Source organism: Mercenaria mercenaria, chromosome 2 (assembly GCF_021730395.1).
Source record: "Mercenaria mercenaria strain notata chromosome 2, MADL_Memer_1, whole genome shotgun sequence".
Lineage (NCBI taxonomy): Eukaryota > Metazoa > Mollusca > Bivalvia > Venerida > Veneridae > Mercenaria > Mercenaria mercenaria.
The window spans coordinates 54,866,073-55,442,788 of record NC_069362.1 but is presented as its reverse complement, the minus strand read 5'-3'; the positions used below and the strand labels follow the sequence as shown (position 1 = coordinate 55,442,788).

General features: G+C 37.1%; 3 protein-coding genes and 1 long non-coding RNA gene across 5 annotated transcripts; all 4 read right to left on the bottom strand.

Moving 5' to 3' along the window:
- Positions 1-96,144: 96,144 nt before the first annotated feature.
- Positions 96,145-110,898, bottom strand: LOC128555139 (uncharacterized). The gene is made up of 3 exons (XR_008369821.1): positions 110,768-110,898; positions 99,271-99,403; positions 96,145-97,112 (listed from the first exon to the last, which is right to left on the bottom strand). It is a non-coding gene; the product is annotated as an uncharacterized LOC128555139 (long non-coding RNA).
- A 28,940-nt stretch (positions 110,899-139,838) lies between these two features.
- Positions 139,839-295,680, bottom strand: LOC123563992 (uncharacterized). The gene is made up of 10 exons (XM_053525994.1): positions 294,638-295,680; positions 280,177-280,621; positions 274,868-275,035; positions 247,671-247,778; positions 216,802-216,913; positions 200,135-200,209; positions 190,007-190,137; positions 176,932-177,120; positions 159,380-159,428; positions 139,839-139,915 (listed from the first exon to the last, which is right to left on the bottom strand). The coding sequence occupies exons 1-10, from the start codon at positions 295,468-295,470 to the stop codon at positions 139,839-139,841; spliced, it is 2,187 nt and encodes a 728-aa protein (XP_053381969.1). The 5' UTR covers positions 295,471-295,680.
- LOC128555138 (uncharacterized) lies at positions 295,576-389,819 on the bottom strand. Of its 2 annotated transcripts, XM_053536646.1 has the most exons (5): positions 389,695-389,819; positions 371,091-371,285; positions 357,328-357,656; positions 326,923-327,009; positions 295,576-295,713 (listed from the first exon to the last, which is right to left on the bottom strand). In XM_053536646.1, exons 1-5 carry the CDS (start codon positions 389,721-389,723, stop codon positions 295,646-295,648), a joined length of 708 nt encoding a protein of 235 aa, XP_053392621.1. In that variant the 5' UTR covers positions 389,724-389,819; the 3' UTR covers positions 295,576-295,645. The 2 variants fall into 2 exon arrangements, with proteins under 2 accessions (XP_053392621.1, XP_053392622.1); XM_053536647.1 differs by lacking the exon at positions 326,923-327,009 and having other exon boundaries at positions 295,621-295,713.
- A 65,920-nt stretch (positions 389,820-455,739) lies between these two features.
- Positions 455,740-555,707, bottom strand: LOC123563981 (uncharacterized). The gene is made up of 6 exons (XM_045357217.2): positions 554,421-555,707; positions 526,846-527,033; positions 516,177-516,283; positions 496,159-496,963; positions 478,898-479,726; positions 455,740-461,900 (listed from the first exon to the last, which is right to left on the bottom strand). Exons 1-6 carry the CDS (start codon positions 555,219-555,221, stop codon positions 461,718-461,720), a joined length of 2,913 nt encoding a protein of 970 aa, XP_045213152.2. The 5' UTR covers positions 555,222-555,707; the 3' UTR covers positions 455,740-461,717.
- Positions 555,708-576,716: the final 21,009 nt, after the last annotated feature.

Sequence of the window (576,716 nt, the reverse complement as noted above, 5' to 3'; positions counted from 1 at the left end):
ACAACACGTTTTTGGCATATAAATACATACTGTTTCACTACTGATAAGCACGTAATGACGCTCTGACGTCACATTACAGGGAGGATTAGGTGGTCGGATTAGGTAGTCGGAGTAAGATACAAATTTCGAATGAGTGAACAAATGCAAAAACCCTTGATTAAAGGCTTTTTGACTATCTTAAACAGTGTTCGCCCAACACGACATAAACGTCTTGTTCATGGACGGTAGTGAAAATGCAAGCTATCGTCCACGCCCTCTAGCCCCGGGTTTTGCAGAACTCAACATTTACACATGATACAAGTACCAGAATATAATTTAGAGACATCCACAGATGTATTCATTCGGCGGTGCACATGGATCTGTCAATGATGCCATGAAAAGCGGCGTATGGTTCCCAGTTAAAATAATCGCTTTGTCCTAAACGAGAAAACAATGAGCAGAACTAAACAAACTGGAATTTAGAGAGGGGATCTAAGGTTATGGAGCCAGCATGTTATGGAGCCTATATCACAGAAACTGCCAAAAGACAAATTAAAAATGCAGGCAACATAGCCTTGGGGTTATTAGACAATGCCCAAAGCTATAAAAGCCGAGTATTGGAACCACCTAAGCCGAAATTTTCAAGCTGAAAAATTAAACAGTACACTAACACAACATAATACGAACATTTGCTAGAGTCTTTAAAGGTGCATGGCTAAGAGCAGCAGCAGTAAAAGATTTTTTTATAAGCCAGCCTGTTCCGCCTTAATCATGATAGTTACGGAAATAATTCAAATTGAACCAAATCAATTATTATATTCCGATACAACTCAGATGAGTATGCCTGTAGTCCTAGTTCAACAACTGTACCCAGAGCAGCGTTATGGCGTGCTTCTGTTATAATGGCAATAATCAGTCACCCACTACCTCCACTACTGCATTCCGGTATCCTGTTGCCATATGCGTCCTTTGCTCTTGTACACAATTGACCTTACGCCAGATAGCCTGTAGCCACGCCTACCAGTTTTCAGGGGGAACAATTCATGCTAGGCCCGACAAACGAAGGAATCAAATGGCGACGGCAGAAATATTTTGCCGGACATTCTAGTTGATTTCGGCGTACGCTACCTCAATTCACACGTATTCTAAAGTAAAAAGACAAAACACAATCGTTAATAAGTGGATGTTCTGTAGCGAAACATAAATTCTACAAAAAAAACAACGATACGTTGTTGTTAAAAGCCGGGAACTGCACCCGAGTATGAGGAAAACTAAACAAGGCAGGGGGCCGAGCGGAAAACACGTAAAAAAGACGGAAATCTCTGAAACCATTATAGCTGATTTTGTGTTGTTTTTTTTTAATTGTCCGTTTCTTTTTCATTATAGAAACGTCAAATTTCGACCTCCCGGAAATCATGTAGGGTATGACTATATTAAGCAGACTAGAACATTGATTTTTATTAATTAAGGTTGAAATCAGCCTGTGGATTCTGAATCCTATTTCAAAATAATTAGATAAATTAAATAAGGTAATTTACATGTAAAAATTGTCACTTGTGTCATTTAAGAAACGTCGGATACAATTTCGAAATGCCGGAACTCATTTAAGCTCATATCATTGTTCAACATTATTCAGATACATAGCATTTAATGTCTAATACTTAGACATGATGTGTTTTAAGTATAAGTAAAGAAACTTCTCTTATTAGAATTAAAACGTGTAAATGATAAATAAATAAGATATAGTCCAAGGCGATGATATAGTCCATACTCATATTTCAAGACATATACCGGCGCATCGCAGCTTAAAACAATGTTTGAGCCTACCAAATTTCTTTATAAAGTATACAGAATGAATGTATAATTTTTTGTTTAAGAACATATCTTCTTTATACGAAATATGCTATTTTTTTCTGGAATTTTAGACGAAGTTTACGCTGTCTATTAAAATGAAATTTAGAACGAAAGCACACACCGAGTGCTAAGTCAAAACTTTGAGCGCCTGGAAAATTGTTGATTAGACTCGTTAAAAATAATCTTATATCAATCATAGTTTTTTATCATGTTTATTATTTGTTGTATTATCACCCAGGTATGACTTAACATACACCAGTGGGAAATTGATGTAAACCTTAAAAAATGCATAAATCATGTTTCCGGTACATTAAGGCATAATATTTACACGTTACCATTCAAACAATATAGAACATCAAATACTTGTGTTTTATCAGTACATACCAGTTACTCTGGTAACTGATGGAATATTTTTACTATTGAATAAAGAATACTAGGCACTTTGTTAAATAAGAAAGTTAATTTTCATAGAATTTTACACAGATTTAAATGAAATAATTTAAACGTTATAACACAATGAGTGCTAAGTCGAATTGCTTTGCCTTTAAACACTCTTATAAGATTTTTAAGATCAATTATTCTTGAGGACGTCCACAGAGCCTGATACATCGTTGACAATATTCGAGGTCTGAGAGTGGATTTGGAAAAGGGAAGCGCTCTAGTATTACACTCTCTTCCCTGTGTCTGATGTAAAGGTGTCGTAACGTCACCTTTTTACCATTTTGGACGATTTTTTCGGTGGTATTTATATTCTTTGACTGGCGAGTCCGGCACTAAGTTTGACGGACAAAATGGCGGTTAACAACAAGGCTTATCAGTTCTGTTATCTGATTGGTCAGTTGGAACCTGTCAATCAACACTGGCGTAAGGTCAATTATGCGCTGCAGCATTACATTTAATCGTTTGTGCCACGGTACTATCTGACCCTGTTAAAGCAGAAAATTTTGTCAGCTCTACGGCGTTAACAACTTTTAGGAGGAGTTCTTTGTTAACTGTTGCCGCGACAACCGCATTACCTGCTGCATCATATGTCAATACCGATTGCTTTTGTTTCTGTAGTGCCTATTGCATTAACTACTTCCATAGTTGCTACACTACAACTTGCTTCAAACGTTAATGCATTCAAGAACTGGAGTCCGACGTATGTCTCTGCCCCTGCGTCCACATCGGACAATACGACAAAACGCTTCTGTTATAAAATCTGGTGGAGAATCACCGTTTTAAAAATTTCTGTGAAAAAAGGTACATAAGATAATGTTGCCAAAAGCTATCACAGGCGCGAAGTACAGGCATTTATGAAAGAGGATGTGCTTATAAAGGATAATTATATGTCTCTGTTATTCATTTTTAAAAACATCTATAATGTTCGGAATTAGAGTCAAATTTGCCTGGAATCTAAACTACTGTTCGGAATAACAAACATCAAGTCCTGTGATATATATAAACGGTTATTCTTGCATAAAAACTACTTTTTTCACTGGATCCGCCCATGTATTAACGGGAGAAAAATCGTGTGCAAACAAGGCAATTCACGTGCTGTTAATACCCGATTTTTATTTTTGAAATGCTTTCCCAGGGACGTATATGTATTTCTGCACAGATTGACATCTGGTATCTGCGTCTTGTTTCTTTCATAAAAACCTCTTCTTGGAGCATTAAAGATGCAATCTAAACCATAGAATGTTTTACTGTATCAGTAACTAACGCCAAATGCGCTGCCCCAAACAATGTTCGTACTCGTTTCTTCCCTTGTTTACTCCCCTTTTAGAACTCGGCGTCCATTCAGATTTCGTAGACAACCGTGAATGTTAAAGAATCGCGTGTTTACCTGTGCGATTCTTTGTTTTTAGGAATCATATTTATGATTTTGATACGTATCAGTCGGTATGTTTTTATCTAATTTCTCGAAGAATTTATATAAACAACTTGGAAGCTTGACATTACGTTCGTACTCATCCTTACTCAAACTGTATCCGTACTCAATATAACTCGAACGTAAATTATTCTTGAAATTGTGATCGAGTCCACCCAATTGTGAAATGATATGAACAATTATTGGTAATTTCATGTTTGTAATAACGAGAGATAAAAAAAATCGCTTAAAAACCTTCAGGATGTGCTTTTGATAGTGTTGTTTAATTCTGGGTCCTGGATACGGATATTTGAAACATGTTTACCATTTCCAAGAACAACAGGAATGGTAAATAAAAAATGTACCGGAATCGTCAAGTCATCACATATGAAAACAATACATAAAGTCGTCGTGTAATGTTTTTTATGCAAGAATAGCGACAATACACATTTGTTTTGTGTATTAACGTCTGCAGAAGCCCTTGGGATATGTTTGTGACCTCGACAAACAATCCCGCGGGCTTCTGCAGACGTTAATACACAAAAAACGTGTATTATCCCTACACTAAAAGGTCCTTTTAGTTCGTAAAAATATTAAAGCGCTGCTGAAAAACAGTTTCACTAAAAGCAACCAAAATATCAATGAAAACAGAATGTTTTCCCTAACAGTGTTACATCATGCTTAAGTGGTCGGTAGCATAAGCACCAACTCTACCATCAGTTCGGATTCAGTTCAGACCATTTTTATTAAGTTATTGTAATGTAATTTTATCGACATTTCTTTTATTCTAACATACTTTCATGAAACATATTTAAGATGTTTTTTTTTTCTTTTGTAGTATTTAACTTTGATTAGATTTTTATCGTGTAATAACGACAATTGCTTGAATTGATCGTCGTTTTGTCCAGACCTAAGGATTTTTAGTGTATTTTTGTGTATTAACGTCTGCAGAGGCCCGCGGGAATGTTTGTGACCGACATAAAAAACATGACACCAAGTTTTCATATGTGATAACTTTACAATTCTGGTACACTTTTTAATTCCCACTCTGTTGTACCTGGAATCGGAAAAAAACATGTTTTAGATATCCATAACCAGGGCACACTACCAAAAACATGTATTGATGGTTTTTAAACGATTTTCTTTTATTTATAGTTACAAACTTGACATTACCCATAATTTTGCATATTAATTAAATATTCGGTAACCAGGAGCACAATTCAAGAACAATAATATTACCGTGATTCGAGTCATTTTGAGTACGAACACTTATTTAGTGTACGGATTGGTACGACAAGCCAAAGAGCTATAAATTTTATTTTTCTTTGGACAAACTTTCAAGATTCGCATGAATTCTGTGAACAACTGATACTTTCCAAAATCATTGCTATGATTCCTAAAAACAAACAATCGCACAAGTTACGCGCGATTGAATATATTCACGGTTATCGACAAGAATTGAACCGAGCAGTAAACAGAGGGAGAAGCTAGTAAGCACATTGTTGACTCTGTAGGGGAGAGGGCAGTGTCTTTGGGGTTGGTAACTGATACAGCAAAACATACCATGGATTGGATTGCATCTTTTATGCTACAAAGAGAGGTTATTATGGAAGAAACAAGACGAAAGTACCATATGTCCATCTGTCATGATCTGAACAGTAATACATATACGTTCCTGGCAAAGCATTTCAAAAATAAAAATTAAGTATTATTGATAATAACAGCTCGTGAATACGAGTTTTCTCCCTTTTACATTATCGTATAGGAGATGTAAACCCAGGTTCTACCTTTAATGGTCATAATGTATCTTAGAATAATATAACAACAAAGGATATGACGTAGACGTCACCAGCACGACGTCGTATGTTAAAGCGCGGCAAATAACGTCATAACATTATTATCAGTAAAACAAAGTACTAAAAAAGAAGAAATATGAATACTTAAATATCTGAATCACACTTGTCCGAAATAAACTCAAAATAACATTGTGTCCGTGCATGTAAAGATTATTCATTTAAAATAAGAAAAACTCTTCCTCAAAACGTAGTAGGTGTAATCTAAGTATTCACTTAATAGTCTCTGATTTCCTGATCAATCATTACTGTTTCTGTTTGAACAACTTATCGTTTATAGTTATACAATGCACGAAAATATAATCTGAACAGTATCTGTATCAAACTCTACTGTTATGAATAAAGGAACACAATTTTCACAGTCTCTATTGTAATTACTTAAAGTCTGTTATTCAAATATACTTATTTTTAAAGGTACACGTACTAAATTCACTGTTAACTGGTAACAGTCTATAACGGATGTGTAGTTTCACTACTGGTCTCGTCGGGAGCCAATTTATAGTCTTTATTTTCGCGGCACGAACTAAACCATCGTTTCCAGTAATCTGTTTCTGGGCTACTGCAAGTTTCCAGTGTATCCTTGGTCCTTCATCGTGAAATTGTACCACATCTACGGCCCGTATAGATCGTTCGTTTGATCCCGTAGTTGTGTGGTATTCTCGTAAAGAGGTTAAATGCTCATTCCTTCAGCGTTTCCAGAAATGGCTAATGATTTTCGCTTGGGTCTTCGCTCTCCGGTTAAGTATAGACTGGTCACTACGAATAGACGCCATGCCGGTTTCCGTTTCAATGCCGTAATACGGAAGTGACGTCCTCCTACGTCCGTAAAGAAGATGTGCCTGAGTTTATGGTTCCGTGTCTTAGAACTATGTTTGAGGAAGTGTACGTGATAGGTCTATCATTCAAAATTGCCTCGATTTCAGTCACAATGGTACGTAAAGCTTCCATACTTTTCAAAGTCGTTTTGGTAAGACCTAATATGAATTAAGGCACTGCCTAGCATAGGGATTTATCTTTTATATATCTACTAACGAAGAAATATTCAACACTCAAAAGAAATAAAACTTCGCTCTAAACAGTTTACATTTAGTGTCATCATACCTCTTACAGCGAATATCATACTTTGTAAAATTTACGGAAGGCCGCGACGGTGACGTCATACACCGCGTTCTCGCACTGGCTTTAGGATTTTATTGTTTGTTTGCACGCCACGCAGAAACTTGACGGCCTTTACACTTTCTTACTGTTTTAAAACTGTTTTTCAATTGCATGTGCAGTTTTCATTACGAAAAAGAAGTAAAAAGAATCATGTTGGCGCGGTTTACGAATTTCTGTGACTGATTCGGGGTGCTCGGATGTTCTTGCAGACAACCAGTCTGCGTTGTGTACATTAACCGGAACCGGAAAACATCGAAAAAAAGGCCTCAGTATATGCAGACAACAAAGACGAATAACTATATACGGACGTTACCGTCTCGGGGATTTTCATCCCCTATTAACCGTTCCCAAAATCCGCCGTACCACAGCGCCCGCTTGGTTATATAAATTTCCACTCTGTTCCCTTCATGCTGAGCGCTTCTTGTAGAAAAGTTGACAGGAAAAGTTTCTTAAATTGATTGGCTGCTGACAGGTAAGTTGTGACGTTGTCCGAAATCATAAGGATTTTCGACTGCTAAACCTCCTAAATGCTTGTAAGAATGAATTCGTCGATAAATCTGGAACTACTTCCAAGTGAACGGCCCTTGTAGTTGCGCATGTGAAAAGGCAGATGTATCATTTAGACTCACTTCCGGTTTCGTTCCTGACGTAGAGCACACCAGTAAAATCAACACCTGTAATACTGAATGGCGCGCTTCTTCTACTCGGATCTTCGGGAGTGGCGATGGGTCTGTGCTCGATACGGCTTGCCAACAACTCTTGTACAAATCACACACGTCCTTAGTACTGATCGGACGCATTGGCGAATGACGGGAATCCAGAACTTTTGTCTCGGAAAGCTTAAAATGTATATGTCGCGGGGCTCTTGTTTCCATGGTAACGCATTTTCTCTCATTTTTATGTATAAAAACGGGGTTTTCGACTGCTTCTGTGCCATTCTGTTAATTACCAACATGGAATATTTGGGTAATTTTATTAGCAAAATACCAAGCACTTTACATGGTACCCTATTTTTTAAACTTAAAGTAACCATGGCAACAGAGATGTTTAAAATAGCTTATATCTTGCTTTTTGTCTTATTTTCTTATAAAAAAATATTGAATAAAATTATCTTTCTTGTTACTGTAGCTTAAAAACACATTATATCTAACGTAAGTTATATTTTCGTGTTATTTGCATTTATTTAAACAAATTTCACAGCTTAAAATACTTACAGCAGTACCCTTCGTCTGGCATTTGCCATGGAAAAATCGTTCGGCATGCTGCTATTACTCTCATGGATATTGTTGAAATGAAAATAAAAAGCCGCAGCTGTGTTCCTTAAATAGACCAGTGTCAGCGCTTTTGAATTTTAAATTTAGATATATAGGTCACGGGCTTCGTTTCCATGGTAACCATCAATTTCAATCAATTCAATTCAAGAAACCACAATTTTCTACTGAAATTTGAACAATTTTAGAGCTTAGTTTTAGTATATATAAGTAACAAATTAACAACGGAAACTGAAAAATAGGTAATACAAATCAAACTGCCAGTTTTTTTATTTGAAAATGGCCGTAACAAGTAACCTTTCACCCAACTATATTCCAAATAACATTGGTTACCATCATCCATTTTCTTACATTCCGCATAACATTTCAATATACGTGTAACTACATAAAAGAAGCAAAATATTGATTATTATTCAGAGCAAAAGACTCATAAAAAATATTTCAGCAAATAATGGCTGTTTAAAAATAGTTCAAATAAAGAAAATGCAAAGAATTACGTACTTTCAAAATAAAAAAATCATTTACGAGTCACGTTACAAAGGAGACATTCAATTTACGTCACAACATGAACTTTCAAACTAAAAACGTAGTGTACTTAATAACATGCAAAAAGTGCAACATGCAGTATGTTGGACAAACTATGCAACCTGTGTCCAAACGTATGAACAGCCACAAATTTGATATATGTAATTTCATTGACTCTGCATTCTCTTCCAATGTTGCTACACACTTTAATGCAAATAATCATTGTATGAATGACTTCTCATTTATGCCGATTGATATTGTGAAAAATAATATTGACCGTCTCTGTAAAGAAACTTTCTGGATCCATAAACTAAAAACAAAAAGTCCGGAAGGATTAAATACAAAACTGCTATTTACAATAGATTAAATTCATGAATATTATGCATGTGCAGTTGTGCATTTACACATATACTCTGGGTACTATTCCGTTTTTTCCTATCGCCGCTTTTTTATGTAATCTTACTATAGGAAATTTTTGGTATTTTCATATCCGGGATAGTACCTTGTACTAATTATATGTATATAATTATATGTATTTGCATTTTGATATTTTGATTAACGTTTTCCCGCCATTTGACGTTACGTTATCAGTTTTACGTCACGTCCGTTGTTTATATTTGTATGTGTATTATCCTGATGAAGGCGTTAGCCGAAACGTTGATGAGATAAAAAAAACTATACATAATACGTGTTGTTGTTGAAATACCTATCGTACTTTCAAAATAAAAGCTATTAATTTTGCGCGGTAACTGACACGTAACGTCATGACGTCAATGACGTCATTTTAAGGCATCATTGTTTTGAAGCGTTTCTGCGGCAATTCATTCATTATTTCTGCATTATTAAACCATAAAGCATCAGATCGGTGACAGGTTCATGATTTATTTTCAGAAGAATGGATATACAAACACATTTAGTTTGTCGTAAACGTCGTCGTAAATCGTCACGTTAGCTTCCGGTTGGACATGCGCACATAGATCTACAAATAATACGGGAAAACCGAAGGTTCTTCCGTCTATAGATAATGTGTACGTGTATATATGTCAAAGTAAACCTATGTACCGTTCAACTTGGGAATATGTTCTATACCTTCACCGGTTTTGTTGTTGTTGCTCTCCCATAATTCTACCGGACCTGCTGCCGTGCTTGCGCAATAAATAATTTTCAGGACGACATTTGATAAAATAAAATTTCTTATGAACGATCCGGCGCCGCATTATTAAAACAAATTATTCTATCGAGTTGAAAATTCGCGGTATCAATAGAAATCGGTGTTATTCGGGTTTCTTCATGAAACGAGTTTATGGATGATTCAAGCGGCCCGCTTTTTGTTTCCAATAAAGAATTATGATGTAAGCTACATTACTGCACTGTTTGAATAACAAAACCATTGTTTACTTATTTCTTTGAATGTAGAAAAGCCAATAATTTCAAAAATGTCAATGTAAAACGAATATAGACACGCTGTCCTAACAAAATTTATTTATATACATAATTTTATCACACATTTATGTCACAAGTCACTGTGGTCAGTGGTTAGCGCACATATTTTCCATGCGCGAGGTCCGAGTTCGAATCTCGTAAGGTGCTTGATTTTTTTTTTTTTTTTTTTTAGCTTAGGCCCAATTAAACTTTTTTTCTTGATATTTATCGCACCTTTTTCAATTACTGGAACACACATCAAAAATAAGTATAGTTAACCAATGTTCTGTCTGTAAATTTTGAACAAAATATTCGAAGGCATGGAAAAGCATATATCGATATTGCTTATCTCTCCTCCCTTCCACAATCTTTCACATACATTGCAACTACTTTCTAAAAGTCAATTCATTGATTAGAGTTTTACACTTGGAAAAAAATATTGGCTATTAACTTGAGAGGCTCACTACGACCCCTATCAAGCTAAGAAATTAACCTTAATCATATTCAAAAAAAGGTCCCAGACTGTTAGCAGTTAGGTAAACTAAATTGAATTTCGACCAAGAGTGTTTGTGTTATATATAAAATTCTGGTCAAGAACTTTTTACAATGAATTTGAAATAAGAATTTCACAAGTAAATGGTTGTTTGTCATTCTCACATACACGAGTTTTACCATAGCTGTATTAGTGGAACGCAATTTGTCCTAAAAGAGTGTCATTTGACAATAATGGCATGTAAAAGAATTAAAATAGTCAGTGTTTAGGATAGCAGGATTATGTAAGTTCCGGTATCTATACTACAAAAGAATATCAGAACAAGATGATATTGAATGTGATGTTACGCAGGCCTAATGTGTAAATTGCTGTGTTTTATTTTTTGGATTGTTTTGTCGTTTTTAGAAACTATTTGTAACAAATGAACTGAAAAGAATATGTGCATTCCCGGATTCAGAAATTTGTATTAGAGAAACAAATTGATAGCAAAGGCATGATCGTTGTAAACAGAAACAAAATTGGTAATATTATGTATAAATAAATGACTTGCATTTATCTTTATATAATAAAATATTTATCCAAAACTACTGAGGAAGAGTGTGTTTTACGCATGCTCACTGACAACACATAAAGGCCTGATATTGGTTCACTTTTGAATGACTGTTGCACCATATATAATACTATGAGGAAAATTTTGTAAATGACAAAGTGTTAGAATTTATCAATGTTCGTACAGACCCCATTTTACATACCCCTTTCCGGCGCTCACTTTGTGTGAGTTAAAATTTGCTTACTAAATATAAATTTGAATTATGTAAAGTTTTCAGCAAAAGCATTATTTTGATACCAATAAATGATAACAATTTGCAGAAATAAAAAAGTGACAGGTCAAAAAATCCCTCGTTATCTGTCCGGGTTTATGCAACAGTTTCGTTTTTGTCGTGTTGAGCGACATGTGAAGTTTCCACTTTTCTCTATTTTATCATCAGTACAACTAATGGTGCATTTTGGGACTAGATTCTGTGCACCCAAATATCACTATTATCTTTAACTCATGAACATGATGAACACTATTTTCCATTGTCTGTTGAGTCTTGATACATTTGAAGAAATGATTAGATCTATGTTCATTTAAACAAAACTTTTTAAAACATTTCCCCTTCTTATTTTTATAACATAGCAAAACCATCAGGCTTACTGTCAAAACTGAAAGCCAAACAGAAAATATCAGAAAAAAAAACAATTTAATGCAGAAAAAAAGAAAGAATCCGTATCACTATCACTAGGTTTTCCCGTCAAATAGGCAGCGCCTAATTTCATATTATGAAAAAGGCAAAGCCTCTGAGCGAGCGTAGCTTAAACGGCAAAGAAACTATTCACTGCTTAAAACAATTCCGAGAACCTTTTCACTTGAAAAGAAACAAAAATTTAGTGTCATTATACCTGTAACAGCGGATATCATACGTTGCAAAAATTATGGAAAGCCGGTGTCACGGTGACGTCATTACCTGTTGGCTGTGACAAATACAGAGTTGGTGCGCCCGTGATTTATTACAGACTCCGGTATATACCATATAAATTTGAACAAAAATACCTAAAATGTATATATTTTGTAACCATGGTGATTCTAACCCTAACCTTTAGTCAGTATATTATGCACATTATACACTAAATGCGTGCGGACATGCAAAAAATTGAGTATTTTTGCCGTGCGTTCCATTTGATAATAATTCCGCGCATGCGCAGAACGGCTGCACCAACTCTGCAATGAGAAACATTCTTACCTGTTTGTGGCGTTCTTATGGCTTTATGTATGCTTATTTATGACATTTTATCCCATTTTCTGGCCAATGCTTGATCTTTTAAAAGAAAATTATATTTTTTTTCTACAACTGGAAATCTTTCTTGCATTATTTTTGAGTGATGGATAATATTCAGCAATCAAATGAAGTTCTGTATTCACTGCCAACAAAGCATTTTCTGTGAGCACCTGTCCTCTAGGGTCACGCACTTTGTAAATAAAAGCAAAATTGAAATTATTTCCATAACATAACTTTTTTAAAAATAAAGACACCTAATGAACATAGAGATTGTAACTCAAATATAAAATTAAAAAAAAACAAAACAATTTTCCCGACTTTGACGGAAGTAGAACAAAATGGCGGCACCCAAAATGGCGGCGCCCAGACGAGAGGAAAATTTTCAGTTACAGGACGGATTACACCAAACCGGAAGTGACTACTCAGTGTTATATGTGAAGTAGTCCAAAATGTAGTTCCGTGCTATGGATGAAATCTGGTATAAGGCTGACCACTACCAAATAGAATGTAAGCCTCCGCAGGTCTAGTCACAAGTAGTCCAAATATAAATAGTACTAATCTTTTTTCCTTTCCTTGTGCATTTTCTCGGCAGCAACGTGCTTACTTTTACCCTACCGCGTTTCAGTATGTATCACTTTGCATTGTAATGAAATCGGCATGTTCCTATCGCATGCTAGATAAAAATGGCGGCGTAAGAATTTAATGTCACGAAAGAGAAATTGAAAGAAGCAAAAAGTAGTAAATTCAGCGGGTTGTATTTAACGAACTGTAGTTTTCTTATATAAAAGTAAACACCCCTTTTCTTTTGTTTTTCTAAAGTAGCGATCTAGCTCTTTATGGGAATGTAAGTCTCTGAAAATCTGATATGCTAGAAAATGTCGAAACACCGTTATGAAGTGAGTGGATTTTATATGAAATAAAGAACAGCTGGATTTAGTGGTGTTCAGCCTATAAGGGGCAATACATGTTATTTTCTGAAAGCCCTCGAAAATGAATGGAAATGCCATTAATCTATTCTTTATGATGTAAAACGGTAACAAATGGCTGAAAACGCTTAAATTTCTTGTGTTTTTGGAATTTAGATCGAATTTTCGACCAGGTGGTACTATTTTGGTTCGTTTTAGGACCTAGTAAATGTCTTTTCTCGCATTTTAGCACTTCATTTGTCTAAATAATATTGAAATTAGCATGTTTCTGAATGAAAATGACAAACATCGTAACGATTAAATGGATGGTAAATGTAAATTCCACGAATAAGGTAAAATTAATTGAAATATTGCTTGCACAGGGCTAAATTTTGCATATTTTTGGGGATGGGGGTGACCTGTAATGAATGGTTATTTCTCTACATTTACTCAATATTTTGCACCAAAACAAAGCAGAATCATTGTGAAATAGGTGTACCTTGAGAATGAATGCAAATTCATGGAAAAATCAGACAAAAATTTTCTCTTATAGGCTGACCACTACAAAATAGAATGTAAGCCTCCGCAGGTCTAGTCACAAGTAGTCCAAATATAAATAGTACTAATATTTTTTCCTTTCCTTGTGCATTTTCTCGGCAGCAACGTGCTTACTTTTACCCTACCGCGTTTCAGTATGTATCACTTTGCATTGTAATGAAATCGGCATGTTCCTATCGCATGCTAGATAAAAATGGCGGCGTAAGAATTTAATGTCACGAAAAGAGAAATTGAAAGAAGCAAAAAGTAGTAAATTCAGCGGGTTGTATTTAACGAACTGTAGTTTTCTTATATAAAAGTTAACACCCCATTTTCTTTTTGTTTTTCTAAAGTAGCGATCTAGCTCTTTATGGGAATGTAAGTCTCTGAAAATCTGATATGCTAGAAAATGTCGAAACACCGTTATGAAGTGAGTGGATTTTATATGAAATAAAGAACAGCTGGATTTAGTGGTGTTCAGCCTATAATGAGTGACATGAGGAGGTGACAGTTAAATTTTTGGCTTATGTTTATTGCTTATAGTATTGAGAATAGATCTAGACCATTTTCATTGTAAATTTCTTGGAATAAGTTTTATTCTTTGCGAAAAATGTCTACCTACGCGTAACTGCTAAACGGCTGTTTTCATGGGGGCATTTTTAGAGGGTGATGTTTCTGAGAACAGATTATTTTTCTTATATTCAACATAACATGTCAATATTTTTCTATTTTTGATAAGAAGACATGTTATACTAAATGACCATATATGGTTTTCATATCATTGAAATGCTCTAAAGTGCTGAAAATGAGGTCTGAATGTTTTGTTATTAATATGAAATAAATAAGGAATTGAAATGGTAGAATGTAACCTATAAGTTGTGAAGGGGTAAAAAATTAAACTTGTTTAGATGTGGCTGTAACAGGCTAGTTTGGCCAGATTATGATGATGAAGATGACAATTTCAGTGCAATATAGCAGAGAAAAAGAAGAAATAAAAATAATATTCAAAATCACTGTTTTGGGTGTATTTTTTTCAAAAAATGCATATTTATTGACTAAATATTGGTATGTTTTAGGTGTCAGGGGTGAGTTTGGGTATATTTTACAGTAACAGTGTGTGATTTGAGTGCACTTTATGGTAAAACTTGATAAAATATGGCAAAAATAAGCTCAAGCAAGGAGAAGTGGTCAAAAATGATGTCGCGACAGCTTTTTTCCAGGAAATTTGGTGCGCTAGCATACGTTACTGAAAAAGCCATAAAACCTTGAAAATTGATTGTATCAAACTGAAACTGGTATTTTTTTCATGCTTTTAGGTTACTGGTACAATTTAAGTGAAAATAACACATTTTGAGTATGAAAAAATGTTTCTTTAAGGACGGATTACACCAAACCGGAAGTGACTACTCAGTGTTACATGTGAAGTAGTCCAAAATGTAGTTCCATGCTATGGATGAAATCTGGTATAATGAGTGACATGAGGAGGTGACAGTTAAATTTTTGGCTTATGTTTATTGCTTATAGTATTGAGAATAGATCTAGACCATTTTCATTGTAAATTTCTTGGAATAAGTTTTATTCTTTGCGAAAAATGTCTACCTACGCGTAACTGCTAAACGGCTGTTTTCATGGGGGCATTTTTAGAGGGTGATGTTTCTGAGAACAGATTATTTTTCTTATATTTAACATAACATGTCAATATTTTTCTATTTTTGATAAGAAGACATGTTATACTAAATGACCATTTATGGTTTTCGTATCATTGAAATGCTCTAAAGTGCTGAAAATGAGGTCTGAATGTTTTGTTATTAATATGAAATAAATAAGGAATTGAATTGGTAGAATGTAACCTACATCACTTTGCCCCATTCGGCACACCTTTGTTACATTCGCCTACACATTGCCGTAAGGCGAGCTACGCTTCGCGCAATTGCTCGCGAGCTATGCTCGCTATTAAGGTAACCTACCTCCTTTAAGAAAAATAGGGTATCATGTAAAGTGCTTGGTATTTTGCTAATATTAATATGAAAAAGACTAAGCCTCTGAGCGAGCGTAGCTTACACGACAAAGAAACTATTCACTGCTTAAAACAATTCCGATAACCTATTCACTTGAATTGAAGCAAAAATTTAGTGTCATTATACCTGTAACAGCGAATATCATACGTTGCAAAATTTATGGAAAGCCGGTGTCACGGTGACGTCATTACCTGTTTGCGGCGTTCTTATGGCTTTATGCTTATTTATGACATTTTATCCCATTTTCTGGCCAATGCTTGATCTTTTAAAAGAAAATCATATTTTTTCTACCAACTGGAAATCGTTCTTGCATTATTTTTGAGTGATGGATAATATTCAGCAATCAAATGAAGTTTTTTATTCACTGCCAACAAAGCATTTCCTGTGAGCACCTGTACTCTAAGGTCACGCACTTCGTAAAATAAAAGCAAAATTGAAATTATTTCCATAACATAACTTTTTAAAAATAAAGACACCTAATGAACATAGAGATTGTAACTCAAATATAAAATTTAAAAAAAAAACAACAATTTTCCCGACTTTGACGGAAGTAGAACAAAATGGCGGCGCCCAGACGAGAGGAAAACTTTTCAGCTACAGGTTACATTCTACCAATTCAATTCCTTATTTATTTCATATTAATAACAAAACATTCAGACCTCATTTTCAGCACTTTAGAGCATTTCAATGATATGAAAACCATATATGGTCATTTAGTATAACATGTCTTCTTATCAAAAATAGAAAAATATTGACATGTTATGTTGAATATAAGAAAAATAATCTGTTCTCAGAAACATCACCCTCTAAAAATGCCCCCATGAAAACAGCCGTTTAGCAGTTACGCGTAGGTAGACATTTTTCGCAAAGAATAAAACTTATTCCAAGAAATTTACAATGAAAACGGTCTAGATCTATTCTCAATACTATAAGCAATAAACATAAGCCAAAAATTTAACTGTCACCTCCTCATGTCACTCATTATACCAGATTTCATCCATAGCATGGAACTACATTTTGGACTACTTCACATGTAACACTGAGTAGTCACTTCCGGTTTGGTGTAATCCGTCCTACATCACTTTGCCCCATTCGGCACACCTTTGTTATATTCGCCTACACATTGCCGTAAGGCGAGCTACGCTCGCTAAAATGAACTAAGGCAAAGCCTCAAAGCGAGCTCAAAGAAATCGGATTTAGCTAAAAATATTATGCATCATTTATTTGTCACAAAGAAACTATTCCCTACTCACAAGAATTCAGGAGAACCCATTCACTTGAAAAAGTCTACATTTAGTGTCACCATACCTGTAACAGTGAATATCATATGTTGCAAAAATTATGGGAAGCCGGTGTCACGGTGACGTCATTACCGCGTTCCCGTTTCTCTCTGCTTATTAATGACATTTTTTCCATTTTCTGGCCGATGCTTGATCTTTTAAATGAAAATAATATTTTTTTTTTCAAACAACTGGAAAAAATTCTTCCATTATTGTTGAGTGATGAGTAGTTTTTAGCAATTGAATGAAGTTCTGTATTCACTCCGGAAAGAAGTACTTCCTGTGAGCACCTATCCGTTAGGGTGCGCTTTTTTAAAACTTCCGACTAAACTTTTCAAATCCATCACCAAGTGTGGAAGTATACTTGCGTTACCGTAAAGCTCGATTCTCGAGCAGGCCCTTTGGTCCTGCTCTTCGAGCTCGCTAATATGAAATAAGGCAAAGCCTCAAAGCGAGCTCAAAGAAATCGGATTTAGCTAAAAATATTATGCATCATTTATTTGTCACACAGAAACTATTCCCTACTCGCAAGAATTCAGGAGAACCCATTCACTTGAAAAAGTCTACATTTAGTGTCACCATACCTGTAACAGTGAATGTCATACGTTGCAAAAATTATGGGAAGCCGGTGTCACGGTGACGTCATTACCGCGTTCCCGTTTCTTTCTGCTTATTAATGACATTTTTACCATTTTCTGAGCGATGCTTGATCTTTTAAATGAAAATAATATTTTTTTCAAACAACTGGAAAGCATTCTTTCATTATTGTTAAGTGATGAATATTTTTTAGCAATTGAATGAAGTTCTGTATTCACTCCGGAAAGAAGTACTTCCTGTGAGCACCTATCCGTTAGGGTGCGCTTTTTAAGAACTTCCGACTAAACTTTTCAAATCCATCACCAAGTGTGGAAGTATACTTGCGTTACCGTAAAGCTCGATTCTCGAGCTCGCTATTACCCAAATATTCCACGTTGGTCATTAACAGAATGGCCCTGAAGCCGTCGAAAACCCCGTTTTTATTCATAGTTGTTTAAAAATGAGAGAAAATGCGTTACCATGGAAACACGAGCCCCGCGACATATACATTTTAAGCTTATATTAGAAAGCTAACGCCCATACTAGTAAAATTATCAATTATGCAGACTTCTACGGATATCAGTGAAACTTAAATACACTGAAAAGTGTTTAATATCCGTATTTTCCTTTTTCTTTCAATATAAAATACCTTTGGATGGTCATGTTCTTTAAACCTGGATAAAAATTGAACTTGAAGGGACAGAGATAAACGAAATTGAGATTGTAGCAGTTAAAACATCATATTACACGAAATACAAAAAATTGCTGCGGTTTAACTAATTTGAATTTACCCTGGTAACAAGGTAACCTACCTCCTTAAGTAAATAATCTTTGCCAATATTTTCGGGCATTTACGTTAGCTTACGCAATATTTGTATCCTGAAAATATCTCTGTTACTAAAATAACCTTTATACTAGTAGTTCACCGATGACACGGTGGCGTAGTGGTAAGGTATCTGACTTCCACCCACGTTATCATTGCTTCGAAATCAACTCGGATTGTTTTAATTCAATGTTTTATAATGTTATCGAATTTGCTTTTATTTTTACATTATTTTATGTAACATGTTTCACGAAATTTAATTGTTTCTTTTTCCTTGAAGTATTTATTTTCTGGAAAAAGTTGGTGACAAGTAATTTGTCTTTTTATCTAAGATGATCCTAAAGATTTTTATTCGATATTTTCTACGACAGTTAACTTTTTTTTCAATAAATGATTTGTAAAATTCATGACAAGAAATAGCAGATAAAAGTGGCATTTTCATGCCTGTTATCACCCATGGCACTTCACCTGGTACACTACGAAATCTCAAGTACGCATAATTTCATATTATTATAGAACTCCTTGTATAACAGAATGCATCTGAAAAAAAAAATAGAAGAAATAAAATGCAATGACAAAAAGACATCAAAAAGTTTAAAGATCCATTGAAAACTGTGACCTCTAACACATTTGCAGACTTTTGTGCCTATATTAACTCACTTGGCATCTATCAATTACATGTAGTCAGGGAAATTAAAGTAAAACAGAGTTGCTAATAAATCATATTCTTGGTAGAGGGTCGCACAAGGGCCATTTGTGTGAAATTATTTTAAAATCAGGCCAGCAGTTTCATACAAGAAGATTTTTAAAGTTTCCATTATATACATATAGGGAAAAATGACCACTGACCTTAGCGGCCATGTTTTTTTGACGAATCAGAAAAAAATTGAACAGTTTTGGTAGACGGTCACCCAAGGACCATTTGTGTGAAATAATTTTAAAATCGGGTCAGTAGTTTCATACAAGAAGATTTTTAAAGTTTCCACTATATACATATAGGGAAAAAGTGACCATGTCCTCTAGTGGCCATGTTTTTTGACGAATCAAAATAATTTGAACAGTAAAGGTAGAGAGTCACACAAGGACCATTTATGTGAAATTATTTCAAAATCAAGCCAGCTATTTTATACAATAAGATTTTTAAAATTTCCATTATATACATAAAAGTAAAAATGACCACTGACAGCCATGTTTTTTGACAAATCGGAAAAAACTGAACAATCTTGGTAGACGGTCACACAAGGACCATTTGGGTGAAATTATTTTAAAATCCGGTCAACAGTTTCATACAAGAAGATTTTTAAAGTTTCCACTATAGACATATAGGGAAAATAGACCACGCTCTCTGTCCGCCATGTTTTTTGAGGAATCAAAATAATTTGAACAATCTTGGCTGAGGGTCACACAAGGACCATTTGTGTGAAATTATTTCAAAATATTTTTTTGGAAGATTTTCCGATGTACAATCAAGTAACCCCTGGGGCGGGGTCAATTTGACCCCAGGGGTCATGATTTGAACAAATTTTGTAGAAGTCTACTAGGCAATGCTACATGTGAAATATCTAAGATATAGGCTTTCTGGTTTATTTTCTGAAAATTTTTGAAGATTTTCCTATGTAAAATCAAGTGACCCCTGGGGCGGGGTCAATTTTGACCCCAGGGGTCATGATTTGAACAAATTTTGTAGAGGTCCACTAGGCAATGCTACATGTGAAATATCGAAGCTCTAGGCCTTCTGGTTTATTTTTAGAAATTTTTTGAAGATTTTCCTATGTAAAATCAAGTGACCCCTGGGGCGGGGTCAATTTTGACCCCGGGGGTCATGATTTGAACAAAGTTTGTAGAGGTCCACTAGGCAATGCTATATGTGAAATATCTAAGCTCTAGGCCTTCTGGTTTATTTTTAGAAAATTTTTGAAGATTTTCCTATGTAAAATCAAGTGACCCCTGGGGCGGGGTCAATTTTGACCCCAGGGTCATGACTTGAACAACTTTAGTAGAGGTCCACTAAGCAATGCTATATGTGAAATATCTAAGCTCTAGGGCTTCTGGTTTTTGAGAAGAAGATTTTTTAAGATTTTCCTATGTAAAATCAAGTGACCCTGGGGCGGGGTGAATTTTGACCCGGGGTCATGATTTGAACAAACTTGGTAGAGGTCCACTAGGCAATGCTTCACACCAAATATCTAAGCTCTAGGGCTTCTGGTTTTTGAGAAGAAGATTTTTGAAGTTTTTCCTTTCGGTTGCCATGGCAACCAGAGTTCTGCATGGAATTCAATTCTTTGAACAATTTTTGTAGAGCTTCACCCAAGGAACATTCCTGTGAAGTTTGGATGAAATTGGCTTAGTGGTTTATGAGGAGATGTTGTTTAAAGGAAAGTGTGGACGGACGGACGGACGGACGACGGACGGACGACGGACGGACGGACGGACGGACGCCGGGACGGTGAGCGATCACAATAGCTCACCCCGAGCACTTTGTGCTCAGGTGAGCTAAAAATGGAAAACTTTGTTAAAATGTTTATAATAAGACCAAAGACACATACTTATATTGCAAATAGAATGTAACAAGTGGCCACCCTGAAACAAAGTTAAACCACTATGAATGCCAACCTCTATATGGAGAGGTTGGCATTCCTCATACCAGGAGGATGAAATTGTTAAGAAGTGATTTTAATTCAGTTTTGTGACTAGTTCCAATGATAATGCAAAACCTTTTATGTATAAAAGTAAACAAGTTTGTGATCTGACCAGTATGTTTCTACAGTTCCAACACTGCCACTGCAATTTGCAAATACCAGATCTATTGTTGACCCGTGATCGGTTGTTGGTTCATGCATCATTTGTTGGCAACATAATCTTTCGTTCATAAATTGTTTTAGACTGTCATTTTGTGAAACATCTATATTGAAATCTCCCATGATAACTAATGGTTTATCTGAGTCGAGGTGCTCAAAAAGCTGTTTTTCAATAGTTGAAACAAGACTAAGAAAAGAAGGACCAGGTGATTTGTACAGAATCACAATTTGCATTTGCATTAGCATATGTTTTACATCTACGACTATCCACTCAAAATTCGTTGTACTATAGCAATGGCATTTAGAAACTGTGATATCATTTTTAACATACAAAGCTAAACCATGAGATGGTCTGATGTTATGTTTTGTTTGGTTTTGGTCATTTCTAATTAGCTGAAACCCATTAATTGAATAGTCTGAATTTTCATCTCTTTGGACTAATCTTGTTTCAGCAACTCCAATCACATGAGCTGACAAGATATTCTGCTCTACAGCTACATCTTCAAAATGTCTGTGCAATGATCTACAATTGTTATAGACTATTTTAAAATGTTCATCAGAATTGACTGTGTCAAGTGGGACATAACAGAGTTGAATATTTGCTTCAGAACAAAGTCTTTCCATTTCTACTTCTACACGCTCATCCAAAGATAATGCCTGTTCATTGAAGTTCAAAATATGGAGATTTTAATAGACCTCACTCTGCTTAAGGCTACATAATGGATATGTGGATTTTTTTCTTAGTTTACGTTGTGACAAATCTATAACAACTTGGTCAAGAGTGTTCCTGAGCTCTGTGAACAGTTCTACCTGCAGACGGTTGTAATGGAAACTGTATTCTCTGAATTGTATTTTGTCTCAGTGGAAATGTTCGCTCTATGTCAAATATGGGAGTCCAACTGTCATCAATTAAGTGATGATAAAAGCCTCTACTGTGATATTTTTTTCGTCTTTCATTGCCTATTCGTGGGTCATCAAACTTTACCCATATAATACTGGGTCTATTTGTTTCAGCTTGCTTGTACTCTATATCTTTAACTACACAAGAGGCACCATTAGTTAGCCCATCTTCTGTGTCAATATTAACAGTCAAGTCGTATAACATGCCAACCACTACTGTCAAAGAGTAGTGCAAACCCATTGTACTACAGGCATCTCTTGGTAATCTTTTCAAAATATCATTTGTCTATCTGTGATATGTTTGCTCCTACTACTGAGTCATGACAAGAAATTTCAACTTTTTGAGAATTAATGTTATTGATGATTTTGTCATTAAATGCTTGCATAAAGCAATTTTCTGCAAATATATGGGGAGCATTCTGTGGGTATGTTACTGAGTTTGGATCAACCTGACATTGTTGGATCTGTTCTTTGTCATGGTCTGTCATTTTATTGTGTCGTAACCTGTTTAAACAGCTCTGCAAATTTATTGTCATTCTTTTGTCGCATGATCTCAGTCAACTCAAACATAGAAAAGTGATCTTGCCACAAGTTAGATGCTAAAGCAGATGCATCATGTGTAAGTCTTGAATATCCAAGATCCTGCCACTGGCTTTAACTGGTACAAGTCACCTACAGCTATGATGCTTTTTCCACCAAAAGGTATTCTTGTGCCTGTCAGTTCTTGAAGTCTTTGGTCAATAAACTTTAGCATTGAATTGCTAACCATTGATATCTCATCTATAATGACAACTGAAAGGTTTCTATACTTTGACCTAAAGGTGTTGAGCTTGTCACAATTTAAAGTTTGCTCCTTTTGCTTGAATTTTTGAAGAAAAGCTGTTGATATTGTTGAACCATTGATGTTATAAGCTGCTTTACCAGTATATGCACACAACAGTACTCTTTTCTCATCTGCATTTTCACCTTCTCTGAGATTAAAATACCTGTACAAGGTCTGATACAAAGCCTTGATTACAACACTTTTACCAACACTGCTCCTCCAGTCAAAAAAGCATACAATGGCGCATCTTTTGTTTTTACCCAATGTATAACATGGTTGAAGAAGTGTCTTTGTTTTGTATTCAAACATCTCAGAAGTTCTCTGTAGTGTTCATTCTGGCAACACATTTTCATTTACATCAATAGTAGCAGATGAAGTACAGCTTCCTAGTTCAATACCAATATCAATTTCTCTCTGCTCAATAGCTCTATCAGGATTAAAATAAACAAATGTCTCAGATTCAACTGACTCTTCCTCAGCTGTTTCTGCTTCAACTTGTTGTGTTTCTGGCGCTATTTCATCATACGCATCAAAGTCATTTTCTGCAGCTTCCCGTGCCATTTCTAGCTCCTCAACATGGTGTTCATACAGTTTGCACTTGCTGTCAATTTGATGCTTTTTTGCTTCATAATGCTCCTTGTACGTTTCATATTGGCTATCAAATCTGTCGTTTCATTTCTCCATGACAGAAACAAAAGAAGTTTTTCTCGAAAATGATTATCTTCATCTGATTTGAGATTAAATCGAACATAACGTATAACTTTGTGGTTTTGTCTCTTTCTAATTTTGATACCATTTTTCAGTACCAAGAGAGTTGGTCATCACTGAATACTTCATGTTCAACCATGTTATCATCGTCATTCACATCTTGGTCAGCAGGGAGTATCATCATCATTTGGATAGACAATTTCTAACTGTGATACATAATCAGCAAGACACCAGTTTTCGAGGCATTTTGGTCTTCTTGAATACCTTTTGATGATATGTCAGCTACAATATCTGTTGAAGAATCTGGCAACTCGTCCAGTACACTTTTGTCTTGAGAACTGTATTCGCTTGATTTGGTTGTGAAGTGTTAATAAACACTACATCTCTTGTACTCTAGTCAAAGACATTTGAAGTACTAAGTAAGCTGCTTCTTGGGCACTAACCTCAACACTATTTGAAAATACATTTCCAATGTGTCTAACCTGTCTCTTTATATCAAAATTTCCATTTCTGGCTCCTTTGCAGCAGCATGTAATATGTACTCATCTCCCGCTGTGATTTACTAATATAGATACAATGTACATTGCACAAGCATATGGGTCTAATACAAATTGAATATCAATGTTTGCTTTCCAGGCTCTTAAGACTGCCTCGTTGTACAAGTTTACACGAATATCTTTAGGTGTCCTTTCTAGAAATACTTTAGATGCTTTCAAAGAACTTCGTATGCACTTAATATAGTCTTCCTCTGTCATTTCCAAAAAATCAGTTTAAAACTGTTCATATGACATATCTAATCCATCTTTTTCAGAATTCATTTTCTCTTGTATCTTTTTGTACATTTTCTTGTACTTGTCAACATCTGACTCAAGTGGCTCTAGAACCATTGTCCGATTTAATGGTGGAAGTGGGTAACCAAATCGACAAATTTTATCTTCCTTTTTGTGACAGGTCCTTGAATGTTTATGAATGTTGTAATTGAATTAAATCTTGTAAATGTACTTCATCTGAACAGCATTTCAAATACTGGTCAACATATGCAGTTATTTCTTCATTGGAACAACTGTTATATTTAGGAGCATCTTCCACCCAAACTATCATATGAATATGTGGAGAACCTCTCTGTTGAATTCAACTCGATAGAAATAGTCTGTCATACAACAAGGCAGTTGTGAGAACTTTTCAAAACAATTTTTATAAATTGCTGAACCCTATGTCAAAATATCGAGAACATGTTACAGGGTCTTTTTGAATCAGCTTTATTTTCTGTTCCCATGTCAAATTGTTTATCTGCTCTTCAGAATATTCAGTGCCATCATTAAGATTTGATAACATATTCAATAAATCTGTCATCTTGTATCTGCAGATGAAGTGACATGAACCAAGTTGGCAAACCAAGCTGTCGTATCATTGCAAAATATCTTTTTTCTTTGTTTCTAAATATGACGGAGAATTTCTAAGCTGTTTGAAAATGTAATATCCTTCATTTTTTGTACCATGTCTTTCATGTAGTCTGAATTTCTAGCTGAATGCTGTCAATTTTTTCTTCTCAAAATTACCTCTTCTAACAGCAAGATTAACTTTGTCATTTAGTTGCTTCATTTGAATTTTTTTCAATTTAAAAAATATATTTGGTACACTATTGGCTGCTCGTCTATCACTGCTTCTCAGTTCCCATTTAGCAATATCACTATAGCTGACAGGGATTATCTTTCTGCATTGTCAGTTCTCCTTTGTCCACAAATATATGGTAGGGAAACATAAAAATTCTGAATCTGTATCTTGATATATACTAAGAGGTCGCTGACCTTCTCCTGGAGCAAGGTAAATGTGTTGTTTCTATTCTCAAGATCTGCATCATCAAGAAGAGTGTCTATGTTTCCTACATTTTCTTGTGGGTTTTCTTCTGCATCTGAATCATAAATGGAATTTTCTAGACTTTCACCTTGAAAAGTAGAAATAAAATTTTGTCTTTTTTGTAAAACTGTCAGGTGTTGTCGTATCAGATGAAAAAATTCTTGCACTGTATCTTCACAGTCTTTTGTTACATGTGCAGCCCATTCTTATCTATTAGCACTGTTGAGTTTTTGTAGAAGTCACTATTTCTCTTAGCAGTGCAATGCTACTAAAACCCGTAATGGTCGCACATTCTCTGAAAACGCACAGGATTTGTATGACAATTTCTTTTTCAATTTAACAGCTACTGTTATATTTTCATCAAATGGTCTTGGAAGTGCATTCACAACAGGTTGAATATCAACAGGAACATTGACAACATTCCCTTTCACAGAATACTGACGACCTCTTGGCAACTCTCTGACCTGCATGAATGGTATACGTAAAGAAATTAATCTTTCTTCCAATGGATACAAATGAAGTCATTTGGTTTTTCAGGCCAGCTCATACCATTCTTTACAGATAACTTTGGAACTTTTTTGTTCAAAAGACTGGTTTTACAAGTTGTACATATCCATTCTAAACCATCAATAGACAATGATCCCAGTCAAAAACTGTGAATCAATAACACCTTTAACGTTGCTAATATTGCAAACACTTTGCTTAAACCAGGTCTGCTTACAGCAAGTGCAGACAAACTGAGGTCCAACCTTTATGCTTTCATGAAATAGTGAGATGCAACTGTCAATGTCTCTTCCTTGCTTCGTTCGTTTAGCAGCAATGTTCTCAGTTTGCCTAAAATCAGGCTTCTTTCGCTTTTCAGCTTTTCTGGTCTTATCATTAAGTAAGTATCTTTCTTTTGTCCTAGCATGTGAACGAGATATTAGTTTTGTTATCCTTTCTCTTTCTAACACATAAGGTTTCATTCGAGCACTTCTTTTTGAGGTTCTTTGAACAAGGATTTCCTTACTTCTAAAATCTTCATCAGCTCTTGCTTTTCGTTTTGAAGTTTTCTGCATTTCTTTTTCTTTACCTTTGAACTCTATGTTGGCTCTAGCTTTCTGTTTTGAACTTTTCTGCATTTCTTTTTCTTTACCTTTGAAATCTATGTTGGCTCTAGCTTTTGTTTTGAACTTTTCTGCATTTCTTTTTCTGTTACCTTTGAAGTCTATGTTGGCTCTAGCTTTTTGTTTTGAACTTTTCTGCATTTCTTTTTCTTTACCTTTGAAGTCTATGTTGGCTCTAGCTTTTTGTTTTGAACTTTTCTGCATTTCTTTTTCTTTACCTTTGAAGTCGATGTTGGCTCTAGCTTTTGTTTTGAACTTTTCTGCATTTCTTTTTCTTTACCTTTGAAGTCTATGTTGGCTCTAGCTTTTTGTTTTGAACTTTTCTGCATTTCTTTTTCTTTACCTTTGAAGTCTATGTTGGCTCTAGCTTTTTGTTTTGAACTTTTCTGCATTTCTTTTTCTTTACCTTGAAGTCTATGTTGGCTCTAGCTTTTTGTTTTGAACTTTTCTGCATGTCTTTCTCTTTACTTTTGAAATCTATGTTGGCTCTAGCCTTTGTTTTGAAACTTTCTGCATTGCTTTTTCCTTATTTTTGATTTCTACATCAACTCTAGCTTTTTGTTTTGATTCTCTTTCTTTGTTTGCATAATCTACATCAGCTCTTGCTTTTCGTTTTGAACTTTTCTGCATTTCTTTTTCCTTTTCCTTAAACTCAGGATTAGTTCGTTTACCTTGTTTAAATTTCTTAAAGTACTCTTTTCTATCTTTCTTTTTATGTCTTACAACAATCCAATCTTCTTGTTCCCCCAAGTTCTGCATAAGACTGCTTTTTTGCTTACTCATTTTATGATCTCTTCTTATCTCTTGATCTTCAAAGTATTTTGCTAATAGGTCTGAGGCATTACTACTTTCACCACCTGAGACAGCTAACTGCAACGGCAATATTTCATACTGACAAGACAGATCAATCCTCATGCTGCTATACATAGCATACATAAAGGTAACAAGATCATCTAGGCAGATAAATGACATCAACACACATTTACCATCAGGACTAGACAACCCATCTTTACCATGTGAATGAGAATCAAAAAGCCAGAACAAGTCATCTTTGACAAAAACTGCTGAACAAATTGCTCCAATCATCACCAAAGCATGTGTAAATTTTGAAATGCTGTATGTAATGACTGGTGTAAAGAAGGTAAAGCAGAACTGCCAAACTGTTCAACAGCAACTCCTGATATAATGTCTGCCTTTTCAACACAAAACAAGCCTTGATAGAACGTTTACTTTATCTGGATTTCGTCAAGACTCAACAATCTGTGTCTAAATTTTCCAAGACCTTTCAAGGTGTTTAAAACATGTTTATATATCTGATCACCTGTATTAAGCACATCATCTAATAATTCTCTTGATGAAAAATTAGAATACTTTGCATAAATTAAAGCACACAATGAGTTAATAGTACACTGACTTCCTCTTGAATCAATAGAAAATCTGACATCACCTTGATGGTAGGAACCAATATTACTGACCTACTACTTTCATTCATAGATTTAACAGGATAAGCATAATTACATAGCTTTATTTTTATTCACTGATGCAACATTTTCTACGGTCATAATGACACGATCTTGTAAAATTTTATGCACATTTTCAACTCTATTCAGTGAACAAATTTCAGGCTCAGTACAAGTCTCATTATCAATCTGAATTTCAGGCTCAGTACCAGTCTCATTATCAATCTGAATTTCAGGCTCAGTACCAGTCTCATTATCAATCTGAATTTCAGGCTCAGTACAAGTCTCATTATCAATCTGAATTTCAGGCTCATTATCAATCTCAATATCAATCAGAAATTCCAGCTCATTATCAATGCACTCAGATGGTCCTTTATCAAATAAAAGGACTAATGGGGCGGGCTCCACCCCCATCTGAGTTAACCAGGCGCCATTTTCTGCATCATTCCTCTGAATCACTGCCTTCCTTGCTGTGCTCTTCTCCAGTTCTCCCTCTAGGCATCTCCTACTAGTTATCACTACAAAATCCACACTTCACTATAAAATCCACACTATATCTACACTATTATTATGTCACACACTATTGATCCACAAGTTTTTCACTCGTCACTATCAATAATACAAATATTTATAGTTTATAGTTTGTTGGAATATAATTCTTGATATAATTCATGTAAACTAGAAAAAAGAAAATATGGTATTTAATGTAATCATAACAAAATAAAACTAAATATAATTGCAAAAACAAATGATTTTTTTTTTAATTCCTATATAAGTCTATGTAAAACTTGAGACCCCTAGGGCAGGGCCTCTTTTCACCCCAGGGGCATAATTTGAACAATCTTGGTAGAGGACCACAAGGCAATGCTACGTACCAAATATCAAAGGCCTAGGTCTTGTGATTTCAGACAAGAAGATTTTAAAGTTTTTTCCTATATAAGTCTATGTAAAACTTGGGACACCCTGGGTGGGGCCTCTTTTCAACTCAGGGGCATAATTTGAATAATCTGGTAGAGGACCACTAGGCAACGCAACATACCAAATATCAAAAGCCTAGGCCGTGCAGTTTCAACACAAGAAGATTTTTAAAATTTCTTCCTATATAAGACTATGTAAAACTTGGGACCCCCGGGGCAGGCCTCTTTTCACCCCAGGGACATAATTTGAACACTCTTGGTAGAGGACCACAAGGCAATGCTACATACCAAATATCAAAGGCCTAGGTCTTGTGGTTTCAGACAGAAGATTTTTAAAAAATCTTTCCTATATGTCTATGTAAATTGGGACCCCGGGGCAGGGCCTCTTTTCACCTCAGGGCATAATTTGAATAAATTTCATAGAGAACCATTAGATGATGTTACATGCCAAATATAGAGGCTCTACGCCTTGCGGTTTTGGACAAGAAATTTTCAAAGTTTTTCCTTTTGGTTGCCATGGCAACCAGAATTCTGTATGAAATTCAATTCTTTGAAACAATTTTTAAAGAAGGACCATCCAAGGAACACCCTGTGAAGTTTCATCAAAATTGGCCTGTTGGTTTAGGAGGAGATGTTGTTTAAAGGAAAGTGTGGACGGACGACGGACGGACGGACGGACGCCGGACGGTGAGCGATCACAATACCTCACCCTGAGCACTTTGTGCTCAGGTAATTTCAGGCTCAGTACCAGTCTCATTATCAATCTGAATTTCAGGCTCAGTACCAGTCTCATTATCAATCTGAATTTCAGGCTCAGTACAAGTCTCATTATCAATCTGAATTTCAGGCTCATTATCAATCTCAATATCAGAAATTCCAGCTCATTATCAATGCACTCAGATGGTCCTTTATCAAATAAAGGACTAATGGGGCGGGCTCCACCCCATCTGAGTTAACCAGGCGCCCATTTTCTGCATCATTCCTCTGAATCACTGCCTTCCTTGCCTGTGCTCTTCTCCAGTTTTCCCTCTAGGCATCTCCTACTAGTATATCACTACAAAATCCACACTTCACTATAAAATCCACACTATATCTACACTATTATTATGTCACACACTATTGATCCACAGTTTTTCACTCGTCACTATCAATAATACAAATATTTATAGTTTATAGTTTGTTGGAATATAATTTCTTGATATAATTCATGTAAACCTAGAAAAAAGAAAATATGGTATTTAATGGAATCATAACAAAATAAAACTAAATATAATTGCAAAAACAAATGATTTTTTTTTTAATTCCTATATAAGTCTATGTAAAACTTGAGACCCCTAGGGCAGGGCCTCTTTTCACCCCAGGGGCATAATTTGAACAATCTTGGTGAGGACCACAAGGCAATGCTACGTACCAAATATCAAAGGCTAGGTCTTGTGATTTCAGACAAGAAGATTTTTAAAGTTTTTTCCTATATAAGTCTATGTAAAAACTTGGGACACCCTGGGTGGGGCCTCTTTTCAACTCAGGGGCATAATTTGAATAATCTTGGTAGAGGACCACTAGGCAACGCAACATACCAAATATCAAAAGCCTAGGCCGTGCAGTTTCACACAAGAAGATTTTTAAAATTTCTTCCTATATAAGACTATGTAAAACTTGGGACCCCCGGGGCAGGGCCTCTTTTCACCCAGGGACATAATTTGAACACTCTTGGTAGAGGACCACAAGGCAATGTACATACCAAATATCAAAGGCTAGGTCTTGTGGTTTCAGACAAGAAGATTTTTAATTTTTTTTTCCTATTGTCTATGTAAAATTTGGGACCCCCGGGGCGGGCCTCTTTTCACCTCAGGGGCATAATTTGAACAAACTTCATAGAGAACCATTAGATGATGTTACATGCCAAATATAGAGGCTCTACGCCTTGCGGTTTTGGACAAGAAAATTTCAAAGTTTTTCCTTTTGGTTGCCATGGCAACCAGAATTCTGTATTGGAATTCAATTCTTTGAACAATTTTTAAAGAAGACATCCAAGGAACATCCCTGTGAAGTTTCATCAAAATTGACCTGTTGGTTTAGGAGGAGATGTTGTTTAAAGGAAAGTGTGGACGGACGACGGACGGACGGACAGACGGACGGACGCCGGACGGTGAGCGATCACAATACCTCACCCTGAGCACTTTGTGCTCAGGTGAGCTAAAAAGTTTACATAAATGTTCACCACATTTAGAAGACATGCAAAGGTCAGGAAAGAAACCCAATTATAAGTAGTCTATGTTGATTATATATGCTAATGATACAGTATTCAAAAAGTTTCAAGGCAAAAAATGTGTCAACTTGTAGTGCTTGATTTCACATTATACTCCAGAAGAACTGGCATGTACTATTTGTTTGGTTTTAATATGTAAAATTTGTATTAGATTATATTTACCTTACTGTTGATTATTTTTGAATGATCTTCATATAGTTGGTCTGTGGCATCCTATAATGAGGTCCTCTCCCAAGTTTGTTGAAATTGGGACGCTTGGCCCCTTTAAGGAGCCGCTAGAGCTAAAAATAGAAATACTTTTAACAATTTTTTTCTCGTGAACCTTTTGATAGATTTTCATCGAACTTGATCTGTAGCATTCTAGAAATAGATTAATATATTTAAATGTCTTCTTACCATGCACCGCTTGATGGATCTTCATTAAACTTTGTCTGTTGCATCATTAAATGGTGCTGTCCCAAATTTGTTCAAATGGGGGTAATAAACAGAAATACTTTTTAAACAACTTCTTATGAATGCTTGATGGATCTTTATCAAAATTTGTCTGTTGCATTATAAAATGGTCCTCATGAACTGCTTGTTGGATCGTTATCAAATTTTGTCTGTTGCATCATTAAATAGTCCTCATGAACTGCTTGATAGATCTTCATCAAACTGGGTATGCAGCATTATTATATGGTCCTCTCCCAATTTGTTTAAATGGGGCACTTGGCTCCTTTTAGGGGCTGCTAGAGCTTTTTTTTCTTTTTTAAATTTAATACTTTGTCACAAGCAAGATCTGTTTAGGTCAAAGTCGGCCTAAGGTGAGCAATTTAGTCCAGCTTGGGTCCCTTGTTTAAATCTTCTTGTCTAAAACTGCAAGAAGTAGGCTTTTGATATTTGGTATTTTGCATTGCCTAGTGGTCCTCTACCAAAATTCAGAAACACTAAGTTAAGTGTTCATTATTAATCCATTTTATTTTGATATAATGATTTTATGATATTATTTATAACAAGTTGTGTTTTAGGAAAGTTTATGCTGTTAGAAAAACATCACTTTTTACAAACAAGAGGACCATGATGGTCCTGAATCGCTCACCTATCCCCACATAACCCAGTGTTGAACTGAGTATGACGTCATTATTTCTATTATTTGACATAGTGACCTAGTTTTTGAGCACATGTGACCTAGATATCATCAAGATAAAAAATTCTGACCAATTTTCATGAAGATCCATTGAAAAATATGGCCTCTAGAGAGGTCACAAGCTTTTTCTATTATTTGACCTAATGACCTAGTTTTTGAAGGCACGTGACCCACTTTTAAACTTGACCTAGATATCATCAAGGTGAACATTCTCACCAATTTTCATGAAGATCTCGTGAAAAATATGGCCTCTAGAGAGGTCACAAGGTTTTTCTATTTTTCGACCTACTGACCTAGTTTTTGAACGCACATGACCCAGTTTCGAACTTGATCTAGATATCATCAAGGTAAACATTCTGACCAATTTTCCTGAAGATCCATTGAAAAATATGGCCTCTAGAGAGGTCACAAGGTTTTTCTATTTTTAGACCTACTGACCTAGTTTTTGACCGCACGTAACCCAGTTTCAAACTTGAACTAGATATCATCAAGGTAAACATTCTGACCAATTTTCATGAAGATCCATTGAGAAATATGGCCTCTAGAGAGGTCACAAGGCTTTTCTATTTTTAGACCTACTGACCTAGTTTTTGATCCAACATAACCCAGTATCGAACTTGACCTAGATATCATCAAGGTGAACATTCTGACCAATATTCATGAAGATCTCATGAAAAATATGGCCTCTAGAGAGGTCACAAGGTTTTTCTATTTTTAGATCTACTGACCTAGTTTTTACCCCCACGTGACCCAGTTTCGAACCTGACTTAGATATCATCAAGGTAAACATTCTGACCGATTTTCATGAAGATCCATTGAGAAATATGGCCTCTAGAGAGGTCAAAAGGTTTTTCTATTTTTAGACCTAATGACCTAGTTTTTGACCCCACGTGACCCAGTTTCGAACTTGACCTAGATATCATCAAGGTGAACATTCTGACCAATATTCATGAAGATCTCATGAAAAATATTGCCTCTAGAGAGGTCACAAGGTTTTTCTATTTTTAGACCTACTGACCTAGTTTTTGACCCCACGTGACCCAGTTTCGAACTTGACTTAAATATCATCAAGGTAAACATTCTGACCAATTTTCATGAAGATCTTGTGAAATATATGGCCTCTAGAGAGGTCACAAGTTTTTTCTATTTTTAGACCTACTGACCTAGATTTTGATGGCACGTGACCCAGTTTCGAATTTGACCTAGATATTATCAAGGTGAACATTCTGACCAACTTTCATAAAGATCCCATGAAAAATGTGACCTCTAGAGTGGTCACAAGCAAAAGTTTACGGACGCACGCACGCACGGACGGACGGACGGACGACGGACGCCGCGCGATCACAAAAGCTCACCTTGTCACTTTGTGACAGGTGAGCTAAAAATATGGACGTTCAGCTTCTGCCCACCAGATCAACGTCTTATCAGTTCTTGAAATAGAAAATGCTACAGTTTTGTATACAAACACAATTTCTCCTATAGAAGACATTGTAAAAAGAATTTGCTGGGAAATTATACAAGTTCACCCTAATAAAGTCACAGACACTGTTAATGTTGGATTTATTTACATACATGTCCATGGGGACATTAGGCCCGTTTCAATATATTGTAAAATACTGTTCAGTCAACTGTATTATAATGTTTAGTATTTTTAGATTTTTTCATGCCCTCACCTTACAAGAGGGCCATGATGGCCCTATATCGCTCACTGTTATCATTGCACTTCAGGACAAGAAGGTCCTCAGTAAAAATATCTAAGTCCAAAGGACAGGAACAACAAAGGAAAAAAGTTTAACCAAAAAGAAAAAAAAGTCTTACAAAGTACAGATATGTCAAAATACACCTAAAAATTGGAGGTACCATCCATGTTGTACCACAGAAAAGTGGTCTCGGTTTTTCCCTACGGCCAATAATAAAAAAGTTACTAAAAATAAGCTATTTATAGTAACGTAAAAGGGAAGTAATTAAAAAGAAAATTACTGTAAGTGAACAAATGAAGGATCTGCCAAATAAATCTGTTGACATAAATGAAATTTCAGATCAGTATCTTCATTAGTTATGGAGATATACCCATTTTAATTTGAAATAAAGGGAGGTAATTTGATATAAAATCAGTCCATAGTTATCTACCCTGATTGGCTCAGTCCAACTAATGACAATAATGAAATTTCAAATAAGTCCTATAAGTACTTACTGATATAAATCCATTTTGATTACAATCGGGGGGGGGGGGGGGGGGGGGGGGGTTAATCAGATATAAAATAACTCTGGAACCTACGATTGGATCTGATTTGTCATGGAATCCAAGATTTATTGTTGTTGAAGATATTTTGGAAGTTTGTATCAAATAAAACCATAAATGAAGTCTCTATATGGCTGCGAAAGCCAAAACAGCCGATTTTGGACCTTTAAGGGGCCGTAACTCTGGAACCCATGATGGAATCTGGCCAGTTCAAATAATGAACCAATATCTTGTGGTGATACAAGTTGTATGCAAGTTTGGTTAAATCAAATCATAAATGAAGCTGCTATTGCGCAGACAAGGTCAAAATAGCTGATTTTGGCCCTTTCAGGGGCCATAACTCTGGAACCCATTAAGGGATCTGGCCGGTTCAACCAAAGAACTGAGATCTTATGGCAACACAAGTTTTGTGCAAGTTTTATTAAATTCAAATCATAAATGAAGCTGCTATTGTGCAGACAAGGTCAAAATAGCTAATTCTGGCCCTTTCAGGGGCCGTAACTCCGGACCCATAATGGAATCTAGCCAGTTTAAGAAAGGAACCAAGATCTTATAGTGATACAAGTTGTGTGCAAGTTTGGTCAAAATAAAATCATAAATGAAGCTGCTTTTGTGCAGACAAGGTCAAAATAGCTAATTCTGGCCCTTTCAGGGGCCATAACTCTGGAACCCATAATGGAATCTGGCCAGTTCAAGAAAGGAACCAAAATCTTATGGTGATACAAGTTGTGTGCCAGTTTGGTAAAAATCAAGTTATAAATATAGCTGCTATTGTGCAGACAAGGTCAAAATAGCTGATTTTGGCCCTTCAGGGGCCATAACTCTGGAACCCATAATGGGATCTGGCCAGTTCAAGAAAGGAACCGAGATCTTATGGTGATACAAGTTGTGTGCAAGTTTGGTTAAAATAAAATCATAAATGAAACCACTATCGTGCAGACAAGAAATTGTTGACGGACGGACGGACTGACGAAGGGTGATCACAAAAGCTCACCTTGTCACTATGTGACAGCTGAGCTAAAAATGGGGGGCCTATACAGTGTTACCCCTGTGGTGTGTGTGTTGTGTGGGTGTTCTGGAAAGAGTTGTGTTCTTGTCTGGGCCATAACTTTGACATGCATGGTCTGATTTCAAAATAATTTTACACAGATAATAAGCATGGATATATAATGTCATGCGCAACAACTAGGTCTAATGTCAATGTCACAGTTCTTGGTTGAACTCAGCCAATTTTCACTACATATATACTGGTAATGTGGTCTTCGTGTCCGGTCCAAAACTTTGACATGAATTGTCCAATTTCAAAATAATTTGACACAAATAATTAGCATGGATGATGTGTCATGTGCAGAACCAGGTCCCTAGGTCTATGGTCAAGGTCACACTTAGAGGCCAAAGGTCACATACAAGAATGACTTTGTCCTAAGCATTTCTTCTTCATGCATGTAGGGATTTTAATGTATGTTGGCTCAATTGTACACTATCATGAGACAGAATGTCTTGCGCAAGAACCAGGGCCCTAGTTTAGATAGCTTATGCCTGTGACCTTTCTTATGTTGCGGGGCATCCGTGTCTGTGACACATTACTAGTTTAGATGTACAATTACATTTTAACTGTTAAATTAGTCTCATTTTCTAGTGTTTTGTTTCATAATTATGTATGAGTGATGAGTTAGCTATTATACTCAGCCAGGTGCCAACTTGTTCTCGATACTCTGTGATGCATGTAATAAAGTATTTGTATAGTGTTTTGTAAGAAAATAATTGTTTGTTATATATTCTACCTTAGTCTATGCAAACATTCAGTTCACCTGTCTGAACAGACAGACATTATATGGGTGGTTTTCAAAATAATGAAGCTTTTTCTTTTCTCTCATCTTACTTTAATTCAGTTTAGTTTTAGAATGCATTTTGGGGCAAATTATATCCAAATCAATGTAGTCAATAAATGTGTGCAATTTCAGCTTAATGAATCAAACAGTTTTAAAGTTATATTAAATTATATAGCTAATTTTGTCCCCTGTGCACCCAAAAAAGTGTGACATTTTACACGAAGTATAGTTTTCAACTGTGGCTTACTTTTTAAAACCATGCTTTATTGTTACAGCTTTGGTTTTTTGTGTAACTTAAACTCTGCACATTTGAATAAAATACTTCTTTTCATTACCTACATCTTATTGTTACCGATATTTCACATCTTGTGATGGAACCCTCTTCACAAAAAATAGTGAAAAAAATACTAAATTTAAATGTTGAACACTACAATTTCATAACCCTACTACTTTTCTAAAGTTTTAATGTTTTTCTAAGATCCTTATCCCTTCAGCTGTGAAGACACAGTATGATTTTTTTCTTTAATAAATCAACTTTCTCAGAAACTTGATGGATGTCTATACACCTAAAAATGTCCCCTGTGCACCTTTTCAGTTGTAAAGTGTCAGATTTCTTATATTCTTTAAATAAAATGGGATTTTACTTTATTTTCCTTGAAAGGGAGTTACAACAGATACAAAAGCAGCATTCAACTTCACATATTACTGACCGTTAAACATTCACAGAGCCAAAAGTGATGTCCCCTGTGCACCCTTTTTTGACATATATCAATTTCATAGCCTTACTGTAATTTGTGGTGGCAGTTCTATATTCTTAACAGTCTGAAAGCAAATTTAGGCATTACTTGATAATTTAGCATTATATAAGAAACCCTGAACAATTTAAAATTCATTGTTTGCATTTATTTCTGAAGTTGCCAATTTTCAAGTTTAAAAGTGGAAACATCAATTTTATTGCTTCTTAAGCTCTTTAAGTTTACCTTAATATGTAATGTTCCTAGTAAATAGTGTGTAGTTAAAAGAATTTTACTTACCATGAACATATACTATGAATAAATATTTTGATACAATTTGTCCCCTGTGCACCCTTTTTAGTAACATTATAAAGTATGTATGAATTTTACTATTCCATTTTATCATGCATGGCATTTTGTCATTTTTCTACTATGAATAAGCATTGCATGTAAACTAAATGATTTCAGTGTATTAGTTATGTATAAAGTCACTTATTTTTTCATTTAAAGCATTACATTCATTGAATTTTCATGTTTTTATAGTGAAAATTTTCAATTTTGTACTTATCTTGTGGAATAAATTAATTTTTTAATAGTATTTGTCTAAAGTTGATCACCATTAGTCTTTTTACGAATAGAAAACTAATAATGGATGAATATTACACTGATCTTCAGTATGTGTCCCCAGTGCATCTGTACAATAACTCAATTTTGAGTTGACAATTCTAGAAATTAGAATTACTGGACATTCTTGAAATTTGGCATGTGGTTTATAAACATGCAAAGTGAGAGAGAAAAATAGGTTTTATAATTATATGTTAGTTATTTTGCATTTAGCAACAACTTTTCTAGGTAAAGTATTATTTTCATGTCAGATTTGTGCAAAAATTGTGATTTTAAAAACCAATGTCCACAAACATATGAGTAAATAAGTTTCAAACCATACACATACACCCATTACTTATCATTTATGTTGAAAAAATTACTGTTATACATATTTCCTTGTCATAAAACACTGCAACATTTATCACCCATCTTATGGAAAAATTCACTGAACTTTCAAATTAGAGGCTGAAATATTTTTTTATTGGCATTTCTCAACACTTTCCGAGAGTTAATTCCTTCAAATTTGAAGTATTTGCTATCATAAAAAATAGGTGACCACCCTAAAAAATAAGTTTGAATTTTCAACCCCTATGTCACACTTTTGCTTCATTATTTTGAAAACCACCCATATAAAGAGCAATAAACAAAAGGAAACAACACAAAGATGGTAACTAACACTAGTATTACTGTCTGCCCTACTTGTTAGTGATGAATGTTTCTGCCTTAAAGACCAGAGTAGATCAAAATCAGCTTGCATATCCTTGCAGTCCGATTTTGATTATACTGTTCACTATTCAGTCCCAGTGAATAACCATCAGACAAATGTCTCAGCTGACATTTTAAGCAGTCCATTTTAGCAGGGTAAAAGCATAACACAGAACATTGTTCTGCTAAGTCCCCCAGTAGCAAAACAGATCCCCCGTTTCTTTAGCCCCCCCTGACCCAATGGTACAATATGAATTATTGTGATCACGTGGTGTTTGCCTGTCCGTCCATGTGTAAAATCTTAAAGACCAACAGTTAACAACATGATGGGGCAATTGAGTATATGACAGTGCTAAGCTCACCTAAGTTTGTACATCAAAACCTTACTATTATACGTTTGTCATTGAGTGTATGCTTTTTTTCTGGAGCCTGTAATGTCACTGTCAACTTCAAAATACAATCGCCCCATCAGTACTTTCAGTGCTTTGATTGTAAGCGGAGAGTCCTGGACGATGGTATTCACACCGTACCTTTAGACATTGTTCTGTGCCCTAGAAAAGAGAAAAAGTCTAATGGTCCAGAACCCATGGAGGTAGAGGATTTGATAGACGAACTTTCGGAACAGGATTTAGGGAACACTTTATCATAAAATGTATAGTGAAATTTTTATTTCAATTTTGAAATGTGTATCTCGATATCGACATTATGGATAAAATCCTGTTTTCCGGTATTAACCACATATAAACGCCCGTTCCCGTTTTACGGTGAGGGGGGTATCAGCCATTAGAATACCAGTCGTTTCACCCCCTGGATATTTCAATATCCCTTAAATGGTCCTTAATTTTTACCAAAGGTACAATTAATTTACATTTTTTTGAGGGTAGGATTTTGTAAACCATATGGTCTTGTTTATTTCAGTCTACTTCCCTTATAGAAATGATATTAATTAGTAGTATCATTTTTTTTTAACTGAAATGTACAGTTGTTCCAGTGAAGATGTCACAGTTTACCTCATCAGGAATGTGTCTAGTTCATATTTTATGTCAAAAATAGTGTTACACTTGCAACATCACTTATGATGGCATCATTAATCTGCAGGCTTTGTTACATGATAATAAGTGCCGCACATGATCTATAATGTTGATGTTCCTGTGATAGATAAAGAAAGATACATGTTATTTCACATTTGAAAAAAAAATTGCTGTTATTATTGTATAAAATCACTGATCTTAAAACTTCAGAATACTTTGTGTAGATAAAACATTAGTCTGTGAAAAATCATACACATTTTCAGTACCTCTGCCTTACAACAACTAATAAAATACAGTTTATTTTGAAAATGGACGTTTTTAGCTGTAAAAAAATCCAATGGGTCATGTTACTTTGATGTACAAAATGAATGCATCAGATGTTGGTGTATTAGAATACTATCCATGTTCATATGCATTTTCTTTACACAGTCACTTTGAAAAACTCATTTTCGTTTAAATGTCCCGAAAAAGTGTTACACTTGCAACAAATTTAGCCATATTTCCCTTCATTAATTAACAGCTTATATTATCATGAAACTTGCTACGCACATTTTGGTCATAGAGATGCATATTAAAATATAAAATCTATGTTAAGAATCCTTTTATTTGTCTTTTTAAGTAAGTTTATTTGATTTGCCTCATTTTTTTTTTAAATTCACCCTTAATATTTCAATTAATATTAAATAATGCCGCGGGCTCGTTCTCCGCTGTGTACTTTCTGTCACAGTCCTGTGCATGCCCGGCATCTTGCTGTATCATGTGACATCTGTGAACATTGGCATCACATCCAGTGTGGAACCACTGGTAATTTTACTGGTTTTTAAATAACTTCTGTTATCAATTTTTTCCCGTTATTAAGAAAGTTACGTTAAATTCAACAAACATACTTAACAAACCATGTTGTTTATTTTCACCAAGGTATTTTACAATACATCATGAATTTAAGAAAAATATTAACCTAGGAATTTCATAGGAATTCACACCTACCCGAGTAGCTACTCCTCAACCCAACTAGCAAAACCTTGCCATTTTATCTTTAACATCCATTGAAATAAGGTATTTTTGGCTTTTTCTTTTAAATTCTATATTCTGAAATAAATATGTAGTTTTTACATTCAATGAAATAAATCTTGCCATATAATGATGCTTTTTTAGAAATTGGTATGTAGTCATTTGTATTGATATAACTAATTAATTTTTCACTGATTTTTTTAAATTTGACACAAAATGATCTAAATAAACATTCAAGCAATTAATAATATTATTTATTGAAGAATTTACAAACTTAACTATATTAAATCTGCAACAACCTTTCTAAATGCTACAGAATTATTATTAAAAACTTTACAAGAATGAATATTATAAAATTTATAATTCTGCTTTTTTTCATATTTTGGTGAGTAAAAGTTTTCTAAAAAAAATACTTAAATTATTTTGATTTATTCAAGAATAAAAAATATATGTACAAAATTTAACATATTTAATTCAACAGATCTATAAACTGCAAAAAACTTTTTTTTTTATAGTCTACAGAATTATTCCAAATAATAATCAAAGTTGCAGAATATGTTGATTAAGTATGTGCTTAAGTTCTGCTGTTATGCTTCTTTGATCTGAGACTTTGATCTCAACACCTACCATTAATCAAAAGATCAATCAAGTATAACAATAGATCATTTAACACCTATTTAATCACTATAAATAACATCTAGGGGTGAAACAACCAGGAGGTGAAAAGTCTAGGAGAGAAACGTCTAGCAGGTGAAACGCCTTGATACTGGCCATTACGCTACATGGCGGTAGTGTTTAGATGATCCTTTTTTTAAGTTTTAAACAAAGAAAATGATTAAAAAAGTATTGCAGATTATCATTAAACATTGTTGTAATGTAGATGTGGCAAAAATATCCTCAAAGTTTACTTTATTTTTGAAATTTTATCTTTTATTCTACACTGCCACTTCCGGGGCTCGATACCGAAGGTGTGAAAGTATTCGCATTTTTCGAGGTAAACAGATTATTTTTGCAAAAAAAAAAAATGTTGCCGAGGTCATAGAATAGTATTTCCATTGTGAGAAAGTAAGAACTTTCCTAAATCCTTATCTTCTGGCAAAAATAATCGCTAATATTGATGCTCATGAGTTTTGACGCCCTTATTTATTTTGCTGTCAAATAGGTATAAGTGACCTTTTATGATGCCAAATTACACACGTTTGCAAAGCAGGCAATATCAATATTTTACCTTGCTCAAATAAAACATTAATGCATTCAACAGATTTACAGTAAGATTATATTATTTTTTCATACTATGGTGTATTTTTATGTCTTTTTATTAATGCAAAAATCTCCAGTCCTTAAAAAACCTAATTCTTACAGAAGCAACTGGTCAGGAATTCAGATCTCGGTTTTTTCTTTCCCTCAGCTATTTTTCAAAGTCACAAGACAGTTCTTTGACTGAAATTTTGTATAAATTTTAGAGTTTTCACTCTCCTGTAGGCTTTATACCTTGTATCATTTGAAAACATTAAATTAATTTAATTGAATATGGTTTTTCGATAGGTTTTCACTGAAAGTACCGAAGTTAGAGCTGTTAGAAAGGGTTATATATTTTTGTGTGCGTGTGTGTTCGGGTTTAACCGTGTGTGTTCGGGTTTAACGTCTTTTTAAACAATTTTTCAGTCGTATAAACGACGGTGTCTACTTATAGCAGTGAGCACCATGCCCAACTTTATAGTGCTGCCTCACTGGAATATCACGCTGTAGACACGTGGCATGATACCCCACCCAGTCACATTATACTGACACCGGGCTGACCAGTCCTAGCACTATCCTCTTAATGCTGAGCGCCAAGCGAGGACGCTACTAGTACCATTTTTTACGTCTTTGGTACGACGCGGCTGGGGATCGAACCCACGACCTCCCATACTCGAAGCGAACGCTCTACCACTAGGCTACCGAGGCGGTATATATATTTTTGTGTCCTCACTGTTTTGATAATGAATGACTGCTATTAAGAATATGTAAAGTGACTAAAAAAGATCACATTTTACAAAGAAATAGTAAAAAAGTAACTTAAAAAGATTAATATTAATTTGTTTAGGCCATTATTTTTTTATTTTTTGGTTTACGAACCGCCAGGATGACACATGGTCGTAGGAGGAGGGAAAAAAAATAAAATTAAAAAACAGAATCAGAATTTTTTTTTCGGTAGGAAACGGACCTTTGAAAAGAATATGGGTAAATTCTACATAATATCACACAGGCTGCATGTTATAATCTTCTTTCCCACTTTTGATGCTTTTTCCTGCAAATATTCCTGTGACCTTGGTTATATTTGATTAAAAATGAGCCTTGGGGCTTGTCATAGCAGCTTGAGAAAAAATTTTGTCTTGGTATTTCTGTGAAATTACATTAATATACAGCTGGGCAGGTAGCTGTAACATTTTTCTTGAAAGGACTGTACTATACATAAAAACTGCATATATTCTCACAAACTAAATGATGGGAGACATAGAAGTCATATGTTAAACACTGACTGAAATTAATACATTCTGTTAAAACAACAGATGGAAGAATCTACTATTCCCCACATTTGAACAACACTGTCACCATGGATATATGATTTTACACTCAGCAGCTTTCAAGCATCTTGGCTGTTAATGGACCCAGTCTGAAACTTAGAGGTACAGCATACACTGCACTGTGCCTAATAAGCAATTATCTTTTTAAGTGTTAGGAATAGGAAGTGTCTAGCCATCTGGTAGACACCTAGCCTATGTCTGTTAACTGGAAGCCTTGCCTTTCCTCATATGGTTTTCTTGGTATTTGTTAATTTATTTTATGAATAGGCCTATTAAATGTAACACAACAGTTCATCTTTGCAATGATCTTTGAAAATTCTGTTAGTCAATATTTGTCTTGCCACATCTACTGCACAGCTACATTGGAAAAGACAGTAATTACATCTATAATCAACATTAATCTGATGTTAATACATAACGTACAATAATTTCATTAAAAATACGTAATTCATAACTTATAAACAAAATAGGTTACTGGACGCCAAAAAGCTGTACAGGCTAAACGTTTGCTTACCGGGACTTACACAGTTTTAATGTCCCCTGTACCAGTTTATATCACCAAACAAAAGTACTGTCATCACTGTGTATTTAAATGATATTTTTCGGGAAAAAATATTTTCAAGTTCGCGTAATAAGCGGTGCATAGAATCACCGTAATAAGCATTGCGCATTGGAACGACAGTTACCATAAACGTAGTTGTATACTAAATACAGACTGCATATCACCGACAATTGGCCATTTTTTCAGGAAAGCACTACGTCGCAACTTTGAATGTTCTTGCATTTTCATTAAAATTACTTCAAAACTTTGGAAATAATACAGCCTGGGCGCAGCCATTTTTAAACGTTTCGTAAATTGCGTAACAAGCATGTTGATTGGGCGCAGTATATATCGGAAATTTTAATTGGACGTTTACGTCATGCATAAGATATGAAGTTTAAAAATAGAATTATAGGAATTCCTAATGTTGATTTGACTCGTTCGCCGTGACGGATATTCGAAGAACGAGACTATTTTTTTCTTTTTTGAATACGCGATGCATTTTTTCTTCTGCAAGCTTTCATGTCATAGCGGAGGAAATAAAAAAATAACGTTTTTTCAATTTTATTTTTTTTCTGAAAACACGTTTTTCTGAGCGGCGGTTCCGTAAACCGAAAGATCAAAAATAAAAGGCCTTATTGTCCTTTTAAGTTTCAGGTCTCGACTGCATTCATCATCATCATCATCTTTGATAATGGCAAGCAGTCCTGTTGGACTATAATGGCCATGCGTGGGGGTTAGTAAAGTGAAAGATTATCAAGCCTCCCAAGCTACTCAATCCACCCAGGAGGACATTGACAATGTGATAAAAAATAGTGCAAAAACCTACTCAAGCCCTTAAAGCCTATACATTGCATAATCTACTATGTACATGGTGAAGAAACAAGAGAGTTAGTACTGTTAAAAGATAAAAGCATATATGTACTGTCTAGGGGATGTGTGGTAACACAGTCAGTCCCGACTTAAACACAGCGTTTGAGTCAGCACTGACTAAGTGCACCGGCAGTGAGTTCCATTCAACTATTGTCCTAGGGAAAAATGAGTACTTTATGTAGTCAACTGATGAGTGTGGTATATGATATGCTAGTTGATGGTGATGTCTGGATGTTCTTAATAGTGGATCCATATATTGTAAAGGTATTATGTCAACAAGCCCATAATGTATTTTATGGAAGAGGCTAAGACGGATGTTCTGTCTTCTGCGCTCTAAGGACTCCCATTGTAATTGCTGTAGTAATTGTGTTACAGTACCCGGCGACTTTGAATAGTTGTTGGTAACAAACCTAGCGGCCCTCTTTTGTACATTTTCTAATTTCTGCTTGTCATTTAATTGATAAGGGTCCCAAACAGAAGCACAGTATTCCAAGGAAGGTCTGACTATTGATTTGTAGGCTGCTGCTTTAGTTTCAGGTTTGGCAGAATGTAGATTTCGTTTTAAGAACCCAAGATTTTGACTGGCCTTATTTGTTATTTTGCTAATGTGTGGAGACCAAGAGAGATTAGATGAAAGTTCCACACCGAGATAGGTAGCTTGTTTGACCTCAGACAAGGGTTGGCTGTGTAGAAAGTAGTCAGTCATGACTGGTTTAGATCTAGGTGGGGTAATGTGCATGATGTGGCATTTGTCTACGTTGAAGGCCATCCTCCACTTCCTCTCCCACCCTGCCAGTCTGTCCAGATCTGCTTGAAGGGTATGTGAGTCCCAGCTGAGCGTATACTCTATAGATGATACAGTCATCAGCAAACAGTCTCACATCCGAACGAACACTGGCAGGGAGGTCGTTTATGTAGAGAAGAAATAGAAGAGGCCCTAAAACAGAACCCTGGGGGACACCAGAATCAACTGTGGCTACAGACGACATAGCACCATCAACAACTACTTTCTGCGTTCTATTACTGAGAAAGGCTTTTATCCAGTGATGAGCATTGCCTCTGATACCATAAAATTTAAGCTTGTGGAGGAGTCTTCTATGGTCTACTACATCAAAAGCTTTACTAAAATCCATTATAGCGACATCAACCTGGCCTTCCTTTACAGACTTGACAAGATCATGAACAAAGCCCACAAGTTGGGTCTCACATGATCTACGTGCTCGAAAGCCATGCTGATTGTCAACTATAATATCATTTGCATCCAGATGATCAAGGGTGTTACTAACTACAATATGTTCAAGTATTTTGCATGCAATGCATGTCAGTGACACTGGCCTATAGTTGCTAGGTTTAAACTTCTCCCCCTTTTTAAAGACAGGGGTGACATTTGCCTGATTCCAATCAGATGGTACGAGTCCGGACTGTAATGACTTATTGAAAATGAGAGTGAAAATTGGTGCTATTTCATCAGCACACTCTTTAAGAATTCTAGGTTTTATGGCATCTGGGCCAGCTGCTTTATGGGGATTTAGTCCTTTAAGTAGTTTAGAGACGCCATTTTCAGAAACTGAAATATTTTTCATGTCAGGGTAAGGACTGTTTCCAAGGTCTGGGAGTACAAAATCATCTGGTTTGGTAAAAACAGAGGAAAACTGATGGTTTAATATATTTGCCTTATCACGAGAACTGGACTTCAGTATGCCATCTTCTCTAAGGGGTGCAACACCACAGGAGTCTTTCTTAAGGCTTTTAATGAAACTCCAAAATTTTTTGGTAGTTCCATGTTTTTGTTCAGTAGGATCACATACAATGTTGTTAATGTAATTCCAGTAGGCTTTTCTTGTTTTCTTTTGTATAAGTGCTTTCACTTTCTTAAGTTTATCAAGGTACTTTCCTTTTGACTTTTTGAACTTGGCATACAGTCTATCCCTTTTTTTAAGCAACTTTTTTATTTCAGTGTTTATCCAAGCCAAGTGGTGTTTCCCATTTACATTTTTAGATGGTACATAATTATCTGTCAAACTCTCTAGTTTAGACGTGAAGTTATCCCAAAACTCCTGAACATTTAGTTTATCGGACATTTTATTTAATTCTATTCCAAAATTTACTAACTCTGATTTAAAACCAGCCCAATCAGCTTTATCAAATAAAAGTATCTTTCTTTTTTCTTTGTAATTTATTCGGGGGGTAGCTGTTATATCAATGAAAGGGATACAGTGGTCACTAAAGCCAGGAATGACTTTGATATTATCAACTAAGGTTGGATTATTTATAAATAAAAGGTCTAAGGTATTTTGAGTAGTGTCTGTAGTTCTAGTTGGCTCATGAATCAATTGCTGAAAACCAAAGGAGTCTGCTAAGTCAAGGAGTTTGTTACTTTCATCTGCATGGGTAGCACCAGTATCAACTGTAAGAGATTGCCAATTAACATTTCCAAGATTAAAATCTCCCCCAACTATGATGGTGTTGTCACTAGAAATATACCAGCCAAATATGATTTTGGCCATATAGGCTCCAGAAAAGTGAAGTTTTGGTTAAGAGAGCCAGCCAATCAAAAGGCGTCATTTCTCATGAGCCTTAAAAATTTGGATGCCTCGATGGTCAGTCAGCAATATAATACAAATATTGACACCTTTTTGCCCACAAAATTCACAAAACAGGAATAAAATAAAGGGAGACATGCCATAGTTTATAACAACACTATTTATTTGTTTAATTTATCTATATTACTAATGAAATACATGTTAGACTTCTTAAGGGCGTCAAAACTAATTATTAATGGCTCTGGGATATCGGTTAATCTTGCCATCCCCCCTGACCCTATTTACGGAAATACCGGAAAACAGGATTTATCCTTAATGTCGATATGGTCAATTCAAAATGTTAATAAAATCACATATTTGTTGGAAAAACCAAAGAGCTATAAAATTAAATGTATTTTATAGTTTTTTGGAGAACCAATGCATTACTATTTTTAGAACAGGAGTGTTATTTCCCCTTATTCAGTTACGCCATTTTCTTCCAATGTTTACCAAATTAATTTGCTACTAAAATCGACACTCATTTATTTGATAACATCAATCTACATTATTTTGGTACATGTTGATGCATTTCTGTTTTCTATTTTTCATGTCAAAATCATCAGTATTTTTATACAAAAGTGGGTGGGGTAATGAATTTACATAGTTTATGAGTTGTGTTCAGACCAATTTAGAGCTTCGTTTTTTTTCAGTCCTCAAGTAGAATAATGTTAATGCATGTTCACCACCATTTCAGACCTGAATTGAGACTTTGTTTCTACAAATTTAATCTGTTAAGAAAATTTAGTTAGAACAAGAGGGAGCTTATGTAAGACAGCACACAGGTCCAGTCTTGGTGCCCATACAGGTGCCGCCCCAGCAAAAAAAAAAAAAAATTTGTCAAAAACCACTATTTATATCCTAAAATGAAAAACAATTTTTTTTTTTCATAATTATATACTCTTACATTCAATGTAAGAGTATAATTATATGAAATTTTTTTTTTTCAATTTTTTTTTTTTTTCGTTTTAGGATATAAATAGTGGTTTTTGACAATATTTTTCTTTTTTTTTTGCTGGGGCGGCACCTGTATGGGCACCAAGACTGGACGGCCACCTGTGAGACAGCATGCTCGACTTTTCTCAGTGACTGACTCTGAATTAAAGCTTTGCCAGTAAAAGGGGCAATTAAAGCTTTGCAAGTAAAAGGGGCATAATAGTCAATAGCTTTGAATGTAACAAGAGATATTAGACATTATATAAAACTTTTAACAAAAAGATTAAGTTAAAAAGTGGCATAACTCTGTCAAAATTCAAATCAAGAGTTAAATTCAAATCAAGAGTTATGAGGATTGTTTCTTCTGGTATAGACTTATATATGTTATTGTGTGGCCAAAAATGTTGGATTTTTTCTCTAAGTTATGTGTCCGCGCACTTAATTTATGTAGATAAAAAGCCTCCAGTTTTGAGACCCCAACTCCAGCTGAAAAATGGCAAACCTCTAGTTTTGGGATTCTGAACTTATCACATGTATGATTGCACAACAGATTTTAGTGAATAAACAAAAATGGCAAAAAGAAAACATAAAAAAATGTATATATGTAATGCAACTTATTATGTGATATAAAACAATGTTATCTGTCTTTCCTCTCCTTATTTGTAGAGCAGAAAATATTTTTTTATTTACAATTTCGTCAAAATGTTGATCCAATTTATTGATAAGGGAGGTTACTCTGAAAGTCAAGTTTTCCATTTCTGATCTTAGCATGACCTACTTACCTATCTCATTTTCTATTATAGGCTGAACACCACTAAATCCAGTTGTTCTTTATTTCATATAAAGTCCACTCACTTCAAAACAGTTTTTCGACATTTTCTAGCATATCAGATTTTCAGAGACTTATATTCCCAAAAAAGAACTAGATCGCTGCTTTAGAAAAACAACAAGAGGGCCATGATGGCCCTATATCGCTCACCTGTTATCATTGCACTTGAGGACAAGAAGGTCCTCAGAAAAAATATCTAAGTCCAAAGGACAGTAACAACAAAGGGACGAAATTTAACCAAAAAGAAAAAAAAAAATTCTTACAAGGTACAGATATGTCAAAATACACCTGAAAATTGGAGGTACCATCCATGTTGTACCATAGAAAAGTGGACTCAGTTTTTCCCTACGGCCAATAGTAAAAAAGTTACTTAAAAAAAAGCTATTTATAGTAATGTAAAAGGGAAGTAATTTAAAAAAAAAATTATTGTAAGTGAACAAAAGAAGGATCTGCCAAATAAATCTGTTGACATAAATGAAATTTCAGATCAGTATCTTCATTAGTTACGGAGATATACCCATTTTAATTTGAAATAAAGGGAGGTAATTTGACATAAAATCAATCCATAGTTATCTACCCTGATTGTCTCAGTCCAACTAATGACAATAATGAAATTTCAAATAAGTCCTATAAGTACTTACTGATATAAATCCATTTTGATTACAATCAGGGGAGGTAATCAGATATAAAATAACTCTGAACCTACGCTTGGATCTGATTTGTCATGGAATCCAAGTATTATTGTTGTTGAAGATATCTTGGAAGTTTGTATCAAATAAAACCATAAATGAAGTCTCTTTATGGCTGCAAAAGCCAAAATAGCCGATTTTGGACCTTTAAGGGGCCATAAGTCTGGAACCCATGATGAAATCTGGCCAGTTCAAGAAAGAAACCAAGATCTTGTGGTGATACAATGTTTAAGTTATGTGCAAGTTCGGTTAAAATCGAATCATAAATGAAGCTGCTATTGTGCAGACAAGGTCAAAAAAGCTAATTTTGGCCCTTTCAGGGGCCATAACTCTGGAACCCATTATGGGATCTGGCCGGTTCAACTAAGGAATCAAGATCTTATGGTGACACAAGTTTTGTGCAAGTTTGGTTAAAGTCAAATCATAAATGAAGCTGCTATTGTGCAGACAAGGTCAAAATAGCTAATTCTGGCCCTTTCAGGGGCCATAACTCTGGAACCCATAATGGAATCTGGCCAGTTCAAGAAAGGAACCAAGATCTTATGGTGATTCAAGTTGTGTGCAAGTTTGGTTAAAATAAAATCATAAATGAAGCTGTTATTGTGCAGACAAGGTCAAAATAGCTAATTTTGGCCCTTTCAGGGGCCATAACTCTGGAACCCATAACAGGATCTGGCCAGTTCAAGAAAGGAACCGAGATCTTATGGTGATACAAGTTGTGTGCAAGTTTGGTTAAAATAAAATCATAAATGAAACCACTATCGTGCAGACAAGAAATTGTTGACAGACGCACGCACGCATGGACGGACTGACGACGGGTGATTACAAAAGCTCACCTTGTCACTATGTGACAGGTGAGCTAAAAAGAAAAGGCGGTGTTAACTTTTATATAAGAAAACTACAGTTCGGTAAATACAACCTGCTGAATTTACTACTCGCTTCTTTCAATTTTTCTTGTCGTGACATTAAATTCTTACGCCGCCATTTTTATCTAGCATGCGATAGGAACATGCCGATTTCATTAGAATGCAAAGCAATACATACTGAAACGCGGTATGGAAAAAGTAAGCACGTTGCTGCCGAGAAAATGCACTAGGAAAGGAAAAAACATTAATACTATTTATATTTGGACTACTTGTGACTAGACCTGCGGAGGCTTACATTCAATTTGGTAGTGATTAGCCTATAAGAGAAAGATTTTTCCATGAATTTGCATTCATTCTCGAGGTACACCTATTTCACAATGATAAATTCTGCTTTGTTTTGGTGCAAAATATTGAGAAAATGTAGAGAAATGACAATTCATTACAGGTCACCCCCATCCCCAAAAATATGCAAAATTTAGCCCTGTGCAAGCAATATTTCAATAAATTTTACCTTATTTGTGGAATTTACATTTAACATCCATTTAATCGTTACGATGTTTGTCATTTTCATTCAGAAACATGCTAATTTCAATATTATTTAGACAACTGAAGTGCTAAAATGCAAGAAAAGACATTTACTAGGTCCTAAAACGAACCAAAATAGTGCCACCTGGTCGAAAATTCGATCTAAATTCCAAAAACACAAGAAATTTAAGCGTTTTCAGCCATTTGTTACCGTTTTACATCATAAAGAATAGATTAATGGCATTTCCATTCATTTTCGAGGGGTTTCAGAAAATAACATGTATTGCCCCTTATAGGCTGTACACCACTAAATCCAGCTGTTCTTTATTTCATATAAAATTCACTAACTTCATAACGGTTTTACGACATTTTCTAGCATATCAGATTTTCAGAGACTTATATTCCCATAAAGAACTAGATTGCTACTTTAGAAAAACAAAAAGACAAGAGGGCCAAGATGGCCCTAGGTCGCTCACCTAAGAAACACACCATAACAGTGTAAAACATGTTTGACCTAGTGATTTCATGGAAAAAAATATTCTGACCAATTTTCATGAAGATTGGACCAAAAAATTGGTCTCTTGCGATAAAACAAGCATTTTTTTAGATATGACCTAGTTTTTGACCCTAGATGACCCATGTTCAAACTCGACCTAGATTTTATCAAGGCAATCATTCTGACCAAAATTCATGAAGATCAACTGAAAAATACAGCCTCTATCACATACAGAAGTTTTTTCTTTGATTTGACCAAGTGACCTAGTTTTTGACCTCAGATGACCCATATTCAAATTCGACCTAGATTTCATTAAGGCAATCAACCTGATCAAATTTCATAAAAATCAATTGAAACAAGAGCTGTCTCCGTAGGATGACACATGCCCCCGATGGCACTTTGAATGAATAGTTATGGCCGATATTAAGAGTTTAGGACCTTTGACCTACGGAGCTGGGTCTTGCGCGCGACACATCGTCTTACTGTGTCACACATTCATGCATAGTTATTTTAAAATCCATGCATGAATGACAAAGATATGGACCAGACATGCCCATCAATGCACTATCATGAAAAATGATCTTTAACGTCTAAGTGTGACCTTGACCTTTGAGCTACGGACCTGGGTCTTGCGCATTGCACGTTGTCTTACTGTGGTACACATTCATGCCAAGTTATTTGAAAATCCATCCATCGATGACAAAGATATGGACCGGACACGCCCATCAATGCACTATCATTTAACGTCTAAGTGTGACCTTGACTTTTGAGCTACGGACCTGGGTCTTGCGCACTGCACGTCGTCTTACTGTGGTACACATTCATGCCAAGTTATTTGAAAATCCATCCATCTATGACAAAGATATGGACCGGACACGCCCATCAATGCACTATCCTTTAACGTCTAAGTGTGACCTTGACCTTTGAGCTACGGACCTGGGTCTTGCGCACTGCACGTCGTCTTACTGTGGTACACATTCATGCCAAGTTATTTGAAAATCCATCCATCGATGACAAAGATATGGACCGGACACGCCCATCAATGCACTATCCTTTAACGTCTAAGTGTGACCTTGACCTTTGAGCTACGGACCTGGGTCTTGCGCACTGCACGTCGTCTTACTGTGGTACACATTCATGCCAAGTTATTTGAAAATCCATCCATCGATGACAAAGATATGGACCGGACACGAAAATTGCGGACGGACCGACAGACTGACAGACCGACGGACAGACAGACGGTTCAAAAACTATATGCCTCCCTTCGAGGGCATAAAAAACAGTCTCTATCGCATACACAAGATTTTTCTTTAATTTGACCTAGTGACCTAGTTTTTGACCTCAGATAACCCATATTCAAAATCGACCTAGATTTCATCAAGGCAATCACTCTGACCAAATTTCATGAAGATCAATTGAACAAGAGCTGTCCGTAAGACAGCCAAGCTCGACTATTCGAAATATTGTCACAGAAGCAGGAAATTATTACCCAAAATGTTAAATATCAAAAGAGTGTTAAGTTCGAAACGGGACATAATTTGACCAAAATGCATATCAGAGTTATGGGACTGGATGCTATCAACTAGTTTAATAACCCCGAAGAAACATGTTAAGTTTCAATTCCATATCTGCATTAGTTTTGGGGATAGTAACTTGCATGTAAAACTTTAACCAGAATTTTTTAAGTCCAAAACGGGACATAATTTGCTCAAAATACATGTTAAGAGTTATGGAACTTGACCCAGTGAGGTTGGTAACTGACCTAGAAAAAGAATAAATAAGTTTCAAAGCTATATGCCTTTTGGTAATAGCTGTATGTACTTGCACGCAAAACTTTAACCAGGATTTTCTAAGTCCAAAAGGGGGCATAATTTGCCCAAAATACATGTCAGAGTTATGGGACTTGATTCTATCAACTAGTTTTATAACCCCGAAGACACATGTGAAGTTTCAATTTAATATCTGCATTAGTTTTGGAGATAGTTACTTGCATGTAAAACTTTAACCAGGATTTTCTAAGTCCAAAAGGGGGCATAATTTCCTCAAAATACATGACAGAGTTATGGGACTTGACCCAGTGAGGTAGGTAATTGATCTAGAAAAAGAAAAAATAAGTTTCAAATCAATATGCCTTTTAGTAATAGCTGTATGTACTTGCACGCAAAACTTTAACCAGAATTTTCTAAGTCAAAAAGGGGGCATAATTTGGCCAAAATACATGTCAGAGTTATGAGACTTGACCCAGTGAGGTAGGTAATTGATCTAGAAAAAGAAAAAATAAGTTTCAAATCTATATGCCTTTTAGTAATAGCTGTATGTACTTGCACGCAAAACTTTAACCAAAATTTTCTAAGTACAAAAGGGGGCATAATTTGGCCAAAATGAAGGTCAGAGTTATGGGACTTGGTGCTATCAACTAGTTTTATAACTGCAAAGACACATGTGAAGTTTCAATTCAATATCTGCATTAGTTTTGGAGATAGTAACTTGCATGTAAAACTTTAACCAGAATTTTCTAAGTCCAAAAGGGGGCATAATTTGCTCAAAATACATGTTAGAGTTATGGAACTTGACCCAGTGAGGTTGGTAATTGACCTAGAAAAAGAATAAATAATTTTCAAAGCTATATGCCTTTAAATGATAGCTGTATGTACTTGCATGCAAAAACTTAACCAAGGTGTGATGCCGACGCCAGGTTGAGTAGAATAGCTAGACTATTCTTCGAATAGTCGAGCTAAAAATACATCCTCTATTGCATACACAATGTTTTTCTTCGATTTGACCTAGTGACCTAGTTTTTGACCCCAGATGACCCATTTTCGAACTTGGTCTAAATTTCATCAAGGTAATCATTCTGACCAAAATTCATGAAGATCAATTGAAAAATACAGCCTCTATCGCATACACAAGGTTTTTACGTGATATGACCTAGTGACCTAGTTTTTGACCCCAGATGACCCATTTTCGAACTTGGTCTAAATTTCATCAAGGTAATCATTCTGACCAAAATTCATGAAGATCAATTGAAAAATACAGCCTCTATCGCATACACAAGGTTTTTACGTGATATGACCTAGTGACCTAGTTTTTGACCCCAGATGACCCATTTTCGAACTCCGCTTAGATTTCATCAAGGTAATCATTCTGACCAAAATTCATGAAGATCAATTGAAAAATACCGCCTCTATCGCATACACAAGGTTTTTCTTTGATTTGACCTAGTGACCTAGTTTTTGACCCGAGATGACCCTTTTTCGAACTCGGCCTTTATTTCATCAAGGCAATCATTCTGACCAAAATTCATGAAGATCAATTGAAAAATACAGCCTCTATCGCATACACAAGGTTTTTCTTTGATTTGACCTAGTGACCTAGTTTCTGACCCGAGATGACCCATTTTCGAACTCGGCCTAGATTTCATCAAGGTTATCATTCTGACCAATATTCATGAAGAAGAATTGAAAAATACAGCCTCTATCGCATACACAAGGTTTTTCTTTGATTTGACCTAGTGACCTAGTTTTTGCCTCGAGATGACCCATTTTCGAACTCGGCTTAGATTTCATCAAGGTTATCATTCTGACAAATATTCATGAAGATTAATTGAAAAATACCGCCTCTATTGCATACACAAGGTTTTTCTTTGATTTGACCTAGTGACCTAGTTTTTGACCCGAGATGACCCATTTTCGAACTTGGCCTAGATTTCATCAAAGTTATCATTCTGACCAATATTCATGAAGATTAAATGAACAAGAGGGCCAAGATGGCCCTAGGTCGCTCACCTAAGAAACACACCATAACAGTGTAAAACATGTTTGACCTAGTGATTTCATGGAAACAAATATTCTGACCAATTTTCATGAAGATTGGACCAAAAAATTGGTCTCTTTCGATAAAACAAGCATTTTCTTAGATATGACCTAGTTTTTGACCCTAGATGACCCATGTTCAAACTCAACCTAGATTTTATCAAGGCAATCATTCTGACCAAAATTCATGAAGATCAACTGAAAAATACAGCCTCTATCACATACAGAAGTTTTTTCTTTGATTTGACCAAGTGACCTAGTTTTTGACCTCAGATGACCCATATTCAAATTCGACCTAGATTTCATTAAGGCAATCAACCTGACCAAATTTCATAAATATCAACTAAAAAAAACAGTCTGTATCGCATACACAAGATTTTTTTTTAATTTGACCTAGTGACCTAGTTTTTGACCTCAGATAACCCATATTCAAAAAGGACCTAGTTTTCATCAAGGCAATCACTCTGACCAAATTTCATGAAGATCAATTGAAAAATACATCATCTATTGCATACACAATGTTTTTCTTCGATTTGACCTAGTGACCTAGTTTTGACCCCAGATGACCCATTTTCGAAATCAGCCTAGATTTTATCAAGGTAATCATTCTGGCTAAATTTCATGAAGATCAGTTGAAAAATACAGCCTCTATTGCATACACAAGGTTTTTCTTTGATTTGACCTAGTGACCTAGTTTTTGACCCGAGATGACCCATTTTCGATCTCGGCCTAGATTTCATCAAGGCAATCATTCTGACCAAAATTCATGAAGATCAATTGAAAAATACAGCCTCTATCGCATACGCAAGGTTTTTCTTTGATTTGACCTAGTGACCTAGTTTTTGACCCGAGATGACCCATTTTCAAACTCGGCCTAGATTTTATCAAGGTTATCATTTTGACCAATATTCATGAAAAAGAATTGAAAAATACAGCCTCTATCGCATACACAAGGTTTTTCTTTGATTTGACCTAGTGACCTAGTTTTTGACCCGAGATGATCCATTTTCGAACTCGGCTTAGATTTCATCAAGGTTATCATTCTGACCAATATTCATGAAGATTAATTGAAAAATACCACCTCTATCGCATACACAAGGTTTTTCTTTGATTTGACCTAGTGACCTAGTTTTTGACCCGAGATGACCCATTTTCGAACTCGGTCTAGATTTCATCAAGGTTATCATTCTGACCAATATTCATGAAGATTAACTGAAAAATACAGCCTCTATCGCATACACAAGGTTTTTCTTTGATTTGACCTAGTGACCTAGTTTTTGACCCGAGATGACCCATTTTCGAACTCGGCCTAGATTTCATCAAGGTTATCATTCTGACCAATATTCATGAAGATTAATTGAAAAATACAGCCTCTATCGCATACACAAGCTAAATGTTGACAGACGACGGACGACAGACGACAGACGCCGGACGCCGGACATCGAGCGATCAGAAAAACTCACCTGAGCATTGCTCAGGTGAGCTAAAAATACAGCCTCTATTGCATACACAAGGTTTTTCTTTGATTTGACCTAGTGACCTAGTTTTTGACCCGAGATGACCCATTTTCGAACTCGGCCTAGATTTCATCAAGGTTATCATTCTGACCAATATTCATGAAGATTAATTGAAAAATACAGCCTCTATCGCATACACAAGCTAAATGTTGACAGACGACGGACGACAGACGACGGACGCCGGACATCGAGCGATCAGAAAAACTCACCTGAGCATTGCTCAGGTGAGCTAAAAAGGGGGTGTTAACTTTTATATAAGAGAAATACGGTTCGTTAAATACAACCCGCTGAATTTACTACTTTTCGCTTCTTTCAATTTCTCTTTTCGAGACATTAAATTCTTAGGCTGCCATTTTTACCTGGCATGCAATAGGAACATGCCAATTTCAAAAGAATGCAAAGTGATACATACTGAAATGCGGTAGGGTAAAAGTAAGCACGTTGCTGTCAAGAAAATGCACTAGGAAAGGAAAAAAAGATTAGTACTATTTATATTTAGACTACTTGTGACTAGACCAGCGGAGGCTTACAATCTATTTGGTAGTGATCAGCCTGTATGTGTGTGTTTGTGGTTATACAGTGTAACTTTCGAAAACCGGACCTTCTGAAAACCTGAAACCTTTGAAAACCGCACGAAACTCAAGGTCCCGTTTTTAGCTCAGGTGAGTTTTTCTGATCGCTCGATGTCCGGCGTCCGTCGTCTGTCGTCTGTCTGTCCGTCAACATTTAGCTTGTGTATGCGATAGAGGCTGTATTTTTCAACTGATCTTCATGAAACTTGGTCAGAATGATAACCTTTATGAAATCTAGGCCGAGTTCGAAAATGGGTCATCTCGGGTCAAAAACTAGGTCACTAGGTCAAATCAAAGAAAAACCTTGTGTATGCGATAGAGGCTGTATTTTTCAATTAATCTTCATGAATATTGGTCAGAATGATAACCTTGATGAAATCTAGGCCGAGTTCGAAAAAGGGTCATCTCGGGTCAAAAACTAGGTCACTAGGTCAAATCAAAGAAAAACCTTGTGTATGCGATAGAGGCTGTATTTTTCAATTGATCTTCATGAATATTGGTCAGAATGATTGCCTTGATGAAATCTAGGCCGAGTTCGAAAATGGGTCATCTCAGATGAAAAACTAGGTCACTAGGTCAAATCAAAGAAAAACCTTGTGTATGCGATAGAGGCTGTATTTTTCAATTATTCTTCATGAATATTGGTCAGAATGATAACCTTGATGAAATCTAGGCCGAATTCGAAAATGGGTCATCTCGGGTCAAAAACTAGGTCACTAGGTCAAATCAAAGAAAAACCTTGTGTATGCGATAGAGGCTGTATTTTTCAATTGATCTTCATGAGTATTAATCAGAATGATTGCATTGATGAAATCTAGGCCGAGTTCGAAAATGGGTCATCTCGGGTCAAAAACTAGGTCACTAGGTCAAATCAAAGAAAAACCTTGTGTATGCGATAGAGGCGGTATTTTTCAATTGATCTTCATGAATTTTGGTCAGAATGATAATCTTGATGAAATCTAGGCCGAGTTCGAAAATGGGTCATCTCGGGTCAAAAACTAGGTCACTAGGTCAAATCAAGGAAAAACCTTGTGTATGCGATAGAGGCTGTATTTTTCAACTGATCTTCATGAAATTTAGCCAGAATGATTACCTTGATAAAATCTAGGCCGAGTTGGAAAATGGGTCATCTGGGGTCAAAAACTAGGTCACCAGGTCAAATCGAAGAAAAACATTGTGTATGCAATAGAGGATATAGTTTTCAATTGATCTTCATGAAATTTGGTCAGAGTGATTGCCTTGATGAAATCTAAGTGGAGTTTGAATATGGGTTAGTTGGGGTCAAAAACTAGGTCACTAGGTCAAATCAAAGAAAAATCTTGTGTATGCAATAGAGACTGTTTTTTTCAATTGATTTTATGAAATTTGGTCAGGATGATTGCCTTAATGAAATCTAGGTCGAATTTGAATATGGGTCATCTGAGGTCAAAAACTAGGTCACTTGGTCAAATCAAAGAAAAAACTTGTGTATGTGATAAAGGCTGTATTTTTCAATTGATCTTCATGAATTTTGGTCAGAATGATTGCCTTGATAAAATCTAGGTTGAGTTTGAACATGGGTCATCTAGGGTCAAAAACTAGGTCATATCTAAGAAAATGCTTGTTTTATTGCAAGAGACCAATTTTTTGGTCCAATCTTAATGAAAATTGGTCAGAATATTTGTTTCCATGAAATCACTAGGTCAAACATGTTTTACACTGTTATGGTGTGTTTCTTAGGTGAGCGACCTAGGGCCATCTTGGCCCTCTTGTTTCTGTTTTTATTTCTATATATTATTAACTTCTGAAAACCAGAACTTCTGAATTCTGAAAACCGGATGATTTTAGAAGCACAGTTTATATTTTAACACTAAAATTGACTTCCGAAAACTGAACAGCAAAATATTAGCTGGATTAAAGTGTCACCTGATAATCAGAAAACGCTGTCAACATGTCCTTTTGTTTATCTATTAGCGGCGCGCGTTTATTTTTGACACACTATATAGTCACAATGATCATTTTATGCAAAAGTAAGGAAGTAATCAGCGATAACTTGTCGATATTGTATTCAATTTATGAAAACGTGATGAATTAAACATCTTACGTGTTAAAAACTTTCTGATTGTTTGAACGAAAGAAAGATAGGTGTTTTAATTGATTTAGTTACATTGATTAAACTATGCATTATCAACATTAATTAAAATTTAATGTTGATGAACTCGGGACTCCTAAGATGGTAAAATGTAAATGGAAAATGTTTGCGTATTATTAAAGTTGTGTTGTTTCCTTTTATATTTGTTATTTATGCATTTATTATCTTTAATGTTTGTAATTAATTACTTAATCAATGAATAAATTTCTTTATAAAATTAAAAAGGATAATAATCTCCTTCATCCTACGTGTAAGAAAACATAACTGTCGTGCACCACGTCCACTTTGCCTACAAACTTTCAAACTTATAAATTCCGGAAACTTCCAAAAACCGAACTTTTAGGCCAGTCCAGAGGTCCTTCAATTTTTGGAAGTTACACTGTACCATCTACACAACATATTTAAATGGGCAAGTATACAAAGCTAATACCTAGATGTTTTATATAGCAATCAACAAGGTTACTAAATATTTATTTACACCCTTTATTTACTTTCATTATTCAACAAAATGGGAAAAATGACATTGTGCTCCAGTTAGCTGAAAATGTGGTCTCTTGGGTGCTCATAAGTTTTTTCTATGATTTTACCTAATGACCATGTGCTGTCTATGACAACCAAATTTTCAAACCTGATCTAGATTTAAGGCACACATGTAAATCAAAAAAGAAATGAGGTTCTGACCTAGAGACCTAGCTAGTTTTTACCCCAGATAACCCAGTTTCCAAAATAGCCTAGATTTTATAAAGACAAATATCACTAGAATTTATGTACAGCATGCAAAAATGACTTACCTCTAAAAGACTTCTTATGTTTTGACCTTCTAAATAGATTTTAATCCCCAATAACCCAGCTTTAAACGGACATAGATGGCGGTTGGAAAAACATTTTTAATATGCTTCATGTAGACCAGGTTGAAAATGTGGCCTGGAGAATGTTAACAATATTTTTCTAAGATTTGAGCTTCTGACCTAATACTTGACTTGTGACCCAATTTCAACTTGGCCTACATCTGACCAGATTTCATGTAAATTATTAAGAAAAAAAAGACTTCTAAGATTGAAAAGTGACCTTGGAGATGTTTTTGTAAAAGTTTATGCTTCAGGATTCTAGAATCTTTTCCACAGTAATAAAATTACTATAATAAACTTGTAGTATGTGTGACAGACAGACAACCATCTAGCCAGTGTTTCTATACCCCACTCCAAGAAGATGGGTAATAAAATGTTTGTGTGTATGTGGTTACATACCACATACATAACATCTATATAAATGGGCAAATTCTGTAACCTAGAAATGTTCACTGATACTATATTTTGCGTATTTCAAAACGTAGACATTTTCACGGATAAAAATATTTGCGGAATCATATCCTTCGCGAATCTCATTAAATTGAAGTCGCAATGTCAAATATGTCACAAGTTATGAAGCAGAACTTGCCGTATTTATAGTACCCTATATAGTTAACACTAGAAACTTCTAAGGGCCATCACTCTGGTGTTACTTGGGAAATCTGACTGAAATCTGACGGGCCACATTTCCCTATAGTGTTTATGTTAATTAAGTTTTATTTAAATATTCCCAACCACTTCCTAGATATGGCTCTGGACGGACGGACGGAAAGACGGACAAGGCCAAGACTATATCCCTCTGCCTTCGGCGTGGGATAAAAAGCGTGAAAATATTTCTATGTTTACAGTATACAATGTTCATATCTAATCCAGTTATTTGACCTTGTGACCTAGTACTTCACCCAAGAGGACCCAATTTCAAACTGGCATATATTTAATAAAGATAAATATTCCGACAAGGTTTTACATAGATCAGAACCAAGTGTGGTTTCTGCATACCTTACAAAGTTTTTGAAGGAACTGTTTTCACAACCCTAGTTATAGTGTGGATTACTATATTTTTGGGTGTATTGGTCGCACTTTTTTTACTCTTTTTCTGCCTGGAAATGTTCCTACAACTTATACTACAGAACATTGCCAGAAGAATTTTTTTTCAGGCCAATCTTCACGCCATGGCACTCCCAAAATTAGGTACATTTATGAACAAAGTGGTAAAAAAAATCAATTTCAGCGGCATTTCATGGAATACTGGTTATTTTCAATAAGGTATATCGTAAATATCCCTAACAGGCCATTGAAATTGCTTATGACTACAATTCAATGCTGTACTTGCAGTTTGAGTTATGTTTGTAATCTACTTTCGTTTTACTGAACGTCACCGACAGGTACTTTACGTGAACACCGGGTTGGATAAAATCCAGACAGATTCGTCCTCCATTCCAAACCAGGTTAGCGTTTCGTTGGTGCATAATAAAAACTTGAAAGATAAAATTTGTATTTTTATTTTTACATAAAAATAACCCCACAAAAAGATTTTTTTTTTGCACTCATAATCAAATGAACGCGGTTAATTATTTAATGCTTTAAGGTGTTATAATTGCTGTGCAAACAATTCAAACTTTAACTCGCATGATTACAGAATATAAACACAAGCCGACTGCTGCTCAATTAATGTCAAAAAGCCACTTTTCTTTGATTCGAGGGGTCAAAAATAACGCTGTACGCTTCCACTGTTTAATCAGGTTCTATAAATAATTCAGTCCAAAACATCTACATGGCTACCGCCATTAAAGTATTGGCTGGGAAAAATTTGAAAATTAACAGCAACTTATATACTGGAACTTAATTTCTGACCATTTCCAGAGCAGAAATTGGGTGACGAACTACACATTACCATGACCAATACACCCCAAAATACAGTAGAATAATTTCTCATTTCTCATTATCTATCATACACAGGTAGACATTCAAGTAATCTTCCCACACTGATATAAATATGAGTATTCACTTAAAGCTGTATACTGTTTATCATTTTGTACCTATCTGAGAGTTACAGAACATTATTCAAACTATTCACATAAATATCTAGTCATTATAGTCTTTTTCTTTAAACTGCATAAATTTTCATTATAGTCTGTTTCATCGTTTCATTTTCTTTGCTGGAGGCTGGTCTGGAACACCAATTACTTTTGCCTCTGTATAACCTAAAATACAAGAAGAAAAGCAAATCTGACGGTATCACCAACTGAATAATGTGTTTCTTAAATAAGGTTTGCTTGGCTTAAGAAAGGATATCAAACTTTTACTAACAAGCAAATTCGATAAATTGGTATCCTCCGCCGAAAGGGCTTGTGGTGAGGAATGGCAAAAAAATATATCCTGCAAAAAGTTAAAGATTTTACTAAGGAGCAAATAATTTCATTAGTCAAAATCTTTCTAACAGAAAATGAATGCTTTTTTTTTTTGGGGGGGGGGGGGGGGGGGGGGGGGGGGGGGGGGGGGGCGGGGGGGGTGACTAGTTGAGTGTACAAAACTTTACATGTTGATTATAAATATTGATGGGAAATTAAAAATGAAAAACAAAAAAACAAAATTGGGTGGGGGGGGGGGGTTGTGGGGCGGATGCATAATCGGGATGATGGGCATTACTGAGTGGAGAGTGAGGTGGGGCAATGGTACAACTTTGCATGTTGATAGATTTGAAAAAAAAAATAATAAAAAGGAATTTTTTTTTGGGGGGGGGGGGGGGGGGGGGGGGGACCAAAGCAAGGTGGTGACCAGGTGTGGTTACACAGCTTCAAATGTTTATAATAAATGTTCATGGAAATGGTTGGTTTTTTATGTACAAATCTGAGGATTTTTTAACATTTGAAGGGCAATAACTCTAAGGGAAACTGAATCAAAAAAAAAAATAAAAAAATTGACGGGCATCAGCGCAATATGCTGGTTCAAGTTTATTTCAAGTGTTATGAAATTCTATCTGATAGTTACTGAGAAATGGCTGCAGATAGACATTTTTGGGCATTTTTCATTAAATCAAGGTAATAACTCTAAGGGAAATGGACCAATCCAAAAAACACTTGACGGGCATCATCCCAGTATGTTGGTTCATCTTTATTTCAAATTTCATGAAATTCTACTTGCTAGTTACTGAGAAATGGCTGCGGACGGACATTTTTCAGTAAATAAAGGGCAATAACTCTAAGAAAAATTGATCAATCAAAAAAACAAACTTGACAGGCATCATCGCAGTATGTTGGTTCATGTTTATTTCAAGTTTCATGAAATTCTACCTGCTAGTTACTGAGAAATGGCTGCAGACTGACGCACAACGCTATTTCAATACCCCACTCCCGATTTCATCGGTGGGGGATAATAACATAAATGTTTATATAACCCAGATGTGTGTCCATAGGACACTGGTGCCATCCAACCCATCACTGTACATGGTTTCACAAATTCAGGTGAAATATTTTTTAAGAGAACTGCAAAATAAATTTTGAATTACTTCATGTGTACATTTAACATGGATCGTAACTCTGGTCTCATTGAGTTAAATCTCAAACAGAACACCAGGTGCACAACACATGCGATATAACATCTTCTGATGTTTTATGACTCTGGGTCAAATTCTTTTTTAAATACATGTGAAACAAACTTTTATGCACTTAATGCATATTTTTGACTAAATAAATGGCCATCGGTCTTCTGCAGTGAAATCCAAAACAAATCTCAGTCGCACAAATCAACAAGCTAAACAAGCAAATTCAGTGAATTGGTATCCCCAGGCAAATGAGATAAAAGTTTGACACAAGAAGAAGCATTCTCTGCTTAAAAAAGCTCCTCATTCTAAATATTTGATGGAAATCAGTAAATAGATCCTTTGGAAGCAAAGAATGCAACCAAGAAGAATAACAGCAGACTTGGTTTGATTGAGCCTGTTCATGAAAACCATTTTCTATATTTAGTAACAATGTTTGTTTGTTTGTTTTGGGTTTAACGCCGTTTTTCAACAGTATTTCAGTCATGTAACGGCGGGCAGTTAACCTAACCAGTGTTCCTGGGTTCTGTACCAGTACAAACCTGTTCTCCGCAAGTAACTGCCAACTTCCCCACATGAATTATCAGAGGTAGAGGACTAATGATTTCAGACACAATGTCGTTTATCAAATAGTCACGGAGAACATACACCCCGCCCGAGGATCGAACTCGCGACCCCACAATCCGTAGACCAACGCTCTTACCTACTGAGCTAAGCGGGCGGGCTTTAGTAACAATGACCTTGACCCAAGCTACCTAAATTAAAACAAGGCAGTCTGAAAGAGAGGTATATCCTCCACCACTGTTATGGATAGTGGAAGGGTTGATGCTATTGGGTGGAAGCACTGACTTTGTAAAGTATACCTTACAGTCCATATATGAGGAAATCAGGTGATCATTTGACCCAAGTTTCATGAAAATCCTTCGAGGGGTTTAGGAGATACAAAGATCAAGCATTTAACCTTGAGTCAACATGGCTGACACATGAGTTCTGCACATCGTCTTGATAAGGTGATCATTTGACACAAGTTTCATGAAAATCCTTCTAGGGGTTTACGAGATAGAAAGCGGACACAAAATGGAAGGTTCAAACCTTTGACCTTGACCTTGAGCCAACATGGCTGACTCATGAGTTCTGCACATTGTCTTGATGAAGTGATCATTTGTTCAAGAGGTTTAGGAGATACAGAGTGGACATGAAATGAAAGGCTCAAACCTTTGACCTTGAGTTGTGACCTTGACCCAACATGGCTGACTCATGAGTTCTGGACATCGTCTTGATAAGGTGATCATTTGATCCAAGTTTCATGAAAATCCTTGAAGGGATTTAGGAGATACAGAGCGGACACAAAATGTAAGGCTCAAACTTTTGACCTCGAGTTGTGGCCTTGACCTAACATGGCTGACTCATGAATTCTGCACATTATCTTGATGAGGTGATCATTTGACTCAAGTATCATGAAAATCCTTCCAGGGGTTTAGGAGATACAGAGCAGACACGAAATGGAAGGCTCAAACATTTTACTTTGAGCTGTGACCTTGACCTCAAGCCGACATGGCTGACCCATGAGTGTACATCATCTTGAGAAGGTGATCCTTTGACTCAAGTTTCATAAAAATCCTTAAAGGGGTTTAGGAGATACAGAGCGGACACAAAATGGAAGACTCAAATCTTTGACCTTGCATTGTGACTTTGACCTTGAACCAACATTGCTGACTTATGTGTTCTGCACATGGTCTTGATGAGGTGATCATTTGACCCAAGTTTCATGAAAATCCTTCAAGGGGTTTAGGAAATACAGAGCAGACACAAAATGTTACAGACAGACAGAAGGATGGACCATTCCTATAACCCCCCGTCACTCTTAGAGGGAGATTAATAAAAAAACAAGAGCTGTCACAGGAGACAGTGCGCTCAACTATTTCGATGCTGGATAGTGAAACTGGGCACATCTGAGGAAACTAGAGCTGTCACTGGAGTGTTTAATGACTCCAATTGTGGATGAAGATATTGCACAATAGCCTGAGTCTATGTCAAAAATATCAACTTAAAGTAATAAGAGAGGTAAATATAAATGTATCAAAACACTATGAAAGTATATCCTAAGCAAAAAGTGGCATAATTCATTAAATATTGGTGCCAGAGTTATGCAACTTGTGTCATATGGTGTGGGTGATGATGTTGAACAACTATTTTAAGTTTGAAGCAAATCCATTCAGTAATAACAGAGACAGAGTGAAAGTGCATCAAAACTTTAACCTAAAATTCTAAGTAACAAGAGGGCCGTGAAGGCCCTGTATCGCTCACCTGACCTACTGACCTAAAGATCATCAAGATTAACATTCTGACCAAGTTTCCTTAAGATATGGTCATAAAAGTGGTCTCTAAAGTGTTAACTAGCTTTTCCTTCGATTTGACCTGTTGACCTAGTTTTTGACCCAACATGACCCAGACTTGACCTTGGCCTAAAGATCATCAAGATTAACAGTCTGACTAAGTTTCATGAAGATACAGTCATAAATGTGGCCTCTAGAGAATTAACAAGCTTTTCCTTTGATTTGACCTAGTGACCTAGTTTTTGACCCCACCTGACCCATATTTGAACTTATAACCTATAAATCAGTAAGATCAACATTCTGACCAAGTTTCATTAAAATATGGTCATAAATCTGGCCTCTACAGTGTTAACAAGCTTTTCCTCCGATTTGACCTGGTGACCTAGTTTCTGAACCTACATGACCCAGATTTAAACTGGACCTTGACACCCTCAAGATTAACATTCTGACCAAGATTCATGAAGATACAGTCATAAATGTGGCCTCTACAGTGTTTACAAGCTTTTCCTTTGATTTGACCTGGTGACCTAGCTTTTGACCCCATATGATCCAATATTGAACTCGTCCAAGCTTTTATTAAGATTGGGTCAAAATTGTGACCTCTAGAGTGTTAACAAACTTTTCCTTTGAATTGACCTGGTGACCTAGTTTTTGATCTCAAATGACCAAATATCGAACTCGTCCAAGATTTTATTAAGAGTAACATTCTGAACACGTTTCATTAAAAATGGGCAAAAATTGTGACCTCTAGAGTGTTAACAAGCTTTTCCTTTGATTTGACCTGGTGACCTAGTTTTTGACCCCAGATGACCCAATATCGAAAACGTCCAAGAATTTATTGAGGGTAACATTCTGACCAAGTTTCATTAAGATTGGGCCAAAATTGTGACCTCTAGAGTGTTAACAATCAAATTGTTGACGACGGACACAGGGTGATCACAAAAGCTCACCTTTGAGCAAGGTGAGCTAAAAAGGGGGAATAATCAATGAAAAATTGGTGCCAGAGTTATGCACCTTGCATCATATTGTGTGGGTGATGATGTTGAACAATTATTTTAGGTTTGAATCAAATCCATTCAGTAATAACAGAGACAGAGTGAAAGTGCATCAAAACTTTAACCTAAAATTCTATGTCAAAACGGGGAGATAATTCATGAAAAATTGGTCCCAGAGTTATGCACCTTGTGTCATATGATAATGGTAATGATGTTGAACAACTGTTTATGTTTGAATCAGATCCATTCAGTAATAACAGAGATAGAGTGAAAGTGCTTAAAACTTTAACCTGAAATTCTAAGTAAAAAGGGGAATAATTCATGAAAAATTGTGCCAGAATTAAGCATCTTGTGTCATATGATGTGGGTGATGATGCTGAACAACTATTTTAAGTTTGAATCAAATCCATTCAGTAATAACAGAGGTAGAGTGAAAGTGCACCAAAACTTTAACCTGAAATTCTAAGTAAAAAGGGGGAATAATTCATGAAAAAATGGTGCCAGAGTTATGCACCTTGTGTCATATGATGTGGGTGATGATGTTGAACAACTATTTTAAGTTTGAATCAATTCCATTCAGTAAGAACAGAGATAGAAAAAAATCTAAGTGAAAAGGGGGAATAATTCATGAAATATTGGTGTCAGATTTACAGCCCTTATGTCAGATGATGTGGATGATGATGAGGAATAAGTATTTCAAGTTTGAATCAAATCCATCAAGTAATAACAGAGATAAGTTGAAAAAAGAGAAAGTGTAAAAAAACTTTAATCAAGGTGGGGACGCGGAAAGACGTCGTCGCCGACACTGGGTCGAGTAGGATAGCTCTCCTTATACTTCGTATAGTCAAGCTAAAAATGTCTCTATGAAAGCTACCTATTTACCAGGTTTGGTCTGTTTACCTCATTCCTAACTGAAGTTATCATGAGAAAACCTCTTCTATTTCTAGTAAAGATGATCTTGACATAACCAAATATATAACAAGAGGGCCAAGATGGCCCTAGGTCGCTCACCTGAGTAACACACCATATCAGTGTCCACAAAAGTTTTACCTAGTGATTTCGTGGAGACAAATATTCTGACCAATTTCATAAAGATTGGACAAAAAACGTGGCCTCTTGAGTGTACACAAACATTTTCTTTGACTTGACCTAGTGAACTAGTTTTTGTACCCCACATGACCCAGATTCAATCTTGGCCACAATTTCATGAAAACAAACATTCTGACAAAGTTTCGTGAAGACTGGAGCAAAAAAGTGGCATTTAGAGTGTATACAAGCTTTTTCTTTGATTTGACCTAGTGACCTAGTTTTTGATACCATTTGACCCAGATTTAAAATCATCCAAGACTTCATGATAACAAACATTCTGACCAAGATTTATGAAGACAGAATCAACAAGATGGCCAAAACGGCCCTAGGTCGCTCACCTGAGAAACATGCCATAACAGTGTAAACATGTTTGACCTAGTGATTTCATGAAAACAAATATTCTGGGCAATTTTCATTAGGATTGGACCAAAAATGTGGTCTCTTGAGTTTAAACAAGTATTTTCTTTGCTATGACCTAGTGACCTAGTTTTGAACCCCAGATGACCCATATTTAAATTTGACCTAGATTTCATCAAGGTAATCATTCTGACTGAATTTCATGCAGATCAATTGAAAAATACAGCCTCTATCGCATACACAAGGTTTTTCTTTGATTTGACCTAGTGACCTACTTTTTAACCCCAGATGACCCATATTCGACCTTGACCTAGATTTCATCAAGGCAATCATTCTGACCAAATTTTATAGAGATCAATTAAAAAATACAGCTTCTATCGCATACACAAGGTTTTTCTTTTATTTGCGCTAGTGACCTACGTTTTGATCCCAGATGACCCATATTTTAACTTAACCTAGATTTCATCAAGGCAATCATTCTGACTAAATTTCACCTGAAAAATAAAGCATGTATCACATACACAAGGTTTTTCTTTGATTTGACCTAGTGACCTGCTTTTTGATCCCAGATGACCAATATTCAAACTGGACCTGGATTTCATCAAGGCAATCATTCTGACGAAATTTCATGAAGATAGTAGAAAAATACAGCCTCTATCGCATACACAAGATTTTTCTTTGACTTGACCTTGTGACCTAGTTTTTGATCCCAGATGACCCATATTCAAAATCAACCTAGATTTCATCAAGGTAATCATTTTGACAAAATTTCATGAAGATCAATTGAAAAATATAGCCTCTATCGCATACACAAGGTTTTTCTTTGAGTTAACCTAGTGACCTGATTTTTGACCTCAGATGACCCATATTTGAACTTGACCTAGATTTCATCTATGCAATCATTCTGACCAAAATTTATGAATATTAATTGAACAAGGAGCTGCGTTCAATAAACGCTTGATGCCCCTGGTGGCATCCTTGTCGATACAAAGCAGCCTATGTCCAAAACGAGGTCAAGTTCAAGGTCAAGGTCAAACTGAGGTCAGGTGATGTCTGAAGATGAGGAATGGTCACAGGATACATCTGCATTAGTATCAAGTCATTCTAATTAGGGGTATTGACGATAGACGAAACATGTCCAATTTGGTTAACCTCGTACGGACGGACGAACAGACGGACAGGACAATCACTATATGCCTCCCGCATCAGTAGATGCCGGGGGCATAAAAATACAGCCTCTACTGCAAACATAAGGTTTTTCTTTGATTTAACCTAGTGACCTAGTTTTTGATCCCAGATGACCCATTTTCGAACTCGGCCTAGATTTCATCAAGGTAATCATTCTGACCAAAATTCATGAAGACTAATTGAACAAGAAGCTTCGATAAACACTTGATGCCCCCAGTGGCATCCTTGTCAATACAAAGCAACCTATGTCCAAAACAAGGTCAAGTTTAAGGTCAAGGTCAAACTGAGGTCAGGTGATGTCTGAAGATGAGGAATGGTCACAGGTTACATCTGCATTAGTATAAAGTCATTCTAGTTAGAGGTATTGATGCTAGACGAAACAGTCCCATTTGGTTAACCTCATATGGACAGACAAACAGACAACAGGACAATCACTATATGCCTCCCGCATCAGTAGATGCCAGGGGCATAAAAACACAGCCTCTATCGCATACACAAGGTTTTTCTTTGATTTGACCTAGTGACCTACTTTTTGATACTAGATGACCCATTTTAGAACTCGGCCTAGATTTCATCAAGGTAATTATTCTGACCAAAATTCATGAAGATAAATTGAACAAGAGCTGTCACTAATAGTGACAAATGCCCCCACAGCACCTTGACCTTTGACCCGGTGACCCCAAAGTCAGTAGGGGTTGTGTACTCACTAAGTACTATCAGCATGTGAAGTTTGAAGGTCCTGGGTGCAGTGGTTCGCGAGTGAAGTGCCTTCATGCAAAAAGTTAATGTTGTGACGAATAAAATGGATGGACTGTTGAAAACTAATATGCCTCCCTTCGGGGCATAAAAATACAGCCTCTATCGTACACACAAGGTTTTTCTTTGATCTGACCTAGTGACTTAGTTTTTGACCCTAGACGACGATAGACAATGAGCGGTCACAAAAAATCACCTGAGCATTATGGGAATTGTGTCTCCTGGTGTTGACTTTGATAGTAAATAACTATTTTGAGTTTCAAGTCAAAATCTTTTTAACAGTAACAGAGATATTTGACTTTATCAAAAAAATCTAAGTTAAATAGGAACATAATTCTGTCAAAATTCAAATCAGAGTTATGGGGATTGTTTTTCCTGGTGTAGACTTAGGTGGTAAACAAGTATTTTAAGTTTTAAGTCAAAAGCTTTAATAGTAACAGAGATATTTGACTTTATCAAAAATTTTAACAAAAAATTTTAAGTTAAAAAGGGGCATAATTCTGTAAAAATTCAAACCAGAATTATGGGGATTGTTTCTCCTGGTGTAGACTTTGATAGTAAATAACTATTTTAAGTTTCAAGTAAATAGCCTTGATAGTAACAGAGATATTCAAACTGGACCTTGAGACCATCTAACAGAGATATTTTGACTTGATCAAAAACTTTAACCAACGGCGACGCCGACGCCAGTGCGAGTACAATAGCTCTATGTTTTCTTCGAAAAGTCGAGCTAAAAATGCAAAACACAGGAAATTACCAATTATCTGTACATATCAATAAAATTTATGATCCTCTGACATGGACTACATGTCAAGTCTACGGGGGTTTTATGGACCCTTATCAGACTGGACCAGACAGGATCCTGTTTATTGGGGATTAAGATGTCTGGCATTTAGTGTTAGTGGGAGGGAGGGGGGGGGGGTGTCACTTATATATGGGAGATTTTCTTTGCCTTTAAGCATGGCCTTGTAATCATCAAGATAAACACTCTGACCAAGTTTCTTGAAGATGGGGTCATAAATGTGGCCTCTACTGTGTTAACAAGCTTTTCCTTTGATTTGAGTGGTGACCTTGGTTTTGACCCCACATCTTGGCCTACAAATCATCAAGATAAACAATCTTACCAAGTTTCATGAAGATAGGGCCAAAAATATGGTCCTTTGATTTGAGTGGGTGACCAATATTTAACCCCACATGACCCCGTTTCGAACCTTGCCTTGGAATCATCAAGATAAACATTCTGACCATGTTTCATGAAGATAGGGTCATAAATGTGGCCTCAAGTGTTAACAAGCTTTTCCTTTCATTTGACCTGGTGACCTAGTTGCTGATCCCATATGACCCAGTTTCTAACCTGGCCTAGATATACAGTCTGTGCTAGTTTGTATCAAATCAAAGCATAAGTGAAAGCTCTATATGGCTAAAAGGGCCAAAATAGGAAATTTCAGGGGCAGTAACTCTAGAACCCATCATGGAATCTGGCCAGTTTTCGACTAGAACCAAGATCTTATTGTGACTTAAGTTCTGTGTAAGTGTGGTTAAAATTGAATGTAAAATGTCACTTCTATCATGTTCACAAGGTAAAAATTAACAAATTTTGGCTCTTTCAGGATCAGGGGCCTTAACTCTGGAACATATGATTGGATCTGACAGATTCATCACAGAATCTAAGATCTATTGTTAAAGATATTTTGCCAGTTTGTATCATATCAAACCTTAAATGAAGTCTCTATATGGCTGCTAAATCCAAAATAGCAAATTTTGGTCCTTTAATGGGCCATAACTCTTGAACCCATGGTAGGATCAGGCCAGTTTTTGAAAGGAACCGAGATATCATGCCAATACAAGTTGTGTGCAAGTGATAAAAATATTTACAAAATCTGCTCTCTATCGTGTCCACAAGAAATTGTGGATGGACAGACGATCACAAAAGCTCTCATTGTCACTATGTGACAGGTGAGCTAATAATAAACACTATATAATATGTACTACAGTGCACCTCTGTACAGGTACACGCTTTAGGAGATACAAATATTGTCTGTTATGTTTGTTTGTTTTGGGTTTGATGCCGTTTTTCAACAGTATTTCAGTCATGTAACGGCGGGCAGTTAACCTAACCAGTATTCCTGGATTCTGTACCAGTACAAACTTGTTCTCCGCAAGTAACTGCCAACTTCCCCACATGAATCAGAGGTGGAGGACTAATGATTTCAGACACAATATCGTTCATCAACCCGCCCAAGGATCGAACTCGCGACCCCGAGATCTGTAAACCAACGCTCTTACCTACTGAGCTAAGCGGGCGAGCTGTCTGTTATGCAGAGGTTGTTGTTTTGGAGAGGTAAATTTGATATTGTATATTTCAGCTTTGGGAAATTTTGATGATATTGTTATCGAGAGTTTTTTGCTTAAGACAGGGCCGCTCTGGAGATGTTGTACATGTACTGTGTATATATATAACTGCAAAGGGCCATAAATCTTGTCTTCCTCAATCAATCAATGAAACCTATAGAGCCGCATCGTGCTATAGCACTTAACATTTCTACTATGTTTCAATAAAAATCTTCTAACCATGTCCGAGATCTGACTCAAGACCCACAAGATAAGAGCATTAGAATGTTGAAGCCCAAAGGGCAAGAATATTTTTGTCAAATATTTCGTAACATGAAACTTTACTTAAGATAAAACTTAGTAAATAGTGGTTAAATTTCATGTATATATTGCTAGTGAAAAATCTTAAATCCATGATGCACATTAGTGCATATTTACATATCTCAATATCATATTTATTTTTCTTGTCCCTATAAATTTGGACACAAAATTTGTTAGATATTTCTCTGTTTCTATTATTTAGGATAGTATGTTTTAAAGCATTATTTTTATGTGCAAATAAATGTCTCTAAAATACCGTAGAACGGTTGATGGATGGACAATGGGCGATCACAACATGACAGGTGAGCTAAAAAGGGGGCATACATCATGAAATACTGGTGCCAGAGTTATGGCCCTTGTGTCATATGATAGATGTGGGTGATGATGTGCTACAACTGTTTTTAAGTTTGCATCAAATGTTTGGTAATAACAGATATAGAGTGAGTGCATAAAAACTTTAACCTGAAATTATATGTAACAAGAGTGCCAGAATGTCACAATATATGCCCGTCACAGCAAATTTCTTTACTCTAGCACCTCTATTTGTAAATGGAATTTTAATTTTGTGGTTGTTTAGTCTATATGAACCATGTGATCCCCGAGGTGGGGCCATATTTGACCTTAAAGGGATAATTTGAACAAATTTGGTAGAGAACCACTAGATGATGCTACATTACAAATATCAAAGCCCTAGTCTTTGTGGTTTGGACAAGAAGATTTTCCAAGTTTTTCCCAATATAAGTCTATGTGACCTCCAGTCAAGACCTACTGACCTAGTTTTGGATCGCAGTTGACCCAGTTTCAAACTTGACCTATATATCATCAAGATAAACATTCAGACCAAATTTCATACAGATCCCATGAAAAATATGGCCTCTAGAGAGGTCACAAGGTTTTTCTATTATTTGACCTACTGACCTACTTTTTGAAGGCACGTGACCCACTTTCGAACTTGACCTAGATATCATCAAGGTGAACATTCTGACCAATTTTCATGAAGATCTCATGAAATATATGGCCTCTAGAGAGGTCACAAGGTTTTTCTATTTTTAGACCTACTGACCTAGTTTTTGACCGCACGTGACCCAGTATTGAACTTGACCTAGATATCATCAAGATGAACATTCAGACAAACTAATTTTTCTATTTTTAGACCTACTGACCTAGTTTTTGACCGCACGTGACCCAGTTTCGAACTTGACCTAGATATCATCAAGGTGAACGTTCTGACCAACTTTCATGAAGATCTTGTGAAATATATGGCCTCTAGAGAGGTCACAAGGTTTTTCTATTTTTAGACCTACTGACCTAGTTTTTGAAGGCACGTGACCCAGTTTCGAACTTGACCTAGATATCATCAAGGTGAACGTTCTGACCAACTTTCATGAAGATCTTGTGAAATATATGGCCTCTAGAGAGGTCACAAGGATTTTCTACTTTTAGACCTACTGACCTAGTTTTTGAAGGCACGTGACCCAGTTTCGAACTTGACCTTGATATCATCAAGGTGAACATTCTGACCAATTTTCATGAAGATCCATTGAAAATTATGGCCTCTAGAGAGGTCACAAGATTTTTCTATTTTTAGACCTACTGACCTAGTTTTCGATGGCACGTGACCCAGTTTCGAACTTAACCTAGAATTTACCAAGGTGAACATTCTGACCCATTTTCATAAAGATCCCATGAAAACTGTGACCTCTAGAGATGTCACAAGGAAAAGTTTACGGACGCACGGACGGACGACAGACACCGCGCGATCACAAAAGCTCACCTTGTCACAAAGCTTACCTTGTCACATTGTGACAGGTGAGCTAAAAAGTTACAATATAAGTTATTTATAGTAACAACTAAGGGAAGTAAATCCGGACAAGGTTTTCATTCTTGTATCCTTTGACCTCTAGGTCAAAATCAAGGTCAAATTTTATTTCGGAACACAAAACTATGCATGTGGTCCAAATTTGAAGGCTGTAGCTACAGAATGTGAAGTAGGTCACTAGGTCCAGATCAAAGGGCAACTTACATCAAGGTTCATCTTGCTACTTAAAACAATACATGTGATCCAAATTTGAATGAGTAGGTTGTAGACTGAAGTTCTAAATTTTTTTTCCCATATAAGTTATATAACCTGTATCCCCCAGGGGGGCCATATTTTTTTAAAAGGGTTTTAAAAAAACAAACCAAGGGGGGAGCGGGGGGACGCGACGCATATCCGGGGTGGGTGGACAGCCTCCATGATTTGTATAGTCGAAAAAAAAGTAACAATAAAAAAATTTTTCAGACACAATTTACCTTTTTTCTTTCTTTTTTTTCCTCCGCCTTTTTCGCATCTCTAAATATAGCACGATTGTCGCCTCCGTAAAACAACGATCTTTTTCTTACGTGAAATAGGTTGTAAAAAAAAAGTACGTTACCCGCTCAGCAGTCACCTGAATACAGCATGACACTGCTTAAAATAGTCACCATTAGGTCTAACACAAAGAATTTCCTATACAATGACCTTCACTCAAACTTTTTTTAAAAAATGTCAGGAGCCCAAAGGGTTCGAACCACAGACTAAGGGGGTTTAAATTTATAACGCGGGTTGGCTGTATAGCAAATATAAATATAGCAAAAATAATCCCTCACAAAATACCCATAAAATTAACGTTGCTTAACCTCTACCTGCGGGGGAAAGTTTTGTGCCACCGCAGTGCAGACCAAGATCAGTATGCAAATCCAAGCAGGTTGATCTTGGTCCACAACGTTTGCTTTTAGTTAGTAAATTTTCAGTGAACATCCCTTCAAAAAAGGGGTCTGATGCCCGGATCGTTTTCACCTGAGTAAATGAGCAAACTTTTCTTCAAAGGGGCCAAACGTGATTTTTAGAAATTTTTTTGGAAAATTTTTCCAATGTACAATAAGAAACCCCCTGGGGTGGGGCCAGTTTTTAACCCCGGGGTCATATTTGAAAAGTTTGTGATATCAAATAGGCAATGTTTCTTCAAATTCTAAGTCTAACCCTTCGGGTTTTTTTTTTGCAAATTTACCCCTTTCCCACACGATACGTTTATCACCGTATCTTTTGATTCCCAAAACAAAACGTTTTACCCTGTCCCATCGATTCCCCCGAAGAAACGTATAAACCGATTAAGGGCCATTGAACAGAACCTATTACCCCTTCTAAACAACGTTTTATTTTCGTTTTTTTCATATAGAACAAATTCCGGGATGTTTACTAACTCAAAAATGGGATTTCGTAAATCATTATTTACTACAATTTCATGTGGTACTTTTTTAAATTTATCGAGTACTTTGCAAAAAAAGACACCGTTTTTTTTTTCCACAGTGCCGACTACCAGGGAAAAAATTACTGAGAAAACACTTGCAACTGGCCGTTCGGGGGACTTTCCTTTTCTAAAAATAACAACCTTTTAACATTTAAGTTTTTTTAAAATTGTTAGGTCATGAAGGTCACCCGTGAATATGGGATTTCCCCTAAACAACAATTTGTGTATACAGGCTTGTAATTTATGGCCTTACAAACGGGAATTTAATCAAAACAAAAAAGACCGGGCCCAAATATTTTAGGACCCCCCAAAGTTAAAATGCAGGGGAAGTCCCCGTGATTACCGACGTTTGATCATCAAAAATTACGTAATATTATCTAAAAAAAATTTTAATTTTAGCAAAAAATACGTAGTGGGCAGACCTCGATGTCAGCGATCTTTTTGAACTTTCAAAAATTTTACGATCCTTATTTAGAGGTTATTCAGTTTTATGGTTTTTTTTTAATAAATCTTACAGATTCCGATTGGGAAGAAGCTAGTCTTTTAACTATAAATCAAACTTTAAAACATAAAAATGAAATTGTATATGTTTTTCAATGTGAAAGTAATAAAAAACAGAATTTTATGCCTAAAAAATATTTTCCCTTATTTTAACACTTTATAGTCTTCAAAACTCAAAAGAAACTACAATAAATTTTGTATCATCGGAAAGAGAATTAAAAAGCTATAACTTTATATTGACAAAAATAAGCAAACTTTCAGAAAATATTTAAAAAATGACATTTTTAAAATAAGACTTAGTGGTGTAATCACAAAAAAAATTCCCAAAACCTCTTTCAGATAAGCATCACGCTTATCACCTATACCAATTATTTTATTGATTATCACTTTTCATTTTATGTAAAAAAAGGTTACTTGGCTTTTGTTCGTGGGTAAAAGGGTTATGAAAATTTCCCTATGTACAAACAAGAACCCCGGGGCTGGGGCAATTTTACCCTGGGGGGTCAAGATTTTAACAATTTTGAGAGTCCCCAGGCAATGCTTTCAGTCAAAAATCAAGATCTAGGCCTTCTGGATCTTTTCAGAAAATTTTTGAAGTTTTTCTATGAAAAACAAGTGACCCCTGGGGGGGGGTCAAATTTTTACCCGGGGGTCATGATTTTAATAAATTTTGTAGAGGTCCACAGGGAATCACATGTCAAATACAAGCTCTAGGGCCCTCTGGGTTTTTTTTAAGAAATTTTTTGAAGATTTTCCTATGTAAAATCAAGATTTGAAAATTTTGTAGAGGTCCACTAGGCAATGCTACATGTGAAATATCTAAGCTCTAGGCCTTCTGGTTTAGTTTTAGAAATTTTTTGAAGATTTTCCTATGTAAAATCAAGTGACCCCTGGGGCGGGGCAATTTGACCCCGGGGGTCACGATTTTTAATAATATTGTAGGGTCCACTAGACAATGCTACATGTGAAATATCTAAGCCCTATGCCTTCTGGTTTATTTTTAGAAAATATTTGAAGATTTTATGTAAAATCAAGTAACCACATGGGCGGGTCATGATTTACATAAATTTGTAAAAGTCACTAGGAAATGCTAATGTCAAATACTAAACAGCCTCTGGGTTTTTTTTTAGCAAATTTATGAAGATTTTTCCAGTAAAATCAAGTGACCCCTGGGGCAGGTAATTTTGACCCCGGGGGCATGATCTGAAAAAATTTTTTAGAGGTCCCTAGGCAATGTCCCTTCAAATATCTAAGATCAAGCCTTTTGGTTTTTTTTTAGAAATTTTTTGAAGATATTTCCAGTAAAATCAAGTGACCCCTAGGGGGGGCAATTTTTTAGAGGTCCACTAGACAATGCTACATGTAAATTCAAGCCCCATGCCTTCTGTTATTTTTTTGAAAATATTTGAAGTTTTATGTAAAATAAGTAAACCACTGGTGCGGGTCATGATTTACATAAATTTTGTAAAAGTCACTAGGAAAACACATTCAAATATCTAAGATCTAGGCCTTCTGGTTTATTTTAAGAAAATTTTTGAAGATTTTTTTCCCGTAAAAATCAATACCCCTGGGGCGAGGGCAATTTGACCCCGGGGGCATGACTGAAAAATTTTGTAGAGTCCACTAGGGAATCTACGGGGCAAATATCAAGATCAAGCCTCGGGTTTTTTTTTAGAAATTTTTGAAGATATTCCTATGTAAAATCAAGTACCCCTAGGGCGGGGTCAATTTTGACCCCCGGGGGGCATTATTTGAAAATTTGTAAGGCCACTAGGGAATGCTGCATGTCAAAATATTTTTGCTCTAGGGCTTCTGGTTTATGAGAAGAAGATTTTTTAAGATTTTCCTATGTAAAATCAAGTGCCCCCTAGGGCGGGGTCATGATTTGAACAAACATGGCAGAGGTCCACTAGGCAATGCTTCACACCAAATATCTAAGCTCCAGGGCTTCTGGTTTTTGAGAAGAAGATTTTTAAAGTTTTTCATTTCGGTTGCCATGGCAACCACAGTTCTGCATAGAATTCAATTCTTTGAAAAATGTTGAAAGGGGGCCACCCAAGGATCATTCCTGTGAAGTTTTGGTGTAATTGTGCTCCGTGGTTTTCAAGAAGAAGATTTTTTTAGAAATTGTTGACGGACGACTCACTACGCATGACGGACATCAAGCGGTCACAATAGCTCACCTTATCACTTTCACACAGGTGAGCTAAAAATGTTGACTGACACACGACGGGCATTGAGCGGTCACAAAAACTCACCATGAGCCTTTGGCTCAGGTGAGCTAAAAAATGACCATGACCCGTGTTTTTTGACAAATCGGTATAATTTGAACAACTTTGGTAGAGGGTGACATAAGAACTATTTTTGTGAAATTATTTCTAAATCGGACCATCGGTTTAGGAGAAGATGTCGTTTGAATATTTTTCTATTTTTAGCACTAGCGGCCCCTTTGTGCAACCAGGCGGAACCACTTGAACAACTTTGGTAGAGGACCACCCAAGCAACATCCAAGCCAAGTTTCATCAAAATCCATTCAGTGGTTTTAGAGGAGATATTGTTTAAACATAATTGTTGATGACGGACGACTTGACGCACAGAAGACGGACACAGCGTTATCACAATACCTCACCATTAGCACTTTGTGCTCAATTTTAGTGAGCGAAAAGGGTCATATTTTTTATACATAATTTTTTTTTTATAAAACTATAACCATATTTCTACTTTTAGACCCAATAGCATTAAAATGATTTTTTTTTGTTTTTAAAAAAAAAAAAGAGGGTTAGATGACCGGTTCGCTCCCCCTGAGTAATATACTACAATTTAAAAATAAACTGATAAAAAATATAAAGAAAACATAGGTCATATTCTGGTCAAAAAAATTTTTTTTAAATTGGTGTGCAAAACTGTGTATGTCTAAAAATTAAGGGTGTATCTTAAAAAAGGGGCCAAAAGGCCCCGGAACCTCACCTAAACCTATTCCCAAAGCCCCAACAAGTTTAAACATTCGACAAATTTTCATTAAGATAGGTCGTAAATGGGGCCCTCTGAGTGAAACTAGCTTTCCCTTTGATTTGCCCCGGTGCCCCTATTTTTTGCCCCCAAAAGACCCGATCGAATTGCCCTTAAATTATAAAGGTTAAAATTCTGCCAAAGTTCATGAAGATAAGTCATTAGGGGCATCTGTGTTAACAACTTTTTTTTTGATTTGACCTGGTGCTATTTTTTGACCCCACCTGACCCAATTTTAAATTGACCAAAAGATCATAAACATTAACACTCGCCCATTTTTCAATAAACGGGTCAAAAATGTGCAAAAATAGTGTTAAAAATTTTTCCTTAATTGCCCGGGTGCCAGTTTTTGACCCCAGATGACCCAAATCAAACTCGTCAAAGATTTTATTTAGTTCTAAATTTTTCTTTTAATTGGCCCAAAAATTGGGGAAAAAACATCAAATTTTGACGACGGACGGACGACGGACACAAAGGATCAAAAAGCTCCCTTGAGCACTTTGTGTAGGGAGCTAAAAAACAAAAAAGCAGTCAAGGTCGCAGTCAACGACTCATATTCTTGGGGTCATCGGTAATTATAATTAAACAGTTTTGGAAATTGGATAAAATGTTTTTAGCTCCCCGCAGAAGTGAAAAGGGTGAGCTATTTGACCACTTGATGTCAGTTCCTCGTGCTTGTGCTCGCCCCAACATTTGAAAAAAAAATTCTTCTTGAAAAACGGGGCAGAATTACACCAAATTTCACGGGAATGATTTTTGGGTGGCCCCCTTTCAAAATTGTTCAAAAAATTTGAATTATGCAGAACTCTGGTTGCCATGGAACCCAAAATGAAAAAATTTAAAAATTTTTCCCAAAAACCCCAAACCCCTAGAGCTTAGATATTTGGTGGAAGCATTGCTAGTGGACCCTCCAATTTTTGAAACCCTTTACCCCAAGGGTAAAATTGACCCGCCCCGGGATCATTTGTTTTAAAAAAAAAAATCTTCAAAAAATTTCTAAAAAAAAACCAGAAGGCCTGACTTAGTATTTCACTGAGCATTCCCTGTGGACCCTACAAAATTTTGTTAAAACATGCCCTGGGTAAAATGACCCCGCCCCAAAATATGGTCAAAAATGTGGCCTCAAAGTGTTAACGCTTTTCCCTTTTTATTTGACCCCGTGACCTGTTTTTGCCCTGACAGCCTGATTTGAACTTGCCCTAAAGACATAAATTTTTAACATTCTGACTAATTTCTGAAATACGTTATAAATGTTGCCCAAAGGTATAAACAACTTTTCCCTTTGATCTGACCAGTGACCTAGTTTTTGCCCCCACCTCCCCCATTTTTAAATTTTGACCTAAAGATCTAAAGTTTAACTTCTGCCCCCTTTTATTAAGATATGGCCCAAAAGTAGTCGAAAATTTTAAACTGGTTTTCCTTTTGATTGACCCGTGACCTAAATTTTGACCCAACATGGCCCCCAGATTCGAACTTGCCTAAAGACTAAACTTTCTTCGACTAAGTTTCATAAAGATACGTCTAAATGACGCCTCTAACTTTTAAACAGTTTTTCTTGATTTGACCTAGTGACCTATTTTTTTTGACCCCACAGCCCCAATTTTTGAACCTGCCTAAGATCACAAGATTAGTATTCTGCCCAAAGTTCTTTAAATTTGGTCATAAAGGGCCTCTACGCTAAACTGCTTTTTTTTGATTCGACCGGGTGACCTTTTTTTGTCCACCCCCGATTCAAACTGGACCTTAAGTCATAAATTACTTTCCCCCAAATTTCCATAAAGAAAGTCATAATTGTGCCTCTACAGTGTTACAAGTTTTCGATTTGACCTGATGACCTTTTTTTTGCCCCAGTGCCCAACACAAACTCGCCGATTTAAGGGTAAATTCCCAAGTTCATTAAAGAGGGGCCAAAGGGGCCTCTAAGGGTTTTAAAAAGTTTTTCCCTGATCTGACCTGGTGCCCTATTTTCTGACCCCAATGACCCAAAAAAAAACTCGCCCCAAAGAATTTTTTATTGGGTAACATCTGCCATTTCATTAAAATTTGGGGCCAAAAATGTAACCCTAGAGTGTTAACACAATTTTTGACGACGGACGAGGGACACGGGGTTTTACAAAAGCTCTTTTTGAGCACTTCTGCTCGGGGGGGAAAAAAAAGTACGAGCAAGGTTAAACCCATCAAAACTATTCAAAAATGATAAACCTCCTCCACTCAATTACTGCACCAAAAGCCTAGATTTTACTTTTCAATTTTTTCCCTTTAACAAGAGGGCCAAAATGGCCCTTTTTTTGCCACCATTGCCTTGAGGCAAAAAAAGATCAAAGAATCATAACCCAGATAAATCAAAAGAATTATGAGAAAATTGTTGAAATTTTTAAAGTTACTTCAAAAAAAAATTATTTTTAACAGGCAGTATTTTTAAATCCCCAAAGGATTACATCGAGAAAAATTTTTGAGGGAAAGCCCAAAACAGGAACAACAAACCTGATTAAGCCAAAAGGTAAAAATAGCTTTTTTGGGCCCTTCAGGGGCCGAACCGGAACCCTTGGGGGACGGGCCGATTCAAGAAAGGAACCAAGACTTAGGTGACCAAGTTCGGGGAATTGATTAATTCAAATAAAAATGAAGCTGCTATTGTGCAACAAGGCAAAATAGCTTTCTGGGCCCCTTCAGGGGGTAACTCCGGAACCCATAAGGGAAACTAACCATTCAAGAAAGAAACCCAAAATTTTACGATACAAATTGTGTGCATTTGGTTAAAATCAAATCATAAAAATGAACTGCATTGTGCAGACAAGGGCAAAAAAACTAATTTTGGGCCCCTTTTAGGGGCCATAACCTGGGACCCGTAGCGGGATTGGGATTCCCGGGAACCGAGATCTTAAGGGGTTTTGGAAGTTTTGATTAAAATCAAAATAATGAAACTTTATGGTGCAGACAAAGGCAAAAAAGCAATTTTGGCCTTTAGGGGGCCTAATCTGGAACACAAAAGGGGTCTGGTCGGTTCAAAAAAGGAAGGTCTTATGGGACACAATTTCCCGAAGTTTAATTTTTTCAAATCATAAATACGCTGCTTGGCAGACAAGATCAAAAAAGCAATTTTGGCCCTTTCAGGGGCCAAAACTCTGGAACACATCAAGGAAACTGGCCATTAAAAAAGGAAACAAATCCAAAGGTGAAACAAAGGTGGCAAGTTTGGAAAATCAAAAACATAAATGAAGTGCTATTGTGCAGACGGTCAAAATAGTAATTTGACCCTCAGGGGGCCCTAACTCTGGAACCCATAAAAGGGATCTGGACGGTTGAAAAGGAACCCGATCTTTTGGGGATACAAGTTTTGTGCAAGTTTGGTTAAAATAAAATCATAAAAGAAACCACATCGGCAGCAAGAAATTATTGAGCACAAAAAAAGCAAATCTGGCCCTTTAAAAGGGCAATAACTCTAAACCCCTATGGGGTTTTGGCCCTTTTTGAAAGGGAAAGAGATTCATCCAATACAATTTTGTACAAATTTGATCAAAATTGCTTGCAAAATGTTGTTCTATCTTGTTCACAAAAAATTGTGGACGGCACGGATAAGGGCGATCGCAAAAGTCACCCTCATTAGGACAGGGGAGAAAAAAAGATTGCTAAGATGATTGTTTTTTTTACATGTTCTAAAAATAAAATGCCATAATATGTGCGGGTTTTTTGCTGGATATATATTTACCCAAAATTTTTAAAAAAAAAAATTGTGCCAAACGGCGTTTTGGAAAAAAATCTAGGAGAAAGGAGCAGAAATGTAATTTAAAAATTCTGTAAAGCAAGAGCCTCAACTCCAAAGCACTAAAAATTTGAATGGGCATCAAAAAAAGATAAAATTTGTGCATTTTTGTGACCAAATTTGGGGGAATGCGGAAAGGAACATAAAAACAGAAAGGGACACTGTCAATTTTTGCCATCTTTAGTATTTTTAAGGGCTAACCAAAAGCCCTGAAACAATTAATGGGTTTCCCAAAAAATTACTGAAAAAATTATGCCCAATACATTGTATCAAAATTTTGATACATAAAAAAGAATGGGGTTAGAGCGACATCATCAAATTTTCAAAATTTTAAGTAATTTAAGAGGATAATTTTAGAAAAAAATTTAAAAGGGTCAGTTTTTAAACAACATGCCAAAATAATATACCCTAAAAAATGTGCCAACTTTGGGGAGCAAAGATAAGAACGGCAAATTTAAAACAGGCAACTTTTTTTGACAGGCCCATCAACCCGCTGCCCCTTATTAAATATGTCCCAATTTTACTGGCAATAAAAAAACAACACAAGAGAGCCATAATATGCTGTCTGATATTCTTCACCAAACACCTAGCCCCTTTTTTATAGATCTAAGACCAATATTGATTTAAACTAAGAAAAAGCTAACATCAATTTCTGCTTATCCGCATTTTAATTTTTTAAAATTTGATGAATTTGAAAAAAAAAAGTGTTATATTCAAAAAAGATAGTTGCTTTAGGGGGTTATAAAAACCTTACATAAGAAGTTACAGAAACTTATTCGATAAAAATTTCTGAAAATTTTTTCCCGACTGCGACAATAATTATTCTATGAAACAAATGTCCCAATAGTTTTTTTAAAATTTCTAAAAAAATGTCCCATGACCACGATGATTTCTAGAGCAAAAACTAAAAAAAAAATAATTTATTTCTCCCCGCCAAAGGGAAAGGGGATATTAAAATTTTCTCTGTCGGGCGTGCGTCCGTCGGGCCACAGGGTCCGGAGCAAACTCCCCAAAAATGGGGGATTTTTAAAACTTCATACCCTGATAGAAAAACCTTTGAGTTATTTTAAAGTTTTTCCCCCTTTTCATATTTTTAAAAAAAAAATTTTCGGAGCAATCTTCTTCATGCAGGGGGATTTTGATATTCTGGCCAAAGTTCACACCACGAGGCGGGGGTTATGCGCAAGAACCGGTCCCCCAGGTTAAGGTCAAAGGGCACCTTTGAGGTCAAAAGGGTCAAAATAAAACCTTTTTCTGGGGGCATTTTTTCTTCATGCATAGAGGGATTTTGATATAACTTTGGGACAAAGTTCCCCCCCCACGAGGAATTCATACGCAAGATCCCGGCCCGGCTAAGGGCAAAGGGCACACTTGGGCCAAAATCGATGAAGAATGCTTTGTCTGGAGCATTTCTTTTTCATGCAGGGGGATTTTGATGTAACTTGGCACAATTTACACCCCATGAGACGAAGTGTCAGCGCATTCCCCTTTTTAGAATTACTTCCCTTTGTTGTTCTTTAAATAGTTTTTTTGTAACTTTTTTTATTACTATCGTAGGAAAAAAACGGACCACTTTTTGTAGACAAAAGCATGCTACATCCAATTTTGAAGTGTATTTTGACCAAACTCTATGGGAAAGATTTTTGGGGGCTTTCAATTTTTTTATTACATTTTTTTTTTTTTTAAAAATTAACTTTTCCCCTTTTTGTTACAAAATAACTTAATTGTACTTTTATAATTGACCGTAGGAAAAAACAAGCCACTTTTTGTGTACAAAATAAATTTTTTTTTCCAATTTAGGGTATTTTAAAGGGATTTACCTGGAAGGGTTTTTTTGTGACTTAGAAAAACAAAAGCTTACAAGATTACTAACAAACAAAATTAAAATTCCATTTGCAAATACAGCTGCTAGATAAAGAAATTTGCTGTGACGGTTTTATTTTTGAATTCTGGGACTCTTGTTTCCCGTTAGCTTTTCCCTTTTCCCTTTTTTTTACGTAAAACCCTATAGAAAAAATCAAGTATGTTCATGAAAAAAAAATTTAGCAGAAACCCCCTCACCACGACTTATTCTTTTCACATCTTTAAAAAACCCCCGATGCGGACCACAACTAAACGGTTCTTGAAGCTTTCCCCAAAAAATTTAAAACTTTCAGACATTGGGCAGGAACTTTAGCTTCAATTAAAAGCCCGGGGGGGTATTAGCCATGTTAAAATGGCTCTGTTTTAGATTAATAGTCTTTTCCTTAAGAAATCAAAAATTACTGAAAACCATTTTTCAGCTACCATTAAAAGATACTTAATAAGTCTCTAGATTCTAACAAACATCAATCGGAAATCCTGCTTTTTTAGGGAAACTTCATTTGGGGTCTCACAGGCACTTTGGTCAAAAGCATAAAAGAATGTCTCTGGTTTTTTGAAAATTAGATTCAATGCAAAAAGTAACATTCCCCTTTAATTTTTGGGGATTTTGAGTTTGAACCCAAACCCAAAAAACCTTTTTTTAAATTTTTAAATAGCCACATTTTTCCATTTTTAGCAAAAAGGGCCTGACCCCGATCCCGTGACCTCAAAAACATTCCCAAACCCTTTTGTATTATAAAAGCTATTTACACACAGTATACTGACAACAAAGTAAAACCCCAAAATAAAGATACTGCCTGGAAGCCATTTTTTCTTATTTTTAGTAAAAGTCACCCCAAAATTAATGCTGTACACAAACTTTGGTGGCAGTAAATAAGCCCAAACTAAAACTATAAAGCGGAAACCACATTTTCGATTTTTTACAGAAAAAATCTATTTTTAGTAACTGTGACATTGACCTTGACCAAATGGCATTAAAAAGAAACATTTCTTTTAATCTCTGATGCCCTTTCGTCCCACCGACTAAAAAGTAGCTTTGGCCCAATGCTCTAGACCACTGCGCCACCATGGAATTTTCTAAGTGTGAAGATTAAATAAGTGATCCTGTCCTTGAACTTGACCCAAATGACCCCATATATAATCCCAACCTTGGTTTTTCTATAAGCTACATATAGGCCAAATTTAATTTCAATACATCAATGCAAACTAAAGTTATTGAGCAGAAACCCATTTTTCAATTTTTAGCAACAGCGACCTTCACCTTGACCCAAATAAAATCAAAATCTTTGTCTCCTTACCATCTATCTACAGGCCAAGTTTGGTGTCTATAGCTTATCCCAAACTAAAGTTACTGCGCGGAAACCAAGTTTGAAGCCCGCCCATCCCCGAAAACCTTGTAAAAAACACCTGGAACTTGATTTGTTGTGTGTACAATAGCACAATGATCCTACATTTTGTGAAAATGAATATTTATCTTTTATTGAAAGAAAAACAAGAGTGTCAGATTGTCACAAAATATGCCCATCATCGAATTTGGTCTAATTCAAGGACCATAATCCAGAGTTCCAGGGGCGGATTTTCCTGGTTATCAAACTTGTCCGAGATATATTGCCCACATTGTCAGCAAGTTTGGTGAAGATCAGATGAAAACTGTTCGACTTAGAGAGCGGACAAATCTACATTCGCAGATTTCTAGTATTTCAAGGGCCATAATCCCAGAGTGCCTGGGACAATTTGGCTGGTTATCGAACTTGACTGAGATATTATGCCGACACACATTATCTGCAAGTTTGTGGAAGATTGGAAGAAAACTGTTTGATTTAGAGCGCGGACAAGGCTAATTTTCACAGTTTTTCGAGTAATTCAAGGGCCATAATCCAAGAGTGCCCAGGGCGATTTTGCTGATTATCAAACTTGGCCGAGATATTATGCCCACAAACATTGTCACCAAGTTTGGGAAAGATCAGATAACAAGAGGGTCATGATGACCCTGGATTGCTTACCTGAGTAATATGAGCTAGATGTTTCAAATGTCAAACTGATGATAAAATATTAAGAAAGTCAGCAGGTCACAGTCATGGTCAATGAAATTCAGTTTTACGATTTGTGTGCAAAACTGTGTATGTCATCAAAATTTCAAGGCTGTATCTTAAAAAACAAGAAAGTAGGTCAGTAGGTCAAGGTCACAGTCAAGTAACATCATATTACTTGGGGTCATTAGGTAATTATAATTTAACAGCCTTGGAAATAGGATCAGATGATTTTTTAAGTATTTTCCCTATATAACTCACATAATAATTAAGTGACCCTAGGACGGGTCCTCTTTTAACCCTAGGGGCATAATTTGAACAATTTTGGTAGAGGACTACTAGACAATGCATCATACCAAATATCAAACGCCTAGGTCTTATGGTTTCAGACAAGAAGATTTTTAAAGCTTTTTCCTATATAAGTCTACATAAAACTTTGGGCCCCCAAGGCAGGGCCTCTTTTCATCCAATGAGTACAATTTGAACAATTTAGGACCAAATTAAGGACCATAAGACAATGCTACAAACCAAATATCAAAGGTCTAAGTGTTGTGGTTTCAGACAAGAAGATTTTTAAACTTTTCTTTCTATATAAGTCTATGTAAAACTTGGGACACCCGGGGCGGGGCCATATTTAACCTAGGGGGATAATTTGAACAATCTTGGTAGAGGACCACTAAATGATGCTACATACCAAATATCAAAGCCCTAGGACATGTGGTTTTGTACAAGAAGATTTTCAAAGTTTTCCCTATATAAGTCTATAACAAAAAGCTGCGTTCAATAAACGCTTGATGCCCCCGGTGGCATCCTTGTCAATACAAAAGCAGCCCAAGTCCAAAACGAGGTCAAGGTCAAACTGAGGTCAGGTGATGTTTGAAGATGAGGAATGGTCACAGGTTACATCTGCATTAGTATCAAGTCATTCTAGTAAGGGGTATTGATGCTAGACGAAACGGTCCCATTTGGTTAACCAAGAGATGGCCCATATAAAGCAACCTAAGTCCAAAATGAGGTCATGGTCAAGGTCAAACGGAGGTCAGGTGATGTCTGAAGATGAGGAATGGTCACAGGTTACATCTGCATTAGTACCAAGTCATTCTAGTAAGGGGTATTGATGCTAGACGAAACAGATCCATTTGGTTAAGCAAGAGATGGCCCATATAAAGCAACCTAAGTCCAAAATGAGGTCAAGGTCAAACTGAGGTCAGGTGATGTCTGAAGATAAGGAATGGTCACAGTTTACATCTGCATTAGTATTAAGTCATTCTAGTAAGGGGTATTGATGCTAGACGAAACTGTCCCATTTGGTTAACCTCGTACGGACGGACGGACGAATGAACGGACGGACGGACAGGACGATCACTATATGCCTCCCGCATCACTAGATGCTGGGGGCATAAAAACAATGTGACCCCCCGGGCGGGGCCATATTTGACCCTAGGGGGATAATTTGAACAATTTTTGTAGAGAACCACTAGATGGTGCTACACACCAGATATCAAAGCCCTAGGCCCTATGGTTTTGGACAAGAAGATTTTTAAAGTTTTTCCTTTCGGTTGTCATGGCAACCAGAGTTCTGCATGGAATTCAATTCTTTGAACAATTTTTGAAAGGAGGCCACCCAAGGATCATTTCTGTGAAGTTTGGTGTAATTCTGCCCAGTGGTTTTCAAGAAGATTTTTTTAGAAAATGTTGATGGACACGACGGATGCCACACGCCGCAAGACGGACAACGTACATTGAGCGGTCACAACAGCTCACCATAACGCTTTGGCTCAGGTGAGATAAAAACGAGATTTGAACCAACACCCTTCCACAGCACAAAAATCTGTTTTGTTTCAAATATGACCCAATTTTTCTATTTTTAGCTACAATGACCTTGATCCTGATCCAAGTGACCTCAAATACATTCCCAACCATTTGTGTTTGATAAAAGCTATTTACACACAAGTGTACTGACAATAAGGGTACCAAAACTAAAGATACTGAGTGGATATTGGCTGAGATATTATGCCCACAAACATTATAAGCAAGTTTGGTGAAGACTGGATGAAAACTGTTCAACTTAAGAGAGCGGACAAGGCTAAATTCACAGATTTTGAGTAATTTAAGGGCCATAATCCAAGAATGCCTGGAGCAATTTGGCTGGTTATCACACTTGGTTGAGATATTATGCCCAAAAACATTGTCAGCAAGTTTAATGAAGATCGGATGAAAACTTTTGGACGCTGACTGCCCACCGCCTGCCATGTGTGTTCACATAATACTCCCCGCTCTTTCAGAGACGGGTGTATAAAAATTGACGGACAGATGGAGTGACGACAGTGTCATTTCATCAGACAACCTATTTTAACAGGATCATAAACAAGAGCTGTCCGTAAGACAGCCAAGCTCGACTATTCGAAATATTGTCACAGAAGCAGGAAATTATTACCCAAAATGTTAAATATCAAAAGAGTTTTAAGTTCCGAAACGGAAACATAATTTGACCAAAATGCATATTAGAGTTATGGGACTTGATGCTATCAACTAGTTTTATAACCCCGAAGAAACATGTTAAGTTTCAATTCCATATCTGCATTAGTTTTGGAGATAGTAACTTGCATGTAAAACTTTAACCAGAATTTTCTAAGTCCAAAAGGGGGCATAATTTGCTCAAAATACATGTTAAGAGTTATGGAACTTGACCCAGTGAGGTTGGTAACTGACCTAGAAAAAGAATAAATAAGTTTCAAATCTATATGCCTTTTAGTAATAGCTGTTTGTACTTTCACGCAAAACTTTAACCAGAATTTTCTAAGTCCAAAAGGGGGCATAATTTGGCTAAAATACATGTCAGAGTTATGGGACTTGATTCTATCAACTAGTTTTATAACCCCGAAGACACATGTGAAGTTTCAATTTAATATCTGCATTAGTTTTGGAGATAGTAACTTGCATGTAAAACTTTAACCAGGATTTTCTAAGTCCAAAAGGGGGCATAATTTGGCTAAAATACATGTCAGAGCTACAGGACTTGACCCAGTGAGGTAGGTAATTGATCTAGAAAAAGAAAAAATAAGTTTCAAATCTATATGCCTTTTAGTAATAGCTGTATGTACTTGCACGCAAAACTTTAACCAAAATTTTCTAAGTCCAAAAGGGGGCATAATTTGGCTAAAATGAAGGTCAGAGTTATGGGACTTGGTGCTATCAACTAGTTTTATAATCCCGAAGACACATGTGAAGTTTCAATTCAATATCTGCATTAGTTTTGGAGATAGTAACTTGCATGTAAAACTTTAACCAGAATTTTCTAAGTCCAAAAGGGGGCATAATTTGCTCAAAATACATGTTAGAGTTATGGAACTTGACCCAGTGAGGTTGGTAATTGACCTAGAAAAAGAATAAATAAGTTTCAAAGCTATATGCCTTTAAATGATAGCTGTATGTACTTGCATGCAAAAACTTAACCAAGGTGTGACGCCGACGCCGACGCCGACGCCAGGGTGAGTAGAATAGCTAGACTATTCTTCGAATAGTCGAGCTAAAAACTGCATGACATCAGCCCTATATCATTGTTTCCAGTCTCCATTTTACAACTTCTCAATACTTTCAACGAAGTTTCAGCAATACTTAAATATAATGTAAGCTTTGACTGCAATGCAAAATGGTGATGGCCATCTGCTGTCTTACTGATTTATCAATCTGAAAATTTTTCTATAAAGTTTGTTCTTGGAATTAATATAATAGCAGCCCACCTGCTTAGCTCAATAGGGGGAGCGCAGATCCACCGATCTCGGGGACGCGAGTCTGAGCCCTGGGTGAAGCGGTTGTTCTCCGTGACAACTTGATAAAAGACATTGTGTCTGAAATCATTTGTCCTCCACCTCTGATTCATGTGGAGAAGTTGGCAGTTACTTGCAGAGAACAAGTTTGTACTGGAACAGAATCCAGGAATACCGGTTAGGTTAACTGCCCGCTGTTACATAACTGAAACAAGAGCTGTCACTAATGGTGACAAATGCCCCAACAGCGCCTTGACCTTTGACCTGGTGCCCTTGACCTTTGACCCCAAAGTCAATAGGGGTCATGTACTCAATAAGTACTATCAGCACGTGAAGTTAAAATGTCCTGCATGCAGTGTTCGGCGAGAAAAGTGCCTTCATGCAAAAAGTTAACATTGGTCCCTGTGACCTCCGTCAGTAGGGGTCACATACTCAATAAGTACTATCAGCATGTGAAATTTGAAGGTCCTGGGTGCAGTGGTTCGCAGGTAAAGTGCCTTCATGCAAAAAGTTAACATTGGCCACTGTAACCTTAACCTTAGACCTAGTGACCCTAAAGTCAGTAGGGGTGGTGTACTCAATAAGTACTATCAGCATGTGAAGTTTGAAGGTCCTGGGTGAAGTGGTTCGCGAGTAAAGTGCCTTCATGCAAAAAGTTAACGTTGGCCCCTGTGGCCTTGACCTTTGACCTGGTGACCCCAAAGTCAGTGGGTTGGTGTACTCATAAAGTACTATCAGCATGTAAAGTTTGAAGGTCCTTGCTACAGTGGTTCGCAGGTAAAGTGCCTTAAAGCAAAAAGTTAACATTGGCCCCTATGACCTTGACCTTTCACATGGTGACCCCAAAGTCAGCAGGGGTGGTGTACTCAGTAAGTACTATCAGCAAATGAAGTTTGAAGGTCCTGGGTGCAGTCGTTCGTGAGTAAAAGTGCCTTCATGCTGTATCTTAAAAAACAAGAAAGTAGGTCAGAAGGTCAAGGCCACAGTCAACTGACATCATATTACTTGGTGTCATCAGGTAAGGTGCCTTCATGCAAAAAGTTAACACTGGCCCCTGTGACCTTGACCTTTGACCTGGTTATCCCAATGTCAGTAGGGGTGGAGTACTCAATAAGTACTATCAGCATGTAAAGTTTGAAGATCCTGGGTGCAGTGGTTCGTGAGTAAAGTGCCTTCATGCAAAAAGTTAACATTGACCCTGTGATCTTGACCTTTGACCTGGTGACCCTAAAGTCAGTAAGGGTCGTGTACTCAATAAGTACTATCAGCACGTAAATTTTAAAGGTCCTGGGTGCAGTGGTTCGCAGGTAAAGTGCCTTCATGCAAAAAATTAACATGGGGCGTGACCTTGACCTTTGACCCCAAAGTCAGTAGGGGTCGTGTACTCAATAAGTACTATCAGCAAGTGAAGTTTAAAGGTTCTGGGTGTAGTGGTTCGTGAGTAAAGTGCCTTCATGCTGAAGTTAACGTTGGCCTGCATGCAGAAAGTTAAAGTTGTGACGAACGAACGAACAGACGGACAGGTGAAAACTCATATGCCTCCCTTCGGGGGTACAAAAATGGCATTAAACCCAAAACAAACAAATAATAAAATAGCATTTTTCTGCATGTTTAATACTGCATGACAGAAATGCTGTAGGATTTTCCTTTAAAATGGTGTGCAAGCATGATTCACATAGCTGGCAGTTAACAGATACCATGTCCCAGATAACATATGCTTTTTAATTCTAAATTTAGTTTTGATGAAAATTTGGTGTTTTTGTCCAGTCTGTCAAGATCCAATCTAAAATTGTCCAGCAAACTATATTTAAATGCCAAAATAAATGTTGCTGTAAGTCTGCACTCAAAAGTGCCATTTTTTCAACTAAACAAGAGGGCGATAGTGGCCTAGTGGGATAGTCCCTAAAAAGACAAAGTGCCCACAATGAATCTATAGACTAAATTTGTAGAAGTTCTATCAAGCAGTTCAAAAGGGGAAGTCATTAAAAGCTATTTCTATTTTCAGCTCTAGTGCCCCCATTTGAACAAACTGAGGGAGATTCTTACACTGATGTTACAAACCAAGTCTGGTGAAGATCAATCAAATGGTTCATAAGAAGTTGTTTAAAGGTATTTCTACTTTCTGGTCAGTAGTTTCAGAGGAAAAGATATTCAAGTAACAGACAACAGATCATCTACCTATTCTAATAGTTTACCTGAACATAGAAGTTCTTCCTACCACATTCTATAGTGTTTGAAAAATGTGCAGCAGAAGTAATCTGTTACATTCCTTTATTAATTCAACAAAACTCTTTATCTCCAACAGTCATACAAAGTTATAGTGAATATCTGCATTTTATGTGCAAGCCTGTAATGCAACTAGAATGTGTCTGTAGGACACAGGGTGTGCCCCCCACTGGTACATTTGTCACAAATAAGGTGAAATAATTCAAATGTCTGCAGTCTTAATGGGGTATAGCCTAAAAAAAATATGAGAAGGATTATTATTCTATACCATATACTTTTTGAGCTACAAAATGTATGAGCATCAGAAACAAAAAATCCACTATTTTGGCTATTTCATGGGCCATAACTCTGTAATAAATGCTAAAATTCTCAAGAAGAATGCCAAGTGTGCAAGGTCACATTATGATAAAGACTCAAGCAAGGTTTCATGAATTTACATTAAATATTTTCTGAGTGAGGCACATAATTAAGTGAAAATGTGCATTTTTTTTACTATACCAGGGGCCGTAACTCTAAAAATAGGGGGTGGACTCGGATGAAAAAAAGTAGGTGCGCAAGTTCATATCATGATAAAGACTCATGCAAGGTTTCATCAATTTATATCAAATACTTTCTTAGCTAGGGGTGTCACAAGGTGAAAATATGCATTTTTGACTATTTCAGGGGCCATAACTCTAGAAATAGGCGCGGACCCATATTAAAAATAGGAGATGCGCAAGTTCATATCATGATTAAGACTCAGGCAAGGTTTCATGAATCTATATCAAATACTTTTGAGCTAGGCGTGTCACAAGGTGAAAATGTGCATTTTTGACTATTTCAGGGGTCATAACTCTAACTAGAGGGTCATGATGACCCTGGATCGCTCACCTGAGTAATAAGAGCTACATGTTTCAAATGTCAAACTGATGATTTATAGAAATTTTTTGGAAGAATTTCCGATGTACAATCAAGTAACCCCGTGGAGCGGGGGGTCATGATTTGAACAAATTTGGTAGAAGTCTACTAGGCAATGCTATATGTCAAATATCTAAGACCTAGGCCTTCTGGTTTATTTTTTTAAAAAATCTGAAGATTTTCCTATGTAAAATCAAGTGACCCCTGGGGCGGAGTAAATTTAGACCCCAGGATTGATTTGAACAAATGTTTTAGAGGTCCACTAGGCAATGCTACATGTGAAATATCTAAGCTCTAGGCCTTTTGGTTTACTTTTAGAAAACTTTGAAGATTTTCCTATGTCAAATCAAGTGACCCCTAGGGTGGGGTCAATTTTGACCCCGGGGTCATGATTTGAACAACTTTAGTAGAGGTCCACTGGGAAATGCTACATGTCAAATATCTAAGCTCTAGGGCTTCTGGTTTTTGAGAAGATTTTTTAAGATTTTCCTATGTAAAATCAACTGACCCCTGGGGCGGTGTCAATTTTGACCCCAGGGTCATGATTTGAACAAATTTGGTAGAGGTCCACTAGGCAATGCTTCACACCAAATATCTAAGCTCTAGGGCTTCTAGTTTTTGAGAAGAAGATTTTTAAAGTTTTTCAGTTCGGTTGCCATGGCAACCACAGTTCTGCATGGAATTTTATTCTTTGAAAAATTTTGAAAGGGGGCCACCCAAGGAGCATTCCTGTGAAGTTTGGTGTAATTCTGCCAAGTGGTTTTCAAGAAGAAGATTTTTTTAGAAACTGCTGACGGATGACACACGACTGACGACGGACATCAAGCAATCACAAAAGCTCACCTTGTCACTTTGTGACAGGTGAGCTAAAAATAGGGGGCTGAGCCAGATGAAAAATAGTAGGTGCACAAGTTCATATCATGATAAAGACTCATGCAAGGTTTCATCAATTTATATCAAATACTTTTTGAGCTAGGCATGTCACAAGGTGAAAATGTGCATTTTTGACTATTTCAAGGGCCATAACTCTAAAAATAGGGGGCGGAACCAGACGAAAAATAGGAGGTGCGTAAGTTCATATCATGATAAAGACTCATGCAAGGTTTCATGAATCTATACCAAATACACTGGGGCCCCGTTATAACGCTGTCGTCGGGGTCCAAGGTTCGAGACCCGCGGATATAGTGGGGTTAAATTTATAACGCGGGTTGATCGTATCAGCGGTATACGCAATACCCCACCCACCGGTAACGTATTTTGGACGCTGTTTTATGTTAATAAGAAATAAGAATCGTATAAACGGGACATTTATTTACCTTAAGTGCTACTGAAAAATACATTAAAAGAATTATAATGCTGTGTCATCTTCTCATTTTGTCGTGATTATAAAAGAAAATTGGATTTGTGTATCCCGGAAGTAAACATATATAAAGCTGTGTGAGGAGTGCGCGGTCGTGAGAATTACATATGCACTGCAATTGCACTGGGGGTTTATGTAACTAAAAGAGAAAAAATGCAGACAGTCTTAAAATAATTAATTTTGAATAGATTTACATGAAGGAAATCGATAAATAAGACAGAAAATTTTTAAATCACCGTCATTGATATACGATATTAAAAAGGGAGCACATTCTCAGCAAGGCTTTCAGTGCGTCGAATCTTCGTTATTTCCGATGAATTGAGTGTGATGATTACGAAAAACGGCTGCAGTTTATTACAAAATTCGATTTTTTATTCACTCAAGTGATCATGTCATCTGCTTAATTGGTGCAAACTTAAACGGTTTGATAGTTGACTGACCAATGTTACACGCTTGTTATGCAAACAATCTAATTTTGACACGGTACTGATTGCCTAATTGTCACATGTCTACATGTATTGAAACTTTAACAAAGGCGATATGCAAACAAGTAAGCTAGCAGACAATTATTGATTTTTGTGACAGTTGTCATGGAAAGGTGTTAAAGAACACAGGTACTTGTAGTTTTAATTTTTTTTTTACCCTGTAAAATTTGGGCGCCAAGGCCATACAGCGTTATATCGAGGACCGCGGTATATCGAGTAGCGTTATAATGGGTTTAGAGTGTACTTTATAAGCTAGGCCTGTCACAAGGTGAAAATGTGCATTTTTGACTATTTCAGGGGCCATAACTCTAAAATTAGGGGGCGGAGCCAGACGAAAAATAGAAGGTGCGCAAGTTCATATCATGATAAAGACTCAGGCAAGGTTTCATCAATTTATATCAAATACTTTTTGAGCTAGGCGTGTCACGAACCTCGGATGGACGGACAAGAGCAAATCTATATGCCCCCACCACTCATGGGGGGGGGGGCACAAAAATGTATTTTTTAAAACAATTTTTTGGATGCAAAAGTTTATATTACTAAGTAAATCCCCCTTCAGAATCCTCTGTGAGCTCTATGAAAAGTTCATATGTATGTATGTGAAGTGGGGAGAAATACTATGAGGCAGTCAGTACGTAAGATGCTAATAAAGAGAAATCAAACCTCTGGATTGGTCCACAAGTTGCAGGCCTTACAGGTGGTGCATTCTTTGCCTGGATCTCGAGGATGGCGACAGAAATGATTATAATCAATCTGAAATCAAAAGGCTGCAACATAACTGAAGTTGTTTTGTTACATTTGGTAAGCAAATAATCAAGTTTAACAATACCTAATAATAAAATATTTCTATGAAAGATGACCACAGAACAACTTTCAGTATTAACATTTACATGCTTCCCAACCTTTTTTGACTCTCAAGAGGGGTTTTCATGATTTCTAAGTGGGATATTTGGAGTCTCAAGTAGGAGGTTTTTTTGCGGCCTAATTTTTTGCGGCGCATACTATAGAATTGATGGTTTCTACCTTACTTTGATGGTTTTTGACCTTAGTTTACAAGATAAATAGGATTTATAACCAAATACAACAGTTTTATCTTTATTGTATTAAAATAATCAAATCATTACAGGATATATCATCTATACACATACAATCTATGTTGTGAAAGTGCTTTCCTTTCTTTTGTTCAAAGATGACACTAATGATTCATACTTTCAAACATTCTTATTCTGTTACCCTCATGAAGTGTTGGCTTGCATTTTCAGAGACAAATATCAGGTGATAATTAATAAGCAACAAGTTTCATATCACAACTGATTTAGGGTACAGCCAGGAAAAGACGGATGATTTTTACAACCCAGCATTGGACATCACATATATTCCCACCGCACATTAACTCGGGCACAAGAACATTAAATATATATTCGGATATCTTTATATTTGGTATTACCGTTTGGTTATAGTGTTCCATTCACTCAAAATATAGTAAACAGCATGTTTTCAACCACAGTCAAAAACGGTATAACTTGGACGCAGAAGTAAAAATACGTACACAGAATCGGAAAAATTCGGACATCCTGACTGTGATACGGAAAATACGGACGATCAATTCTTTTTTAACAAGAGCTGTCTCCATAGGATGACACATGCCCCCGATGGCACTTTGAATGAATAGTTATGGCCGATGTTAGAGTTTAGGACCTTTGACCTACGGACCCGGGTCTTGTGCGCGACATGTCGTCTTTTAAAATCCATGCATGAATGACAAAGATATGGACAATCAAGTAACCAAGTAACCTCTAGGGGGGGTCAATTTGGGGGGGGGGGGGGATTTGAACAAATTTTGTAGAGATCCACTAGGCAATGCTACATGTCAAATATCTAAGCTCTAGGCCTCCTGGTTTATTTTTAGAAAATTTTAAAGATTTTTCTATGTACAATCAAGTAACTCCATGGGGTGGGGTCATGATTTGAACAAATTTTGTAGAAGTCTACTAGGCAATGCTGTATGTCAAATATCTAAGATCTAGGCCTTCTGGTTTATTTTTGTAAACTTTTTGAAGATTTTCCTATGTAAAATCAAGTGACCCCTGGGGTGGTGTCAATTTTGACCCCGGGGGTCATGATTTAAACAAATTTTGTAGAGGTCCACTAGGCAATGCTACATGTCAAATATCTAAGCTCTATGGCTTCTGGTTTATTTTTAGAAAATTTTTGAAGATTTTCCTATGTAAAATCAAGTGACCCCTGAGGCGGGGCCAATTTTGACCCCGGGGGTCATGATTTGAACAAATTTTGTAGAGGTCCACTAGGCAATGCTACATGTCAAATATCTAAGCTCTAGGCCTTCTGGTTTTTGAGAAGATTTTTTTAAGATTTTCTTATGTAAAATCAAGTGACTCCTGGGGCGGGGTCAATTTTGACCCTGGGGTCATGATCTGAACAAAACTGGTAGAGGTCCACTAGGTAATGCTTCACACCAAATATCTAAGCTCTAGGGCTTCTGGTTTTTGAGAAGATTTTTAAAGTTTTTCCTTTTGGTTGCTATGGCAACCAGAGTTCTGCATGGAACAATTTTTGTACAGCTTCACCCAAGGAACATTCCTGTGAAGTTTGGATGAAATTGGCCTAGCGGTTTATGAGCAGATGTCGTTTAAGTAAAAATTTACGGACAACGGACGCCGGATGGTGAGTGATCCTAATAGCTCACCCTGACCCTTTGGCTCTGGTGAGCTAAAAATCCCTTAACGAATGACAGAGTTAAGGAAAGAACATAAAATTGCAGATGGAGGGATGAAATAATAGATGGAAGGAAAAGCAAACTCCTATAGTTCCAGAAACTGTTTTTTTTAACCAGTAGGGGACTAATGATTTATGATGACAACTAAGATATAAGAGAAAGTAGAATACTCACATTTGGTTGTCTGCAGATGTAACACATTTTGGCCCCACAGCGACATGTCATCTTATTACAACCATCCAGCTTCATAAACTGTGCCTTGCATCTGTGACAAACTCTCACCTTGGCTTTTGTCATTTTCTCTTCACTAAAACATTTACAGGAAGTATATGTTTCACCATTATAAAATGGAATGTAACAGTCTAGAAAATAATTTTGCTAATGTTGTAGGTGTAAGATGCACTTCAAGGGCATAGCTAAGGCATCCCGAAAGTGTACTGAAAAAAGCTGTCTGTTACTAGCTCTCTCCACTATCCAAAGAATTGATGGAAGTATGGGGTAAAAATATTACCAGAGATTTTCAGACAAAAGAAGAAAAATAATTGAAGGCTAAAGTTCCTGGCAAGTTAGTGTCTGAAAGTATTAATTTTGGGGAAAGCTTTGAAGAACCGTTTAGTTGTGGTCTGCATCAGGGGTCTTAAAGATGTTTTAAAGATGTGGAAGAAAGAATAAGTCAGTGGTGAGGTGGTTTACTGCTAAATTTTATTAATTTTCATGAACAGTATAGCTATGATGTTTTTCTATATTGCTACTGTAAAAAGAAGGAATGGAAAGCTAACAGGTAACAAGAGTGCCAGAATGTCACAATATACGCCCATCACAGCAAATTACTTTACTCTAGCAGCTGTATTTGCGAATTTTAATTTTGTGGTTGTTTAGTAATTATTGTAAGTCTTTTGTTTTTCTAAGTTCACAAAAAAAACTCCTTACCAGGTAGAGATACCTTAAAATACACCTAAAATTGGAAAGTAACATCTATGTTGTACCACAAAAAAGTGGTCTTGTTTTTTCCCTACGGTCAATTATAAAAATGTTACAATATAAGTTATTTATAGTAACAACTAAGGGAAGTTAATCTTAAAAAAAAACAAGAGCTGTCTCCATAGGATGACACATGCCCCCGATGGCACTTTGAATGAATAGTTATGGCCAATGTTAGAGTTTAGGACCTTTGACCTACGGACCTGGGTCTTGCGCGCGACACGTCGTCTTACTGTGGTACACATTCATGCCCAATAATTTTAAAATCCATGCATGAATGACAACGATATGGACCGGACACACCCATCAATGCACTAAGTGTGACCTTGACCTTTGAGCTACGGACCTGGGTCTTGCACGCGACACGTCGTCTTACTGTGGTACACATTCATGCCAAGTTATTTGAAAATCCATCCATGGATGACAAAGATATGGACCGGACACGAATGCACTATCATGAAAAATGACCTTTAACGTCTAAGTGTGACCTTTGAGCTACGGACCTGGGTCTTGCGCCCAACACTTCGTCTTACTGTGGTACACATTCATGCCAAGTTATTTGAAAACCATCCATGGATGACAAAGATATGGATCAGACACGAATGCACTATCGTGAAAAATGACCTTTAACGTCTAAGTGTGACCTTGACCTTTGAGCTACGGACCTGGGTCTTGCGCGGACACGTTGTCTTACTGTGGTACACATTCATTCCAAGTTATTTGAAAATCCATCCATCGATGACAAAGATATGGACCGGACACGAAAATTGCGGACAGACCGACAGACGGTTCAAAAACTATATGCCTCCCTTCGGGGGCATAAAAAACAACAAGAGGGCCATGATGGCCCTATATCGCTCACCAGTTATCATTGCACTTGAGGACAAGAAGGTCCTCAGAAAAAATATCTAAGTCCAAAGGACAGGAACAACAAAGGGAAGAAATTTAACCAAAAAGAAAAAAAAATTCTTACCAGGTACAGATATGTCATGGTACCCTCCATGTTGTACCACAGAAAAGTGGTCTCGGTTTTTCCCTACGGCCAATAATAAAAAAGTTACTAAAAATAAGCTATTTATAGTAACGTAAAAGGGAAGTAATTAAAAAGAAAATTATTGTAAGTGAACAAAAGAAGGATCTGCCAAATAAATCTGTTGACATAAATGAAATTTCAGATCAGTATCTTCATTAGTTACGGAGATATACCCATTTTAATTTGAAATAAAGGGAGGTAATTTGACATAAAATCAGTCCATAGTTATCTACCCTGATTGGCTCAGTCCAACTAATGACAATAATGAAATTTCAAATAAGTCCTATAAGTACTTACTGATATAAATCCATTTTGATTACAATCAGGGGAGGTAATCAGATATAAAATAACTCTGGAACCTACGATTGGATCTGATTTGTCATGGAATCCAAGATTTATTGTTGTTGAAGATATTTTGGAAGTTTGTATCAAATAAAACCATAAATGAGGTCTCTATATGGCTGCAAAATCCAAAATAGCGTCTCTATATGGCTGCAAAATCCAAAATAGCCAATTCTGGACCTTTTAGGGGCCATAACTCTGGAACCCATGATGGAATCTGGCCAGTTCAAGAAAGGAACCAAGATCTTGTGGTGATACAAGTTGTGTGCAAGTTTGGTTAAAATCAAATCATAAATGAAGCTGCTATTGTGCAGACAAGGTCAAAATAGCTAATTCTGGCCCTTTCAGGGGCCATAACTCTGGAACCCATAACGGAATCTCACCAGTTCAAGAAAAGAACCAAGATCTTATAGTGATACAAGTTGTGTGCAAGTTTGGTTAAAATAAAATCATAAATGAAGCTGCTATTGTGCAGACAAGGTCAAAATAGCTAATTTTGGCCCTTTCAGGGGCCATAACTCTGGAACCCATAATGGCATCTGGCCGGTTCAAGAAAGGAACCGAGATCTTATGGTGATACAAGTTGTGTGCCAGTTTGGTAAAAATCAAATCATAAATAAAGCTGCTATTGTGCAGACAAGGTCAAAATAGCTAATTTTGGCCCTTTCAGGGGCCATAACTCTGGAACCCATAATGGGATCTGGCCAGTTCAAGAAAGGAACCGAGATCTTATGGTGATACAAGTTGTGTGCAAGTTTGGTTAAAATAAAATCATAAACGAAACCACTATAGTGTAGACACGAAATTGTTGACGCACGCATGGACGGACGGTCTGACGACGGACGAAGGGTGATCACAAAAGCTCACCTTGTCACTATGTGACAGGTGAGATAAAACTGGTAAGTCCACACTTTACCAGCAAGAGATTGGTCAAAATACACTTCAAAATTGGATGTAGCATGCATTTTGTACTACAGAAAAGTGGTCTCGATTTTTCCCTACGACTAGTAATGAAATCGTTACAATAAAAGCTATTTAAAGTAACAACAAAGGGAAGTAATTCTAAAGAAAGGAACTGCGCATGACACTTCGTCTCATGATGATGTATAATTGTGCCAAGATACATCAAAATCTCTCCATGCATGAAGAAGAAATGCTTCGGACAAAGTCATTCTTGTATCTGACCTATGGCCTCTAAGTGTGACCCTGACCTTAAGACCTAGGGACCTGGATCTTGCGCATGACACTCCGTCTCATGGTGGTGAACATTTGTGCCGAGTTATATCAAAATCCTTCTATGCATGAAGAAGAAATGCTCCGGACAAGGTTTTCATTCTTGTATCCTTTGACCTCTAAGTGTGACCTTGATCTTAGACCTAGGGACCTGGTTCTTGCGTATGACACTCCGCCTCGTGGTGGTGAACATTTGTGCCAAGATATATCAAAATCTCCCCATGCATGAAGTAGATATGCTCCGGACAAAAGTTTTAAAGAAAATATGATAAAGGGGAATAACTCAAAAAATAGGCAAGGTAGAGTTATTGTTCTTGCACACTGCACTTCCTCCCAATGTGTTCTATCAGTGTATGAAGTTTGAAGAAAATCCCTCCAGTGCTCCGGACAAAGATCGTTGCGGACGGACGGACGCACGCATGCACTGACGGAGAGCATTTCTAATATCCCCTTCGCCTTTGGCGGGGGGATAAACAAGAGCTGTCCATATGATAGCCAATGCTTGACTATTCGATTTGTTGTCCCAGATGCATGAATATTACCCTAAATGTTAAAATATCAGCCAATGCTTGACTATTTGATTTGTTGTCCCAGATGCAGGATTAAATGTTAAATTATCTTTCGAGTTTCAATCAAGTATCTGCTTTAGTTTTAGAGATAGTAACTTGCACGCAAAACGTAACTTGAACGCAAAACTTTAACAAGAAGTTCAAAAGGGGACATAATTTGGAAAAAATGCATGTCAGAGTTACAGGACTTGATGCTATCACCTAGTTTTATAACCCCAAAGACACATGTTAAGTTACAATTCAATATCTGCATTTGTTTGCATGCAAAACATAAACCAAGAGGGGGCATAATTTGGCCAAAATACATGTAAGAGTTATGGGACTTGACCAAGTGAGGTTGGAAATTGACCTAGAAAAAAAAACAAGAGGGCCATGATGGCCCTATATCACTCACCTGAGTTTAGCTGCTTGGTTAAACCATGTGCCCCCCATCCCAGGGCAGGGCCAGTTTTAACCCCAGGGAGGATAATTTGAACAATCTTACTAAAGGACTGCTATTCAATGCTACATACCAACTAGAAGACACTTTTGTAGAAAAGCGCATGTCTCCCCCAATGCATAGTAGTGAAAGGCAAGAATTCAATTTGGGACAGGAGCAAAAGTCAAAGAGACACTGATGGTTGGCTGCAATAGGGATCATCTACTTGGCATGTCCAATCATCCCAAAAACATTCTGGGCCTATTTTCCATGTTCTGGCTGCCGTGACCTTGACCTTTGATTGAGTAACCCCAAAATAATTAGAGGTCATTTACTCTGCATCTCAACTAATCTTATGACGTTTCAACATTCTGGGTCAAGTGGTTCTCCAGTTATTGATGGGAAAGAGTTTTCCATGTTCAGGCTTCTGTGACCTTGACATTTGCTCAACCCCAAAAATGATAGAGGTCATCTACTCTGTAATCCTATAAAGTTTGAATGTTCTGGGTCAAATGGTTCACAAGTTATTGATCGGAAACCGTTTTCCATGTTCTGGTCCCTGTGACCTTGACCTTTAATCAAGTGACCCAAACAAGATGGTCATTGACCCTAAAGCTTTCACCTGTGTACAAGGCTTCAAGCATGTCTGTATGAATACAGAGTTTGGCATCTTCTATGTCAGCCTATATAATATACATGTCACACACATTTTTGAACAAAGGGCAATAATTTAAACAATTATGGTAGACATTACAAATCTGATATCATATACCAAATATCATCAAGATGAACATTCTGAAAAACTTTAATGAAGATAGGGTCATAAATGTAGCCTAGAGTGTTAAAGGTACTGACATCCAGATTGGGCTAAAAATAATTTTTTTTTTTTCAAACTGAAGTTTGGTCATATTATGAACATCAGAATATAAGTTTTTGTTTTTAAAAAATTAATATTTTAAAAATTCCATATCAAGAAAAAAAGATGACTGCGTCGGGAATCGAACCCTGGACTGCCACTGCAATAAAGACATTTTCCCGTCGTCGTAACCAATAGTGCCATAGCGGAATTTGTGAATTATGACTACAAAATACAGAGACTAAGTTTACCTGAGTAAAGTTAGAAACGCTTTTCAATTTGCATTGTAAAAAGAAGTACAAGAGAGTCATGATGACCCTGAATCGCTCACTGAGTAATATGATCTACATGTTTCAAATGTCAGTGATGATTTTTAGAATTTTTTTTGGAAGATTTTGCGATGTACAATGGAGTAACCTCTGGGGTGGGGCCAATTTTACCCCGGGGGTCATAATTTGAACAAAGTTTGTAGACGTCTACTAGGCAATATTACATATCAAATCTAAGATCTAGGCCTTCTGGTTTATTTTAAGCAAATTTATGAAGATTTCTCTATGAACCATCAAGTTACCCCTGGATTGGGTCAATTTGACTCGGGGGGGGCGGGGGGGGGGGGGGGGGGGGGGGGGTGGTGGGGGGGTGTCAAGATTTGAACAAATTTTGTAAAGGTCCACTAGGCAATGCAACATGTCAAATATCTAAGCTCTAGGCCTTCTGGTTTATTTTTAATAAATTTTGAAGATTTTCTATGTACGATCAAGTAATCCCTGGGCTGGGTCAATTTGACCCTGGGGGAGTCAAGATTTGAACAAATTTTGTAGAGGTCCACTAGGCAATGCTACATGTCAAATATCTAAGATCTAGGCCTTCTGGTTTATTTTTAGAATTTTTTTTAAAGATTTTCCTTAGTAAAATCAAGTGACCCCTGGGGTGGGGTCAATTTTGACCCCTGGGGACATAATTTGAACAAATTTTGTAGAGGTCCACTAGGCAATGCTACAAGTGAAATATCTAAACTCTAGGTCTTCCGGTTTATTTTTAGAAATTTTTAAAGATTTTCCTATGTAAAATCAAGTGACCCTTGGGGCGGGTCAATTTTGACCCGGGATCATGATTTGAACAACTTTAGTAGAGGTCCACTAGGCAATGCTACAAGTCAAATATCTAAGCTCTAGAAGAAGATTTTTTAAGATTTTCCTATGTAAAATCAAGTGACCCCTGGCGCGGGGCCATGATTTGAACAAATTTTGTAGTGGTCCACTAGGCAATGCTACATGTGATATATCTAAGCTCTAGGCCTTCTGGTTTATTTTTAGACTTTTTTTAAAGATTTTCCTATGTAAAATCAAGTGACCCCTGGGGCGGGGTCAATTTTGACCCCGGGGTCATGATTTGAACAAACTTGGTAGAAGTCCACTAGGCAATGCTTCACACCAAATATCTAAGCTCTAGGGCTTCTGGTTTTTGAGGAGAAGATTTTTAAAAAATTTCCTTTCGGTTGCCATGGCAACCAGAGTTCTGCTTGGTATTCAATTCTTTGAACAATTTTGAAAGGGGGCCAACCAAGGATCATTCCTGTGAAGTTTGGTGAAATTCTGCCCAGGGGTTTTCAAGAAGAAGATTTTTTTACAAATTGTTGATGCACGACACACAACGACGACGCAGGACGGACATCAAGCGGTCACAATAGCTCACCTTGTCAGTTCGTGACAGGTGAGCTAAAAAACAGCAAATTCTTATGTGTTTCGGTAAAAGTTTGTCAGTAATTAAGTTTTAAAGCCTTCTTAAATAATATAGCATTATTCACAATTATCTTAAGAAAATTTGTTGTTGTTGTTGTTCGATCAATCTGGAGGCCAGTCCCTTAAAGAAGAGGGTCATGATGACCCTGGATCACTCACCTGAGTAATATGAGCTACATGTTTCAAATGTCAAACTGAAGATAAAATATTAAGAAAGTCAGTAGGTCATATTCATGGTTAATGGGATTCAGTTTTACGATTGGTATACAAAACTGTGTATGTCATCAAAATTTCAAGGCTGTATCTTAAACAAGAGGGCCAAGATGGCCCTAGGTCGCTCACCTGATAAACATACCATAACAGTGTAAACATGTTTGACATAGTTATTTCATGGAAACAAATATTCTGACCAATTTTCATTAAGATTGGATAAAAAATGTGGTCTCTTAAGTGTAAACAAGCATTTTCTTCAATTTGACCTAGTGACCTAGTTTTTGAGCTAAGATGACCTATATTCGAATTCGACCTAGATTTGATGAAGGCAATCATTCTGGCTAAATTTCATCAACCTCGATTAAAAAATACAGCCTCTATCGCATACAAAACTTTTTTCTTTGATTTGACCTAGTTTTTGATCCCCGATGACCCATATTCAAACTTGACCTAGATTTTATCAAGGCAATCATTCTGACCAAAATACATGAAGATCAATTAAAAAATACAGCCTCTATCGCATACACAAGGTTTTTCTTTGATTTGACCTAGTGACCTAGTTTTTGACCCCAGATGACCCATTTTCAAAACTGGCCTAGATTTCATCAAGGTTATCATTCTGACAAAATTTCATGAAGATCAGTTGAAAAATACAGCCTCTATCGCATACACAAGGTTTTTCTTTGATTTGACCTAGTGACCTATTTTTTAACCCCAGATAACCCATTTTCGAACTCAGCCTAGATTTCATCAAGGTAATCATTCTGACCAAAATTCATGAAGATCAATTGAAAAACACAGCCTCTATCGCATACACAAGGTTTTTCTTTGATTTGACCTAGTGACCTAGTTTTTGACCGCAGGTGACCCATTTTCGAACTTGGCCTAGATTTCATCAAGGTAATCATTCTGACAAATTTTCATGAAGATCAACTGAAAAATACAGCCTCTATCGCATACACAAGGTTTTTCCTTGATTTGACCTAGTGACCTAGTTTTTGACCCCAGATGACCCATTTTCGAACTCGACCTAGATTTCATCAAGGTAATCATTCTGACCAAAATTCATGAAGATAAAATGAAAAATACAGCCTCTATCGCATACACAAGGTTTTTCCTTGATTTGACCTAGTGACCTAGTTTTTAACCCCAGGTGACCCATTTTCAAACTTGGCCTAGATTTCATCAAGGTAATCATTCTGACAAAATTTCATGAAGATCAATTGAAAAATACAGCCTCTATCACATACACAAGGTTTTTCCTTGATTTGACCTAGTGACCTAGTTTTTGACCCCAGATGACCCATTTTCGAACTCGGCCTAGATTTCATCAAGGTAATCATTCTGACAAAATTTCATGAAGATCAATTGAAAAATACAGCCTCTATCACATACACAAGGTTTTTCCTTGATTTGACCTAGTGACCTAGTTTTTGATCCCAGATGACCCATTTTCGAACTCGGCCTAGATTTCATCAAGGTTATCATTCTGACCAAAATTCATGAAGATCAGTTGAAAAATACAGCCTCTATCGCATACACAAGCTAAATGCTGACGGACGACAGACAACAGACGCCGGACATCGAGCGATCAGAAAAACTCACCTGAGCATTGCTCAGGTAAGCTAAAAACAGGAAAGTGGTCAGTAGGTCAAGGTCACAGTCAAGTGACATCATATTACTTGGGGTCATCAGGTAATTATAATTAAACAGTCTTGGAAATAGGATCAGATGATTTTTTAAGTATTTCTTCCTATATAACTTGCATAATAACTAAGTAACCCTAGGGCGGGGCCTCTTTTATCCGCAGGGGCATAATTTGAACAATTTTGGTAGAGGAACTCTAGACAATGCATCATACCAAATATCAAAAGCCTAAGTCATATGGTTTCAGAAAAGAAGTTTTTTCCTATAAAAGTCTATATAAAACTTGGGACCCCCAGGGCAGGGCCTCTTTTCATCCCAGGGGTACAATTTGAACAAATTTGGTTTCGGACCATAAGACAATGCTACAAACCAAATATCAAAGGTCTAAGTGTTGTGGTTTCGGAGAAAAAGATTTTTAAACTTTTTTTCCTATACAAGTCTATGTAAAATTTGGGATTCCCGGGGCAGGGCCATATTTGACCCTGGGGGATAATTTAAACAATGTAGAGGACCACTAGATGATACTACATACCAAATACCAAAGCCCTAGGCCATGTAGTTTTGTACAAGAAGATTTTCAAAGTTTTCCCTTTATAAGTCTATATAAACAATGTGACCCCCGGGATGGGGCAATATTTGACCCTAAGGGAATAATCTGAACAATTTTGATAAAGGACCACTAGATGATGCTACACACCAGTGGTTTTGGACAAGAAGACTTTCAAAGTTTTCACTATACAAGTCTATATAAACCATGTGACCCCCCGGGGCGGGGCCATATTTGACCCTAGGGTGATAATTTTGGTAGAGGACGACTAGATGATGCTACACACCAGATATCAAAGCCCTAGGGCCTGTGGTTTTGGACAAGAAGATTTTTAAAGTTTTTCCTTTCGGTTGCCATGGCAACCAGAGTTCTGCATGGAATTCAATTCTTTGAACAATTTTGAAAGGGGGCCACCCAAGAATCGTTCCTGTGAAGTTTGGTGTAATTCTGCCAAGTGGTTTTCAAGAAGATTTTTTTAGAAAATGTTGACGGACACACTACGGACATTGAGCGGTCACAAAAGCTCACCATGAGCCTTTGGCTCAGGTGAGCTAAAAAGCTATTCCTTTCATTTGACCAAGTGACCTAGTTTTTGACCCAATATGACCCCGTTTTGAACTTGGCTTAGGAATAATCAAGGTAAACACTCTGACCAAGTTTCATGAAGATAGGGTCAAAAATATGGCCTCAGAGTGTTAACAAACACTTCCTTTGAGAGAGTGACCTAGTTCTTGACTCCACATGACCCAGTTTCTTACATGGCCTAGGAATCTTCAAGTTTCATGAAGACAGGGTCATAAATGTGGCCTCTAGGGTGTTGACAAGCTTTTCCTTTGACCTGGTGACTTAGTTTTTGACCCACATGACCAAGTTTCATGGCCAAGAGATCAAGATAAATATTCTGTGCAAGTTTTATCAAAGCATAAATATAACCTCTATATGGCTGAAAGGGCCAATATAGAAATCATGATTCATGATTCATGATGGAATATAGTCGTTTTTCGAAAGGAACCGAAATAACATTGTGACTAAAGTTGTTTTTAAGTGTGGTTATCGAATCGAATGTAAAATTCACTTCTACTGTGTTCACAAGGTAAAATTAACAAATTTTGGCTCTTTCAGGGGTCAATCAGGAGTCGTTACTCAAGAACGTATGACAAGTTGTGTGTAAGTTTTATTAAAATCAATTGCAAAATGTGGTCACTACCATGTTCACAAGCCAAACATAGCAAATTTTGACCCTTTAAGGGACCATAAATCTGGAACCTGTGATGGGATCTGGCCAGTTTTCGAAAGGAACTGAGATATTATGTCAATACAAGTTGTGTGCAAGTTTGATTAAAATCGGTTATAAAATGTGGTCTCTATCATGTTCACACGAAATTTTGGATGGACGACGGAAGGTCAACTGACAAAGCTCACCTTGTCACTAGGTGATAGGTGAGCTACAAAAGGAATATGATACCAATATGAAGCTTGTATGTGAAGTTTTATTGCATTTGGTCAGGTAGTTGCTGCAAATCCTGTTCACATCTGACTAAAGGATGATCTGAATAGCTCTATTATTCGAAAACTTTCCAAACAGCTAAATCACAGTATTTTCAACACAAGATTTGAATTAAGGTGAGAAAATAGATAAATTTTAACAACACATCATGTAATTGTGCTCACTGACTATATTAAAAAATGTTTATTTTAAAGGTCCATTACTAAGGGAAAGTGAGTTGGCAATTTTTTTCATAGCCAGTGCATAGACTTCTGCAAGACACTAAATAATGAAGATTGGCAGGTCAAAATTTACAGAAGGTCTTTGGAACTCAAAGAAATGTATGTGTATTATGTTGAAATTTCAATGAATCGACAGAATGACCCCCCCCAGGTCTTTTTAACTTTCTTCATACTTCATAGAAAAATAATTGTACATATACTGCGATTTATTTCGAATTTTTACCTACCAACTTTCATTTTCCAATAAAATGAAATAGTTTCTGTGCTTTTTAAAAGAAATTAAAATGTTCACTTTCCTTAGTATTGGACCTTTAAGGTCTGAGGTAACTGGAGTAATAATTGAGAAAAGTTAAGTAACTTACTATTCCAGTCTTAATTTGGTCTCATCTTTCTTTTCAACCTCTGAACATTTTTTCCCAAAATGTTCTTCCCACTCTACTTGACAATAACGGCATGACTCCTGAAGGTAACATGATACAAAATGAAAACATATCTGATATATCTGATGTTTACTTATGATAAGTTAGAGCGTAATGGCTGTCAGAATTTGCATTTGTCAGGTGTAAGCAGTGTATATTGAGCACTAGGTGCAGGCTGAATTTTACTAGTATCCCAGCCAGTCACTTTGCAAGTTATGGGCCCTAACAATGAAGCAAATTATGACAAACATGAAGGTCAAGCGACAAGCATCCTAATCAGAAACAAAAGCTGTCTCCACAAAAAAAAAATCACACATCATTCCATGACTTTGACCTTGATCTGACACACCTTCTCAATATGGTTAACATTTGTGTCAAATTATTTTCAAATCCCTTGATAAATGGCAGAGTTATGGACCAGACAAGACACACCTTTGACTTCTAAGTGTGACCTTGACCTCGGAGCTATGGGTATGGGTCTTGCGCATGACATGTCATCTCAATATAGGGAACATTTATGCCAAGTAATTTTAAAATCCATTCATCAATGGCAGTTATGGACCGGACAAGAAACAGACCATGTTAACCTTTAACCTCTAAGAGTGACCTTGACCTTGGTGATAGGGCTCTGGATCTCGCGAATGACATGTCGTCTCATTATGGGGAACATTTTTATGCTATGTAATTTCAAAATCCCTTCATGGATGGCAGAGTTATGGACTGGACACGAAACAGACCCTGTTAACATTTGACCACTAAGTGTGACATTGACCTTAGAGCTAGGGGTCTCGTTCTTGCGCATGACACGTCGTCTCATTATGGTGAACATTTATGCTAAGTTATTTTAAAATCCCTTTATGGATGGCAGATTAAAGCCTTGACAAGAATCTACACGGATGCATACATGCACAGCTGCACGGACAGTGCGATTTTAATATGCCCAACTTTGGGGGCATATAAAAACTTGTGAAGAAGACATTACAGGGATGATATGGATCAAGTTAAATGAAGATCCACCAAGCAGTTCAAGAAAAAATGTAAAAAGAATAAGAAATTCTATCTTATCTCATGTGTCCCCTTATAGGGGTCATGTGCCAACCCTTTCCCCATTTGAAGAGATTTAACAGAGGATTTTTAAGAATGCTACAGGCAAAGTTTGATGAAGATTCATTAAGTGCTTCATGGGACAGGTTGTTAAAATGAATTTCTATTTTTTGATCCAGTGGCGCAAAGGAGACAACAAGTGCCCCAATATGAATACACAAGAGGGTCATGATGACCCTATATCGCTCACCTGTTAAACTTAGCTTGGGAATCATCAAGATAAACATTGTGACAAAGTTTCATGAAAATAGGACCCCACATGACCCAGTTTCTAAATTGGCCTAGGAATCATCAAGACAAACATCTTTACCAAGTTTCATGAAGATAGGCCTCTTCAGTGTTAACAAGGCTGTCTGACAGACAGCTATATCCCCCGTTGTTGTTGTGGATAGTGAAAGGGTTGATGGTATTGGGCAGACCTTGAGCCAACATGGCTGACTGTGTTCTGCACATCCTCTTGATGAGGTGATCATTTGACCCAAGTTTCATGAAAATCCTTCAAGGGGTTTAGGAGATACGGAGTGGACACAAAATGTTACTGACAGACAGAAGGACAGAAGACGGACAGAGACCATTCCTATAGCCCCCTATCACTTGTAGCAGAGGATGAACAAGCTTTTCCTTTGATTTGAGCAAGTGACCTAGTTTTTAAACCTACATGACCCAGTTTTGATCTTGGCCTAGGAATCATAAAGATAAACATTCTGACCAAGTTTCATGAAGATAATGGCCTCAAGAGTCTTAACAAGCTTTTCCATTGATTTGACCTGGTGACCTAGTTTTAGATACTGTAAGACCCAGTTTTGAACTTGGGATTGGAATCATCTAGATATTCTGACCAAGTTTCATGAAGACAGGGTCATAAATGTGGCCTCTAGGGTGTTAACAAGCTTTTCCTTTGATTTGACCTAGGGGCCGTGGCCGAGTGGTTAAGGTTGCTGACTTCAAATCACTTGCCCCTCATCGATGTGGGTTCGAGCCTCACTTGGGGCAATGAATTCTTCATGTGAGGAAGTCATCCAGCTGGCTTAAGGATTCTGTGTTTCTACCCAGGTGCCCGGTTGTGATGAAATAATACATGGAGGGGCACCTGGGGTCTTCCTCTACCATCAAAGCTGGAAAGTCGCTATAATCATGACCTATAATTGTGTCGGTGTGACGTTAAACCCAATAAAAAAAAACAAGAGATCACAGAGTGATCTTGGCGCCCACCAATGTGCCATTTTTGAGTGTTCCAAATTTCAAGACTTACTGATGAGCTCAAGGTCAAATTTCATTTCCGTACACAACACTGTGCATGTGGTCCAAATTCAAAAGCTGTAGCTTGAGAAATGTGAAAGTAGGTCACTAGATCAATTTCAAGGACAAAGTTCTTTGTACACAAAACTATGCATGTGCATCAAGTTTGAAGGCTGTAGTTTGAGAAATTTGAAAGTAGGTCACTAGGTCAATCTTAAGGTCACAGTTTATTTTGGTACAAAAAACTATGCAAGTGGTTCAAATTTGAAGGCTGTAGCTTGAGAAATGTGAAAGTAGGTCACTAGGTCAATGTCAAAGTTTGTTTCGGTACACAATCCTATGCATGTGGTCTAAATTTGAAGCCTGTAGCTACAGAAATGTGAAAGTAGGTCACTAGGTCAATCTTAAGATCAAAGTTCATTTCGGTACACAAAACTAAGCAAGTGGTCCAAATTTGAAGGCTGTAGCTCGAGAAATGTGAAAGTAGGTCACTAGGTCAAAATCAAGGTCAAATTTTATTTCGGAACACAGAACTATGCATGTGGTCCAAATTTGAAGCCTGTACAAAAATGTGAAAGTAGGTCACTAGGTCAATGTAAAGGTCAAAGTTTGTTCAGTACACAAAACTATGCAAGTGGTTCAAATTTGAAGGCTGTAGCTCGAGAAATGTGAAAGTAGGTCACTAGGTCAAAATCAATGTCAAATTTTTTTCAGAACACAGAACTATGCATGTGGTCCAAATTTGAAGCCTGTACCTTCAAACATGTGAAAGTAGGTCACTAGGTCAATGTAAAGGTCAAAGTTTGTTTCGGTACACAAAACTAAGCATGTGGTCCTAATTTGAAGGCTGTAGCTTGAGAAATGTGAAAGTAGGTCACTAGGTCAAAATCAAGGTCAAATTTCATTTCGGAACACAAAACTATGCATGTGGTCCAAATCTAAAGCCTGTACCTTCAAAAATGTGAAAGTAGGTCACTAAGTCAATGTCAAGGTCAAAGTTTTTTCAGTGCTCAAAACTATGCATGTGGTCCAAATTTGAAGGCTGTAGCTACAGAAATGTGAAAGTAGGTCACTAGGTCAATACCAAGGTCAACTCATGTCAAGGTTCATCTTGCCACTCAAAACCATACATGTGGTCCAAATTTGAATATTGTAGGTTACTGACAAGAAGATTTTAAAAGCTTTTCCCTATATAAGTCTATATGAACCATGTGACCCCAGGGCGGGGCCATATTTGACCCTAGGGGGATAATTTGACCAAACTTGGTAGAGAACCACTAGATGATGCTACATAACAAATATCAAAGCCCTAGGTTTTGTGGTTTGGGCAAGAAGATATTCAAAGTTTTTCCCTGTATAAGTCTATGTAAACCATGTGACCCCCGGGGCGGGGCCATATTTGACCCTAGGGGGATAATTTGAAAAATCTTAGTAGAAGACCACTAGATGATGTCACATACAAAATATCAAATCCCTAGGCCCTATGGTTTTGAACAAGAGGTTTTTCAAAGTTTTTCCCTATATAAGTCTATATAAACCATGTGACCCCCGGGGCGGGGCCATATTAGACCCCGGGGAAATAATTTGAATCATCTTGGTACAGGACCACTAGATGATGCTTCATTCCAAATATCAAAGCCCTAGGCTCTGTGGTTTTGGACAAGAAGATTTTCAAAGTTTTTCCCTATATAAATCTATGTAAATTATAGAAATAAACAAAGGGCCATAACTCACTAAAAAATTGTTGAACCAGTCTGATTTTCAGGCGGACACAACTAGAGTACCAATACATCATTCTGACAAAGTTTGGTCAAAATGCCCCTTGTAGTTTCTGGGGAGATGCGATAACGAGAAATTGTTAACGGAAGGACGGACGGACGGACGTCGGACCACGGACGCAGAGTGATTTGAATAGCCCACCATCTGATGATGGTGGGCTAAAAAATTGATTTGACCTGGTGACCAAGTTTTGAAAAACATTCTGTGCAAGTTTGTATCAAATCAAAGAATAAATAAAACCTTTATATTGTTTACTGTTGTTTAAAGATATTTTGCAAGTTTTATCAAATCAAACCATAAATGAAGACTCTATATGGCTGCAAAAGCCAAAATGGCAAATTTTGGTCCTTTAAGGGGCTATAACTCTGGAACCCATGACAGGATCTGACCAGTTTTCAAAAGGAACCAAGCTACAGTGCAACCTCTCCAGAGAGGCCACAACAGCATCATCAAAATTTCCCATAGCTGAAAGGACGATATATGATAAGATATGTGAAATGGACCCATAAATAATTAAAATATGAAAACTCCATAACAGAAAGTTTAACTGTCTAAAACAAAAAAGATCATAATCGTTAAAACTATGACTTAAAAAAACTTCAAAACCAAGTTATTTGTATGACTCAGACCTTTAAAATACTCGAGGTCCGTGACTTTTACCATTTTTACATGCGATTTACACACTACATGCTCGATTTTCATTGTGAGCCTGACCTGGTGTCAAGCTGAAGTTTTGCTGAGAAAATAAGGTTACTAAATTATACATTTTAAAAAAAAATCAGCTTGACATCCGGTCCCGGACTACTGAATTTCCAGTTTTTTCGCAATTTTTGGCCTCACTTTTCTTTGAAGGAAACAGGATAATGTGCTCATCTCTAAGCAACCGAGCATCAAACAGATACGCTGGAGTTTTGTTCTAATCATGAAACTGATAACCAAAAGTTGTTTTTATAAGTAAATTAATTGTTAAGAGCCGAGTTAAATGCAAAAGTGAAACTGAAAGTAGATCTAGACATTTTGATGATCAGTTACTGTATTTCGGGATTATATTCAAACTGATTTTGTTTAAGTGGCATTTTTAAAGAAAAAATAAATTGTAACTAAAGTTGTTCAAAAAGTTAATTGTTATTGTATACTTAAATGTTACAGAGACCAGAAAGATAACTCATGCAAACCGCAACTAGTAGACACATGTAGATTATTATTAATAGTTCTTTAATGTAAAAATTATGACGTAGATCTAGTTTATATAAGTCTCTATGACGCAATCAGTACACACGACGGCTGAAATGTTTATGCCTGCAAGAAATATAAGTTTTATAAGTCTGCAAGACACTCTCTACCAAGAAGAGATAGGTCAAAATACACCTAACAATTGGATGTAACATGTATTTTGTATCACAGAAAAGTAGTCTCGATTTTTCCCATGGCCAGTAATAAACAAGAGCTGTCACTAATGGTGACAAATGCCACCCAGCAGCACATTGACCTTTGACCTGGTGATCTTGACCTTTGAGCTGGTGACCCCAAAGTCAGTAGGGGTGGTTTACTCAATAAGTACTATCAGTATGTGAAGTTTGAAGGTCCTGGGTGAAGTGGTTCCCGAGTAAAGTGCCTTCATACAAAAAGTTAACGTTGGCCCCTGTGATCTTGACCTTTGACCTGGTGACCCCAAAGTCAGTAGGGTTGGTGTACTCAATAAGTACTATCAGTATGTGAAGTTTGAAGGTCCTGGGTGAAGTGGTTTGTGAGTAAAGTGCCTTCATGCAAAAAGTTAACGTTGGCCCCTGTGACCTTGACCTTTGACCTGGTGACCACAAAGTCAATAGGAGTGAGGTACTCAATAAGTACTATCAGCACGTGAAGTTTGAAGGTCCTGGGTGCAGTGGTTTGCGAGTAAAGTGCCTTCATGCAAAAAGTTAACGTTGGCCCCTGTGACCTTGACCTTTGACCTGGTGATTCCAAAGTCAGTAGGGGTGGTGTACTCTATAAGTACTATCAGCATGTGAAGTTTGAAGGTATTGGCTGCAGTGGTTCGCGAGTAAAGTGCCTTCATGCAAAAAGTTAACGTTAGTCCCTGTGACCTTGACCTTTGACTTGGTGACCTCAAAGTCAGTAGGGGTGGTGTACTCAAAAAGTATTACCTGCATGTGAAGTTTTAAGGTCCTGGGTGCAGTGGTTCGTGAGTAAAGTGCCTTCTTGCAAAAAGTTAACGTTGGCCCCTGTGACCTTGACCTTTGACCTGGTGACCCCAAAGTCAATAGGAGTGGTGTACTCACAGGGCTTTTTCAGGGGGGTTTGGGAAAAAGGCCCCTGGTCATATTGGGAATTTTTTACGCGGTAAATTGTCAAATTTGGGAAAATATACTGACAAATTAAATGAGTTTTTAATTAATATATATTAGTTTAAATCTTCAGTTTCAAATTTTACTGGTAGTGTACCCCCTTGTAAAATTTTGAGATTTTTTTTTTGGGGTTTGGTTTTTAAAATTTATTGCCTAAAAATAAAAAAAAACTCTTATTGTCATGTTTAAAATTTTTTGTTTACAGTTTTTTTTTCACCAAATTTATAACGAAATTACCAAAAAAATTTAAAATGGCAAAGTGTGTGTTTTTTCGGGGTGAAAAAAACTGGGCCCCGAAAAATTGGAAAATTGATTTTAAGGTTTAAGAGCTACCTGTAAACATGTTTTGGACTTTATTCAATTAATAGGGGGTTTTTATGTTTTGGAGGGGTTTTTGGCATAAAAATCATAAATTTTTCACCCAAAATTTTGTAATTTTTTTTTTGCCGAGGGGGCCAGACGGTAATTTTTACTAAAAATGAAACGATTTGGGTTTTTTCAAAATTTTTTGTTTTTACTTGGCAAAAAAACAAAATTTGGGGGAAGAATTTTTACTAAAAAAAAACAGAAAGAAAACTGATTTCATTTGGGAAAATTTTTTCTTTGGGGGGGGAAAATTTTTTCCCTCCAGTTTGGGGAAAAAATAGAGAAATTTTTGGGCTTTGGGAATGGGGCCGAATATGGCCCCCGTGATTTTAGGGGAAAAACCCCTGACTCAATAAATACAAAAAAAGCAAGTGAAGTTTGAAGGTCCGGGGCAGTGGTTCGCGGGGTTAAAGGGGTTTCATGCAAAAAATTTAACTTTTAGCCCCTGGGGCCCTTTGACCTTGGGGGGTGACCCCACAGTGGGGTTTGGTGTACCAAAAAAGACTTTTCAGCAGTAAATTTTTTTGAAGGTTTTTAAAGGGTTCTGGGTGAAAGGGGTTCGCAAAGTAAAGTGCCTTCATGAAAAAAGTTAACGGGGTGAGAACGAAGGGGCCTGACAGTTGAAAACTAATAGGGGCCCCCCTTTGGGGGGAAAAAAAATTTTACAATATAAATGTAATGGATAACAAAGGAACATAATTTTTAAAAACAAGGGGGTCATTGACCCTAAAGCGCTAAAGGGTTTAAAAAGGCTTCAATTGGTTTTTGTAAATACAGGTTAGGTTTCTTCTATGTTTTTATAATAAACACCCCCTTTTGAACCTGGGCAATAATTTTAGACATTAAAAAATTGAATCACTCCCAAAATACAAGGCAACCTAAGCTATAAGGGCACAACCCTATAATGGATTCGAGAAGAAAAGTGACAACCCCCCCTGGCACCCCTTTTTTGATAAATTTGGAAAATTTGAATAATCTTGGCAGGGGGCCCACCAAAAAACCTTTGTGAAAAATTTTTAAAAAATTTGGGCCGCAGTTTCACATAATTTGTTTGTTTTTTTTGGGTTTTTTGGGCCTTTTTTAACGGGTTTCCCGTCATGAAACGGGGGGCCCTTTTAACCAACCAGTTTTCCTGGCTTCTGTACAGTAAAAACCGTTCTCCCCCAAGTAACTCCCAAAACTTCCCCACAGGAATCAGAGGGGGAGGACTAATGTTTTCAGACACAAGTCTTTTTCCCAAATAGTCCCCCGGAAAAACATACCCCCGGGGGCCCGATGAGGGAATCAAAACCCGGTGATCGAAAGACCAAGGGCTCAAACCACTGACCCTAAGGCGGGCGGGGTTTTTTCACATAAAAAAGTTTTTAAAAGGGCCCCTTTAAAAACTATAGGGAAAAAGTGCCCACGCTGTTCCCAGCCATTTTTTTTTGCATAATGAAATACCCCCCGCCGGGAGACATTTTCCCCCGCATTTTCAGTATATCTCGGGTCCCCCCCGGGACTTAAAAACCCGGGGGTTTAAAAAAAAAAATTTCAGAAAAAAAAGTCCTCTGAAAAAAAATCAATTCAAACCCAAATGTTGCCCTTAAAAAATATTTAAAATTTAAATCGAGTCCCCGGGGGGGAAAAACCTTCAAACAAATTTTTGAAAAGGTTATAACCAGCTTGTTTATCAAAAGATAAAAGCCCCAAGGTTTTAATTACAAAACCCCCTACTGTCACCATCTGAAAAACAATTAACCTTTTTTAAATTTTCCCTTTGGGCCCAATTTGGGTAAACATGCTCAAACGATATTTGTCTATTAAATAAAAAAAAAAGGGACGCAAAACCCGAATTTTAAAAACAAGGGGGCCATAAAGGGCCCCTGTTTTGCTAACCGCCCAAAGCCCAAAAACCATCAAGATTAACAATCTGCCCAAGGATTCTTTTAAGTTTGGGCATAAATTTGGCCTCTAAAGGGGGTTAAATAGCTTTCCTTTGATTTGCCCCTGGCCCTGTTTCTGACCCCACATGCCCCAAAGTTTTAAACGGACCTAAAGATTCCCAAAGATTAACATTCTGATAATTTTCGAAGATCAGTCAAAAATGTGGCCCCCAAGGGGGTTTTTTAAAGGGACTTTTCCTTTAAATTGACCTGTGCCCCTATTTTTTGCCCCTACCGACCCAGTTTTAAAATGACCATAGTTTAAATCAGTTTAAACCCTTTTGAAAAAGTTTCAGGAAGTAGGTTAAAGGGGGCCCTCAAACGGTAAAAAAGGGTTTTCCCTTTTGTTTTGGCCCCAGGCCCTAGTTTTCAACCCCGGGACCCGGATTCGAATTGACCAAAGTTTACCAAGTTTAAACCCTTCTGACTAATTTTCATGAAAATACAGTCAAAAATGTGGCCTTGGGGGTTTTGTTAACAATTTTTCCCTTTGAAATGACCCTGTGCCCTATTTTTGGGACCCCCCCTAAACCCCTAGTTTTAAACCCTGCCCCATAGATAATCAAGATTAAAACTTTCTGCCAAGTTTCATGAATACGGCAAAAAAATTGACCTCTGGTTTTAATAAGCTTTTCCTTTGATTTGACCGTTGACTTACCCTTTGACCCCAATTTAAAAAGTTTTCTTTTGAGGGTAAACTTTAAAGGGTTTTGGCCAAAATGTGCCCTCTAGGTTTTAAAAAGTTTTTCCCTTTTGATTGACGGGGGGACCAAATTTTTGCCCCGAAAACCCAATATCGAAATCATCCAAGATTTTTGGGGGGAACTTTCACCAATTTTCTTTAAAAGTTTGGGCCCCCCAAAATGTGACCTTAGAGTGTTAACAATAAAAATTTTTGACGACGCCGAGAGGGAAAACAGGGCGATCACAAAAAAAAAAACCTTTTAGAAATATGTGCTCAGGGGGCCCCTAAAAAAAAATATTTTAACCCAGTCTAAAAGATACGTAATTTTACCGCCACCTGCCAAATTTGTATTTTTCGTTTCCCTGACCTCAATATTTATCTAGCCATCGGGGAAGAAAAGGGTTTATAGGCTAACACCGGGGTTGATGTTTCCCCCCCCCCCTTTTAAAAAAAATCAACCCCCAATTTAAAAAAAGGGGGCCCATAAAGGGCCCCTGTAGCTCAAAGACCTAAAAACCCCAAAGTTTCTTTAAAGACAAAAATTTGACCAATTTATTAAGATATGGTCAAAAATGTGGCCTCTAGGGGTTTTAAACAGTTTTTCCTGTGTTTTTACCTAGTGACCTATTTTTTGACCCACATACCTAGATTAAAAATTGGCCCAGAGATTTTCAAGTTTAAAATTCTAAAAAAAGGGTTTCAGGGAAAGATACAGGCAAAAATGGGGCCCTTTCTACATTTGGAACCCGGGCTTTTTTTGGATTTGACTGGTGCCCTATTTTTTGGGAACCCCAGAAAACCCAATATAATCTCGCCCAAGACTTTTTAGGGGTAACATTTCCCAAGTTTTATTAAGTTTGGGCCCAAATTGGGACCTCTAGGTTTTAAACCCGTTTTTCCTTTTTTTTAACTGGGACCTATTTTTGGGGGCCCCAAAGATGACCAAATATCAAATCATCCAAGATTTTTTTAAAGGGGTTTAAAATTCGGACCAATTTCTTAAGTTGGGGCCAAATATGGGGCCACTAAAAGGTGTAATAAGTTTTTCCTTTGATTTAAACCTGTTGATTTATTTTTTACCACCTTTCAAAGATTTCATTGGGGGTTTAAATCTTTTAATTTTTGGCCCAAAAACTGTGCCCTTAGGGGTTTTAAAACAAGCTTTTTTTGACTGACCGGGTGCCCTATTTTTTGACCCCAGAAACCCAAATCGAAATTTAACCCAAGATTTTATTGGGGGGAAACTTTCCCGCCCAATTTTCTTTAAGGGGGGCCCAAAAACTGGGACCTCTAGATTTTAAAACAATAAATTTTTGACGACCCCGATGACGGAAAAAGGGTGATAAGATAGCTCACCTTAGCCATTTGGTGCTCAGGTGAGCTAAAAAAATTTTTTTAACCGGGCTGAAAGTATACTTTCATTTTACCGCCCCCCCAAAAGGAATTTCCCGTTTTCGCTGACCTCAATATTTATTAGCCATCAGGAAGAGAGGGTATAGTGCAAAAACCCCGGGTTTGATGTTTAAATTTAAAAAAAATCAACCACAAAAACCAAAAGGGGGGCCATGAAGCCCCCTGTAGGGCTCAAAGCCCTTTAAAAACCCCAAAAGATATCAAGATAAAACTTTTGCCCAAAGTTTCTAAGTAGGGTCAAAAAATTGTGGCCTCTAGAGGGAAAAACAGTTTTTCCTTTTGATTTACCTAGTGCCCCTATTTTTTGCCCCTCCTTTACCTAGTTTAAAATTGGGACCCAAGTTCATCAAAAATAAAATTCGGCCCAAATTTTCATAAAAATAATTTCAGAAAATGTAAAACTTAAAAGGGGAAAAAAGCTTTTCCTTTGACTTGCCCCGGTTTAAACCTATTTTTTAAACCCGATGCCCCCAAAATTGAATTGCCCAAAATTTTTAAAGGGTAACTTCGGCCCAAAGGGTTTCATAAAGGGGGGCCCCAAAAAATTTTTGACCTCTGAGTTGTGAAAAAAGTTTTTCCCTTTGGATTTGCCCTGGGGGCCCTATTTTTTGCCCCAGAGGGACCCAATATTAACTTGCAAGAATTTAAAAGGGGTAAATTCGGCCCCAATTTTCCGAAGTTAGTAAAAAACCTGGCCCTTAGAGTTTAAACAGTGAAAAATTTTGACAAATGGACAAAAAGCAAGGGGACCCCGGGGGCGATACAAAATCTTTTTTGAGAAATTTCATGCCGGTGAGCTAAAAAGGGGGAATGTCTCCCCTAATGCATTTTGTACAGGAAAGAAGAAAAAAGGAGACAAAAGGAAAAAGTCAAAGGGACACTGTGGTTGGCTGCAATAGGGATCATCTCTTGGAGGGTTCCAGTTACCCACAATTTTCAACATTCGGGGCCTAGGGGTTTCTCAAGTATTGTCAGGCCCGGGACCTTGATTTTTGGGTTAAAGTGCCCCCAAAATCAAGGGGGGTAATTACTCGCAGCCCAATATCTTTTAAGTTTAACTTTTGGGTTTCAAGTGGTTTCAAGTTTTTGTTGGAAAAAAGAGTTTCTTTTGTTAAACCCCCCTTGCCCTTTGCCCTTTGATGGAGGCCCTCCAAAAAAAATGGGGGATATGCATTTACTCTGAATCCTATCACCCTATCAATTTTGAAGGTTCTGGGGCCCAAAGGTTCCCCCAAGTTTTTGCCCAAAAAATCAAATTCCTTTTTCGTCTGCGGAACCCTTTTTACCTTTAACTCTTGAGGCTGATATAAAATTTACCCCCTTTGACGTCAAAAAAACTTTTACTGTTTAAATTTTCAAATCCCCACTCGGGGCATTTAATTAAAATCATCATGGAAAATTTTTAAAACTAACTTAAAAGATTTTCCCAAAGTTTAAAAAAAATTCATATTATCCATTTTTGTCCGAAAATTATATAAAAAATGGATAAAATTTAAAACCTTCGAAACATTCATTTTTTTTTACACCCTACTCCCAGTCGAGACTGCCAAAACGCCCCCCCGGAATTTGGGCCGTTTCCCTGTCTAGGTGACCCTTTTTTATGCCCCGGGAAAAAAAATTTTAAATTTAAAAGAGCCTAAATTTAACCCAACCCCCCTCCCTTTAGCGAAAAGGGCGACTGTGAAATCGGCTCCCGAATCGATTTTTAGCCCGTTTTCAGCGACTTTGGACGCCCCTCTAAAGATTTTTTCCCAAGATAGATTTGCCGTTCTTTATCCCGCGGGGAAGTTTTTTGAGCAAAAACTTTTTGGTTTACAAAAAAAGGGGAAATGAAAAACATACAAAGAACTGTTTTAAATTTTGAAAGCATGTTAAGGCATTTGAATTGCTGGGATTGGGAAAAAAGGGGGGGTTTAAAAGTCGTTGAAAAATTTCGGGGGCGGTGATAATTAACTTTATTCCTGGAAAAAAAAATTTATGGGGGTTATTTTTAACAGGAAACGCGATTTTTTAAACACAGTTTAAAGATGCACCCAAAAATCAATTAAATGTCAATAAAACAATTGAAACCCCAAAAATATAAATATCTTTAAACCCTCTTTGGTAAATGTTAAAAGGGAAAACACTTAATTTTAAATGCCCCCCTTTATTTTTTCCCGATCATGAGCTTAAATTTTTTTTATCAACTTCATATGAAAAATGCAAATTATTTTAAATTCATATTTTACCCAATATGAAATTTAAAAAAAATTTAGTATTTAATCTTTCCATTCCTACCAAAAAGGGGCCCAAATATATAAGTATTCGATATTAGGTATTTAAATTTGGGAAAAAAATATATGAAACCAGGTCATCTTTTAAGTGAAAATGTTTTAGAGGGACCCCCGTCATATGTGCCCTTTTTTCGTGCCCCCCAAAAGTCGGTCTCTTAAAAAAAATTTCCAAATGTGTTTAAAAAATTTTGAACATTTCCGTTTTTAAAAATTTTTTAACATAAAAGGGCACATTAAACCAATAAAAAATAAAATTAATACAGCCCGAGTATTAACATCAGCATTACCCCAAAATTCCCACTCATTTTGAGCGAATATAAAAGGTTTTTTTCGGGGCAAAACAAATTTTCAAAACATTTTACACAAATGTAAAATTTAAAACCCCTTTTTGAAAAATTTATTACATTTACAAAAAAGGGAGTTTCCCCATAGGATGACACATCCCCCCCGATGGCACTTTAAATGAATAGTTATGGCCGATTTTTTAGAGTTGGGATTTTTGACGTACGAGCGGGGTCTTGCCCCGCGACCCCGGGGTTTTAAAGGTGTCATACTTTCATGCGTAGTTTTTTTTAAAATTTCCATGCATAAATTTGACAAAGTTTGGGGAAACAGACACGCACTATCATGAAAAAAAGACCTTTAACGTCTAAGTTTTGGGCCTTTACCCTTTTGCACGGCCTGGGGCTTGCGCGCGACACATCGTTTACTGGGTACACATCATGCCAAGTTTTTGAAAACCATCCCTCGGGTTTACAAAAAATATGGACCGGACCGCCCCTCAATGACTACCCTTTAAAGCTAAGGGGGACCCTTTACCTTTTAGCTACGGACCTGGGTCTTGGGGGCGCACATCGTCTTTTTGTGGTACACATTCATGCCAAGTTATTTGAAAAAACCACCATCGTGACAAAAATTTTGGACCCGGGCACGAAAAATGCGGGCCCCCAGACCCACAGTTCAAAAACCATAGCCAACCTTCGGGGCATAAAAAAGGGTTTTTTTTAAACCCCAAAATTTTAAAAAAGAAAAAATGTTTTGTTGTGTTTTTTATCCTTTTTATTAAAAATGATGGAAGGTACGAAAATATTTCGCTTTCTTAAAAAATTTAAAATTTCTGACCATTCAAATTCTTTATAATGAAAAATTTACGTTTGGAATCATCAAAGATACGTCAAATTTTTTCATGATATTTTCTTTAAGGAAGAAAAATCATAATATTTTTTTCAATGTAAAACAAAATTTAACGCAAAAGGGTAGGGGGAAAATTTGCGGCCTTTGTGGGATTTCGGCCCCCCGGATGTTAATAGGGTGGGCCCCCCCAAAAACAAAAAGGGTCTCTTTTTATGCCAATCATCCATGGAAAATTCCAACTTCTGGGTTAAGTAGTTTTCAAGGTTTGTCTAACAGATTTAAAACGACCAGGGGCCCCCGGACCTTTATCTTTTAAAACATCCCAAAAAAAAATAGGGGTTTATCTACTCTGCATTAATTAAACCTATAAAGTTTTTAACATTCGGGTCAAGTGGTTCTAAGTTAATTTATCGGAAATGGTTTTCCATTTTAGGCCCCCCTTTACCTTAAAACCCTTTTAAAAGTTTACCCAAAAAACGATAGGGTTCATTTACTCTGTAGGGCCAATAAACCTATGAAGTTTTTAACTTTTAGGTCCAAATGGTTTTCAAAATTTCTGACCCGGGGGGAAAAGTTTTTTTCCCTGGGTTTGGCCACCTTTTACCTGACCCTTAAAAAGAGTAAAACCCCAAAAACAATAGGGGGCATTACCTGCTGTCCAATCATCCTAAGAAGTTTTTTTCATTTTTGGGTCGTGGTTCTCAAGTTACTGGGCCTGAAATGGGTTTTTCCCGGTTTTGGCCCTTTAACCTTTACCTTTAACTGAGTGACCCCAAAATCAAAATGGTCATTACTTAAAAACAAATACCTATGATGTTTAACATTTGGGTCATGGTTTTCAAATTATGTCCCGGGAAAAGGGGTTTTTCCCTGTTCAGGCCCCCGGGACCTTGACTTTAATACAGTCACCCCAAAAAACAATAGGAGCCCCCTAAAACGGGGGGGAGGGGGGGAAAATTTAAAAAAAGTTGTCAGTCATTTTTCGTTTCCATTTTCCCTAAATTTAATGTAAAGTTCTAAGGCCCTTTTCTTATTTAAAACGGTCAAAGACATCCCGGGGCCCATGGATTTTTTCTAGTTTTTATTTGGCCCGAAAATTTTTTGCCCCAATTTAGACCCCCGTAAACAAATGCAAACCCCATGCCAGGGCCGATCAAGTTTACACCGGCAGGGGGCCCAAAAATCATTAAAAACCTTGGTAGGGGGAAGGGGATGTGGGGTTTTCCCCGGGGGGAAATCTATTTTAGGTTTCCAGAACCCCTATTTTCTGAAAAATTTTAAAAACATCTTCTTTTCTGAAAATTTTGCTTTAGAAAAAAAAAACTGGGCCCCAGGGTGACTCATACCCCCCCCAAACGGTTTTGTCACAGAAGAAAGGCAAAAACCCAAAAAAATCTTTTTAAATTTCTTTGGGAGTTTCTTCATCATGGGGTTCCCCATAAAGTAATACTAGTTTAAAAACTAGAATTGTAATACTAGTAAAATATTAAAACTCTAAATAAAAAGATACACAAAAAAGGAAAACAAAAAAAAATTTTCCTTTCCGACCCAAAGTTAACCCCGGAAAAAAAAAATTTTTTCATTTTTTCATAGGTTTTGATAAAAAGTTAAAAAAAACCTAAAAAAATTGAAAAAACTTAAAAAAAAGGGTTTTTTAAAAATAGATAATTTTCCTTTGGGAATTTTTGGGGAAGAAAAACTCAGGTTTCAAAAAGGGTTAAAAAAAAAAGGGTTTTTCCCTTTTGGGGGCCCAAGCCCAAACAGAATGAGAATAGTGAAAAAAACACAAAAAATTAAACCCTTAAAATTTATGGGTAAAAGGGGAAAAAATTCAAGAAAAATTGGGGCGAAATTATGCACCTTGTGTAAAATGATGTGGGGGGATGGGGTGGAAAAATCATTTAAGTTTAAAACAAACCCCTTTTTAAAAGTTAATTTAGATATAGTGAAAATACATCAAAAAATTAAAACCTTAAAAATTCTAAATTTAAAAAAGGGAAAAATTCTGAAAAATTTTTTTTGTAGAGTTTGAAACCTTTTGTTATGATGTGGGTGAGGAGGGGGGGAACATCTATTTTAAATTTTAATCAAAACCCCTTTTTTAAAAATTGAGGGGTATAGTGAAAAAACATCAAAATCAACCTTTAAAATTTTAAAATAAAAGGGGACATAATCATAAAAAAATTTTGCAGAGTTAAGCACCCTTTTGTCACATCATCGGGTGATGAGGTGGAACAATATTTAAGTTGAATCAAAACCATTTAGTAATAACGGGGTTTTAGTGAAAAACAACAAAAATTTAAACCTTTAAAATTTTAAGTAAAAAAGGGGGCCCTAATTCCCGAAAAAAATTGGTGTAAAAGGGGTTTTTGCACCTTGTGTCACATGATGTGGGCAATGATGTGGGGATGAGGTGGAACATCTTTTTTTTAGTTTGAATCAAATCCATTCCGTTGTAATGAGATTTAAAATGAAAATAATCAAAATAAACCTTAAAAATTTAAGTAAAAAGGGGCATAATCATAAAAAAAATGGTTTTTTTAAAAGTTATACCTTTTGGCACATGTTTTGGGGGGGATGGTGGTGGAAAAATCTATTTTTAAATTTGAATCAAAAACCAAATTTGTAATAAGGGGATATAGTGAAAATACCAAAAAAATTAAACCTTTAAAATTTAAGTAAAAGGGGACCTAATTCATGAAAAATTTGGGTCAAGGTTTTGCCCCCTTGTGTCACATGATGGGGGTGATAAGGTGGAAAAATGTATTTTTAAATTGAATCAAACCATTTTGGGAAAAAATGAGTAATAGATTTCCGGGGGCGGACGGGAGGGACGCGAAGGGGCGGGGGCCCACCCCCCAAAACTGACTCCTATATACCCCCCTCAACCCCGTTTTGGGGGGGTATAATTTCAAAAGAATTTGGGTTTTGGGTCTGATAAAATTTGGTTTCAGTTTGTATTTTAGCTCAATTAAAATAGTGCAAGGGGAAACCCTTTTTTGACCGCCCCCCTTTTTTCCGTCGTCCTTCCTTTCAAGTTTTCCAAAAACCTTCATTTGGGAAAAAAACCCTTGGGGTAACTCAAAAAAAGCCCAATGAAACCCAATTTAAAACTTGATTTCCAAGTTTCAAACTTGATTAGATTCCCAAAAACAAAAAAATTCTGACGAAAATTCTATGAAGTTCAGTTTGATAATATGTTTTTCAGGTGTGGTTTTTTTTATGGGTCGGGCTAGTGACCAGTTTTTTCCAAGTAATCCAATTTTTAATTTACCAAACTTCATAGGAAAAAAACATCTGACAAATATATGAAAAACAAGGGGACCCTGATGGTTTCCGAATCGCTAAACCGTCCCCCCCCTGCCCCCGTTTTTAAGAGTATGAAGTTTTTTTTTTTCTGTTTTTTGAAATTTGGGACCTGTTTTTTAGCTCCTGTGCCCAGTTCCAAAACCCTTTCCAGATATCATCAAGGTGAACTTTAGACCAAATTTTATTTAAGACCATTTAAAAATATGGCCCCTAGGGGAGGTGAAAGGTTTTTTATTTTTAAAACCCACTGGGCCCAGATTTGATTTGCAGTTGCCCGTTTTTGAAACTTGACCAGATTCATCAGGATGAATATTTGACCAACCTTTTAAAAAATCCCCTGAAAAAAAATTTCCCCTAGAGAGGGGCACAAGGGGTTTTTTTTATTTTATTTTCTGACCTAGTTTTTGGGTGGAAAGGAACCCCGTTTCGAACTGAAACCCAGATATCACAAAGGGGAAACATTTGATAAATTTCATGAAAAACCCTTCAAAAGTATGGCCTCTAGAGAGGGGCACAAAGGGTTTTTTTTATTTTAGAAAACGAAATAGTTTTTTACTGCAGTTTAAACCCCCAGGGGAAATTGAACCCAGATACATCAGATGAACATTCAGACCAACTTATACAGATCCATGAAAAAAAATGGCCCAAAGAGGTCCCCCAGGTTTTTTTTTTATTTTACCTACTGATTAGTTTTTTAACCCCATTTAACCCCGGTTTTGAAATTTAACCCAGATTTTCATCAAGGTGAAAATTTTGACCAATTTTTATGAAGATCCATTTAAAAATATGGCCCCTAGAGAGGGCACAAGGTTTTTTATTTTTAGACCCCAATGACCCAGTTTGGAACCCCCAAGTTTACCCAGTTTTGAATTGACCCGATATCATCAAGATGAACATTTGACCAACTTTTTATAAAGATCCCCTGAAAAAAAAAGGGCCTCTGAGTGGTCACAAACAAAGTTTTCGGACGCACGCCACGAACGACAGACGCTGCCCCGATACAAAAACCTTTAAATTTTCCTTGGACTGTGAGAAAATTTTAAAAACGGATTTTAAAGGGAAAAAAAAATTTCTAACCCAAAGGAGGTTTTATTTTTACAACTGGAAAAAAGCAGTTTTAAAATGGGCCAGCAGTTTAACGGAAATTTTTGTTTGAAGGGTTTTTTTTATACCTCATCTCTCTCCCCCTTGTTCTCTCGTGTCTGTTTTTGTCTCTGTTCCCGTCTCTCTCTCCTTGGGCAGACAGAAAGTGGAATTTAAAAAACCAATTTGTAAAGTACAAATTTTCGTTTACACAAAGCCATCTAACCCCAAACTTGGGGGGGCATTTCCCAAGGGTTAATATTTTTAAAAAGCTTCATTTTAAAACTCCACCCCCAAAGCAAAAGATATAGGAATAATTTTCTCCCCAAAAACTTCCGGGAAAACATAAAAAAACAAGGGACCATGAGGGCCGAATCGCTACCTTTCCCACATGACCCGTTTTTAGTATATGTTTTTTTTTTATTATTTGACATAGTGACCCAGTTTTTGGGGCTCATTGACCCAGTTTTAACTTTACCCAGATATTTTAAAAAAAAATTCTGACCCAATTTTTATTTTAAAAATCCATTTAAAATTTGGGATTTTAGAAAAGGTCACAAGGTTTTTTTAATCTGAAAAAATTGGGCCTAGTTTTCGAAGGTAGTGACCCCGGGTTTTAAAATTTACCTTTGAATCATCAAGGTGAACATTCCACTAATTTTCATGAAAATTTATGAAAAAAATGGCCACTGAGAGGTAAAAAAGGGTTTCCCATTTTATCCCACGGCCCGTTTTGACCCCAAGGGACCCAGTTTTAAAAAGACCCAGATATAAAAAAGGTGAAATTCAAGCAATTTTTATGAAGATCCCTTTAAAAATATTGGCCCAGAGAGGTCAAAAGATTTTTTTTAAAATTTTTGACCTGACCGTTTTTTACCGCAGTTTACCCCTTTTCAAACTTGACCCCAGGGGAACATCAAAAGGAACCTTTAAACCCCAAATTTTTTTTAAAATCCACCCAAGGGGTAGGCCCCTAGAGAGGGGCACAAGGTTTTTTTTTCAAAAATACTGACCTAGTTTTTTATCGCAGTTTAACCCCCGTTTTAAAAATTTAACCCAGTTCTCAAGATAAACATTCGACCAACTTTATACAGATCCCAAAGAAAAAATATGGCCCCGGGGGAGGGGCACAAGGTTTTTCATTTTGAACCCACTGACCTACTTTTTGAAAAGGAAAGGGGGCCAACCCTTTTAAACTTGACCTAGATATATCAAGAGTTGAACATTTTGACCAATTTTTTTGGAGATCCCTTTACAAGTATGGGCCTCTAGAGAGGGTCACAAGGGGTTTTCTATTTTAGAACCCAAAAAACCCGATTTTGACCGATTTTGACCCCTTTTTAAACTTGGCCTTTGATATAACAAGATAACAAATTTAGACCAATTTTCTACAGATCCCCTTTAAAAATATGGCCTTTGAGAGGTCAAAAAGGTTTTTTAATTGACCTAAACCTAGTTTTTTTATGGACCGGGGACCCATTTTTGAATTTACCCCAGATATCATAAGATGAACTCAGAAAAACTTTCATCCCGATCCCAAAGAAAAAAATGGGGCCCCTAGAGAGGGCACAAAGGGTTTTTTTATTATTTGACCTACTGGACCCTTTTTTTTGAAGGCAAGTGACCCCCTTTCAACTTGGAAATTTGATTCATCAAAAAGGGGAAAATTTTGACCAAATTTTAGAAGATTCAAAGGAAAAAAATGGCCTCCCGAGAGGTAAAAGGGTTTTTTATTTTAGACCTACTGGGCCTAGTTTTTGGGGCCGCACGTTTACCCCCGTTTTTTGAACTTTACCCCCAGATACATTTAAGAGGAAAAATTCAGGGCCAACTATAATTTCAGATCCCATGAAAAATATGGCCCTTTAAAAGGGGGTCACAAGGGTTTTTTATTTTTGACCAAATGGGCCTAGTTTTTGATGGGACGTGACCCCCGTTTCCAAATTGACCCCAGAATCATCAAGGGCCCTTTTTGACCAATTTTTAAAGAAGATCTTGGGGGGAAAATAGGCCCCTAGAGAGGGGGCACAAAGGGTTTTTTATTTTTGACCCACTGACCTATTTTGATGGGACGGGACCCAGTTTTTAACCTGACCAAAATATCACAAGATGAAAATTTTGACCAATTTTCATAAAAAATCCCCAAAATATGTACCCCAGGTTTGGGCACAACCAAAAAATTTTCGGACGCACGCATGGACGAATGGGCGCCCTGCGATCACAAAAGGGTCAAAAATTTTCCCCTTTGTGAAAGGGTGAGCTAAAAAAACAAAAAACCCCAGTGGCAAAAAAATGTGAATAACAAACCTATGGTTTTTGGATCTAGGGAAATTCCCTTTTGAGATATGCAAAAATAATGGGGAAAGGGCAAAAGGGGACCTATACTAAATTTAAAAGCAACCCCCCCTGGGTTTAAAACTGGGGGCCCAACCCCCCTTTTTCCCCCCAAATTCCCAAATTTTCTCGATGCATGTCAGTTATTTCCTGGGCAAAATCTGAGGGATGCACCACAAAAAAAAACACTAAGTTTCAAAAAACAACCCCTTTTGACAAAAAATGCCCAAACTCACAGAAACAGACTGAAAAAAGCAATGAAGTTTATTGTTTACCCTTTTTTCCCCGGTACTCTGGAAAACTGAAGACTTTTTCAGCTGCTCCAAAAAAGGGAACCGAAATTCACAATGTGGAAAATTGAAAAAAAAAACCTTTTTTAATTATGTGTCCAAGTTTATTTTAAAAACAAAGCTTCCCGGGAACCCGTTCCCAAACTTTCCTGACACGTAACTTTCACACAATTTTGTCATCCTTAAACAAGAGCACTGACTGCAGGTTTCCCAAAACTCATCGGGAAAATACGGGGCCCAAAATGCAAGAAAAGAATTATGGTTCTTGGGCTTTTATCCCTCTAAATGAGGGAAAAAAAAGGGAGTCGGTAACCCCCGAGGGGTGCCCCCCAGAAAAAAAATATCCCAAATGGGGGGGGGAGGGGCCCAAATTTAAAAAAAAGGGTCATAAAAAGTTAGGGTTTTAGTTTTGAACCCCCCCAAAAAGTGTTCTATAAGAATTTAAAGGGGGAAAGGAAAAATCTCCTACAAATTTTGGAGAGATTTCTCGGACAAAATTTTTTAAAAAAAGGGAGGGGACTAATGAGGGGCCCGGGAGAGTTCTGGTTTGGTTACTAATCTTCCCCTCACTGACCCTATAAAAAAATGGAAAAGTAGGGAAACAACCCCTGTTATACCTTTAAGTGATAAACAGGAAAAAATTTTAATTTTTTAAAGGGAGGGAAAATTTAAAAACAGGGGGAAGCTAGAGTTATTTTTCTTTTTCAATGCACTCCCCCCAAAGATTTTAAATATGAAAGATTAAATTTAAACCCCCCATACACTTTTCAACTTTTGCATGGGGGTAAGTTTTTTTTAAAATAAAGGGGGGATAATTCAAAAAATGGGGCAGCTTTAGTTATGGTTTTTTGGTTTTCACATCCCCTAAGGGCCTTAACCATATTAAAGTATAAAATCAATCCTTTCCCTTTGTTTTGGGTTAGGCTCAGGAAAAAGTTTTTTTATCAAGGGGGGAAAATTCCCCAAAAAAGGGGGGCAGTTGAGTTTTAGGTCTGGTTTGCACTCCTTTTTTAATGATTCCCCGATTGTATAAAGTATTCAAGTCATTCCTTCCCAAAAGTTTTTCCCAAATTTTGCTCAGGAAAAACATTTTTCACATAAGGGGAGGGTTTAAATTTAAAAAAAGGACCATGATGGTCCTGAAGCCTTTACCTTTCCCACGATTTCCCGTTTTTAGTTTTGACGTCGTTTTTTCTATTATTTTCCCTAGGGACCTAGGGTTTTTAAACCCCTGTGACCCAGTTTTTAACTTGACCAAGATTTTAAAAAAATAAAAAATTTTGACCAATTTTCATGAAGATCCCTTGAAAAAAATGGGCTCTAGAGAGGTAAAAAGGGGGTTTTTTTATTGCCCCCACTGACCCAGTTTTTTAAGGGAAGGGGCCCCGTTTTAACTTGACCTAGATTTTTCATCAAAGGTTTAACATTTGCCAATTTATGGAAATCCCTTCAAGGGATGGCATCTAGAGAGGTCACAAGGTTTTCTATTTCAAGAAATACTGACCCAGTTTTGGGTGCAGTTGGGCCCCGTTTCAAACTTTACCTAGAATTTATCAAGAAAACTTCCCGACCCAAAATTTATAAAAGATCCCCTTTAAAAAAAATGGCCCTTTTGAGAGGTACAACGTTTTTCATTAGTTGAACCCCCTGACCTACTTTTTTAAGGAAAAAGCCCCAAAATTTTGAAATTTAAATTAGATATCATCAAGGGGAACATTTGACAATTTTTTGTTTCCCTTCACAAAATAGCCTTTTAGAGGGGGTCACAAGGTTTTCTTTTTTAGACCTACTGACCCAGTTTTGACCCCCACAGGGCCCTGTTCTTTTGAATTGAGTAGGGTATCATCAAAATGAACATTCAGGGCCAAATTAATGAAGAAAACCAGTGAAAAATATGGGCCTTTTTTGAGAGGTCCCCAAGGTTTTTCATTTTTTGGGCCTACTGACCTATTTTTTTATGGCACCCTGACCCACTTTTAAATTTGACCCCAGAATTAAACCCAAAATGAACATTAGCCCCAAATTTTATACAGATTCCCCTGGAAAAATGGTCTAGTTAGGTCCAAAGGGTCTCAAAATTTTTTGACCCCATGACCCCGTTTTTTATGGGACGTGACCCAGTTTCAACGACCTGTATCATCAAGATGAAAATTTGACAAATTTCATGAAGATTTTATGAAAATTTAAAAAAGGGCCCCTAGAGAGGTCACAAAGGTTTTTTATTTTTTAACCCACTTGGGCCCAGTTTTTTGAAACCCCACATGCCCAGTTTCAAAACTTTACCTAATTCATCAGGATTTACCCTTCAGACCCAAATTTCACCAGAATCCCATGAAAAAAAATTTGGGCCTTTTGGGGAGGTTAAAAAGGTTTTTTTTTATTTTGACCCAGACCCAGTTTTTATGGGGAAGTGACCAGTTGAACTTTACCTAGGGTTCACAAGGGGGGAAGTTTGACCAAATTTAAAGAAAATTTTTGAAAAAATATGGCCCCCTAGAAAGGGCAAAAAGGGTTTTTTTATTTTTAGACCTATGACCAGTTTTTTACGGCAGGACCCCCGTTTCGAAAACTTGACCCAGATATCTCAAAGGGGAATGTTTGGACCCAATTTTATGAAGAAACTTGTGAAATATAGGGGCCTTAGAAAGGTCAAAAGGGGTTTTTTCTTTTTTTTAGCCCACGACCTAGTTTTTGATGGCACGTGACCTTTTCGAACTTAAAAGGAAATATCAAGAGGAACTTCAGCCCAAACTTTCTCAGCCCCCATAAAAAATTTTTGGCTTTAGAGAGGTCCGGTTTTTTTTTATTTGACCTATAACCTAGTTTTTTCAAGGCACGTGCCCATTTTAAAAAATTGCCCCTAATTCACAAGGTAAAAGTTTGACCAATTTTCATGAAGATCTTGTAAAAATTAGGGCCCTTTAGAGGGTCACAAGGTTTTTTTTTTTTTTAGACCTATGACCTAGTTTTTGACCGCCGGGCCCCAGTTTTAACTTTTAGATATTAAAGAGGAAATTTGACCAATTTTCATGGATCTATTGAAAATTTAGGGCCCTCTAGAGAGGTCACAAGGTTTTTTTTTTTTTAGCCCTACTGATATTTTTTGATGGCACGTGCCCCGTTTCGAACTTGCCTGATTCTAAAGAAAACATTCGAAAAATTTTAAAATCATGAAAAAAGTCCCTTGAGTGGTCACAAGCAAAGTTTAGGCGGAGGACGCACGCACGCACGGACGGCGACGGACCCGCGCGATCACAAAAGCTCACTTGTCCTTTGGACGGTGAGAAAATGGGGTCAGTAGATTTTGGGTTCTTTGACATCCCATTTCCCTAATGCCCTTATTAATAAGTAAAGTTCAAGTCAACCCCTTTTATATTTTTGGACTCGGGGCCCCCGGCAAGTTTTTACATGATTTTTATGACCCCGACAAAAAGTGTGACGGCGGACAGACAGAAGACAGACATATAAGTAGATGGACAGAAGGACAGGGGGGGAGACAAGGGGGGGGATATTTGGTTCCCCCTTTTGAGGGCAAAAATTTTATGAAGTTTCAATTTCAAGAAATGGAAAAAAAAAGGGAGTGCGTTCAAAAAACGCTTAAGCCCCGTGGCACCCTTGTCAATAGTTTGTACCTTCCAAAAAGGGTAAAGGTAAGGTCAAAATGAGGTCGGGTGTGTCTGGATGGGAAGGGTCAAGGTTATTTTGCACAGTATCAAGTCATTTGTAAGGGTTTGATGCAGACGAAGGGGTCCCATTGGTTAACTGAGACGAAAAATACAGCCTCTATTGCAACACAGGTTTTTTTTTTAAATTTTTACTAGGCCTAGTTTCTGCCCACAGTGACCATTTTCAAACTTGGTCTAGATTTCATCAAGGTAACCAATCTGACAAAATTGCATGAAGATCAGTTGAACTAGAAAGGTTCTGTAGGACACAGGGTGTGCCCCCCACGGTAATTTGTCACAAAAAAGGGTGAAAAATTCAAATGTCTGCGTTTTAAAATTGGGTTTGGCCCAAAAAAAATATACGAAGGTTTCATTATTCTTCCCATATATTTTTTGGGTATAGAATCAAAAAACAAAAATCCTTTTTTGGTATTTATGGGCCATAATCTGAATAAATGCTAAATTCTAAAGAAAAATCCCAATGTGAAAGGGTCACATTATGATAAAGCTCAAGCAAGGTTTCATGAATTTCTTTTAAATTTTTCTGAGTGAGGCACAAAATTTAGGTAAAAAGGTGCATTTTTTTTTATCATCGGGGGCCCGTAACTCTTTAAATGGGGGGGACTCAGTGAAAAATAGTAGGTGTGCAAGTTATTCTGATAAAGACTTCAGGTTTTCATAATTTATATAAAAACTTTTTTAGCTAGGGGTGTCAAAAGGTAAAAAATGTGCATTTTTGACTTTTTCGGGGGCCCATAACTCTGAAATAGGGGGGACCCTATTAAAATGGAGATGCGCAGTTATATCTTTTTTAAGATCATGCAAGGTTTCTGAATCTATATAAAAATATTTTTTGAGCGGGCATGTCCAGGTGAAAGTGGCATTTTGATATTTGGGGGCCCAAAAACTCTAACAAGAGGACCTAATGGTCTGAATCGCTCCCCTTTCCCCATGCCCCCTTTTTGAGATGAGTTTTTTTTTCTATTATTTGACTGTGACCTAGTTTTTGAGCTATGTGCCCCAGTTTTGAACTTGACCTAGATTTTATCAGAAAAAAATTCTGACCATTTTTCTAAAAGACCCATTGAAAAATATGGTCTCTGGTTTTTCATTTTTTGCCTTTTGACCTGTTTCGAAGGTACGTGCCCCTGTTTTAAATTTTCCCTAATTTTTTCATAAAGGGAACATTCTCATAATTTCATGAAGTCTCATTAAATATGGCCTCTAGAGGGGTCACAGGTTTTTTCTATTTTTATACCTACTGGCCAGTTTTTGCCGCACATGACTCTTTTCGAAACTGCCCTAAATATATAAGGGTGAAATTCGATAAATTTTTCAGAAGACCCATTGAAAAAATTGGCCTCTAGAGAGGTAAAAAATTTTTAAAATTTTTAGACCTACTGCCCTATTTTTGAAGAGTGACTCAGTTTCAAACTTGACCTAGATTCTCAAGATGAACATTCAGCCAACTTTCATACAACCCCAGAAAGTAGGGCCCTCTGAGAGGTCAAAAGGTTTTTTTATTATTTGACCTACTGCCTATTTTTTTATGGCACGTGCCCAGTTTAAAATTGCCCTAGTACATAAAGGGAACATTCTGCCCCTTTTTATGGGCCCCCTCAAAAGTAGGGCCCTCTAGAGGGGTCCAAGGTTTTTTTTTTAAGACCTAGACCTGTTTTGACTGCACGCCCTGTTTCGAATTGACCTAGTACATCAAGAGAAATTCAGCCCAAATTTTTCATACAGATCCAATGAAAATAGGCCTGTAGGGGTACAGGTTTTTCTTTACGCCTAGACTAGTTTTTGTGGCACGGCCCCATTTCCCAATTGCCCTGATTCTCAGATAAATTTTCAGTTAACTTTATACGTCCCTGAAACATATGGCCTTAGGTGGTAAAAGGTTTTTTTTCATTATTTGCCTATGACCTAGTTTTTATGGCACGGACCCATTTTCAAATTGCCTAGTTATCATCAAGGTGAACGTTTGACCAATTTTCTAAAGATGTATGAAATTTTAGGGCCCCTCAAAGAGGGTCACAAGGTTTCTTATTTTAGCCTACTGACCTATTTTTTTGATGACGTGACCGTTTGAATTTGGGGACCCGATATCATAAAGATGAACATTCAGACATTTCATACGACCATGAAAAAAAGGCCTTTAGAGGGTCACATTTTTTCTATTTTTGATACGACCCTAGTTTTTGAACGCACGTGACCGAGTTTCAAATTGCCTGATTCTAAGGTGAACGTTTGACTTTTTTCTGAAGATCTTTTGAAATATTTGGCCTAGGAGGCAAAGGTTTTTCTTTTTTTTAGACCTACTGACCGTTTTTGATAGCAGGGACCACTTTCGAACCGCCCTAGTTTCACAAGTGAACATTTTGACCAACTTTCAAAAGATCCCATGAAAATGTGCCCTCTGGGTGGTCAAAAAGGTTTTTCTATTTTTGATATGCCCTATTTTTTGCCCCGCACGCCCCCTTTTTCGAATTGACCTAGATATCTCAAGATGAACATTTGACCAATTTTCTGAAGTCCCATAAAAAATGTGCCCTCTAGAGTGGTCCAAGGTTTTTCATTTTTAGAACCTACTGCCCTATTTTTTGCCGCACGGACCCAGTTTCAAACTTGACAGAATATCAAGTGAACTTTGCCCAAATTTTTATAAAGCCCCCATGAAAATTTTGGCCCTCTAGAGTGGTCACAAGCAAAATTTTCAAAATTGACCTAGATATCATCAGGTAAACATTTGACCAATTTTATAAAGCCCCATGAAAAATGTGCCCTTAGAGGGTTTCCAAGAAAAATTTTACGCACGGACGGACAGGGGGACGCTGGCGATCACAAAAGCTCATTGCCCAAAATGTGACAGGGAGCTAAAAATATCAGAAGTATTTGAGAAATTTTGTTAATCATAATTTAAGCAGGACCAAGTGAACAACACATCACACTGAACCAGGTTAATATATACACGAGATTTTATTTTGAAGTTTTTGAATCTGAGGAGCAGCTATCAATGCAAGTGCCCTATCAAGACCCCCCTGGCCACAGCTCCCGGGTTTTGAGGCCCAGGCGGGTTTCGACGGAAGCCCAATAGGGCTTTGGGAAAACTGTCCCCGAGGAAAAAGTGAATGTCTAGGCTCTGCAACCGTTGAAAAAATACAAGCGTTTAAAAAAAAATCCCACTAAACATTTTAAAATTTTAAACATTTCTGTTCCAATAACTAGGCGGGTTTGGGTTTTCTACGGGAATTTTTCAGTGAAAAAGTTTTTTTGGTTCTAAGTTTAAAGGGTCAAGTAGGGGAAAAACAATCAGGCCCTCGGGCAAAAAAAATTTGTCCCGGATCCTAAGGCCCCCCAAATTTAATGGGGCAATAATTAAAGCGGGTGTTCCACTTAAATACCAAGTTCTTCAAAGATTTCTTAATTTAACAAAATGCCGGGCCCAAAAACATATAAAACCAATGTTGCTTTCATTCACATATATGCTCGATCTTAATTGATTTTTTCTTTCTTGTTCATTAAAGTCGCACAACTATATCAGTTTTTACAAAAAAAAGCTATTAGACGCTGCTTAAATTTATTTTGAAACAAAAAAAAAAAATAAATCGATTAAGATTTTGCGTTTTTGGGTTTAAATACAAATTTACCCTTTTAACTGGGGATCCCTTATTGGTGAGGGACACCAAAATTTTTAAGTAGGTGGCCCTTTGGGGCACCACTGAAAAAAGTTAAGTGTCAAGGTGACAAAAAATAACCAAAACAAACCAAAGAACATACATGTTGTGGCAAAAAATGCTTTTTAAGGAGAAAAACAGTGTTGTTAGGACGACCCAAGTGAGACCTTCCATTTGGTAAGCCGAAATCCATGGATTACAATTTGCCAAGATAAATGAAGTTTCCCGTTTAGGTCAGAAAAACTATGATGTCTAATACAGCAAATTGGGCACTTTATGGAACGTCTTGCCATGCATCAAATTTTTAGCCCCTTAAAAACTACCAAATCTGTATTTTGAGAACCTCCTTATTTTAAATTAAAATTTTTTTCTTACTTAAAAAAGTCTCCAAGATCACCCGGTTTTGATTTTCTTCTGTCCCCATCTATATTTTGCCCGTATTTTTAAAGGAAGGGCTTTCATCAGCTGACCTAAAAATGTTGACTGTCACTGTAATTTGCATTTTGTTGTCAGTTTTACCTATCAAATTTTCTTTTTTTGGCAGTTAAATAAAGTTACAACAAAAATCAATTTATCACCCCTTTGACTCAAAATCAGCACCTTTCACAAATCCCCTTATTTTGTGCTGAATAATATTTTTTACTGGGGGGGACCCGCACCCGGGCAGAAATCAGGGTTTTTTCATTGCGTTTTTTAAAAAATGAACCCAAAAAATGAAATTTTTCCCCGATAAAACTTAGTCATTTGTTTTGAAAATGTAAACAAGACGCCCTGATGGTCCTGAAACGCTCACCCCTTCCCACGCCCCAATTTTTGGGGATGACACGATTTTTCTTTATTTTACATAGTGACTAGTTTTTGGAACCCATTGACCAGTTTCAAACCCGACCCGATTCACAAGAGAACTTAGACAAAATTTCATACAGTCCATGAAAAGTATGGGCTTAGAGAGGTACAGGTTTTTTTATTTTTTGACCTAGACCTAGTTTTTTATTGCACGTGCCCCTTTTCAAACTTGACCTGATATAATCAAGGTGAACTTTGACCAATTTTTTTCGAATTCATTTACAAGTATGGCCCTTTGGGGCACAAGGGTTTTTTTATTTTTGACCTACTGACCTAGTTTTTTAGGGCACGTGACCCGTTTTTAACTTTCCTAGATTCATCAAGATGAAATTTGACCCAAATTTCTAAAATCCCATGAAAAAAGGGACCTCTGAGTGGTACAAGCAAAAAATTTACAGCGGACGCCGGGACGGACGAGGACCGCGCGTCACAAAAAATCACCTTTTCCTTTGTGACAGGTGAGCAAAAAAATCAAAACAATGGAATAAAACTGGATATTTGGGCTTAAAAGGGGTAATGAAAAGCTACTCAAAAACAAGGTGGAATAGGCACCGGACAAATATTTCGAAAAACTGCTTTTTTTTTTTGACGATGACATTGTACAGGAAAACAAGAGGGCCATATGGTCCGAATCGCCCCTCTTTCCCCCATGACCAGTTTTTTTGTATGACGTCGTTTTTTTCTATATATGACATGGACCCAGTTTTTGAGCCCATGTGACCGTTTTGGGAAATTGAAATTTGGTATTTTTAAGAAAAAATTTGACCAAATTTTTATAAAGACCATTGAAAATATGGTCTCTGATAGGCACAAGGTTTTTTTATTATTTGACCATTGACCCAGTTTTTGAAGTAGGACCCTGTTTGCTTTACCCGATTCATCAAGGTGAAATTTCACTTTTTTTCTGAAAATTTGACCCAAATGACCCGTTTTTTTTGGCACGTGACCCGTTTTAAAACTTGACCAGTATCATCAAAGTGAAAAATTTGACCCATTTCATAAAGATCCCTTCAAAGGGGATGGCCTTAGAGAGGGCTAAAGTTTTTTATTTTAAGAACCCACTGACCTGTTTTTTTCACAGTTTACCCAGTTTCAAAATTGACTATTATCACAATAAAACATTCGCATTTATTAAAATCCCCTGAAAAATAGGGGTCTTGAGGGTCACAAGGTTTTTAATTTTTTTCCTACTGACCTATTTTGTGGCACGGCCCCCCTTTCGCTGATTGATATCTTTTGATGCTTCGACAATTTTTATGGGTCCTTTTACAAAGTAGGCCTCTCAGAGGTCACAGGTTTTCTATTTTTAGACCTATGTCCCGTTTTTGATTTCCAAAGGCCCGTTTCGAACTTGCCAGATATCATCAAAATAACATTCAGACCAACTTTATACAGATCCCCTGAAAAAAATGGCCTCAGGAGAAAAGGTTTTTATTTTTGACCATGACCCAGTTTTTTGGGGACGTGACCCACTTTCGAAATTGACCTTATACTCAGTGAACTTTAGACCAACTTTCTACAGCTCCCTGAAAAATTGGCCTTAGAAGGGGCACAGGTTTTTCTATTATTTGACCCCGACCCCGTTTTGACGGCACATGACCCATTTCGAACTTGAACTAGTATCTCAAAGGGGAACGTTTTGACCCAATTTTCATGAAAATTCATGAAAATATGGCCTTAGGAGGTCAAAAGGTTTTTTTATTTTTTTTACCTTTGACCTGTTTTTGAAGCATGGACCAGTTTCATTCTTGACTGATATCTAAGATGAAATTGACCAAATTTTTATCAGATCCATGAAAAAAAATGGCCTCTGAGAGGGGCAATGGTTTTTTTTTATTTTTACTGACCAGTTTTTGAAGGCCGTGACCCCGTTTCGAAATTGACCTAGGGGATCATCAAGGTGAAAGTTCTGAACAATTTTTGAAGATCCATTGAAAATTATGGCCCCTAGAGAGGTCCAAGGTTTTTTTTTTTTGACCATGACCCATTTATTGGGCCCCAGTGACCCCTTTCGAATTGACCTAGAAATCATCAAGAGAAATTTTGACCAATTTTTATGAAGATCCATTGAAATTTTGGCCTTAGGGGTCACAAGGTTTTTTTTTTTTTTAGACCCATGACCTACTTTTTGGCCCCCACGGACCCAGTTTTGAATTGACCCAGAAATCATCAAGGTGAAATTTTTGCCCAAATTTTTAGAAGATTCATTTAAAATTATGGCCCCTAGAGTGGTTTAAAGGTTTTTTCTATTTTTAGACCTACGACCCACTTTTTGGCCCCCAGTGACCCCCCTTTCGAAATTTTACCTAGAAATTTTCCAAGTGAACATTCTGCCCTTTTTTTAAAGATCCCCTGAAAACTGGACCTTAGAAGTCCAAGGAAAAGTTTAGCACGCACAGACAACGGAGCTGCCGATCACAAAAGCTCACTTTTCACTTTGGACAGGTGAGCTAAAAAAAATGTTAGTCCACTGAAATTATCTGCAGAAAAAACCCGATGCTTATGCCACCTAGGAGCCAACAATCAAATCATTTCCGTTTTTTTTATTTCGGAAAAACCCCAAAAATCTAAAATATATTTTTTTACAATGTGATGGAATTGATGAAATAATTTTTATCATTTTTTTTTGCAAGGGCTTCACTCATGGGTAAAAAAACATGAAATGCAAATGATGCAGACTTTCATTTTTTGCAGAAAAAAGTATTTGTTCCCAATATGTGATCCAAGTGGGAATGAAAAAAAGAAAAATGTGTTTGCAGTTTAAAGGGGGGCTGTGCCCCACTGGGGCTCCCCAAATTAAATCAAGTTTCACATGGCACTGCCATTCAATGCCCCAAAGGTCAGTGGACAGCAGTTTTGTAAAAACCCGGGGGGGAATTGGTAAAAATTCCGTTTATACTTTTTGTCAGTCAATGTTGATTATGAAAAAAAAACAAAGGTGTTTTTTTCCGATTGCCCCTAATCCAATAAATTGAAACAAAACCGAATGAGTTGTTGGGTTTTCCTGTCCGGTGACCAGCACCAGACAGTTCAGGGTCTAGGTCAAAAACTTTTTGGGATATGTGGACACAAAAAAACAAGAGGGCCTGAAAAGGGCCTGTATCACTCACCTGACCCATGCTAAAATCTCAAGAAGTTTTTTGAGAATTTTGTCAAAAAGGGCCTTAAAGTTTTAACAAAACTTTTCCTTTGTTTGACCCCGGTGGGCCCCGTTTTTGACCCATATGACCCAGATTCAAACCCGACTAAAGATCTGAAGATTTAAATTTGAAAGTTTCATGAGTTTCAGTCATAAATGGGGCCTAAGGATTTTTCCAGCTTTTCCTTTTTATTTGACCCTGTGCCAGTTTTTTAACCCCCCATGACCAGTTCGAGCTTGACCTAAAAGACATCAAGATTAAATTTTGACTAAGTTTTATGAAGATACAGTAAAATGTGGCCCCTTTCAGTGTTAACAAATTTTCCTTTGTTGATGGTGACCTGTTTTTTACCCCACCTGACCAAGATTTGAACATGAACTAAAGATCATCAAGATTAACATTCTGATGAAGTTTCATGAAGATATGGTCATAAATGTGTGGCCTTTAGAGTGTTAACTAGCTTTTCCTTTGATTTGACCTGGTGACCTAGTTTTTGAACATATATGACCCAAATTTGACCTTGACCTAAAGATCACCAAGATTAACATTCTGACTAAGTTTCATGAAGATACAGTAATTATTATTACTATTTTTTTTCTTTTTTTTTTTTGTTGGGTTTAACGTCGCACCGATACAATTTTAAATCATATGGCGACTTTCCAGCTTTAATGGTGAAGGAAGACCCCAGGTGCCCCTCTGTGCACTATTTCATCACAAGCTTTTCCTTTGATTTGACCCGGTGACCTTGTTTTTGACCCCACATGACCCAGATTCAAACCTGACCTAAAGATCATCAAGATTAACACTCTGACTGAGTTTCATGAAGATACAGTCATAAATGTGGCCTCTAGAGTGTGAACAAGCTTTTCCTTTGATTTGACCCGGTGACCTAGATTTTGACCCCACCTGACCCAGATTTGAACATGACCTATAGATTAAAATTCTGACCAAGTTTCATTAAGATATAGTCATAAATGTGGCCTCTAGAGTGTTAACTAGCTTTTTCTTTGATTTGACCTGGTGACCTAGTTTTTGACCCAACAAGACCCGTATTCTGGCTGGACTCTGAGATCATCATGAGTAACATTCTGACCCAGTTTCATGAAGATACAATCTTAAATGTGGCCTCTACAGTCTTAACAAGCTTTTCCTTTGATTTGGCCTGGTGACCTAGCTTTTGACCCCAGATGACCCAATATCAAATTCGTCCAAGATTTTATTAAGGGTAACATTCTGACCAAGTTTCATTAAGATTAGGCCTAAATTGTGACCTCTAGAGTGTTAACAAGCTTTTCCTTTGATTTGACCTGGTGACCTAGTTTTTGACCCTAGATGACCCAATATCGAACTCGTCCAAGATTATATTGAGGGTAACATTCAGACCAAGTTTCATTAAGATTTGGTCAAAATTGTGACCTCTAAGAGTGTTAACAAGCTTTTCCTTGGATTTGACCCAGTGACCTAGTTTTTAAACCCAGATGACCCAATATCGAACTCATCCAAAATTTTATTGAGGGTAACATTCTGACCAAATTTCATTAAAATTGGGCCAAAATTGTGACCTCTAGAGTGTCAACATGCTTTTCCTTTGATTTGACCTTACTCATATTACTCTATGTAATTGCACTATGTGTAATTTTGTCAAATAGGATATATTACATGTCTATGGGCCGGTGACCTTAGTATACAATAAACTATTAAATTGAACTCATCTTAATTGATGACAAAACAAGCGCTGTCTGATGACAGCATGCTAGACTATTGAAACACTTGTCAATAAAATGGATTTTATAATAGTACTGTTAAAACTGTCTCTAAACAAAGGGAAGAAATTTAACACAAAAGAAAAAAAAATTCTTAAAAGGTAAAGATATGTCAAAATACACCTAACAAGAGGGCCATAATGGCCCTATATCGCTCACCTGTTATCATTGCACTGAAGGACAAGAAGGTCAAAAAATCATAATCAAGATCAATCAAAAGAATTATGAGAAAATATAGTTGAAATTTTCTTAAAGTTACATCAAATAAAACTATTTTCAAATCAGGCCAGTAGTTTCATACAAGAAACTTTTTTTAACCAAAAAGAAAAAAAAATTCTTACAAGGTACAGATATGTCAAAATACACCTAAAAATTGGAGGTATCATCCATGTTGTAGTGGTCTCAGTTTTTCCCTACGGCCAATAATAAAAAAGTTACTAAATAAGCTATTTATAGTAACATAAAAGGGAAGAATTAAAAAAAAATTATTGTAAGTGAACAAAAGAAGGATCTGCCAAATAAAAACAAGAGCACTACAATGCAACGCAAATGCAGAGCAATATGTACACAAAACAAAGTCATATGACGTTTGACCCCTAAGTGTGACCTTGACCTTGAAGTGAACCATCTGAAAATGCGCTCTGCAGGTCGTTTCGATGAGGTGAACATTTGTGTCAGGTTTCTTTGAAATCCTTGACGGGGTTCAAGTGTTACAGAGCAGGAGGGAAATTGCTAGCCAACAGACAGAGAGACAGACGGACACCGAGGTGATAACATAATATATCCCTTCCGGCGTATAAAAAGGAATCAAGATCTTATGGTGATACAAGTTGTGTGCAAGTTTGGTTATAATCAAGTCATAAATGAAGCTGCTATTGTGAAGACAAGGTCAAAATAGCTAATTCTGGCCCTTTCAGGGGCCATAACTCTTGAACCCATTATGGGATCTGGCCGGTTCAAGAAAGGAACCAAGATCTTATGGTGACACAAGTTTTGTGCAAGTTTGATTAAATTCAAATCATAAATGAAGCTGCTACTGTGCAGACAAAGTCAAAATAGCTAATTCTGGCCATATCAGGGGCCATAACTCTGCAACCCATAATGGAATCTGGCCAGTTCAAGAAAGGAACCCAGATCTTGTGAGGATACAAGTTGTATGCAAGTTTGGTTAAAATAAAATCATAAATGAAGCTGCTATTGTGCAGAAAAGGTCAAAATAGCTAATTTTGGCCCTTTCAGGGGCCATATCTCTGGAACCCATTATGGGATCTGGCCAGTTCAAGAAACAAACCAAGATCTTATGGTGATACAAGTTGTATGCAGGTTTGGTTAAAATAAAATCATAAATCAAGGTGCTATTGTGAAGACAAGGTCAAAATAGCTAATTCTGGCCCTTTCAGGGGCCATAACTCTGGAACCCATAATGGGATCTGGCCAGTTCAAGAAAAGAACCAAGATCTTATGGTGATACAAGTTGTGTGCAAGTTTGGTTAAAATAAAATCATAAATAAAGCTGCTATTATGCAGACGAGGTCAAAATAGCTAATTTTGGCCCTTTCAGGGGCCACAACTCTGGAACCCATATTGGGATCTGGCCAGTTCAAGAAAGGAACCGAGATCTTATGGTGATACAAGTTGTGTGCAAGTTTGGTTAAAATAAAATCATAAATGAAACCACTATCGTGCAGACAAGAAATTGTTGACGCACGCACACACGCAAATTCTGGCCCTTTAAGGGGCAATAACTCTAGAAACCATGATGGGATCTGGCCAGTTTTCGAAAGGACCCGAGATATCATGCCAATACAAGTTTTATACAAGTTTGATCAAAATTGCTTGCAAGTTGTGGTCTCTAGCGTGTTCATAAGAAATTGTGAACGGACGGACGACGGACGAAGGGTGATCACAAAAGCTCACCCTGTCACTATGTGACAGGTGAGCTAAAAATTGGAGGTACCATCCATGTCGTATCACAGAAAAGTGGTCTAAGTTTTTCCCTACGGCCAATAATAAAAAAATTACAAACAAGAGGGCCATGATGGCCCTAAATCGCTCACCTGTTATCATTGCACTTGAGGACAAGAAGGTCCTCAGAAAAAATATCTAAGTCCAAAGGACAGGAACAACAAAGGGAAGAAATTTAACCATAAAGAAAATTTTTTTTTTAAAAGGTACAGACATGTCAAAATACACCTAAAAATTGGAGGTACCATCCATGTTGTACCACAGAAAAGTGGTCTCCATTTTTCCCTACAGCCAGTAATAAAAAAGTTACTAAAAATAAGCTATTTATAGTAACGTAAAAGGGAAGTAATTCAAAAGAAAATTATTGTAAGTGAACAAAAGAAGGATCTGCCAAATAAATCTGTTGACATTAATGAAATTTCAGATCAGTATCTTCATTAGTTATGGAGATATATCCATTTTAATTTGAAATAAAGGGAGGTAATTTGACATAAAATCAGTCCATAGTTATCTACCCTGATTGGCTCAGTCCAACTAATGACAATAATGAAATTTCAAATAAGTCCTATAAGTACTTACTGATATAAATTCATTTTAATTACAATCAGGGGAGGTAATCAGATATAAAATAACTCTGGAACCTACGATTGGATCTGATTTGTCATGGAATCCAAGATTTATTGTTGTTGAAGATATTTTGGAAGTTTGTATCAAATCAAACCATAAATGAAGTCTCTAAATGGCTGCAAAAGCCAAAATAACCAATTTTGGACCTTTAAGGGGCCATAACTCTGGAACCCATGATGGAATCTGGCCGGTTCAAGAGAGGAACCAAGATCTTGTGGTGATACAAGTTGTGTGCAAGTTTGGTTAAAATCAAATCATAAATGAAGCTGCTATTGTGCAGACAAGGTCAAAATAGCTAATTTTGGCCCTTTCAGGGGCCATAACTCTGAAACCCATTATGGGATCTGGCCAGTTCAATAAAGGAACTGAGATCTTATGGCGACACAGGTTTTGTGCAAGTTTGATTAAATTCAAATCATAAATGAAGCTGCTATTGTGCAGACAAGGTCAAAATAGCTAATTTTGGCCCTTTCAGGGGCCATAACTCTGGAACCCATAAAGAGATCTCGCCAGTTCAAGAAAGGAACCAAGATCTTATAGTGATACAAGTTGTGTGCAAGTTTGGTTAAAATAAAATCATAAATGAAGCTTCTTTGTGCAGACAAGGTCAAAATAGCTCTGGAACCCATATTGGAATCTGGCCAGTTCAAGAAAGGAACCAAGATCTTATGGTGATAAAAGTTGTGTGCCAGTTTGGTAAAAATCAAACATAAATAAAGCTGCTATTGTGCAGACAAGGTCAAAATAGCTAATTTTGGCTCTTTCAGGGGCCATAACTCTGGAACCCATATTGGGATCTGGCCAGTTCAAGAAAGGAACCAAGATCTTATGGTGATACAAGTTGTGTGCAAGTCTGGTTAAAATAAAATGATAAATGAAACCACTATCGTGCAGACAAGAAATTGTTGACGGACGGACACACGCACACACGTACTGACGACGGGTGATCACAAAAGCTCACCTTGTCACTATGTGACAGATGAGCTAAAAATAAGCTATTTATAGTAATATAAAAGGAAGTAATTGAAAAGAAAATTATTGTAAGTGAACAAAAGAAGGATCTGCCAAATAAATCTGTTGATATAAATGAAAATTCAGATCAGTATCATCATTAGTTACGGAGATATACCCATTTTAATTTGAAATAAAGGGAGGTAATTTGACATAAAATCAGTCCATAGTTATCTACACTGATTGGCTCAGTCCAACTAATGCCAATAATGAAAATTCAAATAAGTCCTATAAGGACTTACTGATATAAATCCATTTTGATTAAAATCAGGGGAGGTAATCAGATATAAAATAACTCTGGAACCTACGATTGGATCTGATTTGTCATGGAATCCAAGATTTATTGTTGTTGAAGATATTTTGGAAGTTTGTATCAAATCAAATCATAAATGAAGTCTCTATATGGCTGCAAAAGCCAAAATAGCCAATTTTGGACCTTTAAGGGGCCATAACTCTGGAACCCATAATGGAATCTCGCCAGTTCAAAAAAGAAACCAAGATCTTATAGTGATACAAGTTGTGTGCAAGTTTGGTTAAAATAAAATCATAAATGAAGCTGCTATTGTGCAGACAAGGTCAAAATAGCTAATTTTGGCCCTTTCAGGGGCCATAACTCTGGAACCCATAATGGGATCTGGCCAGTTCAAGAAAGGAACCGAGATCTTATGGTGATACAAGTTGTGTGCAAGTTTAGTTAAAATAAAATCATAAATGAAGCTACTATTGTGGAGACAAGGTCAAAATAGCTAATTCTGGCCCTTTCATGGGCCACAACTCTGGAACCCATAAAGGAATCTCGCCAGTTCAAGAAAGGAACCAAGATCTTATAGTGATACAAGTTGTGTGCAAGATTGGTTAAAATAAAATCATAAATGAAGCTGCTATTGTGCAGACAAGGTCAAAATAGCTAATTTTGGCCCTTTCAGGGGCCATAACTCTGGAACCCATAATGGGATCTACAGGGTTTCAGAAATCTTCAAATTTATTGGTAGCCCATTGGGCTACCAAAATTTTAATCTGGTAGCCCGAACATTTAAGTTTATTTGGCAATGGCCATTTCGGTTTATTTACTATATGCTTCTATACTACAGTAGATGGAATGATTAAATTATTAGAGGTTTCATAATTTTAGCCATACGCACATTGTTATAAATTTTGTTCTCTTAAATAACAATTATCATTACTTCTTTTTCTCATTTTAAAAGATAAAACTACATGTTTTTAACTGCGAAATATCATCAGGAGTACTCCTGATAGTTATAGCAACATGGCAATAAAAAAGGAATGCAAATCAATTTTTATAAACTTGCAAATTCATTAGAACGTACTAACTTAACTGTATGAATTGTAATTTATCTCAAAATTATTTAAAGTTGATCCTGTCTGATTCTAAACATCTGCCTGGTTTAATAAACAGACTAGAACCGCGTATATAGCGCCTCTCAGTTTCTTGACACTGTGTATTCACTTATCCGAATTTATGTTTGTCCAAAATTCTGTATACTTTCTGATATTTTGCAAAATCATGGTCGATTTTTTTGGCATGTTAGGCAAGTATTTAAATTTAAAAGCATAAACAATCAGTGTAGGCACTAAACTGCCTCAAAATCAAATATCTGTTCTTTCTGATCTCTCGATAAATATTGAGGTCAGCAAAACCGAAAGTACACTTTTGGCAGGTGGCGCTAAAATGACGTAATTTTAAGACTGGTTTGCATATTGTTTTAAACAATACCTATCAGCAACTTTGATGTTACTGGATCAGTCTAAAATCAATCTTGCGCATGTTTTTGTACAGTAAGTGTTAAGATAATTAAAGCCTTGGGCATGTATCTCTTGATAGACAAGGGGATTATAGACAACTATCAAAATTATATTTGAAGATTAAATTATTGATTTCCGGGCTACTCGATAAGGAGTTTCAAGGTAGCCCGCCGGGCACGCTCTGAAAAAATTTAGTAGCCCGACAGAATTTTCTGGTAGCCCCCGGGCTCCGGACATGGGATTTCTGAAACCCTGGGATCTAGCCAGTTCAAGAAAGGAACCGAGATCTTATGGTGATACAAGTTGTGTGCAAGTTTAGTTAAAATAAAATCATAAATGAAAACACTATCGTGCAGACAAGAAATTGTTGACGGACGGACGGACACACGGACGACGGGTGATCACAAAAGCTCACCTTGTCACTATGTGACAGGTGAGCTAAAAATAGGAAAAAACTAGAATGTGTCTGTAGGACACAGGGTGTGCCCCCACTGGTACATTTGTCACAAATAAGTGGCAATAATTCAAATGTTTGCAGTCTTAATGGGGTATAGCCTCAACAAACATTTTATAAAAAGGATTCATTATTCTAGGCTCTATACTTTTTGAGCTATGAGCATCACAAACAAAAAATCCACTATTTTGACTATTTCAAGTGCCATAACTCTGAAATAAGTGTGCAAGGTCACATCACGATAAAGACTCCAGCAAGGTTTCCTGAATTTACATCAAATACTTTTTGAGCTAGGTATATAATTAGGTGAAAAAGTGCATTTTTTTACTATTTCAGGGGCCATAATTTTAAAAATAAGGGGTGGAGCCAGCCAAAAAATTAGAGGTGTGCAAGTTTATATCATGATAAAGACTTATGCAGGTTTTTAACCATTTATATTAAATACTTTTTGAGCTAGGTGTGTCACAAGGTGAAAATGTACATTTTTGACTATTTCAGGGGCCATAACTCTAAAAATAGGGGGCGGACCCAAATGAAAAATAGGAGGAGCACAAGTTCATATCATGATTAAGACTCATGCAAGGTTTCATGAATCTATATCAAATACTTTTTGAGCTAGGCATGTCAGAAGGTGAAAATGTGCATTTTTGACTATTTCAGGGGCCATAACTCTGAAAATTGGGGGCAGACCCAAATGAAAAATAGGAGGTGCGCAAGTTCATATCATGATTAAGACTCATGCAAGGTTTCATGAATCTATATCAAATACTTTTTGAGCTAGGCGCGTCACAAGGTGAAAATGTGTATTTTTGACTATTTAAGGGGCCATAACTCTAAAAATAGGGGGTGGAGCCAGATGAAAAATAAGAGGTGCGCAAGTTCATATCATGATTAAGACTCATGCAAGGTTTCATGAATCTAAATCAAATACTTTTTGAGCTAGGCATGTCACAAGGTGAAAATGTGCATTTTTGACTATTTCAGGGGCCATAACTCTAAAAATAGAGGGTGGAGCCAGATGAAAAATAGGAGGTGCGCATTTTTATATCATGATTAAGACTCATGCAAGGTTTCATGAATCTATATCAAATACTTTTTGAGCTAGGCGTGTCACAAGGTCAAAATGTACATTTTTGACTATTTCAGGGGCCATAACTCTGAAAATAGGGGGTGGAGCCAGACGAAAAATAGGAGGTGCGCAAGTTCATATCATGATAAAGACTCATGCAAGGTTTCATCAATTTATATCAAATACTTTTCGAGCTAGGTGCGTCACGAACTTCGGATGGTCGGACAGATGGACGGACGCACGGAGAAGACCAAATCTATATGCCCCCACCACTCATGGGGGGGGGGGCACAAAAACACAACAACAACAAAGTAGAGTTATAGGACCTGCTTTGTGCATGTCAGATCATGACAGTGAACAAGTGTGTGATGTTTGAATCCATTCCCATTAGTGAGTACTGAGATACCAGCTTACATACAAAACCTTAACCAAAAATTTCTAAGTTGAAAAAGGGGCATAAATTTGTAAAATGCAAAATAGAGTGACGGAACCTGTGCAATGTAAGTCAGTTTATCACAGTAAATAAGTGTGTGAAGGAAGTTTCAATCCATTTCCACAAGTGGTTACTGAGATACCAGCTTACATACAAAACCTTAACCAAAAATTTCAAAGTCGAAAAAGGGGCATAATTTTGTAAAAAAAAAAAAAAAAAAAAAAAGCAAAGAGTTATGGAACCTGTGCAATGTAAGTCAGTTTATCACAGTGAATAAGTGTGTGAAGTTTCAATCCATTCCCACAAGTGGTTACTGAGATACCAGCTTACATACAAAACCTTAACCAAATTGGGACGCGGACACACAGGCAAGTCCAACAGCTCTACTATTCTATGAATAGTTGAGCTAAAAAGGGGTATAACTCTAACAAGAGATCTCAGAGTGATCTTGGCGCCCACCATTGAGCCATTTTTGAATGTTCCAAATTTCAAGACTAGCTCAAGGTCGAAATGAAGGTCAAAGTTTATTTCGGTACATAACACTGTGCATGTGGTCCAAGCATGTGGTCCAAATTTGAAAGCTGTACGTAGCTTAAGAAATGTGAAAGTAGGTCACTAAATCATTTTCAAGTTCAAAGTTCATTTTGGTACACAAAACTATCATTGTGCTTCAAATTTGAAGGCTGTAGCTTAAGAAATGTAAAAGTAGGTACTAGGAAAAAATCAAGGTAATATTTCAATTCAGAACACAAAACTATGCAAGTGGTCCAAATTTGAAGCATGTAGCTTGAGAAATGTGAAAGTAGGCCACTAGGTCAATCTCAAGGTCAAAGTTCATTTTGGTACACAAAACTACGCATGTGGTCCAAATTTGAAGGCTGTAGCTTGAGAAATATAAAAGAAGGTCACTAGGTCAAAATCAAGGTCAAATTTCATTTCGGAACACAAAACTATGCATGTGGTCCAAATTTGAAGCCTGTACCTTCAAAAATGTGAAAGTGGGTCAATAGGTCAATGTCAAGGTCAAAGTTTGTTTCGGTACACAAACTTATGCATGTGGTCCAAATTTGAAGGCTGTAGCTACAGAAATGTGGAAGTAGGTCACTAGGTCAAGATCAAGGTCAACTCATGTCAAGCTTCATCTTGCCACTCAAAACTATACATGTGGTCCAAATTTGAATGTTGTAGGTTATTGACAAGAAGATTTTTAAAGTTTTTCCCTATATAAGTCTATATGAACCATGTGACCCCTGGGGCGGGCCATATTTAACCCTAGGGGGATAATTTAAACAAACTTGGTAGAGAACACTAGATGATGTCACATACAAAATATCAAAGCCCTATGCCCTTTGGTTTTGGACAAGAAGGGTTCAAAAGTTTTTCTCTTTATAAATCTATGTAAATTATGAAAATAAACAAAGAGTGATAACTCACTCGAAAATTATTGAACCAGTCTGATTTTCAGAAGGAAACAACTTGTGTACCAATACATCAGTCTGACAAAGTTTGGTCAAAATGCCCCAGTAGTTTCTGAGGAGATGCAATAATGAGAAATTGTTAAAGGACGGACGGAAGGACGGACACAGTGATTTGAACAGCCCACCATCTGATGATGGTGGGCTAAAAATATTGCTGACAGAGTAATGTCTCTTGTCATACATGTGTACACTGTCACTATATACAAGTATTCCAAGTCTCAGTTGAGCTAAAAATGTATGAAGTTTTTAAGCTATAGTAAGTATTTAAGAAAAGTGAACTTAAACAAAAACAAGAGATCACAGAGTGATCTTGGCGCCCACCAATGTGCCATTTTTGAGTGTTCCAAATTTCAAGACTTACTGACTAGCTCAAGGTCAAATTTCATTTCCGTACACAACACTGTGCATGTGGTCAAAATTCGAAAGCTGTAGCTTGAGAAATGTGAAAGTAGGTCACTAGATTAATCTTAAGGTCAAAGTTTAATTTGGTACACAAAACTATACAAGTGGTCCAAATTTGAAGGCTGTAGCTTGAGAAATGTGAAAGTAGGTCACTAAGTCAAAATCAAGGTCAAATTTCACTTCAGAAACAAATCTATGCATGTAGTCCAAAATTGAAGCCTGTACCTTCAAAAATGTGAAAGTAGGTCACTAGGTCAATGTCAAGGTCAAAGTTTGTTTCAGTACACAATCCTATTCATGTGGTCTAAATTTGAAGCCTGTAGCTACAGAAATGTGAAAGTAGGTCACTAGGTCAATCTTAAGGTCAAAGTTCATTTCGGTACACAAAACTACACAAGTGGTCCAAATTTGAAGGCTGTAGCTTGAGAAATGTGAAAGTAGGTCACTAGGTCAATGTAAAGGTCAAAGTTTGTTACGGTACACAAAACCATGCATGTGGTCTAAATTTGAAGCCTGTAGCTACAGAAATGTGAAAGCAGGTCACTAGGTCAATCTTAAGGTCAAAGTTCATTTCGGTACACAAAACTACGCAAGTGGTCCAAATTTGAAGGCTGTAGCTTGAGAAATGTGAAAGTAGGTCACTAGGTCAAAATCAAGGTCAAATTTTATTTTGGAATACAGAACTATGCATGTGGTCCAAATTTGAAGCCTTTACCTTCAAAAATGTGAAAGTAGGTCACTAGGTCAATGTAAAGGTTAAAGTTTGTTTCGGTACATAAAACCATGCATGTGGTCCAAATTTGAAGGCTGTGGCTTGAGAAATGTGAAAGTAGGTCACTGGGTCAAAATCAAGGTCAATTTCATTTCGGAACACGAAATTATGCATTTGGTCCAAATTTGAAGCCTGTACCTTCAAAAATGTGAAAGTAGGTCACTAGGTCAATGTCAAGGTCAAAGTTTATTTCAGTGCACTAAACTATGCATGTGGTCCAAATCTGAAGGTTGTAGCTACAGAAATGTGAAAGTATGTCACTAGGTCAAAATCAAGGTCAACTCATGTCAAGGTTCATCTTGCCACTCAAAACCATACATGTGGTCCAAATTTGAATGTTGTAGGTTATTGACAAGAAGTTTTTAAAAGCTTTTCCCTATATAAGTCTATATGAACCATGTGACCCCAGGGCGGGGCCATATTTGACCCTAGGGGGATAATTTTAACAAACTTGGTAGAGAACCACCAGGCGATGCTACATTACAATATCAAAGCCCTAGGCTTTGTGGTTTGGACAAGAAGATTTTCAAAGTTTTTCCCTATATAAGTCTATGTAAACCATGTGACCCCCGGGGCGGGCCATATTTGACCCTAGGGGGATAATTTGAACAATCTTAGTAGAAGACCACTAGATGATGTCACATACAAAATATCAAAGCCCTAGGCCCTGTGGTTTTGGACAAGAGGTTTTTCAAAGTTTTTCCCTATATAAGTCTATATAAACCATGTGACCCCCGGGGCGGGGGCCATATTAGACCCCAGGGAAATAATTTCAATCATCTTGGTAGAGGACTACTAGATGATGCTTCATACCAAATATCAAAGCCCTAGGCTCTGTGGTTTTGGGCAAGAAGATTTTCAAAGTTTTTCCCTATATAAATCTATGTAAATTATAGAAATAAACAAAGGGCCATAACTAACTAAAAATTTGTTGAACCAGTCTGATTTTCAGGGGGACACAACTAGGGTACCAATACATCATTCTGACAAAGTTTGGTCAAAATCCCCCTGGTAGTTTCTGAGGAGATGCGATAACGAGAAATTGTTAACGGAAGGACGGACGGACGGACGGAAGGACGCCGGACCACGGACGCAGAGTGATTTGAATAGCCCACCATCTGATGATGGTGGGCTAATAAGAAATACTGATCAAAAAGGCCCATCTTGACCTACTTGCCAATCTAATGATAACTAGAGCTGTCACAGGAGTGACAAATTATACCCTCACAATATGGCCTTGTCACAGAAGTAAGCCATTGTCACAATCGAACCTTTAAATCAATAGGGGTCATCTGCTGGTCATGATCGAACTCCCTATTATGTTTCTTGATCCTAGGCCCAAGCGTTCTCAAGTTATAATACGGAAATGGTATAACTGTTCTGGGTCACTGTGACTTTGACCTTTGACCAACTGAATTCAAAATCAACAGGTGTCATCTGCTGGTCATGACCAACCTTCCTATCAACTTTCATGATCCTAGGACCAGGTGTTCTCAAGTTATCGTCCGGAAATGGTTTAACTGTTCGGGGGTCACGGTGGCCTTGACCGTTGACCTACTGACCTCAAAATCTACAGGGTTCTTCTGCTGGTTATGACCAACCTTCCCATTAACTTTCGTGACCCTAGGCCAAAGCTGTCTCAACTTAATCAGGAAACTGTTATGGGTAATTTTTTTTGACCTACTGACCTCAAAGTCGAACATGACTTGTATTTTATGGTGTTACATCTGTGTACTAAAATTTATGATCCTAGACCTAAGCTTTCTCAAGTTATCATTCGGAAACCATTTAAATGTTCTGGGTCATTGTGACCTTGACCTTTGACCTACTGACCTCGTGTTCAAATTGGACCTGTATTTTATAATGTTACACCTGTATTCTCAAGCTATCATCCGGTAACTCTTTAACTGTACCAGGTTATTGTGACCTTAACCTCTGACCTTCTGACCTCAAAGTCTAACTTGACCTGTATTTTATGATGTTACACCTGTGTACCAAAATTCATGATCCTTGGCCCAGCATTCTAAAGTTATCATCTGGAAACTTGCAGGTCATAGTGACCTTGACCTTTGACCTACTGACCTCAAAGTCAAACTTTACCTGTATTCTATGATGCTACACCTGTTATAAAAAATTATTTTAATTTGTCAAGCCTTTCATGAGTTATTGTCCAGAAACCATGAAAATAAACCGACTGACAGACAAGCTCACCCCTATGTTCCCCCACTCCCCAAACTTTCTGTGGGGGGTATAATAAACAAGTGTACAGAGTTTCAAAGCTACAGCTCTTTTAGAACTCAAGAAAAGTGGACCTAAATAAAAAGAAATTCAAAAGTTCACAAAGGGCCGTAATTCAGACAAAATGCAAATCAAACTTATGGCTCTTGACCTACGTATTTATCTAAAGATGACAAACAAGTCTGCAAGTTTCAAAGCTAATGTTCTTATAGTATTAAAGTAAACCAGGAAATTCAAATTTTCAAAGTCAAAAATTCTGACAAACTGGATGTTAGAGTTATGGTTTTTGGTCTACTCACTTATCTAATGATAATAAACAAAGGTGCAAATCTGTAGTTCTTACAGTTTTTGGGAAAAGGTGCACTTCAGAATTTTAACCAAGAAAATCAAATTTTCTAAGTAAAAAAAATGGCCATGATTCTGACAAAATGCTGATCAGGGTTACAGTTCTTGGCCTACGTAGTAACCTAATGATGATAGAAGCTATAGGTGTTTTAGTTCTTGAGAAAAGGTAGACCTAAACAAAGACTTCAACCAACACTGACCATCAAGTCACGAAAATACCTCATAGACTTTTTTTTAGGGCTGGCAATGATTAGCATTTTTGGTATTTGAATATTCGTTCATCTGATTGGAACACGAAGATAATATGCCCATCTTTTTTTTATAGTGAAGCTTCCTGAAGTATGGGTAAATTCCAACCAGTGGTTCCTGAGAAATACTCCGGCCAATAATTGTACTATAGTTGAATAATCAAAGGGCAATAACTTGGTGAAGAATCATCCAACCGGAACACAAAGACAACATGCACATCTCTTGAAAGTTAAGATTTATATTTAGTATGGGTAAATTCTAACCAGTGGTTCCTGAGAAATACTCCAGACAAGAATTGTACTATAGTATACTTAGTACTGTTAAATAATCAAAGGGCAATAACTGAATAACTGATTGAAAAATCACCCAACCGGAACACGAAGATAATAATTATGCGCATCTCCTCTTGATAGTAAGCCTCATATGAAGTATTGCTAAATTTAAACCAGTGGTTCCTGAGAAATACTCTGGACAAAAATTGTACTATAGTATGCTACTGTTGAATAAGCAAAAGGCAATAACTCTTTGAAAATTCATCCGACTGGGACAAAAAGACAATATGGCCATCTCCTCTTGATAGTGAAGCTTCCTATGAAGTTTTGCTAAATTCCAACCAATGGTTGCTGAGAAATATCCTGGACAAAAATTGTACTATAGTATACTATTGTTGAATAATCAAAGTGCCATTACTTCGTGAAAATCATCAAAAAGGAACACAAAGATAATATGTACATCTCCTCTTGATAGTAAAGCTTCCTATGAAGTATGGGTAAATTCCAACCAGCAGTTACTGTAAAATACTCTGAAAAAGAATTGTACTACAGTATACAACTGTTGAATAAGCAAAGAGCAATAACTCTGTGAAAAATCATCCGACCGGTACACAAAGATAATATACATATCTTCTCTTGATAGTGAAGCTTCCTATGAAGTTTCGCTAAATTCCAACCAATGGTTGCTGAGAAATATCCCAGACAAGAAATGCTGGATGGACAGACCAGTCGTACGTACAAACCAACAACTATATGCTTCCCCTTTGGAGAGCATAAAATCTGATAAAATTTGATAAATCAAAAGCCACAATTATGCTGAAAATCAATGAACTGGAAAATGTTGATGATATCAACAACTAAGCTTGGCAATGATTACTTTTGCAAAGTTAGGTGTAAATCTGCCTTGTGGTGTCTGACGAGTTACGCTGACAAAGTTTGTGACAGACAGACAGCACAAAATCAATATGTCTGCCACACAATATGTGGAAGACATATTTCTAGTATGTTTAATAAAGCCATCAATCCAGATAAAGGTTATGCTTTAGAAAGAATATGCATTTTAATTTCAATTCAAATTATTTCTTCAATGATAATGTAAGACTTACTTTTTGGGAATGCCGAGTCGCACAGTTCAGTCATACAGATCAAATCAGCCTGCAAATTTAATAGAGTAAAGTCAAAGACAAGAACACAATGAAAATGGCATAAAGTCCCATTTTTTTTTAAAACTGCAATCTAGTTTTAAAGAAATCAGAAATGTGTCATACAACACAGAAATGAATGTATGTTGACTATGAATGGCACACCTGACTGAGGTAAACTATTGGCACAAAGTGATCCAGGAAGTATTTCTGCCATATACGTATGACTGATCTCTGGAAAGCATTGAGGAGATTTTTTGTTTTCCCTTTTCAAAAGTGGCCATACATTAGGCATGCACGTTTTTTTAGATGGCAAAATAAATTGAACAAGAGGGCCATAATGGCCCAATATCGCACACATGATTTGAGTTGTTTGCTTGAACAAATTTCCTAGCTAAAGCTTTAAAAACAAGAAAATTAGGAGAGTAGGTCAAGGTAAAGATTATGCAAGATTACTTTTGAAATCTGTAAAAAATTTACAGGTGGTCCATTGATCCTTTTGCTGTAGCCCAGAACAACAAGTAGGTCAGTAGGTCACATTGACTGAAAGTCTGTTTAAAGATTGGCATGCAAAACTATACATGTCATCCAAATTTCAAAGCTGTATCTTAAACTAGAGCTATCACTAAAGGTGATGAATGTACCCCCCGCATGCACTGACACAGTACATTGCAATTTGATGCACACAAGACTGCATGATTATGTGGACTGTATGTATATAGACTGTATGTATACAGTATAGTAACAAAAAATAAAGTCCAATAACTATGCAGAATATTTATCTAAAAGAATGTAACATGCACCATGCACAACTAGGGTGGGTACTGATCACTTGTGTGAAGTAGACGCACACAAGGTTGCATATGCAGACTGTATGTACATAGTATGTTAACAAGAAACAAAGTACCATAACTCTGCAATTTTTTTTTCTGAAAGAACCTAACATGCCTATGCACAACTACTGTTGTTACTGATCACTTGTATAATATTTTATTAAATTGTGTCAAGGGGATGAGGAGAGATGGTGCACACAAGATTGTGTCTACTGACAGACAGACGGACTGACAACCTGAAACCAGTATACACTCCCCCCTTACAACCCTGTTGTCGGGGGGTACAACAAGAGGGCCATGATGGCCCTATATCGCTCACATGAGTACCATTGCTCTTAATGATAAGATCAAGTTTTGATATAGATCACATAGGCATAATGTACACATTAAATATCATCAGGATAAATATTTTCTTATAACAGTCCCTTTTGACCTCTGGGTCACATACTAGTCAGGGTCCTAGGCTCAAATGCTGCATTTTTGTACTAGCATGACTATTCCTTACCCTGGAAGACTTAGATAACATTTAAAACCTTTAAAATCTCCTTAGAAGCTGCTAACGTATATTATCTTACATAAACAAGAGGACCATGATGGTCCTGAATCGCTCACCTCTTCCCACATCTCCCAGTTTTGAGTATGCCGTCGTTTTTTCTATTATTTGACATAGGGACCTAGTTTTTGAGCTCATGTGACCCAGTTTTGAACTTGACCTAGATATTATCAAGATAAAAATTCTGACTAATTTTAATGAAGATCCATTGAAAAAAATATGGTCTCTAGAGAGGTCACAAGGTTTTTCTATTATTTGACCTATTGACCTAGTTTTCGAAGGTACGTGACCCTGTTTTGAACTTTACCTCGATATCATCAAGGTGAACATTCTCACTAATTTTCATGAAGATCTCATGAAAAATATGGCCTCTAGAGAAGTCACAAGGTTTTTCTATTTTTATACCTACTGGCCTAGTTTTTGACCGCACGTGACCCAGTTTCGAAACTGACCTAGATATCATCAAGGTGATCATTCAGATCAATTTTCATGAAGATCCATTGAAAAATATGGCCTCTAGAGAGGTCAAAAGATTTTAATAATTTTAGACCTACTGACCTAGTTTTTGACCGCCCGTGACCCAGTTTCGATCTTGACCTAGATATCATCAAGATGAACATTCAGATCAACTTTCATACAGATCCCATGAAAAATGTGACCTCTAGAGTGGTCACAAGCAAAAGTTTACGGACGGACGCACGGACGGACGGATGACGGACGCCGCGTGATCACAAAAGCTAAAAATAAAGGGAGGTAATTTGTCATAAATTCAGTCCATATGTATCTAAACTGATGGCATAAATGAAATTTCAGATCAGTATCTTCATTAGTTACTGACATATACCCATTTAACTTGAAACAAAGGGAGGTAATTTGACATAAAATCAGTTAATAGTTATCTACCCAGATTGTCTCAGTCCAACTAATGACAATAATGAAATTCACTTACTGAGATAAATCTATTTTCATTAAAATCAGGAGAGGTAATAATGCATTGGTATATGCAAATAGAAGATACAAAGTACAAGCCTTTACAACAATATATTACAAAAGTAAGTAAAAGTAGAAATTTCTAACCATGGAAGACATAAATAACGTTTCAAACCAATCTCATGAGAAGCTGCTAGGTATATTCATTTACATAAAAAATAAAGGGAGGTAATTTGTCATAAATTCAGTCAATATGTATCTTCAATGAATGTCCAAGTCCATCTGATAGCATAAATGAAATTTCAGATCAATATCTTCATTAGTTACGGAGATAAACCCAATTTAATTTGAAATAAAGGGAGGTAATTTAAAATAAAATCAGTCCAAAGTTATCTACCCTGAATGTCTCAGTCCAACTAATGACAATAATGAAATTTCAAATGAGTCCTATAAGTACTTACTGATATAAATCCATTTTGATTAAATCAGGGGAGGTAATCAAATATACAAGAGGGTCATGATGACCCTGGATTGCTCATCTGAGTAATATGAACTACATGTCTCAAATATCAAACTGATGCTAAAATTTTAAGAAAGTAGGTTAGTAAGTCACATTCACGGTCAATGAAAGTCAGTTTCCAAAACTGTATTTGTCATCCAAATTTCAAGGCTCTATCTTAAAAAAACAAACTAGTTCATTTCTAGACATTTTTTGGAAGATTTTCCTATGTAAAATCAAGTAACCCCTGGGGTGGGGCCAATTTTACACCAGGGGTCATGATTTGAACAAATTTTGTAGAGGTCCTCTAGGCAATGCTACATGTCAAATATCTAAGCTCTAGGCCTTCTGGTTTATTTTTAGAATTTTTTTGAAGATTTTCCAATGTACAATTAAGTAACCGCTGGGGCTGGGTCAATTTTACCCCGGGGGTCATGATTTGAACAAGGTTTGTAAATGTTACATATCAAATATCTAAGATCTAGGCATTCTGGTTTATTTTTTTAAAAAATTTGAAGACTTTCCTAGGGGATCAAGATTTGAACAAATTTTGTAGAGGTTCACTAGGCAATGCTACATGTCAAATATCTAAGCTCTAGGCCTTCTGGTTTATTTTTAGAAAATTTTGAAAATTTTTCAATGTACAATCAAGTAACCCCATGGGGCGGGGTCAATTTGACCCTGGGGGTCATGATTTTAACAAATTTTGTAGAAGCCTACTAGGCAATGCTACATGTCAAATAACTAAGATCTAGGCCTTCCGATTTATTTTCAGAAAATTTTTGACGATTTTCCTATGTAAAATCAAGTGACCCTTGGGGCCAGGTCAATTTTGACCCGGGGGTCATGATTTGAACAAATTTTGTAGAGGTCCACAAGGGAATGCCACATGTCAAATATCTAAGCTCTAGGTCTTCTGGTTTATCTTTTAAAAATTTTTTGAAGATTTTCCTATAGAAATCTATGTAAAATCAAGTGACCCCTTGGGTGAAGTCAATTTCGACCACAGGCTCATGATTTGAACAACTTTAGTATGGTCCACTAGCCAGTGCTACATGTCAAATATCTAAGCTCTAGGGCTTCTGGTTTTTGAGAAGATTTTTTAAGATTTTCCTATGTAAAATCAAGTGACCCCTGGGGTGGGGTCAGTTTTGACCCTGGGGTCATGATTTGAATAAATTGGTAGAGGTCCACTATAGGCAATGCTTCACAACAAATATCTAAGCTCTAGGGCTTCTGGTTTATTCTTTAAAAAAAATTGAAGATTTTCCTATAGATATCAATGTAAAATCAAGTGACTCCTGGGGCAAGGTCAATTTTGACCCAGGGGTCACGATTTGAACAACTTTAGTAGAGGTTCACTAGGCAATGCTACATGTTAAATATCTAAGCTCTGGGGCTTCTGGTTTTTGAGAAGATTTTAAGATTTTCCTACGTAAAATCATATGACCCCTTGGGCGGCGTCAATTTTGACCCCTGGGTCATGATTTGAACAAATTTGGTAGAGGTCCACTAGGAAATGCTTCACACCAAACATCTAAGCTCTAGGGCGTCTGGTTTTTGAGAAGAAGATTTTTAAAGTTTTTCCTTTCAGTTGCCATGGCAACCAGAGTTCTGCATGGAATTCAATTCTCTGAATAATTTTTGTAGAGCTTCATTCAAGGAACATTCCTGTGAAGTTTGGATGAAATTGGCCAAGCGGTTTATGAGAAGATAAATGTTTACGGATGACAGATGCCAGACGACGGATGCTGGACACCGGACGGTGAGTGATCACAATAGCTAACAAGAGGGTCATGATGACCCTGGATCGCTCACCTGAGTAATATGAGCTACATGTTTCAAATGTCAAACTGACGATTTTTAGAATTTTTTGGAAGATTTTCAGATGTACAATCAAGTAACCCCTGGGGCCGGGCCAATTTTACCCCAGGGGTCATGATTTGAACAAAGTTTGTAGAAGTCCACTAGGCAATGCTACATGTCAAATATCTAAGCTCTAGGCCTTCTGGTTGATTTTTAGAAAATTTTGAAGATTTTTCTATCTACAATCAAGTAACCCCATGGGGCGGGGTCAATTTGACCCTGGGGGTCATGATTTGAACAAATTTTGTAGAGGTCCACTAGGCAATGCTACATGTCAAATATCTAAGCTCTAGGCCTTCTGGTTTATTTTTAGAATTTTTTTGAAGCTTTTCCTATGTAAAATAAAGTGACCCCTGGAGTGGGGTCAATTTTGACCCCGGGGGTCGTGATTTGAACAAATTTTGTAGAGGTCCACTAGGCAATGCTACATGTGAAATATCTTAGCTCTAGGCCTTCTGGTTTATTTTTGGAAATTTTTTGAAGCTTTTCCTATGTAAAATCAAGTGACCCCTGGGGCCGGGTCAATTTTGACCTTGGGGGTCATGATTTGAACAAATTTTGTAAAGGTCCATTAGGCAATGCTAAATGTAAAATATCTAAACTCTAGGCCTTCTGGTTTTTTTTTTTAGAAAATTTTTGAAGATTTTCCTATGTAAAATCAAGTGACCCCTGGGGCGGGGTCATGATTTGAACAACTTTAGTATGGTCCACAAGCCAATGCTACATGTAAAATATCTAAGCTCAAGGCCTTCTGGTTTATTTTTTAAATTTTTTTGAAGATTTTCCTATGTAAAGTCAAGTGACCCCTGGGGTGGGGTCAATTCTGACCCCGGGGTCATGATTTGAACAACTTTAGTAGAGGTCCATTAGGCAATGCTACATGTCAAATATCTAAGCTGGCTTCTGGTTTTTGAGAAGAAGATTTTTTAAGATTTTCCTATGTAAAATCAAGTGACCCCTGGGGCGGGGTCAATTTTGACCCCGGGTTCATGATTTGAACAAACTTGGTAGAGGTCCACTAGGCAATGCTTCACACCAAATATCTAAGCTCTAGGGCTTCTGGTTTTTGAGAAGAAGATTTTTAAAGGTTTTCCTTTCGGTTGCCATGGCAACCAGAGTTCTGTATGGAATTTAATTCTTTGAACAATTTTTAAAGAAGACCATCCAAGGAACATCCCTGTGAAGTTTCATCAAAATTGACCTGTTGGTTTAGGAGGAGATGTTATTTAAAGGAAAGTGTGGACGGACGACGGACGGACGGACGGTGAGCAATCACAATACCTCACCCTGAGCACTTTGTGCTCAGGTGAGCTAAAAATAACTCCAGAACCTATGACTGAATCTGACAGATTCATCATGGAATCCAAGATTTATTCTTGTTCATGATATTTTGCAAGTTTGTACCAAATCAAACCATAAATGAAGTCTCTATATAACTGCAAAAGCCAAAATACCAAATTTTGGACTTTTAAGGGGCCATAATTCTGGAACCCATGATGGGATCTGGCCAGTTTTCGAAAAGAACCGAGATATTATGCCAACACTATAAATATTTACCGAGATAAATCCATATTTATTAAAATCAGGGTAGGTAATCACGCATTGGTATATGCATGTAGAAGATAATGATATGTTTTCATTTGGCATTGTGCCAGAAAGCAAAGTTTTTACTTACATCAACAATCTCTCCAAAAATAAGGCTACAGGATTAGATGGGATTCCTTCTGGTTTTATGCTGGACTCAGCTTTCATAATCTCTGGGCCAGTAAACCATATAATAAACTTGTCAATTATTCAAGGCATGGTGCCAGATGACCTCAAGTCCGCTTGAGAAGTTCCGTTATTTAAGAACAAGAGGGTCACGATGACCCTGGATCACTCACCCGAATAATATGAGCTACATGTTTCAAATGTCAAACTGATGATTTTTAGACATTTTTTGGAAGATGTTCAATCAAGTAACCCCTGGGGCGGGGCCAATTTTACCCCGGGGGTCATGATTTGAACAAATTTTGTAGAAGCGTACTAGGCAATGCTAGATGTCAAAAATCTAAGATCTAGGCCTTCTGGCTTATTTTGAGCAAATTTATGAAGATTTCCCTATGCACAATCAAGTAACCCCTGGGGCAGGGTCAATTTGACCCAGGGGGGGGGGGGGGGGGATGTCAAGATTTGAACAAGTTTTGTAAAGGTCCACTAGGCAATGCTACAAGTCAAATATCTAAGCTCTAGACCTTCTGGTTTATTTTAAGAAAATTTTGTAGATTTTTCTATGTACAATCAAGTACCCCATGGGGCGGGGTCAATTTGACCCCGGGGGTCATGATTTGAACAAATTTTGTAGAAGTCTACTAGGCAATGCTACATGTCAAATATCTAAGATCTAGGCCTTCTGGATTATCTTTAGAAAACTTTTGACGATTTTCCTATGTAAAAAACAAGTGACCCTTGGGGCCGGATCAATTTTGACCCGGGGGTCATGATTTGAACAAATTTTGTAGAGGTCCACAAGGGAATGCTACATGTCAAATTTCTAAGCTCTAGGTCTTCTGGTTTATTTTTGAAAATTTTTAAAAATTTTGAAGATTTTCCTATAGAAATCTATGTAAAATCAAGTGACCCCTGGGGTGAAGTCAATTTTGACCACGGGGTCATGAATTGAACAACTTTAGTAGAGGTCCATTAGCCAATGCTACATGTCAAATATCTAAGCTCTAGGGCTTCTAGTTTTTGAGAAGATTTTTTAAGATTTTCCTATGTAAAATCAAGTGACCCCTGAGGCGGGGTCAATTTTGACCCTGGGGTCATGATTTGAATAAATTGGTAGAGGTCCACTAGGCAATGCTTCACACCAAATATCTAAGCTCTAGGGCTTCTGGTTTTCAAGAAGAAGATTTTTAAAGTTTTTCCTTTCGGTTGCCATAGCAACCAGAGTTCTGCATGGAATTCAATTCTTTGAAAAATTTTGAAAGGGGGCCACCCAAGGATCATTCCTGTGAAGTTTGGTGTAATTCTGCCCAGTGGTTTTCAAGAAGATTTTTTTAGAAACTGTTGACGGACGACACATGACTGACAACGCACGACAGACATCAAGCGGTCACAATAGCTCACCTTGTCACTTTCTGACAGGTGAGCTAAAAATGACAAGACTGATGTTGGAAATTACTGTCCTGTTTCAATACTTTAAAAGTATTGTGTCTAAAGTTCTTGAATGTGTAATTTATGACCAACTGGAGGCTTATCTTGTGCAAAATAGTCTTTTATATCAGTTTCAGTCAGGTTTTAGGCATGGATTCTCCACTGATACCTGCCTTATTCACTTAACAGATTTCATTCGTCTTCAGATGGATAAAGGTCATCTTGTTGGCATGATCCTACTTGATTTACAGAAGGCGTTCGATACTGTCAACCATTTTATTCTTTTGATGAAATTAAAGGCAATAGGTCTTAACACCTTTTCTGTAACCTGGTTTCCTCAGATCTTACAGATAGGCACCAAGTAGTTGATATTTCTGGTACTATTTCCTCAAAGGCAAATATTACCTGTGGTGTGCCACAAGGGTCAATATTAGGCCCCTTGCTCTTTTTAATTTATGTCAATGACATGTCAGCAGTAATAAACAAGAGTGCCGCCAAGCGCGGCAATATACACCCAAAGGGTTACATCAGAGGATGGGAGCAAAATTTAAAGAACTTGACTGTTGAAGCCCAAAGGACAGGAACAACAAAAAAGAAGAAATTCCTAAAAAAAGTTCCCTACGGCCAATAATAAAAAAGTTTCAAAATAAGCTATTTATAGTAACAAACAAGAACTGTCTCCATAGGATGACACATGCCCCCGATGGCACTTTGAATGAATAGTTATGGCCGATGTTAGAGTTTAGGACCTTTGACCTACGGAGCTGGGTCTTGCGCACGACACATCGTCTTACTGTGTCACACATTCATGCGTAGTTATTTTAAAATCCATGCATGAATGACAAAGATATGGACCGGACACGCCCATCAATGCACTATCATGAAAAATGACCTTTAACGTCTAAGTGTGACCTTGACCTTTGAGCTACGGACCTGGGTCTTGCGTGCGGCACGTCGTCGTACTGTGGTACACATTCATGCCAAGTTATTTGAAAATCCATCCATCGATGACAAAGATATGGACCGGACACGCCCATCAATGCACTATCTTTTAACGTCTAAGTGTGACCTTGACCTTTGAGCTACGGACCTGGGTCTTGCACGCGACACGTCGACTTACTGTGGTACACATTCATGCCAAGTTATTTGAAAATCCATCCATCGATGACAAAGATATGGACCGGACATGCCCATCAATGCACTATCCTTTAATGTCTAAGTGTGACCTTGACCTTTGAGCTACGGACCTGGGTCTTGCGCGCGACACGTCGTCTTACTGTGGTTCACATTCATGCCAAGTTATTTGAAAATCCATCCATCGATGACAAAGATATGAACCGGACACGAAAATTGCGGACAGACTGACAGACCGACAGACTGACAGACGGTTCAAAAACTATATGCCTCCCTTCGGGGGCATAAAAAGGGAAGTAATTCAAAAACAAAAATTATTGTAAGAGAACAAAAAAGGATCTGCAAAATAAAAACAAGAGCACTGCAATGCAGAGAAATATACACAAAGCAAAGTCACATATGATCTTTGACCCCTAAGTGTGACCTTGACCTTGAAGCCAGTCATCCAAAACATGCGCTCTGCACGTCACCTCAGTGTGGTAAACATTTGTGCCAAGTTTCTCTGATATCATTCAAGCAGTTCAAGACTTACAGAGCGGACACGAAACACACTCATATGACCTTTCACTCCTAAGTGTGACCTTGACCTTGAAGCTAGTCATCCGTAAGAAGCGCTCTGCACGTCGTCTCAGTGTGGTGAACATTTGTGCCAAGTTTCTTTGAAATCCTTCGAGCAGTTCAAGAGTTACAGAGCGGACACGAAACACACTCATATGACCTTTGACCCCTAAGTGTGACCTTGACCTTGAAATGACACATCCAAAACATGCGCTCTGCACGTCATCTTGGTGTAGTGAACATTTGTGTCAAGTTTCTTTGAAATCCTTCAAGGGGTTCAAGAGTTACAGAGCGGACACGAAATTGCTAACGGACGGACGGACGGACAGACGGACACCGGGACCATAACATAATACGTCCCTTCGGGCGTTTAAAAATAAATTACTACTATATGCAGATGATTCTGCAATTCTTATTTCAGGCAGTCAGATATTGAAAGGCTTCTCAGTCAGGATTTGCAGTGTTAGTCAGTGGCTTGTTGGCAACGAACTTTCCCTGCCCCTTGGAAAAACTGAGTCCATACTTTTTGGGTCTAAGCAAAAGGTTAAAACCTAACTCCCAACTCGATATTTCCTGCAATGGTCAAACGATTCCTAGTAAAACATCTGTAAAATATCTTGGCGCTACCATAGATCAAAGTTTAACTTTTGAATTCATGGCTAGGGCGGTTATACAAAAGGCCAATGCTAGGTTAAAATTTTTATACATAAAGAGTGAATTTCTCACTCAGCACACAAAACGACTTCTGGTTATGTCCCTTATACAGTGTCAGTTTGACTATGCCTCTTCTGCCTGGTTTAATAGCTTAACTGAAGAGCTAAAACACAAGTTACAGGTTACTTAAAACAAACTAGTCAGCTTTATTTTAAATCTTCATCCTAGGTCACACACTGATAAAGTACATTTTAAAAAACTTAACTGGCTTCCAGTGTCTAGCCAAGTCAACCAGAATATCCTATGCCATGTTTTTAAATTAATGTTAACCAAGCTCCATCCTATATGGGTGAACATTTTATTTCAGTTAACCACATGCACAATTATCCTACCAGATTCAGAGTTAATGCCAGCTCTAGAAATACAATTACTAATTGAGATACATCATTTTCTGATAATAAGCGTTTTACAATTCAAAAAGTTAAAGGTTTTTGAAAAAACTCTTTTGCATACGTTGGCTGTACCTTGTGGAACAGTTTGCCTCAGTATTTGAGGGACTGCACATCTTTGTCGAATTTCAAACTAAAACTAATTAAGGGAGCACTAGTCTTAAATTCCATTCTAGACATTTTTGGTTTAGTCACGGCATTTTTACGTATTTTTATGAGATTATGTAATTAATTTGCAACCTAATTTGTAGCTACATTTTTTATTACTAATTTATTGTTACATTAACCTTGAAGATTCTAAATATAAATCCTCTAATTGTCATTTTTTGCAATGATTGCTCGACTTTACCCTGTCTTGCAATATTTTTTGTGATAAGTTTGAGTCTTTCTTGTTTGCCTGTGATATGTCTTCCTATGTCAAACCCTATTACATGCCAAGGACCACAATAGAAATAAGGGATTCTTCTATCTCTTTTTTGTGTCATCCTTTGCTATATAATGTTGATGACATGGTTGTATTTAACATACATAATGTGTTTATTGCTCCTGTATCTTTTATATGATGCCATGAAATTGTACATTTTTGTTTGTTTGTTTGTTTTTGGTTTTACGCCGTTTTTCAACAGTATTTCAGTCATGTAACGGCGGACAGTTAACCTAACCAGTGTTCCTGGGTTCTGTACCAGTACAAACCTGTTCTCCGCAAGTAACTGCCAACTTCCCCACATGAATCAGAGGTGGAGGACTAATGATTTCAGACACAATGTCGTTTACCAAATAGTTACGGAGAACATACGCCCCGCCCGAGGATCGAACTCACGACCCCGAGATCCGTAGACCAACGCTCTTACCTACTAAGCTAAGCGGGCGGGAAAATTGTACATTGTATGCAGAAATAAATCTATCTATACAGAGTACAAGCCTATACAACGATATATTATTAAAGTATTCATATCGATAAATGTTCAATCAAGAGTTTTCTAATATGACTATTTCTTACCATGGAAGACATAAATAAAGTTTCAGACCAATCTCATTAGAAGCTGCTAAGGTGTATTTATTTAGATAAAAAATAAAAGGAAGAAATTTGTCATAAATTCTACTTGGCATGTCCAGTCATCCCGCTAAGTTTCAACACTCTTGGCCTAGTGGTTCTCAAGTCACTGTTCAGGCTCCTGTGACCTTGACCTTTGATCAAGTGACCCCAAAATTAATAGGGGTCATCTACTCTGCATGTCCAATCATCCTATTAAGTTTCAACATTCTAGGTCAAGTGGTTCTAAAGTTATTTTCTGGAAATGATTTTACATGACCAGGCCCCAGTGACCTTGACCTTTAATAGACTGACCCAAAAATCAATAGGGGTCATCTACTCTGCATGTTCAATCATCCTGTGAAGTTTCAACATTCTGGGTCAAGTGGTTCTCAAGTTAATGATCGGAAATTGTTTTCCATGTTCAGGCTCCTGTGACCTTGACCTTTAACAGAGTGACCCCAAAATCGATAGGGGTCATCTACTCTGCATGTTCTATCATCCTATGAAGTTTCAACATTCTGGATCAAGAGGTTCTCAAGTTATTGATTGGAAATGGTTATCAATGTTCCGGCCCCTGTGACCGTGACCTTTAACGGCGTGAACCCAAAAACAATAGGGGTCATATACTCTGCATGAACAATCATCCTATGAAGTTTCAACATTCTGGGTCGAGGGATTCTCAAGTTATTGATCGGAAACGGTTTTCAATGTTCAGGCCCCTGTGACCTTTAACAGAGTGACCTCAAAATCGATAGGGGTCATCTATTCTCATGACCAATCATCCTATTAAGTTTCAACATTCTGGGTCAAGTGGTTCTCAAGTAACTGACAGGAAATGGTTTTCAATGTTCAGGCCCGTGACCTTGACCTTTAACAGAGTGACCCTAAAATCAATAGGGGTCATCTATTCTGCATGTACAATCATCCTATGAATTTTCAACATTCTGGGTCAAGTGGTACTCAAGTTATTGATTGGAAATGATTTTCAATGATCAGGCCCCTGTGACCTTGACCTTTGACGGAGTGACCCCAAAAACAATAGGGGTCATCCACTCTAAATGACCAATCATCCTATGAAGTTTCAACATTCTGGGTCAAGTGGTTCTCTAGTTATTGATCGGAAATGGTTTTCAATGTGTCAGGATTAAGTAGTTCCATTTTGTTAAGTTATGCACATTGTTACATATGGCGCATTTTTCGTTAACGTAGCCTGTCGTCAAATGGGTGAAAAGAAGCAAACACTTTAGATCAATATAGTATATGACAAACAAGCTACCACGCTTAGGCCCCTGTGACCTTGACCTTTGACGGAGTGACCATAACAAGAGGGCCATAATGGCCCTATATCGCTCACCTGTCATCAGTGCACTTAAGGACAAGAAGGTCAAAAAATCATAATCAAGATCAATCAAAAGAATCATGAGAAAATATAGTTGAAATTTTCCTAAAGGTACAGATATGTTAAAATACACCTATAAATTGGAGGTACCATCCATGTTGTACCACAGGAAAGTGGTCTCGGGTTTTCCCTACGGCCAATAATAAAAAAAGTTACTAAATAAGCTATTTACAGTAACATAAAAGGGAAGTATTTAAAAAAAAAATTTATTGTAAGTGAACAAAAGAAGGATCTGCCAAATAAAAACGCAAATGCAGAGCAATATACACACAAAACAAAGTAATATGACCTTTGACCCCTAAGTGTGACCTTGACGTGAGCAATCCGAAACATGCACTCTGCACATCGTTTCGATGAGGTGAACATTTGTGTCAGGTTTCTTTGAAATCCTTCAAGGGGTTCAAGAGTTACAGAGCGGAAGGGAAATTGCTAACCAACAGACAGAAAGACAGATAGACAGAAGGACACCGAGGCGATAACATAATACCTCTCTTAGGGCATATAAAAAGGAATCGAGATCTTATGGTGATACAAGTTGTGTGCAAGTTTGGTTAAAATCAAATCATAAATAAAGCTGCTATTGTGCAGACAAGGTCAAAATAGCTAATTCTGGCCCTATCAGGGGCCATAACTTTGGAACACATAACGGAATCTGGCCAGTTCAAGAAAGGAACCAGGATCTTGTGGTGATACAAGTTGGGGGCCATAACTCTGGAACACATAATGGGATCTGGCCAGTTCAAGAAAGGAACCAAGATCTTATGGTGACACAAGTTTTTGTGCAAGTTTGATTAAATTCAAATCATAAATGAAGCTGCTATTGTGCAGACAAGGTCAAAATAGCTAATTCTGGCCCTATCAGGGGCCATAACTTTGGAACACATAACGGAATCTGGCCAGTTCAAGAAAGGAACCAGGATCTTGTGGTGATACAAGTTGTGTGCAAGTTCGGTTAAAATCAAATCATAAATGAAGCTGCTATTGCGCAGACAAGGTCAAAATAGCTAATCTTGGCCCTTTCAGGGGCCTTAACTCTGAAACCCATTATGGGATCTGGCCAGTTCAAAAAAGGAAATGATATCTTATAGTGACACAAGTTTTGTGCAAGTTTGATTAAATTCAAATCATAAATGAAGCTGCTATTGTGCAGACAAGGTCAAAATAGCTAATAGTAACTCTGGAACCCATAATGGGATCTGGCCAGTTCAAGAAAGGAACCAAGATCTTATGGTGATACAAGTTGTGTGCAAGTTTGGTAAAAATCAGATCATAAATAAAGCTGCTATTGTGCAGAAAAGGTTAAAATAGCTAATTTGGCCCTTTCAGGGGCCATAACTCTGGAACCCATAATGAGATCTGGCCAGTTCAAGAAAGGAACCAAGATCTTATGGTGATACAAGTTGTGTGCAAGTTTGGTTAAAATAAAATCATAAATGAAACCACTATTGTGCAGACAAGAAATTGTGAACGGACGACAGATGGACGCAGACGAAGGCTGATCACAAAAGCTCACCCTGTCACTACGTGACAGGTGAGCTAAAAACAATAGGAGTCGTCTACCCCAGCAGCCCTACAACCCTATGAAGTTTAAAGGTTCTAGATCAAATGGTTCTCCAGTTATTGATCGGAAATGAAGTGTGACGTATGGACGGACGGATGGACTGGGCTAAAACAAGAGGACCATGATGGTCCTGAATCGCTCACCTGTCCCCACATGACCCAGTTTTGAACTGAGTATGATGTAGTTTTTTCTATTATTTGACATAGTGACCTAGTATTTTAGCTCATGTGACCCAGTTTTGAACTTGACCTAGATATCATCGAGATAAAAATTCTGACCAATCTTCATGAAGATCCATTGAAAAATATGGCTTCTAGAGAGGTCACAAGGTTTTTCTATTATTTGACCTAATGACCTAGTTTTTGAAGGCACGTGACCCAGTTCTGTACTTGACTAGATATCATCAAGGTGAACATTTTCACCAATTTTCATGAAGATCCATTGAAAATGTGGCCTCTAAAGTGGTCAAAAGGTTTTTCTTTTTTTAGACCTAATGACCTAGTTTTTGAACGTAGTTGACCAAGTTTCGAACTTGATCTAGATATCATCATGATGAACATTCAGACCAACTTTCATATAGATCCCATGAAAAATATGGCCTCTAGAGAGGTCACAAGGTTTTCTTATTATTTGACCTACTGACCTAGTTTTTGATGGCACATGACCCAGTTTCAAACTTGACCTAGATATCATCAAGATGAACATTCTGACCAATTTTCATGAAGATCCATTCAAAGGTATGGCATCTAGAGAGGTCACAAGGTTTTTCAATTTTTAGACCTTATGACCTAGTTTTGGACCACAGTTGACCCAGTTTAGAACTTGACCTAGATATCATCAAGATGAACATTCAGACTACATACAGATCCCATGAAAAATATGGCCTCTAGAGAGGTCACAAGGTTTTCTTATTATTTGACCTACTGACCTAGTTTTTGATGGCACGTGGCCCAGTTTCGAACTTGACCTAGATATCATCAAGATGTACATTCAGACCAACTTTCATAAAGATCATGAAAAATGTGACCTCTAGAGTGGTCACAAGCAAAAGTTTACGGACGCACACATGCACGGATGGACAGACGACGGACGCTGCATGATCACAAAAGCTCACCTTGTCACTTTGTGACATGTGAGCTAACAATGTCTCCCCCAGAGGTGGGGAGACATAATGAAGCTGCTTATAATTGAGCAGACAAGGTCAAAATAGCTAATTTTGGCCCTTTCAGGGGTCATAACTCTGGAACCCATAATGGGATCTGGCCAGTTCAAGAAAGGAACCAAGATCTTATGGTGACACAAATTTTGTGCAAGTTTGGTTAAAACTAGAGATGCTTTTGAGAAAAGCGCATGTCTCCCACAACTGCCCCTATGAAAAATGTCTAGTGTCTCTAGATGGTGGATCCAATTAGATGATCTGGACGAGTGGATCCAATCAAGGGCCATAAATCAAAAAAGCCTGGGTGGATTTGGCTAGTTATCGAACTTGGCTAAGGTCTTGTGACCAAACACATTTTGTTCAAGTCTGGTGAAGATCGGATGAGAAATGTTCAACTTAGAGAGTGGACAAGAGTAAAAAGGCAGATTTTTCAGTAATTCAAGGGCAGTAACTCCAACATGCCTGGACTGATTTGGCTAGTTATCGAACTTGGCCGAGGTCTCATGGTCAAACACATTTTGTTCAAGTTTGGTGAAGATTGAATGAGAAATGTTCGACTTAGGGTGCGAACAAGAGTAAAAAGGCAGATTTTTCAATAATTCAAGGGCTGTAACTATTGATTAGTCTATGTAAAACACAAGACCATCGGGGCAGGGCCTGTTTTCAACCCAGGGGCATAATTTGAACAATTCTGGTAGAGGACCACAAGGCAATGCTACATACAAAATATCAAAGGCCTAGGTCATGTGGTTTTAGACAAGAAGATTTTTAAAGTTTTTTACTATACAAGTCTATGTAAAAGTTGTGACCCCCAGAGCGGGGCCTCTTTTCACCCCAGGGGCACAATTTGAACAATCTTGATAAAGGACCATAAGATGATGTCACATGCTAAATATCAAGGCTCTATGCCTTGTGGTTTTGGACAAGAATATTTTTAAAGTTTTTCATTTCGGTTTCCATGGCAACCAGAGTTCTGCATAATTGAATTCTTTGAACAATTTTGAAAGGGGACCACCTAAGGATCATTCCAGTGAAGTTTGGTGTAATTCTGCCTGGTGGTTTTCAGGAAGAAGATTTTTTTAGAAAATGTTGACGGACGACTGACGACGGACATTGAGCAGTCACAAAAGCTCACCATGAGCCTTTGGCTCAGGTGAGCTAAAAACTTAACCAGGCAACGCCGACACAGATGCGACACTGATAAAGTGATGACAATAACTCAATTTTTCTTTCAAAAAATCAGATGAGCTAAAAATGACCTCTGTCAGATGGATTCAATTCATTTCTATGAAAAAGGCCGGGGACAGTTAATGAAAAGAAGATATTTGATTCTTTTCCTCTGCACTCCTATCATCAAGACAAGTTCACTTAATTGTTAAACTTCCGTTTCATCTATTCCCAATGGACCTGTTTGAACAGCTTTGGAAGAGACCAATGCATGCCATGTTTCAACTTATATCAGATGCTTTTAGAAGTGACTTCTTTAACAGAGGGACAGCATGGCACCACAATAGCTTACTCTGAGCACCATTAATCTTGATATGCTAAAGGTGTTTAAATATCAAATCAAAATGACATGACAGGTTATAGAACCTAAGTCCTCTTTATTAGGTATGTGGTGAAGCACAGATGTGATTTTGTCTGTAATCTTCTACACAGGTTAGACACTCAATGTAACAATAGCTCCATGGACCTTCACCGTAGTGGGCTAAAATTGTACAAATGTGAGAGAATGTGTAACTCCTACCTTTCCCTGTCCAAATACTGACTCCTTAGCATATTGCCTCAAGCAATTTTCACAGAAGAGATGTCCCTCATAACACTGGACCATCTGTTCAAATGGATACTCGCCAAAGCAACATCCACATTCTATACATTGACCTAGATCCTCATACTCTTGTTCATTGAGAGCAACTGCTACTTGGTGGTCTGCTTCCTGTTATAAACAACAAGAACTTACTAGAGATGCTTTTGAGAAAAGCGCATGTCTCCCACAACTGCCCCTATGAAAAATGTTAGTTTCTCTAGATGTTTTAGACCAGTGGATCCAATTAGATGGTCTGGATGAGTGGATCCAATCAGTAATTCAAGGGCCATAAATCAAAAGTGCCTGGGCGGATTTGGCTATTTATCGAACTTGGGTAAGGTCTTATGGCCAAACACATTTTGTTTAAGTTTGGTGAAGATCGGATGAGAAATGTTCGACTTAGAGAGCGGACAAGAGTAAAAAAGACGGATTTTTTCGGTAATTCAAGGGCCGTAACTCTAAAATGCCTGGACCGATTTGGCTAGTTATCGAACTTGGCTGAGGTCTCATGGTCAAACACATTTTGTTCAAGTTTGGTGAAGATCGGATGAGAAATGTTCGACTTAGAGTGCGGACAAGAGTAAAAAGGCAGATTTTTCAATAATTCAATGGCCGTAACTCCAAAATGCCTGGACCGATTTGGCTATTTATCGAACTAGGCCGAAGTCTCATGGTCAAACACATTTTGTTCAAGTTTGGTGAAGATCGGATGAGAAATGTTTGATTAAGAGTGCGGACATAAGTAAAAAGGCCAATTTTTCGATAATTCAAGGGCTTTAACTCCAAAATGCCTGGACCGATTTGGCTAGTTATCGAACTTGGCCGAGGTCTCATGGTCAAACACATTTTGTTAAAGTTTGGTGAGGATTGGATGAGAAATATTCGAAAACAGAGTGCGGACAAGAGTAAAAAGACCGATTTTTGGTAATTCAAGGGCCATAACTCCAAGACGCCTGGACCGATTTGGCTAGTTATCGAACTTGGCCGAGGTCTTATGGTCAAACACATTTTGTTAAAGTTTGGTGAAAATCAGATGAGAAATGTTCGACTTAGAGTGCGGACAAGCTTTGTGACAGACACACAGACACAAAGACTGGAGTAAATCAATATGTCTCCCACACCACTGTGTGGTGGGAGACATAATTATATAGGAAGAATCCTGAGCTGCAAAAGTTGCTCTGTTCATCAAAATTAATGTAGAGCCCAGAAGTAATATGAGCCACACCATGAGAAAACCAACATAGTGCATTTGCGACCAGCATGAATCCCGACCATCCTGCGCATCTGTAAAGTCTGGTCAGGATCCATGCTGTTCGCTAACAGTTTCTCTAATTGCAACAGGCTTTGAAAGCAATTCATGCTGGTCGCAAATGGACTATGTTGGTTTTCTCATGGTGCGGCTAATATAATGATAACTAGAGTTGTCACAGGAGTGACGAATTATACCCCCACAATACGGCCTTGTCACAGAACTAAGAAAATGTCAAAACCGAACTTGCTTGACCTTTGACCTAATAACCTCAAAATCAATAGAGGTCCGCTGCTGGTCGTGATCAACCTCCCTATGAAGTTTCATGATCCTCGGCCAAAGCGTTCTCAAGTTATTGTACAGAAAAGGTTTAAATGGTCCGGGACGGTCACTCTGACCTTTGACCTTTGGAACTCAAAATCAATATGGGTCATCTGCTGGTTATGACCAACCTCCCAATTAAGTTTCGTGATCCTAGTCCCAAGCGTTCTGAAGTTATTGCCCGAAAACCGTTTAAATGTTACGGGTCACTGTGACCTTGACCTGTGACCTACTGACCCCAAAAACATAAGGGGTCATTTGCTGGTCATAACCATCCTTCCTATCAATTTTCATGATCCTAGGCCAAAGCGTTCTCAAGTTATCATCCGGAAACCGTTTAAATGTTTCGTGTTATTATGACTTTGACCTACTTACCTCAAAGTCGAACTTGACCTGTATTTTATCATGTTACACCTGTGTACAAAAATTTATGATCCTAGACCCAAGCATTCTCAATTTATCATCCGGAAACCATTCAACTGTTCCGAGTCACTGTGACCTTGACCTTTGACCTACTGACCTCAAAGTCAAACTTGACCTGTAATTTATGATGTTTCACCTGTGTACCAAAATTTATAACCCTAGGCCCAAGCATTCTCAGGTTATCATCAGGAAACCGTTCAACTGTCACTGTGACCTTGACCTTTGACCTACTGACCCCAAAGTCAAACCTGAACTGTATTTTCTAATGTTACACCTGTGTATCACAAATTATTTAAATCGGTCAAGCCTTTCATGAGTTATCATCCGGAAACCATGAAAACTAACAGATTGACCACCAAGCTCACTCCTATATTGGGGGGTATAATAATAATATTAACTAGAGCTATCACTACAGGTATTTTTTCCTTCATAAACTGACTCTAGTAAATGAAGTTTATCCTCATCTGAATGCTTCCCCCACCCTCCAAACACAAGTCAAAAATTTACCAAATTCAGATGACAAACAAGAGTGACAGAATGTCACAATGTACGCCCGTTGTGTAAATGTTACACTAAAACAGATTTCGTATCAGTCTGGTAGACAGTAAGCCCAAACAATGATATATCCAATTCTAACAACCAGGTTAAAAAGTTTCAAGAATAAGCTATTTATAGCAGCAACAACAAGAAATCTATATTTTGTCTTTTTCTAAGTCAACAAAAAAAACTCCTTATCAGGTAGAGATACCTTAAAATAGACCTAAAATTTTACAGTAACATCTATGCTGCACAACATAAAAGTGGTCTTGGTTTTTCCCTATGGTCAATTATAACAAGAGCTGTCGGAGGACAGCAACGCTTGACTATTCAACATACTTGTCAATTCAAAGAATACCCATGTCGAAAAGGGGCATAATTTTGTAAAATGGGAAACAGGGTTATGGAACCTGCACAGTGTATCAGCTCATGACAGTGGGCAAGTGTGTAAAGTTTCAATCCATTCCCATTAGTGGGTACTGAGATACAAGTTTACATACAAGAATTTAACCAAAAACTGCTAATATAAAAAAGTGGCATAATTTTGTAACAAGAGCTGTCACAGGAGACAGCGCACTGGACTATTTCGATGCTGGATAGTGAAACTGGGCACATCTGAGGAAACTAGAGCTGTCACTGGAGTGTTTAATGACTCCAATTGTGGATGAAGATATTGCACAATAGCCTGAGTCTATGTCAAAAATATCAACTTAAAGTAATAAGAGAGGTAAAGATAAAATGTATCAAAACATTATATAAGTATATCCTAAGCAAAAAGGGGCATAATTCATTAAATATTGGTGCCAGAGTTATGCACCGTGCATCATATAGTGTGGGTGATGATGTTGAACAACTATTTTAAGTTTGAATAAAATCCATTCAGTAATAACAGAGACAGAGTGAAAGTGCATCAAAACTTTAACCTGAAATTCTAAGTAAAAAGGGGACATAATTCATGAAAAATTGGTCCCAGAGTTATGCACCTTGTGTCATATGATAAGGGTAATGATGTTGAACAATTGTTTAAGTTTGAATCAGATCCATTCAGTAATAACAGAGATAGAGTGAAAGTGCATAAAACTTTAACCTGAAATTCTAAGTAAAAAGGGGAATAATTCATGAAAAATTGTGCCAGAATTATGCATCTTGTGTCATATGATGTGGGTGATGATGCTGAACAACTATTTTATGTTTGAATAAAATCCATTCAGTAATAACAGAGGTAGAGTGAAAGTGCACCAAAACTTTAACCTGAAATTCTAAGTAAAAAGGGGGAATAATTCATGAAAAAATGGTGCCAGAGTTATGCAACTTGTATAATATGATGTGGGTGATGATGTTGAACAACTATTTTAAGTTTGAATCAAATCCATTCAGTAATAACAGAGATAGAGTGAAAGTGCATCAAAGCTTTAACCTGAAAATCTAAGTGAAAAGGGGGGATAATTCATGAAATATTGGTGCCAGAGTTATGGCCCTTATGTCAGATGATGTGGATGATGATGAGGAATAAGTATTTCAAGTTTGAATCAAATCCATCAAGTAATTACAGAGATAAGTTGAAACAAGAGTGCCAGATTGTCACAATATACGCCCGTCACAGCAAATTTCTTTACTCTAGCACCTGTATTTGCAAATGGAATTTTAATTTTGTGGTTGTTTAGTAATCATTGTAAGTCATTTGTTTTTCTAAGTCCACAAAAAAACTCCTTACCAGGTAGAGATACCTTAAAATACACCTAAAATTTGAAAGTAACATCCATGTTATACCACAGAAAAGTGGTCTTGTTTTTTCCCTACGGTCAATTATAAAAAAGTTACAATATAAGTTATTTATAGTAACAACTAAGGGAAGATAATCTTAAAAAAAAAAAAAAAATCCCCCAAAAAATTGTAAGTCCACACAGAAATCTTTACCAGGTAGAGATTAGTCAAAATACACCTCATAACTGGATGTAGCATGCATGTTGTACTACAGAAAAGTGGTCTCGATTTTTCCCTACGACTAGTAATGAAAAAGTTACAATATAAGCTATTTATAGTAACAACGAAGGGAAGTAATTCTAAAGAAGGGAATTGCGCATGACACTTCGTCTCATGATGGTGTATAATTGTGCCAAGTTACATCAAAATTCCTCCATGCATGAAGAAGAAATGCTTCGGACAAAGTCTTTATTGTATCTGACCTTTGGCCTCTAAGTGTGACCTTGACCTTTGACCAAGGGACCTGGTTCTTGCGCATGACACTCCACCTTGTGGTGGTGAACATTTGTGCAAAGTTATATCAAAATCCCTCTATGCATGAAGAAGAAATGCTCCGGACAAGGTTTTCATTCTTGTATCCTTTGACCTCTAAGTGTGACCTTGACCTTAGACCTAGGGACCTGGTTCTTGTGCAAGACACTCCGCCTCGTGGTGATGAACATTTGTGCCAAGTTATATCAAAATCCCTCCATGCATGAAGAAGATATGCTCCGGACAAAGTTTTCTTTCTTGTATCCTTTGACCTCTAAGTGTGACCTTGACCTTAGAGCTAGGGACCTGGTTCTTGCGCATGACACTCCGTCTCATGATGATGAACAATTGTGCCAACTTTCATCAAAATCCCTCCATGCATGAAGAAGATATGCTCCGGACAAAGTCATTCTTGAATTTGACCTTTGACCTCTAAGTGTGACCTTGACCTTAGACCTAGGGATCTGGTTTTTGCGCATGACACTCCGTCTCATGATGGTGAACAACTGTGCCAAGTTTCATCAAAATCCCTTTATGCATGTAGAAGATATGCTCCGGACAAAGTCTGTGGACGCCGCCCGCCAGGGGCGTTCCCATAATACTTCCCGTTTTTCAAACGGGCGTATAAAAAGAGAAAGTGCACCAAAACTTTAACCAAGGTGCGGACGCGGAAAGACGCCGACGCCGGGGCGAGTAGGATAGCTCTCCTTATACTTCGTATAGTCGAGCTAAAAATGCAAGTAGAGTTATGGGACCTGCACAGTGCATGCAGGATTATGACAGTGAACAAGTGTGTGAAGTTTCAATCCATTCCCATAAGTGGATACTGAGATAAGCGTACATACAAAAACTTAACCAACAAGAGCTGTCACTAATGGTGACAAATGCCCCCGCAGCACCTTGACCTTTGACCTGGTGACCCCAAAGTCAATAGGGGTTGTGTACTCAATAAGTACTATTAGCATGAGAAGTTTGAAGGTCCTGGTTGCAGTGGTTCGCGAGTAAAGTGCCTTCATGCAAAAAGTTAACATTAGCCCCTGTGACCTTGACCTTTGACCTGGTGACCCCAAAGTCAGTAGGGGTTGTGTACTCAATAAGTACTATTAGCATATGAAGTTTGAAGATCCTGGGTGCAGTGGTTCGCGAGTAAAGTGCCTTCATACAAAAAGTTAACATTGTGACAAACATATAAACTAATGAATGAACGAACTAACAAATGAATGGACAATTGAAAACTAATATGCCTCCCTTCGAGGGCATAAAAACTACTAAAAAACTGCTAAGTGAAAAAAGGGGCATAATTTGGAAAAAATGCAAAGTAGAGTTATGGGACCTGCTTAGTGCATGTCAGATGATGACAGTTAACAAGTGTGTGAAGTTTCAATCCATTCCTATTAGTGGGTACTGAGATACCAGCTTACATACAAAACCTTAACCAAAAATTTCTAAGTTGAAAAAGGGGCCTAATTTTGTAAACAAGAGGGTCATGATGACCCTGGATCGCTCACCCGTGTAATATGAGCTACATGTTTCAAATGTCAAACTGATAATTTTTAGAATTTTTTTGGAAGATTTTCCGATGTACAATCAAGTAACCCCTGGGGCGGGCCAATTTTACCCCAGGGGTCATGATTTGAACAAAGTTTGTAGAAGTCTACTAGGCAATGTTACATATCAAATATCTAAGATCTAGGCCTTCTGGTTTATTTTTAGCAAATTTATGAAGATTTCCCTATGTACAATTAAGTAACCCCTGGGGCTGGGGCAATTTGACCCTGGGGGGTCAAGATTTGAACAAATTTTGTAGAGGTCCTTTAGGCAATGCTACATGTCAAATATCTAAGCTCTAGGCCTTCTGGTTTATTTTTAGAACATTTTGAAGATTTTTCTATGTACAATCAAGTAACCTAAAGGGGCGGGGTCAATTTGAACCCGGGGGTCATGATTTGAAATTTTTTTGTAGAAGTCTGCTAGGCAATGCTACATGTCAAATAGCTAAGATCTAGGCCTTCTGGTTTATTTTAAGAAAAAGTTTGAAGATTTTCCTATATAAAATCAAGTGAACCCTGGGGTGGGGGTCATGATTTGAAAAATTTTTGTAGAGGTCCACTAGGCAATGCTACACATCAAATATCTAAGCTCTAGGCCTTCTGGTTTATTTTTAGAAAATTTTGAAGATTTTCTATGTACAATCAAGTAACTCAAAGGGGCGGGGTCAATTTGACCCCGGGGGTCATGATTTGAACAAATTTTGTAGAAGTCTGCTAGGCAATGCTACATATCAAATAGCTAAGATCTAGGCCTTCTGATTTATTTTAAGAAAACTTTTGAAGATTTTCCTATATAAAATCAAGTGAACCCTGGGGTGGGGGTCAATTTTGACCCCGGGGGTCATGATTTGAACAGAGTTTGTAGAGGTCCACTAGGCAATGCTACATGTCAAATATCTAAGCTCTAGGCCTTCTGGTTTATTTTTAGAAAATTTTGAAGATTTTTCTATGTACAATCAAGTAACCCCATGGGACGGGGTCAATTTTGACCCCGGGGGTCATGATTTGAATAAATTTTGTAGAGGTCCACTAAGCAATGCTACATGTCAAATATCTAAGCTCAAGGCCTTCTGGTTTATTTTTTAATTTTTTTTGAAGATTTTCCTATAGAAATCTATGTAAAATCAAGTGACCCCTGGGGCAGGGTCAATTTTGACCCCGGCGTTATGATTTGAACAACTTTAGTAGAGGTCCACTAGACAATGCTACATGTCAAATAACTAAGCTCTAGAGCTTCTGGTTTCTGAGAAGAAGATTTTTTTAGATTTTCCTATGTAAAATCAAGTGACCCCTGAGGCGGGGTCAATTTTGACCCCGGGGTCATGATTTGAACAAACTTGGTAGAGGTCCACTAGGCAATGCTTCACACCAAATATCTAAGCTCTAGGCTTCTGGTTTTTGAGAAGAAGATTTTTAAAGTTTTTCCTTTCGGTTGCCATGGCAACCAGAGTTCTGCATGGAATTCAATTCTTTGAACAATTTTTAAAGAAGACCATCCAAGGAACATCCCTGTGAAGTTTCATCAAAATTGGCCTGTTGGTTTAGGAGGAGATGTTGTTTAAAGGAAAGTGTGGACGGACGGACGCCGGACGGTGAGCGATCACAATAGCTCACCCCGAGCACTTTGTGCTCAGTTGAGCTAAAAAGCAAAATAGAGTTATGGAACCTGTGCAATGTAAGTCAGTTTATCACAGTGAATAAATGTGTAAAGTTTCAATCCATTCCCACACGTGGTTACTGAGATACCAGCTTACATACAAAAACTTAACCAAATTGGGACGCAGCTGCGGATGCCTACACATGGGTGAGTCCAATAGCTCTACTATTCTTTGAATAGTCAAGCTAAAAAGGTTACAATATAAGTTATTTATAGTAACAACAAAGGGAAATTAATCTTAAAACAAGAGGGCCATGATGGCCCTATATCGCTCACCTGAGTAGTTGCTTGCTTGAACAAATTTCTTAGCTAAAGCTTTAAGATCTAGGCCTTCTGGTTTATTTTTAGCAAATTTATGAAGATTTCCCTATGCACAATCAAGTAACCTTGGGGCTGGGTCAATTTGACCCTGGGGGGGGTCAAGGTTTGAACAAATTTTGTAGAGGTCCACTAGGCAATGCTACATGTCAAATATCTAAGCTCTAGGCCTTCTGGGGTTTTTTTTAGAAAAATTTGAAGATTTTTCTATGTACAATCAAGTAACCCCATGGGGCGGAGCCAATTTGACCCCGGGGGTCATGATTTGAATTTTTTTTGTAGTAGTCTACTAGGCAATGCTACATGTCAAATATCTAAGATCTAGGCCTTCTGGTTTATTTTTAGAAATTTTTTGAAGATTTTTGTATGTAAAATCAAGCGACCCCTAGGGCGGGGTCAATTTTGACCCCGGGTTCATGATTTGAATAACTTTAGTAGAGGTCCACTAGGCGATGTTACATCTGAAATATCTAAGCTCTAGGCCTTCTGGTTTATTTTTAGAAATTTTTTGAAGATTTTCATATGTAAAATCAAGTGACCCCTCGGGCGGGGTCAATTTTGACTTCGGGGTCATGATTTGAACAACTTTAGTAGAGGTCCATTAGGCAATGCTACATGTCAAATATCTAAGCTCCAGGGCTTATGCTTTTTGAGAAGAAGATTTTTTTAAGATTTTCCTATGTACAATCAAGTAACCCCTGGGGCGGGGTCAATTTTGACCCCGGGGTCATGATTTGAACAAATTTGGTAGAGGTCCACTAGGCAATGCTTCACACCATATTACTAAGCTCTAGATCTTCTGGTTTTTGAGAAGAAGATTTTTTAAGATTTTCGTATGTAAAATCAAGTGACCCCTAGGGCGGGGTCAATTTTGACCCCGGGTTCATGATTTGAACAATTTTAGTAGAGGTCCACTAGGCAATGTTACATGTGAAATATCTAAGCTCTAGGCCTTCTGGTTTATTTTTAGAAATTTTTTGAAGATTTTCATATGTAAAATCAAGTGACCCCTGGGGCGGGGTCAATTTTGACCTCGGGGTCATGATTTGAACAACTTTAGTAGAGGTCCATTAAGCAATGCTACATGTCAAATATCTAAGCTCCAGGGCTTATGCTTTTTGAGAAGAAGATTTTTAAAGATTTTCCTATGTACAATCAAGTAACCCCTGGGGCGGGGTCAATTTTGACCCCAGGGTCATGATTTGAACAAATTTGGTAGAGGTCCACTAGGCAATGCTTCAAACCATATAATGTAAGTTCTAGGCTTCTGGTTTTTGAGAAGAAGATTTTTTAAGATTTTCCTATGTAAGATCAAGTGACCCCGAGGGCGGGTTCAATTTTGAACCCGGGGGTCAAGATTTAAACAAATTTTGTAGAGGTCCACTAGGCAATGCTACATGTCAAATATCTAAGCTCTAGGCCTTCTGGTTTATTTTTAGAAATTATTTGAAGATTTTCTTATGTAAAATCAAGTGGCCCCTGGGGCGGGGTCAATTTTGACCCCGGGGTCATGCTTTGAACAACTTTAGTAGAGGTCCACTAGGCAATGTTACATGTGAAATATCTAAGCTCTAGGCCTTCTGGTTTATTTTTAGAAATTTTCTGAAGATTTTCCTATGTAAAATCAAGTGACCCCTTGGGCGGGGTCAATTTTGACCCCGGGGTCATGATTTGAACAAACTTGGTAGAGGTCCACTAAGCAATGCTTCACACCAAATATCTAAGCTCTAGGGCTTCTGGTTTCAGGCCAGCAATTTCAAACAATATTAAAATATTAATCCTTGGCCAAAATAGTTGGGTGCAACCTTGATGAGTATAGGTCACTTCTCAGCAAACTAGGGAGGGGTTGGGGCATGGGCCTGATTGTTGTACATTTACTCACAATTACACAGCAGCACAATATATAAGGGTTTTCTATTTTCATGATGCTTTTAGGTCCCCATTGTACATAGCTACCTGCAACCTCTTATGCTCCAATATCAAGGTGAGTATTTAACTCACATAATGAAGAGGTCACCAGCAGCATATCAAAGGTCTCTAGAGCCTCACCAGTACACCATCAGTCCTTACATTATGTAACAAAATTCATTATACAAATAGACTAACAACATTTTGTTAACATATTTTTTCTTCTTTAGATAAAAAAAGTAGGAATAGTAGGAGTTTTTTCAAAAAAAGTAGGAAAAAAGTAGGAACAGACCTAAAAAGTAGGAAAAGTAGGAAAAAGTAGGACTACTTGAAAGCCTGCTATTTGTGTGAAATTATTTTCAAATTGGACCGTTTGTTTAGGAGGAGATGTCACTTGAAATTTTTTCTTTTTTAGCTCTGACCCTATGTGCCATCATTTGAACAAATTTGGTAGAGGACCAACTAAGGAACATCTAGGCCAAATTTCATCAAAATCCATTCAGTGGTTTTAAAGGAGATGTCGTTTAAACACAATTGTTGATGACGGACGACTTGACGGATGGACACACAACAAACACGGCGTGATCACAATACTTCACCTTGAGCACTTTGTGTTCAACTGAGCTAAAATTTGATGTAATATGCATGTTGTACTACAGAAAAATGGTCTCAATTTTTCCCTATGGCCAGTAATAAAATAGTTACAATATAAGCAATTTATAGTAACAACAAAGGGAAGTAATTCTAAACTGGTTCTTGAGTATGACACTCTTCTCTCACGGTGGTGAACATTTGTGCCAAGTTACATCAAAATTCCTCCATGCATGAAGAAGAAATGCTCTGGACAAAGTCATTCTTATATCTGACCTTGTGCCTCTAAGTGTGACCTTCACCTTAGACCTAGTTCTTGCACGACACTTCGTCTAATGGTGGAGAACATTTGTGCCAAGTTACATCGAAATCCCTCCAAGCATGAAGAAGAAATGCCCTGGACAAGGTATCGACCTTCGGCCTCTGTGACTTTGACCTTAGACCTAGGGACCTGGTTCTTGTGCACAACACTTTGTCTAATGATGGTGAACAACTGTGCCGAGTTACATAATAATCCCTCCATGCATGAAGAAAGAATGTTCCTTACAAAGTAATTCTTGAATTTGACCTTTGACCTCTAAGTGTTACCTTGAACTTAGACACAGGGACCTGTTTCTTGTGCATGACACTCCTTATCCTGATGGTGAACATTTCTGCCAAGTTACATCAAAATCCCTCCATGGATGAACAAGACATGCTCCGGAAAGTTTGTGGACACCACCCACTAGCCAGAGGCGTTCCCATAATATGTCCCGTTTTTCAAACAGGCGTATAAACAAGAGGGTCATGATGACCCTATATTGCTCACCTGTTAAACTTGACCTTGGAATCACCAACATAAACATTCTTACCAAGTTTCATGAATAAGTGATGATAGTTACCTATCTGAGATTTTTTATTGAGCTTTGCCTAGCTTTTGGCTCCATCTTAGAGCCTTCATCAGGGAGGACTGATGTCACGTGACAATCGATTATCATGTGACAGGACCTTCCTATACACCGGAGGGAGGTCATAGCCTGTATTTTCGTTCAGCGACGGGCCCCCTCCATGATCTCAAGGGCTTCCCTGATCCTGCACCGAGTCGTCTCGTTCCCAGACTTCTTGCTGTTTCTCCTATGTAATCTGAGTCACAACCTTCACAACTGATTTTGTATATAACACCACATTTCTTTTCTGGTAGGGTGGGGTTTTTTTTGGAAGGTCCTGTCACATGATCATCGATAGTCATGTGACATCAGTCCGCCCTGATGAAGGTTCCAAGAAGGAGCCGACAGCTAGGCAAAGCTCAACATAACTATCATTGATCGTGTTCACAAGGTAAAAATTAACAAATTTTGGCTCCTTCTGGGGCTGTAACTCTGGAACCTAGGACTGGATCTGACAGATTCATCATGGAATCCAAGATCTATTGTTGTTAAAAATATTTTGCAAGTTTGTATCAAATCCAACCATAAATGAAGTCTTTATATGGCTGCAAAAGCCAAAATAGCAAATTTTGGCCCTTTAAAGGGCCATAACTCTGGAACCAATGATTGGATCTGGCCAGTTTTCGAAAAGGAAACGAGATATTATAATACAAGTTATGTGCAAGTTTGATTAAAATCAATTGCAAAATGTGGTCTCTATTGTGTTCACAAGAAATTATGGACTCTGTGTGTGTGTGTGTGGTGTGTGTGTGTGTGTGTGTTGTGTGTGTTTCGGCTTAAAATCTTTTTCAACAATTTTTCAGTCTTATAAACGACGGTGTCTACTTGTAGTAGTGAGCAAAATGCCCAACTTTATAGTGCTGCCTCAATGGAATATCACGCTGTAGACACGTAGCATGATATCCCACCAAGTCACATACTGACACCGGACTGACCAGCCCTAGCACTATCCTATTAATGCTGAGCGCTAAGCAACGACGCTACCAGTACTATTTTTTACGTCTTTGGAAGACAATGGAAGACAATGGAAGACGGATGAAAGGTGATCACAAAAGCTCACCTTGTCACTATGTGACAGGTCAAGGTGAGCTAATAAATTTTTTTTTATCCAGTTGGGAACACATATTTATGTCTAAAGTCTTTATAAAATGAACTGGTAGTACCTTCTGTTCTATTTACTTGTGAAACCCCTTTTTTCAGAACTTAGATGCAGACAATGACAAAAGGTGCTAAAGCTCTACCTATTCTTTGAGTCAAACTAGAAATAATAGAATATGACATACAGTCTCTGTATTCTTACCGTTTCTGTATCCTTGATTTTTTGTTTTACAAAATCAATCTCTTTCTGAAGCTCTTCAATTACAGCAAAATGTGTCTTGATGACTGGTCGCCGGTTTTTCAGCAGTCTTACTGAAATTTTGTATTCAGTTCCTGCAACAAAAGGTAAAAAATAAACATGAGTAATCAAATTTTATTAGAACTGACTAACTTTGAAAACTGAACTGCTGATTTAAATGTGATGATTTTTTCATGTAAATTTCTTGTAATTTTTCACATACCCATATGTAAGCTTTATTATCAAATTGAAGAGCATTCATTATTTTTGGATAAGAAAAATGCTTTTGCTTAAGGATTTTATTAGATAAGTATATGGATAAATCATGTGAAAATGACTAAAGTTTCATAACTGTGGCCTCTAGAGTGTTCACAAGGCAATGTGTGTGATCGGGTTTAACGTCTTTTACAATTTTTCAGTCATATAAACGACGGTGTCTACTTGTAGCAGTGAGCACAATGCCCAACTTTATAGTGCTGCCTCACTGGAATATCACGCCGTAGCCACGTGGCATGATACCCACCCAGTCACATTATACTGACACCGGGCTGACCAGTCCTAGCACTATCCCCTTAATGCTGAGCGCCAAATGAAGAAGCTGCTAGTACCATTTTTTACGTCTTTGGTATGACGCGGCCGGGGATCGAACCCACGACCTCCCGCACTCGAAGCGGACGCTCTACCATTAGGCTACCGAGGCGGTGTTCACAAGGCAAATGTTGACCGATGATGTACGACAGTGGACGCTGGACAATGACCGGTCACTATAGCACTTTGCGCTCAGGTGAGCTATAAATCAGAACGGAAGAAATCTGCATAAAGTATTTAACTTTTGATTGGCATTTTACTGAATGAAACCATGTATACTCTGTATTGAGCCTTCTGATGGAAGCAAGTCAAAAAATGATGATTTCCCCTCCCAAACTGGAGAAAAATGTTTTTTGCTTAAGGATTTTATTAGATAAGTATATGGATAAATCATGTGAAAATGACTAAAGTTTCATAACTGTGGCCTCTAGAGTGTTCACAAGGCAATGTGTGTGTCCGATGGAACTCATATTAAACACTTCTTTTGTTTCAAAAGAAACCAAAAACTATGATAATAACACTGACCGAAATGTCCACAATTTTAACTATTATATATATAAACCTCACTTATAAGGAACAGCTTGGGACCTCTAACAATTGTTCCTTATAACCGAGGTTCCTTATATCCATATACAGTCTAAGGAATCTTGGTCAGATACAGAAAATATCTGTGGTTTGCTGCCCAGCATGTTGTCTCATTATCACTGACAAGCTAACTGACTACAGTGAATTATGACCCAACACTGGAGCCTGATATAATGTTGAGTATCTTGGTAAATTGTAATATAAAAATCTGTAACACATTTACTTTATGTTTTTTTTTTTTCTTTTATGGATCAAAACTTGAAACCCTTTGTTTGGAGAAAAATGAAAATGGTGATGTTATGTACGACTTCAGTCCAAATGCACATTTTACAATACCAGTGAGATTCCAAGCATGACAAAAAAGCACAAAAAAGACATCATGAGTGCACCACACGAAAAGGTCTCAGACAGAAGCATGTTACACTGACACTACAATTTATGTGCAAATATAGCAAATGTATCATCTACTGGACATACTAGATGGAAGGAAAGGGAGGGGAGCATCAGACCAGGTCTTGGGTGAGTGTGTAGTTTGCCCTCACCTCCAACAAGTTTAGTGTTGATATGATGTAAGCTCAGCATCTAAATTGCTTATACTAATTTCATCTGTGTATATACTTAATTGTATTATAAGTTTGAACCCATACTTCCAGACTCACATATTTGTGTCCTCCCCGATCCTCATGATAATAGGACCCCCGCCCTCCTTGTTGAAATGACTCCTACGTGAGTATATAACAAGGCAGTCTGAAAGACAGCTAAATCCCCCGCCACTGCTATAGATAGTGAAAGGGTAAACCTTTGATTTTAGCTGTGACCTTGACCTTGAACTGACATGGCTGACTCATGAATTCTGCACAACATCTTGATGAGGTGATCATTTGATCAAAGTTTCATGAAAATCCTTCAAGGGGTTTAGGAGATACAGAGATGAAACCTTTGACCTTCAGTTGTGACCTTGACCTTGAGTTGACATGGCTGACTCATGAGTTCTTGATGAGGTGATCATTTGACCCAAGTTTGATGAAAATCCTTCAAGGGGTTAAGGAGATACAGAGTGGACACCAAATGGAAGGCTCAAACCTTCGACCCTTAGTTGTGACCTTGACCTTGAGCTGGCATGGTTGACTCATAATTTCTGCACATCGTTCTGATGAGGTAATCATTTGACCCAAGTTTTATAAAATTCCTTCAAGGGGTTTAGGAGATATAGAGCGGACACGAAATGGAAGGCTCAAACCTTTGACCTTCAGTTGTGACCTTGACCTTGAGCCGACATGGCTGACTCATAAGTTCTGCACATCGCCTTGATGAGGTGATCGTTTGACCCAAGTTTGATGAAAATCCTTCAAGGGGTTTAGGAGATATAGAGCGGACACAAAATGGAAGGCTCAAACCTTTGACCCTAAGTTGTGACCTTGACCTTGAGCCGGCATGACTGACTCATGGGTTCTGCACATCGTCTTGATGAGGTGATCATTTGACCCAAGTTTTATAAAATTCCTTCAAGGGGTTTAAGAGATATAGAGCGGACACAAAATGGAAGGCTCAAACCTTTGATCTTGAGTTGTGACCTTGACCTTGAGCCGGCATGGCTGACTCATGGGTTCTGCACATCGTCTTGATGAGGTGATCATTTGACCCAAGTTTTATAAAATTCCTTCAAGGGGTTTAGGAGATATAGAGCGGACACAAAATGGCAGGCTCAAACCTTTGACCTTGAGTTGTTACCTTGACCTTGAACCGACAAGGCTGATTCATGGGTTCTGCACATTGTCTTGATGAGGTGATCATTTGACCCAAGTTTCATGAAAATCCTTCAAGGGGTTTAGGAGATATGGACCGGACACGATTTTGTTACGGACGGAAGGACGGAAAGACGGAAGGACAGACGCAGACCATTCCTATAATCCCTCCGCCACGGCGGGGGATTAATTATGTAGTTAACATATTACATAATTATACATGTACAAATTGTATACATGTAATTGTTAGGTTTTATTAATTTATTTTAGCTCGGTTGTGAAGAAAGCATGTAGCTTATAAGTCACTCGCGGGTCTGCTACCTGGAAGAAAAAAACAGTACTTCTGTCTTTTGATGAGATGCGATCAGCACCTGTTGGGGTTCAAACCCGCACCTCACGGGTGAGCGGCCGACACCTTATCCCTACACCATCATCCCCCTTAATATATGTTTAATTTCATGCTTACTGATTTACATATGAGAATATTATAAAACTGTAAAAACATAAATTATTGTTCAAGCAAGGTCAAAAGTTCAAAACTATGTACTTCAAATAATTTTAACTACAAATATTATGCTAGCGGCAATTGTATCTGCCTCTGGGACCATTGCAGATCAAGATCATGGTCTGCACTGTTTGCAATTCAGTCAGTAATTTTTCATTTAATACCCCTACAAACTATAAATGGTACTGTCCGAATAGAAAGATTGACACGTTTATATTGTAGAAACTTAGCAAGGTACATTTGTAAGAGTTAAAGCTTCAAAAGGTTCGAATAAAAATTTTAAGAAATCATGATCATAAATTCTAGAGATGAATTAATATAGAAAAAAAATGTGTTTTGTGTTGGCTAAATTTACAACATAATTTTAATGATCATTGTTACTCTTGTTTTTACTTTTTTTTGTTCTAAAAACATGAAAAGCCATTTCTTTATTGTAAAAGCATAAATATGTTTGAGGTCAGGATGTTTAAATTAATGTTGACCAGGAGACTCAAAAACGCCGAATTCATTTCTTTCCCTTCTGACGTTATACCTGTATAAGACATGTACTACATCCTTCTAAACTTATGCCTATTCAAATGTATTTCATATCAATATATATTTTGTTACAGAGACACTCTACATATTATAATTAAAAACTAAAACTATTTAGGGCCTTTAACTTTAGCAATGTTTTCCTATATTTGACATTGGAAAAAACTGAAATTAAAATATAACAAAATAGACTGATAATTTAAAATTATATTTTTGATTTTGACACCTTATAATTTTTAAACTCAAAATTTTTTATTAGCAATAACTGCATATACAAAGGCAATTTTCAAATAAAGAAACCATGAGATAATTGTTGCTATACTGATGTATAAATTATGCCCATAGGTCTTCTTTAGTATTGTTTAGCTTCTGCTGTGTGCTTGTAATTCTTACCAGCCCCACTCTATCCCTCAGATGGCTGACCACTAGCTTACTGTCATGGTATATTAGATCAAAGGGTCTGTAGAGTAATTATAACTGTATTCCTGCTGCGGTGTTACTGCTCAGAGCCAAGCAGTTTCTTGTCAAGATTCCTCTGAACGAACTACTTCCTTGTAACCGAGGTTTTACTTTGTATAGTGTACACTACTTGACTGACGTTTGAAAAGGGCTATGTGTTGACCATGAATCTTTATGTGAGAAAGCTGCGAGTGTATTGCTGGTCATTTTCTGGAGAGATGGTAAGGTAAACTGCCTACATGTATTAAACTGAAACTAGAAATGTGTCCATGGGACACAGATGCCCCCACTACATGACAAAGGACACAAATTTTTTTCCTAGGTCAGGGGCCATAACTCCTACAATACTGAATGAATCCGGACGCGAAACCCCAGGTGCACAACAGCAAATGCTGACCAACATTCCTTTAAACTTTGGTGACTCTAGGTCAAATACTTTTGGAGCTACGCGCGACACAACATTAAAATGACCAATTTTTAACTAAGTCAGGGGCATAACTCCTACAAGACTGAATGAATAGGGACACGAAACCCCAGGTGCACAACTGCACATGCTGACCAACATTCCTGTAAACTTTGGTGACACTAGGTCAAATAATTTTGGAGCTACGCGCGACACAACATTAAAATGACCAATTTTTTTACTAAGTCAGGGGCCATAACTACTACACAATTGAATGAATCCGGAAACCCCAGGTGCACAACTACACATGCTGACCAACATTCCTGTAAAGTTTTGTGACTTTTGGTCAAATACTTTTGGAGCTAGGCGCGACACAACATTAGAATGACCAATTTTTACAAAGTCAGGGGCCATAACTCCTACAAAACTGAATGAATCCGGACGCGAAACCCCAGGTGCACAACTACACATGCTGACCAACATTCCTGTAAAATTTTGTGATTCTACGTCAAATACTTTTGGAGCTACGTGTGACACAACATTCTCGGAAGGACTGGGGGCATAAATATAGTGTTGAAACAAGGTGTTAAACCTAAACTAAGCCAAAATGTACATCGGTAAGAATGACCGTAATTTGTGTTTATTTTTTGTCGGTTATTTCTTTCTTTTTCGAGAGCACTACATTATGACTATATGATATGTTGCAGTTATTTCCCTTACCTTGCTCAACTGCATGCATATGTTAAACGAATAGGTATCGATCTAGACTAATAATGACCAATATTAAAACCAAAGACACCAAGACCGTGACGGTGACTGTATGATTTTCGTTCACTATTGTTAACATGAAATACCTAATACATGTAGCTCTCAAACATGATCTTGAGTAAAAATAAATCTACTATTGTCTAGTATTTGGTAAATGTTAATGATGAGATTACTTTGGGACTGAAAAAAGTGTTCCTTATAACCGAGTGTTCCTTATAAGCAAGTTCCCTATAACCGAGGATTTTTACATTGAATAAAGAAGAAATCAGATTGGGGAATTGAAAACTGTTCCTTATAAACCAGTGTTCCTTATATCCGAGTTCCTTATAAGTGAGGTTTACTGTAAATAATATATAGATCTATATAATTTATAAGCATATTCATGCTGACAAGTTTGAAGATATTTAGTGTTAGAAGTGGTTCTTGAAACAAGTGGTTTAATTGATTTTATATTTTTACCTCAAAAAAGATCATTTGAACAACAAGAGCGGCAAGATGGCCCTAATACGCTCACCTGATTAACACACAATAACAGTGTAAACATGTTTTACCTTGTGATTTCATGAAGACAAATATTCTGACGAATTTTCATTAAGATTGGACCAAAAAACATGGCCTTTTGATTTGACATGGTGACCTAGTTTTTGACCCTACATGACAAAGATAAAAATTCATATGATATTTCATGCACACAAACATTCTGACCAAGTTTCATGCACATCAAATGAACAAGAGTGTTAACAAACTTTTCCTTTGATTTGACTGGGTAACCTAGTTTTTGACTCCATATGACCCAGTTTCGCACTTAGCCTATGAATCATCAAGATAAACATTCTGACCAAATTTCATGAAGATTGGGTCATAAATGTGGCCTCACGAGTGTTAACAAGCTTTTCCTTTGATTTGAACGGGTGACCTAGTTTTTGACAACATATAACCGACCCAGTTTCGAATTTTGCCTAGAAATCATCAAGATATACATTCTGACAAAGTTTCATAAAGATAGGGTCATAAATGTGGCCTCTAGGTTGTTAACAAGCTTTTCACTTGATCTGACCTAGTTTTTGACCCAACATGACCCAGTTTTGATCCAGGCCTAAAAATCATCAAATTAATCATTATGTGCAAGTTTGTATCAACTCAAAGCATAAATGATACCTCTATAGGCTGAAAGGGCCAAATTAGAAAATTTTGCCCCTTTAAGGGGAAGTAAATCCAGAACCCATGATGGAATCTAGCCAGTTTTCGAAAGGAAAAGAGATCTTACTGTGACTTAAGTTGTGTGAATGTGTTGTTAAATCAAAAAATAGAGCTATCACTAAAGGTGATGAATGTACCCCCCCCCCCCCCCCCCCCCCATGCACTGACACAGTACATTGCAATTTGACGCACACAAGATTGCATAATTATGTGGACTGTATGTATACAGTATATTAACAGAAGACAAAGTCCCATAACTATGCAGAATATCTATCTAAAAGAACATAACATGCACCATGCACAACTAGGGTTGGTACAGTAACTGATCACTTGTGTGAAGTTTCATTAAATTGTGTGCAAGGGTTCGGAAGATTAGGCACGCACAGTATTGCAAATGCAGACTGTATATACATAGTATGTTAACAAGAAACAAAGACCCATAACTCTGCAATTTTTGTCATTGAAAGAACCTAACTGGCCCCATGCACAACTACTGTTGTTACTGATCACTTGTGTGAAGTTTCATTTAATTGTGTCAAGGGGATGAGGAGAGATGGTGCGCACAAGATTGTGTCTATGTATATAGTATAGTAACAAAAAACAAAGTCCCATAACTCTGCAATTTTTTTTTCCTGATTAAAGTTGATCGCAAAATGTGGTCTCTATCGTGTTTACAAGCCAAAAATAGCAAATCTTGGCCCTTTAAGGGCCCATATCTCTGGAATCCATGATGAGATCTGGCCAGTTTTCGAAAGGAACCGAGATATTATGCCAATGTAAGTTGTGTGCAAGTTTGATTAAATTGAAAGCAAAATGTGGTATCTATCGTGTTCACAAGCAATTGTGAAGGTATGACGGATGGACGGATGACAAAAGCTCACCCTGTCACTATGTGACAGGTGAGCTAAAAATAGGAGAGACTACCTTACAAGAATGCTACAGACCAAGTTTGGTGATATGGTCCATCAAATGGTTGAAAGAATTATAATTTAAAGGTTTTTTTCTACTTTTCGCTCTAAGAAGCTGCTTAAACAGAACTGTTTTAACATACCTGAGAGAGGATATTACAAGGATGCTTTAGATCAAGTTTTGTGTGGATCCGTGAAATGCTTCAAGAGCAAAAGTTCTTAAAAGGCTTTTTCTAACTTTAGCTTTTATGACCCCTTAGATTTGTCATGTGGAAAAATCTTTAAAAAATTCAGAGGGGACCTTACTAGGACCAAGTTTGGTGATGATCATTCAAGTGATTCATGAGAAGAAGACTGTCATTTAAATGTTTTCTTTTTTTTCTATTGTAAGCTCTGGCAGCATCTCAAGCAGAAGAGAAAGAGGAACTTACTGTGATGTTAGAGACCAAGGTTAATGAAGATCCTTCAAGTGGTTAATGAGAAAATGTTGTAAGAATTTCCTATCTTTAGCTTTTGCTGCCCATTTGTCAGTCAAGCTGAACCATTTCAAAAAATTTAGAAGAGGACCTTAAAAAGCTGCTAAACACCAAGTTATGAGATGATCCTTCAAGTGGTTTATGAAAAGTGGTATCAAGGTATTCTCTATTTTTGGTTACGGGTTTATCCCGCTACCTAAGTTAAAGTGTATTTGATAATCATAGCATATTTTTTTATTCCCAATCACAACCAAAGGGTGTTCATGTGCTACACAAAATAGTCCCATTCATCAGCAGTGCGGATGAATTATCAATGAACAAGCAGTTCTTATTCAACCTATATCCACTCACACTGGCCATTTGGATTATATAAGATCTATCAATGATAAGGTATTCCAACCCATGGTTACATCACAAGCTGGGTCAGGCAGAGCTCATCTTAGATATGAGGCACATTAAATTTGTATTTGTTTCTCATTCATGTATATATGTATATTCATAGACTGGTATTTAAACAGAAAATAAATCTACCAAAACCCGAAAACATCAGACATTTCAAGGCTTTGTTTCCTCTATCAGCTCTTAAAACCAATCAAAGCGAACTAGTTGAAAACAAGAAGCTGCATTCAATAAACGTTTGATGCCTCCGGTAGCATCCTTGTCGATACAACCTAAGTCCAAAACGAGGTCAAGGTCAAACTGAGGTCAGGTGATGTTTGTAGATGAGGAATGGTCACAGTTAACATCTGTATTAGTATCAATTCATTCTTGTAAGGGATATTGATGCTAGACCAAACGGCCCCGTTTGGTTAACCAAGAGATGGCTCATACAAAGCAACCTATGTCTAACAAGAGGGCCAAGATTGCCCTAGGTTGCTCACCTGAGAAACACACTATAACAGTGTATTTTGGTCAGTTTTCATTAAGATTGGACTAAAAATGTGGTCTCTTGAGTTTAAACAAGTATTTTCTTAGATATGACCTAGTGACCTAGTTTTTGACCCCAGATGACCCATTTTCGAACTCAGCCTAGATTTCATTAAAGAAATCATTCTGACCAATATTCATGAAAATCAATTAAAGAATACAGCCTCTATCGCATACACAAGGTTTTTCTTTGATTTGACCTAGTTTTTGACCCCGGATGACCCATTTTCCAACTCGGCCGAGATTTCATCAAGGTAATCATTCTGACAAAATATTCATGAAGATCAATTGAAAAATACAGCCCCTATCGCATACACAAGTTTTTTCCTTGATTTGACCTATTGACCTAGTTTTTGACCCCAGATGACCCATTTTCAAACTCGGCCTAGATATCATCAAAATAATCATTCTGACCAATATTCATGAAGATCAATTGAAAACTACAGCCTCTATCGCATACACAAGGTTTTTCCTTAATTTGACCTAGTGACCTAGTTTTTGACCCCAGATGACCCAGTTTCGAACTCGACCTAGATTTCATCAAGGTAATCATTTTGACCAATATTCAGAGGTCAAGGTCAAACTGAGGTCAGATGTTGTCTGAAGATGAGGAATGGTCACAGGTTACACCTGCATTAGTATCAAGTCATTCTAGTAAGGGGTATTGATGCTAAATAGAATGGTCCCATTTGGTTAACCTTGTATGTACAGACGGACGGACGGATGAACGGACGGACAGGACACTCATTATATGCCTACCGCATAAGTAGATGCGGGGGCATAAATTTTGAGAGAGGACCTTGGCAGTATGCTACAGATTAAGTTTGCTGTAATTCTTACAAGTAATTTCAGGGAAAAGATGTTTGAATAAATTGTGGACAACTGACGATGGAAGCCAGGCCATCCACCTATACTAATAGCTCAACCTGGACCTTTTGTTAAGGTGAGCTAACAAAAGATTAACTCACAAAGTCTAATGCAGTAAATAACCTACCTCCAGCCTGATCTGCAGGAATATTTGCCTGGAATACAAGTCCCCTGAACACATGTGATGAATGTTCAGATCTTTCTGGAACAATATAGAGTTAATACAATGAATTTAAAGGAGGTGCAGTGAAACTGAGGAATATGCTATCAAAATTTAATCTGTAAAAGGTATATAGAGTATTAAGTGTCACACATAAACATTCACAAGCATTGAATGTAAACTATTTAACTTTTTGCCAGTGTATTATACACTCAATGTGTGTGTACATCCGATAGGAGAAAATTAATGTTTGAACAAAGAAGAAGCAAACATATCACAAAGTGCTCAAGGTAAGCTATTGTGATCACCCTGTGTCCATCGTCTATTGTCGACATCCATTGTCAACAGTTAGTTGTTAACACTATATTTTACTAAATCTTGGTCAGAACCAGGAGTGACCCTACACAAGAGATCAAAGAGTGATCTTGGCACCCACCATGGAGCCATTTTTGAATGTTCAAAACTTCAAGACTAGCTCAAGGTCAAAATCAAGTTCAAATTTCATTTCGGTCCACAACACTGTGCATGTGGTCCATGCATGTGGTCCAAATTTGAAAGCTGTAGCTTGAGAAATATCAAAATAGGTCACTAGATCAATTTTACGGTCAAAGATCATTTGGGTATACAAAACTATGCATGTTCTTCAAATCTGGAGGCTGTAGCTTGAGAAATGTGAAAGTAGGTACTAGGTAACTAGATGCCCGCGGGCAACATGGCGAGCCCGTCAGCTGTCAAAAAGACTGGGAGTTGCACACGACACTCTGTCTCATTGAGGCAAACATTTATGCCAAATAAAAAAACAAAGATTGCAAAAAGTTACAATATAAGTTATTTGTAGTAACAACAAGGGAAAAAAATCTTTAAAAACAAAAAAAAATAAGTCCACACAAAAAAATCTTTACAAGTAGAGATAGGTCAAAATACACCTCAAAATTTGCTGTAACATGCATGTTGCACTACAGAAAAGTGGTCTTAATTTTTCCCTACGACCAGTAATAAAACAAGAGGACCATGATGGTCCTGAATCGCTCACCTGTCCCCACACGACCCAGTTTTGAACTGAATATGACGTCGTTTTTTCTATTATTTGACATAGTGACCTAGTTTTAGAGCTCATGTGACCCAGTTTTGAACTTGACCTAGACATCATCAAGATAAAAATTCTGACCAATTTTCATGAAGATCTTTGAAAAATATGGCCTCTAGAGAGGTCACAAGGTTTTTCTATTATTTGACCTAATGACCTAGTTTATGAAAGCATGTGACCCAGTTTCGAACTTGAGCTAGATATCATCAAGGTAAACATTCCCACCAATTTTCATGAAAATCTCATGAAAAGTATGACCTCTAGAGAGGTCACAAGGTTTTTCTATTATTTGACCTAATGACCTAGTTTTGGACCACACGTGACCCACTTTCAAACCTGACCTAGATATCATCAAGATGAACATTCTGATCCATTGAAAAATATGGCCTCTAGAGAGGTCACAAGGATTTTCTACTTTTAGACCTACTGGCCTAGTTTCTGACCGCACGTGACCAAGTTTCGAACTTGACCTAGATATCATCAAGATGAACATTCTGACTAATTTTCATGAAGATCCATTGAAAAATATGGCCTATTGAGAGGTCAAAATGTTTTTCTATTTTTAGACCTAATGACCTAGTTTTGGACCGCACCTGACCCACTTTCAAACTTGACCTAGATATCATCAAGGTGAACATTCAGACCAACTTTTATGAAGATCCATTGAAAAATATGGCCTCTAGAGAGGTCACAAGGTTTTTCTATTTTTACACCTAATGAACTAGTTTTTGACTGCACGTGACCCAGTTTCGACCTATATATTATCAAGGTAAACATTCTGACCAATTTTCATAGATCCATTGAAAAATATGGCCTCTAGGGAGGTCATAAGGTTTTTCTATTTTTAGACCTACTGACCTAGTTTTGGATCGCACATGACCCAGTTTCAAACCTGACCTAGATATCATCAAGATGAACATTCTGACCAATTTTCATGAAGATCCATTGAAGAATATGGCCGCTAGGGAGGTCACAAGGTTTTTCTATTTTTAGACCTACTGACCTAATTTTGGACCGCACTTGACCCATTTTTCGAACTTGACCTAGATATCAACAAGATGAACATTCTGACTAACTTTCATAAAGATCCCATGAAAAGCGAAAGTTTACAGACGGACGCACACACGGACAACAGACGACGGACGCCACGCGATCACAAAAGCTCACCTTGTCACTTTGTGCCATTTGGACAACTATGTCTTCGCTTCCGTAAGCGGGCTCGACAAAAATCAATGTCAAATTTCAATTCACAACACAAAAATATGCATGTGGTCCAAATTTGAAGCCTTAGCTTCAGAAATGTGAAAGTAGGTCACTAGGTCAATCTCAAAGTCAAAGTTCATTTCAGTACACAAAACTATGCATGTGGTCCAAATTTGAAGGCTGTAGCTTGAGAAATGTGAAAGTAGGTCATCAGGTCAAAATCAATGTCAAAATTCATTTTGGAACACAAAACTATGCATATGGTCCAAATTTGAAGCCTGTACCTTCAAAAATGTCAAAGTAGGTCACTAGGTCAATGTCAAGATCAGTTGGGTTTTTTTTCAGTGCACAAAACTATGCAAGTGATCCAAATTTGAGGGCTGTAGCTACAGAAATGTGAAAGTATGTCACTAGGTCAAAATCAAGGTCAACTCACGTCAAGGTTCATCTTGCAACTCAAAACTATACATGTGGTCCAAATTTTAATGTTGTAGGTTATTGACAAGAAGATTTTAAAAGCTTTTCCCTATATAAGTCTATATGAACCATGTGAACCCGGGGCGGGGCCATATTTGACCCTAGGGGGATAGTTTGAACAACATTGGTAGAGAACTACTAGATGATGCTACATTACAAATATCAAAGCCCTAGGCTTTGTGGTTTGGACAAGAAGATTTTAAAAGTTTTTCCCTATATATGTCTATGCAAACCATGTGACCCCCAGGGCAGGGCCATATTTGATCCTAGGGAAATAATTTAAACAATCTTAGAAGAAGACTACTAGATGATGTCACATACAAAATATAAAGTCCTAGGCCCTGTGGTTTTGGACAAGAGGTTTTTCAAAGTTTTTCCTTATACAAGTCTACATAAACCATGTGACCCTCAGGGCAGGGCCATATTTGACCCCAGGGAAATAATTTGAATCATTATATTATTATTATTATACCAGGTTTATTAAGCGCCCTTTTCATGATCAAAATCACGTTCAAAGGCGCTTTACATAGTTCAAATGCAGCCACACAGGGCGAATAATTCATAATCTACTAGTACAGATACAGAGCGATCTGACCAGAGGGACAGAGTGAGACAAAGCCCCCACAACAGAGAGATCAGAAATCAGATACAGGCTTGTCCGGCTAACTTAGCCTAGCTCGTTGCGAATAGACAGCCTGGTTCTTTAACGTACCCAGTGTATAGCACTGATACACCCAAGGATTGCCTGGGTTCCTGACCAGTACACCTCTAGTTTGGTGGGAAACACTGAAAAGCGTTTCTGAAAATTCCCGAGTAGCTGCCGGGGATCGAACCCCCGACATCAGGATTGGAAGGCCAGTGTGCAAACCACTGAGCTATCCGTCTGTTCATCTTGGTAGAAGACCACTAGATGATGCTACATACCAAATATCAAAGCCCTTGGCTCTGTGGTTTGGACAAGATTTTCAAAGTTTTTCCCTATGTAAATTATAAAAATAAACAAAGGGCCATAACTCACTCAATTTTTTTTGAACCAGTGTGATTTTCAGAGGGACACAACTAGGGTACCAATACATCATTCTGACAAAGTTTGGTCAAAATCCCCTATGTAATTTCTAAGGAGATGCGATAACGAGAAATTGTTAACTGACAGACAGAAGGAAGGATGACAGACCACGGATGCAGAGTGATTTGAATAGCCCGCCATCTGATGATGATGGGCTAATAAAATCTCAAACGTGTTCCTTAATAACCCTAAGGTCAAACAAGAGGGTCATTATGACCCTGGATCGTTCACCTAAGTATTATGAGCTACATGTTTCAAAAGCCAAATTGATGTTAAAATATTACGAAAGTAGGTCAGTGGGTCAAATTTATGGTCACTGGAAGTCAGTTTTAAGATCGGTGTGCAAAACTGTACATGTCATCAAAATTTCAAGGCTGTTTCTTAAAAAGCAAGAAAGCAAAAAGTGACCCCCGGAGGGGGTGGGGGGGCTCTTTTCACCCCAGGGACATAATTTGAAATCCACTCGGCAATGCTACTTACCAAATATCAAAGTCCTAGGCCCTGAACTTTCAGACAAGAAGATTTTTTTCCCTATATAAGTCTATGTAAAACTAGGGACCCCAAGTGAAGGGCCTCTTTTTACTCCAGGGGAATAATTTGAATAATTTTGGTAGAGAACCACTAGGCAATGCAACATACCAAATATCAAAAGTTTAGGCCTTGCAGTTTCAGGAAAGAAGATTTAAAAAAACTAGAAATGTGTCCATGGGACACAGATGCCCCCACTACATGACATTAGTCAGGGGCCAGAACTCCTACAATACTGAATGATTATGGATGCGAAATCCCAGGTGCACAACTACACATGCTGACCAACATTCCTGTAAACTTTTGTGATTCTAGGTCAAATGCTTTTGGGGCTATGCGTGACACAACATTAAAATGACCAATTTTTTACTAAGTCAGGGGCCATAACTCCTACATGACTGGATGAATCCGGACGCGAAACCCCAGGTGCACAACTACACATGCTGACCAACATGCCTGTAAAGTTTTGTGACTCTAGGTCATATACTTTTGGAGCTAGGCACGACACAACATTAAAATGACCAATTTTTACAAAGTCAGGGGCCATAACTTCTACATGACTGCATGAATCTGGACGTGAAACCCCAGGTGCACAACTACACATGCTGACCAACATTCCTGTAAACTTTGGTGATTCTAGGTCAAATACTTTTGGAGCTATGCGCGACACAACATTAAAATAACCAATTTTTTACTAAGTCAGGGGCCATAACTCCTACATGTCTGGATGAATCCGGATGCGAAACCCCAGGTGCACAACTACACATGCTGACCATCATGCCTGTAAAGTTTTGTGACTCTAGGTCATATACTTTTGGAGCTAGGCACGACACAACATTAAAATGACCAATTTTTACAAAGTCAGGGGCCATAACTTCTACATGACTGAATGAATCCAGACGCGAATCCCCCAGGTGCACAACTACACATGCTGACCAACATTCCTGTAAAGTTTTGTGACTCTACGTCAAATACCTTCAGAGCTACGCGCGACACAACATTTTCGGAAGGACGGACGGACAAGAGCAAATCTATATGCCCCCCCCCAAAGTGGGGGCATAAAAATTCCTATATAACTCTATGTAAAACTTGGGAACCCCAGGGAACAGGGCCTCTTTTTAACCCCAGGATTACAATTTTAACAGTCTTGGTAGAGGACCACAAGGAAATGCTACATAACAAATATCAAACGCCAAGGTCTAATGGTTTCAGACAAGAAAATTTTTAAAGTTTTTTCCTATATAAGTCTATGTAAAACTGCAGACTTATGGGGTGGGGCCTCTTCTCACCCCAGGGGCATAATTTGAACAATTTTCATAGAGGACCATTTGATGACGTCACATGCCAAATATCAAGGCTCTATGCCTTGCAGATTTGGATAAGAAGATTTTTAACGTTTTTTCCTATATAAGTCTATGTAAAACTTGGGAACCCCAGGGTGGGCCTTCTTTCCACCCCAGGAGCATAATTTGAACAATTTTCATAGAGGACAATTAGATGAAGTCACACATGGATCATTCGTGTGAAGTTTGGTGTAATTCTGCCCAGTGGTTTTCAATAAGATTTTTTAGAAAATGTTGATGGACTCACGACGGACATTGAGCGTATGGCTCAGGTGAGCTAAACAAGATGGTCATGATGACCCTGAATTGCTCACCCAAGAAATATGAGCCACATGCTTAAAATGACACACTGATGCTAAAATACTAGAAAGTAGGTCAGTAGGTCACATTCATGGTCATTAAAGTCAGTTTTAAGATTGGTGTGCAAAACTATACATGTCATCCAAATTTCAAGGCTGTATCTTAAAAAGCAAGAAAGTAGGTCAGTAGGTAAAGGTCACAGTCAGGTGACCCCTAATCGCTTGTGGTCATCAGGAAATTATAATTAAAAAGTCTAGGACATATGACCTGATAATTTTTGAAGTATTTATTCCTATATAACTCATATAATAAGTGACCCCCAGTTTGGGGCCTCTTTTTGCCCTAGGGGCATAATTTGAACAATCTTGTTAGAAATCAACTGGGCAATGCTACATATCAAATATCAAAGGTCTAAGCCTTGAACTTTCAGACAAGAAGATTTTTTTTTCTCCCTATATAAGTCTGTAATTTCGGACCCCCAAGGCTGCAAGGTCTCTTTTCACCCCAGGAGCGTAATTTCAACAATTTTGGTAGAGGACCACAAGGCAATGCAACATACCAAATATCAAAAGCCTAGGGCTTTCAGTTTAAGGCAAGAAGATTTTTAAAGTTTTTTCCTATATAAGTCCATGTAAAACTTGAGACCTCCCAGGGCTATTCACCCCAGGGTTATAATTTGAACAATTTTGGTAGAGGACCACAAGAACCAAATATCAAAGGCTTAGGTCTTGTGGTTTTAAACAAGAAGATTTTAAAAGTATTTTTCTATACAAGTCTGTGACTCCCGGGGATGGGCCTCTTTTCACCCCAGGGGCATAATTAGAACAACCTTCATAGAAGACCATTAGATGATGTCACACACCAATTATCAAGGCTCTATGCCTTGCAGTTTTGGACAACAAGATTTTTAAAGTTTTTCCTTTAGGTTGCCATGGCAACCAGAGTTCTGCATGGAATTGAATTTTTCGAATAATTTTGAAAGGGTGCCACCCAAGGATCAGTCCTGTGAAGTTTGGTGTAATTCTGTCCAGTGGTTTTCAAGAAGACACATGACCCACAACAGACACTAAGCGGTCAGAAAAGAGCTCAAAAAGCCTTTGGTTCAGGTGAGCTAAAAAGGTTACTAGGTCAAATCATAGACAAACGGGCCATAATGGCCCTGTATGGCTCACCTGAGTTTAATTGCTTCCTTAAACAAATTTCTTTGCTAAAACTTCAGAACCAAAAACTAGGTGAGTAGGTCATGGTAAAGATTATTCAAGACAACTACTGAAATCTGTTAACCCTTTCCAACATGGATACGTTTATCACCGTATCTATCGATTACCAAACAGAAACGTATTGACCCGTGTCTATCGGTTCCCCGATAGAAACGTATTATACCGATTAACGGCCATTTGAACAGAATCGTTTTATCCCGTGTCTCATAATCAATCGCTTTATTTTCATTCTTTTCCTAAAGAAACAAATTCCGGATGTTTACTAACTCAAAATATGGGATTTCGTCATCATTATTTACGTAAAAGATCATGTGGTTACTATTTAAATTTATCGAGTACTTTGCAAAGAAAGACACCGGGGTTTTTTCCTACATGTGCACGACGCTACGTCATGGAAAATTACTGAGAAACTGCTTGCAACTAGCCATTTCGCGGGGCTTTCCTCGTTCTAAAAATAACAACCATTTAACATCAAAGTATTTTTAAATGTGTTAGGTCATGAAGGTCACGCGTGATACATGCAGATTTCCCCTAAACAACAATTTGTGTATACGATGGCTCAGAATTTATGGCCTTACATAACGGGAAGTGTTAATCAAAACAGAAGGACCGCGGCTTTCAAATATTTGATGACACCCCAAGAGTTAATTGCTGCGGAAGTCACCCGTGATGTACCGACGTTTGATCATCAAAATATTACGTAATATTATCTTAAAAATATTTAATTTTTAGCACAAGAATACTGTAGTCGGTTACGAGTCTCGATCTCCACGATCTTTTTGCACTTTCAGAAATTTTACGATCCGTTATTTTTGTAGTGTTATTCAGTTTGATGGTTGTTTTTTATAAAAATACTTACCGATTCCGATTCGGAAGATAAGTCTAGTAACTATAAATCAAACTTTCAAACATCAAAATGAAATTGTATATGAATTTCAATGTGAAAGTAATCCAAAACAGAATTTTATGCCTAAAAATATATATTCCCATACTTTAACACTTTATATCTTCGGAACTCAAAGAGAAACTACAATAAATTTTGTATCATCGGAAAGAGAATTTAAATTGCTATAAACTTTATATTGACAAAAATAATGTCAAACTTACAGAAAATATTAAAATAATGACATTTTTAACATGTGTGTGTGTAATCACAAAATAATGCCAACACCTCTGTTCAGATAAGACAGTCACCTTTATCAGCCATATACCGATTATTGATTATTGATTATCACTTATCAGTGTTATGTAAAACAGGTTACTTTGGCTTCTGTTCTGTGTGGTAAAGGGTTAACAAGAGGGTCATGATGACCATGAATCGCAAACCTGAGTAATATAAGCCACTTGTTTAAAATGGCAAACTGATACTAAGATATTAGAAAGTAAGTCAATAGATCATATTCACGGTCGCTAAAAGTCAGTTTTAAGATTGGTGTGCAAAACTGTACATGTCATCCAAATTTCAAGGCTGTATCTTAAACAAGAGGGCCATGAAGGCCCTGTATCGCTCACCTGACCTAATGGCCTGAAGATCATCAAGATTAACATTCTGACCAAGTTTCATTAAGATATGGTCATAAATGTGGTCTCTAGAGTGTTAACTAGCTTTTCCTTTGATCTGACCTGGTGACCTAGTTTTTGACCCACATGACCCAGATTCAATCTTGACCTAAATATTATCAAGGTTAACATTCGGACCAAGTTTCATGAAAATACAGTCATAAATGTGGTCTCTAAAGTGTTAACTAGCTTTTCCTTTGATTTGATCTGGTGACCTAGTTTTTTACCTCACATGACCCAGATTCAAACTTGACCTAAATATTATCAAGGTTAACATTCTAACTAAGTTTCATGAAGATACAGTCATAAATGTGGCCTATAGAGTGTTAACAAGCTTTTCCTCTGATTTGACCTGGTGACCTAGTTTTTGACCCCACCTGACATAGATTTAAACTTGACCTAAAGATCATCAAGATTAACATTCTAAGTTGCATGAAAATAAAGCCATAAATGTGGCTTCAAGAGTGTTAACAAGCTTTTCCTTTGATTTGACCAAGTGACCTAGTTTTTGACCCAACCTGACCCTGATTTGAACTTGACCTTAAGATTATCAAGATTAACATTTTGACAAAGTTTCATAGAGATATTGTTGTAAATGTGGTCTCTAGAGTGTTAACATACTTTTCCTTTGATTTGACCTGATGACCTAGTTTTTGAACACAGATGACCCAAAATAGAACTCGTCCAAGATTTTATTGAGGGTGAAATTTTGACAATGTTTCATTAAGATTGAGCCAAAATTGTGACCTCTAGAGTGTTAACAGTCAAATTGTTGACAATGACGGACGACGACGACAATTTAAAAGTTAAATAACAATTTGTTATGACATTAAAAATCTGAACGGTAGAAATTTAGATAAAGTATCTAACTTTAAATTGTCATATCTCATTTAATGACACCATGTATGTCGCACTGGGCCAAATGATGAAAGCAAGTCAAACAAGAAGCCCCCCCCCCCCCTCCCAACGGCATCCTTGTCAATAAAATACAAACCCAAGTCCAAATTCAGGTCAAGTTCAACGTCAAACTGAGGTCAGGTGATGTTTGAAGATGAGGAATGGTCACAAGTTACATCTGCTTTAGTATCAAGTCATTCTAGTAAGGGGTACTGATGCTAGACAAAATGGTCCCATTTGGTTAACCAAGAGATGGCACATACAAAGCAGTCCTAAGTCCAAACTAGAAATGTGTCCATGGGACACAGATGCCCCCACTACATGACAAAGGACACAAATTTTTTCCTAAGTCAGGGGCCATAACTCCTACAGTACTGAATGAATCCGGACGCGAAACCCCAGGTGCAAAACCGCAAATGCTGACCAACATTCCTTTAAACTTTGGTGACTCTAGGTCAAATACTTTTGGAGCTACGCGCGACACAACATTAAAATGACCAATTTTTAACTAAGTCAAAGGCCATAACTCCTACAAGACTAAATGAATCCGGACGCCAAACCCTAGGTGCACAACTGCACATGCTGACCAACATTCCTGTAAACTTTGGTGACTCTAGGTCAAATACTTTCAGAGCTACACGCAACACAACATTAAAATGATCAATTTTTAACTAATCAGGGGCCATAACTCCTACAAGACTGAATGAATCTGGACGCGAAACCCCAGGTGCACAACTGCACATGCTGACCAACATTCCTGTAAACTTTGGTGACTCTAGGTCAAATACTTTTGGAGCTACGTGCGACACAACATTAAAATGACCAATTTTTACTAAGTCAGGGGCCAAAACTACTACACAACTGAATGAATCCGGATGCAAAACCCCAGGTGCACAACTACACATGCTTACCAACAATCCTGTAAAGTTTTGTGACTCTAGGTCAAATACTTTTGGAGCTAGGCGCGACACAACATTAAAATGACCAATTTTTACAAAGTCAGGGGCTATAACTCCTACAGAGTGAATGAATCCGGATGCGAAACCCCAGGTGCACAACTACACATGCTGACCAACATTCCTGTAAAGTTTTGTGACTCTACGTCCAATACTTTTGGAGCTACGCGCGACACAACATTCTCGAAAGGACGGACGGACGGAGGACGGACGGACAAGGGCAAATCTATATGCACCCCCAAAAAGTGGGGGCATAAAAATGAGGTCACGGTCAAGGTCAAACTGAGGTCAGGCGATGTTTGAAGATGAGGAATGGTCACAGGTTACATCTGCATTAGTATCAAGTCATTCTAGTAAGGGGTATTGATGCTAGACGAAACAGTCCCATTTGGTTAACCAAAAGATGACCCATACAAAGCAACCCAAGTCCAAAACGAGGTCAAGGTCAAGGTCAAACTGAGGTCAGGTGATGTTTGAAGATGAGGAATGGTCACAGGTTACATCTGCAATAGTATCGTCATTCTAATAAGGGGTATTGATGCTAGACAAAACGGTCCCATTTGGTTAACCTTGTACGGACGGACAAAAGGGATGGATGAACGGACAGGACAATCACTATATGCCTCCCGCATCAGTAGATGCTGGGGGCATAAAAATAATGATTCTACTTCCCAAATGGGAAACAAGTTACTATATCCTGTAACAAGTTTGCAGTTCAAAAAGGAGGGAAAAGTCATAAACTGATGTTTTCCCAAACGTAATGTTTCCCCTACTGGTTATAATTATAGAATGACATGCTTTGTAACTTATTTTTCGAGGAACTGTCTAACCATCACGGCTTTTGTCACTAGTTATTACATACAATACACTATTTATGAAAATATATAAAATTATATGAAATACACATCTCCTGCTGCGTATCAATGACAGAGTGATGGTGATAATGACCACATACAAAATTTAAATAGTGACATGATTACATGTAAGAGGAATGAGACAAAGAGAAATTGAATATATATTTGTATGTGTAAGAACTCGATTATCAATCTGTTGGTAGGGCAAAAGCAACGCAACAGAAAATAGTCAGAAAGGGAAAGCCGATAAAACAAATATAGCAACATTGCATTTTTGATAGAACTCAACATAATCTCAATCAGTTGACACACTGAAACCAGACCTGGATCCAGTCCCCCACCTGCAAAATTGGCTGAGAAGTGACCTATACTCATTATATTTGCACACAACTATTTTGACATAGTAATAATATTTTTTAAAAATTTAGACCCGAAATGCACCAGAGACCACCATTTTATATCTATATTTCAAAATTTTCATGGGGGAGAACTAATCAACCCCCCCCCCCCACCCCACCCCAAATGTTGGAAGTACCCCTCCAGTCAGGGTTCCCACACTTTTTCGTCTATGAAATTTAAGGACTTTTCCAGGACCTTGTTGCGATTTTCAAGAGCTGTCACTAATGGTGACAAATACCTCCCCAGCATCTTGACCTTTGACCTGGTGACCCCAAAGTCAGTAAGGGTCGTGAACTCATTAAGTACTATCAGCATGTGAAGTTTGAAGGTCCTGGGTGCAGTGCTTCGTGAGTAAAGTGCCTTCATGCAAAAAGTTAAAGTTGTGATGAACTAACAGACGGACAGTTGGAAACTAATATGCCTACCTTCGAGGGCATAAAATTGACACCAAAAAATTGCAACAGAGGACACCATTTCATGTCTATTTATTTATTTTATTTTGTTGGGCTTAACGTCGCACCGACACATTTATAAGTCATATGGCGACTTTCCAGCTTAAATGGTGGAGGAAGACCCCAGGTGCCCCTCCATGCATTGTTTCATCACAAGCGGGCACCTGGATAGAACCAATGACCTTCCGTAAGCCAGCTGGATGGCTTCCTCACATGAAGTATTCAACGCCCCAAGTGGGGCTCGAACCTACATCGATGAGGGGCAAGTGATTTGAAGACAGCGACCACAACCACTCGGCCATGGAGCCCCCCCCCCCCCCCCACCACCTCATTTCATACCTGTATTTAAAAAATTTCCAGGGAGAAAGTCCCATGACCCCCATAAAATGACAGGGATACTTGCTCCTATCATCAAAATTTAGACAAAACAAGTAGCTTCGTTCAATAAACACTTGATGCCTCCCGGTGGCATCCTTGTCGATACAAAACAACCTATGTCCAAAACGAGGTCAAGTTCATGGTCAAGGTCAAACTGAGGTCAGGTGATGTCTGAAGATGAGGAATGGTCACAGGTTACATCTGCATTAGTATCAAGTCATTCTAGTTAGGGGTATTGATGCTAGACGAAACGGTCCCATTTTGTTAACCTAGTACGGACAGACGAACGGTCAGACGAATGAATGGAAGGACGAACGGACAGGATAATCACTATATGCCTCCCACATCAGTAGATGCCAGGGGCATAAAAAGTGCACTAGAGCCCCCAACATTTCAAAATTTTCAATGGGGATAGCAGCCTGACCCTCCCCCACCCCCCAAAAAAACAAGGCAGTCTGAAAGACAGATAAATCCCCCGCCAATGCTATGGATAGTGAAAGGGTAAACCTTTGACCTTTAGCTGTGACCTTGACCTTGAACTGACATGGCTGACTCATGAATTCTGCACAACGTCTTGATGAGGTGATCATTTGACCCAAGTTTCATGAAAATTCTTCAAAGGGTTTACGAGATACAGAGCTCAAACCTTTGACCTTGAGTTGTGACCTTGACCTTGAGTTGACATGGCTGACTCACGAGTTCTTGATGCAGTGATCATTTCACCCAAGTTTGATGAAATCCTTCAAGGGGTTTAGAAGATACAGAGTGGACACAAAATGGAAGGCTCAAACCTTTCACCCTAAGTTGTGACCTTGACCTTGAGCTGGCATGGCTGACTCATAAGTTCTGCACATCGTTTTGATGAGGTGATTATTTGACCAAAGTTTTATAAAATTCCTTCAAGGGGTTTAAGAGATAAACAGCAGACATGAAATGAAAGGCTAAAACCTTTGACCTTGACCTTGAGCCAGCATGGCTGATTCATGAGTTCTGCACATCGCCTTGATTAGGTGATCATTTGACCCAAGTTTCATATGAATCCTTCTAGGGAGATACAGAGCAGACACAAAATGGAAGGTTCAAACATTTGACCTTCAGTTGTAACCTTGACCTTGAGCCAGCAGGGCTGACTCATAAGTTCTGCAAATTGCCTTGATAAGGTGATCATCTGAACCAAGTTTGATGAAAATCCTTCAAGGTGTTTAGGAGATATAGAGAGGACACAAAATGGAAAGCTCAAACCTTTCAACCTTAGATGTGACCTTGACCTTGAGCAGGCATGGCTGACTCATGGGTTCTGCATATCATCTTGATGAGGTGATCATTTGACACAAGTTTTATAAAATTCCTTCAAGGGGTTTAGGAGATATAGAGCGGACACAAAATGGAATGATCAAACCTTTCACCCCAAGTTGTGACCTTGACCTTGAGCTGACATGGCTGACTCATGGGTTCTGCACATCGTCTTGATGAGGTGATCATTTGACCCATGTTTTATAAAATTCCTTCATGGGGTTTTGGAGATATAGAGAGGGCACAAAATGGAAGGCTCAAACGTTTGACCCTGAGTTGTGACCTTGACCTTGAGCTGACAAGGCTGACTCATGGGTTCAGCACATCGTCTTGATGAGGTGATCATTTGACCCAAGTTTCATAAAAATCCTTCAATGGGTTTAGGAGATATGGAGCGGACACGAGTGTTACAGACAGACAGACGGAAGGAGACCATTCCTATAACCCAACACCACTTGTGGCGGGGGATTAAAAAACATGAGAGGATAACCCCTCCAATACTCCAAAATTTAGACCTAAAATGCACCATACACCAAAAATTCATACCTATATATAAACTAGAGCTATCACTAAAGGTGATGAATGTACACCCCCCCCCCCCCCCCCCCCCCCCCCCCCCCCCGCATGCACTGACACAGTACATTGCAATTTGACGCACACAAATTGCATAATTATGTGGACTGTATGTATATAGACTGTAGTATACAGTATAGTAACAAAAAAGCAAAGTCCCATAACTATGCAGAATATTTATCTAAAAGAATGTAACATGCACCATGCACAACTAGGGTTGGTACTGATCACTTGTGTGAAGTTTCATTAAATTGTGTGCAAGAGTTTGGTAGATTAGGCACGCACAAGATTGCATATGCAGACTGTATGTACATAGTAAGTTTACAAGAAACAAAGTCCCATAACTCTGCAATTTTTTATGCTGAAAGAACCTAACATGCCCCATGCACAACTACTGTTGTTACTGATCACTTGTGTGAAGTTTCATTAAATTGTGTCAAAGAGATGAGGAGAGATGGTGCGCACAGGATTGTGTCTATGTATATAGTATAGTAACAAAAAAAACAAAGTCCCATAACTCTGCAAATTTTTTTTCTAAAAGAACCTAACATGCCCCATGCACAACTACTGTTGGTACTGATCACTTGTGTGAAGTTTCATTAAATTGTGTCAAGGGGATGAGGAGAGATGGTGCGCACAAGATTGTGTCTATGTATATAGTATAGTAACAAAAGAACAAAGTCCGATAACTCTGCAAACTTTTTTCTAAAAGAACCTAACATGCCCCATGCACAACTACTGTTGGTACTGATCACTTGTGTGAAGTTTCATTAAATTCTGTCAAGGGGACAAGGAGAGATGGTGCGCACAAGATTGCATCTACGGACAGACGGCCAGACGAACAGACAGATAGACGGACAGACAGACAGACAACCTGAAACCAGCATACCCCCCCTTACAACTTTGTTGCCGGGGGGTACAATAAGGAGGCTCCCTCCCATTCCTAGCCCCTCTCTGCAGTATGCACCTCGTTGGTGATGCCTCTTTTCATCCCAGGGGCATAATTTGAACAATTTTGGTAGAGAACCACATGGCAATGCAGCATACTAAATATCAAAAGCCTAGGCCTTGCAGTTTCAGGAAAGAAGATTTTAAAAGTTTTTTGCTATATAAGTCTTGGTAAAACTTGGGACCCCCGGGGTGGGCCACTTTTCAGCCCAGGGGCACAATTTGAACAATTTGGGACACCCGAGGTGGGCTTCTTTTCAGCCAAGGGCCACAATTTGAACAATCTTCATAGAGGACCATTAGATGATGTCACATGCCAAATATCAAGGCTCTATGCCTTGCGGTTTTAAACAAGAAGATTTTTTAAGTTTTTCCTTTTGGTTGGGAGTTCTGCATAAAATTCAATTGTCAGAACAATTCTGAAAGGGGACCACCCAAGGATCATTCCTGTGAAGTTTGATGTAATTTTATCCAGTGGTTTAGAAGTTTTTTTTAGAGAATGTTGACAGACGCATGACACACGACGGACATTGAGCAGGCACAAAAGCTCACCATGAGCCTGTGGCTCAGGTGAGCTAAAAATGCTATCACATGGCAAAATTCACATGAGTAAAATCAGGCATGCAATTTCATACAAAATTTTTAAAGTTTCCAATATACTGGGAAAAGTGACCATGACCCCTGGCTGCCTATTTTTTTTTGACAAAGTGGAATAATTCGAAGAACTTTAGTATAGCGTTTTCTTAAGACCATTTGTGTGAAATGTGTCAACAAGTAAGTAGAGGGCCACCAAACTGACAATTCTTTGAAATTATTTCCAAATCAGACCAGCAGTTTTTTTACTGTTTTTCTTTTGGGTTGCCATGGCAACTAGAAATCTGCATGAATGGCCTAGATATGAAGGAATCTGACAGAGGACATCCAAACATTGCCGTAAAGTTTGGTTAAAATTGGGAGGGTGGTTCAGAAGGAGATGTTCCTTAAAGAAATTGTGAACAGAAGAAAGATGGATGGATGACAAACATCCAGTGTCCAAAAAGCTCACAATGAGCATAAAGTGCTGATGGTGTGCTAAATAATTTAAAGAAAGATGGCCTTACTTTTCTGAGCTATCTCAACTGCCTGATGCCATACTGTTTGCAGGGCCTTGTAAGATGGTGCATAAAAGTGTTTCACTTTCTTCATCACAGCTTTGATATCATTGGCCGACAGCTGAAATGTGCACAGTTTATATAAGCTTTAGTATATTAATTAACTATAAAATATTATATAAGTTGGAAAGGGGCCATAACTACATATAAAATTGGTGGTTTGTAGCCAAAGTCAAACTTTACCTGTATTTTATGATGTTACACCTGTGTACCAAAAACATTTAAATCTGTGAAGAACTGTCACTGGAGTGTTTAATGACTCCAATGGTGGATGAATATTGCACAATAGCTAACAATGAGTCTGTGTTAAAAAATATCAAATAATAAGAGAGGTACAGATAAAGTGTATCAAAACACTATATAAGTATAATTCTAAGCAAAAAGGGGGCATAATTAATACAATATTGGTGCAAGAGTTATGCACCTTGTGTCATATGATGTGGGTGATGATGTGGAACAACTACTTCAAGTTTGAAACAAATGCATTTCGTAATAACTGAGATATAATGAAAATGCATCAAAATTAACCTTAAATTCTAAGTAAAAGGGGGCATAATTCATGAACAAGAGGATCAATAACCCTAAAGCGCTCACCTGTGTACAAGGCTTCAAGTGTGTTTGTAAGTACAGAGTTTCTTCTATGTTAGCCTATATTATATACATGTCAAACGCACTTTTGAACCTAGGGCAATAATTTGAACAATTATGGTAGACATTACAAATCTTATATCACACGCCAAATATCAAGGCTCTGGCTATTATTTATTCAAAGAAGAAAAGTGACCATGCCCCCTAGCAGCCATGTTTTTTGACGAATTGGAATAATTTGAACAATCTTGGTAGAGGGTCACACAAGAACAATTTGTGCAAAATTATTTTAAAATCGGGCCAGCAGTTTCACAAAAATATTTTTTTTGAAGTTTCCACTATATACATATAGGGAAAAGTGACCACGCCCTCTGGCGGCCATGTTTTTTTGACGAATCAAAATAATTTGAACAATTTTGGCAGAGGGTCACATAAGGACCATTTGTGTAAAATTATTTTAAAATCGGGCCAGCAGTTTCACACAAGAAGATTTTTAAAGTTTCCACTATACACATATAGGGAAAAGTGACCACGCCCTCTGGCGGCCATGTTTTTTGACAAATCAAAACAATTTGAACAATCTTTGTAGAGGGCTACACAAGGACTATTTGTGTAAAATTATTCTAAAATCGGGTCAGCAGTTTCACACAAGAAGATTTTTAAAGTTTCCACTATATACATATAGGGAAAAGTGACCACACCCTCTGGCGGCCATGTTTTTTGATGAATCAAAGTAATTTGAACAATCTTGGCAGAGGGTCACAGAAGGACCATTTGTGTAAAATTATTCTAAAATCGAGCCAGCAGTTTCACACAAGAAGATTTTAAAGTTTCCACTATATACATAATTATAGGGAAAAGTGACCACGCCCTCTGGCGGCCATGTTTTTTGACGAATCAAAATAATTTAAACAATCTTGGTAGAGGGTCACACAAGAACAATTTGTGTAAAATTATTCTAAAATTGGGCAGACAGTTTCATACAAGAAGACTTTTAAAGTTTCCACCATATACATACAGAGACAAGAGGGTCATGATGACCCTGGATCGCTCACCAGAGTAATATGTTTCAAATGTCAAACTGATGATTTTTAGAATTTTTTTGGAAAACTTTCCGATGTACAATCAAGTAACCCCTGGGGCGGGGCCAATTTTACCCCGGGGGGCATTATTTGAACAAAGTTTGTAGAAGTCGACTAGGCAATGTTACATATCGAATATCTAAGATCTAGGCCTTCTGATTTATTTTAAGCAAATTTATGAAGATTTCCCTATGTACAATAAAGTAACCCCTGGGGCTGGGTCAATTTGACCCTGGAGGGTCAAGATTTGAACAAATTTTGTAGAGGTCCACTAGGCAATGCTACATGTCGAATATCTAAGCTCTAGGCCTTCTGGTTTATTTTTAGAAAATATTGAAGATTTTTCTATGTACAATCAAGTAACCCCATGTGGCGGGGCCAATTTGACCCCGGGGGTCATGATTTGAAGAAATTTTGTAGAGGTCTACTAGGCAATGCTACATGTCAAATATCTAAGACCTAGGCCTTCTGGTTTATTTTTAGAAATTTTTTGAAGATTTTTCTATGTAAAATCAAGTGGCCCCTGGGGCGGGGTCAATTTTGACCCTGGGGTCATGATTTGAATAAATGTTGTAGAGGTCCACTAGGCAATGCTACATATGAAATATCTAAGCTCTAGGCCTTCTGGTTTATTTTAAGAAAATTTTTGAAGATTTTCATATGTAAAATCAAGCGACCCCTAGGGCGGGGTCAATTTTGACCCCGGGGGTCTGATTTGAACATATTTTGTAGAGGTCCACTAGGCAATGCTACATGTGATATATCTAAGACCTAGGCCTTCTGCTTTATTTTTAGAAATTTTTTGAAGATTTTCCTATGTAAAATCAAGTGACCCCTGGGGCGGGGTAAATTTTGATCTCGGGGTCATGATTTGAACAACTTTAGTAGAGGTCCATTAGGCAATGCTACATGTCAAATATCTAAGGTCTAGGGCTTCTGGTTTTCGAGAAGAAGATTTTTCTATGTAAAATCAAGTGACCCCTGGGGCGGGGTCAATTCTGACCCCGGGGTCATGTTTTGAATAAACTTGGTAGAGGTCCACTAGGCAATGCTTCACACCAAATATCTAAGCTCTAGGGCTTCTGGTTTTTGAGAATAAGATTTTTAAAGTTTTTCCTTTCGGTTGCCATGGCAACCAGAGTTCTGCATGGAATTCAATTCTTTGAAATTTTTTAGAGAAGACCATCCAAGGAACATCCCTGTGAAGTTTCATCAAAATTGGCCTGTTGGTTTAGGAGGAGATGTTGTTTAAAGGAAAGTGTGGACGGACGGACGGACGCCGGACGGTGAGCGATCACAATAGCTCACCCTGAGCACTTTGTGCTCTGGTGAGCTAAAAAGCACGTCTCCCCCAATGCATAGTCGTATATGCAAGAAGTCAATAGATAACAAGAGCGAAAGTCAAAGAGACACTGATGGTTGGCTGCAATAGGGATCACCTACTTGGCATATCCAATCATCGCATTAAGTTTCAACATTCTGGGCCTCGTGGTTCTCAAGTTATGAATTGGATACAGTTGTCCATGTTCAGGACCCTGTGACCTTGACCTATAACAGAGTGACCCCAAAATCATTTGGGGTCATCTACTCTGCATTACAACCATTCTATTAAGTTTCAACATTCTGGGTCAAGCGGTTCTCAAGTTTTTGATTGGAAAGAGTTTTCTATGTTCAGCCCCCTGTGACCTTGACCTTTGACGGAGTGACCCCAAAAAACGGGTCACCTACTATGTAATTTCTATCTCCCTATAAAGTTTGAAGGTTCTAGGTCAAATGGTTCTCCAGTTATAAACCGGATATGGATTTCCATTTTCTATCCGCTGCGACCTTGACCTTTAATAGAGTGACCCCAAAATCAATAGGGGTCATCTACTCTGCATGTCTGATCATCCTATGAAGTTTCAACATTCTGAGTCAAGTGATTCTTAAGTTACTGACCAGAAATTGTTCTCCATGTTTAGGTCCCTGTGACCTTGACCTTTGATCAAGTGGCCCCAAAATGTCTAATCATCCTGTAGAGTTTTAACATTCTGGGTCTAGTGGTTCTCAAGTTACTGAATGGAAATGGTTTTCCATGTTCAGGCCTCTGTGACCTTGACCTTTAATAGAGTGACCCTTAAATCGATTGGGGTCATCTCCTCTGCATGATCAATCATCCTATGAAGTTTCAACATATGGTTCTCAAGTTACTGACCTGAAACGGTTTTCCATGTTCAGGCCCCTGTGACCTTGAGCTTTAACAGAGTGAACCCAAAATTATCCTATGAAGTTTCAACATTCTGGGTCAAGTGGTTTTCAAGTTATTGATCGGAAATGATTTTTCATGTTCAGGCCCCTGTGACCTTGACCTTTAACAGAGTGACCCCAAAATCAATAGGGTTCATCTACTCTGCATGATCAATCATCCTATGAAATTTCAACATTCTGGGTCAAGTGTTTCTCAAGTAACTGATGGGAAATGACTTTCCATGCATGTTTAGGCCCCTGTGACCTTGACCTTTAATAGTCTCAATAGGTCAAATTCTGAGTCAAGTGGTTCTCAAGTTACTGACTGGAAATTGTTTTCCATGTTCAGGCCCCTGTGACCTTGACCTTTGATCAAGTGACCTCAAAATCAATAGGTGTCAACTGCTCTGCATGATCAATCATCCTTTAAGTTTCAACATTCTGGGTAAAGTGATTCTCAAGTTATTGACCGGAAATGGTTTTCCATGTTCTGGCCCTTGTGACCTTGACCTTTAATAGAGTGACCCCAAAATCAATAGGGGTCATCCACTCTGCATGACCAATCATCCTATGAAGTTTCAACATTCTGGGTAAAGTGATTCTCAAGTTATTGACCGGAAATGGTTTTCCATGTTCTGGCCCTTGTGACCTTGACCTTTAATAGAGTGACCCCAAAATCAATAGGGGTCATCCACTCTGCATGACCAATCATCCTATGAAGTTTCAACATTCTGGGTCAAGTGGTTCTCAAGTTACAGACTGGAAATGGTTTTCTTTGTTTAGGCCCCAGTGACCTTGACCTTTTATGCAGTGACCCCAAAATCAATAGGGTCATCTACTCTGCATGACCAATCATCCTATGAAGTTTCAACATTCTGTGTCAAGGGGTTCTCAAGTTATTGATCGGAAATGGTTTTCCATGTTTAGGCCCCTGTGACCTTGACCTTTGACGGAGTGATCCCAAAAGCAATGGGGTCGTCTACTCCATAAGCCCTGCCACCCCATGAAGTTTGAAGATTCTAGATCAACTGGTTCTCCAGTTATTGATCGGAAATAAAGTGTGACGGACGATCAGGGCAAAAACAATGTCTCCGCCAGTTGGGGGAGACATAATAACTGAAATAGACTGAAAGTGTATCAAAACTTTAACGAAATTCTAAGTAAAAAGGGGGGCATAATTTATGAAATACTGGTGCAAGAGTTATGGCCCTTGTGTCATATGATATGGGTGATGATGTTTAACTATTTTAAGTTTGAATCAAATCCATTTAGTAATAAACCCCTTCCAGGCACATAGAAGTTATGAAGCAAAAAGCAAATATCTAACCTTTGACCTTGAATTGTGACCTTGACCTTTGACCATCAGGCATAGGTGATGTGTTCAACACGTCATCTGGTCTTGAGGACTAATAATGTAAAGTTAAATTAAAATCCTTCCAGGCATATAGATTTCGGGACGCGACGCAACAGGATGGGACTCGACACAACGCGACGAAACTGACTCCTACATAGCCCCCCACAAATATGTTTGGTGGGGGTATAATAATACTACACTTATTGAAGAACTTATTTAAGAAGTAATATATCTAGTGATGTTCTGATTGTCGCCGACAATCGATTGTCAATCAATTACTGAGCCAAAGTCGCCGACATTTATTTTGAACTTGCATAAGCGATCGATTATTAGGCGAGTTTTAAGTATATTTGGGAGCTAGGTGCAGCAGTGAAAGAAAATTAAACAAGAGATCACAAAGTGATCTTGGCGTCCACCATTGAGCCATTTTTGAATGTTCCAACTTTCAAGACTAGTACAAAATCCAACAAGAGTGGCAGATATTGTCACAAAATACGCCCGTCATCGAACATGGCCTAATTCAAGGGCCAAAATCCAGGAGTGCCTGGGGCGATTTGGCTGGTTATCGAACTTGGCCGAGATATTTAGCCCACAAACATTGTCAGCAAGTTTGGTGAAGACCGAATGAAAACTGTTAGACTTCCCGGCTGTCAAAATTCCAGAAGTTTCCATGGAATGTTTTTGAATTTCCATGGAAGTCCGGACTCTGCAGTAATCGGACAAACTTAGAGGAGCTTGATATGGAATACTGCGGAAAACTGCGGAAAAATGTCCAGGGATTTCCTGAGAACTTTCCATGGACAATTTTCTGGAGTGATTCCATGGACGTCCATGAACAATTTTCCAGAGTTATTCTGCAGTCGTCCAGGAAGTTCTGCTGACAGTATTATTCAATAGCAATAAATGTGATTTATAGACTTTTTTGCAGTACATGTATACTGAGCAATAACACTTCAGTACAAGCAATATGATTTTAATGCATGTGATCACTTTTGCAGTTTCAAACACTATATGATATATATGAACAAGGAAACTGAATCTTTGCCAGTTAAAAGTGACTGATTAGAATATTTTTTAAGCATATACATAGTTTCGAACAAAGATTAGTTACACTTAAATTATGATGAAATCTTTCAAAGAAAGTACCTAAAGATATCTGTTTTCATATATGCATATTATTTACAAAAAATCTTTGTGAAGCCTTTGGTTATACTTAAGCATTCATTGTTTTATGCTATATAATGACTGATGTACAAATATACATGCATGTGTTATTTAGCATAATTACAAATGTATGTATTGTTTCATTGGTCAATTATGTAAACACTCTTACTTGAGCAATTTCTAGAATCCTCAATATTAACTTTGAACTGAATTACCTCACATAATAAAGTTTCACTAATTTTTACACAACTTGTTAACATCAGATTTCAAGTTACACATTTTGAAAATTCCTCTGTAATATCAGTTCATCTAATTGGCTGATGTTGATCACATGGTATTCCCAGTCTGATGCTAATTGTTTTCTGATGTGTTTAAAATCCCTTAGAAAATTAAAGAGTTATTTTCCAGAGTGAAATGACCAGAATTTTTTCAAAGTGCTACATTTCCGCAGTGTTGGTGAATATTCCATGAACATTTTGATAGATGTCCATAGTAATTTCCAGAGATGTCCATGGAAAACATTTGCAATCACTCTGGACATGTTATACAACAGGTGACTTTTCCTGACTATTCCATGGAAAGTACGTACTTTCCATGGAAGTTTTGCATTTGTCTGCAATTTTTCCACAGTTACTCTGGAATATGTACAGCCGCACAAGGCTAAATTTTCAGTTTTTCGTGTAATTCAACGGCCATAATCCAGGAGTGCCTAGGGCGATTTTGCTGGTTATCGAACTTGGCTGAGATTTTATGCCCACAAATATTTTTTTTGTTTTGTTTTGGGGTATAACGCCATTTTTCAACAGTATTTCAGTCATGTAACGGCGGGCAGTTAACCTAACCAGTTTTCCTGGATTCTGTACCAGTACAAATCTGTTCTCCGCAAGTAACTGCCAACTTCCCCACATGAATCAGAGGTGGAGGACTAATGATTTCAGACACAATGTCATTTATCAAATAGTCACATAGAAACATACGCCCCGCCCGAGGATCGAGCTCACGACCCTGCGATCCGTAGACCAACACTCTTACCTACTGAGCTAAATGGGCGGCCCACAAATATTGTCAGCAAGTTTGATGAAGATCGGATAAAAACTGTTTGACGTAGAGGGCGGACAAGGCTAAATTTGCTGATTTCGAGTAATTCAAGGGTCAAAACTCAAGAGTGCCTGGGGCAATTTGGCTGGTTATCTTACTTGGCTGAGATATTATGCCAACAAACATTGTCAGCAAGTTTAGTGAGGATCGGATGAAAACTGTTTGACTTAGAGAGCGGACAAGGCTAAATTTGCAGATTTTGAGTAATTCAAGGGCCATAACTCAAGAGTGCCTGTTTGTCTTAGACAGCGGACATGCTTTTGGACGCTGCCAGCCCACCACGGGTGTTCACATAATACGCCCTGCTCTTTCAGAGATGGGCGTATAAAAAGTAGGTAACTATGTAAGAATCCAGGTCAAAATCAAGGTCAAAGTTCATTTCAGTACACAAAACTGTGCATGTGTTCCATGCATGTGGTCCAAATTTGAAAGCTGTAGCTTGAGAAATGTGAAAGTAGGTCACTAGGTCAATTTCAAGTAAAAGTTCATTTCGGTACACAAAACTACGATTGTGCTTCAAATTTGAAGCCTGTAGCTTGAGAAATGTGAAAGAAGGTACTAGGTAAAAATCAAGGTCAAATTTCAATTCAGAACACAAAACTATGCATGTGGTCCAAATTCGAAGCCTGTAGCTTGAGAAATGTGAAAGAAGGTCACTAGGTCAATCTCAAGGTTAAAGTTCATTTCAGTACACAAAACTATGGGCATGGTTCAAATTTGAAGGCTGTAGCTTGAGAAATGTGAAAGTAGGTCACTCGGTCAAAATCAAAGCCAGATTTCATTTCAGAACACAAAACTATGCATGTGGTCCAAATTTAAAGCCTGTACATTCATAAATGTGAAAGTAGGTCACTAGGTCAATTTTGTGTCAAAGTTCATTTCTGTACACAAAACTAAGATTGTGCTTCAAATTTGAAGGCTGTAGCTTGAGAAATGTGAAAGAAGGGATGGGAGGAGACCAGGTGAGGGTACAAAACTTCACATTGATAATAACTATTGATGGAAAATAAAAGATGAAGAAAAAAAATGTTGATGGGGGGGGGGGGGGGGGGGGATGCTGAATGAACGGAGTGTTGCAGGTGAATGGGTGGAGGAACCAGGTGGGGGAAGGGTACAAATTTGCAAGTTGATAAATATTCATCGAATGTTTGAAAATTTTTAAAATAAGGAATGAAACAAGAGGGCCATGATGGCCCTATATCGCTCACCTGTTATCACTGCACTTGAGGACAAGAAGGTCCTCAGAAAAAATATCTAAGTCCAAAGGACAGGAACAACAAAGGGAAGAAATTTAACCAAAAAGAAAAGAAAATCTTGCAAGGTATAGATATGTTAAAATACACCTAAAAATTTGAGGTACCATCCATGTTGTACCACAGAAAACTGGTCCCGTGTTTTCCCTACGGCCAATAATAAAAAAAAGTTACTAAAAATAAGCTATTTATAGTAACATAAAAGGGAAGTAATTAAAAAAAAAAATATTGTAAGTGGACAAAAGAAGGATCTGCCAAATAAATCTGTTGACATAAATGAAATTTCAGATCAGTATCTTCGTAAGTTATGGAGATATAACAATTTTAATTTGAAATAAAGGGAGGTAATCTGACATAAAATCAGTCCATAGTTATCTACCCTGATTGTCTCAGTCCAACTAATAACAATAATGAAATTTCAAATAAGTCCTGCAAGTACTTACTGATATAAATCCATTTTGATTACAATCAGGGGAGGTAATCAGATATAAAATAACTCTGGAACTTATGATTGGATCTGATTTGTCATGGAATCCAAGATTTATTGTTGTTGAAGATATTTTGGAAGTTTGTATCAAATAAAACCATAAATGAAGTCTCTATATGGCTGCAAAAGCCAAAATAGCCAATTTTGGACCTTTAAGGGGCCATAACTCTGGAACCCATGATGGAATCTGGCCAATTGAAGAAAGGAAGCAAGATCTTGTGGTGATACAAGTTGTATGCAAGTTTGGTTAAAATCAAATCATAAATGAAACTGCTATTGTGCAGACAAAGTCAAAATAGCTAATTCTGGCCCTTTCAAGGGTCATCACTCTGGAACCCATGATGGAATCTGCCATGTTGAAGAAAGGAAACAAGATCTTGTGGTGATACAAGTTGTGTGAAAGTTTGGTTAAAATAAAATCAGAAATGAAGCTGCTATTGTGCAGACAAAGTCAAAATAGCTAATTTTGGCCCTTTCAGGGGCCATCACTCTGGAACCCATAATGGAATCTCGCCAGTTCAAGAAAGGAACCAAGATCTTATGGTGATACAAGTTCTGTGCAAGTTTGGTTAAAATAAAATCCTAAATGAAGCTGCTATTGTGCAGACAAGGTCAAAATAGCTAATTCTGGCCCTTTCAGGGGCCATCGCTCTGGACCCCATAATGGAATCTCGCTAGTTCAAGAAAAGAACCAAGATCTTATGGTGATACAAGTTGTGTGCCAGTTTGGTAAAAATCAAATCATTACTAGCAGCAAGTTAAGTTTGAAGGTCCTGGGTGCAGTGGTTCGCAAGTAAAGTGCCTTCATGCTAAAAGTTAACGTTCGCCCCTGTGACCTTGACCTTTGACCTGGTGACCCCAAAGTCAGTAGGGGTCGTGTACTCATTAGGTACTATCAGCATGTGAAGTTTGAAGGTCCTGGGTGAAGTGGTTCGCGAGTAAAGTGCCTTCATGCAAAAAGTTAACGTTGACCCCTGTGACCTTGACCTGGTGACCCCAAAATCGTTAGGGGTGGTGTACTCAATAAGTACTATCAGCAAGTAAAGTTTTAAGGTCCTGGGTGCAGCGGTTCGCGAGTAAAGTGCCTTCATGCAAAAAGTTAACGTTGGCCCCTGTGACCTTGACCTTTGACCTGGTGACCCCAAAGTCAGTAGGGGTAGTGTGCTCAATAAGTACTAACAGCATATGAAGTATGAAGGTCCTGGGTACAGTGGTTCGCGAGTAAAGTGCCTTCATGCAAAAAGTTAACATTGGCCCCTGTGACCTTGACCTTTGACCTGATGACCCCAAAGTCAGTAGGAGTGGTGTTCTCAATATATTCTATCAGCACGTGAAGTTTGAAGGTCCTGGGTGCAGTGGTTCGCGAGTGAAGTGCCTTCATGCAAAAAGTTAACGTTGTGACGAACTAACGAACGAACGGACGGACAGTTGAAAACTAATATGCCTCCCTTCGGGGGCATAAAAATAGCCATATTGTGTTTCAAAGCTGAAAAGATTAGGATCTTAGGAAAACATTAGGACTCAAGAAAAGTAATGGGGTTATGAAACTGTAGTGTTCAACATTTAAATTGAGTTTTTTTTGGGGGGTTTAACTACATTTTGTGAAGAGGGTTCCATCACAAGATTTGACATATTGGTAAGAATGAGATGTAGTTTATGAAAAAAGTATTTTGCTTTAAATGTGCAGACTTTAAGTTACATAAAAAAATCAAAGCTGTAACAATAAAGCTTGATTAAAAAAACACACAGCTGAAAACTAGCCTTCATGTAAATGTCACACTTTTTTTTGGTGCACAGGGGACACATTTAGCTATATAATTTAATATAACTTTACCCTTAGGCCCCTGCTAAATTTCTATAATGAACTTGTCCGTTTTTCAATTTGGACAGTATTATTAACTGTTAAAAGGGGTGCCAACCAAAAAGATACTGACTGAATGGCAAACAGTGCAGATCAAGATCAGACTGCACTTGTCGCAAAGGTAGGACAAACCATGTACAGCATGATAAGGGTTAAAACTGCTTGAGCTGTTCAGCTGAAATTGCACAGATTTGTTGACTAAATTGATTGGATATATAATATTATGTAGGGATGGCAACGAATATTCGAAAAAAATATAAGATCATAAGAAATAAATAAAAACTAAATGAAAGATCCAGTATGTTCGTTCATCTAATTTACCAAACTTCGCTTTCATAGTAGATACACGCGAAAATGGCTTCTGTCGCTGTCAGACGTGTCACTTTGTATATTAGCGTGCCGAGATTGTACATCGCTATGGTGATGACATCGTAACCTGCAGTATGTACAGCTAATTGCTTACATTTAGAAATTTTATTGGTCACTAACTGATGTAAATCCGTTACAAATCGCCTTGTTTTCAGTAGGTGCAAACCGCCTGTAATTAAAAATCATTAGAAAGCACTTGAACTAATGACTCGGTTTTCAATCAAAGTCAATTTAAGATGTAACTGAGTAAAGAAAAGAGCCGAAAAGTGTTGAAAACAAGTTAAATGTGATGAATATTATTTTAATAAAAAAGGTTTTAAGTTTTGAAACTTTTTTATTATTTTAATGAAAACGGATCATCCTCTTAATAATAAATGCATTTCTTATAGGATGACACGTGCCCCCGATGGCACTTTGAATGAATAGTTATGGCCGATGTTAGAGTTTAGGACCTTTGACCTACGGACCTGGGTCTTGCGCACGACACGTCATCTTACTGTGCCACACATTCATGCGTAGTTATTTTAAAATCCATGCATGAATGACAAAGATATGGACCGGACACGCCCATCAATGCACTATCATGAAATATGACCTTTAACGTCTAAGTGTGACCTTGACCTTTGAGCTACAGACCTGGGTCTTGCACACGACACGTCGTCTTACTGTGCCACACATTCATGCGTAGTTACTTGAAAATCCATCCATGGATGACAAAGATATGGACCGGACACGCCCAATTATCATGAAAAATGACCTTTAACGTCTAAGTATGACCTTGACCTTTAAGCTACGGACCTGGGTCTTGCGTGCGACACATCGTCTTACTGTGGTACACATTCATGCCAAGTTATTTGAAAATCCATCTATGGATGACAAAGATATGGACCGGACACGCCCAAATATCATGAAAAATGACCGTTAACGTCTAAGTGTGACCTTGACCTTTGAGCTACAGACCTGGGTCTTGCGCCCGACACGTCATCTTACTGTGGTACACATTCATGCCAAGTTATTTGAAAATCCATCCATCGATGACAAAGATTTGGACCGGACACGACAATTGTGGACAGACTGACAGACAGACAGACCGACAGACAGACGGTTCAACAAGAGCTGTCACAGGAGACAGCGTGCTCAACTATTTCTATGCTGGATAGTGAAACTGGGCACATCTGAGGAAACTAGAGCTGTCACTGGAGTGTTTAATGACTCCAATTGTGGATGAAGATATTGCACAATAGATGCTCAGTCTATGTCAAAAATATCAACTTAAAGTAATAAGAGAGGTAAAGATAAAATGTATCAAAACACTATATAAGTATATCCTAAGCAAAAAGGGCATAATTCATTAAATATTGGTGCCAGAGTTGTGCAGCTTGTGTCATATAGTGTGGGTGATGATTTTGAACAACTATTTTAAGTTTGAATCAAATCCATTCAGTAATAACAGAGACAGAGTGAAAGTGCATCAAAACTTTAACCTAAAATTCTAAGTAAAAAGGGGGAATAATTAATAAAAAAAATTGGTCCCAGAGTTATGCACCTTGCGTCATATGGTGTGGGTGATGATGTTGAACAACTATTTTAAGTTTGAATCAAATCCATTCAGTAATAACAGAGACAGAGTGAAAGTGCATCAAAACTTTAACCTAAAAATCTAGTAAAAAGGGGAAATAATTCATGAAAAATTGGTCCCAGAGTTATGCACCTTGCATCATATGATAAGGGTAATGATGTTGAACAATTGTTTAAGTTTGAATCAGATCCATTCAGTAATAACAGAGATAGAGTGAAAGTGCATAAAACTTTAACCTGAAATTCTAAGTAAAAAGGGGAATAATTCATGAAAAATTGTGCCAGAGTTATGCATCTTGTGTCATATGATGTGGGTGATGATGTTGAACAACTATTTTAAGTTTGAATCAAATCCATTCAGTAATAACAGAGGTAGAGTGAAGGTGTACCAAAACTTTAACCTGAAATTCTAAGTAAAAAGGGGGAATAATTAATGAAAAAATGGTGCCAGAGTTATGCACCTTGTGTCATATGATGTGGGTGATGATGTTGAACAACTATTTTAAGTTTGAATCAAATCCATTCAGTAATAACAGAGATAGAGTGAAAGTGCATCAAAACTTTAACCTGAAAATCTAAGTGAAAAGGGGGGATAATTCATGAAATATTGGTGCCAGAGTTATGGCCCTTATGTCAGATGATGTGGATGATGATGAGGAATAAGTATTTCAAGTTTGAATCAAATCCATCAAGTAATTACAGAGATATGTTGAAAAAAGAGAAAGTGAATCAAAACTTTAACCAAGGTTGGGACGTGGAAAGACGCCGACGCAGGGGCGAGTAGGATAGCTCTCCTTATACTTCATATAGTCGAGCTAAAAACTATATGCCTCCCTTCGGGGGTATAAAAAATAGTATAATCTACTCAATATTCAGACAAAGGGTAAAGTAAAGCAAAATATATCTTTTATTAGCCACCCCCAGTCTTAATTTTACACTACGTTTATTGAAAATATTGTTCACGCCTGTCTTTTTAAAGTATTTCACGTGATCATCCGATAGGTAGTCCAGGCCTCGACCTTAACTTTTTTCAGCAGTTGCCAGCAGGTCCACCAACTGCTAAAATCTAGTAGACCTGCTCAGACTTTAGTGGACCTCCAATTCTATCACATAAATTGTGATGTTGTAGACATCATAACTTCATATGACTCAAAGAAACGGGACTTATTTCTAAAATAATTTAAAATGGAAGACAGTAGCAATCTGTTATCCCGAAAAATAATTATTTTGAAAAGTGTCCCAAAATATGGACACAGAAATCATCATCAGTGTTGAAAGTGAAAAAAAAACATCAACAATTATCGGTAATAATTCTGATGATAAACTAAGTAATTGGCCTTGTTTTCATCATCAATTAACACCCCCTCAAACAGCTAAAAGAAGTGTGTCGGTTATTGTGGCATCTAAAGTGGAGATCAAAGCGGTATAGTTTCCCCGAGATTGTCATGGCATTACGTCATGTTTTCGCGCCATGTGACACATCACTGTCTGATCGTACTTTCTCGATTCCTTTAATTGTTGAGAAGAAATCAGTAAAAAAGTTTTTTCTTTAATTTTTTTAAAAGCGAATGTGCAATATCCCGAATAAACTGACATGTAAATGTGTCAAACCGTGAACGATGATAGTGGATGTCCTACCTCTGTGACCTATTTGCCCTCAAGAAATTTACAATATTGTTTGAAAACTGACATGTAAATGTGTCAAACCGTGAACGATGATAGTGGATGTCCTACCTCTGTGACCTATTTGCCCTCAAGAAATTTACAATATTGTTTGAGAAGAATATCTAACAAAGTGTTGTGTCAAAAATACATGTAAAAGAATCATTTAAAACTTACTAAAAACCGCAACGACATCATACTGCTTTATTTCAAAACCACATTTCTATTTACGTTCATGAGGTCACGTAACCTATTCTGCCGCGCTAACAGAAATCTGTTTGCCAAAAATCGTTTTACTCCATGTATTTAAATTGCTGCCGCTTTTTCATTATTTAAGATTTTTTAATTGTGTTTTTTGTACTTTCTGGTCAAAAGTCTGAATTTTATTACTATAGTATGTACCGTTTATTTACTTTAAGAAAGAAATAAATAATCAAGATTGCGCTGTTGGAAATTTTACAAAACATTATATGAAAATTTGATCGTTTTTAAAGAATTTTGCCTACATTCCTGTCGATATCTTATTAAAATTGTTATAGAATTCAAACTGTATTAGTTCTCAAGCGGTGTTGAAAATCTGAAGCGATTATATTAAAAAATGAATGCACTACACGCGTTTTTTGTGTCAAAAGTAACCGCGATGTAAATTAGATATTACGATAGGGCGCACGTGCCAGTGGAATGGAAAATTACCAGCATGACGTTTTGATATTTTTAGAATTCGCGGGTAAATTCCAGTCAATCCAGGTAATTTTGCCTGATGTAATTTCTCAATTTGGTAAAGTTACCACATAAAAACCACTCGCCCGATCGGTGGAGTAGTCCATTCGTGTTATCCTGACGCTTATAACTGTAGAATGCCGTACTTAAGGCAAAATCAACTTTCGTTTTGTGAATTCGCCATTATGGGTACAATTGTTCCCCCTATTTTTCACTTTTAAGGGTTTTATTTTATTTGCAGACCGTGACTGAAAATTGGTTGACCGTCGGTCTACCCAACTTTTGATAGTTAGTGGACCTGCCGATATTTTGGTTGTGTCGGTCCAACGGTCCACCGCTAAGGTCGAGGCCTGAAGTCGGCTACATGTAATATCGGTAGAGAGAAGAGGGCTACATCCATGTAAAAATAAGTAAAACCTATATAAATCATATGTAAATGAAGGAAAATAACAAATATTTTATATTCAAAAAGATGAACAAGACATGAGAACGATTAGTCAGTCTTAATTTGTCAATATGTGAATTACTTCCGGTGTAAACAAAAGTAGAATTACTCTGCAGATCACTGCTAATTACACAGTATATAAACGAAATGAACCCCCAACCGGATCTTGCAAGCAGATTTCAGTGTTAGCCATTTTGCGTCGAGACAGTTGAGTTAAAAATTCGTGTTCATGAGGATACTGTTGAACGGTAAGTAAGTCAATCTGTATGTATATTGTAGCCAACAAACTTTATTGTTGACCTATGATACGCAACATTATCATTTTTAGCATTAAAACAATAAAATTCATGAAACTCGCCGCAGGCTAGAACGAAATCGGCACTACATACGAAAGAAAATTGGGTGTTATCAAGTTTAGATTGGTTGAAAACGGAGTTTTGGTTTGTACCGCTGCAATTAAATTAATTACAAAAGGTATTATGGTTATTTGTTATATGACGGAAAGATTTTGAACATCAGAACAAGATTTATTTTTTTTAAGCCAGGGTGTAAAATAGGCCTACTGTACGTTTCTTGCCGGTGATTCTGAACCTCACTTGCGAGTTTACGCGATCTATCTGTACCATGTCTTGGGAGTATTTTCAAAGATGCTTTACATTTCTTGGGAGAAGGAATTTATTATTTAAAGAATTTTTTGTTTATTTTCAGGCAAAATGGAAGAATTCAGCTGCATAAACTGTAAGTTCCGGACAATAAACTTGGGCGAAATCATTTTTCACAATTTGGAAACCCATGAAGTAAACAATCTAAAGATCAAAGTTTCAAAATTCGACTTAAAAAGAAAGGAAATTATTTCATACTCAAAAGACTTCAAAGATATTTCCAAACAATTTAAAACACTTTAAAAGGACTTTAATTCCAAATGATAACACAAAAACAGTGAGAGTTTCAAGGCTAGAAGACGTTTCGCCCATTAAAAAGCTCCAAAACCAAAAAACACCAGTTAAAGATGTTCACAAATTGCTGGAAGAATCTGTGGATATTGAGAGTTCAGATGAAGAGGAAGATACTATGCAGCTTGCTTTCCAAAATATCACTTTGCTAGAATCCACATCTTCAACGCAAAGAGACCCTTGCTTTGTCCTGATACTCCTGAATACAGACTCATGCGAAACAGACTCATGCGAAGAATCTGATATGTTCACAATTGAAAATATTATTCAACAGATCCCTGATGTTTTAAACTACCTTAAATCAGAAAATCAAATGGAAATGTACATAAAATTTACAAGATTTTTTCATCGATTAGAAGATTCTGTCATTAATTTCACTGTGCCATCACTGACTTGTCTAGAAAAATATCTCATTTGGCTGAAAAACTGAAACAAAGTCGTCCAAACAAAGCCTGCAAGCAACCATCGGATAAATATTTTATAACTGCAAAAAGCGGGGCAATTCAGTTAATATGCCTGACAAAGTTATGTGTCTTAATGGTATGACACTGTCCTTCGCTCGTTTCAATGAATTACCTTCAGCAGTACTGATGACATGAAGTGGCATGCAAAACTTTAATCAGCATTTCTATGTAGAAAGGGGATCAGTCAGTCAAACGCTGGAGTTTTGGGCCTTGATGGCAAAATACTGTAGACCCCGAAGACATGTGCGTAGTTTCTACCAAATACCTTCAGTTTTCTTGGAGAGATAAAGTTTCATGCAAAACATTAAGCAAAGCATTACGCCGGCATCAACACCAATGACGATGCATGAACACGTGAGTAGAATAGCTCAGGCTATTCGTTGAATTGTCGAGCTAAAATACAAAAGAACAATAGTTGCAAACGCAGAGCAGACATGTTACTAGTAATTATATATCGTATCAAGATATAATTTCTCTTTCAATAATTAATTATCAGATTCATGTAAATGTTTCCAGGTAGGGATGCGTTTAGGCAATAACCAGTCATTCTATGTGCAGCTATTATGCTTAACATTACTTATAGTACATATAGTACCCGAAAACAACTTTAGAGACGCCATATTTAATTGTTGTGGACACAGTAACTTCACATTCGTACGATAAAAGACAAAAGGTGGATATAAAGGCAATGGAAATCCCCCTACGTGACTCGCAAGATATGGTTCAGTGAACTCACAAGTGAGGTACAGATCATAAGATTGATATTTGCAAGACGGGTTCAGTATTCAAACAGTTGCCTTGTTTACTTTCCATAATTTTCTACATAACAAACATGTCCTGGTAGGTATATGCCGCCAGTTTAGTGAAGGAAATACATTAAACAACACCTTAAACACGAGTATTGGTATAGGTAAACGATTTTATGCATAAAATTCCTTGTGTAATCGGCGAGTGTTGAAATAAACGAAACATGTTGAGAAGAGTACAACGTTTTATCGGCAATTATAGGACGAAAGCTGGTAATGACTGAACTTATCCGGAAGGATAAAGTATTTCTTGATATGATACAATCGTTTACAAACCGCCTCAGCATCATTGCAACAAGTTGTTTATATTTATTTAGATAGTCCCACCTATTTTCGCCAATCGGATCCTGAAATCTGCTCGCAAGATCTGGTTGGGGTTCAGTTCGTTTATATACTGTGAATTAGGGTACGATAAATTCATAAGATTTTGAATTATTTTGTTGATCATTTGATGACCGAATATTCAATTTTTCGTTCGGAAGGTTGACCGAATATTCGAATACCAAAATTGCTATTCGTTGCCATCCCTATCATCATATATGTAATTTGCCCCAAAACACTTTATAAAACTGAACTGAATTAAAATAAGGTAAGAGAGAAGAAAAAGCTTCATTATTTAAAAAAAAATCCACCGATAGCCGAAAGATATACATTGTTGAAGGCATTATCTTTGTTAACATTAAATTTAAATGTGGCTGCCACACTGTTTGTTAGGAATATAAGACACATTAATTTCTTGTTTTATCGCATTTATGTGTCAAAGATGTAACATGGGTGAAAGTGTTACTGAAAATATTAAATCAGTTTTTATTAATTAACTCCCTTTCTGGCTTGTGCAGTATAAAGTCATGTGCATCATTGAAAGTATAAATTATGTAGTACTTTTCTAACCAACTGATAAACATGCTATTTTTGGAAAGTTTGTTGCATAATGTTATTTTTGATAATTCTTATGTAATTAAGTGAGTATTTTAACATTGTTTCATCACAATGCACTCCTTTATGGGAATAGGGACACAATAGCAGTATTATAGCACATTTAACTATTAAACTAATTATTAAACAGCCTTAGACACACCTGAAAATCAGATAAATTTGAAAAGACATGCAAAGTTTTAAAAATGTTTCTGGATTTAAGTTATAATATTTTCTTACTTTTATCTTCAGTTGGTTATAAATGCAACTGATTGTTTTTATCAACATCTGTTGTCAGGTGTGTTTCGTCCCAATTTAATTTTGTGACCCATACAGTGTTTCCAGGACTTGTCAGTAAGAGAAACACCATCAACTTGAGTCAACAACATAACTTTTAACATGTGAACAGAAGTTAATTATAAACATTTTCAAAGGTACATAGTGAACTGGAACAGTAAATGAAAATTATACTGAAAGAAATGAAAACCACTTTGGCATTTCATAGTTCTTTTAAAAAATCAAATTTATCTGAGAAGACAATGACAGTGAAATATAAAATTTTACTTAAAATTATTGTTGTAAATCATACTGAAATCTAACAACTTACTGGTAAGGCCACACCAAATCGATTACCTGTTCGTCGGATTTCCCGCACCAATTTGACGGGAAATAAAAAAAAAATATTTTAATTTTTTTTTTACCGCCCGCACCTGGCGTATTTTTGGCGCTGGGTCGAAATCAGTAGGAACGAAAAAAAAAGGTGGACATTCCGAAGTTTAAACACACCTAGCTTGTAATTTAGGCTAGCATTTTTTAATTTTCTAGTTTACGGGAGCGCAGAACCTATTTTTTGACAAAACGAAATTGCTACTATCAATACAAGTTTAACTGTATGGTAGTGGTTTTGTTTCATCAAAGTGAGCAGACGCATGAAAAATGGCAGCCTGCATGAATGAAATTGTGTAAAATTAAATTAGATAAATATATACTAGTTAACAGACAATAATCTTTGGAATAAGTTGGTAGTGATAACAAGCATTGTAAATGAACTGGAGCTGACTAGAAATTACAGCAGCTAAAGCTGAATATTGGGAATAATCACGTAAAACTACGTTCACTAACAACGCTGTCCAGATGTCGAAAAATCTGGCGTATCACATGTACGAGATTTGTTGTCTGTATATTATAATTGGACAACGATCAAATTCATGTGGGACTGCCAGAAAAATACCACAATTAATAAAAAGGAAAGACACCAAAGAAATGGCGAAATGGAAGAGCAAAAGTGAGTATCAGCTTGTAAAAACTTTTTTTTTCTTTGAAGTATTGAGAGTCTTTTCCTTTGAAGTATTAGGAGTCAGAGAAGAAAAAAATAAGTAATATCACAATTGTTAGTAATTATGTTTAAAACAAACTGCATTTTCAATGTATAATGACTGATGTCCCCTGCAAATGCAAACATGTGATAAAAAATTCAAACTAGTCCAAATAATTTAACGGTCACATTAATGACTGTTTTATATTTCCGTCGGGCAACCTAACCGAGTGGAGGTATTCCGCATATGAAAAGCTTATCTCAATATTCCGAGGATCAAGTCAAATTAGTTTGAATAAAGTTCTAACCAGGTACCCTAACTCAAAAGATAATTATCAAACATGAAACTCCTGGCAATATTCTCATGTCCACTTAAGTATACTAATAAAGAAGACCCATTGAAAGAAATATTCAGCCACTAATTGCCACATGTGCCTTTTACACTGAGGAACACAATAAAACATCCAGTAATAGATGTATTTTCAGACTCCTAACTTACTACGTCCAAGTCCCATTCCAGTGAAGAGTCTTTTCTCCGAAATTGTTGTTTGAACATCAGCCGATAAGGTTATTTTGTACACATTTTTGCTGAACCAAAATTAAGATTGTTCAGGCCTATCATACAATATAGATGGAAATACACTTTATTTGGTGTTAAACATGACACGAGCGATAATTACTTTTTTTTTTATTTCATCGCTCTTCGCTCGCATCAATAAATGATGATTTGAAAAAAAAAATATTTTAATTTTTTTTTTCGCTCGCTCGCCCCAAATATTTTTGAAAAAAATCCGAAGAACAAGACATCATTTTGGTGTGGCCTAATAACAATTTTATCAATAGCATGGAGTTAAGATTTTCTGATATTTTTGGAAAGATATGAAAAACATTGTACGTTAAATGTTCAACCAAAATTTTAGATCAAATTATGAAATGCCATATTTATTTATAAATGAATAAAACTGTTGTCAACTTATACAAATTTCTGTTAACTTTGATAAATTATTAGAACTTAAATATTTTTCATTGTCTTTGTGTCCATCAGTTTTTCTGCTTATTCAATTACATCATGCTATTTGCCACTTGATAAATGTGATTTATCTAAAGTATAGATGTTGATAGTTAACAGCACTGCAAAATGCAGGAGAATTATTAATGAGTGATTACTTATAAACAAACTGGTGTATAGAGCCATATATAACATCAAGCCATTATTTAATAACTTTTATCACTTAACATCCCACTGAAGTGGTGGGCCCTCTATCACTTGGCTACTGAGGCCGTTGAGGCAACAGGACTTGATTACTACAAAGTGGAGATTTTGTTTAAGCAGTAGGTTAGCTTAGTTGGTAGAGTACTAGTCCTGTAATAGAGGGTCCCCAAGTTCGAGCCCTACAGTAGGCTGACTGCACATTTTACTCAATTAACTAGGTGCACAACATTGGACTGCGACTGTATTATAAACTAGAGGACGACTTTTATATAACAGGGGTGTTTATTATGGTATAGGACTTGATTATCACAAAGGGGAAATTGTGTCAGCAGCTGGTTAGTACACCCTGTAAACAAGGGGTCCTGGCTTTGAGTCAACGACTAACTGCTCATTTTTATCACCCCTTGATAATAACCAACTAGTTGTGAAATAAAATTTCACAATTTTGTTGTGCGCTAAGAATAAGGACTTCTAGGGATGTTACTGCAAAAGTCAATATATCTCGGTACGAGCGTTTTTGGTACGAAACACAGGCACAGTAAAACGTCTACCGTACTTAATAAATATGTTGTCTTCAAAGTTGTGTAGCATTCAAGACGAGAAAGAAACATTTTAGAAAGAGTAAAAAGGTTTGAAAATGTTGTTCTTGTGGTAAATTAATTGCTGCATGTGTTTTAAAAGCGTAAACAGTGTCCCTAGCAACAATCGGCTATTTAGTTTTACTTGGATTACTTCTCAAGAAATCTGAGAAAAATCTCAGCGCGTAAGTTGAGATTTTGCTGAGAGATTTTTAGTGAAAGCCAATCTGAGAAAATTCTCAAGCTGAGAATCAAAGTTGAGATTTTTCTCAGACTTGAGCTGAGATTTTGTCTTGAGAACGTTAGTGAAAGCGGAGCCTGAGCATTGCTCAGGTGAGCTAACAAGTGACCCCAAGGGGCATAATTTGAACAATCCTGTTAGAGGTCCACTAGGCAATGATACATACCAAATATCAAAGGCCAAGGCCTTAAACTTTCAGACAAGAAGATTTCTATTTTTTCCGCTATATAAGTCTATGTTAAACTTGGGACCCCCGGGGCATGGCCTCTTTTCACCCCAGGGTAATAATTTGAACAATTTTGGTACAGGACCACAAGGCAATGTAACACACCAAATATCAAAAGCCTAGGCCTTGCCGTTTCAGACAAGAAGATTTTTAAAGTTTTCTCCTATATAAGTCTATGTAAAACTTGGGACCTCTGATGTGGGGCCTCTTTTCACCCCAGGGGCACAATTTGAACAATCTTCATAAAGGACCAAAAGGCAATGCTACATACAAAATATCAAAGGCCTAGGTCTTGTAGTTTCAGACAAGAAGATTTTTAAAGTTTTTTCCTATATAAGTCTAAGTAAAACTTGCGGCACCCCCGGGGCACCAGGGTAATAATTTGAACAATGTTGGTATAGGACCACAAGGCAATGCTACATACCAAATATCAAAGGTCTACGTCTTTTGGTTTTTGACAAGATTTTAAAGTTTTTTCCTATATAATTCTTTGTAAAATTTGTGACCCCCGGGGCTTTTCACCCTAGGGGCACAATTTGAACAATCCTGACAGAGGACCGTAAGATGATGTCACATGCCAATATCAAGGCTCTATGTCTTGCGGTTTTGGACAAGAAGATTTTTAAAGTTTTTCCTTTCGGTTGCCATGAGTTCTGCATGGAATTAAATTCTTTGAACAATTTTGAAAGGGGTCTACCCAGGGATCATTCCTGTGAAGTTTGGTGTAATTCTGCCCAGTGGTTTTCAAGAAGAAGATTCTTTTAGAAAATGTTGACGGACACACGACAGACATATAATTGAGCGGTCACAAAAGCCTTTGGCTCAGGTGAGCTAAAAATACATCAACATTTTTTAATTGGGTCAATATGACACATGAGCTTATATTAAAATAATTTAAGGTTTAGGAGTATATCACCAAAACACAGAAATATTTTATAAACGAATAACATCGTTACCAATATTTTACTTAACCATTACATGTTCTGCCGTACTGTCCCGTACTGAAAATATTCTGAAAAAGTTGTCCCCCTTTGAAAATGAATGCCATTTGTAAAGAAATAGAAATAAACAATTGCTGAAAACTGTGTTCCACTTAATTATGTGAAATTTCAATACTCGCATGCGATTGCAAATGAATCAAAACTAACATGTCTAACAGTTCTTTGAAAATGGTGAGTTTTTGAAGGCGTTTGACTGCCCGGAAGTGGGTCTCATTTAGGCAGTCCTTTTTTCGGAATTCAATGTTTATATTAGTATACTGACACTTGTTTTGTTGTTTTTGTAATGATAGCGTGTATATTACTTATATTACTCTACAAAACAAGTGTCAGTATACTGATATAAGCATTGAATTACGAAAAAAGAACTGTTTAAACAGGCCCCACTTCCAGACAGTCAAGCGTTTTTAAAAACACACCATTTTCAAGGAACTGTTACACATGTTTGTTTTGATGCATTTGTAATAGCGTGCAAGTGTTGAAATTTCACATAACTAGGTGGAACACAGTTTTCAACGATTGTTTATTTTTTATTTCTTTACAAATGGCATTCATTCTCAAAGGGGGACAACTTTTTCAGAATATTTTCAGTACGGGACAGTACGGCAGAACATGTTATGGTCAGGTAAAATATTGGTAACGATGTTGTTCGTTTATAAAATATTTCTGTGTTTTGGTGATATACTCCTAAACCTTAATACAGGAAAAAAACTTACTGACCTTTGACCTCCAAGTGTGTGTGTGTGTGTGTGTGTGTGTGTGTTCGGGTTCAACGTCCTTTTCAACAATTTTTCAGTCATATTAACGATGGTGTCTACTTGTAGCAGTGAGCACAATGCCCAACTTTATAGTGCTGCCTCATTGGAATATCACGCTGTAGACACATGGCATGATACCCCACCCAGTCACATTATACTGACACCCGGCTGACCAGTCCTAGCACTATCCTCTTAATGCTGAGCGCCAAGCGAGGAAGCTACTAGTACCATTTTTTACGTCTTTGGTATGACGCGACAGGGGATCGAACCCACGACCTCCCGCACTCGAAGCGGATGCTCTACCACTAGGCTACCGAGGCGGTGACCTCCAAGTGTGATCCTGACTTCTGAACTAAGGGTCTTGGTGTTGTGCATGACATGTAGTCTAATTATGAGGTACATCTGTCCAAGTAATATTAAAATCCCTATAAGGATTTGGAAAACAAGAGGGCCAAGATGGCCCTAGGTCGCTCACCTAAGAAACACTCCATAACAGTGTAAAACATGTTTGACCTAGTGATTTCATGGAAACAAATATTCTGACCAATTTTCATTAAGATTGGACCAAAAAATTGGTCTCTTGCGATAAAACAAGCATTTTCTTAGATATGACCTAGTTTTTGACCGTAGATGACCCATGTTCAAACTCGACCTAGATTTTATCAAGGCAATCATTCTGACCAAAATTCATGAAGATCAACTGAAAAATACAGCCTCTATCACATACAGAAGTTTTTTCTTGGATTTGACCAAGTGACCTAGTTTTTGACCTCAGATGACCCATATTAAAATTCGACCTAGATTTCATTAAGGCAATCAACCTGACCAAATTTCATAAATATCAACTGAAAAAAACAGTCTCTATCGCATACACAAGATTTTTCTTTAATTTGACCTAGTGACCTAGTTTTTGACCTCAGATAACCCATATTCAAAACCGACCTAGTTTTCATCAAGGCAATCACTCTGACCAAATTTCATGAAGATCAATTGAAAAATAAATCCTCTACTGCATACACAATGTTTTTCTTCGATTTGACCTAGTGACCTAGTTTTTGATCCCAGATGACCCATTTTCGAAATCAGCCTAGATTTTATCAAGGTAATCATTCTGGCTAAATTTCATGAAGATCAGTTGAAAAATACAGCCTCTATTGCATACACAAGGTTTTTCTTCGATTTGACCTAGTGACCTAGTTTTTGACCCCAGATGACCCATTTTCGAACTTGGTCTAAATTTCATCAAGGCAATCATTCTGACCAAAATTCATGAAGATCAATTGAAAAATACCGCCTCTATCGCATACACAAGGTTTTTCTTTGATTTGACCTAGTGACCTAGTTTTTGACCCGAGATGACCCATTTTCGAACTCAGCCTAGATTTCATCAAGGCAATCATTCTGACCAAAATTCATGAAGATCAATTGAAAAATACAGCCTCTATCGCATACACAAGGTTTTTCTTTGATTTGACCTAGTGACCTAGTTTTTGACCCGAGATGACCCATTTTCGAACTCGGCCTAGATTTCATCAAGGTTATCATTCTGACCAACATTCATGAAGAAGAATTGAAAAATACAGCCTCTATCGCATACACAAGGTTTTTCTTTGATTTGACCTAGTGACCTAGTTTTTGACCCGAGATGACCTATTTTCGAACTCGGCTCAGATTTCATCAAGGTTATCATTCTGACCAATATTCATGAAGATTAATTGAAAAATACCACCTCTATCGCATACACAAGGTTTTTCTTTGATTTGACCTAGTGACCTAGTTTTTGACCCGAGATGACCAATTTTCAAACTCGGCCTAGATTTCATCAAGGTTATCATTCTGACCAATATTCATGAAGATTAAATGAAAAATACAGCCTCTATCGCATACACAAAGTTTTTCTTTGATTTGACCTAGTGACCTAGTTTTTGACCCGAGATGACCCATTTTCGAACTCGGCCTACATTTCATCAAGGTTATCATTCTGACCAATATTCATGAAGATTAATTGAAAAATACAGCCCCTATCGCATACACAAGCTAAATGTTGACAGACGACGGACGACAGACGACAGACGACAGACGCCAGACGACAGACGACGGACGACGGACGCCGGACATCGAGCGATCAGAAAAACTCACCTGAGCATTGCTCAGGTGAGCTAAAAAAGCCCTGTTGGCCTTTGACTTCCAAATGTGACCTTGACCTAAACCTTTAAGCTAAGGGTCTGGGTTTTGCACATAACACATCATCTAATCCAGGGGAATATTTGTGCGAATATTAAAACAACTTGCGAGTGCTGACGCTCATCTAATTTTTTTGTATAATAGAAATATTGTCCTACCCATGATTTTCTAAGTCTAAAAAGGGCCATCATTCTTGCAAAAAGCAGGACAGAGTTATGTTTCTTGATGTACAGTGTCCGCTTATGATGGTGAAAAACTGTTGCAAGTTTTAAAGCAATAGCTTTGATAGTTTATGAGAAAAGTTGACTTAAATATAATACTCAACTAAGAAAATGATTTTCTAAGTTCAAAAGGGGCAATAAGTATTGCAAAAAGCAGGATGGAGTTATGTTGCTTGCTGTACAGGGTCAGCTTATGATGGTGAACAAGTGTTGCAAGTTTCAAAGCAATAGCTTTGATAGTTTAAGAGAAAAAGTTGACTTAAACATAAAACTTAACCAAGAAATCTGATATTTTCTAAGTCCAAAAGGGGCCATAAATCTTGCAAAAAGCTGGATGGAGTTATGTTTCTTGCTGTACAGGGTCAGCTTATGATGGTGAATAAATGTTGCAAGTTTTAAAGCAATAGCTTTGATAGTTTAGGAGAAAAGCTGACCTAAACATAAAACTTAACCAAGAAAACTGATTTTCTAAGTCCAAAAGGGGCAATAATTCTTGCAAAAAGCAGGATAGAGTTATGTTTCTTGATGTACAGGGTCAGCTTATGATGGTGAACAAGTGATGCAAGTTTCAAAGCAATAGCTTTGACAGTTTAGGAGAAAAGCTGACCTAAACATAAAACTTAACCAAGAAATCTGATATTTTCTAAGTACAAAAGGGGTCATAAATCTTGCAAAAAGCAATATGGAGTTATGTTTCTTGCTATACAGGGTCAGCTTATGATAGTGAACAAGTGTTCCAAGTTTCAAAGCAATAGCTTTTACAGTTTAGGAGAAAAGCTGACCTAAACATAAAACTTTACCAGGCAAGGACTTATGGTCAAACACATTTTGTTCAAGATTGGTGAAGATCGGATGAGAAATGTACGACTTAGAGTGCGGAAAAGATTTGTGACAAGACACAAAGACAGACAGGAGTAAATCAATATGTCTTCCACACCACTGTGTGGTGCAAGACATAGTAACTGAGATAGAGTGGAAGTGCAAACTTTTAACCTGAAATTCTAAAACAAAGGGGGATAATTCATGAAGTATTGGTGCAAGAGTTATGGCCCCTGTGTCATATTATGTGAGTGATGATGTTAAACAACTATTTTAAGTTTGAATCAAATCCATTAATAACTGAGATAGAGTGAAAGTGCATCAAAACTTTAACCTGAAATTCTAAGTAAAAAGGGGGCATAATTCATCAAATATTGGTGTGAGAGTTATGGCCCTGTGTGGTGGGAGACATACTAACTGAGACAGAATGAAAGTGCAAACTTTAACCTGAAATTCTAAAAAAAAAAGGCAAGATAATTCATTAAATATTGGTACCAGAGTTATGGACCTTGTGTCATATGATGTGGGAGATGATGTGGAACAACTACTTTCAGTTTGATTCAAATCCATTTAGTAACAAGAGCTCGTCGAACACGAAATGCCCCGCTTGATGCATTCAGTAATTGCACAAGGAACAGAAATTATATGCTCACTGCAAACAAAAGTTCTACCATTCTGGTTTAATCAGACCTTGACCTTTAACCTAACAAGAGATTACAGAGTGATCTTGGTGCCATCCACTGAACCGTTTTTGAATGTTCCAAATTTCAAGACTAGCTCAAGGTCAAAATCAAGGTCAAATTTCATTTCGGTACAAAACAATGTGTATGTGGTCCAAATTTGAAAGCTGTGGCAGAACTATGCATGTACTTCAAATTTGGAGGCTGTAGCTTTAGAAATGTGAAAGTAGGTAATAGGTAAAAATCAATTTCAAATTTCAATTCAGAACACAAAAATATGCATGCAGTCCAAATTTGAAGCCTGTAGCTTGAGAAATGTGAAAGTAGGTCACTAGGTCAATCTCAAGATCAAAGTTTGCTTCGGTACACAAAACTATGCATGTGGTTCAAATCTGAAGGCTGTAGCTTGAGAAATGTGAAAGTAGGTCACTAGATCAAAATCAAGGTCAGATTTTATTTCGGAACACAAAACTAAGTATGTGGTCCAAATCTGAAGCCTGTACCTTCAGAAAGGTGAAAGTAGGTCACTAGGTCAATCTCAAGATCAAAGTTCATTTCAGTCCAAAAACTATGCTTGTGGTTCGAATTTGAAGGCTGTAGCTTGAGAAATGTGAAAGTAGGTCATTAGGTCAAAATCAAGGTCAAATTTTATTTTGGAACAAAAACTTATGCAGGTGGTCCAAATTTAAAGCCTGTACCTTCAAAAATGTGAAAGTAGGTCACTAGGTCAATAACAAGGTCAAAGTTTTTTTCGGTACACAAACCTATGCATGTGGTCCAAATTTGAAGCCTGTAGCTACAGAAATGTGAAAGTAGGTCACTAGGTCAAGATCAAGGTCAACTCATGTCAAGGTTCATCTTTCCACTCAAAACTATACATGTGGTCCAAGTCTGAATGATGTAAGTTATGGACATGAAGATTCTAAGTTTTTCCCAATATAAGTCTATATGAACCATATGACCCCTGGGGCGGGGCCATATTTGACCCTAGAGGGATAATTTGAACAAACTTGGTAGAGAACCAAAATGATGCTACATTACAAAAAATATAAAAGCCATAGTCTTTGTGGTTTGGACAAGAAGATTTTCAAAGTTTTTCCCTATATAAGTCTATGTAAACCATGTGACTCCCAGGGCGGAGCCATATTTGACCCTAGGGGAATAATTTGAACAATCTTAGTAGAGGACCACTAGATGATGTCATATACAAAATATCAAAGCCCTAGGCCCTGTGGTTTTGGACAAGAGGTTTTTCAAAGTTTTTTCCTATATAAGTCTATATAAACCATGTGACCCTCGGGGTGGGGCCATATTTGACCCCAGGGAAATAATCTGAACAATCTTGGTAGAGGACCACTAGATTTTGCTACACACCAAATATCAAAGCCCTAGGCCCTATGGTTTTGGACAAGAAGATCAGAAACCGTTTAACTGTTCCTGGCCAATGTGACCTTGACCTTTGACCTAATGACCTCAACATCAATAGGGGTCATCTGCTGGTCATGGCCAACCTAACTATCAATTTTCCTGATACTAGGTCCAAGCGTTCTTGAGTCATTGCCTGGAAACCATTTTACTGTTCCTGGTCACTGTGACCTTGACCTTTGACATACTGACCTCAAAATCAATAGGGGTCATCTGCTTGTCATTACCAACCTCCCTATCAACTTTCATGATCCTAGGCCCAAGTATTCTTGAGTTATCATCCGGAAACCGTTTTACTATTCAGGGTCACTGTGACCTTGACCTTTGACATACAGACCTCAAAATCAATAGGGGTCATCTGTTGGTGACGACAAACCTCCCTATCAACTTTCATGATCCTAGGCCCAAGCGTTCTTGAGTTATCATCCGGAAATGGATTGGTCTACATTCCGACCGACCGACAGACCGACCAACCTACCGACCGACATATGCATACCGACCTACCGACCGACATAATAACTGAGACAGAATGAAACTGCATCAAAACTTTAACCTGAAATTCTATGTAAAAAAGGGGGATAATTCATGAAATATTGGTGTGAGAGTTATAGCCCTTGTGCCATATGATGTGGGTGACAGTGAGGAATAACTATTTTAAGTTTGAAACAAATCCATCAAGTAATTACAGAGATAAAGATAAAATGCATCAAAACTTTAACCAAGGTGTGGACGCGAAAGGATGCCGACGTCCGGTCGAGTAGGACAGCTCTCCATACTTCGTGTAGTCAAACTAAAAATTGTTCACCTTTGACCTCCAAGTGTGACCTTGATCTTTGAGCTAAGGGTCCGAGTTTTGCGCACAACATGACGTCTCATCATGGGGAACATTTGTGACAGGTAATCTTAAAATCAGTTATGAATGAGTTATGGACCAGACACGAAATTATGGATGGAAGAACAGATGGACTGATGGAAAAACACAATCCTATAGTCCCCAAACTGGTTTTTAACCAGTAGGGAACTAATAAAATGTTTACAAACAGTTGAAGAAAACATTATACAGACAACGATTGGCAAATGATCACAACAGCTCAACCTAATCATTTTATGCTCAGGTAAAGTAAATAGTACCTACCCATAGGAATTCCTGAGCAAGTATTTGAAATGCTTGTGCCTGATATTTTACGATGACAATCTCTGGAATAACAATTGAGTGGTAATCTTTGTAGTAGTTGATACTTTGCTGAATTAAAAAAAAAAAAAATACTGTAAAGAGGCATGCATCCAAAAATATACCACCATATCAAAGTTTTCAAAACTGATACTAACTTCTATAACAAGAGTGCCCTATATATATAGCTCACAATTGCTCTTAAATTGCTCTGAATGCATAATTATTTCTTTAACAACATACAGTCGAGACTGTCATATGTGACCTTCAGCAGGACTTCGATGAAAAGGTCACATATGACAGGGAGTCTCTCAATACAGTCTCAAAATGAAATGGAAATATTTTTGCACATGTTTGCAAGTACATTACTGTAACTGTTTACCAATATAAACCACAGTATTGAAGGAGCAATGATCAATACAATTTTATATATTTAATTAAATTACATTATTTAATGCATTTATTTATTATTCAATCACTGGAAATATAATGACCAGCCTTTTGACGCCCTGAAGTCCGAAATATCCAAACCTGAGGCAAATTCTAGAGTTTTAGTTTCAACAAGTGGCCCTGTAACAATTTAATTCTCTTTAACCCTGATTGAGCTTCATAATAGTTTTAATTTTCTCTTCTAATGTAAGGACAACCCTTTTTTTCTTATGTTCAGCCATTTTGTTGTTTATAATCAGCTGATGAGATCTTGCAAGAAGCATGTGTTGTCGCTATGATGTAGAGCTGTCATTGATTCGGTCTGGGACATATCGACTATATCGATATATTGGGAGACAGATATTCACGATACATCGATTTGTACATATAGATGAGCCAGTGACAGACTCATTATTTACTTGATTCACTTATTTAGCTGTTTTGTGTGTGTATATTTGACTGCTTATTATGTATGTTTTTGTAATACACTGTATTTTGTCCATATGGCAACGGTGACCCAATCTGACAGTTTATCAACTTCAATTACTGAGCAAGGTACTTTTGGGCAGGAAAAATAGGATTTCAGTTAGGAAAGAAGAAGTTTTTTTTAGAGATTTTGTGGACGGTCGCTTGTCGCAAAAGACGGGGGAGTCGTTTAATTCAACCAATTAATATAGCAAATTACTGGGCGGGCCGAAACAGGGTCGTGAAAGGCTGGGAGTCGTTTAATTCAGGGGGTCAGACAGTCCTGACTGTAAATGGGAACTGAAAAAGTGTTTTCTTAATGCAAATGGTCTCTTAATAAACTTGGTCTTTTGAACAAGTTCGACTGTTATTATGCGATTACTTATTGGGCTGAACCTCTTATATAACAACATATACATATTCCAAATATTACCGCTACAATTTCGCAAAAAGATAATGTATGCTATTTGGATTGTTGCTAAAACTACACTTAATGAATTCAATTTATGTATCTTGCAATAATTTTGTCATACCGGCAAAAGAATCTGTCACTATTTTGTTTCACCCGGCAAAAGAATCTGTCACTATTTTGTTTCACTATTCATCAATTTTTCACTTTGAGGTATTTGTTGATTGCATTATTGACAAGAGCTGTCAACAGGATAGCAACGCTCAACCATTAAAAAGTCTTAAACAGAGTTAGGTTTATATAAATATCAATGCTCTAGCTATTATGGATTTAGAGAAGATATTCAAAGTTTCTTTTATATTAGCCAGTATTATATACATGTCAACCCCAGAGGCATAATAAGGCAATAATTTGAACAATTATGGTAGAGAGTCAAACCCTGATATCACTTGCCAAATATCAAAGCTCTAGCTATTATGGATTCAGAGAATTAGATTTTCAAATTTTCTTTTAAAGTTTTTTATATATTAGTCTACAGTAATACAATTTTGAAACAGGTCCATCCAGAGATCATTTGTAAAATGGTTTCATCAAAATGCATTCAGTGGTTTTGGAGGAGATGTCGCTTAAAGAAATTGCTGATGACAGACGGACACACACGACAGATGACGGACACAGCATGATGGTAATAGCTCACCATGAGCTTTCATGCTCGAGTGAGCTAAAAATCAGGGCAGCAGTTCATACATGAAGATGTTTTAAGTTTCTACTATATACATATATTAGAGAATAATAATTGGTACCTAAAATTTTAAATTATGAAAAACAATTAAAACAAGAGTGCCAGAATGTCACAATATACGCCCGTCACAGCAAATTTCTTTACTCTAGCACCTGTATTTGCAAATGGAATTTTAATTTTGTGTTTATTTAGTAATCATTGTAATTAAGTCTTTTGTTTTTCTAAGTCCACAAAAAAACTCCTTACCAGGTAGAGATACCTTAAAATACACCTAAAATTGGAAAGTAACATCTATGTTGTACCACAGAAAAGTGGTCTTGTTTTTTCCCTATGGTCAATTATAAAAAAGTTACAATATCAGTTATTTATAGTAACAACTAAGGGAAGTTAATCTTAAAAAAAAAAAAAAAGAAAAAAAGAAAAAAAGTGGTCTCGATTTTTCCCTACGACTAGTAATGAACAAGAGTGCCAGAATGTCACAATATACGCCTGTCACAGCAAATTTCTTTACTCTAGCACCTATATTTGCAAATGGAATTTTAATTTTGTGGTTGTTTAGTAATCATTGTAAGTCATTTGTTTTTCTAAGTCCACAAAAAAACTCCTTACCAGGTAGAGATACCTTAAAATACACCTAAAATTTGAAAGTAACATCTATGTTGTACCACATAAAAGTGGTCTTGTTTTTTCCCTACGGTCAATTATAAAAAAGTTACAATATAAGTTATTTATAGTAACAACTAAGGGAAGATAATCTTAAAAAAAAAAAAAAAAAAAAAAAAAAATAAAAAAAAAAAATTGTAAGTCCACACAAAAATCTTTACCAGGTAGAGATTGGTCAAAATACACCTCATAATTGGATGTAGCATGCATGTTGTACTACAGAAAAGTGGTCTCGATTTTTCCCTACGACTAGTAATGAAAAAGTTACAATATAAGCTATTTATAGTAACAACAAAGGGAACTGCGCATGACACTTTGTCTCATGATGGTGTATAATTGTGCCAAGTTACATCAAAATCCCTCCATGCATGAAGAAGATATGCTTCGGACAAAGTCATTCTTGTATCTGACCTTTGGCCTCTAAGTGTGACCTTGACCTTTGACCTAGGGACCTGGTTCTTGCGCATGACACTCCATCTCGTAGTGGTGAACATTTGTGCAAAGTTATATCAAAATCCCTCTATGCATGAAGAAGAAATGCTCCGGACAAGGTTTTTATTCTTGTATCCTTTGACCTCTAAGTGTGACCTTGACCTTAGACCTAGGGACCTGGTTCTTGTGCATGACACTCCGTCTCATGATGGTGAACAATTGTGCCAAGTTATATCAAAATCCCTCCATGCATGTAGAAGATATGCTCCGGACAAAGTCTGTGGACGTCGCCCGCTCGCCAGCCAGGGGCGTTCCCATAATACGTCCCGTTTTTCAAACGGGCGTATAAAAAGTAACAATATAAGCTATTTATAGTAACAACAAAGGGAAGTAATTCAAAAGAAGGGAACTGCGTATGACACTTCGTCTCATGATTGTGTATAATTGTGCCAAGTAACATCAAAATCCCTCCATGCATGAAGAAGAAATGCTCCGGACAAAGTCATTCTTGTATCTGACCTTTGGCCTCTAAGTGTGACCTTGACCTTAGACCTAGGGACCTGGTTCTTGCGCATGACACTCCGTCTCATGGTGGTGAACATTTGTGCCAAGTTATATCAAAATCCCTCTATGCATGAAGAAGAAATGCTCCGGACAAGGTTTTTATTCTTGAATCCTTTGACCTCTAAGTGTGACCTTGACCTATACCTAGGGACCTGGTTCTTGCGCATGACACTCCGCCTCGTGGTTGTGAACATTTGTGCCAAGTTATATCAAAATCCCTCTATGCATGAAGAAATGCCAATATGCTCGGAAAGTTTGACTCTGTGTATCCTTTGACCTCTAAGGTGAGACCTTTGATGGACCTGGTTCTTGCGCATGACCACTCCGCCTCGTGGAGGTGAACATTTGTGCCAAGTTATATCAAAATCCCTCCATGCATGAAGAAGATATGCTCCGGACAAAGTTTTCTTTCTTGTATCCTTTGACCTCTAAGTGTGACCTTGACCTTAGACCTAGGGCCCCCTGGTTCTTGCGCATGACACTCCGTCTCATGATGATGAACAATTGTGCCAACTTTCATCAAAATCCCTCCATACATGAAGAAGATATGCTCCGGACAAAGTCACTCTTGAATTTGACCTTTGACCTCCAAGTGTGACCTTGACCTTAGACCTAGGGACCTGGTTCTTGTGCATGACACTCCGTCTCATGATGGTGAACAACTGTGCCAAGTTTCATCAAAATCCCTCCAAGCATGTAGAAGATATGGTCCGGACAAAGTCTGTGGACGCCGCCCGCCCACCCACCCGCCCGCCCACCAGGGGCGTTCCCATAATACGTCCCGTTTTTCAAACGGGCGTATAAAAACTAGAATGTGTCTGTAGGACACAGGGTGTGCCCCCCACTGGTACATTTGTCACAAATAAGGGGAAACAATTCAAATGTTTGCAGTGTTAATGGGGTTTAGCCTAAACAAAGGATTCACTATTCTAGGCCATATATTTTTGAGCTATGAGCATCAAAAACAAAAAATCCACTATTTTGGCTATTTCAAGGGCAATAACTCTGTAATAAGCGCAAAGATTCTCAAGAAGAATGCCAAGTGTGCAAGGTCACATCATGATAAAGACTTAAGCAAGGTTTCATGAATTTACATTAAACAGTTTTTGAGCTAGGCACATAATTAGGTGGAAATGTGCATTTTTTTTTACTGTTTCAGGGGCCATAACTTTAAAAATAGGGGGTGCAGCCAGCCAAAAATAAGAGGTGTGCAAGTTTATATCATGATAAAGACTTATGCAAGTTTTCAACCATCTATATTAAATACTTTTTGAGCTATGTGTGTCAAAAGGTGAAAATGTGCATTTTTTTACTCAGAGGCCTTAACTCTGATTATAGGGGGCGGAGCCAGACAAAAAACAGGAGGTGCACATGATCATATCATGATAAAGACTCACACAATGTTTAATCAATTTATATGAAATAATTTTTGAGCTAGGCACGTGCATTTTTGACTATTTCAGGGGCCATAACTCTCAAAACAGGGGGCGGAGCCAGACAAAAAATAGGAGGTGTGCATGATCATATCATGATAAAGACTTACACAAGGTTTAATCAACTTATATGAAATAATTTTTGAGTTTGGTGCATCACAAGGTGAAAATGTGCATTTTTTACTATCTCAGGGGCCATAACTCTGAAAATAGGGAGTGGAGCCAGGGAAAAAAATAGAAGGTGTGCAGGTTCATATCATGATAAAGACTCAAACAAGGTTTAATCAATTTATATGAAACACTTTTTGAGCTAGGTGTGTCACAAGGTGAAAATGTGCATTTTTGACTATTTCAAGGGCAATAACTCTAAAAAAAGGGGGTAAATCAAAATGAAAAATAGGAGGTGCGCAAGTTCATATCATGACAAAGACTCATGCAAGGTTTCATAAATCTATATCAAACACTTTTTGAGCTAGGCGTGTCACAAGGTGAAAATGTGCATTTTTGTCTATTTCAGGGGGCATCACTCTAAAACAGGGGGCAGAGCCAGACAAAAAATAGGAGGTGTGCAAGTTCATATCATGACAAAGACTCATGCAAGGTTTCATGAATCTACATCAAATACTTTTTGAGCTATGCACGTCTCAAGATGAAAATGAGCATTTTTGACTATTTCAGGGGCCATAACTCTAAAAATAGGGGGCGGAGCCAGACGAAAAATAGGAAGTGCGCAAGTTCATATCATGTTTAAGACTCATGCAAGGTTTCATCAATTCATATCAAATACTTTTAAGCTAGGCGCGTCACAAACTTCGGACGGAAGGACGGACGGATCCGGCCGAAATGAAAGAGAGGGCCGTTTCTTTTGTTATTTTCTTTTGTTTGAATAGGGGGCCCTGGCCCTTTAATTTATTGTTAACGGACTGAAGCTGTTGTTCTCTTTTGTTCTCTTTAGTGTTCGATGGCCCTCTCTTTCTTTTCAGTTGCCCGGACCGACGTACGGACAAGACCAAATCTATATGCCCCCCACCACTCATGGGGGGGCACAATTAACGTTGATTGCTTATTTATCAAATTTAAGACCGAATAAAATACTCAAGTCTTAATCTGATCATTTTCAAGCATGTTTTTGATGATTTTCTGAAACTTCTTATTTTAATTTCCATGTACTCGCTCTTGCAGATAATCCTACCTGCCTAGCCATTGATAAATATTTAATCCCCAATTATAACTAGATTATTGCAGGAAAAAGTATATCAATGCAAAAACATTGTCAAATACATGCATATTGTATGATATCACAAAATGTTTTAAGACTCTTAAAATAAATTCAGATCCACTGTCTAAGCTGAAGTTTAGAAATAATGTTATTTATACCATATCACACATCATGTATAAAAACAAGAAAAAGCTCTTCAGTATTTACCATTAAAATGGACACTCAAAAGAAATGACTTATCTCTAAGTTTTTAACCATACAGTTACTGCATTCTGCCTTTTAATTATTGTCATACAGGTGTAAATGTAAATGCAAGGTAGGATTAAAATTTGGGTGATTGATTGATCTCTAGTAACTTGACCCCGATGGTTGACCTTTGCATTATAATACGTAATGAGGCACAACCTATTATTGAAAAGGAGCGACCAGCTACACAAGAAAAGGGAAATATAAAGTTTTGTAAATATAAATTAGTGTATTGAAAAGGTTAAACTGAACAAATTAAGTATAATATACTTTGATACTGCACTGTATACAAACTAATTCCATATAAATATACACGGCTACCCTAAGCACCCTTGATTTCTATAATGAAATAATCGGTATGAATAATCAGCCAAAAGTCAACCATCGCGGTCAAGTTGCGACTACTATACTATGTCTACATATATGGAAAAGTGACCATGCCCTCTGGCAGGCAAATCAAAACAACTTAATCTTTGTAGAAGGTCAAGCAAGGACAACCTGTGTGAAATTATTTTAAAATCAAGCCAGCAGTTTCACACAAGGTTTTTAAAGTTCCACTATATACATACCGTAATCGGCCGATTATAGCTCGCACTCGTGTATAGGACGCAGTGAAAACTTATCAGCAGAATTCTGGAAAAATGCTTATACCCACTTATCACTTATCCGAACTTATGTTTGTTCGAAATTCGCTATAGTTTCTACGAACTCACCGGTTTTTGCTAAATCATTGTCGATGTTTTTGCATGTTGTGCAAGTATTTAAACTGAAAAGCATTAACTCTGTGTAAACGCTAAACTGCCGCATTGACACCAGTGAAAACGAAAGTACACTTTGGCACATGGCGGTAAAATGACGTAATTTTAAGACTGGTTTGCAAATTGTTTTGAACATTACGGATCAGCGACTATGATCATATTGGATCAGTCTAAAATCTTGCATGCACATGTTTACAATTGCTTCCAGGTTTGATTAAACGGTTAAATGTTTGCTGATTGTGACAGTAGGTGTAAGATAAGTAATGCCTTGGGCATGTATTTCTCGATGAACAAAAGGATTATAGACAACTATCAAAATTATGTTTGAAGACTAGATAATCGATTTCTGGGCTACCTGATATGGAGTTTCAAGTATTTTAATGCAAAATGTGTGAAAACACGCCGGGAAAGTTTCACACAGATCTTATATAGGACGCATCGGTCCTTCGAGACCAGAATCTCGGTAAATAATGTGCGTCTTATATTCGTAGGATGATGGTACTGGTAAAAGACATTTGCGAATTAAGACGAAGTAGAGTGTGAACACCTATGACGACAGATTTTTCACGGGGACCATCTCAACATTACTTTAATATATTATGGGCTGAATGGTGATGACTGGCTTATTATGCCACCACTATTTGGTGTGTATGTAGATTTGGCTTCATCTGTTCTTCAGTCCGTCTATCTGTCAGAGAAAATTTGTAATACATGTATCGCTAAAAGTAGAAATTGTGTGGGGATGTTATTCAACATTAGGAGTTGCACACCCAAAACTTTAGCACATCTGAGCCTAAAGTGAGCTATTGTTTTAGTGCTGTGTTTGTTGCCCATCTTCATCCACTGTCGTTCGACTTCACTATTAGCACTTTAGTGGTTGCAATTCTAGTCCGATCGTAATGAAACTTAACGCTGTGTAGAAAGTTTCAACAGAGTTTGACACTAGGTTATTATGTGACGAGGTCAGATCATAGAAAAACCTTGGTAACATTCTATATTCCATTTTTTTCTACTAGATCTATATACGACCTGGTCAGAATATGTCTTAATAAAATCTGCATTACGTTGAAACTAGATTATCTATAGGTCATTAGGTGAAGTTATAGAAAATATCGTTAACCCATATTTTAGGGAGTCAGTGGCGCAGTGGTTAGCAGGTTGGACTACAATGCCAGCGGTCTGGGTTCGATTCCCGGTCGCGGCTGATATCCAGACTAGTGTTCAGTGCTGGGTAATATGCTTAAATTGGTACTGTTTCCAGCAGTATCGGCCTAGACTGGATGTTGGGGAAGTAAATATGACACCTGCCGTGGGCTTGGCTGGAAATAAGTTGTTCCATCCATTCCAGGTGGGGACTTTCGTTGACTACCCATATTAAACAAGAACTTTATTTTCGATCTTTAGAAAAGCCTAGTTAGAATAATTGACATTATAAAGGCTAGATACAGTTTGGGAGTTTTCTGGGATAATCAGGGGTAATCTACGGGTTCACAAGGCTATATCATAGAAAATAAAACATTGTTAATACTGTAGAGGCAACATGTTCTACTGGACCTTATAAAACCGGGTCAAAATGTATGCTGACTTTGAAACGGGGTAAAAATCTAGTCATTGAGCCAAATAACAAAAAAACCTTGTACCCACCAAAAAATCTTGTAAACACCATACAGACTAAATTGTTGACCTGATTTATATAAAACACAGTCATGATATTTGCCACAATCAATTCAAAGTCAAGTTTGAAACTTGGTCATCTAACATTAAAAGGTAGGACAGTAAAATGAATCAAAGAAACAAGAGGGCCATGATGGCCCTATATCACTCACCTGTTATCATTGCACTTGAGGACAAGAAAGCCCTCACAAAAAAAAAGTCCAAAGGACAGGAACAACAAAGGGAAGAAATTTAACCAAAAAGAAAATAAAATTCTTACAAGGTACAGATATGTCAAAATACACCTAAAAATTGGAGGTACCATCCATGTTGTACCAAAGAAAAGTGGTCTCAGTTTTTCCCTACAGCCAATAATAAAAAAGTTACTAAAAATAAGCTACTTATAGTAATGTAAAAGGGAAGTAATTTAAAAAAAAAATTATTGTAAGTGAACAAAAGAAGCATCTGCCAAATAATAAAATGAATGAAATTTCAGATCCGTATCTTCATTAGTTACAGAGATATACCAATTTTAATTTGAAATAAAGGGAGGTAATTTGACATAAATCAGTCCATAGTTATCTGCCCTGATTGGCTCAGTCCAACTAATGACAATCATGAAATTTCAAATAAGTCCTATAAGTACTTTCTGATATAAATCCATTTTGTCATGGAATCCAAGAATTATTGCTGTTGAAGTTATTTTGGAAGTTTGTATCAAATAAAACCATAAATGAAGTCTCTATATGGCTGCAAAAGCCAAAATAGCCATTTTTGGACCTTTAAGGGGCCATAACTCTGGAACCCATGAGAAAATCTGGCCAGTTCAAAAAAGGAACCAAGATCTTGTGGTGATACAAGTTGTGTGCAAGTCTGGTTAAAATCGAATCATAAATGAAGCTGCTATTGTGCAGACAATGTCAAAATAGCTAATTTTGGCCCTTTCAGGGGCCATAACTCTGGAACCCATTAAAGGATCTGGCCGGTTCAACTAAGGAATCGAGATCTTATGGTGACACAAGTTTTGTGCAAGTTTGATTAAATTCAAATCATAAATGAAGCTGCTATTGTGCAGACAAGCTCAAAATAGCTAATTCTGGCCCTTTCAGGGGCCATAACTCTGTAACCCATAATGGAATCTAGCCAGTTCAAAAAGGGAACCAAGATCTTATGGTGATACAAGTTGTGTGCAAGTCTGGTTAAAATCAAATCATAAATGAAGCTGCTATTGTGCAGACAAGGTCAAAATAGCTAATTCTGGCCCTTTCAGGGGCCATAACTCTGGAACCCATAAGGGAATCTGGCCAGTTCAAGAAAGGAACCAAGATCTTATGGTGATACAAGTTGTGTGCCAGTTTGGTAAAAATCAAATCATAAACTAGAAAATGCTTTTGTAAAAAAGCGCATGTCTCCCCCAATGCAAAGTCCTATAGGCAAGAAGTCAATAGGGGTCAGGAGCGAAAGTCAAAGAGACACTGATGGTTGGCTGCAATAGGGATCATCTACTTGGCATGTCCAGTCATCCCGCTAAATTTCAACACTCTTGGCCTAGTGGTTCTCAAGTCACTGTTCAGGCTCCTGTGACCTTGACCTTTGATCAAGTGACCTCAAAATATATATGGGTCATCTACTCTGCATGTCCAATTATCCTATTAAGTTTCAACATTGTAGGTCAAGTGGTTCTCAAGTTATTTCCAAAAAATGATTTTACATGAACAGGCCCCTGTGACCTTGACCTTTAACAGAGTGACCCCAAAATCATTAGGGGTCATCTACTCTGCATGACCAATCAACCTATTAAGTTTCAACATTCTGGGTCAAGTGGTTCTCAAGTTACTGACCGGAAATGGTTTTCAATGTTCAGACTTTGTGACCTTGACCTTTAACGGAGTGACCCCAAAATCGATAGGGGTCATCTACTTTGCATGTACAATCATCCTATGAAGTTTCAACATTCTGGGTCAAGTGGTTCTCTAGTTATTGATCGGAAATGGTTTTCAATGTTCAGGCCCCTGTGACCTTGACCTTTGACGGAGAGACCCCTAACAGAGTGACCCCAAAATCGTTAGGGGTCATCTACTCTGCATGACCAATCAGCCTATTAAGTTTCAACATTCTGGGTCAAGTGGTTCTCTAGTTATTGATCGGAAATGGTTTTCAATGTTCAGGCCCCTGTGACCTTGACCTTTGACGGAGTGACCCCAAAATCAATAGGGGCCATCTACTCTTCATGACCAATCATCCTATAAAGTTTCAACATTCTGGGTCAAGTGGTTCTCTAGTTATTGATCAAAAATGGTTTTCAATGTTCATGCCCCTGTGAACTTGACCTTTGACGGAGTGACCCCAAAATCAATAGGGGCCATCTACTCTTCATGACCAATCATCCTATGAAGTTTAAACATTCTGGGTCAAGTGGTTCTCTAGTTATTGATCGGAAATGGTTTTCAATGTTCAGGCCCCTGTGACCTTGACCTTTGTTGGAGTGACCCCAAAATCAATAGGGGTCATCTACACTTCATGACCAATCACCCTATGAAGTTCCAACATTCTGGGTCAAGTGGTTCTCTAGTTATTGATCGGAAATGGTTTTCAATGTTCAGGCCCCTGTGACCTTGACCTTTGTTGGAGTGACCCCAAAAACAATAGGGGTCGTCTACTCCAGCAGCCCTACAACCCTATGAAGTTTGAAGGTTCTAGGTCAAATGGTTCTCCAGTTATTGCTCGGAAATGAAGTGTGACGTACGGACGGACGGACGTTCCTACATATGAATACTTATGTGGCTACTCTTTTGTTCTCTCTATTGTTCTTTTAGCCACGTAAGAGAAAAATAGCCACATAAAAGCCTTACGGAATGAATGACATCAAAGAAAAAGTACAGTTACCTATTGTTCCTATAGCCACCTAAGTATGCACATGTGAGCTCGGAAGGACGGACAGACGGACAGGGCAAAATGAATATGTCTCCCCCAGAGGGGGGGAGACATAATAAAACTGCTATTGTGCAGACAAGGTCAAAATAGCTTATTTTGGCCCTTTCAGGGGCCATAACTCTGGAACCCATAATGGGATCTGGCCAGTTCAAGAAAGGAACCGAGATCTTATGGTGATACAAGTTGTGTGCAAGTTTGGTTAAAATAAAATCATAAATGAAACCACTATCGTGCAGACAAGAAATTGTTGACAGACGCACGGATGGACGGACTGACGACGGACGAACGGTGATCACAAAAGCTCACCTTGTCACTATGTGACAGGTGAGCTAAAAACATTTTTAACACTCCAGATGTCATATTTATACATAATACTTGTCAGAACATTTCTCTTTATAAATGTAGAAAAGGTGTTATCAGGAATTTAATACATCATAGAAATCTATTGTTAAGACAATCATTCTCTGACCAATGATCGGGCGATTTTTGTTATCTCTTGAGTGTTCAAAGCAAAAACTGTTTACGTCGGACGACGACCACGGAGATAAACTGGGCGGTCACACTAGCACACACTGATACCTTGTATCAGATGCACAACTTGTAATGCTGAAGAACATTTCTAATAAAGTGTAATGATGTTAGACCACAAAGTATTGGTGATATGTATAAAACAAATGTTCTTTGCTCACACAAAGCCAAATCTATATCCCAGACAAGTTGTTTTGCGAATGAGGGGGTGGTATTTTGAATGATATCTTCTTTGCAGATACACACAAGTTATGCACAAACTATAATTTTTAAGATTCGAGGAAAATCTCTCTGTACTGATCTATAAGTTTCATGAAGATCCAACAATGGATGACATTGTTCAGTAGAAATTAATGGATTTTAAAACAATTAAAGGGCAGTAATTCAGCAGTTACTGAAGAGATTTAGATGGAAGATACGCATGCATCACCGTCGTTTAGTGATCAATATAAATTTTGTGTTAAATTTCATGAAACTGTCACAAACTGACATACGGGCCTTATTGTATCTGTAGTGTAAATGCAGGTATTGCATCATCTTTTTGTAAATTTTTAAGTTATTGAGGTAAATGTCAGATTTCACGCATAAAATACCTCTCATGCTTTTCTGTATTTCATAACTTAAATTTTCATGTAAATTTTATTAAATTCGGTTCAGTAATAAGAAAGTTGATATTTTATAAACTTCAGTAATTTATGTTTTTATCCCCAAAACCACTATAACGGGCCTCAAATTGTCAATTTCAATCCGCGCCAAAGTAGTCAGATTTCCCGGCTATATCATGATTCCCATGGAAAAGCAAATAGTCGGAGTTCACGACTTAGCCGTGAGTCCCATGAAATTTTGTATTTGGCGGGACATTACCCTACAAATAGACTGGACTAGATATGCCTAGCACACACCACATTTCGACATTAGACGAATCTATGTCAAATTGATTTTTCTTGCTAGAAATTTATGCTCGATCGAGGTAAGAAATTTATTTGTTAGATTTTTGTATGATTTTTGAATTACGATTTTTATTTGGTAAATTTTTGTTCATTCTACAGAATTTTGTAACATTCACTTTTCGGCATGTGATTTTGGCTAGTTTCGGTATTTCAGGATAATTTATTAAATTTTTCAGACTTTTGTAAATTATTTAGAAAGAGGAGTCTAAAATGTTTCGTTTCTATAAGCTGTAAGATTTGTACTGAAATTTGTGTTACATGATAATTGTAAAGTACTCTTTTTCAAAAACATATGTCAAACATTTCGTTGTTATGGAACGCCGATACTGCATTGCACTGTAATGTATAAATCTATATGGCAAGTCTAGTACCATGTATGTAATTTATATTATTGTAATATGAAATTGTGTGCCAGTCTATAGCATATACATATAATGTCCGTTTTGTTGTATGGCATTAGACATCATATTGATACAAACTATGGTATAACGTTTGATTTGCATTGAATTTTGTTAATTTGTAGTTGTAAGTAATAGCTGCAGTTTATCATTTCCGTATCTATATTTTTTCATCATAAATTTTCATATCTTTTTCATTTTTTAACTTTAGTTTTTTAAGTAAGTAATTTTTGTAATAATGGAAGTAATAAGTGACATAATTTAATCCCGTGACGTCTGAACTTAGTAGCACATATATTTTGTATAAGTAGCACGTATTATTTAGGGGAGCCTAGGGAGGTTTGGTGTACCCCAAAGGAGGCACACTCCCAAAAAAAATTTTTTAATAAAAGGGGGAGTGAAGGGGATCCCGTATATTACCCGTTTTAGGGGAAAAAAATACGGGAAAAAAAAAAAGGGGCGTTACGGGGTTTAAAAAATTTAAAATCCCATATACAAATAAAAAGGGAAAATTCCGTATACTATAAATACAAATTTTTTAGTATACAAATACCCCGAAAATTTTAAATTGAAAAACAGAAATTCTAAAAAGGGTTATTCTGATCGTATACAACACCGTATTTCCCGTTTTATTCGGGTACAGGAAAACATAAATCCAAATTTTAAAAAAAATACGGGCCCGTAATTTCCCAAAATTTTAAATATACAACCCCGAAAATTTCCCGTTTTTCTTTTATAGGGGATTGTAAAGTTTTGAAATTTTTTCAAAAATACGGGGTTTAAAATTTCCCCTAAATTTTTTTTATAAAAACACCGAAAATTTTTCCCCGGGTATAATTTCCGGGAATTAGGGGATTTAAGTAATTGAATTTTTCGAAAATAGGGGACTTATATGCCCCTTAAATTTTCATATACAACCCCCGTTTTTTTCCCCGGGTATATTGGGGGGATATAGGGGATATGTATAGTTTGAATAATTCAAAAATTACGGGTTTAAAATTTCCCGTACATTTTTCCAATTTTTCCCCGTTTATGCCGAAATACGGGTTTAAATAATTTGTAATTTTCGAAAATAGGGCACGTATATGCCCCCTAATTTTTTGGTGTAAACCCGTAAAAACCCGAAAAACCCAAAAATAGGGGTTTTTAAATAATTTGAAATTTTTTTAAAAAAACCCGGGACTTATATTTCCCGTATATTCTTTGTATACAACTCCTTAATTTCCCGTATATTCTAAAATAAAACGGGGTATAAATAGTTTGTTTTTTTGAAAATACGGGGAATTAAAATTTCCCGTATATTCCCCCGTATACAACTCCGTTTTTTTCCCCGTATATCCCGGGAAATTTAGGGGATTTAAATAATTTGAATATTTCAAAAAATAGGGACTATATGTCCTATATCCCTTGGTATAACCTCCTATTTTTCCCCGAAAATCCGGAAATACGGGGTTTAAATAATTTTATATTTTCAAAAAAAAGGATGCAAAAAATATGTGTATAAAATTTTTAATTCTCCGCTTTTTCAAAGGCAAACGTTTTGAAATTTTCGAATTTTGTATTTGGTATGTAAATGAATGCCAAAAATTAAAAGAACTAATATACATAAAATTTTAAAAAAGAAATTCACGGACCAAAACAGGTAAAAATTTTAAAAATAAAAACAAAAAATAAATCCATCATTTCTTTCTAGCGCTTTCCCGATTTATTTTAACTTTTAATCTAAATAGCCAAATTGAGAAAAGAAAAGGATTAATAAATTTCCCCCCCCAATTTTTTGTAGTGAAAATACATCCGGGATCATCCCCAAATGAAAAAAACCCTAATGCAAGCATAAATTAACTTTTTTTCCCTGCAAAATTTTCCAACGCTTGTGCATACAATAAAAAATATTTATAAAAAAAAAAAGAGGAACAAATCCATTTATATTTTTACTGAAAAAGTAAAATAAGACAGAAATTGATACTTTTACTTATAAACCCAAATTTTTCAAAAATTTTTTTTACAGACGAAAAATAATCGATAAAGTGCCCTGCGTCCAAAAATTCAAACAAACCCCTTTCGATCGTTTAAAATTCAGTACCGTCTGCTACCAAACCGTTTAGGTCTTTTTTTGTGTTTTTGTTGGGATTAACGTTCCCGCTGCCACACAAAAAGGTCCTTTAGCGATTTTCCTGTTTTTTTTGGGTGGGGGAATACCCCAGGGGCCCTAACGTGCATTTTTTTTAAATGGGAAAACGACCGACAGCTGCTTAATGTCTTCCTCAAAAGGAGAATTTTAACACTCTGATGAGGCTTGAACCCGCTCGGTGAGGGCAACTGGTTTGAATTCATCCAAACCCCTCTCGACCACGGAAACCCACCCCCAGGGGGGTCGAATTTTTAAACCAAACCAGGTAGTTTAACATAGCATTTTGGTAATAAAGAAAGCACATAATCTACCGAAGTAAATTCTTTTTAATAAATTCAAAAGGAGCTATAAAATATGTATTTTTTACCTTTTTGTTCAATTTTTTCACTTTAAACTTTTATTTAAAATTAAAAATCTTTAAAACGAAAAATATTTTCATATCCTTAAACTTTTGTTTCGAAGAAAAACCCGCAAAAGTTCTATGTATAGTACGGGGGGCATAGCGAGGACATAGGAAATTTTTTTTATTTTTTCTGTGCGCACGGTTACCTCCCACGTGCAATTGGGGAAAATTCACACGTCGGGGGGAAAATAACAAACCACGTGCGCAATTACAGCACTTTTTACTCCCATGTCCCCATGGGTAACTAACACGGCGCACGGTTAGCGATAAAGGGAAAAAAACGTGAAAGACCCTGCAATTTTTCTAAAGGGTTTTTCCCTTTCATAAGGAAGTGTTAAAATTTTCCCCATAGTTAGCTGAATTTACGAAGTAAGGGGGTCTTTTTTTTTGAAAAAAGGCTGATTTTCTCGTTTTAGTTTCGTTGGTAATATTTCACTTTTCCCCTGGGGTCAGCTAACAACTGCGAACGTGATAGCTATCAAAACGAAGGGTTTACTAAGATAGTTTTTTAAAGTCGCACATGTTAATCAGAAAACATTCGCACTTGTATCTAACATGTCGAATGTGGTGCAACACTTTGTGCACGTGATAAATAAAATTTTTTCCTATGCCCCCTCTATTCCACGGAGTATAACTGGGGCCAGATTTTTTTCCCTATTTCTCGGGGATTTAGGGTCCTTTAGATTGACCTAGCACATGTAAAAATTTCGTATATTTCCAAAAAATTTTTTTTTAAAATGCCAAAACATAAAAAAGTTTAAAAAAATTTTTCCCTATATAATTCTTAGTTGATATTATACTATGGGCATGCCGGGACTGGGCGGTAAAGCTTTTAGCTGCCAAAAACAGGGTAGGGGTTTGGGTTTTTGGGGCCAAAACCCTTTTTCCCCTAAATTTTTTTTCCCAAACTTTCCACTTATTTTTTAAAACGCCCCGGGGAAAACTATGGTCCCTTTTTTAAAAGTTATCATATCCCCCCTTGAAAAAAAAGTCAATTTTTTTAAAAATTTCTAGACAAAAGAAAGACACTTTACCACCCCCAAGCGTACAAAAAAATAAATATTTTAAAGAAAAAAAAAAAATTTATAAAGAAAAAAACGGGTAGCATAACATCACATTTTTTACTTTAAAGCAAAAAATAACCTGGTAACGTGGAGGGCGTGACACTGTTTGACTTTATAAAATACAAAAATTAATTTTGTTTAAAAATTTAAACGAAAACGCCCCGGAAAAATATTGGCAAAGTTTAAAAGATTGTCTTTTTAAATAAAATGTATAAGCATTTACACTGATTTCCCCATCTCCACGAAAATAAAAGTACAAAAAATTTTCTGCCGAACATTTTACTGCAACATTAATTGATAATAATTGTATGCATTTTAACTAAATCAGATAGATAGCCCATGTACCCAAAGCCGGGGTAATCCAGTCTGACAATTTCTAACATTTTTTCCCCTGAAAATTTGACAATATCAGAAACTCGATAAAATGCCAATTAACACAAATTAGCAAAAATTTTTTTTGGGATCTTTAATGCATAAATTTAAAGGTATCCAATCATTTTGGGAAACCCCGCTTCGTCACCCCTTCGCCGTTGATACCCCGAAGCGAAACATCTGGCTCAAGTGACCGCACGCAAAATCTGTAATTGCATTTTCAGAAAAAAAGGGGAAGTCACGATAAGTTTTTTATTTGATTTATATGTTTTAATTTTTAATAAACCCGATTTTTTTTGTGACAAACCAACCCCTGAATTATATTTCAATAAATCGGGAAAAACGGTTTTCTTTTTTTGCTTTTAAAAAATTCAGAAGCCCCAAAAAGGTCATTTAAAAATTTTTTAATCTTAATATAAAAAAAAAAAAATTTTAGAATACCCTTAAACAGTTCATTTATTCGATTATCATTTTTTCACAACTTTTCATTTAACTATTATTTCATTCCTTCTTTCATCCGATATTTTACAAGGATGTCAGTCACCAAATTTTTGAGGGCAAGTTTTTGAAATTTAAAAAAAAAAATCGTGCAAAAATCTTTTATGAATCCTTGGGTTAAACGAGAAATTTAAAATTGAAAGGACAAAAAAAACCCCCAATAGAATTTTTTTTTCGTAAAGCAGGTAGCCGGGCAAACTTTTAAAAATAAAAAGGCGGGACGCACGTTCATTCCCTTCCCATTAAAAATGGGAAACTCGAAAAGCTTTAATTTAAAATTTAAAACAATCTTTTTTTTTTAGAAAATGGACCGGAAAACTGACAAAATAACGCTTTTTTTTAGATGGCCTTCTGCAAAAATTACAACAACTCTTGCCTCTGTCTAAAAAGAAAATTTTTTCTCTGCGAAAATATCAGTGTTTATATGAAGAAATTTAAAACCCATTACAGATTATTTTTATCTCTACAGACTTTGGGAAGTCTTGTAAGGCGGGTTTTGATGCGTATTTTTTTTTTTCCCAAATTTTTATATAAAAAAGGTTGGGAAAAAATAAACATTTATATTATTAGCCTTTGATTATTAATCGAAAGTTAAAAAAAATTTTTTAGTGACCTAAAAAACATACAACTATAATCTTTTGCTTTCCAATTTTTAGTAACTTTTTTAAAACCGATAAAACGGGAAACAAATAATCCAATTTGGGCGATTTTCGTACAAAGTGTTGTTTTAAAAACGGTGGGGGGGGTGGGGTTAATCGATAACAAAAGCTTTGGGCATTAAATTTTTATCTGATGCATTTAAAAGGCAAAGGTTTAAATAACAAAGTACTTGAATAAGTTTAAAAAAAATATTTAAAAAGAAAGCCGGGAAAAAGTCAAATGTAAAATAATACTTTTTTTTATTGTCAAATAAAAGTAATATTTTTGTAATATGAATAGGTTTTTACATATTTAAAAACCCTTTCAATTAAAAAAATCTAAAAAAAAGATTTACTTTTAGGACCATACATGTCAAAAAATAAGTAAATTTCTCACTTTGTCTGTTATTTTAAATCGATTTTCAACGGACCATTTTGACCCTTTTAAAAAAATTAAGTTGACGATATTTCCGATTGACTTTTTTATTTTTTTCCCGTTTCCTGTTTTTCTCCATTTTTTCAGCTGTAAATCTTCAAAAAAACCACAAAAGCTTTTTTTTCAGCAGGGCGCAAAAAGAAGACTAAACAGGGTTTAAACCAAAAAAACCTTTAAAATTTTTAAAATACCTATCAAATTGAAATAAGTGGGTTAACATATTTTTTTTGCCCAGCTTGAAACAAAACTGACCGAATAATTTTTTATCCCCAGGGAATATTGTAAAACACCAAAGAAATTTTAAAAGGGGATTAAACATTTGACACAATCAAATTTTCTTATTTTTTAAATGTAACTTTTATGGGAAACTTTGGGGTTTAAAAATAAATTTAAGAAATAACACAATGTTTTAAACGAATACCAAAAAAAGGCACTGGCCTCCACATTGTCCGACAAGAACAGAAATTTTTTTTAAATAATTGAGCCGGCCCCTGAGAAAAAACCCCAATTTTCTTAAATTTTTGACCCGCAGGATCGAGACCAACCGCGCATCTCGCAGTCCCGCTCAGGAACCTGCTGTTTGCTAAAAGTTTTTTTTTTAATTCCCCAAAAGGCTTTAAAGGAACAGCATGGGTCCTGACCAGACTGCACGGGTGCGCAGGGTGGGCTCCGGGTCCCTGCTGGTCCCCCCCCAAACCCACTAAGTTGGTTTTTCCCCATAAACGACATTTTATTTTTTTAATATATGGAAATAATGGTGTATAAATTTTGCTACGTAAACGACAGACTATAATAGCGAAAACACATGAAATTTGATGTTTTAAAAATAATTTTTTTCCCAAAAAATTGTATATTTTAAAGCGCATTAAAAAAACTAAACCCTCCCTTTCCCTTAAAATTGGGAACGACATGGAAAAATTTATTGCCCCCTGCGGGCAGGGGTTTTTTTCCCGCACAAACCCTCTTTTTTTTTATTAATTTTAATTTTTTAATAGTTTTTTTAGAAACAAAAAAGTTCCTATTTTTTAAAAAAATTTAAAAATGTGACAAATTCACTTAAAAAGGGATCCTAGGTGAAATTAAAATTGTGCTTTTTTTAAACGAACCTCTTTCAATTTTTACTCCGTAGATGTTATTTAAAGAATTTTAACGTCAAGCATATCCGTGCAATTTTGGAATATTGATTTAAAGGAAAAATTAAAGCCTTTTTTTTCCCGGGGTCTATATATTTCGAAAAAAAAAAACCCTTTAGAACAAAAACATATCGCGGAAGGGCTGTCTTTGCTGTCTTCCGTTTTTTCTGTTATCTAGCCAACCTGTTCACGTGCACGGGAAAAGACATGCGCTCGGGCAAAACCATCATTTTGAAAAAAAAGTGGTTTATTTATTAGGAAAAGAAATCGAGTATGTCCCGTAAATTCGATCTTTCAAACAATTTAATCAAACTAGTACCATTTCTTTTATTTTTCAAAAGATTTAAAAATTAAAACACTGTTACATAATTTTTATCGAAAATTTTGGGAACTCTAATAAAAAATAAGTAAATTATATTGATACCCTAAAATTTTTTTAATTTTATTTTAGTTAGGGTTTAAACTATGAAAAATTTGGGGAAAATTTTTAAACCCGATTTACAGATGCATTATTTTTTTGAACAGATAAAGAGATGGACGTTTTAAAGATGAACATTTTTTCTTGTCTAAAAATATTAACTGAACCGCGAGATTGGAAATTTTGGGCTCTTCAGTTTTTTAAAACCAAAAAATTAAACCCTTAGAGGCAAATAAAACGTTCAAACTTGGGTTTAGTCCCCAAAGTTTAAAGAATTTTTTTAAATATTAAATAAAAAAAAATGCTTAAAAACGCACTGTTATCATTCTCATCATCAGAAGTTCGCATAATCCCGGGGAACCACGGTAAAACCCCCTGGAAAAAGCCCAGAATGCTTTTTTGTCACTCTGAATATTTTTTCCCAAAATGTACCCAAAAAATTTATTGTGCATTTTGAAAAAGTTCTAACACGGAGGATTGCGTAAAGGCGGGCAGGGTTAAAGGGAAAACCCAATTAGGGATAGTTTTTTGTTTAAAACCCACGTTGGTTTAAAATTTTACCGTGGGTGTAGTTTTGACAATTTTGGTAGGAATAAAAAATTTTACAGGGAAAATCCCCTTAAAAAAATCCTCCCTATTTTTATTTTACCGAAATTTAGTTTTGAAACCCAAACCATCAAAAAGAGGGGAGGTTGATCGGACCAAAGTGGACCACTATGAAAAACCATTCCCTTTTTTAAAAATATAATTTTGGGGGATAGATTTTAACGTAATATAAAAAAACCCTAAAAAAGCAAATAAAACACTACATAGATAACTTTATTAAAATCAACAGGCACGGGTTTAAATGAAATCAAAATTTTTTTTCCCGACGAGAAAGAGTAGGGGGTTCTGACACTTAATGCCCTTCTGAAAACTTAAGATGTCGTCATCCCTCCCACATGTCATTTCCCTTTTCATAAATTTTTACATCATTTAATAGATATAATTATCAGTACTGGGAAAAAGCAAAGTCCATTTTTTTAAAAAACTTTTAAGGGGTCCTTTTTTTTTTTTCCAGTTGACAAAGAGTTGTTTACTGGAAAACCAAAAAAGGAAAGACTATTTTTTTTCACGATGAGAATATACTTATGTGTGAAAATTTCTACAAGTTTTTGGGTAACAGAAAGCAGACAACCCCCCGGATGACCATTCGTTCTCAGGGGACATTCCCTAACAACAGATAAAAGCTTATACTTTTGAGATCAGGAAAAATGAAAATTTCCCCTGTGGTTCATCATTTGTAAACCCGCTTTCATATCGTTTCCAGTACAGAACCAACCCTGCGTCCTTTTTTAAAATACATCTTTGGACATTAGGGGGTGTACTGCTCTTTTTTGAAGACGCAAATCGAAAAGCCTATAGCGGGAATCAGCATTCATTTGGGAAAAACGAAAACATGTACAGACAAAAGTAAAAAAAGGATACTCACTGATTTGTTGAGTCAAAAAGCGCAGAATTAAAAAGTCCCAATTGCTATTTTTTTAATAAAATGAACATAATAATATTAAGAAATGCTTGATGTTATTGATTACTCACATTTTAATTCTGCTTATTTCATTTGGACAAGAAATGAAAATGATTCATAACCGTTTGAAAAACTGATTTAAAAAGTATTTAAGTTGAATAAAATGTTAGTTTAATCTGACATGTCTCCAATTAATAACAATATGATTTTTTTCTCATACCCTGTCTTTGTCTTGCTTTTTCTAACATACCGTATTCTGCTGTAGGTATCACCGACATTCATTTTGTCATCTTTCAGTGTGTGCCCATATACAAAATCAGTTCACATAAAAGAAAAATACGGGATTTGTATACTACACATGCATATACGGGAAAAGTCTGGTAAATGTATTTTTAGAAATACTGGTCCGTGAATTCCCCGAATGCGAAAACCAAAGTCAGTCTAAATGTGACACAAATATGGAATCTGTACACTCTGCATATCTTGCATAAACGGGGAAAAACCTGGCCCGTATATCAAAAACTACAGGTTCGTATATCCCCGTATATCAGATGCAAATACATTCCGTATATGACACAAGTACGGGATCCGTATATTGCGTATACCATGCATATACGGGACTAGTCCGTAGCCCGTATAGTAAAAAATACAGTTTCGTATTTTCCCCGTATATGACACAAGTACGGGATCCGTTTATTGCGTGTACCATGCATATACGGGACTAGTCCGTAGCCCGTATATCAAAAAGTACAGTTTCTTATATGCCCCGTATATGACAAAAGTACGGGATCCGTATACTTAGTATATCATGCGTATACGGAAAAAATCCGAAGCCCGTATATTAGAAAATACAAGTCCGTATATGCCCCGTATATTAGATGCAATCACAGTCCGTATATGACAAAAATACGGGATCCGTATACTACGTATATCATGCGTATACGGAAAAAATCCGAAGCCCGTATATGCCCCGTATATTAGATGCAATCACAGTCCGTATATGACAAAAATACGGGATCCGTATACTACGTATATTCGGAATATACAGGCTCGTATACGTGTTCCGTATATTCTAAAATACGGAAAGTATACGGGGAAAAAAGTCTCAAGACCCTTCGAATACATGAAAATGAAACTTATGTTAAAGCAGGACACAAATAAACACCATTTCTAGGAATTTTTTTTTAAAGTTCGTATATTGCATATATACGGGAAATACACATTTATGTATATTCGGCGTATACGGGATCCCGTATATGCATGACAAATATACGGACTTCCCGTATACTAGATGTTCCGAATACGGGATCGTATATTAGGTACGTATATTTCTAATATACATCCCGTATACTCCCGTATTTTCAAAATATACGGGACCGTACACTCCCGTATATTGACCTTTTTTTCGCAGTGGCAGTTTTATGCCCTGACTTATTTGTTTTGCTATGGTGCTTACCATATGTATATATTTTAGCTTCTTCCGCCAGACTATTTTACCTGGTGATGTCATAACCCGGAAGTACAATACCGAGGTTCACTTGTCTTCACTCGCCTGGATGTGATTTTCCCAGCGCAGAGCTTTCGTCTCATGGTTGTGCTGTATACCGCAAAGACGATGATTTTTGTTATCCTCTGAAGTCAGCTCAGGGATGCAATCACCTACTATCATAGGGTGCCAAAACGGAGTCAACGTATTCACGGTTTAAAGGGACATTATTTGAAGATATGTTATATTTTTTTTGTGCTACTTAAAGTTTGAAATTAACTGAAACATCTGTGCCATGTCACGTTACAATGAAACTGTCAGTGATAGAACTTTGTGTCTAGAGATACTGAACTCTGATTTTTTTTTCTTTCTTATAATCAGTTTTTTTTTTCTATTAATCATCCATTCATTGTTAATAATCATTTTATGTAAATAAATTTGTAAATATTGTAAAGGGTGTTGATTTGTTCTGATAGTTATTATGAAGCAAATATTTGCCAATTTTCTTATACAAAATGTTTGTTTTTTAAAGTTAAAGTTGATTTAATAATTAGTTTTTGTAAATTCTTATGTTTATTTCAATCATTGGAAATTTTCATTTTCTTTTACTTAAAGAAAATTAAATAAGTGTCAGGTTATGTTAAGCTGACTCTCAAAGTCTCAAAAAGATTGTTAAGCCAGGAAGCCAAGCTGTCAACTTGTAAAACTGCTATTATTTGTTTTTCCTGTTCTTCAGTGTTTAATCATTAAGCCTGCCAAGTATTGTGTTGTAATAACTAAATAATTACTTAAGCCATATGTGTAAAAATGTCACATGTCATTTCACATAACCAATGAGAATTCATATATTTTAACATGATGTTTCTTTTAATTTTAAATAGCATATTCTTGCACCTTACTTTTAGATGACAAAGTAGAAGGTGTTCCTTCATAAAGATTAACTTTACTATTTTCATTTGTGGTGTTCCACATGGACTTTTAGTGTTTGAATTTTTGTTTGGTGTTCCAACACATTTCTGGTGAACCAGATAAACTTCTGTTGTGCTTAAATATTGGAACTTTAGTGAATTAAAACAGATAAAATACACTGGACTTCATTTATTTTTAATGTAGTGCAAATCGCAGCATAATAGTTTGGTGAGAGAAACCGGCCAGATGACTTTTTAGCTCATCTGACTTTCCTAGTACCTCTGAAGACATAAGCCAAGTGAGTAACTCTTCTTATATTCCCCACATCTACAAGAAAATATTTACTGGACTTTAAAGTAATTGTAAAATAATTAAAGGGCAATAACTCTGGTTAATAAATAGATCCTTACAAAATTGGTGAGCCACTACCCTATAGTTACTTAGATACCGTCAAAAATCACTATTTTTCCCAAATCAAGGGGAAATAATTTACAGGGTAAACTTGTTTGTTTGTTTTGCCGTTTTTCAACAGTATTTCAGTCATGTAACGGAGGGTAGTTAACCTAACCAGTGTTCCTGGATTCTGTACCAGTACAAACCTGTTCTCCGCAAGTATTATGCCAACTTCCCCACATGAATCAGAGGTGGAGGACTAATGATTTCAGACACAATGTCGTTTATCAAATAGTCACGGAGAACATACACCCCCACCTAGGATCGAACTCACGACTTCGCGATCCGTAGACCAACGCTACGACCTACTGAGCTAAGCGGGCGGGCTTTTACAGGGTAAAGGGAGTAATACTATATATGAATAAAATATAATGCGCTAATTAACTATCATGTGATGTTTGGTAATTCTAGCACAACTACTTATTGAATTAAAGGCATTTTCATTCTTTTTTTTTAACCAAATCAAGGGAAAAGCTCTGCTTTTAAGAAGTTGTAATACTACGGACAACATCAAAAGATTAAGACGAACCTTATCATTATTTTGGGCATGTATTTTCGTCTGCACATAAGAATATTATTTAAATTATGGGCATGTATTTTTGTATGCACATAATATAATTTAAATTTTGAGATGCCCCCCTTAAAATATCTATCGTCCTAGGTGTCCACAGTCCACTTCAACTTAACTCGCAAATGTCTAATAGTGACCATGCCCCCTGGTGGCCATGTTTTTTGACGAATCAGAATAATTTGAACAATTTTGGTAGCAGGTTATATTATGGACCATTTGTGTGTAATTATTTCAAAATTGGACCAGCAGTTTAGATGTTGATCTTTCTATTTTTAGCTCTGGCAGCACCTACGTTCAACCAAGTGGAACAGTTTGAACAAATCTGGTAGAGGACCACCCAAGGAACATCCAGGCCAAATTCCATCAAAATCCATTCAGTGGTTTTGTTTAAAGGAAGTTGGATACTGTATATATGTGTGAAAATTTATATAAAATGCTTAAATGCAGTAGCCGAAGCTTTCGACCATTCGGCATCCTTCAGCCGCTTTTATTTAATATGTATAGTTGAGAGAATTTATACAAACTAGATCACCACCACATATACCAGACCAATTACGGTAAAGCGCCTAGCAACAAGTCCACTAACCTTAACCCTTACCATGCTGGACACGATTGGTTTTGCCTTTGCGACCGCCGGCCAGTGTAGATCATGATCAGTCTGCATATCTGTGCAGTCTGATCATGATCTGCACTGTTCGCTATTCAGCCCGTGTCATTTTAGTAAGCACCCCTTTTTACAGTTAATGGTACTGTCCAAATTGGAAGATGGACCAGTCCATTACAGAAATTTAGCAGGGTAAGGGTTAAGATTAGTTTCGATGCTGCTTTATATTATGCCTGAATTGTACTATACATTCGTACTGGTTCATAATTTGCATATATACTCAAATCTCTGTTTTCATTTCTCACAAATCAGTAGTGACATTTTAGTCTTTTTAACTGACTGGGACCAGAGAAGCTGTATTTTTTCTCTCTGTAAGTTAACTGGATCTTGAGGATACATTGAATATAATGAGATAGTTTGCATTAAGGGATATAATTAACTTCAGAACAGTTGACTTTCCCACACCCAAGTTCGCATTATAAATTATTATATAGTCGAGAGAATTTATACGAACTTAAGGTCACCACCACAATATACCAGACCAATTACGGCAAAGTGCCTAGCAGTACAAACGAGCACGCACATGTCACAGCAAGTCTTCTAACCATAAAGTCCATTCAGATATATATATATATTTATATAAAAAAATGCTTCAAATCTGAGAGGGAATTCCCTAAAACGGTTATAGTAATTATTTTTCAACAATAATACTTACCATTTCAGGTACATTTTTCTTCTTTTCTGAAGAGACAGACTTGTCCCTGTTTTTTGGATATATGTTTTCTAGCAAAAGGAGGCATATGTTATTAACAGCCATGTGTCCAGTGTGCTGTTGGCATAATGTATCTAGATGTGCAGGATCAACATCAGGGAACAAGTTTAGCTGTAACAGAAAAACAAGAGCTCGTAAAACACGAAATGCCCCCCTTGATGCATTCAGTAACTGCACACGGAACAAAAATAAATTGGTCACTGCACTGGATGTTTAATGTACTGACCTCAAATCAATAATTATGTGTCATTTATCTGCATAAGTGACCTCCATATCAAATGTGATCTTAGATCAAAGCATTCTCTAGTTATTTGGCAAAACAGTTCTACTGTTCTGGGTCAAAGTGACTTTGACATTTGACCTACTGATCTCAAAATCAATAGGGGTCATATGCTGGTCATGATCAACCTCCCTATTAAGTTTAGTGATCCTAGGCCAAGGCATTCTCAAGTTATCGTCCCGAAACAGTTGAACTGTTCCAGATCACTGTGATCTTGACCTTTGACATTATAACTGACCTCAAAATCAATACTATAGGGGTCATCTGCAGATAATGATCAACCTCCTTATTAGGTTTCCTGATACTAGGCCCAAGCGTTCTCAAGTAATCATCCGGAAACAATTTAACTGTTCCAGATCACTGTGATCTTGACCTTTGACTTTATAACTGACCTCAAAATCAATACTATAGGGGTCATCTGCAGATCATGATCAACCTCCTTATTAGGTTTCCTGATCCTAGACCCAAGTGTTCTCCAGTAATCATCCTGAAACAGTTTAACTGTTCCAGGTCACTGCGACCTTGACCTTGAAATCAATTAGGGTATCTGATGGTCACGATCAACCTCCTTGTCAAGTTTCATTATCCTAGGCCCAAGCATTCTCAAGATATCTACTGGAAACCGTTTAACTGTTCCAGGTCACTGTGACCTTGACCTTTGACCTACTGATCTCAAAATCAATAGAGGTCACCTGCTGATTATGATTCATGATCCAAGGCCAAAGCGTTCTTGAGTTATCATCCGGAAACGGATTGGTCTACATACAGACGGACGGACGGACCGACATCTGCAAAACAAAATACCCCTCCTTCTTTGAAGGGGGGGGGGGGGGCATAAAAATTGCAACACAGTGCGAAACATGGTCAACTTTAAGAATATTCCAAACAAATGCCAGGTTTTAAACAGTACTATTAGGAGTCCAATACCTTAAATTGTGTGTAAGTGTGGTTAAAATCAAATGTAAAATGTCACTTCTATCGTGTTCACAAGGTAAAAATTAACAAATTTTGGCTCTTTCAGGGTTCAATCAGGGGCTGTAACTCCGGAACCTATGAATGGATCTGACAAATTCATCATGAATTCCAAGAATTATTGTTGTTAAAGATATGTATCAAATTAAACCATAAACAAAGCATATATATGGCTGCAAAAGCCTAAATAGCAAATTTTGGCCCTTTAAGGGGCCATAACTCTGCAACCCATGATGGGATCTGGCCAGTTTTCGAAAGGAACCAAGATATTATGCCAATACAAGTTGTGTGCAAGTCTGAATAAAATTGATTGCAAAATGTGGTCTCTATCGTGTACACAAGAAATTGTGAAAGGACAACGGACGTATGACAGACGACGGAGAAAATGCGATGACAGATGAGCTAAAAATTGGTGCCAGAGTTATTGACCTTGTGTCATATGATGTGGTTGATAATGTGGAACAACTATTTAAAGTTTGAATCAAATCCATTTAGTAATAACCGAGATAGAAAGTGCATCAAAACTTTAACCTGAAATTCTAAGTACAAGAGGGCCATGATGGCCCTATATCGCTCACCTGTTATCATTGCACTTGAGGATAAGAAGGCCCTCACAAAAAATATCTAAGTCCAAAAGACAGGAACAACAAAGGGAAGAAATTTAACCAAAAACAAAAAAAAATTCTTACAAGGTATAGATATGTTAAAATACACCTAAAAATTGGAAGTACCATCCATGTTGTACCACAGAAAAGTGGTCTCGATTTTTCCCTACGGCCAATAATAAAAAAGTTACTAAAAATAAGCTATTTATAGTAAAGTAAAAGGCAATTAAGTAATTAAAAAAAAATATTGTAAGTGAACAAAAGAAGGATCTGCCAAATACATCTGTAACATAAATGAAATTTCAGATCAGTATCTTCATTAGTTACGGAGATATACCCATTTTAATTTAAAATAAAGGGAGGTAATTTGACATAAAATCAGTCCATAGTTATCTACCCCGATTGTCTCAGTCCAACTAATAACAATAATGAAATTTCAAATAAGTCCTATCAGTACTTACTGATATAAATCCATTTTGATTACAATCACGGGAGGTAATCAGATCTATATAAAATAACTTCGGAACCTCTGATTGGATCTGATTTGTCATGGAATCCAAGATTTATTGTTGTTGAAGATATTTTGGAAGTTTGTATCAAATAAAACCAAAAATGAAGTCTCTATATGGCTGCAAAAGCCAAAATAGCCAATTTTGGACCTTTAAGGGGCAATAACTCTAGAACCCATGAAGGAATCTGGCCAGTTCAAGAAAGGAAGCAAGATCTTGTGGTGATACAAGTTGTGTGCAAGTTTGGTTAAAATCAAATCATAAATGAAGCTTCTATTGTGCAGACAAGGTCAAAATAGCTAATTTTGGCCCTTTCAGGGGCCATAACTCTGGAACCCATTATGGGATCTGGCCGGTTCAAGAAAGGAACCGAGATCTTATGGTGACACAAGTTCTGTGCAAGTTTGATTAAATTCAAATCATAAATGAAGCTGCTATTGTGCAGACAAGGTCAAAATAGCTAATTCTGGCCCTTTCAGGGGCCATAACTCTGGAACCTATAATGGAATCTGGACAGTTCAACAAAGGAACCAAGATCTTATGGTGATACAAGTTGTGTGCAAGTTTGGTAAAATTCAAATCATAAATAAAGCTGCTATTGTGCAGACAAGGTCAAAATAGCTAATTTTGGCCCTTTCAGGGGCCATAACTCTGGAACCCATAATGGAATCTGGCCAGTTCAAGAAAGGAACCAAGATCTTATGGTGATACAAGTTGTGTGTGCCAGTTTGGTAAAAATCAAATCATAAATAAAGCTGCTATTGTGCAGACAAGGTCAAAATAGCTAATTTTGGCCCTTTCAGGGGCCATAACTCTGGAACCCATAACGGGATCTGGCCAGTTCAAGAAAGGAACCGTGATCTTATGGTGATACAAGTTGTGTGCAAGTTTGGTTAAAATAAAATCATAAATGAAACCACTATCGTGCAGACAAGAAATTGTTGACGGACTCACGACCGGACGGACGTTCTAACGAAACGGTCTTTATGTGACTCCCCCATTGTTCTCTCTATTGTTCTAACAGTCACATAAAAAGAAAAATAGTCACATAAACAGAACGGAATGAATGACATCAAAGAGAAAGTACCGTTATGCAGTCACTTAACCATCATTTCGCGGGCACGGACAGACGCACGGACGGACGACGGACGAAGGGTGATCACAAAAGCTCACCTTGTCACTATGTGACAGGTGAGCTAAAAAAGGGGTGATAATTCATGAAATACTGGTGCCAGAGTTATGGACCTTTGTCATATGATGTGGTTAGTAATGTGGAACAACTATTTTAAGTTTGAATCAAAACTGAGATAGAGTGAAAGTGCATCAAAACTTTAACCTGAAATTCTAAGTAAAAGGGGGGATAATTCATGAAATACTGGAGTTATGGACCTTGTGTCATACGATGTGGTTGATAATGTGGAACAATTATTTCATGTTTGAATCAAATCCATTCAGTAACTGGAGGTGCTTTTGAGAAAAGCGCACGTCTCCCACAACTGCCTAATCATCTGAATAGTTATGTATCTGAGTCAACCATGCACCAATACATGTATCACTGGCATCTGTGTACAGAGTGATTTTCAGTAATTCAAGGGCCATAATGCTGAAGTGCCTGGGCCGATTTGGCTAGTTATCAAACTTGGCCGAGGACTTATTGGCAGACACATTTTGTTCAAGTTTGGTAAGATTGGATTAGAAAAATGGACAAGAGTATACAGAGCGATTTTCGGAAATTCAAAGGCCATAATTCTTAAGTGCCTGGGCTGATTTGGCTAGTTATCCAACTTGGCTGAGTACTTTTTGGCAAACACATTTTGTTCAAGTTTCGTGAAGATCGGATGAGAACTGTTCAACTCAGAGCACGGACAAGAGTAAAAAGGCCAATTTTCGGTAATTCAAGAGCCATAATTCTGAAGTGCCTTGGGCGATTTGGCTTGTTATCAAACCTGGCCAAGGACTTATTGGTAAATACATTTTATTAAAGTTTAGTGAAGATGGATGAGAACTGTTTAACTTAGAGTGCGGACAAGATTTGAGACAGACTGACAGACACACACAGCAGTAAATCAATATATCTCCAACACCACTATGTGGTGGGAGACATAATAACTGAGATAGAGTTAAAGTGCATCAAAACTTTAATCTGAAATTCTAAGTAAAAAGGGGGGATAATTCATAAAATACTTGTGTGAGAGTTATGACATATGATGTGGGTGATGATGAGGAATAACTATTACAAATCCATCAATTACAGAGATAAAGAGAAAGTGCATCAAAACTTTAACCAAGGTGCGGACGCCAGTCGAGTAGGACAGCTCTCCAGAATCGAGCTAAAAGTTGGTATAATTCATAAAATATTGGTGCAAGAGTTATGACCCTTGTGTCATGTGATGCAGATGATGATGAGGAAGTTTGAATTAAATCCGTTTGGCAATAACAGAAACACAGTGAAAGTGAATTAAACATTAACCAGAAATTGTAAATAACAAGGAGCTCCATTTTCAAAATGCAGTCATGTTCCCAGGTGTATGAGCAAAGATGTTGTTTTTTTATATGAAGGTCAAGGTCATCTATATATGGGTCAGTCCTTGTAGTCAGACTTGCCACATGGCTTTTTGACTGTATGAACTACATTTGGTCATTTCAGTGTGCTGTAAGAATGTTGTTTATAAAGGTTTTAAGTTTGAAGGTGAAGGTCATATGAAGGTCATTTATATATAGGTCTGTTTGTAGGTCTTGTCACAAGTATTATTGAGTGTGAGTATAAACTCAACTGGGCCATTTATGTGGGCTGTGGGCAATCTGGTTCGTATGGACGAACAAAACGATGGAAGGACAGTTTATTCTCTAATATGCCTGGGGTCATAAAAACATAGTTTTACTTACCACATCATTTTTAACCTGAATTGTAGGGTTGTGAGGAATCTCAACTGCCTGTGGTTCAGGTTGTATCACATGTTGGCTTTGTACATGGTCATCTGGTATCATAATCAGACCAAGATCAGGTTGTTCCAACTCAAGATCCACTGGCTCCTGATGTATTATAATGGGGTCTGGGTTTTGTGTATCTTTGTTGTATTGGATATTTTGTAAAGCTGTTCCTGGAGCATATGCTTGAGTAGAAATGCTTGCTACTGCCGGTTTGACTTCACTAGGGACAGTCACAGATTCTGTAGCAGTTGAATTTGCAGAACTAACACTGCTATTGTTGATCAGGACAGATGGCCTGAGCAGTGAATTTGGTTTTGAAGCAGACAGTGTAGTTTGTTTCTTGTTAAAGTTATCATCAGGGGCTGCTGAGATCGTAGCCGAGCTAGATGAATTTTTAACCCTGAAATTATAGATATTTTATGTCAACAATAACAAGGTGGGGGAAATATACACAAGATCGAGGCAAAAAGTAATAAGCAAATACACTGAATTTGCTACAAAGCAAAATTTTATTTGTTTAGTATCTGTGTGACACCTTACCAGATATATAGCGTTTACAAACATCCAACAGAGAACAAAATTTTTAATACATTCCTCTCTACATCTCCATGCGTTTCTCAATCAGTGAATGTGCTCCTTCTCTGGCGAGGTCCATTTAATAAGGCAGAAAGTTTTGTGCATGCAGATTCAACTGGACAAAGACGTCTGCTGGATGTATGGTAGCATTATGCTGGCATGTGTTTTGTTTGGAACTAGTGGGTGCCTAAATGCCCTGTACTTGTCCAGTTCGCATTTGTTGATGTCTTTATGACATGCCTTATATATGACCACAACAAGAGATTACTTTTGAAAAAGTGCATGTCCCCCAAATTATTTTAAAATCGGGCCAGAAGTTTCACACAAGAAGATTTTTTAAATTTCAACTATACACATAATTATGATACATGGAAAAGTGACCATGCCCCTTGGCGTCCCAAGTTTTTTGACGAATCAGTATAATTTGAATAATCTTGGTAGAGGGTGACTAAGGACCATTTGTGTGAAATTATTTCAAAATTGGACCATCGGTTTTGGAGGAGATGATGTTTGAAGATTTTTCTATTTTTACATCTGGCAGTCCCTATGTGCAACCAAGCATAACCTTTTGAAAAATTTTGTTATTGAGGAACATCCAGGCCAAGTTTCATCAAAATCCATTCAGTGGTTTTGAAGAAGATTGTCTTTTAAACACAATTGTTGATGACAGACAGATGCACGCACGCATGCATGCATGATGGACACAGCGTGATCACATTAGCTCACCATGAGCATTGCTCAGGTGAGCTAAAAACAACTAGAATGTGTCTGTAGGACACACGGTGTGCCCCCCCACCCCCACCCCCCCCCCCACTGGTACATTTGTCACAAATAAGGGGAAATAATTCAAATGTTTGCAGTCTTAATGGGGTATAGCCTCAACAAACATTTTATGAAAAGGATTCATTATTCTAGGCCATATACTTTTTGAGCTATGAGCATCACAAACAAAAAATCCATTATTTTGGCTATTTCAAGGGCCATAACTTTGTAATAAATGCCAAGATTCTCAGGAAGAATGCCGAGTGTGCAAGGACACATCATGATAAAGACCCAAGCAAGGTTTCATAAATTTACATCAAATACTTTTTGAGCTAGGCACATAATTACGTGAAAATATGCATTTTTTTACTATTTCAGGGGCCGTAACTTTAAAAATAGGTGGTGGAGCCAGCCAAAAAATAGAGGTGTGCAAGTTTATATCATGATAAGGACTTATGCAAGTTTTCAATCATTTATATGTTACTTTTAATACTTTTTGAACTACAGTGAAACACCGCTCGCTCGAGCATCGATGACTCAGTACCAGGGCTCGCTCGAGCAATTCATGTGGTCCCGGCCAATTTCCTTCTATTTTGTATGTGAAATTACCATGGCTGGGGCGAGCATCGATAACTCGATCGCTCGAGCATGACACCTGGTCCCTGTGTATTAATTCACTGTTTGCTTCTTCTGGAAAACTCGAGCAGTGGTGTCAAAATTTTTCACACCTTCGGTGGTCAGAATGTATCGGTTAATTAACAAGAGATCACAGAGTGATCTTGGCGCCCACCAATGTGCCATTTTTGAGTGTTCCAAATTTCAAGACTTACTGACTACCTCAAGGTCAAATTTCATTTCCGTACACAACACAGTGCATGTGGTCCAAATTCGAAAGCTGTAGCTTGAGAAATGTGAAAGTAGGTCACTAGGTCAATGTCAAGGTCAATGTTTGTTTCGGTAAACAATCCTATGCATGTGGTCTAAATTTGAAGCCTGTAGCTACAGAAATGTGAAAGTAGGTCACTAGGTCAATCTTAAGGTCAAAGTTCATTTCGGTAAACAAAACTATGCAAATGGTCCAAATTTGAAGGCTGTAGCTTGAGAAATGTAAAAGTAGGTCACTAGGTCAAAATCATGGTCAAATTTTATTTTGGAATACAAAACTATGCATGTGGTCCAAATTTGAAGCCTGTACCTTAAAAATGTGAAAGTAGGTCACTACGTCAATGTGAAGGTCAAAGTTTTTTTCGGTACACAAAACTATGCATGTGTCAAATTTGAAGGCTGTAGCTTGAGAAATGTGAAAGTAGGTCACTAGGTCAAAATCAATGTCAAATTTCATTTTGAAACACAGAACTATGCATATGGTCCAAATTTGACGCCTATACCTTCAAAAATGTGAAAGTAGGTCACTAGGTCAAAATCAAGGTCAAAGTTTTTCCAGTGCACAAAACTATGCATGTGGTCCAAATTGTGAAATGTGTAAAATGTGAACGTAGGTCAAATCAGGTAAAAATTTTCAAGGTTCAATCTTGCCATCAAAATATACATGTGGTCCAAATTTGAAGCTGTAGCTACAGAAATGCTAAAGTAGGTCACTAGGTCAAAATCAAGGTCAACTCATGTCAAGGTTCATCTTGCCATGCCAAAAATATACATTTGATTAAGACCAATATGAATGTTGACGTTATTGACAAGAACATTTTGACAAGCGGTTATTCAAAGTTTTTCCCTATATAAGTCATTATAAACTATGTGACCCCCAGGGCGGGGCCATATTTGACCCAGAGAAATAATTTGAATCATCTTGGTAGAGGACCAATAGATGATGCTTCAAACCAAATATCAAAGCCCTAGGCTCTGTGGTTTTGGATAAGAAGGTTTTCAAAGTTTTTCCCTATATAAATCTATGTAAAATATAGAAATAAACAAAGGGCCATAACTCACTAATAAATTGTTGAACCAGTCTGATTTTCTGGGGGACACAACTAGGGTACCAATACATCATTCTGACAAAGTTTGGTCAAAATCCCCCAAGTAGTTTCTGAGGAGATGCGATAACGAGAAATTGTTAACGGACGGACGGACGGACGGAATGACGGACGGACAGACCACAGACGCAGAGTGATTTTAATAGCCCACCATCTGATGATGGTGGGCTAAAAATTTTCACACACCGTGAGAATTGTTTGGTCTATTCGACGACTATCCTAAATGTTTGTTTGTCGGTATATTTGATCTGATTAATGAGATTAATTATTGATAAAAGGTTGAAGAAAAGTTCTATTGATCAAATATCGATCAATTATTGATCCCGCAGAAAAGAAGTTTTAAGTAATCCATAATTGATCGTTTTGAAATCTTAGTATTTTAGTCAGCAGTTGTTTGCATGCAAATGAAGGAAATGATACAAACTTTTCATAAAATTGAGACGATAATTTTGATATGCACTTGTGATAAATGAAAATAAAAAGTCCTAGTTGCTTCTTCATATGTGCCATTTACAAATTACGTATTGAAACGTCTAACATAGATAACGTTTTTAATATGTTTTTTTTTTAAATGTCACAAGTATGTTATTATTACGCATCACCGTTTACTCTGCAAATGATCCCGATGACAACTGGTAAAACAAAATTCTATTTTCTACTTATGTTGGTCAATGTTCGGGTCGCTCGAAACCATGGATAACTCGAGCATTTTGTTCATCCCCTTGCGACCTCGAGCGAACGCTGTTTTACTGTAGGTGCATCACAAGGTGAAAATGTGCATTTATGACTATTTCAGGGGCCATAACTCTGAGAATAGGGGGCGGACCAAAATGAAAAATAGGAGGTGCCCAGTTTATTTCGGTACACAAAACTATGCTTGTGGTCCAAATTTGAAGGCTGTAGCTTGAGAAATGTGAAAGTAGGTCACTAGGTCAAAATCAAGGTCAAATTTCATTTTTGAACACAAAACTATGCATGTGGTGCAAATTTGAAGCCTGTACCTTCAAAAAAGTGAAAGAAGGTCACTAGGTCAATGTCAAGGTCAAGTTTTTGTTTCGGTACACAAATCTATGCATGTGGTCCAAAGTTGAAGGCTGTAGCTACAGAAATGTGAAAGTAGGTCACTACATCAAGATCAAGGTCAACTGGTGTCAAGGTTCATCTTGCCACTCAAAACTATACATGTGATCTAATCTTGAATGTTGTAGGTTATGGACAAGAAGATTTTAAAAGTTTTTCCCTATATAAGTCTATATGAACCATGTGACCCCTGGGGCGGGGCCATATTTGACCCTAGGGGGATAATTTGAACAAACTTGATAGAGAACCACTAGATGATGCTACAAATATCAAAGCCCTAGGCTTTGTGGTTATGACAAGAAGATATTCCATGTTTTTCCCTATACAAGTCTATATAAACCATGTGACCCCCGGGGCGGGGCCATATTTGACCCTAGGGGTATAATTTGAACAATCTTAGTAGAGGATCACTAGATGATGTCACAAACAAAATATGAAAGCCCTAGGCCCTGTGGTTTTGGACAAGAGGCTTTTCAAAGTTTTTCCCTACATAAGTCTATATAAACCATGTGACCCGCGGGGTGGGGCATGATGTAAATGAGATGTGAAACCAAAATTTGTAGTCCTGTTTGGCGCCATATAACCTACACTGTGTTGGCGCGCCGTAAAACCCAAATAAAAATAAATATATGACCCCAGGGAAATAATTTGAACAATCTTGGTTTTGGACAAGAAGATTTTCAAAGTTTTTCCCTATAAAAATCTATGTAAATTATAAAAATAAACAAAGTGCCATAACTCACTCAAAAATTGTTGAACCGGTCTGATTTTCAGGGGGACACAACTAGGGTACCAATACATCATTCTGACAGTTTGGTCAAAATCCCCCAATTAGTTTCTGAGGAGATGCGATAACTAGAAATTGTTAACAGAATGACGGACGGACGGAAGGACGGACGAAAGGGCGACGGACCACGGATGCAGAGTGATTTGCATAGACCACCATCTGATGATGGTAGGCTAAAAATATACTATTTTCATGCAGTAAATTTTTGTGAAAATCTTTTTAACAGCGTGATGTTTTAGTTAGTATTTTAGTACTTTTATTAATTTAAATTATAACAAATCTGAAACATTTTCAGAAACAAAAACAATGACATAGTGGTGTCGGTTTTTTACTATGTATATAGACAAGTGATCAAAATGAAGTAAGATTAATTGCAGATTTAGGCACTATTAGGGCGATGTCAAGATTCCAAGATTCTTCATTGTCAACCCGCCCGCTTAGCTCAGTAGGTAGAGCGTCGGTCTACGGATCGAGGGGTCGCGAGTTCGATCCTCGGGCGGGGCGTGTGTTCTCCGTGACTATTTGATAAACGACATTGTGTCTGAAATCATTAGTCCTCCACCTCTGATTCATGTGGGGAAGTTGGCAGTTACTTGCGAAGAACAGGTTTGTACTGGTACAGAATCCAGGAATGCTGGTTAGGTTAACTGCCCGCCGTTACATAACTGAAATACTGTTGAAAAACGGCGTTAAACCCAAAACAAACAAACAAACAAATCTTCATTGTCATTTAAAGTGATAAAGTTTTAAAGCTATTACTTGGCCACAGGGTCTAGCGTCCAAAGTGGCACACATAACTGTACGCATCTGCATTTGAGTGCCAATTAGTTTACATTATCTAACCATGCTAATCATGTGACGTATGACTTGACCGTCTATCGGGACCAACTCTATCCCACTAAATTCTATATTGGCAGACAAAACAGGCTTTTGAGTTTGGATTTAATTTTCCATTGTCAATTGTAATTGTCAATGAATTGATATTTTTCATAAACAAAGTAGCTCTCTAGTAAACAAATCTAACTAGAGTGCCAGAATGTCACAATATACGCCAATCAGGTAGATGTTACAATAAAACCTATTCTGTATAAGTTTGGTAGACAGTAAGCCCAAACAATGACATATCCAATTCTAACAACCAGGTTAAAAAGTTTCAAGAATATGCTATTTATAGTATCAACAAAGGGTAGTAAGTCCACAAGAAATCTATATTTTGTTTTTTATAGTCCACAAAAAAAAAATCCTTACCAAGTAGAGATACCTTAAAATACACCTAAAATTTTGAAGTAACATCTATGTTGTACCACAGAAAAGCGGTCTTGGTTTTTCCCTAGGGTCAATTTATATAAGAGTTAAAATAGAAGTTATTTATAGTGACAACAAAGGGAAGTTAATCTTAAACAAGTGGGCATGATGGCCCTATATTGCTCACCTGAGTTTAGTTGCTTGCCTAAACAAATTTCTTTGCTAAAGCTTCAGAAACAAAAAACTAGGTGAGTAGGTCATGGTAAAGATTATTCAAGATAACTACTGAAATCTGTTAAAAAATTATACAGGTGGTCCAAAGCTTTCAAAACAAGAATGAAGGTCAGTAGGTCAGGGTTAACAATATTAACAAGAGGGCCATGATGGCCCTATATCGCTCACCTGTTATCATTGCACTTAAGGACAAGAAGGTCCTCAGAAAAAATATCTAAGTCCAAAGGACAGGAACAACAAAGGGAAGAAATTTAACCAAAAAGAAAAAAAAATACTCACAAGGTACAGATATGTCAAAATACACCTAAAAATTGGAGGTACCATCCATGTTGTACCACAGAAAAGTGGTCTCGGTTTTTCCCTACGGCTAATAATAAAAAAGTTACTAAAAATAAGTTATTTATAGTAACGTAAAAGGGAAGTAATTAAAAAAAAAAATTATTGTAAGTGAACAAAAGAAGGATCTGCCAAATAAATCTGTTGACATAAATGAAATTTCAGATCAGTATCTTCATTAGTAACGGAGATATACCCATTTTAATTTGAAATAAAGGGAGGTAATTTGACATAAAATCAGTCCATAGTTATCTACCCTGATTGGCTCAGTCCAACTAATGATAATAACGAAATTTCAAATAAGTCCTATAAGTACTTACTGATATAAATCTATTTTGATTACAATCAGGGGAGGTAATCAGATATAAAATAACTCTGGAACCTACGATTGGATCTGATTTGTCATAGAATCCAAGATTTATTGTTGTTGAAGATATTTTGGAAGTTTGTATCAAATAAAACCATAAATGAAGTATCAATATGGCTGCAAAAGCCAAATAGCCAATTTTGGACCTTTCAGGGGCCATAACTCTGGAACCCATTAAGGGTCTGGCAGGTTTAAATCAAAGGCCTGAATGGCCTGAGTCGGCTAATGATTGATGTACTGACAGTATAGTCTACCAGTTTCAGTTTGTTTTTAGTTTTTTTCTTAAAATTTCATAACACAGCTCGATATTTACCCAAAATATTATATCCGGATACGATTACACTTTTCTCCAGTTTGAACAATATATTTTACAAATTGTGATGATACGAAGACATTTAGCAGCAATTGGCAGTATCTGACATTGAAGTTTACGGTTAAATTACCTCTTATTTAAATCTTTTCATAAAAAAAGTTGTTTCGTTTCGTGAAAGCAGCCAAACATAGACGATCTACTTTCGATTTCAAAAACTATAAGAAAATACAATTTAATGTTTCGCCGATTTGTTTATTTCTCGAAAAATAAGAATTAAAATCATTTTTAATATCAGTAGTAACTAAGCAAACCAGTAAGAGCTTCTTCTTCCGATAATTTATCCGTTTACTGACTGCAAAATTCAACCCACGCAAAGTTTATAGAAATCATACGATGCGTGTTTACGTTCAATGTGGGAGAATTAAGGCTGATCGGCTATGTTACCTAACGCATCCAGACGATTCAGATTTTGTTTTTAAAAAAGCATTGTGTGCGTTTCTGTAATTTTATATACGTTTTTATACGCTTAGAAATTATTAGACATGCGTATTTGCATTATTTCTATACGTAATTTACGCTAATACGCATCTTATCTGGAGCCCTGTGGAACTATTTTTTGTCTTTCGCTGGATGTTACCCAAGCTTTGTAAGCCTGCGCAATTCTTAAAATGCACATTTATGCTTAATGAGTTACATTCGAGTATTGCACAATTACAAGTCATAAATATGACAGATTACATCGTATATTGGTCATAGCAAAGGGAATTGACACAACTTAACTTCATTCATGCAGTGAACTGTTTGAAGTTTGAGAAATCTAATGGAACTACATCCCTTCACTGTGTTATTTGGTCCATTTAGAGAATCGTTGGATAGCAAGGACTCGTCAAAAGGCTTTCAGCCTTTAGCCGACTCAAAAAGTAACCGAGATCTTATGGTGACACAAGTTTTGTGCAAGTTTGATTAAATTCAAATCATAAATGAAGCTGCTATTGTGCAGACAAGGTCAAAATAGCTAATTCTGGCCCTTTCAGGGGCCATAACTCTGGAACCAATAATGGAATCTCGCCAGTTGAAGAAAGGAACCAAGATCTTATGGTGATACAAGTTGTGTGCAACTTTGGTTAAAATCAAATCATAAATGAAGCTGCTATTGTGCAGACAAGGTCAAAATAGCTAATTTTGGCCCTTTCAGGGGCCATAACTCTGGAACCCATAATGGAATCTGGCCAGTTCAAGAAAGGAACCAAGATCTTAAGGTGATAAAAGTTGTGTGCTAGTTTGGTAAAAATCAAATTATAAATAAAGCTGCTATTGTGCAGACAAGGTCAAAATAGCTAATATTGGCCCTTTCAGGGGCCATAACTCTGGAACCCATAATTGGATCTGGCCAGTTCAAGAAAGGAACCGAGATCTTATGGAAGTTATGGTGATACAAGTTGTGTGCAAGTTTGGTTAAAATAAAATCATAAATGAAACCACTATCGTGCAGACAAGAAATTGTTGACGCACGGACGCACGGACTGACGACGGACGAAGGGTGATCACAAAAGCTCACCTTGTCACTATGTGACAGGTGAGCTAAAAATGAGTATTGAAATCTGTATCAAAAGTTATACATGTGGTCCAAATTTCTATGCTGTACCTTCAAAAACAAGAAAGTAGGTCAGTAGGTCAGGATTAAGACTATTCAAGATGAGTTTTGAAATCTGTATCAAAAATTATACAGGTGGTCCAAATTTCTCTCCTGTAACTTCAACATGAAAATTTTAAAAGATTTTTCCCTATACAAGTCTATTTAAACCATCCCCACCCCTGCATGGAATTCAATTCTTTGAACAATTTTGAAAGGGGGCCACCCAAGGATCATTCCTGTGAAGTTTGGTGTAATTCTGCCCAGAGGTTTTCAAGAAGATTTTTTTAGAAATTGTTGATGGACGACGCACTACGCAGGACGGACGACGAACGACGGACAACACAAGACAGTCATCAAGCGGTCACAATTGCTCACCTTGTCACTTCGTGACAGGTGAGCTAAAAACCCTATGAACTGTGGTTTGGGACAAGAGGATTTTTAAAGTTTTTCCTTTCGGTTGCCATGGCAACCAGAGTTCTGCATGGAATTCAATTCTTTGTCCTGAACAATTTTTAAAGAAGACCATCCAAGAAACATCTCTGTGAAGTTTCATCAAAATTGGCCTAGTGGTTTAGGAGGAGATGTTGTTTAATGGAAAGTGTGGCCGGAAGCCAGACGGTGAGCCATCACAATAGCTCACCCCGAGCACTATGTGCTCAGGTGAGCTAAATATAGACCTAAATTTTTTATGTAACATGCATGTTGTACTACAGAAAAGTGGTCTTGATTTTTTCCTACAGCTAGTAATAAAACAAGGAGCTGCGTTCAATAAACGCTTGATGCCCCCGGTGGCATCCTTGTAGATACAAAGCAACCTAAGTCCAAAATGAGGTCAAGTTTAAGGTCAAACTGAGGTCAGGTGATGTTTGAAGATGAAGAATGGTCACAGCTTACATCTGCATTAGTATCAAGTCATTCTAGCAAGGGGTATTGATGCTAGACGAAACTGTCCTATTTGGTTAATCAAAAGATTACCCATACAAAGCAACCCAAGTCCAAAACAAGGTCAAGGTCAAGGTGAAACTGAGGTCAGATGATGTTTGATGATGAGGAATGGTCACAAGTTACATCTGCATTAGTATCAAGTCATTCTAGTAAGGGATATTGATGCTAGATGAAACGGTCCCATTTGGTTAACCAAGAGATGGCCCATACAAAGCAACCTAAGTCCAAAACGAGGTCAAGATCAAGGTGAAACTGAGGTCAGGTGATGTTTGAAGATGAGGAATTGTCACAGGTTACATCAGCATTAGTATCAAGTCATTCTAGTAATGGGTATTGATGCTAGACAAAACGGTCCCATTTGGTTAACCCTGTATGGATGGACGGACAGGACAATCACTATATGCCTCCCACATCAGTAGATGCCGGGGGCATAAAAAGTAACAATATAAGCTATTTATAGTAAAAACAAAGCCTGACACTCCATCTCATGGTGGTGAACAATTGTGCCAATATACACCAAAATCCATCCATGCATGAAGAAGAAATGCTCTGAACAAAGTCATTCTTGTATCTGACTTTGGCCTCTAAGTGTGACCTTGACCTTAGACCTAGGGACCTGGTTCTTGAACAGGACACACTGCCTCATAGTGGTGATCATTTGTGCAGAGTTATATCAAAATCCCTCCATGCATGACGGACAGTCATTCTTGTATTTGACCTTTGACCTCTAAGTGACCTTAGACAGTGTTTTCCCTGACGCACAAATCCTGCAACATAGCCACACTTTTCTGAGAAATAACCCGTAAAAATAATTTCTGTGAGTCACAATGGACGCAATTTCTTGAAAATCTAAATCAGGCCAATTTTGTTTACAATCAAGCGATTTTCCGAAAAATATACTTTAAGTACCAGTCTTGATCATGTGACCAAAATAAACCAAACTAGATGATGCTTTTGTAAAAAGGCGCATGTCTCCCCCAGAGCGTAGTCGTATAGGCAAGAAGTCAATAGAGGACAGGAGCAGAAGTCAAAGAGACACTGATGGTTGGCTGCAATAGGAATAATCTACTTAGCATGTCCAATCATACCACTAAGTTTCAACATTCTGGGGCTGGTGGTTCTCAAGTTATGAATTGGAAACAGTTTTCCATGTTCAGGCCCCTGTGATCTTGACCTCTGATTGAGTGACCCCAAAATCAGTAGTGGTCATCTACCCTGCATGTCCAATCATCCTAATAAGTTTCAACATTCTGGGTCTCGTCTTATTGACTGGAAAGAGTTTTCTGTGTTCAGCACCCTGTGACCTTGACCTTTGATAGAGTGACCCCAAAAACATTAGGGGTCCTCTTCTCTGTAAGTCCTATCACCCTATGATGTTTGAAGGTTCTAGGACAAATAGTTCTCAAATTATTGACTGAAAATGGATTTCTATGTTCTGTCCGCTGTGACCTTGACCTTTAATATAGGGGTCATCTACTCTACATGTCCAATCATCCTATTAAGTTTCAACATTCTGGGTCTCGTCTTATTGTCTGGAAAGAGTTTTCTGTGTTCAGCCCCTGTGACCTTGACCTTTGATGGAATGCCCCCAAAAATATTAGGGGTCATCTACTCTGTAAGTCCTATCACCCTTTGAAGTTTGAAGGTTCTAGGTCAACTGGTTCTCAAGTTATTGATCGGAAATGGTTTTCCTTGTTCAGGCCCCTGTGACCTTGACCCTTGATGGAGTGACCCAAAATACAATAGCGGCTGTCTACACCATAAGCCCTACCATCCTATGAAGTTTGAAGGTTCTAGGTCAAATGGTTCTCCAGTTATTGACCGGAAATGAAGTGTGACGTACGTATAGATGGACAGGGCAAAAACAATATGTCTCCCCCACCATGGACATAATAACATAACTAGATATCCACGGGCAACATGTCCAGCTCGCCAGCTGTCAAAAGGACTGGGAGTTGCACACAACACTCTTAGCCCACACAAAAAATCCTAACCAGTAGAGATAAGTCAGGGACATCGCGCGACCACAAAAGCTCACTTTGAGCCTTTGGCTCAGGTGAGCTAAAAAGTTACAGACCAGACAAAACAAGAGCTGTCTGTAAGACAGCCAATGCTCGACTATTCGAATTATTGTCCAAGAAGCAGGAAAATGTTACCATAAATGCTAAAATATCTATACAGTTTCAATCAAGTATCTGCATTAGTTTTGGAGATAGTAACATGCATGCAAAACTTTAACCAGAAGTTTTATGTTCAAAAGGGGACATAATTTGACCAAAATGCATGTCAGAGTCATGGCACTTGATGCAATCAACTAGTTTTATAACCCCGAAGGCACATGTGAAGTTTCAATTTAATATCTGCATTTGTTCTGCAGATAGTAACTTGCATGCAAAATTTTAACCAGAATTTTCTAAGTCTAAAAGGGGGCATAATTTGCCCAAAATACATGTCAGAGTTATGGGACTTGACCCAGTGAGGTTGGTAATTGATCTAGAAAAAGAAAATATAAGTTTCAATTCTATATGCCTTTTAGTAATAGCTGCATGTACTTGCACGTAAAACTTTAACCAGGATTTTCTAAGTCCAAAAGGGGGCATAATTTGACCAAAATGCAGGTCAGAGTTATGAGACTTGATGCTATCAACTAGCTCTATAACCCCGAAGACACATGTGAAGTTTCAATTCAATATCTCCATTACTTTTGGAGATAGTAACTTGCATGTAAAACTGTACCCAGGATTTTCTAAGTCCAAAAGGGGGCATAGTTTACTCAAAATACATGTCAGAGTTATGGAACTTCATCCAGCGAGGTTGGTAATTGACCTAGAAATAGAAAAATTAAGTTTCAAAGCTATATGCTTTTAAATGATAGCTGTATGTACTTGCATGCAAAACTTTAACCAAGGTGTGACGCCAGCGCCAACGCCGACACCAGGGTGAGTAGAATAGCTAGATTCTTTGAATAGTCAAGCTAAATAATTAACAAAAATGTTCTCCAAAGGGGACCTTGACCTTGGAGCTAAGGGTCTGGGTCTTGCAAATGATATATCAACTCATTAAGGGGAACATCTGTGCCATGTAATTTTAAAATCCCTTGATAAGTGGCAGAGTTATGGACTGGACAAGAAACAGATCATGTTAACATTTAATCTCTAAGTGTGACCTTGACCTTCGAGCTAGGGGTCTGGGTCTTGCACGAGATACATCAACTAATTATAGGGAACATTTGCGCCAAGTAATTTTAAAATTAACTGATGAATGGCAGTTATGGACCAGACAAGAAACATACCATGTTAACCTTTAACCTCTAAGACTTTTTAGTGTGACCTGACCTTAGAACTAGGGATCTTGGTCTTGCACATGACATCTCGTTTCATTATAGGGAACATTTATCCCACATTATTTCAAAATCCCTTCATAGATGGCAGAGTTATGGACCAGACACAAAGTGTGACGGACGGACTATGTACCCCTTTTTTTCTTCGAGGAACAAGCTTTTTCTATAATTTGACCTAAAGACCTAGTTCTTTACCTTGTGTAACTGATTACTCAATCTGACCAGTTTCGAAAATGATTTAGTTTATGCAAACATTGAAAAGTTTAATCAAGTAGAAAACATTGCCTCTACAGTGTTAACAAGGTTTTTCTATGATTAAACCTAGTGATGTAGTTTTTGGCCTCAAATAACCCAGTTTAAAACTTGAACTAGGTTTTTATTGATACAAACATTCTCACAAAGCTTCATGAAGGTAAGGTTGAAATGTGTAAAAATAGGTGGCTGTGTTCAAGTGGTAACATGCTTGACTGTCAATCTACAGGCTCGGGGTTCGAATCCCTGTCCACGCACAGGAAATTTCTGAGATCTATTCTCTAGAGTGTCTCCCACTAAACAGGCCCAGTACTGTTTTATCCAAGATGATCCTGTGATGAACTTGTCCAAGAACTTACTGAGGGTAACATTCTGGCCAAGTTTTATTAAGATTGAGGCAAGAGTGTTGACAGTTAAACTGATGAAGATGGAAGACAATTGACAAGTGACAAAGGGTATCACAAAAGCTCATCTTGAGCACTTTGTACTCAGGTGATTAAAATTAAAGAATGAAATTTTCCTACCTATCAAGAGAAAAAGAAATTTTCCTACCTATTAAGAGCGGTACATTCTGCTTTGGGTGTGGAAAGTGCACTAGAAGTATCCATAAATTGTAACTGTGGTGGATCTAATGGTAACTTAACTGTGATATTTTGAGTTGGTGCAGAATACTTAGGTCTTGCACCTCTATATTCTTTATTGTTTCCAAAGTGACTTTGTCCAACTATATTCCCTGGAACAGGATTATTGTATATGATTTTGTGCCTAGACTCTATTGTTACAGTTTGTTGATTTCCTGATGCCCTTGGTGGTGTCCAACTGTTTGGCACCGATTTGGATACTATAGGTGACCATCTGGAAGTTGATGATGAAACATGATCGGTTGTTATCGGAATGCTCTCAAAGGGAACATCTATACATTCTGTTTGACTATGAACTTGTTCTTTGTTTACACATGGAAAAACAATGCTATTTTTCACTTGGCGACTTGTCAAATGATTTGAATCTGAAGTGCATGTGCACTTTGATGGTTCAGTTTTGAATTTTCTTGATGAACCTTTATCATGTGACTGTGAGCGAATGTGTGATGAGAAGGCTGTAGATACATCACCATTTGTTACTAGTGTTCCCAATTTCTCATCTTTGGCAGCTCTAAGTGGTGTATTCAAGAATTCACTGGGACGTAAATGGATCTTTTTTGGGTATGTTATTTGTGGAAGATCATCTTCATCTTGTTGGGAGTCAAGACTGCCATTTGATGACTGTGACATATCTGAGTCACTAGATTCTATTGTTCTACAACTAAAAATATCATCCTTTCCAGAACTGAAACTCCCATCAAAGAATGGAACTGATACATATGAATCAATATTTTGTTTGTCCATTTGCTTATCAATATTACTGTGTTTGGCAGATCTAACTACAGTTTCTGATTTATTTATGTCTGCAATAGGTGATTCTGAGAGGCGGATATGTGCTGTAGCAGTAGTTAATCCTGTACTTAGTTTTGGCTTTACTACAGGAGCAGTGTGGTTTCTGTTCCTGTTGGGGCTATTCTCATTAAGGTACTGAGACTGTACTGTTAATGAGGTCTCCATTACTTTGTACTGCAGATGGTAACTCATCCTCTGTAAACAAAAAAAAATACTTTTTATCCCCTTACAAATCTATTGCATCTCAAATTTTATTGCATATTGCAATAAGAATTTTACATCTTATACTTACTTGTTGCTGAATTTGGGAACTTTTTAAAACTGATTTCTTGTTCAAGTTGTTTACTGAACTGAACTGCGTCAGTCAACTTAAGTAAACATAAAATAAAAGGCCTTTTACTTTACATTGATCAACCATTCATTGAGTGAATGTTATTCTAATTAATATGTTTTTCTAATTTTTATTTTCAAAATCATCAATTAGTCAGTCTGTATCCAATGTCCAATATCATAATAATGATAATACTACATAGAGGATATTTATTTGTTTGCAGTGTGATTTCGAAATATATCTTCACCGATAAGGGAGACAATTGAACATTTTCACAATCACAAGGCAGAGCCTGAGTGAAAATATCAGAATTGTCTCCCTTATCGGTAAAGATATATTTTGATATCTCAATGAAAACAAACAAATTTTCTTTTTATTTTTACACAAAAGCTCACCATGAGCCTTTGGCTCAGGTGAGCTAAAAACAAGAAAGTAGGTCAGTAGGTAAAGGTCACAGTCAACTGATCCCTAATTAATTGGGGTCAAACAGGTAATTAAAATTTAACAGTCTAGGAAATATGATCTGATATTTTTGGAGTATTTTTTCCTATATAACTCGTATAACAAATGACCCCCAGTGCGGGGCTTTTTTTTCAACCCAGGGGCATAATTTGAACAATCTTGTTAGAGATCCCCTAGGCAATGCTACATACCAAATATCAAAGGCCTAGGCCATAAACTTTCAAACAAGAAGATCTTTATTTTTTTTCCTATATAAGTCTATGTTAAACTGGGTACCCCCAGGGCAGGGCCTCTTTTCACCCAAGGGATATAATTTGAATACTTTTGGTAGAGAAACACTTAGAAAGGCAACATACCAAATATCAAAAGCCTAGGTCTTGCAGTTTCAGGCAAAAAGATTTTTAAAGTTTTTTTCCTATATAAGTAAAACTTGAGACCACCGGGGCAGTGCCTCTTTTCACCACAGGGGCATGATTTGAAAAAATTTGGTAGAGGACCACAAGTCAATGCTACATACCAAATATCAAAAGCAAAGGCCTTGCAGTTTCAGACAAGAAGATTTAAAAAAAAAATTCTTATATAAGTCTATGTAAAACTTGAGACCCCCCCCTCCCCCCTCACTTTCGTCCCGGGCAGGGCCTCTTTTTACCCAAGGGGCATAATTTGAACAAGTTTAGTAGAGGACCATAAGGCAATGTTACATACAAAATGTCAAAGGCCTAGGTCTTGTGGTTTTAGATAAGAAGATTTTTAAATTTTTTTCCTATATAAGTCTATGTAAAAGTTGTGACCCCCAGGCCGGGGCCTCTTTTCACCCCAGAGACACAATTTGAACAACCTTGATAGAGGACCATAAGATGATGTCATATGCCAAATATGAGGTTTAGGACAAGAAGATTTTAAAAGTTTTTTCCTTTCAATTTCTTCCCCATCCTGATAGGTCAAGTATATGCAAGGGGGGAAAGAACTGACTAGTCAAGTTCTTCCCCAACCTGACTGATCAAGTATATGCTAGGGGGGAAAGAACTGACTGGTCAATTTCTTCTCCCAACCCAACAGGTCAAGTACTGCCTAGGGGGGAAAGAACCGACCGGCCAATTTCTTCCCCCACCTGACAGATCAAGTACTGGCTTGGGGGGAAAGAACTGACAGTCAATTTATTTCCCTCATCTGACAGGTCAAGTATATGCTAGGGGGGAGAGAACTGACTAGTCAATTTCTTCTCCCAACCCAACAGGTCAAGTACTGCCTAGGGGGGAAAGAACCGACCGGCCAATTTCTTCCCCCACCTGACAGATCAAGTACTGGCTTGGGGGGAAAGAACTGACAGTCAATTTATTTCCCTCACCTGATAGGTCAAGTATATGCAAGGGGGAAAGAACTGACCAGTCAATTTCTTCCCCCACCTGACAGGTCAAGTACTGCCTTGGGGGGAAAGAACTGACAGTGAATTTATTTCCCTCACCTGATAGGTCAAGTATATGCTAGGGGGGAAAGAACTGACCGGCCAATTTCTTCCCCCACCTGACAGGTCAAGTACTGGCTTGGGGGGAAAGACCTGACAGTCAATTTATTTCCCTTACCTGATAGGTCAAGTATATGCTAGTGGGGAAAGAACTGACTAGTCAATTTCTTCCCCCACCTGATAGGTCATATATATGCTAGGGGGGAAAGAACTGACCAGTCAATTTCTTCTCCCCATCCGACAGGTCAAGTACTGGCTAGGGGGGAAACAACTAAATGGTCAATTTCTTCCCCCACCTGATAGGTCATATATATGCTAGGGGGGAAAGAACTGACCAGTCAATTTCTTCTCCCCATCCGACAGGTCAAGTACTGGCTTGGGGGGAAAGAACTGACAGTCAATTTATTTCCCTCACCTGATAGGTCAAGTACTGGCTTGGGGGGAAAGAAATGACAGTCAATTTATTTCCCTCATCTGATAGGTCAAGTATATGCTAGGGGGGAAAGAACTGACTAGTCAATTTTTTCTCCCAACCCAACAGGTCAAGTACTGCCTAGGGGGGAAAGAACCGACAGGCCAATTTCTTCTCCCACCCGACAGATCAAGTACTGGCTTGGGGGGAAAGAACTGACAGTCAATTATTTCCCTCACCTGATAGGTCAAGTATATGCTAGAGGGGAAAGAACTGACTAGTCAATTTCTTCTCCCAACCCAATCAAGTACTGCCTAGGGGGGAAAGAACCAACCGGCCAATTTCTTCCCCCACCTGACAGATCAAGTACTGGCTTGGGGGGAAAGAACTGACAGTCAATTTATTTCCCTCACCTGATAGGTCAAGTATATGCAAGGTGGGAAAGAACTGACCAGTCAATTTCTTCTTCTAACCCAACAGGTCAAGTACTGGCTAGGGGGGAAAGAACTGACGGTCCAGTTATTCTCCCTACTCCACAGGTCAAGTACTAGCTATATATAGTGGGGAAAGAACTGACTAGTTAATTTCTTCCCCCACCTGATAGGTCAAGTATATGCAAGGGGGGAAAGAACCGACCGGTCAATTTCTTCTCCCCACCCAACAGGTCAAGTAATGGCTAGGGGGGAAAGAACTGACTGGTCAATTTCTTCCCCCACCTAAAAGTATTGGTCAAGTATATGCAAGGGGGAAAAGAACTGACTAGTCAATTTCTTCCCCACACCTGACAGATATTAAATAGTAATGACAATCAAACAGAAGGTAAAAAATTTGATTTGACAAAAAAAAAAAAAAATTGATTAAAGTTACAAAATAGAAACATATAGGTTTTTTCAAATGAAAAACAATACCTGTTTCATCTGAAATTTAAATGGAAAATGAATACATTTGTATCCCAAATAACAATACCGAAAGAATCCAGTACTTGAAGGGAAAATTTGACTAGGGGGAAAAATCTGACTAACTAGTCAGTTTCTTCCCCTATCAGATAACTAATTCCAAGGGGAAAAAAACTGACTAACTGACTAGGGGGGGGGGGGGGGGAAGAAACTGACTAGTCAGTTTTTTCCCCGGGAAAGAACTGAGTGGGGGAAGAACTGGGCTGTTACACCGGACTTGGGATTTTGACTCTTGAAATTAGCAAAAGTGTACATAAAGACTCATAGGATTTCAGCTGAAGGGTCCTTTTCATCAACATGAGTTTTATCTCAGTATAAACTCACAAAATGAAGCCTTATATATTCAAAATGACAGCTATTTATACATAAATCAAACCCCTAAGTACAAGTCAAGACAAATGGCAAAAACAGAATAAAGTAAAAACAAACTTGTGGACTTTCATTTTTACTCTCATATTACATTTATCAACAATTCAACATTCTATTTAGGAGCTGGATCGACCTGCCTCTTTGATGAACCCACTTAGTTTCCTCGAAAATAAAACTAGTCAAATTATTTTAAAATTTGGACATCCAAAATTGTCTGTCCGGATACTGTTACACCTTTGTAAACATTGCCCATATCTCCAATTTAAAGGATGTGTTTGACAAATTATGATGATGCAAAGACAGTTTAACAGCATTTAAAAATACCTGATATTAATATTTACCTTGACATCTTCTCTTACTAAAATTTTTTAAGAGAAATGTTTATCAAAATCGGCACCGCGGTAATCTACTTTTGATTTCAAAAACTTATAGAAAAAGGTAGGGCCAATATATTTTCTGATGTAAATTTGATTGTAATTGATTTTTATTGATAGAAATTAAATACCTGTTTCAGTTGTGACACATTAATCAACACCTGGCTTTGTTATATCATGCAATAAACAACAATCAACAGGGGTAAATAGGTGTGAAAATATCCGAAAACTGTTGTTTACAGATTTGTTATTAGCGAGGATTAATTCATGTAAAGGACTGAATCTATTTTTTTTTTCATTGTCTGATTTTTTTTAAATGGGAGATTTGGACTTCTTATCGGGGTGATCGGGTTTTACATCCAGAATCGGAAGAAACCCGACAGGATCGGGAGGTGGGACGACTGAAAATATTGTTATATTTGTTTTTCTTTTCTTTTTTCATTAAAATTTATTTATTATTATTTTGAAATATTTTCAATAAATAGAAAGCAACTGTTTCAATATTTCGGAATGGTATCGTTCAAAATGACATGAGCTTCTCAATTCAACCGATAAAAAAAGGTGTGGTAGTATTTTTGTTATGATCATATAACCAGTAATAATCGTCAATTAGCTTGTCACCTCGTGTCAATTTTGTTGTTCACAGTTTGATCTCGTTTAAAGTGATCTCCATTTTTTTGTAAGTACCCTTATATTTGTGATTTTTAATATTTCTTTCATCAAAATAATTTAAGATTTTTATGAAATTAATTTTGTTTGAAAGAAAAATAAAGTTTAAACTACTCGATCTTTTACGGGAACGTAACGGCAATCTTAGATTTTAGCGCAGACAGTAAGCGCGGAGAGTAATTTCCCTTTATCAAAATGGCGAATTTGTTTTGGTTTGAAGTTGGAAAGTCGTCTATACCTGTGTGTCGGGGCTGGTCCCAGGGGTGAAACAACGCATTATCTATGGTATTTTGCGGCAGCATTAAAACAAACATACGGGACCCTATCGCGGTTCATACATTTTGGAGAGAGAAATAAACAAGAGCTGTCTCCATAGGATGACACATGCCCCCGATGGCACTTTGAATGAATAGTTATGGCCGATGTTAGAGTTTAGGACCTTTGACCTACAGACCTGGGTCTTGCACACGACACGTCGTCTTACTTTGGTACACATTCATGCCCAATAATTTTAAAATCCATGCATGAATGACAAAGATATGGACCGGACATGCCCATCAATACACATTCATGCCAAGTTATTTGAAATCCATCCATGGATGACAAAGATATGGACCGGACACGAATGCACTATCATGAAAAATGACCTTTAACGTCTAAGTGTGACCTTGACCTTTGAGCTACGGACCTGGGTCTTGTGCGCAACATGTCATCTTACTGTGGTACACATTCATGCCAAGTTATTTGAAAATCCATCCATCGATGACAAAGATATGGACCGCACATGAATGCACTATCATGAAAAATGACCTTTACGTCCAAGTGTGACCTTGAACTGAGCTATGGACCTGGTCTTGCGCGCGACACGTCGTCTTGCTGTGGTACACATTCATGCCAAGTTATTTGAAAATCCATCCATGGATGACAAAGATATGGACCGCACACGATAATTGCGGACAGACCGACAGACGGTTCAAAAACTATATGCCTTCCTTCGGGGGCATAAAAAGGTCGGGGCGGCATAAAAAAGAAGGGGCGGGCGGGGATGATAATCTAGGAATTAATTTATTGTGGCCTTAAGGAACTAAGTCACCAATTTGACATGCATACACATACTTTAGCTTGTGTTTAAAAGTGAAGCCTTTCAATTTTCAAGCCTTAACTTTCACTAAACAGACACTAAAAATAATCATGAGAAGCTCCACAGCTGGTCAAAAACCACCATTTTCTACAAAGACCTGTATGAGGTCATTTTAAACCTTCTGTCTCTTTACGTCTCCAGATTAATGACATTTGAGTACTAAAAATTTAGACCAAGAAATGTAACAGAGGCCATCCTTTCATTCCTCTCAAAAGATGTAACAGAGGCCACCCTTTCATTCCTATCAAAAGATGTAACATAGGCCACCCTTTCATTCCTATCAAAAGATGTGACAAAGGCCACCCTTTCATTCCTCTCAAAACATGTAACAGAAGCCATCCTTTCATTCCTATCAAAAGATGTACAAAGGCCGCCATCCTTTCATTGCTGTCAGAAGATGTAACAGAGACCACCCTTTCATTTCAAAAGCTGTAACTGAGGCCACCCTTTCATTGCTGTCAAGAGATGTAACAAAGGACACCATTTCATTCATATATTTCTAACATTTCCAGGGGGATGACAGCAAACATTCTTCTTAACCTACCCTTCCCCACACCCACCTCATAACAAACAGGTTGAACAGCTGTGTAGCTGTCTCTTCCTGTGTCCCAACTGATGATGGAGGTCTGCAGTGAGGTAATTATAAACCTTCTGTCTCTTCCTGTGTCCCAACTGATGACATTTGAGTATTCAAAACTTAATACCAACAAGAGTGCCAGAATGTCACAATATACGCCCGTCACAGCAAATTTCTTTACTCTAGCACCTGTATTTGCAAATGGAATTTTAATTTTGTGGTTGTTTAGTAATCATTGTAAGTCATTTGTTTTTCTAAGTCCACAAAAAAACTCCTTACCAGGTAGAGATACCTTAAAATACATCTAAAATTTGAAAGTAACATCTATGTTGTACCACAGAAAAGCGGTCTTGTATTTTCCCTACGGTCAATTATAAAAAAGTTACAATATAAGTTATTTATAGTAACAACTAAGGGAGGATAATCTTAAAAAAAAAAAATCCAAAAAAAAAATCCATCCATGCATGAAGAAGAAACGCTCTGAACAAAGTCATTCTTGTATCTGACTTTGGCCTCTAAGTGTGACCTTGACCTTAGACCTAGGGACCTGGTTCTTGCGCATGACACTCCGCCTTGTGGTGGTGAACATCTGTGCCAAGTTATATCAAAATCCCTCTATGCATGAAGAAGATATGCTCTGGACAATTTATAGAGATAGACCCTAAAATTTTCAATGATAGAAACACATTAAATAAAGTCCTGAAATTGATTTCCAAGTCCTTAAAATAACCAAAAATGATTTCACAAATGTGAAATTTATGATAGTTTTGTTAATATCAATTACAGAAGTTTAGATATTTAATTTAAGTTGTGATCTGCAAAGAATGACAACTCTTGCCTTGGGCTAGTACTTATAAGCAGAGATATCTATTAGTTTACTTCCCTTGCAATTACACAAATGAGTGGAAAAAGAAAACGGTTTAAGACACAATATGATACTTTTCTGCACAACAAAAACATTTAGGATTTATTCATATGTATTTGATATACCCCTCAAAACCTGGTTCCTATGATTTTGTCAACTTACTTATGGTGAAAAAATAACTTTTAACAAGCCGATAATAAAATGAAATAATTGTAAGTATTTTATAGTGCAGATAATACAGTTTTGCTTGTATCAAAATGTCACAATAGAATCACTTTTGTACTACAGAACACCTGGTAGGATTAGTAAGGTGCAATTATATTGATCTCTATTTCCTATGCCTACAATTTACAAGTTTTCATTCTTGTATCCTTTGACCTCTAAGTGTGACCTTGACCTTAGACCTAGGGACCTGGTTCTTGCGCATGACACTCCGTATCATGATGATGAACAATTGTGCCAACTTTCATCAAAATCCCTCCATGCATGAAGAAGATATGCTCCGGACAAAGTCATTCTTGAATTTGACCTTTGACCTCTAAGTGTGACCTTGACCTTAGGCCTAAAAAAAAAATATGTTTGTTTCCTGTAACATGCTGAAAAAAATGGGGGTTGGTAGGTAGGAAATTTTTTTTTTTTTTTTTTTTTTTTTTTAAGTAGGTGTCAGAACATTTCAGTGTTTAGTTTCAGTGTTTAGTAACCTTATTATCGCCAATTAACTGCCTAAACAGGCCTCGACCTTAACTTTTTTCAGCAGTTGACAGCAGGTTCACCAACTGGTAAAATCTAGTAGACCTGCTCAGACTTTAGTGGACCTCCAATTCTATCACATAAATTGTGATGCTGTAGACGTCATAACTTCATATGACTCAAAGAAACAGGACTTATTTCTAAAATAATTAAAAATGGAAGACTGTAGCAATCTGTTATCCCGAAAAATAATTATTTTGAAAAGTGTCCCAAAATATGGACACAATCATCATCCTCCCGACCAGTGTTGAAAGTGAAAAAAAAAACATCAACAATTATCGGTAATCATTCTGATGATAAACTAAGTAATTGGCCTCGTTTTCATCATCAATTAACACCCCCTCAATGAGCTAAAAGAAGTGCGTCGGTTATTGTGGCATCTGCAGTGGAGATCAAAGCGATATAGTTTCCCCGAGATTGTCATTGCATTACGTCATGTTTTCGCGCCATGTGACACATCACTGTCTGATCGTACTTTCTCGATTCCTTTAATTGTTGAGAAGAAATCAGTAAAAAAGTTTTTTCTTTAATTTTTTAAAAGCGAATGTGCAATATCCAAAATAAACTGACATGTAAATGTGTCAGACCGTGAACGATGATGACCTATTTGCCCTCAAGAAATTTACATTATTGTTTGAGAAGAATATCTAACAAAGTGTTGTGTCAAAAAATATATGTACGAAGAATCATTTAAAACTAATTAAAAATCGCAACGACATCATACTGCTTCATTTTAAAACCACATTTCTATTTACGTTCATGAGGTCACGTAACCTATTCTGCCGTGCTAACAGAAATCTGTTTGCCAAAAAAATCGTTTTACTCCATGTATTTAAATTGCTGCCGCTTTTTCATTATTTAAGATTTTTTAATTGTGTTTTTTGTACTTTCTGGTCAAAAGTCTGAATTTTATTACCATAGTATGTACCGCTTATTTACTTTAAAAAGGAAATAAATAATCAAGATCGCGCTGTTTGAAATTTTACAAAACATTATATGAAAATTTGATCGTTTTTAAAGAATTTTGCCTACATTCCTGTCGATATCTTATTAAAATTGTTATAGAATTCAAACTGTATTAGTTCTCAAGCCATGCTGAAAATCTGAAGCGATTATATAAAAAAATGAATGCACTACGCGCGTTTTTTTGTGTCAAAAGTAACGCGATGTAAATTAAGTATTACGATAGGGCGCACGTGCTTGTGGATTGGAAAATTACCAGCATGACGTTTTGATATTTTTACGATTCGCGGGTAAATTCCAGTCAATCCAGGTAATTTTGCCTGATGTAATTACTCAATTTGGTAAAGTTACCACGTAAAAACCACTCGCCCGATCGGTTGAGTAGTCCATTCGTGCTATCCTGACTTTAACTCGCCAATGCTTATAACTGTAGAATGCCGTACTAAGGCAAAATCAATTTTCGTTTTGTGAATTCGCCGATATGGATACGATTCCCCTCCCCCCTATTTTTCACTTTTAAGGGTTTTATTTTATTTGCAGACCGTGACTGAAAATTGGTTGACCGTCGGTCTACCCAACTTTTGATAGTGGACCTGCCGATATTTTGGTTGCGTCGGTCCAACGGTCCACCGCTAAGGTCCAGGCCTGATTTTATTAAATCAAATAAAATTGTTGAAAATTTGCTCCCGCCTTTCAATAACAGATGTTGTTCATACAAGTTTTTTTCTACACTGATTCCTTTTGTTCAGTAAACATTGTGTAACAGGCAAGGTTCATAGTTTTGCAGACAGACATAGCTTCGGGCCGTTTTTGCCAATTAGAGATTTTCGGGGCCACAATTAATCTTTTGTCGCAAATGGCTCAAGTGCAACCGAGAGCGTGACCCCTGAACAAGTGGTACAAACATGATAATAGGGTGCTCTTCTACGAATTGTTTATCAATTAACGTTTACACATTGATCAATAAACACCTTTCATAAATGAAGGACATTATTGTACTAAATACAAACCGCGAGATGACCACGTGTCAGTCGGCGCGTGGCGTGATTGACATCTGTCAGTAGCTAATTAGTATATGACGCTCCGCCTACTGCCATACTTCCGATGGTGGCGGCGAACAGTATTGAAATTCACCGAGATTTTGATTGACAAGGGGCAGAACTTTTGAACTAGATATGCATCAAAGAAAACTTCTCGATTTTCGCGGGTGAAAACCCAGAACCTCGAGTCTTCCGACAAACAGGCTTTTCGCCATGTTGTTTCATGTCTACGGAAACAGGAACGTTCGTTATTATGCGCGACGAGGTCGGGTACAATTAAATTATCCCTATAATCAATAAAGATATGATCAGAATCTCGAATTTCGGCCCATAAAAAAATTGCATTCGGCGGTAAAAACTTACGGTCGGTCGGGTTACAGGAAACAAACATATTTTTTTTTAGGCCTTAGACCTAGGGACCTGGTTTTTGCGCATGACACTCCGTCTCATGATGGTGAACAACTGTGCCAAGTTTCATCAAAATCCCTTCATGCATGTAGAAGATATGCTTCTGACAAAGTCTGTGGACGCCGCCCGCCCGCCCGCCAGGGGCGTTCCCATAATACGTCCCGTTTTTCAAACGGGCGTATAAAAATGGCAACAAAGGCCAACATTTCATACACAAAGGGTCTGACAGCATCTGAAGTGAGAACAACTGTTACTGTCCTGTAAACGGTTATAAGGAATAAGGCATGCATGTGGTCCAAATCTGAAGCTGTAGCTTGAGAAATGTGAAATTAGGTCACTAGATCAATTTCAAGGTCAAAGTTCATTTCTGTACAAGTGCTTCAAATTTGAAGGCTGTAGCTCTAGAGAAATGTGAAAGTAGGTCACTAGATAAAAATCAAGGTTAAATTTCAATTCAGAACACAAAACTATGCATGTGGTTCAAATTTGAAGACTGTAGCTTAAGAATTGTGAAAGTAGGTCACTAGGTCAAAATCAAGGTCAAATTTCATTTCAGAACACAAAACTATGCATGCTGTCCAAATTTGAAGCCTGTACCTTCAAAAATGTGAAAGTAGGTCACTAGATCAACATCAAGGTCAAAGTTTATTTCGGTACACAAACCTATGCATGTGGTCCAAATTTGAAGGCTGTAGCTACAGAAATGTGAAAGTAGGTCACTAGGTCAATCTCAAGGTCAAAGTTCATTTCGGTACACAAAACTATGCATGTGGTCCAAATTTGAAGGCTGTAGCTTGAGAAATGTGAAAGTAGGTCACTAGGTCAAAATCAAGGTCAAATTTCATTTCGGAACACAAAACTATGCATGTGGTCTAAATTAAATGTGAAAGTAGGTCACTAGGTCAATGTCAAGGTCAAAGTTTAATTCGGTATACAAACCTATGATGTTGGTCCAAATTTGAAGGCTGTAGCTACAGAAATGTGAAAGAAGTTCACTAGGTCAAGATCAAGGTCAACTCATGTCAAGGTTCATCTAGCCACTTAAAACTATACATAAGGTCCAAATCTGAATGTTGTAGGTTATAACAAGAAGATTTTTAAAGTTCTTCCCTATAAAAGTCTATATAATTAAACCATGTGACCCCCGTGGCGGGGCCTAGGGAAATAATTTGGACAATCTTGGTAGAGGACTGCTAGATGATGCTACATTCCAAATATCAAAGTCCTGGGCCCTGTGGTTTTGGACAAGAAGTTTTTCCCTATATAAATCTATGTAAATTATAAAAATAATCAAAGGGCCATAACTCATTCAAAAATTGTTGAACCAGTCTGATTTTCTGAAGGACACAACTAGGGTACCAATACATCATTCTGACAAAGTTTGGTCAAAATCCCCTCAGTAGTTTCTGAGGAGATGCGATAACAAGAAATTGTTAACGGAAGGACAGACGGAAGGACCACGGACGCAGAGTGATTTGAATAGCCCACCATCTGATGATGGCGGGCTAATGAAAGATCTGGTTTAACAAATGTCTGCATGCAAGTTTGTGCTCTGTATAATTCCTGGTAAAATTTGTCTGCCATGCATTTTCTTACTAATCTGTTTCAATGTCTGCTGTGAAAATTTGTGTACACTTTTACAAAAAAAAAAAAAAAAATCCCTACTTATATACCCACTACTAAAAATCTGGGTCGGAGCACAGCAAACAAACAATTTTTTAACTGTGGCCCCAGATATTGTAATTGATAATGCTTTAACAAATTGCGTAATGTTACACAAGATGAAGCCCTGATATACAATAACAACTCTGCTCAAGTTGATAGTGTGCCTTTTGTTACTGAATATAATCCTTCCCTCCCTAACATTGGCAGTATCATACATACTGGGATTTATTTAAACTATTGCCAAATGTCTCAGTCCAACAGTTGCATTCCTCTAGACCCATCTTAGCATATAAACGTGGTAAAAATCTTAAAGACTTTATTGTAAAGTCTAGATATTCTGCACTGCCTCCAACCCCCGTCAGCACCTGTTCCAGCAAATGCCGACATACACATTTTAACTGGATAGTAGAAACTGAAAAATTTGCTAGTTCTTCAAATTTGTCTATGAATTTAATACAGACTGCACATCATCAAATGTCATTTATCTCATAACTTGTAACAAGAGGGCCAAGATGGCCCTAGGTTGCTCACCTGTGTAACACACCATAACAGTGTAAACATGTTTTACATAGTGATTACATGGAAACAAATATTCTGACCAATTTTCAGTAAGATTGGACCAAAAAACGTGGCATCTTGAGTGTAAACAAGCATTTTCTTGATTTGACCTAGTGACCTAGTTTTTTACCTCACATGACCCAGATACGAACTTGTCGAAGACTTCATGATAACACTCTGACCAAAATTTATGAAGATAGAACAAGAGATCACAGAGTGATCTTGGCGCCCACCACTGAGCCATTTCTGAATGTTCAAAATTTCAAGACTAGCTCAAGGTCAAAATCAAATTCAAAGTTCATTTCGGTTCACAAAACTGTGCATGTGGTCAGTGCATGTGGTCCAAAGTTGAAAGCTGTAGCTTGAGAAATGTGAAAGTAGGTCACTAGATCAATTTCAAGGTCAAAGTTAATTTTGGTACACAAAACTATGCATGCACTTCAAATTTGAATGCTAAGCTTGAGAAATATGAAAGTAGGTACTAGGTAAAAACAAGAGCACCGCCTTGCGTGTGCTGACGCTCATCCGATTTTTTTTGTGTAATAGAAATATTGTCCTACCCATGATTTTCTAAGTCTAAAAAGGGCCATCATTCTTGCAAAAGCAGGATAGAGTTATGTTTCTTGATGTACAGTGTCCACTTATGATGGTGAAAAACTGTTGCAAGTTTTAAAGCAATAGCTTTGATAGTTTATGAGAAAAGTTGACTTAAACATAATACTCAACCAAGAAAATGATTTTCTAAGTCCAAAAGGGGCAATAATTATTGCAAAAAGCAGGATGGAGTTATGTTGCTTGCTGTACAGGGTCAGCTTATGATGGTGAACAAGTGTTGCAAGTTTCAAAGCAATAGCTTTGATAGTTTAAGAGAAAAACTTGACCTAAACATAAAACTTAACCAAGAAATCTGATATTTTCTAAGTCCAAAAGGGGCCATAAATCTTGCAAAAAGCAGGACAGAGTTATGTTTCTTGCTATACAGGGTCAACTTATGATGGTGAACAAGTGTTGCAAGTTTTAAAGCAATAGCTTTGATAGTTTAGGATAAAAGCTGACCTAAACATAAAACTTAACCAAGAAAACTGATTTTCTAAGTCCAAAAGGGGCAATAAATCTTGCAAAAAGCAAGATGGAGTTATGTTTCTTGATGTACAGGGTCTGCTTATGATGGTGAACAAGTATTCCAAGTTTCAAAGCAATAGCTTTGATAGTTTAGGAGAAAAGTTGACCTAAACATAAAACTTAACCAAGAAATCTGATATCTTCTAAGTACACAAGGGGCCATAAATCTTGCAAAAAGCAAGATGGAGTTATGTTTCTTGCTATACAGGGTCAGCTTATGATGGTGAACAAGTATTCCAAGTTTCAAAGCAATAGCTTTGATAGTTTAGGAGAAAAGCTGACCTAAACATAAAACTTAACCAGGCAACGCCGACGCAGACGCCGACGCCGACAACCGCTCAAGTGATGACAATAACTCATCATTTTTTTTCAAAAAATCAGATGAGCTAATAAAGGTCAAATTTCAATTCAGAACACAAAAGTATGCATGTGGTCCAAATTTGAAGCATGTAGCTTCAGAAATGTGAAAGTAGGTCACTAGGTCAATCTCAAGGTCAAAGTTCATTTCCGTACACAAAACTATGCACATGGTCCAAATTTGAAGGCTGTTGCTTGAGAAATGTAAAAGTAGGTCACTAGGTCAAAATCAAGGTCAAATCTCATTTCGGAACACAAAACTATGCATGTGGTCCAAATTTGAAGCTTGTACCTTCAAAAATATGCAAGTAGGTCACTAGGTCAATTTCAAGGTCAAAGTTTGTTTGGGTACACAAAACTATGCATGCGGTTAAAATTTGAAGGCTGTAGCTACAGAAATGTGAAAGTAGGTCACTAGGTCAAGATCAAGGTCAACACATGTCAAGGTTCATCTTGCCACTCAAAACTATACATGTGGTCCAAATTTGAATGAACCATGTGACTCCCAGGGCATGGCCATATTTGACCCTAGGGGGATAATTTGAACAAAATTGGTAGAGAACCACTAGATGATGCTACATTGCAAATATCAAAGCCCTAGGCTTTGTGGTTTGGACAAGAAGATTTTCAAGTTTTTCCCTATATAAATCTATGTAAACCTTGTGACCCCCAGGACGGGGTCATATTTGACTCTAGGGTAATAATTTGAACAATGTTAACACAGGACCACTAGATGATGTCACATACAAAATATCAAAGCCCTAGGCCCTGTGGTTTTGGACAAGAAGTGTTTCGAAGTTTTTCCCTATATAAATCTATAGATGTAAATTATAAAAATAAACAAAGGGCCATAACTCACTCAAGATTTCAGATTTCAGATTTTATTCAAGAACTAGGCCCATATGGGCATCAGCGTTGTAAAGGCAACATTTACATGCAAATACATGTATATAAAACAAAACGTATACATGTAAAAAATACATAGCAGATACTGTATCTTACTGTAGGTATTTAACGGAAGATATATGCATATCTGACGTAAATCAATAACTTCTGACTAGCACCAGATTAACAGATTCACTGAGTAACATACATAACTTTTTGTGTAAATAATGCCAACTTCAGGAGAAGGGTTTCATCACAACTTTGAAACAAACATTGAAAATTATTATCATTTGAAATCTGGTGATGAAATGGAATGTATTTCTGTCTATCCAGATCAAAAAAAGGACAATCAAAAATATAATGACACTCATCACCCAAATGCTGCATTATTACACAAGTGACATGTCCTCTCATCATGGACATTATTAAGAAATATACCCTTTTCAACTGGCAACTTATTATTACGGCACCTAAAATGGCTTAAGGATAATGCAAGATTTGATGGTAACAATTTCAAATAGTCTTCAAATTTAAAGACTGTCTTGAATATTTTATAACGCTCACATTTTCTTGAGTTTTGAACCATTCTGGTCCAAGTTTGTATATACTGATCCTTTAATCTAAGCTTAATAATATTACGAAAATAAAGTGGCGAAGGAACTGACTGATTAATCCAATATTCTGCAAATCCAAGCTGTTCTAATGTATCCTTAACATATGAAATCCAAGGGCAACAATATACATCATGAATATGAAGCTTATACATTAACTTATACAGAATATGGCTGATTTTATCAGTTTTACTTTCAATAACCTTTCACCAATAATTAAGTAATCTACTTTTGACAATAACATTAATGGCAATGCCCCTAGTTCACCAAATACCATAACATTTGGTGCGGATTTTTTAACTTTTAGTAACATCTTTAAAAATTTTAGTTGAAAAGTTTCAATTAAACTAATATCACTGCTACCCCACACCTCAGATCCATACAAAAATATAGGCATTATCATTGTTTCAAATAGATGTAACTGTAAATCAATACTTAGTTGAAGTTTTCTTGCTTTTCTTAACAGAGAATACATAGCTTTTTAGCCTGATCTACTAAATGTTTTTTCGTCTCGTGGAAATTACCATTATAATTAAACTTTATGCCTAGATAACTAAAATTATCAACAGTATCAAGTACTTCACCATTATAACGGAAAACTGGTTTTATTCTCACTTTACCTCGAGAAAAAACAACAACTTTAGTTTTACTAGAGTTAACAGTCAGTTTCCACATATCACAATATTCTGACATTGCATTTAAAGATGTTTGTAGCTCATTTGGTGTCTCAGCAAAACGTACAGTGTCATCTGCATAGAGTAATAAAAATAATTTGAAAAACACTTCAGTAGTATCATCACTTAAAAACTCTTTAACATCATTTGATAGAGTAGTTAGTCCTTTGTAAAAATGTGTCATAAAGGACACTAAATCATTCAGAAAAATAGAAAAAAAGTATTGGTGATAAATTTTCACCCTGTCGAACTCCAGATGCACTAATGAAAAAATTTAAGAGACCTTGACTGCTTTTAACACAAGATTTTGCTTGATCATAAATTGAGTAAATAACTTTAAAAACTTTTTTATCAACATTATGTTGAAGTAACTTCCTTCATAAACAAACTCGACTAACAGAATCAAAAGCTTTCTTATAGTCTATAAAAGCACAATAAAGATGACATTTCTTACTTAAATAAAAATCAATTAATAATTTTAGTGAAAAAATATGGTCAACAGTGCCATAATGTTTTCGAAGACCTGCTTGTTCTTCACAAAGTAGTCCTGCTGATTCCAAGAAATTGTTTAACCTATTATTTAGTACACTAGTAAATAACTTGCCCAGACAACTTAGGACCATAATTCCACGATAATTATCTGGGTCATTGACATCACCTTTCTTTTTATAAATTGGAAATATTACTCCCTTACACCATGAAAAATTGGTGAACCAGTCAGGGGGACACAACTAGGGTACCAATACATCATTCTGACAAAGTTTGGTCAAAATCCCCCGAGTAGTTTCTGAGAAGATATGATAACAAGAAATTGTTAACGGACAGACGGACAGGACTGACGGACAACGGACGCAGAGTGATTTGAATAGCCCACCATCTGATGATTGGGCTAATAAAAATGTGCCCCCTGGGGTATGAACAAGCTTATTCTTTGATTTGACCTGGTGACCTAGGATAGGGTCATAAATGGGGCCTCTAGGTTGTTTACAAGCTTTTCCTTTTATTTAACCTGATGACCTATTTTTTGACCCGACATGACCTAGTTTCGATCCGGGCCTAGAGATCATCAAGATAATCATTCTGTGCAAGTTTGTATCAAATCAAAGGCTGAGAAGGCCAAAATAGAAAATTCTGCCCCTTTCAGAACTCTATTACCCATGATGGAATCTAGGTGGTTTTCGAAAAGAACCGAGATCTTATCGTGACTTAAGTTGTGTGTAAGTGTGGTTAAAATCAAACATAAAATGTCACTTCTATCATGTTCACAAGGGAAAAATTCCCAAATTTTGGCCCTTTTAGCGGCCAATCAGGGGCCGTAACTCCGGAACCTATGATTGGATCTGACAGTTTCATCATGGAATCCAAGATTTATTGTTGTTGAAGATATTTTGCAAGTTTGTATCAAATCAAACAATAAATGAAGTCTCTATATGGCTGCAAAAGCCAAAATAGCAAATTTTGGACCTTTAAGGGGCCATAACTCTGGAACCCATGGCGGGATCAGGCCAGTTTTCGAAAGGTACCAAGATATTATGCCAATACAAGTTGTGTGCAAGTTTGGTTAAAGTTGATTGCAAAATGTTGTCTCTATCGTGTTCACAAGTCAAAAATAGCAAATTTTGGCCCTTTAAGGAGCCATAACTCTGGAACCCATGACGGGATCTGGCCAGTTTACGAAAGGAATCGAGATATTATACCAGTACAAGTTGTGTGCAAGTTTTATTAAAGCTGATTGCAAAATGTGGTCTCTATCATGTTCACAAGCCAAAAATGGCAATTTTGGCCATTTAAGGGGCCATAACTCTTAATACCCATGATGGGATCTGGCCAGTTTTCGAAAGGAACCAAGTTTTATGCCCATACAAGATGTGTGCAAGTTTGATTAAAATCAGATACAAAATGTGGTCTTTATCGTGTTCACAGAGATTGTGGACCGACAGATGGATGGACGACGGACGAAGGGCGATCACAAATGCTCACCCTGTCACTACTTGACAGGTGAGCTAAAAAGTGTAACATGCAATATGTATGCCAAACACGACAACAGGTTTCTAAATGTATGAACAGTCATAAATTTGACATTAATAATTTCTGCAATCCTGCATATGCTAGTGGCATACATGCCATAATTTTTCAGAACGTTTCCGGGATTCTGAGTTAAAATTTTCCGGGATTTTTACCGTTTGTTGCGGGACATACACCGTGACATTGGTATTTGTCTGTTTCATGCAAAAATATCGTAATATACATGTTGCTTCCTGAGATAAACATTGTTCACTCGCTTGTATTAATTTGCGGCAAATGTCGTCTAGCTTTCTAAGGGAGGTAAATAAGGGCAATACACATCTATTGTTCAGCACGTGAATTTATTGCGGTCCCGAGTTGAACAGAATTAGGAGACTTACTATATACGAAGAATCAACCTGGTCATTGTGATTTAGATTCTAGCTAATTTGGTATCATTCTAAAGCTTAAACATTTATCTAATAATTAAACTGAATCCTTAAAGGAATAAAATAAATCTTGTAGATAAAATCGACAATATAAAATATTTGGAGTCGTGTCAATTTTCATGGGTCAGTCGGCAAAGGCATTCAGCATTTTGATTTAGAATATGTGTGACAATCGATCTAGATCTTAAATAATTACAACCTTTTAAAATAATTATCGTTTAATTGACCGTTTTCAATAATCTCTTCCATAAAGGCTACAATTGTAGCTTTACCGCCAACGTGCTAAAAACAAAGAGATTTACGACTATTGTTCCTAATTTAACTATCATAAAACAGCTATTGATTGCATAATCCTGTCAGTTCTTAATCCGGGTCATCATAATAACTGACTGTAACTTAATCAGTGTCATCAAAAGATCGTTGCGTGATTAAAGCGGGCTTAATTAATCAACATGTGTCCCGCTCGAGGGCATGAAACTGATTAGGAATAAACAATGTGACACCGGGGACTGTTTATTGTGTAAAATTTAACAACTTATAGACAAAAACAAGTTTTTGGGGGGATTTTTTTTATTTGTTCCTGTATTTTTATTTTTCCGGGACATTTTAATACTGTCCGGGACACCGTGACGAGTATGTAATTTCCGGGACAATCCCGGACAATCCTGGACGTATCACATGTATGGCTAGTGGTGTGACTACACTTTGTAACAGTACTGATCACAATTTTGATGATTTCAGTTTTTTACCAGTTGACATTGTTGATAATGATATGGATAGATTATTACTTGAAACTTCCTGGATTCACAAGTTAAACACCATGCATCCATCTGGTATGAACACCAACATATTGTTTAATGTGTGATAAAATTGTAATGGCTTTTATATAATAACACTTTTACAATATTCTTGCACCTTAGATATTATGACTGTATAGTATTATTTTTGATTTATTTTTTGACTTTAAAATAATATTAATATTTTATGTTAAAATAAAGAACATATATGCTCTAATTTCCAGCATTTTAATATTTTATTGCCAATTTATTACCTCCCCTTCAGGTTTTTTTTTTATTCTATAGCAGCAGCCGAATATCGGCCTCGTCCCTCAGCCGAGGATTTCCCCCACAGCCAAGGATTTCCCCTACCGCAGTCCGAAATTCCCCTACGTCCGAAATTTCCCCCTCCGAAACCGTAAACAAAGCAAGGGAGATTACTCCGTTAGTTCATATTGACGCTTTACGATACTGTTTTACAACATCATCGGTTCCGATACCAAGCGTAAACAAGAGCACTGCCTTGCGGGTGCTGACGCTCATCTGATTTTTTTTGTGTAATAGAAATATTGTCCTACCCATGATTTTCTAAGTCTAAAAAGGGCCATCATTCTTGCAAAAAGCAGAATAGAGTTATGTTTCTTGATGTACAGTGTCCACTTATGATGGTGAAAAACTGTTGCAAGTTTTAAAGCAATAGCTTTGATAGTTTATGAGAAAAGTTGACTTAAACATAATACTCAACCAAGAAAATGATTTTCTAAGTCCAAAAGGGGCAATAATTATTGCAAAAAGCAGGATGGAGTTATGTTGCTTGCTGTACAGAGTCAGCTTATGATGGTGAACAAGTGTTGCAAGTTTCAAAGCAATAGCTTAGATAGTTTAAGAGAAAAAGTTGACCTAAACATAAAACTTAACCAAGAAATCTGATATTTTCTAAGTCCAAAAGGGGCCATTAATCTTGCAAAAAGCAGGATGGAGTTCTGTTTCTTGCTGTACAGGGTCAACTTATGATGGTGAACAAGTGTTGCAAGTTTCAAAGCAATAGCTTTGATAGTTTAGGATAAAAGCTGACCTAAACATAAAACTTAACCAAGAAAACTGATTTTCTAAGTCCAAAAAGGGCAATAAAACTTGCAAAAAGCAAGATGGAGTTATGTTTCTTGATGTACAGGGTCTGCTTATGATGGTGAACAAGTATTCCAAGTTTCAAAGCAATAGCTTTGATAGTTTAGGAGAAAAGTTGACCTAAACATAAAACTTAACCAAGAAATCTGATATTTTCTAAGTACAAAAGGGGCCATAAATCTTGCAAAATGCAAGATGGAGTTATGTTTCTTGCTATACAGGGTCAGCTTATGATGGTGAACAAGTATTCCAAGTTTCAAAGCAATAGCTTTGATAGTTTAGGAGAAAAGCTGACCTAAACATAAAACTTAACCAGGCAACGCCGACGCCGACAACCGCTCAAGTGATGACAATAACTCATCATTTTTTTTCAAAAAATCAGATGAGCTAAAAAACTAAAATATCTGAGTCATTTTCGGAGGTAAGCGGGGATTGTTAAAAAAAACTTCTTTTTTCATCGGCAAAAGACGTAAGTATATGTAATAACAAGAGCACCGCCTTGCGGGTGCTGACGCTCATCTGATTTTTTTTGTATAATAGAAATATTGTCCTACCCATGATTTTCTAAGTCTAAAAAGGGCCATCATTCTTGCAAAAAGCAGGATAGAGTTATGTTTCTTGATGTACAGTGTCCACTTATGATGGTGAAGAACTGTTGCAAGTTTTAAAGCAATAGCTTTGATAGTTTATGAGAAAAGTTGACTTAAACATAATATTCAACCAAGAAAATGATTTTTCTAAGTCCAAAAGGGGCAATTATTATTGCAAAAAGCAGGATGGAGTTATGTTGCGTGCTGTACAGGGTCAGCTTATGATGGTGAACAAGTGTTGCAAGTTTCAAAGCAATAGCTTTGATAGTTTAAGAGAAAAAGTTTACCTAAACATAAAACTTAACCAAGAAATCTGATATTTTCTAAGTCCAAAAGGAGCCATAAATCTTGCAAAAAGCAGGATGGAGTTATGTTTCTTGCTGTACAGGGTCAGCCTATGATGGTGAACAAGTGTTGCAAGTTTTAAAGCAATAGCTTTGATAGTTTAGGATAAAAGCTGACCTAAACATAAAACTTAACCAAGAAAACTGATTTTCTAAGTCCAAAAGGGGCAATAATTCTTGCAAAAAGCAAGATGGAGTTATGTTTCTTGATGTACAGGGTCTGCTTATGATGGTGAACAAGTATTCCAAGTTTCAAAGCAATAGCTTTGATAGTTTAGGAGAAAAGTTGACCTAAACATAAAACTTAACCAAGAAATCTGATATTTTCTAAGTACAAAAGGGGCCATAAATCTTGCAAAAAGCAAGATGGAGTTATGTTTCTTGCTATACAGGGTCAGCTTATGATGGTGAACAAGTATTCCAAGTTTCAAAGCAATAGCTTTGATAGTTTAGGAGAAAAGCTGACCTAAACATAAAACTTAACCAGGCAACGCCGACGCAGACGCCGACGCCAACAACCGCTCAAGTGATGACAATAACTCATCATTTTTTTTCAAAAAATCAGATGAGCTAAAAATAAAAACATAGTTTAAAGTGTTTATTATGCATAATTGTAAATTCCCCCACCCCCCTCACCCCACCACCCGAGTGAAAAAAATCCCCCAAAACTGCTCGTCGCGCGCTATTTTCTTCCCCCAATGACAGGCTGGGGCCCCTTATCCCAGTCGTAAAAAAAACCCTGCCCTTATTGTTGTTTCAAGGTCCCCTTTTCCACCACTTGACTGCAGTTTTTCTATAATTTTTATTTCTTATTAAAGTTTTTATCCTTTTGTTTGTTTCTGTAATTATGTATGTGTGGTTAGCTTTTAAATTAATAATAACAATATTATTATTACTATAATAATTATAAGTATTGTTAATTCTGGCATACGTGTATATTTCAAAATGTATGTAGATATGTTGGGTTTGATTTTTTCTCTACTTCATACTGAAGAAATATATTTTTCGATAAATACCCACCGTATCATTATGATCCATATCTATATATACATTAATACAAATATATTCTATATTTGCGCTTTTTGTCAAATTGACGTTCGCGTCCAAACGGACGTGACGTCGTTTGTATTGTACATTGTTATTTCTGACAAAGACATAAAAGTCGAAACTAGTAAAGAATGTGTTGTATTGGTAATTTTAAATCCTTTTGATCTATTAACTACATATGGAATAATTCTTACAAACAGAACACCAGTATGACTAGAAATAAGTATAGCAGACATATTTTAATCGAATTATTTGAAAATGGATCTATTAGCTTTTTGTAGGAATTCAGCTTATCAACTGACATCAATGCACAATTAGTAAAGGCCATTTATGGCCAAGATGCCAAATAAAGGAAAAAACTCGCAAAGAATTGATTTTTTGTGTAAGTATTATACAAGATGTATGCAACAACATATAAAAAGTATAGAAAAGTATCATGATATGCAAAATGTCTATTTTTGGGGTTAAAATGTTCAAAATATTAATGAAACTGCGGATTTCTGGAATCGGCTCATAACAACAGATTTATGCATCTAACGAGGTCCAACTTAGGCACAACGTTAGATTACTATATTGTGCAAAATGTAAACTAATTAGAAATTTAGAAGAAAACAAAATGGCGTCCTAAATCCAATATGGCCGCCATAAAAAACGACATTTAAACCAGAATTGTCATCGATTTTATGTCAAATTGTCTCATATCATTGCTTTTACATATGATTAGCTGGTTATTGTTAGTTACAGTATGCAGTTTACATAAGATGGAAAACATTCTGCCAGCAGATTCAATACGGGGCAATAGTGAAGTACAAAGACAAAATTGCCGAGTCATTCGGCAGTAGAAATTGTCGTAAAGCAGCAATGACTTAATTATTTATTAACAAAATATACGAGTATAGGTACTTTTCTTTCTTAGTAAGATCATTTCCCATATGATAATTATGGTTTTGAGGCAAAATTACATTAAAAAGTGTTTTCAGTTAATTTTTAGCTCGACTATTCGAAGAATAGGGGAGCTATCCTACTCGCCCCGGCGTTGGCGTGAGTGTGAGCATCACACAAATGTTAAAGTTTGCGTACCATCCCAAATATTTTCAAAGTCCACTGAGATATTGCTTTGATATTTTGCATACTTGTTGGCCATCATGACCCCAGTCTGTAAAAAGGAGGAGGCAACTCTATCAAGCATTTTTACTGAATTATGGCCCCTTTTCGATTTAGAATATGCTTATTGTAATGTTAAAGTTTGCGTACCATCCCAAATATTTTCAAAGTCCATTGAGATATTGCTTTCATATTTTGCATACTTGTTTACCATCATGACCCCAGTCTGTAAAAAGGAGGAGGCAATTCTATCAAGCATTTTTACTAAATTATGGTCCCTTTTCGACTTAGAATATGCTTATTGTAATGTTAAAATTTGCGTACCACCCCAAATATTTTCAAAGTCCATTGAGATATTGCTTTCATATTTTGCATACTTGTTTACCATCATGACCCAATTCTGTAAAAAGGAGGAGACAACTCTATCAAGCATTTTGACTCAATTATGGCCCCTTTTCGACTAAGAATATGCTTATTGTAATGTTAAAGTTTTACTCATAGCTTATCTTATACTATCAAGCACTGAGAATAGTCGAGCATGCTGTTGACTGACAGTTCTCGTCTTTTTCATTAAATAGGAAATGGCACATACAAATAGTCCTCGGCCTTTTTCTTCCAATTTTTTTTGCTCTGTAGAGCTATTTTCCTTATATTTTGCAATTATATTTCTGAAATGACATGAAAGATCTATGATTGACATGTACGTAGCATTTTCACAATGAAATAATAACATGACAATATTTGTCATGGAAACTTATATCATACACTACCACTACAATCTGGGGTCTCCTTTTCAGCTATTTTTGCAATTTGTGTGTTTGACTGAAAATATTTTTCTTGCATCAAACATAACCGCCGCTTTTCTTTTGATCTTTATTCCGCACTTATAACACGCACTTCTTTAATAAATTGTAAGTTACAGACATTCTAAATTGGTCCTGATGTGAGCTGCAGCCATTGAAAATATGTCAATTTTATATAGTGTAAAGACAAACAGCTATTTAGTGTGTTATAACCTTATGAACGACTTGGGTTAATAACAGTCATAGCTTGATCTCAGCATCGCACATTATGTTATATACAGTCATATAGTAAAAGAGGACCAACTATTTGTTAGATCATATACTCGTGTATTCAATGTAAAATATGTTTCGAATTTGGGCCAGTCAGAGACAAGTTCCATAAATAGCACCAGTCAAAACACACCTCTGCTAGGGTATAGATGAGTGGATGAATTACAATGAAGTCATTCTGTATCCACACATCAAGGATTCAACTTATAATTTATCCCTGAAAAAAAACTGTTGCAGCTACACTGTCTGGGCAGATAAATTATATAAAAAGACGTTTGAGACTAAAGAAGAGTTGCAGTATTGTAAATAGGTTTCGAGCGTAAACGCCAGCGCATAGAAATTAAACCTTTACGGGATAGACGATAGAAAATATAGGCTGATCATCGGAAATCTGAGACAGAGACGTTTGGTTTGGTAATCGTCTGAGTCAGTAAGAGAACGAGGTTCAACGTTATCGCTGAAGTACAGCCAAAGCTAATGCTATATTTTATAGCATATAAGCACTGAGCATCCGAGAGTTAGGGCAATCATACTGAGTTGCAGCTTCATATAAGAGAACACCGGCTGAACATCTATGCGAAAGGACACTCGTATGTTGTCGATTCATTGGCGGACAGGAACTTCAAAGAAAAAAGTTAAATACAGTATTCCCAGCCTATAGGAGTTTGAGCTGATTATCATTAGTTTAAGGTTGTTAGTTTGAAACATTGAGTGATTCGCCTGATCCCTGAAATCATTACAGTCATGAATCATTTAGGCGAGGTAGCCAGAGAATAAAAATATTTATAAGGTTCTGTGTATGGTCTCACAGCTCTACGTTTTAACATAGCACAGTCACCATAGCGATTGGATACATTACACTGTTCAAGATACTAAAGGCGTAAGCATTTTCCTGTGTCATATAACTCGTATCCTGATATTTACATATGATATGTTGAAGTGTTGTTATGATATAAATTTCTATGCTACTGCGAATCGTACTTTAGTAAAATGTATTCAATTAATGTTTTTTTAAGGTTATGACACACTTAATAGCTGTTCTTTTTTTATTCTTTATAACATTCACATATTTCCAATGACTATTTTAAATGTCTGTAAGTTATATTTTCTTGCAGAATATTGTCGATACTGAAGCAGGGTTCATGCTTGATGCAGAAAAATATTTTCAGGCATACACATAAACTGCAAAATTAGCTAAACAATGAGATCCCAAACTACAGTGGTAGTGTATGATCTAAGTCAACATGACACATTCTGTAGTGTTGCTATTTTATTATGAAAATGCTACCTACATGTCAAGCACAGATCTATCATTTGATTTCAGCAAATATTGCAAAGAAAATAAGGAAAATAGCTCTAAAGAGCCAGATTTCAATTTTTGCCAACATTCCCTTGTATGTTACAGCAGACTAAATAGCTGTTCTTCATTATTCTATATAAAATTGTCATATTTCCAATGGCTGCAGCACACATCAGGGCCTACTTTAAATGTCTGTATCTTACATTCTCTTGACGAACATTGTCAGTGCTGAATAAAAATCAGAAAAAATGGGGGTTATGTTTGATGCAAGAAAAATATTTTTAGTCGAACCATTTTTAGCGTTATTTCTTTATTCGTGGTCTGTATAGTCTTAATGATCCTATGGCGGCCATTTTGGAATTGAGAAGCCATTTGGATATGCCCATAAAGCCCATGTCTACTATTTTGTTGCAATGTTTGCACATCGCTTTGTGCCAGTTTTCGTGGACCACCAACCACAGATACGTTAACAACCATTTTTTATTGACAACACAGCTGTTTTCCGTTGCCATTTCCTGGAAACAACGAAACATGGAGCGCATAATCACACGTCCTGAAAACCGTAACTTCAACATTTCGTACTGAATACAATTTGTACGTCGTAAGAAATGCCCTTTTATACGCAACATGCGCATTGTACTTTCAAGGTCTTTTTTTTTAATTTTTAATTCATCCAACAGATCCAAATTCAAGTACTTTTCAAGGCTGTGTAAACCCTGTTTTCACCTACATATGTCTACATAAACCATCAGACCCCTAGGACGGGGCCATATTTGACCTTTGGGAGATAATTTGAACAATCTTGGTAGAAGAGTTCTAGATGCTGCCACATACCAGATATCAAAGCCCTAGGCCCTTTGGTTTTGGATGAGAATATTTTTGAAGTTTTTCCCTATATAAGTCTAATTTAATCCATGTGACCCCCAGGGCTGGGCCATATTTGAGCCTAGGGGGAAATCTAAAGAATCTTCTTGTGGTTTTGGACAAGAAGATTTTTTAAGTTTTTCTTTTCATCTGCCAAGGCAACCAGAGTTCTGTATGGAATGCAATTCTTCGAACAATTTTTAAAGAAGACCATCCAAGGAACATTCCTGTGAAGTTTCATCAAAATTGGCCAAGTGGTTAAGGAGGAGATGTTGTTTAAAGGAAAGTGTGAACGGACACCAGACGCACGCAGCAACACATGACGGACAACAGACACAGCATGATCCCAATAGCTCACCATGAGCATTGCTCAGGTGAGCTAAAAATTCCTTCTTTCATGGTCATCTTGACATCAAGCATGTTCATCTGTGAAAGTTTTGAAGCAAATGAGGCCAATAGTGTGGGAGAAGTTTAAAACACAAGATGTTTCTCTATATTCTATATGGCAAAACTATCTACGGGCCATAACTGCAGTAAAAATAGTAGCAGAAAAAAATTCCTTCCTTTATGGTCATCTGCACATCAAGCTTGTTCAACTGTGAAAGCTTGAAGAAAATCAGGCTTATAGTGTGGAAGGAGTTGGAAACACAAGATTTCGTGACATAAGGATGGATGTAATTATGAGCAGCAGCAACACTATATGGCCCCCTCATAAATGCCGGGGCATAAAACGAGCTGTCACAGGAGACAGCGTGCTCGACTATTTCGATGCTGGATAGTGAAACTGGGCACATCTGAGGAAACTAGAGCTGTCACTGGAGTGTTTAATGACTCCAATTGTGGATGAAGATATTGCACAATAGCCTGAGTCTATGTCAAAAATATCAACTTAAAGTAATAACAGAGGTAAAGATAAAATGTATCAAAACACTATATAAGTATATCCTAAGCAAAAAAGGGCATAATTCATTAAATATTGGTGCCAGAGTTGTGCAGTTTGTGTCATATAGTGTGGGTGATGATGTTGAACAACTATTTTAAGTTTGAATCAAGTCCATTCAGTAATAACAGAGACAGAGTGAAAGTGCATCAAAACTTTAACCTAAAATTCTAAATAAAAAGGGGAAATAATTCATAAAAAAATGGTGCCAGAGTTATGCACCTTGCATCATATGATAAGGGTAATGATGTTGAACAACTGTTTAAGTTTGAATCAGATCCATTCAGTAATAACAGAGATAGAGTGAAAGTGTATAAAACTTTAACCTGAAATTCTAAGTAAAAAGGGGAATAATTTTGAAAAATTGTGCCAGAGTTATGCATCTTGTGTCATATGATGTGGGTGATGATGCTGAACAACTATTTTAAGTTTGAATCAAATCCATTCAGTAATAACAGAGGTAGAGTGAAAGTGCACCAAATTTTTAACCTGAAATTCTAAGTAAAAAGGGGGAATAATTCATGAAAAAATGGTGCCAGAGTTATGCACCTTGTGTCATATGATGTGGGTGATGATGTTGAACAACTATTTTAAGTTTGAATCAAATCCATTCAGTAATAACAGAGATAGAGTGAAAGTGCATCAAAACTTTAACCTGAAAATCTAAGTGAAAAAGGGGGGATAATTCATGAAATATTGGTGCCAGACTTATGGCCCTTATGTCAGATGATGTGGATGATGATGAGGAATAAGTATGTCAAGTTTGAATTAAATCCATCAAGTAATTACAGAGATATGTTGAAAAAAGAGAAAGTGCACCAAAACTTTAACCAAGGTGGGGACGCGGAAAGACGCCGACGCCGACGCGAGTAGGATAGCTCTCCTTATACTTCGTATAGTCGAGCTAAAAAGGAATTATTTGAGGGAATTTAGTAGAGGGTCATTTAAGGTCATAGCTATTTTGAAATCTAACCATCAATGTCAGAAAAGAACATTTTCAAAGTTTTCCATATCTATAGGGAAAACTTGCCCCACCCCCTGGAAGCTATGTTTTTGATGAAGGACTTTGGTATAGATTCATCAAAGGAACATTTCTATGAAACTATTTCAAAACTGGGCCAGCAGTTTCTGCGAAGATTTTCCTGTTGGTTGCCATAGCAACCAGAATTCAGCAGGATAACAAACTTGAAGGAATCTCAAAGGGGACCACTTAAATAGCATTCATGTGAAGATGGTTGAAATTGGCACAGAGGTTTAGGAGGAAATGTTCTTTAAAGAAATTGTGGACAACAGACGGACAGACAACAGACACACAATGATCCTTAAAGATCATCATGAGCACTTTGTGCTCAGGTGAGCTAAAAATACAATCCAAGTGGATTCGAGACTTTTGTAACTAGAAAATGCTTTTGTAAAAAAGCGCATGTCTCCCCAAATGCAAAGTCCTATAGGCAAGAAGTCAATAGGGGTCAGGAGCGAAAGTCAAAGAGACACTGATGGTTGGCTGCAATAGGGATCATCTACTTGGCATGTCCAGTCATCCCGCTAAATTTCAACACTCTTGGCCTAGTGGTTCTCAAGTCACTGTTCAGGCTCCTGTGAACTTGACCTTTGATCAAGTGACCTCAAAATAAATAGGGGTCATCTACTCTGCATGTTCAATCATCCTATTAAGTTTCAACATTGTAGGTCAAGTGGTTCTCAAGTTATTTCCAAAAAATGATTTTACATGAACAGGCCACTGTGACCTTGACCTTTAATTGACTGACTCCAAAATCAATAGGGGTCATCTACTCTGCATGTTCAATCATCCTATGAAGTTTCAACATTCTGGGTCAAGTGGTTCTCAAGTTATTGATCGGAACTGGTTATCAATGTTCAGGCCCCTGTGACCTTGACCTTTAATGGAGTGACCCCAAAAACAATAGGGGTCATTTACTCTGTATGAACAATCATCCTATGAAGTTTCAACATTCTGGGTCGAGAGGTTCTCAAGTTATTGATTGGAAATGGTTTTCCATGTTCAGGCCCCTGTGGCCTTGACCTTTAACAGAGTGACCCCAGAAGCGTTAGGGGTCATCTACTCTGCATGACCAATCATCCTATGAAGTTTCATCATTCTGGGTCAAGTGGTTTTCAAGTTACTGACCGGAAATGGTTTTCAATGTTCAGGCCCCTGTGGCCTTGACCTTTCACAGAGTGACCCCAAAATCGTTAGGGGTCATCTACTATGCATGACCAATCATCCTATGAAGTTTCAACATTCTGGGTCAAGTGGTTCTCAAGTTACTGACCGAAAATGGTTTTCAATGTTCAGGCCCCTGTGACCTTGACCTTTAATGGAGTGACCCCAAAATCGATAGGGGTCATCTACTTTGCATGTACAATCATCCTATGAAGTTTCAACATTCTGGGTGAAGTGGTTCTCCAGTTATTGATCGGAAATGGTTTTCCATGTTCAGGCCCCTGTGACCTTGACCTTTGATGGAGTGACCCCAAAATCAATAGGGGTCAGCTACTCTTCATGATCAATCATCCTATGAAGTTTCAACATTCTGGGTCAAGTGGTTCTCTTGTTATTGATCGGAAATGGTTTTCAATGTTCAGGCCCCTGTGACCTTGACCTTTGACGGAGTGACCCCAAAATCAATAGGGGTCATCTACTCTTCATGACCAATCATCCTATGAAGTTTCAACATTCTGGGTCAAGTGGTTCTCTAGTTATTGATCGGAAATGGTTTTCAATGTTCAGGCCCCTGTGACCTTGACCTTTGACAGAGTGACCCCAAAATCAATAGGGGTCATCTACTCTTCATGATCAATCATCCTATGAAGTTTCAACATTCTGGGTCAAGTGGTTCTCTAGTTATTGATCGGAAATGGTTTTCAATGTTCAGGCCCCTGTGACCTTGACCTTTGACGGAGTGACCCCAAAAACAATAGGGGTCGTCTACTCCAGCAGTCCTACAACCCTATAAAGTTTGAAGGTTCTAGGTCAAATGGTTCTCCAGTTATTGCTCGGAAATGAAGTGTGACGTACGGACGGACGGACGGACGGAAGGACGGACGGACAGACGGACGGACAGGGCAAAAACAATATGTCTCCTGGGGAGACATAATTAAAAGTCTACCATCAGATACAACGATGTCCTTTGCTTCTTCAGTTCCAGTAATAATTAAATCTTTTGGTTCCTCAACCTTAGTAACAGACACCTCATCTGAAACAAAATGTAATAATGTATTTAAACAGTAGATAATACTGCAATACAGGAAAGAAATTGTACAATTCAAACCAGACATACAGTACATAATGATAACATTGTTTATCATCAAGGCAGTGTCTTCCTACTTTTTACTTGATAACTGTATTTTTAACCAACAAGAATTGATACATGTTCAAAAATGATAGCTGAACATATGGTTCAAGAAAAATGGCAAGCAGGTCGCTGCTACTAAAATTACTTTTAAGTCGTTAAACAAATTACTTTTAAGTCGTTAAACAAGAGGGCCCTGAAGACCTTGTTTCACTCACCAAACCTAGTTCTTATTCCAGACAAGAAATGCGGCAATGCCACGAAACCAGGTTTTCAACACTTTTCATAAGAATAAACAAGAGGACCATGATGGTCCTGAATCGCTCACCTCTTCCCACATGACCCAAATTTGAGTATGACGTCGTTTTTTCTATTATTTGATATATATCGACCTAGTTTTTGAGCTCATGTGACCCAGTTTTGAACTTGACCTAGATATTATCAAGATAAAAATTCTGACCAATTTTCATGAAGATCCATTGAAAAATATGGTCTCTAGGTTTTTCTATTATTTGACCTATTGACCTAGTTTTCGAAGGTACGTGACCCTGTTTCGAACTTTACCTAGATATCATCAAGGTGAACATTCTCACTAATTTTCATGAAGATCTCATGAAAAATATGGCCTCTAGAGAGGTCACAAGGTTTTTCTATTTTTATACCTACTGGCCTAGTTTTTGACCGCACATGACCCAGTTTCGAAACTGACCTAGATATCATCAAGGTGAACATTCAGATCAATTTTCATGAAGATCCATTGAAAAATTTGGCCTCTAGAGAGGTCAAAAGATTTTAATAATTTTAGACCTACTGACCTAGTTTTTGACCACAGTTGACTCAGTTTCAAACCTGACCTAGATATCATCAAGATGAACATTCAAACCAACTTTCATACAGATCCCATGAAAAGTATGGCCTCTAGAGATGTCACAAGGTTTTTTATTATTTGACCTACTGATCTAGTTTTTTATGGCACGTGACCCAGTTTCAAACTTGACCTAGATATCATCAAGGTGAACATTCTGACCAATTTTTATGGAGATCCATTCACAAGTATGGCCTCTAGAGAGGTCACAAGGTTTTTCTATTATTTGACCTACTGACCTAGTTTTTGACGGCACGTGACCCACTTTCGAATTTGATCTAGATATCATCAAGATGAACATTCAGATTAACTTTCATACAGATCCCATGAAAAATATGGCCTCTAGAGAGCTCACAAGGTTTTTCTATTATTTGACCTACTGACTTAGTTTTTGAAGGCACGTGACCCACTTTCGAACTTGACCTAGATATCATCAAGGTGAACGTTCTGACTAATTTTCATGAAGATGTCATGAAATATATGGCCTCTAGAGAGGTCACAAGGTTTTTCTATTTTTAGACCTACTGACCTAGTTTTTGATAGCACGTGACCCAGTTTCGAACTTGACCTAGATATCATCAAGATGAACATTCAGACCAACTTTCATACAGATCCCATGAAAAATATGGCCTTTAGAGAGGTCACAAGGTTTTTCTATTATTTGACCTACTGACCTAGTTTTTGAAGGCATAAGACCGAGTTTCGAACTTGACCTAGATATCATCAAGGTGAACGTTCTGACCAATTTTCATGAAGATCTTGTGAAATATATGGCCTCTAGAGAGGTCACAAGGTTTTTCTATTTTTAGACCTACTGACCTAGTTTTTGATGGCACGTGACCCAGTTTCGAACTTGACCTAGATATCATCAAGATGAACATTCTGACCAACTTTCATAAAGATCCCATGAAAAATGTGACCTCTAGAGTGGTCACAAGGTTTTTCTATTTTTAGACCTACTGACCTAGTTTTTGACCGCAAGTGACCCAGTTTCGAACTTGACCTAGATATCATCAAGATGAACATTCTGATTAACTTTCATGAAGATCCCATGAAAAATGTGACCTCTAGAGTGGTCACAAGGTTTTTCTATTTTTAGACCTACTGACCTAGTTTTTGACCGCACGTGACCCAGTTTCGAACTTGACCTAGATATCATCAAGATGAACATTCTGACTAATTTTCATAAAGATCCCATGAAAAATGTGACCTCTAGAGTGGTCACAAGCAAAAGTTTACGGACGGACGCACGGACGGGACGGACGACGGACACCGCGCGATCACAAAAGCTCACCTTGTCACTTTGTGACAGGTGAGCTAAAAAGTATACTGAATCACAGTGCACCACTTTAAAGCACAACCCTAACCCTAACCCTAACCTAACCCTAACCCTATTTTTAGTAACAATGACCTTGACCTTGATCCCAGAAACCCCAAAATCAATCCCAAGCTACAACTTTATATAAGTTTTCTATACACCAAGTTTCATCATGATAGCTCATTCCTAAGTTAAGTTATTGACCGGAAACCCTTTTCCTATTTTAAGTTACAGTGACCTTGACCTTGACCCCAGAAACCCCAAAATCAATCCCAGACTTTGTCTTGATATAAGCTACATACATACCAAGTTTTATTCAAATATCTTTACCGAAACAAAAGTTATTGACCGGAAACCCTTTTTCTATTTTAAGTAACAGTGACCTTGACCTTGACCCCAGAAACCCCAAAATCAATCCCAGCCTTTGTCTTGATATAAGCTACAAACATACCAAGTTTTATTCAAATATCTTTACCGAAACAAAAGTTATTGACCGGAAACACCAGTTTGACGCCGCCATCCGCCCGCCCAACCAACGACATACCCCAATCTAATAACTCAGGTTTTCGTTGAAAACCTGGTTAATAAACTAGTAACTAACTGGCCTATATTTCATTAAAACTAACATTCTGACCGTGTTTATGCAAATCAGGTACATCAATAACAAGGTGTTTCAATGACCTGACCTAGTGAACTAGCATTTTACCCCATCACAGTTCAGATAGAAAATGTGTCTTCCTGGGTGTTAACAGGGTTTTCCTATGATTTATCCCAGTGACCTAGTTTTTTATCATAGATAATCCAGTATCAAACCTGAATTAGAATTCAGACAAGCACTCTAACAAAGTGTAATGGACATCAGGTACAAGATGTAGCCTCTTGAGTGTTAACCCCTTTAGTGTTAACATTTGACATAGTAACCTAGTTTCTGACCATAACCCAGTTATAGGACATAGATTTCATAGACAAAATTCTAAAAATGGTTTATGACCATCAAGTAGAAAATGTGGTCTCCAGAGTATTAACAAAGATTTCATGATTTAACCTTGTGACCTATATTCTAACTTCAGGTAACTTAGTTTTATACTTAATGTAGGTTTCATAGGAACAAACAATCTGACAAAAATGTATGAGATCAAATGGAAAATTGACTATTCAATTGCCTTCTCACAAAAAAAGTTAAACGAATGAATTTACAAAAGTTGAACAAGACACTACTTCTGAAACAAGAGCTGTCACTAATGGTGACAAATGCCCCCGCAGCACCTTGACCTTTGACCTGGTGACCCCAGTCAGTTGGAGTAGTGTACTCAATAAGTACTATCAGCATGTGAAGTTTGAAGGTCCTGGGTGCCGTGGTTCGCGAGTAAAGTGCCTTCATGCAAAAAGTGAACGTTGGCCCCTGTGACCTTGACCTTTGACCTGGTGATCCCAAAGTCAGTAGGAGTGGTGTACTCAATAAGTACTATCAGCATGTGAAGTTTGAAGGTCCTGGGTGCAGTGGTTCGTGAGTAAAGTGCCTTCATGCAAAAAGTTAACGTTGGCCCCTGTGACCTTGACCTTTGACCTGGTGACCCCAAAGACAGTAGGGGTGGTGTACTCATTATGTACTATCAGCATGTGAAGTTTGAAGGTCCTGGGTGCAGTGGTTTGCGAGTAAAGTGCCTTCATGCAAAAAGTTAACGATGACCCTTGTGACCTTGACCTTTGACCTGGTGACCCCAAAGTCAGTAGGGGTGGTGAACTCAATATGTACTATCAGCATGTGAAGTTTGAAGGTCCTGGGTGCAGTGGTTCGCAAGTAAATGCCTTCATGCAAAAAGTTAACGCTGTGACGAACGAACGGACGGACGGTTGAAAACTGAGGCATAAAAAGTGCATGTCCCCCATACTGCTTTGTTTTAATGGAAGTAGAAACTGATGTAATATCTAGGTAAATTTTTGGTCAAACTTTTTAACCTATGTCACAGACCTAGCAAGAAAAAAAACCTATTGACCTTTGACTTTAGTGTGACCTTGAGCTAGGGTTAGGCATGAAAAGTTGTCTCATTCTGGGAAACATTTGTGCCAAAAAATCTCTTGATGGATGGCAGTTATGGACTGCAAAGGAAACAAAACCCTACTGAACTCTGACCTCCAAGTGAGACCTCCGAGTTAGAGATCTGCGTGTTGCACATGACACATCATCTTATTTTTGGGAACATTTGTGTCAAGTAATATGAAAATCCCTCGATGAATGACAGAGTTACTGGCTGGACAGGAAAAAAAACATACTGTCCTTTGACCTCTGTATGTGACCTTGACCTCTGCACTAGGGGCCTGAGTGTTGCTCATATCATCTCATTATGGGTTACATATTAAAATCCCTAAACCTTTACCATACTAAATTTCTGAAATATTCAAATTGAGCAGTTCCATTTATTATTCGAAGGGGTGTTTACTGAAAATTGTATGACTTAAAAGCAAACAGTGCAGACTAAGATCAGGCTACTTGCTGCCAGTAGACTGAAGGTTAAAGGATGACAGAGTTATATACTGGACAGGAATAGAAACACTACTTACACTGATCTTGTGTTTTGAGCTAGGGGTCACATCGTCTCATTATGGGATACATTAGTGCCAAGTAATATTAAAATTGCTTAAATGATGACAGTATTATGGATCTGACAGAAAACAAGGGCTGTCACAGGAGACAGCACGCTCGAGTATTTCGATGCTGGATAGTGAAATTGTGTACAACTGAGGAAGTCAGAGTTGTCACTGGAGTGTTTAATGACTCAAATGTAGATGAAGATATTGGACAATAGCTTAAGTCTCAATAAATTAAATCAGTATAAAAGGAACATAATTCATGGAAAACTTCTGCAAAAGTAATGCACCATGTGTCATATCATGCGGCTAATAATTCGGAACAACTATTTTAAGTTTTAATCAAATCTTAAATTAAACTAAATGTAATACTGGCGATACAGCAAAAGTGCATCGCAACTTGAACAGGAAATTTTATTAGTAAGAAGAGGGCATAACTCAGAGCGTACTGGTGTTATCAAACTTGGTGTTGTATGATGTGAGTGATGAGGTGGAACAACCATTTTAAGTTTGATTAAATCCAGGAATTTCCCAGACGCGTGTTTTTTGCGTATCTGACGCACATTTTAGCCAATCACATTTTCAGTATTTTTCGCCAATCACATTTTCAGTATTTTCGTCCTTATCAGTATTAAAGCTTCTTTCCGGTAGTTACTGTCACCAGCGCTTGCATATTTCAAACGTCTAGCTGATGGACGATTATGGCTACCGCTTTCTTTGTTTTTTGGTAATAAAACCTCCACAGACGTAAATATAAATGCATTCCAAATAATAATAGCCAAGGCCAGTCTGATATAGTCAATACTAATTACAACGGAAACTCGGAAAAAAGAGTTTTACACGAGTTGACAGATAATTTCTGTGGCTTCGCTACTTAATACTGTGTATCAAAACTTGTAACATTGAAAATTTTCTGCTGCAGACAGACCACAGTCATAGTATTATAAGTATGATAACACCTCACTCTATGACAAAATCTAGTAAATTGTTACAGCAATAAGATTTACCATCGGAATTTTGAGATGACATAAATCATACAAAAAGGTAATTATCAGGGTACCAGTAGGAGGAATAAAAATAATAACAGGTCAGCTTATAAATGTAATATTGTATCTTTTATGTTGTTTAGATATTTCCTTTACAATTCATGAAAATCCCACTAAATATAATTGGGGACCCCCAAAAGTCACCCAGAAGTGTGGGTGTCCCAAGATCCCCATCTGGAAAAGCCAAGGGAAATCCCTGTAAATCCATTTAGTAACTGCAGAGATATTAAAAGCATCAAAATTAAACTAATTCTAAGTAAAAAGGGGATATAACTCATACAACATTTGTGCCAGAGTGACTGACCTTGTGCCATTATAATGAGGATGATGATCTGGAAAAACTAATACATGTATAAGTTTTAATCAAAATCATTAAGTAATGACAAAGATACAGTGGTAGTGCACCACAATTAACTTTAAATTCTATGAAAAAGGGGGCATAATTCATATTGGTGGAAGAGTTACGGCCCTTGTATCATATGATGTGGATGATAATGTAGTACAACTATTCTAAGTTTGAATCAAATCCCTTGTGAAATAACAGGGATATAGTGAAAATGCATCAAAATTAACATAAAATTTTAAGTAAAAAGGGGGCATAATTCATGAAATATTGGTGCCAGAGTTATGAACCTTGTGTCATATGATGTGGATGATGATGTGGAATAACTATTTTAAGTTTGAATCAAATCCATTTAGTAATAACTGAGATAGAGTGAAAGTGCACCAAAACTTTAACCTGAAATTCTAAGTAAAAAGGGGGGATTATTCATGAAATATTGGTGCCAGAGTTATGACCCTTGTGCCATATTATGTGGGTGATGATGAGGAACAACTATTTTAAGTTTGAAGCAAATCCATCAAGTAATAACAAAGATAACAAGAGCTGTCACTAATGGTGAAAAATGCCCCCGCAGCGCCTTGACTTTTGACCTGGTGACCTTGACCTTTGACCTGGTGACCCCAAAGTCAATAGGGGTCATGTACTTAATAAGTACTATCAGCATGTGAAGTTTGAAGGTCCTGGGTGCAGTGGTTCGCGAGTAAAGTGCCTTCATGCAAAAAGCTAACGTTGTGACGAACGAACGAACGGACGGACAGACAGTTGAAAACGAATATGCCTCCCTTGGGGGGCATAAACAGAAAGTGCATCAAAACTTTAACCAAAGTGTGGACGCGTAAGAACGCCTACGCCAGGTCGACTAGGATCTCTCCATACTTCGTATAGTCGAGATAAAAAACTATTTCCTTTGACCTCTGAGTGAGACCTTTACCTTAGACAAGGGGTCTGAGTGTTATGCATGACACTTCACCTCATTATGAGATACATTTTGCGCCAAGTAACATTACAATTCATTCTGGGATGACAGTTTTATGGACAGGACAGGAAAAAACACTACTGACATTTGATATCCAAGTGTGACAGGTCCGATTGTAAAGAACATTTGTGCCAAGTAATATTAAAATCCCTGGATGGATGGTTGAGTTACATAAAGGGTTGTGCCTAATTATTTTATGAAATATTTAATTAATTACAATTATTTTGGCAAACTTCTCAGTTAAATTACAATTAATTACATGGTTTTGGGGACAAAAAATCAATTAATTACAATTATTTGGGACAAGTAATTAATTATAACTAGAGCTGTCACAGGAGTGACGAATTATACCCCCACAACACAGCATTGTCACAGAAGTAAGCCAATGTCAAAGTCAAACCTCAAAATCAATAGGGGTCATCTGCTGGTCATGATTAACCTTCCTATTGAGTTTATCATGCTCCTAGGCCCAAGCGTTCTCAAGTTATCATCCAGAAACAGTTTAATTGTTCCGGGTCACTGTGACCTTGACCTTTGACCTACTGACCCCTAATCAATAAGGGTCATCTGCTGGTCATGACCAACCTTCCTACCAACTTTCATAATCCTAGACATCCAGAAACGGTTTAACTGTTCCAGGCCATTGTGACCTTGACCTTTGAAAGTTGAACTTGACCTGTATTTTATGATGTTACACCTGTGTACCAAAATTTATGATCCTAGGCCCAAGCATTCTGAAGTAATCATCCAGAAACTGTTCAACTGTTTCGGGTTGTTGTGACCTTGACCTTTGACCTACTGACCTCAAAGTCGAACTTGACCTGTATTTTATGATGTTACACCTGTGTTCCAAACATCATTTAAATCTGTCAAAGCCTTTCATGAGTTATTGTCTGGAAACCATGAAAACCAACAGACCGACCGACAAGCTCACTCCTATATACCCCCTAATATACCCCCCTCAAACTTCGTTTGTGGGGGTATAACTAACTAGAACTGTCACAGGAGTAAACATTAATACCCCTACAATACGGCCTTGTCACAGAAGTATGGCAATTTCTAAGTTGAAAAGGGGCCATAACTACGTAAAACAAGAGGGCCACGAAGGCCCTGTATCGCTCACCTGAAGAAAGTAGGTCAGTAGGTTTTGCACACCGATTTTAAAACTGACTTCAGTGACCATGAATGTGACATTCATGGTCACTGAAGTCAGTTTTAAAATCGGTGTGCAAAACTGTACATGTCATTCAAATTTCAAGGCTGTATCTTAAACAAGAGGGCCATAAAGGCCCTGTATCGCTCACCTGGCCTACTGACCTAAAGATCATCAAGATAATTATTCTGACAAAGTTTCATGAAGATACAGTCAAAAATGTGGCCTATAGTGTGTTAAGGATGGACTAGCGTTCATTTCAGGATATCCGCCATTTTGAAAAATGTTTCTTCGAATATTGCTTTCTAACAGATGTTTTGCCAAAAATTAATGCTAAATAATTAAAATATGGCTAATAATGTACCATTTAACCAAATATATTGTGCTTTTTGCGAAAAAAAAATTTTCACCCTTATTTTTGGCTGGCATTTGCCTAAAATTGACGTAATATTTACAATGGGGTAGGGATAGGTAATTTCAAATATCTATTAAAGTAGATCAGATTTGGTTTTGATATTTTTCTGACTGATATATATAATGTTAAGCTGTAAATAAAATAAAAGTTCTTTAAGATAGCACTTTATATTATCTAGAAAATGTAAATTAAAACAAAAAGAACAAAAAATATCAAAATTCACCATTTTTTAACAGTTTTTTCTAAATAAATCTCTTAGATGCACGGTGACCCCAATTTTTTTTCTTTCCATTTTGAAGCATTTTTGTGCGTCATTAATGCTGCAAAAGATTTTGAAAATCTTAACGTCAGAATTTATTTTGTAGATCTAAGTACGTTTTTTCCATTGAAAATAAAGTGGGTGGGGTAATTATGTCAACATGTAAAAATTAAAGAGATTTGTTAGTGACATTTATGCTTATATAATACTGACATCACCATATATTCATATTAACCTGTAAGACCTGAAATCCCTATAAGACTAAGTAGGATATTATATGTTTTATAAAGTACCAACTTTTTTCCAATTTTACAAAATTTCAGAAATGCGTAAACAGTGGGTGAAGAAAATACCCTATAAAATTAAAACGAGTTCGGTGACCTATGTTTTTTCTGCTCCTGTTTGTCTTAGAAACTAATGTTCTTCAAGCTCACAGGGTATGAAAAAATTCTTAACGTTAGAAAATATTCGCTCGTACATCCTCAACAAGCTTTTCCTTTGATTTGACCTAGTGATTTAGTTTTTTACCCCACCTGACCCAGATTTGAACATGACCTATAGATCATCAAGATTAACAATCTGACCAAGTTTCATTAAGATATGGTCATAAATGTGGCCTCTATAGTGTTAACTAGCTTTTCCTTTGATTTGACCTGGTGACCTAGTTTTGATCCTACATGACCCAGATTCAAACTGGACCTTGAGATCATCTAAATTAATACTCGGACCAAGTTTCATGAAGATACAGTCATAAATGTGGCCTCTACAGTGTTAACAAGCTTTTTCTTTGTTTTGACTTGATGACCTAGTTTTTAATCCCAGATGACCCAATAACGAACTCGTACAAGATTCTATTGAGTGTAACATTCTGACCAAGTTTCATTAAGATTGGGCAAAAATTGTGACCTCTATAGAGTTAACAAGCTTTTTTCTTTGATTTGACCTGGTGACCTTGTTTTTGACCCCAGATGACCCAATATTGAACTCGTCCAAGATTTTATAGAGGGCAACATTCTGACCATGTTTCATTAAGATTGGGCCAAAACTGTGACCTCTAGAGTGTAACATGCTTTTTCTTTGATTTGACCCGGTGACCTATTTTCTGATCCCACATGACCCAGATTCGACCCTGACCTAAACATCATCAAGATTAACATTCTGACTACTTGTTGCATAGTAGAATCAAGGAATTGCATATTACAATCTCAATATTTTGGACATAAAATTGCCTAGTATACCCGAGTATACCTCATTCAAATGATTATATTTTTACTTTGAATCCACCGATTTTTATATTTTATATAGCATTCTGTTGCCAATAAATTGCTCTATAATATGCCGAAAACCGCATCTAAAAATGATAAGCGGTTACGGAACTACATACGGAGTAACATTACATATTAAACGCCCCTTTTAAATTGTGGTCTCTGGAGTGTTGAAAAGAATTTCCTTTGATCTGGCCTAGTGACCTAGATTTTGACCCCACATGACCCAGTTTCGACTTGACCTAGAGATCATCAAGATTAACATTCTGACTAAGTTTCATGAAGATACAGTCGTAAATGTGGCCTCTTCAGTGTTAACAAGCTTTTCCTTTGATTTGACCTGGTGACCTAGTTTTTGCTTCCAGATGACCCAATATCAAACTCGTCCAAGATTTTATTGAGGGTAACATTCTGACCAAGTTTCATTAAGATTGGGCCAAAATTGCGACCTCTATAGTGTTAACAAGCTTTTTCTTTGATTTGACCTGGTGACCTAGTTTTTGACCCTAGATGACCCAATATCAAACTCATCCAAGATTTTAAAGAGGGCAACATTCTGACCAAATTTCATTAGGATTAGGCCATAATAGGTCAAATTGTTGACGACGGACAGACGGACCCCACTGACCCAGGTTGGAACTTGACCTAAAGATCATCAAGATTAACAGTCTGACAAAGATTCATTTTGGTATGGTCATAAATGTGGCCTCTAGAGTGTTAACCAGCTTTTCCTTTGTTTTGACCTGGTGACCTAGTTTTTGACCCCACCTGACCCAGATTTGACCTTGGCCTAAAGATTATCAAGGTTAACATTCTGACCAAGATTCATTAAGATATAATCATAAATGTGGCATCTAGAGTGTTAACAAGCCTTACCTTTGATTTGACCTGGTGACCTAGTTTCTGATTCCACTTGACCTAGATTTGAACGACCGAAATATCATCAAGATTAACATTCTGACCATGTTTAATGAAGATACAGTCATAAATGTGGCCTCTAGAGTGTTAACAAGCTTTTCCTTTGATTTGACCTGGTGACCTAGTTTTTGATCCTACCTGACCCAGATTCAAACTTGACCTAAAGATCATCAAGATTAACATTCTGACAAAGTTGTATGAAGATACAGTCATAAATGTGGCCTCTAGAGTGCTAACAAGCTTTTCCTTTGATTTGACCTGGTGACCTAGTTTTTGACCCCAGATGATCCAATATTGAATTTGTCCAAGATTTTATTGAGAGTAACATTCTGACCAAGTTTCATTAAGATAGGGCCAAAATTGTGACCTCTAGAGTGTTAACAGTCACATTGTTGATGATGACGGACGGACGGACGACGGACACAGGGCGATCACAAAAACTCACCTTTGAGCAAGCATTTCGTGCTCAGGTGAGCTAAAAATTGGTGGTTTGTAGCCAGTCGTACTTGACCTGTATTTTATGATGTTACACATGTGTACCAAAAATTATTTAAATCTGTCAAGCCTTTAATGAGTTATTGTCCGGAAACAATGAGTTTGGCAAATTTTAAGTTGGAAATGGGCCATAACTATGTCAAACAAGAGCACCCTCAGCTTTTTCAATGCTGGATAGTGAAACTGGGCACATCTGAGGAAGCTGGAGCTGCCACTGGAATGTTTAATGTGGATGAAGATATTGGACAATAGTTTGAGTCTGTGTCAAAAATATTAAAGGAGTTCATCACAAACTAGTGCATAGTTCTCGGATATGCAGCGCACTTGCGCAAAAAAATACCATATATATTGACAATATAGGTCGTGCAAATTTTGCCTTTAAAAGTGATGGTGTTTTATGAGAGGAGTAGTCATTGGAAGTTTGTGTCCAAGAAATCATCTTGCTCAAATCGAAAACATTGTAGACAGCCAAGCTGAACTATTTCGTCAAGTAATGATTTAGCCGGCTTGCAGTCACATAAAATTCCAGAAAATCTAAACGTAGATCTTTCTACTTCAAGTTAAAATATGACTTGCTAAAAATGTTGTTACACTTTTTGTGCCCCATCCCAGATTTCACGTAGAAAGACCAGAGTTATGGCCCTCAAAATGTACATAATTTATTAAAGGGCCTAAAAATTTGTGTCGCATGTACGTCAAAAAGTATATAGTCATGAAACCATACAAGAATCTAATTCAGCATGCAAGGTTGTGCACCACGGGTTTTATTTGAGATTTCACTCAGTAAAACCAGATTTATGTCCCTTGACTTAGTCAAATATATATGTAAATGGCATGAAAGCTTGTGTAGCATGTATCTCAAAAAGTATTTGACCTAGAGGCATGAAACCTTAAAGGAGTATTATTCAGCATGTGAGTAAGAAAATTAATTATGAAACTGTTTATAACATTGTGCAATTTGTTGTGTAAGAAAAAAAATGTTCATAATTTTTAGGTGGGTGGGGTAATGAAAAAGTACTTTTGTGGGTGGGGTGAACATTTTTTTAATTTTTCTTGAGAACAAGCATGGGTAGATATTATTTTTTTGGTTTAGCATTTTTTGTTCTAGTTCTAGCTTACATAATCCAAAATTTGGTAAAATTCTGTCAGCTAGATTTTTTTATATCTTTAGGAAATACCTTGTGTTTTTCTAAGTTTCAGATACTTATCAACATCTCTCAAGAGTATTTTTTCTGTGTTAATATATCTATATGTTGACATTTTATGCATAGTTATAGTGGTTTCATTAATTGTGATGCAGAAACAGTAACATCAGAGTGAATTTTTAAGTAAATAGCTGTTTGCACTTGTTTTATTAGGCCTAAAAAAAAAAATTCTTTGTTTTCGGTAACATGCTCAAAAAAATTAGGGTAGGTAGGTCGAAATTTTTTTTTTTTTTTGGAATTTTTTTTTATTAAGGGAGACTTTTCAGAAATTTTTTTTTTGTCAAAAAATGATTACAAATAAGGGGGTTATGCCTTTAGAGCATCAGTAAGTTGATTTCTAACATCACTGGCCATGTTTAAAGCATAAAAAGTGCAGTTTTGCATCTTTTTGTTAAAAAGTTGGAAAAAATATTCTCCAAGGCCATAAAAACATTTAGGGTGGGGCCAAAAATTTAGGGTAGGTCGGGATACCGGAAACAAACAATTTTTTTTTTACGCCTTATGACATTTATGTTTTGTTTCTTCAATTTGGTGTTTGTAATAAACTTTGAATATAGAAAAAAGAAGCATGGGTACCTATTATTTTTACTTTTTATCTTAATTTGTGATACATCAATCTATAAATATGCAAAGTTATAGAAAAATCTGTTGGCTAGAAATAATTGTGGAAAACATCTTTATGAAATATTGGTGCAAGTCTGATGGTCCTAGTGTAATGATTAACCTGAAATTCTAAGTAACAAATCTTTAACCTGAAATTCTTAGTGAAAAGGGAGATAAAAACGTGAAATACTGCTGCAAGAGTTAAGGTCCTTGTTCCATATGATGTGAGTGATGATGCTGAACAATCATTTTAAGTTTGAATTAAATCTTCTCTGTAATAACAGAGATATAGTAACAAGAGGGTCATTAACCCTAAAGAGCTCACCTGTACAAGGCTTCAAGTGCATTTGTATAATGTAATGGTACAAGTACAGAGTTAGGTTTCTTCTATGTTAGCCTATATTATATACATGTCACACAATTTTTAAAGTTTCCACTATATACATATAGGGAAAAGTAACCACACTCTCTGACCGCCATGTTTTTGACAAATCAGAGGGTCACAGAAGGACCATTTGTGTAAAATTATTTTAAAATCAAGGGAGCAGTTTCACAAAAGATTTTTTAAATTTCCACCATATACATCTAAGGAAAAGTGACCACGCGTCCTGGCAGCCATGCTTTTTGACGAATCGGAATAATTTGAATAGACTTGGTAGAGGGTCACACAAGGACCATTTCTGTAAAATTATCTTAAAATCGGGACAGCAGTTTCACACAAGAAGATTTTTAAAGTTTACACTTTATACAAATAGGGAAAAGTAACCACGCCCTCTGGCGGCCATGTTTTTTGACGAATCAAAATAATTTGAACAACCTTGGTAGAGGGTATCACAAGGACCATTTGTGATAAATCATTTTAAAATCAGGGCAGCAGTTTCACACAAGAAGATTTTTTAAATTTCCACCATATACATATATAGGGAAAAGTGACCACGTCCCCTGGCGGCCATGTTTTTTTGACGAAAATAATTTGAACAAACTTGGTAGAGGGTCACACAAGGACCATTTTTGTTTTTTGTTTTATTTTAATATTGGGCCAGCAATTTCACACAAGAAGATTTTTAAAGTTTCCACTATATACAAATAGAGAAAAGTGACCAAGCCTCCTGGCGGCCATATTTTTTGAAGAAACGGTAAAATTTGAACAATCCTGGTAGAGGGTGACATGAGGACCATTTGTGTGAAATTACTTCAAAATCGGACCAGTGGTTTAGGAGATGTCGTTTCAAGATTTTTCTATTTATAGCTCTTGTGGCCCCTATGTGCAACCAAAGGGAACCATGTGAACAACTTTGGTAAAGGACCACCCAAGGAACATCCAGGCCAAGTTTCATCAATATCCATTCAGTAGTTTTGGAGAAGATGTCATTTAAACACAATTGTTGACGACAGACGGATGATGGACATCGGACACAGCGTGATCACAATAGTTCACCATGAGCACTTTGTGCTCAGGTGAGCTAAAAATGCATCAAACTTAACCTTACATTCTCGGTAAAAGAGGGCATAATTCAAGAAAAATTGGTGCCAGAGTTATGGATCCTTTTGTCATATGATGCCGTTGATGATATGGAACAAATATTTAAAGTTTGAATCAAATCTATTTAGTAATAAGCGAGATAGAGTGAAAATGCACCAAAACTTTAACCTGAAATTCTAAGAAAAAAGGGGAGATAATTCATGAAATACTTGTGTGAGAGTTATGGCCCTTGTGCCAGATGATGTGGGTGTTGATGAGGAATAACTATTTTAACTTTGAAACAAATCTGTCAAGTAATTACAAAGATAAGAGAAAGTGCATTAAAACTTTAACCTTGGTGCAGACGCGGAAAGACGCTGATGCCAGCCCGAATAGGACAGCTCTCCATACTTCGTACAGTCAAGCTAAAAATTGGTGATTTGAAGCCAAAGTCGAAATTCACTTGTATTTTATGATGTTACAACTGTGTACCAAAATTTATTTAAATTTGTCAAGCCTTTCGCAAGTTACTGTTCGGAAACTATGAGTTTAGCAAAGTTGGAAAGAGGCCATACCTGCGTCAAAAAATTGGTGGTTTGTAGCCAAAGTCAAACTTGACCTGTATTTTATGATGTTACATCTGTGTACCAAAAATTATTTAAATCTGTCAAGCCTTTTACGAGTTATTGTCAAGAAACCTTGAGTTTGGCAAATTTTAAGTTGGAAAGGGATTATAACTACATCAAAACAAGAGCTCCGCCTTGCAGGTGCAGATGCTCATCTGATTTTTTTGTCTCTGTATAACAGAAATAATGTCCTACCCATGATTTTCTAAGTCCAAAAGGGGCCATAATTCTTGCAAAAAGAAATGTAGAGTTATGGTACTTGCTGTGCAGAGTCAGCTTTTAATGGTAAATATCTGCTCCATTTTTAGTTTTAAAGCAATAGCTTTGACCGCTAATGAGAAAAGTTGACCTAAACACAAAATTTAAGCAATAAATCTGAAATTTTCTAAGTCCAAAAGGGGCCATAATTCTCGCAAAAAGCAGGATGGAGTTATGTTTCTTGCTGAACTGAGTCAGCTTTTGATGGTGAACAAGTGTTGCAAGTTTTAAAGCAATAGCTTTGATAGTTTAGAAGACAAGAGGACCATGATGGTCCTGAATCGCTCACCTCTTCCCACATGACCCAGTTTTGAGTATGACATTGTTTTTTTTCTATTATTTGACATAGTGACCTAGTTTTTGAGCTCATGTGACCCAGTTTTGAACTTGACCTAGATATTATCAAGATAAAAATGTTACCAATGTTCATGAAAATCCATTGAAAAATATGGTCTCTAGAGAGGTCACAAGGTTTTTCTATTATTTGACCTATTGACCTAGTTTTCGAAGGTACGTGATCCTGTTTTGAACTTTACCTAGATATCATCAAGGTGAACATTCTCACTAATTTTCATGAAGATCTCATGAAAAATATGGCCTCTAGAGAGGTCACAAGGTTTTTCTATTATTTGACCTACTGACCTAGTTTTTGATGACACGTGACCCACTTTCAAACTTGACCTAGACATCATCAAGATGAACTTTCAGACCAACTTTCATACAGATCCCATGAAAAATATGGCCTCTAGAAAGGTCACAAGGTTTTTCTATTATTTGACCTACTGACCTAGTTTTTGATGGCATGTGACCCACTTTCGAACTTGACCTTGATATCATCAAGGTGAACATTCTGACCAACTTTCATACAGATCCCAGAAAAATATGGCCTCTAGAGAGGTCAAAAGGTTTTTCTATTATTTGACCTACTGACCTAGATTTTGACGGCATTGTGACCCAGTTTCGAATCTGATCTAGATATCATCAAGGTGAACATTCTGACCAATTTTCATGAAGATCTTGTGAAATATATGGCCTCTAGAGAGGTCACAAGGTTTTTCTATTTTTAGACCTACTGACCTAGTTTTTGATGGCACGTGACCCAGTTTCGAACTTGACCTAGATATCATCAAGTTGAACATTCTGACCAATTTTCATGAAGATCTTGTGAAATATATGGCCTCTAGAGAGGTCACAAGGTTTTTCTATTTTTAGACCTACTGACCTAGTTTTTGACCGCATGTGACCCAGTTTCGAATCTGGTCTAGATATCATCAAGATGAACATTCAGACCAACTTTCATACAGATCCCATGAAAAATATGGCCTTTAGAGAGGTCACAAGGTTTTTCTATTATTTGACCTACTGACCTAGATTTTGATGGCACGTGACCCAGTTTCGAACTTGACCTAGATATCATCAAGGTGAACGTTCTGACCAATTTTCATAAGATCTTGTGAAATATATGGCCTCTAGAGAGGTCACAAGGTTTTTCTATTTTTAGACCTACTGACCTTTTTTTTGATGGCACGTGACCCAGTTTCGAACTTGACCTAGATATCATCAAGGTGAGCGTTATGACCAATTTTCATGAAGATCTTGTGAAACATATGGCCTCTAGAGAGGTCACAAGATTTTTCTATTTTTAGACCTACTGACCTAGTTTTTGATGGCACGTGACCCAGTTTCGAACTTGACCTAGATATCATCAAGTTGAACGTTCTGACCAATTTTCATGCAGATCTTGTCAAATATATGGCCTCTAGAGAGGTCACAAGGTTTTTCTATTTTTAGACCTACTGACCTACTTTTTGAAGGCACGTGACCCAGTTTCGAACTTGACCTAGATATCATCAAGATGAACATTCTGACCAACTTTCATAAAGATCCCATGAAAAATGTGACCTCTAGAGTGGACACAAGCAAAAGTTTACGGACGGACGACGGACACCGCGCGATCACAAAAGCTCAGCTTGTCACTTTGTGACAGGTGAGCTAAAAAGCTTACCTAAACATAAAACTTAACCAGGCAACGCCAATGCCAATGCCGACGCCGATCAAGTGATGACAATAACTCATCTTTTTTCTCTCAAAAAATCAGATGAGCTAAAAATGGTGGTTTGTAGCCAAAGTCGAGCTTGACCTGTATATTATGATGTTACACCAGTGTACCAAAATTTATTCAAATCTGTCCAGCCTTTTATGAGTTATTGTCCGGAAACCATGAAAACCAATGGACCGACTGACAGACAGACCAACAAGCACTCCTATATTAACTTCGTTTGTGGGGGTATAATTTATTTCAATTGCTTTAATTGACTTTTGTCCCAATTAATAATTACTTTCAATTATTTCAAATTCGTTAACTATAATTACCGGTAATTGAATTATAATTAGGCACAAACCAGGTAATAGACTGAATCGAAAAAACCCTTGTTGACCTTTAGTCTTCCAAGTATAGCCTTGACCTTTGAGCTAGGGGTCCTATTCTTGCGCATGACACACTGTCACAGTATGGAGAACAATTGTGCTAAGAAATAATAAAATCCCTTGACTGATGACAAAGTTACAGACCAGACACGAATTTGGAACGAACAAATGGACAGATGCTGCAATTACTATATGCCACCCCATAAATGCAAAATAGAGTGATGGATCCTGTACAATGCATGTCAGATTATGACAGTGAACAAATGTGTTTAAATCAATTTCCATCAGTGGGTACTGAGATACCAGCTTACATACAAAAACTTAACCAAAAGTTTCTAGGACAGGAAAGGGACATAATTCTTTGAACAAGTGGCTCAAATGGGACTATGTCGCTCACCTGAAGAGGACCTTGATCATCTGACCTTCTGGTGAGCATCCTTTAAGAAGTTCATCAAAACAATAAGTTATTTAAAGACTTTTTATATTTTGCTGTGACGGCCCAAAAATGAGTTACATTTAGAACAAACTTCAAGACAAGCAAATTTGATGAATTGGTATCCCCTGCCGAATGGGTTTGTGTTGATTTGTTTGTTTGTTTTGGGTTTAACGTCGTTTTTCAACAGTATTTCAGTCATGTAACGGCGGGCAGTTAACCTAACCAGTGTTCCTGGATTCTGTACCAGTACAAACCTGTTCTCCGCAAGTAACTGCCAACTTTCCCACATGAATCAGAAGTGGAGGACTAAGGGTTTGTGTTGAGGAATGGCAAAGAAATATATCTGGCAAAAAGTTAAGGATGTTACTAAGAAGCAAATAATTTCATTACATTTGAACTTAATAGAGCAGAAGTCCTTAAGAGAGCACAATCAAGTAAGAAATCTGGAATGTGAGTGGTGTGGTGGGGGGGGGGGGGGCGGGTAGGTGTTTACAACTTCAAATGTTGATAAATATTCATGGAAGGTTTGAAAAATTAAAACTAGAGTTGTCACAGGATTGATGAATTATACCCCCACAATATGGCCTTGTCACAGAACTAAGCCAATGTCAAAGTTGAACTTGCTTGACCTTTGACCTACTGACCTCAAAATCAATAGAGGTCATATGCTGGTCATGATCAACCTCCCTATAAAGTTTCATGATCCTCAGCCCAAGTGTTCTCAAGTTATTGTCCGGAAAATGTTTAAATGACCTTTGACTTTTGGAACCCAAAATAATTATGGGTCATCTGCTGGTCATGACCAACCTCCCTATTAAATTTCGTGATCGTAGTCACAAGCGTTGTGAAGTTGTCCGAAAACCGTTTAAGTGTTCCAGGTCAGTGTGACCTTGACATGTGACCTGCTGAACTCAAAATCATTAGGGGTCATCTGCTGGTCATAACCAACCTCGCTATCAATTTTCATGATCCTAGGCCCAAACATTCTCGAGTTATCATCTGGAAACCGTTTAACTGTTTCGTGTTATTGTGACCTTGACCTTTGACCTACTAATCTCAAAGTCAAACATGACCTGTATTTAATCATGTTACACCTGTGTACAAAAATTAAAGATCCTAGACCCAAGCGTTCTCAAGTTATCATCTTGAAACCGTTTAACTGTTCCGAGTCACTGTGACCTTGACCTTTGACCTACAAACCTCAAAGTCGAAATTAACCTGTATTTCATGATGTTACATCTGTGTACCAAAAATTATGATCCTAGGCCCAAGTGTTCTCAAGTTATCATCCGGAAACCATTTAACTGTTCCGAGTAACTGTGACCTTGACCTTTGACCTACAGACCCCAAAGTCGAATTTGACCTGTATTTCATGATGTTACACCTGTGTACCAAAATATATGACCATAGGCCCAAGCGTTCTCAAGTTATCATCCGGAAACCGTTTAACTGTTCAGGGTCACTGTGACCTTGACCTTTGACCTACTGACCCCAAATTCGAACCTGACCTGTATTTTCTAATGTTACACCTGTGTACCAAAAATTATGTCTCGATAAGAGACCTCTACTTTAAAAGGAAGATATGCCAAGATATAAAAAGACCCTACTACTCAGCAGGGTTAAAGGTACTGAATGACATTCTTTATTTTGATGGAATTAAATTATATCAGAAAAAAACAGTCCAAGAAACTACATGCACATAAAGTACTCAAATTATATTTCTATTTATTTTTTATCTATTTTCATTTTATTTTATTTATTTATTTTATTTATTATTATAGCAGATGATGATGATAAAGATACAGTCGACATTGTATTAAGAGACCACCCAAGGGAATGCTAAGAAGTGGTCTCTTAAATGGTCTCTTAATGAATTTCAGTCAGATTAAAAGAAAAGTTATTATTAACTGTTAACGTAACTGTATCTATTATGAACATTCATGTATGGTTTAAAAAACTGTTTTAACATCGTGAACAGTCTTTTCCAAGCCCACAAACCGTGAAAATTATGGCTAGATTGTTTGTCAGTTCGGCTGATACAGAGGTTAATTGAAACGCACTTGCTTCTTTCCCGCCAAAATTAAAATAATGTGTCCATAACGTAATTATTTTCAATAGTGTGCACATTCGATCTCATTTCAAATTTACCAAAGGTATCCTCAGATGTTAAACAAGAGGTTCTTACAGTTTTGTATATAGCTTTTTTGTGGTTCAATACATTTTTTTTCTTTAGAATGGACAACAATATTGCAGCAGACGACTTTGTGCACGTGAATAGTTGTTTCTTGTTTACGACGTTTTCTATAAAAGATGGGTTCTTATTTGCAACATAATTATTGAAATTTATGAGCAAAAATAACATTTACATCTAGAAAAATATTATAATGGTTTGACGTACCGCACATAACCGTTTATAAGACGCATTTTTAGGAGTCATATTTCCAGGCCAAAGAGTGGGTCGCGTCATATAAGCGCGTTCTACAAGAAAATTAAAAGAAAATCTTAAAAAGTCTTCAAATTACAGCTCAATACATCTTTATTTCTGTCACTGCAAACCTATACTTTCATTTTTTGGCAGCCATTAGCATAGCGGTGATAAAATCTGTAACGGCACGTACCGATTTCGGCCCGCTATAAAAATCGATACTAATTTATTTTACGATTCAAAAGTGTATTTTTTTTTTTTTACAAATGTATTATTTTTCCTTTTAAAGCACCAGAATTTATTGGCTTTAAATTAACTTGTAAATTGTAATGGACAATAACTGAACATAGAAATATTTTCACAGCCCGCAAACCGAAAACAAAAGTTAATTGGCGCCAATTACAGAAAACTGTTTTAGGGTGTTAAAACACACTCGTTATGAAATATTTGATGCTTGAGATCCGCAAATAAACAGCTTTGTGACTGACACTGATTGATGTCAAACTTCGACATCTTCAAAGAATGGCAAAGGGAAATTATTTTGGACTAATCTTCTTGCCAAATGACGGGCATGTAGAGATGCCTAGCTACTCGAAACTCGAACACAACTGGGTAATATATTGAAGTGGGCATACCTGTATTTGACTGGCAGATGTCAAGCTATGATTGATTGACACGTGTCATATTTGAAAGCCCAGCAATAAAATCGATATTTTTTCGGCCGATTTGTAGATGTAATTTTGCCGTTTCCTAGTATTTTATTACGTATAAAACAAGATTTTAAAACATTCTGTTTAGTTTTACGTTTTATAAAACAAGTCTGCAAACTCTTGAATAATCTTTTCTAGACGTATTTTCGCCAAATCTTGGTTATTTAAATGCATTTTATCATACATAAAAATATATTTTAAAATACTTTATTTTATTTCGTTGAGTTACATCGGCAAATATCGTCAAAATTTCAGCCGATTTGTACATGTAATTTCGCCGTTTCCTAGGAGCTAAAATGTATTTTATTACATACAAAAAAAAGGATTTAAGTTTTATTAAACAAGTCTGCAAAGTTTTGAATAATCTTGGTGAATAACGCCAATCTTTTCTTGACGTATTTTCACCGTATCTTGGTTATTCATATGCATTTTATTATACATAAAAATATATTTTTAAAAATACTTTATTTTATTTCATTGTGCAACATCGGCAAATATCGTCAAAATTTCGGCTGTTTTGTAGACTTAAGTTCTCCGTTTCTAATTCATTTCAATGTGTTTATCACAGAAAAATAATTGTATATAAGCTGATTATATATTTTAAAATTCAATGACTGAAGTTTGCCTTTTTTTTACAAAATAAATCGGCGATTTTACCATTTTATTTTTCCCAAGACACATCATGTTCGAAAAATATTGCATTTCTACAAATATCTGACATTGCTGATATCAAAAAATGACCGCGTCTTATACGAGGGTTAGTGGAAAAGACCCCAGATTGCATGTCCAATGTCGGGATGCATCTTATAAGCGAGTGCGCCTTATATGCGAGAACGTATACGGTAAGTATGGTATTTCGCACTTTGAAAAAAATTCGCTTTTGCAATCGTCGGATTTTTGTAAGTTTGTCAACACAGCAATCATCAGTCTAATAATATATATTTTTCACACCTTGTGACTGATGTAACTGTCGGCCGGTCATAGAAATTCAGGGGTCAACTGAAAGTGATAGACGTTCGGGGTTAATTGAAAGTGCTGCTCTGTCACGCGAATGCAGTTTGCAGCTGATTGAAACTTATAAAAAAATATATATTCTGCTCAGTGGGCCAATAAAAAAATTCAGAGTGCAGTCTTTTTAGCGGGTCGGTAGGGAGACAGCAAACAAACCTAATTGTAATTTTGGCCTGATGATTATAAAGAAATATCTTTAATTTCAAGTCATTTAACCTTTAAAGTACCAAAGAGATGTCTATAAACGAAGCTTTCGAAAAAATTTAACATGAAAATAGTTCCAAGTATAACAACCTGGTGAATTTGACCTTGGGTATAATGGACCCAGCCCCTGCACATACTTTGTTTGTATGCTGGACAATGTTTATGTGAAGTTACAGTAAGATAGAAGCAATAGTAACAAAGATATGACAGTATTAACAAAGGTTGCCGAAAAACTTTAACCTTAAAAATAACCTAAGTATAACATCTTGGTGACCTTGACCCTAGGTATAATGGGCCCAGCCCCTGCACATACTTTTTTGTATGCTGGACAATGTTTATGTGAACTTACAGTAAGATATAAGCAACAGTAACAAAGATATGACAGAAAAACAAAGGTTGCCGAAAAACTTTAATCTTAAAAGTAACCTACCGTATTTTCCCGTATTAACGCCCCCGGGGGCGTTTCATTTTCCAAAGAGGGGGCGTTTATTTGAGGTAAAAAAATAAAAAATGAAAATATTTACAAAACTTAAAAACATCGTTCAAACTAGCTGTAAAGTGTTTCTGTGTTGTTTAATCCCCCCAAAACGTAATTATTTGTCATCCAATTTAATGCAGTGTGCCTTTATGCATTTAAATACGGTACCTCGTGTATTCCATGTCTGGCTTTTTGACACGCTCGCGACACTACACATTACGTCATGACCCAAACAGCTGTGTACTCTGATAACATTTTCCTTAGTACATGCGGGTAGCTAATAGCGCAATACACAATGTCAATGGTTTGACACGCTGCTGTGCCTGCTTTTAAATTAAAAGTTCTTAAAACTGCCGAAGAAAAGGGTATATCGTAAACACATGGCTGCAAGTTTGTTTAAAGTCGGCAGGAAGCGTGTGCGCGAGTGGTGTAAAAACAAATCAAAAATGTATTTACCGTTTAATTTTCTGTTACGTACCGTACTTAGTACAAATGTTTTGGACTTACGGTACATGGACTGTTTAAAAGTGTGTTTAATTTCTAATACATTGGACTTTAGTACTGTAAATTACATATTATGTGGACTTATAAAAACGAGGTAGGTGATTTTTTCCCTTTCTTGTTGACTTTTTTTCCCTCCAAAATGGGTGGGGGGCGTTAATTAGAGGGGGGGCCTTAATTCGGGAAAATACGGTAAGTATAACACCTTGGTAACCTTGACCTTATGTATAATAGGCCAAGCCCATGCACATACCTTGTTTGTATACTTGACAATGTTTATGTGAAGTTACAGTAAGATACAAGCAATATTAACAAAGATATGACAGAAAAACAAAGGTTGCCGAAAAACTTTAACCTTAAAAATAACCTAAGTAGAACACCTTGGTGACCTTGACCTTGGGTATAATGTGCTCAGTCCCTGCACATACCTTGTTTGCATGCTGAGCAATGTTAATGTAAAGTTACAGTAAGATATAAGCAATAGTAACAAAGAAAAACAAAGGTTGCTGAAAAACTTTAACCAAGAAAGCTCACGCCGACGCCGGGGCGAGAAGAATAGCACCCCTATTCTCCAAATAGTGGAGCTAAAAGAGGAAGAAAACAAGAGCTCCGCCAAGCGAGGCAATATACGCACGAAGGATTACATCATCGGATGGGAGTAAAATTTAAAGAACTTGACTGTTGTAGCCCAAAGCAGTGGAACAACAAAAGGAAAACTTCAAAAAACAAATCTAAGTCCACAAAAAAATATTCAAAGTCAACAAAAAAAAAAATCCTTATCAGGTATAGGTATGTAAAAATACACCTAACAAGAGTGCCAGAATGTCACAATATATGCCCGTCACAGCAAATTTCTTTACTCTAGCACCTGTATTTACAAATGGAATTTTAATTTTGTGGTTGTTTAGTAATCATTGTAAGTCTTTTGTTTTTCTAAGTGCACAAAAAAAACTCCTTACCAGGTAGAGATACCTTAAAATACACCTAAAATTGGAAAGTAACATCTATGTTGTACCACAGAAAAGTGGTCTTGTTTTTTCCCTACGGTCAATTATAAAAAAGTTACAATATAAGTTATTTATAGTAACAACTAAGGGAAGTAATTAAAAAAAAAAATTATTGTAAGTGAACAAAAAAGAGATCTGCCAAATAAAAACAAGAGCACTGCAATGCAGAGCATTATACACAAAGCAAAGTCATATATGACCTTTGACCCTTAAGTGTGATCTTGAACTTGAAGTAAGTCATCCGGAACATGCGCTCTGCACGTTGTCTTGGTGTGGTGAACATTTCTGCCAAGTTTCTTTGAAATCCTTCCATCAGTTCAAGAGTTACAGAGCGGACACGAAACAAACTGATGTGACCTTTGACTCCTAAGTGTGACCTTGACCTTGAAGCAAGACATCCAAAACATGTGCTCTGCAAATGGTCTTGGTGTGGTGAACATTTGTGTCAAGTTTCCTTGAAATCCTTTAAGGGGTTCAAGAGTTATAGAGCAGACACGAAATTGCTAACGGACAGACGGACAGACAGACACCAGCGTCATAACATAATACGTCACTTCGGGCGTATAAAAATGTATATATATATATATATATATATATATTTCTTTTTTTTTAGGAGGGGTTGTGGGGACCAGAAGAGGGTACAAAACTTCACAATATGTGGATTTTTAAACAATTAAAGGGCAATAACTCTGAAGTTACTAAGGAGTTCCTGACGAAATTGAGTGTTGACTACCACATTATGGTGATCTAAATTCAATAAAGTTTCATAGTTCTAGGTCAAATATGTCAAAAGTTACGAATAAGAAATTGCCATATTTATAGTACCCTATATGGTTAACATTAAAATTCCTAAGGGCCATAACTTTTGTTACTTGGGCAATCTGACTGAAACTTGACGGGCCGCATTTCCCTATAGTGGTGAACATGTATATGAAGTTTTATTTAAATATTCCAAACCACTTCCTAGATATTGCTCTGGACGGATGGTTGGACTGAAAGACGGACAGACGGCGCCAAAACTATATCCCTCTGCCTTTGGCGGGGGATAATAAGCTATTTATTTTTTTTTATTTTTACCTCTGATGTTCCCTAAAAGGGACCAAGCAGAATCAATTGAACAAATTTGAGAGAGGACCTTACAATGTTGCTACAGACTAAGTTTGATAAACATCCATCAAACAGTTCATGACATGTTTTTTCTATTGTTAGCTCCAGAGGCCCCTAAAAGGACCCAAAAGCCCCCATTTGATTTTGAGATAGAGCCTTCCAATGAAGCTATATACCAAGTTAAATGAAAATCCACCCAAAGTTTCATGAGAAGATGTCATTAAAAAAAATTTTTTTCCGTTTTTAACTTTAGGGAAACTTAAATGGGCCAATCACCCTAACTTGAATAAATATGAGAGAGAACCTAACAGTGATGCTACAAAGTTTGATGAAGATCAATCTCTGGTCGAACATGGTATTGTCTGAATTTGCAATACATAATGAATGCCTGATGCATGATCGTATTATGTTATGTTATTTTGTTTAAATGCAAATATAAAATAGAAGATGTTTTTGTAGAAAAGCACATGTCTCCCCCAATGCATAGTAGTATAGGCAAGAAGTCAATAGAGGACATGAGCGAAAGTCAAAGAGACACAAAGAGACTATGGCTGGCTACAATAGGGATCATCTACTTGGCATGTCCAATCATCCTTCTCAGTTTCAACATTCTGGGCCTCGTGGTTCTCAAGTTATGAACTGGAAACGGTTTTCCATATTCAGACCCCTGTGACCTTGATGTTTGATGGAGTGACCCCAAAATCAGTAGGGGTCATCTACTCTGCATGTCCAATCATCCTATTAAGTTTCAACATTCTGGGTCAAGTGGTTCTCAAGTTTTTGATTGGAAAGAGTTTTCTATGTTCAGCACTATGTGACCCTGACCTTTGATGAAGTGACCCCAAAAATAATAGGGGTGATCTACTCTGTAAGTCCAATCATCCTATAAAGTTTGAAGGGTCTAGGTCAAATGGTTCTCAAGTTATTGACCGGAAATGGATTTCCATGTTCTGTCCGCTGCATCCTTGACCTTTAATAAAGTGAACCCAAAATCAATAGGGGTCATCTATTCTGCATGTCCAATCATCCTATGAAGTTTCAACATTCTGAGTCAAGTGGTTCTCAAGTAACTGACAAGAAATGGTTTTCCATGTTCAGGCCCCTGTGACCTTGACCATTAATATAGTGACCCCAAAATCAATAGGGGTCATCTACCCTGCGTGTCCAATCATCCTATGAAGTATCAACATTCTGGGTCAAGTAGTTCTCAAGTTATTGATCGGAAGTGGTTTTCCATGGTCTGGCCCCTGTGACCTTGACCTTTAACAGAGTAACCCCAAAATCAATAGGGGTCATCTACTCTGCATGACCAATCATCTCAGATGGAGTGACCCCAAAAACGATAGGGGTCGTCTACTCCATAAGCCCTGCCATCCTATGAAGTTTGAAGGTTCTAGGTCAAATGGTTCTCCAGTTATTGATCAGAAATGAAGTGTGAAGGATGGACGGAAGGACAGACGGACAGAGCAAAAACAATATGTCTCCCCCAGTGGGGAGAGTCATAATGAGAACATTAACAAATATTTTGCCTGGTACAAGTCTGAGCTTAATTCTCTTTTTGTCACAATTATCGATTCTTCATGTGATGCATGTACGTGTAGATAAGTTAGACTAATACACCAACAAATACAATTATCACTGTCGTCTAGGCTAAAAACTGACATTCACATTGTATCAAAGCACAATGCTGATTTGACGAGTGTTTGAAAGAAGAATGAAACAATCTTTCAAGTTTATTTATTTTATTCTTAGAAACACAGCAAACAAAAGCCACCTGTCACCTTGATAGATGTAATTAACGAGTTGAGCACACGTCTGACACTTAGCGGCTTCACTCGGCAAGGTGTGAAGTTGCACGGGCTTAGGCTGTTCCGGTTCTAGTTTTCGACAGTAAACTATATTTCTTTTTTTTAGCTCTAGTGGTCCTTACATGGGGCCAAACATCCCCATTTGAACAAAATTGGCAGGAGTCCTTACAATGATGCTACATACCAAGTTTGATTAAGATTCATCCAGTGCTTCATATGAAGAAGTCGGTTTTCTTATTTTTAGCTATCATGTTCCATAAAAGTGGCTAATTGCCCCCATTTGAGTACCTTTGGTACAGGACCTTATAATGATGCTACAACTCAAGTTTGATGATGATCCATCAAGCAGTTCATGAGAAAGTCATTTATAGGCATTTCTATCTTTAGCTCCAGTGGCTCTTCAAAGGGGCAAAGCATCTCTATTTGAATATATTTGGGAGAGAACCTTATAATGATGCTACAGATCAAATCTGATGAAGGTCCATCCATTGGTTCATGAGACAAAGTTGTTTAAAGGCATTTCTATTTTTAGTTCTAGTGGCCCCTAAATCACCCCCATTTGGACAAAACCCTATTTTTATTTTAGCTTTAGTGGCCACTAAAAGAGCCCTGCTGCTCCCATTTCAACAAAATGGGGAGTGGACCTATTAATGATGCTACAGACCAATTTTGATGAAGACCCATCATGCTGTTCATGAGAAGAAGTCGTTCAACAGTATTTCTTTTTTAAGCTCTTGCAGCCCCTACAAAGGCCAAGTGCCCCCACTTGAACAAATTTTAGACAAAACCTTATAATGATGCTACAGACCAAGTTTGATGAAGATCCATCTAGTGGTTCATAAGAAACGTTTTTCTATTTTTAGCTCTGGTAAGCCCTAAAAGGGGCCAATGTGAATCATTTCAATAAACTTGATAGAGGTCCATACATGGATACTACTGACCAAATTTGGTGTAACTGACCAGAAGAAGATATTTAAGTAAAAATATTGACGCAGGAAGATGGACGACAGACGAAAGACCACCCACCTATGCTAATAACTCACCCTGAACAACTTTCACTATTTTTGAATTTGACCTAGATCTCATAAAGACGAACAATTTGACAAAATATGTGACAATCAGACAGAAAATAAACTCATCTCAGATCATTTTACTGAGTGAAACATTCTGACCAAGTTTCCATAAAGGCACTGACCTCCAGATTTGGCTAAAAAAATCTTTCTTTCAAACTGAAGTTTGGTCATATTATGAACATTAGAATATGAATTTTTGTTTCTAAAATATTTTAAAAATTCCAAATCCAGAAAAAAGTTGGCCATGTCGGGAATCGAACCCTGGACCGCCGTGGCAATAAAGACATTCTCCCGTCGTCGTAACCAATATCGCTATAGCGGATGTAGTGATTTACGACTTCAAAATATAGATATTTATAATCGAGACAGTTTACCTGGACTAAAAGCGTTACAAACGCTTTTCGATTTTCATTGTAAAAAGTAGTAAAAACAGCAAATTCTTATGAGTTTCCATAACATATAGTTTGTCAGTAATTAAGTTTTAAAGTCTTCTTAAGAAATATAGCATTTATTTCCAGATATCTAAAAAAAATTATTTTTTTTCTTGTCGAACGATCTGAAGGCCAGTCCCTTTAAGACTGGGCTAAGTGTTAACAGTAAAACTGTTAAAGGCACACAACGAGAAAATGATGTGCATATTCTACATACCTACTTCTATGTTTGTCCCAGTTCCCATGAAGAATCTCTTGTACTTTTAATTTAAAAGTTATCACAGACTTTGTGACCAACAGAAGGACAGACAGATGGATGAAACCGACAGAGAAAATGAGATAGCATGCAAGTTCTTCAGATTGTCTTCTATCAATATACCAAGTTTCATAAAAATATCTCTTGAACTTTTAATGTTATTGCAGAATCTACATTTTTGTCACAGTTTTGGAATATTTGTCTCCAATTAAGTGGTTCATGTGGAATAGTTATTTAAATGGGTTTTTTTTCTACTTTAAGTTCTGGCGACCCATTAAACCATGTGACAAAGATTGTCTGTCTATAAGCTTCCGAGCACAAGCTGTTTCAAGTTAAAATGTTGATGCAGGTCAACAGACTATGGATGAATGACCATCAGTGAATACTTGAGAGTGCTTAGTTCAAGTGAACTAAAGTCATAAAGCTAGGACCCCCCTTTGCACCTTAAATCACTACTTAAATGGCCCCGAAGTCATTTTTAGCAGCACAGAAAGACAACTTACAGTGAGTAATCACAATAAAGTTCTGGTAAGCTAAAAGCAAAGAATATACCATTAAAAGTGTTATGGTTTCCTTCAGTCAGCACAGCAATTCTGGGTGTAGTATTTTCTAAATCAAGACCTGTTCCAACATTGTTGTCATCTTCAAAGATATCTTCATAGTCAAGGTCAGCATCAGTATCTGCTTCTAATGCTGTTCTCCTATCTAACAAGTCATCAATACAACGCTGGAGAAGTGTTGGCTTCGCAAGAGGTTCAAAGAGATTACCGGGATGACACACTGCTTTCTTGATTAATTTCACATTGTAGTTCGGGAATATTTGTTTAAGATCACTGATCACATCACTCTGAATAGGGGAGAGTACTTCACCATCCTTTTGCCTATAAACACAAATAACAGTATTATAATATTACAACTGGGTCATAAGGCCCTAAAGATGCTCACCTGACCTTGACATTTTGACTTTAAATATATGTGCCATGACAAATCATATAATGAAATGCAACAATTTTGTTTAGTCTGAAAAAAACATTCATCCAAAAAAAACAAGGCAGTCTAAAATACAGCTAAATCCCCCGCCACTGCTATGGATAGTGAAAGGGTAAACCTTTGATTTTAGCTGTGACCTTGACCTTGAACTGACATGGCTGACTCATGAATTCTGCACCACGTCTTGATGAGGTGATCATTTGACCAAAGTTTTATGAAAATCCTTCAAGGGGTTTAGGAGATACAGAGCTGAAACCTTTGACCTTCAGTTGTGACCTTGACCTTGAGTTGACATGGCTGAGTCATGAGTTCTTGATGAGGTGATCATTTGACCCAAGTTTGATGAAAATCCTTCAAGGGGTTAAGGAAATACACAGAGTGGACACCAAATGGAAGGCTCAAACCTTCGACCCTTAGTTGTGACCTTGACCTTGAGCTGGCATGGTTGACTCATAATTTCTGTACATCGTTCTGATGAGGTAATCATTTGACCCAAGTTTTATAAAATTCCTTCAAGGGGTCTAGGAGATATAGAGCGGACACGAAATGGAAGGCTCAAACATTTGACCTTCAGTTGTGACCTTGACCCGACATGGCTGACTCATAAGTTCTGCACATTGCCTTGATGAGGTGATCGTTTGACCCAAGTTTGATGAAAATCCTTCAAGGGGTTAAGGAGATACAGAGTGGACACCAAATGGAAAGCTCAAACCTTCGACCCTTAGTTGTGACCTTGACCTTGAGCTGGCATGGTTGACTTATAATTTCTGCACATCGCCTTGATGAGGTGATCGTTTGACCCAAGTTTGATGAAAATCCTTTAAGGAGTTTAGGAGATATAGAGCGGACACAAAATGAAAGGCTCAAACCTTTGACCCTAAGTTGTGACCTTGACCTTGAGCCGGCATGACTGACTCATGGGTTCTGCACATCGTCTTGATGAGGTGATCATTTGACCCAAGTTTTATAGAGTTCCTTCAAGGGGTTTAAGAGATATAGAGTGGACACAAAATGGAAGGCTCAAACCTTTGACCTTGAGTTGTGACCTTGACCTTGAGCCGGCATGGCTGACTCATGGGTTCTGCACATCGTCTTGATGAGGTGATCATTTGACCCAAGTTTTATAAAATTCCTTCAAGGGGTTTAGGAGATATAGAGCGGACACAAAATGGCAGGCTCAAACCTTTGACCTTCAGTTGTGACCTTGACCTTGAACCAACCAGGCTGACTCATGGGTTCTGCACATCGTCTTGATGAGGTGATCATTTGACCCAAGTTTCATGAAAATCCTTCAAGGGGTTTAGGAGATATGGACCGGACACGATTTTGTTACGGACGGAAGAACGGACGGACATAGGACGGACGCAGACCATTCCAATAATCCCTCCGCCACGGCGGGGGATTAATAAATTTGAAAGAGGGTCATACAAGAATGCAACAGACCAAGTTTAGTGAGTACCCATCAACTGCTTTATGAGAGTTTTTCTATTTTTAGTTCTGGTGACCCCTCAAAGGGACCAAGAACCATTTGAAAGTCACTGAGAGGTTTATACAAAGATGCTACAGTCCAGGTTTGGAAAAAAGCCATCAAATTGATAATGAAAAGATGTCTTTTCTATTTTTATTTCTGTATTCAATATTGAGATCCATAAAAGGGTGCCACAGAAGAAGTTGTTTAAACGTCTTTTTATTTTTAGCTCTGGCGATCCCTAAAAGGGGCAAAGCGAAACCATTTGAAGGAACTTGAGAGAGCTCCTCGTGAAAACTACAAACACAGTTTGTTGTTATTCTGACCAGTAGTTTCAAAGGGGAAGATGTTGTAGTAAAAAATGTTGACGCAGGACAAAGGATAATGGATGCAATACCATGAAATACACATAATTATCCTTGACCATCCACCTACAGTCTAACCTGTACTGACGGTCACCTCCGATCAGCGGTCACCTCCGTTCAGCGGCCATTTTATGACGCCCCCGACGGATTTTCCTCTATTTTATCACTTTATTCAGCGGCCACCGAAATTGCCTCCCGACCGCCGTATTTGACCCCTTTCAGCGGCCATTTTTCTTCTAAAACCAATTATTTTTAGGCAATAATCGCCGAAGATACCCGATTTTGAGAAGCACGTGGTTGCTAGGTTTCGCGTGACTTCACCACAAGAACGACAAAATGACATGAGCTTCTCAATTAAAACTGATAACCAAAGGTGTAATCCCCTTTTGTTATGATCAAATGGCCAGTAATTATCGGTAATTAGCGTGTCACCTCGTGTCAATTTTGTTGTTCACAGTTTGACTTCGGTTAAAAATAATACTCGATAACTAATTAGTAGCATAATATTTGTGATTTTTTTATACTTCTGTCATGAAAATACTATTAAATTTATACGAAATTAATTGTGTTTGAAAAAAAAAATATAAACCACTCTATCTTTTACAAACGTAACGGCAATCTTTGATTTAGCGTAGACAATAAGCGCCGAGAGTAGCTTCCCTTACCAAAATGGCGAAAATTGTAAACAAACTTGTTTTGAAGTTTGAAAATTGACTGTAACAATTTTTGTGGTAAAAAAAAACACGCCGGAGTTTTAGATTGCTAAGAAGACCATTCGTACTGCGAAGGCAAATGCACGTCATTGTATTCTGGTAAAATAATAATGGAAAACCCAAAAAGAAATGGGCCTAATGGCTATAAACTGGTCAGAAGTCTGAAAAATACATATACTGGCTGCACCTCCGATCGGCGGTCACCTGGCTTAAGCGGCCAAATTGTCTGCTTCCCTTGGCTGGCTGCTTAAGACAGGTTAGACTGTATATTAATAGCTCAACCAAGTTCAGGTGTCAGACAGAAAGGGCAAGAGTGTAAATTTCATCCACTCTTATCAGGTTTGACATAGGACCTTAAGACATACTTACTGAGAGGTTAAGTGCTTTATCAAAGTAACACTTTGAAATTCAAGAATCTATTTCGAACTATGCTAAGACAAATGGTAACTAGAAAATGCTTTTGTAAAAAAGCGCATATCTCCCCCAATGCAAAGTCCTATAGGCAAGAAGTCAATAGGGGTCAGAAGCGAAAGTCAAAGAGACACTGATGGTTGGCTGCAATAGGGATCATCTACTTGGCATGTCCAGTCATCCCGCTAAATTTCAACACTCGTGGCCTAGTGGTTCTCAAGTCACTGTTCAGGCTCCTGTGACCTTGACCTTTGATCAAGTGACCTCAAAATAAATAGGGGTCATCTACTCTGCATGTCCAATCATCCTATTAAGTTTCAACATTGTAGGTCAAGTGGTTCTCAAGTTATTTCCAAAAAATGATTTTACATGAACAGGCCACTGTGACCTTAAACTTTAATAGACTGATCCCAAAATCAATAGGGGTCATCTACTCGGCATGTTCAATCATCCTATGAAGTTCCAACAGTCTGGGTCAAGTGGTTCTCAAGTTATTGATCGGAACTGGTTATCAATGTTCAGGCCCCCTGTGACCTTGACCTTTAACGGAGTGACCCAAAAAAACAATAAGTGTCATTTACTCTGCATGAACAATCATCCTATGAAGTTTCAACATTCTGGGTCGAGAGGTTCTCAAGTTATTGATTGGAAATGGTTTTCCATGTTCAGGCCTCTGTGGCCTTGACCTTTAACAGAGTGACCCTAAAATCGTTAGTGTTCATCTACTCTGCATGACCAATCATCCTATGAAGTTTCATCATTCTGGGTCAAGTGGTTCTCAAGTTACTGACCGGAAATGGTTTTCAATGTTCGGGACCCTGTGACCTTGACCTTTCACTGAGTGACCCAAAAATCGTTAGGGGTCATCTACTCTTTATGACCAATCATCCTATTAAGTTTCAACATTCTGAGTCAAGTGGTTCTCAAGTTACTGACTGGAAATGGTTTTCAATGTTCAGGCCCCTGTGACCTTGACCTTTAATGGAGTGACCCCAAAATCGATAGGGGTCATCTACTTTGCATGTACAATCATCCTATGAAGTTTCAACACTCTGGGTCAAGTGGTTCTCTAGTTATTGATCAGAAATGGTTTTCAATGTTCAGGCCCCTGTGACCTTGACCTTTGACGGAGTGATCCCATAATCAATAAGGGTCATCTACTCTTTATGACCAATCATCCTATCAAGTTTCAACATTCTGGGTCAGATGGTTCTCTAGTTATTGATTGGAAATGGTTTTCAATGTTCAGGCCCCTGTGACCTTGACCTTTGACGGAGTGACCCCAAAATCAATAGGGGTCATCTACTCTTCATGACCAATCATCCTATGAAGTTTCAACACTCTGGGTCAAGTGGTTCTCTAGTTATTGATCGGAAATGGTTTTCAATGTTCAGGCCCCTGTGACCTTGACCTTTGACGGAGTGACCCCAAAATCAATAGGGGTCATCTGCTCTTCATGACCAATCATCCTATGAAGTTTCAACATTCTGGGTCAAGTGGTTCTCTAGTTATTGATCGGAAATGGTTTTCAATGTTCAGGCCCCTGTAACCTTGACCTTTAATGGAGTGACCCCAAAAACAATAGGGGTCGTCTACTCCAGCAGCCCTACAACCTTATGAAGTTTGAAGGTTCTAGGTCAAATGGTTCTCCAGTTATTGCTCGGAAATGAAGTGTACGGACGGACAGACGGAAGGACGGATGGACAGGGCAAAAACAATATGTCTCCTGGGGGAGACATAATAAACCTTTGAATCAGTACATGCTTAACAAGAGGGCCATGATGGCCCTATATCGCTCACCTGAGTAGAGGTGCTTGCTTGAACAAATTTCTTAGCTAAAGCTTTAAGATCTAGGCCTTCTGGTTTATTTTTAGCAATTTTATGAAGATTTCCCTATGCACAATCAAGTAACCCTGGGGCTGGGTCAAGATTTGAACAAATTTTGTAGAGGTCCACTAGGCAATGCTACAAGTCAAATATCTAAGCTCAGGGTTCATACAGCCAGACTGACAAAAAATTCAAGGGGTTTTCAAGGAGTTTTCAAGGACTTTTATTACGTTTTCAAGGATAAGCAAAAAATTGAACAAGCACTTATTACACACGAAATGACTGGCATACAATTGGTGAACACTTCTTATATCCAAAATGACTATCACATGATTTAAGTTTTTCTATAAAGTTCCAATTTGCAACTGATCAACACTTTATCACACACAAAATGACTGGCAAACAATTGATCAACACTTCTTACATCAACAGCGACTTATCATGTCATATAAGATCAGGTTTTAGGTGCCTCTGGCTGCTGGGGGCAAAGGTGGAATAGTAAAGACAATAAAGAGTGGCCATGGGTGACTCTCGATCAGGTACATTTTTCTTGTGCTTCTTAGACTTGACGTGCGATTTCAGCGCCGATTCACCCATTGAACTAATGTCAATAACTTTGTTACAATATTTGCACATGGCTTTCCGTTTGTTTTCGTGCTCGACCAGCCACTGATAGGATACAAGCCACTTTTTGTTGAAAATACACGACATTTTGGTGGCAGGGGAGTGCAGATTTGCGAATTCCACATTGACGTGTGGGTACCAGTGTTGAAATATCCATAGAAATCTCGTTTTTGCTTATTTTTCTTTGAAACTACTATGGACCATTGCAGATACTATAGACTACATAAAGACGACTCTCCGGTCCTATGCACTTGTCGCTTTCCATGCCAGATGTAGTGAAATTTGGCCAAATCACACAAATTTTATAGACCAAAATTAGCCTAACCTCGCCTCACTTTGAACTCTGCCCTTCATCCATTTTATATTTTTCAATCCAATTTTGTAGCATATATGTATAGTGCGATCATAGATGCATACCCAGGTGGTGTGGAATGTGTCTCCCAACCACCACTTTATTTCCCTAATTTTCACTTGAAAAAAAGTGGATGGATGACAGCCGAGCGTCTGGCCGACTTTTTGTTCTGACGTTTATGTTTTAGCCTCAACCGGAAGTACGGAGCTAGGAATTTTAAAACACCCGCCATGTAGAATCATTAACCGTTCCTCATTCCCCAGATATATTAAAGAATTAATAATGATAAATAACCAGTAAGATAGATATGCCTTTATATCTACCCTGTCCTGTTTATACAGAAAATCGACCGGGGCCAAACTACGAAACCGCTCCCCTGCCACCTTAAGTTTTTAAGATGTTTAAATAAAATAAAATGTAACCTGTCCTGAATCCTAAGACACTTATAGTGATATCAACTGAACAAAAAGTATTGCTGTACCTTCCCTTACAGAAGCAAGCCTCTGTGGCGTACATGCTGCGTATTTGCTGTGTATATGCCGCAAACACAGTAGTATGCCAGAGGAGTACATTTTACATACACCGCATGCCGCGTACATGCCGCGTACTATTCCGACGAGTACACAGCATGTACGCAGGAGGTCACTAGTACACTTCAAGTACGCAGCACAGACTCTGAAAATTTAAGGAGTACACTGCATGTACGCAGGAGGGACTTGTACAAGAAAATAGTACACTGCATGTACACCGCAGATACTTCGAAATTTATAACACTTATATTTAGTTGCATTAAAGTTGTTTCCCCTTGATGCAGTTACGCCATTTTCTTCAGATGTTTACCAAATTACATGCTACAAAAATTGATTTATTTCATTGAAAAGTGGATGAAGAAAAGCATACTAATTTATTTGATAACATCAATCTACATTATTTTGGTAAGGGTAAATACTTATTGATGCATGTCACTTATCTTTTTTCTGTTTTTTTTCTGTCCAAATGATCAGCATTTGCATAAGAAAGTTGGTGGGGTAAGGAATTTACATTATCACAGCAGTTTCGCCACAAGAGTACACAGCATGTATGCAGCAGGAGTACACAGCATGTACGCCGCAGGACTCAGGCCAGGAGTACACAGAATGTACGCCGCAGGAGTACACAGCATGTACGCCGCAGGAGTACACAACATGTACACCGCAGGGGTAGTACACCGCAGGCTCATTTGCATGTGAAAAGTGTATGTGCCGCGTACATGCTGCGTACTATTTCCCGCATACTAAATTCCTCCAGCGTACATCCTGTGTACTATATAGTCCACAGCATGTACGCAGCAAGTAGTATGCGGCAGAGCTCATTTGCATGTCAAAAGTGTACTACAAACGTACTATCGGTGTATGTGCGGTGTATATCCTGCGTACTATTTAAAGCCCTTGATTTCAGTACACATCATGTACGCATCATATACGCTGTATGTACACAGCAAGAGTACGCAGCAGGCCTTTTTCTTCTGTAAGGGTTACGAGATAGCCGGTGAATAAGCCAACAAAAGTGCCCACCCCTCCACGCAAAAATCAGCCAAAATTTGCATTCTGAATCAAAGTAACCCCGAAAAACGATTTACTGCCTTTAAAGTTAATTTAACATGATATTTACACTTTAAAGCCTTTCAAATGTTAAAACCATGCACTTTTAACATAATTTTGGTATACAAATGCAGATTACCGTACTTATCCTATCGGGACACCCCTTAAAGGCCACCCATCCATCCTTTGGGGCCACCCCAGCCACTATATAGCTTAATGGCATTGCTAGATATAGACACATGTGCTGCTTTTAAACAAAATGGCATGAATAGTCATTATATAGGCACTAATTTCTTCTTTTGGCCGTTTTATGATACGAATCCTACTGGCTGGGGGTCCTTAGCTTCATTTTTATAAGGCCACCTACTGCCATTTTGGGACTCGCTAGGCCGAATTTAGTACTCAGAAATGAGTAAAAACTACTATAGGTTACAGTTCATTCCATAATGGGTTTAAATACATGCAAAAAGTCAATATTTGAGTGGTTTAAAAATCTGTCTATTTTCCTTAAGGTGGCAGGGGAGTGCAGATTTGCGAATTCCACATTGACGTGTGGGTACCAGTGTTGAAATATCCATAGAAATCTCGTTTTTGCTTATTTTTCTTTGAAACTACTATGGACCATTGTAGATACTATAGACTACATAAAGACGACTCTCCGGTCCTATGCACCTGTCGCTTTCCATGCCAGATGTAGTGAAATTTGGCCAAATCACCCAAATTTTATAGACCAAAATTAGCCTAACCTCGCCTCACTTTGAACTCTGCCATTCATCCATTTTATATTTTTAAATCCAATTTCATAGCATATATGTATAATGCGAACATAGATGCATACCCAGGTGGTGTGGAATGTGTCTCCCAACCACCACTTTATTTCCCTAATTTTCACTTGAAAAAAAGTGGATGGATGACAGCCGAGCGTCTGGCCGACTTTTTGTTCTGACGTTTATGTTTTAGCCTCAACCGGAAGTACGGAGCTAGGAATTTTAAAACACCCGCCATGTAGAATCATTAACCGTTCCTCATTCCCCAGATATATTAAAGAATTAATAATGATAAATAACCAGTAAGATAGATATGCCTTTATATCTATCCTGTCCTGTTTATACAGAAAATCGACCGGGGTCAAACTACGAAACCGCTCCCCTGCCACCTTTCTTCAATATCGGTAACGGAAATGGTGTCCGTAATTTTTACACGTCGTAATTTTCCTAGTCCCAGTCTGTTTAAAACCTGTATCGTACGATACACATAGGTTATGTAGACATAAAACATGGCAATGCGTACATATAACAAAGCGTCTTTTACGATCTATTTTTATTAAGCTGACCAAAATTTCAGAAGAAGGAAATTCAAAGACTTTTATCATAAAATCAAGCACTTTTCAAGCAGTTTTCAAGGCAAGAAACGAATTAAAGGAGTTTTAAGGAGGTTTTTGCAAATTCAAGCACTTTTCATCTAGCAGCTTGAAATTCAACGAGTTTTCAAGTCTGTGTGAACCCTGAAGCTCTAGGCCTTCTGGTTTATTTTTAGAATTTTTTTTAGATTTTTCTATGTACAATCAAGTAACCCCATGGGGCGGAGCCAATTTGACCCCGGGGGTCACGATTTGAACAAATTTTGTAGAAGTCTACTAGACAATGCTACATGTCAAATATCTTCTGGTTTATTTTTAGAAAATTTTTGAAGATTTTCATATGTAAAATCAAGTGACTCCTGGGGCGGGGTCAATTTTGAACCCGCGGGGGCATGATTTGAACAAATGTTGTAGAGGTCCACTAGGCCATGCTACATGTGAAATATCTAAGCTCTAGGCCTTCTGGTTTATTTTTTGAAAAATTTTGAAGATTTTCATATATAAAATCAAGTGACCCCTAGGGCGGGGTCAAAATTGACCCCGGGGTCATGATTTGAACAACTTTAGTAGAGGTCCACTAGGCAATGCTACATGTCAAATATCTAAGCTCTAGGGCTTCTGGTTTTTGAGAAGAAGATTTTTTAAGATTTTCCTACATGTATGTACAATCAAGTAACCCCTGAGGCGGGGACAATTTTGACCCCGGGGTCATGATTTGAACAAACTTGGTAGAGGTCCACAAGGCAATGCTTCACACCATATATCTAAGCTCTAGGGCTTATGGTTTTTGAGAAGAAGATTTTTAAAGTTTTTCCTATGTAAAATCAAGTGACCCCTGGGGCGGGGTCAATTTTGACCCCAGGGGTCATGATTTGAACAAATTTTGTATAGGTCCACTAGGCAATGCTGCATGTCAAATATCTAAGCTCTAGGCCTTCTGGTTTATTTTTAGAAATTTTTTGAAGATTTTCATCTGTAAAATTAAGTGACCCCTGGGGCGGGGTCAATTTTGACCCGTAGGTCATGATTTGAATAATTTTAGTAGAGGTCCACTAGGCAATGCTACATGTCAAATATCTAAGCTCTAGGGCTTCTGCTTTTTGAGAAGAAGATTTTTTAAGATTTTCCTATGTAAAATCAAGTGACCCCTGGGGCGGTGTCAATTTTGGCCCCGGGGTCATGATTTTAACAAATTTGGTAGAGGTCCACTAGGCAATGCTTCACACCAAATATCTAAGCTCTAAAACTTCTTGTTTTTGAGAAGAAGATTTTTAAAGTTTTTCCTTTCAGTTGCCATGGCAACCAGAGTTCTCCATGGAATTCAATTCTTTGAACAATTTTGAAAGGGGGCCATCCAAGGATCATTCCTATGAAGTTTGGTGTAATTCTGCCGATGGACATCAAGTGGTCACAATAGCTCACCTTGTCACTTTGTGACAGGTGAGCTAAAAATTCAATGATTGCTATGCACATATTACTATGCACAAAATATAAGACAGATCTGGCTTATCCAATTTACTTCATCGGTTAAACAAGAGGGCCAAGATGGCCCTAGGTCGCTCACCTGAGAAACACACCATAACAGTGTAAACATGTTTGACCTAGTGATTTCATGGAAAAAAAAATATTCTGACCAATTATCATTAAAATTGGAGCAAAAATCTTGAGTATAAACAAGTATTTTCTTTGATTTGACCTAGTGACCTAGTTTTTGATCCCAGATGACCCATATTCGACCATGACCTAGATTTCATCAAGGCTATCATTCTGACCAAATTTCATGAAGATCAATTGAAAAATACAGCCTCTATCGCATACTCAAGGTTTTTCTTTGATTTGACCTAGTGACCTAGTTTTTGACCCCAGACTACCCATATTCAAATTTGATCTAGATTTCATCAAGGCAACCATTCTGACCAAATTTTTGAAAATCCAGTGTAAAATGCAGCCCCTATTGCATGCACGAGGTTTTTCCTTGATTTGACCTAGTGACCTACTTTTTGAAACCAGATGACCCATATCTGAACTTGACCTAGATTTCATCAAGGCTATTATTCTGACAAAATTTCATGAAGATCAGTTGAAAATTACAGCCTCTATCGCATGCACAAGGTTTTCCTTTGATTTGACCTAGTGACCTACTTTTTAACCTCAGATGACCCATATTCAAACCTGACCTAGAATTCATCAATGCAATCATTCTGAATAAATTTCATGAAGATCAGTTGAAAAATACAGCCTCTATCGCATACACAAGGTTTTTCTTTGATCTGATCTAGTGACCTACTTTTTGAACCAAGATGACCCATTTTCAAACTCGGCCTAGATTTCATTAAGGTTATCACAGGCTGTCTAGCATACCCTGACAAAAAATTAGGGCTAATTTTAGGGCAATTTGTACAAAAAAATAGGGCTAAAATTAGGAATTTGGTACAATTTTAAGGAAATTTTAGGGCTTATTTAGGAATTTTCAAATTAAAATATGGACTTTAAAGACCATGTAATGTGCTTACCTTTATGTGATTGACATAAAAGTAACTCAAAAATAGTGCTTTATTTACAGAAAAGACGTCTACCACTGGTAAACTGCTTCGAACTGTGCTAAACTGTTTTTTTTCTGAATTAGAAGAACTTTTAAACAACATTTAAAACATTTTCTCTTTTTGATCATTGCAAAAGTTAAAAAATTAGGAATTTTTGTGAAAAAATAGGGCCTTTTTAGAAATTTCCTTTGATTTTTTTAAAAAAATAGGAATTTTAGCCAAATTGAAAAAAAATAGGAAAAAGTAGGAATTTTAGGGACGCTAGACAGCCTGTTATCATTCTGACTTAATTTCAGGAAGATCAATTGAAAAATACAGCCTCTATCACAAGCGTTCAAAAGTTATTGTTTGGAAAGAGTTTAACTGTTCCTGATCACTGTTACCTTGACTTTTGACCTACTGATCAATAGGGGTCATTGGCTGGTGATGATCAATTTCCCTATCAAGTTTCATGATCCATCCCCCAAGCGTTCTTGAGTAATCATCCGAAAGCCGTTTAACTGTTTCCGGTCACTGTGATCTTGACCTTTGACCTATTGACCTCAAAATCAATAGGGGTCATCTGCTGGTCATGGCCAACCTCCCTGTCAACTTTCATGATCCTAGGCCCAAGTGTTCTTGAGTTATCATCCGGAAACCGTTTAACTGTTCTGAATCACTGTGACCTTGACCTCTGACCTACTAACCTCAAAATCTATAGGGGTCATCTGCTGGTCATGACAAACTTCCATATCAACTTTCATGATCCTAGACCCAAAACGTTCTTGAGTTACCATCCAGAAACCGATTGGTCTAAGGACAGACCGACCAACATCTGCAAAACAATATACCCTCCTTCTTCGAAGTGGGGCATAAATATCATCATCACAGTGGTGGCAATAGTAAATGTTAAAGAAAGGAGTTAATGATGAATCATTCTAAATTAGAACTGCACAGCAACTGAAATGATTTAACCAACTTTAATGTTCATGCATTAGAAACCCCTATCCTAATTCTTTAAACAGTTTACAGGTGGCAGAGGACCTTAAAATGATGCTACACACCAAGTTTGATAAAGTTTATCTAATCTAATTTGGCCTAGATTTCATAGGGACAAATATTTTGACTATGTTAACAAAGTTTTTCAATGAATTGACCTTGTGACATAGGTTTTGACTTAAGGTACCCAATATTTGAACTTTACCTAGATTCCATATAGACAAACATTCTGACTATGACTTAAGATAATCAAGTTGAAAAAGTGTCCTGTACAGTGTTAACAATATTTTTGACCTAAGTGACCCAGTTAAAAATTCATCCTTGATTTTAAACATACAAACATTCCAACCAAGTCTCATTTATGATAAGGTAGAAAATGTGGCCTTTTGGGTGTTAACAATGTCTTTCTATGATTTGACCTAATGACCTAGCTTTTGACCCAATTTTGAACTTGACCTAGATTTCATAGGGACAACCTGACAATGAAGATCAAACAGAAAATGAGGCCTTAGACTAGTGTTAACAAAGTTATTTTATTATTTATCCTAGTGACCTAGTTTTTGACCTCTGATAATCCAATTTAATCTATCCTAGATATTAAAGAGACATACATTCTGATAAAATTTTAGAACGATGAGGTAGAAAATGTGGCCTCTAGAGTGTTAACAGGGTTATAGCCGATCAGCTGATGTACTGACCTAGTTTTTTTTATCCAAAATGGCCCATTAACGGCTAAATTTGTGACCTCTAGAGAGTTAACAGTCAATTTGCTGACGACACAGTACTGAGACAGGATGATAACAAAAGCTTACCTTAAGCACCTTCTGCTCAGGTGAGCTAAAAAGGTTTACAAAGTTAAAGACCAAACAAGGTAAGGGAGTCAGTGGCGCAGTGGTTGGACTACAACGTCAGTGGTCCATGTTTGATTCCTGGTCACGGCTGATATCCCGACTAGTGGGGACTTTTGTCGACTACCCACGTTTTACAAGAAACTTTTTACCTTAAGGTATCCGATCAAGGACAGACCAACAGACAAACTGACAACCATAATGCAGATGTGGTTCTTGGAATAAACCAAGGCGCAACATTGAATATGGCACTTACATGCTCATGCTCTTTTTGTGACCAGCAGGAGAAATGTTCACTAGTTCTTCTATACATCTCTCCAATCTGCCCTCTATGGGGTTAGTAAGTTTGCTGACAGTCAACACAGTCTGTCTAATTACCAATTGCTCATGATTGGGGAATATCTGCTCCAGGTGTTGGCAAAGGGTCTCTTCTTCAGCTGAAAGTCTATCACTGGAAATAAAGATATGGTAAAGTAAAGACAATGATACTTTAATTTAAATTAAGATACTTTACTCAGGGTTTCCACTGGGCACAATTTTTTTCCCGGCCACTTAAATTTTTTAAAGATAAAGGTGCGCGCGGCAGAGGATCAGTAATGTCGAAAAAATTAGAATTAATATAATATCACTAGTTTTTTAAATTTATTTTCTACATTCCACAAATAACTCAACAAGTAGATGCATACACATTAACATTGATTTATCATGTAAAGATAAGTAGTCAGTTCAAAATTATATACCATTTTTTTTTTCAATCTCTTTTTCATTTCATTTATAAATCTGGTATAATAATTTCATACTTTAACTATGCAATTTGCTCTTGAACCAGTCTATCCTAATATCACACTGTGGCCAAACCAAATTGATTACCTGTTCGTCGGATTTCCCGCACCAATTTGACGGGAAATGAAAAAAAAAAAATTAAAATCAATTTTTTTTTGACCACCCGCACCTGGCGTATTTTTGGCGCTGGGTTGAAATCAGTAGGAACGAAAAAAAAGGGTGGAAATTCCGAAGTTTAAACGCACCTAGCTTGTAATTTATGGCCGGCATTTTTAATTTTCTAGTTTACGGGAGCGCAGACCCTATTTTGTGACAAAACAAAATAAAAACAAGAGCGCCGCCAAGCGGGGCAATATACGCCCGAAGGCTTACATCATAGGATGGGAGCAAAATTTTAAGAACTTGACTGTTGTAGCCCAAAGGACTGGAACAACAAAAGGAAAACTTCAAAAAACAAATCTAAGTCCACAAAAAAAATATTCAAAGTCTACAAAAAAAAAATCCTTATCAGGTACAGGTATGTAAAAATAGACCTAAAAATTGGAAGTACCATCCATGTTGTACCACAGAAAAGTGGTCTTGGTTTTTCCCTACGGCCAATTATAAAAAAGTTTCAAAATAAGCTATTTATAGTAACATAAAAGGGAAGTAATTAAAAAAAAAATAATATTGTAAGTACAAAAAAGAGATCTGCAATGCAGAGCAATATACACAAAGCAGTCATATATGACCTTTGACCCTTAAGTGTGACCTTGACCTTGAAGCGAGTCATCCGGAACATGCGCTCTGCACATCGTCTCAGTGTGGTGAACATTTCTGCCAAGTTTCTTTGAAATCCTTCCAGCAGTTCAAGAGTTACAGAGCGGACACAAAACAAACTGATATGACTTTTGACCCATAAGTGTGACCTTGACCTTGAAGCGAGTCGTCAGGAACATGCGCTCTGCACGTCTTCTTGTTGTGGTGAACATTTGTGTCAAGTTTCTTTGAAATCCTTCAAGGGGTTCAAGAGTTACAGAGCGGACACGAAACAAACTGATATGACCTTTGACTCCTAAGTGTGACCTTGACCTTGAAGCGAGACATCCAAAACATGCGCTCTGCACATCGTCTCGGTGTGATGAACATTTGTGTAAAGTTTCCTTGAAATCCTTCAAGGGGTTCAAGAGTTACAGAGCGGACACGAAATTGCTAACGGACAGACGGACGGACAGACGGACACCAGCGTCTTAACATAATACGTCCCTTCGGGCGTATAAAAAGGTTTCAAAATAAGCTATTTATAGTAACATAAAAGGGAAGTAATTCAAAAAAAATAAATATTGTAAGTACAAAAAAGAGATCTGCCAAATAAAAACAAGAGCACTGCAATGCAGAGCAATATACACAAAGCAAAGTCATATATGACCTTTGACCCTTAAGTGTGACCTTGACCTTGAAGCGAGTCATCCGGAACATGCGCTCTGAACATCGTCTCAGTGTGGTAAACATTTCTGCCAAGTTTCTTTGAAATCCTTCAAGCAGTTCAAAAGTTACAGAGCGGACACAAAACAAACTGATAGGACTTTTGACCCCTAAGTGTGACCTTGACCTTGAAGCGAGTCATCCGGAACATGCATTCTGCACATCGTCTCGGTGTGGTGAACATTTGTGTCAAGTTTCTTTGAAATCCTTCAAGGGGTTCAAAAGTTACAGAGCGGACACGAAACAAACTGATATGACCTTTGACTCCTAAGTGTGACCTTGACCTTGAAGCGAGACATCCAAAACATGCGCTCCGCACATCGTCTCGGTGTGGTAAACATTTGTGTCAAGTTTCCTTGAAATTCTTCAAGGGGTTCAAGAGTTACAGAGAGGACACGAAATTGCTAACGGACAGACGGACAGAGGGACACCAGCGTCATAACATAATACGTCCCTTCGGGCGTATAATAAAAGTCATTTTCAGTACTTTTATTTTCATTTTACCCGCCAACCGTCCAAGTTTAACTGTATGGTAGTGGTTTTGTTTCATCAAAGTGAGCAGACGCATGAAAAATGGCAGCCTGCATGAATTAAATTAGAAAAAAATATATTAGTTAACAGACAATAATCTTTGGATTAAGTTGGTAGTGATAACAAGTATTGTAAATGAATTGGAGGCGAGTAGAAATTACAGCAGGTAAAGCTCAACATAGGGAATAATCAAGTAAAACTACAAAAAATGACGTTCACTAACAACGCTGTCCAGATGTTGAAAAATCTGGCGTATCACATGTACGAGATTTGTTGTCTGTATATTATAATTGGACAACGATCAAATTCATGTGGGACTGTCAGAAAAATACAACAATTAATAAAAAGGAAAGACACCAAAGAAATGGCGAAATGGAAGAGCAAAAGTGAGTATCAGCTTGTAAAAACATTTTTTTCTTTGAAGTATTGCGAGTCTTTTCCTTTGACCTATTGGGGGTCAGAGAAGAAAAAAATAAGTAATATCACAATTGTTAGTAATTATGTTTAAAACAAACTGCATTTTCAATGTACAATGATTGATGTCCCCTGCAAATGCAACATGTGATAAAAAATTCAAACTAGTCCAAATAATTTGACGGTCATATTAATGATTGTTTTATATTTCTTTCGGGCAACCTAACCGAGTGGAGATATTGCGCATATGAAAAGCTAATCTCAATATTCCGAGGATCAAGTCAAATAAGTTTGAATAAAGTTCTAACCAGGTACCCTAACTTAAAAGATAATTATCAAACATGAAACTCCTCGCAATATTCTCATGTCCACTTAACATGCTAAAGTATACTAATAAAGAAGACCCATTGAAAGTATGTATGGGACAAACATTCAGCCATTAATTGCCACATGTGCCTTTTACACTGAGGAACACAATAAAATATCCAGTAATAAATGTATTTTCGGACTCCTAACTTACTACGTCCAAGTCCCATTTCAGTGAAGAGTATTTTCTCCGAAACTGTTCGATAAGGTTATTTTGTACACATTTTTGCTGAACCAAAATTAAGATTGTTTCGGTTTGTCATACAATATAGATGGAAATACACTTTATTTGGTGTTTAACATGACACAAGCGATAATTACTTTTTTTTTATTTCATCCCTCTTCGCTCGCATCAATAAATGATGATTTGAAAAAAAATCCGAAGAACAAGACATCAATTTGGTGTGGCCTGAATCAAAAATAGGTTTTAATCTTAATTCTCAACCATTTTCAAAACAAATCTATAAAACTATCCCTATAGTATATAGTTTGCCAATTTTGAATTATCTCCCTTTAATGGTCATTTTTCACTACTAAGATGTTTCTAAAACATGAACATTTAGCTCTTTAATTTCTAACTTTTTATTTCAAAATTTATATAAGGTCATTTATCCAAAACAGTGTGTTTTATTTTATTTCATGACTTTTAAAAAGCTTTTCAAACAGTTTTAAATTTCATTATATATATCTAAATTTCTTTAAGTTTCATACATAAAATGTATAGCGAAAATACCACCTAAAGGTACAAGTAGCTCTTTATTATGATGCCCCTGAATGGGGCTGTGTATCAATGCTATACGTTGAGCACGTAAAAGAACCAAACAAATTGCTTTAGTTCATTTGTATCTCAATTCTTCGACTGAATTTTACGAACGCGCTGAAATTTAACGAGCGCGTAGATTTATTTAACAGTAATTTTTTACGATCGCGCAAATTTATCTATAATATCTTCGACTTTTCATTATTATCGATTACTTGGGCGAATTGACTTGATATTACAAATAACTTGCGTTTTAGTATCAAGAAAATGGGTGGGGCTTTTGACGAAGCGCTCAGCAAATATTTTGTTTCATTTGCTTTCGTAATAGTAGGCGGGTCTGAATTTGGCGAATCAGATTGACTGATAATCATTCTTGCGTGGAGGAACACTCTCGTGACTCCGCGGAAGTTTTAATTTATTCCCAAGAGGTGTAATTCGGTATCGACAGGGTGTATTGGGTAGCAGGGTACACTTAGATGCTAAAATTTTGGGCACGGACGGTCTTACATGTAGCAAGTCGCAATATTGCACTTCCCTTATGAGCAGAATTAGGGTGGCCATTTTAGGTCTTACATGACGCGAGTCGCAATATTGCACTTCCCTTATGAGCAGAATTAGGGTGGCCATTTTAGGTCTTACATGTAGCGAGTCGCAATATTGCACTTCCCTTATGAGCAGAATTAGGGTGGCCATTTTATAAATTGCGTGCATGTTTTGTGCTTTTAATTAATGGCAAGATCAGGATTCTCATACAAGAATAAAGAAAGTTACTAAAACAAAAGGCTTACACCATCCATGAAAAATAGCATGCCAAAATCATCAATTTTGCACTTTTTGAACAGCCTGCAATGATCCCGCTGCAAGAACAATGCCCAATTTTATTGCATTCCTCAATTTGATAGTCCTTACTGAACGTCAGGACGTACACAAAATGGGGGCCCATCCAGCCCGTTTTTTCACAAAATAGCGAAAATGTTACTGAGTATCAATCAACAAGCACAGAACCCTTCCGTGTATTGAATTTTTCTGCGAAAAGGTGTCTCATTGATCATACAAAGCTACCAGCAGTTAGTTTTCCAACTGACATCAGAATTTTACATGTATCGGCTGTATAAATTTTCTAAAGAATTAATAATCATTATCTCTCACCTTAATTTACAGACATCCAAAATCACGAAGTTCTATTTATAATAAATATTGACAGGGGCCAAAATTCGAAGTGTACCCTGCTACCTTGTCTTCGTGTATTGCTAAATATCGGATTATCCGTGACACGCTGTGTATAATTATTGATCGGTGATAGTCGTTTCTATTGTACTATAACGTTGTTTCCGGTAGTAAAACAGATGTTTATTTTAAGCAAATTTAAAATTGTTAACTGTGGAATTTTTTTTCCGCTAATTAATTTTTTTTTTCGCCAAAACATGAATTGGCGAATAGCAGCGGAAACCCTGCTTTACTTTTAGGCCGTGTTTTTAACTCTTTTCTTACAAAACTGTATTTTACGCACATTAATTGAGATTATGGTTTTGATTTTTAGGTACTGATATTAGTTTTCAGCAACAGAGTGAAATAAAATGATCGTCAAATAATGGGAAGGAGAATCACTACAAGAGCTGTCACAGGAGACAGCGCGCTAGACTATCTGAGGAAGCTGGAGCTGTCACTGGAGAGTTTAATTACACCGATGTGGATGAAGATATTTAGTAACAGGAGCTTGTAGAACACGAAATGCCCCCCTTGATATATTCAGTAATTGCACAAGGAACAGAAATTATTTGGTCACTGTGCACTGGACGTTTGACGTATTATAATAATAATAATATTAAATAACAAGAGTGCCAGACTGTCACAAAATACGCCCGTCATCGAACTTGGCCTAATTCAACGGCCATAATCCAAGAGTGCCTGAGGCGATTTGGGTGGTTATCGTTCTTGGCCGAGATATTATGCCCGCAAACATTGTCAGCGTGTTTGGTGAAGATCAGATGAAAACTGTTTGACTTAGAGAACGAACAAGGCTAAATTCGCATTTTTTCGAGTAAGGCCATAATCCAAGAGTGCCTGGGACGCTTTGGCTGGTTATCGAACTTGGCCGAGATATTCTGCACGCAAACAGTGTCAGCATGTTTGGTGAAGATCGGACCGGCCCAAACAACGGAAATAGCCGATTCGGATTGTATGGAAACCACCGAAAACTTATGGACGGAAGATTAATATAATTACGGATGGCTAAAGTGTTGTCTTAATCAATGCAAATGTCTGTTTTACTTTACTAGGAAAGTATTTTATATTGATGTTACAAAACGTATGTTCAATGAGGTATTGCACTTCGAATAAACAAATACCTAAAATAATGAGATATTTTAGGTGATTAAATTACATTCACATTAGCCCGACAATCAGCGTGACATTAAGAACTATGAAACTTTATATAAATTTAGACCACCGACAAATTCAATACTTTCAGTTGTTTAAGCAAAAAAAGGGACAACCTGAAGGTGATCAGTGATTTTTTTACTTTTTTTGGCAACAGCCCATGCCTTTTCAATTGGGAATTTTTAGCGCGATAAACTTCAAAATTGGGAAAAATTAACAAACCTTAATAAAGAAATCATTTTAAAAAGTTTTATTTTAAGGTAAATTTATTTCATTCAAATATGCACTGAGGTTGAACACACAGGACAGACAGGTTATTTTCTGATGTCACAGGATCTGATGGCTCAGATAGCTTAGGGTCACCATGAGCTTCTGTTGATTTCTGAGGGTCATTTTGTGGGGACTCGGATTTCTTGGACAGATCACTTTGCTTTTCTGACGTTTGATTTGAATTTAATTTCTCTTTAACTTTACCAAAAGATGTTCGAATGTCCGGAGTACCGTTGGCGTGTTTAATTTTTATTTTCTTATTATAATATTTGGACTTTTGTGACATTATTTCGATAATTTAGATAAGTTTCTAACAATTTTTTTTCCGACTCATTTGGCGCATGAAAAAGCGTTTAGCGACCGTGATGAAAATCATACTAAATGCCGTACTATGCCGTGACCCGTTTAATGTAAACAATGCGCTTCAAGTTGGCAACAAAATTCTGCGAATAAACCATAATTAGTCGGAATTTTTATGATTATTTGCATCGTTTTACCTCAACTTTCACAAGAAATCAATCTAATTGGGAAAAATCATCTCGTTTTTGGGAATTTTTAAGTATTTTTTTTGGGAATTTTGACCATTTTTGTCAATTGGGAAGACGCCGAATTTCGGAGTCAAATCAGCACAAAAAAAATCACTGGTGATAATTAGTAAAATGGGTATTACTGTGCATATTTTAAACATAAACAAGCAAATTCGATGAATTGGTATCCCCCGCCGAAAGGGTTTGTGGTGAGGAATGGCAAAAAGATATATCCGGCAAAAAGTTAAGGATGTTAATAAGAAGCAAATAATTTCATTAGTCAAAATCAATTTAACAGAAAACAAATGTTTAATTAAAGAGTACACAATAAATGTATGATACTTTGATCCGGACTAAAGAATTTATTTTGAATGGGATATGCTTACTGTAATAAGCTTAGCTTTTAAAATTAAATGCAGTTAATTGAAATGTGAGCTTGAAGTTTAACTGGAATGAAATATTGTCTTTGAGTGGTTTGGCACCAGGTGTTGCTGTTTTACATGTACATTTGAACTTAAAAGATCAGATGTCCTTAAGAGAACACAGATAAGATATCTTGAACATGGCTGAGGGCAAGGTTTGTGCAGTCACAACTTAACATGTTGAAGGTTTGAACATTTAAAAAAAAAAAAAAAAAGGATGGAAATATATATATCTATATATAGATATACGTATATATTTATTTTTTTAGGGGGTGGGGGTGCAGGGGAACGGGAGAGGAAACAAAATTTCACATGCTGATTATAAATATTGATTGAAAATTAACAAGAGCACCGCCTTGCGGGTGCTGACGCTCATCTGATTTTTTTTGTGTAATAGAAATATTGTCCTACCCATGATTTTCTAAGTCTAAAAAGGGCCATCATTCTCGCAAAAAGCAGGATAGAGTTATGTTTCTTGATGAACAGTGTCCACTTATGATGGTGAAAAACTGTTGCAAGTTTTAAAGCAATAGCTTTGATAGTTTATGAGAAAAGTTGACTTAAACATAATACTCAACCAAGAAAATGATTTTCTAAGTCCAAAAGGGGCAATAATTATTGTAAAAAGCAGGATGGAGTTATGTTGCTTGCTGTACAGGGTCAGCTTATGATGGTGAACAAGTGTTGCAAGTTTCAAAGCAATAGCTTTGATAGTTTAAGAGAAAAAGTTGACCTAAACATAAAACTTAACCAAGAAATCTGATATTTTCTAAGTCCAAAAGGGGCAATAAATCTTGCAAAAAGCAGGACGGAGTTATGTTTCTTGCTAAACAGGGTCAACTTATGATGGTGAACAAGTGTTGCAAGTTTTAAAGCAATAGCTTTGATAGTTTAGGATAAAAGCTGACCTAAACATAAAACTTAACCAAGAAAACTGATTTTCTAAGTCCAAAAGGGGCAATTAAATCTTGCAAAAAGCAAGATGGAGTTATGTTTTCTTGATGTACAGGGTCTGCTTATGATGGTGAACAAGTATTCCAAGTTTCAAAGCAATAGCTTTGATAGTTTAGGAGAAAAGTTGACCTAAACATAAAACTTAACCAAGAAATCTGATATTTTCTAAGTACAAAAGGGCCATAAATCTTGCAAAAAGCAAGACGGAGTTATGTTTATTGCTATACAGGGTCAGCTTATGATGGTGAACAAGTATTCCAAGTTTCAAAGCAATAGCTTTAATAGTTTAGGAGAAAAGCTGACCTAAACATAAAACTTAACCAGGCAACGCCGACGCAGACGCCGACGCCGACGCCGACAACCGCTCAAGTGATGACAATAACTCATCATTTTTTTTCAAAAAATCAGATGAGCTAAAAATGAAAAAAAAAAAAGGTAAAAGGGTGAAGTTGGAGTGGGTGGGTGGGGGGGGGGGGGGCAGAGGATGCATGATCAGTGGTGGGCATGACTGGGTGGAGAAGTGAGGTGGGGGAATAGTACAACTTGGAAGGTTTGAAAAAAATCTAAAATAAATGAAAAAAAAAACAATATTGGGAAGGGGGGGGGGGAGTGGGGTTGGGAGAGGGAGGGGGTGTGACCAAGGCAAGTGGGTGACCAGGTGTGGGTGCGCAACTTCACATGTTTATAATAAATGTTCACAGAAAAGAATGAAAGAAATTTAATGAAATTCTGCCAAATGGTAAGTTTGTTATGTACAAATATGTGGATTTTTAGACAATTAAAGGGCAATAACTCTGAAGTTACAAAAAGAAATCCGTACAAAATTGTCTGTGCACAACCACATTATAGTGCTCTAAATTCTGTTAAAGTTTCATAGTTCTAGGTCAAATATATCAAAAGTTATGATGCAGAAATTGGCATATCTATAGATCTATAGTACCCTATATAGTTAACACTAGAAACTTCTAAGGGCCATAACCCTGGTGTTACTTGGGCAATCTGTCTGAAACTTGATGGGCCCCATAACCTCATAGTGGTAGGAATGAATTTTTTTTAATTTTTTTTTTGCGGGGGGGGGGGGGGGGGGGGGGTGGGTGATCAAGGTAAGGGGGCGACCAGGTGTGGGTACACAACTTCACATGTTTACAATAAATGTTCATGGAAAAGAATGAAAGAAATTTAATGAAATTCTACAAATGGTAAGTTTGTTATGTACAAATATGTGGATTTTTATACAATTAAAGGGCAATAACTCTTAATTTACAAATAAATCCAAATGAAATTGTGTGTACACAACCACATTATGGTGATCTAAATTCTGTTTAAGTTTCATAGTTCTAGGTCAAATATATCAAAAGTTATGATGCAGAAATTGCCATATTTATAGTACCCTATATAGTTAACACTAGAAACTTCTAAGGGCCATAACTCTGGTGTTACTTAGGCAATCTGACTGAAACTTGACGGGCCACAAGAACTCATTGTGGTGAACATGTATATGAAGTTTTAAATAAATATTCCCAACCATTTCCTAGATATGGCTCCGGACGGACGGACGGACGGAAAGACGGAAGGAAGGACGGACGGAAAGACGGACGGAAGGACGGACGGACAACGCCAAAACTATATCCCTCCGACTTTCGTCGGGGGATAATAATATTGTACACTCAGCAAAACTCCTAATCGGTCAGTTTATATTGTATTACTATTTTGTTAATAATGCATGTATTCACATGAAATTTCACATTCCGACATTTGAATAGGTACTGCAGCTAATTATTAATTTTTGGCGACTCACGGCCAAAGTAACCGCATTAGGCGTTTTGACCAATATTCTATATTTTTCACGTGCAGGGCATGTGCAAGAACAACAAACATGCATGTGTTCAGGGCCAACGTGACCGCATGAGGCGTTTTGACCAATATAGCTTATTTTGCATGTGCAGGGCATGCGCACCAAAATGCACATGCTCATTAACACTTTCGACATTACTGACGAAAGTCCTACTAGAAAAACATATATCACGGTGTAATTGACACAAGAGCAACGCGATCGAGCTGTCGGAATGTTGCTAGCCGGGACACATTTAACGACACGTGTGTAATTATTTTTGCAATTTCAAAAGAATTTTGATATAATTTGTTTGTAGCTGTTACTTTGACGGTTATTTCCATTTTTAATTCATTGAAGTGACCGATTTTGAATTTTGTTGTAAACTTCCGACAGCCCGGCCGCGTTGCTCTTGTGTCATTTTCACCATGATATGTGTTTTTTCTAGTAGAACTTTCGTCAGTAATGCCAAGTGTTCATGAGCACGTGCATATTGGTGCGCATGCCCTCCACGTGCAAAATAAGCTATATTGGTCAAAACGCCTTTTGCGGTCACGTTGGCCATGAGTCGGCCAAAATAAGTTGATAATTAGCTGCAGTACCTATTCAAATGTCAGTATGTGATATTTCAAGTAAATACATGCATTATTAACAAAATAGTAATACAATATAAACTGACCGATTAGGAATTTTGTTCAATGTATTTAGTAGACAAGTGGTATCAAGACGCAAAAACCAGACCCGACCTTTTTACGTTCTTCCGGTAGTTATTTCACCTCTAAGACATTCCACCCTCTAATTTCTTTTAAATATATAATTATTAATTATACCTAGAAGATATCTGTCAACAGCTTAGTTTTAGCGAAAACAAATTATTTTATAACCAGAATAAATAAAATTATGCTTACTTTTTTACCCTGATAATCTGCGTCATTTCATAAAGATGAGGATCGGGAGCTTTTTTCATTATCTAATCGATTAATGGATAAAAATGTCTATCTAACTCCTGTATATATAATGAGCAAATTATGTATGAATAAATTCTACAACTGTATGTGTACAACAATTTAATTTTGAATAACATGAATAACATTTATAGGTTATTAGCTTTGTATCGGGAAATATGCATGAGTTCTTCAGCGGAAATATAGCACGACTTTAGGAGCGCAATATGCTTCCGCTGAAGAACGAGTGCATATTTCCCGATGCAAAGATAATAACCTTTTTATTACATACGCATCTACATGTATAAATAAAATGAAAATATCATGAATTTGTTCAATAGCCTGAATAGGATTGACAATACTGAACGAAATAGGAAAAAAATTGTGCAACAACACACTGAAGTACGTCACGCACCCAATATGAAATTCAGGCGTCAGTGTATTGAAAAATATTAGCGTTTCCTGTACCAGTGTAACTTAACGGTGAGTAGAAACGAGTATGTAATAAAGCTGAATATAGCCGTTAAATCGATGTCATTTCAACTTTTTTAACTTGAAACAAAACCAGGTGATATGTATGGAGAGGACCACCGGAGTATTATGTTATAGAAATGAATGAACTGAAGTATAAAATATGAAAGATCGGTGCCGTTTCCAAGCTTTTACGCAAAATTTAGAACCCGGGTCCCCATAAACATGACCGCTAAGTCTGTTTTCAAACAGCACTGTAAAAAGCGGTAAATAATTATCATGAGGGTAGTGACAGCAATGAACTTTCGCGTTTCAACAATTAACTGCTACTTTAATGTTTTAAATTTTAATCATTATTTCCTTGTTCTTTCTTTCATATATTAAACAATACAAGCATATCTTTTAACACAAAATTAAAACAAAATTACGATCGGGTCGAGCTACAAGTTATTTCAACATCGGTATATACAACCATTCACACAATTAAATGTTAACTTTCATCCTTTGTAAATGAACATTTTGAACCATTTTTGTTAACAAACGTGTGCAGTTCAGATTTTAAAATAATTCCAGTTTTGAAACTTCAAATACAACTAACCCTGAGAAAATAGTCTCTTTTCTGACTACCTCACACCATGTCGGACCAAATGACACAAGGGTCGGAGCGTTCACCCGTCAATCAAGCGATTATAGGTTTGGTCTCTCTATCCGTGACTAATACTATTCAATGGGACAGTTGTAAGTTATTGTAGAAAAAGAGTTTACTGCTCATAATAAAAAAAATATTGACGAAAACGAGCGTAAAACCACAAAACAAGAAACCCGGCTAATTCTGACTTTAAAGTCGGTCGAAGAATGCACAGTCAAAACGACATGAAGTTAAAAGTGTACGGAAAAGAATAAATTATTGTACTTATGAATATCGTTTCTCAACACCTAACAATTATGTCAAGGCGGTCTGCTTCCACATCCTGTCAACACAGGCTCTCTGTAAGAAATTGACAACTTTCTCAGGCTTCATTTAGCGCTGTAGCTAGTCGGGCTCAAACTAATATCTTCGGATTCCAGGGAAAATTGTATTTAACGATTTATGAAACAGCTGAAACAGGCTCAAACCAAATATGACAAATTATTTAATAAAAGTATATTATAATTTTAGTTTTAAGCCCATCTGATTTTTAACAAGAGTGCAAGAATGTCACAATATACGGCCGTCGCAGCAAATTAGCAAATAGCAGCTGTGTTTGCAAATGGAATCTTAACTTTGTGGTTGTTTAGTAATTATTGTAATTCTTTTGTTTTTCTATGTCCACAAAAAAACTCCTTACCAAGTAGAGATACCTTAAAATACACCTAAAATTTGAAAGTAACAACATGAATTGGAATCCCCCGCCGAAAGGGTCAGAGGTGAGGAACGGTAAAAAAATATATCCAGCAAAAAGTTAAGAATGTGACCAAAAAGCAAATAATTTCATTAGTCAAAATAAAATTAAAAGAAAATGAATGGTTTGTTTGGGTGGGGGGGGGGGGGGGTAGGGGTGAGGATACAACAGTTTACATGTTGATTATAAATATTGATAGAAAACGAAAAATGAAAAAAAATAAAATTGGGGGTTGGGGGGCGAGGGGGAGTGACCAAGGTAAGGTGGTGACCAGGTGTAGTGTACACAACTTCACATGTTTATAATAAATGTTCATGGAAAAGAATGAAAGAAGTTTAATGAAATTCTTCCCATTGGTTGGTTTGTTATGTACAGATCTGTGGATTTTTATACAATTAAAGGGCAATAACTATATGGAAAATTGACCAATCGAAAAAAAACTTGAAGGGCATCATCGCAGTATCTTGGTTCATGTCTATTTCAAGTTTGATGAAATTCTACCTGCTAGTTACTGAGAAATGGCTGCAGACGGACATTTTTCATTAAATCAAGGGCAATAACTCTGAGGGAAATTGACCTATCAAAAAAAAACTTGACGGGCATCAGCGCAGTATCTTGGTTCATGTCTAATTCAAATTTGATGAAATTCTACCTGTTAGTTACTGAGAAATGGCTGCAGACGGACATTTTTTATTAAATCAAGGGCAATAACTCTGAGGGAAATTGACCAATCAAAAAAAAAAACTTGACGGGCATCATCGCAGTATGTTGGTTCATGTTTATTTCAAGTTTCATGAAATTCTACCAAGTAGTTACTGAGAAATGGCTGCGGACAGACGGACTGACGGACGGACAACGCCATTTCAATACCCCAATTTCATCGGCGGGGGATAATAATAATAATATCAAAAAGTTACAGTATAGGTTATTTATAGTAACAACTAAGGGAAGTGAAGCTTTAAAAAAAAAAAAAAAAAGTCCACACAAAAATCCTTACCCTGTAGAGATAGGTCAAAATACACCTCAACATTGGATGTAATATGCATGTTGTACTACAGAAAAGTGGTATCGAGTTTTCCCTACGACTAGTAATGAAAAAGTTGCAATATAAGCTATTTATAGTAACAACAAAGGGAAGTAATTCTAAAGAAGGGACCTGCGCATGACACTCCATCTCATGATGGTGAACAATTGTGCCAAGTTACATCAAAATCCCTCTATGCATGAAGAAGATATGCTCCGGACAAAGTCATTCTTGAATTTGACCTTTGATCTCTAAGTGTGACCTTGACCTTAGACCTAGGGACCTGGTTCTTGCGCATGACACTCCGTCTCATGACGGTGAACAACTGTGCCAAGTTTTATCAAAATCCCTCCATGCATGAAGAAGATATGCTCCGGACAAAGTCATTCTTGAATTTGACCTTTGATCTCTAAGTGTGACCTTGACCTTAGACCTAGGGACCTGGCTCTTGCGCATGACATTCTGTCTCATGATGGTGAACAATTGTGCCAATTTTCATCAAAATCCCTCCATGCATGAAGAAGATATGCTCCGGACAAAGTCATTCTTGACTTTGACCTTTGACCTCAAAGTGTGACCTTGACCTTAGACTTAGGGACCTGGTTCTTGCACATAACACTCTATCTCATGATGGTGAACAACTGTGCCAAGTTTCATCAAAATCCCTACATGCATGAAGAAGATATGCTCCGGACAAAGTCTGTGGAAACAGCCCGCCCATCCGCCCACCTGCCCGCCAGGGGCGTTCCCATAATATGTCCCGTTTTTCAAACTGGTGTATAAAAAGAAATGATGAGTTATTGTCATGACTTGATCGGCGTCGGCTTTGGGTGTTGGCGTTGTCTGGTTAAGTTTTGTGTTCAGGTCAGCTTTTCTCCTAAACTATCAGTTATTGCTTTAAAACTTGCAACACATGTTCACCATTAAAAGCTGAAGCTGAACAGCAAGAAACATAACTCTATCCTGCTTTTTGCAAGAATTATGGCCTCTTGGTTACGTTTTGCGTTTAGGTCAACTTTTCTCCTTTCTATCTACCAAACCATTGAAACCGAAGAACTAAAGTCAGATCCTCTGTAAGAAACTGTAAACTTTCTAACATAAACAGATTTGTTTGATAGCAAGGCTCAACCCATGACTCCCAGTGAAAGGTTACAGTGATTGCAAGTCAGGCACACAGTTAATTAATTTGTAAAGGTTTATTTATTAGATTTTCCTACGGTGAAAGGGTCCTTTTATTTCAGTGAAGGACAAAATAATGAATGAGTTTGTATATAATTTTATAATAACTGAAGATCATTTAAATTAGCATTTAAAATAGTTTCATCCGTCTTTAATACGGCTGCAACACATAGTTATAAAACTCTTTCGGAGTTAAATGCACGTTTTCAACTGCTTTTTCAATGATGTAATGGGAGGGGCATGGCATATTAATTACATGTATGCAATTGACAGTGATTTGAAAGCAAACACATACATAAAGTAAAAGAATTATAAAACACAGAAAAAAATGTATCTCAGAACAGATACGTGATACTCAGAAATGTGTCTCAGGACAACATTCAGTGCTTCATTATGTAGGCCTATACTCGGACTCGTACAGATACAAATTAGTAATAACAATACTTAGGCGTAAAAAAAAAATCGTTTGTTTCCAGTATCCCGACCTACCCTAAATTTTTGGCCCGACCCTAAATGTTTTTATGGCCTTAGAGAATTTTTTTTTCAACTTTTTGTTAAAACTGCACTTTTTATGCTTTAAACATGGCCAGTGATGTTAGAAATCAACTTAAATGATTTCCGGAAAGTCTCCCTTAATAAAAAAAAAATTTTCCAACCTACCAACCCTAATATTTTTGAGCATGTTACCGGAAACAAAGAATTTTTTTTTTCAGGCCTTAGTGCATATGCTTCTTTCATCTCATCTGCTATACCTTCTTTGAAAACAGTGTCTTAAAATTCTGTATTACTCAAATTTGATGTGACAAGTACGACGACTGTGAAGATAAGAGAATCTGAAAGTCCAGGACCGTAAAAATCTGAAGCTTTGAAGACATGCAGCTTGCATGCACTGCCTTTCAAATCACATAAAATGCTCATTTTAAGATTATATCCATCGTAGACCTTATATTTTAGATGATAATCCCCACCTTCACAAACTGGCGAGGGGAAAAGCCAGTTATGTAAGAAATATTGCATATTGGTTTACAAGAGAACGTGATTATAAAGCTACGAATATAAATATATAAACAAAAAACTGGAAGATTATATTGACACGACAGAACATTCGTAATTATATTAGCCTTCCGTCCGTAAGTTTCCGGCGGTTTCCGTACAATAGGAATCAGCTACTTCCCTTGTTTTGGCCGGTCCGGGCCGGGGTTTTATTAATAACCCTCCTTATTTGCGACAATAATTTTCGACAAATTTTTTTCAAATCTCTCCTGGCAGCAAAACTTGGCCAATAAACAAATTACGCGAAGAGGTATGATGACATCATAAACTGCCTCACAATCTATTTTACTACATGTGACAAAATATGCAAATATGAAGAAGAACTTGAGAGGGGTCAATATATGAAGGGGGTCGACAGTAGATTCTTCGTCAACTCTTCGTCAAAATTGTAACTCGATCTTCGATAAAAAAAAAAAATCTCAAAAAAGAAGATTGTAAAGACTAGTCTGGTTCCCGTCGTACTTCAAACAGTATGTCAGGCAAGGACGAAAGGAGGCAGTAAACAGTTTTCAGTTTTCAAATTTACAAATAAAAGGCAATTTACGGAATGAAGTGCATATTCGAACTTCTAAATAATAATAATTGCTAGAATTGAAGTTTCAGCGGCTAGAATTGAGTTTCACCTATATAAAGAAAATCAGTTGAGTAGCCTTGATCTTGATAGTATGACGTAATGACTTGCAGGAGCGTATACATGCTTCCTCTGAGCTAGCTTAAAGTGGAGTTGTCATTTTAGCACGGACCTCAGGAAAAGTGGAATAGTGAAAAAACGGTACGGAAGGCACATATATTTCAGCTTATTTTCAGATTTTACAGTGTTACTGGAGTATGGAACAGTGTAGCAATTGGGGCTATCGTTGGCAGGGAATTTTCTGCAGCGATTGAAAAATTGGCAAATTTAGCTTTTTTCATCATCAGTTTCCGCGACCGGGAGAGCACAAAATTCAGGTCTTGTAAACAGAAAACTAGATATTAGAGATGTATTGCAGATGGTTTGTAACGATAGACATACAGTGATGTTAATGTTGCAATATCTTTATTTCAGGTGTGTGGTTACAGACTTTTGTGTGAGGTTTTGAAAGTTAGGTAGGCGACTCTAGGCCGAGAAGCTCAGAAAACTGTTTACTGCCTCCAAACATGGCTACGCCCATTGACTGTTCTCAGGTATTAAGAAATAATGATTTAACACAGATCACGTTGATCAAACTTGATAATTTAATATATTTACATTGTGTATAATGCCCTGTAAGTTCATTTTGTTATGATCATGTTCGAATATACAGAAAATGCTTTGATAGTAGGCAGTGGCTACGATTACGGTACCGTAATCCTAGCCTCCGGTTCTAGGATTACGGAAGTTCCGTATTACTAGACTATCCTATGAGGATAGGCTAGGATTACGGAAGTATTTTAAGAGGCATAAAGTATATGTTAGGACACGCATAAATGATGTTGTGAACTTACTTATTTCACTTAATTTTTCATGCCTGCCTTATTATTTCGTGTTTTCTATCCGCCGTTTTGGGTTAGTATAATCTTAATGGTGGCGCGCGGAAATATATTAGAAATATGAGTGTCAAAGTTAGATCTATACTTTGAATTTTATGATTTATAAACATATTGTATGTTATTAAAGACCATTTGTGTTGACTTGATGAAAAAAATGCAGGTATATACGAAACATAGATAATTCTATAATATTTCCGCGCGCCGCCATTAAGATTATACTAACCCAAAACGGCCGATCGATAGCTAGAAATATTAGTGAAATTAAGTGAAATGAGTAAGTTTACAATGTCATTTATGCATGTACTAACATAAAGGTTTGATGCCTCTTAAATACTTCCGTAATCCTAGCCTATTCTCATAGGGTTGTATAGTAATACGGAACTTCCGTAATCCTAGAACCGGAGGCTAGGATTACGGTACCGTAATCGTAGCCACTGCCTTGATAGTAAGTGGATAGTTTTCGGACATGTTATTATGTGATAACGATAGTAAAGGGGCAGGTAATCCAGACTATGTAAAGACAAGCACTAGAATGAGGGTTGCCCTAATGTCGGAACTTTTGGCGATAATGTATCGATACGCTAACTTTATTCTTACGATCTATTACTTGTACCGTCAGTTTCCATTTTCGTTTCATCGCGCCGTGACTAAATACCAGAAAGGGCCATTTTCCACGGAAAGGTCTATATACATGATCGGAAAGTTCATTATTGGGATATTAACCACTTCTGTGCCAAGGGCCGATTTTGGGCCGATGTTGTTTACTACGTTGAGTGCCAAGGGCCGATTTGGGCCGATCTAAACTGAACATTTACCCCGTTTATTTGATGTCAGTGTTATTATTTTCCAAGCAGATATACATACTATTGTCTCTATGGAAATGAAAACATAACAATCTTACTGGCATATTATGACGTCATTTTCGAGTTGACGTCACTTTAAAGACGTTAACGTATCAAAAGTTCCCGCTGAAATAATAAATACCTATCGTTGGTTTGGGTGTTGTACGACTGACCGAAGAAACGTGATAAAATGACTACAACGCACGTTTTGCGAGAAGAAATATTCAATTGAAATGTTTTTTATTCAGTAAATCGAAATACATTGAACAAATTACTAAATATTATGTTGATAGTACTTATTCAGCCTAGCAAACCATTTAAAAACTAAGATATTTCCTAATAAAAAGTCGAACAAAGTTCTATTGAATCAAACTGGAGGCATAAAATATTTTACTGAAAAAGTCCTTTTCATGCTCTGTGTAAGGAACTTCCAAGTGTCGTGCACTGCCTTTGAAATGTCTCGACAGTTTAACAAACTTGTAACCTATATCTTTCATAAAATCGTGATGAATATTTTACTGATATAAAAAATAATTGTGATCCTGAAATAAAGTAATACTTTGCAAGATTTTATTGTTAAGGTGCCTTCAGCTTGAGTAATGTTTACATTAATCTGAATCTAGAGAATGTTTACAGTTAGACCCCATTGAATTGTGTTTAGGGGTCTCATTGTCAGAGTGATAAAGGTCACTGACTTCGAATCACTTGACCTTCACTGTCGCTGGTTCGTTAGGGTGTTGAATTATTATATGTGAGGAAGCATCCGGCTGGCAAACGGAAGATCAACGGTTCTAGAGAGTCGCCACATGACATACAATTATGTCGATCTGACTTTAAAAACCAAACAACATTTTATTTCATTTTTAATATAATATGATTATACTTCATATCCCAAAGGAGACTGAATCAATATTCAAATAATTTGAACTGTATAAATAAGTGTGCGACTGTTCGAGACATTCCCCGTACGGTACCGATGTGATAAAAATACGCTAGACATCCAATGAAGTATGTAAATAATACTAAATATATATAAATGTGTGTGTTATAATTAGTTTATAAAGATATTATAATCATTGCCGGTGTTGAAAAAAATGAAATCAAACAACGCATACAACGCACACTCAAGTACAGACAAACAAATAAAAATAAAGTTTTACCTATAATATTTGAAACGATGTCGATATGAAAACAAAAGAGCTTTTAATTAAACTATGGTGTGTTTAGATATTGAATACTATTAGGTAAATTAGGATATTTTCAAACTTATGTTGTTGTTGTTTTTTTTAAATGAACGACGGAACACAGTTTCTACATTCATCTTTATCGTACAATGTATTGTTTGTTTGTTTTATTTTTTTTTGTGATTCATTTCCCTTTCATGGCTCTTTTTGAAATATAGAAAAGTAACGTTCACATTTTTAGTTGCACACGTGTTTCCATAGTAGAGGGAAAGCCGAGTTAAGAGTAAAAAGTAGATTTTTAGGCTCACATTATAGTTACATTGTAACACCTCAGTACGTGAACTTTTATTTTTAAAATTAGAGAAGTCACACATGATATGCGCAACGCAATTTGCCTTTTCTTGCATGCTGGACAGGATTTTCCCGTGTTTTTGTCGGTGTTGGAAAAAACCTTCTTGCATACCAGACAGGTTTGCCGGTGCTGGAAAAACTCGTCATACACTTCGGGGTAAGTTCACATCGAAGCTCTAGGGTAGAGTAGAGACTGACACTGTACTCGATAACCCACTTGAACGGTATAAGTTAGTACACCATCGTATCTTCCCTGCTGAAGACCTGAACTCCGCAAACTCCATAGCGAGGTAGGGTTTACTGGTTCCTTGCTTTTATCACAGCGCTCAGTGTGCAGGGAAAAAAGGCTTACATACTTCCACGGCCCAATTTTTGATTGGTCAGTTACTTTACTGGTGGGGTAAGTATCACTTACACAACAGCCTACCCTTCCCTAGAGCTCCGATGTGAACTTACCCTCGGGGTTTAAGATGACTCACATACTGTAATTTATGAATAAATGCGTAAATTCATACGCTACTATGATGAAATAGTACTTAAAAGGAAATCATTTGTTATATTTAATTGAAGAATACGTTATGCAGGAAGAAGAATCTACCATTAGTTGTTGTGGATTGAAATTTATGACTCTCGGAGCCTTGATACCGCCTAAACAGTTACCCGAGAGCCATATATTTTCATTCGCATCTTCAAGCGGGCCGCATTACCGCAAAACAGTTACCCGAGAGTTACATATTTCTATCCGCACTTTCAACCATTGAAAAAAAAATGATGAAAATGCTCGATTGTTTAATGGGAAATTGAAGGACACATTTTCGATAATAAATATGTCATCCGGTATATCGAATGTTACCGTAGAGGGATCGATCCCGATTTTCGTCGTTTCGCGCAGGATCGATTCCCTATCAATTTAAAGGTAGATTTTGGAATAAAAAACAACACTGCCCATATTTGTACTGATGTGCAAGACGCAAGTTATGTCACAAGGAAAAAGCGTATTCTTCCAAAGTCCGAAGTCAGACGCTCTGTGCACGTGCCGGAAGCACAGATTTTTTTAATTCGATAGTATATATCACATTCGGTATATCGCATGCTACTGTAGAGGGATCAATCCCGACTTCAAAGCGACGAAAATCGGTAGGATCGATTCCCTATAAATTTGGCTAAAACTCTCTCGATTATCATTTATTGTAACATGACAGCGTTTAAGCTCTTCTTTTCAGGTTTATGTAAAGAAATCGTAATAAAATAATTAAAAGAAATAATGCCGTATCTACTTTTAAAGACAAGTACAATGAAATGTATTTACTTTATATTATGCTCGCCGGGAAGCTATATATTCATATTCAGGAGCTCGGATACTGGGCGAGACATATCATGGCTCCCTGTGGTGATCGGCTGAAGATCGGGGGAAACTGGTAAAGAAACACCGTATGTAACTAAAATGCTCGTGAAAAAATATCGGTAAATCCATAAAAATATCAACATATAATTTAAAACCACATGTAACTAAATCGCTTCTGAAAAATTGCATAAATAGTTCAGTTTCAGTTCCATGTATGTTGAAAGTAAGTACCGTTGTTGATATTTTTTATTTAGTTAAGAATGTCTAATATTATGTTGACAATGATTGTAATGGAGCTGTTGTTGCAAATTACAATAATTACATAGTCAGAGGCATAACTATAATTGTCTTCAATATGTTGGGGTTTTTTTTGATACATGATAGGTCATATGGCGACTTTCCAGCTTTAATGGTGGAGGAAGACCCCAGGTGCCCCTCCGTGCATTATTTCATCACGAGCGGGCACCTGGGTAGAACCACCGACCTTCCGTAAGCCAGCTGGATGGCTTCCTCACATGAAGAATTCAACGCCCCGAGTGAGGCTCGAACCCACATCGATGAGGGGCAAGTGATTTGAAGTCAGCGACCTTAACCACTCGGCCACGGAGGCCCCTATTGTACGTCATTAAGGTTCATGTAAAGTGTTTTGACACCACCCCTCAGGTGAATTTTGATTTTGGAAATTTATTCTTCGAAGACCGTTTCTATTTATTATAAATACACTGAATTGAGGGGCAGTCTCAAACACTTTACATGAACCTTAAGGGGTTTGCCTAAAAGCTCCCTAAAGCGGTAGTCAGTCAATGTGATGTAAAACAGAATAAATTAGCTGCACGTAGTTTTATATCAAACTTGAAATACTAATGATTTGTGACGTTTCATATCCAGTATGTATACATATCCAATATGTATACAATAGTGAACGTTTGCTATCTGTTCGTCTTGAGGCTGTCCCTTTGAGGCAAAAGAAAAATAAAAGCAAAATATTAAGACAAAATTGAATCGGTTAAAATTGGTTTGAAGAAAAACGCTCAAATATTTTCAAATCATGCACAACTCATAAGGAGATTTAAGGGGTAATTAATTATCTTGCTCAAAGTTGTAAACATCCACAAAGCAGCGGATATATTTTGAATGAGTTTCAAGAGTATTCGTATTAGGAAAGATCAAGTGTGTAAATCATAATGCTGCCACAGCGATTATCAATTTTAAAATTTGTTTGTCATATATCGAACGTAAAATCCGATCAGCTTACGATGTACTGCAAACGAGAAGTCTTTGTTTTTGTTTCTTATCCGCCAAATATACAGACGAAATATACACTTTTTTTCACAGCGTAAAATATCTTGTTTCACGGGTTATCCAACAGTTTTCGGCATTCGCGCATGTTCTGTCTTCTGTAAATTGTCATATTAACATCATAATAAAGTGTTTTCATAGTTTTATGTCTTCGGATGTTTCACAAAAGAGAAAAATTGTCTGTTCTTATCCCTAATTAAGAGTGATCAGAATATGCATGTTGAAGCTTACAGTTATATATGTGATTTACCCAAGAACGAAACCACGACCCGAGAAACAAGTACAGTGTATTGCCAAAGTATTCATTTTAGCTCTAAACATATAGAATTACCTGTCTTATTAAATGTTTTTCAGTGATTTATCGAAATGTTAGAGTGAAATATAGCTGGTATTTTCACAGTGAAAAATATTAAATACTGAAGATATTTTTCACTTGTAAGAAACTATAAAATGGGTAAAGTTAGTCAAAACAGAAATAAAAAGAAAATTTCTTTGTTTTTACATGTAATATCTAAATATCTTTCACTCATGGACGCCATATCTTATATTTTCACCTGTGGGTAAACCACTGATGAAAATATTGTATTCGGTGTTCACTCGTGAAAGATACTTTAATCTCACACAAACAAATAACCTGTATATGATCGGATTTAAGAAAATTTCATTTACTGACAAAAACCCCTAATTATAATCGCAATGTAAAACAATTCAATTAAAGCATCAATTAGCATGAACATAACCGCTGACGTCAAGATTCTCTAACGGTTTTCGACGTCATCGACGTCACTTTGGCATCTTTTGAATTTTCCGTTGGCAGCGAAAGGGTTAAATCGACGCCTCATGAGGGCGCTTTTGTTTGCAAAAATCCGGTTTGGGTTTTAGGTTTTGGTTTGGATAAAAAATAATGATAAACAGGCTGGTAACATTGCCCGATCGGGCTTATGACACAAAAAGTAATATATTTCTTGAAAAATAATGAAGATATTTCTTTCAAACTTGGTCCATTTATTAAGCATAACAAATGATACAAATTAGAATAAAAATTACTTGGTTGCCTTCAGTTTTTGTAGAATTATTTCCCCTTTTCAGATTTTTATGACGCATAATCTTTGAAGTCCAAAAAAACAATATTCTAATGCTAAGTTTAAAACAAAAAAGGGTTAAATGGCTTTCTAATGCTCTAAATTATTGCGCTAGTACATGAATGTATACATTTTACTCTGCTTTCACTTACAACATTATAGAGAAATGTTAGTTCTAAAAAAATTGCTCATACATCTGCACTAGAAACAAAGTATTTACCCTAAATATATAGAATAAAGGTATTGGCGCACAAGTTTGGAGCAATAGAAAGCCACTGAACCCTTTCTGTTTTAAACATTGCATTAAAACATAATTTTTTTTTTGGACTTCAAAAATTATGCATCATAAAAATCTGAAAAAGGGAAGTAATTCTAACTAAACTGAAGGCAACAAAGTTATTTCTATCTTGATAAGCATTATATGTAATGCTTAATAAATGGACCAAGTTTGAAAGAATATCTTCATTATTTGTCAAGAAATATTACTTTTTGTGTCGTAAGCCCGATCGGGCAATGTTACCAGCCTGATAAACTTAAACTGGTTTCTGTTTAAATGAGTTCTTGAACAAACAGGCGGTTTGTATGAACAAAATGACAAATCTAGAAAAACTGGTGATTAAATTTATTCTAAATGGAGATAAATGACAGATTTTGTATCTAAGAGCCAAACATATTAAATAACATATACTACTATTACTACTCCTCATGTGCCGACACTATTTAACATGTGTATATAGCAAGGCTAATTATGGCATAGACAGTTGAGTCACTGCCTTTTGCACTCAACAACATAAGCCATTAGACCAATTGAGTGAATACAAATGTTTGTTTTTGTTAAGTTTAATGTCAGACTGACAGAATTATATCATATATCAACTTTCAATGCATTATTTAAGGCATGGGCGGGCAGCTAGGTTAAGCCACTGTCCTTTAAGTCAGCTGGATTACTTAAAAATCCACACATGAAAGAATTCTACACCCTGAGCAAGGTTTCGAACACACAGCAGTGAAGGGCAAATAATTTAAAATCAACTACCCTAACCATCCGGCCACAAAGACAAAGACTGAGATGTAATCATTTAACTGTATCCACTATCCAGCAGACTGTTTTTTTTATTTCAATTTGATGAAAATTAGAGATTAAGTGTTTTGTAACAGGGATAACTCCTAAACTGAAATCATTGCTGTTTCCTTGTTTTAGACACACTCAGCAAAGTTTGACAGTTGTGATGTAGTTAATGTGCAAAAATAGATGATGTTATACTACTCAAGGTTCAAGCAAAACACATATACTCTGACTCTGGTGCTGGACTGATTTAAGTAACCAGTTGTATTTTAGGTCAGAGAGTGTATCTTACCTCACAAAAACTTGTTTAAATAAATATTAATTAAGACTTTTCAAAAAATGGTTGACATATTTAATCTCTGACATTTTTTTCTGATGACACACTGTACATCCAAAATCTGGCAACAATGAGTTGGATGGCATCCAATGACACTCCTGACTTGATCAGATAATACTTAATACACTGTATTAAGGGTGACCAGAAACCATGGATATACATTATTAAACATAATTGATACTTATGTATATAATTATATGTATTTCGGTGAATTGACACTACACTACACGCAGCCACAGGAAAAACTGCAGCAATTACAAGGCAGAGACTGAAGCACTCATGAAGGCCGTCTCAATGATTGAAGACTCGGCAGAAGAAAGCTCCTCAGTCGTCTTTCTTACAGATGCACTGTCTGTCATGGAAGCTCTGATCAACAAGAAAGCTCCGCAGCTAGCCAGGAGAATGCAGAGCATGAGTATAACCTGCGAAGTAGCACTTCAGTGGATTCCATCCCATTGTGGACTTGCAGGCAATGAAGAGGCAGACAAACTGGCTAAGCTAGGAGCTCAGTCAGAACAACCAACAGAACCTGTGAGTTACAAGGGGAAAGTCACCATCATCAAGGCACTAATGAGACAGTGCATTATCAACTGAAACAAACTTGTGCAAACTTGTTTCCGAAGTTAGCATTGTAATAAATTGTACAACATTTGACAACAAGGATCAGCTCTTTTTACAGACTTAATAGTCATTTTATTTTTGTTGTTGATAACTGCTTTGTCTATATTGAAATGGCTATTTCATGGGGACACGAATTTTTGGAATTCAACTTTTGAAGATAAAAACGATGGTATTTATGGGCTTGTTAGAAATTAATTACACAACTATGAAATCCATGAAAATTAGCCCCCCCCCCCCCCACCCACAAGTATTTATGACTTTGCAGTGTTTTTCGGCCATTTTTCTGCATAAGTTAACAGGTCCTAGAGCTGTCAGTCAATTTATTTTCCATTAATATCTTGTCAGGGATAAAAAATGAAAATTTAGTTGGAAAATGAATTGTTAATTGATATGAATAGTTGTATGCATGAAAATAAAAAAAAAACTCATTTTGCTCTTAAAATTTAAAACTGCATCTTTTAGTCAGGCTAGAGAACTGCTTTGCATATGTATTTATATACTAATGATGTTTATGTGCATATAAAGTTATGTCAATGTGCATAGAGCTTCTTGCTAGGACCTGAACCTAGAATTCTTACAAAAGTAAGTGTGTTTCTTTACACTACAAGAAGTGATCCCTTGCTTAGCAACAGACACATTTATTTTTGAAAATACAAAATATTGCATATGTATGTTATCCTTCAGAAACAGACACATTTACTATAAATTAAAACTTAATTCTATAACAGCAATTGGATTTTGGACTGTTGGAGGTCGAATAATCTTGGAACGAAATGAATGGAATATTTCGATGGTTACCCTTACCAAAATGAAAAGTTTGCGGCAAATTTGCCGCAAAGTTGCGGTAAATTTGCCGCAAACATTTTAGTTCACCAGAACAGAGTAATAAATGTTTGCAGGAGTTCGCCGGTAGCGGCGACCTTTCGGCAAACGTTTCGGTGAATTTGCTGCAAACTCACCACAGACTTTACTAAATTAAGAGTTTGCCATAACATCGCCAGGAACGTTATCACATGATTTTGTTCACCAAAACGTCACCAGAATCTTTTATCTATATTTTCTTCTCCAAAACATTCGCCATATGATCTTTTAATTATCTGACCAGATGTGAAAGTTCGCCAGAGGATTGCCAGAACAGTATCACATGACTTCTTTGTTTTTATTGGCTGCATAGAGTTTGGCTCCATTTTCAAACTGCCAAACAGTAGTTGATCATCGATGTATTAACATGAATTACGGATGTTTCTTTACTAAACAAAAACTTCCACAAAAAGATGGATAAATCACCGAAGTATACTGTGTTTAATTCCGTGGATAAATGTTGCGATGTAAGGTTAGTTTTCACATTATTACGCATGCAAAAGCAGAGAGAAATGATTTTTTTACGGTTAGCCTTTGTTTATTTCAGACATGTGTCACCTAAAGACCATTAGATACAATAGATTGCAATAAATAATTTAGTGAATCTGCAAATTTATTAAGACATTTGCACACAGAGGAAATTTTTGCAAATCAGTTATCAGCTTTCACAACAGTTCCTTTAAAATATTTAAAGAGTTTCAAACTCATGTAAGCATAAAATATATTTATTAATGACATACTTTATCATAATGATCTCGTGCATTTGTATTGTTTCTTTATAATTATTTAAAAAGATGAATCATTATTAGCAGATGATATTTTGCTAATTTAATAGACCTTCCTTACTTTTCTTGAAAATATATCCTTTGTTCTTCAAAAACAAAAGGTCTGTTACTTTAGCGGCAAACAAATTTGCATAATTGTTTGCTGCAAAGTCGCCACAAACTAATTTGCATAAATAGTTTGCCAAAAGCTCGCCAGAACATTGCCAGAGGTTCGCCAGAAAGGTTTTGGCGAATTTGCGGCAAACTTTTACCATGCAAATTAGGTTTGCCGCAAATTTGCTGCAAACTTCATTTGCATATCCATTTGCATAAATTGTTTGCGGCAAATTTGCCGCAAACTAATTTGCATGGTAAAAGTTTGCCAAAAGAAAGTTTGCGGCAAATTCACCAAAACGTTTGCGGCAAATTTGCCGCAACGTTCGCCGGAAGCCTGATATTTTGGTAAGGGTAGAGAAACTGATGAAAACGATCGATGTATGCCAATCAAAGAGAATGTTTTTAGAAGTAATTATTGACAAATGAATTCGGCTGAGCATAAAGATTACCACGGGTTTTCACCGGAAATGAACCAGTTCTTAATTTTTTTTACCCGTTTCCATTTTGGTCCACACGGTCCGTCTTTTTTCCCGAACTGCAATAAATTTCGGATACAACAAACCGAACAAACCGCCTCCGGGGGCAGTTTGGTCGGTTTGACAAACCGGTTAGCGGTTTTTGAAAACAAATGACACAAACCATTTCAAGATCAAAACCAGTTTTACAAAACAAATCGAAAGTTTGGCAAACCGGTTTGAAACCGAACTGAGTTTGTTACAAACAAAAGCGCCCTTAGAAAAATAAGGTCGTAAGTGCAAAAATGCTATTTTGAGAAAACACGAAAAACTAACTACAAAGAAGACAATCCATTTTAGGTTAGAACTATTAGATTTTATTAAAAGCATAAATCGGGTGCATTTGATTATACACTAGAACAATTATATGGTCTAAAGAAATAAATAAATAATGCTCGAAAAGTGAAAACTACTTTTTAATTTTCGTAAAAATGAAGGAAGCCATGCGATGTAATAAGGTCGTAACTGCCACATACGACCTTTTTTCCAAATATTACACGTTATTCAAACTTTTGACCAAGTCGTAACTGCTTCTTCTTGCTACTTCGCAAAGTTTATGATTGAAATTCAACAGGTAATAGGCTAACTGTTGTATTTCAGTATAAGAATAGTGTACTCATTGTAAGCGCATTGTCTAAGTCCGAGTTATATTTTTGGGTCTTCCGCCATTATTAAGAGGTTTATATACGACATGGTTGTACCTTCTTGCCATAATGGCACACCTAGTGTCATTATAGCCCGAGGACTATTATGAAACTAGGTGTGCCATTATAGCAAGAAGGTACAACCAGTCGTTTATTGACCTTTCATTATATATCTTCGCTTCATATTCATATTGTTATTTTCATTTAACATATTTGTTTCTTCAAACTGATGGGGCATAAGCATCATTTGTATTGATTTTTTCATCAACAGTCATTCATTATTTGACAATCAATCTGAAAACGATTCAGCACCCTTTCACCCGCAATAATGACTTTGCTACGTGACGTTAACGTCAGAACGCGCTGATGTTCCAGTTAAAGGGGCCATTATAATTATGGCGCGTGAGGCGCACTGCGCTATTATGGATTCCTCAGTCGTAATGACCGTTTTAAACAGCTTTTTAGTTACTATTTATAGTAACATATATAATAATACATTTTTATTATATACCTAAATTCTGTAAAAGTCGGCTTGTATTTCACAATTAAATGTGAAAAGGCAGAAAAAAACCGTACTGTACCTTTAAATTCCGTATTGTACCTGCTGTATTGTACATGTATACTGCCGGACTGCTTTCATTGATATTCATGAGCTGACACAGTTCTATAAATAGCACACATAAAATCTTCACTAAGTTCCATTTCAATATCGATAAACATTGAAGATTTCATTTAATAACAAAACAACAAAGTATATAATACAAGGGTCATACAAGTAGCTAGATCTGGGATTTTGATTTGGCTTTTGTGGATTTTGCTAGGTCGGATCACACTGGGCGCTTGTGCGCTTCGTGAGATCCGATCTGGCAAAATCCACAAAAGCCATATCAAAATCCCAGATCTAGCTACTGTTATAATAACTCTATTATATTTCAAACAAAATGAAGCAATATTAGTGAGCAATCAAACGAAAAGTACAGTACAATTTGCGTTCTTTTTATTTGAAAATGTTAAACATTAGGAACTTCATTCAAATGAAAATAACTGCAAACAGTATGTTCTTAAATTATTGAACAACATTAAATTTCAACAAAACTTTGAAGTACAAAATACCAATTTTCATTAAAGTTACATTATATAGTTGCGCTAAGATATGATATAGGGCATCTCTGTACCGTTAACAATATTCCTTACACTCTTCTTCAATTATAATGTGATAACAGTAAAATAGAAAAAGTGGAAACTCCACAGGTCGCTCAACACAACAAAAACGAAAATGTTGCAGGCTCGGTTTGACTGAGCCTGTTCATGGACGGTAGTTAAAATGCATGCTACCGTCCACGCCCTCTAGCCCCGGATTGAGCAGAACTCAACATTTACACATGCTAAAAGTACATAAAACAATTCAGAGGCATCCGCAGATGTGTTCATACGGCGGTGCACATGGAACCTTCGATGCTACACAAGCGTGTAATTCCATGAAAAGCGGCGTATGGTCCCCAGTTAAAATAATGGGTTTGCCCTAAACGAGAAAACAATGAGCAGAACTAAACAAACTGGAATTTAGAAAGGGGATCTGAGGTTATGGAGCCAGCATATCACAGGAACTGCCAAAAGACAAAATTAAAAAGCAGGCACAAACATCTCAGCTCAATTATCACATCGATCAGTCAGGGGCGATATAAAATCTTTTTTCGGAAATTTTATTAAACATAATAAACATGTCGTACTCAGTGTGTTGCTAAAAATGAAATAGAGTAATGGTATCATTTTGCATATTATTTTCATAGATTTTATATAATATCCCAAAATTCTGGATGACCAACTACCTAAGTTGAAAAGTTGTTCGTTCGTCTGTTATCAACGTTGTTGTTATCAAAATGGAAAGTGACTGTTTATGCCAAAGAACTTACTTCATCTAGAAATAAGAATTTCTTGGAATAGTTGTGACATAGCAGAACGCATATGTAATTTCATGCGCAGTTCCAGTGGGAGGGGGAGGTGGGTTCCAACTGAGCCTTTACTATGACAAACATGTGTCTTTATACACTGATTATTTGATGTGAATTTTTCGGTTGTTAGCCGTTTACAAGTACAGGGTTATCAATAAGTTTGTGTTGAACAGGCTTATTATAGAAAAGTAGCTGACCACTGCCGGGGTCCGAGGCATGGACACCCGAAAACGTTTGAAATTAAGCGTTTCATTTCTTGCATTCTAGGGCATCTTAGGAGCATTTAAGAACGCCTATTCCACTGCACTTTAATATACAATTATACCCCTTATTTTCACATTATTATGAGTTCACTTGTTAAATTTTGGAAAAATGATGAAATTAATTTAAGGTAAAATTCTTTTTTCTTTGAGGTAATTAACATCAATATGAATTGCGTAAGGGCGCATGTCGCAGCAGTCACATACACTTTGAATGCGACCATAATGTTGCCTATTCGAAAAATCATTTTCTTTTTTTATTATCTTCTAAGGATTTCTTAGGGTGGGGATCACGGATCTGTTACAATTAATTATCATCAAATGTTAAATAGACTAGATCTTGTTAAATATGTTCCCAGTTTGTGATTAATTTATAAACTGTGTTTTATTTGTCGCCAAATACACGGCACCGTCTAGTAACATGCTGTGTAGGCTGTATATTCATTTTAGTAAAATATGCATTACTTCCCTTTATTCTGGTATTTTATCGTTATTTCTTATAGAATGTTTCATTTCATTTTATAATAATATTAAAACACTTAAAAAACAAAAATAGTTTTGTGTTGTCTCATCTTATAATTTTAAAAATAAATGTGTCTGATTTTACTTTGGTAAAATAAATACATTATTAGTAGACCTATATATACTTACTCTCCTCTTTACTCTGCGGTCTTAAGGGGCCTCCGTGACCGAGTGGTTAAGGTCGCTGACTTCAAATCACTTGCCCCTCATCGATGTAGGTTCGAGCCTCGAACCCTCACTCGGGGCGTTGAATTCTTCATGTGAGGAAGCCATCCAGCAGGCTTACGGAAGGTCGGTGGTTCTACCCAGGTGCCCGCTCGTGATGAAATAATGCGCGGAGGGGCATCTGGGGTCTTCCTCCACCATTAAAGCTGGAAAGTCGCCATATGACCTATCATGTGTCGGTGCGACGTTAAATAAATAAAAAATACTCCGCGAACTTGATATCAGTTAAAAATGGTTGACAATTATATAGACATAGTGATATAGTTATTGTTTCTATGGAAGGAGTAAGGGTATCTTTCAAACTTCTGTTTATGCTCATTTAAACTTGGCTAGCTTTAACTTAAAGTAAAACGGAGCATGATCCATACCTAAAATATTTGTACAAGTGATAGGCGGAAAAATGTATACCCCATCCGCCTTGTAATAATTAACGGCAACTATAAAAATATAAATATGAAACAAATACTGAAGTGTAAGTTGAAGGAAAAGTTGATCAGCTGTTCCTGTATGTATATTTATATTGACATATATAAAACATATCACGTTTGTTTCTTGGACATAAAATTACACTTGCAAGCAGCGCATTTAGAGGCAATAATAGAATTTATTTGCTGATACGACCTTCTTTTACGAAATACCCCTTCTTTCTGGTTACAATGAAAATGTCATAAGTAACAGATACGACCTTCCTCTTCGACATTTCTTTTAAGTATGATTGAAAAGAAATGGTCGTAAGTAGCAGATACGACCTTATTTTACGAACTCACTATAACAGTTTTTACTTAAGCCCTTTTTGATTAAATTTGGTCAACATAATCTTTTCTATGGGTTTAAAATATGGGCCCCATTGCAGCAGATTCCAAATTTTTCAGATTAGTAAATTTCCGCCCTTGTTTTTTAAGGCGCAAAATGGGGGAAAACAAAAGTGACAAAACTGATTACGTGCACTTTGCTCAGCCGCCTCAGAAAGATCCGCCTATAAGGGTTTCCCAAAAAAAGCCAAAACACCCCATCCTTCCCCCAAGTTCATCCAACAATGCTTAGGAAGGGCCAAGGAGGTTGTCATCAACCATTAGAAAAGTGTTTGAATTTGGGCGACCTGGGCCCTGATCGTAGATCAACCATTAGAAATGAGACAGAATTGGTCGACTGGGTCGGATCGTAGATCAACCCTTAGAAAAATGTTTAGAGTGGTCGACTTTGGTCGTAGATCGTGTCAACCCTTAGAAAAGGTTTAGAATTGGTCGACCGGGTCTTGATCGTGTAACCTTAGAAAAGTGTTTGAAAAGGTCGACCCGGGGGCTTAGCTCGTAAAAAACCCTTAAAAAAGAGGTCAGAAATGGTTGACTTGGGTGTAGATCGAGATCAAACCTTAGAAAAGAGTTCAGATTTGTGGGCCGGGGGCGTAGCTCGTAGAGAACCTTAGAAAAATGTTAAAAATTTGGGTTTATTGGGGTGTAGATCGTAGATCAAAACCCTTAAAAATAGCTCAGAATTGGGGGACTTTGGGTCGGAGATCGTAGATCAACCCTTTTGAAATCTGTTTGAATGGTCGACCCGGGCCGTAGTGTAGGCAACCATTAGAAAAGGTTTAGAATTTGGTTTACCCGGGTCGTGATTGTAGATCAATTAGAAAAGTGTTCAGAATTGGTGACCTGGGTCGTAGCTCGTAAATCAAACCCCTTAGCAAAGTGTTTAGAATTGGTTGACGGGTCGAGATCGTAGTCAACATCGGAAATGAGTTTAGAAATGGTTGACCCGGGTTTAGATCGTAGATCAAAAATTAGAAAAGTGTTCAGAATTGGGGGGGACCGGGTCGTTGATGTAGATCAACCATTAGAAATGGTTTGAATTGGTTGACCCGGGTGTAGCTGTGATAACCTTAGAAAAATGTTTTAAATTGGTTGCCTGGGTGTAGCTGGTAGATCAACCCTTAAAAAAGGTTTAGAATTTGGGTTTACTGGGTCGTAGATCGTAGATAACCATTAAAAAAGGTTTAGAATTTGGTCGAATTGGATCGGGATCGTAGATCAAATTAGAAAAAATGTTAAAAATTGGTCGACCGGGTCGTAGCTGTAGCAACCATTAGAAAAGTTTCAGGATTTTGGGCGGCCCGGGTGTAGCACGTAGATCAAAATTAGAAAAGTGTTCAGGATTGGGGACGGGTCGTAGATCGTAGATAAAACCCTTAGAAATGCGTTGGGTTGGTTGACCTGGGTTTTCGCCCAGAGGGAAAAACTTATAGTTTAGGTGGTTTTGATAGACGAAGATTTAAACATTGCAACAATGCACCGAAACCCTCAAACATAAAACTTAACCTCCCCACCCTGACCAGTTACTTCATTTCTTCACGGTGCCTAGTCTTCCATCACCGCCGTCGTACAAAACATCCCAACCCCAACCAACCGAACATATAACACCTCTGCCACCCGCCCCCCTCACCCCTCGACAAAAAACCCGAAAAATGTTTCTTTAAATTTTCTTCTTCCTCCTCCTTTAACAAAAATATAAAGAAAAAAAACTATCATTTCGTTGGTGACGTATGTAACGAAAAATAACATCATTGTTTTCATCATAATTTAAACCCGCTTAGCATCAAGCGGAAGCCAGGTTTATTAGGGAGAAGAAAAGAGTTAGCCCGAATGACCAGCTTTAGAAGCCAACTTTTCGTAACGTGAATGTATTTCTACACAGTGATGAATTTGAGAACATTCGCCGGAAGTTAGCAGTGCGTCTTTAGCGGCGAGGAAGTAGTTTCTCTACAGTGAAGGGAGAACGTAATTCGACCGCTCAAATTATATATGGCACGCTGATATGGCAAAAACGTGGTCGCCATGACTTATTTTCTGTGAATGCCTTGTCAAAGCTGGACAAAAAAATCCGCTGGAAATGTAACCCAGTTGTAAATCGTAGGTAAAGTTTTTCATTTATTTTTATTGAAACGAAGTCAGTTCCTGCAAATCAACTTGACAGTTTTGTCAGGGAATGAATATGGCTTACGTTTACAATTTCTGGGCCAAAAACGATAGTTTATGTTTTTTTGATTTTTCGCTAAACAATTTCTTGAGTTTGAAAAATCGAGGCAAAAATCCGAAGTTTTGCCCCAAATTGTTTTGTTTGTGTATGTGTTACAATAATACAAGGTATATTTGAGGCTCAATCACGAATGACCACCTCAAATGTCAGTATCACAAAACTCTTTAACACAGAACTATATTTAAGTATACCATTAGAAAAGTGTTTAGAATTGGTTGACCTGGGTCGTAGATTGTAGATCAACCATTAGAAAAGTGTTCAGAATTGGTCGACCTGGGTCGTAGCTCGTAAATCAACCATTAGCAAAGTGTTTAGAATTGGTTGACCTGGGTCGTAGATCGTTGATCAACCATTTGGAAAAGAGTTCAGAAATGGTTGACCTGGGTCGTAGATCGTTAGATCAACTATTAGAAAGTGTTCAGATGTGGTTGACCGGGTCGTTGATGTAGATCCAACCATTAGGAAATGCGTTCGGGAATTTGGGTTTGGGACCTGGGTCGTAGCTCGTAGATCAACCATTAGAAAAAAGTGTTTAGAATTGGTTGACCTGGGTCGTAGCTGGTAGACCCAACCTTTTTAAAAATGAGTTCAGAATTGGTTGACCTGGGTCGTAGATCGTAGATCAACCATTAAAAATGAGTTCAGAATTGGTCGAATTGGATCGGAGATCGTAGATCAACCATTAGAAAACTGTTCAGAATTGGTCGACCTGGGTCGTAGCTTGTAGACCAACCATTAGAAAAGTGTTCAGGATTGGTCGGCCTGGGTCGTAGCTCGTAGATCAACTATTAGAAAAGTGTTCAGGATTGGTCGGCCTGGGTCGTAGATCGTAGATAAACCATTAGAAATGCGTTCAGGATTGGTTGACCTGGGTTTTGCGCCCAGAGAAAAACTTATAGTATAGGTGGTTTTTGATTAGACGAAGATTTAAACATTGCAACAATGCACGAAACCCTCAACATAAAACTTAAACCCTCCCCACCCTGACCAGTTACTTCATTTCTTCACGGTGCTTAGTTCTCCATCACCCGCCGTCGTACAAAACATCCCAACCCCAACCCAAACCGACATATAAACACACTCTGCCACCCGGCTCCTACACCCCTCGACACAAAACCCGAAAAATGTTTCTTTAAATTTTCCCTTTTTCCCTCCTCCTTTAACAAAACATATAAAGAAATAACATATCATTTCGTTCTGTGACGTATGCAACGCAATAACATCATTGTTTCATCATAATTTAACCACTTAACATCAAAGCGGAGCCAGGTTTATTAGGGAGAAAAAAGAGTTAGCCCGAATGACCAGTTTTAGAAGCCAACTTTTCGTAACGTGAATGTTATTTACACAGTGATGAATTGGAACATTCGCGGAAGTTAGCAGTGCGTCTTTAGCGCGAGGAAGTAGTTTCCTCTACAGTGAAGGGGGAGAACGAAAATTCGACCGCTCAAATTATATATGGCACGCTGATATGGCAAAAACGTGGTCGCCATGACTTATTTTCTGTGAATGCCTTGTCAAAGCTGGACAAAAAATCCGCTGGAAAATGTAAAACCAGTTGTAAATCGTAGGTAAAGTTTTTCATTTTTTTTTATTGAAACGAAGTCAGTTCCTGCAAATAAAATTGACAGTTTTGTCAGGGAATGAAACATGGCTTACGTTTACAATTTCTGGGCCAAAAACGATTAGTTTATTGTTTTTAGATATTCGCTAACAATTTCTTCCAATTTGAAAAATCGAGAAAAAAATCCAAAGTTTTGCGCAATTGTTTTGTTTGTGTTGTGTACCAATGATACAAGTATTTTGAGGCCCAATCACGAATGACCACCTCAAATGCCCAGTATCACAAAACTCTTTAACACAGAAACTATATTTAAGTATTTTGTGTCGGACTGGCAATTTCTACATGCATAGACCAAATTTCAAATATCATGTTTTTCCATAGGTTTATATCTTTTCCGGAAAGGAAATATAGTCATAAAGCCTCTTGAAATGAAAGTGCGTTTTTTAAAATAACTACGTTTCCGTCAAAATCATGCCAGTAATACTTTTTACATACAAAAGTATTCAGAATCATCGGAGTTAATGGATATTCTATAAATGTTAACATCCGAGTTCAGCGGACAGCACTAGCGCCCGTTTTTCGCCCAGCCCTTTTTTTTTCGACCATGCTTATTTAACGGCTTATATATTTTTTCAGGAATACGTAAAACCCGGAGACTTACACATGTGTTCCAAAAGGGACAATCCGTTTAAACCAGATGATAAAAGTTTTACATGTTATTCATAAACAAAACAAATTGCGCAAAAAACTTTGGATTTTTGCTCGATTTTTCAAACTAAAAAAAAAAAAATTGTTAGTGAATTGTCTAAAAACATAACGATCGTTTTTGGCCAAGATATTGTAAATGTAAGCCATGTTTATTCCTTGACAAATTCGACATGTTGATTTCAAGAATTGGCTTCTTCTTATTAGAAATTAAATGAAAAAATTTTAAACCTACCAATCTACAGCTGGGTTACATTTCCAGTGGGGTTTTTTGTCCAGGGGGGCGCCCGGAAGCCGGTTATCCAGTTTGTTATTTCTGGCGCTCAAAATCTTATTTAGTGCACATCTTATTTCGATTCGCATGCCAATTTGTTGAGTTGCTCGAGATACTTAATCTAAAAATATGTGTCCTAACATACCACCATATTAAAAAGACATGCAATGTATTTTTCAAACTTATACTGAGGGTTTCGTTTTCGTTCAGAACCACCTTCATCTTCATCTACTTACGAGATATTGGCAAAGACACGAGACATTAATTCCTATTACCAGAAACAGGGACCCCGTGGTTAAGACCTTGAATAATTCAAGTTCTGTCGCGCATACCGTCCCGAGGCTCAAACCTGTTAAATATCCAATCAATAACGTATGTAAGCGGGGGGAAACAGAACAGTATAAACGCAAATTTGCCTAAATAATTCTAGAATGGAAGGCGTCTTTTGTGTCTTGCATTATCCCCCCCCCCCCCCCCCCCCCCCCCCCCACACACACACCACACACACACACACACACCCTCCCCAATAACATTTTGAACAGTCTTATGGAGGGATATCTAGTGGCGACTATAAATCTATAAATAAGCTTGCAAACAAGAAAACAGAGTGCCCATACCCTCTCCTGCAGAAATTTGCAACAGTACCTAAAAATAAGGTAAACACTTTATTGAATAAACTTAGTACAATAAAGTAAGTGAAATAAAGAATTCATAACTTAAACTCTGTAATTACACGTTTTTTCCTTGAATTATTAGTTTCGAGATACGGGGATATGTGGTATTTTGACATTGAAAAATATCAAATGTAAAAAAAAAAAAACTAAAAAGTTCTTATGGTCATCGGTTTCACAAAGCTAACCTATACATATTCTAAATAAATTTTGATTTTAAACATAGATAACAGCCGTGCAGTCTGATCTAAATCAAAAAATTTTTTTACATCTCTGATGCGCCAGTGACTTCAATAATAGACAAGATAATGTATTAGTCTGCAAGACCGCTAGGCTGCTAGGCTGCTATATCTCTCGGTAGCAAAATTTCCAGAGTGTTAGGATCTAAAAAGGATTTTGACTTGATGAACGTTATTCTGCATTAAAAATCGGATATGATTTACTCATTTAAGGACAGGTTGGCTTGTGCAAAACTATGCGAAAAAAAACAGCCGTGCAGTCTGATATTAATGCAAAGAGTTTGCTTATACATCTCCCTGAAGCGGGAGTAGTGACTTCAATAAGTGGACCAAAGATAATATATAGGCTATTAGGCTGCTAGTTTTCTCGGTTGCAAAATTGCTAGAGTGCTAGGATTTAAAATGGAATGATGTCTTGATGCGAACGATTACTCATTTAAGGATAATGTTAGGCTGCTAGGCCGCTAGGCTGCTAACTTCATGCTGCTAGGTCACACACATTGGTGACAGGAAATAAAGAATGGATGTCCGGTAAAGGAAATATTCCAAAAAAAATGGGCTTATTTTTATTAATATTTCATCTGACGAGAAGGCAAACAGCCCTCTTTACACATAAATGTACTTAATATTATAGCTAAATAACATACATTTTAAGGTAGGTTAAATGTGGAAGGATAAACCCTTGAGGTCACAGGAGATGAAATATGGAAATCAAGTACAGCATAACCAATAAAACATCAGCTTTAGACCTAATTTAACAAGTTAAGACCCTGGTTCGAGCCTATGTGTCATCACATATACCCCTACTACATATGGTCTGGCTTGTACGGGTCCTGGCTATTGTTCAAAATCACATTGGGTATATTGGATACCCTCTGGGGTCAGGACATGCAATATAAATTATGGGGGAATGTTGGAGTCAAAACAGCATTATTTTTATCAATATTGGACGGTTTTCATCCCGGTTGGATGTCCTGTGACCCGGCATATAACACTATGTTATACCATAAGATAGGTATATGTCCTTGTTATCGAATGAAGTCAAGTTTGAGTATTTGACGTACTCATAAGCAATTCTCTCGTCTCCTCCGGTCGGGCCAGCTTAGGCTTGGTCTGCACCCTACCGCATATATCAAGTTTGGTCATTTTCTAAAATCTGTTTTGAGCGCTGATGGCATCATATGGACTTGTAAGTAGCTTAGATATCAACCATCATATTTACGTATGGAATAGGTAGGTACCCGGTCACAAACTTTCAGATATCTTAGTAGCGATATAGTTCGTTACGGGAAAAAATAAGTCTCTGAAAATATATATGCTAAAAAATGTCGTAAAACCGTTTTAAATTAAGTGTATTTTTAAAATCATATGAAATAAAGAACAGTCGGATTTAGCGGTGTTCAGCCAGCAGAGACTGTCATTAGAAATTTGTTTCGGTGTATTAATAAATAATATCCAGGAAGAATTACATCGATCAATTTGTCCGGAAATTTAATCCCAAACGACAGTGCGACAATGCGAGGTTTTACTAATTCTCGCAACTATGTCTGTTGGAGTTCAATTTCACGACGCGAGAATTAAGAAAGACAAGCGACAATTAAGACGATAATTATCGCCCTCTTAACCTCGCGAGGATTGTTAAATCTCGCATGTACATATGTTTTTGGACAGGGCGACGTGTTGGCGAGGCGACAATTTAAGTGGCACGAACAGGATTCCGTATTTATTTCAATCTTTAGTGAACAACAAGAAATAATAATAAAGTTTTAATCATGTACCTCCTTAATTGAATATGTCTTAGTGTAGAATCGAGATTAATAGCCTCTAGACCAATATGTGTTTACACATAATCAATCTTTATTTCAATCTTTAGTGAAATACAACTACGTAAAATAACAGAACTACAAGAAACAATAATAAAGTTTCAATCATGTAACTCCTCAATTGAATATATTATAGTAAAGAATAGAGATTAATGAAATGAATATGCATCATCTAAAAATAGACTCCCGCCAAAAAAAAAACGTAATGAAATTGTAACTTGTCACGTGATTTTTTTTAGCTTTCAAACAACAATAAACAAGTTGCAAATGTTTAATTTCAGACTTGCGAGTGCTTTCTTTTGCGTACCTTTTTACCCTTCCTGATATGTGTTGCGTATCGTAAATGCATGTATGAGTGTATATACGAGCGAAATTCATCACTCTGAACTGATTTTGTACCTTTCGTACACAATTGATATTACACTGGGAGGCAACCTTTTCGTACTCGACGAGAGGAAAATTAAAATGAGTTTCAGATACTATGCAAAACATAATCTGAAGTTAACTTTTTTTACTTATTCTATTAAAAAGTGGTGATATGCATCCTCACCCAGGACTAACATCGAGAACTAAAAAAACAATAACAAGGAAATTCATTGATGCAAGCATCAAAGACGCCGCCAAGTGCTGTGTCTGAAGTACATTCTTTGCAATATGAGAAATCACCTAATTATTAGTTTGGTTAGTCTGACTGGTTACAAATTATCAACATTAGCACATAATACAATATATGTTAAAAACATGAAAAATGAGCATGATAGAAAAGTATTACCATGCAAATCCTCTTGACATTGCGAGTAGATGGTCCCTTTACATACAAAATTAAAGTAATTATTTCACCAACTAAGGTCAGCACCTGTGAAAAGTTCTTATATACAGGAGTTTGTGTATGAAGTTTCACAGAAATGCAGTTTGTTGGGAAATGAGGAAATGTTGAAAGATAATTATTTCAAAGTTGTGGTTCACAGAAACCATTATTTTTATTATCATATAATGTAATGAGTGTTTTCTATTCACTGATGAAGTTTCATGGTCCTTAGTCACCTACATTATATATTTCAGAATGCAGATTATACAGTTTTCGTTGCCAAGAAAAGAATGATATAACTCTATATTGCCCCTATTCACAAAGCAAATGTCATGAATCTTTCTTATATACTTTTGGAATATCATAGAATTCATTTTTTTTTAACCAACGCTAAACTTAATTCAAATCTAATTTTACAAGAAATTTAGCAAGCATAATAACCCACTGCCAAAGTGTAGAAAATGTTTTAATGAAAATCTTTTTTTAAGTTAGACAGGAATGGACAGATACAAGAACAAACTATCTATAAAAGTAAAAGAAACAAGAAACAAATAACAAGATACAATACAACCAGAGCAACTGACTAGTCATATAAAATTAATGAAAATATAAATTCAACAAGGAAATCTATTTGAAGTCACTGATGCTTTGATAAGTTATGGTCCCATGGCTTTTGATATTTCGATCAAACCACATTTTAAAGAAGTATTAACTTGTCACTGACAAATTCAGCCAAATGATGGCCCTTTATTGCACACCTTAGTTGACAGTGAATATCTGTAAACAATAAGTATAAAAGGTAAAGGTAAAGGTCTTGTTTATTATAGTGTCACCCCTATTGAAAGGGCCAGCCAATTTGGCTTATGAGACACCTTTATTGTGCGTACCAATTACCTCCCAACTCCTTCCACTATGCCAGGCGTCAGGCGGATAGAAGTCGGTAACCATTCATTTAACTAGCTCGCAGCTCACGAACCGGCCTTTTCAGAAAGAGTCCCATGACAAACATAAGTATATGACACATAAGAAATAAAAAAGTCGAAGGTTAGAATCAAGATGAGTTTATGAAATATTTAAAAATATTCTGACCAGTTGTACATGTAGTCACAATTGTGAACCTCTATGCTTCAAAGTTAACGTAACCATAACAATTATATAAATATACAACTGTAAAATGAATCTGCAAAACTGTGCGCATTCTGACATTACATCACTGTATTCAAGAAAGAAAATAAGACAAAAGATTAAGAATAAGTTAACATATATATGCTTATTGATTGCTTTATTTAATTTGTTAATACGTTTTTTTCAAGGAATTTTATGCAGCCACAGGCAAAGTGTAATTTTCCGTATTTTTATTTTTTAATATTCTCATGAAGAAGAATTGACCTCATGACCGATATTTTTAGGTTATTAGCTTTGTATCGGGAAATATGCACGAGTTCTTCAGCGGAAATATTGCGCGACTTTAGGAGCGCAATATTCTTCCGCTGAAGAACGAGTGCATACAATCTGACTAAAGTACATCTCCTATTACGCTACGCATAGGATCTGACAACGAGCTATTCATGGCCTCGTTCTGACAACCCTTCCGCTAGCCAATCAAAAGCTACCTTACAATATCCTGCAAGCTTTAAAAGCCGTGGGTTTTGATATCAACAATTTTTATGTTGAAAGATGTCAGATAGCCGGTTAGCTCAGTCGGTAGGGCACTTGCTTTGTAAATGAGAGGTCCCGGGTTCGAGCCCTGGATTAACTGCAAATTTTTCTTACTCTTTGACATTCGAACAAGTTGTCTGGTTGGTTCAAACAAAAATAGATTTGCGAAAATAAAAATAGCAATATTGGAAATCCAAAATATACAGAAGACGAATGTGAATGGGTCGTTCTCAGATCTTCGTTTAGAAGATCAAGTACTTTAGTCAGATTGGAGTGCATATTTCCCGATGCAAAGATAATAACCTTTTTATTACATACGCATCTACACGTATAAATATGTAAATATCATATAAATGTTCAATAGTCTGAATAGGATCGACAATACTGAACTAAATAGAAAAAAATAGTGCAACAACACACACTGAATTACGTCACGCACCCGATATGAAATTCAGGCGTCAGTGTATGGAAAAAATATTGACGTTTCCGGTACCAGTGTAATTTAACGGGGAATGGAAACGAGTATGTAATAAGGCAGAAAATCGATATCAGGGGAGACAACAGCTATATGGTATTGGTAATGGGTGACCGGCATTGCGATGTCGATATCTATTGCCTCCGGATATCATCACTTGGATGTTTATTTCAATTTCAAGAGGTTTTCCATAAGAAATTAAACAAGCATAATTAACATGCACTTTTAGTTACAAACTATGTAAAAGAAGGGACTTTTCATAAGAAATTTAAAAAGTCAGTTTTACCAAATAAATACTTAATATGTAGTTTCTTAAATTTTTGTCTTTCAAGTCATAAAATATCAATAAATAAAACAAATAAATTTTAGAATTGACATTGTAAAATCATGTCGATTTATAACAGTTAATTCTGCTCTTTCTTTTCTGTGTGACATATTATAGTATGTGTTATCAAATGTTTCAGACCCCAGGTTAAAATCCTGATAATGACCTTGTTAGATTTTTACGACCACGTCCGTTTTCAAGTCACAAAAATACATTATATAAGTTGTGTTTTTTGAAAACGGTTGATAACAATTTATACTATTAAATGTATAGATTTTATTAATTAATCTACACATTTTATATTAACAACAGTATCTGAAGAAAACTAAAATGCACTGTAAATATAAATGAAAATAGATCTACTTAAGCGTAAGAATATAAAGACGCTTGATTTGATCACGTGATCGATTCTGAAACCGACATTTGTTTTGATCATGTGACCTATCCTAAAACCTAGTTTCAATACCATAGGCACCCGATTTTTTGGGCTACGCTCCTGCACCGCAGAGCGCGCGCGCGCGCCGACATATATCGTACCATGTCATGCACTGTAATTCAACCTACCTATATAAAAGGTGAAAAGTCCACAAATCTCCCGTTTAAGAAATGGCATATTTTCTCCTGTTACTTAAAAATTTCTTAAACGGGCGATTTGTGGACTTTTCACCTTTTATATAGGTAGGTTGAATTACAGTGCATGACATGGTACGATATATGTCGGCGCGCGCGCGCGCTCTGCGGTGCAGGAGCGTAGCCCAAACAAGAAATATCTTTAAAAATGATGGTCGGCGAATTGTAATAAGGAAAGAAGTTTATGAATTTTTCATCTAACATTCATCTTTCATCTAACATTTTTCAAATTGCAAAACAAAACACCGCACTTTAACAATTTAAATGGTTCTCTTTTAATTTTTCGCAAAGGTTTCGTAGGGTTGCAATTTTGTTTCGTTTATCCTTAGACGAATAATTACAGCAGTAGTTTGATGAAGATTCATGAAGCGGTTCATGAGAAGAGGTCATTAAACATGTTTATATTTTTAGCTAAATTGGTCCCTATCCCCATTTGTAACAAAATAGCAGGAGAACTTACGATATTGTTACACATCGAGTTTGATAAAAATCCATTACATTTTAGTGGTTATTGCGAAGAAAGGCATATCTACTTTTAGCTATAGTGGTCCCTAATAGGGCCCAAGTTCCTATATAAATAAATTTGGAAGAGGACCTTATAATGATGCTCCAGACCAAGTATGACAAAGATCCACCAAGCTGTTCATGAGACGCTGTATAAAGGCATTTCTAGTTTTAGCTCTAGCAGTCCCTAAAAGGGGTTAAATGTCCCAGCTGAACAAAGTTGGCTGCGGGCCTAATAAAGATGCTACAAATCAAGTTTGATTAGAATACATGAGAAAAAATCAATTAAAGAATTTTTTTATTTATTATTTTTATTTATTTCTAAAATAGGCCAACTGATCCCGCTTTAACAAATGCATATTCGCTATTCATGAATCTTTGGACAATGACGTCACACCTATAAAAAGTGAAGGTCAAGCAAAACATACAATTGTAATTATTTCAATATTTCTGTTTCATAAGCAAAGTTTGACCGTAGTCATATCACATAGATAAACTGTATGCAGCGTACCTTCATTTTCAGTCATTATATTGCATATATATAATAAAACAGATTTCAACTGAGTTCAATATTTGCATACAATCCTAAAGAAAAATATTCATATATAATAAATCAGTTAAATAATTTATAACAAATATATCAAAGCAAACAAGTACTCATTTTAATATGCAATCTGAATAAGTCACAAAAGCAAGAAACCTTTTCATATACAGACGACAATTGTAACAAGGAAAATCTTTTAAAAAGCACTTCTCTACATAAAAGACTCTTATCACACCCTTATTCATGTGATACGCAGACCGTATTCAGCTCTTTCTTTAATTTGATTTATGTTGGTATTTGAACAGGTTTTTATCAAACTTACTTATTTATTAAACTTACTTATCATTTTGAGATATATCAATATTCTTGCTAAATATACTGAGCCAAAGTTAGCTTTAAAACTGTGAACAGCGTCGTTTAGGATAAACGCTTTGTCTACATTTCACTCAGCGTAGCACAATCAACAGAGTGAAAGAAATTGACACTCTCGTCCAATCAGGTAGAGTGTTGCATAAATCTTCCATTTTGATAAATTATCTATAGGAATAAGGTCAGTAATTCGGTCGAAAATGTGCTTCCGTGGTGTAGTCGAAAGAAGTCCATAATAAATAGATCCTAATTTTCCCATTTTTTGCGCAAATTCGTGTAGAACGAGTGCTTTAATCACCGTTTTTCACTACTAGAAGACATTCTGCATGAAATGAGATGGGTTTCATGTTCATACACCCCACATGGCAAGTTTTGCAGATCGAAACCGGAAGTAGGTGTTTATTGCGCGGACGAGAGTAAATATGCGCCATTTTTAGGGTAGCAGACCACAACTGACTGGCATTTCACTAGGAAAGATAACCCCCTATTTTCTTTTCATTTTTTCGTTAATTTGTGATAGAACTTTCATGAAAAATAGGTGTAGGAAAAAGTGATGTTCTCTAAAGATACGTAAAGACGACCTGAAGTTGTCGTTTTTTATATGAAACAAAGAAGGATTTGAATTACTGACCTTTAACCTATAAGAGCTGAAATAAGACTTTCTCGAAACACATCGCAATTAGTCTTTATAGTCATAGGTCGGTTGTTTATGATATAATAGGGTGTTTTCAATGCAAAATGATAGTGAAATTTGAAATTTTTTGAATTTTGACCATATTTTTAGTAGATGCGCCTATTCAGCAGCGATTTCTGGGATTAAAAAGCCAATATTTTGTCTCCAGAATGTCAGAAAATGCACAAAATGCATCCTTTTGGGTCTTATTCAGGACGGAATGAATGATATTTCAGAATCCAAGTGAAAAATAATGCAAACGAGTGAAACTTTTACCAAAATATACAATAAAAGGGCCATAGGGCCAAAATTTAGCCCAGTAAATCGGTAGGGGGTGGCTTCTATTAAATGTCTGTATTACTCTAAAATCTCGAAATTTCACAATGAAACTTGGCAGTATGTTTGGTATTACATCTTTTTTGAACATAGAAATGAAAATTGTCTGATATTTGAAAAGAAACATTTCTTATAGGAATAAGGTCAGTAATTCGGTCGAAAATGTGCTTCCGTGGTGTAGTCGAAAGAAGTCCATAATAAATAGATCCTAATTTTCCCATTTTTTGCGCAAATTCGTGTAGAACGAGTGCTCTAATCACCGTTTTTCACTACTAGAAGACATTCTGCATGAAATGAGATGGTTTTCATGTTCATACACCCCACATGGCAAGTTTTGCAGATCGAAACCGGAAGTAGGTGTTTATTGCGCGGACGAGAGTAAATATGCGCCATTTTTAGGGTAGCAGACCACAACTGACTGGCATTTCACTAGGAACTACATAACCCCCTATTTTCTTTTCATTTTTTCGTTAATTTGTGATAAAACTTTCATGAAAAATAGGTGTAGGAAAAAGTGATGTTCTCTAAAGATACGTAAAGACGACCTGAAGTTGTCGTTTTTTATATGAAACAAAGAAGGATTTGAATTACTGACCTTTAACCTATAATGCGTTATCAAGTAGTTTGATTTGCAAACTGAAGTCACGTGGCATAGGTAACGAAAACGAATTTAGACGGCGTCGCCGAAAAATCGGGTGCCTATGTTCAATACGCCCCAAAAATGTGTTCTTGATTCTGCGTGAAAACAGCGACTACTAGGGAATTGCAACGCCACTGATAAAGCCGACAGATTATTGATTTTTCATTGCCGTGCCTCGACACCGTTGTGGAAGTGTATTATCGGGAAACTTTATCAGATTGCGGAGATCAGTACTGTTTATCAGTAGGCAAATCTAAAAATATGCGGCAACATCCTATAGATCCCGATTCGCATTCTGTTTAAATATTTTTCCGTGCAGGTGCTATTTCTAAAATATTAATTCAGAAAATACATTGCTGAAATGAAATACTTTTCGCATGTCTAAGAAAATATTTTCAAGAGACATGTTATTTATAAAAATTAATACTATAAAAAACAACAACAAAAACAGTGTTTTACTTGAAATAGAATAGGTAGAAAAAAATCATGACTTATTCGTACATATTTATGTACTTGGTCGGACCGTCCTAATTGGGATCTCTATAAATCAGAAAAATTTCAAGAAACTGTTTGCTAGAATTTCAAGGGTAAGAAAACTGTAGAAATGTCTTAAATTAATGTGAAGCTTTTTATATATATTTTGTTCTTCGTACCGTCTGTCAATTTCCTTGTCAAGCTCATGACCAACTTTGACTTTCCCTTAACCAAAAGCAAGCCTCGAGCGACATGCAAACTTTGGCCTCAAAACAATAATAAGCACCTATGTCGGTTGAAGATGAATAAACTCCAGACCTTTAAACTTACATCAAATTTAAAATTTATTAAAATGTAGCACCATATTCAATGTATGTATATATACCATATTACATAATAAAATGTGAACTCTGCACTCGAAGTAAGCGCTATTTGGCGAATATTTACAAAATACATTTAATAAGTAAAAATTTAGCTGAAACATATAATCATTGAATTACAAATAAACTAAGGTACTGATTTTGTGAATGAACAAGTAATGTTCAATCAACAGCGTTATATGCCCAAACAAAAAAAAAAAAAAACAACAACAAAACCTGATCGGGTCGGCAACCATTTTTGTCAGAAATTTAGTGTTTTATTTTTTTTCTCGAAAATCTTAAAGTACTGCCCTACCTATAGAAGAAATAATGAAGATTTAAGCTTTTAGACATTTGAAAAATCGCAAAGAATCCCAAAACTGGGCACAGGACTCGTATATAAGTAAAACTAAGCAAGTTCATTAAAAAAGGATTTTAGTTGCACGTCTTCAATTTCAGTTTAATAGCCACAAAAAGAAGCCGTTTGTATACGGAATGAATTAACATAAGTAAATTTAAAATGAATAAATAAATGATATCAAGAATTTAGAAGAATTAACGAAATGTGAATAAAGTGACAAGAGTATATTAATCCGGAAGTAAATTTCTTCAATACGTTCATATTGTGTTAAATATGCAACACTTTCACAATATTTTCTTTGAGCGGGTTAATCTGGATAAGTTATATATAGTTTAAATGAAGTATAGAACTTGAGGACATACGAAAATACAGTATAGAACTTGAGATTAGAATTTGAGAAATATACAAAAATACAATATACATTTTAGAAGTTGAGAAACATATGAGAGTGAAGAAAACTATAACTCAACGCGGAGCGTTAGACTTTCGAATTACCAACTTCAAAAGTTAAATACCCGCAGCCTCTTAAACCTTAATAGTATTATTTCCGTCCCGAAAACATTCCATCAAATTGATATACGACCAATTAGCAAACTTTCTAGCCATAATTATCTTTTGTAAGGAAAGAAATATAAGCCAACATCACTTTCAGCATTATCGTATTCGTCATTTTGACGCTTGTTTGTCGAAGGTCTCGCATTTCCAGACCACGTGATCTAAGAGGCGAAGCGATCGGACGTTTGACGACTGGTCAATTACATTAACAAGGTAATATTTCGGCACTTTTAATCAAAGCAAAAGATGAAATTTAATGCAAAAAACCCCCCAAAAAACAACAACAACAAAGAAAACAACTGGACGGCCCATTACGGCCGATATTATGCTCGGCCAAAAAAGTGGTCCGACCGGACCGCCCGCGACGGTCCATCCCGCACACAAATCACGAGATACTCATTAAATTTTGTTTTAAAGGCTGTGCCTAGCACTTACTAATAGTAATTTATTATTACACCAACTTTTATTTTTCAAAGTTTTTTAAAGATACACACCCCAACAACCATATACACCCTAGAATATTAGTTTAGGGTAAGATGTTTTATTTTTGAAGGCAGTTCCGTCGATGAAATAGATTAAACTCGATTTCCTGAAAAAAATAAAATGAAAAACAAATAATAATAAAAAGAACTGAAACAAAAAATACCTTTTCTAGAATACTCACCAAGGTACACTTTGCTACACAAAGTATTTTTGTCTCCATTTTTCTTTCTCTAAATCCCGGGTACCTACCTTTACCTTATATGGATATGTTGGTAAATATCTAAGCTTTACATTTAAGCTACATACAAGTCCATATAATGCCAACAGAACTCAGGACAGGTATCAGAAAATGACCAAATTTGTTATATGCGGTAGGTTGCTGGCAAAGACAAAGCTGGTCCTACTGATGGAGCCGTGAGAATTGCTCCAATGGTGTCGTTGGACTCAGTGAAGATATTCCTTGCCTTGACTGCTCATAAAAGTTAAATTTTTGGTAATATTACCGGACTTAAACTTGTGACCTTGACCCCTGGCCGACCGGATTTGAACCAAACTTGGTCTGTTTTCTTTGGGTACTGGCTTGTCCTTTGCATTAAGGTATCATTTATTTATGAAAATCGGACATCTGGTTATGAAGATATGACTCCTCTGACAAGGCCAACCTCTATATTTAATATATGAAGAAGTATGCATAGTTTCACGAAAAATGGTACAGTTTGAGACTGTCCCACGACGAAACCGTAGTTTGTAAAAATATTCAAATTACATGTCTGTTTAGATAATATTTACATTTTATTTATAGAAGTTATTTCATAAAAATATCTTGTGTTTGGACATTCTAGAATTAATTGAAGTTATTGAAAAACACGGATTTTTCCGTACGGATTACAGCTTATATCCTAAACTACGTACAGACGGACGAACAAATATTTTCTTTTTTAACACAGCCTCCGTGGCCGAGTGGTTAAGGTCGCTGACTTCCAATCACTTACCCCTCATCGATGTGGGTCCGAGCCTCACTCGGGGCGTTGAATTCTTCATGTAAGGAAGCCATCCAGCTGGCTTACGGAAGGTCGGTGGTTCTACCCAGATGCCCGCTCGTGATGAAATAATGCACGGAGGAGCACCTGGGGTCTTCCTCCACCATTAAAGCTGGAAAGTCGCCATATGACCTATCATGTGTCGGTGCTACGTTAAATCCAACAACTTTCAAATAGTGTCATTTTCTACAAAAAGTTTTAGTTGCAGTTATTTACGTAAAATAAATATTTCATAAGAATTTTTCCTTATTTTACGGCTAATATTTTAAGCAAAAAATGCAAAGTTAATTTTTCCGACGGCGCGTAGAAAATTGTTTTCATACTCGTTTTTTGACAATATTTCGTCGGCATTCAATGGAACACTAACCGGATTCCGTAGTTTCCCTTTGTCAACGGTGTAGCAAAAAAAAAAATCACCAACAGTGCTATAGTAAGAAATTATCCCTATCACCGGGCGACAATGCGAGGTTTTACTTTACAAATTCTCGCAACTATGTATATTGGATTTCAATTTCACGATGCGAGGTTTAAAAAAGACAAGCGACAATTAAGAGGATAATTGTCGCGCTCTTAACATCGCGAGGATTGTTAAATCTCGCATGTAAGTATGTTTTCGGACAAGGCGACAACGCGATAATTATCGCGTTGTCGCGTGTTGGCGAGGCGACAATTTAAGTGGCACGAACAGGATTCCGTAAATAAAGATTGACTTAAAGATGCGTAAACACATATTGGGCTAGAGGCTATTTGTAATGAATATGCACGAGTCCAAGATGGCGGTGCCCTACGGGAATTCGGATTCCTTTGACAATACCCTTGTATCCATTACATGCTCAGTCAAGTGTGACATGTTCACCATAATTGTTACTTCCCTTGAGAAGGAACAAAAATGTACCTAATTAATATGAAATAAGGCAAAGCCTCAAAGCGAGCTCAAAGAAATCGGATTAAACTAAACTGCAATAAAGAAACTATTCACTACTCAAAAGAATTCGTGTTTTCGCTTGAAAAGAAACTACATTTAGTGTCATCATACCTGTAACAGCGAATTTCATAGGTTGCAAAATTTATGGGAAGTCGGTATAGGAATAAGGTCAGTAATTCGGTCGAAAATGTGCTTCCGTGGTGTAGTCGAAAGAAGTCCATAATAAATAGATCCTAATTTTCCCATTTTTTTGCGCAAATTCGTGTAGAACGAGTGCTCTAATCACCATTTTTCACTACTAGAATACATTCTGCATGAAATGAGACGGTTTTCTTGTTCATACACTCCACATGGCAAGTTTTGCAGATCGAAACCGGAAGTAGGTGTTTATTGCGCGGACGAGAGCAAATATGCGCCATTTTTAGGGTAGCAGACCACAACTGACTGGCATTTCACTAGGAACTACATAACCCCCTATTTTCTTTTCATTTTTTTCGTTAATTTGTGATAGAACTTTCATGAAAAATAGGTGTAGGAAAAAGTGATGTTCTCTATTTAAAGATAAGTAAAGACGACCTGAAGTTGTCGTTTTTTATATGAAACAAAGAAGGATTTGAATTACTGACCTTTAACCTGTCACGTACGGTGACGCCATTACCTATTCGCCGCGTTCTCGTGACTTTATCATAATTAATGACATTTGTTTTCATTTTCTGGTCAATGTTGGATCTTTTAAAAGAAAATAATATTTTTTTCAAGCAACTGGAAGTATTTCTTGCATTATTTTTGAGCGATGAATAATTTTCAGCAATCGAATGAAGTTCTGTATTCACTGCGGAGATAAGTACTTCCCTCCGCTAGAGGCGCTTTTTAATAACTTCCGACGAAACATTTAAAATCCACCACCAAGTGTGAAAGTATACTTGCGTTACCGTAAAGCTCGATACTCGAGCAGGCCCTTAGGGCCTGCTCTCCGAACTCGCTATTAATATGAATTAAGGTACCGCCTAGAATGGGGATTTATCTTTTAGATATCCGCTCACAAAGAAGCTATTCACCACTCAAAAGAAAGTGAAACTTCGCTCGAAACAGTGAAGTTTACATTTAGTGTCATCATACCTGCTACAGCGATTATCATACATTGCAAAATTTAATAAAAACAGGGACAATTTCGTCACAAGTAACATATGTGGCTACAAGGCATCGCCAAAAGTCTGTCAGAAGGATCAAATGGATAAACATCATGATCAGAAAAGGTACAAATGCGACCAGGTTTTGAAGGTGTACAATTACCGAACGGACTTATCAAGACACAAAGCAATGAAACATTCTTGGGACAGCTTTAATCATTTTGTTAAAAGAGCTTTTGATCTTATTTGTTTTCAGCTACTTTAATCGTCTAAAAATGCAGGTTTTGAAAAATGTATATGTTTTATTGGCGTTTAATTGTTTTGCAGTTTCAGTTATGTTTTCAAGAAACTACACCAACTTCTCGTGGCCAAATATAGTCCAACTGCAAAATATTATTATAATAGTAAAAACTGACAATATTTAAACTTAAGAATTACAGACATAGCAATTCTTTAGAAGAAATAATATAATTTGTCTAAAATTACAAATTATCATACTATTACTCTCTCAAAATCACGACCTGTTAACACTGGCTCAAACTCTTTTTAAACATAGGCGTAGGAGCCGGGGGGGGGGGGGCAGCGGGGGCCAGCACTCCCCCCTCCCCCCCAAGCTAGGATAGGGGGGGCCGAACTATAGTTTGGCCTCTCCAATATTTTGGAAAAGAGATATAACTTGCAGTCTATTATAACATTAACTTTGTATCATATAACTGTTTACAACCTGATTTCTGATTTGCAATTGTTTGATTACATTTTATAAAAAGAATATAATATTGAGCGCAATCACTACAGTTCCGGTTTGAGCGTCTGCAAAAACGATGTAAGTATTTAACCTGTTTACGTATGTAAACGTTATGTATTTATGTTTTTCATTGTCCATTCAAGGGAAATGATACTTCCACAACTTTATATCACAATTCGACAAATAAGCGCTATTTTATTGCATGTCCAGGGCTTCAACAGAAGAATGTAAAAAAGTGGCACACTTGATAAGAACAATACATATTTTGCCCAATTAAGTTACAAGCTGCAGACAGTTAAGCGCCTAGTCTTTTGCGTATCATCATAATAACTCAATGATTGCTAAAACACAGAGGCTTGAGGGGGCGTATGGCCCATTTTTCCCCTGGACAAGGCTTTGTCATGAATGCACCGGGGATCCCCCCCCCCCCGGCAATGGTTTGGCCCCCCCCCCCCCCCAAAGTTGAAGTCGCTCCTACGCCTATGTTTTAGAAGGTGAGTTGAAAAAGAGTCGATTATTTTCCAATACGGCGTTAATTACCGGAAGTATACGAGTTTTATATGTAAACAAATAAAGAGGGCGAATCGATATTTTATTTTCTGTATCAAATCTTAGACCATTTTTCCACAAACGGGCAATGTAGTTCCACTCAGAAATGGTTATACTTTTTATGTACGCTATTGGATTTGCAGAGCGAAAGCATTTCTTGACGTGAGGACTTTGAAAATTGTTAAATAGGACCGGATTAAACCGGAAGTGGGCAAGTGCCTATAACTTCGCCCAAATTTACACATATTGAAGAGTTCAAAGTCATTATGGTAGGGTGACTCAGAGTTCAATAGTTCATAAAAAATATGGGTAGGTGGGACAGTCATTGCAACAAGCAATGTTATATACCAAAATGTTTGTCAAGGTTTGTAGTTTATGAAACCACCGGCATAAATTGGCATAAATGGTGGCGATCCGAGAAATCCAAGATCTGATTACCACTGAAAAATTTAGAAAGTTAACAGCTTATACAAAATAATTGACCTCTGATTTTTTTCAATGGCACAAGTAACTGACATCCTAAATATGTTATTTGATTATCATTGCTTTTAATTTGTTTATTTGTTTTTTTATAAAAATAGCAAAATTGTTTCAAAATAGCTACAAAAATAGCAATCTGAATAAAGATAACATGTGTACAAATCTCACAGTTACCTTCTCCCGGAAGTATTTATGTATTTTTATATTTTAAAGTAAAGGTGCATGAAATAAACAAAAATGTAGACACTTTTGTTGTTTAATGTTTTTTGTTAAAACCGGTTTTGTACACGTCACGTGACGGATTATGGAAATACGTGATATTTCCAGAGTGCAGAGGATTCTTTTGAACACATATATATAAAGAAAAGGTAAGTTCGCATAAATAACCCTTTTGAAACCTTTTGGTTTTTTTCTTATTTTTGTTTTGCCCCCAGAAATGTATTCAGGTTCTTCCAGCAGGAAAGTCTCCATAGGACTAATTTGATATGGAAAATTTTACATACGCACCTGTCAAAGTTTTCTGGAGGGAAAATTCAAAATAAAATTCTACTTTTTATCCAAACTAGCATAAATTTTAAAACAGCATGTAAGTTGGTCATGGATTTGATATAGAACTACATAACCATTATAAGTTTTTACAAAACTAATGAAAAAATTACTGTTTCAGTGCATAATGTACCATCTGTTGATAATGTAAACAAACTTTTTGATCTTAGCTATCAGTGTTGATGGAAAACATGTATAAAAAAAGCAAATATCATGAAAATTTTAAACTGTTTATGTCCAATTGGTTAACAATTATGAATTATGCTATGTAATTGCTTTTTTGTATATATCTTTATTAGAAAATAAAAGATTAAACGGAAATGAAATATTAACCGGTGTATATGTAAACATTTCCCCATCAAATAAGTCCCATTTATTTTTCAGGTAAAGATACATAATGGATGTATTATCACACGAGTATAAGCCATCTAAGAAAAGAAAACTGACATTTAATGTAGATAATTGCTGTTTCTGTAAAAAGGCATTTAACCAGAATAAAACAACCCTAGATCCAGCTAAATTTGAATCCCTCCTCTCTGTTTGTGGAAACAGAAATGATTAAATTTCTGCAAATATTGTGGGAAGTCAAGAAAAGATCAGGAAGGGAGAAATAAAATTAGTATATCATAAAGCATGTAGATCAAAGTTTCTTCACCCTTTTTATGCTACGAAAACAGTGGAAGAAGAAAGTTATAAAAAGGAGGCCACACCCTCAAAATTAACAAGGTCACAAATTAAATGTGATGACTTTTCTTGGAAAGAAATGTGCTTTGTATGTGGAGAAAAATGCAGCTCGAAACATAGAAAAAAGTGGTCAAAAATTGAAGGGTCAATTGATGAAAGTTCTAAACTATACTCAAAACTTCTAAACATGTCTGCTGCAAAAGGCGACTATGCATTACATTCCAGGTTACTTAGTTCAAATGGTGATCTTGTTGCTGTGGAGGCGCGCTACCACAGAAAGAAAGGTTGTTTAGCAACCTACTTGTCAGACCAACATGTAAAAGTCAAACCCAAATCAGAAAATTTGAAAAGTGAAATTGATATTGTCTGCGAATATTTGAAATCTGAAATGTTTGATTCTATTGAACTCAAGAGAAATGTTTATGATTTATCCCAAATTAAATCGCAAATACAAGAATTAGCGCAGACAAGAAATCTGAATATTGAAACAAACCAGTTAACTGGAAAGCAGATTAAAAGAGTGCTGAAGCGTGTTTAGCCAGAGTTGAGATTTATTTCTAGGGCAGGATTATCGGATCTGGTTTGTTCAAACAATTTGAGCGTAAATGATGCATTGTGCAAATTTGTCACATTAGAAAAAACCCTAAAAAGTGTCGAAGAACAAAATGACTTAGAGTGTAGTTTGGTTGAGAATTTTGAATACTCTGAAGAACATGACTTATCAGTAGTTCATAAGGCAGCAATAATTCTTAGAAACAGGCTATTGAAAGCAACTGTTGGTCTAGAAAACGAGTACTTCTCATCATCAGAAATAAACACTAAATCGCAAAAAGACTTCCTTGACCACCACCTTATGTTATTTGTTAAATGGTTGTCAGGTGATACAGATGAAACTAACATTGATGAGGTTACCCTTGATCAAAAAGTATTGTCTATATGTTCAGACATCACATATCTGGTAAAACCAGTGACAACTCCTAAACATCTAGGACTGTCAGTTTACTTGCACCATTCTTATGGTAGTAAAAAGCTGATTGAGGATCTCCATACACACGGGTACACATTGTCTTACTCTGAGGTTAGGCATTTCTTGACGTCTGCGGCTTTACACATGACTTCCGTGCAGAATCAGACACCATCAGGTATAATTCATAATAATACTATTACAATTTTTTTCTTTCCATGCATAGCTTTCAATGTATGTTTACCAAATTTAAAAAAAAATTCTACTGTCTTGAACTTGAACTAGCACCATTTTGCACCATATATATACCTGTTCAGATATTTGTATGGCAAATGACACTTGATATATAATATATACATAAGCACGTATAACAAATATGTAAAAGCTGTTCATATCGGGAATACTGCTTTTGTGAGGGGTAAATAAGAATAAATCTATATGAAATCCTAATAACTGTCCAATGAAATTAAGCATATCAGATATTGATGAAATATTTTATAACATATTAAAGGTGGACTTGTTCCTTCTGAACTGGCACAAACTGGTGTATCTGAAGAGAACTTGACTGGTGGTGATCTTATAATAGCCGCAGCAGACAACTGGGACCATAATGAGAACACACTCAGTGGCAAAAGATCCACCCATGCTATGACAAGCATCTTGATGCAGACTACAAGATCTGAACAAGATTTGTCTGTCAGAATCCCTAGGGTACCAGAGAGATCTATTGACGTTTCATCTCTTCCCGGTAAATAAGGATCATAATATTATATCACATGTGGTTATTGCATTAAACACTTTTATATGTACAAAAGTGTTATATAATATTAGATATATTGTCTATTATCAAAACCATGTATGTATTTAAATGTGCATGAGTGGTGTGAGATTTGTGCCAAAGTTCTATTCCTATTATAATTATTAAGACTATTTTATAGTCCTTTCCATTGGTCTAGATGTAGTCACATGATCAATGATAAAAAGACGTATTGACTCGAAGGCGGAGCCAAAAAACACATTGACCGCCAGCTGTGACGTCATTACGGTTTGACGTTAAAACAAAGGGACGTTGTACATAATTTACCACGAAAAATGACCAAAGGCTGCAGATATTTGTATTTAATGTTTATACTTATGAGTAGGCTGGATTTGATAATAACAGAATTGTTGCCTTTTAGGCTCGGTCGATATGTGGATTTATCGACCTCACTAAAGGCAATAATTGTATAATATTTGTAACCTTCCGTGATGATAAGTATAAGTTACCTGAAAGGGGAAACTATTAGCATTCGTAAAAATCAAATGCAACAGGTTTTAAAAAATAACGTTTTTCTCTTGTTAATGCAGAGATAAGTACAATTACTTGATATAAATGTACTTTGTTTTGTTTGTTATGCATGCATTTTGCATTTAGTCATTTAATTAAACAGTCTATTTTACCTAAGTAGCAAATATATTATGTACACATAATTATGTATTGTAGGCAGAGGTCTTGCTCACACCCTGGTATACCATAAACCCGACAGAAGACCATCTCCAGTACTGAAACCTCCCGTACAGCCTAATGAACTTCACCGTCCTGAGCCAGAGGAATCCAGACTCCTACGATTAAAAGAGCTGCTTTACACAGTTGGGAGGCATACACTAGTGGGCATGTGTGATGACATGGCAGTGCCAGATACGGCATTTCCTTCTTGGACTGTTTTTCAAACTGTTGTTCAAAATGACTTTTTATCTGAAACTGTTAATGTTGCATTCAATCCGATAATCATGGCTCCTCCAAATGATTTTAATACAGTTTATACCGTACTCAAACGTACTAAAGAGCAAATGAATGCTTTGGGACAAAAAGTGTGTCCCATTGTTTTTGATATGGGCCTGCTATCAAAGGCGTTAGAAATTGTGTGGGCAAATCCGAGTGAATTTGAAGGTGTTTATCCACTTGAGGGGGGCATGCACTTTATGATGTCTGTATTTGGTGGTATTGGCTATATTTATGGGGATGCAGGTCTTAAACAGATATTAGTGGAATCGGATGTATTTGCTCGGGTTACTGCTGAACATATTCTTTCAGGCAAAGATTTTGACAGAGCCTTGCGTGTTCTCATCATGGCTGATGAAGTTTTGAACCTAAGATTTTTTGAACAATTCCTTAAATGGGCTGAAGATAATTCAAAACCGATTCCACTAGTCATGCTAGACAAGTTAAAACATCTAGACATGGACATACTTAATAACGACATGGAAGTGCAACGTCTTTTACATAAGATAGACTCAGAAATTCTTCCCATTTTAGAGTCATTCAGGTCAGAGGGTAGGACATCTCCACTCTTCAGATTTTGGGATGATTATTTATCAGAAGTGTCTTTACCAATGAAGCTCTATCTGGCATCATCCCGACATGGATTATGGCAAGCACATCAGTACGCTTAAGCAAAGCTGTTGCCCTTCTTGTTCTCTTCCAACAGAACAGTTTATTCACGATTCATGCCATACATGATCTTGCAAAATTACAGGCTTCCGGCTGAGTTAGTAGAAAAGTTCGGAGAAGGCAAGTTTGTTGCTAAACTTACAAATGGTTATTTTAATTCTGTGTGGTTTGACTACATACTAGAAGTGACAGAAAACAAGGCATTGAAGTCCTCGGGTGGCATCATAGGTATTACCCATAATGATAGTGCACTCACTCGCTGGTTTCTTGCTAGACCAATAACTGCAAAGTATGCCATGGCTTATTCATCAAGTAAATCGCCCAGTTCAAACAGACACCACACTGACACACCTTTCCACAAACAATCTTACAATACAGCTGTGAAAAAAATGTTAAGTCTATTTGAAAGTGGCACTTTCATTGATCCATTTTCCCTGTCATTCCCTCCATCTAGGCTTGTTAACATTGCAAGTGGAGTTGAGATGTCACCTGATGTTGAGGCTAGCTTATTAAATTGTCATAAAACAGGCAAACAGTCACTCAACAAATTTGTGTGCGATAGACTTGTAGTAGAAGATGGTAAATCTCCCGCAAAACAGTTCTTTGACCCTTTGCCTAAATCTAAAGTCATCACACTTGGAGCAACAAAGTCCAAAGGCCAATCAAAGTCGGGCACAGTTCCTATTGATGGTGAGGAGATGTATCTAAGACTTCTTGCAATAAATTCATTTAAGAAAGTGCCATTAGACAGAGTTCTATCATTTGAGAACGCACCTGTACCCTTGAGTTTGTTTACAGATGATGGTTCTCTTATGTTTACAAAGAAGTCTGATTTCCTTGAGAAACTTGAAAGTTTCACTTGTCCAGAAGATTATGCACTGAATGCTTCCAGTGTAGTTGATTGCTTCATTTTTGACGCTATGGCTGTTGTTCAGATGCTCCAACCTCAGTCTGGAATCAAGACAACATACCAGATGATGGCTTCATCATTTTGGCTATATATTCTTTCACATAGACAAGGAGCTTCACAGGTACATGTGGTTTTTGACAGGTATATTTTGGGGAGCCTGAAGACCCAAGCACGTCAAAATCGTGGTGAAAATGCATCCGATTCAGGACCTATTGCAATTCAACCTAATATGATGATTGCTGATTGGAAGAGAGTGGTGTCCAGTACAAAAAGTAAATGTGAGTTGACAAGGCTGTATACTAGATATCTCACTGAAAATTGCCATGAGCTTCTTGATGAGAACACCGTTGTCTATGTAGCTGGAGGATTAGGGGATAAAGCTTTAAAGGTCACTTTTGCATCGGTCGAATATGTTAAGGCATTAGAATCGGATCATGAAGAAGCGGACAGTAGAATTATTCTACATGTTGCACATGCTGCTTCACTTGGTGTAGAGCAGTGTGTTGTCTTCAGTCCTGACACTGATGTATTTGTACTTCTTATACACTTCTTCTCTCAGCTGAAATTAAAATCAATCTATTTCAAAACAGGTAGAAAAAGTATACACAGAGACCTTACAAGATACATTCCTGTACATACAGTTGCCACCTCACTGACTCCACAGCAGCTACTTATCATGTTGTCTGTGTATTGCATAACGGGCTGTGACACCTGTTCTTCATTCCATGGTATAGGGAAGAAAAAGGCTTTTCAAGTCATGTGCAAAGCGGCTGATGATCTTGGAGACCTTGCAGAACTTGGTACACAGCCAATCCTGTCCCCTAAGGCCAAAGAGTCTGCCATTAAGTTTGTTGGTCTTCTGTATGGACATAGTCACAGTGTTTCACTCAACGCTCTTCGGACTTCACATGTTCTTGGCAAGAAACGAATCCGACCACGAAAACTGCCTCCGACAAATAACAGTTTTGTTCTTCATTTACTGCGCTGCATGTATCAGTTGTTTATATGGAGGTCATCACTGAATGCCAAGATTTCTCCACTCGATCCGCTAGACTTTGGTTATTCCAAGGACTCAGAAACAGGTTTGTACATTCCACATCTTATGTCACAAGCTGTAGCCCCACCAGAACTTCTGAGTGACCTGATTTGTACTTGTTCTGACCTATGCACGGATGAATGTGTTTGCTCGAGCAATGAACAGCCATGTACTCAAGCTTGTAGCTGCAAAGGAAATCTTCAAGAACGCATCTGTGAAAACTTATTTACCATGTTAGCAAATGTGGAGACATATTCTGAACTCGAAGATGAAAGTCTGATGTAAAATGTCAGACTCCTTTAGTCACTTTCATTTGAAACAGTGTTGTGTTATCAAATGTGAATTAAATATTACGCATACAATTAGTCAGAAGAGAAAATTTACCAATGACCTTTTGACCTTCACCTTTGTTTAAATAGCATGTACCTACTTATACTCTAAACTGTTTCCATAACACTAAAATGTATATCAAGGTTAATCTTAGTATATGGATATTAACTTATTTGTAAAATGCGACGATATATATTGATGTCTCAAAATAGCGGACTAAATTGCCACTATCATTTACTAAGTTGTACATGTATTACAGCATTTATTATCTCTATTTCATGTATTTTAGACATAAATTGTATTAAATGGCTATTTTGAACAATACAAATAATTTTAGTATAAGAAAAATCAGTAATATGAATAAGAAATATAATTTGTTTGGGCAAAATAGTATTTTTCACAATATTTGGTCTTTGATAAGCAATTTTTTGACATCTGACCTTGAATTTGACCTTGACCTTGTATTTAAATAACTCAAAATAAGTATTCTTTTTTAAAAAATGTTTATGTATAGAGATTTTGAGTTTTTTATATTTGTTAGAATTAAAAATGTGTAATAAAATAAATATTAAATAAATTTCGGTTGCAATTTCAATTTTGGCGGCCATCTTGGCGGCCATCTTGGATTTCTCGATTTGCCACGATTTATGCCAATTTATGCCAGTGGTTTCATAAACAGTAAAAGTTAACAAACATTTTGGTATATAACATTGCTTGTTGCAATAAGTGTCCCGGTCCATCATTTTCCAGACTCTGATTGTCACCCTACCATTACTAGTATACTGACTTGTTGGAAAAAATGTCTTAATATTATATGACCTACGTGATTTGTTTGCGGGTCTCATCAATCTATAATCATTCGTGACCAAGAGGAGGAACCAGCGCTGCTGAGTTGGTGCTAAGAACCAGAGTGGGAGCCAATTTAATTTCAGGAAGTTTTTAAGCATTTAAGATAGCAGCAAACTATAAGAGAGATATCTGCAATTCTTTTCTCTATTGTAACATGTCTAACTCAATCTCTTTTTTTGTGCCCCCCCCCTCCCATTTTTTTTTTGCTGGGGCTCTTAGAGTTGCCCTTGTCGGTCTGTACGTCCTTCCGAGCCTACATTTGCATACTTAGTTGGCTATAGGAACAATAGGTAACTGTACTTTTCTTTGATGTCATTCATTCCGTAAGGCTTTTATGTGGCTATTTTTCTTTTACGTGAATAAAAGAACAATAGAGAGAACAAAAGAGTAACAGACGTTGGCTAGTTTGCTGCTAAAATGACAGTAAGGATATCCGATTATAATGTCGGATTCGGTATTGGCATGATTCGCAAATGTCTAATTTAATACACTAATTGACTTTTGCGAATTAAGTCTAAGTGATAAGGTCTGGCTTATTATGACACCACTATTTGGTAGTGGACATAGATTTGGCACTGACTGTTCGTCCGCCCATCTGTCCGTAAGAAATAATTGTTTTACACAAATCGCCAAAAGTACTGAATGACCGTCCTTAGATTGTATCGAAATGTTATTCAACATTAGGAGCTGCATACACGAGATGAACATCTGAGAACAAGTACTCAACGTGAGCTATTGTGGTGGCACTTTGTCCGTTGTAAATCTTCGTCCGTCGTTCATAATTTGACAGTTGAGGTAGCAGGGTACACTTAGATGCGAAACTTTTGGGCACGGACGGTCTTACATGTAGCGAGTCGCAATATTGCACTTCCCTTATGAGCAGAATCAGGGTGGTCATTTTATAGATTGCGTGCATGTTTTGTGCTTTTAATTAATAGCAAGATCAGGATTCTCATACAAGAATAAAGAAAGTTATCGAAACGAAAGGTTTACACCATCCATGAAAAATAGTATGCCAAAATCTTCATTTTTGCACTTTTTGAACAGCCTGCAATGCAACCGCTGCAAGAACAATGCCCAACTTTATTGCATTTCTCAATTTAATAGTCCTTACTGAACGTCAGGATATAAACGGAATGGGGGCTCATCCAGCTCGTTTTTTTCACAAAATAGCGAAAATGTTCTTGAGTATCAATCAACAAGCACAGAACCCTTCCGTGATTTGAATTTTTCCGCGAAAAGGTGTCTCATTGATCATACAAAGCTACCAGCAGTTAGTTTTCCAACTGACATCAGAATTTTACATGTATCGGCTGTAAAAATTTTCTAAAGAATTAATAATCATTATCTCTCACCTTAATTTACAGACATCCAAAATCACGAAGTTCTATTTATAACAAATATTGACGGGGCCAAAATTCGAAATGTACCCTGCTACCTTAAGATTTTTCAGGTAATGAACAAAAGACGGTTTTACTAGTTCTGAATTTTTATATGTCTTTCGCAAATTAAACCAAATAAAAATGTTTTCAATAGCATGAAAAGAAGTCTGTATGAGAGAGTCTAAACTTGTCCACCCCTAATGTGCAAATTTAGCCAAAATTTACAAATTGTCGCTACGAGACAAAAAACGTACAATACATCCGTTTTTACCATTTTCTGACACGATTTAACGTATTTTGTCATTAGGAATGATATAACGGCAATTCTGCACCATTTTGCGAAAATAAAATGTCCACACTCCCTAATTTCCTATTTCATGGGGTCCCCACCGTCCGAACATCCCCTTGATTGATGAAATGCATAGCTGGTGGGCCAAATATGCACTGTGTGGGTTAATAACGATAAAAATGATGTTTTTACTGTACCAGAACCTTGTTACTGGAGCTAGAATCTAAAAAAATCGTATGCGTGTATACTGACATTTATGCTTTTATGTGTCCTCACCATAACATTTTTGAGCTGCTGTGCCGTCAGGTAGCGTTTTAAGTCCCCAGAAAGTTCAGAATATCGAAGAAGAGATTCTAAACTATGTGAAACCGCAAAAATTTAAGAGTTCTTTCAAAATTTAATTTTGGCAGATTTCCATTAAGGTAGCAGGGTACACTTAGATGCGAAACTTTTGGGCACGGACGGTCTTGCATGTAGCGAGTCGCAATATTGCACTTTCCTTATGAGCAGAATCAGGGTGGCCATTTTGTAAATTGCGTGCATGTTTTGTGCTTTTAATTAATAGCAAGATCAGGATTCTCATACAAGAATAAAGAAAGTTATCGAAACGAAAGGTTTACACCATCCATGAAAAATAGCATGCCAAAATCATCATTTTTGCACTTTTTGAACAGCCTGCAATGCACCCGCTGCAAGAACAATGCTCAATTTTATTGCATTTCTCAATTTAATAGTCCTTACTGAACGTCAGGATATAAATGGAATGGGGGCCCATCCAGCTCGTTTTTTCACAAAATAGCGAAAATGTTCCTGAGTAACAATCAACAAGCACAGAACCCTTCCGTGATTTGAATTTTTCCGCGAAAAGGTGTCTCATTGATCATACAAAGCTACCAGCAGTTAGTTTTCCAACTGACATCAGAATTTTACATGTATCGGCTGTATAAATTTTATATAGTTTACTATTTTAGCCCAATCTTAATGCAATGTTGTCAGTCAGAATAATTGTGTTAAGAACATTGGCTCAATCAATAGGTGAGTAGGTCAAATCATAGAAAAGCCTTGTTAACATTCTAGATTGCACTTTTCTACTGGATCTACAGTAGACCTGGTCAGAATGTATGCCTTTATAAAATCTACATCAAGTTTAAAATAGGATTATCTGGGATAAAATATTAGGTTACTTGATCATATCATAGAAAACATTCTTATCACTCTTAAGGCCTATTTTCTATATAATCTACTGAATGTCTTTTTTTTTTTAAATAAAACCTGACTCGATTATCACACTGGATAACCGGCTATCCTGACGCCCGCTGGAAATGTAACCCAGCTGTAAATCGGTAGGTAAAGTTTTTCATTTATTTCTATTAAAACAAAGCCAATTCTTGCATATCAACTTGACAGTTTTGTCAAGGCATGACCATGGCTTACATTTACAATTTCTGGACCAAATACGATCATTATGTTTTGAGATATTCGCTAACAATTTCTTCGGTTTGAAAAAAATCGAGCAAAATCAAAAGTTTTGCGCAAATTGTTTTGTTTGTGAACAACCTGTGAAAACTTTTATCATCTGGTTTAACAGATGTATCCTTTCGGAACACCTGTGTGAAGTTTCCGGGTTCTACGTTATTCCTGAAAAAGTATATTAGCCGTTAAATAGGCATGGTCGAGAAAAAAAGACTAGTGCTGTCGTTGAACTCGGATGTTAACATTTATGGACTATCCATTAACTCCGATGATTTTAAATACTTTTGTTATGTAAAACGTATTACTGGCAGTGATTTGACGGAAACGTAATTATTTTTTTAGAATGGCACTTTCATTTCAAGAGGCTTTAGGACTATATTCCTTCACACCCGGGCTGAATTTTGACCTAGTTCACGCGTTCTTGCCATTTTTCCGCCATGCGAAAGCCAGCCATATATTTTTTGCAGTTATATCGAAGCAGTATAGTACATATTGCCATTTTGCTAGCTTTTGATGGTGGAGGAAAACCACTACAGGTGCCTCCGGGCTACTACAGAAAGTAATTTCACCCCGGGTTTTGCAAGTGCAAATGAATGCTTCTGGTCGTCAGTCCTTTGAATTACGTTTGAAGAATTCAGTATCTTTAATGGATCTCAAACGCCCGTTCTTGTTTTGAAAAGTGTTCTTAGTGCGGTGCTTGATAGGTGTATAATCTTATTTGCTCATACATAATTATTTAATTGCTCCTAATGTAAATCTGCCATTTTGTTTTATTCATAAATACCTTTTCAACAAATACCAGTTTATTCATGGTCTAAAACTGCAAGTTGTTGATGTTTAAAAATAAATACTTAAAAAATCAGTCCGTGCATGTAGAATCAGAGACCGGACAAGACACTGCGGGCGGACGGACGGACGAAAGGAACAAAGCAACTTCTAGACTCTAAACCAAAAGGACAATGATAATGGAATCAACCAGAACTACTCGACACGGCAATAAGGACCATACATAAGTATATACAAACTGTTCACTGACTGCAAGTATACACATTTTACACAAATGAAAGATGAAAGAAATCGCAAAAACACAGACAGACTACACAGATACAAAATGTACATAAAGAAGAGACACAGCGGGGCATATAACATGTCTATAAGACAGTTTTTTTTTTACTTTTATACAGCTGTATTCTCGATAGCCGACAGCTGACTTCAACGACTGCCTATTTCAAATACAGCGGCCGTTTTCGACAGTCTTTTTTCCTCGACCATGCCTATTTAACGTCTAATATACTTTTTCAGGAATAACGTAGAACCCGGAAACTTCACACAGGTGTTCCGAAAGGACACATCTGTTAAACCAGATGATAAAAGTTTTTACAGGTTGTTCATAAACAAAACAATTTGCGCAAAACTTTTGATTTTTGCTCGATTTTTCAAACCGAAGAAATTGTTAGCGAATATCTCAAAACATAACGATCGTATTTGGTCCAGAAATTGTAAATGTAAGCCATGGTCATGCCTTGACAAAACTGTCAAGTTGATATGCAAGAATTGGCTTTGTTTTAATAGAAATAAATGAAAAACTTTACCTACCGATTTACAGCTGGATTACATTTCCAGCGGGCGTCAGGATAGCCGGTTAGCCAGTGTGTTAACTGACTATTCAGCTCAGCTATATACAAAATGAAATTGGCACGAAACGCAACAAACACTTCAATAACTTGATTTCTTTAAACCTAGAATAAATACATTTACTGTATTGAAACGTTATTGAAGTGTTTGATGCACGATTATTTCGTGCTATTTTCAGTTTATATATAGCTGAGTTGAATAGTCAATTAAGTTATTCGAGGTTGTCTGCATCGCTTCACACAACACACACTACTTATACTAATCCCCAATGATAACGCGATTCCCGCCGAAACGCGAGGACGAGTCTATTTCATGATAACTGACGAAATAATAATTCATAATGGTTACCCATTTACTTGACAATTAAATATTGGTATTTCTTTCATTTTAAATAGTTATTATGTATATGGCAACATAGCTCAGTTGGGTAAACTGCAGACAACAATTGGATATAAGCAAGTCGTTTTGTGGGTTCGAATCTTCATAAGAGTTTTTTTTTTCAGATTTGTTTTTTTTTCTATTCGTTTTCATTTTTATTTCATTACTTTTGTTTCTTTCTTTGATGGTTTGAATTTGTATATATGTCTTTATATAACACAATAGCATGTTCATTATTTGCATGACTTGAGTGCATGCATTTAATCTATCATCTTTGATATATAATAAACTATTCTGATCTGCCATATCGGCTTTAGATACCTCTCTGTCGTATTGTCACAGAGCTCATGAAGGAAACCTAATTTTTATGCAAAAGTGAAATAAAAATTAATTCTCAATACTGAGTTTCGAACCCACACGGCAAAAGATCTGTTGACCATGGACATTATGCTTTACCACTGAGCTAATTTGTAATTTGAACAAAATCCGGAAATATTTAGATTGTAACATGCTAGAAAAATGCTGAATTCCCTATGTTCCATTTTAATCTATTTATAGTCATGTTTGTAAATATCAAGTTATCGTTGGGGCATAGTATGTATACAAACTGGATCCCATCCCGCCCACCGATTCAAAGTCTAAACATTGCATCATTTTTAAATTTCAGTCCTAAAAAATATTCAAAAAATAAAACAAACTAGGAATTGCTTTTGTAAAAAAGCCCATGTCTCCCCCAATGCAAAGTCCTATAGGCAAGAAGTCAATAGGGGTCAGGAGCGAAAGTCAAAGAGACACTGATGGTTGGCTGCAATAGGGATCATCTACTTGGCATGTCTAGTCATCCCGCTAAATTTCAACACTATTGGCCTAGTGGTTCTCAAGTCACTGTTCAGGCTCCTGTGACCTTGACCTTTGATCAAGTGACCTCAAAATAATAGGCGTCATCTACTCTGCCTGTCCAATCATCCTATTAAGTTTCAACATTCTAGGTCAAGTGGTTCTCAAGTTATTCTCCAGAAATGATTTTACATGACCAGGCCCCTGTGACCTTGACCTTTAAAAGATTGACCCCAAAATCAATAGGGATCATCTACTTTGCATGTTCAATCATCCTATGAAGTTTCAACATTCTGGGTCAAGTGGTTCTCAAGTTATTGATCGAAAATTGTTTTCCATGTTCAGGCTCCTGTGACCTTGACCTTTGATCAAGTGACCTCAAAATAAATAGGCGTCATCTACTCTGCATGTCCAATCATCCTATTAAGTTTCAACATTCTAGGTCAAGTGGTTCTCAAGTTATTCACCAAAAATGATTTTACATGACCAGACCCCTGTGACCTTGACCTTTAATAGACTGATCCCAAAATCAATAGGGATCATCTACTCTGCATGTTCAATCATCCTATTAAGTTTCAACATTCTAGGTCAAGTGGTTCTCAAGTTATTCTCCAGAAATGATTTTACATGACCAGGCCCCTGTGACCTTGACCTTTGACAGACTGACCCAACAATCAATAGAGATCATCTACTCTGCATGTTCAATCATCCTATGAAGTTTCAACGTTCTGGGTCAAGTAGTTCTCAAGTTATTTATCGGAAATTGTTTTCCATGTTCAGGCTCCTGTGACCTTGACCTTTAACAGAGTGACCCCAAAATCGATAGAGGTCATCTACTCTGCATGTTCAATCATCCTATGAAGTTTCATCATTCTGGATCAAGAGATTCTGAAGTTATTGATCGGAAATGGTTATCAATGTTCAGGCCCCTGTGACCTTGACCTTTAACGGAGTGACCCCCAAAACAATAGGGGTCATTTATTCTGCATGAACAATCATCCTATGAAGTTTCAACCATCTGGGTCGAGTGGTTCTCAAGTTACTGACCGGAAATGGTTTTCAATGTTCAGGCCCCTGTGACCTTGACCTTTAACGGAGTGACTCCAAAATCAATAGGGTCATCTACTTTGCATGTACAATCATCCTATGAAGTTTCAACATTCTGGGTCAAGTGGTACTCAAGTTATTGATCGGAAATGGTTTTCAATGTTCAGGCCCCTGTGACCTTAACCTTTGATGGAGTAACCCCAAAAACAATAGAGGTCATCTACTCTACATGACCAATCATCCTGTGAAGTTTCAACATTCTGGGTCAAGTGGTTCTCTAGTTATTGATCGGAAATGGTTTTCAATGTTCAGGCCCCTGTGACATTGATCTTTGACGGAGTGACCCCAAAATCAATAGGGGTCGTCTACTCTAGCAGCCCTACAACCCTATGAAGTTTGAAGGTTCTAGGTCAAATGGTTCTCCAGTTATTGCTCGGAAATGAAGTGTGACGTACGGACGGACGGACGCACGGGTGGACGGACGGAAGGACGGACGGACAGGGCAAAAACAATATGTCTCCCCCAGAGGGGGGGGGGGGGGGGGGGGGGGGGAGACATAATAAAAAAGCTGTCGAGATACATGTTGTAAGAAATTGATAATGGGAAGACCACTGGCACCAGATCAGAAAGAAAATGCCTCCGTACGTGTTATACCCTTCCCCTAGGTATTCTATAAGAACCATGGTCATGAACGGGAAAATATACTAACCCGTTTCAATCGCGCATTTCATATCTAAAACACGCAGTGCGGTAAATGTTTACTATGGATATCAAGCAAGTGGTAATTTATTTTGCATTGTGTACCGGTCACATTTTTTCAATACATCTTATTTTAGAAAAACAACGCATAGTTTATAGTTATTTCAACGTTACACAAAAAACTTTCTTGAACTTCCCTGGTGAAGTTCCGTTATAGATTACAAAACCATTCTGATTGGCTGTTGTGAAAATGTATGTCAATCGTCATTTTACTACATGTGAAAATGCAGCATAAATGTGCAAAATGAATCAAATAAACAGAACAGATGCAGACCAATGTACGATTTCAAATTAAAAATCATATACAAGATGAATTTCATTCATCATTTCGAGTTTTAGTGTAAAATTGTGATTTTATTTAATTCTGTTTTTGTTTGTTTACGTTTCGCCAAACATGTGTACACTGCCGTGCCCTCTAGACCGGATGTTCATTAGGGAAGGTCAAGCAAGTTTTTTCAGTAACGTTGACGAAAGCATAAAATATGTTGATAATCTCAGCAATATGGAATACTGAGACAATGTGACTGGTGCAAGATGGAAGATAAATTATCGCTTGTTCAATATGCTACATACCCATTCACCGAACTGCGCGTTTAAGTTGAGAAATGTACGATTGAAACGGGTAAGTGCACTTTCCCGTTCATGACCATGGTTCTTATAGAATACCTAGGGGTAGGGTATAACACGTACGGAGGCATTTTCTTTCTGATCTGGTGCCAGTGGGGAAGACAAAGAACATATTCCTAAATTGATATAATACTTATGGACACCTGTAATATTCAGTACTTTGTGGATAAGGATGTGGTACTATATATGTAATAAGAAAACAGAGGTTTTTGTGAAAGTACATTCAACACAAAATATTAAGCTTTTGTAAATAATGTGAGTTTTTCTTTCTAACGCACCAGGTTTGCTTAAACAGGTAAAAATTTAACGTCCCGTCATCTCAACTCGGGATGGACGCCATCTTTCTCATTGATAAAAAATGTAAACAAAAAATCAGATGAGTATTAGCATTGCAAGGGCATAACATGACATTCTACACAACGAATACCTTAGTACAGATATCTAAGATGCTACACTGGTCTGGTGGGTTAAATGCATAACGTTGATCATTTGAAATTGATCTTGAAAAAGTGGTTAATTTAAGTTTATTTAGTTTTTAATTTTCCCCCGACTTCTCGGCGATTCACTGCAAAAATATTACTGTGCTGGACGAACAGTAACTCTAATAATCAACGGGTGACAACTTAGGTGTCAGCATGTGCATGATTTAAAAAAAACACAAAAAAAAACTGTCAATGTTTATAATTTCTTATCAAATAACGAATCCTATTCAGAAAATGCGTCTTCAATATCTGAAAATTATCAATTTCTATGGACCTTTATCAAACAATATTACTTACAGTGGACTATTTTGCGAATCGAACTCATTTCCGCTTTCAGTTGTGAGGCACTTCCGTTATACTTTTTGACAACAATAACAAAATACAAAATGAATTAATAAAGTCACATATAAACCGACTGCTACTCAGATCAGTGTAAGTGTAGTTGTTATTACAACATTATACTTGTTCATTACGTTATGAGATAAAGTTTTTCTTGAACTGCATTACCAATTAATTACGTTTAGATGGTATTGCATTTACAACTTGTCTGACCCCGTTGTTATACGTGAATGACAGCAATCTCGTGCAAAAAGAGTTATGAAAAGTATGGTGGAGAACTCAAGGGCACATTATAAATGGCATAAAAGTGAGGATAATTGTATTTTTGTCGAATTTAGATCATTGACATTGCTGCTGTGTATTAGTAAGTTTTGAGAATGAGATTTGAAAGTTCTATTTTGCACATATTCACATTGATTCAACCTCTCAACCAAATTCATACTTTATTTTAAGACAATACATTTTCAAAATTTGTTGAATGTGTTTTCATATTTAAGTGCATTGTATTTCGTGAATACCAAGATGAAAATTAATAATGGAACCATTTCTAGGCCCTTATTGCAAGCAACTCGACTTCTGTAACAATAAATGTTTAATGTATTAAGGGGAATATACTCTTTTAGCTTTGGAATGTGGCCTTCCTTGACCACCATATCTTTTCATATGCACTACTTTGTAAACAAACTAAATACTGTGTTTTAGCTTACATATGCAAAATAAAAATAAAGACAGTGAACTTATTTCATTTTTTTCTTTAAATTAGAATCTGTAGGATATTGATAAATGTTTGGACAAGGTAAAGTGCTATTATTTTCGCACAAAAATATTAATTGTTGACTTTGAATGTACACAATAAGTCATATATAATTCAACAACAATTTTCTTGTTTGATATTTTTCATCTTTATTTTAACGAGCATTCTTTTGTGTAGTAATAACAGTTGAAATAGTATCCATTTCATGTACCAAAACTTTGTACTTTTTGCAGATAAATTTTATCATACCCCACCCACTTTTTTCTAATTTCAAAGTCTGCGTCCCCTTAGGACAAAGAAGAGGCAATTTACGGAATGAAGTGCATATTTGAACTTCAAAATAATAATAATTGCTAGAATTAAAGTTTCAGCGGCTAGAATTGAGTTTCACTTATTTGAAAAAAATTAGTTGAGTAGCCTTGATCTTGATATTATGACGTAATGAATTGCAGATGCGAATATATGCCTTCGCTTAGCTAGCTTAAAGTGGAGTTGTCAGTTTAGCAGGGGCCTCAGGAAAACTGGAATAGTGAAAAAAACGGTACGGATGGCACATACCGGTATATTTGAGCTTATTTTCAAATTTTACAGTGTTACCGGAGTATGAAACCGTGTAGCAGTTGGGGCTATCATTTGCAGTGAATTTTCTACAGCGATTTTAAAATTGGCAAATCATGCTTTTTTCGTCATCAGCTTCCGCGACCGGGAGAGCACAAAATTCAGGTCTTGCAAACAGAAAACTAGATATTAGGGATGTATTACAGATGGTTTTTAACGATAGACATACAGTCATGTTAATGTTGCAATATCTTTATTTCAGGTGTGTGGTTACAGACTTTTGTGTGAGGTTTAGAAAGTTGGGTAGGTGACTCTAGGCCGAGAAGCTCTGAAAACTGTTTACTGCCTCCTTAATAGCAAATCTTGAAAATTTGTAAGTTCTTGCATGTGCATTTATTTGACGTCTGAGAGGTTGTACAGTATGGTTTGTGAAGGAATATGAGTTTAAAAGTTAATTTTGAAACAAAATGAGAGTTTTAAAGAGCAATAACTAAGGGGAGATAACCGCGATTCAGACATGACAGTCAGTTTTACAGTGTTTTCCGAGCCGATATAATGAAAGATATGTCTGTTATGACACCATTTTCCTTAGACAGATGCTTACTGTGACATTAAAGTCGTCAAATAAGGCATTTAAATGCAAATTCATTGATTTCTATTAATTCAGTAAGCTTTTTAAAAGCAATATAGCGGCCCGGACTGTGGAACAGACCTCAGGGGTACTTTCGACACTATGTCATCTGAATCAGTATTTCATTGTTCATTTCAGTTTAGAATTTATGTACATATTGCATATAACATAGACGCCAGTCACAGCACACGAAGTTTAGAGAATAGATATTTTTTTCCCTGAAATAGATAGGTTTTGAAAAGTTTGTCTCAAAAATAACTTTTTTTCTCATATTTCATCACTCGCGAAAAGTGATCATTATCAAATTGAGGTCTTAACATGGACTCGTGGTCTGATGCAGTCAGTTCTATGGGTTGAAAGTCATGTACATCATAGCTAAATATCACAGTGCAGATAATTATCTTCAAACAGACACCATTTAGTGTCTTGGGATAGATAAATTAGCATGTATTTTGTGAAACGTTAAATGGTAACATATGGTGCTCATGTTTGTGTTTGTAGCTTCCTGGAGCAGGTCCAGCACAGTACCAGTGACTTAAAATTGGCATAAAATTCAGCCAGCTTGGCAGCTGAACATATCTAGATACTTAAACCATGGTTGAGACCTCATTTTTGTATGCACGGGGCCTTTAATGAAACTATAATATTACTAGTGAATTTCGGCACGCGTTCCTTGTAAAATTTTTGCATACATGATCTATTCCAGTTGTCAAAATTTTCAACAGCAGTTGTTGGATATGTATGAAATTGGGTTTCTTTTGGTCTGAATTGATTAAATTACAAAATAAACAGCAAATGTCATACTATTGGGATCATTTTTGTCTCCCTTAAGGAGGCAGTAAACAGTTTTCAGCTGTTAGTGTCGAATTGGCCAGGGTCAAATTTACAAATAAGAGGCAATTTACGGAATGAAGTGCATATTTGAACTTCAAAATAATAATTGCTAGAATTGAAGTTTCAGCGGCTAGAATTGAGTTTCACTTATTTGAAAAACATTAGTTGAGTAGCCTTGATCTTGATATTATGACGTAATGACTTGCAGATGCGAATACATGCCTCCGCTGAGCTAACTTAAAGTGGAGATGTCAGTTTAGCAGGGGCCTCAGGAAAACTGGAATAGTGAAAAAACGGTACGGATGGCACATACCGGTATATTTGAGCTTATTTTCAGATTTTACAGTGTTACCGGAGTATGAAACCGTGTAGCAGTTCGTGCAGTAAATAATTTTCAGGATGACATATGATAAAATAAAATTGCTTATGAACGATCCGGTGCCGCGTTATCGTTATAGATATGTGAAAAAAACCCAACAGATTATTCTTATTCTATCGTATTCTAACGAGTTGAAAATTCGCGGTATTAATGGAATCGGTGTTATTCGGGTTTCATCATGCAACGAGTTTATCATTATGGATGATTCAAGCGGCCCGCTTTTTGTTTCCAATATTGAATAATAATGTACATTACAGCAGTGTTTGAATAACAAATATTATCATCGCCAATTTATTTTTTCTAATGTAGAAAAGCCAATAATTACAAAAAATGTCAAAGTAAAACGAATTTAGATACGCTGCCGTAACAACATTTATTTATATACATAATTTTATCGCCAAACAACGTCACAGTTCCCCGTGGTCCAGTGGTTAGCGTATGCGCGAGGTCCGGACTTCGAACCTCGTCAGATGCTCCTAATATTCTTATTTATTTATTTATTTTTTGCTTTGCTTTAGGCCCAATTTTTTTTATTGATATTTATCACAATTTTTGCAAATATTGGAACAGAAATCAATAATGTGTATAGTTAACTAATGTTCTGTCTGTAAATTTTGAACATAAATTCAAAAGCATGGAAAAGCATATGTTGCTTATCTCACCTCCCTTCCACAGTCTTTCATATATATTGCAACTACTTTCTCAAATCAAAGCCTTGAGATGTCTGGTGGTTGCGGGTTTTGCTAGAGTTATTTTCATTTTAAATGCCAATCTATAAATATACATGTATAAGAAACAAATACAAATGTGCCTCATATCTAAGATAAACTCTGCCTGACCTTACATGAACAGATGGAAGTCAGTGATGTAACCATGGGCTGGAATACCTAATCATTGACAGATATGTAATCTAAATGGCCAGTGTGAATGGATAGAGGATGAATAAGAACTGCTTGATCATTGATAATTCATCCGTATTGTTCATGAATGGGACTACTTTGTGTAGCACATGAACAAATTCCTTTGGATGTGATTTGGAATCAAATAAAGATGCTACATGATTGTCAGAATTACACTTAACTTTGATAGCGGGATAAACCCGCAACCAAAAATCAATTCACTGACTTTACACTTGGAACAAAATGTTGGCTATAAACTTGAGAGGCCCCAACTACGATCCCTATCGAGCTAAGAAATTAAATTTAATCAAATTTAAAAAAAAGGCCCAGACTGTTAGGAGTTAGGTAAATTAAATTGGATTTCTTGAATTTCGACCAAGAGTGTTTGTGTTATGGATAAAACTCTGGTCAAGAACTTTTTAGAATGAATTTAAAATATGAATTTAACATGTAAGTGGTTGTTTGTCACTCTCACATACAAGAGGTTTACTTGGGCTGGGACAATTTCTAAATTTTGAAATCGGTTAATCATTTGTATGAAATCGAACCGAACCGGTTAATCGGCCGCCTTATTTAAAATGCCCGTTTTCTTTCCTGACGACCGTATCAAGGTAGCCTACTTTCAGCAGCTGACTTCATCAAGAACTTGCAGACTTTATCGTTTGCAAGCAGTGTGATAATTAATAAGTCATATTTTACTGTATTTTTTTTAAATATATCACGAAAGGCAAATCTGAGACCATTAATTATGTTCCAGTTGATGTGTTTCAGCGGAAATATACTGCGGGTCTATGTGATGGTCAAAGAAATGTAAAGATAACGTACAATTCGTGATGTTTATTGCTTGAGAGCGATTAGCGGTTTTGCAAAATTGAAACCAGTTTTACATAGTGATCGAATCGGATCCGATTAACCGAGTAATCGTCCCAGTCCTAATATTATTGTCCCGGTTTACTATAGCTGAATTAGTGGGACAAAATTTGCCCTAAAGGTGTGTTATTTGACAATAATGGCATTTAAAAGAATTAGTCAATTAGACAATAGTCAGTGTTTAGGATAACAGGATTATGCAAGTTTCGGTATCTATATTACAAAAGAATATTACAAGAACATGGGATTGAGCGTGATGTTACGCAGGCTTAATGTGTAAATTGTTGTTGTTGTTTTTTATTTTGATCTTTTTAATAAACTGTTTGTAAACAAATGAACTGAAAAGAAACTGTGCATTCCCGGATTCAGAAATTTTTATTAGAGAAACAAATTGACAGCAAAGGCATGATCGTTAGGGCGTCATGGCGCCGTGAGGTATGGACTAAAGGGGGTATACTGAACAGTTTTAAATATTAGTACGTATGTAATTGGTGGCCTATGGGTGCATTTTGGGACTAGATTCTGAGCACCCAAATATCACTATTACCTTTAACTCATGAACCCTATCATTGTCTGTCTACTGTAGTCTTGACACATTTGAAGAAATTATTAGATCTAAGTTCATTTAAACAAAACCGTCAGGCTTACTGTCAAAACTGAAAATATCAGAAAGAACACTTCATGCAGAAAGAAGAAAGAATCCGTATGACTAGGTTTACCCGTCAGATAGGCAGCGCCTAATTTCATATTATGTTTATGTTCATAAAAGTGTGACAGCCACATCATAAACAAATGTATTACGAGCTTTTAACGTTAATTAGAATATTAATAGTGCATAGCGTCTGACTAGAGCACAGCATGCATGTATTTATAATGTGATAAAAAATAATAATGCTGTTTGCTTAACTTGCTTGATCTGTTTAATTGTAAGAGCTGACTGAAGTATAATCAGTACTTAACTTGTTAACAGTTTTCAAAACAATGTTGATAATAATACAACATGCGATATACCGAATGAGATATATACTATCGAATTAAAAAATGTGTACTTCCGGCACGTGCACAGAGCGTCTGACTTCGGATTTTTTGGAAGAATACGCTTTTTCCTTGTGCCTAATAAGCGTACACATAACTTGTCCGAATCGCAACGTCTTGCACATCAGTACAAAATCTACCTTAAAACTGATAGGGAGTGGACCTTGCGCGAAGCGACGAAAGTCGGGATCGAACCCTCTACGGTAACATGTGATATACCGAATGAGATACCTACTGGTGCCGTCATTAGACAGTTCTTTTCAAATAATATGGGATGAGTTGAAGTCGGATCGATTCCTGATTGAGGCAGTGCCTTATTTCATATTATTTTACAGATTATTCCAAGAATTGAGGATCATCTGGATACTTTTTCGCCTAGATTTCTCGGAATGGATATGCTTTTTAGATTGATGCATATAGTAAACTGTTCTGTAATGGAGTGAAGTACCTCGTTTAAACAGCTTTTAAAATAGAAAGTTACATTTCTGTAAGATAGAAAAATAGAAGACAGTTTTTACCAAAGGTGCTAATCCGATTCTTATCTTAGTCTCATAAAGATATTTATGCTTTGTAAAAATTCAAATGAATTTATATGCACACGTAAGTTTAATGAAATGATATGTTTGGAAGACATAATTTTATATTTAATGAATGTGCATGTTTTTGGCTAGCATTGAACTTCTATGGACTACCATTATCTTCACTGAGGATATTTTCCGGCAATAAATTGTGGGGAGGCGGTTGTCAGGCCACCAAAAGATGGTAGCTGGTCTTGAGACGTGGTATCTTTCTACGCCTCTCTCTCTCACGACGGAGAACAGACTCAATCAAACCGAATCTGCTATTATTCTGCTTGGTTGCATTCTATGCTTCCAAAGAATCTTTTTACAGATTTTATTAACTATCAAAACCTCAATTTTAAGTGCCGTGTGGCGGCTGTAAAAAGTCTTCCCGTACTTGTATTCAGTGTTGTTATATTTTCTGGTCCTTTGGGATCATGGAGTCCATTCAATATTTATGTAATAGAGTTCCGCTTAAGCCGGTGCTAGTGGGCGTGAGAGGTGTTGCACAGTTTCATTACCTCTCATGAACAGACTCAATCAAACCGAATCTACTATTATTCTGCTTGGTTGCATTATATGCTTCCAAAGGATATTTTCACAGATTTTATTGAGTTGCCGCCTCGCAGCACACTGACCGGGAAAGTATATTCATATACAAACGTATTTATGTTTTCCTTGTAGGAATTAAAGAAAATTGATATTTTATATGATTGAAGTTGAGTTGGACAGGATAATTATAATTATAAAGATGGTTTTTCATCTTTTTGCTTTGCAGTAAAATATGTGCAGTTTTCGTTAAGTTTGGAAAAAATAGTATTAAAGTGCATGCATGATGTGTTGGTGTTAAAGCTAGAAAATGTGTTAACAATGTAGATACATGACAATACAGATAACAAATCGAAATATGAATTCATGTATTTCTTCTCCTTTCTTCCCTCGATTTACCTTGATTATGGGATAAATAATTTAGTTACGTTTGAGCGTAGCAAATTAGGAAATAATACATGATTTTTATTTTTGAAATGCTTTCCAGGGACGTGTATGCATTTCTGCGCAGATTGACATCTGGTATCTGCGTCTTGTTTCTTTGATACAATCTAATCCATAGAATGTTTAGCTATAGCAGTTACCAACGCCAAATGCACTGTCCCCTATATGTTCGTACTAGCTTCTCCGCTTGTTTACTCCCCCTTCAAGAGTTGGCACCGATTCAATTTTTGTAGATAACCGCGAGTGCTTGGGGGCAAGGGACAGTAAATTTGAAAATTCCACAAATCTGCGCTGCTACCAGTGCGAAAAAAAAATCATAAAACATGCAATTTTGAAAAATTCCAGGGAAGTGTTCATCGGATGTATTGCATATACTAAGCATTTCATCATGTGACATTTTCAGCCTGCCGATTCCGTTGTTTCTATTATAAAAACGAGTAAAACGCCGGTTACAGGACACTAAATTTTCAGGCATAAATGGCCTAAAATGCATACCTTGCGCGACCTGTACCGTTTTATCTGCAAATGACTAACCTAAAAAACATGTACATTTTAAAGTATGTGACCAGACGAAAATAATGGTGGGAGAAAAGTGTCTCATAACTGTTTACTTTTTTTCGCAAATTTGAGCTGAATCTGAATGGATGGATGGATGACCGTTTCCATTTCGTCTGAATTCCATTACCCCAGGTAAGATTTTAGACCCGGCCGTTTACTCGGAGCTAGGAAAATCGATACAAGCATATATTCATCTTACACAATAATTACTCGTACGTAGGAATCCTTACTTCTATAAACATCATAAATAACCAGCTGAATATAAATGCCTTTAAAGTACATCTGTCGAGTACTCGAAAAATGTTCGTACTCAAAATAACTCGAATGTAAAGTTATTATTCTTGAAATTGTGCTCCTGTTTACCAAAATTTTAAGTAATATGAAAAAAATATTGGTAATGTTATATTTGTAATAACGAGAGATAAACAAGAGCTGTCGGAGGACAGCAACGCTCGACTATTCAACAGCCTTGTCAGTTGAATGAAAATAAAAGTTGAAAATGGGGAATAATTTTGTAAAAATGCAAAGTAGAGTTATGTTACCTGTGCATCACATGTCAATTCGTGACAGTGAACAAGTGTGCGAAGTTTCAATCCATTCCCATTAGTGGGTACAGAGATACCAGCTTACATACAAAAACTTAACCAAAAACTGCTAAGTCGAAAAAGGGGCATAATTTTGTAAAATTGCAAAGTAGAGTTATGTAACCTATGCACTGCATGTAAGATCATGACAGTGAACAAGTGTGTGATGTTTCAATCCATTTCCATTAGTGGGTACTGAGATACCAGCTTACATACAAAAACTGCTAAGTCGAAAAAGGGGCATAATTTTGAAAAAAAAAAGAAAAAAAAAGTAGAGTTATGGGACCTGCTTAGTGCATGTCAGATGATGACAGTGAATAAGCGTATAAAGTTTCAATCCATTCCTATTTGTGGGTACTGAAATACCAGCTTACATACAAAACCTTACCCAAATATTTCTAAGTCGAAAAAGGGGCATGATTTTGTAAAAAAGCAAAATAGAGTTACGGAACCTGTGCAATGTAAGTCAGTTTATCACAGTGAATAAGTGTGTGAAGTTTCAATCCATTCTCACAAGTGGTTACTGAGATACGAGCTTACATACAAAAAAATAACAAAATCGGGACGCCGACGCACAGGCGAGTCCAATAGCTAGATACTATTCTTTGAATAGTCGAGGTAAAAAGTCGCTTAAAAAACCTTCAGTGTGTGTTTTTAGTAGTGTTGTTGATTTCTGGGTACTGGTAATGGATATTTAAAACATGTTTACCGTGGCCAAGAACAACAGAATGGTGATTTTAAATGTACCGGAATTCATCAAAACAATACATTTGGTCGTCGTGTAATGTTTTCTTTATGCAAGAATAGCAACAATACACGTTTGTTTTGTGTATCAGGCCTACAAAAAATGTTTGTTTCCGGTAGAGCAATGTCGGCAGACAGTGATCGACACCATTCGGCAGTTATGAACACCCTGACAAAGTATTGAAGATATATAAATAAATAATAACTGATAATACGTAGCAAAGTGTTAAAAAACTTTCCAACATTTTGGCTCTTATGTTGATAGTACATGTAACTTAAACAAGAAGCGAGAAGAACTATACTTGCTGTAAACAGCAAATTCACTGTTAGTCAAGGTTCAGTAGAACATGTTTAAGCTAATTAAGGACTATTAATTTTCAATGTCTAGAACATACAATTGTAGAGTCCTATTATAAGAAGTGCCCAAGCGCCAGTAGTTTATATCAGAGCCTAGATCTGATAAGGTATGCTACAAAAAATGTTTCTCAGCCAATTAGACTGACAAACGGATAGACACATTAATAAACAGACAGACCCTCAAATTTCGTAGTGTTTTTTTTTTTCGAGCAAATGGGGTAAAGCTTTTGTACACTTTCACATATTCAGAAGCATAAAAGATCTATATCGACAGACTAGGGAAACAATCTGAATTTTCTACTGGGGTCGAAAACTGCCGACACTATGTTTTTATGTCGGCAGATATCGACACCCCATTCTGTCCTGTATCCTTGGCATCTTGGTAATATTTTCCTCTATAATTGCTGTCAAGGACATCTTTCCCATCTGTCCTCATCCTGCAGACTCGAAAATAACTGAATTTTCAAAAGCAATTTCAAGGGAGACAACACTATCCACCTTACGACTTGCGATAATTGGACGGCTTTGGGAGAAACTTCCTATCCGATAGCGCACCGAAGTTCCGCTTAGAGGAAGAACTTGTGTTAAGTGAAACTTTCCGGTAATTATTTTTGTATTAAAAATGAATACAAATAAGGGGGTAATGCCTTTAGAGCATCAGTAAGTTGATTTCAAACATCACTGACCAGGTTAAAGGCATAAAAAGTGCAGTTTTGCAACTTTTTGTTAAAATTTTGTAAAAATTCTCCAAGCGCGTAGGGCAATTTAGGGTAGGGCAAAAAACTTAGGGTAGGTCGGGATACCGGAAGCCAACATTTTCTTTAGGCCTAATAACGTCTGCAGAAGCCCTTGGTATATGTTTGTGACCACGACCTTCTGTAGATTCTTTTCATGTAGCTCTAATAATATTTTGTGCATACTCCAATTTGGTTTTTTCATCGGCATATTGACTTATCCATATCCGACCCGTTAAAAAGAACGTCATCTGCATTGAATCAGTTTATTAAATCGAGAAAAAGCATACAATGCAACATTATCAAGAGTAATTTTTCCCGAAATTAGACTTTTTACGTTTTCTTCTCTGTGTGTGTGCGTGCGTGCGTGTGATTTTTTCTTTTAGTGTAGCGTGGGGGAAGGCGGGAGTGTGCGTGCGGGGGTTCTTTTAGGGTAGCGTCGGGGAGGAGTATGTGCGTGCGTGCGTGCGTGTGTATGTGTGAACCAAGGAGGAATTCAATTTTAAATACTAATATGTAATATTAAATTTTACATTCACCTCTGCAAACCATCTCATTCCCACCTGTCATGTTTATAGTCTGTACGCACATGTCGTCACATAATATGTCCATTCTAAAACGGGCGTATAAACACGTGTTTTACATTTTGAATAGGGATGGGAACGAATACTGAAATCAATATTCGAATATTCGGTTTGCCATATTCGAATATATTCGAATATTCGGTTAGTTTTAATGGAAGCTTTAAATTTTTATTAAGTGATTGGCATATACACAACGTATTCATTTGTTTAAAGCGTGGATCATCGTAAATAAGGCCAAAAAAATGTTTGTTCCGAGTAACCCGATCCTACATAGCAAAACCCGCCGAATCTAGCGTTTTATTTCACGATTCTGTCAGTATAATCATGAACATATTTAACTAATTCAGTGTTTTAGCTTCAAAATGATACAAAAAAATCAAAACGATTATAATTTAGACCGTCGCAGTTTTATCTAAATATAGCAGGTCGTCCCATTTAAACACGTGACGCGCTGTTGTAATACCGCCGCCATTTTGAAAAATTTCAATCGGCGTGTAGAAATCGTCGTGTAAAAAGCAAGTAAGGCAGACTTAAACCTTCTTCAACATGAACTTATGCATCAATCATATGTTTTTCTTGATTTTATTATTAACTACTTCAAAATTTAATCCGAATACGGCCGATTGCGGATGAAAACCGATTCTGCGGATGGTCTGAAACGTCGTACAAAATATTGTGAAAAGATCGACAATATCTACAAGTTTGGTATTGTTTTCGAAAAAAAAAATTCTACACCTTGTTACATAAAACCGGCGCCAATAAAAGTGAACAAAAGATAAAAAGATATCACATTTACGCCTAATACAAACTGTTAATCCGTAGCGATGACCCCAGGTAATTATGCATTGCAATTTTCTTGTTAATTGGACATCTCTTGACATGCATCTGACACATTGACGCCTGTTGCAAACTGTTAATCCGTAACGATGGTCCCTGCCAATTATGCATTGCTATTTTCTTGTTAATTGGACATCTTTTGATACGCGATAAACTAACATGACATGGTTTTATTTTATAGAATTAGCATGCTCATATTGCCCAAAATCAATGATACTTATTTTGAAAAAAAAAATATAATAATTTACGAATATTCGAATTTGATTTTCATATTCGAATATTCGACCGATTTTCGAATATTCGTTCCCATCCCTAATTTTGAATATAATTATAAACGTTTAGTCTAACATATTTGTTTATGATGAAGGAATATGAGCGAAATTTTAAAACGCGTTTTCGTCCTTTTCGGTCATTATCGCTATAAATCATCTTTAAGCTATTAGTTCATTAACTACCAATATCATTTTCTTATACCCAAAGTAAAATAAACAACTTGAAATCGTGTCTCTAGGACAAAAAAAAAAAAAAAAAAAAAAAAAACATCTTTAAGAAACTCAAAACTTAAATGACATGTCAACGTCTACGTAAAGCTTAAATTATTTGTGCGCACTTTTACTCCGAAACTTGCGGTTTAAAAACTACCGCTTGGATTTCTGTTACATCTCTACGGGATCCGGACATTTGCCCCCCAATGAAAAAGTGAACTGCTGGACATTTGCCCCCCAGTTGAAATGGTAGATAGGACATTTGCCCCCCAGTGCTTATTTCTGAAACGGACATTTGCCCCCCAATAGTTTTGTCCCCCAGTGATTTTTTGGGAACTTGATACAAGACATTCGTCATATTTTAGGGGACAATGGCTTTGTTTTATACAATTTTGTAGTAGATAATTGTCAAATTAACAAGTTTGAGTGTTAAAAACATTGCACTAATTAAGAAATTATATCACTGTTATGAACACTTTTATTACTGAATAATAGGCTATTATTTACCTTAACACCTGAAAGTAATTTACATATTTATCAAATTATTATTAATAAAACACTTTTTTTTACTGAATATTGCCTTTTAGAGTAATTTTGATAATAAAACATCCAAAAATACAGTTATATATACTGGCATATAGGACAAAAATATTGGGGGGCAAATGTCCATTCCAAAAATAAGCAATGGGGGGCAAATGCCCTATCTGCCATTTCAACTGGGGGGCAAATGTCCAGGAGTTCATTTTTTCATTGGGGGGCAAATGTCCTGGGGGGCAAATGTCCTACAATCCATCTCTACACGTGTTTTGTAACGCCGGATAAAATTCTTTATCCTGCTCGTTGTCAATATAAGTATAGTAATAGAAAATGAACCAAACAATAATATATCATACAGATTAAACATCTCTTTTTATTTCTATGTATAATATTGCATACTGTTTAACATTGTGTTATATAGGAACTCAATGATGCGAAATCGGAATGCGTTCCGAAATCTGACATTATGTCCACAGCTCCTAAACTAGTCAATAAGGAATGATTTCTGATACTTTGGACCAGATCCTTTGATCCCTGTCGGAACAGAACGGACAAACGAGCGGGCACACGGACAGGACATGGCGGCAACTAAATGCCCCGCCACCACCAACGAAACTTTTCGGGCAGCGTAATAAACATGGTTATTTTATTATATATAAGGAAATTTACTACCAACTCGAGTAATTCTAACTACAATTTACATGAGCGATTGCTCTCTGACGAATCTTAGCATGCTTTTTGTTCGACACAGTTACAAATACTAGTTTTGTAGCACAAATTGATTAATTTAATAATAACACGCTCATATTTCTTAAGCATTTTTCAAACATAAACACAACTGCAAATGTAATTGCTATCACTATATGCTCAATTTTGTTATAAGTTACATGAATGAATGTTACATGAGAGATACAATCTGAAGTACACACGAATTAAAATGCTACTAGATCCATTAACATCTCATTGAAATTTCTGAAACTTTAATCCTCCATGATGTGTATACACTGATTGTTTCTCCTAAAATAATATATTGTTGTTTCTGTGCGGACCATGCGATACTAGCCAACAGTCTTCGAATCGCTCAGAAATCACAAATGTTCCGCTATATATAGCTATTCTCATAGACTCCTCAAAATAGAAATTTGCAGTAATGTAATGTATACACTGTATACACTGTAAATATATTTATTTCGTTTTCTAAGTAGTCCTTCAACTTTGTAATATTTTTTTCTGATTTTAACTTAATTATTTCTACACATGCATTTCTCGTGATCACTCTCGTGACTGCTCCGAACAGCAACGGCACCGACTCAACATTCGAACGAAAACAAATCCCTTTTAAAACTATGTCACAGACCTTATATAGTATTTAGTTGACCAGCATTAAAAATGCATCAATATTTGATAATGATAATGAGCTATCATAGAAAAATGATAGATATTCCACAAAAAATAACAATTGTACATAAAAACATTCTTTTTTGACAATAAGACACACCTGCAACTAGGAATTTGCTGCAGATTCATTTTTACATCTTTAATAACCTTGCTCGTCATACTCTCGATTTATTTTCATGGTCTTTCACATTTATAAACGCGACTGGTTACAACTGCACATTTCCTGTGATTCATAAGTGACCACTTTTTATGACAATCAATATATTTTCTGTAGTAAGAAAATGACCTTCATCAGGAACAATTAAAACAAACTAGATCTATCAGGCTATCACTGAAGGTGATGAATGTACCCCCACGCACTGACACAGTACATTGCAATTTGACGCACACAAGACTGCATAATTATGTGGACTGTAAGTATAAAGACCCTACGTATATAGTATAGTAACAAAAAACAAAGTCCCATAACTCTGCAGAATATTTATCTAAAAGAACATAACATGACCATGCACAAGTAGGGTTAGTACTGATCACTTGTATAAAGTTTCATAAAATTTTGTGCAAGGGTTCGGGAGATTAGGCTCGCACAAGATTGCATATGCAGACTGTATGTATATAGTACATTAACAAAAAACAAAGTCCCATAACTGTGCAGAATTTTTTTCTGAAAGAACCTAACATGCACCATGCACAACTAGGGTTACTACTGATCACTTGTGTTAAGTTTCATTAAATTGTGTGCATGGGTTCAGGAGATTATGCGCGCACAATACTGCATACTGTATGTATATAGTACATTAACAAAAAGTCCCGTAACTCTGCAAAAAAAAATTCTGAAAGAACCTAACGTGCATCATGCACAACTACTGTAGTTACTGATCACTTGTGTGAAGTTTCATTAAATTGTGTCAAGGGGATGAGGAGAGTTGGTGCGCACAAGATTGTGTCTATGTATATAGTATAGTAACAAAAAACAAAGTCCCATAACTCTGCAAATAACAAATTCTGAAAGAACCTAACATGCATCATGCACAACTATTGTTGTTACTGATCACTTTTGTGAAGATTTATTAAATTGTGCCAAGGGGATGAGGAGAGTTGGTGCGCACAAGATTGCATATGCAGACTGTATGTATATAGTATAGTAACAAAAATCAAAGTCCCGTTACTCTGCAATTTTTTTTCTGAAAGAACCTAACATGCACCATGCACAACTACAGTTGTTACTGAACACTTGTGTGAAGTTTCATTAAATTGTGTCAATGGGATGAGGAGAGTTGGTGCGCACAAGATTGTGTCTACGGACAGACAGACGGACGTTCTAACGAAACGGTCTTTATGTGACTCCCCCATTGTTCTCTCTATTGTTCTAACAGTCACATAAAAAGAAAAATAGTCACATAAACAGAACGGAATGAATGACATCAAAGAGAAAGTACCGTTATGCAGTCACTTAACCATCATTTCGCGGGCACAGACAGACGGACGGACGGACGGACAGACAGACAACCTGAAACCAGTATACCCCCCTTACAACTTTGTTGTCGGGGGGTACAAAAATATATAGATAAATCATTCATTCTGTTACACCTATGTTCTACTCTCTTACCTTCGGAGGAACAGCTTTCCGTTCGGTTGTAAAATTATACCTACGGAAAACTAGATTTATCATTAAAAATGAATGAAGAACAAATTTCCAAGCAATTTATATTTTACCAAAATGTAATGCTAAACTAGAAACACAAGAGATCACAGAGTGATCTTGGCACCCACCAATGTGCCATTTTTGAGTGTTCCAAATTTCAGGACTTATTGACTAGCTCAAGGTCAATTTTCATTTCCATACACATCACTGTGCATGTGGTCCATGCACGTGGTCCAAATTTGAAAGCTGTATCTTGAGAAATGTGAAAGCAGGTCACTAGATCAATTTCAATGACAAAGTTCTTTGTACACAAAACTATGCATGTACATCAAGTTTGAAGGCTGTAGTTTGAGAAATTTGAAAGTAGGTCACTAGGTCAATCTTAAGGTCAAAGTTTATTTCGGTACACAAAACTATGCAAGTGGTCTAAATTTGAAGGCTGTAGCTTGAGAAATGAGAAAGTAGGTCACCAGGTCAAAACCAAGGTCAAATTTCACTTCAGAACACAAATTATTGCATGTGGTCCAAATTTGAAGCCTGTACCTTCAAAAATGTGAAAGTAGGTACTAGGTCAATGTCAAGGTCAAAGTTTTTTTCGGTACACAATCCTATGCATGTGGTCTAAATTTGAAGCCTGTAGCTACAGAAATGTGAAAGTAGGTCACTAGGTCAATCTCAAGATCAAAGTTCATTTCTGTACACAAAACTATGCAAGTGGTCCAAATTTGAAGGCTGTAGCTTGAGAAATGTAAAAGTAGGTCACTAGGTCAAAATCAAGGTCAAATTTTATTTCGGAACACAGAACTATGCATGTGGTCCAAATTTGTAGCCTGTACCTTCAGAAATGTGAAGTAGGTCACTAGGTCAATGTCAAGGTCAAAGTTTGTTTCGGTACACAAAACTATGCATGTGGTCCAAATTTGAAGCCTGTACCTTCAGAAATGTGAAGTAGGTCACTAGGTCAATGTCAAGGTCAAAGTTTGTTTTGGTACACAAAACTATGCATGTGGTCCAAATTTGAAGGCTTTAGCTTGAGAAATGTGAAAGTAGGTCACTAGGTCAAAATCAAGGTCAACTTTTGTTTTGGAACACAGAACTAGGCATGTGGTCCAAATTTGAAGCCTGTACCTTCAAAAATGTGAAAGTAGGTCACTAGGTCAATATCAAGGTCAAAGATTTTTTCGGTGCACAAAACTATGCATGTGGTCCAAATTTGAAGGCTGTAGCTACAGAAACGTGAAAGTAGGTCACTAGGTCAAAATAAAGGTCAACTCATGTCAATGTTCATCTTGCCACTCAAAACCATACATGTGGTCCAAATTTGAATATTGTAGATTATTGACAAGAAGATTTTAAAAGCTTTTCCCTATACAAGTCTATATGAACCATGTGGCCCCCAGGGCGGGGCCATATTTGACCCTAGGGGGATAATTTGAACAAACTTGGTAGAGAACCACTAGATGATGCTTCATTACAAATATCAAAGCCCTAGGCTTTGTGGTTTGGACAAGAATATTTTCAAAGTTTTCCCCTATATAAGTCTATGTAAACCATGTGACCCCCGGGGCTGGGCCATATTTTACCCTAGGGGGATAATTTGAACAATCTTAGTCGAAGACCACTAAATGACGTCACATACAAAATATCAAAGCCCTAGGCCCAGTGGTTTTGGACAAGAGGTTTTTCGAAGTTTTTCCCTATATAAGTCTATATAAACCATGTGACCCCCGGGGCGGGGCCATATTAGACCCCATGGAAATAAATTGAATCTTCTTGGTAGAGGACCACTAGATGATGCTTCATACCAAATATCAAAGCCATAGGCTCTGTGGTTTTGGCCAAGAAGATTTTCAAAGTTTTCCCCTATATAAATCTATGTAAATTATAGAAATAAACAAAGGGCCATAACTCACTAAAAATTGTTGAACCAGTCTGATTTTCAGAGGGACATAACTAGGGTACCAATACACCATTCTCACAAAGTTTGGTCAAAATCCCCCTGGTAGTTTCTGAGGAGATGCGATAACGAGAAATTGTTAACGGACGGAAGGACGACGGACCACGGACGCAGAGTGATTTGAATAGCCCACCATCTGATGATGGTGGGCTAATAAAACAAGCAGAATTATGCCACCTATCTTCATTTCTTCCTTTATATATGGAAGCTGAACGTTCTGTCTAGGGAACTTTCATATTCCATTTTTCATGGAAAAGGTAAAACTAATTTGTTACAATAATGATTATTCTTTGGGATCAAAGATAATCTTCATAAAAAATGTACTTGTAACAGACGCCGTTTTAAAATTGGCGTCAATTTTACATAATAGATTGCACATCTAAATGGTTGTGACAACATATTTTTAGATGTTTGAAATACATAATAAAACATTTTTTTTTATTTTACCGACCAAAAATAGGTGTAAAGTAGCATATGTGTCAAAATGTGAACTTCGATATAGCCGATATAAACATAATGCCAAGTTTCTGCACGACACTCAATATCATACAGTCAGAGAGAGAGCACTTCCACGAAAATAAATTAGGACTAGTATATATGCCTTTTGTTGAAATACCTCACAAAATGTAACATTTGCAGAATGTGATTTGTATTTTTAGTTTATGCTAATTTATTTCAGCTCGATTGTTATGAAAGCTTCAAACTTATTTGAACGACTCTCGAGTTCATTTCCTGGAAGAACCAGTACTGGTGTCATATAAGAAGGTGTGGTTGTGACCCCCAGTGGTCAATATCTTTAAAAATACAATTACTTTGAAAGCATCAAGAAAGCACATCATTCTCTTAAATATGAAACATAACAATTTACGTAATAGTATCACAATTTTGGTATCGCTGGATTTCATTTGTAATTAAATTATATAACCTGTATGTAGACACATACAATACGGTATGACATATAAATGATTTGATGTATAATTGATTTTAACAAGAAATACTAGATGCAACAGAGAACATTAGAGTTCTAATGTACTGAACAGACAAGATTAGAGTGCTAATTTATCCAGCAAAACATAATAGAGTGCTATAATGTATCCAGCAAACAATATAAAAGTGCTAATGTTTCCAGCAAAACATATTAGAATGCTAATGTATCCAGCAAACAATATAAGAGTGCTAATGTTTCCAGCAAACAGTATTAGAGTGCTAATGTATCCAGCAAACAATATAAGAGTGCTAATGTTTCCAGCAAACAATATAAGAGTGCTAATGTTTCCAGCAAACAATATTAGAGTGCTAATGTTTCCAGCAAACAATATTAGAGTGCTAATGTTTCCTGCAGAGCTGACAAGGTGATGAAGATGGCATTATAGTTCGTTCTTTGAACTTCCGTTCAACTGCTTGCATGAGTGTAATCGCCGGTCCGACTTTCATTCCGAGAGTTCTTGTTAAATGTTGCGTAGTAAGATAAGGAAGGAGTCGTCCACTGATTCCTTGTTCATGGAATGTCTGAAATGAGGAAATTTTTGCATTAAATCATGCTGAACTAGTTTTCGGCCATATTTTATAAATGGCATACATAGACAGATAAGTATTTTTCCATATACCAGAACTTAACTTTGGTCCCCTTAGTGTTAGACTATGACGATTTCTGATGGATAAGAATATACACAGTATACAAAACAAATGATGTAATATTACATAAAGCTGATAAATACCATGTTAGAAATAATATGCGAGCAAAACATGATATTGTTTCAAAATCAGACTGAAACCTTCATTAAGCAAGTTAAAGCATAGCAAAAGTTCCTTCTAGGGCACATCTACATAAATATATAATGATCATCTTGTAAAGTTTTGGTTGCAATGTCTGTTTTAAATATTGGTCATCAGTGTGTGGAACCCCAAGATTGGACGCAAGGACAAGACCATACTACCTTCTTGGCATATATTCGCTTTTTTCAGTTTAACATCCTAATGTAGTGATTTGATGCGCTAACAGTCTACGTCTTCGCACACAACAAACTTAGTGCTCATTCATCATGTAATTCATGGCTATAATTTAGCAGTATATGTCCTAAGTCTCATTAGCCTAGTGGTAGAGCGTCCGCTTCGAGTGCGGGAGGAAGTGGGTTCGATCCCCGGCCGCGTCATACCAAAGACGTGAAAAATGGTACCAGTAGCTCCCTTGCTTGGCGCTCAGCATTAAAAGGGAAACTGGCCTCTTCTCTCATACCATCAGGAATGAGGTGTCGAGAGTGATTAATATAAGTTGTAGAACTTCCTTCACAATCGACCTAAAATAAATTATGTATAAACTAAGTCTCATTAGTGTGACATCCAGGTTCGATGCGTGAATTTGTTGCGCACTTTGAGAGGGTCGCAATGGGGTTTGTTTTCACATATTGACCATGCATTCGAAGGTAACGACGTTTGCTAACTTTTGTGACAAATAAGATATTTGGCATGTTTCAACAACGCCACTTTTCCATCCTCGGGTTTAGTAATATGTATTTCGCGGAGCGCGTTCAGCCAGACAGTCGCTTCAATAAGGAAAGAATAATTTCAACGTCAGAGGTTATTTCTAAGGTCACGGAGTTTGATTGGCCAGCTTGTCATGACAACAGTTTACGAGGTTAGTTGCTCAGTCAAGTGTGACTTACCAATTCTAAGTGTTCATTCTCTTGAGAAAGAACAATAATTAAGTTTTGTAGTAGTGTAAATATCTATGAAATAATCTTACTTCGTATAATGTCATTGTTAATAAATTCATGGGCATTTAGTATTTACTTAATTTTGTTGGCTACGTTTATTTCTGGTGTTTTAGATAAACTGGCAATAATTCCAAAATTTATTCTCATCACAAAATCCAACATTTTTTTGTGTGTACAGATTCTTCAAAAGTCCTATATTTGCAATATAGTATGTATAGGCTATTTTCCCATAAAAATAGTTGATTTACCTCATACTTTTTCGCAGGGTGGAAACAGATATATATGCGCCAATGTGTCGGCTGCATTTTTCTGTGCTCGCAATATTTTCACGTGAAGAAGTGGAAATACTTCATTCAAAATTCTGGAATATTGCAAGATCGTACATAAAGGAATTGTGAATAGATTGGTGTACCTTTTGTTAAGAACTTCGCATTAGTTTGCTTGATATTTGAAGTTTTAAAATCATTTTAGTGTCATATTTTTGGATTTTGAAATAAGGAAACATGCCTCCAGCTATATCCGTGACAGCTGGTGAACACTTTGCAGAGTATGAAGGGATTATAAAGTACAATAGATGTGATCTTTCCTTTATACGCTAATCAACCAATATTGAAAAGCCAGATCTGCTACTATTATCAAAATTAAAACATTTAGGTCTACTGAACTTTGGACAATCAGGTTACTCTCAGTATAGGGGTACTCGAGGGGAAATTCCTAAATTAAGTCGTGTTTGGGACACAAATAAAGGGGTTAACATAGACAATCTAAGGGAACTACCGCAAGTAATTCCTTCAGTTTCACAGTCATCAAAATACATGCAAACTTTCAACAGTTTCAGATCAAGGGGTCAATCTCAATAACGGACAAGAGTTATCTCAGACAATTCCCATACTTGCTGAGACTCGTCAAGGTGCAAGTATAGTATCAACTGTGCATTCTACCAACAAAATTAGAAATATTGTACAAGTACAAATCGAACCTCCCTCTCTAGTTAAAAGTCAGACCTCAACTAGAAAATGCTTTTGTAAAAAAGCGCATGTCTCCCCCAATGCAAAGTCCTATAGGCAAGAAGTCAATCGGGGTCAGGAGCGAAAGTCAAAGAGACACTGATGGTTGGCTGCAATAGGGATCATCTACTTGGCATGTCCAATCATCCCGCTAAATTTCAACACTCTTGGCCTAGTGGTTCTCAAGTCACTGTTCAGGCTTCTGTGACCTTGACCTTTGATCAAGTGACCTCAAAATAAATAGGGGTCATCTACTCTGCATGTCCAATCATCCTATTAAGTTTCAACATTGTAGGTCAAGTGGTTCTCAAGTTATTTCCAAAAAATGATTTTACATGAACAGGCCACTGTTACCTTGACCTTTAATAGACTGACCCCAAAATCAATAGGGGCCATCTACTCTGCATGTTCAATCATCCTATGAAGTTTCAACATTCTGGGTCAAGTGGTTCTCAAGTTATTGATCGGAACTGGTTATCAATGTTCAGGCCCCTGTGACCTTGACCTTTAATGGAGTGACCCCAAAAACAATAGGGGTCATTTACTCTGCATGAACAATCATCCTATGAAGTTTCAACATTCTGGGTCGAGAGGTTCTCAAGTTATTGATCGGAAATGGTTTTCCATGTTCAGGCCCCTGTGGCCTTGACCTTTAACAAAGTGACCCTAAAATCGTTAGGGGTCATCTACTCTGCATGTCCAATCATCCTATGAAGTTTCATCATTCTGGGTCAAGTGGTTCTCAAGTTACTGACCGGAAATGGTTTTCAATGTTCAGGCCCCTGTGACCTTGACCTTTCACAGAGTGACCCAAAAATCGTAAGGGGTCATCTACTCTGCATGACCAATCATCCTATGAAGTTTCAACATTCTGGGTCAAGTGGTTCTCAAGTTACTGACCGGAAATGGTTTTCAATGTTCAGGCCCCTGTGACCTTGACCTTTGATGGAGTGACCCCAAAATCGATAGGGGTCATCTACTTTGCATGTACAATCATCCTATGAAGTTTCATCATTCTGGGTCAAGTGGTTCTCAAGTTACTGACCGGAAATGGTTTTCAATGTTCAGGCCCCTGTGACCTTGACCTTTCACAGAGTGACCCAAAAATCGTAAGGGGTCATCTACTCTGCATGACCAATCATCCTATGAAGTTTCAACATTCTGGGTCAAGTGGTTCTCTAGTTACTGATCGGAAATGGTTTTCAATGTTCAGGCCCCTGTGACCTTGACCTTTGACAGAGTGACCCCAAAATCAATAGGGGTCATCTACTCTTCATGACCAATCATCCTATGAAGTTTCAATATTCTGGGTCAAGTGGTTCTCAAGTTACTGACCGGAAATGGTTTTCAATGTTCAGGCCCCTGTGACCTTGACCTTTGATGGAGTGATCCCAAAATCGATAGGGGTCATCTACTTTGCATGTACAATCATCCTTTGAAGTTTCAACATTCTGGGTCAAGTTTTTGTTTGTTTGTTTTGGGTTTAACGCCGTTTTTCAACAGTATTTCAGTCATGTAACGGCGGGCAGTTAACCTAACCAGTGTTCCTGGATTCTGTACCAGTACAAACCTGTTCTCCGCAAGTAACTGCCAACTTCCCCACATGAATCAGAGGTGGAGGACTAATGATTTCAGACACAATGTCGTTTATCAAATAGTCACGGAGAACATACGCCCCGCCCGAGGATCGAACTCACGACCCCGCGATCCGTAGACCGACGCTCTACCTATTGAGCTAAGCGGACGGGCTTCTGGGTCAAGTGGTTCTCTAGTTATTGATCGGAAATGGTTTTCCATGTTCAGGCCCCTGTGACCTTGACCTTTGATAGAGTGACCCCAAAATCAATAGGGGTCATCTACTCTTCATGACCAATCATCCTATGAAGTTTCAACACTCTGGGTCAAGTGGTTCTCAAGTTACTGACCGGAAATGGTTTTCAATGTTCGGGCCCTTGTGACCTTGACCTTTAATAGAGTGACCCCAAAATCGATAGGGGTCATCTACTTTGCATGTACAATCATCCTATGAAGTTTCAACATTCTGGGTCAAGTGGTTCTCTAGTTATTGATCGGAAATGGTTTTCAATGTTCGGGCCCCTGTGACCTTGACCTTTGACGGAGTGACCCCAAAAACAATAGGGTTGTAGGGCTGCTGGAGTAGACGACCCGTCTACTCCAGCAGCCCTACAACCCTATGAAGTTTGAAGGTTCTAGGTCAAATGGGTCTCCAGTTATTGCTCGGAAATGAAGTGTGACGTACGGACGGACGGACGGACGGACAGGGCAAAAACAATATGTCTCCTGGGGGAGACATAATTAAAGTATGTAGTATTAACCCTAGATCAGTTAAAAATAAAGCACTCTCTTTTTGTGACTACATCATTTCAAATACATTCGATGTAGTTGCTGTTACAGAAACTTGGCTTGGTAGTGCTGTGGATAAAACATGCTTAAGTGAGCTTGTTCCAGATGGCTACAAAATCAGGCACGGCATCCTTGGCGGAGGTGTAGCAATATACACAGAACCTCTATAGATGTCCGTCTTTTGGCATCAACACGAGACAAAGATTTCTCAACTTTCGAATACATGGGCTGGCTGCAATTTGAGCATGAAAAATTTCATTTAGCGTCTAGCTGTCGTTTATAGATCACCACCATCCCGGGGAAATGGACTTAAAATAGGAGACTTTCTTGAGAATGAATGGTCAAATTTTCTATCTAGATTTGCAACAACTGACAAACAAATTATCACTGTTGGAGATTTAAACTTTCATTTTGACATTCCGACTGACAGACACACAGCTAACCTTGTAAGTACTTTGGATGCACACGGAATGAGACAGCATGTAAATGAAGCCACTCACGTCGGTGGACATATCCTGGATGTTGTCATTACTAGAGATAACGATGACATCGTGTCAAACATTGAAGTCACTGATCAAGGTCTGTCAGACAACAGTGGTACGGTCACTCGCGATCATTTTTCTGTGACTTTTAAAGCAAAGGGTGCCAGACCTCCACCGGTGAGAAAAACTGTCTCCTTTCGAAAACTTAGGGCAATTGATGTTGACTCATTCAAAGGGGATCTTCTGAACTCAGAGTCCTTGAAAGCAATCATGCAAAAGACAGATGTTGATGAGTTAAAACCATTATTCAGAGACCAACCTGTCCCTGGTATACACAAGAATTTCATGATGCTAAACATTTAAGGCGCAAGTTGGAACAGAAATGGCGTAAATCGAGACTGACAATAGACCACCAGCTTTACAGAGAACAGTGTGCAACAGTAAATTAGGTTACAAAAAAGGCAAAAATACATTTCTACTCGGATAAGGTAGAATCTTGCCAAAAAGATTCAAAGAGTCTTTTCAAAATCACAAAGCATCTGTTAGGTGCTACAAATGACATCACTTTACCAAAAGCTGCATCCGTCAAACAACTCGCTCAAGACTTTAGTGACTTTTTCATAAGCAAAATAGACAAAATACGGACAGACATAGCATCCTGATTTGTATCTGACATTACTGATGACACTGAAAGACAACCATCAATGGAGGACTGCCTAAACTATTTTACTCCAGCAACACCATAAGAAGTGAAGAATATTATTCAGGCATCTCCATGTAAGTCGTGTGAATTAGACCCAATACCAAATTGGCTTTTAAAGACATGCCTTGACGAGCTCCTTCCGGCTTTGACAAAAATTATCAACACATCACTGGAAGCCGCGTATGTTCCAAAAGAATTTAAAAAGTCTCACGTTAGACCTCTTTTGAAAAAAAACAGGCCTTGATTCCAATGAACTAAAGAACTACAGGCCTGTTTCAAACCTACCTTTTGTCTCAAAAGTACTGGAAAAAGTAGTAGATAAACGCATGGAGTGCCACCTGACTTCGAAGAACCTACATGAACAGCATCAGTCTGCATACAGAAAGCATCACTCGACAGAAACTGCACTTCTCAAAGTTCAAAATGACATTCTTCAATCCCTGGATCAAAACGAAATCACAATCTTGGTAATGCTCGACTTATCAGCTGCGTTTGATACTATCGACCATGAAACGTTGCTTAAACGCTTGGAAAAGGACTTCGGGATCATTGGCAAACCACTACAGTGGATGACTTCTTATCTGAATGACCGCTACCAAACAGTCTCAGTAAATGGCGAACTATCTACTCCAGTTCATATGAAATACAGTGTACCACAAGGATCTGTCCTAGGACCGAAAAACTACATCATGTACACAAAACCCGTTGGTTCAATCTGCAGAAGCCATGGACTGAATCATCATTTTTATGCCGATGACTCACAACTATACTTATCGTTTAAGCCAAAAAAAAATTCCCATCAATACGAAGCCATATCTCGGATTGAAATCTGTCTCAACGACATAGTCTCTTGGATGCATCAGAACATGCTGAAGCTCAATACTGAAAAAACTGAGGTCATTTTGTTTCACACAAATCACACAAAAATACCCGAAGATATCTGCGTGAAAGTAGGACCCTCTCAGATTAAACCATCAATTTGTGTGAAGAATCTCGGTGCTAGAATGGATTCAAACATGGTCATGACACAGCATGTTAACACTCTCTGTAGAGCTAGTTACGCACACATTCGGCAAATTGGCCACATCAGGCAGTACATCACAGCTGATGCTACCAAGTCTCTTGTGAACTCTCTGGTTTACATCGAAAGCAGACTACTGTAACTCACTGCTGTATGGAATTTCCAAAGACTCCCTGCAAAAACTTCAATGTATACAAAACACAGCGGCCTGCATCATAACCAGGACTCCAAGATACGAACACATCACGCCGGTCTTGAAGGAGTTGCATTGGCTTCCGGTTCAGCACCGCATTGAGTTCAAAATCTTGACACTTACATACAAAGCCATGCACAATGAATCTCCTAAGTACATTGTCGATATGCTGGACATGTACAAGCCTCGTAGAGACTTAAGGTCGGCAAATGGCCCGGTGTCTTTGATTGTACCGAGGAGTCGAACAGTAAAGTATGGTTTGAAATTCTGTTGAAATGGCGTTAAACCAAAACATGAAAGGTTTGTTATATATTGAGAAAGGAATTGGTCTCCTAATGTAATTTAACGTTGAACATAATTTATGGATGATCTTGTTTTAATTACTTTTCATTTTAATCTTTTACCAATATATTTTCATGTATGTATGTGTATGTATGTGTTCTTTATGTTTTTGCAAAGCAATTTTGAACGTACATATTTTGTATGAAAAGAGTGCTATATAAGTTGGGTATAATAATACCCAAATAATTATACTGTAATGACTAGATATTTTTCATTAAGAGAATAAACTCTTTGTTCATATATGTTGAAGGATACTTGAGTTTCTATAAATGAGTTCAAATAAGGTGTTTGTATGTCTGGACTGTCCCAATTTCCTTCCAGCATGACGGAATGATCCATTGTCAATCCCGAGGTCCCTATGACCTTGCCCTTTGACCTACTGGTCCAGAACATAGAAGGGCCATCTACTGCCCAAACAAACAAAAAGGCCTAATAAACACTGTCAATAAACGCCACTAAAACCATGATCCGCAAGCGAGTTGTTAATCCAATAAACACCATCAAAACCGTGTTCCAATTTCACATGCAAATGAGCTAATGGTTCGCTAATTAACATAAATGTGTCATTTAACAACACGCTAATGGAGCGCACAATAGATCGCTCAATGGAACGCATAATAGATCGTATAATGGATCGCTTAATGGATCGCATAATGGATCGCTTAACGGAACGCATATATAATAGATCGCTTAATAGATCGCTCAATGGAATGCGTTTCATCAAACTGATACATTCCTAACTACAGGCTGTATTTAATTGAAACCTGATGCATTCAGTTTTGGCAAATCGTTTATGAGACTGAGTGTAGCCTGGATTTGCAGAGATATGCAGTAACTGTTGAAAATGCCTTTGTGTTAAAATTATTCAAATATTCAAATATTAATTTGTTACAATAATGTATATAGTATACAGGTCATTTGAATCAGCATTTCAAAAACTATTGTGTTATGCATTTAATAAATCTATGAATTCTAACATACACTTATTTTATTGAAATCTGTAAAGAATCACAATGTAAACATGCATTTATTTATACTGAATTGTAAGTACATGTATTAAGAAAATACCTTTAGTTGTAAATCATAGAAATTAAATGAAATAACAACCACCATTTTCTCTTCAATAAATCCATATCATGTCCAACCTCTACACTTATTACCTACAAAATGCACTTATTTCTGTCCCTCTATATTATACCTTAGATGAAATTACATAACATAACCGTAGCAACTAGAAGATCTGCTGTTATGGTACATTGGATGGATTAAAACCATATGTTTCCTGATAAAAGAGGAGAAAGCCTTCTGAATGGCTCTGTAAAGTTAATATCTCACTTCAAAATCGCGATCCATTTAATGGAACACGTTCCGTTAGCGATCCATTGCAAGCATTTCTTGATTGTTTCAATGGATCACGATTCACTAATGGAACGCACTAACAAACACCAAAAAAGCGGTTTTGACAGTGTTTATAATGTGTTTTTATAGTATTTATTAGAAATTTATTTTGGTGACCACAAGCAATCATCATACGAAATTGGAAGGCAGGAGGCTACAGGGTTCCTAAGTTACTGAGAGGAAACGATTTTCAGTCTCAAGGTCATCTCTGACCTACTGACCCCAAAACAGTAGGAGTCATGTACTGACCACAGGAAAAAAAAACCTATTAGGTTTGACGACTGTAACCAGCGTTCTCCAGTTATAAAATGGAAATCGATTTTCAGCTATAATCACCTTGATCTTTGACCTAATGACCAAAAAACAACAGGGATCATCTACTGACCAAAAGTGAATATCTAAGAAGTTTGACAACTGTAGGCTAAAGTGTTCTTCAGAAATCGATTTTCAGCAACCGGCCTTAAAATCAATAAGCTTTCTACCAGTCTTGAGGTTTCTGCGTTCTTCACTTATAGATCGGACAGACGGAGAGAAGGACGGTCCGATTACTATATGCCAGCCCCTCTGAGGCATAAAAAGCAAAAACAAAACTGTATTGAATCACTTTTTCAGTGTCTGATACACTGAACTAATTACCTTCCACTACACATTTAAGTAAATAATTCTTATTGAAGTGGGTTTTCTTCTAACAACAATATTTGGTGAAATATAAAATGCTAACATGTTGAACTCAGTCAGCATAATATACCTAAGGTTAGAAATTCTTTGCAATCAGTAACTGTATGAAGTTTTCTATTTTTATGGGTTTTTTTTCCAAATATCAATGAAAATCATGTTTGTAATATCAAAAGTTCCGCGAAGCTGGCAATATACGCCCGAACTTATAGATCAGGAGGTAAAATCTAAAAACATTTTTGGTTTGTATGTCGGAGGGAGGGGTTCGGTTGCGTAATGTGGCGGTGGGTGGGGATTATGATAAGACAGCGGCGACTAAGTGGGGGTGGGGTGGTAGTAATGTGTGTGTGGAGAGGGGGTGGTAGTAATGTGACTTGTTGCACTGCTCAAAGCGTCTTATCACCGCCCATCTATATCCCAAGTTTAAAGTAGTTTTGAAGTTGTACTTCGGACATATAATACAAAGGACAGATTTCCGTGTGTGTCGGAGGAGTGTTATTGGTAGGGGTAAAGGGGTTTTGCACGACAGCGGGGACGGATTAGTAAGTCACATGAAACTAAATGATGTGTAGGGGTGGAGGTAATGAGGATTGCTGCAATGCTCAAATCGTCTCAACAACACCCACCTTCGCTGCAAGTTTAACATCAATACCTTGAACAGTTTTGAAATTGTGCTCTGGACATAAATACAAATGTCAGATTTGGCATATGAACTCATTTTGTGAACTTGACCTCTGGCCTACCGACAATGTTAATGCACTCTGCGCATCGCTACCTAACTATATGCTAAATTAGAAGCCAATACCTTGAATAACTATTAAGTCATGTCCTGGATACAAAGTATTACAAATCTGATCATTTAGACCTTTTCGTGACCTTGAACTTTGACCTACATACCTGGTATATGCGCGCTGCATATTGTCCTACCTATATGTCAAGACTAAGTCACACGCAATTTGTCGGACAAATTTGTCATTTTAACTCCATTTGTAACATTGAGCTTTGCCCTACCAACCCTGGTCATGCACACTGCAAACTGTCTCATCGCCAACTACCCATATGCCAAGTTTAAAGTCATTAAGACCAATCTCAAATGGCAATGAATACCCCAAGACAGTAGCTTTTTGTCAGAGGAACAGGGGTATTATAAATATGATACACTGCATTTGTATACTGCACATTTATGTACAGTGAGATCAAAATCAAACTGAAGTTAATATAAATCAGATGGTAAAATATAGATAAATCTTTAAATCAGTTCCCAAATGTGTAAACATTGAGGACAAATATTTGCCATATACCATATACATACAAAAAATGGAAACAATAATAAAGGGCAAAAACTTTGTGAAAAATCATCCAAATGGAAATCTATTCGAAATATGGTCCAAATATCAATGCTGATGCTAAAATGTTAAGAAGGTAGATCAACAGTTTCCATTCAAGGTAACTGAAAGTCAGATTTTGAAATCTGTGTGCAAAACTGTATAAGATCTCCAAATTCCATTGCTGTACCTTAAAAAGTAGAAAGTAGGTCAGTAGGTCAAAATGTCAATTTTTAGATGTGTGTTACAAACTGTACAAGTGTTCCAAATTTTGTGGCAATATCTTAAAAGAGAAGAAAGTAGATCAGTAGGTCAAGGTCATAGTCAAGACTAAGGGTCATCAACCAGTTATATTGAACAGCATATGAAATATTTTAGAAAATTATTTAATTTTTTTCCATTGTAACTCTATTCATATTTGAAACAAATAACGGGCCATAACATCGTGAAAAATCATTCAAATGGAACGTGCTTCGCACATGCACGATTACACTTGGTACCGATGGTAATAATAACAAGGTTTGATACAAGTCTGGCATACAATGACTGGAAAATAGCGCGGACAAAAGTTTTCCATATACATAAGAAGAAAAAATAATTTAGGGCCATAACTACGTGAAAAATCATCGAAATGGAACCCGCTTCGCACATGCACAACTAGGCTTGGTACTGATAATAATTACAAGATTTGATGAAAATCTGGCAAATAATTGCTGAGAAATAGCGCGGACAAATTCCGTCTATAGACGGACGGACCGACCGACCGGCGGACGTTCCTACATATCGGTATTTATGTGTTAAAAGAAAAAAAACTCACATAAAACTTATGGAATGAATGACATCAAAGAAAAAGTACAGTTAGTTACCTATTTTTCCTATAGCCACCTAAACTCGGACCGACGGACATGGCGGAACCCAGTATAGCCCCCAAATACTAGTTTCTGGGGGTATAATAATTTAATACTTATAAAGCTATGCTCTGGACAAGACATATGATGACAAGTTTGACATTCGAGCTCAGATCTGACCTTCTGTGCCCTTGACCTTTGACCCACCGACCTGGTTCATGTACTCATCGTCTCATTGCCACCTAACTACATTGTTATTAAGTTACGCTCTGAACACGAATTATGACGGACGGACAGACGGACAGACTCACGCGCCATCACGTAATACGTACGTTTTTTTTTCAAAACAGGCATATAACAATAGCTGTCGTAGGAAAATAATTCATGGAATATTTCCTCAACACCTTATGTCATAGTGTGCAACAACTATTCTAAGCTTGAATGAGATTCATTTGGTAATAACTGCGATAGAGTACAGATGCATCTTTTTAACCGAAAATTCTTAGTAAAAAGGGAGCATAATTCAAAAGTACTGGTGACAGAGTTATGGACCTTGCGTCATATCATGTGAGTGATGATGTGAAACAACCCAATCTGACTAAAGTACTTGATCTTCTAAACGAAGATCTGAGAACGACCCATTCACATTCGTCTTCTGTATATTTTGGATTTCCAGTATTGCTATTTTTATTTTATCCAATCAGACGACATGTTCGAATGTCAAAGAGTAAGAAAAATGTGCAGTTATTCCAGGGCTCGAACCCAGGACCCCTCGCTTACAAAGCAAGTGGCCTACCGACTGAGCTAACGGCTATTGATCACACTTATGTCATAAGAATGTGAAATATCAAAGTCATGTAAGAGATTCATTGCTAAACTGTGTAAGTTAGGCTCTGTTGTAGCGAAAGGTCGTCAAACGAGGCAATTCAATAGTCGTTTCAGATCTATGGCGTTAGCGTAATGGAATACATTGAGTGATGATTGTGAAACAACCCACTGGCACCAGAGCAGAAAGAAAATGCCTCTATATGTGTTATATCCTACCCCTAGGTATTCTATGAGAACCATGGTCATGAACGGGAAAATATACTAACCCATTTCAATCGCGCATTTCATACCTAAAACACATAGTTCGGTAAATGTGTACTATGGATATTAAACACGCGAACATTTATCTTCCATTGTGTACCGGTCACATTTCATCAATACTTTTTATCTTAGAAAAACAACGCGTAATTTATAGTTTTTCAACGTTACACAAAAAAACTTGCTTGAACTTCCCTGGTGAAGTTCCGGTCTAGATTACAAAACCATTCTGACTGGCTGATGTGAAAATGTATGTCGGTCGTCATTTTACTACACGTGTACGCTAAAATGTGTATATGCAGCATAAATGTGCAAAATGAATGAAATAAACAGAACAGATGTATGATTTCAAATTCAAAATCATATACAAGATGAATTTCATTCATCATTTCGAGTTTTATTTTATAACTGTGAATATTTTGCATTATGTTTTTGTTTGTTTACATTTCGCCTAACATGTGCACACTGCTGTGACCTCTAGACCGGGTGTTCATTACGGGAGTTGACGCAAGTTTTTTCTGTAACGTTGACGAAAGCATGAAATATGTGGAGCATAAATTATGGAATATTGACCTAACTAAACTAAAGGAACCAGCGTGGGAGCCATCTGGTCTAGTCGCGTAATGGCTGCCAGGTATTTGAACACTAATTATTCACTTGGCATGGCAACAGAGGTCTAAATTGAGGCTAGTTTTTGTTTAAATTTCATTGTGGATGTATTGTTGACATTTTGGTAGGAAAAATGGGAGAGCATGTTGTATTTGGTGAAGTCAAGCTCAATTTTAGTACGAGTAGTACTTCCAGGTCACAGCAGTGTGATTTTGATGTCAGTTTACAGTAAGTAAATGTGACCAGAGAAATCTCTCTTAGAAAAAGATACATGACCCCTACTTTTCTCTTCATTTTATATCAGTTTTATCATAACTCTTTAAAATGAGGTAAGGATTTGTTCTCTGAAATGGGTCTAGCTATGTTTGGTAGCTCTTTGAAAAAGGTCAGTTTTATATAGAATATATAGGGAAAACTATTTAGGCTATTGTGACCTATTGAGACAATGTGACTGGTGCACGATGGAAGATAAATTATCGCGTGTTCAATATACTAGGTACGCATTCACCGATCTGCGTGGTTTAAGTGAGAAATGAACGATTGAAATGGGTTAGTATATTTTCCCGTCATGACCATGGTTCTTATAGAATACCTAGGGGTAGGGTATAACATAAACATATACAGAGGCATTTTCTTTCTGGTCTGGTGCCAGTGAAACAACCATTTTAAATCTGAATGAAATCCCATTTAGTAACAAAAGATATATGGTGAAAAAGCATCGAAATCAAACTGAAATTCTAACTAAAATGGGACATAATTCATGATATATTTGTGCCACAGTTACGGATCTTGTGTCATATGATGAGGACGATGATGTAGAAGAACTATTAACCCATAAAGTATTAACAAAGATATAGTACATTAAAATTAACCTTAAAAGAGTTAAGGCCCTTGTTTCATATGATGTGGCAGATGATGTGGAACAACTACTTTAAGTTTTAACCAATCCCATTTCATAATAACAGAGACATAGTGAAAGTGCACCAAAATTTTAACATTAAATTTTAAGTAAAATTGGGGTGATAATTCATGAAATACTACAGCAAGAGCTTAAGTCATATGATGTGGATGATGATTTGGAATAATTTTATTAAGTTTGAATCAAATCCCTTCAGTAATAACAGAACATGAAAAAGGTCCTAAAATTCTATGTAAAAAGGGGGCATAATTGATGAAAAATTGGTATCTGAGTTACAGACCTTGTGTCATATGATGTGAGTGATGATGTGGAACAACAGTTTTAAGTTTGAATCAAATCCATTTAGTAATAACAGCTAGAGTGAAAGTGCACCAAAACCTTAACCTTAACTTTTAAGTAAAAAAGGAGAATAATTAATGTAATATTGGTGCGAGAGTTATTGCCCTTTTGTGTCACATGATGTAGGTGATGATGAGGAGCAACTATTTTAAGGTTAAAGCAAATCCATTAAGTAATAACAGAGATAAAGTAAAAGTGAATCAAAACTTTAACCAAGGTGTGAACGCGGACTACGCCGACGACGGGTCATATACACTGACCATTGTATAATGGACGAAAAGACTGAAATTCGAAGCTATATTAAATGCCGCATTAAACTTGATATAAATTCAAAGCAGATATTTGATGAATTGTGTGGTGTATATAGACCTCAGGTCATTTCAATGCGCACAGTTTTTAGGTGGGTTAAAGATTTTAAAGCTGGGAAATTATCTGTTGAAGTTGAAACCTGTTCTGGTAGGCCTAAAACCTCTGTTACCAAGGCAAACGTCACTGTTGTAAAAACTGTGGTCGAACAGGATGCGCGAATGTCGGTGAAAGATATAGCCAGGTGTACTGGCATATAGGAAGGCAGTGTGCAAACAATTCTGAAAAAGCGTTTGGACCTGAGAAAGGTTTGCGCTAGGTCGGTACCACATTTGCTCAATGAGGAGCAAAAGAAACAACGCCTAAAATGTGCCCGGGAACATTTGAAAACATACAAAGGCTGTGATAGTCGGGTTATTTCTAACTTGCTAACAGGTGACGAAACCTGGGTGCACATGTTTGAGCCATAGAGAAGGGCTGATAATAAGCAATGGAGCCCGCCTGCTTAGCTCGGTAGGTAGAGCGTTGGTCTACGGATCGCGGGGTCGTGAGTTCGATCCTCGGGCGGGGCGTATGTTCTTATCCGTGACTATTTGATAAACGACATTGTGACTGAAATCATTAGTCCTCCACTTCTGATTCATGTGGTGAAGTTGGCAGTTACTTGCGGAGAACAGGTTTGTACTGGTACAGAATCGAATCCAGGAACACTGGTTAGGTTAACTGTCCGCCGTTACATGACTGAAATACTGTTGAAAAAGCGGCGTTAAACCCAAAACAAAACAAAATAAGCAATGGAAGCAAAAAAGAAATGGAAAACGCCCCTGTATTGCCAAGTGAACAATAAGTTCGAAAAAGATGTTGTACGCAATTTTCTTCAATTCTAGAACTCTGTACTGAAGAAATTTAAAGAGTTTTGCAATAAGAAACGTCCAAACAAAGGATGATCAGGAGTCCATCAAATACACGACAACACCTCCTCTCACAAGTGCAAGGTTGTTTAGTCTTTTTTGACTTCTGAAAAGGTGAAGTTGTAAACCATCCGCCTTATTCACCTGACCCGAGTCCCTGTAACTTTTTTTAAATTTCCAAGGCTTAAGAAAATGCTTTCTGGAAAGAAATATAAGTCCAGAAGTTCTATTGGCAGCACCATTTGTCAGTATGTCTCCAACATATACCAAAAGAAGTAACTCGTGACTGGGTAAAAAGGTTACAAAAATGTGTTTCGGTAAAGGAGGAATACTTTGAAGGTTTGTAATGAAAATAATTTTGATAAAACGTAGCACTTAAGAAATCCGAACTCAATGACAGAACTTTTTGCAGGAGCCTCGTAGTGATTTTACAAAGACTGAAGGCAGCGCTTGAAAGGAAGAATAAATTCAGGCGGTTTAAAGATAAATGATGTCTATTTAAGCAATATTGTAAATTAAAGATGGTAAAAGGTGTTTATTATGTAAACATAATAGGAATTACAGATATGTGAAACAAAATTCTGTCTGAAATTTATCTTTAGTGCGTTTCTCATTTTAAAAGGGCTATACGAAAACGCTAGGTAAATGAATTTTAAAACGAAACATAAATGCGGCACAAGCTATAAACTCACAAGCTATAAACTCAAAAATCGACACATAGTATCATGTCAACACTCGATGCAGAACTAGAGAATCTAATGAAAAAAGCCCAAAATTAGAGAGGCACAGATGTGCACAAAGATAGGCAAAGATTAGCGCAGACCATTATCCACACAAAAGAGTGTAAGATATTGAAGCATATATCAACAATAAATATAGGTTCCGTAGTAAATCATAAATAGTGTTCAAGCATTATTATTTACGGTAAATGCCAAGGATATTTTGCAAATTTCAAGAAGTTTATGTATACAAGTAATACTAAGGACATCATTAAAACTGAACACAAACTAGTGGTTACTGCTGTATGCCATAATCAATCCATAAAATGTTTAGTATACATGCGTATATGCCCATTTCAGTTCAATCAATCAATCACGCACATGTAACTTCAAACGGACTGGAGCAAACGGCCATTGTCTGTGATTTTAATACATTCAATTCATTTGTAAAAAGATCTAAAAGAAAGTACTACCCCCCACTGACGTGGTTTCACTGATATATTTAAGAATATTCTGAACAGCCTAGGAATCAGTTCGAAATTTACCTTTGCATATGGTGCGCATCCATCAAGATCCCTTAGAAAGTAGCACACACGTTCCACACTCCAGCTGGTGATGTCCTCATCCCTCGGACTGTCACACGTGCACATTATAAAACTCGACTTCTGAACAGCATTTGTGCAGACTGACACTTGTCGGTCAAAATTCACGTCCGTTTTGACCGAACCATTTATTACAGAAGTCGTGTTACCGAGTTCCTTGTTATGGCACTGATCGCGACATTTTGTCTTTTTCATAGAAAAATCTAAAGGCGCATCATAGCCATTGACGTCGCTCACATTTTTTAGCTTTGAAGAAGAAGCAGAGTCAACTCTTTGTCTCTTAACCGACAAATCTAATGCACAATCAGTCGCCGCTTCCGATTGTTTTCGTTTTTTCAGCGACATGACTGTGCTGAATGGCGATATACGCCTTTTCTGAACTTCTTGCGAATGAATGGTGCGCCGATGTTGAATTTCTTGCAGTAGCATATCATTTTGATATTGGATACCTTGCGCCTGTGGTACTAGTATTCTATGATTCGGGATATCAAATGCTGGTGGAGTTTGTTTATGCTTGATTTCTGATGTTTGTAGTTTAGGATATACCTTAGATGGTTTCGTCGACGACAACCAACCTGGTATATTGCACAAGTTATACAACTGCTGAGTCATTGCTAGTAAGATCTGCTGTGTCATGACTGGGTAGAAAAACGAAGACGAAGAACCATCAGCGTAACCTTGTGTTATAAGACGAAGCATATCATGCCTTCGGTTCATTTCTTGTAGGGCTGCAAAGGCAGCGTCTTTTGTATCGACCGGAAACGGAAGTGGTCTGAAGCATACATAAGCAAATATCATGAATCATTTCATGTCTAGTCTTTGCCAGATCTATACAATACTAGAATGGAAAAAGTTACAACATTGCCTAAACATCCTGTTGGCAAATGAGATATATTTATGAATTTCTGATTCTAATGTCTGTAACGTGCAGATGCAGTTGTTCAGGAGGAGCATCCAAATCCTGACCCGGAGGTCGCAGACCCGGATGTTTGAAGGTTTGAATTCAATTAGCCGTAGTAAATTGATTTCGGTCTCAAACACTCCTAACTACAGCGCTGCCGCTAGTCTGAAGAAATGAACGTTATTAAATAATATAATTTATGGAACGATGCGAAACAGGAAATTTAAAGTAAACGGGGCTTAACACAACCGTTCGAACCAACTGTAGAGAGGACCATATACGGATGATACGGACATCCATAATCCGGTTCATGTGAAAACGTTTTAGGTGAGTTATGCGCGACTGACATTGGTTAAAGTAGTATATTTCCCGTTTATGTCCCGCTGGTTCTTATAGTATACCTAGGGGTAGTGTTACGTAAGGGTAGGGTATAACATGCAGTGTTTTACTTTTTGTTCTGGTGCCAGTGCATGGGACTTCGTTTGTAGGTATTTTTCTCTTACGTTCTAGTGGCCTCTAAATTTGACCAAGCGGTATCTTTTGAGCAAAAATTTAGACAAGTTCATAAAAGGATGCAACTCACCAAATTTGATGATGATCCATCATGTGGCGAATGAAAAGAATCTGATAATATTTTAACTTTAAAAGTGACTAAGCGCAATCATTTGAACAAATTTAAGAGTGGACCACATAAAGTTGCTACAGACAAAGTGTGGTTCATGAGAAAACAAAATCTTTTTTTTTATCCCTTGTGACTCTTAACATGGTCACTGCGCTACCATATAAAAAATCTTGATATATTTCTTTACTAGGACGATAGAGACCGAATCTGATGAAAATCCATGATCTGGTTCATTCGAATAAGTCGTTAAAATGTCTTCTACTTTAGCTCCTAAAAGGTGCAAAGTTACACTATTCAAAAAAACTTGAGACAGGACCTTTCAAGGATGTTATTGAACACATATTGCATACATAACGTTACCAGGATGTTATAGAGAAAGTCTGGTGAAGATATACTACGTGGTTCATGGGAAAAGTTTCTATTTTTAGTTCTGGTGACCCCTTGAAGAGACCAGGTGGAAATGTTGCAAGGTGTTTGAGAGAGGGAGACGGGATGCTAGTATACGAAACAAGAGCATCGCCTACGGGTGCCATCGCTCGTCTGCAAGTGCTTGACAGTATGTAAGAAAATAGTTATAGTTAAGATTTTGTAAGTACAAAAAGGGCCATACTTTTGACAAAATGTATATCAGAGTTACGGTTCTTGGCATATATAGTTATCTGATGATGATAAACAAATGTGCAAAGTTTCAAAGCTGTAACTCTTATAGCTTGTGAAAAAAGGTGGACCTAATCTAAAATTCTCTAAATACAAAAAGGGCCATAATTCTGATAAAATGCATATCAGAGTTGTCGTTCTTGGCGTACACAGTCAACTAATGATGATAAACAAGTGTACAACGTTTCAAAGCTGTATCTCTTATAGTTCTTTTTAGAAAAGGCCCACCTAAACAAAATGTTTAACCAAGAAACTAAAATGTTGTAAGTACAAAAAGGGCCATAATTTTGACAAAATGCATATCAGAGTTATGGTTCTTGGCCTATGTAGTCCCTTGTTGATGATAAACAAGTACGCAAGGTTTCAAAGCTGCAGCTCTTATAGTTTTTGAGAAAAGGTGGACCTTAACAAAACTTTTAACCAACGCCGACGATCAGTGACGACAAAACCTCGTAGATTTTTTTTAAAAAATCAGACAAGCTAACAGGAGAGCTCTCAAGACTCTGTATCGCTCAACAGACCTAGTTCCTACCCCAGATAACTTAGTATCCAATTTGCCTAGATTTCGTAAAGACAAACAATCTGAACAGGTTTTATGTAAATTAGGTAATCATTTCTACAGTTTTTTAATAATGTGATCTAGTGACGAAGTCACCCATTAACAAATTCATTGTAGATTTCAAACAAACATTCTGAAAAAGTTTTATGAATATCTTGTTGGAAATGTGACCTCAAGAACGTTAGGACGGCTATAAGGCTACTCGCCCACCGTTTCGGTAAAAAAAAATAACATGATCATTTCCAACAAGTTTGGCATATGACACTGAAAAATAATATTAAAGTGGGTGAAAATAAAAGTTGGATATTGGTAAAAATGCAAAGGTTTACTACCTTCTGCACAATATTTTTGATTATTTATAAAACAGTTTCAAACATTTTAAGTCAATAAATTTGTACCACTAGTCACTTTCAGAGTATTCGCTTTTTATTGTTTATTGAGAAAAAATATTTTTTCGCCTAATATGTGAGGGATAGTCCCTTTAAATTATTTGGCCTAGTGACCTAACGTTTCGGAAAATCAAGTTGAAAATGTGGCTTATAGAGTGTTAACAAGGTTTTTCTATGACTTGATCTAGTGACGCAGTTTTTAAACCCATGTAACCAAGTTTTGAACCTGACCTAAATTTCGTAAAGACAAACATTCAGATGATGATCAAGCAGAAACTGTGGTCTGAAGAGTGCTACGGTTTTTCTATGGTTTGACTCAGTGACCTAGTTTAATCAAGATCTCAGGTAACCTACTTTTGAACATGACTTACATTTCATAATGACAAATATTTAATAAGGATTTCCTATGATCTGACCTAGTGACATAGTTTTTGTCGAGCCCGCATGTGAAAGCGAAGACACAGTCGTCCAAATGGCTGTTCAGTGTATGTGCGTGCGTGCGTGCGTCCGTCCGTCCGGATTTGTTTGTCCGGACCATAACTTTGACATGCATGGAGCAATCTTGTTTATATTTGGCATGAATGTTAACCTTAGTGAGACGGAGTGTCAAGCGCATTCCCAGGTTCCTATCTCAAAGATCAATGTCACAGCTGGAGATCAAAGGTCATGTCAGATCCTGACAGCTTGTCCGGACCATAACTTTGACATGCACAGAACAATCTTATTTATATTTGGCATGAATGTTAATTTTAGTCAGACGGAGTGTCATGCGCAAACCCAAGATTCCTATCTCAAAGGTGAAGGTCACAGTTGGAGGTCAGAGATCATGCCAGATCTTGACAGCTGGCGGGCTCGACATGTTGCCCGTTGGCATCTAGTTTACATCAGGTTTTGTACTTGACCAGACTTTGACAGCGACGGACATTTTGATAAACATGTACATACAAACAGAAAGTGTGGTCTCCAGTGTGTTAACAAGTTTTTACGGCTTGACCAAGCGACCTAGCTTTTGAACTTGGGTAACAATTGACCTAGCGTTCATACAGTCAAACATTCTGACAAAGCGTTATGAAGATCAGGTAGGAAACGTAGTTTCTGAAGTATTAAAAGGGTGTTTCTGTGACCTGACCTAGTGGCCTTGTTTTTGATCTCCTGTTAAAAAGTTCTGATCATGACTTGAACAAGATGGTCAAGATGGGCCTAGGTCGCTCACCTGAGTAACACATCATAACAGTGTAAACATGTTTGTCCTAGTGATTTCATGGAGACAAATATTCTGACCAATTTTCATTTTAAGATTGGAGCAAAAATGTGACCTCTTGAGTGTAAACGAGCATTTTCTTTGATTTGACCTAGTGACCTAGTTTTTGACCACACATGGCCCAGATTAAAATTCATCCAAGATTTCATGAAAACAAACATTATGAAGATTCGGGAAGATTGAAGCAAAAACGTGGCCTCTAAGAGTATAAACAAGCTTTTCCTTTGATTAGACCTAATGACCTTGTTTTTGACCTCACGTGATCCAAATTCAAAACTATCAAAGACTTCATGATAACATTGTCAAAATTCACACCGGAGTTGTCTACCCTGGTTGTCTTGGTCCACTTGATCACATAAATGAAATTTGGAACCAATCATGCAAGTAGTTACCAAAATATGTTCATTTTAATTAAAGACAAAGGGAGGTAATTTGAAACAATAGAATGAAGTATTGCCATGCAATACAAAGTCCCCTACTGGAAGGCACCTAATATTTTCTACTGCAGTATAATGAACTGATATCTGTCAATGATGTATAAACAATATTGTACTATATATACAATATGTTACTTGGAATAAAATTTGCATATATAAAAACCTACAGTTGTTTTCATATGGAATTTTTTTGGCCAATTACAAACAAGAGGGCCATGATGGCCCTATATCGCTCACCTGAATTTAATTGCTTTCTTGAAAAATATTCTTCGCTAAAGCTAAACAAGTAACTCCATGGGGCGGGGTCAATTTGACCCCGGAGGTCATGATTTGAACAAATTTTGTAGAAGTCTATTAGGCAATGCTACATGTCAAATATCTAAGATCTAGGCCTTCTGGTTTATTTTTAGAAAATTTTTGAAGATTTTTCTATGTAAAATCAAGTGACCCCTGGGGCGGGGTCAATTTTGACCCCGGGGGTCATGATTTGAACAAATTTGTAGAGGTCCACTAGGCCATGCTACAAGTGAAATATCTAAGCTCTATGCCTTCTGGTTTATTTTTAGAAATTTTTTGAAGATTTTCCTACATAAAACCAAGTGACCCCTGGGGTGGGGTCAATTTTAACCACGGGGGTCATGATTTGAACAAATTTTGTAGAGGTCCACTAGGCAATGCTACAAATGAAATATCTAAGCTCTAGGCCTTCTGGTTTATTTTGAAGATTTTTCTATGTACAATCAAGTAACCCCATGAGGCAGGGTCAATTTGACCCCGGGGGTATGATTTGAACAAATTTTGTAGAAGTCTACTAGGCAATGCTACATGTCAAATATCTAAGATCTAGGACTTCTGGTTTATTTTTAGAAATTTTTTGAAGATTTTCTTATGTAAAATCAAGTGACCCCTGGGGCGGGGTCAATTTTGACCCCGGGGTTCATGATTTGAACAAATTTTGTAGAGGTCCACTAGGCAATGCTACAGGTCAAATATCTAAGCTCTAGGCCTTCTGGTTTATTTTTAGAAATTTTTTGAAGATTTTCCTATGACGTTACGCTCATTGTTGGCGTACATTAGCGTAACTGACGCTATTGTCGTTTTAAACCGCTTTGACGTTACAGGGATTACTTGGGGTGTTTGGGCTACAGTTTCCATTAATCATATCGTTCCGACATTTAAAAGAAATATTTTGTTATAGATGTCGAATGATGCTTATTCGATCAAATTATTTATCAGACAGTGAATTATATTGCAATGTTCTGATACAATTTTAATGCGTATACGTTATTTAGTTTTCAAACATAACGTCGACGTTACACTAATTTCACGGTTGTGACATTTCGGCTAGATTTTGGAATTTTCGTGTGATAAATTTAATTTATATTCAATGTTAGACTTATGCATATCAATTTGCAGACAATTGTATGTACTTTCAGACTGTAGTCGCAGATTTGTAAACAAATACATATTTCTGTACATATTTCGGTACGTAACAACTTCGTAATTTTATTTTGTGCATTTTTTGACACGTGTGACATCGCGGCTAGATTAAAGTATACATATATTAAGCGCCATTATCCAAGTTAAAACAGGACAACAACTTACTAATTCAAAAGTAGAATTTATGTACTTTTTGTCAAAATAAATATTATAGAAAACATACGATAGTTAAAGAAACTACAGAAGTTTTAATAAATCCGGTCGAGGAAAGACATAAAATCTTACGTTTTCAGTTGGAACTGTCTTTTGCTTCCTGTTTGTTACAGGAAGTATTGAACAGCAAATGACTGCAATGACATCAAATATAGTTAACGTCACGTCACCGAGTCTTCTTATTTGACGTAAAAAAATAATTTTATGAATTTACCAAGCCGTTAAATAATGCGCATTGGTGAATTCTGTTACATCTTACATGACGTTTTAGTGTTGTTTTCTATGATTCTATGTCGAATTAAATTTTTACTAATTGTTAAACGTAAATGCGATCATATTAACTAAGAGGGAAATTGTTTTGCCTTTCTTGTGATATAAGAAGATAAACGACCGTATTTCTAAAACGAATTTCATGAAACTTTGAAGTGAACGAAACTGAAAAATTTCCAATGTTCGCCAACAACGTACGCAACGTCCTATGTAAAATCAAGTGACCCATGGGGTGAGGTCAGTTTTGACCCCGGGGTATGATTTGAACAATTTTAGTAGAGGTCCACTAGGCAATGCTACATGTCAAATATCTAAGCTCTAGGGCTTCTGGTTTTTGAGAAGAAGATTTTTTAAGATTTTCCTATGTAAAATCAAGTGACCGCTGGGGCGGGGTCAATTTTGACCCTGGGGTCATGATTTGAACGAATTTGATTGAGGTCCACTAGGCAATGCTTCACACCAAATATCTAAGCTCTAGTGCTTCTGGTTTTTGAGAAGAAGATTTTTAAAGTTTTTCCTTTTGGTTGCCATGGCAACCAGAATTCTGTATGGAATTCAATTCTTTGAACAATTTTTAAAGAAGACCATCCAAGGAACATCCCTGTGAAGTTTCATCAAAATTGGCCTGTTGGTTTAGGAGGAGATGTTGTTTAAAGGAAAGTGTGGACGGACGGACGGACGGACGGACAGACAGTCGGACGGACGGACGCCGGACGGTGAGCGATCACAATACCTCACCCTGAGCACTTTGTGCTCAGGTGAGCTAAAAAGTCATCATATAAGTTATTCATAGTAACAACAAAGGGAAACTAATCCTAAAAAAATCTATTATTGTAAGTCAAAACAAAACTCTCTACCAGGTAGAGGTAGGTCAAAATACACCTAAAGATTCAATGTAACATGCATGTTGTACCACAGAAAACTGGTCTCGATTTTTCCCTACGGCCAGTAATAAAAAAGTAACAATATAATCTATTTATACTAACATCAAAGGGACGTAATTCTAAAAACAAAGGGTGCCTCATGGTGGTGAACATTTGAGCCAAGTTACATCAAAATCCGTCCATGCATGAAGAAGAAATGCTCCGGACAGTCATTCTTAAATTTAACTTTTGACCTCTAAGTATGACCTTGGCCTTAGACCTAGGGACCTGATTCTTGCACACGACAATCCGACTCATGGTGGTGAACATTTGTGTCAAGTTACATCAAAATCCCTCCATGCATAAAGAAGAAATGCTCCGGACAAAGTCATTTTTGTATCTGACATTTGGCCTCTAAGTGTGACCTTGAACTTAGACCTAGGGCCCAGGTTTTGTGCATAACATGTTGTCTGATCCAGGGGAATATTTGTGCCAACTGATATTTAAATCCTGTCTTGCATGACAAAGTTATAGACCGGACAGGAAAAAAATTCTATTGACTTTTGATCTCAAAGTGTGACCTTGACCTTTAAGCTAGGGTTCTGGGTGTTGCACACGACACGTCGTCTTCTCATTGGGAACATTTATGCCAAGTAATATTGTAATCACTTGATGGTTGACAGAGTTCTGGACCGGACAGGAAAAAAAATCCTATTAACGTTTAACCTCCAATTGTGACCTTTACCTTTGAGCTAGGGTCTGGGTTTTGCGCATGACACGTCGTCACATTATGGAGAACATCTGTGCCAAGTAATATTAAAATCCCTTCATGGATGAGTTATAGACCGGACAGGAAAAAGCCCTGTTGACCTTTTACCCCAAATTGTGACCTTGACCTTTAAGCCAGGGATCCGGGTTTTGCGCATGGCACGTCGTTTTTTCATGGGGAACATTTGTGCCAAGTGATATTAAAACCCCTTCATAAATGACAGAGTTATGGACCGGACACGAAACAGACCCTGTTCATGCTATGTTAACATTTGACTGCTAAGTGTGACCTTGACCTTTGAGCTAGGTGTCTGAAAGCTGTGCATGACACATCGTCTTATTATGAGGTACATTTGTGCCAAGTAATACAAAAATCCCTTCATGGATGGGAAAGTTATGGACCGGACAGGAAAAAAACCTTGTTGACCTTTGACCTCCAATTGTGACCTTGACCTTTAAGCTAGGCGTCCAGGTTTTGCGCAAGACACATCGTCTCATCATTGGGAACATTTTTGCCAAGTAATATTAAAATCTCTTCATGGATGGAAGAGTTATGGACCGGACAGGAAAAAGGCCCTGTTGACCTTTGACCTCAAATTGTGACCTTGACCTTTAAGCTAGGGGTCGGGGATTTGCGCATGACACGTCATCTCATCATGGGGAACATTTGTGCCAAGTAATACAAAAATCCCTTCAAGGATGGGAGAGTTATGGACCGGACAGGAAAAAAGCCATGTTGACCTTTGACCTCCATTTGTGACCTTGACCTTTGTGCTAGGGGTCCGGGTTTTGCGCAAGACACGTCGTCTCATCATGGGGAACATTTGTGCCAAGTAATATTAAAATCCTTTTTATGGATGACAGAGTTATGGACCGGACACGAAATTGCGGACGGACGGACAGACGGACGGACGGAATGACGGAAAAGCGCATTCTTATAGTCCCCGAAACTGGTTTTCAACCAGTAGGGGACTAATAAGCAAAACCCCTTGGGGGCCATGCTTTTCGTTGAATCAAAATTATTTGAAGGAATATAGTAGAGGGTCACCCAAGGAACACTAGTCTTGTGTAAAATTGTTTTGAAATCAGTTTTCTATATAGCCACAAGTCCAAATGACAGGAACAACAAAGGGAAGAAATTTAACAAAAAAAAACAAACTTCTTACAAGGTACAGATATGTCAAAATACACCTAAAACTTGGAGGTACCATCCATGTTGAACCACAGAAAAGTGGTCTCGGTTTTTCCCTACGGCCAATAATAAAAAGTTAGTAAATAAGCTATTTATAGTAACATAAAAGGGAAGTAATTAAAAAAATATTGTAAGTGAACAAAAGAAGGATCTGCCAAAATAAAAACAAGAGCACTGCACTGCAACGCAAATGCAGAGCAATATACACACAAAACAAAGTCATATGACGCGTGACCTTGACCTTGAAGTGAGCCATCCGAAACATGCGCTCTGCACGTCGTTTCGATGAGGTGAACATTTGTGTCAGGTTTCTTTGAAATCCTTCACGGGGTTCACGAGTTACAGAGCGGAAGGGAAATTGCTAACCAACAGACAGACAGACAGACGGACACCGCGGCGATAACATAATACGTCCCTTCGGGCGTATAAAAAGGAATCGAGATCTTATGGTGATACAAGTTGTGTGCAAGTTTGGTTAAAATCAAGTCATAAATGAAGCTGCTATTTTGCAGACAAGGTCAAAATAGCTAATTCTGGCCTTTTCAGGGGCCATAACTCTTATGGTGATACAAATTGTGTGCAAGTTTGGTTAAAATAAAATCATAAACAAGAGGGAAAAGATGGCCCTAGGTCGCTCATCTGAGAAACACATCATAACAGTGTAGACATGTTGCCCAGATGACCCATAATTGAACCTGGCCTAGATTTCATCAAGGCAATCATTCTGACTAAATTTTATGAATATCCAGTGTAAAATGCAGCCCATATTGCATACACAAGGTTTTTCTTTAATTTGACCAGGTGACCTAGTTTTTGACCCTAGATGACCCATATTCAAACTCGATCTTAATTTCATACAAACAAACATTCTGATCAAATTTCATGAAGATCCAGTGTAAAATGCAGCCCCTATTGCATACACAAGGTTTCTTTTTGATTTGACCTAGTGTCCTAGTTTTTAACCCAATAGATGACCCATATTCGAACCTGACCTAGATTTCATCAAGGCAATCATTCTGACCAAAAATCATGAATATCAATTGAAAAATACAGCCTCTATCGCATACACAATGTTTTTCTTTGATTTGACCTAGTGACCTAGTTTTTGACCCCAGATGACCCATTTTCGAATTTGGCCTAGACTTCATCAAGGTAATCATTCTGACAAAATTTTATGAAGATCAGTTAAAAAAATACAGCCTCTATCACAGACACAAAGTTTTTCTTTGTTTTGACCTAGTGACCTAGTAGATCCCAGATGACCCATATTTGAACTCCTCCTGGATTTCATCAAGGCAATCAGTCTGATAAAATGTCATGAATATCCAGTGTAAAATGCAGCCCCTATTGCGTACACAATGTTTTTCTTTAATTTGACCGGGTGACCTAGGTTTTGACCCCAGATGACCCACATTCAATTTTAACTGAGATTTCATCCAGACAAACATTCTGATCAAATATCATGAAGTTTTGGTATAAAATGCAGTTCCTACTGCATACACAAGCTTTTTCTTTAATATGACCTAGTGACCTAGTTTTTGACCCAAGATGACCCATATTCAAACCTGACCTAGATTTCATCAAAGTAATAATTCTTACAAAAATGCATGAAGATCAGTTGAAAAATACAGCCTCTATCGCATACACAAGGTTTTTCTTTGATTTGACCTAGTGACCTAGGCTTTGACCACAGATGACCCATTTTCGAACTTGTCCTAGATGTCATCAAGGTAATTATTCTGAACAAAATTCATGAAGATCAATTGAAAAATACAACCTCTATCGCATATACAAGGTTTTTCTTTGATTTGATCTAGTGACCTAGTTTTTGACTGCAGATGACCCATTTTCGAATTTGGCTTAGACTTCATCAAGGGTATCATTCTGACAAAATTTTATGAAGATCAGTTGAAAAATACAGCCTCTATCGCAGACACAAAGTTTTTCTTTGAATTGACCTAGTGACCTAGTTTTTGACCCCAGATGACCCATTTTCGAACTTGGCCTAGATTTCATCAAAGGTAATCATTCTGAACAAATTCATGAAGATCAACTGAACAAGAGATCACAGAGTGATCTGGGCGCCCACCATTGAGCAATTTTTGAATGTTCCAATTTTCAAGACTAGCTCAAGGTCAAAATCGCTGCCAAATTTCATTTCGGTACAGAACACTGTGCATGTGGTCCATGCATGTGTTTCAAATATGAAAGCTGTAGCTTGAGAAATGTTAAAGTAGGTCACTAGATCAATTTCAAGGCCAAAGTTCATTTTGGTACACAAAACTATGCATGTGCTTCAAATTTGGAGACTGTATCTTGAGAAATGTGAAAGTAGGTACTAGGTAAAAATCAATGTCAAATTTCAATTCAGAACACAAAAATATGCATGTGGTCCAAATTTAAAGCCTGTAGCTTCAGAAATGTGAAAGTAGGTCACTAGGTCAATCTCAAGATCAAAGTTCATTTCGGTACACAAAACTATGCTTGCGGTCCAAATTTGAAGCCTGTACCTTCAAAAATGTGAAAGTAGGTCACTAGGTCAATGTCAAGGTCAAAGTTTGTTTCGGGACACAAAACTATGCAAGCAGTCCAAATTTGAAGGCTGTAGCTACAGAAATGTGGAAGTAGGTCACTAGGTCAAGATCAAGATCAACTCATATCAAGGTTCATCTTGCTTCTCAAAACTATACATGTAGTCCAAATTTGAATGTTGTAGGTTATCGACAAAAAGAAGTTTTTCCCTATATAAGTCTATATGAACCATGTGACCCCCGGGGCGGGGCCATATTTGACCCTAGGGGAATAATTTTAACAAACTTGGTAGAGAACCACTTGATGATGCTACATTACAATTATCAAAGCCCTAGGCTTTGTGGTTTGAACAAGAAGATTTTCAAAGTTTTTCCTATATATGTCTATGTAAACCATGTGGCCCCCAGGGCGGGGCCATATTTGACCCTAGGGGGATAATTTCAATAATCTTAGTGGAGGACCACTAGATGATGTCACATACAAAATATCAAAGCCCTAGGCCCTGTGGTTTTGGACAAGAGGTTTTTCAAAGTTTTTCCCTATATAAGTCTATATGAACCATGTGACCCCCGGGGCGGGGCCATATTTAACCCTAGGGGGATAATTTGAACAAACTCGGTAGAAAACCACTAGATGATGCTGCATTACAAATATCAAAGCCCTAGGCTTTGTAGTTTGGACAAGAAGATTTTCAAAGTTTTTCCCTATATAAGTCTATGTAAACCGTGGGACCCACAGGGTGGTGCCATATTTGACCCCAGGGAAATAATTTGAATAATCTAGGTAGAGGACCACTAGATGATGCTTCATACCAAATATCAAAGCCCTAGGCCCTGTGGTTTTGAACAAGAAGATTTTCAAAGTTTTTCCCTATATAAATCTGTGTAAATTATAAAAATAAATAAAGGGACATAACTCACTCAAAAATTGTTGAACCAGTCTGATTTTCAGAGGGACACAACTAGGGTACAAATACATCATTCTGACAAAGTTTAGTTAAAATCCCCCCCAGTAGTTTCTGAGGAGATGCGATAACGAGAAATTGTTAACGGACGGAAGGACTGACGGAAGGACGACGGACCACGGACGCAGAGTGATTTGAATAGCCCACCATCTGATGATGGTGGGCTAAAAATACAGCCTCTATCGCATACACAAGGTTTTTCTTTGATTTGACCTAGTGACCTAGTTTTTGACCCCAGATGACCCATTTTTAAATTCGGCCTAGATTTTATCAAGGTAATCATTCTGACCAAAATTCACGAAGATCACTTGAAAAATACAGCCTCTATCGCATACACAAGGTTTTTCTTTGATTTGACCTAGTGACCTAGTTTCTGACCCCAGATGACCCATTTTCGAATTTGGCCTAGATTTCATCAAGATTATCATTCTGAACAAAATTCATGAAGATCAATTGAAAAATACAGCCTCTATCGCATACACAATGTTTTTCTTTGATTTGACCTAGTGACCTGGTTTTTGACCCCAGATGACTCATTTTCAAAGGTTTACTAGATGTCATCAAGGTAATTATTCTTACAAAATTTCATGAAGATCAGTTTAAAAATACAGCCTCTATCGCATACACAAGCGAAATGTTGACAAACAGACGACAGACAGACGCCGGACATGGAGCGATCACAAAAACTCACCTGAGTATTGCTCAGGTGAGCTAATGAAACCACTATCGTGTAGACAAGAAATTGTTGACGCACGCACAATAGCAAATTCTGGCCCTTTAAGGGGCAATAACTCTAGAACCCATGATGGGATCCGGCAAGTTTTGGAAAGGAACCGAGAATTCATGCAAATACAAGTTTTGTACAAGTTTGATTAAAATTGCTTGCAAAATGTGGTTTTTATTGTGTTCACAAGAAATTGTGGACGGACGACGGACGGACGGACGACGGACGAAGGGCGATCACAAAAGCTCACCCTGTCACTACGTATACAAGAGGGTCATGATGACCCTGGATCGCTCACCAGAGTAATATGAGCTACATGTTTCAAATGTCAAACTGATGATTTTTAGAATTTTTTTGGAAGATTTTCCGATGTACAATCAAGTAACCCCTGGGGTGGGGCCAATTTTACCCCGGGAGTCATGATTTGAACAAAGTTTGTAGAAGTCTTTTAGGCAATGTTACTTATGAAGTATCTAAGATCTAGGCCTTCTGGTTTATTTTACGCAAATTTTTGAAGATTTCCCTATGTACAACCAAGTAACCCCTGGGGCTGGGTCAATTTGACCCTGGGGGTCAAGATTTGGACAACTTTTGTAGAGGTCCTTTAGGCAATGCTACATGTCAAATATCTAAGCTCTAGGCCTTCTGGTTTATTTTTAGAAAATTTTGAAGATTTTTCTATGTACAATCAAGTAACCCCATGGGGCGGGGTCAATTTGACCCTGGGGGTCACGGCTTGAATTTTTTTGTAGAAGTCTACTAGGCAATGCCACATGTCAAATATCTAAGATCTAGGCCTTCTGGTCTATTTTTAGAATTTTTTTGAAGATTTTCCTATGTAAAATCAAGTAACCTCTGGGGCGGGGTCAATTTTGACCCCAGGGGTCATGACTTGAACAAATTTTATAGAAGTCCACTAGGCAATGCTACATGTGAAATATCTAAGCTCTAGGCCTTCTGGTTTATTTTTAGAATTTTTTTGAAGATTTTCCTATGTTAAATCAAGTGACCCCTGGGGCGGGGTCAATTTTGACCCCGGGGTCATGATTTGAATTTTTTTTGTAGAGGTCCACTAGGCAATGCTACATGTCAAATATCTAAGCTCTAGGCCTTCTGGTTTATTTTTACAAAATTTTGAAGATTTTTCTATGTACAATCAAGTAACCCCATGGGGCGGGGTCAATTTGACCCTGGGGGTCACGATTTGAATTTTTTTGTAGAAGTCTACTAGGCAATGCCACATGTCAAATATCTAAGATCTAGGCCTTCTGGTTTATTTTTAGAAAAATTTTGAAGATTTTCTTATGTAAAATCAAGTAACCTCTGGGGCGGGGTCAATTTTGACCCCAGGGGTAATGATTTGAACAAATTTTGTAGAGGTCCACTAGGCAATGCTACATGTGAAATATCTAAGCTCTAGGCCTTCTGGTTTATTTTTAGAAAATTTTTGAAGATTTTCCTATGTAAAATCAAGTGACCCCCCTGAGGCGGGGTCATGATTTGAAATTTTTTGTAGAGGTCCACTAGGCAATGTTACATGTCAAATATCTAAGCTCTAGGCCTTCTGGTTTATTTTTAGAAAATTTTGAAGATTTTTCTATGTACAATCAAGTAACCCCATGGGGCGGGTCAATTTGACCTCGGGGGTCATGATTTGAACAAATTTTGTAGAAGTCTACTATGCGTCAAATATCTAAGATCTTTTTTGACCCCGGGGGTCATGATTTGAATAAATTTTGTAGAGGTCTACTAGGCAATGCTACATGTGAAATATCTAAGCTCTAGGCCTTCTGGTTTATTTTTAGAAATTTTTTGAAGATTTTCCTAGTATGTAAAATCAAGTGACCCCTGGGGCGGGGTCAATTTTGACCCAGGGTCATGATTTGAACAACTTTAGTAGAGGTCCACTAGGCAATGCTACATGTTAAACATCTAAGCTCTAGGTCTTCTGGTTTTTGAGAAGAAGATTTTTAAAGTTTTTCCTTTTCTGTTGCCATGGCAACCAGAGTTCTGCATGGAATTCAATTCTTTGAATAATTTTTGTAGAGCTTCACCCAAGGAATATTCCTGTGAAGTTTGGATGAAATTGGCCTAGCGGTTTATGAGGAGATGTCGTTTAAAGTAAAAGTTTACGACGGACGACGGACGGTGACTGATCAGAATAGCTCACCTTTGGTTCAGGGCGAGCTAAAAACTTAATAAAGTCGGGATGCGTACGCCGTCGCAGGAGAATGAGCAAGTGCAAAAGCTCTACTGTAGGAACAAAATCAAATAGTTGAGCTAAAACTGCTATGTTTATTTATTACAATCATTATTGTGAATACGGTATAACAGACTTTAAAACTGTCAAAAAGTGTTGAAGAAGTCATTTTGACATAGACCCGCCCGCTTAGCTCAGTAGGTAAGAGCGTTGGTCTACGGATCTAGGGGACGTGAGTTCGATCCTCGGACGGGGCGTATGTTCTCCGTGACTATTTGATAAATGACATTGTGTCTGGAATCATTAGTCCTCCACCTCTGATTCATGTGGGGAAGTTGGCAGTTACTTGCGGAGAACAGGGTTGTACTGGTACAGAATCCAGGAACACTGGTTAGGTTAACTGCCCGCCGTTACATGACTGAAATACTGTCCACATGACCCAGATCCAAACTTGACCTTGAGGTTATCAAGACAAATATTCTGACCAATTTCCATGAGTTTCAAACTTAAACTTTGGACTATAGAGTGTTAACAAGACCAAGACTTTTCTTTGATCTAGCCCACTGAACTAGTTTTCGACCCTACATAACCCAGTTTCAAACTTGACCCAGATGTCATCACGACAAACATTCTGGCCAAGTTTCATAAAGATTAGGTCACAACTGTGGCCTCTAGAGTATTAACAAGACAAATGTTGACGGACGACGGACGACTCACACTGCACGACGACGGACGCCGGACAATGACCGGTCACAATAGCTCACCTTGAGCATTTCGTGCTAAAGTGAGCTAGAAATAAAAGGGCAATAACTTTGGTTAGTTATGTGATTTTCAAGGTTACGTGCACCATCGCCCTATAGTGATTTTCATTCGTGTAAAGTTTCATAAAGAATCATAAATAGATACATTAAAAAACCCTATTTTTTACCAGATCAAGGGGATAACTTTGGATCAAGGGTGATAATTACCATATGTGAGCAAAAGTCATGTACTAATTAATAATTACGTGAGGTATGGTGATTCTAGCTAAAGTTCTTTTGAATTATAAGCATTTTCAATTATGGACGGGCGCACGCACGTACGAACAACACTAAAACAATGTCCCTCTGCCTTTGGAGAGGGTTAAAGTTGACGGATGGCCAACGTCATCAAATAAGACGACCTGATTTTTTTTCCAAAACGTGCGTATAAATATAATGACATTAAACTAACCCATATATTGAAGACATGACGTCTAGGAATTCTTGAAAGGACATTCCTGCTAAATTATCCATGTCTTCCATTGATGGCACTGATGGCACATTGTTTGGTACACTGTAAGGATGGTTTGTTTTTGGCTGAGAAATACGTCGCGTGCTATCCTGATCTCTGTGTATGTTGTAATTGACTTGCTTCTGCACTTGGAGTTGCCGTTTATTATTAGATGCTCCTCTTTGAGTCGACGGAATACTTGGCGGTAACGGACTGTCGATGGTATTGCTGTCTCCAGGTTTCACATTCATTTGTAGTACCTGAATGCTAAGATTAGAAGGCGGAGTATTTTGCTTCAATTTTTCCTTGTACTTTTTTGCAGACAGGAGAGCATCCTGAAGTAACACTGACTGTATATTAGTCTTTGTATAGTTTTGTCCTGTATCAACATCTGATGAAGATATATTTTCACAATCTTTATTTTCGGCGTCCATGACTTTTACTTTTTCTCTGTTGATTGTCAACTTCAGTCCATTACTAGGCGACGCCAGGCGAGACTTGAACGTTTCTATTAGTTTTTCATCATCTGTTTTCCTGTCAATTATAATCCCACCTGCAGGAGGAGTTGGCGGCGGTGTTACACTCGCATGGAAAGTGTCTACGTTGACATTGACAACTAGCTGCTCATTTCCGCGTGTACCTTGAATAGTCGGGAGGATGGCTGCTTCCTTCTGCAGCACCGGCATTTCTGGTTCTTCATCTTCGATACTTTCCGGTATGTCTTTGACCTTTGCGGAGGAAGACAGACCCGATGCTAACTTGGGTGCTGCGAAAATAGAAATGATAATAAAAACAAATCAAGCTCATTGTTGTTTAAGAGTATAATGAAACATATTTTAATTATAACATGTTCAACATGCACTAGAGTTTTTGGTGGTCATACAGTCCGGGGCATGCTCCCCTGGTAATTATTTGATATCTTTAAACATTTGAGGCATTTTCATAATAAAACAGACTGTCAAAAGATAGTTTTCACGGACGGCTCCTGAATAAAAAATCCCGTTAGTCTGTCTACCTTTTTCAAACATTGCCTTCGAGTGACAACGCTCGTCTATTAGTGCTTTGCGTAAGAAAAATTGGCAGAAAAAGGTTACAAATCTTGATCTTTTTGCTCACTATTGATGACAAAAAATATTTAAAGCTAAAGCAGTCAAGACAAGGGCTTCGCAGAGCGGTACAATATAGATATACGCCTGTAGTGCTAGATCAGAACAGAAGAAGTATTTGGGTATGTGTGTGTCTAAGAGGGGATGTAACTCTGCGGTGGTCGATGGTTTTGTGCGGCGGCGGTGATCAAACACTAAGTCACAAGAAACTAAAAGTGAATTTTGGTGTGTGTGGTGGTGGTGGGAGGGGGGAGGGGGTGGGGTGCAGGGGGTAATGTGGATTTTCGCAATTCTCAATTCACCTCATTACCACCAACCTACATTTAAACTTTGAGCAGTTTTGAAGTTTTGCTCCGGATATAAAAATACAAAGGACAGATATGACATTTGAACGCAATTTGGGACCTTGACCTTTGACTAAACAAATTCATGCTCACCGTCCCATCGACAATTACCTATATGCCAAGGTTAAAGTCAGTATCTTGAATAATTATTAAGTCATGCTCTTGAAACAAAATATAACGGACATATTTGACCTTACCTTGACCTTGAGCTTTGACCTGCAGACCTGGTTTATGCACATTGTACATCGCCTCATCGCAACCTGCCTATATACCAAGACTAAAGTTTATACTTTAAATGGTTATTATATCATTCTACGGACACAAAATATGAAGAATAAAAGTTGACCTTTGAGATCATTTTTTGGCCTTGACTTTTCACCTACCAACCTGGTGCATGCGTTTTGCATATCGTCTTATCGCCACCTACCTTTATACCAAATCTAAAGACAGTAAGTTGAATGGTTATTGAGTTTTGCTCCGAACACAAGTATGACGGACATACAGACGGGCAGACGCACGCGCCATAACATATTACGTTTGTTTCTCCAAAACGATTGAGTAAAAGGTGAACCCAAACAAAAATAACCGAAAACTACCAATATTCCAAGTTAAAAAGGGTAACAATGCTGACAAAATGCAGAAAAGATATGGTTCTTGACATGCTTACTAATTCAGTAATAATAATTAAGTATACAAAGTTATTTAAGTGGACCTGAACAAACTTCTTAACCATGAAATCCATATAACTTTAGTAAAGAAGTGAATGAAGTATAGCCATGCAATACAAAGTCCCATAAGGGAAGGCACCTAATTTTCTCTGCTGCAATATAACATAATAATGATAATCTGATATCTGTCAATTATGTATAAACAATATTGTACTATATACATGTAAACACAATATGTTATAACAGACCACTTGGATTAAAATTTGCATATACAAAAATCTACAGTTGTTGATTGTTTCATAACATCTATAAATATAAATCAAAGGCCTGAAGGGCCTGAGAGTCGGCTAATGATTGATGTACTGGTAGTATAGTCTACCAGTTTCAGTTTGTTTTTAGTTTTTTTCCCCCAACTAAACAGAGATTTTGTTACAATAAATGAAATGAACATTCAGTCGATGCCTAGTAAAACTTTGATTGACATTATACAGGTATTTAAACCCAATATATTTCTCTAAAATTGAAGAGTGGTTCGCAGAAATAAAAATGTTGAAAGTACAAACTACAATTTGACAGCTGACACTAAGATACTGCCCATGACTATATATATTTTTCCAGTAAACATTGCCTCCGGCATTGCCAAAAGAGGCAATTATCGGCTGGTATATATTCGCACATGATAAAATTTGAATATGACAATTTATATAATAAAATTTTACAACGCGGATTGCCACATACAATTTGTAACGGATGGACGAAAGAACTGTTCAGATATTTTACAGATAATGGGCCTGGCGATAACCGTGTCATATGTTAGGTATTGTTCAATCATATTATAAGTGGTGCCAGTTTAAAGTATACTTACTTTTAGAGATACATGTATGTAAATGTTGCTGAGTGTCAATATATAGTGTAACCGATATTAATAAATGCAGTTCTTTTTTAGTTAAAACCATCATTTATTCTATTTCAGACCTGTTAACCCCATCAAAATCATGTTTGTAATCCCCAAGTCCATGCTCTTTCAATTATCCATTTGATTCATGTAGACAGACAGGCCCAGGCTGGGCTGAAAAATGTTTGAGCCATTTTTACGTGGTCGGTAGCAGGGTGGGTGTGGGGAGGGGTGTTTCTTCCCGCTTTAAATTGCAGTCAGATTTTGAAATGGGCATTGTGGCAGGTGGTAAAAGGGCAAATGTATCAAACTGTAAAGTGGCAATATGGGGGAAGGGTGTGGGAGAATACCCCCTTCTGCAAGAAGGGTTTGGGGTATCACCACAAGAAATTTTTGAATATGTAGACCCTTGATACAGCCTTTGGTGCGATTTCTAACTGAACATTTTATGTTTCATTTTCTAAATATTACCTAGATTCTTTTTAGTATTACAATATCCAAAGTATGAATGACTGTCACTTCATCTTTTTACTTTCGGATCATGCCTCAGGACTAGTCTAAATAATGAGACCTCGGGTAGACCGATTTTACATTTTGATATTTTACGTTGTCTACCTAGAGGCGGATATCGACAAGTCAAAAAATATTAACGATATTCAACTCTCGAGTACAATTATTTGGACTAGCCTCAGGACTAGAATATGAGTCTGATATAGATTCTATGTAGGTGTTATAAAAATAAATTCTAGAATCATTTCTGTTACAATAATATCTATCATGTCTGAATGTTAAAATTTCATAACACAGCTCGATATTTACCCAAAATATTATATCCGGATACGATTATACTTTTCTAAATCTCCAGTTTCAACAATATGTTTTACAAATTGTGATGATACGAAGACATTTAGCAGCAATTGGCAGTATCTGACATTGAAGTTTACGGTTAAATTACCACTTATTTAAATCTTTCATAAAAAAGTTGTTTCGTTTCGTCAAAGCAGCCAAACATAGACGATCTACTTTCGATTTCAAAAACTACAAGAAAATACAATTTAATGTTTCGCCGATTTGTTTATTTCTCGAAAAATAAGAAATAAAATCATTTTTAATATCAGTAGTAATTAAACAAACCAGTAAGGGCTTCTTCTTCCGATAATTTATCCGCTTACTGACTGCAAACTTCAACCCACGAAATGTCGTAGAAGCGTTGTTATAAACAGGTCACGCGTGTTCGCCGACAAGTGTCCAGAATGTAGTTAGAATTCATCCGCGAAGTCTCGCGGAAGAATTAACGTACTGCACATATCTTATTCGGGTCATTTAAAATGAAGCTGTCATAATTTAATTTCATCGATGTGGTAAACTATTTGATAAGAGACATTCCAATGCTTTCAGAGGTACCCGACTCAATAAAATACTAGCAGTATGTTCTGGAACTATATTTTGTCTTTCGCTGGATGTTACGCAAGCTTGGTAAGCCTGCGCAATTCATAAAATGCACAGCGCAATAAATTTGTTATTTGCGCAATGATTTTAAAGATTATTTTTTGAAACGGACATGGTATCAAATGGATAATTTGGCTAATAAGTTAATATGCAGCTTTTATTTGAATTTGTGAACATCATATTTGCTATTTTGTGACGAAAGGGCATAAAATTCGTGACCATAATCATATGCGCAAATGTATTACCAAATCCCGCAGAATCGTTATGCGTGTTTATGCTTAATGAGTTACCGCGGAAGAAAATACGTGGCTTTATTCGAGTACTGCACAATTACAAGTCATAAATTTGACGGATTATATCGTATATTGGTCATAGCAAATAGGATTGACATAACTGATCTTCATTCGATCAATGAACTCTTTGAAATTAGAGATAATCTAATGAAACTACATCACTTCGCTGTGTTGTGAGTCCATTTAATAAGAATGAGAAATCGGGCGATAGCAAGGACTCGTCAAACGTTTGAAAGCGTTTAGCCGACTCAAAAAGTATTTAATTTCAATTTTGATAACATTTCATGTTGAAATTGGTGGGAAAATATGAGAAAAAATGTAAGAAATCATCATATTAAAGGGAAGCAATTCTGAAGAAAGTACATCAACACATTTTAATTGGGTCCATATGACACATGAGCTTATATAAAAATATTTTATAGACTGGACAGGAAAAGATAAATGACTTTTGACCTTAGATGTGACCTTAACCTTTGCACTAGGGGTCTGGGTATGGCACTTGACACATTGTCTCATGGGGAACATTTGTGTCAAATAATATAAAAATCCCCGAATTGATGACAGAGTTAGGGATCAGAAAGGAAAAAAATCCTATTGACCTGTGACCTCTAACAGTGACCTTAACCTTTGAGTTAGGGTTAAAGGGTTGCGTAAGACAAGTTGTCTTATTATGGAAAACATTTGTGCTAACTAATATTAAAATCCCTTCATGGATGACAGAGTTATTGGTCATACAGGAAAAAAAACCCTATCGACCTTTGACCTCCAACTGTGACCTTGACCTTTGAGTTAAGGGTCTGGGTGTTGCGCACGACACATCGTCTAATCATTGGTTACATTTGAACCAAGTAATATTAAAATCCCTTTAAGGATGGTTGAGTTACTGACCGGACAGGAAAAAAGCCCTGTTGGTCTTTGAGTTCCAAGTGTGACCTTGACCTTTCAGCTAAGGGTATGGGTTTTGTGCATCACAAGTTGTCTCGTCAAGGGGAATATCTGTGCCAACTAATATTTAAATCCTGTTTTGCATGATATAATTATGGACCGGACAGGAAAAAAAACCTATTGACATATTTATGCCAAGTAATATTGTAATCCCTTGAGGGATGACAGAGTTCTAGACCGGACACAAAACAGACTCTGTTCATGCCCATGTTACTATTTGACTGCCAAGTGTGACCTAGGAGTCTGAAAGTTGTACATGACACATCATCTTATTATGGGGTACATTTGTGCCAAATAATATTAAAATCCCTTCATGGATGGCAGAGTTATGGACCGGGCAGGAAAAATCCCAACTGTGATCTTGGTCTTTGAGCTTGGGGTCCGGGTTTTGCGCATGACACGTCGTCTCATCATGGAGAACATTTGTGCAAAATAATATTAAAATCCGTTGATGAATGACCTAGTTATGGACCGGACACGAAATTGTGGACGGACGGACGCACGAACGGGAACGCGCAATCATATAGTTCCCGAAACTGGTTTTCAACCAGTAGGGGACTAAAAAAAGGCAATAATTCTGACAAAACGCATATCAAAGTTATGGTTCTTGTCCTACGACAATGAGCTGCGTTTACAAAACGCAGAATTATGCCCCCAGGTATATGACCAAAGTTGCTGTTCTTTTTCGAGATTTTAAGTTTAAAGGTGAAGATCATATGTAGATCAAGGTCATCTATATATAGGTTAGTTGTAGGTCTTGCCACAAGTTTTGTTGAGTGTCGGTATGAACTGAAACAGGTCATTAATGTGGTCTGTAGGCAATCTCGTTCGCACTTCCTGATGAAGGTCAAGGTCATCTTGGTAGTTTAATTCCAATCTTGACTAGAAGCTAGTTATGATCATTATGACCAAAAATGTTGTTTATTAAGGGTTTAAGTTTGAAGGTCATGTGAGGTTCAAAGTCACTTATATACAGGTCAGTCTGTAGGTCTTGCCACAAGGATTGTTGCGTGTGCGTATGAACTAAATCGGTTCATTAATGTAAGCTGAGGACAATCTGGTCCGTACGGATAGATGAGGGTCAAGGTCATCTCTATATAGGTCAGTTTGCAGGTATTGCCACAAAGATTGTTGAGTGTCTACGATGTGAATTTTGCCAAGTACCCCCATTGAAGATGAAGTTGAAGTAAATCGGATCATTAATGTGGGTTGAAAGCAATCTGGTTCGTACGGGCGAACAAACGGACGGACGGACAGACAATTCGATTGTTATATGTCCGGGGGCATAAAAAGAGGACATAAACAAGAATTAACCAAAAAATGTCCAATTTTGTAAGTATATAAAGGGTCATAATTCTTACAAAATGCAAGCAAGAGTTATGGTTCTTGGCTAAACAAGTCTGCAAAATTTCAATTTAGCTCTTACAGTATTTAATAAAAGTGGGTCTAAACAAAAAATGTAACCAAGAAATTCCAATTATGTAAGTACATGAAGGGCCATAATTCTGACAAAGTGCCTATTAGAGTTAAAGCTCTTGGCCTACTTACTCAACAAATAATGATACACAAAACTTTGTAAAGTTTCAAAGGTACTGTTCCTATATTTTTTTCAACTAATGATGATAAGCAGGACTGCAAAGTTTTAAAGCTGTAGCTGTTACGGTGACATAAACAAAAGAAATCCCAAGAATTTCAAATTTATCAGTACAGCCACGTGTCAAATAGTTTTGACAAAACATGGACTTGTTTAGGACTCTTGCCTACAGAATAGAAACTGTTATAATAAACAAGTGATAAATGTTTCAAAGCCATATGTCAAACAGTTTACACAAAATATGAACTGGTACGAAAATTTTTCAAAGCTTTATCTCAAAAGGTTTTGTCAAAATATGGGCTGGTACAAAAAAACTTAACCAAGGTGTGACGCCAGTCGTGGTGAGTAGGACAGTTCTACTTATTCTTCAAATAGTCGAGCTAAAACATTTGAATGCAGATGCTTCATCCGTGGATGAAAATTATCAGTAACCTTCTTTTATATGGGAAGTAGCGGGAGACGGTCTACCATCCCAACAAATATCAAAGACAGCGACAAAACTGAAGTAAGTTTAACACGAATCTGTTGGTAAACTGCGCAACATCAGCCAATTCGTATTCCTTGGATAGAACAATAGCGTTGAAACGCTCGAATAAGTCGTCTTCACTTCTTTATGTTTTGACAGTAAGTGGAACACATGTTGAATTTGTCAAATCAAAGCACTGAGAGGACTGATGTGGGCAGCGGTTGACAGCTTCTGGTAATGGGCATGAACAGTTAGCTTAAGTTTGGTGATTCTAGTTAAAACTACTTTTGATTAATAAGCATTTTCAACCTTTCTTTTACCAAATCAAGGGATAAAATAAAATATGAGCAAAGTGCTTATTGAAAATTTTGTGAGGTTTGGTCAATTTTGCTCAAAATCTGTTTTGAATTATAGGCATTTTTTAACAAATCAATAGGGAACACCCTGCTTTTACTGGAACAAGGGGAATAACAGTAAATGTATGCAAAGGTCATGGACTTATTGATAATTATGTGTTATTTGGAGATTCTAGTTATAACAAGAGCTTGTAGAAAACTTGCATGAATTAACTGACAAGGAACAGAAATTATTTGGTCACTGCCTACTGGACATTTAACGTATTGATCTTAAATCAATAATCATGGGTCATTTATCAGTCTTAAATGACCTCCGTATCAAATGTGATCTTAGACAAATGCATTATCTAGTTTTTTGGCAAAACTAGAAATGTGTCCATGGGACACAGATGTCCCCACTACATGACAAAGGACACACATTTTTTCCTAGGTCAGGGGCCATAACTCCTACAATATTGAATGAATCCGGACGTGAACATTCCTGAAAACTTTGGTGACTCTAGGTCAAATACTTTTGGAGCTACGTGCGACACAACATTAAAATGACCAATTTTTAACTAAGTCAGGGGCCATAACTCCTACACGACTGAATGAATCTGGACGCGAAATCCCAGGTGCACAACTGCACATGCTGACCAACATTCCTGTAAACTTTGGTGACTCTAGGTCAAATACTTTTGGAGCTACGCGCAAAACAACATTAAAATGGCCAATTTTTAACTAAGTCAGGGGCCATAACTCCTACATGACTGAATGAATCCGGACATAAAACCCTAGGTGCACAACTGCACATGCTGATCAACATTCCTGTAAACTTTGGTGACTCTAGGTCAAATACTTTTGGAGCTACTCGCGACACAACACTAAAATGACAAAGTTTTACAAAATCAGGGGCCATAACTCCTACATGACTGAATGAATTCGGACGCGAAACCCCAGGTGCACAACTACACATGCTGACCAACATTCCTGTAAAGTTTTGTGATTCTACGTCAAATACTTTTGGAGCTAGGCGCGACACAACATTCTTGAACGGACGGACGGAAGGACGGACGGACGGACACAAGGGCAAATCTATATGCGCCCCCCCCCCCCCAAAGTGGGGGCATAAAAAGTTCTATTGTCAATGTGATATTGACCTTTGACCTACTGAACTCAAAACCAATAGGGGTCATTTGCTGGTCATGACAAATCTCCCGATCTCATGATCCTAGCCCCAAGCGTTCTCCAGTTATCATCCGGAAACTGATTTGTCCACAGACCGACCAACATCCATCATCAAACATTAATATTTATAATATATATTTCTACTCCTTCGAACGAGAGCAATTAAATTCAAATTAGAAGATGCCCATGTCTCCCTAGTCTCCCAATGCAAAGTCGTAATAGGCAAGAGGTCAATAGAGGATAGGAGCGAAAGATAGAGATCATCTCAAGTAAACCGTGTTCCATGTTCAGGCCCCTGTGACCTTGATCTTTGATCGAGTGAGTCCAACATTAACAGGGGTCATCTACTATGCATGTCCAATCATCGTATGAAGTGTCAACATTCTGGGTCAAATGATTCTCAAATTATTGATCTAGAAAGAGTTTTTCTATCTTCATGCCTCTGTGACCTTTCCTTTAAGTCAAGTGACCCCAGAACATTAAGGGTCATCGACTTTGTAATTCCTATCATCGTGACTGAAGGTTCTGGGTCAAATCATTCTAAAGTCATTGGTTGGAAACTGTTTTCAAAGTTCTGCTTCCTGTGACCTAAACGTGATTCAAAAATCAATAGGGGTCATCTCTACATGTCCAATCATCCTATGAAGTTTCAACATTCTGGGTCAATTGGTCCTCAAGTTATTGTATCCATGTTCAGGCCCCGTGTGACATTGACAGGTGATTTTTTTTTTATTTATTTATTTATTTTCCAAATGAGATCTCATCTTGGTAAAAGCAGGCTATGAATATATTATACATAGATAAAAGATATTCAGAATAGTTCTTAAACTAAAAGCAACCATGAAAGAATATTTACAATAAATTTTCATTCAATTTTAAAACAACCAAAACAACTACTACTATCTCCAGTATCAGCACACATCATGATCTTCGGGTTGCATTCAGTCATTTTTCAGCTGTAGATTAATATAATATGCCTAATAACCATGACAGTATGCATGTTTTAGTGTTATATTTTCTGGTCCTTTGAGATCATGGAGTTCATTCAACATATGTGTAATAGAGTTCTGCTTAAGCCGGCGCTAGGGGGCACATTTCATTACCTCTCATGAACAGACTCAATCAAACCGAGTCTGCTATTATTCTTCTTGGCTGCATTCTTAGTTTGAATGATCTCAAATGATTTCATTGCAGTCTTCCGAAACCCGCTTTTGTATAATTATCCGAGAAAAATCGTAAGCCAGAACGTGAATATTTGTGGACGAAAACACCGCAAATCTACCGGCGATTAAAAGGAGAATTTGTTAAAAATAATGTTTCTTCGGATTAATTATACCCTTTAATGATATATCAATCACAATCACCAGCTGGAATGTAATATTAAATCAAATTGAAGAGCATACGTTCGTATTTTCGGGAAACAGGTATGAATTTTTCGCCCCCTCCGTTACGGCTGCAATTACTTTCCTAAGTCGTGCAAATAAAAATTATTTACGTAAATATTATGAAAGGATCGTATCTTTCTCTTTGAAAAAAAATAGGATAACACCTCCTCTGTTGATTTCATGCAATATATCTTTCCATAAACCCATTTCTATGCTACAAAGTTCAACGGATACACGGGTGCAATTTAATCCGAAAATGGAACGCACGCCGTGCTAGTGTTTTCTGATCATGTGACCAAAACAAGCTCTTTGGTGTTGTTATAATAATTAAATTTCGATTAACTTTTCTAACAGGAACTGAGTTTTAATTTAAAACGTTTACAAAAGACGCAACTTGGTTTTAATACCGATTATAGATCTACGCGTATGGTACTATACTATTTTTGTAGGTTATTTATAGTTTATTTTGATCACGTGATGAAGAATTGTTTTGGTCATGTGATCAAAGCAAGCATGCTCATTTTCATACGCGTTGTTTTTATTGTAAAATATAGATTTCGACAAATTTGTACTTAAGCAGCGCATTTTTAGATGGCCAGATTTTATCATAACGGAACCTTATCATCATACCGACAGTGAGCCTTTAGTTGGCCGGATTTTATCATAACGGAAATTTATCATCAAGTCGACAGTGAGGCCTATAGTTGGCCAGATTTTATCATAACGGAACCTTATTATCATGCCGACAGTGAGGCCTTTAGATGGCCAGATTTTATCATAATGGAACCTTATTATCATACCGACAGTGAGGCCTTTAGTTGGCCAGATTTTATCATAACGGAACCTTATTATCATACAGACAGTGAGGCCTTTAGTTGGCCAGATTTTATCATAACGGAACCTTATTAACATACCGACAGTGAGACCTTTAGATGGCCAGATTTTATCATAACGGAACCTTATTATCATACCGACAGTGAGACCTTTTATCATACCGACAGTGAGGCCTTTAGTTGGCCAGATTTTATCATAACGGAACCTTATTAACATACCGACAGTGAGACCTTTAGATGGCCAGATTTTATCATAACGGAACCTTATTATCATGCCGACAGTGAGGCCTTTAGATGGCCAGATTTTATCATAATGGAACCTTATCAACAGAACCTTATTATCATACCGACAGTGAGGCCTTTAGATGGCCAGATTTTATCATAATGGAACCTTATTATCATACCGACAGTGAGGCATTTAGTTGGCCAGATTTTATCATAATGGAACCTTATTATCATACCGACAGTGAGGCCTTTAGCTGGCCAGATTTTATCATAACGGAACCTTATTATCATACAGACAGTGAGGCCTTTAGTTGGCCAGATTTTATCATAACGGAACCTTATTAACATACCGACAGTGAGACCTTTAGATGGCCAGATTTTATCATAACGGAACCTTATTATCATACCGACAGTGAGACCTTTTATCATACCGACAGTGAGGCCTTTAGTTAGCCAGATTTTATCATAACGGAACCTTATTATCATACAGACAGTGAGGCCTTTAGTTGGCCAGATTTTATCATAACGGAACCTTATTAACATACCGACAGTGAGACCTTTAGATGGCCAGATTTTATCATAACGGAACCTTATTATCATACCGACAGTGAGACCTTTAGATGGCCAGATTTTATCATAACGGAACCTTATCATCATGCCGACAGTGAGACCTTTAGTTGGCCAGAGTTTATCATAACGGAACCTTATCATCATGCCGACAGTGAGGCCTTTAGGTGGCCAGATTTTATCATAATGGAACCTTATCATCATACCGAGAATGAGACCTTTAGATGGCCAGATTTTATCATAATGGAACCTTATTATCATACCGACAGTGAGGCCTTTAGTTGACCAGATTTTATCATAACAGAACCTTATCATCATGCCGACAGTGAGGCCTTTAGGTGGCCAGATTTTATCATAATGGAACCTTATTATCATACCGACACTTAGACCTATAGATGGCCAGATTTTATCATAATGGAACTTTATCATCATACCGAGAGTGAGGCCTTAAGTTGGCCAGATTTTATCATAACGGAACCTTATTATCATGCCGACAGTGAGACCTTTAGACGGCCAGATTTTATCATAACGGAACCTTATCATCATGCCGACAGCGAGGCCTTTAATGAGCTGGATTTTATCATAATGGGACCTTTTTATCATGCCGACAGTGAGGCCTTAAGATGGCCAGATTTTATCATAACATAACCTTATTATCATGCCGACAGTGAGGCATTTAGGTGGCCAGATTTTATCATAATGGAACCTTATTATCATACCGACAGTGAGGCCTTTAGATGGCCAGATTTTATCATAACGGAACCTTATCATCAAACCGAGAGTGAGCCTTTAGTTGGCCGGATTTTATCATAACGGAAATTTATCATCAAGCCGACAGTGAGGCCTTTAGTTGGCCAGATTTTATCATAACGGAACCTTATTATCATGCCGACAGTGAGGCCTTAAGGTGGCCATATTTTATCATAATGGAACCTAATTATCATACAGACAGTGAAAATTTTAGTTGGCCAGATTTTATCATAATGGAACCTTATTATCATACCGACAGTGAGGCCTTTAGATGACCAGATTTTATCATAATGGAACCTTATTTTCATACCGACAGTGAGGCCTTTAGATGGCCAGATTTTATCATAACGGAACCTTATCATCATACCGACAGTGAGCCTTTAGTTGGCCGGATTTTATCATAACGGAAATTTATCATCAAGCCGACAGTGAGGCCTTTAGTTGGCCAGATTTTATCATAACGGAACCTTATTATCACGCCGACAGTGAGGCCTTAAGGTGGCCAGATTTTATCATAACGGAACCTTATTATCATACAGACAGTGAGAATTTTTGTTGGCCAGATTTTATCATAATGGAACCTTATTATCATACCGACAGTGAGGCCTTTAAATGGCCAGATTTTATCATAACGGAACCTTATTATCATGCCGACAGTGAGGCTTTTAGGTGGCCAGATTCTATCATAATGGAACCTTATTATCATACCGACAGTGAGGCCTTTAGATGGCCAGATTTTATCATAACGGAACCTTATCATCATACCGACAGTGAGGCCTTTAGTTGACCAGATTTTATCATAACAGAACCTTATCATCATGCCGACAGTGAGGCCTTTAGGTGGCCAGATTTTATCATAATGGAACCTTATTATCATACCGACACTGAGACCTTTAGATGGCCAGATTTTATCATAATGGAACTTTATTATCATAGCGACAGTGAGGCCTTAAGTTGGCCAGATTTTATCATAACGGAACCTTATTATCATGCCGACAGTGAGGCCTTTAGATGGCCAGATTTTATCATAACGGAACCTTATCATCATGCCGACAGCGAGGCCTTTAATCAGCTGGATTTTATCATAATGGGACCTTTTTATCATGCCGACAGTGAGGCCTTAAGATGGCCAGATTTTATCATAACATAACCTTATTATCATGCCGAAAGTGAGGCATTTAGGTGGCCAGATTTTATCATAATGGAACCTTATTATCATACCGACAGTGAGGCCTTTAGATGGCCAGATTTTATCATAACGGAACCTTATCATCATACCGAGAGTGAGCCTTTAGTTGGCCGGATTTTATCATAACGGAAATTTATCATCAAGCCGACAGTGAGGCCTTTAGTTGGCCAGATTTTATCATAACGGAACCTTATTATCATGACGACAGTGAGGCCTTAAGGTGGCCAGATTTTATCATAATGGAACCTTATTATCATACAGACAGTGAGAATTTTAGTTGGCCAGATTTTATCATAATGGAACCTTATTATCATACCGACAGTGAGGCCTTTAGATGACCAGATTTTATCATAACGGAACCTTATTATCATGCCGACAGTGAGGCTTTTAGGTGGCCAGATTCTATCATAATGGAACCTTACTATCATACCGACAGTGAGGCCTTTAGATGGCCAGATTTTATCATAACGGAACCTTATCATCATACCGACAGTGAGCCTTTAGTTGGCCAGATTTTATCATAACGGAAATTTATCATCAAGCCGACAGTGAGGCCTTTAGTTGGCCAGATTTTATCATAACGGAACCTTATTATCATGCCGACAGTGAGGCCTTAAGGTGGCCAGATTTTATCATAACGGAACCTTATTATCATACAGACAGTGAGAATTTTAGTTGGCCAGATTTTATCATAATGGAACCTTATTATCATACCGACAGTAAGGCCTTTAGATGGCCAGATTTTATCATAACAGAACCTTATTATCATGCCGACAGTGAGGCTTTTAGGTGGCCAGATTCTATCATAATGGAACCTTATTATCATACCGACAGTGAGGCCTTTAGATGGCCAGATTTTATCATAACGGAACCTTATCATCATACCGACAGTGAGGCTTTAGTTGGCCAGATTTTATCATAACGGCCAGACTTTATCAAAACGGAACCTTATTATCAAACCGACAGTGAGGCATTTAGTTGGCCAGACCTTATCATAACGGAACCTTATTATCATACCGACAGTGAGACCTTTAGTTGGCCAGATTTGATCTTAATGGAACCTTATTGTCATACCGACAGTGAGGCCTTTAGGTGGCCAGACTTTATCATAATGGAACCATATTATCATTCCGACAGAGAGGCATTTAGATGGCCAGATTTTATCATAATGGAACCATATTATCATACCGACAGTGAGACCTTTAGATGGCCAGATTTTATCGTAATGGAACCTTATTAACAGAAACCTATTATCATGCCGACAGTGAGACCTTTAGATGGCCAGATTTTATCATAATGGAACCTTATTAACAGAAACCTATTATCATACCGACAGTGAGACCTTTAGATGGCCAGATTTTATCATAATGGAACCTTATTAACATTCCGACAGAGAGGCATTTAGATGGCCAGATTTTATCATAATGGAACCTTATTAACATTCCGACAGAGAGGCATTTAGATGGCCAGATTTTATCATAATGGAACCTTATTATCATACCGACAGTGAGGCATTTAGTTGGCCAGATTTTATCGTAATGGAACCTTATTATCATTCCGACAGAGAGGCCTTCAGTTGGCCAGATTTTTTCATAACGGAACCTTATTATCATACAGACAGTGAGGCATTTAGTTGGCCAGATTTTATCATAACGGAACCTTACTATCATACCGACAGTGAGACCTTTAGATGGCCAGATTTTATCATAATGGAACCTTATTATCATACCGACAGTGAGACCTTTAGATGGCCATATTTTATCATAATGGAACCTTATCATCATGCCGACAGTGAGACCTTAAGTTGGCCAGAGTTTATCATAACGGGACCTTATCATCATGCCGACAGTGAGGCCTTTAGGTGGCCAGATTTTATCATAATGGAACCTTATCATCATACCGTCAGTGAGACCTTTAGATGGCCAGATTTTATCAAAGTTGAAGGACATAAGGAAATAAATTTCTAGACTTTATTTAATGTATAAGTATCATTGAAAATTTTAGGGTCCATCTCTACATAATGGAACCTTACTACCATACCGACAGTGAGACCTTTAGATGGCCAGATTTTATCATAATGGAACCTTATCACCATACCGACAGTGAGACCTTTAGTTGGCCAGATTTTATCATAACAGAACCTTATTATCATGCCGACAATGAGGCCTTTAGGTGGCCAGATTTTATCATAACAGAACCTTATCACCATACCGACAGTGAGACCTTTAGGTGGCCAGATTTTATCATAATGGAACCTTATTATCATACCGACAGTGAGGCATTTAGTTGGCCAGATTTTATCATAACGGAACCTTATCATCATACCGACAGTGAGACCTTTATTTGGCCAGATTTTATCATAATGTAGGCATAGGAAATAGAGATCAATATAATTGCACCTTTACTAATCCTACCAGATGTTCTGTATTACAAAAGTGCTTCTATTGTGACATTTTGATACAAGCAAAACTGTATTATCTGCACTATTAATTACTTACTGGTATTTCATTTTATTATTGGCTTATTAAAAGTTAACTTTTTAACATAAGTAAGTTGACAAACTCATAGGAACCATGTATCGATGGGTAAATCAAACACTAATGAATAAATCCAAAATATTTTTGTTGTGCAAAAAAGTATGATATTGTGTCTAAAACAGTTTTCATTTTCCACTCAATTGTGTAATTGTAAGGGAAGTAAACTAATAGATATCTCTACTTTTAAGTACTAGCCCAAGGCAAGAGTTGTCATTCTTTGTGGATCACAACTTTAAATTAACAAGAGGACCATGATGGTCCTGAATCGCTCACCTCTTCCCACATGACCCAGTTTTGAGTATGACGTCGTTTTTTCTATTATATGACATAGTGACCTAGTTTCTGAGCTCATGTGACCCAGTTTGGAACTTGACCTAGATATTATCAAGATAAAAATTCTGATCAATTTTCATGAAGATCCATTGAAAAATATGGTCTCTAGAGAGGTCACAAGGTTTTTCTATTATTTGACCTATTGACCTAGTTTTCGAAGGTACGTGACCCTGTTTTGAATTTTACCTAGATATTATCAAGGTGAACATTCTCACTAATTTTCATGAAGATCTCATGAAAAATATGGACTCTAGAGAGGTCACAAGGTTTTTCTATTTTCATACCTACTGGCCTAGTTTTTAACCGCACGTGACCCAGTTTCGAAACTGACCTAGATATCATCAAAGTAATCATTCAGATCAATTTTCATGAAGATCCATTGAAAAATATGGCCTCTAGAGAGGTCAAAAGATTTTAATAATTTAGACCTACTGACCTAGTTTTTGACCGCAGATGACCCAGTTTCAAACTTGAACTAGATATCATCAAGATGAACATTCAGACCAACTTTCATACAGATCCCATGAAAAGTATAGCCTCTAGAGAGGTCACAAGGTTTTTTTATTATTTGACCTCTGACCTACTTTTTTAAGGCACGTGACCCAGTTTCAAACTTGACCTAGATATCATCAAGATGAACATTCTGACCAATTTTCATGAAGATCCATTCAAGGGTATGGCCTCTAGAGAGGTCACAATGTTTTAATATTTCAAGACCTACTGACCTAGCTTTTGATCGCAGTTGACCCAGTTTCAAACTTGACCTATATATCATCAAGATAAACATTCAGACCAACTTTCATACAGATCCCATGAAAAATATGGCCTCTAGAGAGGTCACAAGGTTTTTTCATTATTTGACCTACTGACCTACTTTTTGACGGCACGTGACCCACTTTCGAACTTGACCTAGATATCATCAAGATGAACATTCTGACCAATTTTTATGGAGATCCATTCATGAGTATGGCCACTAGAGAGGTCACAAGGTTTTTCTATTTTTAGACAACTGACCTAGTTTTTGACCGTACATAGCCCTGTTTCAAACTTGACCTAGATATCATCAAGATGAACATTCAGACCAACTTTCATACAGATCCCATGAAAAGTATAGCCTCTAGAGAGGTCACAAGGTTTTTTTATTATTTGACCTCTGACCTACTTTTTTAAGGCACGTGACCCAGTTTCAAACTTGACCTAGATATCATCAAGATGAACATTCTGACCAATTTTCATGAAGATCCATTCAAGGGTATGGCCTCTAGAGAGGTCACAATGTTTTATTATTTCAAGACCTACTGACCTAGCTTTTGATCGCAGTTGACCCAGTTTCAAACTTGACCTATATATCATCAAGATAAACATTCAGACCAACTTTCATACAGATCCCATGAAAAATATGGCCTCTAGAGAGGTCACAAGGTTTTTTCATTATTTGACCTACTGACCTACTTTTTGACGGCACGTGACCCACTTTCGAACTTGACCTAGATATCATCAAGATGAACATTCTGACCAACTTTTATGGAGATCCATTCATAAGTATGGCCACTAGAGAGGTCACAAGGTTTTTCTATTTTTAGAACTACTGACCTAGTTTTTGACCGTACATGGCCCTGTTTCAAACTTGACCTAGATATCATCAAGATGAACATTCAGACCAACTTTCATACAGATCCCATGAAAAATATGGCCTCTAGAGAGGTCTCAAGGTTTTTCTATTATTTGATCTACTGACCTAGTTTTTGATGGCACATGACCCACTTTCGAACTTGACCTAGATATCATCAAGATGAACATTCAGACCAACTTTCATACAGATCCCATGAAAAATATGGCCTCTAGAGAGGTCACAAGGTTTTTCTATTATTTGACCTACTGACCTAGTTTTTGACGGCACGTGACCCAGTTTCGAACTTGATCTAGATATTATCAAGGTGAACATTCTGACCAATTTTCATGAAGATCTCATGAAATATATGGCCTCCAAAGAGGTCACAAGGTTTTTCTATTTTTTAGACCTACTGACCTAGTTTTTGACCGCACGTGACCCAGTTTCGAACTTGATCTAGATATCATCAAGATGAACATTCAGACCAACTTGCATACAGATCCCATGAAAAAAATGGCCTCTAGAGAGGTCACAAGGTTTTTCTATTATTTGACCTACTGACCTAGTTTTTGACAGCACGTAACCCAGTTTCAAACTTGACCTAGAAATCATCAAGATGAACATTCTGACCAATTTTCATGAAGATCCATTGAAAATTATGGCCTCTAGAGTGGTCACAAGGTTTTTCTATTTTTAGACCTACTGACCTACGTTTTGGCCGCACGTGACCCAGTTTCGAACTTGACCTAGAATTTACCAAGATGAACATTCTGACCCATTTTCATAAAGATCCCATGAAAACTGTGACCTCTTGAGATGTCACAAGGAAAAGTTTACGCACGCACGCACGGACGCACGCACGGACGACGGACGCTGCGCGATCACAAAAGCTCACCTTGTCACTTCGTCACAGATGAGCTAAAAATTAAAACTTGTGTTCTTGATAACAAAACTATCATAAACTTCACATTTGTGAAATCATTTTTGGTTAGTTGAAGGACATAAGGAAATAAATTTCTAGACTTTATTTAATGTATAAGTATCATTGAAAATTTTAGGGTCCATCTCTACATAATGGAACCTTACTACCATACCGACAGTGAGGCCTTTAGTTGGCCAGACTTTATCATAATGGAACCTTACTACCATGCCGACAGTGAGGCCTTTAGATGGCCAGATTTTTTCATAATGGAACCTTACTACCGTACCGACAGTGAGGCCTTTAGTTGGCCAGATTTTATCATAATTGAACCTTATTACCGTACCGACAGCCTTTGTCAATCTCAAGGATTTTACAAATTCATCTAAACGTTGGTCTTCTTTTGTCTGTGTGTCTTCCAACGGCGTCGATGTCGTCTCTGGTTTATCATCTCTGAAAATGAAAAGATTAAGTTTGTGTGCGATTCCTTTTCTTAATTTGACAAATGAAATGAAAAAGTTATTTATATAATGTCAATATTTGATTAATGTTATACTGTATGGTGTCAAGGAAATATGAGTCCTTTAAAGAAAATAATAAAAAATTCAAGGTAGTGTGTGTGTGTGTGTGTGTGTGTGTGTGTGTGTGTGTTCGGGTTTAACGTCTTTTTCAACAATTTTTCAGTCATATAAACGACGGTGTCTACTTGTAGCAGTGAGCACAATGCCCCTTTATAGTGCTGCCTCACTGGAATATCACGCCGTAGACACGTGACATGATACCCTACCCAGTCACATTATACTGACACCGGGCTGACCAGTCCTAGCACTATCCCCTTAATGCTAAGCGCCAAGCGAGGAAGCTACTAGTACCATTTTTTACGTCTTTTGTATGACGCGGCCGGGGATCGAACCCACGACCTCCCGCACTCGAAGCGGACGCTCTACCACTAGGCTACCGAGGCGGTTAAATTAAAGGTAGAACTGTAAGAATAATTTTGAATAACAAGAACAAAAGATATGCTAAAAGAACTTGGGTGGATGTCATTTAATGAAAGATGTAATTTCGACACGGGCTGTCTTATTTACAAAGCTTGCAACAATTTAGCACCTTCATATATCTCTGAAATTTTAACATTTTCCAGCAATGAAACATACGATCTAAGATCTTTTGTTACAATGGTGCAAATGTTTAGAATTCCATACCAAATGAAATTCGCTCCACATGTTCTCTAACATCTTTAACAAGAGATCACAGAGTGATCTTGGCGCCCACCATTGAGCCATTTTTGATTGTTCCAAATTTCAAGACTAGCTCAAGGTCAAAATCAAGGTCAAATTTCATTTCAGTACATATCACTGTGCATGTGGTCCATGCATGTAGTCCAAATCTGAAAGCTGTAGCTTGAGAAATGTGAAAGTTGGTCACAAGATCAATTTCAAGGTCAAAATTCATTTCGGTATACAAAACTATGCATGTGCTTTAAATTTGGAGGCTGCAGATTGAGAAATGTGAAGGTAGGTACTAGATAAAAATCAATGTCAAATTTCAATTCAGAACACAAAAATATGCATGTGGTCCAAATTTGAAGGCTGTAATTTGAGAAGTGTGAAAGTAGGTCAGTAGGTCAAAGTCAAGGTCAAATTTCATTTCGGAACACAAAACTATGCAAGTGGTCCAAATCTAAAGCATGTACCTTCAAAAATGTGAAAGTAGGTCACTAGGTCAATGTCAAGGTCAAAGTTTTTTTCGGTACACAAAACTATGCATGTGGTCCAAATTTGAAAGTTGTAGCTTGGGAAATGTGAAAGTAGGTCACCAGGTCAATGTCAAGGTCAAAGTTCTTTTCAGTACACAAAACTATGCATGTGGTCCAAATTTGAAGGCTGTAGCTTGAGAAATGTGAAAGTAGGTCACTAGGTCAAAATCAAGGTCAAATTTCATTACGGAACACAAAACTATGCATGTGGTCCAAATTTGAAGCCTGTACCTTCAAAAATGTGAAAGTAGGTCACTAGGTCAATGTCAAGGTCAAAGTTTTTACCGGTGCACAAAACTATGCATGTGGTCCAAATTTGAAGACTGTAGCTACAGAAATGTGAAAGTAGGTCACTAGGTCAAAATCAAGGTCAACTCATGTTAATGTTCATCTTGCCACTCAAAACTATACATGTGGTCCAAATTTGAATGTTGTAGGTTATAGACAAGTAGATTTTAAAAGCTTTTCCCTATGTAAGTCAATATGAACCATGTGACCCCCGGGGGCGGGGCCATATTTTACCCTAGGGGGATAATTTGAACAAACTTGGTAGAGAACCACTAGATGATGCTACATAACAAATATCAAAGCCCTAGGCTTTGTGGTTTGGACAAGAAGATTTTCAAAGTTTTTCCTTTATATAAGTCTATGTAAACCATGTGACCCCCAGGGCGGGGCCATATTTGACCCTAGGGGGATAATTTGAACAATCTTAGTAGAAGACCACTAGATGATGCTTCATACCAAATATCAAAGCCATAGGCTCTGTGGTTTTGGACAAGAATATTTTCAAAATATTTCCCTATATAAATCTATGTAAATTATAAAAATAAACAAAGGGCCATAACTCACTCAATAATTGTTGAACCAGTCTGATTTTCAGATGGACACAACTAGGGTACCAATACATCATTCTGACAAAGTTTGGTCAAAATCCCCCCAGTAGTTTCTGAGGAGATGCGATAACGAGAAATTGTTAACGGACGGACGGACGGACGTCCGGACGTTCTAACGAAACGGTCTTTATGTGACAGCCCCATTGTTCTCTCTATTGTTCTAACAGTCACATAAAAAGAAAAATAGTCACATAAACAGAACGGAATGAATGACATCAAAGAGAAAGTACCGTTATGCAGTCACTTAACCATCATTTCGCGGGCACGGACTGACGGAATGACGGACGGACGGACCATGGACGCAGAGTGATTTGAATAGCCCACCATCTGATGATGGTGGGCTAAAAATAAGTATAACAAGAGATCACAGAGTGATCTTGGCGCCCACCATTGAGCCATTTTTGAATGTTCCAAATTTCAAGACTAGCTCAAGGTCAAAATCAAGGTCAGAGTTCATTTCGGTACAGCTAATATAGTGCATGTGGTTGAAGGTACAGGCATGTGGTCCATGCATGTGGTCCAAATTTGAAAGCTGTAGCTTGAGAAATGTGAAAGTAGGTCACTAGATCAATTTCAAGGTCAAAGTTCATTTCAGTACATAAAACTATGCATGTGCTTCAAATATGAAGGCTGTAGCTTGAGAAATGTGAAGGTAGGTACTAGGTAAAAATCACAGTCAAATTTCAATTCAAAACACAAAACTATGCATGTGGGCCAGATTTGAAGCCTGTAGCTTAAGAAATGTGAAATAAGGTCACTAGGTCAATCTCAAGGTCAAAGTTCATTTCGGTACACAAAACTATGCATGTGGTCCAAATTTGAAAGCTGTAGCTTGAAAAAGTGAAAGTAGGTCACTAGGTCAAAATCAAGGTCAAATTTCATTTCTGAACAGAAAACTATGCATGTGGTCCAAATTTGAAGCCTGTTCCTTCAAAATGTAAAAGTAGGTCATTAAGTCAATGTCAATGTCAAAGTTTATTTCGGTACACAAACCTACGCATGTGGTCCAAATTTGACAGCTGTAGCTACAGAAGTGTGAAAGTAGGTCACTAGGTCAAGATCAACTCGTGTCAAGGTTCTGAATGTTGTAGGTTATGAACAAGAAGATTTTTAAAGTTTTTCACTATATAAGTCTAAATAAACATGTGTCCCCCGGGGCGGGGCCATATTTGACCCTAGGGGTATAACCTGAACAAACTTGGTAGAGAACCACTAGATGTTGATGATGCTACATTACAAATATCAAAGCCCTAGGCCATGTGGTTTTTGACAAGAAGATTTTCAAAACTTTTCCCTATATAAATCTATGTATACTATAAGAATAAACAAAGGGCCATAACTCACTCAAAAATTGTTGAACCAGTCTGATTTTCAAGGGGACACAACTTGGGTACTAATACATCATTCTGACAAAGTTTGGTCAGAATCCCCCCGGTAGTTTCTGAGGAGATGTGATAACGAGAAATTGTTAACGGACGGAAGGACGGAAGGACCACGGAGGCAGAGTGATTTGAATAGCCCACCATCATCAGATGGTGGGCTAAAAAGTATATCTTACAGTTGTCTGCTTAAAGAATCTTTTCGTTTATATCAGCTGAATTATAACTATGCTGTCACTAATTCATTGCCTAAATGGAAATTGTATAAATGGATACTTAAGGCAATATCTATTTTAAAGGGGTATTTGTCTAAGAATGAATGTGATATTAATTAGGTTATGTCATAGTGTAAAAGGCCTCCGTGGCCGAGTGGTTAAGGTCGCTGACTTCAAATCACTTGCCCCTCATCGATGTGGGTTCGAGCCTCACTCGGGGCGTTGAATTCTTCATGTGAGGAAGCCATCCAGCTGGCTTACGGAAGGTCGGTGGTTCTACCCAGGTGCCCGCTTGTGATGAAATAATGCACGGAGGGGCACCTGGGGTCTTCCTCCACCACTAAAGCTGGAAAGTCGCCATATGACCTATCATGTGTCGGGGCCACGTTAAATCAAAAAAAAAAAAATTGTATTTGGTTGTTGTTGTTGTTTAGAAGGCAACATTTAAAATTAATTTGTGTACTGATCTATATCTTCATGTGCTACCTTCTATAAATAAAGATGTTATTATTATTATTATTATTATTATTATTATTATATACAGTCATATAACCCGCCCGCTTAGCTCAATAGGGGGAGCGCAGATCTATGGATCGTGGGGTCGTGAGTTCGATCTCTGGGCGGGCCGTATGTTCTCCACGACGATTTGATAAAAGACATTATGTATGAAATCATTCGTCCTCCACCTCTGATTCATGTATAAAACTTACTTATATACAGTGCGATAAAAGTAACACAATAACATATGTCTGAAAATTAACTAATTAATTAATTTTAACACAAAAATGGTAACCTTCTTTCTGGCGCATTCATTAAACTGAAAACGAAAGGAATTTTCCACGTGATGTCCGACAAAAATTGCTAGACTTCTACATAAATCTAAAATGGCGGACAAATCATTTCGTTTTCATGAGTCCTATCCCGAAATTTCACTCCAACCAATCCAAGATGACAGCTTTATACAGACTAAGAAGGCAATCAAGAGGGTCATGGTGACCCTGGATCGCTCACCAGAGTAATATGAGCTACATGTTTCAAATGTCATCCTGATGATAAAATATTAAGAAAGTCAGTAGGTCACATTCATGGTCAATGAAATTCAGTTTCACGATTTGTGTGCAAAACTGTGTATGTCATCAAAATGTCAAGACTGTATCTTAAAAAACAAGAAAGTAGGTCAGTAGGTTAAGGTCACAGTCAAGTGACATCATATTACTTGGGGTCATCAGGTAATTATAATTAAAATTGAACAGTCTTGAAAATAGGATCAGATGATTTTTTAAGTATTTTTCCTATATAACTCACATAATAACTCAGTGACCCCAGGGCGGGGCCCCTTTTAACCCCAGGGGCATAATTTGAACAATTTTGGTAGAGGACTACTAGACAATGCATCATACCAAATATCAAAACCTAGGTCGTATGGTTTCTGACAAGAAGATTTTTAAAGCTTTTTCCTATATGTCTATATAAAACTTAGGACCCCCAGGACAGGGCCTCTTTTCACCAAAGGGGTACAATTTGAACAATATTGGTTGAGGACCATAAGACAATGCTACAAACCAAATATCAAAGGTCTAAGTGCTGTGGTTTCAGACAAGAAGATTTTTAAACTTGATTTCCTGTATAAGTCTACGTAAAACTTGGGACCCCCGGAGCGGGGCCATATTTGACCCTAGGGGGATAATTTGAATAATCTTGGTAGAGGACCACTAGATGATGCTACATAACAAATATCAAAGTCCTAGGTCATGTGGTTTTGTACAAGAAGATTTTCAAAACTTTCCCTATATAAGTCTATATAAACCATGTGACCCCCGGGGCGGGGCCATATTTGACCCAAGGGGGATAATTTTAACAATCTTGGTAGAGGACCACTAGATGATGCTACATACCTAATATCAAAGCCCTAGGCCATGTGGTTTTGTACAAGAAGATTTTCAAAGTTTTTCCTATATGAGTCTATATAAACCATGTGACCCCCGGAGCGGGGCCATATTTGACCCTAGGGGGATAATTTGAATAATTTTGGTAGATGACCACTAGATGGTGCTACATACCAGATATCAAAGCCCTAGGCTCTGTGGTTTTGGACAAGACGATTTTTAAAGTTTTTCCTTTCGGTTGCCATGGCAACCAGAGTTATGCATGGAACTCAATTCTTTGAACAATTTTGAAAAGGGGCCACCCAAGGAGCATTCCTGTGAAGTTTGGATGAAATTGGCCTAGCGGTTTATGAGAAGATGTCGTTTAAAGTAAAAGTTTACGGACGACGGAGAACGGACGCCGGACGAAAAGCGATCACAAAAGCTCACCTTGTCACTCCGTGACAGGTGAGCTAACAAGAGCTGTCAGTGGACAGCGCGCTCGACTATTCTCAGTGCTTGATAGTATAATATAAGCAATGAGTAAAACTTTAACATTACAATAAGCATATTCTAAGTCGAAAAGGGGCCATAATTCAGTCAAAATGCTTGATAGAGTTGCCTCCTCCTTTTTACAAACTTGGGTCATGATGGGCAACAAGTATGCAAAATATGAAAGCAATATCTCAATGGACTTTGCAAATATTTGGGGTGGTACGCAAACTTTAACATTTATTCTAAGTTGAAAAGGGGCCATAATTCAGTCAAAATGCTTGATAGAGTTGCCTCCTCCTTTTTACAGACTGGGGTCATGATGGTAAACAAGTATGCAAAATATAAAAGCAATATCTCAATGGACATTGAAAATATTTGGGGTGGTACGCAAACTTTAACATTTGTGTGACGCTCACGCTCACGCTACGCTAACGCCGACGCCGGGGCGAGTAGGATAGCTCCCCTATTCTTCGAATAGTCGAGCTAAAAAGTGGCCAAGAGAAACGCCCTGCACTAGTATACTACATATCTATATTTAACGCGCATTGAACACTTTAAAATCCTCTAGCTATATTGGTAACGACACCGGAAAATTTCCATACTGCCGTGGCGGTCCGGGTTCGATTCCCGAAGCGGTCATCTTTTTTTTCTTGATTTGGCATTAAATTTTTCAAATAGTTTAGAAACAAAAACTCATATTCTAATGTTCAGAATATGACCAAACTTCAATTTGAAAGAAAGATCATTTTAGCCAAAATCTGGAGGTCAGTGCCTTTAAAATGAGAAATGATAATTTGAACTATTGGTATGATTTTTTCAATCGATATGTTTTGAAACATACTAAACTGTACTGTTTGTCTATGTAATATTTAGTAATATTATAAACCCTTCTCAAATGCGCTCATTTGACTGGTCGAAAGGGGTTCACGCGCGGGTCCGCTAAAAGCGATATTGACCCGCAAAAGTGATAATGACTCTTGTGATATCACTTTTTTTTCTTAAATGCATGAAATATGGGCCAGTCAAATGAGTGCATTTGAGAAGGGCATATAATATAACAATTTATAGACTTATGTTTCGGTCAATATGTGTTTTACGGACCTGTAAAAACACATACTAACCTCAACATAAGTCAATAACTGTATACGAATGCATAAATTTGATCGCCTAGTCAATGTATATTTTAAATACTTCATCATTGATATCTGTACATTCTTCATTCTCACTGTACTTATGTAAAATGATTTATTACTGCATGCTGTATATACTATGATGACGAGGAATTTCTTATGTTCAAGTAATATTATTATGAAAATTCTGTTCTGTTCTGTTCTGTTCTGTTCTGTTCTGTTGAATATTAATTTGCATTCTGAAGAAAATTCCTTTGGTCAATAATCAATAGCGGTCAAATTTTCTATAAAGAAATAAGAAGGACTAAAATAATTGCCTTTTGGTAAGTTCGATATGTGGATTTATCAAGTCGATAAATCCACATATCGACCGAACCTAAAAGGCAATAATTGTTTTATTATTAAATCCAGCTTACTTATAAGTATAAAAATTGAATACAAATATTTGCAGCTTTGCAGTAAATTGTGTACGACGTCGCATTGTTTTGACGTCAAACCGCGATGACGTCACAGCTGGATGTCAATACGTGTTTTTGGCTCAGCCTTCGAGTCAATACGGCTTTTTATCATTGATCATGTGACTACATCTAGACCAATGGAAAGGACTATAAATATAGATTTAATAATACAGTTATTTATAGTGCAAAATGTTTATCCATTTTCAGCATTAGATTCATCAAATTCATCAAATGCTATTCTTAAAATAAATGTTATCTTTAATTTCGACTGACCCACGCCATGATTTATGATGTCATCATATCATTTTTTCCTTCTATTTTCTATATAAAAGGTGTGAAAAAGTGTCATACACGTCATACATTCATATCAAACCATTGATATGAAACCTTAGGTGCAAGCGATTTCTTACTCTCAATGAATATATCTTTCTTATAATATACAAATGCATATTTCATTTTGTAAAATAAAAATTTGATGAATCCACATACAGTTTATTTTCACTTATTTTGAAGAATAATTAACTTCGGTACGAAGTTGTTGTTGTAGCGTCATATGCAGATGATACATAATTCTTGTTTGAAATACACAACTTTGTTCATGATTAAAGTTGTCAAAAAGATTTCAGTTTTTTAGTTTGTATGGCCCAAATGGGTCAAGTGTTCCCATTTGAGCAAAGTAGACAGATGATCTTACAATAGGGAGAAGTAGTAGTTTACCTTTTTGTGGGTTTAGCTGCTAAAAGGGGCCAAGTGAAACCATTTGAACAAAACTGAAAAAGGTCCATACCGGGATGCTACAGACTTTGTGTAGTAAAGATCCGTCCTGAGTAGAAGTTGTTTAAAGCATGTTCTATTTTTAGCCCTTGCGACCCCTAAAAAGGACCAAGCACAACTATATGAATATTTGAGACAGGGTCTTAAAAGGATGCTACAGACCAAGTTTAGTGATAAGTCTTTAAGTAGTTTGGAAGAAGTGGTTTAAAGCATGATCTACTTATAGCTCTGAGGCCCACAAAATGGGGCAAGTGGAATCATTTGAATTAACTTGATAGAGGACAAAACAAGGATGCAACAGACCAAGTTTGATGAAGGTCCGTCAAGTCGTTCATGAGAAGAAATCGTTCAAATGTTGTTTTTTCTGTATCAAGCACTAGCGGACTCTTTTTTCGTTCAACATGAAAGTTGGGTGTAGTTTCAGGGGAGATTTTTTAAGCTGAAATGTTGATAATGGACGACACCTACACTAATAGGTTAACCTTCTGGTTTAGGTGCGCAAATAAATAAGTCCATTTTCTCTTCATTGAGGGTTGTTAAACAAGTGCTGTCATAGGAGACAGCGCGCTCGACTATTTCGATGCTGGATAGTAAAAAATGGGCACATCTGAGGAAGCTGGAGCAGTCTCTGTGGAGTGTTTAATGACTCCAATGTGAATGAAGGTATTGGACAATAGCTTATGTTTGAGTCAAAAGAATTAAGTAATAAGAGAGATAAAGATAAAGTTATCAAAACATTAAATAAGTACAATTCTAAGCGAAAAGGGAGCATAATCTATGAAATATTGGTGCAAGAGTGACGCACGTTGTGTCATTTGATGTAGGTGATGATGTGTAACAACTACTTTAAGTTTGAATCAAATCCATTTAGTAATAACCGAGATTGAGTGAAAGTGCACCAAAACTTTAACCTGAAATTTAAAGTAAAAAGGGGACATATATCATGAAATATTGTAGCTAGAGTTATGGTCCTGGTGTTATATGATGTGAATGATAATGCCGAACAACTATTTTAAGTTTGAATCAAACCCTCTCTGTAATAACAGAGATATAGTGAAAAAGCATCAAAATTAACCTTAAATTCTAAGTAAAATGGGGCATTATTCATGAAAACAGAGTTATGAAATATTGGTGCAAGAGTGACGCACGTTGTGTCATTTGATGTATGTGATGATGTGTAACAACTACTTTAAGTTTGAATCAAATCCATTTAGTAATAACCGAGATTGAGTGAAAGTGCACCAAAACTTTAACCTGAAATTTTAAGTAAAAAGGGGACATATATCATGAAATATTGTAGCTAGAGTTATGGTCCTGGTGTTATATGATGTGAATGATAATGCCGAACAACTATTTTAAGTTTGAATCAAACCCTCTCTGTAATAACAGAGATATAGTGAAAAAGCATCAAAATTAACCTTAAATTCTAAGTAAAATGGGGCATTATTCATGAAAACAGAGTTAGGAACATTGTGTCATATGATGTGGGTAATAAGGTGGAACAACTATTTTAAGTTTGAATCAAATCCATTTAGTTATAACAGAGATAGAGTGAAACTGCACCAAAATTACAATGTGAAATTCTAAGTAAAAAGTGGATAATTCATGGAAAATTGGTTCCAGAGTTATGACCTTTTGTCATATTATGTGGGCGAGGATGTGAAACAACTATTTTAAATCTGAATCAAATCCGTTTAGCAATAACTGAGATAGAGTGAAAAGGCACCAAAACTTTAACCGGAAATTCTAAGTCAAAAGGGGGGATAATTCATGAAATATTGGTCGAGAGTTATGGCCATTAGGCCATTTGATGCGGGTAATGATGAGGAATAACTATTTTAAGTTTGAAACAAATCTATCAAGTAATTACAGAGATAAAGAGAAAGTGCATCAAAACTTTATCCAAAGTGCGGATGCGGAAGGACGCCGACGCCAGATCGAGTAGGACTGCTCTCCATACTTCGTATAGTCGAGCTAAAAATATTTGCATCATTTGTGAGTTCGTGCATCTTCCTTCCGTGTGAAATATATAGCTTCCACATACCTGTTTTTGTCGCAGATCTCTGAACTTAATTTCGTTTCGTCTACACGTGTTTGGTCTAGACTGCTCAGAATTTCCGAAGATGAGGTTTCACTGTTGTCTGTTATCTCCATCTTTTCATGCGGCGTCTTTATTTTCGCAGGTGCATTTTTTTGTTTCAGCTTTTTATACTTCCGACCTCTCTTCTTGGACTACAAACAAGTAAGAATTAATTTTAAAGTATCATAACTTCATGAGTTCTAATTCTGCTAATAGATAACAAGTTTTGCTTAAAACCGTGTTTAGCCTCAGGGTCACGACATACTGTCCCTGTAAATAACAGGACGCAGCCACTAAACGTAGACAATAACAGGGAGCAGCTACTGAACGCAGAAAATATTAGGGAGCAGCTACTGAACGCAGACAATACCAGGGAGCAGCTACTGAAAGAAGAAAATATAAGGGAGCAGCTACTGAACGCAGACAATATAAGGGAACAGCTGTTGAACGCAGACAATAACAGGGAGCAGCTACTGAACGCAGACAATATCATGGAGCCGCTGTTGAACGCAGACAATAACAGGGAGCACCTACTGAACGCAGACAGTAACAGGGAGCAGCTACTGAACGCATAAAGTAACAGGGAGCCGCTGTTGAACGCAGACAATAACAGGGAGCAACTACTGAACGCAGACAGTAGCAGGGAGCAGCTACTGAACGCAGACAATATCAGAGAGCAGCTATTGAACGCAGACAATAACAGGGAGCAGCTACTGAACGCAGACAATACCAGGGAGCAGCAACTGAACGGAGACAATATAAGGAAGCAGCTACTGAACGCAGACAATAACAGGGAGCAGCTATTGAACGCAAACAATACCAGGGAACAGCTACTGAACGCAGAAAATATAAGGGAGCAGCTACTGAACGCAGACAATAACAGGGAGCAGCTACTGAACGCAAACAATACCAGGGAGCAGCTACTGAACGCAGACAATAACAGGGAGCAGCTACTGAACGCACACACTATCAGGGAGCAGCTGTTGAACGCAGACAATAACAGGGAGCACCTGCTGAACGCAGACAGTAACAGGGAGCACGTACTGAACGCAGACAATAACAGGGAGCAGCTACTGAACGCAGACAATAACAGGGAGCAGCTACTGAACGCAGACAATACCAGGGAGCAGCTACTGAACGACGACAATATAAGGGAGCAGCTACTGAACGCAGACAATAACAGTGAGCAGCTACTGAACGCAGACAATAACAGGGAGCAGCTACTGAACGCATACAATAACAGGGAGCAGCTACTGAACGCAGACAATATAAGGGCGCAGCTGTTGAACGCAGACAATAACAGGGGGGCAGCTACTGAACGCAGACAATATCAGGGAGCAGCTGTTGAACGCAGACAATAACATGGAAGCAACTACTGAACGTAGACAATAACAGGGAACAGCTACTGAACGCAGACAATATCAGGGAGCAGCTGTTGAACGCAGACAATAACAGGGAGCAGCTACTGAACGCAGACAGTAACAGGGAGCACCTACTGAACGCAGACAATAACAGAGCACAGCTACTGAACGCAGACAATAACAGGGAGCAGCTACTGAACGCAGACAATACCAGGGAGCAGCTTCTGAACGCAGACAATAACAGGGAAAAGCTACTGAACGCAGACAATAACAGGGAGCAGTTACTGAACGAAGACAGTACAAGGGAGCAGCTACTAACTAAGACAATATCAGGGAGCAACTACTGAACGCAGACAATAACAGGGAGCAGCTACTGAACGCAGACAATAACAGGGAGCAGCTACTGAATGCAGTCAATACCAGGGAGCAGCTACTGAACGAAGACAATATAAGGGAGCAGCTACTGAACGCAGACAATAACAAGGAGCAGCTACTGAACGCAGACAATATAAGGGTGCAGCTGTTGAAGGCAGACAATAACAGGGAGCAGCTACTGAACGCAGACAATATCAGGTAGCAGCTGATGAACGCAGACAATAACAGGGAGCACCTACTGAACGCAGACAATAACAGGGAGCAGCTACTGAACGCAGACAATATCAGAGAGCAGCTGTTGAACGCAGACAATACCAGGGAGCAGCTACTGAACGCAGACAGTAACAGGGAGCACCTACTGAACGCAGACAATAACAGGGAGCAGCTTCTGAACGCAGACAATTTCAGGGAGCAGCTGTTGAATTCAGGCAGTAACAGGGAGCAGCTACTGAACGCAGACAATACCAGGGAGCAGCTACTGAAAGAAGAAAATATAAGGGAGCAGCTACTGAACGCACACAATATCAGGGAGCAGCTGTTGAACGCAGACAATAACAGGGAGTACCTACTGAATGCAGACAGTAACAGGAAGCATCTACTGAACGCAGACAATAACAGGGAGCAGCTACTGAACGCAGACAATATCAGGGAGTAGCAACTGAACGCAGACAATAACAGGGAGCAGTTACTGAACACAAACAATAACAGGGAGCAGCTACTGAACGCAAACAATACCAGGGAGCAGCTACTGAACGAATATAAGGGAGCAGCTGTTGAACGCAGACAATAACAGGGAGCACCTACTGAATGCAGACAGTAACAGGAAGCATCTACTGAACGCAGACAATAACAGGGAGCAGCTATTGAACGCAGACAATATCAGGGAGTAGCAACTGAACGCAGACAATAACAGGGAGCAGCTACTGAACGCAAACAATAACAGGGAGCAGCTACTGAACGCAAACAATACCAGGGAGCAGCTACTGAACGAATATAAGGGAGCAGCTACTGAACGCAGACAATAACAGGGAGCAGCTACTGAACGCGGACAATATCAGGGAGCAGCTGTTGAACGCAGACAATAACAGGGAGCACCTACTGAACGCAGACAGTAACAGGGAGCAGCTACAGAACGCAGACAACAACAGGGAGCAGCTACTGAACGCAGACAATACCAGGGAGCAGCTACTGAACGACGACAATATAAGGGAGCAGCTACTGAACACAGACAATAACAGTGAGCAGCTACTGAACGCACACAATAACAATGAGCAGCTACTGAACGCACACAATAACAGGGAGCAGCTACTGAACGACGACAATATAAGGGAGCAGCTACTGAACACAGACAATAACAGTGAGCAGCTACTGAACGCACACAATATCAGGGAGCAGCTACTGAACGCACACAATAACAGGGAACAGCTACTGAACGCAGACAATATAAGGGCGCAGCTACTGAACGCAGACAATATCAGGGAGCAGCTGCTGAACGCAGACAATAACAGGGAGCAACTACTAACGTAGACAATAACAGGGAGCATCTACTGAACGCAGACAATATCAGGGAGCAGCTGTTGAACAAAGACAATAACAGGGAGCAGCTACTGAACGCAGACAGTAACAGGGAGCACCTACTGAACGCAGACAATAACAGGGGACAGCTACTGAACGCAGACAATAACAGGGAGCAGCTACTGAACGCAGACAATAACAGGGAGCAGCTACTGAACGCAGACAATAACAGGGAGCAGTTACTGAACGAAGACAGTACAAGGGAGCAGCTACTAAGACAATATCAGGGAGCAACTACTGAACGCAGACAATAACAGGGAGCAGCTACTGAACGCAGACAATAACAGGGAGCAGCTACTGAACGCAGACAATACCAGGGAGCAGCTACTGAACGCAGACAATTTCAGGGAGCAGCTACTGAACGCAGACAATAATAAGGAGCAGTACTGAACGCAGACAATATAAGGGCACAGCTGTTGAACGCAGACAATAACAGGGAGCAGCTACTGAACGCAGACAATAACAGGGAGCAGATACTGAACGCAGACAATAACAGGGAGCAGCTACTGATCGCAGACAATATCAGGGAGTAGCTGTTGAACGCAGACAATAACAGGGAGCAGCTGTTTAACGCAGACAATAATAGGGAGCAGATACTGAACGCAGACAATAACAGAGCGCAGCTACTGAAAGCAGACAATATAAGGGAGCAGCTTTTGAACGCTGACAATAACAGGGAGCAGCTACTGAAGGCAGACAATACCAGGGAGCTGCTGTTGAACGCAGACAGTAACAGGGAGCAGCTACTGAAGGCAGACAGTTTCACGGAGTAGCTATTGAACGCAGACAATACCAGGGAGCAGCTACTGAACGAAGACAATATCAGGGAGTAGTTACTGAACACAGTTAGTTACTGGGAGCAGCTACGGAACACAGTCAGTAACAGGGAGCACCTACTGAATACAGACTATCAAAGGGAGCCGCTACTGAATGCAGACAATATCAGGGAGCAGCTGTTGAACGCAGACAATAACAGGGAGCAGCTACTGAAAGCCGACAATATCAGGGAGCAGCTACTGAAAGTAGACAATATCAGGGAGAAGCTACTGAACGCAGACAATAACAGGGAGCAGCTACTGAACGAAGAAAATATAAGGGAGCAGCTGTTGAACGCAGACAATAACAGGGAGCAGCTACTGAACGCAGACAATACCAGGGAGCAGCTTTTGAACGCAGACAATAACAGGGAGCAGCTACTGAACGCAGACAATATCAGGGAGCAGCTACTGAAAGCAGACAATAACAGGGAGCAGCTACTGAACGAGGACAACAAAGGAGAGCAGCAATTGAACGCAGAAAATAAAAAGGAGCATCTACTGAACGCAGACAATATAAGGGAGCAACTGCTGAACGCAGACAATAACAGAGAGCAATTGCTGAACACAAGACAATAACAAGGGCAGCTACTGAACGCAGACATAGAGAATAACAGGATACTGTCTTTTGAGACAGGCTTTCTCAGACGAGGCTAGATATGGTCCTGGAAGGAGCGAGGCTTGCCGAGCTACTCCCGGACCATATTTAGCAGAGTCTGTGAAATCCCTTTCTCAAACGACAGTTACCTGTTATTCTATTTATCATGCCATTGTTAACAACTTTTATCCTACCTTCATGCGAAACAAAGGGCAAAACGTAAAGGTAGAATAATTTTTGCTCTTTTGCCGGATTTCTTTGTTTTTTCAAAACGACGCCATCTTGTTTTTGAGAATAACTGCTTAAAGACATATTTATGCAATTAATCCACGCGCACTTATTAGGTACATGTGACTATGTCGTATGCCTACCGTATTTGCAATTAGCACAAAAAGTTTCTATTAGAAAACGGAAAGCGTTTGTTCAGATTTTAGCTCTATGCACTTTAATCAAAGAATGTTGCATCTGAAAATTATTTATTCATGTTCAGCAGAACAGAGATGTCGGATACAAAACACAAGGTTAGACTTTGTTTTTACGTTTTTATTTTATAATATTTGGGAATTTAAATACCTATTTCAGTGCAGTATGAGGGCGTATTAATTTACAAATGCAAGGCAGACACAATCTGATGTCATTGGACTTCATCATAAGTTTACACAGTGTAAAGTATTTTCATGTCACCTGAGAAAGGTTTCTTTTCTCAGACAAGCTTTATCAGGCAGTTGTTATAGTAATGGCATGATAAAACAAGTGAATGAAGTATTGCCATGCAATACAAAGTCCCCTACTGGAAGGCACCCAATTTTCTCTACTGCAGTATAACATAACGAACTGATATCTGTCAATGATGTATAAACAATATTGTACTATATATACAATATGTTATAACAAAACACTTGGATTAAAATTTGTATATATAAAAACCTACAGTTGTTTTCGTATGGCATTATTTGGCCGATTATCAAAAGGTATCATATAAGTTATTTATAGTAACAACAAAAAGAAATTAATCCTTAAAAAATCTATATAATGTAAGTCCACTAGAAACTCTTTACCAGGTAGAGATAGGTCAAAATACACCTTTAAATTGGATGTAAAATGCATGTTGTACCACAGAAAACTGGTCTCGATTTTTCCCTACCGCCAGTAATAAATAAGTTACAATATAATCTATTTATAGTAAAACAAAGGGACATAATTCTAAAAACAAAAATGCCTAATCGTGGTGAACATTTGTGCCAAGGTTCATCAAAATCCCTCCATGCATGAAGAAAAAATGCTCCGAACAGTCATTCTTGAATTTGACATTTGGCCTCTAATTGTGACCTTGACCTTAGACCTAGGGACCTGATTCTTATGCATAACAATCCGTCTCATGGTAGTGAACATATCAAAATCCCTCAATGCATGAAGAAGAAATGTTCCGGACAAAGTCATTCTTGTATCTGAGCTTTGGCCTCTAAGTGTAACCTTGACCTTAGACCTAGGGACCTGATTTGTGTGCATAACAATCCGTCTCATGGTAGTCATTTATGCCAAGTTAATCAAAATCCCTCCATGCATAAAGAAGAAATGTTCCGGACAAAGTCATTCTTGTATCTGACCTTTGGCCTCTATGTGTGACCTTGACCTTATACCTAGGGACCAGGTTCTTGCGCATGGCACTCCACCTCATGGTGGTGAACATTTGTGCCAAGTAATATTAAAATCTCTTTAAGGATTGTAGAGTTACAGACTGGACAGGAAAAAAGCCCTTTTGGCCTTTGACTTCCAAGTGTGACCTTGACCTTGCAGCTAAGGGCCCGGGTTTTGCGCATGACACATTGTCTCATCCAGGGGAATATTTGTGCCAAGAATTATTAAAATACTTTTTGCATGACAAAGTTATAGACAGGACAGGAAAAATTCCCACTGACCTTTGATCTCAAAGTGTGACCTTGACCTTTAGGCTAGGGTTCTGGGTGTTGCGCATGACACGTCGTCTCATCATGGGGAATATTTATGCCAAGATATATTAAAGGGTAAGGAAAGCCTGACACTAAGTTACTTTTATATGAAAGCCATCCTCAAGCCTTTCATAACGCTGGAAGAATTTTTAAAATCGGACAACTATTGAAAAAGATATGGCAGTTTGAAATTAAAGAAAATGGCTGATCATGGAGGCAGCCATTTTAGTGTTTATGACGTCATTTACACACTGCTGAATTCTTTATTTAGCAAATAACCTTTTAAATAAATTGATTTTCATATGTTTCTTGAGTGTAAGGTGTAAAACATGATAATTTCTTTCATTACAGCTGGAAAAAGTAGAGAAATTAATTTACAGAAATAAGTAACTACAGTTTAAATGTGTATCTAAAAATTTAATAAATCCGCCAGAGCTGGGTGTTATTTGGTAAGTATAAATGTATGAGAAATAACGGTCAAATCACGGCGGGTAGTCAACATGACGATTGTATGTCCAGCTAAGGTACCTGTGGTTGCGCCTACCTTGATATTTCACACACACATTTAGGGCAATATGTAGTACACGCACGTATACTATTTTTAGCTCACCTGTCAAGCTTTTCCTTTGATTTCACCTGGTGACCTAGTTTTTGACCCCAGATGACCCAATACCAAAAACATCCTAGATTTTATTCAGGGTAGCATTCTGCCCAAGTTTCATTAAGATTGGGTCAAAATTGTGACCTCTAGAGTGTTAACAAGGTTTTCCTTTGATTTGACCTGGTGATCTAGTTTTTAAGCCCAGATAACCCAATATCGAAATCGTCCACGTTTCTATTGAGGGTAACATTCTGACCAAGTTTCATTAAGATTGAACCAAAATTATGACCTCTAGAGTGTTAACTGTTGAGTCAAATTCTTGACGACGGACGACGACGGACGACGGACACAGGATGATCACAAAAGCTCGTGAGCTAACAAACCCTCATTTTTCCTTTTATGTGTATATGGCACTTCTGCTTGTAAAATGGGGGCTTATTTCATTCGCAGAATGTATTTTCAGTAAAATAAGACAAGTTTTATGTTAAATTTCGCTTGTTTATGGCAAATACAAAGACAAAACTAAAATAGAGCTGTTTACTGTGCGACGCTGTCAAGAAAGCGATCCATAGATAGTTAGTGGATTCAATCTGGCGCCGTTTCACTACAAATCACCCCATTTACTGTAAATATTTTCACAGCTTATTAATTGTAGTTTGCGACGATATATCGGTTTCAATGGGTTGAAATTCTAGAAAATATAGTCTTGTGCACGTCACATCGTCTCATGATGGTGAACATTTGTGCCAAGTTGTTTCAGAATCCCTTAATGCATAAAGAAGTTGTGGCACGGACACGAAAAACACCCTGTTTTACCATTAAGTGTCACATTAAAGAGAAAAGGAAACGAATAAGACGGGCATTAACTACATATTGCTGATGTTTGTGTGTAAACTTTGAGAGAGGTAGGTGTAATAGCATTCAAGTAATTGCACGACCAAATTTATGAGGACACATATACAAACAGACCAAACAGACAGACCGCTTGGTGACTCCTATATACCTTCAAACTTCGTTTGCGGGTTATATTTATGAAGAAATACTACAGGAGCATAGGAAACGCTGATATTTTATAAATAAGTCAGTTGCAAACAGGCATACAGTTTTTTAACGAAAGTCGCAAACACTTGTACAGTACTCTAGCAAGCACGCATACAGTCAAGAAATCACACCGAATCTTCTTTCATTGACGATTATAAACAAATTGGAGATTTTAGCAATGATATTATTTTTTTTTCCAAACTAGTATTGTTTCTTTATCCACGAAACATTGGCATTTACATGTAGATAATTCTTCAAGCAAGACAAAAAATACGCCGACAATGTACAATTTCTAGACAAAATCAGTGATCAATCGAGTATCTTGCTATAATTTTACCTGTAATCAGACTAACACATTATATACAGAACCAAATATAAAATATAATTATACGTACCGTCAAAGCATACCATTCATACGGTGCCCCTAAAGTGACATGTTACACACTTTTTTTCCAATTAGGTAATGTGAGACTTTTTTTATTTCGTTTAAACGAAATCATTTCGTTATTTCGTTTAAACGAAATCATTTCGTTTAAACGAAATAAGTTATTTCGTTTAAACGAAATAAAAAAAAGTCTCACATTACCTAATTGGAAAAAAAGTGTGTAACATGTCACTTTAGGGGCACCGTACATTCACCTTAAAATGGTGTTTTTCAACTTTTAGTTGTCAGTTTATTGTTTTGATCAGTCGCAAGAGGAAGAGGGGGAGTACAGTCGTTTATAGGGTGTGTAATAGTCGTTAACATGGTAAATCACTTTTGCATTCATACCGTCTGGATATAATGTTTTAAGTTTGTGTATCCAGAATGTTTCTTTGCACAGTCTCTTCATATCATCATGAATAACGTCAACCGGCATAAATGAAAAATCCTCAAGAGAATGATCATTTTCATTAAAGTGAACAGCGACATTGGACAAATAACTTGAAATCGATTCATCATAATTTCTAATGTCATGACGACAGCTATTCATTCGTTTCGAAACGTGTTGGTTTGTTTGTCCAACATACTGTTTGTGACATTTTTTACAAGTTAAAATATATATAACATCTTTAGTAGTACAATCTGTAGAGCATTTAAGAGGAAATGACTCGTTTGTATTAAAACTATGAAACTGGCTATCAGTTACAATATTTTTACAGTGTGTACATCTCCGCCTGTTACATGTCTGTGAGATATTTTCACCATTATCTTGTAAAGATTTGAAAGCAGAACGTACTAGAAAGTCCTGAACATTTTTGGCAGTTTAAATGCTAAAACTGGTTTGAAAGTATGTCAAAATGTGACACTTTCATTTTTGAAAGGCATAACAAGTCCCAGTACTTGTGTAATATGGCTCTTACATAAGGTAAAGAAGGGTTGTATTTTTTTTTTGCAGACTGTTGTGACATACATACTGTCAGCAGAAAAAAATGAAAGCACATTTCAGAAAACATTAATTTTAAGAATTTTAAGATTAGCGTTTCTTTATTCTTTTACTGAAAGAACGTCACGATCCAGACTGTAAACAAATTTTTCATTCGTATAATATTCTGACAAAAATCATGTTCAGCCAGCAGTTGCAGCACAGAGACTTTTAAGGTTATTGAGATTTCACATTGGTGGATAAGCGCAGTTATAGACAATTCAGAAGATATTTCAAAACACAAATGGAGTACTTCCAGGCTACATACCTGAGGGAAGGCAGTACTTCCAGGCTACAGACCTGAGGAAGGGAGTACTTCCAGGCTACAGACCTGAGGGTAGGCAGTACTTCCAGGCTACAGACCTGAGGAAAGGAGTACTTCCAGGCTACAGACCTGAGGAAGGCAGTACTTCCAGGCTACAGACCGGAGGAAGGGAGTACTTCCAGGCTACAGACCGGAGGAAGGCAGTACTTCCAGGCTAAGACCCGAGGAAGGCAGTACTTCAGCTAAAGACCTGAGGAAGGGAGTACTTCCAGGCTACAGACCTGAGGAAGGCAGTACTTCCAGGCTACAGACCGGAGGAAGGGAGTACTTCCAGGCTACAGACCGGAGGAAGGCAGTACTTCCAGGCTAAAGACCTGAGGGAAGGCAGTACTTCCAGGCTAAAGACCTGAGGAAGGGAGTACTTCCAGGCTACAAACTTGAGGAAGGCAGACTTCCAGGCTACAAACAAGAGGAAGGGAAGTACTTCCAGGCTACAGACCTGAGGAAAGGCAGTACTTCCAGGCTACAGACCTGAGGAAGGGAGTACTTCCAGGCTACAGACCTGAGGAAGGCAGTACTTCCAGGCTACAGACTTGAGGAAGGCAGACTTCCAGGCTACAGACCTGAGGAAGGGAAGTACTTCCAGGCTACAGACCTGAGGAAAGGCAGTACTTCCAGGTTACAGACCTGAGGAAGGGAGTACTTCCAGGCTACAGACCTGAGGAAGGCAGTACTTCCAGGCTACAGACCTGAGGGAAGGCAGTACTTGGCAGTACTTCGAGGCTACAGACCTGAGGAAGGGAGTACTTCCAGGTCATAAACCTGAAGAAGAGAGTACTTCCAGGATACAGACCTGAGGAAAGGAGTACTTCCAGGCTACAGACCTGAGGAAGGGAGTACTTACAGGCTACAAACTTGAGAAAGGGAGTACTTTCAGGCTACAGACTTGAGGGAGTACTTCCAGGCTACAGACTTGAGGAAGGCAGTACTTCCAGGCTACAGACTTGAGGAAGGGAGTACGTCCATGCTTACAGACCTGAGGAAGGGAGTACTTCCAGGCTACAGACCCGAGGAAGGGAGTACGTCCAGGCTTCAGACTTGAGGAAGGGAGTACTTCAAGCAAATGTAAATTTAAATAACACGACAGAAAAAGATATATGAGACATTAGGGGCGGTGTTTTCAGTTCCGTCACATGGTATTTATTGCGTGTTGCGATCCACTACGCCCAGTTTATGAATACAGATTTGTAGGGAATCGATCGGTGGATGAAAAGCTCTTCTTAAAACTTCAAGCAAATATACTGACTATGCTAACACGCGGATATATTTCAGGAATTTTACTCCAGATTACAGTGATTTAATGGCGTTTTGCACCGGAAAAGGCCGTGTACGGTTTCCACAAATACGCATGAAAACCTGCATTAATGAAGCTTTCAAATAAGGTATTCGTTATAAATCGGTGTTGTTTTTTTAAATTTCTGTATTATCCTGTTGTGGTTTTTATTTATAAAAAGAAAACCCATAAAAGTAAAAAATATCATTAGTGACGGATTTAGTAAGATTTTACATATTTTATAAAGTAACACCTCGTCGTTAAAATGTATACAGCTTTTGGTGGCTGCTGACACCTGTATCAAAATGTATACTAAGTTTGAGAGATCTGCCAGTTCTGAAGACCATCCTTACAACAACACTGACAATAGTTCCATGCTTTCCAGAAAAACAATTATTTTCACAACATGTATATATGCATTGCTACAAGGTATGCCTTAAAACCATTTTAATGTAAATTCGGCGACTAAAAGCAACATAAACTGAAGTTTACGGTTTAATCAAAACAATCCAGTGTACGAATATAAATATACAAATCTATGGTCATGTGAACAAAAGATGACATAATGTCACATTAACTGCAGCGGTGATATTTAGCTAGTGATTGTTCCTTATCATCGTATCTTACCATAGTATTGTCCTAGAGAACACGTAGTTAATAACGTACAAAAGTGGAAACCCACAGGTTGCCCAAAATGACAAAAGAAAATAAATAAAAATAAAATGTAGCAGACTCGATTTGACTAAGCTAGTCCCAGGTAGGTCTTACAATTTATCAATTTGTATGTTTATGAAAATGGTCCGTATATGAACCTGCAGTGATGATATTAATAACTGCCTTTCTGAAACGGCAATCTGTAGCAAGTCCTCAGATAACAGATTTGATCAACTTAAAAATTATAAGATCTAACTAAATTTTAATTATAATCTCCAGTGAAAAATTGGCGAGGATAAAAATGTACCTCTTTCGTCCTCACATTATTCCCAAATATTTGATTTATGTTAGATTTATACCGGTATTTACAGCCAAATGTTTGCAGTCTTTAGGGGGTATAGCCCCAACAAGCATTTTATATAAAGGATTCGTTATTCTAGGCCATATACTTTTTGTGCTATGGGCATCACAAACAAAAAGTCCACTATTCTGGCTATTTCAAGGACTGTAACTCTGTAATTAGCGCTAAAATCTCAACAAGAATGATAAGTTACTTTTTGAGCTAGGCGCGTCACAAGGTGCAAATGTGCATTTTTGACTATTTCAGGGGCCATAGCTCTGGAAATATGGGGCGGAGCCAAATGGAACAAGCAATTTCGATGAATTGGTATCCCCCACCGAATGGGTTTGTGTTGAGGAATGGCAAATGAATATAAATTATCCGGCAAAACGTGATGGATGTTACTAAGAAGCAAATAATTTCATTACATTTGTACTTCAGTGTTTATATATTTTCTGGTCCTTTGGGATTATGGAGTCCATTCGATACATGTGTATTACAGTTCCGCTTAAGCCGGTGCTAGGGGGCGTGAGAGGTATTGCATGTTTCATTACCTCTCATGAACAGACTCAATCAAACCGAGTTTGCTATTATTCTGCTTGGTTGCATTCTATCTTTTTATAGATTTTATTAAAAGAACCGAAGTCCTTTAGACAGCATAATCAAGTTAGAAATCTGGAACGTGGGGGTGGGGGTTACAACTTTACATGTTGATAAATATTCCTGGAAAGTTTGAAAATTGAAAAAGGAATGAAGGGTGGTGGGGTGACTTGGTGAAGTAGCGAGGTGGGTGAGGGTACAACTTTGCATGTTGATAAATATTAATGGAAGGTTTAAGATTAAAAAACACACGAAAAAAAAAACGAAACTAAATCATGTGTGTGTGTGTGTGCGTGTGTGTGTGTGTGTGTGTGTGTGTGTGTGTGTGTGTGTGTGGTGGGGTGTGTGTGAGGGGGGGGGGGGGGAGGGGTGTAACCTGGGCAGTGGGGGTGGCCTACTTCACATATGGATAATAAATGTTCATGGAAACTAGATGTGTGTCCATAGGGCACAGGTGCCCCCCCCCACTCCTGCCACAGTAACATGGTTTAATGACTCAGGTTAAACAATTTTTAAGATGTTTGCAACACAAACTTTTAAGAATCTTGTGTGTATTTTTCACTTAGCTAGCCATAACTCTGGCCTAGCTGAGTAAAATCCTAAAGAGAACACCTCATAGGCTATAAAACAATCCTCTATTTTTTTATGATTCTAGGTCAAGTATATTTTAACATACATGTTTCACAAACTTTTTTTAGTAAGTCTGGACAAGAAGTCTGGTCTTGTGTAGTGAAATAATGACTGTAGGTAAAATATTTTTGGAGCTACGCGCGACAAAACATTAAAATAACATTTTTTCCTAGGTCAGGGGCCATAACTCCTACAATACTGAATGAATCCGGACGTGAAACACCAGGTGCACAACTGCACATGCTAACCAACATTCCTGTCAACTTTGGTGACTCTAGGTCAAATACTTTTGGAGCTACGCGCGACACAACATTAAAATGACCAATTTTTAACTAAGTCAGGGGTCATAACTCCTACATGACTGAATGAATCCGGACGCGAAACCCCAGGTGCACAACTGCACATGCTGACCAACATTCCTGTAAACTTTGGTGACTCTAGGTCAAATACTTTTGGAGCTACGCGCGACACAACATTAAAATGACCAATTTTTAACTAAGTCAGGGGCCATAATTCCTACAATACTGAATGAATCACGACGCGAAACCACAGGTGCACAACTGCACATGCTGACCAACATTCCTGTAAACTTTGGTGATTCTAGGTCAAATACTTTTGGAGCTACGCGCGACACAACATTAAAATGACCAATTTTTAACTAAGTCAGGGGCCATAATTCCTACAATACTGAATGAATCCGGACGTGAAACCCCAGGTGCACAACTGCACATGCTGACCAACATTCCTGTAAACTTTGGTGACTCTAGGTCAAATACGTTTGGAGCTACGCGCGACACAACATTAAAATGACCAATTTTTAACTAAGTCAGGGGCCATAATTCCTACAATACTGAATGAATCCGGACGTGAAACCCCAGGTACACAACTGCACATGCTGACCAACATTCCTGTAAACTTTGGTGACTCTAGGTCAAATACTTTTGGAGCTACGCGCGACAGAACATTAAAATGACAATTTTTTTTACTAAGTCAGGGGCAATAACTCCTACATGACTGAATGAATCCGGACGCCAGGTACACAACTACACATTCTGACCAACAATCCTGTAAAGTTTTGTGACTCTACGTCAAATACTTTTGGAGCTAGACGCGACACAACACTAAATGACCAATATTTACAAAGTCAGGGGCCATAACTCCTACACGACTGAATGAATCCAGACGCAAAACCATTAAGGGTCGTCTACTCCATAAGCCAAATTTGAAGATACTGCGTCAAGTGGTCTCAAGTAATTGAGCACAAACTTTTTTCAAATTTCAGGTCTCTATGATAGTAACCTTTGACCTACTGATCCAAAAAAACAACAGGGGTCATCTACTTCATGAGCAAAATCATGTTACCAAGTTTGAAGGTTCTGAGTCAAGTGGTTTTCAAGTTACAGTGCAGAAATAGTTCAATGTTCATTTCCCCGTGACCTTGACCTTTGACCTTTGACCTATTGGTCCCGAAAACAAAAGGGGTCGTGTACTTCATAAGCCCACTCATAGTTTCAAGTTTGAAGCTTTCAGGTCAAGTTATTTTCAAGTTATTAAGCGGAAACCGTTTTCAAGGTTCAGACCAACCATCCCTGTGACCTTAACCTCTGACACTCAAACCAACAGGGGCCATTAACTTTATAAGCCCAGTGATAATATCAAGTTTGAAGGTTCTGGGTCAAGTGGTTCTTAAAGTACTGAGCGGGAGCCTTTTCAATGTTCAGGTCCATGTGGTATTGCCCTTTGATCCCAAAATATATACGGTCATCTACTTTAAAGCCCAATCATGCTACCAAGTTTGAATATTCTGGGTCAAGTGGTTTTCAAGTTATTGGGCGGAAACTGTTCGCTCTATCGACAAACGGAAGGACCGACCGACGCGACCGACAGGTCCAAATCAATATATACCTGCTTATTTGAGGGTGGGGGTTGGGATGGAGGGCATAATGATAACGCTTGCTTTTCAGAAGAAACAGAACAAAACAAGTAAAAATTAAATGATTATGTACAACACTTTCCACGGCCCTTTGCGCTAATTTTAGCGGAACTCTAAAAGCCAGAAATAATAACAGCATTAAGTTAAAAATAAACGGGGCGACCTTTTGATTTGATTATATTGTGCTTATTAAACTGACCAAAAATATGACATCTAGATAGATGTAGGTAAAGAGGTTCGGTTCTTTACCCATTCCATACGCTTTTAAACGAAACAGAGATATTTGAATTAATTAGCTATGGTCACGATATGGACATTTCTGTGAAAATTTTAGTATCTTAGAAGAACATTTTAAAGTGTTTTCTTTCAGTTGTCATAGCAACAACAATTCTGCATGGAATTTCAAGGAACCTGAAAGGGGGGCCATTCAAGAAATATTCCTGTTAAGTTTGGTTGAAATTGGCTTTGCGGTTTATGAGACATTCTTTTAAGAAATTCCTGACGACGAACGAACAGACGACACGATCCTAAAAGATCGCCCCGAAAAAACACCATTAAGAAACACAAGATAAAAGAAAAGATAAGTTTGAGTTGGATAGGGGAGGGCAGTAAGTTCCAAATATAGCCCTAGATGCACAAATTCAACATTCCTATAGTTTCATGACTCTATGCGTGTGACAATAATATTCAGGCCCTTTATAAATGCATACTTGCGACTAGGTCAAGGGCTGTAACTTGTCTTGCGAAGTAAAATCCCAAACAAAACCGCTGGTGCACAACTTCACATGCTGAATAATATTCTTGTATGGTTTCATGACCCTAGGTCAAATACTTTTTGAGATAAATGCAAAACAAACTTTTAAGCCCTTTATGCACATTTTTACTAATTCAAATGTCGTAACTCTGGTCAGGTGGAGAGTAATCACAAACTAAACATAGGTGTACAACTTCACATGCTGAATATTATTCCTACAAGGTTTCACAACTCTACATCACATACTCTTTTTAAATAAATGCGGCATACTTAATGCACATTTTTGATTAATTCAAGAGTAACAGTTCTTGTCTGCCAGAGTACATCCAAACCAAACCTCAGGTACACAACTTCATATGCTGAATAACAATCTTAAAATGTTTCATGACTCTTAAGATCAAATACTTTTTGAGATACGTGCAGCACAAACTTAAACTAAGTCTGGATCCCGTACAGAACTCCGAGTGCATAACTTAACATACAGATTAGCAATTCTTTGAAGTTTGATGGCTCTTGGTCAAATTCTTTTTGAGGTGCGCACGACACTTTTAGACAGACGGGCATCTGGACGTACGGACAGAGGTACGGACATGGGAAAAAACAAAACAATGTAAGAAATCATGATAAAAGTTATTAGAATAAAACTATTGATCTGTTTAACATAAAATTATATAGTAAACCTTTCCCTAAAGATCGTGATGCCTTATCATACATATAAATGCTTATATTTAATACATAATGCTTAAGAGTATGTGACAACGTTGCCAATGACAAATGTTTTGTATTGTATAATATTATGATGCACATTATGTTTGTAATGTTTACTTTGTTTGTAATGTTCTTTGCCAAAGTCATGTGAAAAATGATGTGCAATAAAATAATTTGTTGTTGTTGTTGTTGTTGTTAAAATGGTTTCAAACATGGCTGAGACAAATGAGGAGGACCACGACCTCCTCCAGACCTTGCTTCTGGTCACCTAGGAGAAGAAGTTGTATTTTTGTTTGCTCAAACGGATCCTAAAAAGGGACAAGTGTCCCAATTTTAGTTACTCTGCGAGAAGCCCTTACAATAATGATACAGACCAAGTTTGATTATGATCTATCAAGCTGCTCATGAGAAAAAATGTTTAAAGGTTTTTTTTCTATTTTCAGCTGTAAAGAATCCTAAAAGGGGTCTAGTGCCCCCATTTGGATAAATTTGGGAGAGGACCTTGTAATGGTGCTACAGACTGACCAAGTTTGCTGAAGATCAATCAATCAGTTCATAAGACAAGAGACCCAAATAAGCCTAAGTCGCTCACCTGAGGAGGACCGCGACCTTTAGACTTTGCTCTTTAGCAGTTATGGTGAACAGCCATTAAGCAGTTCATTACAAGATACTTTAGTTTTTTTCTATTTTTTTGCTACGGCAGCCCCTAATAGGGGCCAAGTGCCTCCATCGAAAAAGATTTGGGAGAGGAATATATTATGATGAAAAGTTTGATGAAGACCCATCAAGTGGTTCAAGAGAAGAAAGCGTTCATTTTTTGTAGTTTTAGCTCTGTCAGCCCCTAAATGTGTCTGAGTTCCCCCCCCCCCCCCCCAACCCCCACCCATCCCAGCTGAGATAACTGGGAGAGGCTCTTATATTAATGCTAGAGACCAACTTTGATGGAGATCCATCAAGCAGTTCATAATAGGAAGTTGTTTAATTTGTTCTATTTTAGCTCTAGCAGTCCCTAAGCGGGGCCAAGTGCCCCTACTTTAATAAATTTAGGAGAGGATTTTTAACGATGATATTAACCAAGTATGATGACGATCTTACAAGCGGTTCATGAAAAGGAAAGTCGTTTATCGTTCCTTTACCACTGTTAGCTCTAGTGGCCCCTAAAAGGGGAACAAGTGCCCCCACCCATTCTCCGCCCCCGCCACCCTACGACCCCGCACGTTAAACAAAACTAGGTGAGAATCTTACAGCAATGCTACAGACAAAGTTAGATAAAGATTTATTAAGCACTTTATGAGAAGGAGTGCTTCAGATGTATTTCTATTTTGAACTTTACCGGCCCCATAAAGGGGACAAGCGCCCTATTTGAACAAATTTTGGAGAGGACCTTACAATGATGCTACTGACTTAGTTTGATGAAGGAGGACCTTACAAAAATGCTACTGGCTAAGTTTGATGATGATCCATTTAGCGGTACATGATAAGAAGTTGTTTGAACGTATTTCTACCTTAAGCACTAGTGGCGTTTAAAAGGAGCCAGGTGCCCCCAATTGAACTAATTTTGGAAAGGACCTTAATAATGATGCTACAGACCAGGTTTGGTGAAGATACAAAAACGTTTCATGAAAAGAAGTCGTTTAAGGCGACCCCTAAAATGAGTCTGAGAGAGGACCTTGTAATAATGCTTTAGACCAGGTTTGGTGAAGATCCATAAAGCGTTTTAAGAGATGATATCATTAAAAAGTATTTCTTTTTTAGCTCTAGTGGCCCTAAAAAGGGACCGACGTAAGAAATTTGAATGAATTTGGGACAAGGCCTTAAGATAATTCTACAGACTAAGTTTGATGGAGATCCATCAAACGTTTCACGAGAAGAACTTGGTGCTGTAGACCAAATTTTGTGAAGATCCAAGAAGGGGTTCATGAGAAGAAATCGTTTCAATGCTTTTTTTCTATTTCAGCTCTAGCGGCCACTAAAAGGGGCAAAGCTGAACCATTTGAACAAGAATTTGTTACAGAGTTACCAACGTCCCCCGCCTAAGGACATTTTTAAACAAAACATACTGCATGCCAATACAACATCTTGGCATGAACAAAAAATAACAAAGAGTGCCAGAATGTCACAATATACACCCGTCATGTAGATGTTACAGTAAAACATATTCTCTCTAAATGTGGTAGACAGTAAGCCAAAACAATGACATATCCAATTCTAACAACCAGGTTAAAAAGTTTCAAGAATAAGCTATTTAAAGTAGCAACAAAGGGGAGTAAGTTTTATTTTTCTAACTTAGACATTAAAAAAAAACTTTAAATTTGGACATCCTAGCGGATGGGGCCCCTGCTGTCACCTCCCCACTCTAAGGTAGATCTAACTGCAATCAAAATGTACATGTTTTACATCTTGTGCCGAATACGCCTTCCATGTCGTCAGTATGGACGACACAGCCACGTTCAGTTTGATCGTTTTACTTTGACCCATGGCAAATGACTGAAAATCAAATATAGATAAATTTAATTCAAATATCTCTATCTGGCTTTAAGATGTTGGCATCATTATCAAAATGACGTATCATAGTGTGACAATGTATTAATGTCATAATGTATACATAAAAGCATACAATTAATTCATAGTATAGCTACTGCGCCCCTCTTGTAATTCATAGTATAGGCTTCAAGTATGAAACCTAAATATTTTAAAATGACTGTGAACAATGAAGAAACATGAAATGTTAGTCTATATATTGATAAAAATGACTTTTGTCCACTGTCGGATCCTGAAAAGTCGTGAAAATAACATTTTTCATAAATTCCGACCGCTCGTACTTACGCATTTTTATTTTTGTGAACCACCGACTCGGACGTATGACAAAACCTTCGCCGACGGCCGGGTTTTGCCGGTCTAAGTTTTTTGAAACTGCATACGACGGTGACCGATCTGTTAAAGTGGGTATATCGTACAGGTATGACGAAAATACGAGACATTTTAACAGTAATTTATCAATTTACAACGAGAAAATTAAGGGGCGGTAGGCAAATACGTGTTTTTTAGTGAATATTTCCTGAATGTAAGAAAAAATACAAATGATATGAAAATTTCGATACATCCCCATAAAAGCGCGTTCATTGTAGATCATCCTCGGCCAGTTCCCAATAACAAAGCTTTAAAAATAAAAAATTGCCAAGGAAAACATTACCTTGACTGGTGAAAACCACCGCAATAAGCAACCTGCTCGCACGTAATTATGCAACAACGCTTGAGACTCGGTGATATACGTCATATGAAACAGTTTTTAGCTACTGGCACGTACATTATGTATATTTTTAAGTGTTTTAGTAATTCTAGTAGTACAGGAGTGATCTCAAGTGATAAAAATATTAGAGTAGTCTAAAATAATGCAACATAGTGTCTAAAATTAGGGCCTACACAATAAAACAACATGACAATAACATCTTAACATTAGTTCGCATGCTTAATATTTGCAGAAATAAGATTATTCATTTGATTTTAAATTTCTGCCTGAAATCATGGATCCTATAAAGTATTCAACGTTCAAATTTTTTTAACACGTCCGCTTCCCCCCCCCCCCCCAAATGGACGTATGAATATGATTTTCAAACAATAGGGGACTAATAGCGTTATATCTTTACCTCTAAAGAGGACCATGACCTTTGGTTTACGGTTCTAGGTCTTGCACTTGACGTGTTTTTTCAGTTACGGTGAAAACCGTTGAAAGCATGATGTATAGAGCAGCCACTAAGTGTGACCTTGAACTTGGCTAGAGTCTGTAACGCAACTGTTGTCTTGTAATTATTATTTCAATATCCGACAATATATGACAAAATTATCGACCGGACCGGCATCCCCTTCCCCAACACACAATGTACAGACGCATACCGGCATCCCCTTCCCCAACACACAATGTACAGACGCATACCGGCTAACATTATAATTATGTCCCTCATTTATAATGACGGGCGTGTAAATACTGTTTACTCTTACGCGATTTAAATAAACTTTGTAACAAACCTCTTTAAACGACATGTTACCTCTGCAGTACGTAACTTTTGGCAACCCTAAATAGGGATTACGTAACCAGATATGTTATATATCGTAGGGTGAAAGTTTCAACTAAGCTGACTCAAATGGTTTTATCAAACTCCATGAGCAAAGCGGCAAGGGAGATCACTGCGTTGGAGTTTGTGGTTTTATGTGATCACAATCATGTAATCCCGCCGAAAAATGTTTAGAATGCATCACAGATAAAAGAAACGAAACCGAAACGAAAACGTTAACGAATTGAATTCCTAGTTGCATTGCCGAAATTTGGTTCGAAAAAAAGTTGTGTTTTTTTCTACAATTTCTACACGTTCAAGTTTTCCTTGCGAAAATACATAAAAAATTCATGCAGGATCCTCACGCAACTCCACAACATGTTTCTCTCCAAATTCGTCTCCCTTCTTACAAATAACTTACCAATTTCACTTTCCGACGGTCACGTCGGGGCCTTTTGTATGTTAAACACCAAAGCAATAGCATGTCATATTAAGGTCATTTCACACGTACTTTCTGTTATATACATGTATACACGTTGCAATATTTATTATTACACATTTTCACCAGCTTCGTAGCAGATATGTTTAAAGTACCCGATTCCGAAAAGGCGAAAACGGCTTGGTAACAAATAAACATATTTCAAGTTTGCTAAAAGGTAATGTTTCAGAGCTCGTTCCGAATCATACGACAGGAAAAATGGGAAGAATTGCATGCATATTCACTTGTTACATAGTGTTTGAACTGAATTATTAGTTATTTCGTTAAAACATCTTTTCTATGGACAATTCTAAAATAATCTAAAGTTAATGAAAAATGATGCATTGAATGAAAAAAGGTACGCGAAAACAACATTCTGAACGACTAGATATTATTATTTTCTAGTTTATAGCTACTTTGCGGCTATATTCTAAAGGCAAAATTGTTTGAAATTTATGAAAAGTTATTTGAATATTCATCAATCTAAAGTCAACTCAATTTTAAACATCAGTTTTATATCTTATTCCTACAATTTACAGAAGCAGATTCTTTGTGGAAAAGAAAACAAACGCTAAAATTACCCTATTATGGTCCTTGTAACACGCGGACGGTCAAAAACTAACCAAAACAATTATTAGAAATCGCCATAGTTAAAATTACGTTTTAGACATACATGCCTCGTTACCGCCTTAACAGTTACCCTTGTGCCAGATATTCCCATCTTTACCCGCAACCAGTGAAATATTCTTATATTCTTACATACCAGACGGGGATTTCCGGTATTTTTACTGGTGCTGGAAAAATCCATCTCATATGACTCGTGCAGTAAATGACGTCTTACGAGATTTATATAGTAATTTAAAGAGGAATAAAAATCCAGTACCTTGACAGTTCCTTTTTGTTCCTCGATTAAAAAAAAAACAAAAACGTTATTTTATCATAAATTCATAACGTTACGCTGCAACTGATAAAACAAAACCGGAGCTAAACATTGTCATTTGTCTTGACTGTGACTCAATGCAGACTTGGAGCGCCGGTATAAATTACAGACTCCGATACATGCCGGATTAACTAAATTTGAACCAAAATATCATAAATGTATATATTTTGTAACCATGGTGATACTAACCTTAACCTTTAGACAGTCTTTTATGCATGTTGTACACTAAATGCATGCGGACATGCAAAAATATGCATATTTTTGCCGTGCGCTACAATTGACAATCACTTTCGGGCATGCGCAGAAGACCGCTCCAAGTCTGCAATGAGTTACATCATTTGTCTTTGTAACGCCATGACGTCTTTCATGTTTACGGACATTGGTTTCCCGCACTTTGTTTAAATACGCTGGCCTGCTATAAGATATAGTTCTTAAAAAAAAAGCCGTTCGATTGATTTTATTATTATTATTATTTCTTGAATATGGTATGCAAGAAAAAGATTCTATCACTGGTGGGAATATTCGGCTCTCGGGTAACTATTTACGCGATAACTCGGCTAGAGCCTCGTTACCGCCTAAACAGTTACCCTCGAGACCGGAAATTCCATCTGCACCTACAACCAGTAAAAGAATCTTATATTCCCTAGTCCAACTCGTAGCGAAATTATCACTCTCTCTGTCCGTCAGGGGAGGTAACTAGAGTTACAGACTGGGGATATTATTGCAATTCAAAGATAGATCTATTATATTAAAAATCGCTCTTATACTATGATGTCATAATATGGTGTCAAATTATGACGTCAATGTGCGCACGTGTAGCTAGGGGAAAATAATAGTGATCTCCTGACCTGGATAACCTTTTCATGCCTACCTAGCGGGAAAAGTATACATCAACCTCCGCGCAGGAATATTGTCATACAATCATTTACTGTACCGATAAGGGGAAGTAACACTGTGTTGGAGTTTGAGTATACATTTGTCCGAGCACGCGCCAGGAATAGATATTCCTGTGTTTCCCTATGGGAAAACCTTGTCTCTAAAATAGTGTGCACTCCGGTGACGTCACATTGTACTTGCACAATTATGACTTCATAAACTATAAAAATAATGCCAGGAAATACCTAAATCTATTCATCATCTCGATTTATTTTGAACGTGATAGGCAAGAAAAATGAACAAACAGCTTTTTTCCCAACCCTCGGGACGCTCGGTTTTTCATTCAACACGGTCCCTCGGGTAGGGAAAAATCTGTTTTACACAGGCAGGCATGTAAGATCCTTATAGTCTTACACAGGCATGCATGTAAGATCCTTAGTCTTTCACCGCTAGGCAGACGAGAACACTTCATGTGCGGATCCAGAGGGGAGCCCCTGGAAAATCCTAAAAAAAGGAAAGAAGAGAAGGAAAGAAAATGTGTTTTTTTCCCGAAAAGGCAACATTAGGACCGCATTCAAAGTGTATGTGGCTGCTGCTATATACGACCCCGACGTAATTCATATTTATGTTAGTTATCTCAAAGAAACAAAGAATTTTACCTTTAAGAAAACTTAATTTAAATTAATTCAGGTTGTCTTTTTTTACCTAGAGGGGAAGGGGCCCAGGCCTGTGATTTGTTGAAAAAAATAGCTCGGTATTTTGGCAAAGGGGAATAAAAAACCTGATGTAAAGTCAATTTTTGGGGAAAACTGCATGATTTAAAAGAAATTTTCTGAGGGGAAGAGGCCTATTAACGGCCCCTTTTATAGAGAGAGAAAAGACCCTGATTATTATTACTCCCAAATTTAACAGGAGAGCTCATAAAACTGTGAAAATAAGAGGTATATTGTACATAAAACTGCAGTGGAAAATGTGTTCTTAAATGCTCCTAAAATGCCCCAGAATGCAGGAAATGAAGCGCTGAATTTCAAAACTTTCCGGGGGACATGCCCCCGGACCACCCAAGCTGGTCAGCTACTATTCTACTTCAGCCTGATCAACAAAACCTGTACTTGTACTTGTCAAACGGCTAACATCCACAAAACACAAATCAAGTTATCTAGTGCATAAAGACACACGTTTGCCCTAGTAAGGGGTCGGTGGGACCCCCAACCCCAACCCCTGAGAAAAATTATCTGTACATGTATATTAGTACGTTGTTTAATCAAATTCATGGTGGTCAGTCCGACTTTGGTTTTGTAATGGATTTAAACATATAGATCTAGATCTACGATGGATTATTGACACACATTTATACTCAATGAACAGATTTCAACTCGAGGTATATCTAGCGTCTAGATCTATCTTTAAAATTTTATTAATAACTTATACCAGTACGAGAGCGGACTCCCGGAAGGCTGGAAATAATACTGAACTTGAACTAGATCAGTGTAAGATAATGACAGACTACGAAACTTTCTCTGAAAATACACCGGTTCTAATATATACTATAAGAATCTTTCACTGGTTGAAAGTGCGGATGGGAATATCTGGCTCGAGGGTAACTGTTTAGGCGGTAACGAGGCTCAGCCGAGTTCCCTCAAAACAGTTACCCGAGAGCCAGATATTTCCACCCGTACTTTCAACCAGTGACAGATTTTTTTTCTTGCATGCCTTGTTCTTCAATTTGTAGAAGATATAAAGAAAAACGAAGGTTTTTCTTTAAGGCGCTATTTTGTTATAGTAACGTATGAATTTACGCATTCATTCATTAGAGAGGTCTATCAAGACCTTTCCATAATGTTGGCTTTCTAACTAGGAGAATTCAGACTAATCTACTTATTTTACAGCTTTAGATTTCACTTTCAAACGCAAATTACGGTGAGCCAGTCTAAAATGGTACAATGCGCTTGCGCACAAGTAAGTTTTAAAATCCTCTAAGACGAAATTTACTGTTCGTTTAAAATAAAGAAATATGGTTTAATACTATTGTTATAAATGTTAGAAACGGTTCAGTTATTAACAAAACAAATATAGAGATATATATTAACTATTCTTTGTTCGCAGTATTATATAAATATCATATGGCAGCGTATGTGACATTGATATTGTCAACCCGAGGGCAGAATGTCAACCGAGGCGAAAGCCGAGTGGTGACATTCTGTTTCGAGGGTTGACAATATCAATGTCGCACACGCTGTCATATGATATTTATTTTATTATGCCGAACAAAATTAAGCACATAAAAAGTTTTAAAAATGTTTTTAATTAATTTAAATCAACAGTTTCATCTTTAGCTCGGTAATTACCTGTGTACACACTGAATAGTGACGTCATTACAATATGACATTGTGTACAAGGGAGGCAATCATTTTGGCTAAAAAATTATAGCAGTTATTTGCCCTTATATGACATTCAAAATATCAGCGCGGTCACATGACTTGACAGTCACTTTCGCTTGGTCACGTGTCAAAAAGGTTGAAAATGTTTCTGATAGTCAAAATATCTCTTTTTCGGGTAATGGGATTTTACCATTGTAGACAAAAGTGAGGTATAATAATCAAAGATATGCATATGAATTGAATCACGTTAAAATGTATTTCGTTCAATTAAATGAACTTATTGTTTAACTGGCGGGTTCGTTTGCCCCATTCGGAAGATCTGCCGGAATAAGAAGAGTTCTTCTCACGGAACTTCTATGTCTTCCACCCGATAGTCGGAGATGTTAATCACGTGATCAAAACAAGGGGGCAATTCGACATATATACCTTACAAACTGAGTTATAAACTAGAACAAATAAAATGTTTGGAATTTCTTTTTCAAATAGCACATTAACAATAAAAATCTCGGAAAAAAAAAACATTTAAAAAAAGAATGATATATTTTTTTTTCACTTCCGACAGACGTCTGATCGTTAGAGATTTTCTTCTAAGCTTCTTGGAAGCTATTCTCTTGGGCCCAAACGAACGGGGCAGTTGACAAACAAGCCTGTCAGGTGAGGTTCTCGCATAAATGGTAAGATACTACTTTGACAGCTTTCACCAGGGCCAAGTTCAGTGTACAGTTATTGCAGTTGTAGTTTTTGAACATTTTTAAATGAAATTCAGTATTAACTAGGAAGTGCTTGGGCCCTAAAAGGTCACAATGACCTGCAGCAGGGAAACACGTCTATAGCACAACCTATCATATAACCAGAGACAATAATTAGATAACATTTGTTATCTATGTGGCTGATATAACTTTAAAAGGAGCAACACTGGACCTCTCCTAGGTTTCTTTTTTAAAAGAAGCCTACTTGTAAATTATAGCACGTGAGTCATCTTAGATGAGTTTTTCTAGCACCGGAAAAGCACGGGAAAATCCTGTCCGGCATGCAAAAAATGTGGATTATGTACTATCACTTACGATTTTATTGTCTGCGCCATGTGTTTTATCACTCTAATCTAACTGGCGTAACGAGACTTAAACTATGTACGATCTAAACTGAGATAGAAAACATGTAAAGCCTTGTGCGTCATTGCTTACGGAAATCGTTTGACAGGAGTAGATAGGCATTATACATGTGACGTTTTGGTGCCTATTGGTTCGATATCTCCAGGCTGCATTTATCTAATTAAATATATGACGTGTTTATCTATGTTATCACAACCGATGGCGAAAATATGCCATTATGCAGGGCAACGACTTATTTATCTTCGCACACATCTGTTCATAAAAAACATCTTCATTCGGCAGTTGTTATAACACGAAACACTTCGCTAGGCATGATAAATGTTTCATACTTAGGCGTGACTGGTGTATAAATATTCCAGACGCGGACGATATTTATATATAACTATGTATTCATACATATTTATATTGAATATCCAGTACATAAGAACATGTTGTATCAAAAATACGGATATATCAAGCATGCATGTACGAAACACTTAACCTATAACTGTACAGGAAAAGCTGGAGATCAATATGAACGCTGTACTTGATACGTGGCACGTTTCATCGTTACGATAAACTGCGCATGATTAAGATATTGACAACATAAATATACAATTTGAAACGGTTGGCCTAATCTCAATGTGATACGTTTTATACATACGTCATGTAAAATAATCTACATTGAGATAGGCATATCTCATCAGATACAGCGGAAAACAAAGACTTTGTACAGCACTACATGCACCTAATCACTGCTGATTTATTTATCTTACGACTTACGATTGCTTTAGTATCCAGCATTTTCTTTTTTTCAAGGGTGACATTAATTCCGCCGACGACGACTTCGACTTTTTCATCTTTCGCTGCTTCAATTTGGATTTCGTTCTTGGGAGATTTTGCCTTTGAGTCTATTTCCTCACGGAGATTTTCCACAAGATCGTCTTTTGTCTTTTTTAAAGAAACGTTGTGAGCAGTAATTAGTCCCTTTGATATGAGCATCTTTAAGCTTCTTCCTTTATGCCGTATAGACCTTTTCCAATCTTTCGCCGTCTCGCGCCCACTTACAGTTTGAAATTCATTCGGTGTCAACCAAGAGTCGGCGTAATGTATGCAAGCCCCTTTGCTACCTAAACAAAGTTTAGAAAGGTACAAATGAGCTTCATTATTACCACACTGAATTTCTATACATGTTTCACCGTCAATTTCTGTAGGACATATAAGCATCTCGTCAGAAGTCGCTGTTCCGTCCAGATGCTTCCCGAAACACCCGGAGGATTTTTGCTGCCTTTTTGATGTATTTTTGCTTGTTTTTCTTCCTCCTGTGTTAAGTTTTTCTTCCTGTTCAGTTTCCGCTGTCTCTTGTTTGTTATTTTTATTTTCCGGGACACTATCAGTTAATATACTTTTTTCCGTAACTTGCACCTTTTCTCTGGGGTCATTAACTTTACTACGTACGCTTTTCATCTTCAGCTTAGTATTTACATCCTTTCTGAACATTTTCTCTGTAACTTCACCATGGACGTTTCTATTTAATCCTGCAAAACGCAGTTTAACTTTGTTCTTATTTCGCCTTTTCGCCATTTCCGTAACTGCGTCTATACTTGATAAAATCCGATTATTGAATGTCACGCGGCTTCGATTTCACACCGCCGTAAAACTGAGTATCTATACACATGCAAACAAAGGACGTCCGCTTTTCCTCTTGCGATAACGGGTTGACTGATACGATATTTACATTCAAACTGTGATATTCTCACAACACATTAATCAAGGCATTCCCGAAAACTATTCCGCTGGTAATGATATAAACGCAAGTGGTGTAATATTATGTATATATCTCATTCATTTAGGAATTAACCATGTAAAAATCCAGCATAATAAAATGTTACAAATATTGAACTATTTTCTGCTTCTCAAGTCATGCCTATAATCGCTCAAAGCTAACAAGCAAACTGACGAGAACAATTGTATTGTACTATCGTTTTCTTTCAACTGACTTAAATATTGCTCACGCAATATTACAAATGTATAGGAGAAGCAGTATCGACATTAATATCCTATATGTGTATAAACCACACTAGAGCACGGAAGTGGAAATAATTATAATTACATGACATCACTTAACCAAGCAAACATTATGCCTGGGGTTACTTGAGATCAATAAAGCTTGTATATTTAAGAGATTGGCTGTCTACAACGAAAAATAATACCATATCTTTTGTTTAATAGGGGATACATGTTTTGCGCAGATCATATCAGCATTACAAAATATACATTGACACGCTTTCATGTTTTGCAATTATGTAACACGATTTAAGAAATCTGGCCGGTAAAAATATGTATAAATAAGATCTGGGTAACTGTTATCAGTTGCGGAATGACGGATGAAACATTATTTCACTCGGTTAGTTTAGATGATATACAAGTTTTCTCCTACTAAATTGATTTATTTATGTATATTTTAATTGTAACATACACGTACTTTTGAAAAGTACAACTGACCCGATTTAAAAACTACAACTCAGGGGAGAGAGAGGGAGAGAGACGTGATATCAAACAAAGACTATCAGATGTATTTTCATTGGGTTCGCTGACTTCTATAATCACTTGCCACTGGCAGATTTGGGTTCGAAATTTCACTTCGGGTGTAGAAATCCTGTATGTGAGGAAGCCATCAAGCCGATGGTTGTAACCAGGTGCCCACCCATGCTTGAAAATAATGTGCTGAGGGACACATGGGCCCGTATTCGTAAAGCTCTTATGGAGAAAACTTAGAAAAATCCTTATCTTTGTAAAATTTTCTGAACAACATAGCACAAAAGGAAAGTGTAGACTTTATAAGATTTACTGATAATCTTCATTACTATGCCAGACTGTATGTGACAATATTGTTATACTATGCCAGACTGTATGTGACAATATTGTTAGACATTCCAACTATCTCAAAGATTGTCCACAAAATGCTTTGGAACTTTTCCTTTAGTTAGTCCCTTAGAGAAAATTTTCCCTTCGGAGCTTTATGAATACCAGCCCCGGGCTAAACTCAACAAAAACAATCATTTGTTCAACTATGCATACGTTTAGGTAACAGACCTCTGCTAAAGTATAAACTTCGCTTTTCAGCGGTTTTTTTTGTATTCTTGAATTTTGTTGTGAAAATTGTATACAAATGTATTACATATTTTGCCTGTAAAACGAGAAGGAAAACAAAAACAAAAGAAAGAAACTAAAAAAAACACAACGAAAAAATATAGAAATACTAAATATAGAAATCTACTTCTTTCTCAGTATAAAATGTAAACAAACAAAAGAAAATAGTGCGTTTTATTCGACCTGGCGGGGCGGAGTTAATCTTTGGCTTATGCAAATAATGGTAATCTCAAAAAAACGAGCAAAATAGGTAGAGCTACTGTGGTAACAATGTAGGGGTTACATTCTACCAATTCAGTTCTTTCTTTATTTCATATTAACAATAGCATATTCAGACCTCATTTTCAGAACTTTAGAGCATTTCAATGAAATGAAAACCAGATATGGTCATTTAGTATGACATGTCTTCTTATCAAAAATAGAAACATATTGACATAATATTATGTTACATATAAGAAAAATAATCTGTTCTGAGAAACATCACCCTCTAAAACTGCTCCCATGAAAATAGCCGTTTAGCAATTACGCGTATGTAGACATTTTCTCAAAGAATAAAACTTATACCTGGAAATTCACAATGAAAATGATGTATTTAACAGAATTGCTTACAGAGTATGTTCCTAGTAGACAAGGTTTGAGATCGTCGTCGTTATGTTGTTCCATACAACAAGAGCAAAACATTAATGATAGAAGTTTCTGTACTATTAATATTGGTCCCAAAGTTCTGAGTGACATGCTTCAGTTCAGTTGCACTCTGCCGAGACTACAGTTGTATACAAGTCTATTGCTGCACTCTGGCGAGACTCGGGAGGGGATCCAACATATGTATTCCCAAATGGGCACCGCTTAAAATCATATGTTGTGCTTCCGGTAGTACATATGTGGTAAACATTTCACAGAAAAATACGTGAGATTTTTATTTGTGATTGAATATTGTGAAAATGACATTGTTTTGCCAAAGAATCGCGATGCAGTGCAACCGAGTATACATTACCTAGCATGTAAGTGCATTTACCTTACCTGTATTTGTAGAAATGACGGAGAAAAACGTATCCTCCGTGAAGCGGTATAACTGAAAAATAGCATCATTTTTATCAACTAGTGGAAATATGTTGTTTAGTTGACCTGCGCCTGCTTAATTTTGCCCTCGCAACCTTCCGTATGCTAAACCCCATCCAGAAGAAAAAATATTTGGCGATCACTTTGCTAGGAAAATATTTTTGGGCGAAAAACCGAATGGGATACATATGTTGTGCATGGGCTACATATGTGGTGCATTAGATTTTTAAGAACTCCACAGATCTTGAGCTTAAATTGTACCAGGATAAAGAAACGAACAGGAATTACGTGTCAAGTATATGTCACATCTGTCCAAAAATATATATACATTTGTATGAAAGGGATAACTTATAAACGAGCACAGCTTTAAGCTTATATTAGATGTTGTAGAACATTTCCACTTAGGAGTCAACGCATCTCTCCTAAATCCGAAGGCGTTTCTGTGTTGCTTATGTGTTGACCTGTGAATGTCGGAAATATGCATGTATAGTTTTGTGTGTAGTATATAATTTGCCGATACGGTCTGCGTAATTATATGTTCTTGAACCTAGTGTTCTTTTCATGTTTGCTTTACCTGTTCATGTGCGCCTCTATATATATCTTCGGTGGTATTTTGCATCGTTAACTGTGGAAATTGTCTGTCCGTGAACTGAGTTATAGAGCAAAATATCTGTCTCGGGCAACGGACTCAAAAATAAAATGTAATAAATACTTTACGGTCAGGGTGTTTCAGGAGGTATTTTGGTTTGCCCGATACAGAACTACTGGCCCAGCCTCTCCACTACATGTACATATGGTATTGTGGACCTGGCACTTACTTCTGTAAAACTACGTTGTTACATGTATACCGCAACTCCACATTCTAGGCCTATCATAGTTTGTGGAAATATAGGAGGGAGGATATACTGCAAGGTACTCGGTCATATAATCAGAACATAGCTCCGTCTGGTATGTAACTTAATCAAATAAATGGCCCAGGACATATTTCATAATTTAATGACCATGCTGAGTTATAATCACACAGTTTTTGACCGAGTGCCTTGCAATATATCCTCCCTTCTATATTGCCACAAGCTATATAGGTCTAGCTTGCGAAGTTACTGCGTAGTTCAACACAAGTAAGTGCCAGTTCCCCAATATCTTATGTATTGGAGCGGCAGGGCCAATAGTTCTGTATCGGGCAAACCAAAATTACCTCCTGAATTGAAATCCCAGACCCAAAAGTATTTATTACATTTTATTTTCGGGTCCGTTGCCCGAGACACAGATATTTGGCTCTATTACTCAGTTCACGTACATGGTTCAAAGACGGACAATTTCCACGGTTAACGATGCAAAATACCGCCGAAGATATACATAGAGGCGCACATGAACGAGTAAAACAAACACGAAAAGAACACTAGGTTCAATAACATATAATTACGCAGACCGTATCGGCAGCTAATATGCTATACACCAAACTATACATGCATATTTCCGACATTCACAGGTCAACACACATAAGCAACACATAAACCCCTTCGGATTTAGGAGAGATGCGTTGATCCCTTAGTGGAAATGTTCTACAGCATCATATGTAAGCTTAAAGCTGTGCTCGTTTCTAATATGCTCTCCCTTTAATATACATGTATATAATTTTTATACTTGGCACGTATTTCCAGTTCGTTTCTTTATCCAGGTACCATTTAAGCTCAAAACCTGTGGAGTTCTAAAAAGTCTAATGCACCACATATGTAGCCCATGCACAACATATGTATCCCATTCGGGTTTTCGCCCAAAAACATTTTTCTAGCAAAGTGATCACCATAATTTTCTTTTTCTGGGTGGGGTTTTGCACATGGAAGGTTCCGAGGGCAAAATTTAAGCAAGCGCAGGGCAATTACAACATTTTTCCATCTGTTGATAAAAATGTTGCTAATTTTCAGTCATACCGCTTCACGGAGAATAAGTTTTTCTCTGTCATTTCTACAAATACAAGTAAGGTAAATGCACTTACGTGCTGGTTAATGTATACTCGGTTGCACTGCATCGCGATTTTTTGGCAAAACAATGTCATTTCCGCAAAATTCAATCACAAATAAAAATCTCACCTGTTTTTTTGCGAAATGTTTACCACATATGTACTACCGGAAGCACAACATATGAATTTAAGCGGTGCCCATTTGGGAATACATATGTTGGATCCCCTCCCGTGACAGTGGTATACCAGTCTATTGCAACTACTTATGGTTTGCCCAGTACAATTACCAATACATGCGAATCTGTTAGCTCAAGCAAAGGGTCGAATAGTTCATTCAAACCCCAGGTATTAAACTTGACTGCATGGCTCACATCGACAGATGTCAAAAGCAAAAAGCTTTTCTCAACAGACAAGAGCTCTTTTTGCAGCCTCTTGGAGGTCAGGCATGCAAAAAGATTACAAGTATAAATTCAAACAGTTTAGTAGCTGGTATGGTGAGACAGTTTAGTAGCTGGTATGATGAGACAGTTTAGTAGCTGGTATGGTGAGAAACAGATTAAACCGTATTCGGCGTCTTTGACTGAATGTGCAGATTTTTTGTCGTTTAAATTTCACCAAGGTTGTTCGGGTTACAGTTCAATGTTCTCTTCAGTATTACAGCCTGTAGATGGGCATGCAGTTGGACAACATCCAACAATTATACGTTTGCTAAGTGGTGTTTTCAATTCTCGTCCACCACTTATTACGACTTGAACCAAAGTGTCAAGGTCAAAAAGTATTGGACCGTCTTGGGTTTAATTCAAGCATGCCATAAATATACTACCACTTTAGATTTCATACAGTTTGCCGGGTTGTAGTGATGAATATAGCTAGTCTATCCCTCTGATCCGTGACATTTCGTGCAAAGCATGGTTGCAAATTATCTAGATACATGTACACTGCTGACTAGTGTACTACAGCTAATGCGGTCTCAATCAAATCGAGTCTGCAATATTCACTATTAGCCTTGTCATCAGTGCTTCCGAGGGATCTATAGTGGACGCAACTTGACCCCGATGGTTGACCTTTGTATTATAATACATAATAAGGCACAACCTATTATTGAAAAGGAGTGTACGTAAAACACGAGCTGCACGAGAAATAGGAAATATAAATTTGTGTAAATATAAATTAGTGTATTGGAAAGTTTTACTCATCAAATGTAAGTATATATATATCAGGAATAATGTATACAACGTCACAACTATTTAGGGCAAGACTAAAACGTGATATTTCGACGCCATTTGCATGTGCATTTGACATTTTTAATAATTGTACATCGGGTGAAGATCAGCTCTTGCTATTATTGAAACATGTTATGAAAGATGCCACTTATTTTAGAAGTTCCCGCTCATTACACCTCCTTTACCTTAACTCGAGCACAGTTCATTTAATGTCAAAAGCAAATTGATTAGACACACAGCCGTACCAGGTTTATTGCTCTTGCTCCTCAACAAAATTAAGAAAGAATACTTACAAATTATCTATAAACATAATATTTATTTTACACGCATACACATCTAAATTATTACTTGAAGATGAATGCGGGTCAGGACGGCCCAAATCCAAAACGGCCCATACCAAGACGGCCCAGTCCAGGACGGCCCAGATATATTAAATATACCGTAATATACCGTTATGACAAATTAAAGATGCTATTTTGTAAGATCATAATTGATTTAAAATAAAATTATATTAAGGGACAATTATTTTTTTCTGATTTAATAATCGCTATTCACTTCTTAATTGCTAGAATAAAATAATTTATTTTTGCTTTTTAAGTGTCTAATGATCGTATCTATATAACGATATAAAATAAATTTAAATAAGACATAAAAGTTAAAATAAAAGATATGGCTTATTTTCGTACTTCCTATCCATATTTATTTATCTTTTATGGGCATTTAATTGCTTTAATTGCTTTAAAAATTAATTAATGTTCATTTTATAAATGTTTTTTTCGTGTCCTGCCCTGTTGTCCAATTATATGTATAATAAAATTTGTTGTCATTTTTGCTATGTAAATAAATAAAACATAAATAAAAATTGAAAAAATGAAATTCTTGGTTATTCTTGGTTATTAATGAAAACTGGTCCGTCATGGTATGGGCCGTCTTGGTTTTGGGCCGTTTTGGTGTAGGACCGTCATGGATTTGGGCCGTTTTGACCCGTCACCCTTGAAGATACGAACCTCTGACATTTGAAATCCCGTGCTTCGTCCGCAGGTGACCTCTTAGCCCCGATATGGATGCATACTTTTTGTCACAGTTGTCGCACTGATAAATCTTATTTGCGACATTCTTTGGTTTAACTGTAGAGTTCGGATTCGGTTCCGTTACATTATCATTATCATCAGAATTTTCAACTTCACTACAAGTGTATTCACCAAGCAAATCATCTAAATCTAGATCACTGAAGTCTATAAAATCCTCTTTGCCATAAGCCATTTTTAATCATTAAACTTCATTCACTATAACTACAATATAACCTCGCGGAATTGAATTGAACGAACACAAAATGATAGACAAATTAATGTTTATTTTTTTGAAATACCCTTTAATTTTCATTTATATATTCAATATAAAAGGCAAGGGTAATTATGTTTTCCACACGTTCAAAGAATGTGCAATAAGCACGCACGAGATGTAAGGTGTGATGCTACAAACAATTTCTTCTACTCGTGCCGATCAGTTCAGATAATTACAGTTAAATTTAAACTGAGGACAAAAGATTTAATATTGTAACAAACCCTAACAAATGAAAATTCTTTTGAGCAAAGGTGATTATAGATAATTAGGAGGGAAAGAAAATAAAACAATTACTTATTCACAAAACTTTATTTCTCATTGTAACGTCGAGGGCAATGTTTTTCACGTGTTCAATGGTTATACGAAAAAATAAAAGAATAAAAACAAACAAACAAACAAAAAACATGTAAAACAGTACTTAATTGTCAACATGATTAGAAAACTATTTAACAAATCTTGTGACAAAAGATTGATAAACATATCAAACCGCTATTTTTTTTTTTTGAAAGTCAGCTGACCACAAGCATATTCAAACTACGAGGTATAACCATAACCATAATATTATCAATTCTTTTTATATAATTTCATTTCATTTGGAAGAGCAAATGCGTCAGTAATTACAGGAAAGAGCTTCCATGATAAGTAAAAGCAAGGAGTTTATCTAATCTAACGGATCAATAATTGCCGATAATTTGCGGTTTACCTACGGCAATGAAAAATCGATAATTTCGGCTGCTGTATAGTGCGTTGCGAATCCCTATCTATTTATGTCCCTGATATATATACTTTGATATTGCACTGTATACAAACTAATTCCATATAAATATACACGGCTGTCCTAAGCACCCTTGATTTCTACAATGAAATAATCGATATTCATGACACGCTTCAATTTCTTAAAAAATGTATTAATCTTATCTGATGTCTGATCTTTTTTAATGCTTACTAAATAGTTTATTCACAATGGTATTTATGCTCATTTATGTTATATGTCATTAAATATCTTAATTTTTGTCGTATTTTTATGTATTCTTGCATAAAAACTACCTTTTCACTGGATCCGCCCATGTATTAACGGGAGAAAAATCGTGTGCAAACAAGGCAATTCACGTGCTGTTAATACATGATTTTTATTTTTGAAATGCTTTGCCAGGGATGTATGTATGTATTTCTGCGCAGACTGATATTTGGCATCTGCATCTTGTTTCTTCCATAATAACCTCTTCTTGTAGCATTATAGATACAATGTAATCCATAGTATGTTTAGCTGTATCAGTTTCCAACCCCAAACCTACTGCCCCCTTCAATGTAGCACTAGCTTCTCTTAGAGTTTACTCCCTTTACAAAACGTCTGTCCAGTTATTGTAAATAACTGTGAATAAATAAGTATCGCGTGTAACTTGTGCTATTGCCCGTTTTTAGGTATTATATTAATGATTTTTGTTATTATCAGTCGGTTTGTTTTTACCTGATTTTTCGCAGAATTCATATAATAAACCTCGAAAGCTAGTCTCTAGCTTCGTACTCATCCGTACTCTGTTTGTTCGTACTCAAAATAATTCGAACGTAAAGTTGTTACTCTTAAAATACTTGTGTTCCTGTTTATCAAATTTTTAAGTTATATGCAAAATTATGTGTAATGTAACGTTTGTAATAAATAAAAATAAAAATAAGATGCTCAAAAACCTTCAAATCACGCTTTTAGTAGTGTTGTTGTTATGTGTGCCCCGGTTATGGATATTTAAAACATGTTTACCGTTTCCAAGAACAACAAGAATGGTAAATAAAAAATGTACCGGAATCGCCAAGTCATCACATATGAAAACAATGCATTTAGTCGTGTAATGTTTTTTTTTATGCAAGAATAGCGACAATACACGTTTGTTTTGTGTATTAACGCCTGCAGAAGCCCTTGGGATATGTTTGTGACCTCGACCTTCGGTCTCGGTCACAAACAATCCCGCGGGCTTCTGCAGACGTTAATACACAAAAAAACGTGTATTATCCCTACATTTGTAAAACGCCATTGAATATGTTTTGCGTAAAAATAGGCGTTTAATCAAATAAAACAGTTTCGGTTTCAAACAGTTTCAGATATGAATAATCAGCCTAAGGTCAACCATCGCGTTCAAGTTGCGACTACTATACTTTTCAGATTTTGTTAACATATTATGTTATTATTATATATCTATTTCAAGGATTTTGCAAAAGCAGTTGATAATTCTACATTTTATTTATGAATAACATCTTTACATCTTTTAATGATGTTTCAGCAAATAACTTCTTATTTACACTACAGTACAGTATGTTCTTTGATTTTATGCATCGAAGATGGGCATATTAAAATCGACTTGTCCGCCCGCCCGTCCGTCCGTCCGACCGTAATTTTGTAAATTCCCGTGCGGGCTGTAACTCTGCCATCCATGAAGGATTTTTGAAATAATTTGGCATAAACATTAACCTTAATGAGACGACATTTCGTATGTAATACTCAAACCCCTAGCTACAAGGTCAATTTCACACTTAGAAGTCAAACGTTAATAGGGTCTGTTTCATGTCCGGTTCGTAACTTTGCAATTCATCAAGCGGTTTTGAAATTACTTAGCATAAATGTTTATCTTAATGAGACAACGTGTCATGGGCAAGACCCAGACACCCTAGCTCCAAGGTCAAGGTCAGACTTAGAGTTCAAATGTTAACAGGAGCTGTTTTTGTGTCTGGTCCATATTTCTGCCATCGATGAACGGATTTTGGAATACCTTAGCATAAATGGTAACCATAATCAGACAATGTGACATCGCAAGACACAGATCCCTTGCTCCAAGGTCAAGGTCATACTTAGAAGTCATAGGTTAAACGTTCCCTATATTGAAATGACACAAGCCCAAGACCCCTAGCTTCGAGGTAAAAGTCACACTTAGACTTAACATTGTATCTTTCTTGTGCGGTCAATAACTCTGCCATTCATCAGAAATTACTTGTCACAGTTCTTCCCTATGATGAGCTGGTGTGTCATGCTCAAAACCCAGACCCTAGCTCCAAGGTCAAGATTACCTTCGGAGAACTTGTTTAATCTGGTCGCAAAATGAGTCATACCTAAACTATCCTGACATATTTTGCGCAGACAACTGTAGCATTTTTGGGCACACTTCGGGGGCGTCTGTGACTAATAGTGCCAGCTCTTATTTGAGCTTCAATTCTAAATGCTTAGTGTATTTTGAGAGTTATATATATTTGTATTTTTACCTATAAAATGATAAGGTCAGTAGTGGCTATTGTTAAGTTACCTTAAATACCCACCACAAAGTAGCTGTAATCTTTTGTATTTCCATGATGGTAATTATACATTCTTTTATATGAAGAAATGAGAAAAATGAGAAAAGAGGAAAAAGTAGACCACTAGGTATTAGTGGTAGGGTGACTTTCTGGCTTTAAAAAATATGAACATGGACCCCCCCTGTACAATAATATAAGTTATATACAAAAATGTTCGTAGAAGTCTGCAGTTTATGAAACTACCGGCATAAATCGGCATAAATGGTGGCGTTCTGAGAAATCCAAGATGGCGTCCAAGATGGCCGCCAAAAATAAAAAATATCACTTTTTCAGCTTTGTGGACCCCAGTGTTGCACTTAATGATTTTAATTATGTTTTATGTCTTTATATGCACAGATACACATTGGAATTACATTATTTAGTTGTTTTTTATATATATTTCTGTAAGTTTTGCTAAAAAGTAGAAAATCGTTCCCTCGGAATTGATTATTTTAGGGTATTGGGTGTTATTTTTAACAGCAGGTAAAAGGATATGACAAAATGTACATGCATTTATGCTCAGATATGAAATGTAACATTCAGATATTGAAAAAATATACACAGAGTTAGAAAAAAATAGATTTTTTAAATTCGTAAGCTTTTATAAGTGGGTGGGGTAATTTGACATGAATTTTAGAAATAAATATAAATGGTTAATATGACTAGAAACTGACATTCCCTACCAACTCCAAGCACTGTTTGTATATATAATGTTGAAAATATGTTATATTTGAGCAAGAAGAATGTGTAAACTGATATGTAGAATCCAAGGTGGCTTTCAAAATGGTCGCATCTTTCACTGAAAATAGCCAGACTTAAGAGTATTGAGTATATTTTGTATCATCTTTTCTGACTTAAGTCACCTTTTCTTAACCTACACATGTTTTTTATTGTAATAAACACATTAAGCGTTTAATAAGAGCTTACATCAGTTTTACTTCAAATATTTACCTACCAGTATTTACGGAACAAACTAGGCTGTGCCTTGTTTGATCAAGAGTAACTCATTTGGTTGTCGTCCTATAAAATAACACGAAGAATAGCTGATCATTGGGAATGGAAGAAACTGGTAAGTAGGATTAATCTTATATGTCCATATCTGTTTCATTTACTATCACTTTAACACTTATTTTGTTGCTGCAAAAATTTTGTTGGTTACCAATAGTATTTTGGGGTAGGACCAAATTGTTGAGGTACAAATAGCCATATCACTGGTTAATGTTTTGAAGTGGGAACATTCAAATGAATAAATGTAAACAATGTAGAAATACATAAAATTACATACTAATAAAACCTAAAAAGGGTAAATCTAGAAGAAAATATTTTACAATTATTGTTCCTGATAGATTTTACAATGATACACAATGTCAATGTAATAAAATATTGAAACCCAGAATGTAAACAGTGCATGACCTTGTCAAATTTCTAAATAAACAAGAATCAATCAAATCATGGGGTTAAAACGAGTAGACAAGTCCAAAATACTTCCATGAATTATTTGTACAACTGAATAATTTGTTCAGGACAATGATTTTGTTAATTCAAAGGCTGTCAGTATAAATGGAGAGGAAATGTATTTTAGACTGTTGGCCATCAATGCCCCCAAGAAAGTGCCACTTGAACGAGTCCTTTCATTTGAAAATGCTCCTGTACCACTTAGTTTGTTTTCTGATGACGGAGACATGATATCAACGAAGAAGTCTGATTTTTGATGCTATGGCTATTGTTCAAATGCTACAACCTTCTAAAGATATATACATTCAGATGGCCTCTGGGTTTTGGAGCTATATCCTTAAAAGCAGTTTGCATTGTAAACAGGTTCATGTTGTCTTTGACCGATATTTGACAGATAGCTTGAAGTCCAAGACACGCAGGAAACGTGGTAACACTAGTATCACTGCGCCAGTTGCTATGTTGATTCCTGACTGGGAGAAAGTCTTGACTAGGAGCAAAAACAAGAATGAGTTAATAAAGCTGTATACAAGATATTTGACAGAAAATTGTCATAGTCTGCTAGAGACAGATAAAGTTATTTTTGTTTCAGGTGGTATGGATGAAAAACTCCTACGAGTCCGTTGTAGTGCTGTTTCTTTTGTTTATCAAATGGAATCAAGTCATGAAGAAGCTGATGGTAGGATGATATTACACTTGGCATATACATCCAGTCTTGGCACCAGGAAGACCGTTAACTTTAGAGGTGTTGCACATTTCATTATCTCTCATGAACAGACTCAATCAAACCGAGTCTTATATTATTATTCTTGGTTGCATTCTTTGCTTCCAAAGGATCTTTTTACAGATTTTATTAGTCCAAAAACAGACATTTTGGTTCTGTTAACTCTTCACACCAGTAGTCTTGGTATTGACACAATCTTTCTCAAAACTGGTAGAAGATCTACACATACTGACCTTACCAGATATATACCAATCCATGTAGTGGTTGCGAAGTTGTCGCCAGTCCAACAGGATATCTTGTTACCTGTATACTGTGTTATAGGATGTGACACTTGTTCCTCAATGTATGGTGTGGGTAAAAAGAGGACATTCTAGGTACTGCTGAAATATGCAGAACAACTTCATGATCTCTCCAGTCTTGGTAGTGCACCATGTTTGTCTTTCAAGTCTAAGTCTGCTGCCACTGCTTTTGTGGGGTATCTTTATGGGTCTTCAAATTGTCTTTTTAAATTCCTTGCGTTCAAGTATCGTTCTCGTAAAAAAAACCACATATAACGTCTCAGCCTGCTGCAGCACCAGAACTCCTAAGTGACCTAGTGTGTCTCTGTAAAGATTTTTGCTCTGGTAACTGCATTTGCACAAGAAATGAGCAGCCATGTACACATGCCCGTGAATGTAAAGGCTGCATTGACAACACAGATACATGCCAAAACGTGTTTACAATATTAGCTTTTGGTGCAACTAATGACTATAAGACTTATAAACTAAAGCTGTCCCTTGCAGTCTTATCCTACTGTTTACAGTTAAAGCAAACTTTAAGTTTGCCATTTATCTAACTTTGTGTTATTCAGTTACACTACATTACATGTAGTCAGTAATAGATTTCTACAGAACTGAAGTATATCCAAAATTCGATGAATTCATTTTGTTTTAAGCAAATATAGATTTGTTGCGATTGTTTTGGATTAAAGAAAAGTTACATTAATTTTATAACCTTAGAAATACCACAAGGGGCGTGTATCAATAAATCGATACACCAGTACGGTACTGTAAAGTAACAAGAGGGCCGTGATGGCCCTTCATCGCTTACCAGAGTTGATCTGGCCTACTGATCTAATTTTTGACCCCAAATGACCCAGTTTCGGATTTAATCTAAAGATCATCAAGACAAACATTCTGACTAAGTTTCATATAGATCGAGTCAAAACTATTGCCTTTAGAGTGTTCACAAACTTTTCCTTTGATTTGACCATGTGACCTAGTTTTTGACCCCAAATGACCCAAATTGAAATCATCAAGACAAACAAAAATTCTGACCAAGTTTCATAAAGATTGAGTTACAACTGTGGTCTATAGAGTGTTCACAAATTTTTTCCTTTGATCTGGCCTACTGACCTAGTTTTTGACCCCACATGACCCAGATTCGAACTTGACCTAGAAATTATCAAGACAAACATTCTGATCAAGTTTCACAAGCTGGGTCGGACTCAATATGACCCAGATTCGAACGTGACCTAGAAATCATCAAGACCAAGTTTCATAAAGATTGGGCCACAACTTTGGCCTATAGAGTGTTCACAAGCTTTTCCTTTGATCTGGCCTAGTGACCTAGTTTTTAACCCCACATTACCCATTGACCTAAAAATCACCAAGACAAACATTCTGACCAAGTTTCATAAAGATTGAATCCAAATTGTGGCCTTTAAAGTGTTCACAAGCTTTTCCTTTGATTTGACCAGAAGACTTAGTTTTGACCCTACATAACCCTGATTCGAATTTGACCTAGAAATCATCAAGACAAACATTCTGACTAAGTTTCATAAAGATTGAATCACAACTGTGGCCTCCAGAGTGTTCCCAAGCTTTTCCTTTGATCTTGCCTACTGACCTAGTTTTTGACCCCACATGACCCAGATTCGAACTTGACCTGAAAAAATTATCAAGACAAACATTCTGATCAAGTTTCATAAATATTGGGTCACAACTGTGGCCTCTAGTGTTCACAAGCTTTTCCTTTGATCTGACCTACTAACCTAGTTTAGACCCCACATGACCAGTTTCAAACTTGACCTAGAAATCATCAAGACTAACATTCTGACCAAGTTTCATAATGATTGGGTCACAAATATGGCCTCTAGAGTGTTCACAAGGCAAATGTTGACGGACGACGCAAGACGGATGCCGACGGACACCGGACAATGACCGCTCACAATAGCTGACCTTTAGCACTTTGAGTTCTGGTGAGCTAAAAACGCATGTCAGAGTACCCCATCTGTTTATAAAAGCTTTTAAAAGTATATTTAATATCTGTTTTCTATCCAAAATGAATAAATATTAATAAATTCTGTTTAATACAATATGTTTTGTTACTTTTATGTCATTAAGTCCAATTGCCACTCATATGAATGAAATTTAGCCTTATATTGGATCTTTTTCAGTGTAAGTGGCAGCCATTTTGGAAGCCATCTTTGATTTTCGCTTTCAGATAGTACATTCTTTTAGCCTAAATGTAGCATGATTGTAACATACTATGCACACAGAGCAATCAAAGCTAACAGGTAAAGTTTAATAAATAGTTTAAAAATATAAAATGTAACAGTGTGCGCATTTATATCTAAAACGCCTGCAAAATTACCCCACCCACTTATGAAAGCTTATAGATTCAAGTATTTAACCTCTTTTCTTATGTCATGTAACTATTTTTATTACCTGAAGGTTACAGTTGATTTCCATGCACAAATCTATTCAAATTTCGTAAACAGACCTTTGTTCTGCTGTTAAAAACGCCACCCCATACCCTAAATTTAACCATTTTATGGGAACATTTTGTCTATTTTTTGGCAATATTAATCGAATATTCACGAAATTTACCAATAAATGGTCATATCAATGTGTATTCTTGCATATTTAAGACATAAAAATTAATTAAAATCATTATGTGCAATATAGGGGTCCACAAAATTGCAAAAAATTATATTTTTAATTTTTGGCGGCCATCTTGGACGCCATCTTGGATTTCTCAGAATGCCACCACTTATGCCAATTTATGCCGGTAGTTTCTGAAACTTCAGTCTATTACGAACATTTTGGTACATAACTTATCTTGTTGTACAGGGGAAACTTTAAAAATAGAGTCCTTTTGACTCGATTGTCACCCTGCTATAGTGGGTCTTTAACACTTCTAATTTTTTTGAAAACCGATGGATAAAAATAAATGCTGTAGCCTATAATTAACGGTTAATGCAAACACGATTATGTTACACACCGATAGTCACACGAGAACTACATGCAGATATAGACATGCCACAGTTCGCTACTGCGAAAATATAAAGTGGTAATATTGGACTGGGAATTCATGGCATGGGCGCCTCAGTGAGCCAGGTTTTGCAATCTGCAGATTGGTCAAGGGAGACCACTTTTATAAAACATTATTTGGCAGCAGCTGACACAGATTTTTTGGTTGCGTGTTTATCCCGCTACCAAAGTTAAAGTGTATTTCTGACAAGCATAGCATCTTTATTTAATCCCGAATCACATCCAAAAGATGTTCATGTGCTACACAAAATAGTCCCATTCATGAACAATGCGAACGAATTATCAATGAACAAGCAGTTCTTATTCAACCGTATCCACTCGCACTGACCATTTAGGTTATATACGTTCAATCAATGATAAGGTATTCCAGCCCATGGTTACATCACAAACTGGGACAGGCAGAGGTCATCTTAGATATGTGGCACATTAGATTTGCATTTGTTTCTCATTCATGTATATTCAAAGACTGGCATTTAAACAGAAAACAAATCTACTAAAAACCCGCAACCATCAGACATTTCAAGGCTTTGATTAAATGTTTGAACAAAAGTATTGTTCTTTTTGCAACTGTTCCGTGTTACCGGTTGATTGTTTTCGGCGGGTTGCAATGATTACAGTGGATTTTACATTAGATGAATGTACATTGTGGTTTATAGTGGAAGTGTTATTTGATGCTGACACGTAATCTGGGGGAGGACGTATGGTGGTATGCTGTAAGGATTAAGTGAGCAAAATGTATAGCTGTAACAAAAATGGCGGAAATTAAACAGAAAATACACTTTGCAGACATATTTTTGACAGGTAAGTGGGTTTTCGCTTCACATTTCACAAAATAAATATGCCAATGCTGTGGCGCAAAGCCTATTCTTTAACTATATAGTCTTAACAGTCGGATAAGTATAAAGACAAAGAAGTTTTATGCAAGGTTTTGCGTTCGGGTGCAATGTTTACAGATAAATGTCTTCATTTTTGACGTAATTGCCCTTTTCCCCTGTAAATATGACACCTTTCTGCATGCTTTACCTGTCCATTCATGTAGTTGTGCCTGTTTGCCAAAATTGATGGTTCTTCTTCAACTTCCCACATTTTCTGGCCATTTTCTTTTACTGTAAGCCCTGTTTTGGTAGAGTGAAAACAGATTATACACGTTTAGTCTGACCGTAAACATAAGTTTGTCAAGGCGGCTTTGTTTTTCGGATGTCACTTCCAAACATTATTATTGACCATTTTCCATATAAGTTATATATTTTTATAGATAGTTAGCATATTCTGTTTTATTATGTGTGTATGATTTTATTGAGAATGTTCTTTGTATCATCGGAGAATAGAGAAAAGATAACACCAACGCAAAATCAATTGCTTGACCTTGCAAATTGTACACGATTACGAATATCGTCTTTTGTTCCGAAGAAAGTAAAAAAGACCTATATATCTGAGTAAAATATCGTGTTTATTACTTTTTCCAAGTAAGAAAGTGAAATTCATTTCAAGTGTGTCAAACGTTTCGTCGTTCTGCATCAATCCTCCTTTACATTTATTTGTAAGTTGTATTTTTCACTATTTTAATTTTGTTGTACAAAGTTTTTATCTCAGTAGTTAAATATTTTTTGCTTGTAAAACGAGCAAAAAAAAAAAAAACAAAAACAAAAAACACTAAAGCTCCAACACAGTGTTACTTAATACAAACTCCAACACTGTTACTTCCCCTAATCGGTATAGTAGCCTGAATGATTGTTTGACAATATTCCTGCGCGGAGGTTGGCTAAATGCTTATAAACATCTTGTCTAAAAATAGTCCTAACCCCTTGTAGTACGATCAGATACAGGCCGACCTTTCACGTAAAGATCAAAGTAACATTTTACGTCACATACAAACATGGTAGTGGGTAATAAAATATCTATCTATCCTATCCTATCCATCTATCTAATAATGTCAACTCCACCTCTTCCATGTAGACATGGGGTGCGTGTCGACCTATTAGTTACGGTGAAAGAGTTATAAAAGACTTATGGGTCCAGCATCATTTAAGGTGAGAATAGGCTAAAATGTTAGCATGGTAAGTGTGATTAGCAGGAACAAGCATTAAAATATAAAGATTAAAACATTGCCCTCTGGTCTAGTACTGGGTGGTTGCCACAGCCACCTTGAAAGCATCAAGGTTAGGGATGGTAACTATATGGCTAGGCAGGTTATTCCACAATACAACTAAGTGTGGAAAGAATGAAAATTTGTGGTAATCAGAGGTGACCTGTACTTGTCTGAAACTATACGGGGGCATCTGTCTAGAAAATCTAGATGGTACTTGAATGTAACTCGGGAGATTGATGGCAACAAGATGATGGTAGATTTTACAAAACATTACAAGGCAGGATTCTAATCTTCTATGTTCTAGAGAACGCCAAACCAGTCTTCCTTGCATTTCAGTAACACTGGAGAGAGGTGAGAAATCACCTGTTACCCTTTCAAGTGCACGACGCCGAACCATTTCTATTTTATATGTGTTTGCTTGGGTGTATGGGTGCCAGATGGTAGATGCATATTCCAACTGCGGACGGACAAGAGTTTTGTATGCTAATGTTTTGACATGTTCGTTGGTTGTTGTGATGTTTCATTTTATGAAGCCAAGAGTTTTATTAGCATTTGAAGATATTCTTGTAATATGTGTCTGCGGTTACATCAACACCAAGATATATTGCACTGGGAACTGATTCTAAAATATATCCGTGGAGTAAATATTTGGTTTTGAGGACAGTCTTGTTTTTGTGATGAGTAGTACCTGGCATTTAGGATTAAACTCCATGTCCCACTCATTTTCCTATTTTTCTAGCTTGTTAAGATCTTCCTGGAGGATTTTGCTGTCATTGGGAGAATTTATAGTAAGGTAGACCACAGTATCTCTCGGCAAAGAGTCGGATTGATTGAAGATGGGCGATCATTTATATATATTAGGAAGTACAGAAGTCCAGATGTCAAAAAAATAAAATAATTATTGCAGGTAAGGAAAATATTGAAGGGCAAGACATAACAACCGTGCACAATTACTAAATACCTAAAGTTTTGCGTATGTGTAACTTTGAGACATATTTGAATATCAGGTAAAATTGATATTTTGACGGACGGACGGGCGGGCGGACAAGGCGATTTTAATATGCCCACCTTCGATGCATAAAATCAAAGAACATACTGTACTGTAGTGTAAATAAGAAGTCATTTGCTGAAACATCATCAAAAGATGTAAAGATGTTATTCATAAATAAAATGTAGAATTATCAACTGCTTTTGCAAAATCCTTGAAATAGATATATAATAATAACATAATATGTTAACAAAATCTGAAAAGTAGATACCTCGGAAGCACTGATGACAATAGTGAATATTGCAGACTCGATTTGATTGAGACCGCATTAGCTGTAGCGTATTTATTTTGTACACTAGTCAGCAGTGTACATGTATCTATTTTTTATATATATAATTTGCAACCATGCTTTGCACGAAATGTCACGGATCAGAGGGATAGACTGGCTATTTTCATCACTACAACCCGGCAAACTGTATGAAATCTAAAGTGATAGTATATTCATGGCACGGGGTACATTTAAATTGCATATAGTCAGACCTTCAAGTCAACGGTAGTCTTGCAAGAAATGAAAGGCTGGAAATGCTGAAGAAAATTGTTATTTTAACATAGAAAGCAGTAGCACGAGACATTCAATACTTTCTAACCTTTAGTTTAGCCATTGTACCTCTATGTGCAAGGAAGCAATACTTTAGTGGAACAGTCCAGCCAAGTGTATAAAATGCAATATCGTTTTAAGAAAATATGAAGGAACGGACTAATGGTGGGAAGCCACATTAGTTCACCAGGAGTACTATGAAAGATTATTATCCGCATACATGTTTAATCGAGAGTCAATGCCATTTAATTTTAAACTAAATGCTAAATATCCACGTTGATTGATTGCATCATGAAATAGAAGATCTAGCCATTATATCTATGCGGCGCCTCAAATACTTAGAAATGATTATTAATCTCCGTTGGAAGTGTCAGAAATATGCCCTGAAAAACAAAGCTGCTTTGACAAACCTGTTTACAGTCAGACTAAACGTGCTGAATGTGTTTTCACTCTACCAAAACAGGGTTTACAGTAAAAGAAAATGGCCAGAAAATGTGGGTAGTTGAGATAGAACCATCAATTTTGGTAAATAGGCACAATTACACGAATGGACATGTATAACATGCAGAAAAGTGTCATATTTACAGGGGAAAAGGGCAATGACGTCAATAATGAAGACATTTATTTGTAAACATTTCACCCGAGCGCAAATCCTTGCATAAAACTTTTTTGTCTTTATACTTATCCGACTGTAAAGACTATATAGTTAAAGAATAGGCTTTGCGCCACAGCACTGGCATGTTTATTTTGTGAAATGTGAAGCAAAAACCCACTTACCTATCAAAATGATGTCTGCAAAGTGTATTTTCTGTTTAAGTTTCCGCCATTTTTGTTACATCGATCGCTTTGCTCACTTCAGGCCTAACTAATCTAAAGGAACCAGCGTGGGAGCCATCTGGTCTAGTCGCGTAATGGCTGCCAGGTAGGTGAACACTAATTTTTCACTTGGCATGGCAACAGAGGTCTAAATTGAAGCTAGTTTTTGTTTAAATTTCATTGTGGATGTATTGTTGACATTTTGGTAGGAAAATGGGAAAGCAGGTTGTATTTGGTGAAGTCAAGCTAAAATTTAGTATGAGTAGTACTTCCAGGTCACAGCAGTGTGATTTTGATGTCAGTTTACAGTAAGCAAATGTGACCAGAAAAATCTCTCTTTGAAGATACATGACCCCTACTTTTCTCTTCATTTTATATCAGTTTTATCATAACTCTTTAAAATGAGGTAAGGATTTTAACTCTAAAATGGGTCTAGTTATGTTTGGTAGCTCTTTAAAAAAGGTCAGTTTTATATAGAATATATAGGGAAAACTATTTAGCATATTGTGACCTTAATCCTTACAGCATACCACCATACGTCCTACGCCCCCCCCCCCCCCCCCCCCCGCCTTGATAATACGTGAACTGTGTATAGAACATGTGAAGAAGTGGTTATTATTATCTTGGAGTGTTTTAAGAAGAAATTTTGAAGATATGGAAACAGACCCACCTCCATTAGAACTGCTTTGAAATCACCAAGAATCCTGAATGTAATGTCAGGTTTTTAAAGTAAATTTATGAAATAAAATTGTAAAATTAATTATACTCACGTGGCATTATATGTTGACCCTACTACCTGCCCCACTCAGTTTCCACGGTGACTGTAGCACCGAAAAGGGGAACTGAAATAATGGAGGCAACATCTCGTGCTCTCGCAAGGTGCGCGATGCATTGTGGGAACGTAAACAAAGGGTGATAATAACACGTGTTTCGGTTTTTGCGAGCGGGTTAAAAAGTAGGCCGAACAGGGAATCCTGAATGTAATGTCAGGTAAATATAATCTATCCATTAAATCTTAACTTGAAATACATTTTTTTACAATTT

What these genes read in the sequence shown, in the direction of transcription:
- LOC123563992 (XM_053525994.1), bottom strand. Translation starts at nt 295,470, where the DNA reads ATGGACAAACAAAATATTGATTCATATGTATCAGTTCCATTCTTTGAT. An exon ending in TTCAGGTTAAAAATGATGTG is followed by an intron (nt 275,036 to 280,176) that starts GTAAGTAAAACT and finishes TTTCTGTTACAG; the next exon opens with CTAAACTTGTTCCCTGATGT. An exon ending in AGAAAAATGTACCTGAAATG is followed by an intron (nt 247,779 to 274,867) that starts GTAAGTATTATT and finishes TTTTTAATTCAG; the next exon opens with CAAAGTATCAACTACTACAA.
- LOC123563981 (XM_045357217.2), bottom strand. Translation starts at nt 555,221, where the DNA reads ATGGCGAAAAGGCGAAATAAGAACAAAGTTAAACTGCGTTTTGCAGGA. An exon ending in TGCTGGATACTAAAGCAATC is followed by an intron (nt 527,034 to 554,420) that starts GTAAGTCGTAAG and finishes ACTTGTTTGTAG; the next exon opens with TCCAAGAAGAGAGGTCGGAA. An exon ending in GATGCGCACCATATGCAAAG is followed by an intron (nt 461,901 to 478,897) that starts GTAAATTTCGAA and finishes TCCTCATTTCAG; the next exon opens with ACATTCCATGAACAAGGAAT.
- LOC128555138 (XM_053536646.1), bottom strand. Translation starts at nt 389,723, where the DNA reads ATGGAAACTGACGGTACAAGTAATAGATC. An exon ending in GACGGTACAAGTAATAGATC is followed by an intron (nt 371,286 to 389,694) that starts GTAAGAATAAAG and finishes CTTTATTTCCAG; the next exon opens with TGATAGACTTTCAGCTGAAG. An exon ending in GGACATCGTTGTATCTGATG is followed by an intron (nt 295,714 to 326,922) that starts GTAGACTTTTAA and finishes TTTTGTTTACAG; the next exon opens with AGGATGAGTTACCATCTGCA.